This window comes from Balaenoptera ricei, chromosome 2, assembly GCF_028023285.1.
Source record: "Balaenoptera ricei isolate mBalRic1 chromosome 2, mBalRic1.hap2, whole genome shotgun sequence".
In the NCBI taxonomy this organism is placed as follows: Eukaryota; Metazoa; Chordata; class Mammalia; order Artiodactyla; family Balaenopteridae; genus Balaenoptera; species Balaenoptera ricei.
The window spans coordinates 63,543,539-64,120,254 of record NC_082640.1 but is presented as its reverse complement, the minus strand read 5'-3'; the positions used below and the strand labels follow the sequence as shown (position 1 = coordinate 64,120,254).

The 576,716-nt window shown below is 41.2% G+C and overlaps 3 protein-coding genes, 1 non-coding gene and 1 pseudogene across 8 annotated transcripts; 2 read left to right on the top strand and 3 right to left on the bottom strand.

Annotated features, from left to right (window-relative positions):
* Positions 1-67,200: 67,200 nt before the first annotated feature.
* On the top strand, positions 67,201-67,888 carry LOC132360397 (ADP-ribosylation factor 4-like). The gene has a single exon (XM_059915466.1). It carries the CDS (start codon positions 67,201-67,203, stop codon positions 67,741-67,743), a length of 543 nt encoding a protein of 180 aa, XP_059771449.1. The 3' UTR covers positions 67,744-67,888.
* A 134,811-nt stretch (positions 67,889-202,699) lies between these two features.
* Positions 202,700-453,423, top strand: NEO1 (neogenin 1). Of its 5 annotated transcripts, none has more exons than XM_059912799.1 (28): positions 202,700-203,146; positions 277,918-278,235; positions 286,233-286,508; positions 289,385-289,538; positions 302,776-302,912; positions 344,476-344,630; positions 345,999-346,119; positions 389,572-389,731; positions 396,551-396,705; positions 401,015-401,163; positions 401,540-401,678; positions 408,486-408,535; positions 409,507-409,654; positions 412,519-412,629; positions 413,709-413,903; positions 420,266-420,361; positions 422,932-423,107; positions 423,188-423,326; positions 425,203-425,310; positions 427,143-427,337; positions 431,084-431,152; positions 435,839-435,986; positions 440,247-440,485; positions 441,064-441,156; positions 444,624-444,782; positions 449,377-449,640; positions 451,713-451,849; positions 452,644-453,423. In XM_059912799.1, exons 1-28 carry the CDS (start codon positions 203,017-203,019, stop codon positions 452,725-452,727), a joined length of 4,305 nt encoding a protein of 1,434 aa, XP_059768782.1. In that variant the 5' UTR covers positions 202,700-203,016; the 3' UTR covers positions 452,728-453,423. The 5 variants fall into 5 exon arrangements, with proteins under 5 accessions (XP_059768782.1, XP_059768780.1, XP_059768779.1 ...); XM_059912797.1 differs by having other exon boundaries at positions 389,512-389,731; positions 435,878-435,986; XM_059912796.1 differs by having other exon boundaries at positions 389,512-389,731.
* Positions 383,427-383,533, bottom strand: LOC132361842 (U6 spliceosomal RNA). Its single transcript, XR_009502108.1, has one exon. It is a non-coding gene; the product is annotated as a U6 spliceosomal RNA (small nuclear RNA).
* A 5,978-nt stretch (positions 453,424-459,401) lies between the features above and the next one.
* Positions 459,402-460,839, bottom strand: LOC132360396 (sorting nexin-4-like; annotated as a pseudogene).
* Positions 460,840-474,076: 13,237 nt separating this feature from the next.
* HCN4 (hyperpolarization activated cyclic nucleotide gated potassium channel 4) lies at positions 474,077-515,225 on the bottom strand. The gene is made up of 8 exons (XM_059915464.1): positions 514,441-515,225; positions 489,613-490,036; positions 481,031-481,192; positions 478,752-478,970; positions 476,575-476,721; positions 476,230-476,470; positions 475,745-475,909; positions 474,077-475,627 (listed from the first exon to the last, which is right to left on the bottom strand). The coding sequence occupies exons 1-8, from the start codon at positions 515,223-515,225 to the stop codon at positions 474,168-474,170; spliced, it is 3,603 nt and encodes a 1,200-aa protein (XP_059771447.1). The 3' UTR covers positions 474,077-474,167.
* Positions 515,226-576,716: the final 61,491 nt, after the last annotated feature.

The window sequence follows — 576,716 nt, the reverse complement described above, 5'->3', positions numbered from 1 at the left end:
TATTCAGTTTGCAGGAAGAATTTAGAGGCAATATGGAGATTCCAGGACACTCTCACCAGCAAAAGATTCTCAAAGTAAGAAATGGTCTCAGGTAAAGAATGAATCATGATTATGACTGTAAGACTCTTTGTTTAGATCTCAGAAAGATTTAAGGTGGTGCTTAATAGATCCTCTTAGACACGTGAGCTTCTAACACAACCCTGACACCAACCTAAAGTAGAAAGACACATAGTTTGGAAAGTATGAATGTGGCTTTTGAAGCATGCAGTGATTTTCAATCAGATTCACGGGAAACCCACACCATTTTAAAGAGAATTGTACCAGCAAAAACATTACTAGTTTGGATTAAAAGGAACAGAAACAGCAAAATGAAAAGAGGTCTCTGGGCTTTTAAATTTTTGTAGGCAGGAAGCAGGTAGAGAGAGCTACCCAGCTGTAAATATGATCCACTAATTATTGAAAAGGAAAGAAGTCTCAGATGGTGGAGCAAAGAAACAAAGAGAGCAATAACTAGGGAACTACTCCCAGGAAGCAGAAAATAGACCCCCAATAAAGGAACACTCTTTGACCCTAGAGTTGGGGGAACTGCTGACATGTGCCCAGCTAGATTTCAAAAATGCTATGAAACAGTTACTATTATGTGTCTCCCATTTACCCTCTTTTTAAATGGAGGTGTCTCTTGGGGGATAGCCTATTCCTGTCTTGCCACTTTCTGTTAATTGTGTTGAGGTCAAATAACTTGTTTTTTTAATTCATAGGTCTCTGGATCAACATGAGCACTATCCAAGGAGCTGTTCCCAAGAAGCCCCATCGACAGTTGAATCTGATTTAGATGATGAGCTCTTGGACTTGGAAACTGATGCTGTAATTGTTTGAAAATTTGTGGGTCTCATGAGAGGGTGAGTGTATTTTGCATGTGGGAGGGATGTGAATCATTGGGACCAGAGGGCGGTTTGTGGTAGATCATTATAACAATGGACCCCAGTGGACCCTGCCTTCCCATGGTCACACATCTTTATAAGCGATGTTGCCTCTTCCTTCATCATGAGGTAGAGTCAATCCTCTACCCCCTTGACTCTGGGCTGGCTTAATAACTTGCTTTTCTCAATAGAATGCGGCACAAGTGAGCTTGTGTGAGCTCTAGAGCCAGGCTTTCAGAGGCCCTGCAATATCTAATCTCCCTCTCTTGGAATGCTGCCCTGAGCCCATCATGTATAGAAGTCAATGCTGGGAGATGAGAGTCCATATGGAGGAGAACCAAAGTGCCCCAGCTGACATACAGCACTAGGCATGTGAATGAGGCTATCTTGAACCTTCCAGCCCAGCTAAACCTCCATCTGAATGCAGCAAAATGAGTAAGCCCAGGAGAAACCAGGAGAAGAATTTCCTAGCCAATCAATATAATCATGAAAAATAATAAATCATTGTTGTTTTAAGCCACTAAATTGTGGGGAGATTTCTTCCATGGCAATAGATAACAGATACATCTACTGTTCATGCAACTAAGGAAACGGCTCCATTCATAATTGCTTATAAGAGTATTCATTGGTTTAATATTTTTTTATAAGGACAATTTGGAAACATTCGGGTAGACATAAATTTTAGTCTCTTCACTCAGGTGTATAAGAAATACACATGTTCTTCATTTCCTGTAAAGTAACCTAATAATGATGTTGTAGCTTTATCCCACAAGGGGAATGGACAATTCCATTAGAGTAATTGCTGAGCCTCCTTTTCCTCTTCAGGATCTCACCAGCATATCGAGGCTGATGTGGTACCTGGAAAATAGGGATAGGGTGTCTAATTGCCAATCTGTCAGGATTGCTGCTGATACCCAAGCACCTCAGCCTCTTCCTCTACTGTTCTCTGATGTTCCTCTGCTTCTGTACTGTGTGTGGAGAACGAGAATTGCTGCTCAGGGGCCCTGGTGTCTTGGGTGCCACTTTCTCTAGGGAAACAAGTAGCCCTGCTGACCTCCGAGCCCCCTCAAAGTCATTCTTTTCTTCTCTTGAAGGGTAACACATGTTCACAGTTGAGTAGCTCTACTGTCTGGCTTCCTGCCTGTAGAATCCCAGCAGTCAGTAGTGTTCCTTCATTTTGTTCCATCTCTGCTCTCTTCGGCCCAAGCTGGTAGTGTTTCTGGTGGCATAACATCCTCAAAATCCTTGTGGGATCCATGTCATGAGACATGAGAATTCTCTCTAGGTCCTTCCTGGATAACCCCAACTCTCCTCCTGACTTCTGCTGAGATGGTTAGTTGGATCAACGAATTACACACGAACTCTCTTGAGTAGAAGGTCTGGCCACACCCTTGGGGTTATCTCCAGAGTGTGCCTTAGCATCTTTTATGATATAGATAAGCTGAGAATTTCCCAAATCATCAAGTTCTGGTTCTTTTTTGCTTAATAGTTCCTTCTCAATTTATCTCTTTCCTCTCACAGTTTGCTATAAGCAGCAAGAAGAAACCAGGCTGCACCTTCCATATTTTGCTTGGAAGTATCCTTAGCTAACTATCCTTACTAAGGATATCCTTATCTAATACCCTTAGTAAGTAGAAGAACTACTTTCCACCCAACACTAGAACACAATTCAGCCCAGTTCGCTGCCACTTTATAACAGGGGCCACCTTTCTTCCAGTTTCCAATACTGGAAGAAAGGTGACCTCATTTTCATCTGAGATCTCACCAGACACATCGTTAATGTTCATATTTCTATCAGTTTCCTGTACGTGACACTATATGTTTTCTCCAAGATAATAGAAGTGTTCTCTATTATCCTCTTAACTTCCTTCTGAGCTCTCAACAAAATCTCTTTTAATGTCCATATTTCTACTAACGCTCTCTTCAAGGCAGTCTAGGCTTTTTCTATCATTCACCTCAAAATTCTTCCGGCCTCTACCTGTTACCCAATTCCAGAGCACTTCCACATTTTTGGTATTTGTTATAGCGGCACCACTTCCAGCTACCAAAATCTGTCTTGGTTTCCTATGACTGTTGTAACAAATTACCACAAACTGGGTGGTTTAAAACAACAGAAATGTATTCTTTCACAGCTCAGGAGAACAGAAGTCCAAAATCAAGGTATTGGCAGGGTTGGTTCCTTCTAGAGGCTCTCAGGGAAAATTTACCTTTCTCTTAGCTTCTGGAGGTTGCTGGCAACCCTTGGCATTCCTTGGCTTGTAGCTCCATCACTCCAATTTCTGCTTCCATCTTCACATGGCTGTCTTCCCATGTGTGTTCTCTGTGTCTCTGTATGGCTTTCTTATAAGGGCACCAGTCATTGAATTTAGGGCCCACTATAATCCAGTATGACCTCATTTTAACTAATTACATCTATAAAGACCCTATTTCCAATAAGGTTATATTCTGAGGTTATAGGTGGATGTAAATTTGGGGGGGACCTATTCAACTCAGTACAGATATTAATTAATTTCTTAACTCCTATAGAGGATAGATATCAGCCACATTCGCAAATGCATAAGCAGGAGGAATAAATTTACTTCAAAGGAAACTATAGAAAACATCTAGTCTCTGTTCCACACAAGGGTGTGTTACCCTCCACAGCATTCAATGTAGTCTCCCACCTCTTCCGGGTTCTTTCAACGCAGTGTTTTCTGGTCATTCCAACTAAAAATACACCCCCTCATGCACCTTAACATTTTAAATCCCACCTCCCTACTTTATTTTCTTCCTAACATTTATCACCATTTAACAAACTTTATATTTTGCTTATTTATCTTGTTTACTGTTTCTCTTCCCCGCTAGAACAACCTCTGTGAAAGCAAAGATTTTCATTCATTTTATTATTTCTCTATCTGCAGTGCCCAGAATAGTATCTGACATATAATAGCTGCTCAATAAAATTTGGTCAAATAACTGAATGCATACATGATTCAGGATATTCCTGAAAGTGAGCATCTAGCTGCTATGGACAGGGAGCTGATTCCTTCATTGGACAAATTTTGCCCTTTTATGTCACTTTAAGTCACTTAGAGTGAATCATTAGAAGGGGCAGTGTCAGGCCTCCAGAGTTCTCACTTAGAGCCCCATGGTTCTGTTTGACAATATTAGACTTTGGGGAGACAATTGGGATTGTTGGTTAGCTGGGAGTAAGGAATAAAATAGAGTTGGGATGCTCCAGGGCTGCCACTGACCCACTGGGTCATCTTGAAAACTTTGTTCTATGTGCACCTGGCTCCCTGACCTCAGCTTCCTTTACTTGACGATCAGGAAAGCAGTTGCTTTCTCTCTTGGCCCCTATTTCTCCTGTCTGGGATGTGAGAATTGAAGACAAAAAGTCTCAAAATCACTTTGAACTCCATGGAGAAAGATGCCAACTAAGCTGAGGACATTATTAGTAAAAAGAAAAATCCTTCGGAAAGGGAAGTTGCCGTATCACACAATCTCCCAACCATGGGGTGGAATTAATGAGGAATTTGTTCAGGATTCACAGCTTCAGAATGATCTTCCAGGTGACCAAAGGAAATTCACATTTACACTTCAATCAGAAATTCCTTTGTAGAATGTAAGAGGGGAAGGCTTAATTTTCTGAGATCACAAATGGCCATCCTCTTCCAGAGAAGAAGAGAGCCTGAGATAAAGACCACCCTGGTATCTGTGAACTCTTCAGCTAATTAGAAAAGTGAATCTAATTTCACGGATTTCAGCTCCAATTAATTTATTCTGAGCTTGTTGGTAATGAAGCTGTGTGTTTGTTTCTTAAGAAGAAAGCATCAGAGAAGAAAAGAATGGTTGTGAGCCTGTGCTGTTTATTCCCCTGACTCGTTATGTTAATTGAGGAAATAACATATGATTTAATATATATTAAAATGTCATCAACACAGCTCTTGGTTTAGCTACTAAAAGAGCCCTGTGTGGTTAGCCCAAACGGGGAATCTATTTTAACAAGACTAAAACACAGACCTTCTGGGGTCACTGAACATGTGACCCCATGAGAACACCTTTGGTGTAGATCAATATGGATGTAATTGTTTCCAGACACGTAGTCCAATCACGGTTACCTCATCCCATTGTCAGCACCCACATTTCCCTGGAATAACTGGCAGATTTTCCTTGGGAGCTTAAGTTCCATTTCTCAGGGCTGATGTTGAGGAAATCTAATGTTTACATCTCCTGAAACAAGTAGTTAGTGTCGGCCTTGGCACTGGAATTTCACATTTCTGTCTTGAGATAGACCCCACTGCCTACTCTTGTCAGTATTGGGATTATACCTGGAATTGAACTTTTCTCATTTTTGAGGCCAAAGCCTTTATTTTTCTTTGGTTAGTGCCAAGTTTGTCCACATACTGTTGATACTAGCCTGTTACAGAATTTTACATTTATTTAAACACTTACTTACCTTTACTCATCTTTACTGCTTAACTCTGAATAGTTAATACACTAAGTAATATCTGAGCACCTAGATGAGCTTTGTCCTGTAATGACTACAGAGGATTTATGGAAGGCTCAGGGCAGTCTCTAATGTCTGAAGTTTCCTATCAGGCTGGCTGGCAAGATATATATGTGGGAATAGGAAGGACAGAATACACTACTTCTTTGTAAAGCCCTTACAGTAATTGTAAATACATAGTTATTTATAATGGTTCTCTGTCTAAGACTGTCTTTCATAGATTCTAAAATCCTTATCTGTCTTGTTTAGTCTAGCTTGCTTGGAACACGGGAGACGCTCAATAGATACTTGTTGATGTTACAGGAAAGAGTTAAGCAGTAGAGATTAGAAAAGGTACGGATCTGTAGCAGACCCCACGAGCCACTTCCCAATTATTTATTTACTCCCTCTTTCTTCTTTCTTAGCTGTGGCAGACACTGTAAGCTGTTTCATTCATTACCTATTCTGACCTGCTTCAGCTTACCTTCCTGCCCTGTAGAGGCTGGAAAGCTCCAAACAACATTTCCCAGACTCCCTTGCAGTAGGGTTCTGCAGGTGATCTAGATCATGCCAGGTAAGACCTGGATATGGAAGTGATCAGTGAGGGGGTGGTGGGAAAGGGGAGGCTATGTAGAGAGTGACAGGATCTTCTGATGCAACAGATTGTATTTTCCCAAAGCGGCCATAATGTATCAGTTCTCATATGCTCTTCCAGAACTTGTTACTGCCTCATCAAGAGTTAGATTCCATTTCCCTTCTTCTTAAAGCTGGGTGAGACTTTGTGACCATCTCCATGAGTAGAATGTGGTAAAAGTGACACTACAGGACTTCTGAGGCTAGGTCATGACAAGAGATATGGCTTCCATCTGGTTCTGTTTCTCTCTATCCTGATTTTGCCCTTGGAACCCAGCCTCCATAGTGTGAGGAAGCCCAGGCCATGTGGAGAGACCACAGGAGACATGAAGAAAAATTTGCAGGGGGCTTTTGGGAAAGATTTTCTCACTTCTAATAAATATCCCAGGAAGAGATGGTCTCTCTTCTTCATCCAGCTGTGATGCCTGGAAACTTCTGTGACCATCTTGCTACCAGCCAACACATAGAGTGGGGCAGCTCTCAGAAAACCAGAGAGAGAAAAACTGGAGTGCTGAAGTACCCTGTCTGGAGTCCTTTCCTCTCATCTCTGGGTTTCCTGATATGTGAGATGATAAACTCTGTCAGAGATATTGTACTTTGAGTTGAAGTTTTCTGTTACCTGTAGCTGAAAACATCATAACTGACCCAGAATTTGCTCCCTGATGTTTGTGGTCAATTCCTGCCTTCTCTGTGTGTTCTGGGGACTAGGGGGTCTCCCAGAGGAGCCATCAAGACACAGAAAGCCCAGTGGGTCAGATGGGGGCAGAGCTTGTGCTCTGAAAGTCAAGTCTGAAATTTCTGGGGTTTGGATCCATCTTCTAGAACCTTCGTAATTTCAGCATGACCTGCTTTGTCCTTTCTTATGCGGGTACATGTGTGAGCTGAGCCTCCTTTGAAATTTAGAGATCATTTCCTGGGATGAGAAGTGGAGAAGGAGGCAGGGGAAGGGGGTGACAGAGCAAAGAAGCCTTGCTAAACACCAAACAAAATTAAAATTTACATTTCCCAGCCCGGTTCTGGCCACTAAGACATAAGTTAAAGGTTTCCAAGAAAGATTTGCTTTCCTTTCTTCCTGCCTAGATCATGAGGATTAGAGCTACAACAGCCATTTTGTGACCATGAGGAGAAACAGAGACTGCAAACCTGGCATCTTTGAACCACTAACACAGCACCACTACCTACTTTTCATAATAAACTCTTATGTTTTTAAGTTCCATCTCTGTTTTCCTTAACTGAATGTAAGTCCTAACTGATAAACTATCCTGAAACCTGGGACCTGGAGCTGGGGCAGGTAGCTGAAGACATGCCTGTTTGATATCTTCCTCCCTCCCTCTCTCATTTTCTTTTCCCTTTGTCTCTCCTCTCCTCCATTTCTTCTTTTCCCATTGAGCCTGTACTCTGAGCCAAGCTCTGGGCCATGCATTGAGAGAAGGGAGTGAAACTTTGGGTGGTCCTGGGGAGAGCCTGCCACCTTTTCTATGGGATGATCTTATCCCCAGAGATAAGCCTGGGTATCATAGGTGCTTTCTAGGGCTCCCACCTCTGCATGTGGATCTTTCTCTTCTTAGGGAGACAGGAGGTAGAGAGGAAAGAGGATACATCTCTGCGTCAGACAGACCTCGGTTTGAAACCCAGCTCTGCCACCTGTTGGCTGTGAGATCTCAGGTAAATCACTGAGCGTAGGCACAAACTCTTCTGCACAGTGAGTTTATGTGTGCCTTAAATAATACAGCAGTAGTTCACCCATAGTACGTGCTTACTCTGAGGCAGGTGAGGCTCAAATGAGGGTTATATTAATAAGAAAGAACGAGGAGGGGATGGATATTGAGTAGACATTTGGCAGTATCACCCACGAATGGGAAAATAGGACCTAATTCCTGATTCCTTGTTGAACCCGAGCGGTGCTCCCGGATCTGGGGATAACTCCCACACTCTCCTGGCCTCTGCTTTGCTCTGGGAATGAGAAGCCTCCCCTGCCTTTGCCCCTCCCCCTGCCATGACCCCGAGAGGGTTATCTTCCCTCAGTGAGTGTGCTCAGGGCCCCATGATTCCAGCAAGACGGTTGGAGAGAATCCATGTGTCTGGGGACAGCTGGACCACAGCCTCCCTGCCCTGGCTGCACACCTGTTAGAAACTATAGTTAGAACAGTCAATCTTGGGACAAGGAAAAGAGAGAAGCCAAAGGAGAAAAGAAAAAAGTAAAGACACAGCCCAGAAAATAGGATGTTATTCCTGTGCAACAAAGCCACAGTGTCCTCTGGGCACTCCTTGGGAAGAGGGAATGGCCTGTGGACACTTGTGAGCTAGCCTGGAATTAGGAAAACCACAGCTGACATGATTTGGGAAATGTAAACTTGACCTGTGCCGGCACAAATCCTTGTCCTGAGAAGCCCTAAAAAGCCCTCTACAATCAGGGGCTCCTGAATCTTTTGACTGCGGCACCTACAGGGAGAATATAAAGCTTTGTGTTCTCCCATCTCCTTGAGTTTCCACTAGGAAAAAACTCCAGGATTACAAAGAAAGAGAAGAAACACAACAAGTTGGATATATCATGTTGCCAGCAATATAAATGATTCACTTATTAGTTACCTTAGAAGAATATGAACATACTACTAAATTTTGTGCTATAAAACAATTTCCCAAAAACTTAAAAATAACTCAATAATTTGATTTTACTTATTAAAGTAGCCGATAGTCACAATCAGTCCAACACACATGACACCTTCCCCTACAGTCAACAGAGAGGTGAATGATTCACATTTGAACATCAGACTCACAGGGTCTTGAAGTCTATTATAGGAATATTATCGGTTAAAAATTATTGATGCAAATCTGAATCACTATAGACTCTGACATTAACCTAACAACCTACAAAAAGCTAAATGGATACTGATAAAGCTAAACGAAAAGAGACTTCTATAATAAAAATGGCAAGACCGTTAGCAATGAAAAAAAACACAGCCAGTTCAGGGTAACACTGATGAAATACTGACAATGTATCCTTCCCCCAAATTGTGAAATTCTAACCATAAGCAAGTGTGCGTGCAGGGTAAGAGTTTGACAACATTGCTAAAGATTGGGTCACAGACAGATTTCTTAGCAAAGGACACAATCAAAGTATGGGGTCATTTTCGTTGATGAATAGCACATTTAGTAACATTTCATGACTTATTCATTAGCTGACTAGTAAGTAACCCTGAATTGACTCAAAATATGAGAGTCTATAGAAGATTGAGTCACTTGGATCTAAGAACTGAAGAGAGAACTTGTACTTTTGGGTCCTTTGACCCATTTGGGAGCCCCTGTGGCCTGGCAGGGAGCCTTAGGACACTTGAGGAAACTGCCTTTAACAAGTAGTTCTCACCTACTGGAGGCCTTTTCTCCTGCAAGTATCTCTTCTCAGTATTATAAAAAAATTTCTCTCTACTAGATTACTTCACTTAGCACACAAACAGACTGTAATGACTTCCATCTTAAAACTTACTTCCTTGACTTCACACTCGCTCCAGCTCTTCCCACCATTTTCTTCTCACTACAGCAACAAAGCTCCTCAGAAGAGTTGACTATATGCAGTGCCCCCAATTCTTCTTCCCATCATCCCGCTGAGACAACTTTTGACAAAGTTGCCATTGACTTCCTCAATGGATGCCCCTATTACTCTTGTTAGTGTCGTCAGCAGGGTAACCAGCTCATCCATATGTGCCTGGGACTTTCTCAATTTTTAAAATAGAATGTCTTACACTCACCTCAGTCCCTGGCAAATACAGACAGTAAGCCACTCTAGATTGTTAACCTCCATGTTACTGAATCCATTGATGAAGTCCTTTCCTTACCTGACTTTTCAGCAAACTTCTTAAAAAACAGCTTCATAGAGATATAACTTACATGCAGTAAACTACACATATTTAAAGTATATAAATTAGTAAGGTTTGACATATGTATACACCCATGAGACCACAGCAATTAAGATAATGAACGTATCCATCATCCCCAAAACTTTCTTCATGCTCATTTGCAATCCCTCTCTCCCACCTGTCACACCTGCCCCTACCCCCAATCTACAGGTGTATTAGTTAGCTATTGCTGTGTAAGGAATAATCCCAAAATGTATCAGCTTAAAACAACAAACAATTATCATTTTCTGTGGGGCAGGGATCTGGGCACAACTTACCTGAGTGCCTCTGCCTCAAGGTCTCTCTCAAAGTTGTAACCAAGGTGTTGGCCAGGGCTGTGGTCTCCTCTTACAGTTTGACCAAGGGAAGAGCTGCATCCAAGCTTACTTATATGGATGTTGGAAGGATTCAGTTCCTCACAAGCTGTTGAGTGCATGACTTCCGTTTCCCATCAGCCTGTCCTTAGGGCAGCTTACAACATGGCAGCTGTTTTCCTAAGAGAGAGAAAGAGAGAGAAGTCATCATCTCTTTATGACCTAATCTCAGAAGTGAAATATCATCATTTTTGCCACATTCTATTCATTAGAGTAGCTACATCCAGCTCACTCTCAAGGGAAAGGAATTATACAAGGGAGGTGGCAAGTATAAGGAGCCATTTTAGAGATTGCCTATCACACCAGAGAATCATTCATCTGCTTTCTGTCAATATAGATTAGTTTGCATTTTCTAGAATTTTATATAAATGGAATCACTCAGTATGGACCCTTTTTTGTCTATATTCTTTCAATCAGCATAATTATTTTAAGATTCACTTATGTCGTTGCATCTATCAACAGTTCATTCTTTTCCTTGCTGAGTAGTATTCCCTTGTATGGTTACACTGAAATTTGTTTATCTATTCATCTGCTGATGGACATTTGAATCATTTATAGTTTTTGCCTATTACAAATAAATCTGCTGTGAACATTCATCTATAAGTCTTTGTTGGGATATGTGCTTTCATTCTCTTGAGTAAATATTCAGAAGTGGAAAGGCTGAAACACGTGGTAGGTCTATATTTGTCTTTTTAAAAAACTGACAAACTATTTCCCAAAGTCGTTGCACTATTTTATATTCCCACTGGCAGTGTTCCAGTTTCTTTGCATCCTTGCCAATGCTTGCTGGGGTCATTCTTTTTTATTTTAGTCATTTTAATAACTGTGTAGTAATATCTCATTGTGGTTTTAATTTGTATTTCCCTAATGATTAACTACATTGAAAATCTTCATATGCTTATCTACTATCCATATGTATTCTTTGGTCTTTTAAAATCTTTTGCCCATTTTTAATTAGGTTGTTTGTTTTCTTACTTAATTTTGTGAGTCCTCTGTATATTCTGTATACATATCCTTTAACAGGTAAATGATTTACAGGTATTTTCTTCCAGTCTGTGATTTGTCTTTGTTCTCTTAACAGTATTTTTAAAAGAGCAGAAATTTTTAATCTTTAAACATTTTAACCTAATTTATCAATTTTTCTTTTATAGAGTGTACTTTCAGGGTTATATCTAAGAAATCTTTGCTTCACCTAAGGTCACAAAGATTTTGTCCTATGCTTTCTTCTAAAAGTTTTATAGTTTTACAGACTTATAGACATAGAGAACAGACTTGTGGCTGCCTATGGGGAGTGAAGGTGGGGGAGGGAAGGATTGGGAGTTTGGGATTAGCAGGTGCAAACTCTTATATATCGGATGGATAAACAACAAGGTCCTACTGTATAGCATAGGGAAGTATATTCAATACCCTATGATAAACCATAATGGAAAAGAACATGAAAAAGAAAAAAAATATATAACTGCATCATTTTGCTGTACAGCAGAAATTAAACACAACATTGTAAATCAACTACACTTCAATAAGATTAAAAAAAGTTTATAGTTTTAGTTTACATTTGGATCCATGATTCATTTTGAGTTAATATCTGTAAATAGTGCAAGGTATGAATCAAAGTTCATTTTCCTGCCTATGGAGAGCCAATTGTCCCTGTATCATTGAAAAGAATATCTTTTCTCCATTAAATTGCCTTTGCACCATTGCTGAAAATCAATTGTCCATGTGTGGATCTATTTCTAGATTCTATTTTCTGTTTTATTGATTTGTCTGCATTTACAGCAATATTTATCTTGATAACTGTAGCTTTATAGTAAGTTTTAAAATTAGGCAGTTAGTCCTCCCACTTTTTTCTTCTCTGCCAACTTTGTTTTGGCTCCTCTAGGTCTTTTGTATTTCAATATGAACTTTAGAATCAGTTTATCAATTTCTACAAAAAAGCCTGCTGGTATTTTGGTTGGGATGGCTTTGAATCTGTATATCGATTTGGGGAGAAATAACATCTTACTAAGTCTTCTGGCCCATGAACACAATTTATCATCTATCTATCTATCTATCTATTTATTTATTTATTTATGGCTGCATTGGTTCTTCGTTACTGCACGCGGGCTTTTCTTTAGTTGCGGCGAGCGGGAGCTTCTCTTCATTTCGGTGTGAGGCTTCCCATTGTGGTGGCTTTTCTTGTTGTGGAGCACAGGCTCTAGGTGCGTGGGCTTCAGCAGTTGTGGCATGCAGGCTCAGTAGTTGTGGCTCGTGGGCTCTAGAGCGCAGGCTCAGCCATTGTGGCACACGGGCTCATTTGCTCCGTGGCATGTGGGATCTTCCTGGACCAGGGCTCGAACCTGTGTCCCCTGCATTGGCAGGCAGATTCCTAACCACTGCGCCACCAGGGAAGTCCCAACACAATATATTTAGATCTTTAATTTTTCTCGGCAATGTTTTATAGTTTTCAGTGTTTAGATCTTTCACATCTTTTGTTAGATTTGTCCCTAAGTATTTCATATTTGTGTATGCTATTTTAATTGGTATTTAAAAAAATTTCAACTTCTCATTGTTCATTGCTGATATCTAGAAATATAATTGATTTTTGTATATTGATCTTATATCCTGCAATAGTGCAAACTTATTTATTCTAGCAGCTTTTTTGGTAAATTTCATTAGATTTTCTACATAGGTGATAGTCATCTACAAATAATGACTAGATGTCTTTCATTTCTTTTCCTTGCCTAATTGCACTGTTGAATTATGCTCCAATATAATGTTGAATAAAGTAGGTAGAGAGAGCAGGCATCCTTGCCTTGTTCCTGATCTTAGGGGGAGAGCTTTTTGTCTACCACCATTATGTGATATTAGCTGTAGAGATTTCATTGATTTTTCTGAAGCCCTGTTTTTACCATTTTATCTTTGGGATGTACTCCTAGAAGTGGGATTGCTGGGTTGAAGACTGAATGCCTAGATAATTTTGCTAAATTTCTTTCCATAGGCGTTGTAAGATTTTGCATTCCCATCCTCAAATTATGAAAGTGTCTATTTCCCAGAGCTTCACTGACAGAGTAGGTTGTCAAAAATTGAATTTTTGGATTTCCCTGGTGGTGCAGTGGTTAAGAATCTGCCTACCAATGCAGGGGACACGGGTTCGAGCCCTGGTCCAGGAAGATCCCACATGCCACGGAGCAACTAAGCCCGTGTGCCACAACTACTGAGCCTGCGTTCTGGAGCCCACGAGCCACAACTACTGAGCCCATGTGCTGCAACTACTGAAACCCGCGTGGCCTAGAGCCTGTGCTCTGCAACAAGAGAAGCCACCATAACGAGGAGCCCACGCACCACAACGAAGAGTAGTCCCTACTCGCCACAACTAGAGAAAGCCCATGCACAGCAACAAAGACCCAACACAGCCAAAAGTAAAATAAAAACAAATAAATAAATTTAAAATTTGAATTTTTGCCTTCATAATAGAGGAGGATGAAATCCCTGTTTGTATTTCTCTTATTATGAGCAAGGTTGAGCATCTTTTCATATAGTGAAGAGGCATGCATTTGCATTTCTTTTCTGTTAATGGTCTGTTCATGTCTCTTGCTTATTTTTCTAAATAGTTGTTGATTTCTTTATTTTAGAAACTCTATTAAATATTAGGGATGTTCACTCTTTGTAATATAAATTGACAATGTTTTTCCCCAGTGCGTTGGTTCAGACTTTTTTCCTAACACAACAAGAAGTCCAAAGGTAGGTGGTTGTCAGCATTGGCTCAGTGACCCAACAGTGTCAAGGCCAGCCTCTCTGAGATTCTCTAGGCATTTCTCTTAGAGTCACATTATAACTGTGTTAAAGGCAGGTAGGACCAGGAAAGGATGGCTCCAGAGACATCTGTCCCTATTATTAGGAAGGTGAAAGCTTTCTCAGAAGCTCCCAACAGATTTGCATTCATATTTAATTGACCAGAACTAGGTTCAGAGAAAGCTGGGAAAGAATTTCATTTTTCTCTCCTCTAGGGTGGAGGTGGGAAAGGAGAAGGGGATTGGAATGCATCTTGAGCTGTCCAACCAATTACCACGGACAAGAATGGGCAAGTTTAGCTCAGATGGAAGACTCATCCTTTCTCCCATTCTGTGACATGTCTGCAAATCCACAGTGAACCAGTAGTTGGGCTCACAGCTCCAAAAGGGAATTCAGTCTTGGGTGCATCAGCAGAGTTTTAATGTCTGCAGCAAGGAGGTGGGATGATATCTAGAGACCTGCGTTCCACCCTAGGAGCCTGTCTTGAAGGAACACTGCTAAATGGGAGCTTGTCCAGAGGAGAGCAACCAGGTCAGGAGAGTGAGGGCCCCAGAAACCTTGCCTCATCAAGAATAAGTGGAAAGATTTGGATATGTCTCAGTAGAGAAGATATGGAAGGGAGCAAGATATATCTCACTGAAAACCTAAAAGACTGGCATGTGGAAAAAATGAGATGTGATCTATGGTAACAACTGGTGCATGTTAGAGTGAGGCAGATTGCAATTAATGTTAAACAAGTATTTTTCACTAATTTGGGATGGGTTGCTTCATGAGTAGTGAGCTTCCTATCCACTGTGTAGTCAATCTTGCTGCTCTCATGGTTCCATCCTTCAGTGTTCCTAGGTTTTATCCTCCACCACTATGTCAATGACTCTCCCACATGGGTCTCTAATCCAGTCCTCTCCCCTATGCTCCCAAGGCTCCAGACTCCTGTCTTCACCTCACAGTGAAGCTCTTTCTTATTTAGAGTTGGATCAGTCAAGATCTAACCAAGAAATAGAAACCACTTGAATATTTAAAATGAGGGACGTTAATGAAAGGAATTTGTTAAACAACAGGTGATAGAAGGGCCAAGAAGTCAAACAGAAGACAGTGAGACAACTCAGAGATTAACAGTAGCAGGAAGAACTATCACCCCTAGGCTGGAAGGCGCTCAGTAAGCGTTTGAACCAAGTGGGATTGTCTGCCAGGAACTGGAGGGATGGAAAAGACACAGCAACTGCCAGAGATGCAATTAAAGCAGAGGCAGAGGGAGAAATAACCTGGCTCCCCAACCCTGACTCAATTTCCTGCCAGTGCTCCCCAAGGGCCAAACACCATCAGAAGCCAGATGACACGTGAACCTGGGAAACACAGCCCAAGAGAGCAGGAGAAAGGTGAGGGAAAATGGGTGGAGGACAGGGACACAAGTGAAGGAGGGGTAGAAGATCCCTTAGATTTGTGTTCTTTCCTCCCTCTGTGCCCTGGAACTGAGGCTACAGAGGGAGCTGGGAAAGTTAGATAAAGTAAGCATGTGGGCCAGAGTCCAGCAGTTGGTGTCCAGTGTTTCAAAGGAGCAGCAGGTTCTGCTGGGGATGATGGAAGATGCTTCCCAAGAAGGACAGTAGTTGGGTTGGGTTTTGGAGGATGACGTAGGAAGAAGCATTCCAAGGAGAGGTTAAGAATGCATATTAAAGTCCAGAGGTGGGGAAAAGTCATGGTGTATCTCAGGCACTACAAATGATTCAGTGTGGCTGAAGCCCTGGGTGCGAAGATATTAGATTTATTGAATATAAAATAAAATAACCTGTTAACAGATTTTATGTAGGGTGAGGGAGATGGAGGGTCTGAGGATACTTTTAGTTTTCTGCTTAAGAACTGGAGAGGATGGTGGTGTCATTAAGCATAACGATGATAGGGACTCCCTGAGTTGTAGGTCTGTGGTGGTTGTGAAGTTGGGGGTAGGGTGGGGAAAATTAATTACATTTTAGACACATCAAATTTGAGATTCCTATGGAATATCAAGGTCGAGATGTCTAGGAAGTGTACGAGCTGGAATCTTGGGGAACAGGTCTAGTCTGAAGATGTCAACTTGGGAATCTTTGGAGGTTTAAACCTTGGGAATCTATGCGATCATCCAAGGGAACTGTGATGATGAAGGAGGCATTACAGCAGAAGGTAGATCCCTGGGAAACCCTTAAGGGGTGACAGGGGAAATAGAGGCAGGACACATCCTGAGAAGGAACAGTCAGAGAAGCTGGAGGAGACCCAAGAGAAAGCTACGTAAAAGCTGTGACCAACACAAGGATTAAATGAATCTACTGTGTTCGGCAATGAGGAATTAATAGGTTATCCTGATGAGGGCTGTGTCCAGGAGAGTGATGGTGTGGAAACCAGCCTATAATGGACAAAAGAGGTGAGGAAACAGGGTGAGGGAGAATAGTCTGGTTTTCAGAGGAGGTTGGCTGTGAAGGATGGAGAAGGTATCAGGAGAGCTTGAGGAGACCTGGGTCCAAGAATGACCAGAGACTCTGTGTTTTAAAATACAGAGGGTCTTGACGGAGACAGGAAAAGGGGGTAATTAATAAAAGGAGGCCCTCAAGAGGATAGACTGGTATGAGGGCAATTACAGGTGTACAGGTGTATTTGGGGTGGGAGAAAAGGTAACTCTTCCTCTGAGATTGAGAGCAAGAGAGTGCAAGGCATTTGGAGCAACATATTGATATATGAATTATGTGCACAGCCTGTCCTTAAGAAATTCACAGTCTAATAGGGAGAAGAGACATGGTGTCTTTAGGAATACTTGGCATCAGGATACAGAAACCCACTCAGAAGTTTAAGGCTAGTGTGAAACAATAGACAAAATATATATTGGTCTCTGCACCCAGTTCCTGACACAGAGCTCCTAAAACTCTTCGAATTTCCTGGGTGATAGGAGTGTCTTTTGTTCTAATGGGGCAATGCTCCGTTGGCTCCTGGGTGAGGTCTGTTCACCAGAAACAGCAAGCCATGATTAGAAGCTTGGAACTTTCAACCCTACCCTCATCCTCCATGAAGGGGAAGGACAAAAGGGCTGCAGATTTTGTTAGTGATCGATCATGCCTACTTGATGAAGCCTCCATAAAGATCCCCAAATTGTGGGGTTCAGGGAGCTTCACAGGTGTGTGAATACATCCATGTGCTGGGAAGGTGACACATCCCAACTCCATGGGGACAGATGCTCCTGTGCTTGGGACTCTTCTGGACCTCACCCCATGTATCTCTTCATCTGGCTCTTCATCTGCATCCTTTATCATATCATTTATAATAAATTGGTAAGCATAAGTAAGTGTTTCCCTGAGTTCTGGGAGCTGTTCTAGCAAATGATTGAACCCAAGGGCGGGGTTATGGGAAGCTGATTTATAGCTGGTTGCTCAGAAGCACAGGTGACAACCTAGATTTGTGACTGGAGTCTGAGGTGAAGGCGGGGGCAGTCTTGTGGGATGAAGCCCTTAACCTGTGGGGGTCTAACTAACTAACTGTGATTAGTGTCAAACTGCATTGAATTGTAGGACACCCAGCTGGTGTTGCAAAGAATTGCTTGGTGTGGAAAACCTCCACACATGTGGTGTCATAAGTGTTGTGAATGTGGTTGTGAGGAAGTAGTAAAGGAGAAACGCAGGAGGAGGAGGAGCCCGTTTATCAGGAAGATACAAAGAAATATCCAGTGGACCCAACTATGAGGCTTTATTTTTAAATAGCTTTACTGAGATATGTTTCCTATGCCATGAAATTTACCTATTTTAAGTTCAGTGTTTTTTTAAAAAATTTATTTATTTTATTTATTTTTTGCTGCCCTGGGACTTGGTTGCTGCGTGCGGGCTTTCTCTAGTTGCAGCGAGCGGGGGCTACTCTTCGTTGCGGTGTGCAGGCTTCTCATTGCGGTGGCTTCTCTTGTTGCGGAGCACAGGCTCTAGGCACATGGGCTTCAGTAGTTGTGGCTCGTGGGTTCAGTAGTTGTGGCTCGTGGGTTCAGTAGTTGTGGCTCGTGGGCTCTAGAGCACAGGCTCAGTAGTTGTGGCGCACGGGCTTAGTTACTCCGCGGCATGTGGGATCTTCCCAGACTAGGGCTTGAACCGATGTCCCCTATGTTGGCAGGGAGATTCTTAACCACTGCACCACCACCACCACTAGGGAAGCCCCTAGTTCAGTGGTTTTTAAAAATATATATATATATAGGGTTGTGAAACCATCATTGCCATCTAATTTTAGAACAGTCGCAACACCCCCAGAAGAAATCCTGGATGTATTAGCAGTCATGCCCCCTCCCCACCACCTCCCTGCACCACAACACCTCCAGACAGCCACAAATCTATCCTCTGTCTCTCTGCCTATTCTGGACATTTCACATAAATGAAGTCAAACAATATGTAATATTTTAGGTCTGGCTTCTTTCACTTAGTATAACATGTTCAAGGTTCATCCATGTCAGAGCATGTATCAGTACTTCATTCTTTTTTTATTGCTGAATAATATTCCATTGTATAGATATACCACATTTAGTTTATCCACTCATCAGTTGAGAGGCACTTGGGTTGTGTCTACTTTTTGGTTACTGTAAATAATGCTGCTATGAACATTTGTGTACATGTTTTCATGTGGATATGTTTCATTTCTCTTGGGTATATACCTAGGAGTGGAACTGCTGAATCACGGTAGCTCTAGGTTTAACAATTTGAGAAACTGTCAAAATGTTTTCCAAAGTGGCAGTGCCATTTTACATTCCCACCAGCAGTGTATAAAGGTTCTCGTTCCTCTACATCCTTGATGATGTTTGTGACTGTCTGACTTTTGGACACCTACTGGCCATCCTAGTGACTGTGAGGTGGTATCTTGTTGTGGTTTTGATTTGCATTTCTCTAATGATTAATGATGCTGAGCATTTTCTCATGTGCTTATTGACACACAAATCGTGCTCCCCCAAATAAGTATGTTGAAGAACCAACCCCCAATGTGATGGTATTTGGAGATGGGGTATTTAGGAGATAAGGTCATGAGGGTAGGGTTCTCAAGATGGGATTAGTGCCCTTACAAGAAGACACTCCAGACAATTTGCTCTCTCTCTCTCTGCCACATGAGGACACCACGAGAAATCAAGAAATCTGCTGTCTGCAAGCCAGAAAGAAGGCTCTCAGCAGGAACCAAATCAGCCGGTACCTTGCTCTTAGACTTCCTAGCTTCCAGATCTGTGAGAAATAAAAGTCTGTTGTTTATGTCACCCAGTCTATGATATTTTCTTATAGCAGTCCAAGCAAACTGTGTATTTAAGAAACCATTGTCTAACCCAAGGTTGAGAAAATTTACTCCTGTCTTCTTCTAAGAGATTTATAGTTTTAGTTCTCACATGTAGAATGATTATCCATTTTGAGAATTTAACTGGCTCTGCATTGATAAGGAATCCACCTGGTCTAATTAGCTGTGGCCAAGGAGGTGAAGTCCTATGGTATGTAGAACTGCCTTTTTGGGGGCTGTGGGCAGAGTTAGGACACTAGGAAGAAGATTCTCTGAGAAGCAGCCTCTGAGGCAAGGATTTGAGCTCAAGGGACTTGCTAAGAAAGTGTTCCAAGGAGAAATCAATAAGGGAGTGGAGGAAGCACTATCAGAAGGGGAAGGTCAGTGAAAGGAAGGATTTCAGTTGAAGTCAAAACCTCTGCCTGGCCCCTGGGGAGCTCTGGAGTACAAATTGCATCTGAGAGTTTGCATCTACTCAGGCAAGAGAGGTGGGCTTTTTAACCCTGTACCAGCTAGTCATTGCTGGAAAGTGGTGGGGAGGGGATGGGGAGTAAACTCCTAGGCACTCCCAGACCTATAACTCTGGATATGTGGATATGTTTGCAGCAGCCCCAGGAGCCCAACGGCAAACCTCTGAAGGAGGTCACAGCTGCAAACAATTAGTAGCAAAGTACACAGAAGCTGGGGGATGAGCACTGCAAAAGGGGATCTGAGGGGGATCTAGGTGAGGGGCTGAGGGTGTCCTCCAAAGAGCTTGTAGATGAGAATGTACATGATACGACATGAGATAGAAAGTAACACATGACATCAGAGAGATACAGATAAAGTGCTGGGTCGGGGGGGGGGTCTATGGGAAGGAGAGGTTTTCTCTTCTTTGCTCTGTTGTGTAATGAAAAATTAATTGTGGTGCCTATCAGAGATGTAGAAGTGCTCTTAGGATGCTGCAAGAGTCTCATGAAGGTAGATAAAAATCATCCTGTTGAGACAGTACCAGAACTCTTCTTCTGATCACTGAGTGAACTCTCAACCCCTCGGGGACTTCTCACCAGGCACGTTGTGTCCTTGTTATCTTCTGGTTCTCTGGCCGCATTCTCACACCATGCAGACTGAACCTGCTGCTTGCTGGGGATGTCTGGGGATAGACCCTACAGACTCCTGGTGTCTGTCTCTGCCCAGCCCCAGGTATTCTGAGCAGCAACCCTTATTACCTTTTACCTTACCAAATGGTATCCCCTCCTCACCATGCCCCAATAGTAGGGCTCTCTGTTCTATCTCTTTAAGAAGCTCATTTCTAAATATGATCTGGTGTATTATGAGTAGATGTAGTGATATAGTTAATGAGTCTCTAATGTGGACAATTATAACCTAGAATGCAGCTTGGCTTCGTTCTCTCCCACTCATGTGCACAGACTGATTCAGTAACACACACCCACTCACAATTATACTCTTGTCTCTGAGAAAATACCATACCCAGGGCTCACAGGCAGCAGATCAGAGCTGGGCACATGCATGCACACACAGGCAGACAAACGCCCACTGGCCCTTAGGCCCTCTCAGAAAATTCTCCTGTGGTAAATGTGTTTGGGGTGTCTTCCCAGACAACACTCCTTCTTAGAAAGGACCTGCTATTGTACCTGTCAGAGAGGTGGGTCAAGATGGCCATTTGTAGCAAGTGGTCCTGCCCCCTCTCCTACCAGCTATGGCTAATGGGACCAGATGTTCACATACCCTTGGGTTCCATAAGCACAAATGCTTTTAGGAATTCTTTGGTAGCAGGAAACAGAAACCAACTTAGAGAATCTTACGAATCAAAGTTATCCACAAAAAACAAGGACAGGAAAGACAAAAGGGCCTTATGAAGGACTGGAACTGAAAAAGGAAGCCATCGTCAACCAAAGCAGCTACTTTCGCTTCTTTCTTTTTCTCTCTGGGGCAGTGAAATTCTTTCATTGCTCATCTGCTTTCCTTTCTCTTCTTGCTGAAGTACCTGCATTCAAATCATTTGAAGCATTTATTAAAAATTCAGAGCCCTGCATCTCTGGAGATGCAGCCAAGGAAACCACATTTTTAGCAAACATCCTACATGATCCTGTGGCAATGCAAAAGGTTGAGAACCACTGTGCTAAGGCGCTACATAATTCAAACACTGACACATGTCTTTGAGACATGTCCTCCTGGGTACACTACCATGAACTAACTCACATGTCTGTGTCCCAGTCTCAAATTTCTGGGAGTGAGAAGCCAACTAATGCCACGTGGGTCAGATGTCCCAGTCCAATGTGCTGTGGCTGTCAGTGAGGGGGTGGTCTGGTCCAATCAGAAGGTGCAGACTCTGACAGGGTAGGGAAACTGACCAACTTGTCTGTTACAGCGAGATGTTCCCAGTTCCTTATAATAAATGCCTTTTTACTTAAGTTGGCTTAGGTGGGCTTTTTGTAGTAAATGACTCCTTAGCCACAAGTTCGCAGAAACACTTAGGCATACACGCTCACTTGCACATGCACACATATGCACGTATCAGCTCACAAGTACACAGCCATCATCTGGGGCACTGTGGGAGTAGTTTGTTCCGGTAATGATCTCTTTGCAGTCCAGTAAGACTATAAAAAAGCTGGGGTTCCTTTATTAATTATATATCTTACATTCATTGAAACATAATATTTAATTTAAATAATTGCAGGAGGCGGCTTTGATACTTTGATTCACTTTCCAGAACAAATGGCTTCTCTCCCTCCCTGGCCTGCTGCGCTGATCTCTTATGATGAAAGACCAGCCTGGTCTGTCTCTTTCATAGGATTTTTGTCCTAGAAAATGATGAAATGCTTCCCTGACTGAGTATAAAGCAGGGGTTGCGGCCACTTTGCCAGCTTTGAAAGGGAAATGCCAGGGAAATCGATCTATTTTATCTTTTCTAAACAACAGGTTGGGGAGATGATGCTTAGGACAGGATGCTGCTGAGTCACAACCCGAGAGGCTGATTGCAGGAGGCAGGTGTTCTGTGCAGATGGCCCCACAAGTGTGCTAATGCTGGACACTGCCTGTCAATCCACTCCCCCACCCACCATCGGCCGTGTCTCCTGATCTTGGCCACACTTTCCTTTGTGCTGGGGACTGTCGATCTCTGTGGGCTCTCAGCAGTCAAACGAGAAACCATCTTCTCCTGTAAGTTCTCTGGAGGTGAAAGTTTGGTGCCCTGCTGACAATTCTAGCCAACCCCACAGTCCACGATACTACAAAACCCCCTACAAAACTAGAACTCTGACAAAATGGGCTAGGAATTCCTGTTTTGACAAAAGCTTCCAGAGTTCAGGAGGTCAGAGGGCTCATGCCAGGATCTAATTGGAAGAAGGAATCTCAGGATCCTTCCTTCGCTGGGAGCTTCCAAAACAACACATCTGGCCAAGTCTGGGCCAGCTGGCTAAGTGCATCCCTGGAATTGCCTCTCTTCCAAAGGCAACAGACTCGAGACTCAAAGACAAGAGACTTGGCACTGAATGTAGGTCAAGTTTGTGTCCTAGATTCTTTTCTCTTTTTTCCAAGACAAAGTCTGAGAAGTAGCTGGGCTGGGAGTGGTTTGGGACAGGGAGGAGGGAATCTAACGTTTGTTGAGTGTCTCCCATGTGTTAGAGACAGTGGCTGGTGCATGAACGCTATCACACTTGATCCTCACCAGTCTTGTGAACTAGGGAGGCTTAGCCCCACTTTACAGATGAGGAAACTGAGACTCCAAGTAGTCACTTGCCAAGGTCACACAGAGGCAGAGCCAGGATTTTAAGTTACATTGTCTGCATCCAGAGGGCCTCCCTTTTCCACTGCACTTGCCATAGGGGGCGGGGGCTCCCCTTGTCTGAGCTTATTTCTCCAACTTCTAAGGGCTCATGGCGGTAGAGGAGGGGCCCAGGCAGGGCTTCTGCCAGTGAGTTTCCACAGGGCCAGGCCACTTTGTTCTGTCCGTGGCTGTTCTCTCTCCTGTGTCTTCGTTCTCTCCCTTTGCCAATCAAATACCCTCCAATCAATCAGATGTTAAAACAAACAACAATGACCAACAATGAAACCTCCTTGACTTTCCTCCACTTCTAGACACCATTTTATCTCTATGGGCTGATGCAGTCCCCTTCTCAGCTGAACTTCTTGAAAAAGTTATCCTCATATCACATCCCCATTCCTCACCATCCTCTCTTCATCCCATTCCAGTCTGGCCTCCTCTCTCTGTGCTTCACTGAAATTTTCCCACTATGGCTACTAATTACCTTCTTGTTGCTAAATTCATTAGATACTTTCCATTCTCATGATATTTGACTTCTCAGCAGCGTTGATCTTTGACCTCTTGGTCTGCCCACTTTTTCTTTTTTTCCATGACAACATAGTCTCTGGATTTTCCTCCAACCTCTTGGCTACTGCTTCTTCATCTCCTTTCTAGCCTCTTTCTCCTCCATCCAACTTTCAAATATCCAAGTTTTTCAGGGCCTGACCTCATCCTCTTCCCTTCTCAAACTCCGATCTCATCGCCATCCATGGCTTAAATACCTCTGGATGCTAACGACACCCACATCATCAGCCTCCATGATCCTCCTGAGCTCCAGATCCATGCATCCAATCGTCTATGCAAGGGCTGAGCAAATTTCTTTGTGTGACAGGCCAGACAGTAAATATTTTCGGCTTTGTAGGCTAAATGGTGTCTGTTCCAACTACTCAACTCTGCCATTATAGTGCAAACTCAACCATGGAAAATGTGACAATGAATGGGTGTGGCTGTGTTCCAATACATTTTGTTTATAGACCCTGTAATTAGAATTTTGCATAATTTTCATGTGTTAGGAAATATTCTCTTCTCAGTTTTTTCTGACCATTTAAAAATTAGAATTTAACATAATTTTTACATGTCAGGAAATATTATTCTCATTTGGATTTTTTCCAATAATTAAAAAATTTAAAAACCAGATGGCAAGCCAGATGTGGTCCACAGGCTGAGATTGGTCGCCCCCAGGTCTACGTTTTGGTTCACTTAGATGTCTTGTAGATGCCTCATACCAGAATGTCTGAAATGTAATTTTGGACTTTCACCTCCAGATCTCAGTGTCCCCAGCTCAGTGAAGGACACTTGGTAAGAAATCTGAGGGTCATCCCTAAGGGATTCTTATTACTCACCACAACGTTCAATCATCAAGTCCTTCTGGTCCTCCCTTCTACATACAGGTAGCTGGATAATATTGTGAAATATCCACCATGGTTCTTATTCTGGGAATTTGCTTTGGCTCACTCTCTCACCTCCTTCAAGTCTTTTCTCAAATGTCACCTTTTCCATAAGGTCTAGCTTGATTGATGAGCTTTCTCCCTCTCGGATCCTTTCACCCTGTTTTTTTCCCCTCTCCTTTAGCCCTTTTCCCTTGAGAATGTACTATGAAATTTACTACACATTATTGTTATTGTTTCTAGCCTGTCTCTCTCCTGGTTAGAATGTCACCTCTCCAAGGGTAGGGATTTTTGTCTGTTTTGTTCTCTGCTGTGTCCCAAGCACCTAGAACAGTGCACATAGAAGGGGCCCAACTAACACGTGTTGAATCAATGAATGATGCTGAGGCTTAGGTTTCTTCACGGGGAGGACAGGATTAGTGGAGACAAAAGACATCATTGCTGGGGCTTCCTTGGTGGCACAGTGGTTAAGAATCCGCCTGCCAATGCAGGGGACACGGGTTCGAGCCCTGGTCCGGGAAGATCCCACATGCCGCAGAGCAACTAAGCCCGTGCACCACAACTCCTGAGCCTGCGCCTAGAGCCCATGCTCTGCAACAAGAGAAGCCACTGCAATGAGAAGCCCGCACACCGCAGCGAAGAGTAGCCCCCCTCACCGCAACTAGAGAAAGCCCACGCACACAGCAACAAACACTCAGTGCAGACAAAAATAAATAAATTAAATAAAAAAAAAAAAAAAAAAAGAAGACATCATTGCTATTCATAAATGGGACTCTTTAAAGCAGTGGTTCCTGACCCTAGCTGCACACTAGAATCATCTGGGAGCTTTAAGAATCCTGCCGCCCAGGCTAAGCCCCAGACCAATTAAATCAGAAGTTCCTGGAATGGAAACTTTTCAGGTCCCTACAAAGTGCAGCTAAGGTTAAGAACCACTGCTTTAAAATGATGGAAATTATAATGGGCATAAAAGCAAGATTTTCATTTGTTAAAGTCAGACTTTGTGGTGGAGAAAAAAGCATTTGTGGGCTCTGAAGATCCCAAGCTCAGAGGACTGGGTGTTTGAACAAGGAAGAAAGAAGAGTAGGACACAGAAAGAGATAAAAATTCAGGCTGTGGGACAAGTGATGAGGACCAGGGAGAAACATGGTGGGGCTGGTACCTCAGTCCCCACATCATGGTTCATGATGGGTTTGGGGATGTAAAGATGGAGGAGACTTTGTCTCATTTCTTCTAGGATATAAATGGCAGAACTTTTTGTCACAGAGACCCTGAATTAGCCTCTCATTTCACCCCACCCAGAGACTCTTTCACTTCCAGTGGTTTGTGAAGGGGATAAGAAAATGTTCCTGGGCCCTGGAGAGGCGCCAAGCAGATGGCTGGCTATGGGGAGCTCCCATGGCTGCCAGGGGTCCATTTTGTTGTAGGGCAAGGGGACCCTGGAGCAGAGACAGTGGGAAGGGCAGCCCCAGGCCAGCACAGTATAGCAATGGGTCAGAGGATTGACAGGGCCGGCCATTGTAAAAATGGGTGGTGGGTCAGAAGGGAGTAGACCACCGTACTCTTAATCTGCTGGGAAAATGGACCACATGTCACGCCAGCAATGGACACTCTTGCAGGAATGTCGTGGGGACCAAGGCTGACACCTGGACAGGCCAGGTCACCTCTGCAGGGCTCAGCAAGGACCAGAAGACAACATATAGACCAGGAGCCCCTTCCCTGACACCATAATGTCTTCCAAACCGTGCTAGCTCTCACTTGTGTTTTTCCTTCATGTCACTTTCACAACTGTCATTACACGGTGAGTGAAAAATCGTTCAGTGATTACTTGCTATTTGAGCTGGAGAGTCTATGAAGGCAGGAACCACATCTGTGTCTCCAGAGCCTAATGCAGTGCCTGGCACACAGGAGTGGGTATTTACTGAATGAATGAAGACATGAATGAATGGGAGTCACACCCTTACTGCTAGGCTGAGGGATTGGGGCAGGATTCCAGACACAGCGACTGCTTGCATAGCTTACCAAGGTGCTGCTGGGAAGAGGGAAGTCCTCCTCAGGTGCCTAGAGGACAGGGATCCTGTAGGCTTTTGCTCAGTTCTGCTGGTTAGCATAGGTCTGGACTTGTCTCCGAGTGACCAGGCAGTGTGTGGGATTCGTCAGCCTCACACAGTTGTGTGGGGCTGGGCCACATGTCATGCTGCATCCTGCCTCAGCACCAGCCTCCTCCACATCTGACTCCATTGACACCCAGAGGGGCCTTGTCCTGACCAGGGGCTCTCCCAGCTCCCTTCCCAACCCGTGCTCTGTCCTTCCTACTGGCTGCAGAACAGCCCCCCACCTCCTTCCTACAGGGGGCCCTGCCTTCCTGTCTTTGGACCCATAAAAAGTCACTTTGGCCTCAATCAATAGGCCGTCTCTTTAACAAGGGAGATGCCAGTTTGCCGAATGGAGCTTCCCCTCTGGGGCAGGAGCAGGCGCAGGGGCAGAGCTAGTTCCCCCAGACAGCTCTGCTTTTCAGGATAATGCATTAGGCTGCATCAGCAGATTTTTGCTTTTTATGAGGACACAGAAGACTCTCCAAAGAAACCTTCCAGAAAGGGCATGGAGAGGGCGGAAGAGCAGGGAGAAGAGTGAAGAAACATAATTCTGGATGTTTAGAGAGAGTGCTGCTCAGATTCTGTCCCCTGCCACCTCCTGTCCCTTCCTTAGAGTCTTTTAAGTGTACTGGTAGTGCTGTTTCCCCACGATGTCCACACACACGGTGTAGATACCCATATCCACCCAGGAACAGAACACACGCCCACACGGGCTCTTGGCTTACACACACCACAGTTGAACATAGATGATGCTGTTCCTTTGGCCGGCTGGGTGCCCCCTGCCATTCTCACCTCTTCTCATCACCCAGCTAACGCCTGGTCTTCCCTCACCTGTTAGCTCTTTCTTCAATCATCCCTTCCTCAGGGTGCCCCCTGGCCCGGTCCCCTGGTGAAATGCTCTCATAGCACAATGTGCTGCCCTCCACCACTGCCCACTGCCTTTTTGGGGCATTTTCTGTAGTAGATTTTGATATTCATTTGCGTGTTTCTTTAGTTACTATGTGCCTCACCTACCAGATTGTAATCTTCAAGTGACAGTCACCGTTTTGTTCTATCATCCATACTCAGCATGGTGACTGGTACATAGAGGGTCCTCATTAAATAATTGCTGAATGAATTAATGGACATGGTAGGCAGCTTCCAAAACAGCCCCCAATGATCCCACTTCCTGGTAGTCATGTCCTTGTGTAATCCCCTCCCCTGAGTGTGGGCTGGACCTAGTGACTCACCTCCAATGAGTAGAATATGGCAGAAGTGATGGATGTCACTTCTTTATTTTTTTAATTTATATTTATTCATTTATTTGGCTGTGCCAGATCTTTAGTTGCTGCACGCGGGATCTTTTTTTTTTTTAGTTGCGGCATGCGGGATATTTTAGTTGTGGCATGTGGGCTCTAAGTTGTGGCATGTGGGCTCTTAGTTGCGGCATGTGGCATCTAGTTCCCTGACCAGGGATCAGACCCGGGCCCCCTGCATTGGGAGCGCAGGGTCTTAACCGCTGGACCACCAAGGAAGTCCCTGGATGTCACTTCTGAGATTAGGTTATACAAGATCATGACTCCATCTCCCTCTCTCTCTCTCTCTCTTATTGACTTTCTGGCTCTGATGAAGCCAGCTGCCACGTTGTGAGCTGCCCCATGGAGAGGTCTGCATGGCTAGGACTTGAGAGTGGCTTCCAGTTGACAGCCAGTGAGAAACTGACTCCTGCCAACAGCCAGAAGAATTGGGCTTTGAGGTGACTGCAGACCAGGCTGACACCTTGATTGCAGCTTCATGAGGTTCTCATGCCAGAGGACCCAATTCAGCTGTGCCTGGATTCCTGACCCACAGAAACAGTGAGATGAGGAATGTTGTTCATTGAAGCCACTAAGTTTCGGAGTCATTTGTTATGCAGCAGTAGATAACTAATACAACAAATGGATGACTGAGAAACACACAATAATCACCAGCCCATCCTGCACCAAAGCATGCCCTTGTCAGAGCCTCCACTGTACACTCAGATTTTCCCTCCACATAAGCCAGTCCTCTTTTGTCACACAGGAGCAATGTTTTCACACACACACACGCACACACACACATGCATGCATGCACACACACACACACCATATGCACACAAACCTGAGCCCTGAGAGGCACTCTCCCTTTCTCTCTTTTCACTACCTTCCAACCCCACTCAGCTGGACATATTCCACCAGTTCCACTGTGTCAGGCCAGAGGGCCAGGTCCACGAGGAAGCCACCCCTTGCCCTGCTGCCGAGACTCTCATCTCTACAGACCTCTCACCCAGCTCTGCATCACTGCCAAGGCCAGAGTCATCAATCACCCAGCATTCTTGTGAGAGGGGCTCAGTGAAGGCCCAGGCCAGCTCCGGCACGAGGAGCAGTAGCAAGGAGTGGGCAATCGCAGGGGGAGTTGTCCCTCAAGCACCCCCAGCTGCCCGCCTCTGCCCCACATGGGCCTGCCCTGCTCCTGCAGCGGCTCAGCCCCTCTCCTGCTGTCAGCTTCAGGCCCGACCCAGCCAGCATGGAGGGAGTAAAAGGGAGCCATTCTCAGCCTGGAGCCCCGCACCTGGGGAGCTGTGGGCAGTGGGTAGCACACACTCCCTCCCGGGCTGGTGGCTGGCAGGGCGGCAGGCACAGAAAATGCCCTTTCTCCTTGCTTACTCCGTCCCAGCTTCCCGGAGGCCTGGGAGGGAAGCCTCTCCTAGCCCAGGACTCAAAACGTCCTTCTCTGGGAGTTGTTTCTCTAAGTCGCATCACCGTTAGAAACTGTCAAGAGAAGAAGCTCAAGGGACCGACTTTGAGATTCCTCTAACCTAGGCAGATTTGCTGGCAATAGCATGAGTATTCCTGGTTGGTTGGCAAGAAGAGGTCCAGAAAGCCCGCATTTCCTGCTCCTCTTTCCTTATCATCCTACCATCGACTCAGAGGCGCCTGCCTTGCTCTGGGTCTAATGAGGTTACTCGCAGCCCAGTGCTGATTTCTCTGGGAAGGACGGTCGAGGACAATCTGTAGGCATTTGCTTCTTGCTGTCTCAGAACTTATTCTCCCCTCAGCCCTGCTTTCTTTGGGCAAAATATGGGGGCAACTGGAGCTCTTCCATCAGGGAAAACGAGCAGCACAGGCAGGTTGAAGAACGGAATCATCTGGATGCGCTGGCCGTCAGGACCCTCAGGGGCTCCCGGGGCCGCTCTGCTTAGCTTAGTCCTCAGGCCGTGGGCGAGGCCAGCTGGCGCCCTTGGTCATTCTCCCTGTAGGGGGGCCAGGGGCAGCTGGCTCTGTGGACCCTGCTTCATCAGTCCCAGAGTATGGGTGGGAGGCCGGCTTCTGGTCTGATAGGCTGTTACTGGCCCCATCAGTCTTTGGCCTTGACCAGAGAGGGGAGCCCGGTGCGGCTGGAGTGTTGGTTGAAAAACAAGGTGGAGATGGCTTTAGCATTATTCGCGGTGAATCTTTGCATTGGCCTCAGTCCCTGTGCCCCCAGAGGCCTGCACTCTGCACCCTGTGTTTGCCTATGTCTGTGTGTGCTTGTGTGATGGCCATAAAAGTGGGGACCCCTACCTGGCAACTGTTCATGGGTAAAGGAACTGAAAATTTTCCCTGATGCAAAATCTATCTATCTATCTATCTATCTATCTATCTATCTATCTATCTATCTATCTATGTATCTATCTATCTTTCTATGTATCTATGTATCTATCTATCTGTCTATCTATCTATCTATCCTCATCTGTCATCAATGGCCAAGTAGCCCTGCATATCATGGAACTCATAACCTAGTTAAGGAGACCCAAATCGCGAATGGGTGTTGGGGGCAGGCGGTGGCCTTTGGTTGGTGTCAGGTAGGGGCTGCATGAGTGTCTGTGCCCAAACACACCCTCTGCACCTGTTCTCCAGCCTCCCACTTCCAGGTCCTCAACCTTCCACTTCTAGCCTCTCTCTCAGCCTCCTCCTCTCTTCCCTTCCCTTCCCTCCTTATCCTGCTTTCCAAGGACCTCTACTCCGCTGTTCCTCAGTCCTGTAAAATCCCAACCCCGTGTGGGCTCAACCATTTGCCTTCTTCACACCTGTACTGACACTGCTGAGAGCGGCTCCACACGTCGGGTCATCCCTTTAGGTTTCCTCTGGGGTTCTGTTTCCTGTTCTCCACATGTGCCATTCCAATCCTTCTCCTCAAACCTCCACCCTGACCATTCCCTGGCCCATTACCTCTTAGCCCCCTGCTGCCATCAGCAATAACCTTGCTGCTACTTCACAGATAAAATTCCTTCATTTTTCTGCCATCAAACCTCAAACCTTTCTGAACTTGCTCCTATATTCCCCTCTTACCCTCCTGTTACTATGTGAAGGCTTATGCTCTAGATTCCAGCCCCTCTCACCTTCCCCGGGACTGCTCTGTCTCCTCCTTCACTTATAGCTGCAATTTTTTAAATTATTATTTATTTATTTATTTGCCTGCCCCAGCTCTTAGCTGTGGCATACGGGATTTTCGTTGCGGTGTGCAGGATCTTTAGTTGCACCATGCGGGTTCTTAGTTGTGGCATGCTGGATGTAGTTCCCTGAGCAGGGATTGAACCTGGGCCCCCTGCATTGGGAACGTGGAGTCTTAACTGCTGGACCACCAGGGAAGTCCCAATATAGCTGTAATCTTTACCTTCCTATTGCTATCTTCCCATCAACATTTAAATGTGTTCACATCTTTGTTATCTTAAAAAAAACCTTCATTGACACCACCATGTCCTCTCCAGCTGTCATCCTGTCCCTTTCCTCCTTTTACAACCAAATTTCTTGAGTGTTTTCTACACTCGTTGTGTCTACTTTCTTCCTTGCTTACCCCTCAACACTTGACCATCAAAATTCTACCCCCTTTTGTCCATTGAGACCATTTTCATCATGATCACCAGGGGTGTCCCACTGCTAAACCCAATGAAATTTTCCATTTCTGTTTTGTTTGATTTCTCAGTAGCACTTGATGATACTGACCAAGCCTTCTTACAAGTCTCACTCCCTTTGTCTTCCATGACCTCACTCTCCTTGTTTTCTTCCTACCTCTCTGGCTGCTAGTCTTCAGTCTCTTTTACCTAAATGTGAGACCAGATACTATATAACTCTTAGAGGAAAACAGAGGCAGAACACTCTTTGACATAAATCGTAGCAATATCTTTTTTGATCCTTCTCCTAGAATAATGGAAATAAAAACAAAAATAAACAAATGGGACCTAACTAAACTCAAAAGATTTTGCACAGCAAGGGAAACCATAAACAAACCAAAAGACAACCCATGGAATGGGAGAAAATATTTGCAAACAATGTGACCGACAAGGGATTAGTCTCCAAAATTTACAAAGAGCTCATGCGGCTCAATCTCAAAAAAACAAACAACCTAATAAAAAAATGGGCAGAAGACCTAAAGAGACATTTCTCCAAAGAAGACATACAGATGGCCAAGAGGTACATAAAAAGATACTCAACATTGCTAATTATTAGAGAAAAGCAAATCAAAACTACAATGAGATATCATCTCACACCAGTCAGAATGGCCATCATCAAAAAGTCTACAAATAATAAATACTGGAGAGGGTGTGGAGAAAAGGGAACCCTCTTGCACTGCTGGTGGGAATGTAAATTGATACAGCCACTATGGAGAACAGTATGGAGGTTCCTTAAAAAACTAAAAATAGAGCTACCATATGATCCTGGGCATATATCCGGAGGAAAACATGGTTTGAAAGGATACACGCACCCCAATGTTCATTGCAGCGCTGTCTACAATAGCCAAGACATGGAAGCAACTTAATGTCCATCAACAGAGGAATTGATAAAAAAATGTGGTACATATATACAATGGAATATTACTAAGCCATTAAAAAGAATGAAATAATGCCATTTGCAGCAACATGGATGGACCTGGAGATTATCATACTAAGTGAAGTAAGTCAGACAGAGACAAATATCATATGATATCGCTTATATGTGGAATCTTAAAAAATGATACAAATGAACTTATTTACAAAACAGAAGCAGACTCACAGACTTAGAGAATGAACTTATGGTTACTGGGGGAAAGGGTAATAGGGAGGGATAGATTGGGTGTTTGGGATTGACATGTACACACTGCTATATTTAAAATAGATAACCAGCAAGGACCTACTATATAGCACAGGGAACTCTGCTCAACATTCTGTAATAACCTAAATGGGAAAAGAATTTGAAAAAGAATAGAGACATTATATGTATAACTGAATCACTTTGTTGTACACCTGAAACTAACACAACATTGTTAATCAACTATACTCCAATATAAAATAAAAAATTTTTAAAAAGCTATCAAAACACCAAATTAAAAAAAATACACACACACACAAAACTTTCTCTGACTGTTGCTCAAATGTTCCTGCTCTGTGGGTCTCTGCCCTAGTTCTTCTGCTCTTGTCGGGCTACATATTTAGCATCTAACCTATTCTGTTAGTATCTAATCATGATGCCATTCATATAGTGAGGACTTTTGGTTGCAAATGATAGAAACTCAATTCACACTAGCTCAAGCAAAAATAAAGAGAAATTTTTGGCTAGTATGACAGACTAGTTGAGAGACAGCATGGACCTCAGATATTTCTGGTTCTGGGGACTCAAATAATGTTGTCAGGCCTCTCTATCCCTCCATTCTCTTCTCTGGTTCTTTTTCTATCACTGTATTGGCCTCATTCTCTTCTATTGCAGACTGGTTTCCTCATGCAGTGTGGGTGGGGGCAGAGGAATGGTTGTAGATAGCTCAAGGTTTTATCACCCTAGAGAACCACTCTGGAGGAAAGAAAGAATTTCTCTCTCCCGATATCATTATTTCATTCCCTGGCTCTGGTTAATCCAGCTGGAGTCACAGGCCTACTCAATGGAATATGTAATGAGTCTGGGGTGGTGGTGGTGGCTTGTAATTGCCAACCCCTCCAGGACCACAATGAATTGTGTGGAAGGATGGCTTTCTAAAGTAAAGGTGAGGTCCTGTTACCAGAAGAAAAGAGAAGAATACAGAGTGAACAAAACAGATACTATAATTTATTCCTCCAGTCCAGACATTTCCCCTGTGCTTCACTTTTAATCACCTGATAGATATCTCTACTTGGATGTCCCAAACTCAATAAGTCTTGTCATGGATATCCTAGGAAATATATTCTGAATCAAATATTAGGGTGAACCTTAAATCCAGTATGTTTGGGGTCTTTATTAGAAAAGGAAAGGACACACAGAGACACAGACACAGAGGAGAGAAATCCTGTGAAAACAGAGGCAGAGACTGGACTGATGCTGCCACAAACCAAGGAACACTTGGGGCCACTACATGCTGGAAGAGGCAAGGAAGGATTCTCTGCTAGAGCCTTTGGAGATAGCACAGCCCTGTAAACACTTTGATTTCAGACTTCTGGCTTCCAGAACTGTGAGAGAATAAATTTCCTTTGCTTTAAGCCATCTATTTCTGCTACTTTTTTATGGCGGCCCTGGAAACTAATACACCAAAGTAGCCACAGCTTCATTAAAAAATGTTATTTGGACATGGAAACAACCTAAATGTCCATCTACAGATGAATGGATAAAGAAGATGTGGTGTATATATATATATAATGGAATACTACTCAGCCATAAAAAAGAACGAAGTAATGCCATTTGCAGCAACATGGATACAACTAGAGATTATCATACTAAGTGAAGTTATTCAGAAAGAGAAAGACAAATACCATATGATATCACTTATATGTGGAATCTAAAATATGACACAAATGAACCTGTTTATGAAACAGACTCATGGACATAGAGAACAGACTTGTGGTTGCTAAGGGGGAGGGGGTTGAGGGAAGGATGGAGTGGAAGATTGGGGTTAGCTGATGTAAGCTATTACATATAGAATGGATAAACAACAAGGTCCTACTGTACAGCACAGAGAGCTATATTCACTGTCCTATGATAAACAATAATGGAAAAGAATATTTAAAAAGAATGTATATTTATGTATAACTGACTCACTTTGCTGTACAGCAGAAATTAACACAAGGTTGTAAATCAACTATACTTCAATTAAAAAAAAATGTTGCTTAGGCACATGGAATGTCCTCTAGACAGGATTTATAGAAGAACCATGCCTTGGAGAACACTCTTTTAGTGTAGGAGGCATAGAGAGAAAGATTCACCTGGTGGCTTCTTCCTTTCTCCTGTACCTCATGGGTCAGGTCTGTTTCATGATTATTAATTCTCATGCATTTCTGGGTTGTGTTGGAGAAACCAGATCACAAGCTTCCAGTTTGGTGAGCCTAAAATCGATCAGAGAAGCCATAGCTCCAGTGGGTCCAAGCCAAGTCCAAGAAGGGCTGGAGCTTGAAAGAACTATTGATGCAGAGAGAGTGGGCAGAAATGCTGCAGTGCATTATGGTGAACAAAGAAGTGGAGATGGAGCTTCACCTGGGAACCTGCTGGTCAAACTGCAGGACCTGGGATGGAATAGAATTAACCATTTGTGACAGCTGCCTGTGGAACATGTGGAGAAGGTGCTGGTGGCACACTTACCCAAGTCCTGTCTACTACATCTGTCTACTACACGAGGAGCCCTAAGAAGCAGTTCAAATAGCTAAAGAGAATCACTCCAAGTCCAACCTGATGAGGGATGAGGTGAGTGGGCACTAGTGATTGCAGCTGAGGATCCTCATTGAAATGGTAACTAAACGCTGAGGGGCAGGTGAGGATGAGAAGATCATAGGGTGTGGGCATAACATAACAGGGTTTGGTATAACGTCCAAACTGCATTCATCATCACCCTGCTCCAAACCCAAACCTGCTATGTCTATGCTTCCTGATTCAATGAGTGGTAGCACCATAGACTCAGTAACCTAAGTCAGAAATTTTGAATCTATCCCTTGACTTGTCTCCTTTCTCCCATGTTCAGCCCCTTGTCATGTGCAGTCCAAATATCTCTAGGCTCTGACCATGTCTTTCCATCCTGATTACCACAGTACTCTCTGGGCTACCATTTTCTCTAGCTTGGATTTTGCAATAGTCTCCAAATGGACTCTTTACCTTTTGACTACCTCCAAAATGTGCCCCTCCCTGCAGCCAGCATGTTCTTCCTGAAACACAAATCTAACCCAGTGATAACCCTGCAGACAATTCTTCAAAGACTCTTCATTAATCATAGGATAAAGATCCAAACACAAGGCCCTGTGTGTTCTGGTTCCCACTTAATCCTCTTGCCTCTCGTCTGGCTGCTTCCTCTCTCACATGCCATAATACAGCCACTCTGAATTTCTTGTAGCTCTTCTTTTTTAAAAAAATTTATTTATTTTAGTTTTGGCTGTGTTGGGCCTTCGTTGCTGCGAGCGGACTTTCTCTAGTTGCAGAGAGCGGGTTTCTCACTGCGGTGGCTTCTCTTGTTGCAGAGCACGGGCTCTAGGCGTGTGGGCTTCAGTAGTTGTGCCTCGCAGGCTCTAGAGCGCAAGCTCAGTAGTTGTAGCACACAGGCTTAGTTGCTCTGCGGCATGTGGGATCTTCCCGGACCAGGGCTCAAACCCGTGTCCCCTGCATCGGCAGGTGGATTCTTAACCACTGCGCCACCAGAGAAGCCCCTCTTGTAGCTTTTTTTACCATGCTATGCTCTCACCTCATCTCTACATTCATTCATCCAGCAGGTGTCTGGTGAGTGCTTCTATGTCCCAGCACTGTTGTAGCCCTGGGAATGCAGCAGGGATGCTCTTACTCTCAAGTTTTGCACATGCTGTGTCCCCTGCCTGAAGCACTCTCCCCTTGTGGAAGACAATGGGACTTGGCTACTCAAAATCTTCTTCCTTACCTTCCTATAATAGAGCTTGGAAAATGAAAAGACTATTACCCAGGCTTCCTTATGAGTAGAGGATATAGGATATAGGATATACACAGTTCTGGTCAATGAGATCAAGGCAGAAGTCCATATGAAAGGTATCCTTTCCTGAATAAAAATCTCACCAAGAGCCTTTTGCCTTTCTCTCTTTTTTCCACCCGGAACATGGATGTAATGCCTAGGGGTGTAGCAGCTATTCTGTAACCATGAGGAGCCAAGAATGTGGACAAGGGCCTCCATGCTAAGGGGAGATAGTGGAAATAGGGAAAGAGCCTGGTGCTAAGGTCACTCTGCACACTCATGTAGATTGTGTGTTGCACAACTTTAAGGGCACCATGATCATAGACTGCGATATTGTTAATCTGCTGCACTGGTCCTGGGTCTGGTCTAATCTCTGAAGGCGGGAATTAGACGGAACGATAGGAAGCTTCAATTTCTGTGAATTGTGAATTCCCCCCAGTCTTTCCAGCAACCAAACTGTTTCCATAACCCTTTGTGACCAGGCTATTGAAACTCAAAATCTGAGAATTGACTCCATCTTTTGCTCTGTCAACCTCTCCCTAAGGCAGTGAAGGATGACTCAGTTCAGATGGGGAAAGGAATCTGGGCTGAAGGAAAGTATGAGAAGGGGTTAGAACTCATTGGCTAATATTTCAAACCATTACCCTGCAACAAGTGTACATAAGGGAGGTCTGGGCCAAGCAATATAAATATTCTTAAAGGCAAAGCAATGATTCTGCTCAAGTTGCAGTAGGAAATGAGGAAAAGTTGGAGAAGACTCCCCAGAGAGGATGACGAGGGGACTGGACTTTGAATTTATTTTCAGGAGACTGGGAAGAGTGTTCTAGACGAAGGTCTGGCTACAGAAAGTCAGAGAGGCCTAAGTGTGCATGGCACATGGGAGGAAGTGATTCAGTGCGGCAGGGAGTGGCAAGAGAATGGCTGGGAGGGAGTCTGGGGACAGAGTAAGAAGGTCCTTGAATGTGCAACTTTCAGAGAGCTGAGAAAATGGTGAAGCCCTATCTTCTTACAGACGTGCCCACCCTGGTCTCAGGTGTCTGTGCAGTCCCTTCACCTGTTGGATAAGTGGCTGCACAGTGCTGGCCCATCTGGGAGGGATCATGGGAGCTTGAGCTGGCTTGGGGAGTGTGTGCACTCCAGGCAGTGGGGCTGCCCCTTGGCTCAGGGGCTCCTGGCCTCCTGAGAGCTTGGCCAAGACTCCTGGGATCTCCTGGGAAAGCCCTTCCCCCTCAGGCCCTTAGGCACATACCTGAGGAGATAGAGAGGTGCTATTAGCAGATCTGGCTGCAGCAACCCCTGGCCTCCACCAGCGTGTAGTTGGGGAGAAGGAGCTTCCCTGGGTGCTCTGCAGCTGCCCACTGTGGGCCCATCGTGTTTCTCCTGCACTGTCTTGGCACTCAGCATTCTGTGTGCCCAACCCAGAGATGTAAATTGGGCTCCATCCTACGTTTAGCCCCAGTGTAGGGATTCCTTCCCCTGCCCACCCCACCCCCACCCTTGGAAACAAGTGATTGGGAGACTTTCACATCTCTGAGGGTGGATAAAGACACGACACCTCCCCCCCCCCCACAATAGGTAGGAAGAATGCTGTGGCTGGAGAAGTCCTCTGGGGTGCATCCCTCCCCATGCCTCCCTACTTGCATCAGTGCATGGTAGATTCCAGTCCCCTGTCCCAGCCAGGGCTGCTTCCAGAGAGCTGAGGGAGAACCCTGTGGGCATGGGATCATTGCAGGCTTCAGTGAGGAGCTTGAGCTAGTCAGAAATAGAGAAAGACCACCTGGCCACCCATGGAATCAGGGAACACTTTTCTGAACCCCTTTTACCCTGTTTGGGATAGAAAGTAAAGATGGTGATCTTTTTCTGATTCTACTCTCACCTTGCCCAAACCCCCATCTTCTAGGGTCTAGCGAGCCAACCTCTTCATGGGTGTAGACCTTCACACAACCTACTCCAGTCAGCTACAAGCCCATAAGGCCCAGGCTGGCTCCTGCTTAGTTCCCAGCACCCACTGGGATAGGTCTACGGAGGGAGATGTATTAGTTTTCTATTGGTGCTATAACAAATAGCCACAAATTTAGCAGCTAAAATGACACCTGCTTATTATTTCACAGTTCTATAGGGCAGAAGTCCAATACTTGTCTTACTGGGTCAAAATCAAGATATCTGCAGGCTGCATTCCGTTCTGGAGGCTCCAGGGAAGAATCCATTCCTTTGCTCATTCAGGCTGTTGGCAGAATTCTATTCCTTGCAGTTGTAGGACTGAAGTCCCTGTTTTTTGTTGGCTGTCACTGGAAGACCATTCACAGCTTCTTGAGGCTGCCAGCATTCCTTGGCTGTGGCCCTCTTCCTCCATGCTCCATCTTTAACCAGCAGTGGTGGGTCAAGTCCACTCATTTAAGTCCTCTTTAAATTTCTCTTGCCTCTTCTTCCATGGTACCTATTTGAGTTCAGCCTGGAAAGGTTCTCAGTTTTTAAGGGCTCCTGTGATTAACTTGGGGCCACCCAGATAATCCAGAATAATCTTCCTGTCTCGAGATCTGTAACCTTAATCACACATGCAAAGATACTTTTGCCGTGTTACGTAACACATTCACAGGTCCTGGGGATTAGAGTGTAGACATCCTTAGGAGTCACTATTCAGCCTATCACAGTGTGACCTGGGAGCTTTGTCTCTATACCCTCTTTCCCATTCCCCCTCACAAACTTTGGTCCCTTTACCTCAGGGTGGTGGAGAAGCACAGGGCTCAAGAGAAGAGCCCAGGTGTCTTCTTGGCTTACAGGTTAAGGCTGCCCTTCTCTGAGGTTATCTGCATGACTTCTCCAAAGGCAGGCTGGCCTGTGAGCTGGAATCTCACTTATGATGCGACCTTATTTTGAAAGTAGGAACGAGTAAGGAAGAACTGGGGCCTACCTGCCATCCCTGATCCCTTCTTTCTTGCCCTGCCCCAGACCTTAGCCTTTACCCATTTACTGGCAACATGGAAACAAACGTTGATATTACATAGACTTCTCTCACCAGCTTTTAACTTTAAGCACACCCTAGACCCCCTCTCCTTGCCAAGGAGCCCAGGCCAGACAAGCAGGCTCTAAGAAAGCACTTACGTTTATTTATTAAAGTTTTTCATATGTTGACCTCCTGCACTCTGCGAGGGGCTATTAGTCTCACTGGCCAGATGGCAAACCTATAGGATGCAGAGCAATCTGTGGATACTCTTAAGGACCAAATCCTTAGCCACAGACAGCATCTGCCCCTAGGAGAACTGGTGTCTGTCCCTCAGGGCTGACTACTACTTCTACCCCAGCCACTTGGAGGCCTGGGGTGACTCTGGCTACTGGATTGGCTTCCTCCCTGGCTCTTGAGCTCTCAGCCCTTGGGCTGTGCTATCACGTCTCATATTCTCAGTGATGTAAACACACTTTGTGATCAAGAGGCAGGAGAAGTGTCAAGGTGGTACCTTAGTGGGTACAGGGCTAGGAGAATAAGAACCTCATGTTATAACAGTACCCTAAACATCTTCTCCACCACCAAGGAGAACTGGTGATTGAAAAGCACTTATCAGTCCTTTCAGAGTTGTTTACTTCAGGAGCCTAACCTTCATCTTTTGACTTTCCCAGTATCCACTGCCATCCTCATCTCATTTGTCCTGGTTCTCATCCTCTTTACAGCGTCACTGTAAATAATGCCACTAACATTTCATGATAAAAAAATCACTAGATGTATTTTGCCATAGTAAAACTGTCACTATATTAGTGACCCTCAAACTTTGGTGTGCTTGGGAGTTGCTTAATAGCAACCTTGAGGTGGCTTGAGCCACATCCTGAAAATTCTGATCTGGGCCTAGGGTGGGTCTGAACTTCTCTATCTTTAACAAGCTCCATTTTTAACAACTCCCCAAGTTACTGATTCAACTCACTGTCCGTGACCTGGATGACCAATCAATGCTGCAGCCTGACCTCCTTTCCTTGGGGTGGGTATTTTTAAGCTCTGTTAATTTTATTTTAGTTTCTTTCCTTCATAAGTTAGAAGTATCTTTGACTTGGACCAAGTCCAATCCAGTATTTGGTACAGGTATACTGGTAATTTTCAGTCAGTACTTACTACCCAAGATATTTTTGTTTGAAACTAGATTTTCAACTTGTGAATCAAGTCGCTATTGGATACAAATTCAGTTTGAAAAGATAAATATATAAATTTTTTTTTTTGCGTACTTGGCAAAAGCAAAAGTACTCTTGGTGTGATCTCAGTGGATGACGGTCAATTTTCATTCATTAATTCATTGGTTAAGCCGGAACATAAAGATGAATAATGACCAAACAACTTCACAAGTCCTGTGCGCTGTGTACTATGACACTTACCTGTATCTCAGCCTCATTTTGAAAGTACAGGCACTTCCAGCCCTGCACCAGCCACACTTGACTTCTTCCAGGTCCTTGAACTTGCTAAGCTCACTCTCACCACTGGGTCATTGCTTATGTTATCCCCTTTGCCTGGAATACGCTTTCCTCTTCTTTCTGGTTAATTTCTACTATATTTTTCCACCCTCAGCTCAAAGGACACCATATCTTCAGGGAACTTCCTCTTGTTTCCCAGATCTGGGTTAAGCTGTGTTCTCACATTATAAGATATCTTAGTTGTGTGTGCTTCTCCTTAGCTGTTCTTACATGCCTAATGCATATCAGGCTCTCGGTAAATATTTGTTGAATGAATGGAGGCATGTGAGCATGCGGATCTCTGAATCCTTAGGTTGTTCATGGCCTAAGTAGGAGAAATGGATGTGTGAAGTGATAATTGTAATAGGTGCTATAATAGAAGAACATACAAGATTTTGTTGGAGAAAGAGAAACACAAAGATGGTTTGATCAGTATCCCTTGTGGAGTTGGGCCAGGGAAGATCTTATAAAGAAGGAGATTCTTGAGATGGATTTTGAAGAATAACTAGGAATTTTCCAGGCATATGAGAGGAGGGCATTCTTGGCTAGAAAAGACTGTATACATTGGCAAAGGGTCGAAGGGTAGTGATGCTGTGGTGTGCCCTGCACTGGGGGAATGGAATTTGGGCTCAGGGTCAGGACTTCACCCAATGCCATTTGGGGGCCAGATTCTACTCTGTAGGGGTTGAATTGTGGCCACCCAAAGATGTCCAAGTCCTAACTCATCACACCTATGAATGTGAACTTATTTGGAAAATGGGTCTTTGCGGATGTACCTGAGTTAAGGATGTAGAGATGAGATCATCCTGGGTTAACTGGGTGGGCCCTAAATCCACTGACAAGTGTCCTTATGAGAAGTGGAGAATACACATACAGAGGAAGAGAAACAGGGGAGAAGGCCATGTGAAGATGGAAGCAGAGGCTGGAGTTATGCAGCCACCGGCCAAGGAATGCCAAGGATTACTGACAGCCATCAGAAGCTAGAAGAAAGGCATGGAACAATTTCTCCCCAGAGCCTCCAGAAAGAACCAGCCCTGCTCACACCTTGATTTTAAACTTCTGACCTCCTGAACTGTGAGAAAATACATTCTGTCGTTTTAGGTTGGTGATAAATTGTTATGACAGCTACTGGTTACTAATACACATCATCAGGTGCCCAGCCTGGATCAAGCACAGCTCTAAGGCTGGCAGCATGTGTTACTGGAATCCAGAGAGGGGCTCTAATGAGTGTTTGACTCCAGGTCTGGCTTTTAGTTGCTTAACACAGAGGAAACTACGGCCATGATAGACGTTAACTTGTAAACAGACAACAAATTGGCTGCCCAAAGGGGGGCAACCTTTTCAGAATTAAGAAAGGGCAGTCTCTCTGGCTGGGAAGAATTTTCTAAAATCCCTTTGTCAGGACTAGCTCCTTATTCTGACTATTGGGTGATATCCTGGGGGTTTGGCATCATTCCCTTCATGAAGTTGGAGAACTGTAAGTACCTTTATAAAGACAAGCATTTACCTGAGTGGCTTCCAAGATCTTTTCATCAGGGAGAGAGCAGTGGGGTATCATTGGTGATTTTTTTTTTTATGCCATGAATTAAAGCCACATTTCTCCTGTTCACCAATCTTGTCCAAAGCAAATTCGAAGAAGCTGCTAGGATTCACCTTTGTCCCCCACTTCTTGGAAACATAAGATTTGTTTAATCCTTGTAATTAACTAGACATATGAATTTTTTTGTGTATGAGGGGGAGGGGTGGTAGGCAGGATAATAACTCCCCAAAGATGTCTTTGTCCTGATCCCTGGAACCTGTGAATATGCCAGATGATAGGGAGGAAGAGACTTAAGGTTGCAGACGGAATTAAAGTTGCTAATCAGTTGACCTTAACATAGAGAGATTATGCTGCATTATCCAGGTGAGCCCAGTGTAATCACAAGAGTCATTGTAAGAGAAAGAGAGAGGTGGAAGAGTCAGAATCAGAGTGATGTGATGTGAGAAAGATGTTTCATTAGGCAAAATGCTGGCTTTGAAGGTGGAAGGGTCATGAGACAAGGAATGTGGGTGGCCTCTAGAAGCTGGAAAAGGCAAAAAAGTATATTTGCCCCTGGAGCCTTGGAAAGGAAAGCAGCCTTGCCAACGCTTTGAGAGAGCCATTTCAGACTTCTGACCTCAGACTGTAAAATAATAAATTTTTGTTTTTTTAAGCTACTAAGTTTGTGGTAGTTTGTTACAGCAGCCATAGGAAACTGACAGAGTAGGGTAGGCGGAGATTGGAAAGGGGGAGGTTGGTAGGAATTCCCTTCCGTTTTTCCATTGCTGCTACCCTAAGGGGAATTGTTGAGGAAATACAGGCCTGAGCTACTGTCAGCAGCAGAAGGAGACAGTGATACAGTGTCACAATCCCCTGACTCATGTCAAGAACACTGACAGGACCCCTTCGCCAGCTTCCCCTGGAGTGTGACTGTCTCAGACGCTTTGATTGCAGCCGGATCCCATGGGGTTCCAGGCTAGGAATGGCAGCATCCTGACGGTGGCCGCAAAACGTAGGGATATGTGGGATTCTCTCACATATCTCACTCATAGGCCGAGAGCCAGTTTTGGAGGAGGGCGTGGCCTTGCCAGCCCCTCTGACCTAATCAAACCGTCAGCCCTCTGCGGTGTCTGGTTCCTCTGGCAAATCCCCCCGAGGCTTCACTGTGTCTGCTGCTCTCTCTTCTGGTTCTTCCAAGGCCCTCCCAGGCCTAGTGAGACATCCTGGAGCACCTGTCATGACTGGCCCCAGTGCCTGCCCCACCCCCGCCCCACCCCCAACTCCGGGAGGATTCAGAGAAGCGGCTGAACCTGCAGATATTCCAGGCATGCCTTCATGTGTCACATTTCCCGACAGCTTTCATCTTCATCTTCTCAAATGTCTCTTGGAGCACTGGCTCCCAGCATCCTGGCTTGGAATTCGTGAGGCCAGTGCTGCCGGAATTGAAAGTTGTCGAGGATGGCTGTGCCTGCCTGGCCTCAGATCATCCGGAGCAGAAACAGGAGGGGACGGGTTCGTGGGGCTGGGCAGCTCCGAGTCTGCATTGCCCAGCAGAGTCTGGCGGGCTGGAAACTGCTCTGATTGGACTCACGCTAGCACCTCCCTAATGTTGGAGGAAACCCAGGGCTCCCTGTGGTCTCTTCTGCAAACCCTCCAGTGATCTGGTTGAGTGTATGGGCTCTGGATCCAAATCACTATCCCACCGCTCACTGACTCCGTGACCTTGCACAAATGCTTAGCTTTTCTGAGCTTCAGTTTCCCCCCATATATAAATACAAGACAGTAAGCAGACAATAAACATTAGCTATAATAACAATAATAATTATTATTATTTCTAATATTATCAGTTGGATCCTTCTCTTCAAGAATCATGAATCCCAAAGTATTCTCCAGTGACCTTCCCCAAACATCTCAGGCCTTCCTTTCCTACTTCTCCTTGTCTGTCTAACAATTTTATTGAAGTATAATTGACTTCATATTAAAGTGTATAATATGCACACTCAGGAAACCATCACTACAATCAAGAAGATGAAAATATTCGGGACTTCCCTGGTGGTGCAGTGGTTAAGAATCCGCCTGCCAATGCAGGGGACACGGGTTCGAGCCCTGGTCCGCGAAGATCCCACATGTTTCAGAGTAACTATGCCTGTGCGCCACAACTACTGAGCCTGCACTCTAGAGCCTGCGAGCCACAACTACTGAACCTGTGAGCCACAACGACTGAGCCCGCACTCCACAACAAGAGAAGCCGCCACAATGAGAAGCCCGTGCACCGCAACAGAGTAGCCCCTGCTCACTGCAACTAGAGAAAGCCCACATGCAGCAATGAAGACCCAACACAGCCAAAAATAAATTTAAAAAATAATAATAAATAAATTTATTTAAAAAACAAAGAAGATGAAAATATTCACTGTCCCCAAAAGTTCCCCTTGGCAATCCTTCTTTTCCATGCCTCTCTGGCCCACATTCTCTGCCCCCAGTCCTCAAACAACCACTGATTTGTATTCTGTCCATATAGATTAGTTTGTATTTTGTAGCATTTTATGTAAATAGAACCATATAGTATGTACTATTTTTTTGTCTGGCTTATTTCACTTAGTATAATTTTTTTGAGGTTTATCCATGTTGTTGTATGTATCAAGGTTTATTTTTTTTTATTGCTGAGAACTATTCTATATCATAATTTGTTTAGCCATTCACCTGTTGATGGACATTTGGGTTGTTTCCAGTTTTTGGCTAGTTTGAATAAAGTTGCTATGAACAACATTCATGTATAAGTCTTTGCATGAACATATGCTTTCACTTATTTTGGTAAAACGTATAGTAGTGGAATGGATAGGTCACATGGTCGGTATAAGTTTAATGTGTTAGGAAACTGCCAGACTGTTTTCCAAAGTGGTTGTGTGATTTACATTCCTACTAGCAGTGTATGAGACTTCCAATTGCTTTACTTCCTCACTAATGCTTGGTATGATCAGTCTGTTTAATTTTAGACATTCCAATGGGATATAGTGGTTTTACTTTGAATTTCCTAGATAATTAATGATCAGTGATGTCAAGCATGTTTTCTTGTGCCATCTGTTTATCTTCTTTGGTGAAATGTCTCTTCAAATCTTTTGCCTATCTTAGTAATTGCGTTGTATGTTTTCTTCTTACTGAGTTTTGACAGTTCTTTGTATATTGTCGACATAAATCCTTATCTGATATGTTTCTTTAGAATATTGTCTCTGAGTCTGTGACTTTTTTTCTCTCTCTCTTAACAATGTCTATCAAAGAACAGAAGTTCTTAGTTTTGATGATGTCCAGTTTGTCAATTTTATCTTTTTATGGATTGTGTTCTCTTTTGAGTTCGTTCTTGTAGATAGTGTGAGGTAAGGATGAAGTAGGTTTTGTTTTGTTTTGTATTTTACACATGGATATTCAATTGTTTGAGCATCATTCGTTTAAAAGGCTATAATTTCCACACTAAATTGCCTTTGCACCTTTCTTAAAAATCAATTGATCATACGTGGGTCTATTTCTGTACTCTATTTTGCTTCACTGATCTATTTGTCTATCTTTACATCAATACCACAACTTCTTGCTTATTGTAGCCTTAGAAGTCTTGAAATCTGGTAGTGTAAATTAAGAATTCGCCTGCCAATGCAGGGGACACAAGTTCGAGCCCTGGTCCGGGAAGATCCCACATGCCACAGAGCAACCAAGCCCGTGCATCACAACTACTGAAGCCTGTGCACCACAACTACTGAGCTTGCGCACCTCAACTAGAGAGCCCACGTGCTGCAAACTACAGAGCCCATGTGCCCTGGAGCCTGCCTGCCACAACTAGAGAAGAGAAAAAACCTGCATGCCACAACTAGAGAGAAGCCTGTGCGCTGCAAGGAAAGATCCTGCATGCCTCAACGAAGAATCCACGTGCTGCAACTAAGACCCGACGCAGCCAAAATAAAAAAATAAATAAACAAATAAAATATTGGAAAAAAAAAAAAAAGAGAAAACAATCCCATTTACAATTGCATCAAAAAGAATAAAATAACTAGGAGTAAATTTAGCCAAGGAGGTGAAAGACCTGTACACTGAAAACTGTAAGATATTAATGAAAGAAAGTGAAGAAGACACAAATAAATGGAAAGATATTCCCTGCTCTTGGATTGGAAGAACTGATATTGTTAAAATGCCCATACTATCCAAAGCAATCTACAGATTCAATGAAATCCTTATCAATATTCCAGTGGAAAAAATTTCCATTTTTTCACAGAAATAAAACAAATAATCCTAAAATTTGTATGTACCCACAAAAGACCCTGAATAGCCAAAGCAGTCTTGAGAAAGAAAAAAGAAGCTGGAAGCATCATGCTCCCTGATTTCAAACTACATTGCAAAGCTATAGTAATCAAAACAATATGGTATTAGCATAAAAACAGACATATTGATAATGGAACAGAAGAGAGAGCCCCAAAATAAACCCACGCCTATATGGTCAACTAATTTATGACAAAGGAGCCAAGAATATACAATGGGGAAAGGACACCTTTTTCAATAAATGGTGTTGAGAAAACTGGACAGCCACATGCAAAAGAATAAAACTGGACCACTATCTTACACCATAGACAAAAATTAACTCAAAATGGATTAAAGACTTGAATATAACACCTGAAACCATAAAACTCCTAAAAGAAAACATAGGCAGTAAGCTCCTTGACATAGGTCTTGGCAATGATTTTTTTTTAATCTGACACTAAAAGCAAAAGCAACAAAAGAAAAACAAGTGGGACTACATCAAACTAAAAATCTTCTGCACAGCAAAGGAAACCATCAATAGAATGAAACGACAACCTACTGAGAGAAAATACTTACAAATCATATGTCTGATAAGGGCTTAATACCTAAAATATATAAAAAACGCATACAACTCAATAGCAAAAAACAATCCAATTAAAACATGGGCAGAATATCTGACTAGATATTTTTCCAAAGAAGACCCACAGATGGTCAATAGGTACATGAAAAGATGTTCAACATCACTAATCATCAGGGAAATGCAAATCAAAACCACAATGAGCTATCACCTCACACCTGTTAGAATACTATTTTCAAAAAGATAAGTAATAATGAGTATTAGCAAGGAGGTAAAGAATACATAACCCTTGTACACTGTGAATGGGAATGTAAATTGGTGCAGCCACTATGGAAAATAGTATGAAGATTCCTTAAAAAATTAAAAATAAAACTACCATATGATCCAGCAATTCCACACCTGGGTATTTTTCCAAAGAAAACAAAAACACCAACTCAAAAAGATACATGCACCCCCATGTGCATTGCAGTATTATTTACAATAGCCAAGATATGGAAACAACTTGACTGTCCATTGACTGATGAAAATGTGGTATATATATACAATGGAATATTATCCAGCCATAAAAAAAGAATGATACCTTGCCATTTGTGACAACATGGATGGACCTCGAGGGCATTATGCTAAGTGAAATAATTCAGACAAAGAAAGACAAATACTGTATGATCTCACTTATATGTGGAATCCCCCCAAAAAAGAGAAGAGAACAGACTGGTGGTTGCCAGAGGTAGTGGGTGAGGGGTGGGTGAAGGGTGTCAAAAGGTATAAATTTTCAGTTATAAAATAAATGTCATGGGGATGTAATGTACAGCATGGTGGCTATAGTTAATAATACTTTATTACATATTTGAAAGTTGCTAAGAGAGTAGACCTTAAATGTTCTCATCACAAGAAAATTTTTTTTTTTAATATGTATGGTGATGGACATTAACTAGGCTTATTGTGGTGATCATTTCTCAATGTGTATACAAACATCAATCATTATGTTGTACACCTGAAATAATGTTATATGTCAATTATACCTCAATAAAAAAAAGAAATAGATTTTTGTTTATTGATTTTTGTCCTGCAACATTGCTAAATTAATTTGTTTGTTCTAGTAACTTTCATAGATTGCATGGAGTTTTCTATATAGGTGACTTGCAGATGTCTGCAAATAAAGAAAGTTTTACCTTTTTCTTTTCAATCTATCCCTTTTCTTTCTTTTTATTGCCTTATTTCACTGGCTAGACTCTCCAGTACATTGTTAAATATAAATGATGAGAACTGACAACTTAGCTTTTTCTGATTTTAGGAGGAAAGCGTTCAGTCTTTCACAGTTAAGTATGAGGTTGCCTGTAGGTTTTTGCTGATATTCCCTGTTGAGTTGAGAAACTTCTATCCCTAGTTTTCTGAAAAGTTTTATCAGAAATGGATGTTGGGTTTTGCCAAATAATTTTTATGCATTTATGGAAATGACCATATTTCACTTGATGATTTTTAAATGTTCAACCGATATTACATTATTGGAATAAACCCCACTGCATTGTGATATACTTTTTATATATTTTAGATACAATTTCCTGTAATTTTGTTTTTTTATTAATGTTTATTAGGGATGTGGGTTGGTAGTTCTCTTTTCTTCTGTCTTTTTCTGATTTTGGTATCAGTGTAATAATAACTTCCTCATAGAATGAGTTAGAAAGTACTCCCTCTTTTTCAGTATTCTGGAAGAGTTTGTGCAGCATTGGTATTATCACCTTTTGTTAAAGTTTGATAGAATTCACCAGTAAAGTTGTCTAGGCCTAGAATTTGTTTTGTGTGTGTGGGAATGTTTTTAACTACAAATTAAATTTCTTTAACAGTTATTGGGCTACCCAGATTAATGGTCCCTTATTCTTTTAATATCTTTAGAATCTGTAGTGATGTCTCTCTCATTCTTGATAATGGCGGCTTGTGTATTCTGTTTTCTTGATCAGTCTGTCTGGGGGGTTATTAATTTTATTGATCTTTTCAATAAATATTGAGCTTTTGGTTTCACTGATTTTTCTCTTGTTTTTTCTGTTACCGATTTAATTGACTTCTGCATTCTTTGGGTTCATGTTGCTCTTCTTTTTCTAGTTTCTTAAGGTGGAAGATCAGGTCATTGACTTGAGATCCTTCTTTTTTTATATAGGCATTTAGTATTATAAATTTCTAAGTATTGCTTTTAATTATACCCCACAAATTCTGATATGTTGTGGTTTCATTTTCATTCAGTTCAAAATACTTTCTAATTCCCTTTGATTTCTTCTTTGACCTGTGGGCTATTTAGAAGTGTGTTATTTAGTTACCGAATATTTGGAGACTTTTCCAGAGATGTTTCTGTTATTGTCGTATAATTCAATTCCATTGCAATCAGGGAACATCCTTGTATGAACTGACTCCTTCTAAAGTGTTTGAAACTTGGTACATGGCCCAGAATATGGTCTATCTTGGTAAATATTCTGTGTGCACTTGAGAATAATGTACATGCTGCTGTTGTTGTGTGGAATGGTCTATAAATATCAATTAAGTCAATTTTTTGGATAGTGCTTTTAGGTCTTCTATGTTTTACAGGTTATTTTTCTACTCATCCTGTCAATTATTGAGACAGGGGTGTTGAAATCTCCAACTATAATTGTGAATTTTTGTCTATTTATCATAGTAGTTCTATCAGTTTTTGCTTCATGTATTTTGAAGTTCTGTTATTAGCTGCATAAACATTCAGAATTATTATGTCTTGAGTAATTGATCCCTTTATCAATATGAAATGATATTATTATCCCTGGATATATTTGTTGCTCTGAAATCGACTTTGTCTGGTATTATGATAACTACCCCAGGTTTTTAAAATTAGTGTTAGAATGTGTAGTGGCTTGAAAAGTGTCTCCCCGCAAAATTCATGTCTACTTGGAACCTCAGAATGGGATCTTATTTGGAATAGGGTCTTTGCAGATGCAATTAAGGATCAAGATGTGATCATACTGGATTAGGGTGGGCCAATGAGAGTGTCCTTTCGAGACATAAAAAGACACACAGAGGCAAAGGGGAGGCCAGGTAAAGATGGAGACGATATTGGAATGATGCTGCCATAAGCCAAGGAACACCAGGAGCCACCAGAAAGCTGGAAGAGGCAAAGAAGAACTCTTCATTAGAGCCTCCAGAGGGATCATGACCCTGCCAACACCTTGATTTCAGACTTCTAGCCTCCAGAACTGTGAGAGAATAAATTTCTGTTGTTTTCAGTCAACAAGTTAGTGATAATTTGTTATGGCAGCCCTGGGGATCTAATGCACTGTGGTATATCTTTTACCATCCCTTTCCTTCAAATCTATTTGTGTCTTTATATTTAAAGTGGGTTTCCTATAGTTTGAGTTTGCTTTATTTATCCAATCTTATAAATTTTTTTTCTGGGGTAGTTTAGAACATATACCTTAATTTGATTTTTTTTAAAAATTTGGTTGGGTTTAAATCTAACATTTTGCTGTTTGTTTTCTGTATTCTTTTCCTGCCTTCTTTAGAATTAATTGTGTATTTTTATTATTTCATTTTATGTCCTTTGTAGGGTTCCTAACTATACTGTTTTCAGCAATTGGTTGTGATATTTTTTGTACTTGGATCTTGTTGAGCATTTTGGATATGTGAATATATAGTTTTCATCAAGTTTGGAAAATTTACAGCCATTATCTCTTCAACATTATTTCTTTTGGTCCTGTCCTCCTTTGGGGATTTCAATTACCCATGTATTTGGCTTACTAAAATTGTTCCACAGCTCACTGTTGCTTTGTTTATTTTTTTCAGTCTTTTTTTCTCTATTTTATTTTGGATAGTTCCTATTGCTGTGTCATCAAGTTCGCTATTCCTTTCTCTGTGCTGTCTAATCCCATCCAGCTTATTTTTCATCTCAGATATTGCAGTTTTTTTTATCTCTAGACATATGATTTGGATCTTTTTTATACCTTTTATGTCTCTACTAAACATGCTCAATCTTCCCTTTAGCTTCTTGAACATATGGAATGCAGTTATAATAACTTTTAATATCCTTGTCTATTAATTCCATCATCGGTGTCATTTCTGGGTCAGTTTCAATTGGTTGGTTTTCTCCTCATTACGTGCCTTATTCTCCCACTATTTTTCAATCCTAATTTTTTATTAAATGTCAGGCATTGTGAATTTTACCTTGTTGGGTGCTGGATATTTTTTTTCTTCCTATATGATTCTTTAGTTTTATTCTGGGATGCAGCTAAATTACTTGGAAACAGTTTGATTTTTTTTTTTTTTCAGATCTTACTTTTAAGCCTTGTTAGACAGAACCAGAACAGAATTTTTTCTAGGGTTAATTCTGCCTCACAAATGAGGCAAAACCCTTCCTGGTACTTTTCCCAATGTCCCATGATTTCTGAGGCTTTCCAGTCTGGCTGTTGAAAACAAGAATCATTTCTAGCCTTGCATGAGCCCCAGGAATTTTTCCTTCTAATCTTTTCTCTTTCCATGGTCTTGGATTGTTTCTTCACATGTAGGTACTGATGAGAACTTAGCTGAAGACTCAAAGAAGACCCTCTGCAGATCTCCAGAGCTCTCTCTCCGTGTATAGCCCTCTCTTTCCCAGTTGCTGGCCTGTGAATTGTAGCCTCCTTGCCATCCCACCTCCATCTCCTCAACTCAGGAGACTGCTGGGTTCTGCCTGGGCTCCCGCTTCCTGAAACGTGGCCTGGAATCTCTCTGGGCAGTTAGGTGGGACAATCATAGGACTTACATTTATTCCCATCTCCCAAGGATCACCATCCTTCTCTTTCTGATATCTAGTATCTTGAAAACTGTTGTTTCATATATTTTGTCTGGGTTTTCCTTAGTTGTTCTAGGCCAGATGGTAGCTGGCAGCAGAATCCATACCCTTGCCTCACTCTATCCATTCTCCATTCCCTTGTCTGTCCCCTCAAGCCCCGCTCTTGCCAGAAATGTCATCTATGTTGAACCTTCCTTCAGATCAGCAGGAGGCAATGTGGCAGCGATTAGGGACATGCCCTTGGAGTCAAACATACTGTGCGCAGATCTCGGCCTTGCCAGTTCCCTGTGTAATGTTGGCCAAATTATTTCACCCACTTGAGTCTTAGTTTCCGTATTTGAAAAAGAGGAAAAAATGAGACCTAGCTGCAGGGTTGTTGTGAGGATTAAATAAGGTAATGCATAGAAAATAACTAGTACCAGGTAATGGGCTCAATAATATAATTCAATGACTGTATGACCCAATGAATACAAGCAGGATTGGTTTTTTAAATTGCTTCAATTTCTTCATGGTCTGCTCTAGCTCTGTTCCTAGGGACAGTCCTACCATTACTGTAGAGCTCCCAGAAAGGGTGGTATGACCAGCTCTAAATTTCTTGCACCAACAGAGGGGAGCAGTCATGTGGAGAACTTCCAATAGCACATTCTAGAAATATCACAGACATTTGGCTGTATGAAGCATCATAATGATCTTTTCTTTGCGGCAGATTGACTTTACTAATTAGGTTGGGTTTGAGCCAATGTTAAATACAGTTTGCATGTACAGAACACAAATCAATTGGCAGAACCAGTGGAACTCAGAAACATTTTAGGTATCAGGACAAGCCAGCTATGATTAAAGCTTTGCTTCAGATAATCCTTTCTCTCTCCCCCGGCCTCCATTTTTATGAGCTCTTTATATGTTAGGGCTATTAACCCTTTCGCAAAGCTGCTGCAAACATATCCTTCCCATTTGTTATTCAATTCTGTTTTTAAATTCAAATCTGTTGTAAACAGAATTTTAAATTTTCTTTGCAGTTAAACTATGGATCTTTTCTTTTGTAGTGTCTTCTACCACTTTTAGGCCTTAGAAAAACCTTATCCAGAGGTCAAATAAATATTCATCTTTATTTTCTTCCATTTCTTAACATTTAATTTCTTATTCTATCTAGAATTTATTTTGATTTTGATGTGTGGCATAAGGTGCGAAGGCGTTGTATTTGAGATAATTAAAGCTAGCTGCTACAACTGTTAAACCCTGAAATCTCAAAGACTTAACACAACAAAGCCTCAATTCTCATTGATGTCAAGCCCAGTAATGGTCAGGTGGCACTCCTGAGTGTGTTCTTCCAAGTGGTGACTCAGGGACCCAGGCTGCTTCTGCCTCCAATTCTACCATCTCAGTCTTTTGCTTCTAGTTGGGGGACCGTGTAGAATTTTGGGTAAGAGCTAACTGCTGCTGCCTGAAGACCTAATTCGATTTTTCAAACAGCCAACCAATTACATGGCAGCATTTACTGATCACATATGAATTTTTATGTGTGCACTGTGGTCTGGACTACTTATTTTGTTCTATTGGGTAGCATACTAGATTTTTTTCAAACTACCTTTATAATATGTTTTAGCATCCTCTAAGGTGAGCTCCTCCCTCATTATTTTCCTTTTTCGAAGTTTTCTTGGCTATTACATAATAGATGATATTACCTATTACATATCATCTCTTGGCTCTGTGAGCACATGAGCTGTATTAGCACCTCAGAGACTGCACTCACCCCCTGGGGTTCAATGAATAGCTCAGGTAGAGGATGTCTGCTATATTCTGCACGTTTGTGTCTCCCCCCAAATTCTTATGTTGAAGTCCTAGTGTGATGGTATTTGGAGGTGGGGCTTTGGGAGGTAATTAGGTCATGAACGTGGAGCCTGTGATGGGGATTGGTGTCCTTATAAGAGGAGGAAGGGAGCTAGTCTTCTCTCTCTTTGCCATGTGAGGATACAGAGAGAAAGTGGTTGTGTCTACAAGCTAGGAAGTGGGCCCTCACCAGACACAGGATCTACCAGTTCCTTGAGCTTGGACTTACCAGCCTCCAGAATTGTGAGAATTAAATGTTTGTTGTTTTAGCCACCAATCTCTGGTAATTTTGTTATAGCAGCCTAAACTGACTAAGACAATGTCTAAATCCATGTCTCCATCTTTTAACCCTTTTCCAAACTCCAGACCCACATTTCCAGGTGCCTGATATATATTTGGAAATACCTGGAAATTTGGCTAACTCCTCCGGGGAGAGCTAGATCATGCAGCAGCAAACGGCTGATTTTTTTTTTTTTTTTAAGTCAGAGGTAGAGGCAAGTTGGGAGAAGGAGAAGAGCTGATGCTTCAAAATATTCCCCCATCACCAAACAAAACCTGGAGGAATAACAAGCAAGGAATGATAATTCAAGCGTCTCTTTACTTGGGAGGTCCTGCTTCACCTTGGGAAACCTTGAGAAAGCAATTTCATGAGTCTACACTCTCCTCTCCCTGTCTGGGGTTGAGGGGCAGGAGGAGAGAAAGTGCAACAAGGGCTCCAGGAACGGTTTGGACCTTGGTCCCAGCTGTCAGCAAGAGGACCTTCAGTAAGATTGGGGTGATTTTTCACAATCTGCAATGAAGAACGGATGTCACTAAAACAGTAATAATAGCAATTGCTCCCAGTTTTTGAGCACCTGTTATGGGCTGGGTATTTTTGAACATCAACTCATTCGACCTTCACAACTCCCTGACAAGCTAACCAGTGTGACTCTGGTATATGGATGAGGAAACTCAGGTTCAGAAATGTCGAGTAGCTTACCCAAGGCCACAAAGATAATAAGGAGCAGAGCCAGGAGTTACGCTTGGTCAGTTGGCTCCAAAGGCTGTGCTCCATCTACTCAGCTATGCTGTATCTGCCATGTTTCAAAAGAGTAGGGAGACCTGGAATGTTTAAAAGCTGGTAAACAGAATTGAAAATTGTTTTGAAAATTTGTTGTAGTTGTGTGGAAGGGGTGATGCTCCATCCTACTGGTGTGGTGGAGGGAGAATTTAATTTAATTCATCATGCTGAAGAAGAGTGATGTGTGGGGTGAAGTGGGAGCCAATTGGCTAGAATAACCAAACGGAGTTTCTAGACATTAGACGATTGCTTATATTTGCCCTTTGCTTTGACAGATAGACCAGCTATTAAGGAGGAGGACCATCATATCTAATATACAACAGAGAGGAACTGTTGTATAAGAGGAAATCTTATTGAGCCTTAAACTGAACTAGGGCTAGGAGAGAGCTGGAGTGTGGACCAGGGTAGAGACCAGCCAGCCTTCTAGGTGACTGAAGGTCAAAGAAGGAACAAAGATGTCTTATTTGTGTCAATGGAAATCATGTGTGTTCTGAGGCGACCGCTCTTCCGCGGCATTCAACCTTCAGAGCTTTAAATACAGAAAAACAATTGTCCTAATTGGCCCATGATGGTCAGGAAACTGGATGACCACATTCTTTTAGCCTAAAGGCTCTGATTCCGTGATAGGTTATTCTGACCAGTTTGGATTGCGAAGCAGAAAGAACCCTTATTCATACAGCATATTTCAAGAGAAATGCTTGGGAGAGAGAGTAGAATGGGTTTAGCCCTGACCATGCTCCCTCTAATATCCTTTGACAAAGAGAGTCTCAGACAAAGGGAAAACTCTAGCGTGTTTGGGATTTGCTGGGCATAATACTCTTTCTGCACAAGAAACCATTATGCATTTTGCCTAGTGTGCCTGTTCCCTTAATGATTACATACATGTGTATTTTAGGAGAACTTCAGTCTTCTGTTTCTTATTCATTTACACTTTACACCTCAAAAGATTGTTTTGTAAGAGCTACTCAATGCACAAGAAATCTCATGATTTTTCTTCTAAATGAGCCAGCAACTTTCCAAGAATCAGGAAGCAGGAAGTTGCCAAGAATGAATAAACGAACTCCAGAAGGTTCAAGTTTCGTTTAAAACTCTGTAAGGTTTTAAGTAGGTTCTATATCTGGCTTAACTCCATGTCCTCATCTAAGACATAAACCACAGGAAGGAAGACTATTCCTGGCATGCAACTTTTTCCCAAGTAATGAACTTAATGATCATTTCCAATAATGATTAATTAGAAAATCTTAGCAAAACAGTCATAAAGCAATGATGTAAGGAGGAATGGGGGTATGGTGGAATAGCTCTTTCCTGAAAGTTAGGCAGCCTCAGGCTTGGTTCTGCTACAAAATTTGCTGCACAAAGTAAATCTTGTCTATCTGTGCCTTAGTTTCCTCATTTATGAAATGAAGAAACAACAGTAGATGGTCTCTAAGATTCTGTGATGAAACTTCAAAATGACCCCTTGTCCAATCTGTGGAAGCAAGTAGTCTGGGGTTTCAGTAATGTTGATCAAGACTGGAATTAGGTGATTGTGTTCCTGTCCAACTATGAAGGTTTAAAAAAAAAAAAGTGAAAGTGACAGACCTGCCCCCAAAAAATATGCGCAGGAAGAGAAAAAGTAAGGGGGCATGTCTTAGTCAGTTAGGGCTGCTGTAACAAGATACTGTGGAGTGGATGGCTTTAGAAACAAACATTTATTTCTCACAGTTCTAGAGGCTGGAAGCCCCAGATCCAGGTGCCAGCATGGTTGGGTGATGGTGAGGGCCTGCTTGCTGGCTCATAGACAGCTGTGTTCTCACTGTATCCTCACACGGCTGAGAGAGAGCTCAGGTCTCTTCGTTGCCTTTGAAGGGCACCAATGCCATAATGGGAACTCTACCCACACGACCTCATCCAAACCCAATTACCTCCCAAAGGTTCCATCTCCAAACACTACCACATTGGGGATTAGGGCCTTAACATATGAATTTGGTGGGGAAGGGGAACACAAATATTCATTCCATAGCCGGAGGTGTAACAGATGTTAGTGTCTCACCCAGATCCCCAGTACCAGGCTGGTGCACCCAACCTCTGGCTGCTGTGGGTGTTGGCTGCTAACAGCTCACACCTGCACTCTTGCCTGGAGGCATGCCCTTGGCTGATAGAAGCTGGAAGTGGAGGAGGTTACAAATCTCACCCGCTCAGGAGGCATCTTGGCCAAGGGCTGACCAGTGGGCGAGTCTAGTAGCCCAGCCCCCTTGCCTCTGGACCCTTGGTGACCCAGGGCTCTCCACTGATCAGGCTGTGGCTAGATTTCCCCTGACATCTTTGCAAAGCTTCCTCCCCTGCCTTCTCCTGCTTCTTTCGCTCATCTACGGGTTTCTCCTGAGAGTACTCCCTCAATACATCACTTGTCCAAGAATCCGTCTCGGTCTCTGCTTTGAGGGACCTGACCGACAATGAAGGGAAGAAGGAAAATGAGTTGTGTAACTCATTAGTGTTATAAGAACCATGCTGGGCTCAAGTGTCCTGGGCCTGGCATGGACCAGGTCGTGATGGAGAGAGTAGGGGTGCAGGGCACAAGAGAGCTCTGGAAAACAGAGCTCTGTGGTCTGGGTAAGAGGTTTATGCAGCCAGCCAGCCAGCCAGCAGCCATTTGCAGAGAATTATTACTGTCATGATTCAGGGCTGCCAGCAGCTCCGCTCAGGTCAACTCAGTTCATGCTGTAACTTGACCAAGCTGGGCCTTGCATGTGCTGAGGACTCAGCAGTAGGCTGAGAAAGGCAGGGCATGGGCATTGTGGCAGGGGATGGGAAGCACCTGTTCTGCCCAGGAGACATACGAATACAGGACTAAAGGATTTGAGAAGGAGGAAAGATCATACTCATCTGAAGATCAGAGAAGACTTTCTAATGGAGATGGCATTTATTCCAGACCCTGAAGGATGTGTCTGATTTAAAAATGTGGAGACATGTGGGGGAGAGCTTTCTAGGTGGAAAAAGAGTCTTATCTAAATGAATGAGCTCTTTTTATATTTTTTCTTTTTCTCCGTGAAACTATACCGAAGTAAAATTTCAACCTTGGGCATGATTCACAGGTCTGAGACTCCATATGGGGAACTGAAACTAAGGTCCCCTGGGATTGAGAGCCCCGGGATCTGTTTTCCTCCTGGCGGAAGCTATATGTCCCTTGTGAGCTCTCTCAAATACTTTCCAGGATGCACTCCCTTTTCTATGGTCCCATGTGGTGGCATATATAACACTAGGGGACTCATTCGGGGAGGGCTACAGACCTCAGTCCCCAAGGGGAAACCAGGGCGATGCTAAGTGAAGGGGAGAGATTGTGAAAGCTCCCTAAAGATAAGGACCCAGGCTGAGCAAGGGCAGGAGAGAATACCATGTGCCTGAATCAGGGAATTCTCAGGGGAGACGAGAAAGCTAAGACGAGACGGCAGCTGGTGTAGGCATCAGCAGATGGTCTGCCTCGCTGCTGGAGATGGAACAGCAATCATAGACAAAGACGCCATCCTGGAGAGAGGACGGCCACACTGGCCCTTCTGCAGGAGTCCTTGGCCAAGCCTGGGAGAGAAGCCTCTCGCCTTCTGCCAGGAAATGGGATAAAGGAGGGAAAAAGGCGTTCTCTAGCTTTCATCTCTAGGAGGGTCAGGAAGCAAAGAGACGGATGGAGAGTGTTGAGAATTGTTACTGCTTTATGTCAAGGTCAAGCAAGAAAGGAGCTTGTTGCACTAGAGCCCTTCAGGTTGTCTTCCCCGAGAGGTGGGAGTGGAAATGAATAAACGGGCCAATCTGAGCCACCAAGGAGAAGGGCCTGGAGAGAGATTACGTCAAAAGGGCTGAAGGGTTAAGGAGGCTTATGTTAGCATTTCTATCAGTGTGAAGTCACAACCTTGGGACTTGAGATACTATTCTGACTGTACAATATTACAGAATTTTTATACAGCAAATCCTTTTCTTTGTGATTTCTCTTAGTATTCATACATTTAGAAAATTACCCCCTTCAAGCGGTTTGATTTCATATTCTCCAAGTTTTGTACAATTTGAAAAGTTAATTCTTTAAAATCCCTGGAATTAGTTTTGGTGCATATAGTGAGGTGTGAGGACCTCATTTAAAAAATAATCTGTAACTCTCTCATTGATGAAAAAAGAAAATTGGTGTTTTGTTATTATAGCAGTAATTAGGAAAATAAGGAAGGATTGAAAGAAGAAAAAAAATCATGTTCTCATCACCCAGAACTAATCATTTTTGGTACCTTCCTTTTCATTCTTTTGTTGTCTATAGTTTTATTGATTGTGATCATATGATACATGCAAAATTATATAGGCTGATTTTTAAAACTGTAACTATTTTGATAAAATAAATGTTATGTATGGTTATTAGAGAAAGTCTGGAAAATACATAAGTTTATGAAACAGAAAATGAAATTCAGTTTTGTGTATTTCCTCATAGTATAATTTTTATAACCATACTTTTATGTTTTTTAAATCACTGAGACCATACAATACATGCTGAACTTTAAGCATTGGGAACACATGTTAGCAGGCTCTAGATGAAAGATACTAGAAGGAGGGACACGGAAATATATCTACATATATATCTAATCTATGTCTTCTGTGTATCTGTGGAACCTGTGATTTATTAGTCTTTCCCCACAAATATATCAATACTCAGGTTGCTCAAGGTAAATTTTTTCAATTAGTAATATGTTATTTCTTAAGGTGGATACATAGTATTTATTGTACTATTATTTTTTAATTAAAATTCGGGGGACATGAAGATGTGTTTAGGGACTTCCCTGGTGGCAGAATGGTTAAGAATCCGCCTGCTAATGCAGGGGACACGGGTTCGATCCCTGGTCCGGGATGATCCCACATGCCACAGAGCAGCTAAGCCCGTGCGCCACAACTACTGAAGCCTGCGTGCCTAGAGCCTGTGCTCCACAACAAGAGAAGCCACCGCAATGAGAAGCCCAGCCCGCGCACTGCAACAGGGAGTAGCCCCTTGCTCGCCGCAACTGGAGAAAGCAACAAAGACCAAATGCAGCCAAGAAAAAGAAGAAAATCTGTTAACCTTTAAAAAAAAAAAATAAGGATGTGTTTAGTTTCTTTTTAACGTTTTATCTGGCAATAATTTCAAATTTATAAAAATAGAATAAGAAGCATCCATATACCCTGATTTACTTATTGTTAACATTTTAAACCCATTTGCTTTATCATGTACCCTCTCTCTCCAAAATTTTTTCCTGCACCATTTGATGGTAAGCTATATACCTCATATTCCTTTACCCCTAAATCCTTTGGTGTTTCCTAAGAATAGAAATAGTCTCTTACATAACTACAGTACAGTTATCAACTTCATATACTTACAACTTACATTGCTACAGTAATTGTTATCTAATCTACTGTCTGTATTCTAATTTTGTCAGTTGATCTAATAATGTCCTTTATTGCATTTTCCCCTCCAGCACAGAACCCAGTCAAGGGTCAAGTACTGCTTTTAGCTGTCATATCTCTTTAACCTCTTTTAATCTAGAACGTTTCCACAGCCTTTCTTTGATTTTTATGACATTGACATTTGTTAAGAATAGAGTCCCTCTCACCTATCTTTTAAACTAGAATATTCCTCATATATACAAACGCTCATTTTGATTAAATTGTGGTTATGACTTCATGACCAGAATACTGTATTGGAGATGTGGTGTCCTTTCAGGGTATCACATTTGGAAACACACAGTGTTCACCTGTCCCTCCTAGCTGTCGTTAATTTTAATCACTCTGCCAAGGTGTTGCCCTATTTCTGTCATTATAGAATTAGTTCTTCGCCTCTCCCTTGCAACTAATAAGCGGCTTGTAGATAGACACTTTAAGACCATATAAGTATCCTGCTTCTCATCAGAACTTCCCCTAGAATTAGTATCCACTGACGATTCTTGCCTGATTCAATCTTTATAATGATGATTACAAAATGAGGATTTTCCTAACTCTAGAATTCCCTCCACATTCACCAGCTGGCTCTTGACATTCTTCAAGAGACCTCCTTGACATTCAAGAGACCACACCCCCGGACTCCCACCCCTATGTATTTATTTATTATTTGTTATTTATCAGTTTTCAGCATAGGCTCACAAACTCTTATTTTTTCCATGGTTTATAACACATTACTGCACTTAAGTATTTTGGGCAGACTGTCCCAGATGTGGTCCGTGGGGATCCCTTCAAGCTGGTTCTTGTGTCCTTGTGACACACCCCAGCATTCTCTAAGTAATTCCTTACTTTCTGGAATAACAAGCTGTTCTAGGCTCATCTTGTACCCACCCTGCCTTAGCCTTGGGATCAGCCTTTTCTCCAAGGAGCTAGGTGTTGTGTGCTTAGTTTTAAGAGTTCTGCATGGCTTATTACAAAATTGTAAACTCATCACTTCTTCCCTTAATTTCCTGCTTCCCAGAGGCAACTATTATACTTTCAACTCTTTAACTGATTCTATTTACCTCTGAAATACTAAATAACATGCTTCTGCTGCTACTTCTAGATTTTTCACAAGCATGAATATTTCCCATCTCCTTATGCTCTCAGTGCACTTATATCATAAATTTGGTTACCTCAATATTCAATGTTTACATTATTATGGTGATGTAAATACTATTCATGGTTGAACTATGAGTGTCCTATGATTAAGATTACTTTTCCCTTCCTGCATAAGGTTTTACTTTCCCTGGAATTAACTGTCTTAATTTTTCCATTTGCTTAGTTTTCTTGTGTGTATTATTATCGCTAATTCAACCCCAAATCCTCTACCAATTCTCTAAATCTTCTCATGATTGCTCCAGATGCATCAGATGTACATTCAGTTTCACTTTCTGGAAGTACCTGTCCCTGGAGCCTTCTAATCTGCTCTGGTATGGGCTGGTTGTGATACAGATGTGATCTTGGTTTCCTTCACCATTGTCTTGGGGAGTTCCCTCATCCCTTTTTTGGATCCCCTTGTCCCTGATTCCCATCTCTTTCTATATTTAGTCCTTTGTTTTGATGAATCACAACCTCTAGTAGTTTCTTTAAAAAACAAACATGTACTTTTTTGACACATTGTACTTCTGAGAATGTCTTTATTAAACTCTAACCATTAATTGACAATTTGACTTGAATTAGGATTCTACGTCAGGTATACAAGTTTTACTCAGAATTTTGGAGGAATTATTCCCTGTCTTCCAGCTTCTAATGTTGCTATCAAGAAGCCTAAAAAGCAATTTTGATTCTTAATTGTTTGTATGAAGACGTTTTCCCCCTTTCTGGAAACATCTCCTCTTTGTTTTTGGTTTCTGAAATTTTATCATGACATGCCTTGGTGTGCCTCTATTTTTACCCATTAGATACTCAAAGGGTTCTTTTGATCTGGAAACACCTACCCTCCAGTTCTGAAAATTTTTCTTGAGTTATTTCTTTGATGATTCCCTCCTGTTTTTCTTTCTGTAATTCATATCACAGACTTCCCAAACTGAGTCTTGATTTTCTTTTCTGTTTTCCATATTTTTAGGTATTTTCCCCCCTCCCACTTTCTGGAAGATTTTTTAAAAATAATCTTCCATAAGAATCAATATCGGCAAAATGACTGTATGACCCAAGGCAATCTACAGATTCAGTGTAATCTCTATCAAATTACCAATGGCATTTTTCACAGAACTAGAACAAAAAACTTTAAAATTTGTATGGAAATGCAAAAGACCCCAAATAGCCAAAGCAATCCTGAGAAAGAAAAACAGAGCTGGAGGAATCAGGCTCCCTGACTTCAGACTATACTACAAGGTTACAGTCATTAAAAGAGTATGGTACCAGCACAAAAATAGACATATAGATCAATGGAACAGGATAGAAAGCCCAGAAATAAATCAACGCACCTATGGTCAATTAACCTATGACAAAGGAGGCAAGAATACACAATGGAGAAAAGAGAGTCTCTTCAATAAGTGGTGCTGTGAAAACTAGACAGCTACATCTAAAAAATGAAATTAGAACACTCCCTAACACCATACACAAAAATAAACTCAAAATGTATCAAAGGCCTAAATGTAAGACCAGATACTATAAAACTCTTAGAGGAAATCATAGGCAGAACACACTTTGACATAAATTGCTGCAGTATCTTTTTGGATCTACCTCCTAGAGTAATGAAAATAAAAACAAAAATAAATAAATGGGACCTAATTATACTTAAAAGCTTTTGTACAGCAAAGGAAACCATAAACAAAATGAAAAGACAATGCACAGAATGGGAGAAAATATTTGTGAATGATGCGACTGACAAGGGATTAATCTTCAAAATACACAAATAGCTCATGCAGCTCAATATCAAAAAAACAAACAACCCAATCAAAAAATTGGCAGGAGATCTAAATAGACATTTCTCCAAAGAAGACATACAGATGGTCAAAAATCACATGAAAAGATGCTCAACATTGCTAATTATTAAAGAAATGCAAATCAAAATTACAATGAGGTATCACCTCACACCAGTCAGATGGCCATCATAAAAAAGTCTACAAATAATAAATGCTGGAGAGGGTGTGGACAAAAGGGAACCCTCCTACACTGTTGGTGGGAATGTAAATTGGTGCAGCCACTATGAAAAACAGTATGGAGGTTCCTTAAAAAACTAAAAATAGAGCTACCATATGATCCAGCAACCCCACTCCTGGGCATATATCTAGAGAAAACCATGCTTTGAAAAGATACATGCACACCAATGTTCATTGTAGCACAATTTACAATAGCCAAGACATGGAAGCAACCTAAACATCCATCGACAGAGGAATGGATAAGGAAGATGTGGTACATATATACAATGGGATATTACTCAGCCATAAAAAAGAATGAAATAATGCCACTTGCAGCAACATGGTTGGACCTAGAGATTATCATACTAAGTGAAGTAAGTCAGACAGAGAAAGTCAAATATCACATGATATCACTTACATGTGGAATCTAAAAAACAATGATACAAATGAACTTATTTACAAAATAGAAACTGACTCACAGACTTAGAAAACAAACTTATGGTTACCAAAGGGGAAAGACAGGGGGAGGGATAAATTAGGAGATTGGGATTAACATACACACACTACTATATATAAAATAGATAAGCAACAAGGACCTACTGTATAGCACAGGGAACTCTACTCAGTATTCTGTAATAACCTATATGGGAAAAGAATCTGAAAAAGAATAGATATATGTATATGTATAACTAAATCACTTTGCTGTACACCTGAAACTAACACAACATTGTAAATCAAATATACTCCAATATAAAAAATGAATAAAGATAATCTTCCAACATTTCTATTCAGTTAAATTTTTTTGCTATTGTACTTTTAATTTATAAGAGCTCTTTTTTTGTTCTGTGAATATTCTTTCACTATAGCAATCTTTCTTATTTTGTAGGTGTTGTATCATTTTTTTGAAGCAAAGTATCTCTGAGGATATTAATGGTAAGTTTTCATTAAAAATATTTTTTGGCCCATACACAGTCTCTGTTTTCTTCAGCTTACTTTTTCTGGTTATTTCTCTTGGTCTCTTTCTCCCATATTAAATGCTTTTCTCAAATGTTCAATGATCCTTGAATATGTAATGAATTTTTTTTAAAAAGTAAACTTTATGAGATATAATTTGTATTCTCATTCCACTGGTATAATTTACATACAATAAATGTACCAATTTTAACATGTATTTACAGGTATATACCCATGTAACCATCACTACAATCAAGATGTAGAATATTTCCATCACCACTGGTACCCTTTATAGTCATTATTCCCCCAACTCCAACCTTAGGCAAACAGTGATCTGCTTTATGCCACAATAGATTAGTTTTGCTTGCTCTAGAATTCCATACAAAAGACTTCATGTGTAATGTTTCTGAGATTCATTAATGATGCGTGAATCTGTAGTTTACTTCCTTTTTTATTGCTGAATAGTATCCCGTTACATTAATAGAGCACAATTTATTTATCCATTCATTTAGAGATGGACATTTGGTTTGTTTCCAGTTGAAGCTATTAGGCATAAAGCTGTTATGAATATTTGTGTACAACGTATTGTATGGACAAATGTTTTCATTTCTCTTGGGTAAATACCAAGTTGTAGAATTGCTGGGGTTTAGGGTAAGGATATTCTTAACTTTATAAAAATAAACTGTCAAACTGTTTTCCCAAAGTGGTTGCACTGTTTCTACATTCCCATCAGCAATGTATGAGAGTTCTAACTGCTCTGCATCTTTACCAACACTTAGTATTAACAGTCTTTTTAATTTTAGTCATTCTAGTGGTATGTAATGTTACCTCATTATGGTTTTGATTTACATTTCCTTGGTAATTAATGATGTTGTCTTCATATGCTCTGCTCAAGGTGTAGGGCACTAAAAAGATGATTGGATAATCAGGCCAGTGTGAAAGACTTGTCAACTGAGGCTTCACTGAATAGCAATCCTCCTGGGCCATTGCAGAGAGTTCTGTTATCAGTTTCTTAGTTTTTTTTTTCCCTCTTAGACTGGTTAGATTTCCCATAGAAACCTGCCTGAAGCCATGTATGGTTTCTAGGATTCTGAAATCCAAGTGTGAGAAGAGAGCAGGATGCTTCAACTTCCAGTATGTAATCCCTGCCTTCAATCGAGTCTGGTGTTTCTTAGGACTTGTTTTGTGCTCTCCAGAGAATAAACCTACAGTTTTCTGCAGAGTGAGGCAGGGGCTATTCCCTAGCTGAGCTAAGTGGATGAGGGCATGGTCGGTGGTGGGGCAGGGGAGACTCTAACTGTTTCTTTAGCTGACTTTCACTACCTTTCTCTTTTCAGATCTACCTTTACTCCTACTAACAGAGGTATCCGGTCCTGCAAATTTCTGAGCCCTTTGAGCACTGTACAGTGTAATTGATTAGATTCTCGACTACTCGAGTTCCCTAATTGTGAAAATGATTGCTATGTCACTTTATGCACCTCTACTTTTGTAAAGGGAAAGATAAAAAATGTGTTTAGTAATTTTCCCAGCATATGATACCAACAGCATAAGGATGCAACCCCTGTTAGTAAGTGCTGGGCCAGAAGAGAGCTGCGATTGTTCAAGTTGTCAAATGGGGCAAGTTGTAGAGAGATGGCAAAACCAGAGTTCAGACATGGCTGCAGCTTAAAGAAAACAGCAGAAAACTCACCAAGGAAGCACTTTGGGGTCTAGCTTTGTCTTCGGCTTATAGACCGTCCCTGAGTACATGCAGTTCAACTGAATTCAGGATCCAAGATGACTTGCCAATCATTTAATGTCATTACTTCCATGTTGTTGATGTTCTTGTTTTGTTTAGTTAATAGACTTTAAAAACTGTTAAGCCGTTTTAGGTTTACAGAAAAATTGAGCAGAAAGTACAGAGAGTTCCCCTCACTTCCCAACCCCAACTTCTTCAATTATTAGCATTTTGCATTAGTCTGGTACATTTGTTACAATTGATGGACCAATATTGATATGTTATTATTAACTAAAGCCCACAGTTTACGTTAGGGTTCACTGTTTGTGTTGTATATTCTATGGGTTTAGGCAAGTGTAAAATGCCATGTACCCACCATTACAGTATTACGTAGAATACTTTCACTGCCCTAAAAAGCCTCTGTGCTCCACCCTTTCATCCCTCTCCCCAACAAACCCTGGCAAGCACTGATCTTTTTACTGTCTTCATAGTTTTGTCTTTTCCAGAATATCATAGAGTTGGAATTATACTGTATGTAGGCTTTTCAGATTGGCTTCTTTCACTAAGTAACATGCATTGAAGTTTCCTTCATGTCTTTTTGTGGCTTGATAGCTCTTTTCTCTTTAGCGCTGAATAATATTCCATTGTCTGGATGTATCACAGTTTATTTATCCATTCACCTACTGAAGGACATTTCGGTGCTTCCAAGTTTTGACAATTATGAATAAAGCTGTTATAAATTATATACCTGTGTGCAGGTTTTTGTGTGGGCATAAGTTTTCAACTCATTGGGGTAAATACCAAGGAGTGAGATTGATAGATCACATGATGACAGTATTTTAGAGTCGTCGAGCAGGTCATCAGCCTGCTAATTCCCGTCCCAGAGGGGAGCTCCATCGTACACACTGGCTAGCGAGCCGTCCCTGCGGCCCTCAGCTCCTCTTTCCTCCCTGAGTTTGCCAGGATTGTGGAAGAAGGCCCGGGGTTGCCCCAAACCCCTTCTGCTCCTGCCCATAGCAAGTGCCACTACCACCATGGGCTTCACCATCTCCTCCCTCTTCTCCCGTCTCTTCAGCAAGAAGCAGATGTGCATTTTGATGGCTGGATTGGATGCTGCTGGCAAGACGACCATTCTGTATAAACTGAAGTTAGGAGAGATAGTCACCACCATTCCTACCATTGGTTTTAATGCGAAAACAGTAGAATATAAGAACAATTGTTTCACAGTATGTGATGTTGGTGGTCAAGATAAAATTAGACCTCTCTGGAGGCATTACTTCCAAAATACCCAGGGTCTTATTTTTGTGGTAGATAGCAATGATCGTGAAAGAATTCAGGAAGGAGAAGAAGAGCTGCAGAAAATGCTTCAGGAAGATGAGCTGCAAGATGCCGTGTTTCTGCTTTTTGCAAACAAACAGGATTTGCCGAATGCTATGGCCATTAGTGAAATGACAGATAAATTAGGTCCTCAGTCTCTTCGTAACAGAACATGGTATGTTCAAGCCACTTGTGCTACACAAGGAACCGGTCTGTATGAGGGACTTGACTGGCTGTCAAATGAGCTTTCAGAACGTTAAATGAAACTGGATATCTAACCAAGGTCATGTTTGATGGAATTGGTCTAGGCTTGTTACAACAAAATTAGTTTGCATCTTGGTTATTAAACAGTATCTGGGACTGGTTTGGGCAGAATATTACACCATTTAAACTTATTTTGTTGCCAATTATTGTTTACCAAGTAGAATGTTGCCATTTAGCAATAGGCTTGGTTTTAAAGAGATTCTCTTAACTTGGGAAAAAAAAGTGTCCTCTTTTAATTTTACTTTCCTTAAGCCTAAATGCCTGGACGTAGCTAATGTGACACCTTTAAATAAATCCATTTTGAATGCTTTTTTGAGCCCACAACAAATAATGTTTTAAAGTTATCCCCTTGCTACTTTACTGATACCTTTATCATTCCTGGGACAGTCTGCTGATTTAAAAAATGTAGCATTCCATTTGTATTTATTTTCCTCCCTTGCCAAAAAGACTTTTTTTTTCAAAAAGATTTTTTAATACTGCTTGTACCAGCCAGGGAAATGCTCCAAAACACTATTCAGTTCTTTTGCACTGAGGAGCTTATATTTCCCCCCATTATTGATTCCTGGCTTCTATCAGCCAAGCTTACCTTGGTGTGGTTTGGATTTAATAGCTAATTAGTGCTGTGCTAGTTGCAAAGAGTTCATATTGAGATGATTTTTAATACTCAGCAGATTGTCTTCCTTTATATTGTATCTTTTTTATGTTGCATGTTGCTTTTGGTATCAGCCTGACTCTTTGCCCAGTATATGATAGTTCTGCTGATGTTTTATTGTTTATTGGTGAACATGTCTTCATTAAGAGTTTTTGGAAAACTCATCAAACTCAGTGAATAAGTTTTATTCGTAACCCATCTGGAATTATTCCTAATAAAATGATAAAACATGTAAAAAAAAAAAGAATATTTTAGTTTTGTAAGAAACTGCCAAACTGTCTTCCAAAGTAGCTGTACCATTTTGCATTCCCACCAGCAATGAATCAGTTTCTGTTGCTCCACATCCTTGCCAGAATTTGGTACTGTCTTCTTGGAGAATTGATCTCTTTATCATTATGTAATGCCCTTTTTATCCCAAATAACTTTCCTTTCTCTGAAGTCTGATCTGTCTGAAATTAATATGGCTATTCTTGCTTTCTTTTGATTATTGTTAGCATGGTATATTTTCCTCCATCCATTTACTTTAAATCTATATGTGTATTTAGGGACTTCCCTGGTGGCGCAGTGGTTAAGAATCTGCCTGCCAATGCAGGGGACATGGGTTTGAGCCCTGGTCCGGGAAGATCCCACATGTCATGGAGCAACTAAGCCTGTGCACCACAGCTACTGATCCTGCACTCTAGAGCCCATGAGCCACAACTACTGAAGCCCATGTGCCTAGAGCCCACACTCCACAACAAGAGAAGCCACCGCAATGAGAAGCCCGTGCACCACAAAGAAGAGTAGCTCCCGCTCGCTGCAACTAGAGAAAGCCCGCGCGCAGCAACCAAAGACCCAACACAGCCAAAAATAAATAAATAAAATAAATTTATTAAAAAAAAAATCTATACGTGTCTTTATATTTAAACTGGGTTTCTTATAGACAACATCTAGCTGGGTCTTGTTTTTTGATGCACTCTGACAATCTGTCTTTTAATTGATGCATTTAGACCACTGACGTTCAAAGTGATCATTGATACAGTTGGATTACTATCTACCATATTTGTTACTATTTTCTATTTATTATCCTTGTTTATTGTTCCTATTTTTGTCTTCCACTCTTTTTCTGCCTCTTGTAGTTTTAATTGAGCATTTCGTATGATTCCATTTTCTCTCCTTTCTTAGCATATTAGTTATACTTCTTTTTTAAAACTTTTTTTTTTGGTGGTACCTCTAGAGTTTGTAATACACATTTACAAGTCCATTTTCAATAACATTTTACTGCTTCGTAGGTAGTATGAGTACCTTATAATAATGAAAGGATCCTAATTTCTCCCTCCCATCCCTTGTATCATTGCCATCATTCATTTCACTTATGTATAAACATACATAAGCATATATATATAGATATATATTCAAATACATTGTTGCTATTATTTTGAACAAATTATTATTTTTAGATCAATTCAGAACAAGAAAAATAAGTTTTTATTTTATCTTCACTTACTTCTCCTTCAGTGCTCTCCCTTTCTTTACATAAATCCATATTTCTGAACTATATTGTTTACCTATTCTCTAGAAAAATTTCTTTTAACATTTCTTGCAAGGCAGGTCTATTGGCAACAAATTCCCTTAATTTTAGTTTCTCTGAAAAAGTCTTTATTTCTCCTTCATTTCTGAAGGATAATTTTGCAGGACACAGAGTTCTAGACTGGAGATTTTTTTCTCTCAACACTTTAAATATTTTACTCCACTCAAGAATTAATATTGTTAAAGCAACTATACTCCAATAAAAATTAATAAAAAAGTCAACACTAAAAAAAAAAAAAGAAAGAATTAGTATTGTTAAAATGGCCATACTACCCAAAGCAATCTACAGATTCAATGTGATCCCTATCAAATTACCAGTGACATTTTTTACAGAACTAGAACAAAATAATCCTAAAATTTATACAAACCCATAAAAGACCCAGAATTGCCAAAGCAACCCTGAGGAAAAAGAACAAAGCAGGAAACATCACCCTTCCAGACTTCAGACAATACTAGAAAGCTACAGTAATCAAAATAGCATGGTATTGGCACAAAAACAGACATACGGATAAATGGAACAGAAAAGAGAGCCCAGAAATAAACCCACAGACCTATGGACAATTAATCTTTAACAAAGGAGGCAATGGGGAAAAGACAGTCGCTCCAGTAAGTGGTGTAGGGAAAGTTGGACAGCCACGTGTAAACCAACGACGTTAGAACACACTCTCTCACCATACACAAAAATAAACTCAAAATGGCTTAAAGACTTAAATATAAGACAAGACACCATAAAACTCCTAGAAGAGAACATAGGCAAAACATTCTCTGACATAAATTGCACAAATGTTTTCTTAAGTCAGTCTCCCAAGGCAATAGAAATAAAAGCAAAAATAAACAAATGGGACCTAATCAAGCTTACAAACTATGGCACAGCAAAGGAAACCATAAAGAAAATGAAAAGACAACATACGGACTGGGAGAAAATATTTGCAAATGATGCGACTGATAAGGGCTTAATTTCAAAAATATACAAACAGCTCATACAATTCAATAGCAAAAAAAAAAAAAAAAAAAAAAACCCGGTAGAAATATGGGCAGAAGATCTGAATAGACATTTCTCCAAAGAAGACACAGATGACCAATAGGCACGTGAAAATATGCTCATCATCGCTAATTATTAGAGAGATGCAAATGAAAACTACAATGAGGTATCACCTCACACTGGTCAGAATGGCCATCATTAAAAAGTCTACAAATAATAAATGCTGGAGAGGGTGTGGACAGAAGGGAACCTTCTTACACTGTTGGTGGGAATGTAAATTGGTGCAGCCACTATGAAAAACAGTATGGCGGTTCCTCAAAAAACTAAAAATAGAGTTGCCATATGATCCAGCAATTCCATTCTTGGGCATATATCCAGAGAAAACTGTAATTCAAAAAGATACATGCACCCCTATGGTCATTGCAGCACTATTTACAATAGCCAAGACATGGAAAGAACCTAAATGTCCATCGACAGATGAATGGATAAGGTAGATGTGGTATATACATACAATGGTATATTACTTGGCCATAAGAAAGAATGGAATAATGCCATTTGCAGCAACGTGGATGGACCGAGAGATTATCATACTAAGCGAAGTAAGTCAGAAATAGAAAGACAAATACCATATGATATCACTTATATGTGGAATCTAAAATACAACACAAGTGAACATATCTACAAAACAGAAACAGACTCACAGACATAGAGAACAGACTTGTGGTTGCCAAGGGAGAGGAGGGGTGGGGGAGGGAAGGATTGGCAGTTTGGGATTAGCAGATGCAAACTATTATGTATAGGATGGATAAACAGCAAGGTCCTACTGTATAGCACAGGGAACTATATTCAATATCCTGTGATAAACCATAATGGAAAAGAACACGAAAAAGAAAAAAAGTATATAACTGAGTCACTTTGCTGTACAGCAGAAATTAACACAACATTGTAAATCAATTATACTTCAATAAAATAAAAAAATGTTTTACTGCACTCTCTTAGTGCTTGCATAAGAAGTTTCTGAGGAGAAGTCTGATGTAATTCTTATCTTTGCTCCTCTGTATGTAAGATGTTTTCCCCTCTCTGGCTTCTTTCAGGGAATTTCTTTGTCTTTGACTTTCTTTAGTTTGAAAATGATATACCTAGGTTTGGATTTTTATTCCCCAGAATTTATCTTGCTTACTGTCCTCTGAGCTTATTGGATCTGTGGTTTACAGACATTACTTTGGAGAAATTCTTAGTCATTATTGTTTCAAACATTTCTTGTTCCTTTCTCTCTTTCTTCTCCTTCTGGTATCCCCACTACTGTATGTCACACCTTTACAGTTGTCCCATAGTCCTTGGATATTCTGTTCTGGTTTTTCCCCCAGTCTTTGTTCTCTTTGCTTTTCAGTTTTGGAGCATTCTATTGATATATCTTCCAGCTCAGAAATTCTTTCCTCAGCTGTGTCCAGTCTAATAATAAGCCCATCAAAGGCATTCTTCATTTCCGTTACAGTGTTTTTGATCTCTAGCTTGATTCTTTTTTAGGATATCCATCTCTCTGCTTACATTGTCCATGTGTTCTTGCATGCTGTCTACTTTATACATCAGAGCCCTGAGCATATTAATCATAATTGTTTTAAATTCCTGGTCTGATAATTCCAACATCCCTGCCAGGACTGGTTCTGACACTTGCTCTGTCTCTTCAAATTGTGCTTTTTGCCTGTTATTATGCATTGTATTTTTTTTTCTTGATAGTTGGACATGATGTACCAGGTAGAAGGAACTGCTGAATAGAGGCCTTTAGTAATGTGGTGGGGAGGTGTGGGGGAGGGGAAGCATTCTATAGTCTTGTGATTAGGGTTCAGTCTTTCAGTGAGCGTATGCCTCTGAACTGTGAGCTTCACAAGTGTTTCTCAGTTTTTACCCCTCTTTAGGTGGGAGAGGATGGCTAGAGTGGCTGGATTTGTGTATTTCTAGCCTCCCACATGGGAGGCTAGAGCTAACTGGAGGTGGGTATTTCCCTTCCCCTAGATCACTTAGGCTCTGCTAATACTCCAGTTTTATAGACATTGTGTCTTTCTGCATCCTGTTAAAGATGACAAATGATTTTCTAATTCTTTTCTGATTCTTATAGTAAATAATATTCTACTAATCTTATGTTTTCATAAGTTCTACACATGCCCCTACTCTACACTCCATTTGATTTCAGATGACGGCAGGTGGACATGCACGGCTCACCCCATGTCTGTCTGAATCTTATAAGACGTAGCCCCTGGATCTTCTATGATGGAGTGCATGAAAAACTCTAATCTCCAGTAGGCATTGTTCCCAGGATGACTCCTGTTTCCAACTCTGCCTGCAGTGTTCTATGTGAGCAACATCTTGCAAGAGGAAAAGCACCATCACTAGCATCCTTCCTTCCCTACCTCCTGCTCTGCTGTTTTCTGGAAATTGGAATGGCAAGAGGAATGGAGACCACCAATGGCTGGCTATCATGCCTACTGACCACATTTCTCCTATTGATAGGTTTACTAGATTGAAATGTAAGAAGAGATCTTTAAATGTCTTTCATTATACATTGCATTTATTTATTTAAATGGTACTTACTGAGCACTTCCTGTGTATAAGGTCCTGTTCTAGACAATAAAAACAGAGCAGTGAGCAAGGCAGACATGGCCCTGCCCTCAGAGAGCTTACATCTCAGGGTGGGGTGGGGTGGGGTGAATATTAAACAACTGATTACATAATTAATCATTGTAATTAGAGTTGTGATTAGAGTTTCAGAGAAAACATCCAGCCCAAGGGGCAAGAGACAGGATCACTGGTGTTGGTGGTTCCAGGATGGTCTCCCTTGGAGAATTGGTGTTTGAGTTGAGCTCTGAAAGATCAGAATGAATAAACTAGGAGAGAAGGAGAGTATGAATGCTCCAGGCATAGAGAAGAACATATACCAAGGCCCTGGGGCAGGAGGGATCAAGGTGGAGTTGAGGGTATATAGAAAGTTGATGTGGCTGGAGTGAGGAGGGGAGAAACCAGAAGAGGTGAAGCCATGTTCATTGTTGCCTGGGCAGAGCAGGGGCTCTGTAAATGATTTTGTTTAGTGGATGAAAGAAGGCAGTCACGGCTGGTCTGTAATGAGGTTCCTAATGGTGGCTGTGGGGCTGCCCTCAGCTCCTTTTTGTCCTCACACTTTACCAGTGACTAGAGTGAGAATGCAGAAGCCGTGCCCAGTTGGTCAGGAGACAAGGGAATGGGGGAAAGTTAGAGAAGGTCTAAATGAGGGATGAGCATTTAGACCAAATGCTAAGCCACCAATGTGGCTAAGACCAAAAGGAAGAGAGACCACACTGATAGGAGGAAGCCTGGAGGTTTCATGGGGAGATAGCTGTAGAGGCAGTTCTTGAGGAGTGGGGGGGAGAAGGCACCCCAGCAAGTAGCAGGGCAGGAAGCAAGGGCTCAGAGAACAGAACAATGTGAACAAAAGCTTCACAAAAGAGAAGCTTGGGTGTGGAGGTCCTGCTGGGCTGTAGGACCAGGGTGTGCAGAGTGGGAAGGCTGGATCATGAAGTGGACGAGGCAGCATCTCAGCTGCAGTCTGACATGAATATGTCTTCAGACTACACGTGTCCCTTTCTTGGAGCCCATCAGGATGAAGCCCAGATCAGCCTTCTCTGTCCAGAGCCCTGAGGTCTACTGCTTTTCTTATTCAAGCACTGGGTAAAGGTACCTGCTTAGGACTTTGGTCTCTGGGAGGTGAAGAAAAGTGGCCAAAGCTGGGAAAGCTCCAAATCTTCAAATGCAGACTTGACATCCTACTGCTTCCCAGTGAACTTGAGAAAGAATTTGCCCCATCTCATCACTCAGATCTCAACAGATCTGAGACCTAGTGAAAACTCTGCTCTAAAGTCCTACAGAACCTGAACAAGGGAAAAGAGAAACCAGAACAGCCATGACTGCAAGCCATTAGTTTTGATAAACATTAGTTTGTTTTGACTGCAAAACATTAGTTTTGTGTCTGTGGAGCCAGGGTCCTGCATTCAACAAACATTTCCTGTGTGCCGTCTCTGTGCTACACACACCAGCTGGCATCAGCTATCTCTGTTGATGCTGAGAGATGCCCTAAACAGCACCATTTGGGACATGAGGCATCCCAGAGAGCAGTCTCTCAGGAAGTGGCTTGGCTTCTCTGAGCCCCCAGGAGTCTTCGGCATCCACTCTCAGGGGAGAGGACGGCTGGGAGGGACACGTGAGGCTTTCCCCAAGACCAAGAAGCCACGAGGCCGCAACTCCCCAGGAGCAGGCAGAATTGTACAGACTTAAATGAATTAGGAGTGTAAATGGAGCGGTTTGACTTGGCTCGCACACTACAATAAAGATCTGCAAACACTCAGCTCCGTATTGAACTCGAAGCAGGGTGATTAGTTCATTATTCACTTTCCAGCCTGGAAGGGAAAACGTGTATACCCGGGGGCCAGCGTGGATGAGCACAGTCGTAAATCACGCCATTTACAAGCCTCGCAATGAGAAAAGCAGCTGGTTGGAGGGGGACGCTCTGCAGGCAGCGACAGCGGCTGGAGGACCGGCCGGTCGAGGCGGATCAGTCTGCTCCCTGGAGACGCACCAGTTGGCCAGTCATTCAGCCTTCCAGCCAAGGCAGCCAGCCTCTTGGCCACCCAGCTGGGCGATTCCTGGCCAGACCACAAGGAAACAAACTCCAATCCACCCAGGAGGAGTGCTTTTGTGACCTGAGGTAGCCTCTCCTGAAACTGGACAAAATACTAGGAATAGTGTTAGGATCTTTCCAAAAGACCTCTCTGGTTCAATTGGGATAAACCACTACCTGTTTCCCTCCCTGGGCTGTTCTGGGTCCCAGGTCCTTCTGGCCCAGCCAGAGGGCCAGGTTTGTGCCTGCTCAGCATGTTCCAACCGGGGGCCCTGGATATCACCAGCTGCTACCCATGCGTCACAGCCTTTGCCCCCCCCCCCGCCCCCCCCGCCCCCAGTCTCTGCTGCTTTCAGGGCAGAGCCTTTTGGGGATCAGAATTTTATTTAGAGTGGAAAGGTGCCATCCAGCACAGGACATCCTTGTCAGGTGGCTGTTTAGCCACTACTGGCATACTGTGTAGCCCTTCAAGTAGACAACTCTTTCTCTTCCAAGCAAAACACCCTTAGTTTCCTTAACTGTTCCTCATATTTCAAGATTTCCAGACCTCCCATGTCCTGACATTTTGTCATAGACTAGTTCCCACTTTATGTTTCCTCTTAAATCTCCAAACCCCCAAAATGGGATGCAGCACCTCCTGTGTGTTATCGTGAGAACAACAATAATTAAGACTTATTATTTCTTAATGCTTTACATGTATTATCTCATTTAACTCTCATAATGACCTGGTGGTGTAGTTATTAACTCTACACCATGAGATGTAGAGGAGGCCTGTAAACTAGAGGTAAAATGGCTGGTCAGGATTCAACCCTTGGTCAGTTTGACTCCAGAGGTTGCGCTTCTAACCTTTTTGATATGCCTGCTCACTCACCCAACATCCTGGTGGGTTTATTAGCTAAGACACTAGCGACATCTGTTTCAGGGCCTGCTAAACTTGGGGGCTTTCTTCCTCAAAGCCAAGCTGAGTTTTGAGAGACTAGCCAAAACCCTTTAATCTCTACCAAATGTACCATCAAAAAACAAATAATAATAAAATAATGAAAGCATTATCCACACTGTTTTCTACTCTTCCAGAAAAGGGAGAGGGGGTCCTTATTTCTCTCATTCTTCTCTCCCAGGCCAGATATTATGGCTCAGGATACAATCTACTTACACCTTCCTTTTACCTTATTTCAGACACAGAGGAACATGATTCTCCCTAACCTGTTTATGGCACAAAAGAGCAAGCCAACAGGATTCCTTCACAAAAGGGTCTCTAACCAGGGATTAGGGGATAATGTTCATCTCCTCAGGGCTCCCAGACAGACATCTTACAAAAAAGAGCTCTGGGACTCAGTCTACCTTGCTTAAAAACAATAGGTCTAATCTATTAATACCTTCCCTTCCCCTAAGAAGGGGAAAAAATGTTACATGGCCAGAACTGGGGGCCCAGGATGCAGCTGGGGATTTTGCCAAGCACTGCCCATAGCAACACTACTCATGTATTAACAAAACTTCCAGTGGATATTTACAGAGGAATATTCTGGTTTTACTTCCATGTGGGCTGTATTTGACATTATTGTCAAGGAGAGAGGATGGGGGATTGGGCTGCTGCTTCTGTAAGGGTCTCTCATTCTAGGAGAAGTTGAGTGACCTGGAATGGGCATGCAGGTGGGGCCTGCAGAGCTGTTCCCTGAGAGATGGTACAAGGAGTTCAACCCCTACGTTCCTCTGGCAACCTCAAGGCAGTTAGAGTTACTCAAAGCCTGCCCATTGGGCTGGCCTTGCTCCAAACTAACGGGAATATGGAAGCAGGACACCAGCTGGTGCCTGCCAACCATCCGATGGGATCAGCATGGGATGTGGGTGGGTGAGAGCTGTCTATTTTGGGCAAGGGCATGAAGACTGAGGACAATTTGTGGAAAATTGCTTGTGGCTCAATCCCAGATGCAAATATCCACAATTACCTGAACTCGGGATGCTGTGTGTTGACGTGTGTGTTCAGATCCATCACCTGGCATGACTCTTCCAATTAGATGTTATGAAAATTAAACTGTCATGGAGTTGAATATGCTGAGGGATGTAGCACATGTCTACTATTCAAATGAAGCGAGCTCACTAAACAGGTACCAACCTGAAGGTGTGCTAATTTTCCTTCAAAGTTAAAATTTTACCCCCCAAAAGTATGTAAAAACTTCACTAAACTTCAAACCAGAGGTAAAAATATTCAAACTTGGTGTGCTTTTGAGTGGAAACTTACATATGAAATATAAAGAAAGATAAACAATAATTTAGTGAGGTGTTAATTTACACCTAGTAAAATGCACAAATCTTTAGAGTAGAGCTTTATGACTTTTTGTGTATGTATGACTTTTTGCATATGTGGCCACTTTCCAGATCAAGACATAGAACGTTTCCTTACCCCAGGAAATTCCTTTACGCTCCTTCCCAGTCAAATCCTACTCCCTGATAAGAACTGTACCAATTCTTCCACCATATTTTAATTTTTGCCTCTGCTTGAACTTCATACACATGGCATCATACCCATGCATTCCTGGCTTCTTTTGTTCAATATGTTTTTGAGATTAATCCATGTTGTTGCATGAAGTAGTAATTCATTGTATGTATATAATTGAATTTGTTTATTCTTGTGTTGATGGATACTTGTGTTATTTCCAGTGTTTGGTTATTATGAATAAAACAGGAATGAACTTTTTTGCTCATACGTGTTACACAAGTCTTTTTGTGTAAAAATACGCTGGTTTCTCTAGGGTCTATATCTAGGCATAGAACATTATTAGAATCTGCCAAATGATATACTGTAGGTTTAAAAATAACTTACAAAAATGTGACATAAAAGTAGAAGTCCCTTAAATTAGCTTACAAATTCACAAAATATTTACAATAGGAGGAATCATCCAACACTCAAAATGCTGTATAGAGACAGAGTGATTTTATTCTTAAGAGCCACAAATGTGCTCTTAAGATTTACATTTTCAGGACTTCCTTGGTGGTCCAGTGGTTAAGACTTCACCTTCCAATGCAGGGGATGCAGGTTTGATTCCTGGTCGGGGAGTTAAGATCCCACATGCCTTGCAGACAAAAAACCAAGACATAAAACAGAAGCAATATTGTGACAAATTCAGTAAAGACTTTAAAAATGGTCCGCATCCAAAGAAAAAAATCTTAAAAAAAAAAAGATATACATTTTCAACAGCCGGAACTTTAGGCAAATTGACGGTCTTAGGCAAATTGGTCCAAAGGCTCAATGTAGAGTCTTGTCAAGACAAGTCTCCCCCACTCTGTACTGGTATAATTGAATTTTTAAACAATGCAGAATTGACATTCATCCCTGTGAGATTGCATACCGGTGGGAAGTACATATATATTTATGCCCATGGATATATGGGATTAGGATGTTGAAACAAGTAGACACTTGGTGGAAGGAGGGAAAGGAATTCCTGGCCCTGTTCACAGAGCTCTGAGGGACTGATAATGGGCCATGAGCTGGCAGGATGCCCAGAGAGTTAAAACGTGGCTGAGTCAGGACAGGGGCCTAAGCCGGGAAGGTCTTGATGGAGTTCAAGTGCAGCAGTGGGCTTTGCCTGTCAATGTTGGGACCCATTTGTGGGGAGGAGCCGGGGTGTCATTAAGTTAACGAGAAGAATAAGGTAGAGGTTGACCCTGGGGATGGTGGCATAGGCAACTAGGTAACCAAGAGGGCCCCCAGCCTCAGCGGGCTGTGCAAGTTAGCATTTGTTGGAGAGGGTGAAAAGATGGCTTGAATCAGCCCTCAGCAGGCTTTGCCCTGGCTGCCGCTATTTCAACCTTCACTGCCGAACTGTCAGCAGATACGACTGCAAATTTTAAAAAATTTATAGTCTTTCACGTGTGTTCACTATCTCTTCTGCCTTAGTGTCTCCCACACTTTTGATAAAATGGACTTCTATGTCATCTTCCAAGTTATTAATAAAAAATATTAACCTGGACAGAGCCAGAACAAAGCCCACTGGAGTGCCTCCAGAGACCCCCCTCCTGGATGACAGGGATTCATTCATCAACACTCCTGCAGAGCAATTGTTCAACCAACTATAAATCTACTTCTCAGTCCCCACTGACAGGTCTCTCCCTTTGCACAAGAGAATCAGGAGGGATTTAGTAAAAGGCCTCGCAGAAATAAGACACTGAGCCTATGACATCCTCCTGAGCCACTAATCTAATAATTCATACAAAAAAGAAACCAGGTTAGACTTGTGCTTAGTGACTGCATACTCGCTCCTGGCAAAAACACTTTCTTTTTAAAGTACTTAGAAAACCACCTGTTTAATAATCCTGCCAAGATTTGTGTTGGCGTTGGTGGCACCCATCAGCCAGGTTGTAAATTTCATCTATCACCCCATTTAAAAATCAGGGCATTTTCCTTTTTTTGGCTATGCTCTCCATTTTCCAGGACATCGCAAAGATTTTACAAGTGACTCTTGTGGCTGTCTGGAAGGTCGTTTTTCTGGACCAGCTGACTTACACTCATTTAAGCAAGCTAGGTAGTGTATTTGGTCCAAGTGAACTTCTGGGGTATAAGCAGAAAGCAACTTTATTTCATCTCCATCTGTCTCTCAAAATTAATCCAGTGGGGGATATCCTTCTGCTGTTTGTGGATGAAAATTCATCAGTCCCGTGACTTTTCCGATCATTCATGATAAATGAAAGTTCTATAATCACTTTAAGTCACCAAATACAGTCTCCATTTAGATACAGAAGTCTACTCTACATAAGGAGAACTGTGAGCTTTGTTTCAAGTTAAATCTTCCTCATCAGCCTGGGCCTGCTGCAGGCAGGAAGCTTACAGCTGGTCAAACTGTGTGTTAGGCATCTTTTTTTTTTTTTTTTTTACCCTTTCCTCCTACTTCAGCGTGCTAACCTGGAATTCTGACTCCTCTGGGGTGGGGTGGTGCTGAGAAGTCTTGAGGGTAGGGAAGCCCTTCTCTCGTACTTTTGTAAACTAGCTCTTCACTCCCTGAGCCTGGCAAGTGCTTCAAGCCTTCTCATTCTTCAGATTTTTCAGGCAGGAGTCAGATCCCAGTTTCCTGTGTCCTGTCCTCAGCCTCTGCCTTCCAACTGCTCTCCTTTGAAGCCTCTCTCTCTGTCTCTTTCTCGTTGAAGGGGAAGTACCCACAGCAGGCAAACCATTCTCTCCAAAGACCTCTTTCTCCCAAATCCTCTCCCCTCTCTACCCCCCTGACTCTCAGTGCTCTCAGTGTGGTTTTAAGGGGTTCAAGAAAAATTCCACCAGATCAAAGACACTTATGCAATATTTGAACAGCGGCCTCCCACGGAATGCAACTTTTCTTTTCATGTTGCAGCCAAGAGTGAGGCAGAGTCCAATTTGTATATTTGGTTAAAGTCATTTCCCACTATCTGTGCGTCTATCTTGGCCTTCAGTTTCCTCCAATCTGGTTTGATGGCATTTCTCCTTGATAAGGAGACAGATGAAAATAGAAGTTAAGAACGTCTGTGTTCTCTCTGAAACCTGCCCTTGTTACCTGCCATCTTCCTCAAGCACAGAGATTTTCCTCCTTTCTGAAACATGTGCTTTTAAAAACCACAACTATCAGGCCATCCAATTAATTTATAATGAATAATAGAATGGTACATAGATCTAAATACTCACATTCTTTTTATTACTTCCTATTGGTAAAAATGAAAATAGGAGTGGGGAGGGGGGAAGCAGGGGAAAGAATCCAATATTTATTGAACACTTAATATGTGCTCATCACTTTATATTCCCCTTATTAAATAATCAAAACAGCCATGGGAGGTAAATATTATCATTCCCATCATACAGATGAAGAAACTCGGGTATTGAGAAATGAAATGACTTGCCTAAAACCTGCAGTTAGCTGGATATGTGCCTTTTCTACTATACCTCTGAATTCCACATTACTGTCGTAAGATAAATTGGTGAGTTTGGTAGAATAACAAATAGATCCAATTATTATTATTTTTTAACATCTTTATTGGAGTATAATTGCTTTATCCAGTTATTTTTATAAACAACAAAAAGCTGTCTCTTTGGTGAGGGATACAAAGAAGAAAATAAAGATCACCAGCTATGAATACCTAAAGGGTTGATATATTTCTTTTTAATATTTTACTTAGGAATATGCATGTAATCATTTTATAAAATTAAAATAATATTAGATACACAGCTCTGAATCCCAATTCTTAAACTTGCTATACTATGACCATTTCCCATTGCCAATACAATTATCTGAAAATCACTTGTAATGGCTTCATGCTAGTCCAACGTATGGGTATACAATTATTTAACCTTCTTCCCTTATTGTCAAACACTGAGGTTTTCATTTGTTACCGCTCTGGGTAACACCTTAATGTACACCATTGTGCATAAAGCTGTTTGAATTTCTGACAATTATTAGAAGTGGAGTTGCTGGATCGAAGTGTATAGACTTAGTAAAGGCTCTTGATACAACTTGCCATTATTGCTTTCTAGAAAGTTTTGTAACAGATAGGCTTATCTTAATGGACAGTGGCATCATCAAACTCCACTAGTCTAAAGACCCATTTCCACACTAGGGCCAGCCAACGAAACCAGGACATCTGTGCAGGCTGGCCAGATCATCCCCTTCTCCGGACAATGTCAGACACACAGAACAGAAGTGTTTTCTTGGCTACAGTAACCATTTTCTCAAAACTAGGACTCCGTTTGGAGGGAGTGGAAGGAGGGAGTACATTTGTATATCTGCATATTCCTAGTCAGGGTTCTCCTGGAAGGCTGTATGCTCCTTTGATCCAGCCTGCCTTGGGTTCATTGCCCTATAACACAGCCCTGCTTCAGCCGGGTGGGCCAGAAAGCCACAGGCAGGGCAGTTTTGTTTGCTTTCAGTCACATTCCGGTCACACCTTCCTGCATGTAACTCCAGGGCTCCTCCGTGGACCCAGGGCATCACTCAGGAATCCCCAGCAACACATCTTAATAAACACATCTTAAGGAGGGTTTGCTTTGCATCTATCACAGGTTGAACTGTCCTAGTTTTGCTTTCAAGTGATGACCTTTATCTAGAGCTTATTCTAAACCCTACCCATTTCCCACCCCAGAAGCACACTTTTAAGACAGAAAAGCAGGGCTTCCCTGGTGGCGCAGTGGTTGAGAGTCTGCCTGCCAATGCAGGGGACACGGGTTCGAGCCCTGGTCTGGGAGGATCCCACATGCTGCAGAGCGACTGGGCCCGTGAGCCACAACTACTGAGCCTGCGCATCTGGAGCCTGTGCTCCCCAACAAGAGAGGCCACGACAGTGAGAGGCCCGCGCACCGTGATGAAGAGTGGCCCCTGCTCTCTGCAACTGGAGAGAGCCCTCGCACAGAAATGAAGACCCAACACAGCCAAATAAATAAATAAAATAAATTAAAAAAAAAAAAGACAGAAAAGCAACATTCAGCAATACGAAAGATACATTTAAATAACAGTATTTTAGTAACTTTTCCGTCTAATTTCAAAAGCAGCACAATGTTTAGGCAGAAAACTTAGAAATCCAGGAAAGAAGGAAGAGAAGGATGCGGAGTGAGCAGCACGGACTGTGGCCTGCCCGGCAGATGGGGTGTGTACAAGTCTTGGCAGACATCTGTGTGGGGTCAGCAGGGGTGATGTTCAGCTCAGCAGATGTTGGTGGACAAACAACAAAGACTGAGAATGGGTAAGAACTCTCCCACTTGATGCTCTGTAAGCCCAAGAACTTACTTCCAACGCCAGGAAGAAGGGGAGGGGGAAACTCCTGAAATGATTCAGGAGAAAATCGTAAGAGCAGTAGAATGGTGCTTGATACAGAAATTAAGTCCACTTGTAAGAAAACAAAGAACACCAGAGTCTGATTTGTATTCTCTTTCTAGCTCTCTGTGGCTTTTGATCTCCAGCTTCAGGTACACCAACCACCAGCCTCTGCTGGTACCTCGGCTGGGTTCTGCCCTGGTACCTGAGAGGGCTGGAGGGACAGAAGTAGAATCTTTCAGGCTTCCCCATGGGAGCTAGCCCTGCAAATTGCCATGGAAACTGAAGATACTGTGATTGTTCATGCTGGGCTCAGATGGAGGTTGTTCCCAGGTAAAGGCTGGGAAAGCCACTCTTACGAAGGCTGCCAATGGCCCTCTACCTCTGAGGATTTTCTTCCCCTAATTCTCATTGGAACTGGGGGAACCAAATCTCTGAAAGCAGCAGGTGGATATAAAACAAGACAGCAAAATAAAATAAACAGCCCAATAGGGCCATGATCCTTGGCAGGAACATATCAGGAGGAAAGGAATCTGGTTTCCCTGAGCCATGATGCTGGACCTGGCTCTTTGTACCACAAGGGCTCTCAGACCCACCTGACACAGTTGCCTTTCTCTTGGGGGTCCTTATTTTTACACTCCTGCACCCTTGGCAATGTTTCAGAGGAGCCCCTGTGTAGGGCAACATCCTGTCAAGATGATGCAGTATCAGAGAGAACCACTGAGGCAGGCTCTGGAATCCCTGGAGATCACCAAGAAGAGAGCACATGTGCCAGGATTGTCATTGCTATGAGGTCTACAGTTACAAAGAACTTGAAACATCTGAAGTGCTGATCGATAGGAAACCACTTAAACAAGTTAAGGTCCAGTCATACAAAGGAGCACTATGCCATCATTAGAAAATACACAGATTTATGTAAATTAAAAGGGAACATGAATACATGAATATGTTCGTAATGTATTTTCAGTGTAAAAAGTTTTAAACAGTATGTAGAGCGTGATCTTATTTGTATATGTTATAGATAGAAAATCTCTAGTGGGATAACAATAATTTCTTTTTATACTTTTCTACATGTTTAAAATGATTATGATACACGTGCTTTGCTTTAATTAAAAAAAATCATAACCCTTTGTTGATGGAAATGTTGCTAAAACCTGTTGTGGCGGCCATGGAGGTGTGCCACTTGGATCTCCCTTCAAGAAAGAACTTGATATCATTATGAGGAGTGCAGTTAGCTGACAGCCTCTGGCTATAGTGCCTTGGGGATTCACTGGAGCTTTTGCCCCAAGCTCTAGGTGCACTTCCTGGGCAGCCCCTGGCAATGACCCAGCACGGAGGGTGTACTAATTCCCACTCTTGCTGCCCCACGTTGAAGTCCTGTTGGGTGCCCTTGGTGCTAGAGCTCCCTACTGGGCTGACAGCTTTCTCAAAGCTGCCCCAAAGTCTGAGACTCTTCCACCCAGCCATTCCTCTTCCCCTCTCCTTCCACGGGTGTTAGACTGGCATGGCAATATGAAGCTTTCCCTGCCTTCTCTTTCTCCCCCTTTATTCTTTACAGGTATCACTCCAAAAATCTCTATTGATGTCTGCTTCCTGGAGGACATAACACGACGCCTCTGTGTTCCTGAACCTATAAGAAACTTGGACTTGGTTTTACATTTTTTACATAGAAATGCCATCTCCCCACCCCTTGCAAGGAATTATTATCCCAGATGACCCCCAAGTGGTCTCACAAACAAAATGAAATGCCTTTTTTTTTAACCAGGATTTTCTTCTTCTGATTGTCATTATCTGCAATTTTACTAGAATATTGGCTGTTGGTAGGCTGATTTTCCCAGATATGAGATGGACCTTTCACTATGAACTTTCAAGTCTTATTTCAGAAAACCTTTCTTAATTTAAATATCTTTGTATTTGTTTCATTCTGTTGCTTTAGTTTTCATCTTCAGGATTTCTATTCCACATGCATTAGGTCTTCATTGCCTAATGTGTGTGCACACACCATGTTCTCTTGAATCATTTTTCACTTTCTTCATTCCTTTTTTATTTAAAAATCTTTGATCCTTTGCAACTAGTGTTCAGTCATATTTAGATTCTGTGGTGGCTTTAAAACATGGCCACAGAGAGGCATGAGAAAACATTTTAAGGTGAGGGAATTGTTCTATATCTTCACTGTGCTGGTGGTTACAAGACTATATATAATCATCCAAAGTCATCCAACGGCATGATTATAACGGATGAATTTGATTGTATGCAGATTATACTTTAATAAAGCTGAGAAAAACGGACAAAAATTCTTTGACACTCCTCCCAACAAGAGATAGAGTCTACGTCTCCTCCCTTCAATTTGGGTGGGTCTGTGACAGTGTTGACTGATAGAGCACACTGGAAGAGATGCTATGTGACTTCCAAGGCTAGGTCAGAAAAGTCCCAGCTAGTCTGCCTTGGTCTTTGGGACATTCACTCTTGGAAACTTGAGCCGTTATGTATAAAATCTGACTACCCTGAGAAGGCTATGCAGGACAGGCCACCTGTCAGCACTCCAGCCGCCAGGCCTAGCTGAACCCGCCCTCCAGCCAGCCAAGCCCAAGTGCCAGAGATGAAACTGAAGAAGCCGTCTTGGAAGTAGACCTTCAACTCCCAGCTGTCTCAGCCTACAGCCATTCAAGTCATCCCAGCTAAGGCTAGAAGCCATGATCCCCATACAATTATTGTTTTCTTCCACTAAATTTTGGGGTAATTCATTATGTATCAGTAGATAGCTGGAACGTGTCCCTTCCATTTTAATCTTCATTTACAAAATTGTTTTTTATTTCTTATTCTTTTCTGAGTTCTGTCACTTCTCTTTTCAAACCTTTCTTTTCTCAATTACCTCATCTCTAAGTGTTTCCAAGCTTATTAGAATCTAATAGTATTAGGACTATTCTTTCATAACATAATTTTTCTTAATTTATTTTAGTTCATTTCATGTATTAGGTTACAAGGTTTATCTGTTTTGCAGGCATGTCTTTCTAGCATGCCTTCGTCATCTGCAGAGACAGTATTATGCCCCTTATTTTCTTTTCTCTTAGAGTGACTTGGTGGGGGATTGGCTCACGATCATTTTCTGTTGCTCATTTTAATGAGAGAAATTTTTGTACTTTTAGGAGGGAAAGATAGGCTAGGATAACTTTCCTAGATTCACTACCTTGGAAGTTCTCCTTCACTGTTTTCACAACATGATTAAGTCTTGTGAAAATCACTCAATCAACCTCTCTCTCTCTCTCCAAGTATTTTCTGAGCTGTGTCTCCACTGCTCTTCTCTCATGTCTACCTGAATCCCCTCTCTCTCTTTTTTCATCCCTGTGATACTCAATTTAAATTCTACTCCCAGCAGGTACCCTAGAAAAAACTTTGTTTTGTTAGTTAAGAACATTCAGAAAGCCAGGACTCTTCCAGCACCTTCCACCTCCTGGGATCCTCTTGCACTCACATGCAAATTGGAGACTTTGAACTTCCTCCAGCTTTTGGCTGATGTTCTCAGGTTGGGCGACCAAGATTCCCAAGGCAATCTGTGGCTCCCTGGTTCTCAGGGCCACTGGACCATTTCCTTTTCTCACCTTCCTCCCACCAAATTGCCAAAATCACGTGATCTTGCAGCTATAAGTAGCTTGTACCCACCTGCTTGTACTTTGGAGTTTGTTAGGATACCTTGTCACCTGGTTCAGTTGTAGATCAGTGGTTCTCGAACTTGAGAATCAGCATCACCAGATGCCTGGAGGGCTTGTTGAAACACAGATGCAGAGGTCTAGTGTGGCCTCTGGGATCTGCATTTCCAACAAATTCTCAGGTGATACAGATACTTCTGGTTTGGAGACCCCACTTTTAGAACCATTTTTTGTTGATGTTTGTGGGCTTTTTGTTTTGCTATCCTTTCTGTTCTGTCTCTCCTTTTTTTTTTGGCCTTGCCTCGAGGCTTGTGGGATCTTAGCTCCCCGACCAGGGATTGAACCTGGGACCTTGGCAGTGAAAGCGCAGAGTCCTAACCACTGGACTGCCAGGGAATTCCCATGTTCTGTCTCTTCTTATGGAGGAAACTGAGGAGTTCAAAAATTATGCTGCTGCCACTTTGGAAAACAATCGGGCAGTTCTTCAAAATGTTAAACATAGAGGTACCATGTAACCCAGCAATTCTACTCCTGGGTATATACCCAAGAGAAATGAAAACATATGTCCACACAAAAACATGTACACGAATGTTTAAAGCAGCATTATTCATAATATCCAAAAGGTAGGAACAACACAAATGCCCATCAACAGATTAGTGGAAAAACAAAATGTACTATATACATACAATAGAATATTATTTAGCTTTAAAAAGGAAGGAAATTCTGAACCATGTTACAAAATGGATGAACTTTGAAGGCATTATGCTAAGTAAAATAAGCCAGACACAAAAGGACAGATATTGTATAATTCCATTTATATGAAATGTCCAGAATAGGCACATCTATAGAGACAGAGAGTAGATTAGTGGTTGCCTAAGGCTAGGGAAAGTGGGGGGGAAATGAAGTGTGACAGCTAATGGGTACCGGGTTTCATTCTGGGGTGATGAAAATGTTCTAAATCGATTGTGGTGCCGGTTGTACAACTCTGTGAATGCAGTATGTTATGTAGTACAATCATGTAGTATGGTATGTGAATTATATCTCAATAAAGCTGTTACTAAAATAGCAACTATGTTGCCACCTCTGCCACCTTCCCAGTATCCTCTTATTTTTTAAAAATATTAATTATTCACAAATGTTGGTACTTCTATTCACTGTAACAAGTTTCGCGTAAAACTCCTTGCAAACAAGCACGACAGGGCCGTTGATGGAGGGTTCTGTGATTGAAGGTGGTGGCTGAGGGCACCCAGAGGAAGGCTTTGTGGCTCCCAGTGTTGCTCCCAGTGTAAGCTGTGGTGATGTAAAGTGGGGTTTGCCATGATAAAGCCCTGTGTCTGGCCTCAGAACAAAGCCTCTGGGCTCCGGGAATCCTAGCCCCTCCCTGGCCCTCAGTACCGCCCACTGCCGGTTGCCTCTACCATGAAAGGAAGCAGACACCTTCGTCCGTCCGCTGGCTAGTCTTTTCTCCCTGCAGACTCCTTCCCAGCCCTTCCCTTGGTTCCTAGGGCTGTCAGGGTCACCCTCCCTCTCCCCAAATCCCCCCACCCCCTGCCCGGTCAAGACTCATTCTGCTTTCCATCTTGTCAGACAACAAAGACACTGGAGGAATTTATTTATACCTCCAGCCAGCTAATGAGACAATTCAATAGAAAGCAGCCCCAGCTTGCTGGAGACTCCTCAGGCCTTTGATTGCCTCTTCTGTGTTCCAATTCCCAGCATTTATTCTACATATAAATTCTCCATGGTGAATAGACACCATTCTTCCCAGAAACCCATTTGTTCCCCTGGCTATTTCATTTCAATCTCTGGCTTTGCTTTTTATTATTATTGTTAAACTGTAATTAATTCTTCTCCTATCAGCTTCTCTTTAGTGTACAATGCCTAATGCAGCGTGAAGTGTCTTCACTCACCCCAGCTACACACCCATTCTTGAGAAAAAGGAAGCCTCTGACATTTGAAAAACACGCCAGCTGCTAAATCCTTTCCTCTCTGGGATGGGAGTCAGGGAGGGAGGTTTGTGCAGGCAGAGTTGAAATGGTTTCATAGTTGAGAGACTGTGGATTTCAATTTAGCGGAGATACTTCTGACTTTCAGCAGACAGACACTTGAAGGGTGAGGAGTCCTGGCCAAAGACTGAGAGAAAAGCCAAGATGCTCTTTAAAGTGTGGCCCCTGTCTTGCTGCTCACATTTGGAACCACTGTCATCCTACCTCCAGAAGAACTTTGCTGCATTGTGCGCCCTCTGTTTCTTGCAGAATCCCCTTGAAGTCAGCCTCTTTGAAAGATTTACCAGCACCCGTGGACAATTATGTGATGGTGTACGTAGTGGCCTGAAAGGTGACCCCCCAGATAAGTCCACATCCTGATCCCCCAAATCTGAAAATGTGACCTTATTTGGAAAAAGGGTCTTTGCATATGTTATTAAGGATCTTGAGACGGGGAGATCACCCTGGATTATCTGTCATTGGGCCATAAATCCAATGACAAGTGGCCTTATAACATACACCCAGAGGGGAGAGACAGACAGAAGAGGCTCTGATGGGAAGACAGAGTCACAGACCAGAGTGATGCAGCTACAACCCAAGGATGGCCGGGCAGCCACCAGAAGCTAGAAGAGGCAAGGAATGGATTCTTTCCCAGAGCTTCCAGAGGGAGTATGGTCCTGCTGACACCTTGATTTTGGACTTCTCACCTCCAGAACAGTGAGAGAGTAAATTTCTGCTGTTTTAAGCCACCAGGTTTGTGGTCATTTGTCACAGCAGCCCTAGGAAACTAACGTCACATTCACGGTTTGCCAACTCACAACCAGCTGAAAACACAGAAGAGAAAGGGATGGATAATATCAAGTCACAAAACCTTCAAATGTCAGGCTGCTTCTGTCAGATGGTGACAGGCTACGTTGTCAGATCAGACGAGGCTGTCCCCATAACTCAAGCCTAAAGCACTTATTGGATGCGAGAAATGAATTCCTGCAACTCAGATATTGCCAGAACTGTCTGCCCACAGTTTTGCTTTTCAGGAATATTGTTTCTCTTGTGCACGTATGACACGGCATGTCATTGCTCAGCTGTGACTTCTTGTTTATACATAAGATTCCTCCATCCCAAAAGATTTCAAAGCTTAAGATTTCTGTATTTCATCCCCCCTGCCCCCAATCTTCTGCATTTCTTTTAATGGCTGGGAAGAACACATTTATGAGTAGTTAGGGAAATGTCCTGGAATCACAGGGCCGCATGGGACCTTTCTGAGAAGTCACATTGTTTGTGAGCGGATACCCTGCCTTTGTCTCAGAAAGGGGCCTGTCCCGGAAGACGGGTGCCCCACTCTACCCATCTTAAGAACTGGCTCTTCTTTGTTATTCATTCATTCAAAAAAATGCTTGCTTTTTAATATTTTAAATTTTCTCATCAATTGATGACACCTTATAGGCATGTGTTTTTCTTTCTTATTCTATTGGTTCAGGCAACTTCTGGTCATTCTCCCTATAAGCTTCTCCTTGGTTCACTTGCCTCCTACTGCCAACCTCTCATGTAATATCCAAAACATTCCCTTGTCCTGTCCCCAGGACTGAAGGCAAGCTAGTTGGGGTCTGTATTTTTCATCTCTCAGTAGAGACAGAGCCTACATAGGACCTGGTATACAGTAGGTCCTTACAAATGATCTGTTGACTAAAAGGCCAAGTTTCCAGATATCCTAGCCATATATAGTACCACTTTGTTATACTTTGATTTTTATCTTGTGGGAAAATGTTTGAAAATTTACATTGAAATTGCCTCTATTTCTATTATTTTAAATAACCTTCTCTTGCAGCTTACAGAGTGAGTTTTTATCCTAAGTGACTAGCTATGTGTCTCTGTTTGACTTGTTGTAGCTGTGTGTGTGTGTTGCATCTGTGTGTGCATACGTGCGTGTGTGTTTACACACAAAATCCCACTGGTAACAGAAAGTTTATTTTTCCTCTTCCCATAACTCAAAGTCCACTGAATGAATTTAACTTAAATTACCTCTCCTGACCCAAATAAATAAATAAAATAGCAACAGGGTAAATTTTGGCCTAAAACATTATTTCTTATTTTCAAAAAGTGAAAAGGTGAGCCTAATTGAGTTTGCTGCTCGAATCACAGCTCTCGCTCTTGGCAACACCCTAAAATAACACTTTCCACCTCAGTTCTGTAGCCCAAACACAGAGGCAGCCAGGCCCCGCTTCTCCACTGATGAAAGGTTTTCATTTGTGGCAGGGCGCGCTGAAAACCGAGGCCCACAGCAGTGAAACAAGAGGTGGTGTGGAATTTACAAAGCTCAGAGGGGCAATCTGCATCCATTTGTGGTGATTAATATCTCCTTCCTGTGGGTTGAATGCCAGTCTTCCATTAGAAACAGAAACAGAACCATGCTTGTTTCAGAGCAGTCCCCAGGAGCCCTGGAGGTGACTGCCCCTGGAAAGGAAGGCCTGGTAAAATGGGAGGAGAAGAAGAGCTGACATTCCCGCCTATTAGCAGGGGGCACTGCCTTCCTGTGTCTTCCAGGTCATCCCTGCTGGGCACCTTACAACATGCCAGCCTTACCAGTGAGCTCAAGAAGGTGATGACTTAAGGAAGGAAAAAGACTTAGTGAATTTCTTCTTTAGTTTTTTTTGTGACTATTTTTATTAAGGGGAAAAAAAATCCCAGGAGTCAGTGGGAAATTTCCTAGGTCTCCCACCCCAGTCTCCTCCCTTCACTGAGTTCAGGAATGCACCAGTTGGGCCCATTTGGGGTTCTTCTGTTTCCAGTTGGGCTGGGGCTGACATCACCAGTGCCAACGCCAGTTAAGGGGAGAACAGGACCATTGCGAACACCAGTTTTCAACATTTTTGTGTGTTTGTTGTGGGTGTGTGATAAATAGCACAAGTTGTGATTCATTATGACAGCCGTTCCTTGTTTCCCCAGCTTTTCCTCCCCTTTGGAGTTAATATGTGTTTGTGTAGCTCTAGCAGATGAGTTGATATTACTCTTAAAGTAGGCCTGGGTGGGAAGTCCTGGCCCATATCCAACCAGAACTCAGTGGTGAGGGTTGGTTTCTGCACCTGGGTGTCGGGTGGGCATGAACTGGTTGCCCCAACTCCTCCGTATTCATCCCCCACTTTCTCACCCCCACAGCATGCGCCAGGCTCTGGGGTTACAAGAGGGAATAAGACAGGCAAACCTCCTGCTCCCATAGGGTTTGTCTCCTCGTTAGGGAGACACGCACTGAACATGTCCACCAATCATTTCAGGCGGTTCTAAGTAACATGAAAAAATAAAACAGGTTAGTGTAATATCGAGTAACTAGGAGGTGAGCTAAGTGTTTTTTAGGTTGATCAGGAGAGGCCTGAGCAGGTGATACTTGGGCTTGGGACCTCCGTGATGACATGTGTATAACCTCCAGGTAACGCAGAGCCAGTCCGGGAGGTTATATGTTAGGCATAAAGCAAGAGAATGGTCAGGTGTCTGGGTCTGTTGCCAGGAAGCCGAGTAGAAGAGGAAGGCAAAGAGGCACGTTCTCATCCACATTCCCGCCACCCCAGGTCCCTCAGCCACAGACACCGATGTCACTGACACCCTGGCCTGCCCTGGGCATTCAGACCACCAACCCTGGCAGCCAGTGGGTCCATCGGCCATGCTCGCTCCTTTGGACCCCATCACACACAGTCGTTGCAGGAGGAGCAGCTGTGCTGACCACGTAGAGCGTCAGCACCGAGCCATGTTCTCTGCACACCCGTCACTGAGTCCAGTGAGGGAGGAAGTCACAACCTGGCAAACTGTTTACACACAGACAATCATAATCCAGAGGTGCTAAGTGCAGATGAAGTGAGGGCCCGGGAAGGCAGGGACAGCCGGGGGAAGGGTGTGAAGGAGGTCTCCAGGGAAGCTGGATCACGCCTGTTCATCTTCAGCCCATCTTCAGACTTGACTCTCTGTACCAGCAATCATCTTGGCTCCACTTGACCATGACTCTGGGTCAGCACCAGGTTAGCTTGCCCTGGTGAGGAAACCACCAAATTTGACTTGCTCCGGAAGCCTGTCCCCTGCCCACCACCCTCTCACCCTGTGTTCCCCAAGCCCAAGGGAGAACGCTGGAGAGTCCTCCCTGTGTCAGGAGCACGTCCTGGATCCTCCACACCCGACAAGTCCAGACCTCTCAGCCTGGCCCGGTCACACACTGGGCTTCTGCTCCTGTTTCCTCCCCAGTGTCCTGCTGGGATTTACACCCAGCACTAAGCTCAGCCGCCAGGTTGGATCTCAATGGGCCCTGAAAAAACGTCCTCAAGTAATCATTTCAGGCTGGGCGGGGCTGGGTGGAGGGACCCAGGATGGCTCAGTCCTGCGGGCCTCAGGAACACAATCTGCCCACCTGAACCGTTGTGCTGACCACGGGGCCTGAACATGAAAAGAAACTCTGTGGTCAGGGTGGGGACGACCCCTCCCCCCCTCCCCGGGAATCATCATCCCGGAGGAAGTTAGGAACCGCTGACCAGGGACCTGAGCATTTGTCCATGCTGGGAGTTTTGGTCGGGGTCTGTGTCTCCAAGGCAAATAGCAGTAACACTCTTCAATCCAAAGGGCTCCTGGGCTTCTTTTCCGGGTCAGTGAAGAAGGGAGGGGTGGAGGGGTCTGTCCTTCACTCCAGAGTCAAGCAGGAGGGGCCAGGTCTGAGCCTGAGGAAGGACACTGGGCCTGGCATAGAAATCCCACGTGGAGGCAGCGGGTTCTGACACCGCTCTTCTCTGCTTCCCTTCAGTCCTGGCTGCTGGTGTGGGGTGTCTTGCTTCTGCACGGAGGTTCAGGGTGCTCACGGAGCACAATTTACTTTCTTCCTATCGATGGGCACGTGGGTGGTTTCCTAACTGAACGTTACTGTTTCTGAACGATGCTGGCATGAAAACATCTAAAACACGCGTTGTTATCAATGGAAAAGCAACTTGCAAAACAACATGCATGAATTTACAAATAAATTTCTCACACAAATAAAAGTTACGTATATTTCCAAATGTGTGGAAACGCATAGAAAGGAGTCTGGCAGGCAACCCCTGGCACTAACAGTGGTCATCTGGGGGCCGGGGGTGAGTAGGATCGTAGGAGAGAGTGGGAAGTGTTAAGGGAAAGTGTGGTTTGATTTTTGTTTGTTTGTTTGTTTTTGTTTACACCGAGGAGGTGTTCAGGTACTTCTTAGGTAAATTTTCAAAAAATGTAAATTTCAGGGCTTCCCTGGTGGCGCAGTGGTTGAGAATCTGCCTGCCAATGCAGGGGACACGGGTTCGAGCCCTGGTCTGGGAAGATCCCACATGCCGCGGAGCAACTGGGCCCGTGAGCCACAATTACTGAGCCTGAGCGTCTGGAGCCTGTGCTCTGCAACAAGAGAGGCCGCGACAGTGAGAGGCCCATGCGCCGCGATGAAGAGTGGCCCCCACTTGCCCCAACTAGAGAAAGCCCTAGCACAGAAACGAAGACCCAACACAACCAAAAATAAAAATTAATTAATTAATTAAGTAAAAAAAAAAAGATTCCACATCTTCCCCCAACGTTGGCTTTCCTTATTAAAAAAAAAAAAAAAGAAAATTTCAAAACCTCTCCCCTGTTCTCTGTGTTGCTGGGGGTGTCAGCCCAGGACGACTGGCCGGGGTGGACGGTGTTATTGATTAAAATAGTCCATCATGGGCTCATTGGTTATGAATGGGATAGTCTAAATGGATGAAAATGGAAACCAAACAGGACTAGATTACTCTAAAAAGGTCACCAGTTTTGTCCTGGCAATCAGGCAGACAGAGTCTCCAAGGCCCTGGGATGGGAGAAAGTTCTAGAAAGGAGATAGTAAGAAAGAGAGCAGGTCCAAGGAATGGTAGATGCTGGGGCTCAAGGAAAGGCTGGCCACTGACATCCTGGTGGTGGGGATGGTCCAGGCCTGTAAGATCCCATTGGTCTAAAATTCCACTGTAGGTTGTTCCCTGCTCCGTACCATACTATAGACCCCTCAGTTATCCTCAAACCTTTAGAAAAAAGAGTCTGTCACATGTAAAACTTTATGTGAGTGGAGCTTTAGAAAATCAAAGAGAACACAAAATTGTTACTCAAAGGCAGGCAACAAGAAAAGGTCAGGAATTCAGAAGGATTAGGAATTTGAATTTGAGTTTGTAGACCAGGAGAATGTGAAACCTTTTGGGATCCCTCAGAAATCGTGGGAAGGGCGGTAAATGGCCATGGCACATGGGATGGAGGCTCGAGCAGTTTAACTGGCTACTAGAGTAGTGGTGATTCCAAAAGACTGAAGATCTTGAGGCTATGTGAGTTAATATAATTAAAAACATGCTAATTGATTTTTAAAAATCAGAAACCTATAAAGAAGTAAAAATTGCCAGCATAGCATTTCCATCCATTTGGTGTAATACATTCACGCATTAAAAACTAAACTCACGCACTGTGCCCTCCAACTTTCCCCTCTGCAATTGCGTCTGATGGTCCAGCTTTTACAGCAATGCAGTACATGGAGTCAGAAGCCCAGAGATCCATAAACCGTCCAGACACCTAATAGTGCTTTAAAAGGGACCGTGAACACAGGAGGGCAAGTGGCCAGTAATGGCTGAGCTGGGTGGCGAAGGGGAGGAGAGAGGGCTCAGGGCTTCAGGGGAAAGTGAAGTAGCCAGTGAAAGGAGAATTTTACGGTGGCTATAGAAACAAGCCCCATGCACGCACAGCTAGATTCTGAGTTGGCCAAGTAAACTCAGGCCTCTCCCTGTTTGAGTTGCCAGCCTTGGCTGCAGTTCTGGCAGCTACTGTCTTAGAGACCCAGTACAAAACGCTTCAAGAGAGAAAGAGGCACCACCATCTCATTATGGAGCCAGCGCAAGGATGGCTCTCAGAAGGGCTCCCTGTTACCAGGAGTTACAGGCAGCAGGCAGTCCTCCTGGTCAATAGGCTCCTGGCAGGTGATTATTACTATTCAGCACCAGCTTTTGGTTCCTGGGAACCAAACAATTCTTTAGGCTTCTGAGCGAGCGCCACGCTTTGCAGACATGGAAGGGAATGTCTGTATTTGCAAAATGCTATGATCTAGGGTTGCTGACCCAACAGCCCATTCCCATAGGAACTCCAAATGCAAATGCTCACCCATCAGTACTCCCGAAACTCCCTGCCCTCAACCCATCACTGGTGACAAATGGAAATTTCCTGCCTCGACACTGCTCCGGAGAGGTCAGAGCACAACTGCTGGCTTCACTGAAACTCCCAGTTTAGATGTCCTGGGAGAGGAAGGCCAGACCCAGGCTGATAAATGTTCAACCACCAGCTCTCTAGGGGACAAAAGCCCCGATTTGTAGCATTTGCTGATTTCCATGTGGTAAATACTCCCACCCGCTACCAAATCATTTCTCTGGACAGAGTCGGGAAGAGGAGTTCAGTAGCACACCATGCTGTAATAGATGGGAATAACCCCCGGAACAGAGAGAGTCATAAAATGCAGTAAGAGAAGGAGGAAGTGATGTATTCTGAGTATTTATTACCTTCATCTTTGATATAATGTATTTAATTGTAACCAGATATAATTTAATTTTTAATAATCACTGTGTTTAACACCTGGCTTGCCAAATTCCTGAAAATTTAGCAAACGACTCTCATGAGCTGGTGTGTGAGCCGGATCTTAGCACACCATTGGCTGGCCCTGGGGCCTCCTTGCTTTGGGTTCTGGATCTAATTTCCTTCTATAAATTTCCTCTATGCGTCTCTCTTTGTTCTTCTTCTCTTCTCTCCTCCTCCCTTGCTCTGGGCCTTTTCTCCCCACTTTGCCCTATTTATCGAGCGTGTAGCCCCTGTGCTGGGCATGTTACATGTATGATCGGAGAGGCCCTCTATGTGGCAGACTTCCATTTGTGCTCTTCTTTTGGCACCAAGAGGATGATACTGCTCAGCCTCCCAGCAGTTAGAGCCGCATGGCCAGCTCTGGTCACTCATTGGTTGTAAATGGATGTGACATGTGTCACTTCTAGACCAAAGCATGCAATTGATGGTGGGAGACTTCCAAGGCTCTCTGTTTCTGCTGCAGCGGTATTGGAGAAGGACTTGTATAAAGACAGCAGGGCCAAAACATGGAAGGGGCTCAGGTCACTGGGTCACCACATGGAGTATGGGTGCCCTAAAGAATCATCTGGACCTGGGGTGGATTTACATGAGTAAGAAATAAACATGTGTGCATTAGGTTACAGAGATTTGGGTGTTGCTCATTAATCAAGCATAACCTAGTCTATCCTAACTAATAACCCTCCTTATAGTTAATGGCCAGCCATGCTTGTAATATCAGGAAATCCAGTGTACCTCCTTCAAGACTCCCCTCCCCTAGCAAAATCTTTGTCTAGGAATTTCCATGTGCTATAAGTGTTGGGGGTTTGTTTTTCTTAGGGGGTTGGACAGTTCAGTCGGTTTGAGTTTTATTTACTGAGGATGTAGACGAACCAAAAAATATGGTGACTTATCTAAGGTAGAAGTTTCAGATGCCTATTTCTCTTACACATAAAAGTCCATACATCAGCAATACAGGGTTGTTGAGGTGCGTCCTGAATATGTGGCTTCCGGTCTGGGTCCAAGGCATATGACCCATTTGTTACTCTTTCCCACCCAAAACAGAAAAGGGAAACCCAAACCTTTTAAGCTAAGACCGAAAAGTGGCACACACCACTTCTGCTCACGTCTCATTGGCCAAACACCTTGTCACCTGGATATACCTAGCTGCAACAGAGTCTGGGACATATAGTCTCTAGCTGGGCAGCCACATGGCTGGCTAAGATTTGCTGGGGCATTTCTGTTACTAAAAGTAAGAAGGGGGCTTCCCTAGTGGTGCAGTGGTTGAGAATCTGCCTGCCAATGCAGGGGACACGAGTTCAAGCCCTGGTCTGGGAAGATCCCACATGCCGCGGAGCAACTAAGCCCGTGCGCCACAACTACTGAGCCTGCGCGTCTGGAGCCTGTGCTCCGCAACAAGAGAGGCCGCGATAGTGAGGGGCCCGCGCACCGCGATGAAGAGTGGCCCCCGCTCGCCGCAACTAGAGAAAGCCCTCGCACAGAAACGAAGACCCAACACAGCCATAAATAAATCAATAAAATTAAAAAAAAAAAAAAAAAAAGTAAGAAGGGATCCAGGGAGAAAGAACACATTCTCTGCCATGATCTATTGTGCTGTCCAGGCAGGGAAGGAGCTCTATCTAGCTGCTGTGGAGAAGCTGCCTGGGGCAGAAGAGCTGCTTCCAAGTAGAGTAACTGGTCCTCTCTGGCTTCTACCATGGAACAGGCCATTTGGGGTAGAGGTGATTCCACTTCTCCAGTATCATCATGGCTCCACCCCAAAATGGCCAAGGCCCTCGAAGCCATAGTGCTACTCATTTCTTCCCCCAGCCTTGACCAGGGTGAAAGTCTACTCCAGTGAGGCTGCCTATCATGGAGGTCAGAGATAGAGGGCAAGAAGCACTCATCAGACTGTCTATAGGGAGACGGCCAAGGAATGGTGGGATATGTGGGCTCTGGAGTCAGACTCCCTGGGGGAAAGTGCTTCATCTTTACTCTCCTAGCTTTGTCATCTGTAAACTGGGACTATAATGGTACCAAGTTCATAGCATTCTTGGGATTATTAAAGGAGGTAATGATATAAACGAGCTTAGCATAGCACTTTAACACCCATTAGCTATGACTGCTGCTACCATGGTGGGGAGTGACTGCTTCTTGCTGCTTCTGCAAGGTGGAGGTCTCCATTAGAAGAGGGAAACACAGCAGGCTCCAGCATGCCTGATATCCTAAACCTAGAACCATTCTCTCCCATTATTTCTCATTTATGACTCATACAGAACATCCTGCCGGTCCATTTCTGCTCTCATGGCAGCTTTGTTTCAGTGTTCTTCTTGCCCTTCTCTGGCACTGGGCCTTGGTCAGGGGACCAGCCCGGGTCTCAGAGAGGAGCTGGGCTATCAGTTCAATCCTCCCAGAAGGGTTTCTGGGTGCTTTTTGCAAATTGATTCTCCTGCTTCCCGAAGTTCTGCTACTCAGGGTACTGTCTGGCTTTGCCACATCAAATAAAAGTCCTGGTACATCTTTTCTCCAGGGCTGGACTGACAGTTTGCATAACTGAGAGGGGTAGGTGAGGTGATCCCTGCCCCCAACCAGACTGAGTTGTGGCTGGCAGCTTTTCTAAAAAAACAAACCAAAACGTAACAACAAATCATAACACCTTGGTAAGACACCCGGCTGGACCTCTCATTACATAAGTTTTATCTCATGTGGTTCCCCACAACAGATCTGTGAGGTAGGCATCCTAGAGCCAGATCTATTTAAGTCCAAAATATTGCCTTGCTCTGGTCATTAACTTATTTAGGCAGAACTAATACAAGGGAAGAAAGACAACTTTACGTCCATCAGAGCTTATTTTTAAGATTTTGAGAAATATTCTTAGGTAGGATTCTTATAGATACAACTGACAAACTCAAATCCAATTGGGTTAAACAAAATCTGTACTCCATTGACTCAATAAAGGTGAAACCCAGTGGAATCTTCAAACAGAGCTGGATCCAGGTGCTTAGATGTTGTCACTAGTGCTGTGCCTTTTCTTTTTTTAATCTCTGCTCTCCCTGTGTTGGCCTCATTTCCAGGCCCACCCTCTCTTCATGGTGACCCCAGAAACCTGAGGCTCACAGGCTACGAGCTTCAAGCCCAGGAGAGAGAGTTTATCTTTCTTGATAGCTTCAGGGAAAGTCCAAGGTCAGCAGCCTATTGTTTCACTGAGCCTCGCTGAATCCATCTGGACCCTGTACCCACTCCAGAAGCTGGGGAGGATTGGGAGAGAGTGGGCAGAAATGAGAAGAATGGTTCCCCAAAGGAAAGTTGCTATGCAATTACTAGAAGGTAAAGCAAAACCCACAGATGAACCTGTAGCGCCTATAAAAATTGAGATGATGAGAGGCCATATTTTTGACTCCCTGCAATGTAAAATGAACTTCTCTCAATCTCTCTGATTCAGGGGTTCTCACTCCTGGCTGAACATTGGTATTAAATATCCTGATGTTTGGGCCACATCCTGGACCACAGAAATCAGACTCTCTTGGGGTGGGGTCTAGGCATCAGAATTTTAAAAACTTACCAGGTGATTACAGTGTGCAGCCAGGATTGAAAGCCAGTGCTCCAATTTCCTGGTCTCATTATTAAAACCCGTGCTTTGTGAATACATTGATTATGCCAAGTTCCAGCCCAGCAGTTCCGAGTGCTGTTATGAGGTGTACTTGGGGCGGGCGGGGGTGTGTGTGTGTGTGTGTGTATCTGAGCCTCTTCTCTCCCAAATACTGAGCCAAGGGCAGGTTACCTGGGCCCCCAGAGAAGTCTCTGGACATTCACAATTCAACTCAGTGCTAAGAACCAGGCTTGGCTCAAGGGAAGTGGCCAACACCCCAAAGGGCTTGGGACCTGGCCGTCACCCTCTCAGCACAGCTGTAGCCCTGTTAGTGCAACCCCTGCCCTCTGAGGGCCCCGGGAGGCCTGATGCTGGCTGCCCCCAGGGTAAAGTCCTGGCAGGATGCCAAGTGGGAGGAAGAGATGGTGTCCCCTGAGGGAGAAGGGAGTACCCCGCTCAGAGCAATGTGGGATTTATCTGAGGAAGAGAAGCCAGCTGCTTACACCACTGGGACAAATGAGTCTCTTGGCAGAGAGGGGGCTGAAGTGGCAAACACAGGCTCAGCCTTCCAGCGTCCATGCTGGTAGACAAGTGCTGGGAAGACAGCAGGGAGACTCACTGTATTCTGGGTGTTGCCCCTCAGAGTCCCCATGCACTAGGATGGGTGGTAGGACTCATCTGTGATCTTTGGCAAGTGCCCCTGCTCTCTGGGCCTGTCCCCCCGGCTCTATGACAAAGGGGCCATGTGACAAAAGGACATCCCTGAGGTCCTTTCCCGGAGGTTGTTGCAGGGTTTACTTCAATGCTTGATGAATGGTTTCCTTGCGAGAGGCTGCATGTCTGTGCTCTGCCCTGACATTTGTTCAGAAGGTGAGAGTCTCAAGGGGCCCCCTGGACCTGCCCTTTCCACTCAGATTCCAAGGCCGTTGCCCTGGTCTGACGGTCAGCCAGTCCCAGTTCACTACCTCAGCTGAGCCTCCCGGATGCTCTAGGGAGATGTCAGACCAGGTCTACCTCGAGGACCCCGGGTTCTGAGCAGTCCAAGGCTCTCCTCTGCTGCCAGCCTGAGGCTGTCGCCAACAGCCAGGACCTCATGGCAGCTCTCCTGAGCTACGGATTCCTCTGGCCCTACAGGACTGTCCTAGGTTGAGGATGCATTTGGAGTTGCCCTTGGCTTCCCCCCCCCAAAGGCTGATCCTCCCAGGCTCAGGCCTCCTGTATAACCAATCAGCCCTATCAGTCCCTCCCTGAGTTTCCTACTCTTCACCCTAATCGGAAACCTTGTTTTCTTATCTGGAACCCTGGTCTTGCAGTTTCAGGACATGACATAGGCGCCTTTCTCATCACCCCCACCCCAGTACCCGGATCACTGCAACAATCTCTTAACCTATTTCTCTGAGGCTCTCTCCCCTCTCACCCGGCACCATACTAGGAACGGTCCTCTTCCTGAAAGGGTCCTTCCTTTGGCTCAAGAACCTCCAATGCGTCATGAATACTTCCGCGCTCAGTACAAATTCTCTGCCCACCTTTCGGGGCCTTGAGGCCTCGAGCCCGTCTGTGGAGACAGCCTCTTTCTGGGCTGGTCCCCAGGAGCCCCTTCCACTCAGCCCGGATGCCTCCACCCCGTGGTGCCCTGTGCTTCATCTATTAGCCTGTGTGTCCTCCCCCTGCTTGGAATGTTCTCCATTTAAAAAATCCCACCATCCATTTCAGGCTCCTGCTCTGGTCTCACCACTTCCAAAAGTCTGTTCCAACTATTCCAGCACATACTGGTCTCTTCGTCCTTTTATTTCTTTTCTTACTTAGAGTCAGTATCATCATTTTGGTTGCACTTGACTGATACTGAGCTCCTTGAGGGTGGAAGCCACGGCTTGTACTTGTTTTGTGTCTCACTGTGACACCTGGCACCAGGCTTTGTGCATCGCAGGGTGGGACACACGGTTGCCCGGTTGCCCACCCAATGGTGACACCCTTCTCGCTGGCCCCGCCAGCCTCCCTACAGGACGGTGTCAAGAAGGGAACCCAAGGGCCGTGTTTGCCAGCCTCCTGTACAGCAAGGGAACTGATGCAAGAGTCAGTCCTCGCCACTGGAGCCGGAAGGGAATTCCCATGGCTGGGGGCAGGGCGGTTGGGGGGTGTCTGGGGGAGATTCCTTCCTGTGTGAGGCAGGAAATTCTTTTACTTCTCAATCTGTGGAAATCAGAATGGAACCAAGAGATACTGGTCTCAGTATCAGTCCCTCCCAGACTTGAGCCAGCACCACTGAACCGGAGCATCCCCCAAGGCTCTTGGTAAGTCAGTGAGACCTCGGGAACAAGCCCAGAGAGAAGCACATAAATCCATAGGGCTTTGTTTGTTTCATTTCTGATCATTTCATCAAGTCACTGACCAGCAATTAATGCTTCAGAAGAAAGTAAAGGTCTTTTTTTTTTTTTTTTTTTAAAGTCTTTGATAATGGGCCTACCCACTCATGTAATCCTAGAAAGTATGCCTTCCTGACCCCTCCAGGCAATCAGCTCATACCATGAAATATGAAATCCACGCATGCATAACTGTGAATGTTATTAACGATCATAAAACCATCCAACTCCTTCGAAAATCTCAGCCTTATTTCCGACACAATTACCCCCTGCTGCAGGCTGGTTATTCATGATGAAAAGATACATTTCCTTTCCTTTGTTAAAATATGCCAGTCATTAACTCTACTAAATGAGAGACTTCTCATATTATGGACAAGTTGAAGCTTTCGCAGGAAGGGAGAACTGCACACCAAACGCTCCCTGCCTGGGTCTGGAGATGTCCAGAGACGGCCTTTGCTAACCTAGAAGAGTTCTCTCTGTTCGTTCCATTAATACCCGTCTATGAGTGTAAGTTGGTATCTCTGCCGAGCAGGGTCTGGGAGCTGTTTGCTCTTGGGGAGAGGAGCGAGGTAACACATCAACCCTCACCCCCAGCTCAGTATCAGCTGGAGTGAATTGATTAACATGACAGGACAATGCTTTGGTAAACTATGGAATATCAGCATTGGTTGTCTGACAGACTCTGCCTGTCCCAGCATTGGAGAAACTCCCTCTTCTTTACCCTTCATGTTCATATTTCAGTTGGAAGAGCCAGGTTCCCACCAGATGACCCTGGTCCCCTCCCTGCTGTTGACTGGACCAGGGTCAGCACCTGATCAGAACTGGGCCAACCAAGGCTTCCCAAAGATTTGCCACTAGAGCTGAGAGAGATTAATTTCTCACTGGACTTCCTGGACATGTAAACTCAGGAGTCAATGGCCATGTTTCCTGTAAAAGCTGATGTATGAAAGCAGAGGAAACTGAAGAAGCAGAGGGGAAAACAGAGGCCAGTTGGAGGTAGGGGGCTTTCTGGCTTTCCTACACTCTAGTCCAGCCTCGGTGTGTAATCTAGTCCTGAGGTCTGGCTGCATCTCTGCCTTTAGTTTCCAGGAAACATCCCTGATCCTCATAATAAATGTCTCTCATTCAAAAAAAAATTATACTCGCTTGAGTAGATTTCTGAGACTTTCAATCAAAAGACTAATGCACGTAACATTGGATATTATATAGCCATTAAAAGTTTGCTTATAAATAATTTTCAGTGTCAAGGGAGGATGCTTATGATACAATGGTGAGTCATTGAAAAAGCAGCCTGAAAAATTACATATACAGTGTGATCTTAGTAATGAAAAACAATGGGGGAATAAAGACCTTCCAAGCATTATTTGTGATTATTTCTAAGTAGTGGGATTACAGGTGAGTTTTATTTTCTTCACTGTGTCTTTTTTCTCTATGTATTTTACTTCTCATAAAGAGTATTATTAATTTTATCATAAAAGAAGATTTATTTGTTTAAAAGTAAAAAGACTTAAGAACATTTACCTGCTTCCCCCTCCCCTGCTGCCAAAATCTGCAATGGGAAACCCAGCTTGAGTCCAAATGTACTTAGCCATAAAATATAAAAATGTCTAGAGAACTTGTGAGGGGTCTCTTGGCATGTGGAGTCGAAGAGTCTGCTAGGAGAGAACTCACTCAGCACAGAAGTCAAATATACCAAGCTGACCCATTAACGGAACCTTGGTTTTCAGGGAGGAGAGAAAACTCCAAATACAGCTGGGTGCCCATCACTCAGACCTGTCCCAGCCAGTCTCTTGTGGCTCAGGTCACAGCAAGAGAGCGTGAATAAAATGGAAAGGGAGTTTTTGCCGAATACTCAGAGAGACAGAGGGGTATAAGCCGTCCTCCCTTGGGGATCCTCTGAGTGTGACATATCAAGGGGTAGAAGCACTCTCTCCCCATTTTGCTATAGACCACTGTACAGCTTTGACACCTTGGGGCCTGGGGTATTGACAGTGGTGCTTATGACGATGGCAGCAACACATGGCAGAGGTGACAGGAGCAACAGCAGTCATGCACGCAAGCTACAGCAGTGCCCAGCAGATGCAATGTCAGTTTCCAATTAACGCGATGGGGTCAGGGAGTCCTACTGTATCCACAGTGATGTCTGGCAAAACCAGCAATGCCCAGCGGGTGTGGTGGGTCCAGTGACGTAAGGATGGGAGTAAAGAACTCAGAATAGGAGTAAAGGATCAAAATGTTAGTAGCTGCCTGGACAGCTAAATGGAAGGCTGAAAGCTAAAGCAGTCCCAGATGTAAGTTGGTGCAGCCACTGTGGAAAACAGTCTGGAGGTTCCTCAGAAAACTAAAAATTGAATTACCATATGATTCAGCAATCCCACTCCTGGGCATATATCCAGAGAAAACTATAATTCAGAAAGATGCATGTACACCTATGTTCATGGCAGCACTATTCACAATAGCCAAGCCATGGAAACAACCTAAATGCTCATCGACAGAGGACTGGATAAAGAAGATGTGGTACACATATACAATGGAATATTACTCAGCCATAAAAAAGAACGAAATAATGCCATTTGCGACAACACGGATGCAACTAGAGATGATCATACTAAGTGAAGTAAGTCAGAAAGAGAAAGACAAATACCATATGATATCACTTATATGTGGAATCTAAAATATGACACAAATGAACCTATCCATGAAACAGAAACAGAATCATGGACATAGAGAACAGACTGGTGGTTGCCAAGTGGTAGGGGATCGGGGGAGGGATGTAGTGGGAGGTTGGGGTTAGAAGATGTAGGCTTTTTTATATGGAATGGATAAGCAGCAAGGTCCTACTGTATGACACAGAGAACTATGTTCAACATCCTATGATAAACCATAATGGAAAAGAATATTAAAAAAAGAATGTATATATATGTATAACTGAATCACTTTTCTGTACAGCAGAAATTAACACAACATTGTAAATCAACTATACTTCAATTAAAAAAAATAAATGAAGCGGTCCCGGAAAACCTCAGTAGACTGCTAATGCCTTATTGACCAGAATTTTGCCACATGGTCACACCTGCGAAACAGCAGGTTAAAAAAACAAGTTTTCAGCTTTTTTTGTTCTTAATCTAGAAGCAAGCAAGGAAGAGGAGAAATAGGAATGAGTACTGCCTTGATAAAGGGGAGTTAAAAACAGTATCAAATTAAATATAGGCAGATATTATGGGGAAGAAATCTATAAGAATTCTGCATTGAGATTGTAGTTTTATGACACATAGCCTTATATCAAAAAACAGTGAGTGGGTGTTCATTTATGTGTTTTAAATGGAAATAAAATGTTTAACACATGCCTATGTCATTCTTTGTGATTCCCCACAGTAATTGACATTTTTCCAGCTTGTCAACCATGGGTTTCATCACTTCCAGTAGATCGAGTCGACTTCCATCACATTTTTTCTTTTATTTTGAAAATAGCTTTATTCTGTTAAAGATTCATGCTCATTATAAATGTTGAAGTAATAAGAAATACACAAAGAATAAAGTAAAATTCAGCTGTTAAGGTAAACATCCTTCCAGACCTCTCTCTATGTGCACTTATTAAAATATTTTACAAGTGGGACCATGCTGTTCTGTTATCCCCCTTTTTGCATTCAATTACATGTGTCATAGGCAAATTTCCATGTCATCAAATAAAGAGCTACATCATCATTTATACATTATCTATATGGAAGTGCTATAGTTTCTTTAACCAATGATTTAACCCATCCATTTTTTTACTATTACAAACAAAGCCGAGATGGAAACCCTTGTCTGTAGCTCATTGTAGGCTTTGGTAATTATTGTCTTGGGGAAAATTACAGGAAGTGGGATTGCTGGGTCAAAGGTACACTCATTTAAAATGTTCCTTCCTCCCATCCTCATGCATTCCGGAAAGGCTGGGCCAATTTATGTCACCACCAGCAGAGCATGAAAGGACTGAGCTCCTGCCTCTCACCAGTCCAAGGTTTTGTCATTCTTCTGCTTCCTCGAGTAAAATTTCAGAAGAATTCTCTTCATTCATCTTTTGTCTACTGTAGTCTTTTATTGTAGGTGCTTTTTTGCATAGGTGCCATGCTGAGTTTTTTGCTGCTTACTTATCTTTAATTGACAGCAGTTCTATTAGGATTTACCATTTGCTTAAAAAATAGTATGAGTGAAATCTCCTTGACTCCATTCCCTGTTGGTTTGGTTACTGTTAGGATCTCCTTTTTAGGATTTGAGTTGAAAGGCTAAAATCTAATTGGGATTTTCCTCTCCCAATTTATTAATTTGCCAGAAAGACTTGGTGAAAGGATAGAACCCTGGTTTCCCTCCTAAATTGTTACCACCTCTGCCACCTGGACAACTTGGTCAAGTCGGGGCTGTTTGGGTTTCTGCAAAGGCTGTCCACTTAGGTGAGAAGTTGGGTGAGTAATACCTGGTGGTTCATCAGATGAATCTGCTCCTCTTTAATAAAGAGAGCAGGCCAATTGAGACAAATACAGTAAAAACCCAGCTGCACTAACATCCTCTGGCTAATTGGATCCAATCTGAGCAAGGCTACCTTCTAGATCATTTGTGTCCAGGCACTGTCGCCAGGGGGCCTCTCATGAAGGTTTAGGCCTATCCTTGGCTGATCCCACAGCTCAGAGCTGACATAATTCCCTCTGACCTGGTCTCCAGGAGGACTCAAAGACTTCTCAGCTGATATGTCTGTCCTCAGGGTCTAGAACTATACCCTTAAAGACAAGATACTACCTTTGATCATCACAACTCTCTCCTTTTGGGTCACAAAGTATGCCGTCCCTGGCTGCACTAGACATACCTATTCCCTGCCACTCCTTCTGCTTGGAAGGCCTCAGGGCAACTGTGGGGTCTCCACACTCAGAAAGCCATCTGTCAGCAAGTGAATGGGACCAGGACTGCCATAGGAGGGCCCAGATAACATCCATGACAACAGTGTATGAGAAAGACGCAGAGCTCACTGCTCAGAACCAGAGCCCCAACAGGCTGGTAGGGCATCCCAATGAGAATCAGCCTGGGTTTTAGGAATCCTATCTACCAGCTCTTAAAGGAAGTGCAGATGGCCAAGTGCACTCCAAGACCAAGGTCACGGACTGACTCCGTAATACATCTCTTAGCCTTCCAGTTCTATATTGGTTTTCTATTGCTGCCATGACAAATTACCACAAGAGGCTTAAGAGGCTCTGGGGGAGGATCCTTTCTGGCCTGTGCAGGTCGCTGGCAGAATCCAGTTGCAAGTAGTTGTAGGAATGATGGCCATTGGCCAGGGGTCATTCTTAATTTTTAGAAACCACTCACATTCCTTGGCTCATGGCACCCTTCATTTTCAAAGCCAGTAACAGAAGTTCACGTCCTTCTCATGCCTTATCTTTCATGCCTTCTCTTCTGCTGGGAAAGTTTCTACTTTAAGGGCTATGTGATTACATTGAGCCCACCTGGATAATCCAGGATAATCGTCCATTTTAAGATCCATAACCTTAATCACATCTTAATTAATTAAAAACGATAATAATCTTAACTACATAAAAAGTCCCTTTTGCCACATAACTTAACATATTCATAGGTTCCAGGGATGAGGTGTAGACATTTTTGGAAGCCATTATTTGGCCTACTATGACCTTTTTGGCCAGGATTCATTCAGGAGTAAAAGGCCCCTCAGAGATCAGTCCAAGAAAGACTTGCATGATTCCTGCCACCTCCCAACCCCCCTCTCCACACACACCCACCTCCCCGGGACCAACTGGTCCAGGCCTCCCAGCTGAAAACCTTGCCAGACTCATGCCACAGTGCATCACGCTCCAGGAAAGGCTGAGCAACTGGCACAGTCTCCCGCCTCTGGAGAGCTGAAGGCAAGGCTGTTACTTTCACCCCAGGCCCTGAGCTGCCCAATCTGTCTGCTTACTGCTGTTTCCTGAAGCTGAGCCAGTATGCCTGGGAGGATACCAAGGACTTTGGGCTTTGGTCCAATGTGCCCATAAACAGAAAGCTCTGCCTTCCCTTTACCCTTAAAGGCCAGGGGTAAGTTTTCAGTGGAATTATAAATATTATAATGGTATTATAACCAGGGACCCAGGAAGGCTAAAATATTGATACTATCCCGCCAATCAGCCTGCTCCTTTGGAGCCCGTATAAGGAAGAGTGGAAGGATGAGAACTAAAAAGTGTCACTTTAAAAATCAGCCTTGTTCGTGGCAGATACGAAAATGAAGAAGCTGGTGCAACGATGATTGTATGAGATGGCTGAGGTCTACGCAAGATCCTCCACTTCCCCTCTTCCTGAATCTAAATCTAGGGGGAGCAAATGCAGGTACACATGCCAAAGAGTGAGCGGGCCGAATCTGACTCATTTACCTATTCAGGGAGAGAGAGCCGTGGCCAGGTTTGTCCTGGGGCTGCTCACCACATACAGGCAGGAAGCACAAGCACAGTAGGCCCCAAAGACGAAGACCTTCCTAGGACCAAGACAGGAAGAAAGAGAGAGAAAGTGGAACCCAGGGTGGGTGCCTTTAAAGAACAGTAACCTTGCTTGTCAATAAAATGTGGCCCAATGAATATTCTGGACTCTGACCTGTCAGGCTAGCAACTGTTCTTCCTCTGGGCCAGGTGGGGAGCCAGGAAGGAGTTAGAAGCTGTGCTGGCGTGTGAGGAGTACACCATGGGCTATTTCATTTGGGCCTGCCTTCACCTACTTCTGCTCTCAATCCAGTGGCTGCCCCCAGATTTCTGGGGATGGACGGTATAGGTGCTTATCTACCCACATGTTTGTGAGCCCGATTTTCTTGAAAATCAGGTGCCCAGCCACTGTGAGCTCGAGATGACCACACCCACCAGTGGAGGGACACATCACCCAGTGCAAGCCACTCGGCCAGAGACCTGCAATGGTACAGCTACTTTGAGACCTCCTGGCCTGTAATTGCTGGGGTGAGTTGCTCCCTGAAATGTCAAGGACATCCTAAATTCCTAAAATGCAAAGACCAAATCTGGTGCCAAATTTCTGTGCTGAGAAATTTCTAACCTGGGTTAGGGGAACACAGATGGTTTCCTGGGTTCAAGAAATTATCAAGATTCTCTCCAGGAAGTTTTCACTGACACCCAGGTCAGAGTTAAGTGTCCCACCTGAGGCTTCCCTCCCTGCCTCATACTGCACTGAAATCACTTTTTATTGGTCTGACTCCCCTAATACACTGAATTTCTTGAGGCCAGGGACTGTGCTTTTTCTCCATTATTTCCCTAGACTGGTGTAGGATGTAGCTCAGTAAGAAGTCAGCTAAAAGCTGTTGATGAGTACTAAATGATTGAAATACCCGTCCTACCCAGCCCTTGGCAGATGCCCCCCCCCCCCCACCCCATCCGTATAGCCCTTGCTAACCTCAAGCTTCCCAGGCATGGCATTTTTCAGAAGGACAACCTTTGTCATGGTCTGTACAGAGTCTCCTGCAAGCTCTCCCTGCCTCACATAATCTGACCCCTATATTGGGTGCTCCATATTGGAACTTCCTAGGACCTACTCAACCAGAGGAGGAAGGTTTCTTGCCATTTCTTCAAATTGTTGAAGGCACCAGAACTGTGGGCCTGATGGTTTATCTTAGAAGTTGGAATGCTTGGCCAGCCTGCTGGTTAGTTCTCCTCCTGGCACTCTGCTGTCATCCCACTTCTTACTCTTTTTGCCCTGCTCTGCTGATGCCAACCACTCAGTCCTTTCATCCAAGAAAGAATAAGGATGAGATGCGGTGCTTTGCAGCTTCCACTTTAAGACACAGACGGAAGAGCGTGTCAAGATTCGCTGGAGAGAGGCCAGCCTGATGCCCTAGGCAGTGAATCTCACCCACCTCATTGCTTCATGGACCATCACTGACTCCCTACTCAACCCCGCCATCTCCTCTGCTCCACCCCAGGCAACTACCCTGTGCTTATAATCTCACTCTCTGCCCACACTCTCCTTGACCTCAGACCTAGTTGTATTTCCTATGGATCTTGCTCTTGACTCTCTGCTATGCCTCTCTGGCACTGATCTTCTTCCAAGGACTGTGCTAGACCCTTGGATGTACACTGCAGACCATTCCTATTCCCTAGCTTTCAGCCACCATTCAAGGTTGGTTCCATGCTCTTCCCAGAACCCCTTTCCAGTCCCACCCTGAGCTGGCCATGTAGATGGAAGAGGGAATGACTGGTGACTAGGAGGAATATGACCCAGGCAGGTGACAAATCCCCAGGAATGTAGGACACTTACGCAATGCTGGGGTGAGTGGAGACTGACAGAAAATACAGAAGGCCTTCTACTTTTTAATCTGCCTTCCTTACCCTCCAACGGAGTATCATTTCATTATCTGCTCAGATCAGAAGCCTTACATCCTCCTTGTTTGTTTGTTTTTTCTTACTTGTTCCATACATTGGTAAGACCTTTGGGGTGGGGGAGAAGGAGTAAGAGGTTACTGGAGGCTTGTGAGCAAAATATGACATGATCAGAGTTGCTTTGTGGTAAAACCATCGTGGCAGCAGAGAATGGAGGAAACTGGAAACCAGTTTGGAGGTATTGGTCTGGGCCATGCGAGGGATCTAAACTTGAAGTAGGTTAAGGGACTTCCCTGGTGGTCCAGTGTGTGAGACTGTGCACTCACAACGCAGGGGACTGTGGTTTAATCCCTAGTCGGGGAACTAGATCCCACATGCATGCTGCAACTAAGAGCTCACATGCTGCAACTAAGAAGCCCGCATGCCACAACTAAGAAGCCCAATTGCCACAACTAAGAAGCCCAAATGCTGCAACGAAGATCTCATGTGCCACAACTAAGACCCAGCACAGCCAAAGTAAATAATAATAAATAAATAAATAAAATAAACTTGAAGTAGGTACGAAAACATGGTGATGGTGGTATTACTACAGATACAAAATATAGTCAACCCCTGAACAATGCAAGGGTTAGGGGCACCAACACTTCGCTGCAGTTGAAAATCCACATTTATTATAATTTATTGTTGACTCTCCATCTCCACATCTATGGTTTTAACCAACTTAGGATCGTGTAGTGTACTATTTGCTATTGAAATAAATCCACATATAAGTGGACCTGCACAGTTCAAACCCATGTTGTTCAGGGTCAACTGTATTATGGAAGTAGAATTGCAGGATGTAGGAAGGGATTGGATGTCAAATTTGGGTAGCGGGAAAAAAATCAATGAAAACACCAAAGTGAACAGCTTAGCTGACTGGGACTGTAGTGGTGCCATTAATAAAAATACTGAGCATAGGAAAATATGTTCCTAGGAGATCATTTTGAGTTCCTTTTGTTGTATACTGAGTTGGCAGTTCGGGTAGGATACCTAGATAGAGCTGTCCAGTAAGCAGGTGGGACTATTGCACATCAGTTTGGGAGAGGGGAGAATTGAAGTTGCAGCTATAGGAGTTATCTGCATAGAAAGGACAGTTGGAAACAAAACAGAAAGCAAGCTGACAGGGAAAAATACCCAGACTGTCCCTTTGCCTGGAATGCTCTTTCTCCCACATCTGGTGGGGCAGTTAGCTATTGTTGGGTAACAAGTGACCTCAGAATTAGCGGCTTAAAACAACAACAGTCACTTTATTGTTAACTCTAATGGTTCTGTGGATTGATTGGGCTTAATTGGGTGGTTCTTGCTCAGGATGTCTCAACTACTATTGACACTTGAACAACACAGGTATGAACTGCACAGGTACACTTATATGCTGATTTTTTTCAACAGTGAACATTACACAATTCATGGGTGGTTGAATTGCAGATAGAGAGGAACCTTGAATACAGAGGACCGACTATAAGTTATAGGCAGATTTTTGACTCCACTCCTCTAATTCCCTGTGTTGTTCAAGGGTCAACTATAGTTGTAATCAGGTGGTGATTAGGGATGAACTAATCATCCCTAATAATGAAGGTGGTTCCTCTCCCTCACACGTCTAGAGCTCAGGCTGGGAAGAATCCCACAGGTGGGGCCTGGAACAGCAGGGGCTCTTCAGGTGTCTCTCTCTCCACCTCACCCCCTCTCTGTCATCTCTCTAGCATGGTGGCTCAGGTGTCCAGGGTAGCCAGACTTCTCACATGGTGGCTCCAAAAGTGTTCATGTCTCAAGAGAGACAGAGCCAGGAGAAAGCCACATCACCTTTTATGACCTAACCTCAGAAGTCATGCAACATTACTTTTGCTACATTTTGTTCCTCAAAGCAATCACAAAGGACCACTCAGGTTTTCAAGGGGAAGGGACATAGATTCCAACCTTCATAGGTGAGTGCAAACGTTCTACAAGAGCATATGAGACCAGAAATATTTTTTTAGTCACTCTGGGAAAAAAATCTGCCTTGTCTTCCAAAATCCAGCATAAGAAGCCTCCTTGAATCCTCATGGGTGGTGTAACACACCCTCCAGTGGCCTTCCAGCATCTTATACCCCTACAAAAACACTTGCCACTATAGGCATTTTAATTTAGTTCTATATATTGGCATCTATATAGATTGTAAGCCTCTATAAGCCAAGGCCCATGTCTTCTCTTGTTTTGGTGAAGCACAAAATAGCAGGTAGATACGGCTTACTGACTTTAATTTCAAGACAAAAGGAGAGGACTGAGTGCAGAACATTGGGGAAAACCTACATTTGAAACCCCAGAAGCAAGATCACCTACGAAGTGTTTGGGGAAAGTGTTTTCAAAAGCAAACTAATAGTCTTTGCAAAAATATTGTGGGCATTTTTCCTATGTATGAAAATTGTTGCTGAATGAACCTAAGCATGTCTATGATAATTAGCAACATTTGAAAATCCTCCATAATTAACACTTTTTAAGTAATAGTTTTGAACATTTCCTTATTTTTATAACAGGGAACTTCAGAATAAACCCTGTAATAAATTATAATGATAAAATAGAACCAAAGCTTGAAAGGATTTTTTTTTTCTGCTCAGAAACTTATGGTATGAAAAGGCATAGCTTCACCAATAATCAAATAGTCTTAGAACAATACAGAGACATCATTTTATGTCTATTAAATTGGGAGAGCTTTAAAAAATATATTTGTAAAATGGCCTAGTACCATCAAATGGACAACACTTTTCTGACAGAAGGGTGAGCTACCAAGGCTTCTGGAGGATAAAGGACTTTTAAGAGTGCATTCCTTTTGATGCAAAAATTCCACCCAAGAAATTTATTCTAAGGAAATAACCCTGGTAGGGCAAAAATTCATATTGAGGGTGTTCAACAAAGTACATTTTATGATAATAAAATACTAGAAACCACCTACATGGTCAGAGGTTGGTTAAATTTCGATCATGGTTAATTCAATCACTGAATAATTATGCAGCCATTAAAAATAATGTTTTTGAAAATTATTTGACAGAAAGGGCATGCTTACAATATGATGTTCTCTATAAATAAAACAGAATACAGAAGTCTAAGCTCTGCTCCGAGTCTGATGTGGCCAACTACAGGGAGCTCCATGACCCTTCAGTACGGAACCACTCCCCTCAAACATCCGTGTGGCTGACAGGGTCTTGGTGCTCCAGTCAGGTGTCAGGCCCGTGCCTCTGAGGTGGGAGAGCCAACTTCAGGACACTGGTCCACCAGAGACCTCCCGGCTCCACGTAATATCAAACGGCGAAAGCTCTCCCAGAGATCTCCATCTCAATGCTAAGACCCAGCTCCACTCAACGACCAGCAAGCTACAGTGCTGGACACCCTATGCCAAACAAATAGCAAGACAGGAACACAACACCACCCGCTGCCTAAAATCATAATAAGGTCACAGACACCCCAAAACACACCACCAGAAGCAGTCCTGCTCACCAGAAAGACAAGATCCACCCTCATCCATCAGAACAGAGGCACCAGTCCCCTCCACCAGGAAGCCTACACAAGCCACTGAACCAACCTTAGCCACTGGGGTCAGACACCAAAAACAATGGGAACTACAAACATGCAGCCTGCGAAAAGGAGACCCCAAAAACAGTAAGTTAAGCAAAATGAGAAGACAGAGAAACACACAGCAGATGAAGGAGCAAGGCAAAAACCCACCAGGCCAAACAAATGAAGAAGAAAGAGGCAGTCTACCTGAAAAAAAATTCAGAGTAATGATAGTAAAGATGATCCAAAATCTTGAAAATAGAATGGAGAAAATACAAGAAACGTTTAACAAGGACCTAGAAGAACTAAAGAGCAAACAAACAATAATGAACAACACAATAAATGAAATTAAAAATTCTCTAGAAGGAATCAATAGCAGAATAACTGAGGCAGAAGAACGGATAAGTGACCTGGACGATAAAATAGTGGAAATAACTACCACAGAGCAGAATAAAGAAAAAAGAATGAAAAGAATTGAGGACAGTCTCAGAGACCTCTGAGACAACATTAAACGCACCAACATTCGAATTATAGGGATCCCAGAAGAAGAAGAGAAAAAGAAAGGGACTGAGAAAATATTTGAAGACATTATAGTCAAAAACTTTGCTAATATGGGAAACGAAATAGTCAATCAAGTCCAGGAAGCGCAGAGAGTCCCATACAGGATAAATCCAAGGAGAAACATGCCAAGACACATATTAATCAAACTATCAACAATTAAAAACAAAGAAAAAATATTAAAACCAGCAAGGGAAAAACAATAAATAATATACAAGGGAATCCCCATAAGGTTAACAGCTGATCTTTCAACAGAAACTCTGCAAGCCAAAAGGGAGTGGCAGGACATATTTAAAGTGATGAAAGGGAAAAACCTACAACCAAGATTACTTTACCCAGCAAGGATCTCATTCAGATTCAACAGAGAAATTAAAACCTTTACAGACAAGCAAAAGCTAAGAGAATTCAGCACCACCAAACAAGCTTTACAACAAATGCTAAAGGAACTTGTCTAGGCAGGAAACACAGGAGAAAGAAAAGACCTACAATAACAAACCCAAAACAATTAAGAAAATGGTAATAGGAACATACATATCAATAACTACCTTAAATGTAAATGGACTAAATGCTCCAACCAAAAGACATAGACTGGCTGAATGGACACAAAAACAAAAGACCCATATATATGCTGTCTACAAGAGACCCACTTCATACCTAGGGGCACATACAGACTGAAAGTCAAGGGATGGAAAAAGATATTCCATGCAAATGGAAATCAAAAGAAAGCTGGAGTAGCAATTCTCATATCAGACAAAATAGACTTTAAAATAAAGACTATTACAAGAGACAATACATTATTGATGAAAAATCTGAAAGTGAAATTAAGAAAACACTCCCACTTACCATTGCAACAAAAAGATTAAAATACCTAGGAATAAACCTACCTAAGGAGACAAAAGACCTGTATGCAGAAAATTATAAGACACTGATGAAAGCAATCAAAGATGATACAAATAGATGGAGAGATATACCATGTTCTTGGATTGGAAGAATCAACATTGTGAAAATGACTATACTACCCAAAGCAATCTACAGATAGAATGCAATCCCTATCAAACTACCACTGGCATTTTTCACAGAACTAGAACAAAAAATTTCACAATTTGTATGGAAACACAAAACACCCCAAATAGCCAAAGCAATCTTGAGAGAGAAAAACGGAGCTAGAGGAATCAGGCTGCCTGACTTCAGACTATACTACAAAGCTACAGTAATCAAGACAGTATGGTACTGGCACAAAAACAGAAATATAGATCAATGGAACAGGATAGAAAGTCCAGAGATAAGCCCATGCAAATGTGGTCACCTTATCTTTGAAAAAGGAGGCAAGAATATACAATGGAGAAAAGACAGCCTCTTCAATAAGTGATGCTGGGAAAACTGGACAGCTACATGTAAAAGAATGAAATTAGAACACTATCTAACACCATACACAAAAATAAACTCAAAATGGATTAAAGACCTAAATGTAAGGCCAGACGCTATCAAACTCTTAGAGGAAAACGTAGGCAGAATACTCTATGACATAAATCAAAGCAAGATCCTTTTTGACCTACCTCCTAGAGAAATGGAAATAAAAACAAAAATAAACAAATAGGACCTAATGAAACTTAGAAGCTTTTGCACAGCAAAGGAAACCATAAAGAAGACCAAAAGACAACCCTCAGAATGGGAGAAAATATTTGCAAATGAAGTAACTGACAAAGGATTAATGTCCAAAATTTACAAGCAGCTCATGCAGCTCAATATCAAAAAAACAAAAAACCCAATCCAAAAATGGGCCGAAGACCTAAACAGACATTTCTCAAAAGAAGATATACAGATTGCCAACAAACACATGAAAGAATGCTCAATATCATTAATCATTAGAGAAATGCAAATCAAAACTACATTGAGATATCATCTCACACCAGTCAGAATGGCCATCAACAAAAAATCTACAAACAATAAATGCTGGAGAGGGTGTGGAGAAAAGGGAACCCTCTTGCACTGTTGGTGGGAATGTAAATTGATACAGCCTCTATGGAGAACAGTATGGAGGTTCCTTTAAAAATTAAAAATAGAACTACCATACGACTCAGCAATCCCACTACTGGGCATATACCCTGAGAAAACCATAATTCGAAAAGAGTCATGTACCAAAATGTTCATTGCAGCTCTATTTACAATAGTCAGGACATGGAAGCAACATAAGTGTCCATTGACAGATGAATGGATAAAGAAGATGTGGCACATATATACAATGGAATATTACTCAGCCATAAAACGAAATGAAATTGAGTTATTTGTAGTGAGGCGGATGGACCTACAGTCTGTCATACAGAGTGAAGTAAGTCAGAAAGAGAACAACAAATGCCATATGCTAACACATATATATGGAATCTAAAAAAAAAACCAAAAAAAACAAATGGTCATGAAGAACCTAGGGGCCAGACGGGAATAAAGATGCAGACCTACTAGAGAATGGACTTGAGGATATGGGGAGGGGGAAGGGTAAGCTGGGACAAAGAGAGTGGCATGGACATATATACAGTACTAAATGTAAAATAGATAGCTAGTGGGAAGCAGCCACATAGCACAGGGAGATGAACTCGGTGTTTTGTGACCACCTAGACGGGTGGGATGGGGGGGTGGAATAGGGAGGGTGGGAGGGAGGGAGACGCAAGAGGGAAGAGATATGGGGATATATGTACATGTATAACTGATTCACTTTGTTATAAAGCAGAAACTAACACACCATTGTAAAGCAATTATACTCCAATAAAGATGTTAAAAAAAAAAAAAAGACTTACAAGAGACAAAGAAGGACACTACATAGTGATCAAGGGATCAATCCAAGAAGAAGATATAACAATTGTAAATGTTTATGCACCCAACATAGGAACACCTCAATACATAAGGCAAATGCTAACAGCCATAAAAGGGGAAATCGACAGTAACACAATCATAGTAAGGGACTTTAACGCACCACTTTCAACAGCGAACAGATCATCTAAAATGAAAATAAATAAGGAAACACAAGCTTTAAATGATACATTAAACAAGATGGACTTAATTAATATTTATAGGACATTCCATCCAAAAAAAAAAAAAACAGAATACACTTTCTTCTCAAGTGCTCATGGAACATTCTCCAGGATAGATCATATCTTGGGTCACAAATCAAGCCTTGGTAAATTTAAGAAAGTTGAAATCGTATCAAGTATATTTTCCAACCACAATGCTATGAGACTAGATATCAATTACAGAAAAAAATCTGTAAAAAATACAAACACACGGAGGCTAAACAATACACTACTAAATAACTAAGAGATCACTGAGGAAATCAAAAAATACCTAGAAAAAAATGACAGTGAAAACACGACAACTCAAAACCTATGGGATGCAGCAAAAGCAGTTCTAAGAGGGACGTTTATAGCAATACAATCCTACCTCAAGAAACAAGAAACATCTCAAATAAACAACTTAACCTAAAGCTATTAGAGAAAGAAGAACAAAAAACCCCCAAAGTTAGCAGAAGGAAAGAAATCATAAAGATCAGATCAGAAATAAATGAAAAAGAAATGAAGGAAATGGGCTTCCCTGGTGGTGCTGTGGTTAAGAATCTGCCTGCCAATGCAGGAGACATGGGTTCGAGCCCTGGTCCGGGAAGATCCCATATGCCACGGAGCAACTAAGCCTGTGCACCACAACTACTGAGCTTGTGCTCTACAGCCTTCGAGCCACAGCTACTGAAGCCTGCTCACCTAGAGCCCGTGCTCCGCAACAAGAGAAGCCACCGCAACAAGAAGCCTGCACACTGCAACAAAGAGTGGCCCCCACTTGCCGCAACTAGAGAAAGCCCGTGCACAGCAGCAAAGACCCAATGCAGCCAAAAATAAACAAATAAATTAATTAATGAATTTTTAAAAATAAGAAATGAAGGAAACAATAGCAAAGATCAATAAAACTAAAAGCTGGTTCTTTGAGAAGATAAACAAAATTGAAAAACCATTGCCAGACTCATCAAGAAAAAAAAGGAGAAGACTCAAATCAATAGAATTAGAAATGAAGAAGGAGAAGTAACACCTGACACTACAGAAATACAAAGGATCATGAGAGATTACTACAAGCAACTATATGCTAATAAAATGGACAACCTAGAAGAAATGGACAAATTCCTAGAAAAGCACAACCTTCTAAGACTGAACCAGGAAGAAATAGAAAATATAAACACACCAATCACAAGCACTGAAATTGAGACTGTGATCAAAAATCTTCCAACAAACAAAAGCCCAGGAACAGATGGCTTCACAGGCAAATTCTATCAAACATTTAGAGAAGAGCTAACACCTATCCTTCTCAAACCCTTCCAAAATATAGCACAGGGAGGAACACACCCAAACTCATTCTATGAGGCCACAATCACCCTGATACCAAAACCAGACAAAGATGTCAAAAAGAAAGAAAACTACAGGCCAATATCACTGATGAACATAGATGCAAAAATCCTCAATAAAATACTAGCAAACTGAATCCAACAACACATTAAAAGGATCATACACCATGATCAAGTGGGGTTTATCCCAGGAAAGCAAGGATTCTTCAATATACGCAAATCAATAAATGTGATAAACCATATTAAAAAATTGAAGGAGAAAAACCATATGATCATCTCAATAGATGCAGAAAAATCTTTCAACAAAATTCAACATCCTTTTATGATAAAAACCCGCCAGAGAGTAGGCAGAGAGGGAACTTACCTCAACATAATAAAGGCCATATATGACAAACCCACAGCCAACATCACTCTCAATGGTGAAAAACTGAAACCATTTCCTCTAAGATCAGGAACAAGACAAGGTTGTCCACTCTCACTACTATTATTCAACATAGTTCTGGAAGTTTTAGCCACAGCAATTAGTGAAGAAAAAGAAATAAAAGGAATCCAAATTGGAAAAGAAGAAGTAAAGCTGTCACTGTTTGCAGATGACATGATACTATACATAGAGAATCCTAAAGATGCTACCAGAAAACTACTACAGCTAATCAATGAATTTGGTAAAGTAGCAGGATACAAAATTAATGCACAGAAATCTCTTGCATTCCTATACACTAATGATGAAAAATCTGAAAGAGAAATTAAGGAAACACTCCCATTTACCATTGCAACAAAAAGAATAAAATACCTAGGAATAAACCTACCTAGGGAGACAAAAAACCTGTATGCAGAAAACTATAAGTCACTGATGAAAGAAATTAAAGATATACAAACAGATGGAGAGATATACCATGTTCTTGGGTTGGAAGAATCAATATTGTGAAAATGACTATACTATCCAAAGCAATCTACAGATTCAATGCAATCCCTATCAAATTACCAATGGCATATTTTACAGAACTAGAACAAAAAATCTTAAAATTTGTATGGAGACACAAAAGACCCCGAATAGCCCAAGGAGTCTTGAGGGAAAGAAACAGAGCAGGAGGAATCAGACTCCCTGACTTCAGACTATAGTATAAAGCTACAGTAATCAAGACACTATGGTACTGGCACAAAAACAGAAATATAGATCAATGGAACAGGATAGAAAGCCCAGAGATAAACTGACACACCTATGGTCAACTAATCTATGACAAAGGAGTCAAGGATATACAATGGAGAAAAGACAGTCTCTTCAATAAGTGGTGCTGGGAAAACTGGACACCTACATGTAAAAGAATGAAATTAGAACACTATCTAACACCATACACAAAAATAAACTCAAAATGGATTAGAGACCTAAATGTAAAACTGGACACTATAAAACTCTTAGAGGAAAACATAGGCAGAACACTCTATGACATAAATCACAGCAAGATCCTTTTTGACCCACTTCCTAGAGTAATGGAAATAAAAAGAAAAATAAACAAATGGGACCTAATGATACTTAAAAGCTTTTGCACAGCAAAGGAAACCATAAACAAGACGAAAAGACAACCCTCACAATGGGAGAAAATATTTGCAAACGAATCAACGGACAAAGGATTAATCTCCAAAATATATAAACAGCTCATGCAGCTCGATATTAAAAAAACAAACAGGGCTTCCCTGGTGGCGCAGTGGTTGAGAATCTGCCTGCCAATGCAGGGGACACGGGTTCGAGCCCTGGTCTGGGAAGATCCCACATGCCACGGAGCAACTAGTCCCGTGAGCCACAACTACTGAGCCTGCGCGTCTGGAGCCTGTGCTCCGCAACAAGAGAGGCCACGATAGTGAGAGGTCTGTGCACTGCGATGAAGAGTGGCCCCCGCTTGCCGCAACTAGAGAAAGCCCTCGCACAGAAACGAAGACCCAACATAGCCAAAAAAAAAAAAAATTTTAATTAATTAATTAATTTTTTAAAAAAACAAAAAAACAAAACAAAAAAACAACCCAATCCAAAAATGGGCAGAAGACCTAAATAGACATTTCTCCACAGAAGGCATACAGATGGCCAAGAAGCACATGAAAGGCTGTTCAACATCACTAATTATTAGAGAAATGCAAGTCAAAACTACAATGAGGCATCACCTCACACCAGTCAGAATGGACATCATCAGAAAATGTACAAACAACAAATGCTGGAGAGGGTGCGCAGAAAAGGGAACCCTCTTGCACTGCTGGTGGGAATGTAAATTGATACAGCCACTATGGAGAACAGTATGGAGGTTCCTTAAAAAACTAAAAATAGAATTACCATATGACCCAGCAATCCCACCACTGGGCATATACCCAGAGGAAACCATAATTCAAAAAGACACATGCACCCGAATGTTCATTGCAGCACTATTTACAATAGCCAGGTCATGGAAGCAACCTAAGTGTCCATCGACAGATGAATGGATAAAGAAGATGTGGCACATATATACAATGGAATATTACTCAGCCATAAAAAGAAACAAAATTGAGTTATTTGTAGTGAGCTGGACGGACCTAGAGACTGTCATACAGGGTGAAGTAAGTCAGAAAGAGAAAAACAAATACCGTATGCTAACACATATATATGGAATCTAAAAAAACGAAAAAAAAAGGTTCTGAAGAACCTAGGGGCAGGACAAGAATAAAGATGCAGATGTAGAGAATGGACTTGAGGACATGGGGAGGGGGAAGGGTAAGCTGGGACGAAGTGAGAGAGTGGTGTGGACATATATACACTACCAAATGTAAAATCGATAGCTAGTGGGAAGCAGCCACATAGCACAGGGAGATCAGCCCGGTGCTTTGTGACCACCTAGAGGGTTGGGATAGGGAGGGTGGGAGGGAGACGTAAGAGGGAGGAGATATGGGGATATATGTATATGTATAGCTGATTCACTTTGTTATAAAGCAGAAACTAACACACCATTGTAAAGCAATTATACTCCAATAAAGATGTTAAAAAAAAAACAAACTTAAAAGTGGAAAAAAAAAACCCACAAAAAACCACAGCAGTTGCTTCTGTGACTAGCTAGGTGATTAACAAAATGGAGAATGGAGAAATGTTTTTCTGGAAAGAAATTAAATAATTTATGATAAAGGTCTTGGTATAGAATAACTCACACATTTAAAAAACCTAACATGCAAGAAGGCAGCCCGGACACACACAGAAGTGCTATCTCTGAGGTGTGAAATTTCACACATGCCAAAGCCTGTGCAGCCCCACTGAGTATTTCCTTTAATGGCACAAGGGAACTTGGAGTCCTCCGGCTGTAACTAAGACAGAATCTAATGCACGGCCGGAGTGCTGAGCTGTGCCTTTCTGGTTCTGCCTCGGACTTCCTGGCTAACAAGGAATAAATCCTTTAACCTCTGGAGCTCTTCAAGTCCCTCTCGGATATGGAAATCCACTAACATCAATAGAGCTCCTAAGGGCATAAGCGGAAGAGAAAAAAAGCCACAAATAAGGTGGCTTTAGATGCCCAAGGATGGGGACACTACATATCCGTCTCCAATTGAACTGCCAATGATCCCTGGCTGGGGGGTTTCCCGGTGCCCCTTGTCATAGCCCTCTCACTGCAACACTGCTGTCGGTGCCCAGGGAACAGCTGAGCTTTTGGGAGCTGCCTGGGACCCACCACACCTCCTCTGTTAGAAGGAGCCTCTATTGCAGAAACTAGTTACCATAATGTCATAAAGGTGTCTGCCCTTGGCAATGCATCATGCAGTGGTGACAGGCTCATAAAACCCGACTTCCCTGAGGACACTGAGTGCTAACCCTAAGCACATATATGGTCAGTATTCAGGCCATTCCCAATTTGCAAATAAGCCAGGATTTGCAAACCTTGTTTGTAAAGCAGTCCTGAGGAACCTGGAGGGCCAAGGAAACCATGTTATAAATATAGTGTAGTACGCGGCACATAGTAGATACTGAATAAATATTTGATAACCAGTGACGGCCAAGTGGAGGTCAAGGTCCAGTTCTAGCTCTTAGAGGCATAATGTAGAGAAAAGCTGCATATTTTTTCAATATGGTAAACAATTTTGCTTAATGCTAGCAAGTAAAATAACTGAAGACCATCCATAGCATTAAATAACTGAATACTTAGTCTTAAATATATTTATCTTAATGTGTTTGAGGAGAAAGCAGTCTTAACTAGAGGAAGTTGAAAATGTAGGTTCTAGCAGAGACCAAGGAGGAATCTAGGCAGTTTCAAAGAGTTTAGAGATGAGAAGCACTGCATTTTTATTCTTTTACTTTTTGTATCATTTCTATAAGTGAAACAGCACTTATCTGTTGGTTGACAGCCAAGATCGAGGTCATTTTACAACAACTACAAGAGAAAAGAGGCGGAAGTAGAGAAAAGGAGGCAGTGTAAATCCACCCTCAGACATTATAGAGTCGCAGGGACTTCCTGCCACACACCTGGGGAGCAGCCAGGACCAGCACACACAAATCTAAGATTTAGGAGCTGGTTCAGCCACTCACCAGCTCTGTGCCTTGCGATTCGTGACATCCCGCTCTGAGCTCCAATTGCTGAAGCATAAGCGTACCCGTTTCATAGAGCGATTGGGAGGATTATATAAGGTCCTGCAGGTAAGCACTCTTACACTGGCACATAACAAATGTTAAATAATGGTTGTCTTTATTATTATCATTATTGGGTTTTCCTGACCTTTTCCTCTGAACTCTAAGTTTCATGAGAGTGGGACCCATGTGCCCATCTTGTTCACTGCTATATACCCAACATGTAGCCAACAAATATTTGCAGGGGAGAATTTGTTCTCATTGTTTCCTATGGTCAGCGGCAACATTTTTTTATTTTGCTTACCTTTTTTCTCAAGTATTTTGTAATACATTATAAAAGTCATAACACTTCATTCCTAGATATGATATATAGTATGCTTCTCTAAAAAGGACATTTTCCTCCATAGCCATGATATCGTTATCATACCCAACAAAGTTAGCAATAATTCCTAAAAATCATATAATACCTAGTCTGTATTCAGATTTCTTCCTTATTCCTAAAAATACCCTTTACAGCTGATCTGCTCACTCCAGGACCAAATAAAGGATCATTTGGTAATTAGCTCTTCTAAGTCTCTTTTGATCGAGAACTCACACCCCACTCCTTTTTTCTATGACACTGACTTATTGAAGATACTGCAGAATATCCCATCTTTTGGATTTGCCTCATTGCTTCATTGAGGTGACACCTAACATGTTCCTGCCTCCCCTGTTTCTCTCCTGAGATGGAAGTTAAATCTAAAGTCCTGTTGTGATTCAGGTTAAATATTTTTATCCAGAAAACCTCATAGATGGTGCTGTGTACTTAGCACTGCATCCCACCAGGAGGCATATACAGTTGACCCTTGAACAACATGGGTTTGAACCGTGTGGGTCAATTTATTTGTGAGTTTTTTACAATAAGCATATTGGAATTTTTTTTGGAGACTTATGACAACTGGAAAAAACTCACCGGTGAACTGTGTAGCCTAGGGATATCAAAAAAAATTAAGCTATATGTGGATTTCCCACTGCACTGGGCTTGGCACCTCTCAGGGTCAACTGTAATGTTGGCTTGGCCTACTGTTAGTAATGCCAACATTGATCACTGGGTTAAAGTGGTGATGGCTTGATCCCTTCACTGCAAAGTAAGGTTTCCCCCTCCTTGGAACTAGCAAGTAAGCTATGGGGTGATAATTGGTACCTTGTCAATATGTAATTCACTATCAAACTTTCTCTGGATGGTTTGAGCATCCACTGATGATCTTTGTCTGAATCAATTATCCCAATAGGGGGTTGCAAAATGGAAACTTTCCAATTCTATCATTCCTTTTTAATTTATAAGCTTGCATTTTTCTGTAAAAAAGAGCTTTGCCTCTCAACTGGGGCTATTTGGTTATTCTGAAATATAGCTCCTAATGGAAGAACAAGAGATATATAATTCTTTCCCTTTAAGAACCAATTTTTCCAAAAAAAAAAGTTATTGGTAAATAGCAGCAAATTAAAAAATACTGAGAGTCAAAGCAAAGCATATAAATGGGCTTTCCTCTATTCTCTGGTCCCAGTAATTGTCTTAGCATAAGCCTGTGGAGGGATTGGGGGGCTGGGGAGTGTGGCTGTTACCCAGACTGCTTGGGTGGAAATCACACCTCTGATCTCGATGCCTCAGATTCTTTCTCCAGTTGGTTGATCCTATATCTAAGATAACATGTGGCTATTATGTTCCAGCTGGTCCTGGCTATGTAATTTGTGAATTTGGTACTAATTTCCCCTCTATAATTGGAAATATCTCCTAACGTTTTTCCAGCACTTCCCTCGGAAGAGTATTCCACAAGCTGATAGAATGCTGGGGTGTCACTGATTTTGCTGAAAATTTTATTTTATGCATTCCAATGAGAACTCTTCATTCTGAAACCTCGAATCAGAGTAAAGTAACTCTCCTCCTTCCCTGCATACATGTGGCTGGACCCATCACTAGCATAAAACCTTGACTCCCCTCTCAGCCAAGCAACACAAGCCACCCTGAGCTCTTGAACGTGGCCCCATAAATCCAGCCCTACTCAGTGCTTCTCCATCCCGGCCCTATCAGTGCCCTGGGATTCTGCGGCTCCAGATTTGCTCTCCCAGAACCGAGCTCAGCACTGCTGTGGCAGGGTGGCGAGGTGCCCCCTTCCTGAAATCAGATGCAGAATGTCCTACCCTCTCTCTGACCCCTTTGCCGCCACGCTGCAACATAAGCTCCCATCTAATTGCTGCTCTGCCTCTCTCAGCAGAACTTGACCTCTTTCTGGGCTCCTCTCTTAAAGCAACTGTCTGTGTTTTTCATTATGTTTGCCAAGATGTATTAGCTTGAACTTTCCCTGGATGAGGTTCGTTTTGCTACTTTTCCTTCAAACCTCTGAGGCAGCAGGTTCAAGAATGCAGCCTTTGGTGGGGAAGGTTTTTGTCTCAGAGCCTTCAGCCAAGACAGCTGAGTTCATCAGACTGTCCCACTGGTGCTGCGTGAGAACTGGCCCTTTAAGAAGTGGACAAATTCGGGTTCCAACTCCAAACCTCAGTTGGAAGTTCAAACCACAATTGGAACACATACGTCCTGCCCAGAAAGCTGCCCCAGCCTTGAGTTGACGTCCTCCTACAAGGCTGTCCTCCTCAAACCCATCCCACGCAAACACAACATCTCCTTTTAAACATTGAAGTCTCAGAGCCTACACCCTGAGAAGGAAGTTGAAAGCCAAGTTCCGGGCACCCTCAGCTTCTCTAGTCTGACCAGTCAGCTGGCCAGAAGCAGTGGTGGTGGACAGCATGTGTTTGTCCAACACAATGCCAATGAGAATTCCTTTGTGATCCCTGAGAAGATGTCATCTCTGTGTCTCAGCTAATCCTTCCCTTAAAAATAAAAGTGCTCCTGAGACTGAGAGAGAAGAGAGAGGAAATGTAGTGATAAGAATGCTAATCAGAATGAAGGGACTTTTCCAGTATTTGCTTTGCTAGCACAAAAAAAAAAAAAAAAAAAAGGTCGTCTATAAAAAGTGCTGGAAGTCTTTTTCACGCAGCCCGGGGCCTTTGCCAGGGGACAGATTTCTCTCCCTCATCTCAGTTTCTTCCAGGCCCTTTTCTTGTGTGTTCTCCTTTTCTCTTGCTTCCTTTCTTCTTTCCTCTAGCAGTCCTCTCTGTCTGGGAAGCAATTTGTGGGGAATCAGAGGGGCCTGCACTGCGCAGGCCCTGACAGCAGATGAGGCAGACTCTCTGCTGTTGGGGACACTGGACCATTTGGGGTTGCAGTAGCGAGACCCGACTCCTCAGCCTGGTGGGGTCCTGGTGAGGTCCTACCCAGAACTCCCTGCTGCTTTTGCTATCACTTTGCTTGTTTCATTCCCGTTTTCTTTTCCTGGACCTCCCTCTCGTGCAAGCCCTTTCCTTTGGCAGCAAAATGACCAAGGGAGTCAGCAGGCTGGAGGCTGCAACCTCACACTCCCTCCCTACACGTGATTTTTGACAAGACTGATCTGTGCAGCTCAGCACATGCAAAGGTTGGCCTTCTCCCTGACTCCATGGTCCGGATGCACGACCTCAATATCTTTGTAAATAAAATAGTATAATCTCAACCTATAATGGAAAAGAAGCTAAAAAGAATAGATGTATATATATAACTGAATCACTTTGCTGTACACCTGAAACATTGTAAATCAATTATACTTCAATAAAAAAATTTTTTTTAATCTTAAAAAAAATAGTATAATCTCAAGAGGCTTGCTGCTGTAGAGAGAGGAATAAACAAATCAATATGTAAATAAACACACAAGGGAGGCGGGTGGGGATATACTAGGACTTTACAAAACTGTGATAAAGCATTTTAGAAGATGGATGTTGCTGCATTTCTGGTGAGCTGATTAAAGGGCTAGGATCCCAGCCATGGGCTGTGGGAGAGAAAAAGTGAGCCGTGACTAAAACTCCCTCGTGGATTGATCTGACTTAAATATATTCCAGGAGCTGGTCTAATTCCTGGTTCAGTCTCAGGCTTTGATTTTCCTTCTCTCAGTTCCCTGCATTTCAAATACTTTTTATCAAGGGGCCCTGAGCTGCCTTCAGTTCTACTGAGAATTTTTCTGGATTCATGATCGACTCTTCTGAGAGCCCAGGGCTGAAAATTCTGCAAAGGGAGAGCCAGATAGTCCCCACCTGGGAGAAACATGCTGGTAATTTCCGGGGAAAAAGGTGGTTAATTCTCATTTTGAAATGGAAGTACAGATGGCAGGCTTTTCCTGTTCACACAGACTCAGAGCCGCTTTGCTATTGCGGAGAAGGTGGGAGGAGAGCTTCCAGTCTTACAGGCCCTCTTGCACCGCCCAGCCAGCGTGGAAGGCCACAGGCGCCGATCTCTGGAGTCTAACCCCATGAGCCTCTTGCCAATTCACAGTTCCCAACCCCACCCCTGCTGCCAGTCTCCTCTGCTAGACCCCCTGCACTACCACCTGATTCATTCTTCCTCCCCCTTCCTCCTCTTCTCCTTCTCCTTCTAGAAAATCTCAAGGATATACAAAAGTAGAGAGAATAGTGAAATGATCCCCCATATACCATAAACCCACCACCCAGCTCCCACAATTATCAATTCATAGCCAATCTTGTTTCAATTTTATACCCACTTACTTTCACCTCCACTCCTCATCTCTCATTTTACTGGGATGATTCTGAAGCAAATTTCAGATATCATTTAATCTGCAAATAGTTTAGCATATATTGCCAATGAGAAAGACTTTTTTGGATGCAATCCCATTATTACACATAACAACAAACAATTCCTAATGTCTCCAAATGTCCGGTCAGTGTTAAAATTTCCCAATGTGTTATATTTATATTTGCTCAAGTGAGGATCCAAATAAGATCCATTTGTCATAATTGGTTTATGTGGCTTAGAAGTCTTTTTTTTTTTTCCATGTAGCTTCTCTTTTTCTCTCAAAATTTATTTATTGAAGAAACTCAGCCATTTGAATTGTAGTGTTTCCTGCAGCCTGGATTTTGCTGATTGCATCCCTGTGGTATTATTGAGCATGTTCCTCTGTCCCTTATATTTTCTTTCATTTGGTAAAGAGCTTCAATGAGTTCAGGTTTGATTTTTTTTTTTAAACAAGAATACTTTATAAATGGTGTTGTGTTTTTCCATCAGGGAGTACATAATTCTGTTTGTATTTTTTGTGTGCGATATTAACAGCCATTGAGTGTCACTGTCTGATCTACTATTTCGTCTGTTTTATAAAGGGTTGCAAAATGGTGACCTTCTATCATTTGGTTTTCATTTATTTGCTAAAATGCTTCCATAAAGAGAAATTCTTTCCATCAACCAACTGGTTACGCTTAGTTCACGCATTGCTTGGAAACTGTAGTCTACACAGAAAGAATGTGAAAGAGCTTTGTGGCCAGTGTCCCCTAGACCTTGTGGTAGATGCCACAGGAGGAAACTGATTTTTTTCCTGGGCCACTTATGTCCATTTTTTTCAAAGATATTTCAAAATTCATTTGCCAGCCAAGAGATTGGCCATGCTTCAATATCTGTAAATTCTGCATTTACCAATATGAAAATATACATTAGTTTCAGTTATTCAGAAAAAAATCTCCTCCACTAAGTTTTTAGAGACTCAAGTTCACCCCTCCAGAGTTCAGAGCTGGAGCTCACATAGGGTATAGAGCCAAGAACCCACCATTCCAGGGTTGTCCTATTGGCTGCATGGTAAGGAAGATCTATCCTAGGATTTGGAGGTACTCAGTATAGGCTCTGAGGAGGAGGAAAGCATAAATTCCATGTAGAGAGGCCTTCACTAGCTGAGGACAAGGGTGAGGCCAGGGTCCAGCTGCTTACCTTAAACCACCCATAAGCCATGCCCACTGACCATGATGGCTCCAATATCAGAGCCCCTGCTACTCTGTGCTCTGCAGTCCTTCTAGCCAGGTTTCTTTGCAACTGTGGAGATTTGTAGGCTGCACCTGGGTCATTTTCCATCAGATCATACCAATAGAGGCTTGTCTGCCCACACCTAATGGGGGAACCTAGAGGTGGGTCTTCCTGCATAAGCTGTCAACAGCTCACACAAGGGCTCTTGGATTCCCAAGAGATCCACCTAAGCAGATGCCATTCAGCACCCAGGGCCCTCTGTCAGGGCCAGGCCAGCTGGCTGCACCAACAGGATCTCTGAGGAGCGAGCCATAGTGAACCAGCTTGGACTGTAGCCACTGACTCAAAACGCTACTAGGCACTGGGACCAGGGTTGCCTTACTAGGGGTTTGAGGAGAAGTAGTGGCAGGAGTACAGCAGGTTTTCTATTCTTAGCCCCAAGCAGTCAGCCCAGAGAGAATGCAATGATGATGTAGAGCTGGGTACCATCTACCCTGACTACCATAGTGAAGTTTGGTACTTGGGGACCCAGTTGGGTGAGCCCTGTGTCCTTCTAGAAGAAATGTGGGAAGAGGAATTAACCAGCTCTACTTGAGATTTTCACGAACCACCTCAAGTTCCTCTCTGATCCAGAGAGTGTTTTGACTACTCACCAAAATGCAAGGAGATTTTAGTTAAAATCCATCCATTCCAAATTCGGGAGCTGGACTCTGGCTCAAAAGCACCCATAAACCACCCAGTGCAAGCTGGTCCCAGTCCAGGTGAATGTACTGATATCTTTCGAGCATCCATATTTGGGGCAGAGTTTAGTAGGGAGTGGGAGTGGAACCTCTCACCTATAAGATGCTTTGAGTCTTACCTGTGGAGTTTGAGGTGGGTGGCTGGAGTTGGACGGGAGGGACCCAAGAGAGGTTAGTATTGTCACTCACCTTATGTTCATGTTTTTATTTCCTGCTAATAATCAGATGTAGCTGGAATGAATCCCCTGGTTCTGCCAGCTTTACTCCAATGTCCTGGTATCAACAGACCATGCAAATACCCTCATAGCCCACTTGGATAAGAACCAAGCAAACTTGCAACCTCTGAGCTGTACTGGGACAGGCCTTGCCAAGTATAAGGACTGGTTTTCAAAGCCTCATACCCAGGTCTGCAGGAGCTCAAGGGCACATCAGATTTTTGCCACATCCTGGGGCTTTTTTGCAGGGGAAGCTCCAGATAAACCATGCCTGCAAGGAGTGGACATGGTGATGATATGGGGCTACCATTTGCTACTACTTGACACCAACTTTTGGATTATCTCAGATCATTCCTAGGATTCACAAAGGCGACCTTGCAGGGAGCAAAGCCTCATTCAAATCAGGAACCAGTGGAAAACACTAAGCTAGTAGTCATTAATGCTATTCACCAAATACTCTTGATTCTCTGCCTTCTGGACACATGGCATGGTTGCTCTTCTTGATCCCACTGTGTTTTAGTGTGACCAGTTGACTAGCTTTGACCAATGAATTGTGAGCAGAAGTGATATGTGTCACATCTAAGCCCAGGTGTTTAATTGCTGGGCAAGACACTCCTCCCCCACCGTGATCTCTCTCCATCCTTCTGCCATGACAATGCGTGATGTTTGCAATGGTGGTTGCTCTGTCCACCTGGGTCTCTGAGTAAGGAGCACAGAGCAGAGTCCTGCTGATCCATGATGGATATGGATTTACCAGGTTTACCCAGTAAACCTTGGTTGTTATAGGCTATCAAGACTTGGGGATTATTTGTTACCACAACATAACCTAGACTACTCTGACCGATACACAGATAAGACATGCTTAGGGGCAAAGTGGCTCTCTAGGATGGCCTGGAAGACAGCCTTCTACAGGTTTCTTGAAGTTCTAGGTAAGCTCCTACATGATCTCTTGGACCAGGAGTGATTATCCATTTAATGACATATCCATGGACTTCCTGGCCTGCCTCCTTCCAGATACCCAGAATAGTGTCCTGGACTTCTGAGTGCAGGGCATCACGAAAGATGCAAGGCCTATCTGTAGGGCATGAGACAAATGATAGGCCCAGGAAGCCCAAGGTTTAGTAGGCAGAAGAATGGCCCCCCAAATATGTCTATATCCTAATTCCCAGGACCTGTGACTATGTTACCTTAGATGGCAAAAGGGACTTTACAGATGTGATGAAGTTAAGGATCTTGAGATGGGGAGATTACCCTGGATTATCTGGATGGACCCAATGTAAGCACAAATGTCCTTAGAAATGAAAGAGGGAGGCAAGAGTATTGGAGTCAGAGGTTTGAAGATACTCTGCTACTAGCTTTGAAGTTGGAGAAAGGGGATGATGTGCCAAGTAATGCAGGTGGCTTCTAGAAACCAGAAAAGGCAAGGAGACAGATTCTCCCCTAGAGCCTCCAGAAGGTACACAGTCCTGCCAACACTTTGACTTTAGCCCAGGAGACCCATTTCAGACATCTGACCTCCAGAACTGTAAAATAATATATTTGTGTTGTTTTAGGCAACCAAGTTTGTAGGACTTTGTTACAGCAGTAGTAAAAAACTAATACACAAGGGAAAATGCACTCCTGCTCCTGAGCATTCTCAGGAGCCCATCACCCAAACTTGCCAGGACCACAGCACAACCTGTGCTGGATGCAGCTCCTAGAGCCCCCAGCAACTCTACAATGACTATGTGTCTATCAATAGACCCTCATTCCTTTAGTGATTATGGTAGATATTCTTCAAGATCCTCCAGGTTTGAATCTTCTGTCCACTGCCCATCACTCTCAAATTGCTAAGTGCCCTTGAACCAATGCACTGCATCTTCCTTATTCACTGTTGTATGTCGAACATGGAGTAGGTGCCAGTATATATTAAGTAAATGGAAGAATAAATAAGTGAATAAATGCCATGAGGAATTATCTGATTGTATGTGTAGTTCTTGATGATTTATTGAAAATCTCCAGCAAGAAACACATCAAGCTGAGTTACTTACAGTAAAAAATTCAAACAAAACAGTGAATGAATACAAAAAAGAATTTAATGCTTTGCCCACTCACAGTTTTGTCAGGTGCAAACACAATCTGTATGAGTCTCCTTAGCTGGCTGATTCTTTTCATTCCTTCTGCCGTGCATGTTTTATCTGTGTGTGTGCTGGCAGAGGGGTTTTCTGACAGTGCAACAGATCCATTCTCCCCTGGGAACCTGCTTCCTCCAGCTTATTAAAATTTCACTCATTTTTTAGAGAAGTAGCTTGGTTTTGTAAGCAAGGATGTTCAGTGGGACTAAAATGAAGCAAATAAACTCATATTTTAGTGACCTGAGTACAGTTTCATCCATTCTTATTTATTCTGACCCTGCTATTGAATAATAATTACGAAAAGAGAGTTTATGCTTCCATAAAATAACATTTTGCATGAGAGCTAGAGAGGTACAATCCCATCTTAACAAAAACAAGCATATCTAGGGACTTCCCTGGTGGTCCAGTGGTTAAGACTTTGCCTTCCAATGCAGGGGGTGTGGGTTTTATCCTTGGTCAGGTAGCTAAGATCCCACATGCCTTGCGACCAAAAAACCACAACATAAAACAGAAGCAGTATTGTAACAAATTCAATAAAGACTTTAAAAAAATGGTCCACATAAAAAAGAATCTTTAAAACAAAAAACCAAGCATATCTCACTTAACATCAATAGTATGTTCCTGAAAAACCAGAAGTTCTGCTCCCAAACACTGATCATTATTTTCAATGGGGATAATCCATTCTGTAACAACCCAAAACTCTAAAGTAATTTCCTAAAACATAACTGAAATATAGCAAAATGCCTATGTATGTAACAACTGTCATTTTTGCTTGTTAAATGCTTAAGACACCATCATTTGATTGTCAAAATTATAAAGTCTAAATCAAAAAGGATCTAACACTTAAGTGAAAAATCTAAACCTATAAAACTTCTAAAAGAAAATATTTCTGACTTTGAATTAGGTAAAAATTTCTCAAGTATGACACCAAAAACACAGTCTATAAAAGAAAAGAGATTGCTAAATTGGGCATCACCAAAATTGAGAACTTCTCCTCTTCCAAAGACACTGTTAAGAGAATGAAAAGACTAGCCATAGACAGGGGAAAAAATATTTTCAAGGTACACATCTGATAAAGAACTTGACTCAGGAATCTATAAAGAACTTTCAGAACTCAACATTAGAAAATATAAATAATCCAACTTTAAATGGGCAAAAGATTTAAACAGAGATGTCATTGAAGAAGATATACGGATGACAAAAAAGCACATACAAAGATGCTTATCCTCATTAGTCATCAGAGAAATGCACTATGCTCCTATTAGAATAGCTACCTTTTTTTTTTTTAAAGCTGACAATAGCACGTGCTGACGAGGACATGGAGCAACAGGAATTTTCATTCATTGCTGGTGGAAATGTAAAATGGCACAGTCACTTTGGAAGACAGTTCAATGGTATCTTATAAAGAGAAACATATAATAACCACATGACTCAGCAATCCCTCTCTTAGATATTTATCCAAAGGAAATGAAAATATATGTTCACACAAAAACCTGTATGTGAATTTATAGCATTTATTCATAAGAATCAAAGTCTGGAAACAACTCAATGTTCCTCAGTTGCGGAATGGATAAATGGACTGGCCTATCCATGCAATGGAAGGTTATTAGCAATAAGAAGAAACAAACCATGATACACACATCAATACAAATGAATCTCAAATGCATCATGTTAAGTGAAAGAAGCCAGACTCAAAAGGCCACCTACTGTATGATTCCATTTATATGTCATTCTGAAAAGGTAAAACTTATAGTTTTTCTGAACTTATAGGTCAGAAAACAGATCAGAGTTTGCCAGGGTGGCAGGGGTGGGGGAGGAGTTGACTACAAAGGGGCACAGAGGGGAATTTTTGGAATGAAATAAATATTCTTTATCTTGATTGTAGTGAGGTTTGTCGATACTGCAGATCTGTACACTTTTTTTAAAAGAGCATATTTTACCATATATAAATTATACCATAAAAAACAGCAGCAGCAAAAGCAGCAAAGGCCAGTTGCTTCATGTGCAGTAGCACATGTAGTTCCCATGACCCTGTGAACGTACGTGATTCTGATAATCTACCATTTACATTTGGAAAGTAAGTTAAGACTTCTCTGTATGTTGTTTTGTTAAAAATGTTGAATTGAGGTTTTGGTATGTAAATACAATTTTTTCCTATGTAAACATCAGACAAAAATATATTGACAAATATATGTGTTCAATAAAGTTTGGGTATTAAAAACCCAGAGGGATTCTACTGGGAAAACAAACTGAAGAGACATTCTGCAGGGTATGCGAGTCTCAGGATACTGCTGAACTCTATTTTTATATCCTGGCTGACAGCCTATACCATCACTGTTAAACTGACCTATATACAACAAATCCTGTTGAATAAAAAAATCCTCTGTATTTAGCATATCCTTTTCAGTTGCTGTCTGTTAAGCTGGCAAAATAGAGAGAAATCCAAAGGAGTTGAATAATTGAAAGAACAAAGATGATCTAATATTGATTAATATTAATACTAATATTGATTTCCAGATCTGGTAACTAGAGAATACACAGTGTTTTCATGTCCATGGAATATTAACAAAACTTGATCTCTTGGTCTATGAGACATTCTAAAATGTACAAATAAACTATATTCTCTGATTACAATTCAGTGCCACTATAAATAGGTAATGGGAGAATAACCAAAATCTTCTTGGAACAAAAATGTAAATACAGAATGTTTGGTAAATATTAATATTGTGAACAGTACACTTTGAAACTTTTAGGATGTAGCCAAAGCTGTACTTGGAAGGAAATGTGTAGGCTTAAACACCTCGCTTACCAAATTAGAAAAAAATGAAAATGAATTAAGTAATCAATTGAATATGTCTGGCACATATTAAGTAACCAATAAACATTTAGTGAGTGAAGAAACTAGAGAAAAACAACAAAACATAGTTAGGGCAAATAGGATAAAAGAAAACATTTTAAAACCTTAATTACTAGTTTGAAAACCAACAAAAAGAATTAAGTCAGATAGCTGGATGGGGAGGGAGAGGGCAATAAAATAGATTATCCATAAAGCAGTCAATTCAAGGAGAGAGAGAGAGAGAGGAAGCATAACTCTGCAAAATTTAGAATAAGGAAGGAGATGCAGCCACAAATGCAGATGAAATTTAAAAGAACTTAAAGAATACTTTCTATGCTATGCTGTTCATTTAATAATCTAAATGAAATGAGAGATTTCCTAAGAAAATATAGACTGGTAAAAAGCATGCAAGAAGTATAGAACCAGGAGACATTATCAAAGCAAAGGCAGAAAGTACAGAGTTTGGAGCCAGACAATCCTCATTTCAGGTCTGAGCTCTGCCCTATGGGAGTTGTGTAACCTTATCAAATTACTTCACCTCTCTCATCCTCACTTTCCCTATCTGTGAAATGATACAAACAATAGAACTTACCCCATGGAAATATTATGTGGAGATTTAAAAAGATATATGTAAACAGCTTGTCTGATTTACACTGACAAGCTGTGATTATTAAATAAGCACTGCTGTGATTATTAAAATTTAAAAAGACCATGGAAGAAATTAAGAATGTTGGCAAGGAACCAGCCCTCATCAGAACACTGCAAACAGAGTTTCACTGCTTCCACTGCTATTTCAGCTGTTTTAGAACTTAGAAAAAGTGGAAAGGCACCCCATTTCTTTTTAAGAGACTAGTACATCCTGACACCAAAACCTGACAAAGATAATACATGAAAGAAAAGTACAGACCAACCCTCTTAGGAATACCAATATAAACTTTCCAAATAAAATCTTAGAACTCAACCTCAGTGGTATTTATATATAGCATATAGGTCAAATTAATATTGCTACATTATGTCTCTGATCATATAGTGCACTAGTTTCCCATTGCTACTGTAACAAATCACCACAAACTTGGTGACTTAAAAACACACAAATTTATTCTCTTATGGTTTTGGAGGCAAGAAGTTTGAATTCGTTTCACTGGGCCAAAACCAAGGTGTCTGCAGGACTGCGCTTCAACCAGAGACTCTAGGAGAAAATCCATTTTCTTGCCTTTCCCAACTTCTAGAGCTATATTCCTTGCCCTTTTCAGCTTCTCATTTCTGCCTGTATTCCTTGGGTCATGCCCTCTTTCTCCATCTTCAAAACCCAGAGTATCTTCCAATCTCTCTCTCCATGCTGAGGTCATCACATTGCCTTTTCTCTGTGTGTAAACATTCCCTCCTTCTGCGTCCCTTGCATAAGAATTGCATTAGGGCCAACCTGAATAATCCAGGATAATCTTCCCATTTCAAGATCCTTAACTTAATCATATCTGCAAAGACATTTTTTTCACATAAATTAGGATATGGATATCTTTGAAGGGATCATTTTTTTCCCACCCTACCACAGTCTACCCTTTGGCCTCAAAGATTCATACCTGTCACACATGAGAAATACAGTCACCCTAACCCAACATCCCCAGAGTTTCAACCCATTATAGCATCAACTCAAGTCCAAAATCTAATCGGTTCAGAAGTCTAAAATCTCACCATCTATATCACATATGGGTGAGATTAAGTATCATCCATCCTGGGGTAAATTCTTCACTATTTGTGCACTTGTGAAAATAAAAAACAAGTCTCTGTTCCCAAAGTAAAATGGTGGTACAGGCATAGTATAATAGTTGTAGATATTCCCATTCCAACGGGAAAAAAAATGGAAGGAATAAAGGGATCACTGCTTCTAAGCAATTTCCAAAGCCAGCAAGGAAAATTCCATTAGGTTTCAAGGCCTGGGAGCAACCCTCTCTTGTTCAAGAGTCTTCCCTCTGGGGCCAGGGCTCTGACTTCGGCCTCTTGACTTCTGGGCTCAAGGCCCAAGGAGTTATTCTTCCTTTTCCTTGTTTGCAGCTGAGTAGTTTTCCTGCCTATAGAATTTTGGGAGTCTGACAGCCATCCTTTATGTCATCCTCTCCCTGTCCTTTTTAAAACAAGTTAGCAGTACTTCTGCTGGCTTAATGTGCTCAAAAACTTTGTAAGTCCCCCCTGTATTTCAGAGACTCATGCCATTAGATAGAAGGGTCCTCCACAGACCCCTGGCTCATCCCACATCTATTTCTGGCTTCTGTTGAGATTATTAAGTGGCTCCATGAGTCCCACCTTTAATGCTTCAGCATTAGCAAAAGGTTGTCCAGCCATAACCTTGGCTTTCTCTCCAGAGCACAATTTCCTAACAGTTAATCTCTTAATATTAGCATTTTCTGCAATCTGGACAGGCTGTGAATTTCCCAGATCATTACGTACTGGTTCCTTTTTGCTTAACATTTCTTTCCTGAATTTGTGTCTTTCCTCTCACATTTTATAGGAGCAATAAGAAGAAACCAGTCTGCATCTTCAACACTTTGCTTGGAATGCTCTTCAGCTAAATATTCAAGTTTATTGCTTACAAGTTCTGCTTTCCACATCACTGTAGGACACAATTCAGCTAGGCTCCCTGCCACTGTATAAGAAAGATCTCCTTTCCAAGTTCCAATAACATGTTCTTCATTTCCTTCTGAACTCTCACCAGCAGTGCCTTTAATATTCATATATCTGCCAACCTTCTATTTATGATGATACGTGTTGTACTCGAAGATGATACAAGCTTTCTCTACCATGTTCCTTACTTCCTCCTGAGCCCTTACTGGGCAGAGTCTTTAACAACCATATTTCTACCAACAGTCTGTTCAAGACAATCTAGGCTTTTCCTATCATGTGCCCCCAAATTCTACCAGCCTCTACTCATTTTCCAATTCCAAAGTAACTTCCACACTTTTAGGTGCAGTTGACCCTTGAACAACATGGGTTTTAACTGCACAGATCCACTTATATACAGATTTTTTTCACTAACTATATACTACAGTACTACACAATCTGAGGTTGATCGAATCCATGATGCAAAACCATGGATACAGAGGAAGCGCAGATACAGAGGGCCAACTATAAATTATACCCAGATTTTTGACTGTGCAGAGAGTTAGCATATGTAACCCCTTGTTGTTCAAAGGTGAACTGCATTTGTTACAGTAGCACTCTACTTCAAGTTATCAAAATCTATATCAGTCAGGGATCTGCCAGAGAAACAGAACCAGTTAAAAAAATTATATATACAATACATATATACACACACATAGGTATACAATGTGTGTGTGTGTGTGTGTGTGTGTGTGTGTGTGTGTGTGTGTGTGTGTGTAGGTAGAGAGAGAGAGAGAGAGCACAAGAAGAAAGGGGGGAGGTTGATCAATTTCAAGGAACTGGCTTATACTGTATAATTTGGGGCTGGCCGGGCATGTCTGAAATCCATACGGTGGGCCTTCAGGAGGGGCAGTCTGGAGCCCTCAGACACAAGCTGAAGCTTCAGGCCCCTGGTGGAATTTCTTCTTTAGGAAAGCCTCAGTTCTTAAGACCTTTCGACTGATTGAATCAGGCCCACCCATATTGAAGATAATCTCCTTTAATAAAGACAACTGATTATAGAAATTAATCACATCTATAAAACACCTTCACAGCAACACTTATATTAGTGTTTGATTGAATAACTGGGGACAATAGCCAAGCCAAATTGACACATAAAACTAACCATCACACACTGTAAATAGGTAATTAATGCAAAATATTTAGACAAACTCCAAATAGAAAATATGATAATGAAAACTACCAGGAGACCTACCAGCCAGAGATATCACTGCTAACCTCTCAGTGAATATCCTCCCAGACTTTATTCTATGCAAATACAAATACACACACACACACACACTTTAAAATAAGATCATTGTATAAATTCTGTTCATTTTTACAAAAGAAAATACGTATATATTTTTTATTTTAGAAGTAATACATGTTCACTATGCAGCATTCAGAAAGATATAAAGGAGAAAGTAAATATTATTGAAAGTGTCATCACTCAGAGATAAATCACCATGAACATTTTGGTGTATTTAAAAAATTTTTTCAGAGATATATAGATAGAGATAAATATATATTTTTATACACATTTAATTTTAATAGACATATGCATTTTATTCTAAGGATGTACTAGAATTTATTTAACCAATCTTTTCCTGGTGATCCTTGCATTATTCAGAACTGTTTCTCTTGCAAATGACAAATGCCCAACTCAAACTAGCTTGTAAGAAACAAAGGAATGTATTGGTATAGCTGGGAGGTTAAAGTACAGCTGGAACAAGGAGTCAAATGATGTCTGACTTCTGTCTCCCCAGCTCTTGGTAGGCTCTTTCCATATGCTGTATATGATGACTGCCAGCTGCTCTACACTCACTTTTTATAGGCTTAACAATCTGATGCAGAGATTGCTATTAGTTTACCTAGTAACCTTATAGAACTCCAACTTTATTTTGGGACTCAATGTACCCCGGTAGAAACTATATTTCTGAGACTCCCTTGCAGGTAGGATTCAGTTCTGACCAAAAATAACAGTCATAAGATGTGGCTACAGGCAAAGCTTTTTAAAGGGTGTTGACCCAGTTAGCATGCATTATTCACAATAGACAAAAGGTGGAAGAAACCCAAATGTCCCTTGATGGATGGATGAACAAAATGTGGTCTATGCATCCAACAGAATATTATTCAGCCTTATAAAGGAAGGAAATTCTGAAACATGCTATGACATGGATGAACCTTGAACATTATACTAAGCCAGTCACATACATAAGGCAGTCACAAAAGGACAAATACTGTATGATTCCACTTACACAAAGTGCTTAGAGTAATCAAATTCATAAAGATACAAAGTAGAATGGTGGTTTCCAGGGCCTGACGCAAGGGGGGAAATGGAGATTTATTGTTTAATGGGTATAGAGCTTCAGTTTTGTAAGATGGAAAGAGTTCTGGAGATGGATGTTTTCTATAGCAGCTACACCATTTTACATTTCCACCAGCATTGCCATGAACATTTATTTAGGTTGTCCTTAATTCCTCTCAAAAACGTTTTGCAGTTTTCAGGGTACAAGTTTTGTACTTCTATTAAATTCATTTTTATTTTATTATTTTTTGATGCTATTATAATGGAATTGTTTTTTAAATTTGATTTTCATATTTTTCATTGCTAGTGTATAGAAATACAATTGACTATTTTTTATTGACCCTATGTCCTACAACTTTGCTCAACTTGTTTACTAGTTCTAGCAGTTTTTAGTGGATTCCTTAGGATTTTCTATTTATAAGAACATGTCATCTGAAAATAAAGATAGTTTTATTTCTTCCTTTTCAATCCAGATACCTTTTATTTCTTTTTTATTGCCTAAGTGCCCTGGCTAGAGCCACCAGCACAATGTCCACAAGAGCAGACATCCTTGTTTTATTCTTGATCTTAGGGGGAAAACATTGTCTTTCACCATTAAGTATGACTATTAGCTATGTTTTTTTGTTGTTTGTTTTGTTTTTTGCAGATGTACTTTATAAGGTTGAAGAAGTTCCCTTCTGTGGTAGGCAGAATAGAGTATAGTGGATCCCCAAACAGGCCCATATCCCTGGACCTTGTGAATATGTTAGGTTACATGGCAAACAGGAATTAAGTTAGCAGATGTGATTAATGTTGCTAATCAGCTGGCTTTAAAATAGGGCAAGTCACTGGGAATATCCAGGTGAGCCCAATGTGATCACAGTGGTCCTTAAATGTGGAAGCAGGAGAGCAGAAAAGTAAAAGAGATGTGACAGTAGAAGCAGGGTCAGAGAAATGCTATGTTGCTGGCTTTGCCATGGAGGAAGGGGGCCACTAGCCAAGGAATGCAGGCAGCTTCTAGAAGAGGGAAAATGGAAGGAAATGGATTCTTTCCTGGAGACTCCAGATGGAACACAGCCCTGCTGATGCCTTAAATTTTATCCCAGTAGCCCACAAGTGTCAGACTTCTGACCTCAGAACAGTAAGACAATAAACGTGTGTTGTTTAAGCCAGAAGTTTGTGGTAATTTGTTACAGCAACAATACAGAATGAATACACCTTGTATTTCTACTTTGAGTATCCTTATCACAAACAATGGGTTGATTTTTTTTCTTTAAGCCTCACACCTTATGAATTCTAAGGAACAAAGAACATCTTAAAATCATCTAGTCAGAAAATAATACATTTGCTACCATGAAAAGTGAAGTAGATTGGTGCTGGACTTTTCTTCTGTGATACTAAATATCGGGAGATGACAATGTTCACAGACTTCTGAGGGTAGAGGATTAGGCCCGAAGAGTCTATGGCAAACCAATGGCTATTCATGTGTAAGGAGAGAGAAAAACATGCTTAGACATGCAAAGGTTTGGGAAGGGTGTCACTCATGTACCCTTTCAAAACTTTTTCTCGAAAAAGAATTTCATCCAAATGAAAAATAGGAATAAAGGAATGAAAGGATGAAGGAGCATGAAAAACTGAAAAACAGTTAAATCTAAATACTGATACTCTCAGTGTAAATTACAATGCAAACGTTTTTTAAACGTTTCTTTACGGAGAAGGACATATGATGTCAAACAAAATCAGTAGTACTCTGGAATTCTTAAACAAGATTATAAGGTAGCAGAGGAGGTAAGAATTGATAACTGCCAACTGTCATTTCTTGTTGAGCAGGGAACTCAGAGAAACATAGGCTCAAATATTTTTGTTACAAATTGTAGGATAAAGGTAACCATAGGCAAATCAGAAATAGAATATGTAGATTTCAAATCCTAAAAGAAAAAAAGAGAGGAAACAAAGCCATTATGAGAGGTCAGGGTGACAGAAAAAGAAGAAAGGAAGCAAAACAAAAAATAATACATTAAGAAGGCAAATGGCCATAAAATACATAAGAGGACTGGATCTCTCTATTAAAAGATAAAGATTGAGGTCGGGATCATTTTTAAAGGTGAAATGAGCTGTCAACTACATTCTAGAGCTCTGCCTAAAACAAAATGACATAGCCAGTTTGAAAAGAGACGGATGGACAAATGTATTCCAGGTCAAAATAAAAAACAAAAATCTGGGTCTGAAATCTAATTTTAGACAAAGAAGAATTTAGGACTAAAAGAACAAGGCGAGAGCAGATACTATTCTTTAGGTAATCTAACACCAACTGCCAACCCCTTCATCTTTTTCTTCCTTAAATACAGAGGCTAGAAAAGCTAAACATTCACTTCACCTTTCCAACACCCCATACAGCTCTGGGTGGCCATGTGAATAGGGTTGCCAGATTAAGCAAATAAAAACACAGGAAGCCCAGTTCAATTTGTATTTCAGATCAACCACAAATAATTTTTAGTAAAAGTATGTCTTAGTCAATATTTGGGACATTCTTATGATAAAAAATTATTTGTGGTTTATCTGAAATTCAGATTGAACTGGGAATCCTGTATTTTTTTTTTTAACATCTTTATTGGAGTATAATTGCTTTACAATGGTGTGTTAGTTTCTGCTTTATAACAAAGTAAATCAGCTATACATATACATATATCCCCATATCTCCTCCCTCTTGTGTCTCCCTCCCACCCTCCCTATCCCACCCCTCTAGGTGGTCACAAAGCACCGAGCTGATCTCCCTGTGCTATGTGGCTGCTTCCCACTAGCTATCTATTTTATGTTTGGTAGTGTATATATGTCCATGCCACTCTCTCACTTTGTCCCAGCTTACCCTTCCCCCTCCCCATATCCTCAAGTCCATTCTCTAGTAGGTCTGCGTCTTTATTCCCGTCTTGTCCCTAGGTTCTTCATGAACATTTTTTTTTTTTGTAGATTCCATATATATGTGTTAGCATACGGTATTTGTTTTTCTCTTTCTGACTTACTTCACTCTGTATGACAGACTCTAGGTCCATCCACCTCACTACAAATAACTCAATTTCATTTCTTTTTATGGCTGAGTAATATTCCATTGTATTTATGTGCCACATCTTCTTTATCCATTCATCTGTCGATGGACACTTAGGTTGCTTCCATGTCCTGGTTATTGTAAATAGAGCTGCAATGAACATTGTGGTACATGTCTCTTTTTGAATTATGGTTTTCTCAGGGCATATGCCCAGTAGTGGGATAGCTAGGTGGTATGGTAGTTCTATTTTTAGTTTTTTAAGGAACCTCCATACTGTTCTCCATAGTGGCTGTATCAATTTACATCCCCACCAAGAGTACAAGGGGGTTCCCTTTCTCCACACCCTCTCCAGCATTTATTGTTTGTAGATTTTTTGGTGCTGGCCATTCTGACTGGTGTGAGGTGATACCTCATTGTAGTTTTGATTTGCATTTCTCTAATGGGGAATCCTGTATTTTTGGCAAACCTACACGTAACCAGCTCTGGCCAATGAGACATAATTGGAAGTGGTTAAGATGGCAATGCATCTCAGATTGAGCTACAGATTCAATACAAACCCTATCGAAATCCCAGCTGCCTTTTTTTCCCCAGAAATTGACAAACTGATCCTAAAGTGTATATAGAAAACCAAGAGGCCCAGAATTACAAAACAATCTTGAAAAAGAAGAATATAATTGAAGGACTCACTTCCCAATTTCAGAACTTACTACAAAGCTACAGTAGTCAAGACAGTGTGGTACTGGCAGGGGGTAGATATATAGATCAATGAAACAGAATTGAGGTCTAGAAATAAGTTCTTACATTTATAGTTAACTAATTCTCCAAAAGGGTTCCAAGACAATTGAATGGGGGAAAGAATCATCTTTATAACTAATGGTGCTAGGACAACTAGAGAGCCACATGTAAAACAATGAAGTTGGACTCCTACTTCATACCATATACACAAATATTATGTCAAAATGGATAATAGACTTAAAGAGCTGAAACTATAAAACTCTTAGAAGAAAATCAAGGAGTACATTTTTGTGATCTTGGGTTAGACAGCCTTCTTAGGTATGATACCAAAAACACAAATGAAAAAAAAAAAAAAAGATAAATTGGACTTAAGCAAGCTTAAATTTTTGTGCTTCAAAGGACACTACTAAGAAAATTAAAACACAACCCACAGAATGGGAGAAAATATTTGCAAATTATATATCTGAGAAGGGTCTAGGACCTAGAATATACAAACAATTCTACAATAAAAAGACAAACAACCCAATTAAAAAATAGGCAAAGAATTTGAATAAACATTTCTCCAAAGAAGATATACAAGTGGCCAATAAACACATGAAAATCTGCTCAACATCATTAGCCATCAAGGAAATGCAAATGAAAACCACAACAGGATGTCATTTCATACCCGCTAAGATGGTTAAAATCAAAAGACAGGCAATAACAATTATTCTTGAGGATGTGGAGAAATTGAAATGCTCATGTATTGCTGGTGAATTGTAAAATGGTACAGCCACTTTGAAAAACAGTTTGGTAATTCCTCAAAAAGCTAAACATAGAGCTACTCTATGATGCAGAAATTTCACTCCCAGGTATATGCCCAAGAGAAATGAAAACATACATCCACACAAAAACTTGTACACAAATGTTCATAGCAGCATTATTCATAACAGCCAAAATGTGGAAACAATCCAAATTCCCATCAAGTAATGAATAGATTAATAAACTGTGGTATATCTATACCATGGAATATTATTCAGCACAAAAAGAAATGAAATACTGAAACATGCTACAGCATGGATGGACCTTGAAAATATGCTAAGTGAAAGAAGCCAGTCACAAAAGACCAATATTTTATGATTCCATTTATATGAAATGTACAGAATAGGCAAATAATAGAAAGTAGATTAGTGGTTGCCTAAGTCTGGGGGGTGGGACAGTGGGAGGTAGAGAATGAGAAATGACTGCTAATAAGTATGGGGCTTCATTTTGAGGTTATGAAAATGTTCTATAATTAATAATTGCACAACTGTGTATATGCTAAAAACCATTGAATTGTACACTTTAAATGAGTGATTGTAGGCTATGAGAGTTATATCTCAATAAAACCTCTAACAGAATAGAGCCAGCCTCTCATTTGGTGTGCCTTTTGATCTGAAGATGATCTTCTATTATTTGTTTGATAATTTCATCTGGACTTGTTCATTTATCTACTTCTGGAACTTCTGTTACATATAGTATATTTCCAACATCCATCCTCCATTCAAGACCACAACATTACGCAACCTGGAAGCCACCACTCACAGGTGGTGAAAGGGGCACAAGCAACCCACCTCCCATCCCACCCCTCTACCCCACTCCTGCTGCCCCAACAGAGTTTTGCAACATTATGGCCCTTTCTGTGCCCCTTATTGTTTGTTGTTTCTCAAATTTTCCCTTTGTCTCTTTCTTAAGGGTTCTGGGAGAATCCCTTAAGCCTGTCTTCTGACTGAATGGTTCTAAGATCTGGTAGCCCATCAAAATGACCTCCAGAAGCTTGTTAAAGATACGGATTCCCAGCCCCCACCTGATGATTCTGATTCTACAAGTCTAGGGTAGGGTCCAGAGACTTTTTTAATATTAAAGTACACTGGAAGATTGCTGACTTTAATTCAGCTAGTTGGGCATTTAGAAACCACTTTTATAACTAATTCCTCACTCTATAATATCCATTCTGTTATTTACTGCTCTACTGAGCATTTTAACAATGTTTTTCATCTCTAAGAACCTTTCGTTCTCAGATTGCTCCTTTTTCATGGCAGTTTTTTTTTTTTTTTTTTCTATTTTAGCACTGTAATGTCCTCCCAAGTCTCACTGAGAATGCTAACTAGAGGTGTGTGTGTGTTTTTAAGTTCTCTTCTTTTTTTCTGTATTAGTTTCTATGCATGCCCAGAGTACTCACATTTTAAGAGACTTTTCTTCTGCCTTGGCCGCTCGTGTCAGGGCTGTGAATGCTCAGTGTGGCGGGCACCCTGTTTACAAACAGGCAATTCGGCAGGAAGAAGACTCGAGTTAAAGTGCAGTTATCTCCCCGGCATTGCTAGAAATTCCCATCAACAATCATGCAACAAATACTCACCCAGTGTCTTCTTCAGCAGTGGTTCTCCATCTTGACTGCATGTTCAAATCACCTGGAGAGCTTTTACAAATCCTGATGCTGTACCCGGAGCAATGAAACCAGAACTCTCTAGAGCTGGGTTCCAGGAATGAGTCCGTTCTATAAGCTTCCCAGGTGATTCTAATGTGTACTGATGGTTGTAAACTGCTCTTATTATCGAAATCAACACGTTTCAAACTTTCATGGGATGTGAATCACGTAGGGATCTTAGTAAAAAGCAAATCCTGATTCATGAAGTGTGGCATGGTGCTTCAGATTCTGCATTTCTAACAAGCTTCTGTGTGATGCTAATGCTGCTGATTTCTAGGAACCATATTCTGCATATTAAGGGTCTAAAGCAGTGGGTGGCACAGTGGGATGTCTAGACCAGCAGCAGCAGCAGGATCACCTGGGAACTTGTTAGAAATTCAGGCGCTCCACAAATTCCTCCGGAATCAGAAACTCGGGGGGGTGGGGCCCAGCATCTTTGTTTTAACAACCCCTCCTGGTGATTCTGATGCTTGCTCAAGTTTGAAAACCTACAGCATACTTCTCCACGCATGGGCCTCTGACCACCTTAGTCAGAATCACCTGGCTTTATAACACGCAGATTGGTGGACCCCACCCCAGCTCACCTAATCAGACTCTCAGAGGGCGAAGCCTCGATTCGGCATGTTACACAAGCTTCCCAGGTGATGCTAATGCATGTTCACTTTAAGAACTACCGTGCCTCACCCTTGCTAGGCTTCTGAAGATATTTCAATGTCCCAACACCGAAGCAGTTTTGGTTATTTCAATGCCCCAGGTTATTTCTACCCAGTTAATTACCTGTGTAGAAGCTTGACATGATTAATTCAGGTGGATACCATCTTGGAAGTCCCATAGTACCCTATGATTATGTGTGAAATACATATTTAATTTAAACACAGGGGTAAAGACTACGCTGATGGTACTCAGGGGCCTAAGGGTGTGAAGAGCAGGTTTTGTTTTTTTTTAAAAATAAATTTATTTATTTATTTATTTTAGCTGTGTTGGGTCTTCATCTCTGTGCGAGGGCTTTCTCTAGTTGCGGCAAGCGGGGGTCACTCTTCATCGCGGTATGCGGGCCTCTCTTGTTGCGGAGCACAGGCTCCAGACGTGCAGGCTCAGTAGTTGTGGCTCACGGGCCCAGTTGCTCCCCAGCATGTGGGATCTTCCCAGACCAGGGCTCGAACCCGTGTCCCCTGCATTGGCAGGCAGATTCTCAACCACTGCGCCACGAGGGAAGCCCGAAGAGCAGGTTTTGAACAGGGGGTTAGAGCTGTTCCTTCCTAGGCTTATGCCATAGCCATCTGGTGCTGGTAGGATTCTCAAGATTTGGGCTCTCCGATTCCCAAGTCAGTCTTTACAGCATCCAATCAAGTCTTAATGCCTCTAGGGGCTTAAGCTCAGAAAAAAGACAGTGGAGTCCCATAGATAACACGCAGCAGAGATCTAGGTGTAATTATTTGGATAACTTGACCACAAAATGTGCAAAATGAAATGTAATTTTATTTTCTCAAAATGTATTTTTGGGGTCTGAGTGGTCAACATCTCCTTGGTCTCTTGTTTTGTCTCTTCCAGTAACTTGGTCACTGTTTGATTTTTGCAAAGAATACATTTTAGTGTGCTGGCCTATGATGTGTTAAACAAATGGAGAGATTTGGGTTCAGAAATTCTTTTTTTCCTCTGTACTGGCCAAGCATTTCAAATGATTTGGCTTTGGTTTCAGTGTTTCTTTGGAGAGCTGATTTTTTTTTTTTTTTTTTTTTTGGTAATGCCTTAGGACAAAAATTTAAAAAAAAGAAAAATCAACTTCAAAGTGCCAAAGGAACAGCCACCGCAACTCCATAACTGCCACCCCACCCCTGTGCAGAAAAAGTAAAATCCAAACAACACAAAATAGCTCAACAGGCTGTCCCCTAACTAACTGAAAACAGGTCTCAGGGGAGCATTTCCTACCACGGCTTTCTCTCCACTACTGGGTCCTGGCTGAGGCTGGAAATGGGCCAGGCCTCGGCACCTCCTTGCTTTTGATTGCTGTTTATCCCCCAAAACATGATTGTCTATAATTATGTATAATCTCTCCCTTGTTTACTCTTTTCCGCCGAACCTTGAACGCGGTTCAATCTTTCTTTGCTCTGCCCAGGCCCAGCGAAGAAACATTTCCTGTATTTTCAACCTTTTTTTTTTTTTTTTTTAAAGAAATAAAGGCGTTAGGTCTCCCTTTGTCCCTTCATTCTCCAAAACCTGACATTCTGGCCATTCCTGAATTGATTCACTCAATATCATTGCCAAGCACAGTGCTGAGTGCCTTGGAGGAGTTAGAAGTGAAACCAAAACGGACCTGGCTCCTAAGGATTTACCAGAATCGGTATCTTTTGTATAAAATGTGTGATAACATAGGGAGAGCATGTACTTGAGATAATAATGGGAAGAAATAAAGCTACTCATGTTCTCTTAACCAACAACATGTCACTCGTCAATATATTCTCCCTTTCAGTCACTTGCTGGTTTAATTCCAGACCCTGAATTAATCATTAATAGCTGAGCTTATTAGAGGAATGGGCCCAGGAATATCCTATTTGGCTTATTCCATTACGGGCCATCTCTACTGCTCTGCTTAAAGAAAGTGAAGTAGTGTTCTCTACATGCAAAGCAGATCCCTAAGACCAGAACAGGCCCATGGATACACGCTTACAAGAATATGAATCGTACATGCAGCCTGTGCAGTCACATAGGACCCCATGCTCAGACAGACCCTGTACTTGTTTTAATGCCCTGCTGTCAACTCTGTGACATTCTTAATACTTTTTGAACAAAGGGCAGGCATTTTTATTTTGCATTGTGTCCCACAAATTAGGTATCTATTCCTACAGATACCCCAGAACCCATCTTCTTAAGGCCTTCTCATCCAACTTTGAGCAAAAACCAAATGGAAATTCATCCAGAATCTGATGGCAAAGAGGGAGTGGGGAAAGAGAGAAAAGTTTGTGTGTGTTCATGTGCTAATGACTTTTGTGGCACTCCTCCAGCCCGTGTCTAGATTTCTTTAACGTGCCTATTAATCTTGTCAAGTTTAAGCCTAGCTCTTCTGAAATAGAACTGCCTCCAGAAATATCCTGACAGTGGGCTGTTTGGACCCTGCCACCTTTCTCAGGCTTCCTGCTCACTGAGGGTGCTGTTAAGGGGACATCTTTCTCCCTTGGAAGTTGCTAACTCCCGGGATTGAGCTTGGAGGACAGACTGAGTGTAAATAACGTTTCCTGGGGGCAGTGATGGGGGGTGTTTGCTAAACCATGTCCAAAGGGAAGGGGGACAGAGCCTGTTGGCTAAATCACCAGAGAATTACATAAAGGGAAAGCAGGGCCCACTCCCGAAAACCTTAATGTATAGATTCCGAAAGGAGAGAGGGGAAGGTTACTTCCCAAGCTGTGAAGAAGTTCAGTCCCATCTCTTGAAAGGGCTGTGGGAGAGGAAGAGTGCCCCAGGGCTGTCTACATGGCCCAGTGGTGAATGAGAAAAGTACAGTTGTCTTATAAGGTTTACTTTGTATTTGGTGAGGCAAATATTGGCAAGGGAATCAGTTTCTTAGAAAAAAAAAAAAAAAAGAGCAAAATCTTGAAAGCCAAAGCTTTCAAAAGATTGGAAGAAAATACAACAAAATGTTACAGCACTTGGTTTTGGATGGTAGGATGATGATTGGGAGTCCCCCCCTGCCACGTTTTATTTCTGACTTTTTCAAAAATTATACAGAGATAACCTTATCACTTTCATCATATAAAAATAAGTTTATTGACCAACTATTTAGAAATGGGGGCTTCCCTGGTGGCACAGTGGTTGAGAGTCTGCCTGCCAATGCAGGGGACACGGGTTCGAGCCCTGGTCTGGGAAGATCCCACATGCCGCGGAGCGACTAGGTCCGTGAGCCACAATTACTGAGCCTGCGCATCTGGAGCCTGTGCTCCGCAACAAGAGAGGCCGCGATAGTGAGAGGCCCGCGCACCGCGATGAAGAGTGGACCCCGCTCGCCGCAACTAGAGAAAGCCCTCGCACGGAAACGAAGACCCAACACAGCCAAAAATAAATAAATTAATAAAATTAAAAAAAAAAATAAAGACTCAGGAACTAACTCCTACAACTAGTAAACCATTAAAAAAAAAAAAAAAGAAATAAAAGGAAATGGAAGGGTTAAATTTTAAATAGAGAGACGTAGGCACACATTTAAGTATGCTTGGGTCATCTGCTGAAGCGGAGAGCTTTCCTCCTGTCAGTTACCCAACACGAAGCCTTATGAAGAAGGTAGAAAATCACTGACTTACACATCTCACTTCAGTATTTTTAAATCTTCGGGGATATTTGTATGCAAACAGGAACGTGCGCTGATGGCTGGCAGAATTCATTTGTACCTGCTGAACATTCCCACCTGAATCTCCAAGTCATTCCTCTGCGATTTCCAGAGCGGAAGGAAGCAAAGCCATACAAAGCTGGCTGTGAAGGGGGGCTGTCAAGGGGCACAGCTGTCCCACAGAGAAACTGGGTACTCACTTTTCTAAAGGAGAGATGGGCAAGTGGACCATCGTTGTAAATTACCTGGCAAGCGTAAATACCGATGTTTGTGAGAAAGTCTTTCAACCTTTTTTTCCCAAGAAGTTTTGGTGGCTCTTTCAAGTACCAATTATAAATTTCCAAACCCCAGCCATTTGGGTGCCAGTCTGAAACAGGGACTGTTAATGCTAAGACTTGTAGTAAATTGCAACAGTTTGGAAAGTGGGTGATTTGTTTCCCAGAGTTCAAGCATGGACTGTAGCTGCCAGTGGCATCTCTTCTGGACGCTTCTACACAGGACTCTTAGCTATTCCAAGATGCGAAACAGCTTTCATAGGCTCCCTAAAGGGGAGGAGTGACCGGCAGGAGACAGAACTCTCCAGCCTTTGGGCTCTAGGCTCATCAATAAAAAAGTAACGGCTTAATGCAGCTTCCAGCTATGAGAGGAATAAAAATGAACACTGTGTTCTTCCAAAGGCCTCAAATCTGAGGTGCCCGGGGAAGATACATATGTATGTGTTAAATTTATCTATAAAGAGTCAGGTCTTGTGGATGTCCCTTTATGACTTACAAGTCAAAATGTGTGCAGCAGTGGAAGTTAACTTCACAGATTACGGCCTTGTTTCAGAAAAAATGTCACTGGGCTGTCACTGAAAGATTCAGTGAGAAAAAAAAAAAAAGGTGCACAACGCCTCAGAATGGCAGCATATTAACTTGGGTAAACACCAGCATGTGGTGTGCCTTACACATGTATATACATGTATGTTTATACCTCAGTCAGATGAATAGCACCACGAAACTGCTATTTAAGTGATTAAGTGTATTTGAGATTTTATTGGTTCTAGAAGAGGTGGCACATGAAAGGAGGGATGGGCAGGCAGAAAGCAGTATGTAGGTTGCAAACAAGAGAAGGATGTGCTGCCTCGCTGGGCGGCTGGGAAGTCCTGGGCCTGGAGAGAAATGCTTGAGTTAGCCACCACCATCTGGGACCAGATCCCATATGGCTACTGGCTTATCTGAATATAGACTTCAAAGGCAAATAGACTAAAGGCAAATCTGGCCATACAACCCGGCACCTTAAGAGTTGACATCAAGACCCACGATCCCCTAAAGAGGAGGTGAAGTCAGAAAGACGTTCTACTTCAAGATAAAACCTTTAAGTCAAAGAGAAGGCACAGGCTTCTTCCTAACGCATCAGAGTTCCCTGGAACAGTAAGCAAGAGACCAATCAGCGGGAGGGGAATGGGGATGCCTGGACTCCACCTGCAATGCTAGGTACCAAAGGGCAACTTGAATTTTGACCTAAGGTGGTACCACTTGAACTGGGAATCGACAGAACCAGGGAAAGTTCCTCAAGAGAAAAAGCTCTAAAAACAAACAAAAACCTTGAGAGTGGATGGTCATCTTTTCAGTAGGCATTCAGAGTTGTAACACTGACTATGTGAGGCCTTGGCCAGGGCAGGGAGAGATCAAGGACCAACAGGAAAATATCCAAGGGAAGGTGTGACCGGGGGAGCTCTGGCAGCTGAAGGGCAGGTCTTGGAAGGCTTCAAAGCTTTCTCTACTGGTGGAAGCTGGGGCTGGGGATACCAGGAGAAACTAAGGCTATTTAGAAAAGGGTGACAATGACTTGAAAAACTTGTTGCTAAATATGAACTTGAAAGTTACAGAACCAGAAGCATGGACTATGGCATCAAAGAGCTGTGACTTCATCGCTTACTACCTTCCTGAGCTTGGCTTAGTTAAACAATTTGAGCCTCAGTTTCCTCGCCTTTAGAATATGTGTAATAAAACCTACCTCACAGGGCTGTTGGAAGGATTTAATAACAAAATACTTGCAAACAGTAGGCTCTCAAAAAGTGTTAGTTCCCTTCTCCTTCCTTCTCTCCCCTATTTAACCTTCTTGATTCAGGTCATTTATCCTTTTTTTAAAAATTGAAGTATAGTTGATTTACAATATTATATTAGTCTCAGGTATACAATATAGTGATTCACAATTTTTAAAGAATATACTCCATTAGTAGTTATTATAAAATATTGGCTATGTTCCATGTGCTGTACAATATATCCTTGTAGCTTATGTATTTTATACATGGTAGTTTGTACCTCTTAATCCCCTACCCCTATATTGCCCCTTCCCTTTTCCTTCTCCCCACTGGTAACCACTAGTTTGTTCTCTTTGTTTGTGAATCTGCTTCTTTTTTGTTATATTTAGTAGTTTGTTTTATTTTTTAGATTCCATTTTTAAGTAATAACATACAATATTTGTCTTTCTCTGCCTGACTTATTTTACTAAGCATAATACTGTCCAAGTCCATCCATGTTGTTGCAAATGGCAAAATTTCATTCTTTTTATGGCTGAGTAGTATTCCATCGCATATATATACACCACATCTTCTTTATCCATTCATCTGTTGATGGACACTTATGTTGCTTCCATATCTTGGCTATTGTAAATAATTCTGCCATGAACATTGGAGTACATGTATCTTTTCAAATTAGTGTTTTCGTTTTCTTCTGATATGTACCCAAGAGTGGAATTGCTGGATCATATAGTAGCTCTATTTGTAGTTTTTTGAGGAACCTCCATACTGTTTTCCATAGTGGCTGTGCCAAATTACATTCCCACCAACAGTGTACTAGGGTTCTGTTTTCCATACATCCTTGCCAACATTTATTATCTGTGGATTTTTTGATGATAGCCATTCTGACAGGTGTCAGGTGATATCTCATAGTGGTTTTGATTTGCATTTCTCTGATGATTAGTGATGCTGAGCATCTTTTCATGTGCCTGTTGGCCATCTGTATGTTTTCTCTGGAAAAATGTCTATTCAGATTCTTCTGCCCACAGGTCACTTACTCTTCTCCTTCAATTATATCTTTCCTCAATTTCAACCCCCTCTATTGTCATTCAACGAATGGTGGAGGCTAAAGGTATACATCAACTTTCCTTGTCCTTGGCCATGCCTCCTGTTCTGAGACCTACTTCCCCCTTCTTGTCAGATGGGTTAGCCATGCAGAGGACTCCTGGATACCACAGAGCTGACAGTAGAGCCCCATGTTGACTTCGACCTGCGTCTCGATTCTAGAACAGTCTGGAGAACTGCATTTCTCTTGGAGTAGGCTACTTATAACTTTAAATTGGGTTATTGTCATTCTTTGGCCTAATAATACTCAGTTATAAGCCTCTTCCAAAAATCTTTAAGAAATTGTCCTGCTCAGCTGCTACTGCCTGCACTCTTGGACCAAACACAACTGACCTGGTTCTAATTTGCACGGCTGATAACTTTGGGATCAGTTCACTGTTTTGAAGATAGACCAAAACTAGGTCAGCCTCTGTTAACCAAGGCTAAAATCAGCACACAGTGTTGAGGAAAGCAGCCAACAAACATAAATATATAGACAAGTAAGTTTTTTTAGTTCTTTTTTTTTCAATAATGTATTCTCATGGTTAAAAATCAAAACAGTATAAAAAGTTATAGAGTGAATGTAAGGTTTTTCTCCCACACCCCACCACTTTGTTCTTCATTCCTCTGCTCCAAGAGACACTTTTTAACTATTTTACATTTCCCTCCATTTCTTTATGCCAATGCGAATATATTTTTATTGTTTTTTCCTTTCTTACTTAAGAGGTAACAAATTATATACCTTCTTTTGTGCCTTGTTTTTTTTTTTGTTTTTTTTTTTGCAATATGGCCTGTATATTTTGACAAAACAATATTTAGAGAGGTTCCTATGTATTTTTCCTTTCATTTTACAAATGCACAGTATTCCACTGTGTGTCTTTAGCCTAGTTAAATCAGATCCCAAATTATGGACACTTGGGTTATTTCCAGTTTGCCAAGACAAACAATGCTGTCATGACTTAACTTAGGCATCTGTCATTTTGCACATGTGCAGGTGGATCTGTAGGATGAATTCCCAGAAATAGACTTGTTGGGTTAGAAAGTCAGTGCATTTGTATTTTAATAGATATTTTCATATTGCCCACCACAGGGTTATAGCACTGTGAACTCCCACCAATGGTGTATGGAGGAGAATGCTTGTTTTCCCAAATAACTTTGCCTACAGAATATGTTGTCAAATGTTTGGATTTTTGCCAATTAGATATGTGAAAAATGGTATCTCAACATCATTTCAAATGACATCTCATTGTATTTCTCTTATCATGAGTTAGGATGAGAATCTTTTCATATATTTAAGAATCATTTGCATTTTTTCCTGTCAACAGTCCATGTCCTTTACCTAGTTTTCTATTGAATAAACAGTCTTTATCTTCTCAGTTTTTAGACTTCTTTATATAAACAGAGCAGTCCTTTTTCTGATATGTGTTCATTTTTTTCCATTTTTGTCATTTGTCTTCTGACTCTTTTATATGATTGAACTTACCATGGTTTTCATGTATGACTTTTGAATTCCTGTTAGAAAGGCTTTTCCTACCCCAGTGTTATCGAGGCATTTGTCCATGTTTTCATCTAGCATGCGTATGACTTTATGTTTATACTGAAACATATATTTGATCCATATGGAGTTTGTCCTAGTGTACAGTGTGAGGTAGGGATCCAATTTTACCTTTCTCCAGATGGCTGCACACTTGCCCCAATACCATTTATTTATAAATCCTTTTTTACCTGCACTTTTTAAAGATAGGCCCTTTGTCATCTACAAGACACTCACATGTATTTGGGTCTATTTCTGGACTTTCTATTCTGCTCCATACAACCCTGGAGATGTATCAAGGGGTGATTAAGAGCAAGAGGTTTGGGGTCAAACTGCCTAAATTAAAATCAAATACATCACATGCTGTGTGGGTGACCTAGGACAATTTACTATCTTAATCTGTAAAATGGGATTAAATGTGCCCTGCACTATGCCTGGCACAAGGGCACACTATGTTAACAATGAGGATAAGAATGTTGGTGTGGTTCCCATCCATTACGATGGGTGATGGGTATTATCTAAGAAGCTGCTGGGAGGGGTGCCTCATCCTTGCCACCTTTGCTGGGTCCTCTGTGAGAATGCTACTGCTTGTCCTGAAGTCCTCTCTCCTTGGGTTCCCAGTGTTGCCAAAGAAGGCCTATACCAGCAGAGTTCCTTACTGCGTGGGAGCTACCCAGTGATCTCTGGGTGTTCCAAGTCCCTGTGGAAATGGTTCCTTCTTCCAGTCCCTCTCTCCACAGACCTCAGGCCTGAGTCCTTGGGAGAGGAGCGTGGAACAAGTTTCCAGCTGACACTAGCTCTCCCTTCATAAGCTCCAACCAATGCCTTACGTTTCATACTAAACCTTCATATAAATCAACTCCTTCTTGTGGATCTGTCCTTTGGTTCATCAGACATTCCTGGATATGTTTGAATCTCACTGCATGTCAAGGACAGGTCTTTCTCTCTATCTTACACACATACACACAGACACATACACAAATGCATATTAAACAGAGACCTGTAGAGCTAAGAATGTGAAGGAATGAGTCCTAAGGGATTGAAAGAGAGGCCACTTGGGTTCCAAAAAACACTGAGATGGCAGAATGCAAATGGGAGTCAGGAACCCACTCTTCAGGCATCCAACCACTTCCCCTGTTCAAAATCTCTCACTGAACAGACCACAACTAAATTTTGTGGAGGAGAACAAAAGAAAGTGAAAACCCCAGATTTTTATTTTTATTTTTTTCATCTCAAAGGGGTCTCCAGGTTAACATGTACACCAAAACTACAAAGACATACAACAAGCAAGAGAAAAAAGTGTCTGATAGCAGCTAGCCCATGGTACACACAAACACAGATCTGGTCATATTTCCTTCAGTAGTGATTGGAAATCCATACTGAGCAGGGCACATTACTTTTCAGTTGATAATAATGGTAAAGTCTACTCTAAAAGTCCAAAAATACCAATACCATTACAAAACAAACAGCTAAATCAACTTTATATATAGGAGAGCATAGTTAAGGTCTCCTGTGAATCACTGATCAATTTGGGCCAAGTCAATGAAAACAGAGCTATTTAACAGACCAAGCACATAAAATGCAGGTAAACATTTACTTTGTTTCTTAATCCCTCAGGCTCTGTCTCACGGACCCTCCCCAGTTTTAGCTACTCAGCAACTTCAAGGACATAACACAGTTACTGAGAATTCAGAGCTCAAATGGTCCATATTAAGCATTTGGGGTCAGGATGAGAGTTAAGAGATTTTCCTCTTGTCAGGAATCTCTCACGGTACATGTGCTTCACTATATAATTTGGGTGGAAATACCAGCCATTGTAACAGCAGCGTCTGGTACTAGTTGAGTCCTTGCTGTGGGCCAAGCACTGTGCTACTGTGCTAAATGTTTGACCTGGGTTTTCATTTAACCCTAATAGTTGCTCTCTGAAGCAAGTACTATTATTATTTCCATTTCATGAATGAGGAAATTGAGGCCTACATAGTTCAAGTGACTTTCCCAAGGTCTTAGAGCTACTCAGTGGCAGAGCTTGAACTCAGGTCTGTCAAAGTCCATACTCTTAACCTCTTCATTAATGAACTAATTACATGTGACCTTCGAGTACAAGCACAAATTGAATCGTGTGCTAACAGCACCTGGAGGCATCAGTTACACTGCAGGAGCTGGGGCAGGTGGTTTGACCCTATTCTGTTCCAGTTCATGTGGGTGAGCTCATTGCTAAACACTCTCTTTGCCTAAAAATATCAGGCAGTCCACACCCTGGAGCCCCACAGCTGCTCACAGCAGATGCCCTAGAACTAGAAAGTGCTTCATAAAGGCTTTAGAAAGGCTTTTTGACCAGGGTGACGGTGATGGTAGTGAGAGGAAAGGGAGGGAAGTGAAAGCAAGAAAGGCCAAGAGAGACACTGTAGAGGTCCTGCAAACAAGGCAAGAACTAACAACGTCTGCTCCCTTAACTGAGGTGGAGCCAAGAGCCAAGGCCCCTCCTTGAGGGTTCAGTCTAGGCCAGCTCGGCCAACCACCTTTACCTCTTCCTGGCCTTCATGGATCCTTCCTGAGTTCCAAGGGATAACTAAGGGTAACAGGCCAATCATTCAATCCTTCTATTAAATGTCTACCATATGCCAGGCATTGTTATAGATTCTGGGGCTAGAGCAACAAACAAACAACTCATTTCCCACCCCCCCCCCCAAAAAAATCCCTGAGTGGGCCTCATGGCCCATTCTAGAGTGGAAGGAGGAGCTGCAGAAAGCAGACAAACTATAATAATAATAAGTACATATCATAGGTCAGAGAGTGAGAAGGACTATGTAGAGAAACAGAGCAGGTAAGAAGATGGGAAGTGAGAGAGGAGGGAAAGGCAGAGAATGAGGGGAATTGCTATTTCATTGAGAGTGATCAGGGAAGGCCTCCTTCGATAGGTACCTCCTGTGAATCATGCTGCTCTCCAGGCAAGAGTGTTCCAGCCAGAGGGAACAGCTAGGGCAGAGCTCCAGAGGCAGAGACAGGCCTCACTTATTTTATGAGTGGCATGGAGGTCAGTGTGTCTGGAACACAGTGAGACAAGGGGAAAAGTGAAAGGAGATAAAGTGAAGTAAGTGGGGGCCAGATTATGTAGGACCTTGCAGGCTGGAGTAAGGACTTCCGGAGTCGACGGAAGGTGATTGAAGAGCTTTGAGCAGGAGGATGACACAGTCTTGGGTTTAAAAGAGACCACTCTGGCTGTTCTTGTGAGGGCAAGAGAGACCAGCTATAAAGGTATTGCAATAATCCAGATGAAAGGTGAGGATGGCTTGGACCAGAGTTGCAACTGAAGATATGACACAAAGTGATCAGGTTTGGGCTGTATTTTGGAGGTAGAACAGAATTTGCTGAAGGAATGGATGAGAGCTGTGGAAGAATGAAGGGAGTCAAGAAAAACTCCAAGATTTTTGGCTTGAGCAATTGGAAGAATGGAAGGAGATTGCCAGAAGAACAGATTTGGAGATAAATTAATAATTTGTGTTTAAAATCTAAGCTTAAGATGCCTATTAGACATCCAGTGAAGATGTTTAGTAGGTAGCTTGACATCAGTGAAGTCTGGATCTCACAAGAGTTACCTGGGCCTTTCTGTGTGCAGCCTTCACAGAAAGACTTATTTTCATTTGTTCTCACTAGTATAGCCCATTGATTAACTTTGCTGCTATGTCGATTAGTACAAAAATATTCATTACTCTTGTATTTCATTATGGCCATAATGTTTTCCATTTAGCAATTTTTGCTTTGAATTCAACTTTATCTGATAATAATATCGTAATCTGTTTTTTTTGTTTTTTTGGTTTGCTCACATTCCTTGCACATATTTTCCCATGTTTCTTTTTTCCATTTTTCAAAGTCAGTATGTTGTAAAAATATCTCAAATAAATAACCCATATAATGTCATTTAAAAAATAAAAACCCAGTGAGTCTTTTACCTTTAATAGGTAATTTTATCTCATTTATATTTACATTCATTTACATTCATTGCTGTTGAATCAGAACAGAGACTGGGTAAGATTTCCACTGGTTCGTTTGTGCTAAGAACTTAATTTCAAAGCTCATCAAATATATTTAGGCTTAAAAATTAATAGTATTTAGTCTCATTCCAGAATATGGGTTCACTGAGTCTCCCTTCATTTCTTTTATAAAGTCTGTCCTGGTATTACAATACATACATTTCTGGTTAGGAGGCTACTACTCTGTCTATCACAATAAAGGCCCTGGGACCCAGAGTTGGCAAAACCTGGCAAGTAGCTTCTTGTTCACAGTGTTTATCTGAACTCATTTTCATCTGGATATGCAATATATTCCAAGAATCATCAATTAAATCTGACTGGTTGGGAGGGACATGAGAAGGTTTTTCAAAGCAGTGGGCATTTGAACTAAATCACAAAAGATACAGAGGATATACAAGTGAAGGCTATTTCATAGAAAGGGAAAAACACGAATGCAGGCATACTCCTGGAATCTAGAGTCCAGAGTGGCTGGAAAGTGGGGAAATTAGTAAAGGGATGTAAAGCTATAACAGAATAGAAGGTTGGGAAAGTAAAGCCAGACTGTGAAGGCCCTGAACACCATGCTAAGGAGACTAGACTCCCATAAGTAAGAAATAAGGAGCCATGAAAGGTGTAAGAGGGGGAAAGTGAATGTTCCTGACTATTTTAGGAAGATAGTATTATGCAGGCAAGAGACTGAATATGAAGAGATAGTGGGGAAATTGTTAAAACACCTGGGCCAGGGACGGTGCATGCATGGTTGACATACTGGCCCTCCTTCTCCCACATCCACAGTAGACATCACCCAATGATCTTGATATTCTTTCCCTGTGTACCTGGATGAGGGCTCAGAATCCTTTTCAATACAGCACCATTTGAAATGGCACAGGAGTTAACTATATCTTCTATCCTTGGTTTAGACAAGAGGTGTTGAGAGTCTGAACTGGGGTAGATCTGAGATACGAAGTGTTAATAATGTAAAAAAAGAATCGAAAGAGATGGATAAGGAAGAAAAAGGTGTTTAGGATGAGTGGACCGTCTTTAGCCTTGCAGAAATTCTATCATAAAGTGTATTATGAAAGCATCACCCCCAGGGGCTTTGATTCTATCCCATGACTGTATGGAGCTATGCTGATGCAAAGAGGAGATTTGTGTTCAATAGTAAATATGCAGATCAACAAACACAGCAACTCATTTTGAAATTAATTGGTATGAAAATGCAATGTGAAAAAATGTTAAATTATTTTTATGTCTTTTCCAGTCTGTAACTGGTTCTCTTATTGAGTGTTTTATGTTAAGTGCTTTATGACATGGAGTATTAAGGAGATTGCATAAAAATAAAATGGACTATACGAGGTAGATCTCATATACATAACCCAAACTCAACTCCATTTGTCATTGCCTTAAATTATCTTCAGCTATTAAAATTTTTTTTGGTCTTTTGCAGCTCTTTATTGATTTTTTCTTCCATCTCCTCTCAGTGACCTTTATTACACAGTCCTTTCTGAGGCTAGTCCCTCCTACTCCATTTCGTCTTTTCAATTTCTCCCTGATGAGATACCTTATCTTGCTGGTCCTGTTTCAGACAGAGACTGAATTATATAGATTCCCCCAGAGAGCCTGCATTGAACCAAGGAAGTGACTGATATTTCTACAATAATACATCTGAGTTTGTAAAGATGTTCTTTCACCCTATTACTGAAAATTGGCTATTAATTAATTTATTAACTTAACAGATAATTATCTGGCACATTCTACGTTCTAGGTACCACCCTAGGCACCGGAAATACAAATGTCTATCTGCAAGCTCAGTGTCACAATTTTTACGCTATTGACATTTGTAATGGAGTCAAAAATTTATTTGTGCTCCAACTCAGACATGCAAAGAGAATGTTGCTTCTCTAGGTTGTCCACAACAAATCTTTGATGAGGTCTCACCTACTGGGAAGCCAGCAAAAACTTTTAAATTTTAGGCCAATCTTATAACCTGGTATAGTGGTACAATCATTTAAACGATGTCCTTAAGAAAATGCTCAATCCCTTTTAAGTAAAAATGCTCTGCCTCTCAGATATCCAGCTGTTCTCCCTGCTCCTCTGCAAGATGGCACCTAGGTGTGTGAGAAAGGGGCATGGCTCAGTGCCTGTGAGCAGGAAAGAAGGTCTTAGATCTAGATCTGTGCTCCTGTGTGGCTCTCCGCATCCTCACTGGCCTCTCTGGCAATGGTGTCTCTTTCTGACACCTTCATTTGCTCTGCGAGCCTCCTCTGCCATTGTCTGTGGTCTGGTCTCAGCCTGACCAAGCCACAGAGAAGCTCCCTGGCTGACTGTCTCCTTAGCTCCTGTGGGCATCACGGACCCCTCTGAGGTTCTGCCTTGGCTTCCCCCCAATTCCTGGACAGGTCCTACTCTTTGCCCCTCACCATCACAGGCTCTCTTGCAGGCCCCCCAGCCTCCAGCTCAGCTGTGTCTTGAATTTGCACTCGCACAGGGGCATGTGGAAACTTCTAGGTCCTACCCATGTCTCAACAAAGCCAGCAGCTACTCAGAAAAACCAAACTCCTTCTGCAAAACGTGCTGCCCCACCGAACAGTACCCTGATGTAACCCCCAAAGGCTGGGGCAGTGCAGCCTTTGAGACAACTCTTTCCAGAGTGTCAAAAACATCTGCCCCCACCTGGGATCCCCCATAACCCGACTAACACTCCTCCCCACTCTGAGCTGAAGTCTCCCTGAAGAATTCTGGGCACAGTCTCGTTTCTCCTGCTTTTGTTCTCTTTCTTTGTTCCAGACTCCTAGGCCAGAGGAGGGGGTGTTTCTCTTACTTCCTCTTCCTGTTTGCCTGGGACTCCTTCTCAGTAACCTTGGCCAGAAGAGGTGGGCGCCCTCTTCCTTTTCCTCTCTACTTTCCCTCCTCCTTTCAGCTTTATGGCCAAGCCTTAACAGTCAGTGGGGAGGGCAGGAGAGAGAGAGGCTTAAAAATAATTTAACCTTCACTGAGAGGTATTTTGAAAATACCGTCATACATTGAAAAAGAACCAGGATATTTTTTTAACCGTCAAAAGCTTGGGTCATAAAAATTTAGCTCTGAAATTCTGGAACAAAGAATAAGCCTCTTTGTGATTTCCTTGTGATTCAAATCACTCCATGACATGCGTTTTTATTGCTGCATGGTCTGATGGTATATAAAAGTATTAATGAATTTAAATATTATAATGTAATGTTCCAATTATAATCCCAGACTATAACAGGAAAGTGGAATAGAAATCTTACATTAGGGATCATCTAATTATTTGTTGCCTCCAAGTAGGAACACTGACCTATATCTCTGAGTCCCTGACTTAACATATGAACTCTAAGTACTAAGGAAATGCAACAACTCAGCAGGCAGCCCCTCTCAGAGCTAAATAACCCCCATTGTGAGAAAATCCTGCCTCTCGCTGAGTCAAATTTGTCCCCTTGAGACTTCCAGGCATTTTTCCTAGTCCTGCCCCCTGGAGCTACAGAGGCAAATTGTAACATCTTTTCTCCATAGTGCCACTTAAAATATTCTAATTCTAAACTATTCTGCCCCTTTTTCAATATGTTCTCCTACCATCCATGGAGTGTCTGTGTGTGTGTGTGTGGTGTGTTTTCTTTCATTTTAATTTCTGCCACCTGGATACTTTTTCCCAGGCACATTGCATTCTCTCAGTGTAGTGTGTCTCTCTTAAAGTGAAGGGCCTGGATGTGAACACGATGCTTCCGTTGTGGTCCTGAGTCCAGCAGGATCTGGATCACAGATTTCTTGTGCCAGAGTCTATTAACAGAGATTAATAAATGTTTGCTTCCCACTCTCTACCCACAAGACCCGGTGGTTCATTGAAAAACCCCAGCTACACCTGCTGTCATGTAACATATTTCCTTGGCCCGACATATCCCTGCCTCACTCTATAGTTTATGAAAAATCAGGGGCAGGACTTGTCCAGGCTCGTACAGTTAGTAGAGGCAGAACAAATGCTGAAATAACAAAGCTTAGGGCTGCTGCATTTCATAGCAAAGAAACAACAGTTTGGTGGGGGCGAAGGCTAAGAAAAAAAAATTAAAATGTTATTTTCTCCTTTTTTCCTCTTTGTTGTCCTAGTAACACATTTGCCCTCCTCCCTGCCCCTAACTTAAAAAAAATCTCTTTTCACATTTGTAGGCACTATGCAGGACTCCTTAGAAAATAAAGTTACTGGGACTTCCCTGGTGGCACAGTGGTTAAGACTCCATGGTCCCAATGCAGGGGGCCTGGGTTTGATCCCTGGCAGGGGAACTAAATCCCACATGTGTGCTGCAACTAAGACCCGGTGCAACCAAATAAATAAATAAATAAATAAATAAATATTTTAAGAAAAGAAAGTTACTAATATCGCACTAGGAGAAATGTGCCAATACAATACTATACTTTCTTATAATGAGACACCATTATGGTCAGTATGAATCATTTTGAAATGGATAGATTTGTCAACATCCCCCCACCAGTATAATATTAAGATAGTCCCCCTTAATAGGCACATCTGTAAATAGTTAATTCAGTCCTAATGAAATATTAACCTGTGACTATTGCATTAATACATGTAAAGTATGAAATACCTTAGATTATTACTCTGCCTCTTAAGTGAAACACCCTAAGTGAATGCAAAGATGGTGATATAATATTCCCACAAGAACTGCAAATTTTGCATTTCCTGAACTGGGTAGGTTTTAAGTTACATCATTTACTTTGAAAAAAAGATATATAGATGGCTTCTGGTTGGCAGCAGAGTGCTGTTCCTGATACAGTTCCCCCTGCCTTCCCATTAAAATGCCAGGAGGCTAGACCGTGATACAAAACTAGCAACAGCATTGGAAACTATAAATAAGACCATGTCATAGGCCTGCAGTGGGGCAGACAAGAGGAAGGATTAAGAAGCATATTATTTGATTTGCCTCCTGCATGCTCTAACCTCTGAAGGAGAACAGGGCAGATGGCCTAGAGAAAGAAGGAATTACTTAGAGTCTTCCTTCATTATCTAAACATAATTCAGGTGCAGACCAGACAATCCAGAAAAACAAATTGCCATTTCCTAACTGTTCTGGAGTCACATTCTGAATGAGCTGGGCTCAGCCTCCTGTCAGTCTACCAGCATTCACATTGCTCTCCAGGCACTTGGAGACTGAAACTCCCAGCATGCAATAGAGCAGCAAGTGGCAGGAGGCAAGCCGAGAAGCACCACATCCTGGACAGAGAGTCACCTCTACAGTGAGAGCAGGAGTGGAAATAGGAAGATCGCTGGAGGTGTGCGGCCTTCAGTCTGACACTGTTTAGAGAAAAGCCACCAACTGCATCTGACCCTCTTGTTTAGAAAATTTACAGGTTGGAATGGATGGCAGGTAGATTGGAGTATGTCTCTGGGTCCAGCAGAAATATGCCAAAAAATGTCTGCTGGGAGCTCCTTTATCAATCCTATCTATGGGTTTCGAGCAGAAAGGGTCAAGCAAATTCCTGTATCTTGTCTGTTGGCAAACCCTGAGTCTGAATCTACTTACTTCATTCATTGATGACTAAACAGAAAAAAAACAACATGAGTAAAGATGCAGATGTAGAGAATGGACTTGAGGACACGGGGAGGGGGAAGGGTAAGCTGGGACAAAGTGAGAGAGTAGCATTGACATATATACACTACCAGATGTAAAATAGATAGCTAGTGGGAAGCAGCTGCATCACACAGGGAGATCAGCTCAGTGCTTTGTGACCACCTAGAGGGGTGGGATAGGGAAGGTGGGAGGGAGATGCAAGAGGGAGGGGATATGGAGATATATGCATACATATAGCTGATTTACTTTGTTATACATCAGAAACTAACACACCATTGTAAAGCAATTATACTCCAATAAAGATTTTTAAAAAAGAAAAAAAGGAAAAACAATAATTATAAAACAACAACATGAGCTTTATGAAAAGATTTACGCTTTTGCCATTGATAAAGAAATGAAGATTTGAGGATTACTTTTCTAAGCTGAAAGACATTAGTAGAATAGTTTAAATAGAACTTCTGAATTATAAATTACCACAGATAATTCAAGCAAATAAAACATTCCTATTACAGGATGTGGAGAAAAGGGAGCCCTCCTACACTGTTGGTAGGGATGTAAGTTGGTGCAGACACTGTGGAAAACAGTATGGAGGTTTCTCAAAAAACTAAAAATAGAACTACCATATGATCCAGCAATCCCACTCTTGTGTATACATTTGAAAAAAACAAAAAACACTAATTTGAAAAGGTACATGCACCCTGATGTTCATAGCAGCATTATTTACAATAGCCAAGATATGGAAGCAACCTGTGTCCATCAACAGATCAATGGATAAAGAAGATGTGGTGTATATATATATATAATGGAATACTACTCAGCCATAAAAAGAATGAAATTTTGCCATTTGCAACAACATGGATAAACTTGGAGAGTGTTATTCTTAGTAAAATGTCAGAAAGAGAAAGACAAATACTGTATGATATCACTTATATCTAAAAAATACAACAAACTAGTGAATATAACAAAAAAGAAACAGACTCACAGATATAGAGAACAAGCCAGTGGTTACTAGTGGGGAGAGGGAAGGGAGGAGGGGTAATATAGGGGTAGGGGATTAAGAGGTACAAACTATTAGGTATAAAATAATCTACAAGGATATATTGTACAACATGCTGAATATAGCAAATATTTTATAATAACTATAAATGGAGGGTAGCCTTCAAAAATTGTGAATCACTATATTGTACACCTGTAATTTATATAATATTATATATCAGCTATACTTCAATTTAAAAAAACCAAAAAAGCATATATTGCACAATGCAAGGAATATAGTCAATATTTTTTAATAACTATAATTGGAGTATAACATTTAAAAATTGTGAATCACTATATTGTACACCTGTAATTTATATAATATTGTACATCAACTGTATTTCAATTAAAAAACATTCCCATTATTGTTGTTAATACAACATAGAATATGGAATAAAATATAGAAAACAAAGGAAATACCTCTAAAACACAAAAAGCAAAAAACAAGTTGATAAAAAATAATCCCTTTGGCAAAAGATGTAAATAAATTTATACATTTAGTTTCTGTGAAAACAACAAAAACTTTACTTGGAGGTCATGAGAAAACACTTACCTAATGGAGAATCAAGATAATGATATCTTGCAGGTGAGAGAAACTTACTCTAGGAGATTATAAACATTTTATAAAGCTATAGAAATTAAAACAGTCTGGTTCTGGCATAAGGAAAGACAGATCAATGGAATAGAATTCAAATTACTGGAAATCAGATAACATTCAATAAATGATGTTGAGACATCTTGCTGGCCATTGTGTGGGGAAAAAAATGGCTAGATCCACATTGCACTTGTTCATATCAAAGTAAATTCATGGACGATTACAAATTTAGAATGTAAAAACTTGAACCATAAAGATGTCTAGAGAACAAATGGGGAAGTTTTTTTTGAAACTTGCCATCAAAGGCAGGAAATATAAAGAAAAGACCACTAGGGTAACTATCTTAAAATTAAAAATTTCCAGAGAGGGGAAACCACTCCATAATAAAAGTTAAAAGACAAATATGTGTTTGCAACATATATAACAAGGAACTAATTTCTTTAATATTTAGAGTTCTTATGAATTAATAACAAAAGATGAGCACCCAAATGTAAATATAGGCAAAAGACATTAATGGGCAATTCACAAAAGAACACAAATGACCAATAGCCATACAAAAAGATGTTTAGCCTTACTAGTAATCAGATATACAAATTAAGTAATCAGTGAAGGAGATTTTTTTTTTTTTTAAATCATATTGGCAAGGCCTAGAAAGACTAATACTCCTCAGCGATGTCAAGAATGTGGGGAAATCAAACATAGCTCTGCTTTCATCTCTGCTGGACATGGCATCATGCCATCTCTAGCACCAGAGACCACTTCCGATACCAATGTCTCTGAATTAGTGACATTAGAATTAGAACGGCATTAGAATGCCGTTTCTGCTAAAGGAGCTGACAGACAAGGAGAAAGCAGAAAGGTCAAAGGAGTAGCTCCAATGAGGCCCCAATATTGTTGAAGGGCAGAAACGGTGAGTCATTGGATGAGCAAGATAAGGTAAGAAGTGGTGGTTAGATTAGCAGGATGTTGAAATTAGTGGCAAGGACATTAGTACAGTTTTGGGGAAATGACAGGATCCAAACAGAAACAGTGGGAGGAGATGTCTGCTGTGGTGTCAGAGGGAAGGCCTTTGGCAGTGAAAAAGTCAGTGACTGGGAGACCAAGATTTTGGATGGTTGTTCCTGTGGAGACCTTGAAGTTCCCCAGGATGATGGCATGCATTGGGATGGAGAGAGAGTCTGTGAGTCAGGGGCAGTGTCACCAGTAAATGAAGGAGAGATACTAAGAGGGCAGTAAAAGGCAGCATCAAGATGAGGAGAGGGTAGTAGGGCTAAAAATGGGCTTCTTAGTTTCACAACAGAATAAGGAGATAATGTTCTAGAAGCAGCCTTTTGGAACAAGGAGGACAAGATGTCAATTTCTGAGGCTGAAGAACATGAAGCATATAAAAACAAGCAGCCTCCTTTCAAGAGGGCAGCAGAGAAAGTGATGTCTCTGGGAAAAAGTTTGGCACCAGTGAAGACTGGAAATGCAGGAAATATTTGAGGAAAATATTGAAGATATAAAGGAATTTGGTAATAAAAGAATGGGAGCATCAGAGGAAAAGAAATGGGGTTTGGGAGGGAGGGGAAAAATAGAGTTTGAGTAACAAAGAGGAAGTACCGAGCTTATAAAGATGAAAGGTCAGGTAGAGAATTTATCATAGGAGAGTTTAGCCAGTTTAGCCGCAAGCTAAACTGTTTAGCCACAAGCCAGTTTAGCCCAAGACCATAGCTTTGGCTGATGCAGCTAGTGAGTGATGGCTCCACGCAGGGTCTCTCACCTGGGTTTATCTCCCACTGCAACCCACCGTGGACTTAGGTACGAAGAAGGGTAGGTGTGAATACTGAATGAGGAGTGTCACGGTGTGGTGAGTATACTTCGGTGTACAAGTAACAGGACCCAAATTAAACTAGCTTATGCAAATTTGACTCGTGTAACCAAATCACAAAGCAGGGCAAGGGTTCAGCCGGGCCTGAAATCCAGATCTCTGCTTTTCTCTGCATGCTGGTTTTCTTTTTTTTTTTTTAATTTTTATTTATCTATTTTTGGCTGCGTTGGGTCTTTGTTGCTGCACGTGGGCTTTCTCTAGTTGCAGCGGGCGGAGGCTACTCTTCTTGGCGGTGTGTGGGCTTCTCATTGTGGTGTCTTCTCTTGTTGCGGAGCACAGGCTCTAGGCACGTGGGCTTCAGTAGTTGTGGCTCGTGGGCTCAGTAGTTGTGGCTTGTGGACTCTAGAGCGCAGGCTCAGTAGTTGTGGCGCACGGGCTTAGTTGCTCCACAGTATGTGGGATCTCCCCAGACCAGGGATCGAACCTGTGTCCCCTGCGTTGGCAGGTGGATTCTTAACCACTGCGCCACCAGAGAAGTCTGGATCTTAAGATTAAACATGAAAAACTGCACATTCTCTCATTTAACTAACTTTTTAAATTCTAAAAGAAGGAAATTATTTATTTAGAAGAAAGAATATGGAAGATATAGCATACAACTATTTAAGGTGAAATGTGGAAGTTCCATGCTGGCTTTCTTGACTCAAACCAGTTCTAGAAACTTATCTGCCAGCAACTCCCAAGTTTACATTAGATTTACCACTCTAGAGACTTGAGTTCCCCAAGTTCAAAAATTCCAGGGAAGAGCCATTATTGGCTCAGTTTAGGTCACTTGCCCATTCCTAGACAGTAAAGAGGACTGAAAACATGGCAATAGTGTAAGCCAAAAAGGGAGATACAGTAGTTATTTTCCCTAGTTTGCAATAGAACATGGGGACAACCATGCACCAGCAGCAGCCAGAGGAAGCAGCAGCAGTGCCTGGCTAAATGCCAGCACTGAGTGGACTTGAGCACTCCCAAGGGAAGGACAACAGACCAAAGGAGAAGAAAAAAATAACAGAACCTCATGCAGTGGACCTAACATACTTGCTAGGTGCATGAGAGACACCCCAGGTATCTCACTGGAAGGCGAAATCCCAACCACTGGACCGCCAGGGAAGTCCCTGAGTGATTGTTAATACACTCTCGTTACGATGAAAAAGACAATTTATAGGTAAAGAAAGAATACATTCACTTTTACTAACCACCTCTCTCTTGTCCTTTCCCAAACAACGTTTTTCAGATCCCAACCTTTCCTTTCATAGGTGCAGAAGAGTGCCTGAAACTCAACCAATTTATTTAAGAGCAGGGTCCACCAAAGATATGAGCTGTGTATTCTGAATCCCTCAGCAGGTTGTCTTGTTTTTAAAAGAATAAGAAACATACCCCATGTTTCATTGAATCTAAAATACCATTGTTTGTAAGACATGCCATTGTTTTATGTTCTGCTAAGAAATAATAAAGGCTGCCGATTAAACTCTGATATCACGCTGTTTTATTGCTTGGAATTTTTTATACTTGTTGAAAGAACTCTTTAAATTTATTTAGACATAGATTTTTATCCTACATTACTCTTGTGTGTACATAAAAAGGAAAAATCTAGACAAAATAAATTGGTTACAGTGTTGTTAAAACTTTTCACATTCAGAGTTTGGTTCTGGTAAGTTATTTTTTGAATTAGTGTTTTTTTAAGACTGTTCCTTTCCCCTCCTTACACACACACACACACACACACACACACACAGAGTATCACCCTTGCTGATGCAACATTTCTTTTAGAATTTTAGAACTAACATCTCTTAGATTTTCTTCCAAGCCCCTGACCAAGTTTTGCTGTGCACATGCAGGCAATGACAGCCCCCTCACCAACTGCTACCTGGAAGACAGAGATTTTTAAGATGCATCCTGATTTCAGAGTTCTTAAAATATGACAAAAAGAGTGTTTTAGAACCATTGAAACACAGTATTCATAACAAGTTATTGCAGTGTGCCATGAGTTACATCAGGAAGTGCCATGTTAATGTCAAGGGCAAAATTTCTGGTGACATTTAGATTCAAGACAATGCAGTAGTAACATCATTTTAGTAGGTACAAGCTTCTCCAACATACTGTTGCCAAGTCTATGACTTCTTTCCCATTTTCTGATAAGACTAACCTTAGTGGTGATGCTGGGGCAATTACTTTTAAATATAGCTCATGTGACCTAAATCAGAAAGACAAGTCATGTTCTACATACCTTGCTTTTTTTTTCACTTAATAATATGTTCTGCAGACCTCCTCATATAAGTGCTTAAAATGAATTCATTCTTTGTAATATCTACATAGCATCCCATTGTATTAAATAAATTTTAAAAGTTTATTTTACTAGTCACTACCAATGAACACTCGGTAACTTCTAGCCTTTTTGTTATTATAAATAATGCTGCAGTGGGCATCTTTGAAAACATAAGAAACCATGAATAGAGGTTGCCTTTTAAGAATGGGCCCACAGATTTGAAATTAGAAGACTTCCTTTTCATTGTATACACTTTTGATTACTTTAGTTTTGCAATATAATTTTTATTTTAAAATTAAAAAGTAAACATTTAAAAAAAGGTTTTCCTGGTTTTTTTTTTGGCTGGCGGTTGATGTTTTTGCCTTGGTTTTAGAATGAATGTTGGGTTTAGGCCTCCCCACTGATTCTGCTCTGACCTGGGAAGCCTCTGGCTCTCTGTTGCTTGATCCTTGGCCTTGTTGGACTTTTCCAAAGGACAACTCATTTCTGCAAATCCAGCTGATTGATCTCTCCCAACCCCAAGTTAGAAAGAAGCACTTTTTCTTCAAGAGACCCTCCAGGCTGCCTATGGTATCGATACTGCAATTTTTTCTGCATTTCCAAACAGGAGAGGTGCTATCTCAGGTCTATACTACCCTGTCAAGCTTCTGCTCTCCGGTTTGTGAAGGAGCTTGTACCCTTCCTTTTCTTCTCTTTTTAATCCTGAAGATTAACATTCACCTTTCACAAGAGACAATATCATTTTTGCCCTGAAAATTCCCCTCTATGATCTCAATTCAGAAGTAATTCCCAGTCCTTAGCAAGGCCTGTTGAAGTGGAAATCTTGTGGTTTGATATCTTTTCTAATAACTAGTATGTATTACAAAGTGGTTAAAGAGAGGGTATTTTAAAGCATTTTTTAAAATGAAAGACTCCATTAACAATTTCAAAATTCCATGAGTTTGAAATGGGATCTAAGCCTTCTATTTTTTGATTCTTTTTTTTTTTTTGGTATTCTTGCCTGAGAGTACTTGACTTTGTTTCAGACCAGAAGGGTTGAACTTCCAGGGCATGTATTGTGATATTTTAAAAATGCATATTTCATAAATAAGTGGGGAAAAAGAGACAAATCTTCCCAAATAACATATATAGATACTCTCTCCTCTCATCCCCCACCACCCAGGATTAGCTGGATTTAGTGACTCACTTGCAAAGAATAGAGTATGAAAATGTAACTTTATGGTGGAGAAACTTGGCAAACACCACCCTCATTAAATGATCAAGGTTAGCATCATCACTGATGTCATGTAGCTATCAGGTACCCTCTGATATGGTGTGATGAGAAGGGCACATGACCCCAGTGGTATTCTTTCCAAAAAAAAAAAAAAGCCATAACCTCAGTCTGATCATGAAAAATATATCAGAATAAACCCAAATTGAGAAATATCCTACAAAATACCTGACCAGTATTTTTCAAGAATATCAAGGGCATGAAAGACAGGGAAAGACTATGGACCTGCAACAGATTAGAAGAGCCTAAGGAAACATGACAATTCAATGCAATGTGAGACCCAAAATTGGATCCTGGAACAGAAAAGGGACCTTAATGGAAAACCTGGTGAAATCTGGGTAAAGTTAGACTATAGTTAACAGTAATGTCCTGATGTTAGTTTCTTAATTTGACAAATGTCCCTTAGTAACGTAAGATAACATTAGGGGACACTGAAAATAGCTGAGGGGTATATGGGGACTCTCTGCACTGTCTTTGCAACTTTTCTGTAAATCTAAATTTATTCCAAAATTTAAAGTTTATTTTAAAAATTTATATTTGTGTTGTCTCTTTTCAAGATTGTGAACCAGTGAAGTTAGGACTTTGTTTAGCCTGATTGCCTTTATCCAGAGCCTTCTATGATATGATGAAGAACCTTGTGGCTACAGCAAAGAGTTCTCATTTCTCCTTCCAGTCTGACAACCAGAAATACTGGTGAGAAGATGACATCAACAGCCAGGGCAAGAGTGAGGGAGTGTGTGTTTCCCGGAAGACCACCGTCTCTGGTATTCCTGGCACCTGGGGTACCACCATCACTGCAGCTGCTGCTTTCTAACGTGCTGTCACATTAGAAGGGGTCACTCTGAGATCTCCAGCTGCTGCCATCTCTCCCAATGAGCTTAGGCTGCTGGTAGCTGTGCTGTGATAAGTGAGATGGCAGTAGCATCTTCCTCAATGGTATTCTTAGACCCCATCTTTAATAGCAGAGTCTTTTAGAACAATCATGCTAGTTGTTTGAACACTATTAAAATGATAAAGATGCTGTAAACCACAGAGAATCAATGACTTCTTTCAAAGGGTTCCAATCCACACATGAGACAAGGAAACACAAGCAAACATTTTTATCACTGGGCCAAAGTTCCTGACCCACAGGTTAAAGACTGCCTCCACCCCAAATAAGGGAGATTTTGCAGGGTTTCTGAATAGATGAGAAGATTTTGCTTCTCTTCCCTCTATCCTGCAGAAGAATGAAGGAGCTTAAAAAGGACTGTGTTGTGTCCCCCCAAAATTCATATGTTGAGGCTCAAACCCCCCATGTGACTGTATTGGAGATGGGGCCCTTCAGGAGGTGATTTTTGTTAGAGATCATAAAGGTGGAGCCCTGATCTGATAAAACTGGTGCCCTTATAAGAAGAGGAAGAGACACCAGAGCTCTCTCTCCACCATGTGAAGACACAGTGAGAAGGCAGCCATCTGTAACACAGGAAGAGAGGCCTCACCAGACCCCAACCCAGCCAGACCTTGATCTGGGACTTCCCAGCCTCCAGAACTCTGAGAAATAAATTTTGTTGGTTAAGCCACCCCATCTGTGGTATTTTGTTATGGAAGCCTGAGCAGACTAATATAGAGCTTTTTCTCCCTTCTGCTTTTCCTCTTTTCACCGGAAGGGAAGAATGTTATAGGTAAAACTCAGAATAAGGCCATTATAAACAAAGGGACTTCTATCACTTTTAATCCCAATAGTGGCTGCTGGGGAAGTGACAAGAATGATAGAAAATACATCACCTTTCTTGGGCTCTACTCAAACTCCTAGGCACACGGCAAAGTTTAGCTGGCCAGAACACTACCTTGTTACTACTACTAGTACTACTACTACTTCTACTACTACTACTACTACTACTGTAATAATAATAAAGACTGGTCTTTGGAATTTTCCCCACTTTTTTTTATCCTAGTAATCGAATGACCTGGAGTTTCTTCTTGGGTCCTTTAAAAGCATCTAAAAGTGAACTTATACAATTTCCCTATGCTTTCTCCCACTGTAGAGGTCTCTGAAGGCTCTTGTGAGGAATTGCATGAGGTAATGGATGCAAAAGGATTTTGTAAAATACAAAGCATTCCACCCATGCAAGCTATTATTGGAAGGAAGCAGAAGGATGAATTTAAATCCCAAGATCCCCTGAAAATGTGTGAAAGGTGGCCCTGTTTAGATTGCCGTCCTCACCGTGAATTTACAGATCGTTTAGCAATTTCTCCAAGTGCTCACACCCGTTCCCTCCGTGACATCCATGCCCTGTGCTGGGGAGAGCAGGGAGAGGCTGAGTCTCCCAAGTCTGGCCTGGTGGACAGCAGCAGTGCCTGCAGAGAAAGGGTCTTGGTTGCTAGGAGACCGGCAAAAGTGGGCAGCCAGCTCCCAAGCAGGTTAGAATTCGGCGAGGAAGGATTTTAAAAGCCTATTTCCGTCTGCTTCTGATAGAATTGAAATTCTCTTCAGGGTCCAGCCACCAGCGATACAATCTGCTTACATTACTGGTATTGAGAGGCCCTTGAAAGGGATCTATTTGGCCATTTCTTGTGTCTCCCTCCCCACCGTGCCTAGAAAGGCAGGCACTTTAAATAAAAGGGGGATGGGGGTTGGGGGGAGGCAAGAGTTGACAGAGTCCATAGCAGAAGCAGAGAAGTGACTGCAAGAATTAACCCAAGCACGACTGATCATGACCCTTAGACCCCAAAGAGGAAATAATTGTGCTCAAGCTATGTTAAATTACAGTGCACCTTCCATTGCTTCTAAGTACATCAAGGCCAATGGCTACACAGCGCTGAAACTGTTTTTCAAGTCCGCAAGGGGTATTTCAAGCGGGTCCTTTCTTCTGGAGTTTATCTTCACAGAAACAGCCTGACATATGCTTCTGGGCTAATTGGATGAGGTTGACACTGTATTTAAGTTTTCCCTTTGAGGATTATGAAAAGAATATGATTTTCAAATAAGAATTGTTTGTTTGGTTTGATTTTCCCAAAGCATGCAGCACACCCAAGAAATCAAATGCTTTTTCCAACCCTGTGAGCCCTCAGCAAGATACAGGGATGCTTACAACTGCCTAGAACAGAGTATTGAACTCAGGAGGAGTCAGCTGGAAAAACAGTGGAATAATAGGTGCATTTAGAGTCACTTATGGGCTGAAGCTTGACAGTCTTTGTGCCTTGTTACTGCTGGAGCATTGAGAGTAAAGCAACAGTGCTGATTTATCAGGAAGAAAGAAGCTCGCAGGTGGTATGAAAATAAACCATCTCTGAAGAGGTTCCTGTGCCCTCAGCAGACATGATTTATTTGGTTAAAGGGTAATGTCTAATGACAAAACACAAGAACAGTTTCAGTATTTACTGGGACACGCTGGCTTCCAGCCTGCTTTTACAGGCAGTTGGGGTGGGGTGGGGGGACTCCAACAGGGCACAGTAATTGGGTGAGAAAAGAAAGATTCAGGAAAATCAAGCACATGCATAGGACAGTGCCTGTTTAATGGAGGTGAAGATGAGGGCAGATCTGAAATCTGAGAGTAGCGTCCTTCTAAAAGACTGCAAACCCTTCATTGGCTAATGGTAGGAGGTGTGAGAAACACAAGGATGATTGATGTGGGAATTGCAGCAAGGTGGGGAGATGAAATACCATGATACTATGCATATAAACGAGAAATAACTGAATCTCATGTATGCTTCTACATCAAGCTCACTGAATGAAAGTACCAAGCACTATAGCCATTTCCCCCTAATTTCGCCATTGTAAAAAGTGGAAATAAGTACTTTGTATACGGAGACTCTTTCGATGAACAAAACAATCATGGGCTTTGGGGTTGCACAGACCTGGGTTCAGATCCTGGTTCTGCCATTTACTAGTGTGGGACCTCGGACAAGACATTTAATCTTCTGAGTCTCAAGTTTTCTCATCTTTTTTTTTTTTTTTTAATTTTACTCTTTTTTAAAAAAAAATATTTTGGCTGCTCTGGGTCTTAGTTGTGGCACACGGGATCTTCACTGCAGCATGTGAGATCTTTTAGTTGTAGCACGCGGGAACTTTTTTTTTTTTTTTTAGTTGTGGCATGTAGACTCTTAGTTGCGGTGAGCATGTGGGATCTAGTTCCCTAAGTAGGGATCGAACCCGGGCCCCCTGCATTGGGAGCACGGAGTCTTACCCACTGGACCACCAGGGAAGTCCCTCAGTTTTCTCATCTTTAACACAAGAGGGGTGCTGCCTTCCTCCAGTGCAACAGTTTTTGGGGAAAGCCCAGTTCCATCTGTCTTATGACTCTCTGGGTTCCCACTCCAGGTTCAAATACCTGGGAAAGAGGGTCTGACCAGGGATTGTGATGGAAGGGTCAGGTGCCCCTAATTTGTAGCTTCCCCTGAATCACACAGTGTGAGGGAGGGACATTTCTCCAAGATGAAAGATGCCTGGCAGACAAAAACATAATCCAAACAAAACAACATGAAAGGAGTCTTTGAACACCTTAGTTTGAAGACCAGGTGAAACTGTACTTCTTCAGAAGTTTATGGTAAAGTGGTGGTAGCTTTGCAACTTCAAAGAAACATCACTCTAGGACTTGGGTCGCTCTGACAGCACTGGCCACGTCTCCTAAGAGGAGACCCAGGGACTTGTCATCAGGTGGTTCTCCAGGTTTTCTCTAAATACCTGAATACCTTCACTACCCCTGGGTCCCAAAGGGCAAACTTAATGTCTCCTGCTCGGCAGTGGAATCTACAGAGCCAAGTAGCTCTGGGAGATGCCTTCTCCCCCTTCCTCGGTGAATGAACATGATTCTGTAGGCCTGGCTGTTCCCCTCAAAGATTCAGCTTTGGGAACCTTGGGTCCCTTCACCAGATGGATGAGGAAGAGCCAGTATCAGCTCTCAGCAAACGCTGCATTTAGGCCTGGTGAGCGGATGGAAGCTCAGCTCACTCACTGGTTGATGTTTTTTCCTTTCGAATAGCACCAGAACCCTAGCAGAAGCAGCTGAGTTTAGGCCGAAAAGGCACCTTGGGGCTGAGTCTGCGGCAAGGCTCTAATTGAAAACTAAAGACGGGGGCAGTTCCTTGACTTTCTGCTCCCTGGGAGGCAGTCTGTCCTGGGTCATCCTGGTACCAGGAGGGGAGAAAGGTAAGAGGTCCCCCAGGAGGAACGCCTGCCCAGGTGTGGGTTACTATGGCAGCAGTCCAGGTCTTTTCTGGCCCAAGCGTCTCAACCTACACATAACCTAGCCACCTGGTCCATGGCTGGAGGTGCTTCTGGGAAGAGTCTCATTTGTTTCTCCATCTCCCCCTCTCCAGTATGGGCCTGACTAACTTTTGCCATGCCTAAGGGAGCAGACTGCCAAATAAATTATCTATGCTTACATGTCTAGCTGCACATGAAGATGACCCACTTCTTACCCTCCCCCCAGCAGGTGGAAACCCAGAAAGGCCCCTGTGATGGTTAATTTTATGTGTCAACTTGACTGGCCATGGGGTGCTCGGATTAAACATTATTTCTGAGTGTGCCTCAGAAATAATAAGAAATTTCTGACTGTGAGGGTGTTTCTGGATTGGACTCACATTTGAATCAATGGACTCAGTAAAGTAATTGCCCTCCCCAACGTGAGTGGGCATCACCCAATTCACTGGGGCCCTGAACAGAACAAAAAGCAGAGGAAAGAGGAATTTGTCCCTTTTTTTTACTGTCTCACTGCTTGACCTGAGACATCTCATCTCATCTTCTCCTGCCCTTGGACTAGGATTTACATCATTGGCTCACTTGGTTTTCTAGCCTTTTGACTTAGACTGAATTATACTACTAAGTTTCCCGGGTCTCCAGCTTGCAGATGGCAGACTGTGGGACTTCTCAGCCTCCATAATCTCATGTGCCAACTTCCCATTTTAAATGTATGTATATCTGTTTCTCTGGAGAACCCTGACTAATAGAGCCATTCTCTCAATTACCCTAAGAATTACAAAGTATGTAGGGTGATAAGTCTTCTAGCCATGTCAGAAGCTTCAGCACTGCATTCCCCAAAAGCCAAAACCTGAGCCCTGACCCACCAAGTTCATCAAACCTTCATGCCCAAGATACTGTGTGCAGGTTCGTGTCCCCATCCTAGAATAATCAGATAGGAGCTGCCTCAGGGGAGCAGACTGATGGAGAAGTACTGGAGTCCAAGTCAAGTGTGACCTGGAAAACAAGTGTCATGGGACTGATGAGTTAAGGGAAGATCTGAAAGCAATAATGAGGATGTTGTAGTGAGGTTAGAAGCCAAGAGAACTGAGTGATTTATAAGAAGCTTTAGTGGAAGATGAGTCAAGGGGTAGATAACAAAGAAACTAGAGAGAGCTGCCATTTTGCCAGGGGAGGGCTGTGTGTGTGTTTAGAAGAGTCAAACCAGGTGAGCCAGTGATATAGAAACTGGCTCCAGGCTGGAGAGGGCCAAGGTGAGGTTGGGCGGGGAGGACACAGTCCTGGGTTTCAGATCCCAGAGGCTGAGACCTGGTCTGATGGGGAGGGAGGGAGGAAGCACCTGATATGCTGCCAACAGCTGGCAACCACATGGATTCTCAGCCTGTGCTACAGGAGTCTGAGAACACCTGAAGTTACCTTTCAGGAAAGTGGCCCAAACCGGTTCTTTCCTGTGGCAGTTGCTATTGCTTATGCCATGTTTTGAGTGAAACCAAATCATTACCCTCACCATAACTGGCTTCATCAGACACAGATGCCAAGCCAAAGGCAGCCAACCATGAGCTGGACATGGTAACTGCCTCTGACATAGTGTGGCATAAAATCTGCCCAGTGAGGGCACTTCATATCGGAAGGTGGCAAACTCACCTGTTAGAGGCTGACTTGTGTTCCTCCTCCAAAACCATATACTGATGCCTTAACCCCTAGTACCTCAGAATGTGACTGAATTTGGAGACAGATCCTTTAAAGAGGTGATTATGTTAAAATGAGGCCATTAGAGTGGGCCCTAATCCAATCTGACTCTTGTTCTTCTAAGGAGAGGAAATTTGGATGCACACAGACAGGCACCATGAGCGTGCACGCGAAGAGGAAAGACCATGTGAGGACACAGCAAGAGGCAGCTGTCTGCAAGCCAAGGAGAGAGGCTTCAGAAGAAACCAAACCTGCTGACTCTTTGATCTTCGACTTCCAGCCTCCAGAACTGTGAGGAAATAAATTTATGTTGCGTAAGCCATCCAGTGTGTGGTATTTTGTTATGGCAGCCCTCGCAGACTAATATACACCCAATTCAGTTCTCCCTTTTGGGGAAACTAAGTGCAAGGTTTGGATCTCTCACAGTACAGTTGGAAGCACTGGAATCTAGACAGAAAGTCCAGCTGAGAAGACACGTCCCTTATGACCCCACATTCTTAACTCTGCTGACAATCAATCCTCACCAACAAGGATCTCTTGCTTGAAACGTTATGGAGCCAGGTTAATGCACGGGAAGATGTTGAGGTGCAGGACAAAGACTGCAGGTAATGGGCATAGTGTGAGCACCTAGGCTGGGCTGGGCTGGGCTGTGCAGAGTTGGGCTGGGCCAGAAAGAAGCTCACAAAGTCTCAGGCCCTGACCTGGAACAGGAAGTACTCTAGGAAAGAAAAACAAGAGAAGGTAAAAGGCTGATAGTGTGTGTTCATGTTTATAACACTAGAGGTGAATGGGGCTCTAACTAGATTTACAGACTAAGAGCAAGCAATTGCGTCCCAAATTAGCTCTGAGCCAGTGGCAGGGTTCACAGAGAGTGGATGTTAGAGTCTTGGGGGCTGGTGGGACCCTGGAAGAGTCGCTGGGGGTGGAATTTCTATATTGATTGGAAGTGAATAGCTCCTGGTGAGGACTTGCCTTAGTGGGGCTGTAGATTCTAATTCTTAAGGCTGAATAGAACCTATTTGCTTTCCCTGTCTTCTCACAGAAAAAAAAATTAGATTTCTTTTTATAATTGGCTCACAAAATAGTTAAGCCAGCTCTTGTGCATACTTATTTTTCCCTCTTTCCTACAATGTTGCTTATAAGCATATTTTAAAACTGTTTGGGGGAATATTGCTATTTTGTTACTCCACAGATCTTTGGATTTTTCTGGAGAGATGGGAATCCAGGGAAAGGGAGATAAACTCCAGTTGCCCTTTCAAATGAATTCTGGCAACTGTGTGAAGAAGTTTAAGAGCATGCTGAGTGTGGTAGACAGGCAGGGTGCAGAAAAGGCTGCTTGTGTCCTACAGGCTTCCATATGTGGTCTGCAGTTTTGCATTGTCTGCTTTGCTTTGCTTTGCTTTGCTTTGCTTGCTTTGCTCCGCGGGAGGAGGGACCAACACGAGGAAAGGCAGAGGGTGAGGGGAAGGGCACACTGGACCGGACACATGTGACCAAGACCATCTCCATCTCCTGCTGTTCAGTTTGTCCTTCCCCTTCTCTTCTCTCATTCCTTGAGGGATGGGCTGGTGCTCCAGGGCAGTGAACAATAAAGCGTAAGAGTGAAGCTGGTTTGTAATGGACTGTGAGAGTCTTTAGTTCTAATGGGGGCCCAGAAGAGCATAGAACTCTTGCCAACAGCTAAATTTATTTTTGTTTTGACCTCCCAGAAAACTAAGATTTCTAGAAATTACCTGTGGTCCTAGGGACCAGAGGCATCAAGTAGGCAATCAGCCTTGCACAAGTTGGGTCATGGTGGGCCAACACCTGAGGACCCTTCAGGGCAGGGAGAGAGGGAGCCTGGAGGGAATAGAGTCCCCTGTGGACTTAAGGGGTGTGTGACGTTGAATTTCTTGACAGATTTTCTAAGATCATATCCCTAGGGCCTTCCCTAGGAAGGAAAACAAATATGATCCTTCTTTTTTGTGGCAATTCCCAAGGGGTTGTTTGTTTGCTGTAAGAAAACAATTTTAGATATGCACATAGGCTTAATAGCAGAATAGAGATCTACAATAAGGGAACATTAACTCTCAATTCTGATTAGTTTAGACATTTCCTCTGCTTACAGATAGGTAGGTTGACAAGATGATCTCTTGAGAATTCTCTCAGATCTATGATACTATATTTTCTCTGGGTTGGGTAATATTCCAATTGTACTACTTGAATTTATGACAAAGGAAATGAGTGACAAGTATCTTTTTATTATGTGCTCTGCATAAATACCCACGTTATGTATGCACGCTGTATCGTAAATCTGCTTGCCTACACATTTATTTCGCACTCTGGTGCAATACTGTGACCGTGCATTTCGAAAACTACCTAAATAAAGATAGTTTTTAAGACTTGGATGTATTTCTGTTTAACCATGACCTCTTTAAAAACACCAATTCCTTTGGCAGCGATTCACTTGAGGGTCTCCCAGTGGGCTGCACTGGTTCCGTGTGCTACAAGGGTATGTGAAAGGCTGAGTGTAGGGCTGTTTGAATCAGAGTTTGTTGGAGGAGCGTTGGGAAGCTGCAGTGCCATGGGAGCGGTAATCAAAATCCAGAAGGCAGCCGGTAGCACGTCATACTTGGGCACCAGAAGCCAGGTGACTCAGAGCCCATCTGCCCAAATGCCACCACAGCTGCTCTGTCTCCTGTATGAGGACCAGATTTCACATTTGAGGGATATGGCTGAAAGCACCCTGTCCATTTGTCCTAAACTTCCAAAGAGCATATAAATCATACAGGAAACTAGAAAGAGGCAATATGCACAGAAATTGGCAAGCTCTCCAAAACAGTAAAACAGAAGGCCTAGCATAAAGAAAGGGAGTGGAAGAAATCTAGTACTGTACAAAGAAATCAGGAGTTAGGTAAAAAGAGTCAGGTGTGTACAAATCCAAAGGGCAGAGAAGGAAGAGAAAGTTATTCCAGGCAGGAAGGTATAGTACAAAGAGCCCTAGAGTTGCAGAAAAAGGGCTTGGCCTCTGTTCACCAATCTCTGGCTGTTTTATCTTGGGAAAGTTGCTTGACCTCTTCTTACCACCAGCTCTTGGGCTGTAAAAAGAAGAGCGGGAAAGAGAAAAGCAACCAACCCTGAGCACCTGCCATGAGCAAGCACTTTACACACATGGCCTCACTTAAGTTCAACCTCGTGTGGGGGATATGATTGTCCCCATTTTACAGATGAGGACTTGGAGGCTTAAAGGAAAATGCAACTTTCCCAAGGAAGCTTAAAGAGATTAAATGATCTCCCCCAAGTTCCCATGGCTAGTGTGTTGCTAGTGAGAATTTCAACCCTGATTACCCGGACTAGGTCTGGGCTCTTGCCCCTGTAAAACAACCCCCCTCCCTGTATCACAGAAATGAGGGTTTAAAGAGCATCACGTATGTGAAGGCTTTTTGATAATTGTGAAAAGCTAAATAGTTGTAAAGAATGCTTATAATTTAAAGTCAGATCTCTCCAGACCAGCCCACAATGAGATAGTGGAAAATTGTGGTCCAGAGAAATGCTCTCACTTGCCAAGTCAGTGACACTCCTTCCCAGATCACCAACAGTAATAAAGTGATTTAATGACTGAATAAAGCTTTTAATGGTGGGTTGGGCTAGATGACCTCTAAGGTCCTGCCAAGTCAGTATTTCTGAGGATCAGGAATTTTATCAGAGCAGTAAGAATGTAGCTCTGTGCTGAATCTGACCTCCTAGAAAACGGAAAAGTCAGCAAAATGTTTCCTTTTTGTCTCTATTTTCATTTCTTTGTTCTTTCCCCTCACTTTCAACCCTCTTGCCAGGCAGTCATCACTCTCAAGGCTATGGTTAGGTTTGCTGTGCCACAGAGGAGAGGGATTTGATAAATGAATTCAGACGGAGGGAGGGAAAGGTCACATTTGACTCTTGGCTCCTACACTGAGGGCTGTGTGATCTGGCAGTTTGTCATTTAACCTGTCTGGACCCCAGATTCCTCATCAGTAAGATGAGAAAACCTTCTCTTAGAGATTGTTGTAGGAATTAACCAACGTGACATGTGAGGTGCCTAGCACGCAGTGTGAACCCTTTCAGTGTTAGTTCCCTTCAATCTTCTGGATGTAGTGACTGTTAGCAGAGTATGATAACTTCCTCCAAGAGGTGTCTGCATATTTTTAAAAAATGATACCTAGAGAAAGCAATTCAGTACAGTCCCATGGTGGATTTTTTTTCCTGCAGTGAGAAATCTGGGTAGAAGAGATAAATTGGGGTAGGGAGAGGGGAGTGCGGGTGGATGGGACTTACCTGGCTTTTCCCAGTTGGCTACATAATACATGCCATTTTATAGCATTGTACTTGTAAGACAAACCTACATGCAACAATATGAGAATATTTCCTTATTTGATTTGATTAAATTTCAAAGACCAAAACTACTTTTTCTTATATTACTAGAGACGTGTGAAGAATGGTTGTTTCATGCGGCAATCAGGTAAACCTGAAAAATATGTTGGTTATTTACATAAAGAAATTATTCCAGGGATCCAGAAGTTTTTTGTCCAGAAATGGACCATCAATGGTTTCAACAAATTACTGATGGGTTTGACAAACACTGATCTGGGCAGAGGAAGAGTTTGGAGAGGGATACTTCTCAGTCCTTTTTTCCAGGAGGGTACCACCCAGAAAGAAATTTATAATCTGACTGTGGAAGCCTGGATTTCTTTGGATTCTAGTAATCTTTCATGTACTATATATACTTTTAGTAAGCTAGTACTGTTAAAGGAACTGCGACTTTCTTCTCACAGCTGTAGAGTGCAGGGATTTTCCTCTATTTTGTTTGTTGCTGTATTTCTGGTGCCTATAACAGTGCCAGGCGATAAACATTTGTGAAACAAATGAATTGTGAAGGTGATACTTACAAGAAGCAATTCCTCAGATCCACAATAGAGTTGCATTTTAGCAGCCAGTTGGGTAACACATTCTTAGAAATATAGTCAATGTGGCAGGATTTCTTTTTTTTTTTTTTCCCCCTAGGCTTGGGGATACTTTATTGTTATTGCTAAGAACTTATATGTGTGACACAGAGCCTTCTATTACAGCCTGTGCCTTTTTGCTGATATACAATAAATAATTCCTTGGAAACATCTGCCCTTTATGGGTAATTGGAGAAATGTTTACTGTGGTGTTACGATGAGAAAGATGTGACCTTTTAACTTTTATTCAATTGTTAGGTGAGGAAAAAAAGGAAAAAATCATAAACTGGAGAAGATAACATTCTGGCAAGCTTTCAAAAAATGAAAAACCAGTACAGTTTAATATAGTCCCAAAGCTTTGTATGTTCCAGCTCTTTTTGGCAAAAAATGCTTCTTAGCTCAAAACAGAAGAAATTATTAAAAGAATTCATGAGGTTCTCTTAGATATCAAATAGCACTTTAAAAATACATCATTAAATGAAAAAGGAATAAAAATCATGATTAAATATCCTTTGAAATCCATCTGTATTTTAAAGATTAGGAGACAAATTTCGGGGAGACCACATTTTGTATTCTGTTGAAAACCAAACATTTGAAAATAATTCTAAATAGTTGATTGAACACATACTTTTGTTATCTATATATCTTCCTAACATACATAGTTTGTTTTTAAAAATGGCAGAGCAAGTTACTGTACTTTCTTTTTTAAAATAGTTAATTAATTAATTATTTTTGGCTGCGTTGGATCTTCGTTGCCACCCGCGGGCTTTCTCTAGTTGCAGCGAGTCGGGGCTACTCTTCGTTGTGGTGCCCAGGCTTCTCATTGCAGTGGCTTCTCTTGTTGTGGAGCACGGGCTCTAGGCGCGCGGGCTTCAGTAGTCGTGGCACGCATGCTCAGTAGTTGTGGCTCGCGGGCTCTAGAGCGCAGGCTCAGTAGTTGTGGCGCACGGTCTTAGTTGCTCCTAGGCATGTGGTATCTTCTCGGACCAGGGCTCAAACCCGTGCCCCCTGCGTTGGCAGGTGGATTCTTAACCACTGCGCCACCAGGGGAGCCCTGTACTTTCTTTTAACAGTACATTTTTAAATTAAAAAAAGAGGAGGTTCAGCATTCAACAATAATAATTTAGGTTTCTAGGTTTTTTTCTATAAACGTACCAAACATGCATTTGGGGTGGGACTTGGAGGGAAGAAGGGATGATATAAAAGCTGATTTAAATAATTTATCTGCCTATTTCAAATGTTTGTATTTATCATTTGTGTAGCATCTTATATATATAACATTTTAGAAATAGTTCTTTTATCTTGTAAGCATTCAGAAATATGTGCTTTCTTTTAAAAAAAATTTTTTTTGTTTTGTTTTAACTAGACAGGAAGTTAAAGTACCAGACTGTCTGGTTCGGTACCAGACACCTGGCAAACCTATTATAACTTTGTAAGTTCATATAGCTCTTTTCCTGGAAACTTTGAACATGTTTTGTGCCACCTTAGTGACTGGGGGGGAGGGGGACTGGGAGATGCCCACGAAGCAGGTCTCCAGGTAAGAGTCTTCCCACAGTTATGGTAAGGCAAGGCCACCAAAGTTATAGGAGGGGAGCCCCCAGGCAACGTCAAACCTGACATTGAGGTGCAGAGGCTAGGCTCTAATTCCGAGGGTTAGTATTCCAAAGGCAGAGCCGGGCCCAAATGGACAGCTGTCAAACCAGCAAGGCGGTTGCAAGTGTTAAACTCAACAAACAGCCGACAGAGCACAGACCAGGGAGAATTCCAGAACTGGACTGTGATCAGTCATCTCCAGCTTATGGTCAGTCTCTGTGGCTACTAGTATCCTGTCCCTCAGAGTTAAAGATATTAGCGGAGGATGAACACATTTGTAAATTCCTTGTATGCTATGTCAGGATCTCATTTAAGAACTGGGATTTGGTGTCACCCAATTCACCACTCTCAGCGAGTGGTCCAGGCAGGATGGAAGCAGCGTGTGTGTGGGGGGGGGTGCCCTCCCCTAAAGAGGCAACAGTGCATGCATCCTTGTTCTAGGGAGATGGGCGGGCCTGGTTGAAGAAGGGTATCCAAAACAGATCACCAAAGCAAGGAAGGGCTAAGATGAGTCTTGGTTGCCAAGGGGCAGAGAACAAAGGAGGTCAAAGAAACTGGAGACAACAGTAGGGAGTAGCAGGTTAAATAAACAAAGTAGGAGGTAGCCTTAGTGAATTCTGGAGACTGGGCTGGAGCTGGCACAAGGAGGTGAAGAAGATTATATTAACAAGATTACTTACTGGGGAGAATACTGGTGTTGTTCAGTGTCTCTTTGAGTGAGGGTGAAACCCCCAGAGGGTAGGCTTATATAATAATAAATGGTTACTAATTTGCCTTCTGAAGAGGGTGATAGGTCCAATAACTGCAAAGCTTTTACTGACGGGACTCTGCAAATCAGGGGGCAGAGCTGAATTTAGAGCTGTATGGATGAAGGGTAGAGAGAAACACAATGCACATGTAGATGATGATGTCTGGGGGGTGTTTCTGAGTGGTATGAATGTTATTTCTCTTCTCCATTCCTTCTCTCTCCCCCAGTGAAATCGTCAGCAAAGTTTACGTTAATTACTGAGCTTTTGTGCCAGTGGATGAAACAGGGTTGGTGGATAGCATAAAAAGCTGCTAGAGCTACATCAAAGCAGTGTGTAGTAGAAATAGAGCACACACATGGTGACAGCTGACAGAGGGTCAGCTAGCTGAGGGTCATTGGAAATTTATGAACTTTTCCATGAGTGTATTCAGGCTCCTTGTCTTGATTCACTGGGGACATCTTTGGGTGTTGGTGAGCTGAATGTAGGGTTGAAAATGAAGTGAACATACCTGGAGAGGGGTAACTACTATTAAAAAAGAATATGCATTGGTTGACTTCATAACCTCGAAGGACTCACAGTTATCAGCTTGAGCAGTCCAAATATGTTGTTTTTTTGCTGTAATGAGAGTATAACCCCTTCTGGATAAAGTGAAAAACATGGTGAAAATGACTTCCAGACTGAAGTGGAGTAAGTAAAGTGCCAGTCATTATTAAGAAGTAGATGATCCAACGTCAGTGAAGCGGCTGTTTTGTGCCAATAAGTTGTGTTTAGCAATCAGGAATGGAACACATTTATCCCTTCCCCCACAGCCTTCTCCTCACTCCACGCAAAACAAATTGGAGTGAAACAACACCATCTGCTCATTTCACACTCTGAAGAAGCACGTCAACTCCTTCTCAAGGTTAGGAAGTCCAAACTCAAAAAGACACTCTCTAGCTGTGCAGTAAAAAATGCTTCCTGAAAGCAGGAGCTCCATAAACTTAGAAGAGTCTGATATTTCCTGAAAGCTGACACTGCAAGGGCTGCGCTGATGAGGGCTAAAAAGCCAAGGGCTTTCTTACAGGGGCATCACAGAGGCTTTACTTAACGGCAGAACGTCCTGTTTCCCTAGCAAATTGCATTTCCATGATTTGGGGCCTCTGATTTAGATGAGAAGAATAACAGTAGATACTACTAATCTACATAATCACCACAGTTCTTGAATCCCAGCACTGAAAGGAAGAGAAGGAAATAGAAAGGTGAGTCTTGCTCAATTTGAGTCCTGTTTTGTTCTGATATTTTTCTTTGCTGTAGCAACCACCTTTTTTTGGCAATCACTGTAAAAGACCCAAATCCCTAATGAAACTTCATTATTCTATTCAGGGATGATGCTTTGAATTAGAGAGGAAACTCAGCCATTTGATTCTAGCTCTGTTTACTTTACTCAGCTAAGCTCTGGGCTCAGAAGTAAAGATAAGGGAGTGTTCTTACTAATTCATAGGAACACTTCCAGAGATTAGAAGGAGGGCAGGCCTTTGGCTTTGGCAACAAATCTTAAGCTCCACACGGTTCTAACTGGTTGCCCATTAAATAATGCTGCTCCTAGGAGGATCCCTGGGACAATAGTGGCTGGACTTGTCTTGGAGACCAGACACTTGCAATACAAAGTCCGAGAAGAATCAAGTCTCTTGCTACATACAGCATGCCTCACCGGTATGTATGTTGGTAAGTTATGATCTCCTGGGAGAAACAGGAGATTAATATAAAAGGATAAATTGTGACATGTTAAGTGCCAAATGAGTGTACATTATATCAAATTTTACCTCTTTTTATTAATAAAGCTGTTGTACCAGAGTTTTGAGATTTTGTGAACAAGGCCACATTAACTTGAATTCATTCATCCATTCAACCATCTGTTGGTGTGTCCATCTGCCCAACAAACGTTACCCCAGCATCTACAGTGCCAGCCCTCAGAATTAATGAGAAATATAAGGCGTGGTCCCTGCCCTAGTGGGAGAGCCAGACCTGCAAATCATAATATGGCAAAAAGTACAATCACAGAAGTGTGTTCAAGATGGTAACTAAAAAGGAGGGAGCTGTATGATGGTGGGATTGTGGGAGTATGGGGTTTGGGGCAAGGAAAGCTTCCTAGAAGAGTTGATATATGAAAGAGGACTTGGAATTTACCAGGCATACACATTCTAATCAGAGGGCACAGCTTGAGCAAAAGCATGGAGGCGTGAAAAAGCATGGGATAACTAAGGAGCTAGAAGCTATGTGATAGTGCTGCAGGGTTTCGGGTGGCAGTATTGGAGATGAGCCTTGGAAAGTAGACGGAGGCTAGAGTAAGATGGATCTGATAGGCCATGTTTTGACATTTCCCTGTAGACAATTGGCATCACTGATGGGATTGAAGGAGGACATGTGTTTTGAATCATCTTTATGATGGCTATAAGGAAAATGGACAGGAGGAATGTCAGAGCAGAACAGGAAACCCAAGAAGGGTGAGTTGTCACTGTGTTCACACCATATCTTTTTAAAGTTTTGGTCCTATTTTAGCCTTTGTATTTCTAGACTGAGAAATGTCAATATTAGTAAACCCAGTGTTTTTAATATCTTGGATCTTACAGAAACTGATAATATGTTTACAACATGCTGGGGTTGAACATTCTACTGAGTATGCTTGTGACCACTCAGGCACCCCAAGGGCTGAGGAAATCAGCATCTCAGCTTCACCTGTAACCCAGTGGAGATACTCTTTGTGCCTCAGCGGCACTCAGAGTCTAGCTGTATTGGAAACAGATGAAGTAATAATAAGCAAGTTCAACTAGAGTAGAGCAGGAAGCCAAGCTTTGGCCTCCTGACTTGTGTTATACCTTCTTTTCCTCTAATTCATCCATGCTGCCTCTTGGAGCTGTGCTTTAGGAGAATTACTCTCTCAGGACATAGAAAAATGAGCAAATAGTTCATAATGGCCGATCAAGGAAGCTGCGGATATTCAGGGCTGACCCCCTGGAAGAAAATCATGTTTCCTCATAAAGTATCTTTCAGTACCAAAGTCAGAGGAAGAAAAATGAACTATGTAGTTCGTAGATTACTTTCTACATTGATATGGTCCACCTCATTGCATTCATAGTTGTTGAAGTATCTCTGGAATCTGGCACATGTAGCTACAGGGAATTTGGGTAATCTATGAAAGTAAACTAGTGAGTGAGTGGTAAAGCTAGGCACACAAAAAGTTCAATTCTTTTGAGTTGTGGCTGAACTATTCTACTTGCCATGGTTACCCTTTCTTTCTCTTAGAGTTTTTGTGTTGGCGAAAAAGTATTGGGCAGTAATGTTATTTTTAATTTGCTATTTGGCGTATGAATAATAAATTTAAAATAAAATCTAAACATCTTTGAGCCTCATTTTAGGGTCCAAAGCATTGATGAAAATAACAGCACATGGCAATCCTCAGGAAAATGTCTTCCTTCCGTGTGCCATCACACACTTCCAGTGGATTCCTTTTGCATTATATCATATTGAATTATATTACAACATTTCCTTCTTGCCATTAACTTTACAATCCAATTATTAAAGGAATCCTCTGATTTTTCTCCCTTAATGTTTGCTTCACTGTGATTAAAAGAGCTAAACTGAACATTTTGAAGATATCCGTCAAGTTGGCTGAAATAGTAAAAGTTGTATGTCCTCACCTCATTTTTGTCTTCAGAGCACCACATCTAAGACTGAGAAAGGAATGTATGCTGTTGGTAACCTTATACTTCTTATTTGTCTTGCTGAGACTGTCAACACAGTAGCCAAACAACTGTAATAATTTCTAGAAGGCATTTGTGCCATTGACATTTGGTATATTATGAACTACACCAAACCCCTCAGATCATTTCATATGAGTCTGAAAGTGGCTGTCAGGCAATAAATGCTCTCAATTGTTACTGAGTTGGGCTAGGTTTGTATTCTACTTACAAATTTCCATCTGGTGTTTCCATTTGTGTTTGAATCAGGGCAAAGGTACATTTGGACTCTTAAAATTCATTCCGTATTTCTTTTAATCAATACAAGTGAAAGGCAGCCTCAGAAATGCTTAGCTGTCAATATGTCCAGCCAAGTCGCAAGTAAATGTTGTGGCTTCTGAAGGTTGCGTTTTCTCAAGGAAGCACTATTCAGGCATATTTGCTACCTCAATTAGTCTGATTTAGTGGTTCAGTCGGTGAGCTAAAGCCTCTGGCAGTCAGCCGAGTAATTTGATTTCTAAGCTGCTAGTAAAGGACTAAAACTATCCAAAACGATGACTCCATCGTCCTGAAAGCAGACGTACAGATCTTGACATTCTTGGTGGCTTAACTGTCAGGGAAATGTGGTAGTCTTTGATTCCTTTTTCATCTAGGATCAGTACCCCTCAGTGTCACGTGCCTGGAGAGTGTGACTTTGACCATCAATTCCCTAAGAATGTTGGGAGGTGACAGGACGGATGTTCCTTTTGGAAAGTCAGTTCCCTGAAGTGATTCTTTTTCTTCTCTAACTACCTTTATCTGGCAAAAGGTACAAGCTGACAGTCCTGGAGATAGCACTGCAGGGCATGTTTTAGAAGGGGAGTAGGTTATTCTCAAAGGCTATCAATCTAGTCTCTTTTCCTCTCACTTCATCCAGAGGCCATGAAACTAACTGGCTGCTGCCCAGATATGTGCTCTGGAAAAGTGGTCACATTGTGACCAGACCACCTATGACCTCGATCCAGTGGGAGAATTGGTGGAAAAAGAGGTGAGGGGAATGGGACCTAGTTAACCTAAACTAATGTATTGTATTCTTCCCTCTCTTAGTTCTCTGATGAACTGATCTGGCCAATATAACATCAAAAACAATTATTTATCACCTTGAGAAATTGGAAAGCTATCTCACTTGCATTCCTGCTTCAACAGTGAATCTCAGCTGGTTACAAAGGTATATATTATATTAGCTAGGAATCTTTTGATTGCAAGTATTGTTGAACAACTCTAGGTGCAGAGATGCAGCTGTACCTCAGAAACACCAGAAACTGAGGACTTGGATGACATTCACCTATTCATTGTTGCTGAGCTTCTGTATATCAGCTTCATTCTCTCTTGCTGGACACATGCTGAAAAATATGGCCTTGGACAGTTTCTGGTTTTAGAATTTTAGACTCTAAACCACCAGAAAGAAACTAGACTCATTCTTTCAGGATTCAAGTCAAAGAGTCCCTTATGGACTCCATTTAGGTCAGGTACACATACATGAACCAATCAAATATGGCCAGTGCATTAGGGTGCCATGATTGGCCAATCTCAGGTGAGCTGTCTACGTCAAGCCCAGTCAGCTGTGGCCAGGAAATAGGGTCACACTGAACTAACATGGTAGCACCAAGTGCTTGGAAGAGAATGGGTGAATGACAAGCACTCCCACAAGTGTCCACTATACAAAGCTAAAACAAAAAGGATAAAATTTAAAAATAAAAGCAAAACAAAGATATATTAGGCATAAATAAACATAAAGAAAGTAAAATTCAAAGCCAAAGCCATTCAGTAAAGAGTCTAATGTTATTTTGATAAGAGGTGTATTTCAAAATAAAAACATAACAGTAATAAATCCTAAAACATCAAATAACATATTATCAAGAACACAGAGTAAAACCTGTTAGAAAGAGAAGGGAAAATGAATTATATATCTATAAAACCAAAGAGATTCCATTAAAAAGCTATTTGAATTGGTAAAAAGAGTTCAATAAAATGGTAGGATTAGATAAATACACAAAAATCAATAGGTAGCCTGTGTAACAGCAATAATGTATTAAAATGTGATGAAAAAGGAAATATCACTCCTAATGGCATCAAAAATGCAAAAATGGTAGGGAGCAGACTGGGATGAATATTTGATCAAATTAGTATAAAATTTACTTAGAAGAAAAACTATAAAGAAAACAAAAAATATATACTAAAGGTAAGCATAATGAGGGAGAATTAGCCGGGCCAGATATTAAAATGTCTTACACTTGCATAGTTAAAACAGTGTGGTATTAACTCAAAATAGACGGATAAATGAACAAGGTAAATAACCTTGAAACAGATCCTGATGTACTTAAAATGTTAGTACTGTATATGATAAATGTAACTGCACAAATCAATGTATGAGGAAAATATCATTCAGCAAAGAGTGTTGGGACAAATGGTGGTTATGGAAAGAGAAAGCAGCACACCACCAAAATTGAGTCAATCAAGAATCTGGAAATGTTATTTGCAGCAAATATGATAAAAGTTAATTTTGTGCTCTTTAAAATCATTCAAATCAACAAGAAATCCAAATAAGCAAAGATTATAAAATAGTGTAAAAACTCAGTGATGCCACTGCAAAGGTGGGAATACAGATTGCCATAACCCTTTGGAATGTAATTGAGTATGTATCAAGAATATGAAAATATCCACACTTCTTGACGCAGTAAATCTTTCACTGGTAAATTATTGTGACAAAATAATTTGAAGAAGTTGAAAGTACTGTAAATTAATCTACTCACTGCAGCATTATTTGTGCTAACTGTCCTCTATAAAATATCAGCCCTGTCATCTTCTAGCCCCCTTTCCCTGTTTTATTTTTATGGCATTTATTATCATCTGACTTTTGTTTTTTGCCAGTCTTCCCCCACTAGAATGTAAGCCCCGTGAGAATGTGCCTACTTTCTTTCTTTTTTTTTATAATAAATTTATGTATTTATTTATCTTTGGCTGCATTGGGTTTTTGTTGCTGCGCGTCGGGGGCTTTCTCTAGTTGCGGCGAGCGGGGGCTACTCTTTGTTGCGGTGCGCGGGCCTCTCATTGCGGGGGCGTCTCTTGTTGCGGAGCACAGGCTCTCTGCTCTCGGCTCGCGGGCTTCAGCAGTTGTGCTTCACAGACTCTAGAGCACAGCCTCAGTAGTAGTGGCGCATGGGCTTAGTTGCTCCGCGGCATGTGGGATCTTCCTGGACCAGGGCTCGAACCCGTGTCCCCTGCATTGGCAGGCAGATTCTTAACCACTGCACCACCAGGGAAGTCCCTACCTACTTTCTTTACTACTGTATTTCCAGGCTCCAGAACCCTGCCCAGCACATAGCAGGAAGTTGATAAATATTTGTGGAATGAATGAACAACTCCAAATGTCCAACAGTAAGAAATGGTTTAGATAATCATGATTTACCTACCTAATATAATATTGTGAAGCTATTACCTACATTTTTAAGAATAATAATGTATAACATGGGGAAGTATTTATGATGAAATAATAAGTTTAAGAGAACAGGATACATATGTAAGGATAACGAATTTTCCTACGCTAGTTTCCTGCAAAATTAGAAACTAGTTTAAGAAAGTACATATAGAAAAGCTTATAAAGTTTCTTTTTCTATATATGTTATGATTACAAATGTAGAAAAAGAAACTTTGTGTAGAGAAATAAAAATGGAAGGAGATACAGCTAAACCTTCAGAATGGTGTGGGAAAAGGGACTACAGGTGATTTTCCTCTTCTATTTACTTTTGACATTTTCAGGTGTTCCATAAGATGCATTTCTTTAATATTGGAAAATATGATAAATGCAACACCAAAAGGGACAGTTTTTAAAATCACCAATGATAAGAGGGTATGATTTCAAATGAAAACAATGACAAGCAGGATAAAGAGAGGAGAAAAAGCAAAAGTGCTAAAAATAAGGAATTATAAGAGAATGTTTTGATTTATTTTAGTATAATTATATAAGTTTGGGCTTAAGCATATGAAAATCTATAAAGCTGATTATACTTTGAGTCACTGCTTACTTCTGTTACCTAATTACATCACCACCCTTAAGTTCCTCCTATACAGAAAGTCACTGAGTGACTTCTCAAAAATACAGATTCCTAGGTCCCACCCCTGGGAGTTTCTAATTCAAGAGGATTGGGGTGAGGTCTAGGAATCTGTGTTTGTTTAAACACAGTCCCTGGGTGACTCTGTGTTTGAGACTACCTGACCTAAGTGGTAGGGAGGCTTTCCCTCCTAGGAGCAGCACCCTTGGACTTCTGGGGTGGAGGAACCTCTCTTACATTTGCCCTTGGGTCACTACTGCTCCTGCAGTGTTGCCCCAGCTGCTATAGTTCTTGGTTGTCCACCTGAAGGTGTGTGTGAGGGATCTAGAACCCTCATGCGAGGAGCCAACAGACTGGCCCTCCTCTGGCCCTTGGGCCTCCACCTACCGACCCAAACACCAAAGGCTGTGTCAGGCTGGGCTGCGCTCCTCACAATCCACAGACCTCAACATGATACATCGGCTTAGTGTCACCACTGAGTCAGAACCCCTCATCCCAATGGTCATTGTCCTGCAGGCTTATTTTAAAATGTTCTGTGCTTCCTCCTCATTGATGCAAGCTCTCAGTGCCGACCCTCCATCCTAACCATTTCCTCTGTTCCCCTGGAAGTCCCACTGGATGGTAAACAAATGCCTCCATTCCCCCGTTCTCTGCACAGGGTCTCCCTCTATCTCCTGCTTTATTTGAAAGCTGACTGTCTCTCCTGAGGCCACTTCTGTGGACCTCATTTGTTCAGACCTCAAGTGACCAGGAGGTGGTGTTAATATTCACCTGGGCCTCCACTGTCATTTCTCAACATTTTGCTTATGTTTTGGGGCAAAAACAAAAAATCCCAAGCAAAACAGGACTTCTGTTTGATTTTGAGAATCATAGCATCCAGGCAGCTAGTTCACTGTCTTTTTTTTTTTTTTTTTTTTGGTCATCTAATGACTGACATCTGAGTCACTTTTCAAATATCTTATGTGTAGAGTGGCTTGCACGCTTTCTCTCCACTCCACGCCTAGCATCCTGGGTGACTTCATTGGCCTTGTGGATGACCCATCTCTTGGCGACACTGCCTCTGCTCTCCTCCTTCTCCCTCCCCACCACCTTCAACACCTAGGAGGAGATTGCATGGCAGGAAAAGACCAATACAGAATAGCATTCCCATTGATTCCTTCCTCCCATTGAAACCTGGAAAGAGGCAACTCTCTTTTGTTTCCCAATTAGTGGTAAGGTTGAGGGTGTCTTCTGTGTGGGAGTTTCTCAGCTCAGGATGGCCCAGCAGGGCTGAGAAAAAGGGACCAAAACACAGGTGACCCTTATATAGAACATAAGCTAAAGGAATAAATAAGCTTCTTGGGGTTTTTAATGTTGCCTACTTCAGCTTCCTAGTGTTGGAGAGCTGTCTGTGCACGTGCCGGGGGTTATAACTTGGAATAAGGAGCCTGGTAATCTCTGCTTGAGTCACTGCTTAATTCTGTTATCTAATTACGTCACCACCTCTGGTAATCTCTTTTTTTGGCCACTTCAAATCTTTTGTGGAAAGCAGCTTGGTATGTGTGTGTGTGTTTATCATATGCAAGCTCAATGCAGGCAACTGGATGGAGCTGAGTCCAGAGCAGTAAGAAAGAAACTCCCAACACTTCCAACACATATGAGTAATGCACCCCAAGGCAATGCACCGAAGACTACTATCTAAAAGTTTCTCGGTTTCCTTAACTCTTCTGAAACAGTAAACTTCTAGTATTGAATACATAATCTCCTCTTTTATGCTCCTGCTTCCTTTCTCATACATAGTGCATTTACTCTTCGGTTTTCTTGAGTGTTACAATTCCTGGACACTCTCCTTTTATCTTAGTCATTCTGCCCATTTTCGATTTATTTCCTTCCCTATGTAGACTAAACCACATGATTTACCACTTCAATAAATTCACTTTTCAGAATCCTTGAGTGCCTCAGTCCCTTGTCCTTTTGCTTCTTCACCTACTCTTAGAAACTGGGTCATTGCAACCATCTACCATCTCTCTTCTTACCATGCATTGCCTGATGGAGAAAAATCACAAATATATTATTACTACTGATAATTTCAGCTGGGCTCATATATGTATATAGTTCTTTCTCTTAAACCCTTCTGTGACTCTTTCAAACATTTACCACTCTCCTCAAACACCCTACCACAACCCTTCTCTTCTTGCAGCAGATGGCCTTGTTGCCTACTTCATGGAGAATATCAAGACACTCAAGGACAAATTTTGTATCTTCTTACAACCCTATTTGCCTATACCCATCTTTGCCTCCTTCTTTTCTGGCTCTTCCCATCCAAGCAAATCCCTTGACCTATATCTAAATTCCCTTCCATAATTAAAAAAATCTTTATATCAACATCAAGTATCTATTCCTTAGACAAATGTTTATTAAACACCAGGTACCAGGCTGGGCAATTGAGATATAGCGACAAATGGAACCCAGCTGCCATAATGCCTATTGAATTGTTTGGCACCTCTTTTCCATGAATTGCACATTCCTCCTTTATTTATTTGGTTACAATGGGAGCTGTCATATTACTCCCCGAATGATTTGGAGTGGGCATCTAAACCAAGACTGTCAATCAATCCTTTCACTGGGAAATTTGTAATTGGGACTGACAGTCAGCATCACACGGCAACAGAGTAACTTGGAAGTTGATGGTAGTGGCCGTTTTCTGTGATGTGGACCAAGACACGCAGAAAGCCATTCTGCAACAAGAGTGAAGCTGAGGCAGATTCAGAGATATGTACAGAGGCAAGGCACTTTCCAAAAGAAGACTTTCTGGGTTCTTTAAGGTGCTCTAGGCTCTGGTTCTATTCCTGAGGTCCGGCTGCATCCTTGCTCTAAGATTCCAGGGTTCTTCCACTAAAAGTTCTTTCTGCTTAAGACAGCATTTTGTTTTAGGTTTTTGTTACTTGCAATCAAAAAGCAAGATCCTGTCATTCTTACTGGAAAGCTGGACTGCCTTGTTTTGTGACTGCTGTCTGTTGGAACCCAACCATGTATACTTTGAGGATAGAATTTTAGAGGACTGGGTAGCGAATGTCAGAATACTGCCTCTTATTTTCAGTCTTCATTAAGGTGTCATGAGAAGGGAACATGCTCAAATACAGCTGAAAGCTGCCTGGAAACCACAAGGCCAGGGTGTAACTCTGTTCTCTGAAGTCCTTTTTGCCTATTGCCAGTTGCCTGAGACTCCTGAGGTCAGATAATCACGGGCTTTACTGAATTACAGCTGCCAAATTATCTACTATGCTGTTTCTACAGCTATCAATTATTCCCTTTCTCTCTTGAATCTTCAACACTTCCCGCTATATTTGCTCCTTATATTAGCATTGAAGTCCACAGCCCTCTCAACAAAATCCTAGATTTCACAACTCTTTCTTCCTCCTTCTTCCTTGAAGAAGTTGTTCATACTCAGTGACAAGTTGTAGCAATCAGGTGGCCTTACTCCCTGCTGTAACTGCACTTACTAAGGTTGTCCATGACCACCTTATCACCAAATTCAATGGGTGTTTTTCAGGTCTTACCTTATTTGACCTCTCAGGAGCACATGACACTACTGACTGCTCCTGTATTCCTGAAACACTTTCTTTCCTTGGCTTTTGTGATACTATATGCCTCTGGTTTTCTTTTACATGTCTGTTTCTTTGCAAGTTCCTCTTTCTGTTCTATACTTTAAACATATTGGTGTTCCTTGGGTTTGGTCCTAGTCCTCAATCCTCCTTTCTGTCCTCAACTTTCCTGGGACAATCTCAACCACTTTCTTGGCATTACCATACATACCTGAATATAAGACCAACACCTGCCTTCTTCCAGCACACAATAATCTCTTGAGGGAGTCACCTTATTTTCTGACCCTTAAAAAGTCCTTGAATAACAAAATGCTCTTTGGGGGAATACACATTAGCATGCAATGATCTCATTCAATGTTCATATAGAAGTCACCTGACAGAATTGGTAAGAAAGGAAAGAAGGAAATTTAACACAGATTTAGAAATTAGTTCTAGAGAAATTCCTTCACATTTGCAAATATTTGATGTCCTTGTAAACAAGCCTTTGAAAGATGATATGATAGTGAATACAATTACAGGATGAATGATATAATGTGATTAGATACAGCGGCCTGGAATAAAATTCCCAGTGACAACACCACATATAGGGTCAAAAACTTAGGTGGAAGTGAAGATGACTGTCCTTAAGCACTATGTCAGAGATTCAAAATGTGACCCTGGTGATCATAAATCACTGTGAGGAGTTTCAATAAAATTATTTTAAAAATTACATTTTATATAATATGTAACTTAAAGTATTTAAGTATAATTAAATTAATACAGTGAACATTATAAGTGGATCCTTGATTATTTCATCTATATCTCTAAAAATTTATACATGCAAGTTGACCACAAAGTTGTATTAGGTGGATGGATTTTATTTGGGAAAATGGGGTCTCTCCCTGTATTCAAAGGCACCTTATATCTGGGAATATATGGTATAAACTGATGACTCACCTCTCTCTCTGGCCCAGTTCTCCCTGCTAAACTACAGACGCAAATAACAGTTTACTAATATTTCTCCTCAAATATCACATAGACAACTTAAACTTGTCCAAAGTTAAACTCACAGTGCCTCCAATCTACTCCTCTTCCTTGGTCCCTTCTCAGTGAATGTCACCACCTTCATTCAGTGGCCCAAGCTGAAATCTATCACCCATGTCGCCTCTCTCCCACACACCCCTGTGGTTTCTATCTCTTAAATCTCTCTCTTATCTGTTCGCTTCTCTTAATTCCCTCTGTTTTACTCCAGGCCACCCACATTTCCTCCCCAGACTACTGTTAACAAAAATCTAAACTGGTTTTCTTGGTCTTGTCTCCTTTTACCCTACACTCCTTGAAGCAGCCTGAGTAATCCTTCTAAAATGCAAATCTGATGTCAATTCCCACTGCAGGGGTAGTCAACTCCTTCCCTTCTTCTTCCACATTCGTCTCAGTTTAGAGACTCATGCTGCTTCTCTAATTCCCCAGCCCTCCTCCTCTTTCCTCCCTAGCACCGCCCCCCCCCCCCCACAATTTAGTGAGATTAGATGCTCTTACTATGTTTTCCCACACTCCTTATCTTTCCCTACCATAACACTCTTCACACTTCTTTGTTATAATTGTTTATCTTTCCTGCTAGGCTGGGAACCTTGTCTATCTGCCTCACCATTGCATTCCCCTAAGAGAGGGCAGGACCGGAGACATACGAAGTGCATTATAAATATTAAACGAAAGAAGCAATAATTTTGTTATCCCAGGACCCAGCATATCTGGCAAATAAGAGGTCCTCAGTAATATTTGTTGAGTCAATAGATTGTTGTTGAACTAAAGATGTGTGATTAACTAAAGCAACGTGTAACAAGCAAAATTAATACTGTGAAGGCTTTGTCCTTAAGGAGCACATATCCTTCTTAACTGGGCTTAATTAGAGATGGCTCCCTAGAACAGGTGGCTTTTGGAAGAGAAAGGGAGAAATAAACATTCTTACCTAGTGGAATGTAAAGAGCAAATGTAAAAATGTCAACATCTATGCAGAAGAAAATCATGTTCTTAAGACCTGGGTAATTCCTAGTTTAAAACTGCTGTGACTTGGGAGTGTTCTGTACTGGGATCTACTTGTCAGGGAGCTAGCTTTCTTCTCTACCTTGGATACTGGGATTCAGCCAGGGAATCAGCTGCAGAATCTAATTACTGCCAGCAATTAAACACTGAACTATATTGCCTCTCTAAAGTTGGAAAATAAGCCTTTCACTATAGAGAATAAGACTCTTACCAAGTTTTATATTCATAGGCTTTATTAATTTTTAATTTTTATATTATAGTACTTAGAATAAATTTCACAAGAATATTTGCTCTAGTTATTTTTGGCCTGCACTTTGATAACTTACACTAACACAATGGCCAGTCTGTTTTCTTTGCTGTAAAAGTTTCTTTGTGCACTATTCCTTGAACATGGGTCTCACGTTCTAACTTTACTTAGATGAAAAAAAGTGTTAATTTCATGAATGGTTTAATATCACTTTGTAGATTAATAGTTTAGACTACATAAAAATACGTTGGCTAGCCGTATAAATGTGGATTGATGTATTAGTTGGAAATCTTGTTTGGAGAATGAAAATGATAAATAAGGTGCCTAAGAAAATGTTTTCTCAGAGATGCCTTACTAAAGAAAGGAGAGATTAATTACTCCAAATGATGATTTTTAAAGGGAATGTCTACAATGTCAGTTATGTTGAAACAAGGTGAAGGATCTGAATTCAAGTGTGTGTCTGGGTTACTTTACAATCTCACTCTTGAACTGTTATAAAATCTGTAATTTTTAATCTGCGGCTTCATTTATTAGTGGTTTATTAGAGTGGGTTTTGTTAAAACTGTGATTTAAGCACAAGCCAGCAATATACGATTCGGTCACCCTACTTTACAGAAGGTGCTTTAAACTTCTGATTTAACCCTGATACACACAGTGGACTGATAAATTAACTAGAGAGTTCACAAAGGTCATACATGAAAATCAATCTGATTACTTTATTAGCCACAACTCATTTATTTTTCAAACTTGGAGATAAATGCAAGTTTCCTTTTCAAAGTCACATTATGCATTTTATACTTATGATACAATGAAAATTTTCCAGACTTAGAAAAGATGACTGAATATTAACATTTGCCAGGCAATTTACAGTTTCCAAAGAGCTTTCTCATTAATTACCTCAGAAAACTGAATAATGATGTGATTATTAAAGGTTAATTAAGCAAATACTTGTGAAGTAATTGGGAGGTAATCTATTTCTAACGTAACTGGTCAATCAGGGGTATTTAGGAAATATTTTTGCTGGTTAACAAGTCTAACCAAAACAAAAAGATATTTAAATTGTTTCCCTAGTGGAAAACAATAAGGCTGTGTTTGCTCTTTTAAGCGTCAATTGTTTCAAAGGGTTCCTGATTCCACCGTTTTGATGGTCTGAGAGGTTTTATGAGGATTCTGAGCTTATCCCTCCCAATGTTACCGCAAACCTCACACTGCTTTCTGCCACTTGAGAATAAAAGAAAATAACTGAAGAAAGTAATTACGAGAAGGCACAGAGGGCTGTGGAAGTCAGAGAACTAGCCATCTACTTGCGGAAAGCAACACATTTTGGTTATTGGGTATACGGAACAGTGAATAAAAATCCAACTCATATTAACAATCAAACATGACTCTCCAAGTGCATAACCAACACAACAAAATTTTCTCAAAATATTTTCCATGGGTGTAACTTATAAGATTTTCAGTATTCTCATCAGCAGTATAACTCCAAACTGCTTTCTCCTAACTTTGGGTAGCCTGGGTGCTGCCTCACGATTACCAAGTGGTTTAAAATCACATCCCTCCTGCTCCCGCTTTACCAGCGAAGAGACGTTATTTCCAGGTACGAAAATGCGAGGTGGCCCGCAAAAGTAGAGGTAAAAGGTCTCAGTTACAGCCCGAGGATCAGCCCTGGGGAGTCATGGGACTCGGCTTAGATCCCCGCACTGGCTGGTGGAATGGACACCCGGCACCTTTGTCTGCGCCCTGGTTCCCTGGACCCGAGCGGAGAGCCGCGGGTGGGGGGGCGGATCCAGCGGTCCGGGCGGACCCGGCACTGTCCTGGGTAAGCTCGCGGCGAGGGCGGCCCGGCCGGGAAGCGGGAGGTCAGCGGCGGGGCGGCGGGCCCCCTCCCACGGGAGCCGCGCCAGGTCCCAGCAAGAGCCGGGAGGGATCGCTATTGTTTTTGGCTGGCACGTAAGTCCCCACGCCGACCCTCTGCGCACCCAGGTTTCCTCCCGGAGGCCATTCGGCTTCCTCTGAGGCCCTATATAGGGGCCCTGGGCCCAGGCTGAAAGAGGTGCGCGCCTGCTCCGGCCTCCCGGACAAGCCCGGGCTCGGAGCGCCTCTCGCCCTCAGGTCTCCGTAGCCAGAGGCGTCTGGAGAGGTGAGGCGGGGGGAATTTCTCCCCGGTGCGAGGAGGCAGGAGGAGGAGGAGGATCCGCTTCTCCGGGGTTTCCCTGACGCCAGCAGCAGCGCTCGACGCGCGCTCCCCGCGCCTGTCCCCGGCTCCGGGGAGAAGGGGGAGGGGAGCATGCCCGCCGCCGCGGCCCGCGAGGCGGCAGCCGGGATTGGAGCGGGGGCGGGCCGCGCGCGGAGCCGAGGGGGTGTGGGCGAGGGAGGCGCGCGCCTGCGCGTGCGCGGGGGTGCGCGCTCCGGGTCCCCGCCCCCCACCCCTGCCGCCCGTGGTCCCCGCCCCCCTTGCGCTGCTGTGTGGAGCCGGAGTCGGCGGTGGGTGGCGGCGCCTGGAACCTGGAGAAGGACCCACCTCCCCGCCCCGGAATGTAGTGACTCCCCGCTCTCCGCTCTCCTCCTCTCTCCTCCCCGCTGCAGGAGGGAGGCGCCCCCGAGTCTCCCCTCCCGCGAGAGGGGCCGCGCGGGCCGGGCCGGGCCGGGCTGGAGCAGCGGCGGCGGCGGCGGCCGCGGGAGCCTAGCCTGCAGCGAGGGACCGGCTGAGGCGCGCGGGAGGGAAGGAGGCGAGGGCTCCGCCGCGCTGCCGCCGCCGCCGCTCGCGGGGAAGAGATGGCGGCGGAGCGGAGAGCCCGGCGACTCCTCAGCACCTCCTCCTTCTGGCTCTGCTGCCTGCTGCTGCTCGAGCGCCGGGCGTCGGGCGCCGCGGCCGCCAGGAGCGGCTCCCCGCCGCAGTTCCCAGGTAAGCGGCGGCCGCGGGGTGCGGGCCCGGGAGGCGCGGGGTGGGGGCGGGGGCGCGGCACCGGCACCGGCGGCGGCCGCTGCGGTGTTTTTGTTTAGGATCCAGAAGGAAACGTGTACGAACTTCTCTGCCTCGTCTCGGGTTGCCGAGGAGAAAGGGGGTCGCGCAGGGTAGAGAGTGAAGTGGGCAGGCGGGGGCGCTGCCGGGGGAGGGGCGGCCGTGGGGGCGCATCGGGGGCTCCGGGCTACAGTTCTGCGCTTTGTACCCGGAGGCAGGTTCACCCCTCGACTCCCTCCCCTCCCCCAGGCTCATCCCACTTGTAAGAGTGGGACATTCTTGTGCTCACACAAGCACCAGTAGAGGCCACTACACACCTCATTAAATAAACAATCGTACGGCCAATTCATTAATTTTCAGGAAAGGAAGCGGGAGGGGGGCTTGAACTCCGCATTCCCTGGCCAGGGATTTCCCAGCTGAAGTCTCAGGGAAGCGCTGGTTGATCTCGAGGGACTCCTCGTGCAGGATTTGTAGCCCCGAGGCTGTGGAAGAGAGAGGGTGTCCGAGGGACACGATTGTCCCCTCATAACCAGTGGTGTTGACTTAACGATGAGGGCGCCTTGGAGAACAGCTCCAAGTGATTCTATCTGTTAATGTTTCCGTTATGAAAATGCTTGTTCTTTCCTGGGAATTACAACTATACAGCCTGTTAACCGCTCTTAACCTAGGGAATTGTCTAAGCATCGGATTTTAAGTACTTGTACGTTGTTTTCAAGCGGGAATATTTAAGTATATTTAGCTGCAAAAGCCATTTTCAGGTTTTCTATATCATAGATTATTGAAGTCACCTGCATTCCTATTTATTTAAGGGGACCAATTAACAAAACTCCAAACCTGCCTGTAAGGACCTTACAGTGTAATTGAGGAGCGGGACACACTCAGCAAATGAAGGGCAAATTAGCATGTAATCTGTTTAAATTGTTTGACCAAGGTGGTGTATCATAAAACTTGACAACTTTCACCTACTTGCATGAGATCTGAAATTTCTGTATTTGAAAGTCATCTTGTCAGGCACAGTAGCAGCTTCTACTCACTAAACCATTACTTGTTTTTCACTGGTTTATATTTAAAATCACACTGCAATGTAATTTGGCTGATAAAAGCTTTCTTTTGATACTTACAGAGTATATGTAGCACACGGCTTTTGCCAGTGTTAAATGCTTTAACCCTGAAGTACCAATGGGCATTATCAAAACAGCCACATAAACAATAGTGTTTTAGTATCACACTTGCACTTGCACATTCAGCCTAGAGTACACATGTTGGTCCTGAAATGTAGGTAACTGATCCAACCCTTTCTATTCTTGTGGATAGGCAAGAAAAATGTAACTATCTTGGAAGACTCTTATTTAATTTTACATGTAAAATTTTATATGTAGTTCATCCTATTATGTATGTGTTACTGCTTAAAGTTTTGTCAATAATTTTGTAAGTAAGTGCTAGTAATTATAGATTAATAAAAATAATAAGTCTCTTAGGAAGTCATAACATCTGTCTCAACATTAATTCTTATTTAATTAATTTTATTTTGTGCTGATGAGAGGTGTAAAGCATGGCTGAAATGTGCACTTTGCCTTCATGGAGTTTGCCGTCTGGCGTGTGGGTAGGAAAGATAGCCATTTAGCCACTAATTATGTAGTAATTAAGTTGTTGTGATAAGCACTACTGAGGAGAAGAGTAGGTTTTGAGAAAGCGTATGCTGCAGGGACCTAACCTAGACTGGGTGTCAGGGTGTCTCAGAAGTGAGATCTGAGTAGGAGTGGAGGTGAGGAGAGTCACAGCTAATTAGTGGTATGGTTGGGTCTAGAGCACGGATCTTCTGATCCTGTGCAGAGTGCTTTCCACAAACCATTCTGCCTCACTGCAAAAGGGAAAGGAATAACTGCAGCAAGGAAGGGTCGGTCAGTTCTTTCGCAAGCTGCAGAGACATCAAGGGGATTGAGAAGGGAGTAAGCAGCAATGGAACAAGCTGTTTCAATAAATCAGATGTCATTCGTAACTGGTTTAATTTTTTAATTTCTGTAGAGGGGTAGCTGAGATACCTTTCTGTAGGGGATTACAGTGAATAGGTGGTAGGGTATGGAGATATTTGGTAGTAAAAGGAGAACAATAGGATGTGGGACAACAGGATAAATGGGGTGTTTTTCCAACATTGGGTAGACATGAGGAGGTGGAGGAAAGAGAGAAGGACTAGTGATAGAAAATGGTCAGCAGTGGCAGAGTGTTGGAAATGATTAGGCACACAGTCTGGCTTTAGGAAGCAAGGAGGGGCAGATTACTGAAAAGATATGCAGGGACCTAGGGAAAGATGACATGACAAAACCACCCGTGCATTGCAGGTCTTCTCTAATCAGAGTGAACAGGTTAAGGAATGGTGCTCAGGTGGGATTGGGATGCCAGAATGGAGAACGTTAGGCAGGCAATGTGAGAGCTTATTTGAAATCAGTTTGAAGTAGACTAGATCAGCTATTTCTACCATCTCAGAATCAATTTTTTGTATCCCAAGAGCAGAAATAGTGAAAAGTTTTAATCCAGTATTGGTTGCTTCTGCGTTACATGAAATATGTAGAAATTGTTTTTTAAAACTTTTCTTAGAATAATCAAATATCCAATTCTCTGATCAGATTGCAAAAGAACATTTCATGTCCTAATGATGCTGAGGCTAGCCTTGACCTAGACTTCAGAGGTGTACTATAGAGGTCATGTAGCTATACTTCTCATTTAAGGTAAGAATCCTCTTGTCAACATCCGGCATAGGTGACTCTGTCTGCCTGAATCATTAACTTGATGATGTGATTCATTACCTCACAAGGTAGTCTATTCCTGTTTTGAATAACTTCTTTTAGTAAACTTTGCTTTATGTAGTACATTTAACTTTAATTTTCACCCTCCGCACCTTCTTGAATTTTTTTATCTTCTGCCTTTTTTTGGCATCACCCTATCTCCTGATTCATCTCATACTCCTCTGATCAATTCTTCATTTGTTTTCAGGTTTTTCTTTCATCTTCTCATCAAATATTGGTATCTAAGGTTGATCTCATTCTGTATACTTTACTTGTGTTCAGTTGCTACTGTCAGCTAATGACTCTCCTAGTCCACTCTGCTTCACGTGTCACTCTGTAGCTTCACTGAAGAGGTACCTTGCATTACACAGGACCAAAGGTAAACTCATCTTTGTACCTCTTCCCTCATCCCCTCTCTCCAGACAATAACAAACCAATTTCTGGTCCAGGACTCTCACATTGTTTGAATGATTGCATGGACTTGTCTTTCTTTGTTACCCACCTTGGACATCACTGTTCATCACTCAACCAAGTTGAGATCTAGAAGTCATCCTGGACTCTCCTCCTTCCCTCTTTCCCATAGCCAGTAGTTCTCCTTGATTTTTTTTTTAACCTCCTAGATATTTCTCGAATCATCATCACTCCACCTAGAGTAACAGTAGTGGCTCTGTAATTAAACTCTTTATCTCCGCTGTTAGCCTCTAGAAGTCTGTCCTCCTGCTAGAATGAACTTTCTTATATATTTTTCTGAGCATGCCATTCTGCTACTTATAAACTCTTAATTAGTGTTCTATAGCTTGAGTGTTGGAGTCTGAACTTCTTGGCATGAAGATTGTGAGGCCTTTTGTGTTCCTTACTACAGGCCTCCCACACTCCCAGCTTAAAGCCTCATCTCTTGGCACTTCTAATGTGTACCTGGTGCTCCACCACTCCAGGTTAACTGCAGAGCTTCAGGTCTCCAGGCCTTTGCACATGCTGTTCTTTCTTCCTGTTTTTTTGTTTGTTTGTTTGTTTAATAAATTTATTTATTTTTGGCTGCATTGGGTCTTTGTTGCTGCGCTTGGACTTTCTCTAGTTGCGGCCAGCGGGGGCTCATCTTTGTTGCAGTGCACGGGCTTCTCATTGCGGTGGCTTCTCTTGTTGTGGAGCACGGGCTCTAGGCGTGTAGGCTTCAGTAGTTGTGGCACACAGGCTCAGTAGTTGTGGCACACGGGCTTAGTTGCTCTGTGGCATGTGGGATCTTCCCGGACCAGGGTTTGAACCTGTGTCCCCTGCATTGGCAGACGGATTCTTAACCACTGCGCCACCAGAGAAGTCCCTTTCTTCCTGTTAATGCCACTTCCCACCTACTCATCTGTTCAGTGCATTTTTTTCTCCTAGCCCCCTCCCCCAAAGAGAGTTGGAGTCATCATTCTCTGTGTGTCCATAGCGTTCTGAGTCCTTTTCAACTTGTGTTACTTATTTCTTGTCTCCTCTACTAGTCTGACCCTCTTGAGGATTCGGACTTTTCTTACGTGATGTAGAACAAGCATCTAGCACAGAGTAGATCCCCATTAATTGTTTATTGAATGAATATTGAATTTCTTTTAACTCCCGGGCCTTACAGCACAAATCTGATTCCTTTATATGGTGGTCCTTCACATGTCTGAGGACAAAATTTGTGTGTGTGTGTGTGTGTGTGTGTGTGTGTGTGTGTGTGTGTTGCTCTCTCCTTTCTAAATTAATCATCCTAATTCCTTCAGCCACTCTTCATCTTACTTAGTTTTTGACCTTTTGTGAGTTTGGTCATCGTCTTCTGGATATGCTGCAATTTTAATATTTATTAGTTTTGTCATCTTTGGAAGGATCAGTGATCATACTAATTGATCTGTAAACAGAGACCGATGCCCTGCTTTGCCTGCCTAACAGGATGAAGTATAAAGGAGTTCATAGATTTTCAGGATGAATGTTCAAAGGAGATAAGAAATGTGACCGCTTTTAGTAAACCATATGAAAGTTAATATGTAGAATGGTGAAAAAAGACTTAGGATATGGAGGTAGAGGATTTGGATGTGACTCATGGTTCTACACATTTCCATATATCTGTTGGGGGCTATAGGCAGGCAAGAATAATACCTTGCTTACCTAACTGAGTTGTCAGAAGAATGAAATGTAAAATTGCTTATAAACTGTAAAGTACAGTGTCTGTATAGAATGGTTTTAATGTTTTTTTGTGAACTTAAAAATATAGTATAATTCTATTAAATTTTTTGAAAGTGTAGTTTTTTTTCCAGCAATTGATCATTGTTGGTTTCTTCTTTACGAGTTTTCTCTATGCTAATATAAAATATAGGGGTAACATTAATCTCATTATGTGGAAGCTCTGTTTATCTATTTCATAGTCTTTCTTGCCAAGCCCTTCATTTTATTACTGACTTTTGTGTGGTTGGGAGGTATTTACCATGCCATTGGTAGGCATTTTGGCTTCTAGGTAAAATTGCATCAACAATAAGAGAACAGTCAGTGGAAATAACTATAGGTAGGATATTATTGACCCAGAGAGCTAATGAGGTGAGGAAAAGTCTTGTGTTTATGATTTTTAAAAATTGACTTTGTCATGGGACACAAGCCAGTGAAAGATGATATTAAAATATAACCCCAGTTTTGGATTTGTTTAGAATCAAAGGAGTTTTTTGACTAAACATTTTGGAAACAGACAAAAAATTTCATTTAGACCCACTGGTATAATTTTGGTATATTTCTTTCTAGTGACTGTCTATATGGCACATCATTTTTATGTTGTAATCATGGTGTATGTACAACCTTATATGTGCATTATTCCATTTTTCTTTGTTGCCGCACTATCTTTAAATCATCAATTAAAAAAAGTTATTTTTAAATACTTAAATACATGTTTGTTTGAAGTAAAAAGAAAGTACATACAGTAAAACTTCCACCAACAAATTCCTTTTTTAACCCATAAATAACCACTGTTAATACTTTTCCTTCTGTATTTACATATGTGTGTATAGTTTTATTTTTTACACATAAGCAGGATCATACTACTTATTGTTTTTCAACTTGTTTTTCACTTAACAATGCATTGGAGATCTTTCCATGCCACTGAATACAGATTTTCCTATAATCATTATTTAAAATGTCTGTATACTATTCCAGTGAATGAATATAATATTAATAGTGGCCAATAAAAGTAGTATTTATTGAATACTCACTGAGCTGTAGGCACTGTACCACTCTCTATTACATGCATTTAATCCTTTATACATCCTTGTGAGGAAAATGGTAATATCTCCCCATTCTACAGTTGAGGTAACTGAGTGTCAAATATTAAGTGACTTCTCATAGACCTCACAGCTCTCATGTGGAAAAGTCGGCATTCAAATCCAGTCCTTTACAGGTCGAAAGCCTGTACTCTTTATTATACTGCATACTGCTGCTAACAATTATTCTCCTTTTATGGATGTTGATGTTGTTTTCAGTATTTTGCTCTAATAAAGAATGCTGTAATGAACATCTTCCCACATGTAGTCTTTCCTTCCGTATTTTGGATTCCCTTGTATAGGATTGTTGGTGAAAAGATAATTTGTGTGTGTATGTGGGAGTCAGGGTTCCATTTATTTTAGAAGAGTAATGATACCATTGAGTAATACCATTCATTGACCAGTACTTTTACAATTTCTTCAAGATATTTTCATCTTTAATTGTGACCTTAAGGCCATTATTTTAAAATGCAGGTCCCATAGCTTCTCCGTTTCATCTGTTAACTGAAGGAATTAATTAATAATAGGAAATCTCAAAGGTCCCTTCCATCTCCAAGTTTCTGTAACTCTGAAGTCTATAAAATTGAGTGGTAGATTCATCTCAGCTAAATGACTTCTGTTAAGTTTTGTGTTTGAACACTGATCATTTCTGTTCTTTGATTCAAGGATTACCTTTTGTCATTCTCTAAAGCCCAAGTTACTATGCATCTTTTTTTTTTTTTTTCTAGTGTGAAGTCGGATATGATTGGGAAAATCTTTTAAGTTGCCTGTAAATGATCGTGTATGATTTTATTTTATATGTGTAAAAATAGTTTTAGGGCTGATTTCAAGAAATAAGCTTCAGTGTTAAGCAATTGTGAGATATTTTAAGTTGCAGTACTACTTGAAATATTAGATACTTACTCTCAGGCTTATAATGGATATAAAGTAAACTGGCAAGGTTACTGATCTAGCTGATATTTTGATTCTGCCTTCGACTTCCTTATGTAAAGAAAGGAGAGAGAGAGGGAGTGAGTGGTTTTATATGTCCTATTTTACTAAAATCAGTACTTGAGTTCTTCTTGTTAAGGAGTTAGCAGTTGGGCAGTCTGAATTTCAGATTGCGTCTTTGCTTTTCCTATTAAAAAGAACCATGAGAAATAACCTCCTGTTAAAAATTTGTTATTGAAGAATAGTTGATTTACAAGGTTGTGTTAATTTTTGGTGTACAGCAAAGTGGTTTAGTTATACATATATATTCTTTTTCATGTTCTTTTCCGTTATGGTTTATTATAGGATACCCTGTGCTATATAGTAGGACCTTGTTGTTTATCTATTTTATGTATAGTAGTTTGTATCTGCTAATCCCAAACTCCTAATTTATCCCTTCCCATCCCCTTTCCCCTTTAGTAACCATAGTTTGTTTTCTATGTCTGTGAGTCTGTTTCTGTTTTGTAAATAGGTTCATTTGTGTCATATTTTAGATTCCACATATAAGTGATATTATATGTTACTTGTTTTTGTCTTTCTGATTTACTTCACTTAATATGATAATCTCTAGGTCCATCCATGTTGCTGCGGATGGCATTAAGAAATAACCTCCTTTTAATTTGTTTTATGGCAAGAATGTTCACATTTAATTTTGTAGTCAGATAGTTCTTGTATAGCCAAAACTAGAAATTTAGGTAATTTTGACTAGTTGCAAATATGTTATCTTTGAGGTATAATTATGCACAAAGCCATGCACTGTGGAGATACTAAGATGAATTGGACATGTTTTCTATCCTTGGTCTAATGGCAGAGATAATAACTTAATTTGGAGAGAGAAAGTGTAATTACTGCTGTAGGTGGAGAAACAAATTCTGGAATCATTGTGTTACTATTAATCAAGTAATAGTACTACTTTTCTCATAATTTTGGTTCTATGTCTTTAGAGTAGTCCCAACTTAGTTTTAACAGGTCAGTAGACTGGAACTCTCAGAGGGAGTTATTTTTCATTTCCTCTATGTGAAATGATTACTGGAATGGTTGAATATATGAGAATGCTAATAATGGAGCCATCTGGGGGTGCAGCTACTTCCATGTCTTCAGGAAATCCGGAGATTGATCGTACAGGTTTTCAGGATTTATTACTGGTCAGTAATAGCCAGTAAAACTTACTGAGGAGTCCTGAGCAGAGTGAATTTTTAAAGTGATACCACATGGAAACTGAATACAGAACATTTGTTTTTCAGGTGCAAAGTAAATGAGTAAAAAAAAAATTTACCAGGATATATCTTTATATGTAAGGTCTAGTTAAGATGATAGCGTTATCATATACAAATTCAGGGAATAGAATAACAAATTATAAGTTTTATTTATAATTTTTATTCATAGCATGACTTTTAATGTAAAAACTAAAATTTGAGGATCTTTTTGGTTAATAGTTGAAAGCTTTTGGTTTGAAGTTGGGTTATTAGTAGTTTTAAATTTACACAGTGTTGTGTGTCCAGGAGATTGTATGTACACTTCCTATGGCGATAACCCCTTTATTAATAGCACCCCACCTACATAGAACTCAACCATCATGCACCCTCACCTCCAGAACGTAACTGAAGACTAGGGAATAAGAGAAATAATTTTCAAAGTCTGTACATTAAAGTAAATAAGTGTCTCAGAGTCCCAAAAGTCTTTATTTAGAGCCTATTTATCTTTAATTCATATGTAGTTCTAACAAACTGTATTGTCTTATTTCTAAGTCCATAGTTGATCAGAAGTGGTAGAAAGACTGTCTTGAAATGCCCCCTAACAACAGCAATTAGTCACCTTTGTAAGGAAGAAGATTTAAAATAAACATAAGAACACAAAGATCTTCCTTAAACAGAAATGGTTGTCTCAGCCAGGTTGAGGAAAGTTTCTTTTCCTCTCCATCACTGCCAATGGGTATTTCCTGCCCCTGGCCATTTCTTTTGCCCCTCCTCCTATAGATACAGTTGCCCTCTGGGAAGAAATATCTTCCCTCAGAAATCTCTGGAGTCCCATCTCACCTCAAATTAGTATGAGTCCAGGCTGACACTTAAGGTGGGAGAAAAGGAAATATGAATAGGAAAAGAGGTGAGGTGCCAGGGCAGGGTTCCTTCTCTGCTAATCCCTACCCCTCAAAGCCATAGAATTTCTCTATTAGCAGCATTTTTAACCCTGATGGCTAAAATGTGTATGTCAACTTTAAATTTTGGGGTAAAATTAATTGTTGGTTTGATTTTAAGAAAATAAAAAATATTAAAATTTTTCAAGCAGCATGTAAAATAAAAAGTGAGATCATACATTCCAGCCCTCTCCCCAGTGATAATCACTTTTAATAGCTATGGACTTTCTGTTTTATATATACACTTAAATATTTAAAATATATAATATATACATGTATAACAAAACTAAACAGTGACGTAGTGCTATGCATACTGTTTTCCAGTGTGTTTTAGGACATCTTCCCATGTGAGTACATACAAGTTTATCACAGTTGTTTTGATAGCCACATGGTATTTTATAGATGTATCATAATTTATTTAACCAATTCCTTTTGATGCTCCCCAATTTTTTATTGCAAACATATGCAGTGAACCCACTTTTACAAAATGTCTTTGTGCACATGTTCAAGTATAGTATAGAATAAGTTTGTAAATGTGGAATTGTAGGGTAAAAGAGCATGTGTGTTAAATTTTTTGCTAGTTATTTCCAAGTTGTTCTCCAAAAAGCTGATTTTTCTCTATCAACAGCAAATGAGAGAGTGCTGTTTCCCCACACCCTTGCCAACATACTAGTTATTTTCAGACCTCATAGTCTCTGCCAATCTGATAGATGAAAATGTATATCTCTTTAAATTTTATATTTTAAAATTATTAATGGAATTGAGCGTCTTTCAGATTTTTATTAATGGTTTATATTATTTTTGAGAATTGTCTATTTGTCTTTTGTTCATATTCCTTTATCCTGTCTTGAATTAATGATTCATTTATAAATGTAAATTAAACAATATAATTAAGAATAGGAGCAATTTAAAACTTATAACTGTCAAAACTCCCATGGCTACTTGTGGTTTTTCAGGTAATGAGAAGTGCATAGAGTAGTCAAGTCAGTCTGCTTACCTGACTTCTGCTAACCACTGCTCATGTTTGCTTGATATGGATTCATAAACTTTCAAACTGTTCTATTTTGAAGGAAAAAAAGCTCATTGATTTGAGTGAAAAATAGGAATTGAAACCGATGCTACTACCTCTTTTAAGACAGAGCAATTTTAGTTTAGAGTAAGTTCAGTTAATCAAATACTTGCATGCCAGTTTTACTCAAGATATTGAGGTGGTTTGAAGTGGAAAATGGATTAAGGATGTAGCAGGAAAGACAAGTTTAAGGGACAGGATGTGATTTCCATTTTTGGATACCCTGAGCCTGAGATGTCAGCAGATCATCTCTGTAAAGGTATTACAGAATTGGGGCTCAGATGAGAGGTCTCTCTAGACCTCTGGCTAGAAATATAGGTTCAGGAATTATCTGATAGAGGTGATAGTTCAAGCCATGAGACTAGATCATTTCACTGAGGAAGGAAGAAGAAAAACCTAGGGCAAAGACTTGAATATACACCCATCATTGGGTGTCCAAAGGAAGGAAATATTACTCTGTCTGCAGAACAAGATAAGTACCTAGAATTAGAGCTATGTAAAATGATAAAAGTTCATTTTGCCCCTGGATATCTTATTCAGAAACATCTGTGTGAATAAATGGGATAGTGCTAACATAATGTTTGTTCTTTTCCCTTCTACATGCATGGTGTGGCCCTGGGTTAGAGTGCTAGGCAGGGAGACGGGAAGCTTAAAAGGCAATTCTGAACAATTTTTTTTTTTTTAAAGAATTGTAAGATACGTATTTATTTTAAAACATTTATTTATGTATTTGGCCGTGCCGGGTCTTCCTTGCGGCATGCAGGATCCTTTAGTTGCAGCATGTGAACTCTTAGTTGCGGCATGTGGGATATAGTTCCTGCACCAGGGTTCGAACCCGGGCCCCCTGCATAGGGAGCGCGGAGTATTATCCATTGGGCCACCAGGAAGTGCCCCCAATTCTTTACTATAAATAACATATGTAATAATTTATCACTCTGAACTGAGGTACACAATGAGTTAATATGTGTCTGTGCTTAGAACAGAGCCTGGTATATCTTAATCACTCATTAAATGTAAACTGTTGTTGTTTTTATTATTTCTATAAACTGGATGGAGAGGCTAAAAATACATGAAAATTAGATAAAACTTATATAATTTGGTTTATATTATCTGATGGCTGTGTATAATGAGATTGTTAAATGAGTAAGCTTATGTGGGGAAGGATAAGGATTTGTTTAGTTTGGAGTATTTGGTTCATAAGTTTCTTCGAGGATGTGGACTTGAGCTGGTTTTGAAGGCATGAGTAGGCTTTTTAGATGCGCAGGATTTTCTGGCAAGGAGAGTTAAATGAAGAGCAGTATGAGTTGAGGCAGAGTAAAGGCAAAGGCAACAAAAATGTTCTTATCAGTAAACTATTTCTTGAAAAGGCTCACTTTTGTTATTCTGAAGTTTATCTTTTGTTATGAAACAGAGGGATGATTATTAGATGATGAAATCATAGGCCAGGTAATCTTTTAAAGATTGTGATGCTAGAAGGGAAGCTGGAGGTAGTGCTTGTTCCAATTCTTAATGCCTGAAAGTTAACCTTATCATTACATATTTGCTTCCTAAAACGTCATTTATTTCCTGTTAGGTTTTGTGGGTATCTTTTACGAAACATTGATTTCTCTGGATTTTATTCAGAGCGGCAGAAATAAGCTTCAGGATGATGTGTACTGGGAAGTACTGAGGAATTAACTTTTGCTACTTCGTGAAGAAATCCTTATTTTAAAAAAATTTTGTGGAAGTGTGCACTTCCTTCTTCAGAGTAGGTGTATTTAGGTAGAGATTTTGCAGTTTCAGAATCAGCCTTATTTATCAGTCATTAATGTTCGTGGGTAAGAAATATCAGGTAATATTATGGTACTAACTTGGTATGTAGTTCCACTTTGTTCAAAATTGTTTTAAGATTTGCCTCTGCATACGCATAATAATTTGACCTTGATATAAGGTTCCTTTTTCTTTTAGAACTCACTGGACAGCCCCCCCACCCTCCAAATTTAGTGCTGTACATAGTATTAATGTCTACTAGGTACCCTCATACCCTCAACTTTTTAAAAAAATCTGTATATTTGTAGAATTTTGTGTGTGCGTGGACTTTGAGATTTAGAAATTTCATCAGGATATGATTAGATGGAAGTTTATTCATTGTTTTTTTTTTCTTTTTAAAGAATGGTACAGTGGAGTTGCATTTTTGGTTAGGCATTAGGTTTAAATTCAGCCAGTAATGTGAAAACTGCATATTATCATTTTCCCATTTAAACACCTTAGGAAGACTTTACATTGGAGGCTGATATTTCATCTCAGTAAGTTGGGCTTAGATAACTTTTCTTCTTAGTCTTGGAATAAGTTATTTCTTTTGTTGACTACTAAATAAAGACGAAGACTTGCATTTGTATTGTTCAAAATCATTTTTTTTTTTAACTCTAGAACTGAAGTGTGATGAGATGCACATACTAAGAGAGGCACACTGGAGCTGAGCTCAACTAGGAGAACAACAAGTTCATATCTCATATTGCATGCTTATACTGAATGGCAGGTAGAATGGTTCTATTTAAATTATTTCATATTCTCTCATGTATGATTGAATTCATTTAACTTTAAATGTGTGTATGATACGATTTCTCTTATTAGTGAGTTTTGTTGTTGTTCTGAACACACGAGTCTATTTTAGGGTAGGAAAATTTCTTCTATTACTTTACTACCCATACTCTGTTTTCTCTTTCTGGAATTCCACATAAGTGTATTTTCTCTGTCTCTTTTCTCTATGACACTTTATTTCCCCCTTTTTTGGTGTGTCAATTTTTGCTTTTTATATTTTGAGGCTATATTATTAGATGCATACGGATTTAGAATTGCTATCTTTCCGGTGATTAAAGTCTACTTTTTCTGATATTGATATAGCTATATCAGCTGTTTGGCTTAGTGTTTAAGAGTTTTCACCCTTTAATTTTCGGCCGTTTTTATAGTCTTATATTTATGTTGTGTATGTAGCATACTCTTAGGTGTTCTTCTTTATTTAGACTGACAATTTTTGCCTTTTTTCTAGAGCTCTTAGTCTATTTACATATAATGTAATGGCTAATGGCTTTAAATCTTCCATTTTTATTATTTACTTCTCACTGCTCTGCCTGTTCTGTGGTCCCCTTTCTCTTTTTTCTTGATGGCTTGGTTATCTTCAGTTATGCAGTTTTTCCCTCTCTTTTAGTTTACCAGTTATATATCCTTTTACTATTCATTTAGTGGTTCTTAACACATTATTGACTGGGGGATTTTTGCAGACACTAACGCCTGTGGCCATAATACGTCTCTGGTCAAAAATGTGTTAAATGTATCTTTGACTTATTACTTTTACCATTTATTGGATGATACAAGACCTTTTGAACACCTTAATTCTATTTGTCCTTTTCTTCTAATTTTTGTTATTATTGTTATGTGTTTTAGTTCTGTTTATATTTGATAGCCACATGACATTATTATTTTATAAGCCATTATTGATTTAGATTTACCCATGTTGCTTTTATTTATCAGTTGCTCTTCATTTCTTTCTGCATCTCTGAGCTTCTATCTGGGGTCATTTCCTTCTGCCTGGAGAATATCCTTCAGTATTTAGTTAGGTCTGCTGGAGATGAATTCACTCAGCTTTTGTCTGTCTGAAAACATCTTTATTTCATCTTCAATTTTGATATTGTTGGTGGGGGCTGCTGGATGTAGAATTCTAGATGACAGTTTTTTTCTTTCAGCCCTTTAAGAATGTCATTCCATTGTCCACTGAACTCCATTTCTGATGAGAAATCAGCCATAAGTCTTATTTTTACTCTCTTGTGGGGAATGTGCTTCCCTCCCTCTTTCCCCCTTTGGACACTTTTAAGATTTACTCGCTATCTATGATTCTCAGAAATATGCCTGTGATGAGCCTCGTTGTGATTTTCTTTGTATTTATCATTCTTGCTGAGTTTCTTGTATCTGTGGAATGATTACTTTCATCATTTTTGGAAAGTTCTTGACCATTATCTCTTCAAATATTTTTTCTTCCCCATTGGAGTTTAGGCTTAAGGCTTCTTTGAATCCTCTTCATTCTGATGGGTTCAGAAAAACTATGGTTTTTGTAGTTTATCTGTGTTGTTTTGGTTGTTGAGGTAAGAGTGACAGTCTCTTATGACTTTCTGCATTCTAACCAGAGGCAGCACTCCATTTATTGATTTCTTAATTTCATTTATTGTATTTTTCAGATCTAGAATGTCTGTTTTGTTTTCTTTTATAGTTTCTAGGTCTCTGCCGAAATTCTCCATACTGTATCTTTATTCCTTAACCCATCCTGTCATATGTGTTACCATGAAGGTTTGCTTTTATATTTGTTATTTCTCCTGGTTTTGGGGTTGTCTTGTGTTTTTATGTGCTTGTTTATTTGTGATTGAGTGCCAGGGATTGTTTATGAAAAATTATAGACATAATCTGAATGCTACTATCTTCTCTCAGAAAGGATTTACCTTTGCTTCTCTTTTGGAATGTGGTTATATGAAGTCACTAATAATCTCAGGTCACTTTAGTCCATTCAGGGATTGAGATGATTTAAAATCAGGCTTCAGACCTTATGAGCTGAAATATTTTGGGTTTACTTTTATTTCTTGTATGTAGCCCTTTGAAGTCCTAATCCACAGTTTAAGAGGTTTATCCTCCTCCTTGGCAGGCCCTCACTCCAATTTTTGTCCCCTCAGGGCTTACATCTGTCAAGAGCTATGCTCATCTTCTCAGCCTCTTCAGCAGTAGTGGCCTTTCGAATCCACAGATACCTCTAGGTTAAAAAAAACAGCTCCAAATACCAGGTTTATTTATTTTGATTTTCTCATTTTCTAGATCTTGGTCCCTTAATTCCTCATGACCTTGATTGCCCTCACACAGATCTTTTGTATTTTGTCTAGTTTCTTTATTTCTCCTTAGTGGAAGAGTTGGTCCGAACCGCCTACTCCGTCATTCCTGGAAGCTGAACTCTTGCAATGCCCCTTTCGTCTTTTCTCTTATTTATGTTCTGTTAGAAATTTTCACGCCTGTCTGGTTTTTTGTCATGTGCAATCTGCATTTATTGCCCCTGTTGTATTTCTTTGAAAAATTATTCAGTTGTTTTGTGGCTGAAAGCAGTCTGTCCTGATTTCAGATTATTCTCTTTTCATGTGCATGGTATTCTCTTAAGTTTTTTTAGGATTTCTACAGTTGAGATTTCTGTAGTTGGGAATTCTAGTACTTTAAAGTTTTCTCTCGTAAATTTTCCAGGTGAAAAATTTTGCTTCAGTTGATAGAACAATCACTCCTTTAGCTCCTGGGTCTTTTAAAGTGTCTGTTGATGGGTACTTGTGATGATGGGATGGTGTCTGTGTGTGCAGAGTATTGCTGGTTGAGATGGACTCTTTTAAACTTACGTGGGTTTGTGTTCTAATGTTTCAGGTCTAGATGAGAGGAGAAAATTTTAGACTTGCAGTAATTTTGTGTTGCTAGATCATTGGTTTGTAGGGAGTAGGGGTGCAAGGTATAGTCATACTGCTGTGAAATAGGTTTACTGCTACCGTGTTTGTTTTCAGTGCTGGAATTAAAAAATTCACAATTTAAATGCTGGCAATTGGCTGTGGAACTAGCAGTAGCAGCCTCTTCTCTTTCTGCCCCTTGTCTCAAAACTTTACTTCACACATGATCTGCAATGTGAATGCTCTGCCAGGTGCTTTGCCAGGCTTTTTTCTTGGAGGCACCCCAGGCCCACATATGGTTGGCAGTCTTCTGTGATTTTCAGTGGGCTACAGATTTTTCCCCTGGGTTTTTCTTTTAATCTATTCCTTTGATTATTTCAGCGGATATTGGGGGTGGAGTGTTGGGTAGGCATTGATTACATTTATGAGCTCAGTTTTGCCATCTTGAACTGATAATCTACACTGTGTGTGTTTTCTCTTTTTCAGTTGGTTTAGTTTGGTGTCTGACCCAATTAAAAAAGGATAGTTTTATTATTTTCTTTTTACTTTTATGTACATATAGATTATAATAATGCAATTTCTGAAGGACTCTAATAGGCTAATTAACTCTTGCCTGATACGAACTCTTATGGAATGGGGTATTTTTTATTCCACAGACATTTTTGTGAATGTTGAGTATATTTTCAGGACTGTTAGGTTTTGGGATTACAGACTTCAGCAAGTCTCTCAATCTTATATACCTATCCTTGAGGCAGAGATACATTTCTCTGAGGCTGAAAGACTTTTCCTCGGGAGAATGACAGCAGGAGTGTTCTTAAAATTTTGATTTTTTTTACCCATTGTTAAATATAAATGGGTACAAAGTATTGATAATAGTTCTTAATGTATGTAGAAAATATTCCAGTTAAAATCTTATTTATAATTTTGGCTGTGTTACTCATTTTTTTCCATATATAGTAAATTTCAGTGTATTCTCTGACCAGGTGATTATATCAAATAATAAGGGTTTATGTTACATGTATTATTGCATTTATTCATATGTAACACATATATGGAAAGTAGGATGGCATGACTTCTTTTTAATAAGGAATTCAGAGTTCAGTAAGGTAGGTAGGACATGAAACAGAAAAGTAGAAGTGTTATATATTCATTTTGCAACCTTTTACTTACGGGAAGAAGAATTAGGAATCTGCTTCAGTCTTGAATCTAGAATTTGCCAGTCTGAAAATCATTCTTTGGAAGTGGTTTGAATGATTAGGTGTAGTAGAAGGAAATAGGAAAGCAGGTAGCTGAGGCCACAGGGTGGATTGGAAAAGAAAATAGCTAGCTTCATTATGCTGTTTCAGGAAGGACAACGTTATTTCTGTTATAGACATAAAATACACTATAAGGAATGTTGGCTGTCTTCACTTTATATCCAACAAGAATAGTACAATTTAGGAAAAGCTGTTTAAATTGAATCTTCCTGACTAATGTTTTGTTATGATATAAGTTGATTTTCCTCATATGTTCATCTTAGGTTAAATACATTATTTATGTAATGTTATAAACTTGATATGACGAAGTACACTTACTGCCAGGTTTTCAGTTTTTAATGCAGTGTCTTTCACACTTGTTCAATTGTTAGAACATCTGGAAGCAGTGGTGTGCTTTGTGAGGTAATTGTGAAGTATTAATACCTTTAATTACATTAAACAAATGAAGTATAATTCTGCAAGCTGTAAATATGACATATGAATGCGGTTCAACTCAGTTTCAATTGAAGAAATATTTAATCAATATTTGTTGTGTACCATAACACAAGATAATTTCGTGATGAAAATGAATTATGGAAGAGGTAGAAGAAAACAGAAGTAAGGTTCCCCTCCCCCCACCTCCTCCCCCAAATCAATGGTTTATAGTATCTTTTAAGATTAGTTGAGATCTTGATAGGGGCTGGTTGCTTTAGCCAATGGCAGCATGCCTAAGTGATTCCTGAAGTATAGTCAGTATTTTTCAGAGCATCATTATACATATACTGAGATAAATCTGTGCTCCAGAGGCCTTGGAATCTGCATTTTAAGAAGCATCTGTGAGATTTCTTACTCACAAAGCTTGAGAAATATTTTCTAAATGTTGACTGAAAAAAACCCCAGAATATTGCTTCTGAATTTAAAAGAAGTAGTGTTTTAGAATGAACTTCCTCTCCAAGGGAATATAATTCATATAAGGTAGTTGCTATTTCACTTATATTTAGGAAATGTCTTTTTATAGCTACGAACATTTGGAATATTGAAAAGAATTGCCATTTCGCTGAAAGTCTTTTATTTTGTTTTTTCCATGGGAATAATCATATCTAATGGCTTTAAATGATTTTTCAAATGTGAAATTTATTAGAATTTGGACTGTATTAATGTAATATCTGGAAGATTCAAAGTTATAATACATTTTTAAAAGTTTTAGTTTTGCTTTGTTAACTGCTTCAACTTTTGGAAGCAGGAACATAAATGAAAAGTTAAACTGAAAGTCTTATGTATATAAACTTTAAAAAATTCTTTCTCCAAAACTGTGAATTTCAGACTTATTCATTCAGTAAACCCTTATTGAGTACATGCTGTATGCCAGGCTCTGTGCTGGGGTGTTGAGGATGATTCAAACTTAAACCCTGTTTTGATAAAGTTCATTTTAGTGGGAATGAGATAGGGAAAGAATATACATATATATATGTATATGTATGTGTATATATATATATATATGTATGTGTATATATATATATATATATATATATGTATCTATATAAACAAATGATTTGTGCATTGCCTAACTTTAAAGAATTTGAAATTCCAGTAGAGGGTATTTAAATAGTCATTATATTACATGCAAGAAAAAAAAACCACAGTGTGTATATGTGTGTGGTGGTAGTGCTAGTGTTGCCTCATAGGCTGTTCGGTAGTCTGGGCAGTGTGCAATGATTTCTTGGATTAGAATGATGGAGGTGCAGAAAAGTTTATGGAATGGGAAGTCATTTAGGTGATAAAATAGAATTTGGTGATGGATTGGATTTTGCAGTGAGAAACGTGTCCAAGATGATTGCTAAGTTTCTTTAGGATTTGTATAGCAGGATCGTTGATGTTATTTTTTGAGGGGAAAGAAATAAGTTTATGGGGGACAAGAAGAGCATGAGCTTAATTTTGGATATAATGAATTTTGATATGCCTTACCCAGGGGGCAGTTTGTTACAGTCCGGAGTGTAGTGAAAGACGTGGGCTGTAGGTTTGTGAGTCATCTGCTTAGAGTGTATGGTTGAGTAGAGAGGATGGGCTGTTACAGGACAGAGAAGGGAGTGGAGAAATAGGAGGGAAACCAGGAGAGGGTTGTATCGTAGAAGTCAAGAAGGGAGTATCAGACTTGCTGGTAGATTAAGTATGGTGAGAAGTGAAAAATGTGTTTTGCATTTAGCTACGCATGAGTCACCCATGACCTTACTAAGAGCTTTAAGTGGAATTTGGAAGCAGGTTGAGGGACAAGTGGGAAGGGAGAAAATGAAGACTGTGAAAAGTTCCAGAAATTTAGCTGTGATTGAGGATGACTGAATGCAGTGGTTGAGTCTAATAAGAATGGTGTGTGTGTGTGTGTTTAATGGGCAAGACTCGAGCATGTTTAAAAGGCAGTGGAAGACTATGTGAGAGGGGTAGTTTGAATATACAAGGAAAACGAAATAATAATATAAGTTTCCTGAGAAGATTGGGAGAATATGGGGTTGGTTCTGAGCACAAGTAGAAAGATTTACAGTAGATCAGAGAGGAGGAGAGATAAGGCTACTCTTTAACTGGAGGGAAGGAGCGTAGAATAGGTGAATATTCTTAATAAGGAAGTGAGGTCTTCTGCTGTGCCTGTAGAGGTTTGAAAAGCAAGAAACAGTTCTCAGGAGAGCTGGTGAGCAAGTAGACCAGAGTTAGGATTGTCAATACTTTAAAAAGTACTAATATGAGAATATACTGTACTAGATTTACCATGAATTTAAATTCTGTGGGGATAACATTGTTTTCTATGCCTTTTCTCCCCTCATCTGCTAGGGGCTCATGAGCTGAGCACCTTGGAGATGGTAGGTTCTCAGTAAATATTTACCCTAAACTACTATCTTTAAGTGAAAAATGCATAAACAGCAACTACTCTTGACTGACTTAAATTTTGTAGATTAATGATAGAATTAATAAGTGAAGGAAGCCTCTTCCTGTAACGGTGTTTAATACACCATTTCAACAAATCTCTCCCTGCAGCCTACTAAACTTTTCTCTTTAATTAAGTAGCTGATTTACACAGCAGATTTTGCTCATTTGAGGACTCAATCCATGTCTAAACAGATAAAGGTAACAGCTCAGGCATAGTTAAGATACATTGTAAATGCAATCAGAATTTCACCTCAGGGCAATTCACTTTTGAGACATCCATCTCTAAAAACCTGTTGTGTCTAAAAGTGGGGACTTTTATAACCAATTCCCCCTTATTCAGAGGCTAATTATGTAGTTTATTTGTCTCAAGATTAGGCAGTCTCCTTGTTTCTCCCCTTCTAACCTATCCCTTGGTTTGGGCATTTTGTTACTCTAAGCTCATGGGTAAGGTAAGGAGAAGAAAAGCCTAGAAAGTAGATAAATTAATGACCAAAATGAAGCTCTCTTGCTTGTTAGTTTGTTTTTCTTTTGTCTTATTTCTGTGGTCCATTGGAAGCTGTCAGAAGTGACTGCAGTATTCAGTGTAATAAAATGGGTTTTCAGTGTGTGAGGGAAACCCTCATCTTGTTTAGATGATAGAGATAATGAACAGTTCCAGGCAGATAGAATTATTTCCCTATGTTTCCATATAGGCATATGGCTCTTTATGGGTGGGGAGTAACCCTTTTCTCTGTGTCTGTCTTCACACCCCTCCCTAGTAGCTGTCCCCTTTCTGTCAGTCTTATCCATAGCCATAGGCATCCCCAGCCTCCTCCTCCTCCTCACTGCTTACATGGATTGCTTTGCAAACATATGAAATGCTGTCATCTGGTGACCTGGGCAGAGTGTGACCAAGGTCACGCAGGGTGCAGAGGCCAGATGGAGGAATTCAAATTATGATCACTAGACAATGTCCCTCTAGGTAGTGGCCTAAACTTTTATCTCTGTATCCTCAGTGGCCTAAACTTTTATCTCTGTATCCTCAGGGCCTCAGTATCTGGCATATATTATGTCTCCAGAAATATTTTATTTTTGAATGAAAGACTATTTCAAAATCAGAGTATAGGAGGAATTATTTAATTTATCTTTCTGCTTTTGTGGATGAAAAATGTGAGGCTTAGATTCAGTAGTAGCTATTTATGTTCTTCTGACGTAGCTAATTATATTGTAGACCATACAGAGAGGTAAGTGAATATAATATGCAATTACACCCTTCCAGGAATCCCAAGTTAAATAGAAAGTCAGCCATTTATCTAGCAGTGTGTGTGTGTGTGTGTGTCTGTGTCTGTGTCTGTGTCTGTGTCTGTGTTGGGCGGGTTGGTGGTGGTGTTTTTTTATTTTGTTTCATTTTGTTTCTGGTGCCTATATTTTCTGGATACTGTGATATGGCAGGTACAGAGTTGCAGAAGACGTAGACAGCTTTTGCCCTTAAGGAACTTTTCTGATGTAACATGAGACAGCGTAAGAATCAATATGTCTCAAAGTGGTATATGATTAAATGCCAAGTAAGTGGTACACCTTTATATGTGCCAACTTTATAAAATGAAAAAAATGATCATGATCCATCTTTAGGAAGATATGTATTTTCAGTTGCTGTTCTAGAAGTGGGAACAGATTTGAGTTGGGAGAACTCTACATCTGGAAGTACATGTTGGTGATTATTGTCTACTTAATGGAGACGATGGAAGGGTGTTGCTCAGTGTAAACTGTCCATGTGGAGACCAGGCTGGTTGATGGATTCTTTTGTGTCATATGATGCCTTGTCACCAAATAAGGAATTCAGTCCTATTGTAAAATTATTTTGTCCACATATGTGTGCATATATGAGAACTCATGAATTTTTTTCCACTGGAAGGGGACCTTCAGGACCATCTGCGTCACCCTTTCCTTTCTCTCTGGTCCACTTGGTTAGATCCACCATTACTTGAGCTGTGACTGGCACTATGACACTTTCTCTTGTAGCTTATTTTCTCTCTGACTTTCCTTTATTACTAAATTTAGCAAAAAGTTCACCACGTATAAAATGGATTTCTCATATTTTCACTGTTTGGGGAGTAGTTGAGTGTGGAAAGAGAGTGTAGAAATCTGGGAGGGAAATGGTGAAATATTGATTCCAGTGAATTTATCAGAAGTACAGAGAACCAGGAACTTAGGTACAGTTCTGGTCTCCCTTTTGGCTGCTTTTGGTTTGTGATGGCATAACTTCACCTGCAGATAGTCATGATGAATATTTTCCTTTTTATCGGTAGCAACACGGGGGTATGAATAGATCCTGTGGCATATCTAGATATAAGAAGCTATGAAGATAATGACATTTAGTACATAATATTACAAACACTCTCAAGGTGTTTGTAATCTAGTTGAAATATATTGCCTTCAAAAGGTTTGTAGTCTGATTGAGGGTTAAAGGACCTGAAAAAGTTAAATAACAATAGCATATATCTTGTTCTTTGTGCCAGATGAATGCTCATTACTATTTTCCCAATGTCTAGAACAGTGCCACGTACATAGTGGATTTTCAGTAAGTATTGGTCAATGGATAAATAGAAGGTACTGACAATAAACATAAGGGGGCCTCTTGAGGGCTATGGCAGTTGGAGAAGGCCTGAGATCTTGTACTGTGCAAAGGGTAAGTAACTTCATTCTGTCCAATTTTGTGTTTCTGATTCTTCCTGATCTCAACACTTCCCCCCACCCCCCAACCTCTTCAAATACTGAAGCTGTTTCTTCCTTTTGATACCTGATTTTTTCCTTCAGAAGCAAGCCTGACTTCTCTTACTTTTATTTTGCCACTGCTTTGTTCATCTCCTTAACTCTTCCTTTCTTCTTCTCTTCCCAAGTCATTGCTGTTTATCTCCTAGGATTTAGAAGGATCATGTTTTGGTTTATAAGGTGACTATGTTTTCTTAGGTCCTAATTCCCTCTTCCCCTGAGGAGGAGGTGAGGCACTATCTGGGAAAGACCTGAGTTATCAGAAAAAGTTCCAAAACATCTATGGTTAAGAGGAAAATTCTGTAGGATAGGTGGTATCTTATAATAACATAGCAATTTTTGAGCCACATTTTCAGGCTGTCATAACTACATTTTAATTGGCTGTGTTTTTTTAAACACAAATTAAACTAGTTATGTTCTCCACCCTCCTCAATTTTGGCAGTATAAAGGCCTGTTTCACAGAGAAGAACACATAAACAAGTAAGTACAAGGAAGCTTGTGTGAATGAAATTCTGCTCTATAGCTCAGTGACTTTCTCTGATTTAAGATGTAGCTCTTGGCAACTTCAAATAGTTTGTGTTCTCTGAGGGAGAAGTCCAGTCTATTTAACTCTGTTTACTAAAAACTAATTATGATTCTCCAATGGGAAATAGATTCTCAGACTCATTTATTCATTCAACAAGCATTTATTGAGTAGCTAATGTGTGTGAGGCACTGTGCTAGGTATTGAGAGATGGGAGAAATAAGAGTTAAAGGGCATATCATACATAAAAATAATCAAAATGCTGTGTAGCAAGTGATGATGTGTAAAAGGGGTGCAGAGTGCTTTAAGAGTTCTAAAAATGGAGACGTTACTTCCAGACAGAGTAACTCAGGGTAAACTTTATAGGAATGGTAGAATTTGAGCTGGATGGTGAAGGGCCTGAGTACATGGTCCCTGCATCGGAACACAGGCTGTTGGCCCTGGCTGAGTAGAGTATATGGAGATGGGAAGGGGGGCAGGAAATATAATGAGCAAACACCTATGAGTAAGAAAGCGTTTGTGATATGGGCACAGAAAGTAATTTACTTTGAGGTTTGGAGTGTTAATGTGAAGTGGCACAAGATAGGGATGGGTGCTTGATTTGGCAATGGGGTATGCTATGAATTGGAGGAATGGGTTGAGTCTAGGCTGTTTACCAAAAATTGGTGTTTCTTGGAACATTGTTCCTCTAGTCAAGAAGTTATTAGTTTTATTGTGGAAAAAAAAAGTATTCTCTGCTCAAATAAGTTAGAGAATTCCTTAGGAGAGGGAGAATGATATTGATATCTTAGAATGATTTCTGTGGTATACTGTTTTCAGTTGTGTTGCTGTATTAAAAATAGTGGCTGTTCCAGTGTTCTATAGATTTTGTCCGTTGAAATTTGTTGCAGTTTTTCATGATGATGTCCTTCAAGGATGATTGAAGAGCAGCAGTGTAGGTGATTGGGCTGGCCTCACTCCCCTCTTCTCATTCCACGGAGGGTTCTGTGTAATTTAGATAATGGCAGTGCTTCCTACCTTGCTGCTTAGTAAGAAGTCCAGCACACAGTAAAAGATTCTTAAAAGGTTTTAGGGACACTGTGGAGTAGGGTGTGGCATGAGCAGTTGTTGGTTATACAGGTATAGGAGATGCCCTATGTTTCTACTGTGTAGGATACAGTTGGCTATATTTTCCTTGTCTTTCTGTAAATCTCACTAGCAGTGCTGGGTGTTCCCAAGGTTTTGGGAACTTTAGGCAAGTTGGTTAACCTCTCTGTGCCTCAGTTTTCTCATTGTGGAAAGCTCTCTATGCCAGAGACTTTAAAAAAGTGCATTGCGTGTAACAAGTCATTTACTCTGTGGTTATATAACTAGTAAGTGACAAGCAGGAATTTAATTTAGGCAAGGCTGTTAACCAGCTGGCTATACTACAATATACTAAACAGTGTAGTGTTCCCTCCTGGAATGCTGGCTTTCTAACTCTTTTTTTTTTTTTTTTTGAATTTTACTTTATTTTCTTATACAGCAGGTTCTTATTAGTTATCCATTTTATACATATTAGTGTATATATGTCAATCCCAATCTCCCAGTTCATTCCACCACCACCCCCACCACCACTTTCCCCCCTTGGTGTCCATACGTTTGTTCTCTACATCTGTGCCTCTATTTCTGCCCTGCAGACCAGTTCATCTGTACCATTTTTCTAGGTTCCACATATATGCGTTAATATATGATATTTGTTTTTCTCTTTCTGACTTACTTCACTCTGTATGACAGACTCTAGGTCCATCCACCTCACTACAAATAACTCAATTTCGTTTCTTTTTATGGCTGAGTAATATTCCATTGTATATATGTGCCACATCTTCTTTACCCATTCATCTGTTGATGGACACTTAGGTTGATTCCATGACCTGGCTATTGTAAATAGAGCTGCAGTGAACATTGTGGTACATGACTCTTTTTGAATTATGGTTTTCTCAGGGTATATGCCCAGTGGTGGGATTGCTGGGTCGTATGGTAGTTCTATTTTTAGTTTTTTAAGGAACCTCCATACTGTTCTCCATAGTGGCTGTATCAATTTACATTCCCACCAACAATGCAAGAGGGTTCCCGTTTATCCACACCCTCTCCAGCATTTGTTGTTTGTAGATTTTCTGATGATGCCCATTCTAACTGGTGTGAGGTGATACCTCACTGTAGTTTTGATTCGCATATCTCTAATAATTAGTGATGTTGAGCAGCTTTTCATGTGCTTCTTGGCCATCATTGTATGTCTTCTTTGGCGAAATGTCTACTTAGGTCTTCTGCCCATTTTTTTGATTGGTTTTTTTTTTTTAATATTGAGCTGTATGAGCTGTTTATATATTTTGGAGATTAATCCTTTGTCCGTTGATTCATTTGCAAATATTTTCTCCCATTCTGAGGGTTGTCTTTTCGTCTTGTTTGTAGTTTCCTTTGCTTTGCAAAAGGCTTTAAGTTTCATTAGGCCCCATTTGTTTATTTTTGTTTTTATTTCCATTACTCTAGGAGGTGGATCAAAAAAGATCTTGCTGTGATTTGTGTCAAAGAGTGTTCTTCCTATGTTTTCCTCTAAGAGTTTTATAGTGTCCAGTCTTACATTTAGGTCTCTAATCCATTTTGAGTTTATTTTTGGGTATGGTGTTAGGAAGTGTTCTAATTTCATTCTCTTACATGTAGTTGTCCAGTTTTCCCAGCACTACTTATTGTAGAGACCATCTTTTCTCCATTGTATATCCTTGCCTCCTTTGTCATAGATTAGTTGACCATAGGTGCGTGGGTTTATCTCTGGGCTTTCTATCCTGTTCCATTGATGTATATTTCTGTTTTTGTGCCAGTACCATATTGTCTTGATTACTGTAGCTTTGTAGTATAGTCTGAAGTCAGGGAGTCTGATTCCTCCAGCTCCGTTTTTTTCCCTCAAGACTGCTTGGGCTATTCGGGGTCTTTTGTGTCTCCATACAAATTTTAAGATTTTTTTGTTCTAGTTCTGTAAAAAAATGCCATTGGTAATTTGATAGGGATTGCATTGAATCTGTAGATTGCTTTGGGTAGTATAGTCATTTTCACAATATTGATTCTTCCAATCCAAGAACATGGTATATCTCTCCATCTGTTTGTATCATCTTTAATTTCTTTCATCAGTGTTTTATAGTTTTCTGCATACATGTCTTTTGCCTCCTCTAAGATCAGGAACAATAGAAGGGTGCCCACTCTCACCACTGTTATTCAACATAGTTTTGGAAGTTTTAGCCACAGCAATCAGAGAAGAAAAAGAGATAAAAGGAATACAAATTGGAAAAGAAGTAAGACTGTCACTGTTTGCGGATGACATGATACTATAGAGAATCCTAAAGATGCCACCAGAAAACTACTAGAGCTAATCAATGTATTTGGTAAAGTTGCAGGATACAAAATTAATGCACAGAAATCTCTTGCATTCCTATACACTAATGATGAAAAATCTGAAAGAGAAATTAAGGAAACACTCCCATTTACCATTGCTCTTTAACTCTTTAGTGTGCACTCATTCCATCCTCTTTATTTAGTCATACCTACTTCTTCTGTTCCAATGAGAAAGGAAAGAAGTTCTTTTTAAATTGTTCAAGAATGTATATGGTGAAGAGAATGCCCATTATTGGAGTCTTACTGTTACTAGTTATTTACTGCCCCAAATCCTTTGCTCCAAAGAGCAGAGGTTTTGCTGTGAAGTTTGGCGTGTATTATATGCTGTTATGCCATACAGTAGGCCCCAAATTGTGACCCTAGGAATACAAATTGTGTATTAAAAATATTCTGGTGTTAAAACAAGGTAATTTCTAGGAAGCATTTTCCCTGAAACTAGAGTTAGTAAAGAATGCCAATAATTTTTCTTGTTAGTGGATGAAATTACCCAATCTTACTCTTGATCTTTTTTTTTTTAATTTTAATTTTTTACTGAGGTATAATTGAAATGTAGATATAGTTGAAATGTAGATGTATATTTTAAGTGTACTAGTCAGTCAGTATGAATATACAGTTTTAATTTTTTTGCATTTTTTAAATTGGTTTCTGAAAATATATTCTGATTTAAATAATTGTCTCCCTTTGTTTCCTGTGTGTTTGTTATGAAATTCATATGTATTTTCAAGTCATATCGTTTTTACTCAGACATATGTCAAACAATAACCTAGTAGTGGAGGTAATCTTTTGTATGATCTTCTGGTATATTTGAATAGTTTCCCTTCAAAAATGGACTGTTAGTGTTGGAGCTACATAGAGTGAATAAATTTCCTGGGAGGAAACGATAATAAAATATTCAGGAAGTTATTAGGAAATGAGAACTTGTGTTCTTGTTCACTTAGATAAGCTGCTGAGACCTTTGTGTATATCAGAACAGTTTGTATCAGAGGAAGGAATGAGAGGTTTGGCAACTTTCTTCTGATAGTGTTAGGGACTGTGGACTATAGAATGATGGGGTGTATGGTGCAAAGTTGAAAGAAAAATTTCCCAAAGCAAAGTTGTTTGAGAATTGTTTTTTCTCTATTTGAGTGTTTCTGTCAGGGAAGAAAAGTGAGAGCTTTCTGAAGCTGGGTTATGTAAATAAGAGCCCAGTGGGGAAAACTGTTCCCTACATTCCCCTCCTTGGTTCTACTAACAATTTTTCTTCCTCATGCTTTGTTCTCATGTCATCATTAGACTGTTGGGCTCTGTCCTTAATTTTAGCCATTTTGTTCTAAAGTAACTAAGAACACGGTAACTCTCTAGGCAGTATTTTTCCTTTTACTGGCTGGAATTGATGTACCAGTTGTTGTATTTAAAAAGAGGCTTGTTTTTCCTTAGCATGTGTTCATGGCAGGACGATTCACCCGCAAGTTGATGAGTTCTGCATCCCCTCATTTGCAGGGGGACCCCCTTTAGGGTCTGGGAGAGGCTCTAGCAATGTGTTAAGTACTCATATATTTCTGTACAGTCTGCAAAAGTGAGACTTTTTCCCTATTCTTTTTCTTACAAAAGGCCCCCAAATTATATATTCTTCAAACCCCACAAAACTCAGATCAGCCCTGGTTCATGAGGCAGCTTGGGTATTGATTTCTAATTGTGGCTGAAGTAGATTTGAAGGATACCAGGAAGGAAATATTAGTGAGGAAGCTGAGCTATTGCCTGGTATTTGCAGTGGCCAGGAGTCTCTTTCTGAGTGTCAGGAGCCATGGCTGCTGCTTCTGCAAACATGGGCCAGGAAGAGGCAAGAGAAGTTGGATTAGGGCTGGAGGAGGAGAGGTGGAGGGGAGGGTTTGCCACAGCCAGGGTGGTGAGCAGGTGAGGATGTTCTCCTTAGATTGAAAAGATGCATTTGCAAGAAGTGTTTCCAATAGCATCTTAAAATAACTGAAGAGTCATTCCAAGGTAGTATATTTCATCTTGAAATTTAATACATTTTTAGAATTTAAGAATCATTTTAATGAAAATTTTTGAAAAGTCAATTTCTTAATTAACTGATTCACTTGAGATTAGTGTTTATTGATCAGAATATTTTTCTGAAAACACGGAAATGTCACTGTTTTTTTGGGTTGCTATAACTTGGGTTTTGATAGCTTCTTGGTTTGGTAGGTGTTTCTTCTCTTTGTCCTTTCTTCTTTACTCATGTCTTTATTCACAATTTCTTTTCGTCTCTTGCTTTCCTTACTTTTGGATTCAAAGCTCTTTCTTACACTTCTGAGGGTTTTGAATGACTGGACTGTGGATAACCACATTTTAAAATTGTATTTTAGTGTTCTGCTTTCTTTAAAGATAATTGTGTGCTCTGCATGGCCTGGAGACAGATTTACAGTTAAATAGATATGTAATGTTCTAAGGAGCAATCGCATCTAGCCTGTGGTTAACTGGCTCAGGTTCAAATATGCTTAAAATTATTTCACTTTTCCTAAAATTCCTTCTAATTGGACTAACTTCTCAGGACTGATAAGAGCATTTCTAGAAAGTTGTATGGATCTGCCACCTGGTGGTGAAATATTACAGCAAGCACTAAATATTTGATGAGAGTTTAGATTTAGAGTCTACTTAGCCTCTTTAGATATGACATTTTCTTCCTGTAAGTTTTTTTTGAATGAGAAAAAGTTACTTAAACATGACAGAACAGGGAAATTTTGACTAATGTATTTCTGTTGACTGCGTTGTATAGGACTCTTCCTGGCTTATGAAATTTGTTTATTACTGAGTTGAAATAGTTACTCCAATCACTATGAGAATGTACTCCCCTTGAATTCGAAAGAGATGAGCTTTTTGAGAAGAAAAGTTTGTCGTTAATTATTCTAAAACTTTTAATATGAATAATCATTGACTCTGAAAAAAAAGGATAACAGGACAAAGACAATTTTTTGGAGAGAGAAATAAAGCATTCGGTTTATTCACTTTGAAAAACAGCCAGAGGCATTTTAAAGTTTTTTTTTAAGCAGACACATTAACAGTATTTAATGGCCCTAAATTAGTTTATTAATACAAATAAATATTTATTATATACTGGGCGCTGTATTAGGTATAGAAGAGAAAGGCGTGAATAACAACCCAAGTGTCTTCTGTCCTTGTGGAGTTTATAAACTAGCAAGGGAGGCATACATACAGCATACTTATAATTTAATTTCACTAAATATGGCCTGATTGTTTTCCAGAATGTTTGTATTCATTTATACTCCCACCAGCAATACATGTGAATTACCATCTCCTCTATCCTTGCCAATATTTGATAGGACTTAATCTTTCTAACCTGCCATTTTGACACAGGTATAGTGTTATTTCAGTGTTGGTTGAATTTGCATTTTTCTGATTACTAATGGGTCTTGCGATGATTGCAGCCATTAAGCTGTCTGCTTCCTTAACTTTCCTATTTACATCCTGTATGAATTTTTATGTCAGATTTCTGGTCTGTCTTGTTGATTTGCAGTTCTTTTTATATTCCTGATAACTAATGAGTCTTGTAGTGATTGCAACCATTCAGCTCTCTGCTTCTGTAACTTTTTAATTTACATTTTATATTCATTTTTGTATCAGGTTTCTAGTTTTTCTTTAATTTGCAGTTCTTTGTACATTCCTGATATCATTTTTGTTGATTCTAGACGTTGCAAATCATTTTTCTGTGTCATCTGTTTGTTTACTTTGCCCGTGGTGTCCTTTGAACAGAAATAATTAATTTTCATGTGGTTAAATCCATTGTTTTTTTAAAATTTCACTTTACTCTTTGGGCATTTTTGTGTTAGTGACCCTTTGTCTCCTACATTCTTTTCTTCCTTAATAGTTTCAGATTTCACATTTAGATAACAGATATCTATCGAAGTACCTGCTATATTCTAGGCATTGGATACAGAATTGTCAACTAGATATACTGAGTACTTAGCTGAACCATAGAGCTTTTCATAAGCTCTGTGAAAGATGCTCTTACATAGAGCATCAGAGCAACCGGATGGATAGTGGTGTTATTTACTGATGTAGGAAACATAGGTGATGAGAAAGTTTGGGGCAAGAGTGGGGGTTGGGTAAAGATAATTAATTCTGTTAAAAATTTAAATTAATATATTATAAAATTAACTTTGCATGCATGTACAGTTCTATGAGTTTTATCAGTGTATGGTGGATTCCTTTAACCATTCACTTGGTGAAGGATGACTGGATTGTCTTCAGTATGTGGGGATTATGAATAAAACTGTTGTTAACATTTATGTACGGGTTTTGTGTCAACATGTTTTCATTTCTCTAGGGTAAATATCCCGGAGTGAGATTGCTGGGCCATGTAGTAGGTGTTTAACTTTATAAGAAACTGCCAACCTGTTCTCCATAGTGGCTGTACTTCTTTATATTTTCTCCAGCAGTATATGAGAGTTCTAATTGCTCGGTATCCTTACCAGTACTTGCTATTGTCAGTTTTTGTTTGTTTTGTTTTGTTTATTTGCCATTCTAATAGGTATGTAGGGGTATCTTGTATTTTAAATTTGCATTTCTCGGGCTTCCCTGGTGGCGCAGTGGTTAGGAGTCTGCCTGCCAATGCAGGGGACATGGGTTCGAGCCCTGGTCCAAGAGGATCCCGCATGCTGCAGAGCAGCTAGGCCCATGCACCACAACTACTGAGCCTGAGAAGCCCGCGCACCGCAACGAGGAGTAACCCCTACTCGCCTCAACTAGAGAAAGCCGGTGCGCAGCAACGAAGACCCGGCGCAGCCAAATACAAATAAATAAATAAAATTGATTCTTAAAAAAAAAAAAAAAGTGCATTTCTCTAGTGACTAATGTTGTTGAGCGTCTTTTCCTGTGCTTACTTGCCATTGTTGGTGAAATATCCATTTAAATCTTTTGCCTGTTAAAAAAAATTAGGTTGTTTTCTGATGGTTGAGTTTTCAGTTTTCAGTTCTTATATAGCCTGTTTACAATTTTCTTTGTTAATGGTTTGCAAATATTTTCTCCCAGTCTTTTGTTTATCTTTTCATACCCTCAGTCTTTCACAGAGCCAAAGATTTAAACTTTGATGAGGTTTGAATTATCATTTTATTTTCCTTTATGAATTATGTTTTTAGTGTTATGTATAAGAACACTTTGTCTAATTCAATTTTACAAAATTTTTTCTTCTCTGATTTCTTTTAGAATTTTATAGCTTACATTTGATATTTAGGTTTATGATTCATTTTGAGTTATTTTTTACATAAAGTTTCTCTGTCCTCTTTTCTTTTTGTGGCATATGGATGTTCTATTTTTCCAGCCCTATTTGTTGAAAAGACTGTCATTTCTCCACTGAATTGTATTTGCATCTATGTCAGGAATCAGTTACCATAATTGTGTGAGTCCATCTCTGGATTCTGTCTTTGGTTCCAGTGATCTATATGTCTGTCCATCTGCTAATACCTCATTATTATTGTAGCTTTGTAGTGAGTCTTAAAATAGGGTAGTTTGAATTCTCCAACTTTGTTCCTAATTTTTGAAATTCTTTATCTATTCTACTTTGTTTGCCTTTGCACATACATTTTAGTCATCTTGTCTTTAGCTACAAAAATTCTGGTTGGGATTATGATTGGAATTGTATCAAATCCATAGAACAATTTGGGAAGAATTGACATTTTAACGGTGTGAGTCTTTCAGTCCATGAACAAAATGTCTTTTCATTTATTAAGGTCACCTTTGATTTCTTCCATCCGTATTTTATAGTTCTCAGATACTTAAATATTTCATGTTTTTAGAGCTATTGTGAATGGTTTTGTTTTCTAATTTTAATTTCTAATTGTTGATTGCCAGTATATAGAAATATAATTGATTTTTTGTATGTTAACCTTGTGTCCTTTGACCTTGCTTAACTCACTTAATAGTTTTAGAAGCTTTTTTGTAGATCCCTTGTGATTTTCAAATACGGTCTGCAACTAGTGACACCCTTATTTCTTTATTTCTGATCTGTATGCCTTTTATTAATTTTTCTTGCCATATTACACCAGCTAGGATTTCCAGTAAAGCGTGATATAGTAATGGTAAGTATCGACATCTTTGACTTGTTCCTGATCTTAGGAGGAGAGCAATTCAGTCTTTCACCATTAAATATGATGTTAGCTTTAGAGTTTTTGTGGATGCCATTTATCAAGTTAAGAAGTTTCTATTCCTAGTTTGCTGACAGTTTTTATCTTGAATAGGAGCTGAATTTTGTCAAGGACTTTTCTGCATCTTTTGGTAAGATCATGCAGTTTTCCTTTTTAGTCTGTTACTCTGGTAGATTACATTGATTAATTTCTGATTATAAAAGTAATCTTACATTCCTGGGATAAACTCCCACTTGGTCATGACTTAGTATTCTTTTAATATATTGATGGATTTTATTTGCTAATATTTCCTTAAATTATTTCATCTATATTAAAGCGGAATTTTGATTTGTAGTTTTCTTGTTCTGTCTTTGTTTGGTTTTAATATCAGGGTAGTGCTGGCCTCATAAAATTAGTTGTGCCATGTTCCTTCCTTTTCTATTTTTTAGAAGAGATTGTGTAAAATGTTATTTCTTCTTTAAATATTTGGTAAAATTCAATTCTGAAACTAAATGTGAAATATAAAAACTTTCATAATCAGCATAGCAGTGTATTTATTGGAGAAAGCTAAGAAAATATTATTAGAAACTATAGAAATTGATTAAGAGAACCCAAATCACTTACCTCACAATTCAGATGATTATGGTTAACATTTTGGCATTTTTTTTTCTAGTTTTCTTTTTTTGCATATATGCTTGTATATGTTTTAAATGCATATAAGTGCGTGTGTGTATTTAAAACAAAGTTTGGGATAATATTACAAATGTCATTTTATACCTGGACCCAGTATGGCTTCCTAATTTCATTGTATGCCATAATTTTACATAAACAGTATTCTAATGTTGAACATTTAAGTGTGATAAATGCCTTTTTTATAATTTTTTTCCTGACAATTTACTTAAGATTTATTTCTGGAACTAGAGTTTGACATATTGACTCTTCATAGACATTGCCAAATTGCTTTCTAGAAAGAATGTATAAACTTTTCTCTCTAATGGATACTTGAGAAATGTTTGTGTGTATATATATTTATATTTTATATATAAATACATATAAATACAGGTTAATATATGAATATGTATATACATAGTTTAAGAAATTTTAAGGACTGGAGTGTACCATTCTTAAAAGTTTAGTTTTTCAAATGACTGTGAGTATATTTTGTAAGTGTACATACTTACAGAGATAGTTTTGATATAGAAATTAAAACTTTTAAGTGCCGACTGTGAAAAAATATCAGTAAGAAATTAATTCTGATCATGCTAACGGTGTGACCTGTGATTCACAATTTCCATAATATTATTCTCTACTGATTTTATCGAGTAATTTACACGATATACCTTTAATGAAATTGTTCTTGAAAATATGTGCTTTAAATTTTTCGTAGGAAATACTTATGTCATTTGTGTCAGGTAGACATCTTGATCTACAAGGTTAGTGAAACAGTTTCCTTTGGTGTAAAAGTAGAGAAGACTCCCAAAATAGTAGTCAGTAATCTGATTTTAGGTGTATTTTAGCAAGGTTACATATATGTAGTTAACATAAGTCATGGTTTGCTTAGGACAGTTTTTACCTGTTGTTGCTGGTATAATTATTTTTAGTGTTCCCTCTCTCAAGAAATGTCCTGGTTTGGATAATAAATTATATAATCACCTTGTATTTATAGTAAATTGGGCCTTTTCAGAATATAAACTTGTCAAAAGCTTTGAACCAAGTTTAACCGGCTAAGGAACTTTCAGATTGGTGTTTAGGAAATTATGTGTGCTAAAGAAAAATGGCGTTTTTTGACATCTGACACTCCCTTGTGAAACATGGTTTTCCAGTGACAGTTTTGAAAAAATCTGATTTTGTATTTGTGTACCAACATTTTAAAATTCGCTTTCTCAATGTATGTTCAGTTTCATTCAGTTCCCTTTAACAAAGTAACAGGACAACAATTATTGCTTCCTCCCACTATAGACTATGTTTTCAGGTCTTTGAGGTAGTGCAAAAAGCAGAAATTTAATTTCCATATCTTGGTATGTATAGATAAAAGTCTAGACTCAAAAAATAAAGTTAAGCCATGCTTAATTTGTGACAGGTGTTTTGCCAAGATTCACAAAATGAAAAAGGAATCCATATACAAAGAACACTCTATTTCAGGACAGCTAGAAAACAAATACAACCTGCAAAACACAAAACTATGGGATGTTTAACAAATTTATGTTATGTGTACTGTGTTCTAGGTACTATTCTAGGTTCTGGGGATGAGCACTGAATAAGATAAACATAGTTCTTGTCCTTACGGAGCATATAGTCTAGTGGGGAAGACAGAACGTTTAAACATACACTCTATTAAAATTAGGAATTAAGTACCCTAAGCTTAAAGTAAGTACTAAAACTGCAATATCCTGGTGTGATGTGATAGGAATCCACACTTTCCTGTATAATTTACACAAACTACACAGAATAGATGTGTGCAAGTCTTGCTTGGAATTTAATCAACCTAGGCGCATTTTTTCATTTGTTCTTGCTTACACATTTTATGTGAGTTCTTATGTAGGCTTACATTTAATCAAAATCTCAGTATTATAATAACTTTTTTTTTCACATCTTTATTGGAGTATAAATGCTTTGCAATGTTGTGTTAATTACTACTGTACAACAAAGTGAATCAACTATATGTATACATATATCCCCATTTCCCCTCCCACCCTCCCTATCCCGTCCCTCTAGGTCGTCTCAAAGTACCGAGCTGATCTCCATGTGCTATGCAGCAGCTTCCCACTAGCCATCCATTTTACATTTAGTAGTGTATATATGTCAGTGCTACTCTCTCACTTCATCCCAGGTTCCCCTTCCCCTCTGTGCCCTCAAGTCCATTCTCTGTGTCTGTGTCTTTGTCTTTTTTCGTGCCCTGCCACTAGGTTCATCAGTACCGCTTTTTAAAATTCCATATATATGCATTAGCATACGGTATTTGTTTTTCTCTTTCTGACTTACTTCACTCTGTATGACAGATTTGAGGTCCATCTACCTCACTACAGATAACTCAATTTCATTCCTTTTTATAGCTGAGTAATATTCCATTGTATATATGTGCCACATCTTCTTTATCCATTCATCTGTTGATGGACATTTAGGTTGCTTCCATGTCCTGGCTATCGTAAATAGTGCTGCAGTGAGCATTGTGGTACATGTATCTTTTTTTTTTCTTGAATTTTATTTTATTTATTTTTTATACAGCAGGTTCTTATTAGTTATCTATTTTATACATATTAGTGTATATCTGTCATTCCCAATCTCCCAATTCATCCCACCATCACCACCACCCCCCGCCCCGCCACTTTCCCCCTTTGGTGTCCATATGTTTGTTTCTCTACATCTGTGTCTCTATTTCTGCCCTGCAAACAGAAACATGGTTCATCTGTACCATGTTTCTAGGTTCCACATATATGCATTAAGACACGATATTTGTTTTTCTCTTTCTGACATACTTCACTCTGTATGACAGTCTCTAGATCCATCCACATCTCTACAAATGACCCAATTTCGTTCCTTTTTATGGATGAGGAATATTCCATTATATATATGTACCACTTCTTCTTTTTCCATTCGTCCGTCGATGGGCATTTAGGTCGCTTTCATGACCTGGCTATTGTAAATAGTGCTGCAATGAACATTGGGGTGCATGTGTCTTTTTGAATTATGGTTTTCTCTGGGTATATGCCCAGTAGTGGGATTGCTGGGTCATATGGTAATTCTATTTTTAGTTTTTTAAGGAACCTCCATAGTGGCTGTATCAATTTACATTCCCACCAACAGTGTGGGAAGGTTCCCTTTTCTCCACACCCTCTCCAGCATTTATTGTTTGTAGATTTTTTGATGATGGCCATTCTGACCAGTGTGAGGTGATGCCTTATTGTGGTTTTGATTTGCATTTCTTTAATGATTAGTGATGTTGAGCATCTTTTCATGTATTTGTTGGCCATCTGTATGTCTTCTTTGGAGAAATGTCTATTTAGGTCTTCTGACCATTTTTGGATTGGGTTGTTTGTTTTTTTGATATTGAGCTGCATGAGCTGCTTGTATATTTTGTAGATTAATTCTTTGTCAGTTGCTTCATTTACAAATATTTTCTCCCATTCTGAGGGTCGTCTTCTCATCTTGTTTATGGTTTCCTTTGCTGTGCAAAAGCTTTGAAGTTTCATTAGGTCCCATTTGTTTATTTTTGTTTTTATCTCTATTATTCTATGAGGTGGGTCAAAAAGGATCTTGCTGTGATTTATGTCATAGAGTGTCCTGCCTATGTTTTCCTCTAAGAGTTTTATAGGTCTGGCCTTACATGTAGGTCTTTAATCCATCTTGAATTTATTTTTGTGTATGGTGTTAGGGTGTGTTCTAATTTCATTCTTTTACATGTAACTGTCCATTTTTCCCAGTACCACTTATTGAAGAGGCTGTCTTTTCTCCATTGTATATTCTTGCCTCCTTTGTCAAAGGTAAGGTGACGATATGTATGTGGGTTTATCTCCGGGCTTTCTATCCTGTTCCATTGATCTATATTTCTGTTTTTGTGCCAGTACCATACTGTCTTGATTACTGTAGCTTTGTAGTACAGTCTGAAGTCAGGGAGCCTGATTCCTCCTGCTCCATTTTTCTTTCTTAAGATTGCTTTGGCTATTTGTGATCTTCTGTGTTTCCCGACAAATTGTAAAATTTCTTGTTCAAATCTCCAGTCCAGTCTGAAATTTTCATAGTTCTCCTCTCCTAACTGAAACCTAGCTCCCCATGGACAATCCTTGTCATTTCTCTATATCCTGATGTCCAAAGAACAGCAAGTGTCCTAACTTTCTACTGATACTTCCAAAGCATTAATCCAGAGTTGTGTAAAAACCCTTCAACTATCACGAGGGCAGAAAATTTGCATATAATTTCCGAAGGAGAAGAGTATAGAAAAAGAAAAGAGGACCGATCTTTGTGAAATACTTTCATCTAGAGAATCATAGAAGGTGGCAGGGAAGTAGAGATAAAAGAAAGAATTTTGAAAGTGCACTGTGACAGAGGAGAGAGCCCCAAGGGAGGGGGAGTGGTCAGCATGAAACACCTGAAGGCTTTAGAAGTTAGAGGCCTTTGATTTTTGACAAAATGGAGAGTGTTGGTAGCCCTGGAAAAAGTTTCAGTAGAGCTGATGAGTGCATAAGCCAGGTTGTAAAATGTTAAGGAATGAGAAGTGAGGAAGATGAAGGCAGGAGTACAGACTGCTATTTTAACAAGTTTGACAGTGAAAGGAAACAGTGAGAAGAGAGTATCTCAATGCTTTTGCAAGAATGAGGGAAAGATAAAGAAAACATTTCTTTTTTCATTTGACAAATGGGGCATTTTTGTGGATCAGGGCAAAGATCCAGTATAGAAGAAAAGATTGAACAGGAGCAGGGGAGCAAGAGAGTTGCTCCAAATGATGAAATAAGATCTAGATGAAAATATGGGGGGGAAATGACACCAAGGAGACAAATGGAGGGAGCAGAGGACTTGTGCCCCTTTTAGGGTTAAACCATGTGAGATTGCTGATATGTGACCAATTTTTTACCTAAAAAATTTGTAATTTCAAATGGTTTAACGTGATGTTTGTGACAGAATGTAAAGAGAAAAGATGAAAATAAAGAAATTTTGAAGTACTGCTATAAAGGAAAATCCAGTTTATATAAAGAAGATTGTGTTTTCTCAGTCAAATAGGAGGCAGGGTCATCTTAATAGAATGGGCTCAGGCCATAAAACAGCGAAAAGGCTTGGGATATATACTGCATGGAATGTGAGGCTGGAGTGTCAAGAGACAAAGATAAGTCAAGAGGCAGTGGTCTCAACATAAAGGAGAGGCGCTAGGAGTGGAGAAGATGGGCACCTTCGAAAGAGATCATTAATTTGGTAAATTAATTGGATCTGGGATGGAGTTGGGTGAGATAGAAGGTAATAATGTTTTGAGACTACAGGAGTAGATAAATGATGTTTCTTTCTAAAAAGATTTGGAAAGATGAGGAAGGAGAAGTGTTAGGTTTTACCTTGTTGAGCTTGAGTTGACATGAAGAGATTCAAATTTGTGCACCATTGTTACAGCTGATAGTTGAAGTTCGGAAAATGAGTAAAGTGTTTGAGAAAATACAGAGAAAAGGTAGTTTTATTTTTATTGGTGAGTAATTCAACAGTGTCCTATATTTTCAAAACCCTTATCTTGCTACACCTGTTTGTTTCTTTGAGATGTAATTGACATATAACATTGTGTAAGTTTTAGGTGTACAATGTATTTGATGTATGTATGTATTACAAAATGATTACCAGGGCTTCCCTGGTGGTGCAGTGGTTGAGAATCTGCCTGCCGATGCAGGGAACACGGGTTCGAGCCCTGGTCTGGGAAGATCCCACATGCCGCGGAGCAACTAGGCCCGTAAGCCACAACTACTGAGCCTGCGCGTCTGGAGCCTGTGCTCCGCAACGAGAGAGGCCGTGACAGTGAGAGGCCTGTGCATTGCGATGAAGAGTGGCCCCCGCTCGCCGCAACTAGAGAAAGCCCTCGCACAGAAACGAAGACCCAACACAGCCAAAAATAAATAAATAATTAATTAAAAAAAAAAGATTACCAGAATAAGTTTAGTTAACATATAGTTACATTTTTTTCTTGTGATGAGGATTTTTAAGATCTACTCTCTTAGCGGCTTTCAAATATGTAATACTGTGTTGATAACTATAGTCATTAAACTGTCGATTACACCCCCATGACCTCTTTATCTAATAACTGGAAGTTTGTACCTTTTGACCACCTTCAATCCATTTCACTTACTCTCCACCACCAATCTGTTTTCTGTATCTATGAGTTCAGTTTTTTTTAAAAATAGATTCCACATATAGGTGAGATCACAGAGTAGTATTTGTTTTTTTCTTTCTGACTTAATTCGCTTAGCATAAATGCCATGGAGTTTGTCCTTGCAAGTGGCAGGATTTCTTTCTTTTTTATGACCAAATAATGTTACATTGTATGTATATTCCACATTTTCTTTATCCATTCATCCATCAGTGAACACTTAGGTTGTTTCCATGTCTTGGCTTTTGTAAACAATGCTGCAGTGAACATGAGGGTACAGATATCTTTTTTAGATAGTGCTTTCATTTCCTTTGAATGAATACCCAGAAGTGGAATTGCTGGATCGTATGGTAGTTCTATTTTTAATTATTTGAGGAACCTTCGTTCTGTTTTCCATAGTGGTTGTACCAATTTACGTTTCCACCAACAGTGCACAAGGGTTCCTTTTTTTTCACAGCCTCTCTCCAACACTTGTTATTTGTCTTTTTGATAATAACCATTCTAACAAGTATGAGGTGATCTCATTGTGGTTTTGATTTGCATTTCCCTGGTGATTAGTGATGTTGAGCGTCTTTTCATGTACCTGTTGGCCATTTGTATGTCTTTGGAAAACTTTCTCTTCAGATCCTCTGCCAATTTTTTTATTGGATTTTTTTTTTTTTTTTTTTTTGGCTGTTGAGTTCTATTGAGTTCTTTATATATTTTATACGTTAATCCTTTATCAGATACATGATTTGCAAATATTTTCTCCCATTCCATAGGTTGCCTTTTCATTGTTGTTTCCTTTGCCGTATGGAGGCCTTTTAGTTTAACGTAGTTCCACTTAACATAGTTTTGCCTTATTTTGCCTTTGCTTTTGGTGCCATCATTTCATTTCTTCATATGTATTTTTTAAATAGATCTTTATTGGAGTATAATTGCTTCACAATACTGTGTTAGTTTCTGTTGTACAACAAAGTGAATCAGCCATATGCATACATATGTCCACATATCCCCTCCCTCATGAGCCTCCCTCCCACCCTCCCTATCCCACCCCTCTAGGTCATCGCAAAGCACCGAGCTGATCTCCCTGTGCTATGCTGCTGCTTCCCACTAGCTAACTATTTTACATTCAGTAGTGTATATATGTTGATGCTACTCTCACTTCACCCCAGCTTCCCCCTCCCACCCCGTGTCCTCAAATCCATTCTCTATGTCTACATCTTTATTCCTGCCCTGTGACTAGGTTCATCAGTACCTTTTTTTTTTAGATTCCATATATACGCGTTAGCACATGGTATTTGTTTTTCTCTTTCTGACTTACTTCACTCTGTATGACAGACTCCAGGTCCATCCACCTCACTACAAATAACTCAGTTTCATTTCTTTTTATGGCTGAGTAATATTCCATTGTATATATGTGCCACATCTTCTTTATCCATTCATCTGTCGATGGACATTTAGGTTGGTTCCGTGTCCTGGCTGTTGTAAATAGTGCTGCAGTGAACATTGTGGTACATGTCTCTTTTTGAATTATGGTTTTCTCAGGGTATATGCCCAGTAGTGGGATTGCTGGGTCATATGGTAGTTCTGTTTTTAGTTTTTAAGGAACTGCCATACTGTTTTCCAAGGTGGTTATATCAATTTACATTGCCACCAGCAGTGCAGGAGGGTTCCCTTTTCACCACACCCTTTCCAGCATTTATTTTTTCTAGATTTTTTGATAATGGCCATTCTGACTGGTGTGAGGTGATACCTCATTGTTGTTTTCATTTGCATTTCTCTAATAATTAGTGATGTTGAGCAGCTTTTCATGTGCGTCTTGGCCATCTCTGTGTCTTCTTTGGTGAAATGTCTATTTAGGTCTTCTGCCCATGTTTTAACTGGATTGTTTGTTTTTTTGATATTGAGCTCTATGAGCTGTTTGTATATTTTGGAGATTTATCCTTTGTTGTTTCATTTGCAATATTTTCTCCCATTCTGAGGGTTGTCTTTTTGTCTTGTTTATGGTTTTCTCTGCTGTGCAAAAGCTTTTAAATTTAATTAAATCCCTTTTGTTTATTTTTGTTTTTATTTCCATTACTCTAGGAGGTGGGTTAAAAAAGATCTTGCTGTGGTTTATGTCAAAGAATGTTCTTCCTGTGTTTTCCTCTAAGAGCTTTATAGTGTCTGGTCTTACATTTAAGTCTTTAATCCATTTTGAGTTTATTTTTGTGTATGGTGTTAGGGAGTGTTCTAATTTCATTCTTTTACATGTAGCTGTCCAGTTTTACCAGCACCACTTATTGAAGAGGCTGTCTTTTCTCCATTGTATGTTCTTGCCTCCTTTGTTATAAATTAGGTACCCATATGTGTGTGGGTTTATCTCTGGGCATTCTATCCTATACCATTGATCTGTATTTCTGTTTTTGTGCCAGTACCATACTGTCTTGATTACTGTAGCTTTGTGGTATAGTTTGAAGTCAGGGAGCCTGATTTCGCCAACTCCGTTTTTCCTTCTCAAGATTTCTTTGGCTATTCGGGGTCTTTTGTGTTTCCATACGAACTGTAAAATACTTTCTTCTAGTTCTGTGAAGAATGCCATTGGTAGTTTGATAGGGATTGCACTGAATCTGTAGATTGCTTTGGGTAGTAGAGTCATTTTCACAATATTGATTCTTCCAATCCAAGAACATGGTATATTTCTCCATCTGTTTATGTCATCTTTGATTTCTTTCATTACTGTTTTATAGTTTTCTGAGTACAGGTCTTTCGCCTGCTTAGGCAGGTTTATTCCTAGGTATTTTATTCTTTTTGTTGTGATGGTAAATGGGATTGTTTCCTTAATTTCTCTTTCTGACCTTTTGTTTTTAGTGTATAGGAATGCAAGAGATTTCTGTGCATTAATTTTGTATCCTGCAACCTTACCAAATTCATTGATTAGTTCTAGTAGTTTTCTGGTGGCATCTTTAGGATAGTCTATGTATAGTATCATGCCATCTGAAAACAGTGACAGCTTTACTTCTTCTTTTCCAATTTGGATTCCTTTTATTTATTTTTCTTCTCTGATTGCTGTGGGTAGGACTTGCCAAACTATGTTGAATAAGAGTGGTGAGAGTGGACATCATTGTCTTTTTCCTGATCTTAGTGGAAATGGTTTCAGTTTTTCACCATTGAGAGTGATGTTTGCTGTGGATTTGTCATATATGGCTTTTACTCTGTTGAGGTAGGTTCCCTCTATGCCTACTTTCTGGAGAGTTTTTATCATAAACGGGTGTTGAATTTTGTCAAAAACTTTTTCTGCATCTATTGAGATGATCATATGGTTTTTATTCTTTAATTTGTTAATATGGTGTATCACATTGATTGTTTTGCGTATATTGAAGAATCCTTGCATCCCTGGGATAAATCCCACCGGATCATGGTGTATGATCCTTTTAATGTGTTGTTGGATTCTGTTGGCTAGTATTTTGTTCAGGATGTTTGCATCTATGTTCATTAGTGATATTGGTCTATAATTTTCTTTTTTTGTGATATCTTCGTCTGGTTTTTGTATCAGGGTGTTGGGGGCCTCATAGAATGAGCTTGGGAGTGTTCCTCCCTCTGCAGTTTTTTGGAAGAGTTTGAGAAGAATAGGTGTTAGCTCTTCTCTAAATGTTTGATAGAATTCACCTGTGAAGCCATCCGGTCCTGGACTTTTGTTTGTTGGAAGATTTTTAATTATGGTTTCAATTTCATTACCTGTGATTGGTCTGTTTATATTTTCTCATTCTTCCTGGTTCAATCTTGGAAGGTTGTACTTTTCCAAGAACTTGTCCATTTCTTTGTGGTTGTCCATTTTATTGGCATATAGTTGTTTGTAGTAGTCTCTTATAATCCTTTGTATTTCTGCAGTGTCAGTTGTAATCTCTCCTTTTTCATTTGTAATTTTATTGATTTGCGTCCTCTCCCTTTTTTTCTTGATGAGTCTGGCTAAAGGTTTATCAATTTTGTTTATCTTCTCAAAGAACCAGCTTTTAGTTTTATTGATCTTTGCTATTGTTCTCTTTGTTTCTATTTCATTTATGTCTGCTCTGATCTTTATGATTTCTTTCTACTGACTTTGGATTTTATTTGTTCTTCTTTCTCTAGTTGTTTTAAGTGTCAGGTTAGATTGTTTATTTGAGATTTTTCTTGTTTCTTGAGGTGAGATTGAATTGCTATAAACTTCCTTCTTAGAACTGCTTTTACTGCATCCCATAGGTTTTGGGTCATCGTGTTTTCGTTGTCATTTGTTTCTATGTATTTTTTAATTTCTTCTTTGATTTCTTTAGTGATATCTTGGTTATTTAGTAGTGTACTGTTTAGCCTCCATGTATTTGTGTTTTCTTTTTTTTTTTTTTTTTTTTTTTAATGTCTGAAACATTTATACTAACATATTTCCATACATATTTCCATACAAATACAAATATGATTTTTAGAAATTTCATGTAATGTCTGAAACATTTATATTAACATATTTCCATACATATTTCCATACAAATACAAATATAAGATTTTTAGAAATTTCATGTAATGTCTGAAACATTTATATTAACATGTTTCCATACAAATAACCCAATGAAAGTTTAGTATTAGTTGTTTGTTTTTTTATACTGCAGGTTCTTATTAGGCATCAGTTTTATACACATCAGTGTATACATGTCAATCCCAATCGCCCAATTCAGCACACCACCATCCCCACCTCACCGCAGTTTTCCCCCCTTGGTGTCCATATGTCCATTCTCTACATCTGTGTCTCAACTTCTGCCCTGCAAACTGGCTCATCTGTACCATTTTTCTAGGTTCCGCATACATGCATTAATAGACGATATTTGTTTTTCTCTTTCTGACTTACTTCACTCTGTATGACAGTCTCTAGATCCATCCACGTCTCAACAAATGACTCAATTTCGTTCCTTTTTATGGCTGAGTAATATTCCATTGTATATATGTACCACATCTTCTTTATCCATTCGTCTGTTGATGGGCATTTAGGTTGCTTCCATAACCTGGCTATTGTAAATAGTGCTGCAATGAACATTCGGGTGCATGTGTCTTTTTGAATTACGGTTTTCTCTGGGTATATGCCCAGTAGTGGGATTGCTGGGTCATATGGTAATTCTATTTTTAGTTTTTTAAGGAACCTCCATATTGTTCTCCATAGTGGCTGTATCAATTTACATTCCCACCAACAGTGCAAGAGGGTTCCCTTTTCACCACACCCTCTCCAGCATTTGTTGTTTGTAGATTTTCTGATGATGCCCATTCTAACAGGAGTGAGGTGATACCTCATTGTAGTTTTGATTTGCATTTCTCTAATAATTAGTGATGTTGAGCATCTTTTCATGTGCTTCGTGGCCATCTGTATGTCTTCTTTGGAGAAATGTCTATTTAGGTCTTCTGCCCATTTTTGGATTGGGGTGTTTGTTTCTTTGATATTGAGCTGAATGAGCTGTTTATATATTTTGGAGATTAATCCTTTGTCCGTTGATTCATTTGCAAATATTTTCTCCCATTCTGAGGGTTGTCTTTTCGTCTTGTTTATGGTTTCCTTTGCTGTGCAAAAGCTTTGAAGTTTCATTAGGTCCCATTTGTTTATTTTTGTTTTTATTTCCATTACTCTAGGAGGTGGATCAAAAAAGATCTTGCTGTGATTTATGTCAAAGAGTGTTCTTCCTATGTTTTCCTCTAAGAGTTTTATAGTGTCCAGTCTTATATTTAGGTCTCTAATCCATTTTGAGTTTATTTTTGTGTATGGTGTTAGGGAGTATTCTAATTTCATTCTTTTACATGTAGCTGTCCAGTTTTCCCAGCACCACTTATTGAAGAGACTGTCTTTTCTCCATTGTATATCTTTGCCTCCTTTGTCATAGATTAGTTGACCATAGGTGCGTGGGTTAATCTCTGGGCTTTCTATCTTGTTCCATTGATCTATGTTTCTGTTTTTGTGCCAGTACCATATTGTCTTGATTACTGTAGCTTTGTAGTATAGTCTGAAGTCAGGGAGTCTGATTCCTCCAGCTCCATTTTTTTGCCTCAAGACTGCTTTGGCTATTCGGGGTCTTTTGTGTCTCCATACAAATTTTAAGATGATTTGTTCTAGCTCCGTAAAAAATGCCATTGGTAATTTGATAGGGATTGCATTGAATCTGTAGATTGCTTTGGGTAGTATACTCATTTTCACAATGTTGATTCTTCCAATCCAAGAACATGGTATATCTCTCCATCTGTTGGTATCATCTTTAATTTCTTTCATCAGTGTCTTATAGTTTTCTGCATACAGGTCTTTTGTCTCCCTAGGTAGGTTTATTCCTAGGTATTTTATTCTTTTTGTTGCAATGGTAAATGGGAGTGTTTCCATAATTTCTCTTTCAGATTTTTCATCATTAGTGTATAGGAATGCAAGAGATTTCTGTGCATTAATTTTGTATCCTGCAACTTTACCATATTCATTAATTAGCTCTAGCAGTTTTCTGGTGGCAGTTTTAGGATTCTCTATGTATAGTATCATGTCATCCGCAAACAGTGACAGTTTTACTTCTTCTTTTCCAATTTGTAATCCTTTTATTTCTTTTTCTTCTCTGATTGCCGTGGCTAGGACTTCCAAAACTATGTTGAATAATAGTGGTGAGAGTGGACATCCTTGTCTCGTTCCTGATCTTAGAGGAAATGCTTTCAGTTTTTCACCATTGAGAATGATGTTTGCTGTGGGTTTGTCATATATGGCCTTTATTATGTTGAGGTAGGTTCCCTCTATGCCCACTTTCTGGAGAGTTTTTATCAGAAATGGGTGTTGAATTTTGTCAAAAGCTTTTTCTGCATCTATTGAGATGATCATATGGTTTTTATTCCTCAATTTGTTAATATGGTGTATCACATTGATTGATTTGCGTATATTGAAGAATCCTTGCATCCCTGGGATAAATCCCACTTGATCGTGGTGTATGATCCTTTTAATGTGTTGTTGGATTCTGTTTGCTAGTATTTTGTTGAGGATTTTTGCATCTATATTCATCAGTGATATTGGTCTGTAATTTTCTTTTTTTGTAGTGTCTTTGTCTGGTTTTGGTATCAGGGTGATGGTGGCCTCATAGAATGAGTTTGGGAGTGTTCCTTCCTCTGCAATTTTTTGGAAGAGTTTGAGAAGGATGGGTGTTAGCTCTTCTCTAAATGTTTGATAGAATTCACCTGTGAAGCCATCTGGTCCTGGACTTTTGTTTGTTGGAAGATTTTTAATCACAGTTTCAATTTCATTACTTGTGATTGGTCTGTTCGTATTTTCTATTTCTTCCTGGTTCAGTCTTGGAAGGTTATACCTTTCTAAGAATTTGTCCATTTCTTCCAGGTTGTCCATTTTATTGGCATAAAGTTGCTTGTAGTAGTCTCTTAGGATGCTTTGTATTTCTGCAGTGTCTGTTGTAACTTCTCCTTTTTCATTTCTGATTTTATTGATTTGAGTCCTCTCCCTCTTTTTCTTGATGAGTCTGGTTAATGGCTTATCAATTTTGTTTATCTTCTCAAAGAACCAACTTTTAGTTTTATTGATCTTTGCTATTGTTTTCTTTGTTTCTATTTCATTTATTTCTGCTCTGATCTTTATGATTTCTTTCCTTCTGCTAACTTTGGGTTTTGTTTGTTCTTCTTTCTCTAGTTTCTTTAAGTGTAAGGTTAGATTGTTTACTTGAGCTTTTTCTTGTTTCTTTAGGTAGGCTTGTATAGCTATAAACTTCCCTCTTAGAACTGCTTTTGCTGCATCCCATAGGTTTTGGGTCGTCGTGTTTTCATTGTCATTTGTCTCTAGGTATTTTTTGATTTCCTCTTTGATTTCTTCAGTGATCTCTTGGTTATTTAGTAACGTATTGTTTAGCCTCCATGTGTTTGTCCTTTTTACGTTTTTTTCCCTGTAATTCATTTCTAATCTCATAGCGTTGTGGTCAGAAAAGATGCTTGATATGATTTCAATTTTCTTAAATTTACTGAGGCTTGATTTGTGACCCAAGATGTGATCTATCTTGGAGAATGTTCCGTGCGCACTTGAGAAGAACGTGTAATCTGCTGTTTTTGGATGGAATGTCCGATATATATCAATTAAATCTATCTGGTCTATTGTGTCATTTAAAGCTTCTGTTTCCTTATTTATTTTCATTTTGGATGATCTGTCCATTGGTGTAAGTGAGGTGTTAAAGTCCCCCACTATTATTGTGTTACTGTCGATTTCCTCTTTTATAGCTGTTAGCAGTTGCCTTATGTATTGAGGTGCTCCTATGTTGGGTGCATATATATTTATAATTGTTATATCTTCTTCTTGGATTGATCCCTGGATCATTATGTAGTGTCCTTCCTTGTCTCTTGTAACATTCTTTAATTTAAAGTCTATTTTATCTGATATGAGTATAGCTACTCCAGCTTTCTTTTGATTTCCATTTGCATGGAATATCTTTTTCCATCCCATCACTTTCAGTCTGTATGTGTCCCTAGGTCTAAAGTGGGTCTCTTGTAGACAGCATATATATGGGTCTTGTTTTTGTATCCATTCAGCCAGTCTATGTCTTTTGGTTGGGGCATTTAATCCATTCACGTTTAAGGTAATTATCGATATGTATGTTCCTATGACCATTTTCTTAATTGTTTTGGGTTTGTTTTTGTAGGTCCTTTTCTTCTCTTGTGTTTCCCACTTAGAGAAGTTCCTTTAGCATTTGTTGTAGAGCTGGTTTGGTGGTGCTGAATTCTCTTAGCTTTTGCTTGTCTGTAAAGCTTTTGATTTCTCCATCAAATCTAAATGAGATCCTTGCCGGGTAGAGTAATCTTGGTTGTAGGTTCTTCCCTTTCATCACTTTAAGTATATCATGCCACTCCCTTCTGGCTTGCAGAGTTTCTGCTGAGAAATCAGCTGTTAACCTTATGGGAGTTCCCTTGTATGTTATTTGTCGTTTTTCCCTTGCTGCTTTCAATAATTTTTCTTTGTCTTTAATTTTTGCCACTTTGATTACTATGTGTCTCGGCGTGTTTCTCCTTGGGTTTATCCTGTATGGGACTCTCTGCGCTTCCTGGACTTGGGTGGCTATTTCCTTTCCCATGTTAGGGAAGTTTTCGACTATAATCTCTTCAAATATTTTCTCTGGTCCTTTCTCTCTCTCTTCTCCTTCTGGGACCCCTATAATGCGAATGTTGTTGCGTTTAATGTTGTCCCAGAGGTCTCTTAGGCTGTCTTCATTTCTTTTCATTCTTTTTTCTTTAGTCTGTTCCGCAGCAGTGAATTCCATCATTCTGTCTTCCAGGTCACTTATCCGTTCTTCTGCCTCAGTTATTCTGCTATTGATTCCTTCTAGTGTAGTTTTCATTTCAGTTATTGTATTGGTCATCTCTGTTTGTTTGTTCTTTAATTCTTCTAGGTCTTTGTTAATCATTTCTTGCATCTTCTCAATCTTTGCCTCCATTCTTATTCCAAGGTCCTGGATCATCTTCACTATCATTATTCTGAATTCTTTTTCTGGAAGGTTGCCTATCTCCACTTCATTTAGTTGTTTTTCTGGGGTTTTTTCTTGTTCCTTCATCTGGTACATAGCCCTCTGCCTTTTCATCTTCTCTATCTTTCTGTAACTGTCTATTTGTGTTTTCTATAGTTTTTTTTTCCTGTAATTGATTTCCTGTCTGCTAGCGTGTGGTCAGAAAAGATGCTTGATACGATTTCAGTTTTCTTAAATTTTCTGAGGCTTGATTTGTGACTCAAGATGTGAACTATCCTGGAGAATGTTCCATGTGCACTTGAGAAGAAAGTGTATTCTGCCACTTTTGGGTGGAATGTTCTATAAATATCAGTTAAATCTATCTGGCCTGTTATGTCATTTAAAACTTGTGTTTCCTTATTTATTTTCTGTTTGGATGATCTCTCCATTGGTATAAGTGAGGTGTTAAAGTCCCCTACTATTATTATGTTACTGTCGATTTCTTCTTTCATGGTTGTTAGCATTTGCCTTATGTGTTGAGGTGCTCCTATGTTGGGTGCATAAACATTTATAATTGTTATATCTTGTTCTTGGATTGATCCTTTGATCATTATGTAGTGTCCCTCCTTATTTCTTGTGACAGTCTTTATTTTAAAGTCTGTATTATCTGATACAAGTATTGCTACTTCAGCTTTCTTTTGATTTCCATTTGCATGGAATATCTTTTTCCACCCCTTCACTTTCAGTCTGTATGTGTCCCTAGGTCTGAAATGGATCTCTTGTAGACAGCATATATATAGGTCTTGTTTGTGTATCCATTCAGCCAGTCTGTGTCTTTTGGTTGGGGCATTTAATCCATTTACGTTCAAGGTTATTATTGATATGTATGTTCCTATTACCATTTTTTAAATTGTTTTGGGTTTGTTTTTTGTGGGTCTTTTTCTTCTCTTGTGTTTCCCACCTAGAGAAGTTTCTTTAACATTTGTTGTAAAGCTGGTTTGGTGGTGCTGAATTTTCTTAGCTTTTGCTTGTCTGAAAAGCTTTTGATTTTTCCATCGAATCTGAATGAGATCCTTGCTGGGTAGAGTAATCTTGGTTACAACCTACAGAAAAACCTACAGGTTTTTCTCTTTCATCACTTTAAGTATATCCTGCCACTTCATTCTGGCCTGCAGAGTTTCTGCTGAAAAATCAGCTGATAATCTTATGGGGATTCCTTTGTATGTTATTTTTTGTTTTTCTCTTGCTGCTTTTAATATTTTTTCTTTGAATTTATTTTTTGTTAGTTTGATTAATATGTGTCTTGGTGAGTTTTTCCTAGGGTTTATCCTGTGTGGGACTCTCTGTGCTTCCTGGACTTGGGTGACTATTAACTTTCCCATGTTAGGGTAGTTTTCGACTACAGTCTCTTCAGATATTTTCTCAGACCCTTTCTTTTTCTCTTCTTCTTCTGGGACCCCTGTAATTCGAATGTTGGTGCATTTAGTGTTGTCCTGGAGGTCTCTGAGATTGTCTTCAATTCTTTTCATTCTTTTTTCTTTATTCTGCTCCTCGGCAGTTATTTCCACCATTTTGTCTTCCAGCTCATTTAATTGTTCTTCTGCCTCAGTTATTCTGTTACTGATTCCTTCTAGTGTATTTTTCATTTCAGTTATTGTGTTGTTCATCTCTGTGTGTTTGTTCTTTAGTTCTTCTAGATCTTTGTCAAACATTTCTTGTATTTTCTCAATCCATGCCTCCATTCTATTTCTGAGATTCTGGATCATCTTTACAATCATTACTCTGAATTCGTTTTCAGGTAGATTGCCTTTTTCCTCTTCATTTATTTGGTCTTGTAGGTTTGTACCTTGCTCCTTCATCTGTGACATAATTTTTTGCCCTCTCATTTAAAAAATTTTTTTTGTTAGTGAGATTGTGTTTCTTTCTTACTGGTTGTTTGGGCTGAGGCTTCCAACACTGGAGTTTGTAGGCTGTTGGGTAGAGCTGGGTCTTGGTGCTGAGATGAAGACCTCTGTGAGACCTCACTGTGATGAATATTCCCTGTGATCTGAGGTTCTCTGTTAGTCCAGTGGTTCGGACTCAGAGTGCCCACTGCAGGAGCTTCGCCCAACCCCCAGCTCTTGAACCAAGATCCCCCAAGCTGCATGGGGTGAGAAGAAAAAAAAAGAGAGAGAACAGTAACAAAGTAAAACATAAAATTAGACTGGAAAATTAACAGATATGTTAGAAAGAATATAAAAATAAAAATATAGATGAATCAAAAACTGGGAGGTACATCAGTACCACAATAGTAAAAAAGAGGAGGAGGGAAAAGAAAAAAAAAAGGGAAAAAAAGGGGGTGGGAAGGCCTCAGCTGTGGAGGGCAGGGCCTAAGTAAGGGTGAGGTTTGGGTGATGGGTGGGACCTATGCTTAGGACCCACAGGGCTGGGAAAGGCCCTGGATGCTGTGGGGGGTGCGGCTTAGGCTCAAGCAACAGAAGGGGCCCAGGCCTGCCCCCCACCCCTGGTCTCAGTGGGTGGGGGACCTCACCTGGGAGCCCAGCTGGCTTCCTGGGCTGGAGTGGGCAGGGCAAATGCCCTCCTCTTCTCTCCTCCTCCTCCTCTGGTCCTGGAGGGCCCTTCCCACCTGCTTCTACTGATCTCCCTGGCCTCTCTTCTATGTCCCTAAGGACCTACTCGGCCTGGAGGGGGCCTTGGAGGGCAGGGGACGGGCCTGGGAGCTCAGCAGCTCCCCATGCCTGAGTGGGCGGGGCAAATGCCCTCTGCTCCTCTCCCACCCCTCCTGCCTGCCTTTCCTGTTCTCCCCTCGCCTCCTTCCTATGCCCCAAGGATCAGTGCAGCCGGAGGGAGGGTGGGCCTTGGAGGGTGGTGGACCAGTCTGGGAGCTGAACAGTCTCCCCTGCCTGAGTGGGCGGGGCAAATGCCCTCTGCTCCTTTCCCTCTTCTCCTGGATGGCTCCTCCCGCCTGCCTCTCCTGATCTCCCCGGCCTCCCTCCTATGACCCCAAGGACCCATGCGGCCTAGAGGGGCTCTGATCCTGTCTGGCCTCCACTTCTCCTCCCCCCTCAGTCCCCCCACATCCAACTGGTTCACTTGGCAGTTCCTCCTGTCTCCTTGGGCATCACGGTCCCCTACCAGCGGCCGGCAGGCACCCTAGTTGTAGGGAGACACTAACTCCGCATCTTCCCACACCATCATCTTGACTCTGCCACCCTCTTCATATGTATTAAAATATTTTTTTATTGAAGTATAGTTGATTTATGATATTATATCAGTTTCAGGTGTGCAAGAGCGATTCAGAATTTTTATAAATTATACTTCATTTAAAGTTATTATAAGATATTGGTCATATTCCCTGTGCTATACTATATATCCTTGTAGCTTATTTTATATATAGTAGTGTGTACTTCTTAATCCCCTATCTTGCTCCTCCTCCCTTCCTTCTCCTCACTGGTAACCACTAGTTTGTTCTCTATATCCGTTAGTCTGTTTCTGTTTTGTTATACATTCTTTTGTTTTATTTTTTAGATTCCACATATAAGTGGTAACAGACAGTATTTGTCTATCTCTAACTTACTTTACTGAGTATAATACCCTCCAGATCCATCCATGTTGTTGTAGTGTTGTTGCTTCTTGATTATAATTATGAAACTAAATTTTGTTTCATTAAAAGCAAATTTCTTTTGTCCCCTCGTCCCCTTTTCAGAAGTAGGAAATTTTGCTTTTTCAAGACAGAGCATATTAATATGTAGTAAAAGGAGTGGGAGTACAGATTAGGATTAATTTTCTCAGTGATTTGTAAATAACCTGATAAAGTATCATTATTGTTCTTGATATCTTAGAGAAAAAATGTCTGATAAGGAAGACAGTTTTTTCTGGTTATAAATGTTTTGAAATATGATATAGGACCAACTAGTGGACAGTCACTTGACTTCTTAGACATCTATGTCACCTTGCATAGAATGAGGGTGTAGTTAAGGTTCTTTCCTGTCTTAAATTAAAACAATTTTTAGTTCTGTAATTTTGACTTTTAAAGTACTTTTAGAAAAAAAGAATAAAGACTTTGGTAAGCAGTCAAATAAAACTATATAATGCATGGAAGATGTGTTAAGAAGATGCTTGGCTTTACCCATATTGAGGGAAGTGCAAGTTCAAACAAGTTTTTAAAAAGCTACCCAATTTTGATAAAAGAAAAAGGAAAAAGTTATCTTACATACTGTTGACAGGAATTATAAACTGATACATCCTTCTTGTAGGTGATGGTATTTATCAAAATTTAAGATAGATATTATTTTTGACTCAGTAATTCTGTTTCTAGAAACCTACCCTACAGATATCTCTTACATCTGCAAAGAGTTATAGGTACAGGGATGCTCATTGAGGCATTGTTCATAGTAGCAAAAAATTTGAGATGACTTAAATGCTAACCAGTAGGTATAGCTCTCCTGTGTAGGGTGGTCATAAGTCCCAGTGAGCTTGGGATGGATCTGATTTATACCTGTGCTACCAGCATAATTTTAAGAGCACTCTCTTTCACTCTCAATAGTGTCCTGGTTTGGATGGTAATTTAGATGTTATAAGTACACATTAATAGCATGGATTACTATGTGTCTGTTAAAAAGAATGAACTATATGCATTGACATGGAACTATTTTCAAGACATATTGTTAAGTGAGTTGCAGAATTATATATACTGTCCCTTTCATTTTTTAAGGTAAAACCCCTAAACTGTGTGTGTGTGTGAATGAAAGACACAGACAGGATTGTTAAAAAGGTGTGGAAGGATTCACATTAATTTGGTAATAAGGTAACCTCTGGAGAGAGGTGGTAACCCCATGAATGGGCATATGTTGATTGATTTTTTTTTTTTTTTAATAAAAACAACAAAGTGGAGGGAACTGTTGATTGCCAGCAGATTCTATAATTTTAAACTAGAAATCATTAATAAAATAACTATTAACATAAAAATTATAACTGTTTTATTCTGTCTTGTATAAATAATAACTTTATTACCTTTTTTAAAATGTACTGATGGAAATTTTAAAAGTTATCACTATAATTCCAACATTACAAATAAATAAGGTTTTCATATTACCTCTTTCTTATTCCTTCTATCTGTATATACATAGTTTTACATAGTTATAATCAGAGCACAGATATAATTTCATATTTTTTTTAAAGTCACACTCTGTAGCATAGTTTTTTGCTACAATCTAGTACTTGGCATTTATGAATGCCTACTATGTGCTAGGCACTGTTCTAAATGTTCTCCATGTATTATATGATTTAACCCTCCCATCTGCATTATGAGGCAGTGACTCTTATTTCCATTTTATAGGTGAGTAAACTGAGACTAGATAATTTGCCTAAGCCCACATAATTAGCAAATGATAGAAATGGGATTTGAATTCATGCAGCTTGACTCTTGAACGCATGCTGTTATGCACTACTCTTGTTGCCTCCCTTTACAATATTTCAGTGACTTTATAATATCAATGTGCCGTAATTTACTTAGCCATTCTAGTTACATAGCTAGTTTATAGGCTTTAAAATTTGAACCTCAGAAGTTTTTAATTAAACAAACTGGTGCCTCCTCTGCAGGAACCTGTATGGGCATTGGTTTACATACATGCAGTTATGGTTTAGTATTATTTGACCTTGCATTATGCATTACATTCCTGAAAAGTGGAGTATACGAGGCAAAAATTTGTTTATATAACCGTGTTTTTTCCAATTAGTTTCACTGTTTTAAAGAATTAGTCCTATGGAAAACAATATTTTTCTCTTAAATAACAAAAGTATTGATATTTAATAAAAATCAGCAGTGAACTCAGCACTGTGTTTGGTGCCTTCACAGATTCTTCTTTTGTGCTCTATTATATTCTTTCATATGACACCTGCAAGAAAAGGTATTTAAATAAACACTTAAAATGATTTGTGATTACTCAGTGGAGGTGCATGAAGTTGAATTATCTGTTCAAATGGAGAGATTATGTGGATAATTCCCAAATCTTTTGTTTGCCTTTAGAATATGCCTTTATGCTTATGTTGAAATAGGGTAAAATTACAGGGTTCTTACAGAGAAGTCACATTTGTAATGTAGGAGGGGTTAGATGGCTTTCTGACTTCTGTTCCCTGGATCTAGGTTAGTTACTGCTCTTTTATCTTTGGGTGATATAGAGTATCAATGTAATAGAGAAATCTGGGTACTAGACAAGTGTCAGCTGCTGTCTTGGTCTGAGGGAGATAATTAAGAGCTTTATTTTAAAGCTCACCTTCTGGATTTCTAGGTACTTGTTAACAATATGTTTTGTTCTTATTTTATCTAACAAATATCTTAGAATCCTCTTTGCTAAATTATATCATTTATTTTTGATGGCACTTCTAATCGTTCAACAAAAATTTTGCGTTTATTATAGCATTTAGTTGATGACACTTTCATTGGAAATGTTCATTAGTCCATTGATCTTGAATGTATAATAGTTGGTACTTGGTTATACCATATAACTTCTGTACCTGTTCTTTTTCATTTATCTTATTATCCTGGGTTTATATTTTATGTCAGTCATAAAGATTTTCACATATAAAACAAGAAAAGTGAAAATAATTACTGTCATATAATACCCACTTAGTGTTTACATTTCTAATTGTTTTCTAAATGTCATAATTATTACTTTTTAATAAATTTATTTTTAATATTAGTTTTAGATTTACAGAATTATTGCCAAGGTAGTACAGACAGCTCTCATACTCCACACGGTTTCCCCAATTATTAACATCTTATATTAGAATGGTACATTTGTTACAATTAGTGAACCTATATTGATGCATTATTGTTAACTAAAGTCCATACTTTGTTCAGATTTTCTTAGTTTTCACCCAGTTTTTTTTTTTTTCTGTTCCAGAATCTCATCCAGCACACTATACTACATTTACTTGTCATGTCTCCTTAGTCCCTCTTGGCTGTGAGAATTTCTCAGACTTTTCTTGTTTTTGATGACATTGGCAGTTTTGAGATGTACTGGTCAGGTATTTTATAGTGTCCCTCTGTTAGGATTTTTCTGATGTTTTTCTCATGAGTTGACTGGGTTTATGGTTTTAATAGGAGGACCATAGAAGTAAAGTGCTAACTGTTGTCATCATATCATTTCCAGGGTATATAATATCAACCGACTTATCACTATTGAAGTCTACCTTAATCACCTGGCTAAGATAGTTAATGTTAAGTTTCTCCACTGTAAAATTAGCACCACCTCCTCCCCCCAACCCCAATACCATACTCTTTTGGGAAGGAGGTCTATGCACAGCCTATACTTAAAGAGTGGTGATTCTGCTCCTCCTCCTTGAGGGTAGAGGATCTGTATAAATTATTTGGAGTTCTTGTATATGGGAGATTTGTCTTTTCTTCTTTACTGTTATATTTATTCAACCATTTATTTATATCAGTATGACTAATGGGTATTTGTTTTATACTTTGGGTTATACTATAATACCACTTCATTTTGTTGCTCAGATTGTTCCATCTTTGGGCATTGGAAACATTTATTTGTTCATTTGTCCCTTTCATAAAGCTCCATCTTGGTTTTTTTTGTTTTGCTTTGTTTTTGTATTTTTAAGTACTTCTTACTTTCTGTCACTACAAGATGCTCCAGACTTTCCTGCCCCAATCCTAGAATTAGCCATTTCTCCACAGAGGCCTGGTTACTTTCAAAATACTTATTTTTTAATAACAGCTTTATTGAGGTATAATTTACGTATCATATATTCACCTGTTTAAAATGTAAGTTCACTGGTTTTTAGTATATTCACAGAACTGTGTAGTTACACCACAGTCCATTTTAGAACATTTTTATCCCCACAGAAAGAAACCCTGTACCCCGTTAGCAGTCACTTCCCATACCCTATCCGCACCCCCCACCCCCCAAGGTAACGCTTTCTGTTTCTGGATTTACCTGTTTTGGTCATTTCATATAAATGAAATTATACAGTGTGTAGCTTTCTGCACATTGCTTCTTTTACTTAGCATAATGTTTTCAAGGTTCATCTGTGTGGTAGCTTGTATCAGTACTTCATTCCCTTTTATGGCTGAATAATAATCCATTGTACGGATATATCACATTGTGTTTATCCAGTCGTCATCTGATGGATATTGGGTTGTTTTTTTGTTTCTGCTTTTGGGCTATTATGAATAATGCTATGTATGTTTGTATACAATAATTTCTTTTTAAGGTTGTTTTTTGTTTGTTTGAATCTGAATCAAGATCTACACAATTGTTTGGTATGTGTTTCAAGTTTCTTTTAAGTTAACAATTATCCCCCCTACCTCCCTTTATTCCTTGTAATTTATTTGTTGAAGTAACTGGGTCATTTGTCTTAAAGAATTTTCTCTCAGTTGGTATGATGTTGATTGCATCCCCATGGTGTCTATCACCATATTACTCTGTCCTTTTTATTTATTTTTTCTTAATTTGTAGTTGGATCTAGAGACTTGATTCAGGATTTTGTTTTTGTTTTGTTGAGACTACCACATAGGTAGTGATGGTGTATGCTTTCATCAAGAGGCATATAATGTGTGATTGGGTCTGTTTCCCTGTTGCTATTAGCCACCAGAGTTCAGCATACAGTGGCCATGGGTCACATCTGGTTTGTGGCCTGTTTTTGTACATTCTATGAGCTAAAGTTGGGTTTTATATTTTTAAAGAGTCTTTAAAATTTTTTTGAAACAAGAATATGTGACAGAAACTGTATGTAGCCTGCAAATCCTTAACATACTTACTATCTGGTCCTTTTCAGAAAAAGTTGCCGACTCCTGGGCCATTGATGTTTATTTCCCAGAGCTGCTAATTCATTAGGAGTTGCAAAATTGTGATACTGTGTCATTCCTTCATTATTAGGTGGACTACTTCTATAAACAGAAACTTACTTGATCAACAATTTTATTGCCATAAGGAACAGTTTGATTAGGAAAAACAATTACATGACACTTTTCAAAGTAATGATTTAATTCTGTAACATTCTCCAAAGCTGACCGATTAGTGTTTGTTTGTTTGTTTGTTTGTTTGTTTTTTAGGTCATTATAAAGTAATGGTATTCAGCATACTTGAGTATTTCAGTTTATTATGTTATTATGGTGATTGATGCTTAAATGTCCCATATTTGGCCGGTAAGAGCCTCTTGGGTTTTTTAGGATGACCCTAGTAGTCATCGATAACTTTGTGTTTTCTGGTGTGACAAGATGTTGCAGATTCATCTCATGTTCCAGTTGCAAACCTAGAATTAGCTAGTTTATTTGAACGTTATTGTGTGTGGAAAAATGGAATTTAGAGGCCAAATCTGGGTATGGAAAGTATTTAGTGATACTGGGTTGCTCATTGTCACTAGTCCTTTTCAGTGAAGTGCACTAAGAAATACATGTTTTTAAAATAAATAAAATACAAATTCGTGTTGCTACCTACATACAGGCAAAACTGAGGGATGATACATGGCTTTTACCTAATCTTACTGATTTTACATCTGTATTGCTTTTCTTGCACACTGAGAATCTTGTTCTCTGTGACCTCAGTGAATTTACTCATTTCCTTTATTCCAACACACACACACACACACACACACACACACACACACACACACACACACACAGTCTCAATATCAATAGCAACTGCAACAAAATGGTTATTAAAACAGTTTAAAACTTTTGTAGTTCTTTTGGTCCTTAGGGTATATTCCACTGTGTACAGTTTGGCTATTGTGTTCCTAAATTCTCTTAGACTAGTTTCTTTCTGTGTGGTTAAAAGGACAGCTGGAGATTTGGGTTTGTTTCATTTCTGCTTTTAATTTTTAGGGGCTTTGAAATTTTAATTTTTTGTTTTTTAACTATGTAAAGTATTTACATGGTCCTAAAGTCAAATCTATGAACAAGATCTATTCAGAGACATCCAGCTTAAATTCCAGTCTCCTGTAATCATATTTTTTCTCTTTAAATGGATTAAAAATTGTGTGTATGTATTAATATTTTACCTTTCTTAGATAAATATACCCACTTTCTCCAACCTTGCTTTTTCACTTATTTATTCTAGAGATCACTCTGTAGTAGACTATATATAAAGTTACTCTGTTATCCTATTTACCACTGCATAGTACCTCATTGTGTCAGTGTACCATAGTTTGTTCAGTGTGGCCCTTATTCATAGGTATCAGGATTGTTTCCAGGCTGTTACTGCAAGTAGTGCTGCAATGAATAGTTGTGCTTGTACCTTAGTCTTGCTTTTCATATTTTGACCAGTCTATTGTTGGGGTAGATTCAGAGACGTGGGATTGCTAATTCAAAGCGTAAATGCATATATAATTGTGCTAGGTGTTGCAAACTCCTCTCTGTAGTGGGTATGCCATTTTGCATTCCTATCAGCCTGTTTCCCTATCCATTGCCTGGAGAGTATGTTGAAAACATTTGGATTTTTGCCATTATGATAGGTGAGAAATTATATCTCAGCATAGTTTTAATTTGCATTTTTCTTATTATGAATGAGGTTGAGCATCTTTTAAAATGATTGAGGACCATTTGCATTTCATTTTAGTCTAATTCTACATCTGTGTGAAAGTGGTATGCAATCATAGTAGCATAGAAAAGTCTTATTTTACTCCCACAAATGTATTTACAACTGTTTGGTTATTATACATACGCACATATGTGGCTTCATTGTGAGGATTTTGGGGCTCGTGTCTTATCCTTCTGATACTGTTAACATCTCTCTTAGATTTTAGAGGTCTTCACCTCTTTTTCCTCCCCCCAAGATTATTTCACATCACAAGTGTGTTACCAGGAGATTAAGAGATCAGTGAATGAAATATGAATTTATCTGTGACAACATGACAGCTTACTAATGCAGGCTTGAGTTAACAAGCCTTTGAATTCAGTTTATTTTCATCAGTAAATATACAGTTGAATAAAAGAATTCTAGAACCTAGTCTACAGACCTTGTGAGACTATGACATGGTTTTTCTGAAACATCTGTTTATTTTGCAATGAGAGCTTGTACATGCACAACATTCTTTGCAGAAAATAGCTTTGATACTATAAGGTTCATTATTAAGGATTTGTAGTCTTGTGTTATTCTCTTTTGTATATATTTTAAGTTGTTAGATTGTCCTGTGGGATTTCATAAATATTGCTTTTGTTAGTAAAGCTGCTGACAGCAAAAGCTTTCAATAAATTATTCATATGCTGTTTGTTTTCTATGTTCAAGAATTAATGCATCTTTATGCAGGATTTTTTTAAGCTGAACTTGGTAACAATTTGTAGACATATGGTGTACAGTGCACTTGAATAAAATCTGTAATGCTTGTTTTCCATATGAGAAAAGTACTCTGTGATATTTAGAGCAACATCAGCTCTCTAAAACATAGCTGATTTCTGAAGTATAATGGAAAATAGCTTTCAGAAATGGGAAATAATTACTCAGAGAAATTTCTCCTCTTTAAAGATGTGGGCCACTGAATTTTATCTCTTTTTCTTGTTCACTATCATTTGTGTCCTTACTATTTATTCTCTTTGGTTCACTGAAAATTTTACGTCTTGTTTTACCATCTTCCCCTTCATTCCAAGTCTTGTCATTGTTCTGGATGATTTGTGTGTCTGCTTGGCTTATCTTTCTAATAGCAGCTTCATTACTTTCAGTACTTTAACTTCCTCATCTCCAGTGACTTCTCTTTTATGCTACTTCAAGCATCAACTTCCACAATGGCACCCTACCCCTTGTCATCACTCAGCAGTGCTGAAATACTGAAATAGTATCACAGTCTCAGCACAGTCTCCTGCCCTTCCAGGTTTCTCACATTATACTGGCACCATTTTTACCCATCACAGTTCACTCCTGTTTATTTCCTTTCCTATCTGTCTTAGATTCCATTGACAACCACCTTCTGATATCTTCAGCTCTATTTCATTGTCACTTTCTACTCATCTGCCTAGAAAAATTCAGTTTTAAATGTCTAAACTTTCTCTTCCCTTTATACTCTACAAAATCATGTTCTCTTATTTGAACCTCTTTAAATACAGTTACCAACCGTAACTGAGCTTTCAGTGTAGCTGAGTAATCCTATTTTCCCTTTTTTTGTGCTCTCTTCCTTTCTCACTGAAGCTGCTTCAGGTGTTTATCACTACCAGCAGACACCTTCCTCACACCCCGCCAGCCTACCCACACCATCAACAGTTGTACTCACCTTATGCTTAAGAGACTATACAAGCAATTAACAATGACTCCCTTAACTAACTACCGCCAAGCCTACTCATAATCTTATCCTAACTTCTTGTTATAACAAAAGAAGTGTCCTTCGTCTGATCCAAAATTAACCCTCCTACATGTCTTTTTACACTATATACTTTTTATACTATAGATTTAATGCTATTGATACAATTTCCCTTTAATCATTGCTTTAGTTACATTGTGCAAATCTGACATGCTGTATTTTTATCTTCATTAACTTCAAAATATTTTGTAATTTCTCATGTGATTTCTTCTTTGATCTATGGGTTATTTAGAAGTATGGTGCTTAATTTCCAAATACTTTAGGATTTTCCAGATATTTGTTATTGATTTATAGTTTAATTCCATTATGGTTGGAAAACATACTTTGTACAATTTCAGTTCCCTCATATGCACATTAGTAGTCACCCAAAGATTTAAGGGGACTCTTATGCCAAACTCAGGAGTTCCTCTCTCCCTCCTTCCCTCCCTCCCTCCCTCTCTCTGCAGCTTCCTCCTCTTTCATACTCTGCCCCGCAAATTGTAGTTACTTTGGCCTCCCCAACTCTGACCTCTGTCTGTTCAGTTCTGTGTGATTTTGGAACTCCCTCTGCTTTCCTCTTCCTCAAGCTGAGGCTTGGAAAGATGGGATATCTATAGGGTGTAAGGTGGGATAATTTTAGGAATCATCTTGTTTGTTTACTTTCTCTCAGGGGTCATAGTCCTGTGCTGCCTATTGTCCATTGTCTGAAAAGCATTATTTCATTGATTTTTGTCTAGTGTGCTAGTTGTCTAAGGCAGGAGGGTAAGTCTAGTCCCTGTTACTTTGGATCCTAATCTTACCCTCGTCTTGTCTGAATATTCTACTTTACCCTCTACTGGTTCTTTCTATCTTTCAACATGCTCAAGTCTCTCCTCTGTAACAAAGAATATAAAAGAAGACCAAGCTCAGATTTTCTTTATTTACCACCCTGTCTCTCCTCTACCTTTTATAGCCAAACATTTTGAAAGTGGTCTTGATATCCTTGTTTGTCAAAAGTGTTGTTTGGTGAAATGGCAGAATCTGCACCACCTGGACACTTGTTATATAGAAATCCCCACCCTAGAACTACTGAATGATAATTTGAATATTAACAGAATATAACAAGGTGATTGGTCTGTACACTAACATTTGACAAGTGCTGTTCTACATTTTACAGGCTCTGTTTCTTCATTTTTCCGTCTTGTTCCTGAGTGCATTGTAGTCTGGCATCTGTCTTTGCTAACTATACTAAATCTGTTCTTGCTTAGGTCATCGATGACCTTCTCAAAATGTATCCAGTGAATGAGTGTCCATCTGTATTTTACTCTCAGCAGTTCATCCTCCTCCTTGAAATATTCCTTTGGCTCATGGGATGACATGTTCTCTTACCCTCTGAACTCTGTGACTTTTGCAGGCTTTTTCTCTGCCTTAAGTGTTGGTATTCTGCAGAAACTGGCCCTCTGCTTTCTTCAGATTTTACATTTCTTAGTCTATCTCATATTCTCTTGTAACTTCAGTTTCAACATGTATTTCCATCCTGAATCTCTACTGAGTTCCAAGCTTGTACGTCCTTAAACTGTCCATCTCTATGACAGACACCATGATCCCCCTACTGTGTCCTTTTCCTCAGTGACTGGCACTTCAATTTAGCCATTGTTCCGGCCAGAAACTTGTCAGTCATCTTGGACTCCTCCATCGCCCTTACTCCATACTTAACCTCACTTCCACATTTAATCAGTCTCCAAAGCTTATTGCTTTGACTCTAAAAATTCATTAAATCTGCCCATTTCTCTTAGTCACTCTAGCTACTTGTCTAAATAGGACTTCATCAGGTTTTAACTGAGATCACTGCAGTGGTTTCCTAACTGTTTTCCTTATCTCCAGTCTTGTTCTCTTTAAATTAATCTTCATTTTGCAGCAAGAATGACCCTTTTAATAAGTAAATGTGATCTTCACTTCTTATCTTAAAGCCCTTGCCAAACTTCTTAACCTCTTAACTTAGCATATAAAAATCCTCATGACCTGGTCCCTGCCCACCCAGTTCTGAATTTCTTTGAGTGCTTTGCCTCTTCCACTACCACCTTGTTTCTAGGCTTTTGTACCTGCTGTTGCGTTGGCTGGGCACATTCTGCTCTTCACTGGCTGGCTCCTCCTCTCAGATATCACATTTTGCATGTATGTCTTCCCTGACTTTCTAGGTGAGTTTGCCTCTCTGTGTGCAGCTTATATATATCCTGTCGTGGCTCCCACCATGTTGTTCTGTGGTTGTATTTGTGTGAGCTGTGATTATATCATTGTGTGTCTTCACTGTAAGCAGTCTGAGGGTGGGTACTAGTGTCTAATGTTGTAACTTAGGTGCTTATCATCTTTCATTCATTCAACAAACATTTATTGAGCACCTACTGTAAATGCCTGGCAAGGTGTCTGCTCTCATCAAGCTTACATTGGATTGTGGGGTTGGGAATAGCTTAAGGGTGGAGTGAGAAACAATAAACAACAAGAGAAGAATTTTTTATTCTTATTCATAGTAGATCCTTAGTAATACGTTTGAAAGAATTATTGTATAAATTATTATTTTAAAGAGCCCTTGAAGTCCAGAAATCTATGATGTCATTGTTATTAATTTAAGCTCTTGAAACTCTGCTCTCTAAAAACGTAATAACCCTTTTGGACCTAGTGATCTGTGGTAATTAGCTTATTATTCAGGAACTTTTACTCTACCTAATCTTAGTTTTATTTTATCTAATTTCCCTGAACAAAGCTGCGGTATCAAAGGTTATTAGAGGTCACTTTAGAAATAGCACTGAGTAGTAAACTTCAAAAATACAAAAATAATAAATTATGTTATTATTAAGAGAGGATATTTTATGTGCATTGTTTTTTATAAAGGTCAAGACCTAGATCCTAAAATTAGAAAAATTTCTCCTTAAATAGCCAAAATATAGATTTGATAGTCAGTAGGTTAAGTTAAACTGAAATTGACATAATATTTGGAACACTTTTCTTAAAATGCTGTCACTTTATTAATTTCTAACTCTTTAATTATATGAAAAAGTGATATTAAATTTATTTTAAAATCTTATATACCCAGAGTATCAATTAAGATTTTTTATTCCAAGCATTACAAATTTTAACTAACTTCAGCAAAAAAGAAATTTATTAGAATGATGTGGGGTAGCTTAAAGGATCAGTGGAAAAACTAAAGAACCAAACAAGTGTCTACCATATCATTTAGGTCAAAGAGATTATTTTTCTATAAATTATAACTCTTCTGGGTTGTATAATTAATTCTACCTGTTTGAATTTTCTTGAGACCTTATGCCTAAGAGTATATGCTTCATGTTGCATAGTTTCTGATATATTGTAATTGCCTAGACAATCAACAATCCAGTGGAGTGTTTTGCTTTTAATGTTTTTATATTGCAAAAGCATCTAGGAGTAAGGACATTTTCCTACATAACAGTACCATTAATCACATCTAAGAAAATTAAAGTATTATCTAATATACTAAAAATTTTAATTCACCCAAATATTCCCTACATGCTTTTTGAAGCCCAGGACTCAATAAAAGTTCACTCATTGCATTTGTTTTTGTCTCTTCAGTCACTTTTCATCTAGAATAATTCTCTTGCCTTTGTCTTTCATGACATTGACTCCTTTTTGAAGAGTCCAGGGAATTTGTCCTGTGGAATGTTTCACATTCTGAATTTGTGTATTATTCCTTCATGCTTAGATTTAGATTCAGCTTCTAGCATGAATATTACAATGCTTCTTACTGTATGCCGTCAGGGAGTATATGATGTCAGGCTGTCTCACTACTGGTAATACTGAATTTGATCCCTTAGTTAAGGTGATGACCACCAGATCTGTTCATTATGAAGGTACATTTCCTCTTTATAGATAATCAGTAATTTGTGGATGACACTCTGAAATTGTGTGACTATCCTTTTTTCAGAAACCTTCATCCAATAGTTTGAGCATTCATCAATAATGAATTATTACTACAATTTTTAATTAAAAGTTTCTAAAACGTTTCATTTCTAAATAGGCATTTCTGAGTAAGTGTCGAAGAGAGAGTGCTGATAGTTGCTTAAGATTCTTTAATTTTTACTATTTAGATATGGTAGACCAGATATTTATATTTGACAGCCAGAAAGAGCTTTGCTTTGATCCCTCATATCTACTGTCATGATTCATAGTCTTTTACCCTTTGCAGAAACAATGCAGCTTTTTTTTTTTAGAAAGAACTTGCTTGTTTGCTTTAAAGCATATTAATGAAGAGTAGCATAGTCCATTGCAGTGCTGACCAATAGAAATATAGTGTAAGCCACATAATTAAAATTTTTCTATGTACCACATTAGAAAATTAAAAAGAAACAAGTGGAATTAATTTTTAAATATTCTATTTAAATATATCCAAAATATTTAAACATGTAATCAGTATAAAAATTATTAATGAGATATTTTGCATTCTTTGTGTGTGGTACACTAAGTCTTCTAAGTTTGGTTTGTATTTTATGAAATCTTAATTTAGATAGTCACATTTCAAATTCTCAATAGCCACATCACGAAGTGGCTACGCTATAGGATAGTTGCAATATCCAGTTGGATATTGGTTTAGTGGTTATGATCTTGGGCACAGGGAAGCCAGACTAACTTGGTTCGAATCTCGCCTTCTTCATAGGTAGCGTCATGACTTTGAACATTATTTATTCTCTTTGTGGCTTAGTTTTCTCATTGTAAATGGGGTTAATAATAATTACTACCACTAGTTTTGGAGGATTGAAATAATTAATATAGGTAAAGCACTAGAATAATGCCTGGCACATGGTAACTGTGCAGTAAATATTAAGTATTATTATAGTACCTTTAGACTTGGTCCCATAATTACTTTAGACTTGGTCCCATAATTACTATTTTGTCTTAGAAATATCCTTGTATTTTGTTAGAGTTAGGACTAGATCTTGGATCCCTTGACTTCTGTTTTGTATCAGGCTGTTTCTTGCCCTCAGTCTCCTGCTTTACCTCTTCTGTGGTGACTTTATAAACCAGTAAGATGAACTAGATTTTCCAGGACAGTTTTGGTTTCAAGTGTTCACTCCTCTGGTTACTATAATTTGGTGAAATTAATGGGAAAACCCAAAAACTCTGCAAATGGCAATGAGTTAATAAAAGATTTATTGTTATGACTTTTTTTAAAACCCACAAAATATTGACAGCTACAGTAAACTGGGTTGTTGTTGCCTTTCTCTTTGTAAAACCCACAAATGCCTCTCTATTACAAAAGCCTATATAATTGTAGCAGTGAGATAAATCATTAGCATATGGAGTAGAGGTGATATTGAATATTCATGAGTATAGTTGTACCCAGTTCAGAGTTATTTAGAATGTGTTTCAAATTAGATTACTCTCCATTTTTGTATTAGGTCAGAATAACTGTAGATGATTGGAAAGAAAGTATTTAATGAAGTTTTACGAAGGAGATATCCTGTTTAAAAAAAACTTGACAATTTATTGTGATAAAACATTTTGTAGTCAGAACACTAGTAACATACTGCTCATGATAGAAAAGTGTGAACCATAACAATTAAAGAAGTATTGAATTACAGTGTAAAACTGTCGCCATTCAGATCTTTGGATTCACCTCCAAGTTAATATTCGCATTATATTATCATTGAGCTTACATTTTCTTCAGTATAATATGCAAAAATGGAACTGAAAAAAACTCTTGTTTGAGAAATTCAGAAGACCCATCAAGTACTGGGTGAGATGTATTACTCTTAGGACAATCTTCTGGCCACAAATAACAAAAAATTGCTTATAAAATATTTAGATAACTATCTAAACATGAAGGTTTATATAATTAATAGAAGTTCTATATAGTTAATATAAAAATTATTAAATTTTTCTCATCTAGCAGAATGAAAACTGACCAATTCAGATTTTCCCTCTATTTTGATGTGTAATATAAGTATTGCTAATATTGTTGGCATGTTAACTATTATTAACATACTTTTTCTAAGAATTAGAGAATTTTCAGGTAACTGTTCATAACATTAGTGGTATTGTTTGTAGGTTATCAGATTGTACCTAGTCTTCTTGCTGATCACGTGGAAGTTATAAGGTATTAATATTATTTATTTATGACACTTTAAAAAGTGATACTAAAACATTTTTACAAAGGACAATTTGAAATCATCTAAATATAAAATTTTTGAGAATGAGGCTGATCTTAAAAAACAGTGGAGATTTGATGTTATGCAGAGTCACTCAGAATCACTAATACTGAATTCCATCTTGGCCCACCCACCCTTCAAACCTGTAGGATTCTGAAAAGGGTACAAACAAACAAAACACAAAAACAAACCAAGGTACAAATAGAAAGAAGCAGTGACAAACCAGGGGTCACTTTAATACTCTCTTGTAGTCTCGCCTTCTAGTTGGGAAGATAGGCCTTAAAAACAAAGTTAATTGCTGAGAAGAGCACATGTAGGGCAGGATAAAAGACATTTTCAGAGAGAGTTGTCAGGGAAGGCCTCTGTAGAAGTGACAGTTGGGTTGAAACGTGAAGGATGAGAAAAAGCTAGCCCTGTGACAGTAGAGTGGTGTGAAGCTGGTATTCAGGCAGAGGGAGAGCAAATGCAAAGACTTCAGCACTGGAAAGAAAACTGCTTGTTCAAGAAATTGAATTATGTGGCCAGAGTTTATTGAGTTAGAAGGAGTGTGATGTAAGATTAGGCTGTAGAGAGGCAGGAACCAGATCCTGTAGCCCTTCTGAATGCCGTGGTAATGAATTTGGATTTTATCTTAGCTGTAATAGGGAGCTGTTGAAAGATTAGGCAGAGAAGAAAGATGACCAAACTTGAGTTTTAAGATCACTTCACATAATTTTATACATAATTGTCAAAATGTGACTAAAAGTAGAAAAATAAGGTCCATATTTTATGCATAACAATTTCTAAAATGTGACTGGTGAACACCGAGGTCCTAGATCTTAGCAATTTGGGGGGAAATATTGTAAGCTTTTGAACTATGAATAGTTACTATTTATTGAGGGTCAAGTAATGAGGTGGGTGCTTTTACACGTCTTCACAGAAATTTCCTTAAAAGGAAGCCATTATTTTTCCTGTTTTATAGGGGAAAAAATTTTGGATACAGAGAGAAATTAACTAGCATAGCAGAGCTAGGATTTGAAACCATGTCTGCCTGACTGCATTTTACCAAAGTTTTTTTCCACTATGGCTGTTTTCGCAGGGGGAGGGCAAGAGGAGGAAGGCTGAAAATTGAAGAAAAGGAAAGCACTCTTACTATAATAAATGTTTATTGAATAAATTCACATATATTTCATTTTGAGGAGTGGTTGGGAAGGTAGATGCTGTAAATTAGAACAATCAGATGTTAGCTATTAGGATATTATGATCTTGAAAAAGAATTTCTGATCCTGCTTTGATTAGAAGTTTACATTTGCTGTTTTTATGGTATATCTGTACCATAAAAGTTTTTCAAAACATATGTGTTTATCACACAGTTAAAATCATCCATATAATATTAACTACTAACCACTTATCTTACTTGAAATCCCCAGGAAAGGAGTTTTGCATGCTCAGTAGATTCAGTTTAGCGGAATTAGCTGTGTGAGGAGGAATTAGCTGTGTGAGGCAGAGGGGAGCACTGATTGCTGTATAGCAAAACGGGGTAGAAAACATTTAACTCTTAAGTGTTGTTTGTTCTTCTTAATAGATAACATGAATGTATTTGGTTGAGCCCTTAGAATGTTGAATTATTTGAACTTTCTAATTTTTAAATGTTTTAATTATAAATTGAGAACTAGAAGCAAGAGAACCTGAGCTATTGTGGAGATAGTGGACACCAAGAGCTCAGGAAGGATGAAATAGAGGATTTAGAGACTGACTGGATGGGTTGGGATGATCAAAAGTAATGTTAAGGAGTAAAAGAAATATGAAGTCCTTCAACATTAGTCTCTTAGCTTATAGTGAACAGATAAATTTCTTAGGATGAATAACATTCTACAGAATGCTTATATTTGTAGGTGTATAAAAATGTTTGCCTACCCTTCTGTTCTGTATTTCTGCTACTGTCAATAACTTTGAACCTCTTTGGGCAATAAGACAGCTAGATATCATTTTATTTCTGCTAGTATTTATATACTATGTGGTGTTTTGTTGTTTTTTTCTTTACGCTGGGTACAGTAAAATTTAGAATAATTATTGGCCACATAATTAAAGTGTGCAGTGAGTGTTATGATTTGTTGATATTTGGGGGTGGGGGGATTCCAACTGAAATGAGTTCCCTGTGGATATTTTCCTTTCATAAGATGGAATTCTGTCAAGAAGTGTGAAATATTCTATCAAAGAGTGAGGAATAGTCTATCAAGAAGTGAGAGCTATTCCATTAAGAAGTGAGAAATTTGCAGAGACCTGGGAACGTAGAAGAGATCAGATAGAATCATTAAGCCTATTTCAGAATAATTTGTACAGTGACTCTGGTTGTAGTAAACTAAAATTAAGCAAACTTAAGTGTATAGGGAATCAGGACCCTGGTGAGAAGTACAGGACAGTTTTTATACAAAGTCAGCCAGGGAGTGAGTGTCTGATAACTCTTCTACTGTGACAAAGGAAAAGTGGTTAAAGACAATGGTGATGGATCTTTTGAAAAATAAACCTCTGTCCTCAACAAAGGATTAATCACCACCACCAACAAAAAATTTTTTATCAGAAAATAAAAAGATGACAAGAAGAATGCATAAGCAATTGTTCATATTTTTAAAAGTGAATAATACAGAAATCCATGGAGTAAAAAGCCTTCTCCCTATACGCTCTCCATCAGCAGCTCAATCCTGCTACTCTCCCCAGGAGAAAAGTCTGTTGACTTTTCTTCCAGACTTTTCCATCTATATTTACATTTAATTATATACATACACACACACACATATATATATACCTGTGTACATATATTTTAATGTAAGTGGGGTCATCTTATACACATTTTAAAACTTGAGTGTTTTTTATTTAACAAATATATGTATTTTGACAATCATTCAGTCTAAGTATATGAATATACCCCAGACTTTTCATATTGTCCCCTCCTATGTACACTAAATATAAAGATGAAAATAGCTTTATTTCTGCTTAAAGAAACAATACTATTTTTAATGTAAAATATTCAGACAGTACCAAAGATGAAAGAAATAGTTAAAAAGCAACAGAAATCTCACCACACTGAGATGATCCCCATTTTGGTGACTAGTTAAGTCTATCCCTTTAAGTATTCACACAAGTGTAAACATACACCCATATCTACCACATACATGTTTATAATATTTATCAGTGGATTACATACAAGCTGATTTTTATCACAAAATTGTTTTACTTGTGCTTGGGGATTTTTATCCTCCCTCCCTATCCCCCCATCCCCCACCAGTCCCCTCCTATCTTTCCCCTCCCAGTAACAGGTCGTAACAACCTGGTGTATACTTTCCTATGTTTCTCAGTGCTCCTACAATCATATGCATATGTCTGCATTGTTCATTTTTCACAGAACTCATTTCAGATCAATTGAAACATAGCTTACTCGTTTTTTGCTTGCTAAATATTCTAAGGCAGGAATCAGTAAACTACAGCCAATGGATCAAATCCATCCTGCTGACTGTTTTTGTAAATAAAGTTTTATTGGAACACAGTTTCACCCATTTTTCTGTTGAGTGGTGTGACCTTTTAAATTTTTTATCTGTTATATGTGATACATTTTCCTCCAGTCTGGTCTCTTTTGCTTTGTTATGATATTTTGCCATACAAGAGTTTTTTTGTTTTGTTTTTTAATTTAAACACAGTGAAGTAAAGCAGATCTATCTTTTCTAGCTTTGAGGTTTCCTATTTTGATTTAAAAGGTTGCCTAACTCCAGGGTACTCTCTCCCTGTATTTTCCTAAAATTTTTATGCCTTAATTTTTTCATAAGTCTGGAATGTATTTTTCTATATGTATATGAGTGGTGGTGTAGTGTGGTTAAGATCACAGAGTCTGGTTCTGTCATTTACTATATCTGTGTGACCTTGGACAAGTTAATAAACATTTCTGTGCTTCAGTTTCCTCCTTTAAAATGGGAATAATAATAGTACCTATCTCATAAGGTAGTAGTGAAGATTGTGTGGTTAGTATGTAAATAATGTTTAGAACAGTGCCTGATACACAGAAACACATGTCTATTATTATATGTTGTGAGTAGATGTCCCAGTTTTCTCCTCTGTGGATAACTAGTTGCCCTAGTAACATTTGTTGAGTAATTCATCCTTTTCCCAAAATGCCATCTCTACTGCATATTAAGTTTCCAAATATATATAGCTCTATTTTGGGGCTCTGTAGCTTGTTATGTGGCTCTGTTTTTCCCTGTTTCAGAACATAGTGGCTTAATTACTGTAGCTTTATAAATACTGGTAACTGATGAGTGCAGTTATTTTACTTTGTTCTTCTAAATTATTTTGGCTCTTCCTGGTTTTCTTTGCTCTTCTATGTAACTTTTTAAAAAAAATCATCAAAATTAATGAAAACCCTGCTTCTTAGTAAGTTTTATTATGCAAGAGAGTGATACTAATTGCCTAGTATTGGAATGGAACCTGTGGTCTCATTAATACTTTAAGCAGTGGAAGTTTTTAGAAGTTATCTGGTTGTATAATCTAAAGATTGATACCATCCACTGTGCTAGGTGGGCACTGGGAATATGGTGAATAAAAACACTGGAGAAAGATAGATTGTAAGCCTGCAGTTCCCAAACTGTACCCTGAGATACCCCACAGCACCTCAGTGAACTTACAGGAATATTTCAGACTTTTTAGGGAAACATATCTGTTAGACACCATGTAAACTTCTAGGTCAAGGTAGTTCACAGTTCAACATTTGATTGTGCTGCTTTCATCTTGATGCTGCGGTATCTTCATGAAGTTGGGTTTTTGGTGGTCACTGTGATAAAAAGCAAGTATCATGCAGAAATGTGTGGAACAGGAAATGAGGATGGCAATATCCAATGGGATTTCAAGGTTTGAGAAGTTGTGCAAAGCCCAGTAGGTGCACACATCCCATAATAAGTAATTGTGATACTGAAAGATGAAATTAAAATATTTTTCAATTTATGTGTATTATTTTTTCAAAAGGGTACTAACTTGTTAAGACACAAGTATTTATTCATTCATTTGAACCTAACAACCAGAACTCTTAGGTATTTCTTTTAGCCTAAGGAATTCATGAAAAAAATTGCTGAACAAATAAGGGTACCAGGAACCAAGAAAATTTGCGACTCTCTCTGCCTTAACAAATTATTACAAACATTTAAAGATGAATACATTTGAAGTGCTATGTGGGTAGATTACTGTATACCATGCCTGCTTGTAACAGGACAAACTAATCTTGCCTGGGCTTTAGGGACAGATAACTTTTCTGAGAAAGTGATATTTAAGCTGAGCTTGAGGGAAGACTAGTTAATTGGAGAGGGGTGCTGGTGGGAATAGCTTGTGTGAAGAGGGCAGATGTTGTATGAGACTGACAGGAGCGCAGCATGCTTTACCGGATGAAGGAAGAGCGATTCAAGGGGAGGGGCCTAGAGAGTAGGCAGAGGCCAATCACAGAGTGATGTGGCAAGCCAGTTAAGGAGTTTATTTAGATTTTTTTTAAATAAAAAGTAGTGGCAAGCCTTTGAGAGATTTTAAGTGAAGGAAGAATATCTTAGGTCACCCCCTGCTGAGGGAATAAAATAAAAGATGATAAATGTAAATATTTAAGCAATGCTATATTCTAAGTATACTGAATGGATGGATATTTTTGGTAAAATTTTGAAGTGCCTTGGTTTTTTCAAAGGCATTTGTAAACTTTCATGAGTATAATTTTTTCTTAATTTTTTGAACACATATACTCTTTTGTTCAACTTGGTTGATATGGCATAGGCTTTTTAAATGAAATAAAATCAAAAATCAAGATAGAACATTAAACTGTAAAATATTTATATTGGTGTAATTTTTTTTTGTATTTTTTGTCAAATGGCAAAGACTTTGTCCAAGTTTTTAATTTTATTTATTAATATAGGTAATGACTATTTGAAATTGTTAATTTGTATATTTTAACTGCCAATCTAATACATCTCTGAGTTGTTTAAATTTGGGTGGTGTAATGAAGACTTAATAGTTATACAGAAAAGGTATAAAGGTAATTTTTCTTATTTAACCATTTTTTACTGCCCTGAAGTTTATATTTTGATTTATTTTACTACAGTTCCAGTAAATTAATGCAATATAAAACTTTTTATAGTAATAAGAAGCAAATTACTGTAGGTTACTTCTGAAAAATTCCTAAAGCTCACTTTCAAGAGTTTTAGGACTTGAAGAATCAGTTTCATGTTCATCAAATGGGGATTGAAACCCCTCGTGGTGTTTGGGAAAGGGTGCTTAGTCTATTTGGAATTTGTTTATCATTGTAAGTGTTGGAAAATGTTAAACCAAGTGAATATTATTTCCTTTCCTCTGCCAGTGTGTTTCATATTTATTTATAACTATCCTTTTATTATGTAATAAAGAGTTAGTGTCATACTTAAATTCATAATGTAAGTAACCTATAAATAAAAGGCTGTGTAGATATATTTGAAAAAGTCTTGGTTTCATTTGTTCATATGAAGAAATCTGATTCCAACTTGAGTTGTTCACAAAGGAGTTGATCAGTAGTTCTCGTGAAAAAAAGAGGTAAAACTAAGTTGGAAAGCTTTCTCTGGCTGAGAATATAGGGTTTATAGCAAATGTTTTCTTTAAATTATGTTTTTTCCATGTTCAAAGAACTGGCTGAAGACTTAGAAAAATTAACCTGATCCTTCCAGTGGTCTTTACATCAAAATGAATTCTAGATGAAGATTAAATATAGAACATGAAACCACAAAAGTACTAGCACAAAACAAAGCTGAATTTTAAAAAATATTCTTGCGATAAAGAAAACCTTTTTAAATGTAACACATTTACTTTTATGTAGTTAAAATGTATTTTCTTATAACAGAAAATCATAATATCAAAGTAGAAAAAAGAACATTTACAAAACTTGATAGCTATGTCCAAAAATTGTAGGATGAATAATCCACTAGAAAAATGGACAAAGGGTGTGTATAGTGAATTTATGAAAGAAATACATCTGGTAAACATAGAAGAGATACCGTCTTAACAAAGAATCATTTCAATTTTCTACCTCCTTTACATTCTGTAGAAAATTTCACTTTGAATACTGTAATTTTAAGTATTTCTAAATCCCATTGTAGGGTTTGAAATAAAACTTTTACTAGATACTCATATCATCTAACAAGGTTGGATTATCTCCGCTAGCAGGGTCTTTTTTCCTAATGTTCTTCTAAATGGGTCAAATTTTGATTTCCTAATAAAAAATAGATTTTATTTATTAGATATTCATAGTGAAATGACTGTATTTGTGTATCATACCTAAGGGGGAAACCACTTAAGAATAATTTTTGGACATGTTATATTTTCTTACAGCAGTAGTAGAGGAAAGTTTTGCTTAACTTTGTTCTTTTTCTTTATTATTTTTGCAGGATTCAGCATTCGGACATTCACTCCATTTTATTTTTTGGTGGAACCAGTGGATACCCTCTCAGTTAGAGGCTCTTCTGTTATACTAAACTGTTCAGCATATTCTGAGCCTTCTCCAAAAATTGAATGGAAAAAAGATGGAACTTTTTTAAACTTAGTGTCAGACGATCGACGCCAGCTTCTCCCAGATGGGTCTTTATTTATCAGCAATGTGGTGCATTCCAAACACAATAAACCTGATGAAGGTTATTATCAGTGTGTGGCCACTGTTGAGAGTCTTGGAACTATTGTCAGCAGAACAGCCAAGCTCACAGTAGCAGGTAAGTTTTGTTGAGTAATTTATTTGTATTTTCAAATTTTTTATAAAGGGTAAATCTTGATAAAAGCAGTATTATCTTAGAGTTTTCATTAAACTGGTTACAGCAAATACACTCATTTAACAAGTATCTGTTGAGCATATACCAGGTGTATAGGATTATGCTAGGACTTGATCAGTGCTGTAGGGAGTAAACTACAGCACTTTTCCACTTTCTAATGGTTTAGATGGCTTAAAGTTGCTATCAGAAGTAGTGAGCCAGGTCTTTTTATCTTTTTAACTTGGAAGTGGCAAAAGAAGTTGTGCAGGAAAATTGTCACTTTGATTGTGAACTTTTATCCTACCTGCATAACCATTTAGCATGATTTTGTAAAACTTGTAGTATAGTCAGTCTTGGTTCTTTATGCCTTAACCAAGGAAATGACATTTAATTGGATTATTTAAAAATCTGTAGGATACTGTGCTCTGAAACGGGAGAGGCCACCGTAGTGGGGAGCCCGCTCACCGCAATGAAGAGTGGCCCACACTCACTGCAACTAGAGAAGGCCCACCAAAAATTAAAAAAAAAACAACAAAATCTATAGGTTATATATGTATATATATAAAGAGCAGAAAGTTGTAAAGAGAAAAATTCACTCTCTTTTAGAGCATTCCTGTTTGAAAAATGTTGGAAAGTGTAAGAACAATTAAAGATCTAGAAAGATAAGCTATGGTTCCTAAAGAGGTCATACTGTTTGTAGTAGATATTATAGTCCTCAGATCAGTGTTTCTACACTTGAGAACCAGATGAAGTAAGTTTCTGTTAAGGGTCAGATTGTACAAAAATTGTTTTATCTTTAAGTCTTAAATTTATTCTCAGTGAAATGCTAACATGTGAACAAAGAATATGACTGAGACAGTAGTTTCCCATCTTGTTCCCACTCTAGGATCATGGCTCCCCACTTCCTGCTCACTACAGGTTGTATTTGCTTGTTCATTCAGAGTGTGATGGCTCTTTTTCTCTTTGCAGCCAAATACTCAAAGTTGAATTTGAGTGTGATGTACAGCCACTGTAATTATTTCATAATCACAGATTGAGGATGGAAAAATAAAAGGAGAAAAGAATCAGGCCTTTTGACAGTTTGCCTTTTCTCTTTTTTCTTTCTTCTCTTTCTTTCAAAAATCTTTTTGCCATACTTTCTCCAACATGTTGATAAATAAGTTAGCATTATGACTGACTGCCCCTATAACGTCACTTAGGTCAGCTTTTGTTTATCATTCACGTTCTTAAGCTGGGCTTTTCATCTTGACTCCTTCCTCTCAGCTGTCCCCCACGTCCAATCACCAAATCCAGTGAATTCTGCTTCCTAATTCCTCTGTACTTGATCCACATGCTCCTTCCTGAGGCTACTCCTGGTCATCCCTCATCACAACCTTGTAACTGTCTGCCACCTCATTTTTTCCCTCCTCCAACCCAGTCTCCACTCTGTGGTCAGAGCAGTCTTTCTCACCCTTCAGTGGCTCTCCAGTAAACGACATCAAGTTAATGTCTAAACTCTTTAACAGGCCTGTTGAGTCCTTTCGTGAGCTGACCTCCACTTCTCCAGCTTCATTCCTAACACTCCGTTCTGCTTCTGTCCCTGCCCCCCTACCACCATCGCCACGCTCACCTCATTTTAGGCTCTGGCAGTACTGAATGTTTTCACTTCCCTTTCATCCTCTGCCTCTGGCCTTTGTTCATGGCTTCCTCACTGCCTATTAATCCTGTCCTCCACCTTTTCTTCTTTTCCTTCTCCTCTGCTAGGTTTGTTCATCATTCCTTTTAGCTTTCATATCCTTTAGGCAACATTTTTGACCTAATATCTAAGTAAATAGGCAATTTTAATACAAAACCCAAGTTCTTTTGCTGCAAACAACATTCTGTAGGAGATTTGTTTAACCTGCTCTTGGCCTGGGTATCAGGAGGAAATAATATCTAAGCTAAGACATGAATAGAAGTTCTTTTTAATAGTTGCATAGTATCCATTGTATTTGTATATATTGTGATTTATCTAAAAATTCCCTTTTTGATGAATAGTTAATGGATAAAAATTGTTTGATGTTATAGACAGTAGTATAGTGAACAAACTTTTGCAAATCTTTATTTCTATAGAATAGAATAGGACTGGAGATGGGGTGAATGAGGGCAAGAAGGGGGTGGGAAAGGGGTGGGTAAAAGGAACGGGAATGACTGCAAGTGAATACAAAGTTTCTTTGGGGGATGGTGAAAATGTTCTAAAATTAGATGATAGTGATAGTTGCACAACTCTGTATACTAAAGACCGTTGAATTGTGGACTTTAAATGGTAGCCTTTATCATATATAAATTGTACCTCAGTAAAACTATTTTTAAAAAAAAGCTGCCAAAAAAAAAAATATGCTCCTGCTAAATTGCCATTCTGAAAAACTATTGGTTAGAGTTCTTTGTTTGCAAGGAATAGAAACTGACTCCGGCTAAGTCAAACAAGAAGGGGAATTTTTGAAAGCACACTAAGTAGATAGCTCATAGAATTAAATATGAGAGGTCTTTTTCTCTGGGCTGTCTCATATCTCCACAGCAGAAATTTTTCTTTTACTGCCTGGACAGTCCCCTGTCTGTGGGTGTTTTGTGCCCAAAGGTGGGGTAACTGGGTAGTCTAAATACAAACACTGTTAATCCCTTCTTGTCAATCCCATGCCTCACTCCCACTCTCTCTTTTTTCTCCTGCAATTCTCCAAAGACAGCAGGACAAACTGGCCTCCTGCTTGTGAGCAAAAGAAGCTGCAGCATTTTCTGCCTCGATATGTCAGTTACTAGTTCCTCCATCTGCTTTCTCTATCCAGAAACTTTTTGAAATCTCTTGTCTGCCAACTTCCCATATGTTGTTGTGGGTTTATATTTTAAAAAATTACTCATTTTCATGAGAGCACAGGAGGGAGAATATTTTGACTTTTTAAAAATAGAACTAGTTCTTGGTTTTATTTGATTCCTTTTTTCCTCTACTTTATTAGTTTCTGTTTATCTTTGTTAATTCTTGCTTCTAATTTTCCGATTTCTGAAAAGTAGATATTTGGTTAATTTTATCTTTATTTCTTTCCTTCAAAAATCCTCTTGAAATAAAAAATAAGAAAAAATTTGTAGCAGAGCTAGACAACCTGTGTGTCATTTCCATATAGACTAGTTGACTATCATAGAACTAGAAAACCTGGAATTATGTTTCTCATTATTTAATGTTTGCTAGTCTTTGAAGAAACATTTTGTTGTGTTCTGAGCATATCAGAGTCACTTAAAATTTTTTTAAAATTTTTATACAATTTTTAAAGGTTACTTGCCATTTACAATTATTATAAAATTATTGGCTATATTCTTCATGTTGTGCAATACATCATTGAGCCTATCTTATACCCAATAGTTTGTACCTTCCACTCCCCCTCCCCTGTATCCCCACCCCACTTCTCCCCCCGTAACCACTGTTTTTTTCTGTATATCTGCTCTTTTTTTTTTTTTTAAAGAAAAAAAGATAATTTAGATTTTATTATAAGAAGAAGTTCTGCTCATCAAAGGCACCTTTAGAAATGAATAGTCAGCCCACAGATTGGGGAAAATATTCACAGTATATGCTTAAAAAAGAACTCATGGCTGCAATATATTTTTAATAACTACTACAAACCAACAATAAAAAGAAAAACAACCCTATTTTTTAATGTGCAAAAGACTTGACCAGACATTTAATAAGAGAAAATGTAGGTATAGCTGATATTACATGTAAAGATGCTCAAAATCATTAATCATTAGGAAAATGCAAATTAAAATCACAATGGGGTACCATTTCACACCTGTTAGAGTGGCTAAAAGTCAAAAAGTATGCCAGTACCAAATGAGGATGTGGAGCAGTTGATCCTTGTATATCTGCTCTTAACCATTACATTCTGTGGCATCTACAAAGTATTTATGACTACATTTTTTTGGTTAATATTCTATTTTGAAATAATTATAAATTTGTGGAATTGTCATAAGAATGAAACCAAGAAATCTCATATATTCTTCAATCAGATTACCCGATTGTTAACATTTTACCACATCTGCTTATCATCTAATATGCACGTACCCACATAAAAGTTTTTCTTAACCATTAAGAGTAAGTTGCAGGATCATACACCATGATCAAGTGGGGTTTATCCCAGGAATGCAAGGATTCTTCAATATACGTAAATCAATCAATGTGATACACCATATTAACAAATTGAAGGAGAAAAACCATATGATCATCTCAATAGATGCAGAGAAAGCTTTCGACAAAATTCAACACCCATTTATGATAAAAGCCCTGCAGAAAGTAGGCATAGAGGGAACTTTCCTCAACATAATAAAGGCCATATATGACAAACCCACAGCCAACATCATCCTCAATGGTGAAAAACTGAAACCATTTCCACTAAGATCAGGAACAAGACAAGGTTGCCCACTCTCACCACTATTATTCAACATAGTTTTGGAAGTGTTAGCCACAGCAATCAGAGAAGAAAAAGAAATAAAAGGAATCCAAATTGGAAAAGAAGAAGTAAAGCTGTCACTGTTTGCAGATGACATGATACTATACATAGAGAATCCTAAAGATGCTACCAGAAAACTCCTAGAGCTAATCAATGAATTTGGTAAAGTAGCAGGATACAAAATTAATGCACAGAAATCTCTTGCATTTCTATACACTAATGACGAAAAATCTGAAAGTGAAATTAAGAAAACACTCCCGTTTACCACTGCAACAAAAAGAATAAAATATCTAGGAATAAACCTACCTAAGGAGACAAAAGACCTGTATGCAGAAAATTATAAGACACTGATGAAAGAAATTAAAGATAATACAAATAGATGGAAAGATATACCATGTTCCTGGATTGGAAGAATCAACATTGTGAAAATGACTCTACTATCCAAAGCAATCTACAGATTCAATGCAATCCCTGTCAAACTACCACTGGCATTTTTCACAGAACTAGAACAAAAAATTTCACAATTTGTATGGAAACACAAAAGACCCCGAATAGCCAAAGCAATCTTGAGAACGAAAAATGGAGCTGGGGGAATCAGGCTCCCAGACTTCAGACTATATTACAAAGCTACAGTAATCAAGACAGTTTGGTACTGGCACAAAAACAGAAATATTGATCAATGGAACAGGATAGAAAGCCCAGAGATAAACCCATGCACATATGGTCACCTTATCTTTGATAAAGGAGGCAAGCATATACAGTGGAGAAAAGACAGCCTCTTCAATAAGTGGTGCTGGGAAAATTGGACAGATACATGTAAAAGTATGAAATTAGAACACTCCCTGACACCATGCACAAAAATAAACTCAAAATGGATTAAAGACCTAAGTGTAAGACCAGACACTATCAAACTCTTAGAGGAAAACATAGGCAGAACACTCTATGACATACATCACAGCAAGATTCTTTTTGACCCAGCTCCCAGAGAAATGGAAATAAGAACACAAATAAACAAATGGGACCTAATGAAACTTAAAAGCTTTTGCACAGCAAAGGAAACCATAAACAAGACCAAAAGACAACCATCAGAATGGGAGAAAATATTTGCAAATGAAGCAACTGACAAAGGATTAATCTCCAAGATTTACAAGCAGCTCATGCAGCTCAATAACAAAAAAACGAACAACCCAATCCAAAAATGGGCAGAAGACCTAAATAGACATTTCTCCAAAGAAGATATACAGATGGCCTACAGACACATGAAAGAATGCTCAACATCATTAATCATTAGAGAAATGCAAATCAAAACTACAATGAGATATCATCTCACACTGGTCAGAATGGCCATCATCAAAAAATCTAGAAACAATAAATGCTGGAGAGGCTGTGGAGGAAAGGGAACTCTCTTGCACTGTTGGTGGGAATGTAAATTGATACAGCCACTATGGAGAACAGTATGGAGGTTCCTTAAAAAACTACAAATAGAACTACCATACGATCCAGCAATCCCACTACTGGGCATATACCCTGAGAAAACCATAGTTCAAAAAGAGTCATGTACCAAAATGTTCATTGCAGCTCTATTTACAATAGCCAGGACATGGAAGCAACCTAAATGTCCATCGACAGATGAATGGATAAAGAAGATGTGGCACATGTATACAATGGAATATTACTCAGCCATAAAAAGAAATGAAATGGAGGTATTTGTAATGAGGTGGATGGAGTTAGAGTCTGTCATACAGAGTGAAGTAAGCCAGAAAGAGAAAAACAAATACAGTATGCTAACACATATATACGGAATCTAAGGGGAAAAAAAGCCATGAAGAACCTAGTGGCAAGACGGGAATAAAGACACAGACCTACTAGAGAATGGACTTGAGGATATGGGGAGGGGGTGGGGTGCGATGTGACAGGGTGAGAGAGTGTCATGGACATATATACACTACCAAATGTAAAATAGATAGCTAGTGGGAAGCAGCCGCATAGCACAGGGAGATCAGCTCGGTGCTTTGTGACCACCTAGAGGGGTGGGATGGGGAGGGTGGGAGGGAGGGAGATGCAAGAGGGAAGAGATATGGGAACATATTGTATATGTATAATTGATTAACTTTGTTATAAAGCAGAAGCTAACAGACCATTGTAAGGCAATTATACTTCAATAAAGATGTTTAAAAAAAAAAAAAAAAAAGAATAAGTTGCAGATGTTACCCCAACCTAAATACTTCTGTGTGTATTTCCTAAAAACAAGGACCTCTTCCTAAGTAAACATCCATCAATATTAGGAAATTAACCTTAATAAAATACTATCATTTAATCCATAGATACAATTCATATTTCACTGGTTGTCTCAATAATGTTCTTAGTAGCAGAAAAAACAAAAGCAGAAACTTTGCCCCATCATCCCCCTTCCTTTCTGGTCCAGGGTTACAAGTTTTACTTAGTAGTTCTCTCCTTAGATTCTTACGATCTCAAACCATTCTTCAGTTTATCCTTGTCTCATTTTGGATTTTCTAATTTTCCTCCATGAATAGATTCAGATTTTGCATTTTGGGGAGAAATATCACAGAAGTGATGCTGTATTATTAGTGCATCATATCAGGAAGCATGTGGTGTTTTGTTCCATTACTGGTGATGTTAACTTTTATTACTTGGTTAAGATTGTCTGTACTATGTTTCTCTACTCTAAAGTTAATAAATATTTTGTACTTTTATTAATTAGTAAAAAGTATTTTGGGAAGAAGTAATTTGATACTCTGTAAATATTCTCCATCCAACTTTCACTTACTAGTTTTAGCATCTATTCTTGATTCTTCCTGCATTAATGATCATTATCCCAGATTTAGCCAGAGGAAACTCCTTTTGATCTGACTTCTGTGTCCTTTTGATATGTCCCTGTTATTCTTTAGATACTTCCTTACTTTATGTCACAAGATTTTCCAGACTCATATTGTTCTTTCCCTACTCCAGTCCTAAAATCAGCCATTTCTCCAAGCTGCATTAGTGGAGAATAGTATTTAGAAATCATGATTAGATCACCATATGTACACATTGCTACTGAAGTGACATTGATTCTGGGCTCTCTGGACAGAGTTAGTATGTGTGTGTGTATCTGTAATAACTGTATATGAAATGTATATATATTTTACGCATATACATTTATATCCAGATATACATCTATCTATATACATCTATAGTTTTATAAAGCTGTTAAGTTTACACTGATACCTCTGTTCTAGTCCAATACCATGGGATTTATTCTACCCTTCTGCTATTAATATTTGTACCTTGTTTCTTCAACTGTGAGGAATCTGACTCCAGTTATTCCTAGTACATTTATTTACTTGATCTGTATCCCTGTATGTAGCCAATTTCCTGACCCATGGACCTTCTTGACCCTGGTTCCACTACACATGTGGCCACACAGGCTGACTTGCTCCTGGTTCCTATGACTACATTTTAAAGTAATATTTAACTACTTTTTATTTTCTCGTTTTCTTTATTGTCTAGGTCTTCCAAGATTTTCCAGCCAACCAGAACCTTCTTCGGTTTATGTTGGGAACAGTGCGATTCTGAATTGTGAAGTTAATGCAGATTTGGTCCCATTTGTGAGGTGGGAACAGAACAGACAGCCTCTTCTTCTGGATGATAGACTTACCAAACTTCCAAGTGGAACACTGGTTATCAGCAATGCAACTGAAGGAGATGGGGGACTCTATCGCTGCATAGTTGAAAGTGGTGGGCCACCAAAGTATAGTGATGAAGTTGAATTAAAAGTTCTTCCAGGTATTAGTTTATTATCAGCACTGATGGTTTTATGTTTATTAATGGATAAAAATTGTTCTGTTAGAATTTTTTTTAATAAACACTGTTACAGGTATGGGGTGAGATATTAATGTCAGCATAAAGAGTTTCAGTTTCTTACAGGGAGAGAAAAGAAGAAAACATACCAGACAGATTTTTAGCAAATGTGTTGGTCAGTAAAAATTTACCAAGCAATAATGTTCAGTATCTGTGGCGTTCTTCGTGGCCAAAGAAACATTAGCTCTGTGTCTTTTGTCAAACCTCTATCTTCTGCTCTCTCCCCCAATAGCATACTTTTTATAGTTCTCTTACCTCCCTGTAATAGGGTTGTTTTTATAGTTAAGTCTTTTTACTTATAAGAATCAGAGACTCAGGCTGGTTCATATAAGGGATGGGCAGAGTAGTAGCTGTTAGTACTGCATCTCTAGAGACACTGGTGAGCAAGAGTTCTTGGATCTTTGTGATGCTCCCGCATTTTAATGAACGCTTCTCTTTCTGTCTTTCTGTCTCTTTGTGGGTTCTCATTCTTTCTGCCCTTACTGGCTTTCCTCATAATCTGTTTTGTGCATCTTTTCTCAGCTCTGTAACTTCTGCTTTCTCATGACGTCCTCTCACTTGTGGCTCATCATAGTCCCTCTACCCTCTTGGTGCTTCATGACCTTTCAGCTTCTATTCCCACTGCTACATGCCTGATTCTTTCCATATTTCTCATTTCAAATCTGAGTTGGACCATCCCTACATTGTTTGGACAGTTTTTATATATAACCATTTTGTAGGCATGTTTTTAGCCTATGGATTGGCTTGCAGAGGGAGGCCAATGTTATCCAATGTTATGAGCAGCCACTCTTGAGAGTATTCCTAATGGGCCTTGAACTGATTTTTTAAAATGCGGTTTCTTTCTTTGTCATCATCGTTCTTGCCCTTATCATTCCTATCCCAGTGTATTCTCAGCTCAGCAGCCACAGTTATCTTTTAAGATGTTTATTAGATCATGTCACATCTTTGCGCAAAACCTCCTAATGGTTTCCCATCTCAGAGCAAATGTTAAAAGTCCTTGGCCTGTAAGGTTTTGTATAACCTTAATGCCACCTCCCTCCCCCATCTCTCTTCTTATATCTCATACCCTTCTCTCCCTCACTCTGTGATTGTTGCCACCTTATGTTTTTAGAACACTCCAAACATGCTCTTGCTTTAGGGTCTTTCTACTTGCCATTTTCTCTGCCTGGAATCCTCTTCCCTCAGATATCTCTGTCTGACTCACTGTCTTACCTCTCTGCTCAAATACCACTTTATCAGTGAAGCTTTCTTTGACCACTGTTTAAAACAACAGTCTTCCATTTGTGCCCCAGCGCTTTCTCCTTCCCCCTTCATTTTACTTGAGAACATATCACCATCTGACATACTGTATCTTTTATTTGTTGTCTCTCTCCCCTTATTAGTATGTAAGCTCAACTAGGGCAGGGAATTTTGTCTGCTGCCGAGAATGGTAACTGGCACATAGAAGCCAATAAATATTTGTACAGATTTGTTTGTTTTGATCAAAATTTGATTAATTCTAGGTAAATAGTTCAAGGTGAAAAAGAACTATTGCTATATAGAGATGTCTTCCTGCCTACTTCCTGACTTGCTTTTATGTGACAGAGGGCATATTTTTTTCTCTAAATCTGTGGTAGCAGTCAAGCAAATCCTAAAACCAGATTCAAGTAAATAAGATTCTTGGTGTCAAAAGGATGAGCCACCATGAAATATCTGAAACAAAAAGTACAGAATGTTTTGTTTACTTAAGGGAGAGCTATGCTTGTGAAGCATAGTTGTCTTGAATAATGCAAACTGCTAATCTCCTGTAAAATTTTTGGGAAGACATTGTTCTTGGTGTGTTGGTTAGGAGGCTGGGATGGGTTGATGTCAGTAATAGAAGCATGTTTTGTGGTTGGTTACAGAGATGAGAGCAGTGTCAGCCTTAGAAGCAAGGGATTCCACCACTTAATGGCTGACTTTTAAAGGCATTGGTTAAACTCATTGGTTGGCTTTCAAAGGCATGTTCACTGAAGCGAGTTGTACTGAACTATTAGACAGTGTTTACTTGTTACCATAGCTACAGAACTGTCATCTGTTGGTTACACAAGTTTAAAGCCAGCTCTGGTGGTTGTTACCATGGCTATAGAACATCTTTTTCTAAGAGTATGGGGATAAGAGTCACATCTTTTTGCCTGAGAACAGTCTTTTTTCTCAAAACTTAACATTAGAAATATCACCCCCATCTAGTAGAGAACCCTATCTTCTACCCTACGCGTATGGCCTTTTCATATGCTCATAAGAGGGCAGCTGTATGAAGTGAATACATGTATAGTGGTAGCCTGTTAGTTGCACCATTATAAAATCAAAGGTTTGACAGTCTAAGTGAGAAAGTCAAAGCGATGAAGATCAAAGAGTTTCAGAAGTAACACACAGGTGTAGGGAAGGAAAAACCCTGTGAGTGGGGAGGATACTGCTAAGGGTCCTGAGCTTGCTCAGTCTTTTTTCTATTTGTACCACTCATGAAGCATTTACTTTATGTTATCTTTTAAAATGAAGGGGATTCATGTCAGATCTCACTCAGGTGACCAGTAAGCACATTGAAAGCAGGAGTTATAACCTATACATCTTTAAGGTCCCCAGAGAGCCTAGCACAAAGTTTTGCACATGGAAATTATTAAGAAATGTTTGCTAATTTAAATGGAATTTTCTTGTCACTTTTGCTTAAACTATTTTGTTGTATAAAGCCACACAGACTGAATAGGAATTTGCCATTCTTTATCATTAAAGTGATAAAGTGTTCTTAATTATTGTCTTTTGTTTAATTTTTTTTTTTTTTTTAGATCCTGAGGTTACATCAAACTTGGTATTTTTGAAACAACCTTCTTCCTTAGTCAGAGTCATTGGTCAGAGTGCAGTGTTACCATGTGTTGCTTCGGGACTTCCTACTCCAACCATTAGATGGATGAAAAATGAGGAAGCACTTGACACAGAAAGGTAAAAATGTCTGCCTAAAAGCCTTTTCAGCCTTAGTGTGAGACTTGGTCTGATCTTATTTGGGACTATTGATTAACTTTAAAATGATTATATCTTTCATTTTTATTTAACTACATCATGATGCTCATTTATCATTCTTGAAATATGTTTATATTGCTGTATATGATTAGGATGTTTAAAGAAAAAAATGCTTTTAAGATATTAAGGGATAATTATTCCATTGGTTTTTTTCTGAGCTGCAGTACACTTAAATTCAGGCCTTAGGACCTCCTTCCCTAAATTGTTGCAAGAGTTTCTGATCCTGACTACCTGAGACGTCTCACTTATTCTCATATGCATTTTGTCGATAGTAGTGTTTTCCTTTACTTAAACAGTAAAAGAAAAGGTATTCCTCATTCTTTTGTTTTTGACTTTTAAAATCATACCAGCTTCCTTCTATGATCACAAATTTTTCATCTTACACACCAGCCTTTTCTGTTGACATCAACCACCCTGTCATCTCTCCCAACCCCCCTCATTACTTCCTTAGGTAATGGACACTTTTCTCAGTTGTATTCTGGTAAGAGAACTGAGGTGGTGGTGGTGGTGGTAGTTAGGTATATTTTGTTTACAAAACAAAGTCATTTTGTGCATTGTAGGATGTTTAGTAACATCCCTGGCCTTTGCCCATGAGATGCAATAGCACTCCCAAGCTGTGACAACCAAAAATGTTTCTAGATATTGCCAGATGTCTCTTGGGGAACAAAATTGTCCCCAGTTGAGAACCATTGTCCTAGAGCAGTGCTTTCCAATAGAAATGTGATGTAAGCCACATATATAATTTTAAAATTTCTAGTATACATGCACTACTAAATATACTAATTTATACAGTGTACAGGTGAAAGGGAAATTTAGTTCTACCAAAACAGTGAAGTTTGTGTTTAATGCTGCTTCAACTTTTACATTTAAATAAAAATTAAATAAAATTAATATTCTGTTCCTGAGTCAGTCTGGCCACATTTCAAGTGTCAGTAGCCACATGTGGCTAGTGGCTATTGATTTGGACAGAGCAAGTATAGAGCTTCCCAGTTGAGTAATTTAAACTAAGCGATAATCTTAATTTGTGTCGTTCAGTAAATAAGACATGGAAAGGGATATCTGACTAGTCAGCTTGGTGATCAACCTTTACTGATCAGTGGGGATGCTAGAATACAATCAGATTGTTCCTCACATGTTCCATTAGCAAAACTGATAGTATCATCTTCAGTATCATCTGATTTCTTGCTGAACACCTATGCAGTCACCAACTTCTGCCTGTATTTTACCTCCTTTTTTCCCCACTCTTTTTCCCAGCTAAATATTATGCAAAGAATTTCTAAGACTTCAAGGGAATTATTTTAAACTTACGCTACCTGAAACATAAGGAACCTTAAAATAGGGGATACAAATTTCAAGCTCTTAGAGAAGAAATTTTAATTGGCTGCATGTTAGAACAAAGTATCAGGAATGGGAAAGCTGAGATAGGTTATTTTTAAAACTTTTATATTTTATAATCATAGAAGTACATTCTGAAGATAAATAATGATATAAGAGTTTGATTTCTTAGGTAAGAAATAGAAGTGAGAATTTCTGTGTTTCTCATTTGTTTATTCAGTAATTATTCAACAAATATTTATTGAATGCTGATTATGTTAGGCCCTATTCTAGCAGGGAATAGAGTAGTGAACCAGATAGAGGTTTTTGCTCTTACAGAGCTCATATTCCAGTGCTCAAGAGTCAGGCAATAATCATATGAACATATGAAATTTTAGTTTATGATAAGTGCTATGAAGAAAATTAAGACAAATTTAGTAATTTCCTAGTAATATTACTCTGAATTTTAAGGATAAATAGGAGACATAAGATTGAGTAGACTGTTTCCAACCTTGAGTTTTGTAGGCTTCTGAATACTTGGGTTATATGGTAGAAAAGTCTGAGAAGCATTGCTTTGATATATCACTGTCTCAGGAAGCTTCAGAAGAATATAAGAGCAGGACAGTGTTGATGTTGTTCACATTGATGTTTCCAGACCCTGGCACAGTGCTTGGCATATAATTGGGTAGGGATAGTGGTGACCAATATATTTTGGTTGAATATCTGAATGTAGTATAGGAAAATGTAAGTAGGTGAATGGAACACAAGAGTGCTTCAGGTTAGATGCAGGTAATTACTCAAAATATCTCTGTTTCTCCCAGAGCCTTATGAGATATGTAGATAGACCTTAGTTAATAAATTGTTTAGATCTCAAATTAGAAAGAAATTTAGAAATTGAAAGAAAAAAGTGGCTAGAAATCCAGGTAGTAACTGGGCTGGCTCTAGTAAAAAAAAATCTTAAATTATTAGACATCCTTCTCTATCATTAATTTTATTTTATTTTAAATTTTATTTATTTATTTATTTATTTATTTTTGGCTGTGTTGGGTCTTCGTTTCTGTGCGCAGGCCTTCTCTAGTTGCGGCAAGCGGGGGCCACTCTTCATCGCGGTGCGTGGACCTCTCACTGTCGCGGCCTCTCTTGTTGCGGAGCACAGGCTCCAGACACGCAGGCTCAGTAGTTGTGGCTCACGGGCCTAGTTGCTCCGTGGCATGTGGGATCTTCCCAGATCAGGGCTCGAACCCGTGTCCCCTGCATTAGCAGGCAGATTCTCAACCACTGCGCCACCAGGGAAGCCCTATCGTTAATTTTAAGACCTCTTTGAAAATGAATATTTTAAAACATTTCCATGGCTTTTATAAATGTCTTAAGAATTGATATATTTACTTAATCTTTTGATCAGATTTGTTCAGATCCAAACCAAACATAGGTATTGAAGTGGGGGTGGTGGTGGAAATGTATCCCATTAATTAAGTAGTTTTATTTGAAAGGGGGAGAATTTAGAAAACACAGATGCCAAAGTGCAAGGTGACTGACAGGAAAATGTAATTTAGTAATTAAATAATGTTATGTTTTAGTGGAATGATAGATTAGAACCCAGCTGCAAAAGAACAGGTTATAGTTATAAAGATGCTTAATGTTATTACAATTGACAATAGTAGAAAAATTAGAGTATTTAAAAAACAAGTAGAGGACTTCCATTTCTGGGAAGATTGAGTAGTATTTTTCTGTATTCTTCCTGCTAAATACAACTAAAAACTCTGGCCCTTATATGTAAAACAGACATAAGAAGACTCTGAAAGGTGGAGAGAGGAAGATTGACTGGCTAGGGGTCTTTAGACCTAAGGAACACCATGATGGTGTGTTCCCTGGTTTTTGTTTTTTCCTCGTATGTCCCAGCTTGAGCTGAAGAAGCTGATAACTTGGAAACACCACTAGGCATAAACAGAAAACCTCTACCAAAGGTGTGCTCTCTCTAGCCAAAAGACCAGGAAAGAGGCAGCCTGGCAAGATAAAAACTGTTAGACTATAATCACTCCTACTCCAGCCAAACACCACATAAGAAACTGTGGCTCCATCCTCTCCTATGCCAGCAAAGGCCAAGTGGGAGGCCTAGACTTCCACCCTCACCAGGTTGTAATGAGGTCTCCCATCCTCCCTGCTATATGGTGTCAGAGGCTAAGTAGAGAGCCAAGATTTTCATCCCAACTGGGAAGTATTGAGGCCCCCACCCCTGCTGTATCAGTGGAGACACACGGGGAGCCTGGACTTTTATCCCACCTGGCAATAAGAGACACTCCTTCCCAACTTCCCTTTTCCACTGGAGTGGTATCAGAGGAGGCCTGTGGAGAGTCAGGACTTTCAGCACCGTGTAGCATCGACACCCTCTCTTCATGGTGTCATTGGATGCCGTGTGGGGAACAGTAATGAGTTACTCTTACTGCACCCAGCCAGGGGGGCAGTATCAGTGGAGGCCTGGTGAGGAGCCAGAACTCCCAACCCTGCTCAGGGGTAAAGAGGAGTCCCCCCTTCCCCGTCAGGTATCAGTGGAGACTGAGTGTAGAACCTGGACTTCTACCTCCACCTGACATAATGAGGTGGCACCTCCCCTTTCCTCTGGGTGTCAGAAGAAGCCAGCTGAAAACAAAAGGTTTAGTAAAATCCAGAGTCTCATAATATGATGCCCCAAATATCCAGATTTCAGTTGAAAATCACTCATTCATACCAAGAACGAGGAAAATCTCAAAAGAGAAAAGACAGTCAATTGATGCCAACACTGAGATGACAGGTTTTTGAATTACCTGACAGAGATTTTTAGAGCACCCTTAGGTAGGTTTATTCCTAGGTATATTATTCTTTTTGGTGCAGTGATAAATGGGAGTGTTTCCTTAATTTCTCTTTCTGATTTTTCATTGTTAGTGTATAGGAATGCAAGAGATTTCTGTGCATTAATTTTGTATCCTGCTACATTCATTGATTAGCTCTAGTAGTTTTCTGGTGGCATCTTTAGGATTTTCTATGTATAGTATCATGTCATCTGCAAACAGTGACAGTCTTATTTATTTTCCAATTTGGATTCCTTTTATCTCTTTTTCTTCTCTGATTGCTGTGGCTGAAACTTCCAAAACTATGTTGAATAATAGTGGTGAGAGTGGGCACCCTTATATTGTTTCTGATCTTAGAGGAGGCAAAAGACGTGTATGCAGAAAACTGTAAGACACTGATGAAAGAAATCAAAGACGATACAAACAGATGGAAAGATATACCATGTTCTTGGATTGGAAGAATCAACATTGTGAAAATGACTATACTACCCAAAGCAATCTACAGATTCAATGCAATCCCTATCAAATTACTGATGGCATTTTTCACAGAACTAGGACAAAAAATTTTACAATTCGTATGGAAACACAGAAGACCACGGATAGCCAAAGCAATCTTGAGAAAGAAAAATGGAGCTGGAGGAATCGGGCTCCTTGACTTCAGACTGTACTACAGAGCTACAGTAATCGAGACAGTATGGTACTGGCACAAAAAACAGAAATATAAATCAATGGAACAAGATAGAAAACCCAGAGACAAACCCACACACATATGGTCACCTTATCTTTGACAAAGGAGGCAAGAATATACAAAAGAGAAAAGGCAGCCTCTTCAATAAGTGGTGCTGGGAAAACTGGACAGCTACATGTAAGAGAATAAAATTAGAACACTTCCTAACACCATACACAAAAATAAACTCAAAATGGATTAAAGGCCTAAATGTAAGGTCAGACACTGTCACACTCTTAGAGGAAAACGTAGGCAGAACACTCTTTGACATAAACCACAGGAAGATCTTTTTTGACCCACTTTCTAGAGTAATGGAAATAAAAACAAAAATAAACAAATGGGACTTAATAAAATTTAAAAGCTTTTGCACAGCAAAGGAAACCATAAACAAGACAAAAGGACAACCCTCAGAATGGGAGAAGATATTGCAAATGAAACAACAAAGGATTAATCTCCAGAACATACAGGCAGCTCATGCAGCTCAGTATCGCAAAAAAAACCCAATCCAAAAATGGGCGGAAGACCTAAATAAACATTTCTCCAAAGTAGACATACAGGTTGCCAACAAACACATGAAAAGATGCTAAACATCAATAATCATTAGAGAAATGCAAATCAAAACTACAATGAGGTATCACTTCACACCGGTCAGAATGGCCATCATCAAAAAATCTGCAAACAATAAATGCTGGAGAGGGTGCAGAGAAAAGGGAACCCTCTTGCACTGTTGGTGGGAATTTAAATTGATACAGCTACTATGGAGAACAGTATGGAGGTTCCTTAAGAAACTAAAAATAGAACTACCATATGACCCAGCAATCCCACTACTGGGCATATACCATAATTCAAAGAGTTACATGTACCACAGTGTTCACTGCAGCACTGTTTACAACAGCCAGGACACAGAAGCAACCTAAATGTCCATCGACAGATTAATGGATAAAGAAGATGTGGAACATATATACAATGGAATATTACTCAGCCATAAAAAGGAACGAAATTGAATTATTTGTAATGAGGTGGATGGACCTAGAGTCTGTCATACAGAGTGAAGTAAGTCAGAAAGATAAAACCAAATACTGTATGCTAACGCACATATAGGGAATCTAAAAAAACGGTACTGATGAACCTAGTCACAGGGCAGGAATAAAGATGCAGACGTAGAAATGGACTTGAGGACCTGGGGTGGGGGGGGCAGAGGGGAAGCTGGGATGAAGTGAAAGAGTAGCATTTACATATATACACTACCAAATGTGAAATGGATGGCTAGTGGGAAGCTGCTGCATAGCACAGGGAGATCAGCTTGATGCTTTGTGATGATCTACAGGGGTGGGATAGGGAGGCTCAAAGGAGGGGGATATGGGGATATATGTATACATATAGCTGATTCACTTTGTTGTACAGCAGAAACTAACACAACATTGTAAAGCAATTATACTCCAATATAAATGGAACTAAATGGAAAATTTTGAACAAAGACAGTAACCAAAATAAAGAAAAACTCAATAGATGAGCTCAGCAAGAGACTGATGGGACAGAGGAAAGAATCAGTGGACTGGAAAAAAAAAGGGAGAAGACACAAATGATCAGTATTAGGACTGAACCAGGAATGCCACTACGGACCCTGCAAACATCAAAAGGATAATAAGGGAATACTATACACAACTATACATCATGTAAGTTTGATGACTTAGACAAACCATTTCCTCTAAAACACAAACTACCACATCTAACCCAATATGAAATAGATAAATTGAGTAACCCTCTTACTCTTAAGTAGATTAAATTTGTAATTTTAAAACCCTCCCAAAAGTCTGCAAGTCCGGATAGTTTTATTGGAGAATTCTACCAGTGTTTAAAGAATTAAAACCAATTCTACACAATCTTTCCGGAAAATAGAAGAGAAGGAATTGAAGCTATTATTACCCTGATAACAAAACCAGAGAAAGATAGTACAAAAAGGAAACACAGCAGAGTAGTATCCCCCATGAATATGAACATAAAAATGCTTAACAAAATATTAGCAAATAGAATTCAGCAATAAATAAAAAGTTATATGTACTGTAAGTGTGGTTTGTTCCAGGGATGCAAGGCTGACTTAGTATCCCCGAATTAATCAGTACAATCCACCAGAATTAAAGAAAAAAAAGAAAAACCTAAACCTGATCAGATTAATCAGTGGAGAAAAAGCTACTGACAAAATTCAACACCCATTCATTATGTTAAAAAGAAAAAACAACCCTTAGAAAAATAACTTCAGAGCATCTACAAAAACCTACAACTAACATTATAGTTAATGGCAAACGACAGTACTTCCCCATTAAGATGAGGAACCAGTTAAGGAAGTTCACCATCACAGTGCTGGAAGTTCTAGCCGGTTCAATAAGACAAAAAAAAAGGCATATAGGTCAGAAAGGAAGACATATAATAGTCCCTATTTGCAGCTATGTTTATGTAGAAAATCCTAAGGAATCCACAAAACTTATAACTAAGAAGTGAGTTCAATAATGTCACAAGATACAAGATAAACATAAAAATCAATTGTATTTCTGTATTCTAGCAATGAACATGTGAACACAAATTGCAAATACAGTAGCATTTGCAGTCACTCACATCTTAAGTGTCAATTAACAAAACTTGCTAAATTTGTATACTAAAAACTATAAAATGCTAAAGAAAGAAATCAAAGAAGAGCTAAATAAATGGAGAGACATACCATGTCCATGGATTAGAAGACTCAGCATAGTAAAAATGTCAGTTCTCTTCAAATTTATATACAGGTTAACTCAATTCTTGTCAAAATCTCAATAAGATTTTTTGTAAATATAGATTAAATTATTCTAAAATTTATATGGAAAAGCAAAGGAACTAGAGTAGTTAAAACAGTTTTGTTTTGTTTTGTTTTTTATTAATTTATTTATTTATTTTTGGCTGTTTTGGGTCTTCATTTCTGTGCGAGGGCTTTCTCTAGTTGTGGCAAGTGGGGCCACTCTTCGTCACGGTGCGTGGGCCTCTCACTATCGTGGCCTCTCGTTGTGGAGCACAGGCTCCAGACGCGCAGGCTCAGTAGTTGTGGCTCACGGGCCTAGTTGCTCTGCAGCATGTGGGATCTTCCCAGACCAGGGCTCGAACCCGTGTCCCCTGCATTAGCAGGCAGATTCTCAACCACTGCTCCACCAGGGAAGCTGAAAACAGTTTTTTTTTTAAAGTGGGAAGAATCAGTCTATTTGATTTTAAGAATTACTATGTATCTACAGTAATCAAGACTATATGGTGTTTATGGAAAGATAGACCAATATTTCAGTGGGATAAAATAGAGAATCCAGATATAGATCCATACAAAAATTTCCAACTAATTTTTGACAAAGATGCAAAAGCAATTCAGTGGAGGAAAAGTAGCCTGTTCAACAAATGCTACTGGAATAACTGGACACCCATCCATAGACAAAAACTTGAACCTCAAGCTGAGTCTCATACGTTATGTAAAAAATTAACTCAGAATAGATCATGGACCTAAATGTAAAATATGCAACATGAAATTTTAGAAAAGAAACATAAGAGAAAATCAGGATCAAGGCCTAGGCAAACAGTTCTTAGATTTTACGCCAAAAGCACAATCTATAAAAGGAAAAATTGAAACTGGATTTCATCAAAATTAAAACCTTTTGCTCTGTGAAAGACCCTGTTAAGAGGATGAAAAGATAAGCTACAGAGTGGAGAAGATATTTGCAAACCACATCTCTAACAAAGGAGTATTATCTAAAATGTGTAAAGATGTCTCAAAACTCAGTATTAAAAAAAGCATATAATTGAATTAGAACATGGACAGAAGGTATGGATAGGTGGTTCACCAAAAAAGATGTACAGAGGGCAAATAAGCACAAGAAAAGTTGTTTAACGTCATTAGCCATTAAGGAACTGCAAATTAAGACTACAAGATATCACTACATACCTATCAGAATACTAAAATTTTTTTAAAAGTGACAATACCAAATGCTGTCAAATATGTGGAGAAACAGGATCACTCTGACATTGGTGGTAGGAATGTGAAATGGTACAGCCACTCTGAAAAACTGTTTGGCAGTTTCTGAAAAAATATGTTGCAACTGCCGTATGACCTAACATTTTACATTCTTGGGCATTTATCCCATAGAAATGAACTTATGTTCACACAGAAACCTGTACATGTATATTTATAGCAGCTTTATTCATAATAGCCCCAAACTAGAAACAACCCAGATGTCCTTCACTGAGTGAATGGTTAAACAAACGATGTCTATCCATACTATGGAATTACTCTTAAGCAATAAAAGGAATGATAATTGCAACAGTCTGGATGAATCTCCAGAGAATTATACTGAGTGGAAAAAGCCAATCCCCCGAGGTTACATATTGTATGACTATTTATGTAACATTCTTCTTGAAATGACAAAATTATTGAAATGGAGAACGGATTAGTGATTGCCAGGGGTTAATGAGGAGGTGGTAGAGGGAGGGAAGTGGGTGTGGCTGTATGTAAAAGGACAATATGAGGGATCCTTGTGGTGGTGGAAATGTCAGTCTCCTGGTAGTAGTTTTTGTTTGTTTGTTTATGTTTTTTGTTTGTTTTTTTAATCAGTCATCAATTCTATACACATCGCTGTATACATGTCAATCCCAATCGCCCAATTCAGCACACCACCATCCCCACCCCACCGCAGTTTTCCCCCCTTGGTGTCCATACGTTTGTTCTCTACATCTGTGTCTCAACTTCTGCCCTGCAAACCGGTTCATCTGTACCATTTTTCTAGGTTCCACATACATATGTTAATATACGATATTTGTTTTTCTCTTTCTGACTTACTTCACTCTGTATGACGGTCTCTAGATCCATCCATGTCTCAACAAATGACTCAATTTCGTTCCTTTTTATGGCTGAGTAATATTCCATTGTATATATGTACCACAACTTCTTTATCCATTCGTCTGTTGATGGGCATGTAGGTTGCTTCCATGACCTGGCTATTGTAAATAGTGCTGCAATGAACATTCGGTGCATGTGTCTTTTTGAATTACGGTTTTCTCTGGGTATATGCCCAGTAGTGGGATTGCTGGGTCATATGGTAATTCTATTTTTAGTTTTTTAAGGAACCTCCATAGTGGCTGTATCAATTTACATTCCCACCAACAGTGCAAGAGGGTTCCCTTTCCTCCACACCCTCTCCAGCATTTGTTGTTTGTAGATTTTCTGGTGATGCCCATTCTATCTGGTGTGAGGTGATACCTCATTGTAGTTTTGATTTGCATTGCGCCACCAGGGAAGCCCCCTGGTTGTAGTTTTACTAGATGTTACTGTTGAGGGAAACTAGGTAAAGGGTACATGAGATCTCTTTGTATTATTTCTTAGTACTGCATGTGAGTCTACAGTTACCTCAAAATAAAAAGTTTAAAGAAAAAAAAAAAATGAGAGCATGTAAGATTAGCTTTCACCTACCCTTCCTTTCCTGCTGTTTTAGAGGAAGAGGGTGTGTAAGAAGTCCTTTTGTGCTCTCGATATTATTATTTTCCATTCTCTCCAGGGAAATGTCTATTTCTAATTTCCTGGCAAGTTCTTTTGGTATACCATTTTGTAGAATTACCATTTTTTATGTCTGTCTTTCCCACTCAGTTGCGTGACAGTACTGATTTTGTTTTTGTTCACTGCAGTATCCCAGCTGCTACCTGACATATATATAGGCACACCAATAAATAATTGTTAAATGAATGATAATCCCTCTCCTTAACTTCATCATCCAGCTTTTTAAGAGTGGTCATTACTTTATGCCTTCTCTTTACCCCTGTTGTTACTGCCATAATTCATCCTCTTTAATTCTGAACCATTACACTAACTTTGCAACTTCTAATCTTTTCCCTACTCCTCTTTTTTCCTCACTAAATCTGATCTTGTTATTGATCTGCTCAAAAGCCTTTCCCTTTTGCTAAAGAAATGTCTCCTGAGCACAGCGGTCCCCAACCTTTTTGGCACCAGGGGACTGGTTTCGTGGAAGACAGTTTTTCCACGGACCAGGGAGGGTGGGGCGGGGGGATGGTTCAGGGGTAATGCAAGCAACGGGGGGGATGGTTCAGGGGGTAGTGCAAGCGATGGGGAGCAGCAGATGAAGCTTCGCTTGCTCACCCGCCCCTCACCTCCTGCTGTGCGGCCTGGTTCCTAACAGGCCACGGACCGGTACTGGTCCCGGTCCTGGTCTGCGGCCCGGGGGTTGGGGACCCCTGCCTTAGCACACCAAGCTCTCCTCAACTGACCCCCGGCTACTCAGAGACACATATATACATACACTCCTGTGTCCAGCAACACTCAGTTTGGGTCCATTGACCATGATTGCTTTTTCACTTATTGTTTCTGTTGCCTGCATTTTTGAATTTTGGAGCTTTAAAAGCTTGATTGCCATTTTAGTATAAGCCACCATATGTTAGGTGAACAAGTTAAGTGCATTCTGATAAGCTAGTGTACGTTCTTCCTCCCAGCCTTCTTTTAAGGGAAGTAAAATAAGCTCCATTAAGAAAGATTGACTTCTCTTGTACTTGTACTCAGTTATGGCAAATATGAGGCATAGCAAGTGTCAGGAATATTTTTTAGTGTAACTATTAGATATAAATTGCTATACCTCAATTTCAAAAGTACCATACCAACTAGTGTTTCAAATTATGTTCCTCTCAGCTGGGTATCATATGTGTATAGTGCTGGTTTCCCTTTTGTGAACATTGTTTTCCATTTATGAAACTTAGTTGTGATTTTGTCCAAGAGTAATATGTAGGATATTAATTTTTGTAAATTTATTTTATGAGGCACCCAAACCCTGTCTTATCTCTGTTTCTTTTATCCCAGTCATTCTTGCTTTCTTCCATTATATGTTGTCTGGCTTCTCTATCACATAAAGTTGTAATTTGAGGGTATAATTAAGATAGTTCACATTGGAAGGCCACTTGATAAAGTTTAGTCATGATCTTGCAGGGTATTTCTTAGAGAAGTCACCAAATCTGATTCTGGTTTTCCTTTCTTTGTCCAGAAACTTAATCTTGCCTATCAGATTCAGGAAGACTAATTACCCAAACCCACAGTGTACTGAAACTTAGGCCAAGATAGCACTTTACTTACAATGAGAATTATTAAGTGTGGCACAGACTGAATAGTCGTTTCCTCTGACTTTTTTCCCTGTCAAGAATTCCATATGATAAACCAAATTGTAATCAGAACTTTTTTGTTGAGCATAGATACAGACAGGAAATATAACAATATTAAGATTTGAGAGAGAAACCTACCTATGAAAATCAGTTAGATGTAGAACCTCAAAGTAAAAATAAAATTGTAACTCTCTAAAATCTCCAAATTTAACTAAACTTATTCACTTTATAAAAATTTCATCAGAATGTTGGTTTATGATTTCTTCCTTGATGTTATAGGATCATTTGGCTTTCTTTTTAAATATTCTCTTTGAGGGAGAGAAAAAGGGAAGGAGGGAGTGGGGAGAGGAAATGAGATTTTCTTCTGGTAGTTATTTTCCTTTCCAAGGATAACTTCAAATAATATATAATACATCTCAGTGTTACATATAGCAAAATTCCTTTATAAAAATACTTTACCTGTACAAAAATAAAAAATATATATTTTCTTTAAATAGACTTAAGTCACTCTGTAGAGCTGGGTTAGTAATGATCAGCATCCTTGTTGATAATGGCGTGATGGTGGCTGGTTCATGCCCAGCTACCACACCCAGGAAGCTGCTCTCTGGCAACTGTTCTCTCTCCCTTCCCTTCCTCTTTTCCTCCCTTTCCTAGCCAAGCCACCGTCGGAAACTTTCAGTAGGCACTGTGACCCCATGACTTACTGTTTCTGATCTGACATTTGCCCTCTCTGTTAGTCATTTGAGTATGGCATAGGTGTGGTGGTGTGACTCTCAGATTGATACCAGACTTGAAAATTACGTAATTTGCAAAAAAAAAACACTGGGCAGAGTAAAGAAGCAGAGATGGATTGTGGGGAGTGGAATTGGTCACAAAAATGGTATCCCTTTGAGAATAATTAAAGTGTCGGAGATAATTCATTGTAACATTTTGATTTGTATTTGTGATATTTATGCATGTAAAATACGAGCAAAGCAAATTGGACTAAATTAAATTCTGATATTTTATGTTGGTCTCAGTCCATCTATAGCTGTATAAATAATACTGTCGAAGTGTTTTATCTGTTTTATGTGGAGTGTTTTTCAGATATTATTTTCCTGGTTCTGAAATGTATCAATATTTTTTAATGCAGCTCTGAAAGATTGGTATTGCTGGCAGGTGGTAGTCTGGAGATCAGTGATGTCACCGAGGATGATGCTGGCACTTATTTTTGTATAGCTGATAATGGAAATGAGACAATTGAAGCTCAAGCAGAGCTTACAGTACAAGGTATGCAAATATTTCCTTTATAAATTTTAAAAATCCTATGTACTTTATGGGTTTGTAATTGTTAAACGTTAATGTGGAAGAGGCAATACACCATAATAGTTAAAAGTAAATGGGCTACTTGAGTTCAAATGCTGGGTCTTATACTTCCTAGCTATATAACTATAGGAAATTTACTTCTCTGAGCTTCATTTTTCTCATCTGTAAAGTGGAGATAATAAGAGTACTTACCTCATTGGAGTTGTTTTCAGGACTAGAAGAGTAATGCTTGTAAAACTCCGAGAATAGTGACTAGAATATGGTAAAAACTCAAAGTTAGTTATTGTTGTTATTATCTGTAGTGTAGGGTAGGGAAGGGTGTGATCTATGGCATCTGGAAGGTTCAGTTCATTTTTCTTGTCTCAAAAATGCTTTCTCTTTCTCTGACCCAGAACCACATATCCTAAGCATTGGTGTTCCCTCCTTTAGGGTGAATAGATCTCCTAGGAAGGAGTGCACTGTGGCTCTCAACATAACACCTGTTTGATTTGATGATTTCTTTCTTTTCAACTAATGCTGACCATCGCAGCATCTCCCTTATAGGTTCTCTGATTTGGAAGTCAAAGAAAATGACCATGGCATGTACACATAATCTCCCCATCTCCCTTGTTCTTCCTCCATATGGAAATGTACCCTCAGAGGAACATTTGCTCTCTCTCCTATGAATTGTCTGCAAATCTGTCTTTGTTTCAAATAAAAATCTTTAAGATCTTCTCTGTTACTTTTAGGGAAAGCCAACACTGCTTGGATATGTAGAGGTATATATTAACTCATGATATTCATTATCAAGTTGTCTCAAAGTGTATTGTATTTGATAGAATACTTCCTGATACATGGTTTGCGGTGATCTCGTGTTTTATATGAAGGTTTCTTTCTCTTGGTACATTTTGTGGGTTTCAGAGTGGAAAGTAGTCACATTCCTACTCTGTTTGATAGGAATTGGGGAGCACATTGGGGTTCTGTGCTGGCAGAGGCATAGAATGTTTATATTCTGTATTGCTGTTTGTGGGTGGATTCATAATCTCTGAAAAATCAAAAGAGCAGGCCTTAGAGTTCATATAACTGTTACCTCACTTGAGCTCAACCATTGCTCTGGCTAGATAGAAAGTAGGATTAGACCAGTGGTAGAATGACCAATTTCTTTACCTCTATGTAAATGGAACTGGACAAGTAAAATATTAGTGAACTCCCTCTTACTTGGCTTCTGTGCCTCCCTTGGTGGATGTTTTCTCTTTTTGTTTTTTTTTGTTAGTCAGGTTCTTGGCCTGATACTCTCTCCATTTTTCTACCTGTGCCTCAGTTTCCTCCAAAGTAAGGTACCTTGTTATTAGCCTCAAATGGGAGGCATAGTGTCTGCCATATGTATTAGTTACATTTGTCCATGCAGTTAATTTCTACTCTTTGTTTTTATTCATTGTATGGAATCTAATTAAGACTCTGTCTATTAGCTTAATTAACTGCAGTTTTTAGTTACAGGATAACACATACATCTGGTACTTTGTATCCTGTTCCATCTTATCATCTGTGCCTAAAGAAAATGCCCTTTAAGTGAATACATTCTAGAAAACTGAGAAAAGAGTAAGAGTGAAGAACCCCAGATATTAAAATTAAATAACCTTCTCTAATCGAAACAGCATGGCATTGGCCCAAGAATAGACTAGACAATAGAAAGGAATAAGATCCAGCTGTTACAAGTAATTATGGAACTTTAAAATATTATCAAAGTGGTACTTCAATTCAGAGGGAAAAAGTGTTTTATTTATTAAAGGGTATTGGTACAAAAGACTTTTAAGTGGAAGGAAATAAAGTTGGATCTCTACTTCAATTCAAAGGTCTAAATGTGAAAAGGTGAAGAATATATGGGATAGCGTTTGTATTATCTCTGATGGGAGAGACTATCTTAGGAAAAAGAGAAAATGGCATGTCAAGCAAAAACCAACAAATTCTGACAACATACACATTTTTTAAAAAGTTATAGGAAAACCCTGTGCAGATGATAGACCGGGAGAAAATATTTGTAACACATAACTGAGAAAGGGTCAGAATCATTAAAATAAAGAGACCTTTCAGAAAGAGATTTTTTAAAAAGAAATAACCTAAAGAAAGCTGATAAAGACTGCCAACAGGCAGTTCACAGGAGTTTATTAGCTATTTGCATTTCTTCATCAGTAGATAGTCAATTTTACTAGCAGTCAGAAAAATACAAATTTAAAAGATACCATTTTCCCCACCATCATATTGGCAAAAATTAAAAAGATTTTGACCTTCAGAGAATGTGGTGTGGTGCTCAGAACTGAAAAGTATTACTGATACCATGTCACCAGTACAGAACAGAGCGAAAACATCACCTCCTTGCTACTAGATATTGTATTCCACAATACAATTTAAGGTTGAACTAGCTTTTTTGATACCCTTATTTTAGGGAGCAACCAAATTCATTTACTTACCAAGTCTTATCAGTAGTCCACCAACTCTTTCTTTTCCTCCCCAGCCTCAATTGGGGAGAATGTCTAAGGTTCTATGTTAGGTCCTTCCATTTTTGCCTACTATTGAAATAGCAGCCTATCTGCTAACTTCTCTGTATCTAACATAGTTTCAGATTGGCTTGAGGCTAATAGTTGTACATATGTGTTTGAGAGTGTCTGCCATGATTTTGATTTTCAGTAGATGACTGGGGAACTCTGGTGCTTAAAAATATCTCAAGGTCAAAAATCTTAGTGAGACCAATAGAAGAGTTTTGGTTGTTTTTTATTTCACCCAGAAGTTTACACCGAATGCTTTATAAGTCTATGGTTGATGAATATTTAGAAAACATAGGTAAAAGGTGTTTTCAAAGGTATGAAGCTAGAGATGGCATAAGATCTCTATCCATGAAAGAATTACTCTCTAAACTAGATGCCCCAGGTAGCTTTTTTGGCGGTAAGATGTTCTATTAAATATTAACTTTTCATTCATCTGCTTGCCGGAAATCTTTGAACTGGGTTGGGAGTGGTTGAAATTGAGCAAGACTTCTACACCTTTGATGAAGAAAGTAGTTTCTAGGCTGGTTTCCATTTTCTGTCAAACTAATTCTAGCTGTTGACTCCCTCACCCAAAATCAACTCTGAAGAACCTAGAGGAGTGAGAGGGAATTATGGGGAGACTGAGGCACTATGAACCTGTATGTGTTTATGGATGAGTGAAAGATGGTTTGTGGGAGTGGTGACTGCAGCCTGGGATGAAGGACTGCCAGCGGTAACAGTGCGAAAGTAGATTGGAAGGAGGCTGTTAAATTTTATCTTACTCGCTGGTGTTGCCTTGAGACTATCTTTGCCTGTCTTTTCACAGCAGAAATGAACAGGAATGGCCCAGGCTTCCATGTCCATTCAAAAGGTCTACTGGGGCTCTGATGGCATTAATGAAACTGGTATGGCCTGACTGCCCTTAAGGGATCACTTTTCAACTTTTCCCCCCACACTGCCTCCAAACTCCCAGATTTGTAGGTTTTAACCTAGGAAGACTCTGAGGCCAGTGCTATTTCTACCTAAGAATTTAAATATGAAACCTTGACCAGAGGAGTTACCTGTGGAATGCCCAGCAAATTGGAATGAAAAACAGTAGTTCTGAGGTCCTTAGGGCTCTTTGCTCCAGGGCTTATCCTCCTACAGTTAGGGCCTGGTGACCATGCATGTTCTCAGATAGAGTGGCTGGTACACCAGAAGAACATTAGTTTATAGCCAAACTACTCCCCTGAATTGTACAGCTGCTCTCAGAGAAAGACAACCAAGTGAGTAACATATACCATCTGATGGAGAATTAGTGGAAAAATTGACCAAGAATTTAAAATAAGCATGATAAATACATTTAAGGAGATAAGAAAGATATTAGCAATATAATGCAAGAACTGGAAAATGTGAAAACAGAACCAAGTAGAAATATTAGGTATGAAAAATGTAGTGAAGATAAAGAACACGGTAGACTGAGTAATAGTCTAAGGTATACAGCTGATGAACAAACTCCTGAGTTGGAAGATTACATTGAGAAACTCTCTAAGAACATAGCATTAAATGAGAGAATGCATAGAATAAAAGCCAAGAGATGTGAAAGTTAGATGTAGAAGGGCTTGCATCCAGATAAATAGGAATCCTAGAGGAGATATGAAATAAAAAGAGAGAAAGAAATATTTGAAGAAATAATTAAGATAAATTTCTCAGAATTAAAGATTAATGGAAGACCTTAGATTGAGAGGGCTTTTAATGACTGCTAAATATTGGAGAGGAGAAAACACTCACCATTAGACTCATTTACAGTGGCTGATAACATCAAAGTCAAAAAGAGCTTCTAAAAGCTCCCAGTGACAAAGAGCAGATCACCTATAAAGGGACAAGAATTAGATTGCACCTAGTGTTGATTTTGAGAGATGTGATTTCAAGAGGATGGTGGAGTAATTTTTTAAAGGTTTAAAGGAAAAGAACATTGAATTCACATAGCATTTATATGTACCCAAAATGTGAGGCGTAGTAAAAATTCTCATCATGCAAGACCTAAGAAGGTTTGCTACACAAAAATACACACTGAAAGCACTTTTGGAATGAATACTCAAATAAGAAGAGACACATTCAGGAAAGGCTGTAAGAGATATGGGAGTTTTAAAATGTAGCCCCCAAATTCTTTGAAGTCCCCCTAGTGAGTGCTGGAGTTTATTATACCCCTTGTCCTTGAATCTGAGTGGGCTTAGAGCTATTTGAATCAACAGAGATATCACATGACTTCTGAGGCTTATAAAAAGCCATGTAGAGTCCTCTTGGTTCTCTTGAAGTTAGTGCTTTCCAGACACTTCCTCTTGGGATCTCCATCTCAGAACCTAGCTACCATGCTGTGTGAAGCCCAAACCACGAGGAAAGCCTACATTGTAGGTGCTCTAATAGACAGCTCCAGCTGAGACCAACTTTCAGGTCATCTAACCAAGGAACCAGACTTGTGAATGAAGAAGTCTTCAGTTGATTTCAGCCCCCAACTTTCTGTGTCACCCCCAGACATTCAAGTCTTCTTAGACATTGTGGAGCAGAGATAAGCCATCCCTGCTGTGCCCTGTCGTAATTCCTGACCTACAGGATATGTGAGCATAAGAAAATAATGGTAGTTTTATGCCAATAATGGTTGTTTTATGTTTTGGCGTTTGCTGTGCAGCATTAGTAACTTGGGAACATTCGCTATTGTTCTTTTTTAAAAAGGAGAGAATCAAAGTAAAGAAAAAGTATGTTAATGATAGCCCACTACTAAAATTTTTGACAATACCAAGTAGTGGGTGTAGACAGGTGTATGTGTGTTGTTAGGGGAAAGCTAGAAATACTAATATCTGTATATGTATAGATATAAATATTAAGAAATAAAATATGAGTTTGGAACTTAAGGGCAGTTACCACAGAACGAAATAGAATATACATATAACTTTTAAACAGCAGAAGAAAGGTTTATCCAACTGAAAGCACAAAAGGGGGAAAAATAAACATTGTATCCTATAAAGACAAAGTATGAATAAAACGTAGAAATAACTCCCAATATAATGGTAATTAAAATAATGTAAATGGGTCAAACTCATCAATTAAAAGCAGATTGGATTACAAAAACACCCCAATATGTTGTTTGCAAAGATACGCATAAAACTAATAAGACAGTGAGATTTAAAATAAAAGGATGGAAAAGACATAATAGGCAAAACGAAAGAAAGTTGAGGTAGCCATCTAAAAGACAAAAATAGCAGAAGGAACATTTATTCGTAAGAGGAATCATAGATCAAGAAGATATAACACAAAACATATAGTCAACAAATCACAGCAAGATCTTTTTTGATCAACCGCCTAGAGTAATGGAAATGAAAATACAAATAAACAAATGGGACGTAATTAAACTTAGAAGCTTTTGCATAACAAAGGAAACCATAAACCAAACTAAAAGACAACCCTCAGAATGGGAGAAAATATTTGCAAATGAAGCAGCTGACAAGGGAGTAATCTCCAAAATATACAGACAGCTCATGCACCTCAATATCAAAAGAACAAACAACCCAATCCAAAAATGGGCAGAAGACCTAAATAGACATTTCTCCAAAGAAGATATACAGATTGCCAAAAAACACATGAAAGGATGCTCAACATCACTAATCATTAGAGAAATGCAAATCAAAACTACAATGACATATCACCTCACACCAGTCAGAATGGCCATCATCAAAAAGTCTGCAAACAGTAAATGCTGGAGAGAGTGTGGAGAAAAGGGAACCCTCCTACACTGTTGGTGGGAATGTAAATTGGTACACCCACTATGGAGAACAGTATGGAGGTTCCTTAAAAAACTAAAAATAGAGCTACCATATGACCCAGCAATCCCACTCCTAGGCATATATCCAGAGAAAACCATAATTCAAATGGATGCATGCACCCTTATGTTCATTGCCGCACTATTTACAGTAGTCAGGGGATGGAAGCAACCTAAATGTCCATCAACAGAGGAATGGATAAAGAAGATGTGTTACATATATACAGGATATATGTAACACACTAGGATATTACTCAGCCATAAAAAGGAATGAAATAGTGCCATTTGCAGAGACGTGGATGGATCTAGAGATTGTCATACAGAGTGAAGTAAGTCAAAGAGAAAAATATCGTATGATATCGCTTATATGTGGAATCTAGAAAAATGGTAGAGATGAACTTATTTGCAAAGCAGAAATAGAGTCAAGATGTATGGTAATTTGCGATTACCAAGGGGGAAGGGGGGTGGGATGAATTGGGAGATTGGTAATGACATGTATACACTACTGTGTATAAAATAGATAACTAATGAGGATCTACTGTATAGCACAGGGAACTCTACTCAGTGGTCTGTGGTGACCTAAATGGAAAGGAAATCTAAAAAACATGGGATATATGTATGACTGATTCACTTTGCTGTACAGCAAGAAACTAACACAACATTGTAAAGCAACTATATTCCAATAAAAAGTAATTAAAAAATAAATAAAAGAAAGCTAAACAAAACTATATAGTCAACATAAATATATATGCAGCCTCAAAATATATGAAACAAAAACTAAATAACAGCTGAGGGAAATAGATAAATCAACAATTGTTAAGAGAGTTTACCATACTCCTCTCAGGAAATGACGGAAGAGACAGAAATGTTTAGGTTGGCCAGAGTTACCTCTACTATTTAATAACATAGTTCTACCAGTACCATAAGAGAAGAAAAAGAAATAATAGTGTTGAAATTGGAAGAAGAGATAAGATTGTTCTGTTGACAGATGATTTGATTGTCCACCTGAAATCACCTACAGAATCAGCAAACTAGTATATAATAGAAAACAACATTGGGCAGGTTTGCCATACAGGATAAATTTATCAAAATCAGAATTATTTCTCTGTACCAGCAATAATCAATAGAAAATATTTAAAAAGAAAAAATATTTTAAAATAGGTAAATTTTCAATAGGAAAAAACTATAAAATATCTAGAAATATAACTCACCAAGAATATACAAGACCTTTGTCAAGAAAAATTTAAAACTCCAGTAGAGAACATAGATGATAAATAAATGGCAAAATAGATATTTCATGCTCTTGGATGGGTTGATATAATATTTAAAATGTCATTCATCCTTCCAAATTAATATACATTTGGCATATATTAATCAAGATTCTTTTTTAAATTTATTTTTGGCTGTGTTGGGTCTTCGTTTCTGTGCGAGGGCTTTCTCTAGTTGCGGCGAGCGGGGGCCACTCTTCATCGCGGTGCGCGGGGCTCTCACTATCGCAGCCTCTCTTGTTGCGGAGCACAGGCTCCAGACGCGCAGGCTCAGTAGTTGTGGCTCACAGGCCCAGTTGCTCCGCGGCATGTGGGATCTTCCCAGACCAGGGCTTGAACCCGTGTCCCCTGCATTGGCAGGCAGATTCTCAACCACTGCGCCACCAGGGAAGCCCGAATCAAGATTCTTAGTTGATTTTTTGATGAACCTGGAAGTTTTCTTCTAAAATGTACATAGAAGAATAAAGGTTTGTGAACTACTGGGTTTACTACAGAAAGTAAAAGGAGTGGAGAGCTTGCTCTACAAGATATTTAAACGTATTAAAAAGGCACAGTGATTTTTTTTTTTAAAGAAAGTATTGTCACAAGAACTGAGAAATAGACCAGTGGAAGGAATGAGGAATGGGCTAATTGTTCAGTAAATGGTTTGGGGGGAAATGGCTTCCTAAAATGGAGAGAAAAAAAATTGAATTTCTGTGTTGCAATGACCATGCAAATGACTTCCATTTCGTTCAATAGTGACTGAAATTTGAAGGGTAAAACTGTAAAGTTAATAGAAGAAAATGTAGGAGAATAACTTTGTCACCTAGGAGCAGGAAAAGATTAATTTGGGTAAAACTTTAGATGCAGAAATCATGACGTAAAACATTGATGACTTTGATCACGTCGCAAATTGATGGTATTTTTCATGAAAGTTCAGGTGATGAAAGAAAAATGAGGAGCAAAGGAAAAGTTAAATATTTGGGTAAATCTAAGTGAATATTGAATATGTAAAATAATAACGTTATATGAGATTTAAAATACAGTACACAAACGTATAAGTCAGGAGTAAGGATACGGAGTTAGTCTTCTAAGGTTCTTAAAATTTCCAGGAAGTGGCGAAAGTACTACTTTATATTAGAGATTAATAAGGCAAGGATGTGTACTGTAATCTCTGTGGGAAGCCTTGAAAGAATAATAGAAGAATCTATAACTAACAAGATAATAGAAGAAGAAAATAAAAATAAAATTAAAAATTCTCCAAAAGAAGGTATGAAAGGAAAGGGAAAGGAACATAGAATAAGATGGACTAATAGAAAGCAAATAGTGGGATGGCAGGTTTAAATACAAATATATCAGTAATTGTAAATGGACTAACTACTCTAATTAAAAGTCAGATTGGAAAGAAATTAAAACCTAACTATGTATTACTTGTGTGAGAGACACACTAAATATAAGGATACAGAAAATTGAAAATTACAAGGATGGAAAAAGGTAAACCATGCCTAAACTAACTGGAAAAAAGCTGTTGTAGATACCAAGCAAAAAAGCAAGATGCATTATTACAGATAAAGTGGGGCATTTCATATTATTAAGAGTTAATATACCAGGAAAATAAAACCATTCTAAGTATGTATTACCTCATAACATAATCTCAAAATGTGAAAGGCAGAAACTGATAGAACTACAAGGAGAAGTAGACGAGACAAACCCACAGTCCTAATGATAAATTTTAACACACTTCAGTAGCTGATAGGATATGTAGCACAAGGCAAATAAGTACAAACAAAATAAAAACCACAAACAGTTATAATACAGAACTGAACAATACAATTAATGAACTTGACCTTATTGACATTTATAAAATATTGCACCAAACAAATAAACTGTGTTTTGTAAGTGCCTGTGAACCGTTACTACTGGGTGGGCCGAAAGGTTCCTTCAGTTTTTTCCATAAGATGACTCTAGTAGCACTTAGATGTCTTCAACTTCATTTGAAACAATTTTGTTAGATTGTATGTGACAGCTGTCACATCAGCGTGCATTTAAAGCAAGACTTATCAAAATTGGTGAATTGTTGTAGAGCCATTTTAATATTAAAGCAAAATTTTTGGCATATTATGCTTTATTATTTCAAGAAAGGTAAAAACACAACTGAAACACAAAAGAAGATTGTGCAGTGCATGGAGAAGGTTTTGTGATGGATCAAACGTGTCAAAAGTGGTTTGCCAAGTTTCATGCTGGAGATTTCTCGCTGGACAATGCTCCACGGTCGGGTAGACCAGTTGAAGTTGATAACGATCAAATCGAAACAATAACTGAGAACAATCAACGTTATACCACACGGGAGATAGCCAACATACTCAAAACATCCAAATCAAGTGTTGAAAATCATTTGCGCCAGTTTGGTTATGTGAATCGCTTTGATGATAGGGTTCCACATAAGTTAAGTGAAAAAATCCTTCTTGACCGTATTTCCCCATGGGATTCTCTACTTAAATATAATGAAAATGTTCCGTTTTTAAAACAAATTGTGACGGGTGATGAAAGTGGATACTGTACAACAGTGTGGAATGGAAGATAGCGTGAGGCAAGCGAAATGAACCACCACCAACCACACCGAAGGCCGGTCTTCATCCAAAGAAGGTGATGTTGTGTATATGGTGGGATTGGAAGGGAGTCCTCTTATTATGAGCTCCTTCTGGAAAACCAAATGATAATTCCAACAAGTATTGCTCCCAGTTAGACCAACGGAAAGCGGCACTCGCTGAAAAGCATCCGGAATTAGTCAACAGAAAACACATAATCTTCCATCAGGATAATGCAGCAAGACTGCATGTTTCTTTGATGACCAGGCAGAAACTGTTACGGCTTGGCTGGGAAGTTCTGATTCATCTGTCGTATTCACCAGACATGGCACCTTTGGATTTCCATTTATTTTGGTCTTTACAATATTCTCTGTTTTTTTTTAAACATCTTCATTGGAGTATAATTGCTTTACAATGGTGTGTTAGTTTCTACTTTATTACAAAGTGAATCGATGGAAAAAATTTCAGTTCCCTGGAAGACTGTAAAAGGTACCTGGAACAGTTCTTTGCTCAAAAAGATAAAAAGTTTTGGGAAGATGGAATTATGAAGTTGCCTGAAAAATGGCAGAAAGTAGTGGAACAAAAGGGTGAATACATTGTTCAATAAAGTTCTTGGTGAAAATGAAAAATGTATCTTTTAGTTTTACTTAAAAAACCGAAGGCACTTTTTGGTCCACCCAATAAAATATACCATATACTGACTACAGGACAAATCTTAAATTTGAGAGAATAGAAATTCTATAGATTTGACCACTGTGGAATTAAGGTTGGAACTAATTACAGAAAAGTGACTTAAAAAAAAAAGATAAGTTGAAGATCTCCTAGTGTTTGAAACTTAAGTGAATCACTTTGAAATAATCTATGGGTCAGAAATGAAATGATGAAAATTTAAAAATAGGTCATATCTCTGTTAGCTTAACCTTTCAAAACTTAGGGAATGCTTAGAGGAAATTTATAGCCTTAAGTACATACATTAGAAGGGAAGAAATGCTGAAAATTTAGCGATTTAAATATATATCTCAATGAATGGATAAAGAAATTGTGGTATACACACACACAGTGGAATACTACTCAGCCATAAAAAGGAATGAAATAATGCCATTTATAGCAACATGGATGGAGCTAGAGATTATCATACTAGTTGGAGTGTGATACAAATGAAATTATTTACGAAATAGAAACTCACAAACGTAAGAAAACAAACTTATGGTTACCAAAAGGGAAGGGTGGGGGGAGGGAAAAATTGGAGTTTGGGATTAGCAGATACAGACTTCTCTATATAAAATAGATAATTGGTACTGTACTGTATAGCACAGGGAACTATATTCAATATCTCGTAATAACCTATAATGGAAAAGAATCTGAAAAAGAATATATATATATTATATATATATATGACTGAATCACTTTGTTGTACACCAGAAACTAACACAATATTGTAAATCAACTATACTTCAATAAAATAAATAAATATCCATCTCAAAAAAGCTTAAAAAAGAATAGCAAATTTAACCCAAAGAAAACAAGTAATCATAAGAGCAAAAATTAATGAAATAGAAAACAAACATTCAAAATAAAGAGTTTCAGCAAAGCCAGAAGTTGATTCTTGTAAAGAATAACAAGACAAGACTTACATATAACTTGACAAAGGTCTTTATTTAGACCAGGAGTCAGCAAAATACAGCTCGTGGACCAAGTCTGCCAACCCCTTCATTTTATTCAGCCTGTGAACTAAAAACAGTTTATATAGTTTTAAATGGTTGAACAATATCAGAAGAATAATATTTAGTGATATATAAAATTTTATGAAATTCAGATTTTATTGTCCATAAATAAAGCTTTATTGGCACACAGTCACACTCATTTATGTATTGACTGTGGCTGCTTTCATGCTACAGCAAAGGAGTTGAGTAGTTGTGGTGGAGACCACATGGCCCACAAAGCCTAAAATATGTAGTATCTGGCCCTTTTCAGAAAAAGTTTCAACCTCTGATATAGACTCTATAAAGAACTATAGATCAGTAAGTAAACAAAGACAGATAATCCAGTAGAAAATGGGCAAGTCTTGAACAGCTACCTCACAGGTCTCCAGGTGACTATTAAAAATTTGTAAAAGAGGTTCTTATCATTAGTTCTTAGAGAAATATAAAGCCACAATGAGGTACCACTGTACTCCACCAGAGTGGTTAAAACTCAAGAGACTAACAATACCAGGTGTTGGCTAAGATGAGGAACAATAATGGGGACTCTAATATACTGCTGTTAGGACTATACATTGATTTAATCACTGTTTGGCAGACTCTACTAAAACTGCATACAAACGTTATCTTTTACAATGGTTGTATTCCTAGGAGTATACACATCAGAAGTATATAACTATATGCATCAAAAAACATGCATGATAATGTTCTCACCAGCTTTATTCACAGTAATTCAAAACCAGAAACAATCAGCCATAGAATAGATAGTGTTCTAATCATACAGTGGCATATTATCAACAATGAAAATTGACAGACCACCGCTCAACAACATGGATAATACCACTGAATCAAAAAAGCCAGGCACGAAATAATACATACTGTATGATTCCATTTTTATAAAGTTTAAAAATAGGCAAAACTAACGTATGGTTTTATTTTTTTTAATCTTATTTATTTTTTATACATCAGATTCTTATTAGTTATCAATTTTATACATATTAGTGTATATATGTCAATCCCAGTCTCCCAATTCATCACGATAGTGATCACTTTTGGACACGGGCAGGGTAGTGACTATTGCACAATGGGGTTTCTGGTGTGTTAATGTTCTATTTCATAATCTAGGTGGTATTTACAGTAATTCAAGCTGTAATGTTAATGTGTGTCACATGAGGCCTTCTCTTTTAGTTTATAGATAGGAAGTCACTATGTACAAAAAATTTTTGGAAAATTTTATTTTGAATCTTGTCCCATAACTGGAAGTATTTATTTCTTTTTCTGATGGGGAAAGCGGTTTATGAGAAATGGTTGGAGGTTATATATGTGTATTTATTTATATAGTTATATTTATAGTCATAGCTGTCTGATTTCTGTTATTTTTTAAAAAGTTACAGCTACAGGAAATGCCTTAGTGAGTGTTAATGCAGAAAGGGTTATAAGTTCAGTCTTCATCTGTTAAATATTTCAAATTTATTGTTTTATCGTTAACTCCTGGGATTTCTACACATGCTGTGACGTGAATTAGCTCATCGTGTATTTCCTGTCTTCTCAGATTGTCGATAACACTTAAAATGGGTCATGAGTTTTTTTTTTTAAACAGGGATTTTTCCTTTTCTCTTAAAACATTCATAATTGCCTATGATACACATCCTCCCTCCCCCCCAAAAGAATAAATTTTTCCATTTGTATTTTTGTGAGACAAATTGATAAATTCTAAATTGACTTTGTCAATACTCATAACAATTCTATCACTGAAATTTTAAATTACACCATCTTTCTCTGAAGTCATACCCTAACGTCACCCTATTGGGTTGGCCAAAAGTTCCTTCGGTTTTTAATTAAAAATAAAAGATACAGTTTTCATTTTCACCAAGAACTTTATTGAACAGCATATTCATGCTTTTGTTCCACTGCCTTCTGCCATTTTTCAGGCAACTTCATAATTCCATCTTCCCAAAACTTTTTATCTTTTTGAGCAAAGAACTGTTCCGGGTGCCTTTTACAGTCTTGCAGGGAATTGAAATTCTTTCCATTAAGAGAATATTGTAAAGACCAAAATAAATGGAAATCCAAAGGTGCAATATCTGGTGAATATGACGGATGAATCAGAACTTCCCAGCCAAGCTGTAACAGTTTCTGCCTGGTCATCAAAGAAACATGCAGTCTTGCTGCGTTATCTTGATGGAAGATTATGCATTTTCTGTTGACTAATTCCGGATGCTTTTCAGCGAGTGCCGCTTTCAGTTGGTCTAATTGGGAGCAGTACTTGTTGGAATTAATCATTTGGTTTTCCAGAAGGAGCTCATAATAGAGGAATCCTTTCCAATCCCACCATATACACAACATCACCTTCTTTGGATGAAGACCGGCCTTCGGTGTGGTTGGTGGTGGTTCATTTCGCTTGCCTCACGCTATCTTCCATTCCACACTGTTGTACAGTGTCCACTTTTCATCGCCCGTCACAATTTGTTTTTAAAACGGAACATTTTCATTATATTTAAGTAGAGAATCGCATGCGGAAATACAGTCAAGAAGGTTTTTTTCGCTTAACTTATGTGGAACCCAATCATCAAAGCGATTCACATAACCAAGCTGGCGCAAATGGTTTTCAAAGCTTGATTTGGATATTTTGAGTATGTTAGCTATCTCCCATGTGGTATAACGTTGATTGTTCTCAGTTATTGTTTCGATTTGATCGCTATCAACTTCAACTGGTCTACCCGACCATGGAGCATCGTCCAGCGAGAAATCTCCAGCATGAAACTTAGCAAACTACTTTTGACACATTTGATCAGTCACAGCACCTTCTCCATCCACTGCACAAATCTTTTTTTGTGTTTCAGTTGCGTTTTTACCTTTCTTGAAATAATAAAGTGTAATATGCCAAAAAATGTTGCTTTTTTTCCTTCTGTCTTCAATATTAAGATGGCTCTACAAAAATTCACCAATTTTGATAAGTTTTTTTTTAAATGCATGCTGATATGACAGCTGTCACAATACAATCTAGCAAAATTGTTTTGAATGAAGTTAAAGATCACTAAGTGCTACTAGAGACATTTTACGGAAAAAAACCGAATGAACCTTTTGGCCAACCCAGTACTGCTCCTACCCTTCTATTCTGCTCACTCTCATCTCTGTCCACATTAAGACATTGGTCTCCCCTTTTCTCCCAGTCTTCTTCGTGATCTAACTTTCCTTTACTTCATGATTAATTACAGTGTTCTGCTCTCATTTATTAGAACTCTCAGTTCTCTTGGCTTAGGATAACCGCAAACTCGTTATGGCATTATACAGAACACACCCAGACCCTTCATGTGTTAACTACTTCTCTGTGGTACCTCTCAGTTAACAGCAGTCTCTGGACCCAGCATGCCTGGGTTCCAGTCTTACATCTGTCACTTAGCTATGTGAACTTGGCCAAGTTATTTAACTTACGTGTTTCTTCATTTCTTTTATCATTTAAATGAGTTATTATAAGGGTTAATTAAATAAACTTCTGGCACTCTTCCACCTGAACCTTGCATGGAAATGGATTCATCTTTATCAGACAGCATTTAGGATCTGAACATACTATGCAATTTGATGGCTCTGTTCCCTGTATCCTTTCACCCACAGCTAAAATTTCTAGATAGTTCTTAAAGAATAGTTCACCTCACTGCTCTTTGAAGCTTTTCATAACCATTCTCTTACCCTCAGGTAATTATTATGTCTCTTAAAATAGCTGTCTTTTTACCAGTAGTTTTTCTCACTGATTTGTTTATGTGCCTTTCCCCACTACTGCTAGACTGAGGTCCTTATCAACAGGGACTGGTCTTAATAATTTTTTATCATTGTAGATTATCAGCAAATAATTATTGAATATATGAATGAAACTTTGTGTTGAAACCGTGAAATATGACAACTAGAACGATTTTATGTTTGTGGTTACTTTATTATTCATGTTTTCCTTTGTACCTTGCTTTTCATAGACTTTTAGTATTTTAAAAGCAACTGAGATTTTATTTATTTACTTATTTACTTACTTTTTTAAATTGAAGTACAGTTGATTTACAAGTTGTCTTAGTTTCTGGTGTACAGCAAAGTGATTCAGTTATACATATATATACTTTTCATATTCTTATCCATTGTAGTTTATTACAGGATATTGAATATAGTTCCCTATGGTATACAGTAGGACCTTGTTGTTTATCTATTTTATATATAGTAGTTTGTATCTGCTAATCCCAAACTTCTAATTTATCCCTACCCCCACCTTTCCCCTTTGGTAACCATAAGTTTGTTTTCTATGTCTGTGAGTCTGTTTCTGTTTTGTAAATAAGTTCATTTGTATCATATTTTAGGTTCCACATATAAGCGATATCATATGATATTTGTCTTTCTCTTTCTGACTCACTTCACTTAGTATGGTAATCTCTAGGTCCAGCCATGTTGCTGCAAATGGCATTATTTCATTCTTTTTTTATGGCTGAGTAGTATTCCATTGTGTGTGTGTGTGTGTGTGTGTGTGTGTGTGTGTGTGTACACCACATCATCTTTTTTAAAAATTTATTTTATTGAAGTATAGTTGATTTACAATGTTGTGTTAATTTCTGGTGTACAGCAAAGTGATTCAGTTATACATAGATATATTCTTTTTCATATTCTTTTCCATTATGGTTTATTACAGGATATTAAATATAGTTCCCTGTGGTAAAAAGTAGGACCTTGGTGTTTATCCATTCTATGTATAATAGTTTGCATGCTAATCCCAGACTCCTAATTTATCCCTCTCCCCCCTTTCCCCTTTGGTTAACCATAAGTTTGTTTTCTATGTCTTTGAGTCTGTTTCTGTTTTGTAAATAAGTTTATTTGCATCATTTTTTAAGATTCCACATATAAGTGATATCATATGATATTTGTCTTTCTCTGTCTGACTTACTTGAGTAGTATTCCATTGTATGTATATACCACATCTTCTTTATCCATTCATCTCTAGATGGACATTTAGGTTGCTTCTATGTCTTGGCTATTGTAAATAGTGCCTCTATGAACATTGGAATGCATGTATCTCTTTGAATTATAGTTTTCTCCAGATATATGCCCAGGAGTGAGATGGCTGGATCATGTGGTAGGTCTATTTTTAATTTTTTGAGGAACCTCCATACTGTTTTCCGTAGTAGCTGCACTAATTTACATTCCCACCAACAGTGTAAGAGGGTTCCCTTTTCTCTACTCCCTCTCCAGCATTCATTATTGGTAGATTTTTTGACGATGGCCATACGGACTGGTAGTTTTGATTTGCATTTCTCTAATGATTAGTGAAATTGAGCATCTTTTCATGTGCCTGTTGGCCATCTGTATGTCTTCTTTGGAGAAATGTTTATTTAGGTCTTCTGCCCATTTTTTGATTGGGCTGTTTGTTTTTTTGATATTGAACTGTTTGTATATTTTGGAAATTAATTCTTTTCGGTCACATCATTTGCAAATACTTTCTCCCATTCCGTGGGTTGTCTTTCTGTTTTGTTTATGGTTTCATTTGCTGTACAAAAGCTTTAACGTTTGATTAGGTCCCATTAGTTTATTTTTGCTTTTATTTCTGTTGCCTTGGGAGACTGACTTAAGAAAACATTGCTATGATTTATGTCAGAGAATGTTTTGCCTGTGTTCTCTTCTAGGAGTTTTATTGTGTCATGTCTTATATTTAAGTCTTTAAACCATTTTGAGTTTATTTTTGTGTATGGTGTGAGGGAGTGAAAAGCAACTGCGGTTTTTTTTTAAAACCACTAAAAGATTATTCTGGAGGAAGATGAACCATTACCCTCATTTATATTATTGAGGTCATAATTGTCACCTTCATATACACATATGTTCACAAACAGTACTTTATCATCTTTATTAATTCCCATTCTTGACCTTTTGAGGTCTTCCACAGTCACCATAAAACTTAAAAAAAAAATACTGAAATCATTAAAGATAAGCTTTCTTCCAAATGGCTGCTTTAAAACCCTTAAAATCCATATTTGCCTTCTTGGTGTGCATTGAATCCCTTCATCTTTACTTATAACCCATGAAATGCTCCACTACTTTGGCTTGATAACACTGTATTTATCTTGTTTCTCCTCTTATTTCCCTGTCCATTTCTTTTGTTTTCATGAGCATCTTTTCTTCAACTTTCTCATTAAAATATTAGTGTTCCACAAAGTTCTGTCTTCAACTTATTATTCTTCACGCTCACGGTTTCAGATATAACTTACATAACAGTAACTGCCAGATTCCTAGACCAGACCCTCTGCTGAGCTTCAGACATTTCTAATTGGATGCCCCTAGGTACCTCAAACTTCACCTGTCCAAAACTGAACGTAACATTTTCCCCTAAATATCTTTCTCCTCTGATTTTTCTGTATCTCAGTGGTATCACTACCCACCTATTCACTTTTGCTAGAAATCTGGGAATAATTCTTGATCATTCCAATCTTCTAAATTTCTTCCCACATCCAATTCTTTAGTCTTTCTTTCTCCTTGCTTTTACTCCCCTAGTTCAAGTGTAGTTAGTCTTTTTCTGAGACAGTGGCAGTAGTATCCTAACTGGTCTCTCTTGTTCTAACCTGGTCCCTTATGAAATCCATTCTTCAGAGTGGCTAAAGTGATCAAACTCCTTTAATTAAAAACTTGGAAAAATAATTGCAGCAGATATAAGTGGCACTTATAAATTAATAAGAATGAAAGAAAGCCTCAGTTGAAGAAAAGGGAAAGATAAAATAGTCTGTTTATGAAACTGAACAGTTGACCTGAAAAGAGTTCAGCCTTGCTAATAGTGGAATAAATGCAGGTTAATGTAGCCCCCTTTTTTGGCCTATATGGAGAGTTTTAAAATAATAACCTACCCAGCAAAATTACAGTAAAATGGGGATTCTCCTACATTGCTGGTAGTAGTAGTGCAAATTTAATCTTTTTGGAGAGCAATTTAATGATATAATTAAAAAGGCTTAAAATTTGCACCTACTTTGACCAGCAGTTCTGCTTCTAATAATTCGCTTTAATGAAATAATCCTGGATGTGTGTAAAGATATATGCATAGAAATTGCAGTGATATGTATTTATTGGAATGATAGATATTTAATGGAGAAAAATTGTAAACCTTTTAAATGGCCAACAATAGCTGATTGGTTAAATAAATAATGGTCTCTTCATATATCAGAATACTATGCATCCAGCAAAAATCGTATTTTAGAAGACTATTAAATGACAAGATAAAATACTTTGAATATATTAAATGAGGAAAAGTAAGGTGCCAAAGTACCATGTGAGAGATATGATTTGTGTCATAAAGTTATGGTGTAAATTGGGTCATATTCTTTGACTTTCTTCTTAAAATTACCTCAAACCAAATAGCACAAAGCCTTAAATATCTTTCTCGTGAGGTCTCCTCCCTGTAATTTTCAGAATACTGGATACTTACTTGTCTTGAAGGGGTCATTTTTCTTCCAAATGCCAAGCAGAGCGAGAACGAGAGTCTGAGTCTGAGCAATATTGCCTCTGCTTCTCAAAGTATTTTAATTTCAAGGGCAACAGCTAGCTGCTGAGAAACCCCATACAGTTGTTTTGTTGTACCGTCCCTTCTGCCTAGAATCTTTCTCTTCCCACCCTCTTGCCTGGCTTTCTTCAGAAATTTCTGAAACTCTGGCCCTGCTCACTCCCATCTCTTGTGCCCATCCTCTTCCCACCTCCTTCCATTAGGTACTTTTTAGTTTTGTACATATACCTTATACATACCTTACTTGCTTTACCTGTCACATTTAAATTTCTTTTCACTTTGTGTATCTTTCTCTCCTACCATTCTGAGTTCCTTGAAGACAGGACTAGGTCTTGTCAACTTTTAGATCCTTAGTACCTAATGTAGTGCATGACACTGCGTATTTGACAACTAGTGGATGAGATGTTGGGACATTTTTATAGTTTGCTGTCTTTATCCAGACTATTTCACAATTTCACTTTATAAACTTTATATTTTTGAAGTCCTTGCTGTAAATTAAGAATGATTTACAATTGTTTTATAATCCTGTGTTGGGACCTGAATCATTTTGGATTGGTTTTGCAATTCTTAGATTTTTATCGCATCAGTGGTCATGTTAGCTTTCAGATAAATCCCATATTTTACAAGCTTGAAGTAATTTTCTAATAGTTATGTAAATTTATTCTGAACTACAGTAGCCTCATTTCCATGGTAACTAACCACCTTCAGGAGAGAACCTGCAGGTATTCTAGAAAAGACAAGGAATATCCACATGAAATAAAATGAAATGTGATATAAGGTTAGAACCTAGATTTATGTGGAATACAGGTGCACGGTTTTTGACCATGAAAATGTTACAGAATAGAAGAGCCATTGAGATGCCTGAAGATTCTACCTGCTTGTTGTTTGTGCATTAGTCAAAATACAGCATGAGAAGAACTCAACTCTCTATTGTGATTTTATGTTAACAAGTGACCCTAATCAGGGGGAAGCTTTGTGGGGCAAATAAGCAGGAATTGTGGTATAGAAATGGATCCCTGGTTTCTATAAAACCACTGAGAGATCAGCACTGAACCTCATAGAAGGAATAGGGTATGATGAAAAGAGAGATCTTTTTGGTGGCATGTCGCTGTTTTCCAGTCTCTGGCCATGTAATCTTGTATCAGTTTACTTCAGCTTCATTTTTCTTATTTGTAAAATGAAGATGAGAACACCTTCTTTGTAGTGATGGTGTAAAGAAGATGCCTAATATAGCACCTGATGCATTGTAGGCATTTAGTAAATGTGCCTCAGCTAATGTCCCCAGGGTTCAAAGAATCTTTCCTTTCTATCTAAGCCCTCTTCACTTGATCCTACTTTCTTTGGTTCTTTTTTGCCTGTTTACCTAGATTCTGCTTCTTCCTTGGATCATTCAGATTGACATCTCAGAAGACTTTCTGTTTTGGTTTTGTCGCATGCCACTAACCATCACTTGACCTTTGCACCATATTTTGCAGTCCGTGAGCCAGGCCGGTCACACTTCACTCTTCTGCCCAGTCTAGTGCATGCTGGACTTTTGCTTGTCTAGATGAGCAGATTGGACAAAATATTAATAAGCATTCTTCAGTCTTTATTTAAGGAACATAAGAATTGTAATATTAGGGCAAAGTCATCCCCTTCTAGCCCAGAAATAAGTGAGGAAGTTTGACTGTCATCTTTGGCATTACTACTCTACTTCCTAAATTACGTGTCTTGACCTCAGAATTTTAAGCTTAGCCCACTCCGGGTCTCCTATTCATTGATTTTAGATATATTCAGTATTTCTGAGGGAATATGTTCTATATGGTATTTACTATCTTACTTTTATTGAACAATATTTCTTTTACTTTAAGGGGTGCTATCAAATTTACCAAATTTGTTGCAGAGATCCATGCTAGGAAGAATGTCAGTAATTTTAGTCATATTGTCAGTAAGTTTCTCATATTAAATATATTACGTCTCTTAAACTCCCATTCTCTTAATTTTAGTTATATTTCTCTTTCTTCATTAAAGAGACGATAGCCAGAATTGGGAGCAGCAGAAGTTTTATGAACCTCTTACTAAAAATTGAACTCAGAAGCTCCAAAATGGGAAGTAGAAAGATAATCTCCTAGTGAGAAGAATATCTAGAACATATTTCTTCTTCATTGCAGATTTCTTCCACCTTTACACAGTCCCACCCCCTACCATTGTTTATTGATGACACTTTCAGATAAACCCAGTTTATACACAGGGATGGGATCTTGCCCCAACAGGAGTATCTTATCTCAGTAAAACACAGTTACCCTTAATTTATCTGAAATGTAACTGCTTTGAATCGTAATCTACATTCCGGAATAACTGCCAAAAAGCTATATGAATCTAAATCTATTCTGCTTTTTCCCAATCCCCATTGTAATGATAACCAACATTTTACTGGTCTTTTTGTCCAGAAAGATTTCTTAGATTGAGATCATGTCAGAGATTTTCAAACTTTTTTATTGGGGGGGGGCGGGCGGTGTGCAGGAGGCAAGGAACTAAAAAGTAAAATCTCATTTTGAAAGCCAGAAATTTAAAATATTGATAGATAAACATGGCATTACTCTACTGGAGGCTGGGCAGGGTGGGCGTAGAGTTTCCTCACACCATCCCCTTCATTGCTTATTTAGATTTTGTTCTGGTCTGTGATTACAAAAACAGAATTTCAATGACTATCTTAAAAGTAATATCAAAGATATTTTTCAAGCAGTATTTATTCAGTATCTACTGTAAATTAGGCAGAGGCAGAATCTAGTTTCACTGGAGATAGAATCAGATAGGATGCAGTTCTCATCCTCAAGGATACAGTAGGCAACACAGAAAAGTAATTAAGCATTTCTAGCCCAGAATGACAAAAGCTGCATTATTATGTGTCAGCCATGTCTTTGAGACTCATTCTTGTCCAGTTGATTTCAGTGATTCTTGTTCAGAAAGTAGAAAAAAATGACACTCGATGTTTTTAACAGATAAATTTATTCCTTGAATTTTTGACATCACATTGTGAATCAGAAAAGGAAAATGAGTCCAAACTTTTTTTTTAATTGTTCTTTGCCATTTGAGACAACATGGATGGACCTTGAGAGCATTATACTAAATGAAATAAGTTAGAGAAAGACAAATACCATATGATTTCGCTGATAGATGGAATCTTTTTTTTTTTTTAAATAAATTTATTTATTTATTTATTTTTGGCTGCGTTGGGTCTTCGTTGCTACATGTGGGCTTTTCTCTAGTTGCAGAGAGCAGGGGCTACTCTTCATTGCCGTGTGCAGGCTTCTCATTGCAGTGGCTTCTCTTGTTGCAGAGCACGGGCTCTAGGCGTGAGGGCTTCAGTAGTTGTGGCGCATGGGCTTAGTTGCTCTGCAGCATGTGGGATCTTCCTGGACCAGGGCTCGAACCCATGTCCCCTGCATTGGCAGGCGGATTCTTAACCACTGCGCCACCAGGGAAGCCCTGATAGATGGAATCTTAAAAACAAAAACAAACATATAGATACAGAAAACAGATTGGTGGTCGTCGGGGGTGGAGGGTGGGTGAAATGGATGAAGGAGATCAAAAGGTACAAACTTCCAGTTATAAGATAAATAAGTCCTGGGGATATAATGTATAGCATGGTGACTATAGTTAACAATACTGGATTGTATATTTGAAAATTGCTAAGACAGTGAATCTTAAAGGTTCTCATCACAAGAAAAATATTTGTAAAGACTTTTTTTTTGATGTTAACTAGACTTGTTTTGGTGATCATTTTGCAATATTACATGTATTGAATCATTACATCGTACACCTGAAAGTAGTATAATGTTATATGTGAATTATTTCTCAGTAAAAGTTTAAGAAAGGAATATTTATGTGAAAGATAAAATTCAATAATGATCACAGGCCTAAATTATTTTCTTCTATAGTTTTGAAGAAACAGAATGGACAAAATTTGGTTTGTGAACTTTGGAATACTAAGAAATGACTGGGGTCAGTTGGGTGTTCTGTGTCATTGTCAAAACCAAATCATTTGGCAAGATGCTGATCTTTGCCATCCATTTCTACTTCCGTCTTATATGGTATTATTCTTTTTTCTCAACTATTTTTCAACTGGTAGCACTTCTTTTCTTTTTAAACCCTTAATCATAGTAATTTTCTAGTAGTAAGAATGACGGGGTGGTGAAGAATATTTTTTTCCTAAAGAAAAAATCTTTTCCATTTTTTTCAACATTTCTCTGTATTGGGGAAATTTCATAATAAAATGCTGAAAGAATTTTACAGCAAACACCCACTACCTAGAGTCTACAATTGACATTTATTGTAATTGCTGTATCACATGTCTATCACTCGATCTATCCATCTGAATTTTTTGATACATTTCAGAGTAAATGGTAGACACCCCCAAATACTTCAGTTCATATTAACTAGGCATAATATTTAGTTTGTGGGTTTTTTTTCTTTTGAGGTGAGATTTATATACAGTGAAATGCACAGATCTTAAATGTACTGTTAATGTGTTTGTTGGGCTGCGCTTGCCCCCCTTCAAGACTGAAGAAAGAGCCCAGAGTCAGCAGCAAAGACCTCAGTGGTTTAATGGATGGGAGCTCTCACATGTCTGAAGCAAGGTCCTGGAGCAACACCCCATCATGTGCATCAGATGGCAGGGCGGGACATGGTGGCAGTCTTCGCTTCCAGGGCAGAGGGTGTGGGGTGGGGGATAGGGAGACTACCAGTTTTAGGGGGAATTGACGTCAGATTGGCTCATCAGTTACCAGGGAAACCAGCAGAGGGGCACGCCCCTCACTGGCCCCAGAGTAGAGAGTTCTGTTCTAAAGCTAGAACAGCAGTAGCTGGGGCCTAGGGCAAGTATGTAGGAAGGTCAGTCATGTGAGTAGGCTGTAGGTGAAGCAGGCACTGGTCGTGCAGGGGATGTATAGAGAGCAAGAGAGCAGCCATCTTAGGTGGCCTGACCATAGTGTTTCAACAATATGCATTACTATACACCAAAACCCCTATCAAGATACAGACTAGTGCCATCACTGCAGAAAGTTCCCTCCCCAGCAAATCCTGTCCTTACTACCCCAGAGCCATCTACTCTTCTGGTGTTTTCCCACTGTGTATTAGTTTTTGCCTCTTCTAAAGCTTCATATAAATGTGGTCATGTCATCTATACTTGTTTATGTAAGGATCCTTTCACAAAGCATAATGTATTTTAAATTCATCCATGGTGTTGCATAATTAGCAGTCTATTCCTTTTTATTGCTGAGTAGTATTTCTGAGTATTATACCAGACCTTTTCCCAAAGTGGTTGTTTATTCCTACAGACAATGTATGTGAGTTCTCTTTGCTCCACATCCTGGCCAGCATTTGGTGTTGTCAGTCTCTTTAATTGCAGTCATCCTGGTGACTGTGTAGTGGTATCTCTCTATAGTTTTAATTTGCATTTCCCTAGTGATTAATGATGTTGAATACTTTACCATCTGCTTATTGGTCATTCCTGTATCTTCCTTTGTGAGGTTATATTTTCTAGATTTTCTAAACATAGATTTTCTCTGTAGATGGTACATGGGTTTGTCAGTCATCTTAAAGAGAATTCTTAAAGTGTTGTGTTAGAGAATTGTCCATTTATTGGTACCTGAAAGAAATGGCCAATAGGAAAATTAAAACACTGATATAATTTCAGGCCTTTGGTTTACATGTCTTTAGAAATAGTTGAATCTTAGCTCTGCATCACTTCTACTTTTATTATTTTTGGATTTGAAATTTTTCTCAGGATAGCTATTTGAATTTCTCTTGAAGTAACAAAGGAATAATGTCAAATGTGCTGTGACATGTCAGTAATTTACAAATTGATCCCAGATATGTTTGCTTTCATATATTGCTCTTTGATAGTATCTGTACCTAGAGTAAATACTTAAATTTGCTTAGTATATTAGTCTTCATCTAATTACAAGGTTTTTTAAAAAATGTAATTACAAAATCTAGTTATTGCATTGGCAGTGGTAAAACACCTTTTTGCCAAAACCCTGGGGAATTTTGGCTTTTCACGCTTGTAGGTAAATTATTTGTGATTCATTGGCCCTGAGGTCCAGTCAAAGAAAACTATAGAATCTAGACCATATCACACTAGTGTGTTAAAGTGAGAAAATAATATGTAAGCAAACTGTCACATTGGCCAGAGTTGTTATCTTCAGCCCTTTTTAGTAGCAACATAATGGTTGATTTTCAGTGATTGTGTAACAGAATTATACTTTACATATATATGCTTTACATTTTGAGACTTTAAAGAGATTTAATAAAGTACATGTTACAATACCTGACTCATAGCTGATACTCAACAGATTTTAGTTCTCTTTTCTCTTCTAAAACCCTTTAGAGGTATTGTTACTAATCTACTGATTGATAAAGCTTCTGAAAGTCCCCAAATTATATTTTCCTCTTAAATTTTTTCCTTGGCATGCTGAAAATAGTTGGCTCATGCATTTAAAAAAAAAAATGGAACAGTGACAGCAGTGGAATTATGAGCCATTTTGATTTGCCAAGAAATTTTATTATAGTAGAAATATCATCAAGCAACTTTTATTCACAAAGTATAGTCTGTATACTTTATCACATTTATGTTATATTGATCTACCTGGAATATTCTTTAAATATCTTCTGTACTAACAAACAAGGTGTTTTTACATACATACGTATGTATTCTTATATCCTTTTAAGGAAAAGTAATTTCCCTAAAATCACAAAACACATTTGAAGGCGAAGCCCAGAACTTCTGATTCCCGGTCTAGTAGTCTTTAATCTAAACACTTTCATCAGTGTTTACCAATTCATTAGGTCTCTATTCTCTTCCAGTGGTTTTAAAACATTTTTAACTACTATAAATAGAAAGAAATAATTTTATGCTACAATCTAATATACATATATATGTCTGTCTCTGAAATAAGTTTTACAGAGCAATATTTACCCATACTATATGAGGTGCACTGTTTCTTAATCCACTTCATCCTGCCTTTTCCTGTTCCATATTTTAAAAAATTGATTTCATGAAACATTGATAGGTCAGCTGACAAAGGGGTGGGAGTAGTCCGCTCTGATTGGGAGGAGTATCTAATCACTGACATTGTTGAGAATTGCTGGCACATTACTGATGGAAAAACATCAGTATGTGCTAGTGTATAACTTCCTTAGTTACCTTTTTATGTTAATTTCTAGGACTACTGTTGCTAAAGTCGAAAGTATTAATGTTTTAAATATTGAAGTTATTGTTTTTACCTTGTATGGACAATGTACTTCTTCAATGCCTGCACCCAAATTGACTATGACTATTGGACTGCCCTTGGCTTACCAGTGGGTGAACAGTTTGAAAAATATTCTGCTTTGTATTGAACTGCTGGAGCTTGTATTGAGCAGCAAATTCAGAGATTTATTGAATTTCTCCTAAGAGTTAAAATGCTCATTTTCAGCTGCTCTGTGGAATTTTCAAGCATATATACTTTAATTTGCATTTGGAAAAAGTATACAGAGATTTTTCTCTGCTAGGCCAATTTGGAGAATTTTCATGAGTGGTAAGGAGTGAAAAATAAATATGTCAGTAACAGTTTGATAAATAAAGAACATGTTTAAGAACAAGCTTTTCATCTTTGGAAATGAGGAATTAGTTCAGAAGAAGCTTAATGATCATTTACTGGTTTTGATTGAATTATTATTCAGGGAACTACATTCGTTCAAGGTTTTCATAATAAGATTACAAAATTATTTCTCCAGACTGTAAATTGATACTACAAAAATAATTTTATTGCTTTTTTAGATTATAAGAATAATTGATATTTTATATTCCCTCTACAAAAGCAAAAGAAATCTGGAAAGAAGAAAAATTAAAGTCACCTATAATCTCATCACCCACAAATAGCATTGCTGTTAACCTTTTAGTTTATATATTTCAAACTATTTCATGAACAAATTCATGGTTTTTTTTAAAATGAAGTAATACCATTCATTCTGGTTTTTTTCTGTGTCTTTTCTATTGGGTATTGTGGTCACATCTCGGTGTCAGGACATACAAATCTATATTATATATAGTGGAATTATAGCAGAGTCAGCAAACTTTTTTTAAGGACCAGATTTTTAGTCTTGTGGGCCTTAGCCTCTGTCACAACTATTCAATTCTGCCATTGCAGCAGAAAAGCAGCTGTAGACTATACCGAAACAAATGAGCATGACTGTATTCCAAAAAAACTTTATTTGTGGAAATGGCCCTTAATTTGCTGACAGCTGCTATATAGTATTCCAGTGTTTTCATTTCTTTATCCAGGCCCCTAATAAATAATGCAGGTGTTTTCTAGTGTTTTACTACTATAAATAACACTTTTATGAACATCCTTATACATATACATTTGTACACTTGTTTATCTTTTTATGGTAATTTCTAGGACTACTGTTGCTAAGTCAAAGGTATTAATGTTTTAAATATTGATATATCTTGCTAGGTTGCCCTTCCAATAAGTGGTATCACTTTATTTACTTACCAGTAGTGTGGAAATACTGGTTTCCCCACAATTTCCCCTGTGTTGGTGTCATCAAGTTTTTTAGTCTGTGCAAATGGGATGGGAAAAAAGAGATCTTATTTTGCTTTTTAATTCACAGGGGGGTTGGACATCTTTTCAGATTTTTGTTGACTTTTATTTTCTTTGTTCTTGCTGGACAATTTTTGAGTTGTCTTCTGTTGACTTGTAGAATTGTTTATGTATTCTAAATATTCTTTGACAGATGAATTGCAAATAATTTATTCAGATATTTCACGTATGTTTTTTAACAGCTTTATTGAGGTAATTGGTTGATACAGTACAATGCACTTAATATATTTAAAGTGTACAGTTTGATAAATTCTATATGTTTACGCACTTGAAAATATCACCACAGTCAAGATAATTAACATATTCATCATTCCCAAAGGTTGTCTAATGCTTCTTAGTAATCCCTCCCACCTGCCCTTCACACTCCTTATCTCCAAGTAGCCACAAATCTGCATTCAGTCACTGTAGATGAGTTTGCATTTTCTGAAGTTTTATATACATGGAATTACACAAGTATGTGCTCTTTTTTTGTCTTGTTTCATTCAACATACTTGAGACTCAGCCACACTATTGCATGTATCGCTAGTTCCTTTTTTTGCTGAGTAGTATTCTGTTGTATAAATATATCACAGTTGTTCATTCACCTTTGATGGACATTTGGGTTGTTTCCAGATTTTGACTACTTAAAATAAAGCTGCTATGAACATTCTTATAATTTACATTTAATTTTAAGGTGTATTTTATCATACAGAAAATTTTCGTTTCTATGTAGTCAGTTATGTTGGGATTTTTCCTTTTGGAATTGGATCTTGTTTAGGCTGCACAATTCCCCCTCCCCCTAATTAAAAATATTCTTTCCCATTTTCTTCTAATACTTTTGTAGTTTATTTTTACTTTTTGATCTGTGGTCCATCTGGAGTTTTTAAAATATATGGTAATAAGTGGAGATCAAACTCTGTATTTTCCCAAATGGATTGTTACCCCAACACTATTCTTGCCCTGCAGTTATTTGAAATATCACCTCTATATAATCCCATTTTCCAAAATTATATGGGTCTTATTGTTAGACTCTATTTTGTCGATCAGTTTGTCTATTCCTACATCAATACTGTACCGTTTGAGTTAGTTTTGATATTTTGTTAAGAGTCCCTCATTGTTCTTTATGAAAATGTTTTTGCAAAATTTTTGACTGAAATATAGTTGATTTATGATGTTGTGTTAGTTTCAGGTATACAGCAAAGTGATTTGGTTATATATATATTTTTTTCAGATTATTTTCCATTATAGGTTATTAGAAGATATTGAATATAGTTCCCTGTGTTATCCAGTAAATCCTTGTTGTTTATTTTACATATAGTAGTTCATATCTGTTCATCTCAAACTGCTAATTTATCCCTCCCCCCCCCTTTCCCCTTTGTTAAGTTTGTTTTCTATGTCTGTGAGTCTGTTTCTCTTTTATACATATAGAGTCTCACATTTTTTAAATAGACTGTGAAATCAGCTTGTCAAATTTTCTTAAAATTTTTCTTGGGATATTAAATGGCATTTCATTGAATTTGTAGATTAACTTCAAAAGAATTATAATTGACCTTTTTACAAAATCAAATCTGCCCAGCCAGGTGTATGTATGTCTCTCCACTTTTATTATTTTTAGCTAAACATTTTTAATAGGTAATATATACAGAGGATAAAAAATATATATATGATGAAATATAACCCTGTGTCCTAGCCCCCCCTCCACAGAAGCAATCACTACCATTAATTTCTTTTATATCCCTCTAGAGAGATTCTGTTCTGAGTCAAGCAAAAATATGTGCAGAAATGACATTAGGTATAACAAGCGGTCAGAGATTATTGTCATCAGGAGCAGATGCAGCTTTTCTGGGGCCTGGAGTGAAAATTATTTTGGAAACCTTGTGTAAGAAAATGAATAGAGTAGTTATTTACAATGAGAAAATTAACTACAACAAATTAGTTTTTTAAAAAACTAATAATCACTACAAACAACACAAAATTCCAGAAAAATAACATTTCTTTTTGACTTTTGACACTTATGTAATGTTTGTTTTGGCTGCATTTTATTTGATTGTCTCCTCATATGACAATGATTTTTAAGGTCATTTTCTATGAGAATAGAAAGTTAATTTGGTCTTTTTGCTCCAGTGTTTAGGCTATGGTGACATGAATATGACTCTGCACCTTTATGTCTCTGTGTTGGGTCATGTTGGTACAGTGGGCAGAAGGAATATTTCGGAATCCATTCTATACTGAGACAGCTTAAGTATACATGGATGCTTTGGCAAATCACATAAATACATCATCCCACTAAACCAACTAAAGGTATATGTAGTTCAGTTTCCTCATGGCTTGCCTTGAGTTCAAAGACGCCTTCAGCCACTCCACTGTTACCCAACATGAAGGGAAGTAAAAATGGAAAAAACAGTGATGTCTTAATGGATTGTGGTTAAAATAGCTTATTCTTTAGTGGTTCCAGTCTTTTGCTACTTCAAACAGCAAGCAGGGAATACCCTCATATCTGTGTAAATGTGTGAGTCTATCTGTTAGATGAATCTCTCAAAGTGAAATGCTGGATTATAAAGAGTATATGCAACTTAGATTTTGCTTTACTATACTTCATATATCTATACTGTATAGATACTGATTACCCAAGAAAGATTGTATCAGTTTGTATTAATATCAAGATATATGAGAATGTCCATTTCTCCTACTCTTGTCAACCTAAGAGGTAAAAAATAGTATCTTGACATTTTTATTTGCATATTTTTACACGAGTGATGTTTAGTATCCTTTCATATATTTTGAAGTGTATTTATTATGCACTGTATATTCATATCTTTTTCTCATTTTTTAACTGGATGTTGAGTTTTTTTACTTTATTAGAACTTTTATATTTTAAAGAAGTTAGACCTCTGTGTACCCTTTCCCCCCCGTCTTTTTACTTAATGATAGTTTTTAATCATGCACAATTTGAATTTTTTTATGTAGCACAGTATGTTTATCTTTTATGGCTTCTTGGTTTGTGTCATATTTAGGCCTCCTTCCAAGATTATTTTAAAAATCTCATGTTTTCTTCTAGTGCTTTTATGGGTCTGTTTGTTTTAACTATTAAATCTTTGATAGATATGGGCTTTATTTTGGTATAAGGAGTAAGGCATGAATCCAGCATTATTCTTTTCCAAATAGCTACATCGTTTCCAGGATTATTTACTGAGTTAGGCATCTTTTCCCCCTGATTTAATGTGTCACTTCTGTCATGAGAATTTCTTACATGCCTGGGTCTATATTTGTGGCTCCATTCTTTTATACTTTCTTTTATGTCCTTTAGTAAAGTTTTATAGTTTTCTTCTTAAAGGTTTTATACTTTCCTTGTTAGGTGCATATCTATTTAATTGTTTTTGTTGTTATTGTGAATTATATTTTAAAAATTGTACATATGTATTGTATGAGAATATGAGTGACAGAGAAAAGTATGTTAATCATTTATACTGCTAGTTTAAAAAATTTAGATTTAGTTCTAATAGCTTCTCAGTTTATTGTTTTGGCTTTTATTTTTCCTTTTTAAATTTTATAAGTAATACAATACCATTATTAAATAATCAAACCATGTTAACCAAGTTAAATCTCCTTCATTGCCCCTTCCTCATCCCTACCCCTTTCCTCAGAAGTAACCACTGTCATCATTTTAGTGTATATAATTCTAGATGTCTTTAAAAAGCATTTACGTGTGTGTACATCTAGAAATATATTTTTTGTTAACAAATAGGATCATCCCATCTGTGTTGCAAATTGCTTTTTGACTTTTTAATCTTTAGATTGTTCCATGTTTGTACATGTAGACTACATCAGTATTTAAATGCTCAAAGCAGTGCTTATTTATTAAACTTTTAACATGCAGTGAGTCAACTAGATATCTTGTAAAAATGCTGATACTGAATCAGAGGGTTTAGGGTGGGAGATAGAGATTCTGTGTTTCTAACAAGCTCCCAGATGATGCCAGTGCTGTTGTTCCTACACTCTGAATGGGAAGACTATAACATATCCTTCAGCTAGGTGTACCATAGTTTAATTATTATCCAATTGATTAAATCATTGAAGTTTCCCCTTGGCTACAAATAGTATGACAATGCACACTGGAATTTTTCCATGAAAGATTTCTTGAGTATTCTAGTAGACAGTCATTGCCATGGTGTGCTTGTGTGAGGGAACAGGAGATTTCTCCAACTCCACCCCTATATTTGTATTTTTCTTTTTCTTAATTGCACTAGCTAGGACCTCCAGTAGAATGGTAAATAGTCTTATTGATACTGATTCTTTGATGGGAACATAAAACTTGTACAGCCTTTGGTAATATTTACAAAATTTTTAAATATGAAATCACCTTGACTAGCTATTCCCTCTAAAATTCTATTCTTCTGAAACTCTTACACATGTGTACAAAGATCTATATGCAAAGATGCATATTACAGCATTACCTGTAATAGAAAAATTAAAAGCAACCTTAAATGTCCATTAGCAGGAGAGTGATTCAATAAACTGTGATATAGTCAGACTCTGGATCACTATGCTGCTATCAAAAGAGAGGTGGCCATATATACTGATATGTAAGATTACTAAGAGAGAAGCACAAGTTGCAGAAGAGTATTTATCAGCTGATCCAGTCTATATCTTTAAAATGTGTGTATGTGTGTAGTGTGTTTGAAATACATAGAAAAAATTTGCAAGACTCACACACCAAAAATATTAGTAGTGTTTATCTCTGAGGAGGGTAGTGGTATTGGGCTTGATAAAGGGGAGGATTTTATGTTTCCTGTATTCTTTATACCTTTTGTACTGAATACTTATTCAAAATGATAAAAAAGAAGATGGAGAAAAGAAAGCAAAAGCTAACAGAAAGAACCAAGTGAAAGAATACTAAGGAGTAGCCGGGAGCAGACAAATCTAAATCATCCAGTAGTCAGTAAAAATTTCTAAATAGACAATCCATGAACATGCAAAAGGTCAGATGGTACAAAAGCATAATGGTACGATGAAATACCACCTCACACCCATTAGGATGGCTACTAACAAAGAACCAGAAAATAACAAGTGTTGGTGAGGATATGGAGAAATTGAAATGCCTGTGCACTGTTGGTGGGAATGTATAGCCACTTTGGAAAACAGTATGGTATTTCCTCAATAAATTAAAAATAGAATTACCATATGATCCAGCAGTTCTACCTCTGGTATACTCAAAAGAATTGAAAGCAGGATCTCTAGGAGGTAATCGTACACTCATGTTCACAGCAGCATTATCCACAATAGCTAAAACATTAGAAAAAATCCAAGTGTTAATTGACAGAGGAATGAACAAGCAAAACATGGTATGTACATACAATGGAATATAATTAGCCTTATAAAGGAAGGAAATTCTGACACATGCTATGACATAGATGAACCTTGAAGACATTATGCTAAGTGAAATAAGCCTGTCACAAAAAGACAAATACCATATGAGTCCACTTATATGAGATACTTAGAGTAGTCAAATCATAGAGACAGGAGGTAGAATGGCGGTTGCCAGGGATTAGAGGGAGGCCGGTGAGTGGGGTGTTACTGTTTAATAGGTATAGAGTTTCAGTTTTACAAGATGAAAAGAGTTCTGAAGATGGATTGTGGTGATGGTTGCCCCAAAATATGAATGTACTTAATACTACTGAGTTGTGTACTTAAAAATGATTAGGATACTAAATTTTATCTTATGTTTATTTTACCACAGTTTTTAAAGTTGAGGGAAAAAGTATATGGTAACAAGTCACTCTCCTTAATTGCCAGTTTCCCAGTTACCCTCCTGTGAGATAACCGCTGAACCAGTTTTCTGTAGATCCCTCTATGCATCAATAGCTAATTATATCTCTTCCTTTTGAATTCACATCTATGTAACACTGTCATCTTCTCTTAAAATATCATACCTTTCTATCTTACTTTACAGTTTATTAAATACATGTGTTTATTATCTCTCTCCCTCACAGCATCCAGTAAAACGTCTTTGTAGCTTAGTAGTTGCTTATTAAATATTCGTTTAATAATTGAGCAAACAAATGAATTCTGTGGTCCTGGAAGGCACAAGAATTGGGGAGTTCTCTGTGTATATAAAAAGGTGATGAGGTATACAGTAATCTCCTTTAGTGACCCCCTAATGCACGGTTCTCACACTTAGCATGATAGAACAATCTGGGAGAAATTGTTAAGATGATAATTATATGGCCTTATCTTTTGGAATTCTCAAGCATGTGTGGTGAAACCCAACAACCAACATTTTTCTAAGTATCTTTGCAAATCTCTGCAAATAGTCTATGAATCTCTTTAAGTCATTTGTATGCTCCTACAATGCTGAAAAGCAGAGGGCTTACAAATTGAGTTTAGCTATTTAGGGAGCATATCTAATGTATGTATAATACTAAGTGAAAATAATCAACCATGAGGCCTTCATACCTTCTCTGTGTAAATGTGGCACACAATTAATGTTCATCATGATAATAGTGGGATATCATACAAAGAATAAGTATGTTCAGTCTTGTCAGGGAAGGGGAACCTATATTTAATAAAGATTTTTGTGAATTCTTCACCAAAAAAACCATGTGTAGAGCTGTTTGTCAAATTTAAGAGCTTTAAGGACCCTAAGACCTCAAGTTTGAGAAACATTGCACTAGGATTAAATTCTACAGTCACAAAAGCCAACTTATAAACATAAATATGAGTGCTGAAGTTATATGATTATTAAGATTTTATATTATAAACATTTAAAAGCACATTTTAAAACTTATGCAGAAAATTCACAGCAAAGATTAGATTTATGAATTCCTATTGGTGAAGTAGTGGTATAAAACATTAAATCCTTGAGAAGCTTGAGAGTCCTTGAAAAAATTCTTATTCTCAACATCTAATTTTCTGATAGTGCCGATTAATGGAATTTGTAGAATTCAGGTAACCATTGATTTCAACAAATATGCATTGAACACCTATTATGGTTTAGGCCACTGGGGTTTCAATGGTAAATAGGGCAGTGATGACCTAGGAATGGGGAGGAAAAGTGGGGGTGGGCTATGGATCAGGAAAAGCTTCTTTAAGGGATTGTTTTTAGAGATCTGAAGGATGAGTACCTGTTAGCTAAGTTGAGAGGTAGGGGTAAGGAAATGCAGTGCAACTGGACGTGGAGGTACAGGGATAGGATAGAAATGTAATTTCAAGGTCATGTGGCAACTCTGTCATAATGTTGCTTCATAATTGATTTCACCTGTTTCACCTGGAGATTAAGGAAAACATTCACCTTCATTGGAACAAGAAGCTTTCTCAAGAAGTATTGGAGGGTTCTAATGTATTTTTGTTAGTTGAGCCAGTACTTACAGCAGACTTGTGATTAGACTGTCAGACAACATCCCTGAGGGGATTTCAGACTGTTAAAAATGCTTGGGTTTTATTTGTTGGGATTTTTTTTAAGGACTTGCATGTAATTTTGTGAATTATTGAAAAGAAGCTTAAGAACAGCAAGTGTGCAGTTTAACATAAAATGGACAAAGTTGCTTTATTTCTCTGCTTAAAGTGCTTTTTTAAGAATTTCAATGCCTAAACCTTTAAAATCAAACAATAGAAACTCCAACATTTCAGAGCTAATGTAAATGAAACCGGTTATAATCTTCTAAATAACAGCATAATGAAGTAACCTTGAAACTTTGGTGTTGGCCCTATATTGTTTTCTGTTTGAATTGAGTGGCAATTTCATCATTATATAACAGTTATGGAATTAAGTGATGTTTCCAGTAAGGAAATTTGGCAAGTGTAATATGTTTTAGTATTAAGTTCTACTTGTGCATTTAGCAATTAAAATTATTCTTGTAATGATGATGGCATTAGAAGGGATAGGGAGCTGTCAAAGAGAATTTGAAGCTTAATTATCTCTTTGGTAACAAAATGCATAATCTTCCATTACGATGCTTATTTTCTTATGGTAATAGACTCATTTGCTCTCTGGTTATCAATTTAACCTCCCAACCACAAACATCTGCTCTTACATTGTGTTTAATTGGTGTGAATACTATCTACAGAGAAGTTAAAATCCGGAGAACATTTTAAAGGCATTATTTTATAATTCATGAAAGGGAAAAGTAAATGATGAATTGAACATTGTTTGTGATGATTTTTTTCTAATAGTCTTTGAAAGTCTGTTTACTGAAAATGCATACTAAAATTATATTAATTGGATTTTCTTTTGAAGAGAATTTTGCTGTTTTCCAGAATTACATACTCTGCTTTAGGGGGCGCCTCAGTCCCTTAGACTTAAGGCATATGTCAGTTCCTTAGAAACATGGTACCATAGTGGTTAAGATTGAAGGCTTTGAAGGTAGAAAAAATTGTTTAGTACATAACTAATCTGAAGAAGAGGGGTGGGTACAAATTGTGTTTGCTTATAATTTTTGAAATGAAAGATAAATCATTCAAAAAAAATTAATGGTTACCTATAGGAGAAGGGAGGGAAAAGGGTAGAGAAAACAGGGTTAGAAGCAGGACTTGTTGGAATATACCCTTTTTTGCAGATTTTAAATTGCTGAAAAGGGGAAGTAAAATGAAACAAATGACTCTATATGTGTAACTAGTTGGTAGTATAGCCACACAGAAAGTTAAAATTCCAAGTGAAAGTTACTGTTCCAAATAAATTTAAAATAGTAATTAAACTATATATACCTAGTAGAATATTCTCAAGGACAAAAAGAACTCCAGAAATCTTCAACTTTTTTCTCTTGGTGGAAATGTTGGTATTGTTATTCTGAGACTGAGTGTAAGATAAAGCATATAAATAATTAAGGTGGCGTCATTGAGAACAGAGATTTTTGGCATGAGAAAAAGGAAATAGAGATGTAAAATGAATAGGATCCCATTAAAACCTATAGTCTCAAACTTAACTGGAGAGACCAGAATGAAATCATAATTTTATATTTAAAAAGTACAGATTTCTTGGCTTTGTCCACGAATAGGACCTAAAAACAGTGACCAGAATATACTAAAGACCACTTGGATCATGTCAAAAACGACTCAGGAACTTCCAGTGCACTCAGGCTTCCATTGGTCAAAGATGGGATAGTTTGAAAATGAAAAGAAAGGTAACTTCAGTGGATTGAAACAAACCAAATATATTTTAATCTGTGAACTCATAATGATACTTTTAAAAAGCCTTCATTGATCACATTTGGGAGATGATATTAGAGAACCAGATCATTGTTTTGGGAATTGGTAAGCAAAGGGAAAGAATCGAGCATTATCCTGTTCTTTCTGTAAGAATTATACTTAAGGGTAACCAAATAATTGTTGAGGGGATTTTTCTCTTTATAGAAGGAATGATAGAATAAGAATATTACTATTTTGCAACTCCTTTTGTGTAGGCAATGATTATCAAAGACTGTTAACATCACAAGAGACACAGTCACACATTATGAACCCTCCTGATGGAAGGACAAGGCACTGCCTATGAAGTAGTCTTGGGGGAAAAAAAAGAGCCTGACTCCAATCAAGCTTCTACATTTAACTGCCTGTATATAGGATGAATATGTTAATAACCCCATGGCAATGCAGTCAGCAAAAGACAGACTGCAGGAAATTCTGCAGGACGAATGACTTCTTGGACAAACACATTGCAAACAAAGATAAGAGATAAAGGAGGAACCTGTAGATTAAAAGAAACATAAGAAACAATGCCAATGAATGTACCTTGTTTGCCCAATTAAAATAAAATAAATCAGCTTTAAAAAAAATAGGCCATTTAGTGAAATGTGAATACTAACTGGATAATTGATTATAGTAAGAAATTATTATAGATACCAACCTGATGATGATTTTGCTTAGAAATAGGAGTTCTTGTTTTGTAGAGGTACTTAATTAAGTATTCATATGTGAAATAATGTAAAACCTGGAGTTTGCTTTCACAGTAATCTGGGAAGGCCATGGGATGGTTTGGGGTATAGATGAAACAGTATTGGCCATGAATTGATAATGATAATAAGTGGATAGCCCTCGTGAATGTTAGCTACTAATTACTATACAACAAAGGTATAAACTAAAATCATAAAATCACAGTTGGTTTGAGATCTTAGTTACTTAGGAATAGTCTGCTTGAGTTCCTTATTTAGTATAGGAACAAACTGAAACCCATGGATTTTTGAAGCCCATGGTCAGCAGAATGTCTAGTGGTAGAACTAGCACTCAACTGTAGGTCTCTTGACTTCAGTCATTACAATGTCTTTACAATACATCATTACTGAATAATATCCAAATAAACTTAAATACCTAGTCTTAAATAGGACCACTCAGGATTGCAAATATGTTTATTTTTCCAGCATCTAAAATTTATTGCAGTTCAAATGAAAACTCCAGGTTGCTTTTGTTTGTTTGTTTTCTTTGAGAAGGAACAGAGAAACATAACCAAAGATGAGTCTAAATTCATCTGGGAAAAAACATCTTAATGAACATGTTAGGAAATTTTTGAGGAAATAAAGGAATAAATTAGGAGAGTACTTGTTCTGCCAAATTTTTTAAAATACTATATAGTAACAGTCATTAAGTTTGTGGTTCTGGCCCAGGAATAAACAGGTCAATGGAACCACTTAATATGCAAAATAAACCCCTAAGAGTATATAGGATTTAGATATTAAAACTTTCAAATCAGTTACTTTGATTGGGACTACTGGAGTTGCTGTTTAGAAAAATATAAAGCTGGATGCTTAATGAAGTCAAGATTGTTTCATAGACATACTAGAAGAAAAAGTAAGTGAATATTTTTATAGTATGGAAGCAAGGAAAACCCTTTGGAGTAAGAATAATAAAATACAGATGCCAAAAAAAGAGAGGACTAATAAATTTTACCACATACAGATTTAAAACTTTGGTACAATAGGCATCCTAAATTTAAAAAGACAGAAGAAACAGCTGAGAAGAAATATTGGCATGTAAGAGAAAGGATTAATATCTGACTATATTAGTCAGGGTCCAGTCAGGAGCCAGAAATTGCACCAGGAATTTGAACAAGGAGAATTTAACATAAAGAATTATTAACTAATAAAAGGTGTTTTAACTACTAAATAGGATAAAGTAGGATTCTAAAGAAGAAAGAGTAAATATAAGAATTAGCTACTACCTCAAGAGCCGAGGGAGAGAATCCAAAAAAAGGAACGAACTTGGAAGAGGGCACCCTTACTCAAGGTTGCAATTCAGACCTTGGAGAGAGTGTAGTCACTGCCAGAGAACACAGCCATGGGCGAAACTGGTCCACAGGAGATCACCTGTTGGATGCCACAGGCCTGAGCTGGTGTGTGGAAAGCCGCCTGCTGGGATGCCATGGGCCTGACTGATGATGAGCAGGAAGTTCCCCAGCGGGGTGCCTTGAGTCAGAGCTGATATATTGGACGCTGTTTGATGGCATGCTAGCGGTCAGAGCTTGTGCACAGAAAGCTACCTGCTAGAGTAAACTGGAGAAACTTACCAGAGACTGAGCAGAGAAACTTGCAGGAGGGTGATCACCAATGGGTCTCCCACATACCTTCTAGCTGCCACACCGTAGGGACAAGAAGAACAGCACACCCCAACCCGAAAGATAAACCTTTTCTTCTGCCATGCCTTACAATGTCCCTCTGGTGCCCTCTGTTCACAAAGTCTAACATTGCATCAGCTGGCAAAGGTCCACATCCATCATTACAAAGAAGAGTGGATTTGGAGCTGAGAGGCCATAAATTAATAACTGGCATGATGTGAAAAGCTATTATATATAGATAAGAAAATTGTGAACACTAATTGAAAAAATAGCAGAGTATGTGTATAGATAATTCACAAAAGAATAAATACAGATGACTAACCAATGTTTGAAAAGAGAGTTAAATTCACTGCTAATAGAGTTCCCTTACTTCATCTAGTTGTACACTTATGTTTTCTTGATCTTGCATCACTGTGTTCCATTCTTACCATCTTTGGCTTCTACTGCTTACCTGGGGTTCTACCTGCTCTCTATACTCTTACTCTTCATTTACCCAAATTATAGAGCTAGTTTGGACTTCTTCCCAGGACCTGCCCCCTCTAGCCAGTGCAATAGATTAAAAAAATGAAAAAAGAAAGAAGATTGGAAAGGAAGAAATAAAACTCTCTCTGTTCGCAGGCAACATGGTTGTCTATGTAGGTAATCCCAGAATTGTCTATAAAAAGCTGCTAGAACTAATGAATGAGTTTAGCATGACCACAGGATAAAAGGTCAATATGCATAAATCAATTTCATCTCTAGATACTAGCAGTGAACAATTAGAAACTAAAAAAAAAAAAAAAAATTAAGTACCACTTACAGTAGCACCAAGAAATTTAAAATACTTAGGGATACAGCTAATAAAGTGTGAACAAAATTTGTATATTGAAATATATAAAACAGTGATGAGAGAAACCAAAGATCTAAATAAATGGAGAGATAAACCATGTGCATGGAAAGGAAGACTCGGTATTGTTAAGGTGTCAAATTGCCGCAGATTCAGCCCAGTCCCAATCAAAATTCCAGCAGGCTGAGCACATTTTAACTCAACTGTTTAAAAAAAAAACAAACTGGTGTTGTCATCATCATTATGATATAGGGAGTTCCTTGTCATTTGGAACTTCAAACAGGGATTTGTAAGACCACTTGTCATGGATGTAGCAGGAATAGGAAATTATGGCATTAGGTAGGAAGTTGGACTAGATGATCTACTTTTACCCTTTAAATTCAAAATCTTACTGAATCTATTTGAGTCAGTAATTTACAACTTTGGGTTAAGGGGAAAGGGAGGCAATGGGATAATCAAGCTTTTGCAAATACATTTAACTTTCTCCCAAAGATTCTGTCACTCTACCTCCCACCCTTAAAAACCATTGCATGGGGGCTTCCCTGGTGGCACAGTGGTTGAGAATCTGCCTGCTAATGCAGGGGACACGGGTTCGAGCCCTGGTCTGGGAAGATCCCACATGCCGCGGAGCAACTAGGCCCATGAGCCACAACTACTGAGCCTGCGCGTCTGGAGCCTGTGCCCTACAACAAGAGAGGCCGCAATAGTGAGAGGCCCGCGCACCGTGATGAAGAGTGGCCCCCACTTGCCACAACTAGAGAAAGCCCTCGCACAGAAACGAAGACCCAACACAGCCAAAAATAAAAAAATAAAAAATAAAAAAATAAAAAAAAAACCATTGCGTGTAATGAAGGATGTTACTAATGGAAGTTAGGGAAATAGACTTTAATATTCAATTTTTGGACAGCTTAGAACTTTCCTATTTTCATTTTCTTCAAAACAGTCAACTTAGTAAATATTTCTCAACAGAGAAACTCAGAAATTATTGTTATAATTATTCTGCCAGTTAATTATGCCAGAATATCAATTTTTAAAGATATTACATTCCTAACATATATTTTAAATATGTATTTGTTATGTTTTTCTAAAAACATATGAAAGCCTCAAATAATTAAAAATCCTATGAATTCTATGATTTTTAAAAATTGCTTGAAATATAAATAGCTACCTATTTTTATTTTTATTAATATCTTAATTTTCTTTCTGTTTTAAAGCTCAACCTGAATTCCTGAAGCAGCCTACTAATATATATGCTCATGAATCTATGGATATTGTATTTGAATGTGAAGTGACTGGGAAGCCAACTCCAACTGTGAAGTGGGTCAAGAATGGGGATATGGTTATCCCAAGTGATTACTTTAAGATTGTAGTAAGTATTTTTCAAAGAAACTTATCTCTGAAACCTTTAAATATCTTTAAATGTAATCACCAAGAGATCTGTTATCTGTAGTACATGAACTGGTGTATATAAGATGAAGATAGAAAAATTTGCTTAGAATATAATCTCTTCATTGACTGATGAGAAAGCTGAGCCCAGAAATATTTTGGTAGCTCATGTAAGATCACAGAGCAAGTCACAGTGTTTGAACTCAGCCTGAAGTCCACACCTCCTGACCAACAGTCTAGTCCTACTCGGACGTACTAGCACTCTAACACAGCCGCCACCACTTTCTAGGTAATGATTATCCTGTGTGTGTATTCACTTGTACCAATTGTCTTCATAGCTGTCTATTCAAGGAGCAGAAGTCTGTCTTTCTTATACTGATACCCAGACCCTTCAAAATAAGGGTGACCCAGTGTTGGACAGTTGTTGTGAAAATAAACATAAAGGTTCTTTTAAAAAGTAAAGCAAAAGTAAATAAGTAGCCTTAAATCTACTTAAGAAGACTCAGTCATTATTTCTTTTTACTTCATATGTATATAGGAAATGCTTAGTAAATATTATCCACTGTTATTATTATCATTATCTAACATCCTGTTAACAGAATTATCTAGGTTTTAGTAATAAAGATTAATGACATATCTTAGGATGCATACCTGACATTCATAGACATAATCAGAAGTAATTATGGTTGTTCAAGACTTAATGTCTCATTACAAATTTCTCATAACTAATTCATTCTTCATAGGAATACATTTTCTATTTTTAAAGTACGTAATCTCATATGTTACAAAAAGTAATTCAGAAGTATTTAACCCTAATTAAAAAGCAGCGTGTTATGGTTAAATTAGCATTTTCACTCTTTTATCATTATTTTCATACTATTTTAAAAATATCAATAACAATAACTATAGTTGACATTCATTTAGTACTTTATAGTTTAAGAAAAGCTTTTATATATGTGGCCTCATTTAACTTATCTGTTAGAACTATTGATATTAGAGATAATCTTAAGAAAATGCCTTGAATTCACAAATTCAGACTCTCACTATGGTCACATGGTATTGCATGCCAGATATTTTTCCAAGCAAAGGTGTAAGTTTGCATACATTGCAGATAAGACTTTCTATAAGGATTGAGTTCGTAATTGTTAATGACAGTGTTTCCTTTTCTAGTCAGTTGAGTCAGTATCTTGTCAATAAAATTAAGTTAACAGGTTCATAGGTAGATAATATTCAGTAACTGAATCATATAATTTTACTTGTTTTTCCTCTCCAGAAAGAGCATATCCTTGAGATTTTGAACTAATGTTTATCAGTTAAATCATAAAATTTTATTTATGTTTTTCTTCCTCAGAAGGAACATAATCTTCAAGTTTTGGGTCTGGTGAAATCAGATGAAGGGTTCTATCAGTGCATTGCTGAAAATGATGTTGGAAATGCACAAGCTGGAGCCCAACTGATAATCCTTGAACATGGTAAGAGGGGCTGAAATAGTAAGATGAAAGAGGCTGACTGTGTTTGAGGAACTAGGACCTATCACAGGAGCTATCATTCCAGGATACCTAGTGATTAATAACCTGTTTGTAAAGGCTAATATATGGCATAACTAAGAGAGAAAAAAATAGCAGTCTAAATCATTTCTGTTTTTTTAAATGACCTAGAAACACAATTTTGGATAATGTTGAAAAGAAATTGGTATTAAGAAAAGAAAAACTGAACATTTATAGTCTTACACAAATGAATGTTCTTCAGATTTCAGTCATTTTAATCTTACAAATATATTTCTGATCTATTAAAGTAGAAAAACTTTACTTAATGTTTATTTAGTAGTGAATTTTTGTTTAATTTTTCCAAAGTAAACTTTTCTGATTTTCACACAAAAAAAATGCTTATTATAAATTCAGACAACATTGAAAAGTAAAAAGGGAAAAAAAAACTCACATCAGTCAGGGTCAGTTCTGGGGAAACCACACAGTAATTTGAGCAAAAACTAAAGAATTAAGTATTCTTTATTAAAAATTATTAACTGTAACCGGGGATTGGCGTGGCAAGGGGTTGGCTAGTGAAGAGTAAAGAGAATTCTAATGAATATAAAAGAATGGCAGACATAAGGAGCAGCCCCAACCCGTAGGTCTGAGAATGTTCAGGAAAAGACCCCTCTCAGGGCTGATCCAAACCATGTTAGAGAGGGTGTGGCCATGGTTTAATGGATGATGGAGAGTTGCTGTGCTGCCATCCCATAGAAGCTTGTTCAAAACCTCCTGTCTAGTGTGCTGGGCAAAAGCTGTTCACAAGGAGGTGTCTCAGTGAAGGTATTCTGCTAAAAAACCACCAGTGGGGTTGGGGTATTGAGGGAAGCTACTCACCAGCACCCTGTACTGATAAAGTTTTAACACATGTCAGCAAAGGAAAAATATGTAAAGGGCCCAGCTTCGTTTCTGCAGAGCAGGCAGTAAAGTATGAATTTGGAGCTGAAAGAGAATAAATTGATTACAAGCACATGCTTCAAACCCTGCCATCTAGGAGTACTGCGTATGAGCACACACAGTTGTGTATATGGTTTTATAACCTATTTTCTTAAAACAGCATGCTGTGGACATCTTTCCATGTCAGTGAGTATAGATCTGCGTCAACATTTTTCATTGTTGAATAGTAAATATACACTTTGTTTTATATAAATGATTCCCCATTGGTTAGCATTTACACTGTTTCCTGTTTTTTTACTATGATGAATGAGGCTATGCTGAACTTCTTTATATGATTATTTTCTCATACTAAATTACTAGAAGTTGAATTGTTGGATGACAGTTTTGTATGAAATTGATAAGGATAAATGTTGGGTGTACTATTTGTTTTAGCAGGAAAAGCATTTTTCATTTTGTGTGTTTCTCAAGAATGCATGAAAAAGAGGCTGCTTTAGACATCTCATTGGGTGTCTGAGTCAAATTTAAGTTCCGGTTGCATTGTGGTCAGGGAAGCTAATGGGCAAAGCTACTCTGGCTTTTCACTAAAATAGCATGTAGGATTTTTATATGCTATTTCTTGAGAATGTATTTCAGAGTACTGTTATAAAAAGGCATAAAATAGTAGAACTGCTCTTTTTCTTCCTATGTTTGTCTGTCATTTTACCTTTCCCTTTACATTGAAAATGATATAGTAGAAGCATGCCACTTTTCCATTTTGGCAAGATGGCTGAGTATGATTCCCAAATAAGGCATTAACAGAATAAGTGAGGTAGATAGGCTTATTTCTTTTTATTAGTGACAGTGTTTTTCCTTAGTAAATGTCATGGCTCTCCTAGGGTTATTTCCATGGAACTAAATAAAGAGACTTCAGTATATTTGTGTTTGTGATTACCATTATAGATTTAATGCTAACAGTATAAATGGTGGCTTTGCTAGGAGGATGCTAAACTAATCCTGACTGGACTTTCCTCTGAAAATGCTTGGATGGCATAATAATTAGAGTCATAGTGTGTGTTTTATTCTTTTTGAAACAACCTTTCAGAAACAGACGATGTTTTGTGAGCTGGTGAAAATTTTTAGTGACCTTGTCAGGGATGCATTAAGGATGCACAGATTCTAGGAAGGAGAGTAAATGTCATATTATTAATTTTGCTATTTTAATTTGTAAGATAAATATTTATGTGGGAAAACTAAAAGAGAGACTGTAACGGTTTATAGGATCTGATCTCTGCCTTTCTGAGGTTTATGATGTTGTAAGGGATGTAAGAGATGTGTATGACATTAATACTAGTCCATAATAAGTGTTATTTTTATAGTATAAATAAGGCAGCATACAATTCAGAAGAGATGAATTCTGTGTCAACAGGGAAGTTTTTTCATGGAAAGTGTTTCCTTTGTAATAGACCTCAAATGATAAGATTTCCAGATGTTAATAAGAGGACATGGCTCAGTATGGAAACAATAGAATATCTGTTCCTGTAGGAAGGTGGCCTGTAAAGTCAGAACAGGACCAGATTGATCATGGCCTTGGTTATAAACAGTCAAAGCAATACTATAGTAAGGCAGTCTGATGACAAAGTCAGGTTTAATTAGAAGACAGAGTGGTTGAAGGAATATTGTTATAAGAGACCATGATGAAATAAGTAGTACTGTACTAGAGAAATAGAAAGAAAGGATCCTAATTAAGAGATGGTAGTGATTTATCTAATTCAGACTTTATCAACTGATTGGATATTAAACAATATTGTAGAGAAATGAAATATACTTCTAAGGTTTTATCCGGGTGACTGAAAGAATGGTGATGCCTTTACAAAAATAGAAAAGGAAGCTGAATTGAAGTGGAAGGGAAGTTCTACTCAAGCTGTAAAGAGTGTTCACAGAACATCCCACACTCAACCTACAATAAAAAGCTGGATGATCTACCAAACTATAATTTCTATGAGCTCATCAGAGAGCTGAGCTTGCAGAACAACCAAGTAACCTAAATTCGAAAGGATTGGACAACCCTCCTCTCCCAAAGAATGGATCATGAATTGTTTCACCTTTAGTAGAACACAGGAGAAAGAGATGGCTGTCATAAAAATGGATAAGAAATCAGCTAAAATTTTAACTGAATATTAAAGACCAAGTATGGACTACTTTGGAATCTCTGGGGGCCTCAGATAAAAGGAGAGTTCATACTTGCTTGCAAATATATTTCCCTGGGACTCCAGAGGATACTCACTATTAAGGCTGGGGGCAAGGTAGGGAATCAAGAAAAGTTACCTCGGTGGAGTAGAGGTGAAGGAGGTGATCTGCGGCTGCTGCGACATAGGTGCAAAGCCCCTCCTGTTTACTCAGAGTCCCTTAAGCCTCAAACCAATGGGAGAGGGGCAGAAAACCTTATTTCATAAATTCCTGGAGGAAATTAGAAGCAAAACTACTACTTGGGGGAGGAACCCTCTGTTCCCCAGGACACAAGCAAAGACCCACTGCTGCTGGGGGACGAGTAGAAGAGAAAACACTTTACCTCTGAAAGAAGTGCATAAAACCGTTTTGGGCCCTAGAATCCTATACCAATACCTAGGAGAGGTCTTTTACCAGAGGAGGAAGAATAGGGAACTACCACTAGAGACCAACACAAGTGCAAAGCAGATTTTGGCTGCCATAGGAAGGAGAGCCACTGGGCCTATCTAATACTGAGGCTGGACCAAGACAACTGAAAATCCCACCCGCCGCAGCCATGAGCTTACCACCACACGAAAGCGTTCTGCTGAGCAGGGAAGGTCAAGAACATAGAGAGAGATCCCTCTGTGGCAGAAGTATACAGGAATGGTTGAAAGCTGTGAGGAAAATAGGAAAATTGAGAAAAACTGCCTGGCTCCTCATCTCTCACCTTAAGCACAAGACAATGGTAGTCTACCAGTAGAAGAATTTGAAACCTGTGATGTGCTGAAGGTAGCTACAATAACAGTAAAATCCGTGCCAAGTTCAATTCCTGTCTAAATTGACTAAACTCTTCCGCGCTAATGGCTTGACAGAAGAATAGACATGCCAGTTTCCAAGTGTAAGTAATAACTATCAGCCTCTGCTTTTCTGTACATCATGCTCAGCATTCAGTCAAAAATTATTGGACAGAAACATAAGAAGCAAGGGAACTCCAGTTCATTGTAGAAAGATAAAGCAATCAAATATAATCAAATTCAGGGAACCCAGATATTGGAACTATGAGACAGGAACTTTAATTATTAAAGTATGTTAAATGGAATACATTTAACCAGACTGATCGAGAAAAACACAAATTACCAAATCAGGGATGAAAGGGAGGACATCATTACAAATTCTGTAGATTTTAAGAGGATTTAAGGGAATATTAGAAACAACTTTATGCCAAAAATTTTGAAAAGGAAGGTAGTAGAGCTGGTTTGTTTAGGGAGGTAAAGCATCAATTTAAGATGTGTTGAGTTTGAGTTATAATAGAAAACCAGAAAAAAAATGTCTAGAATCAGAGGGAAGTCAGAAGCTCAGAAAAGAGATTGAGGAAGAAAATAACAAGTTTTGGTTTTGGTAGATTTCAAGATTTTTAACCGAACTCTTCTCTTGCTATAAATTAAGGCAGCTAACTATATTTTATTTTCTTGTATGTAGAGATTACTGTGTCCCCAGTTGTCATGTTGTAGTCATTCACACTATTGAAAATTAAAACTCCTTAACTTTCTCTTCAGTAAATGGAGTTGTAAGTCTTATTTCTCTGCCTTCAGAGGAGTGTCTCAGTCATCTGAAGTTCATCCCTGAACATTCTCTTGAAGATCCCCGTAGATACCATCACTATTATCTTTTGATAATTTTTTTGCCATGTTATATATAATTTTTAATGGTTAGGAGTTCATTCTTGTTTCTGCCTTAAACAACCACTATTTTATGTGAACTTACACCTCAATGTCTTATTTTATCTACTTAAAGATAGAATTTATTCCCTTACTGGTTTTTCCTTATCAATTCCAGTTATTTAAATTATTTCTAATAGAACCTGTATCTATCCTGCTGATTTTTTAAAATCTTCTCTTTACTCTCAGTCTTATGTATATCATTTAAAAAATATGATGGCCTAAAAGAATGTGGGAGAGGAAGCTTATGTAGAAGAAATAACACTTCACAGTTTTTGAATGTATGAAAAAGTGAAATCACAAATCAGTGCAGATTGAAAGGATCATACATTATATGGAACATGGACAATTTGTTGGTGATTTGGAAAGAATTAAATTATACATTTACCTTATATCAAAATAAAATAGAGTTAAAATTTAAATTAAATCCATAAAAAGGTTGAAAAGATGATAGAAGAGTGTCGCCATTTACAATAGACCACAATTTGTTAATTCATTCACCAGTTAATAGGCATTTGGATTATTTCCAGTCTATCACCATTTACTTTTACTTATAAAAGAAATAAAAGAGAATACAGATGAAAATTTTGGTATCTTAGGATATAAAAATTTTAATGTTTTGTATGTAAAGTATGAGAAATACCTTAACTAAAGGAAGACAAGCTAGGGAAGACTATCATAAGAATTACAGAAATTTAGTGTTCTGAATGTAACAAGAATGCACACAAATGGGTGTGATAAAGTGACTAACATAAGCATATAATTCACAATAGAGCAAAGATAAAGATAGTTTCTATACAGGACAAATGTTCCACCTCACTTAAAAATATAAAATTAAATCTTTTTAGTGAGGTGTCATTTTTACCTAATAAAGATTTTATATATTTTAATGAAATATAATGTTCGTTTTTAATGACTGATTAGGGTGTAATTATGTTTGTGTCTTTCTTTCACTCTTAGTGAAAATGTAAATTGTTATATCATTTACTAAAACCATTTTGACAATTATATCTTAAAAATTACTGACTTAACCCATTAATTGTTCTTTTAGGATTTTTCCCTAAGGAAGGAATCAGAGATTTTTGGACAAAGACTATTAATATCAGCATTAGTAATTAAAAAAGAAAAAGGTAGGGATAAAGAGAGAAAGAGTAGGAGATGACTTACATGTACCAAATAGAGGAAGTAGTTAAAATAAGTATAGTACAGCCTTATGATGGAAAAGCTGTTTGGCCATTAAAAGCCATGTCTTTGAACACTCTTTAATGATATCAGGAAAATCTCAGGATATAATGTCAAGTAGTAAAGTAAAATACAAAATTATATATAACAGATAATCCGAATTTAGTTGAAAAAATTGTATGTACACATTTAGACATTCCCACACCAAAATGGTGGGAAAGATAACAATGGTTATCTTTGGGTAGTGATGTTCCCTCAGTTTTCTAAAATAGCCCTATATTACTTTTATAATCAGTAAAGGTTTTTCTTTTTTAACTTAATAGTAAAGCCATCTTTCAGTCAGTGCTGCAATTTAGAAAAGACACCAAACACATAATTTTGAGAACTTTCTGCCAAAAACATCATGGATAGAAGTTAAGAGTTACAAATAACTCCCTTCACAAGAGAGGTGGGTTGTGTGGCAGGAAGTAAACAGAGAAAATTTTGGTAGACCTCACTGATACCTTTGATTTAGTGAGACAAGGACTAGAGGGAAAGCAGCCTGCAGGAGAAGGATGGAGACTGGCCCACTTGTAGCCTTTTTTCCTTTGTGTTCATAGCATCGTGAATCTCCAAGAGTATATATAGCATTTCTCAAATCTATTTGACCACGGAGTTTTTTGTTTTTTTTTTTTAGGTAGACTCATTAACATCTTAAAGGGTGCAATTTGGGAATTGTTGATGTAGGGCTATTCAAAGGAGGATGGACAAGAGTAAGGTTGGCAAACGGTGGCCCACAGGCCATATCCAGCCAACCTCCTGGTTTTGTGCATAAGTTTTACTGGACACAGCCACACACATTTGTTCACAGATTGTCTATGTTCGGTCTGTAGTCATTTTCACTCTATAATGGCAGAAGTGAGTAGTTTAGACAGAGACCATATGCCCCACAAAGCCTAAAACATTAACTCTCTGGCCCTTTATAGAAAAAAGTTTGCCAAACACTGGACTGTATGATATGTATCTTTCAGCCCTGATAGTTTGTGATTCTGAGTTATTTCTGGTCAGTGAAAGTCTGTTTTACTTAAAACTTTCTAAATTTAAATAAGTGTGGGTAGTGACTTCCCTGGTGGCGCAGTGGTTAAGAACCCACCTGCCAATGCAGGGGACATGGGTTCAAGCCCTGGTCTGGGAAGATCCCACATGCCGTGGAGCAACTAAGCCCGTGCGCCACAACTACTGAGCCTGCGCTCTAGAGCCTGCGAGCCACAACTACTGAGCCTGTGTGCCACAACTACTGAAACCCACATGCCTAGAGCCCGTGCTTCGCAACAAGAGAAGCTGCTGCAGTGAGAAGCCCGCGCACAGCAACGAAGAGTAGCCCCTGCTCACCGCAACTAGATAAAGCCCGTGCACAGCAACGAAGACCCAACACGGTCCCAAAAATAAATAAATTAATTAATTTTTTAAAAAAATGTTATAAATAAGTGTGGGTAGGTGGAAAAAGGCAGAAGAAGGGGCAGGAGGGTGAAGATAAAAGGACAAGAGAAGAAAGTTAAACACGGTATGTGGATAACTAGGAGATGCGCAAAGGCGACTGACACCAAGGAGGAGCTATGAGTGAAGAACTACGAACTAGAGAGAGTTTGCTACCACATCTTCATGGCTGCCTCTGCGACACTTAGGCACTAGAAGTACCATGGAGTAAATTATGGAAAGTGGAAGAAAACCTGTTGTGATGGTGCTTATCTTCCCGTACCTTGTTTAATAATAATCCGAAAGTATTTAAGCATCTTTTACACAGTCTTATTTTTGTAGAGGGAATTTTCTGATTCTTCTTGGAAGTGTCTAGTTATAAATCCTGGTCATCAGCCTTTTGGCTAGTGCTTGGCTGCAAGAATGTACTTTGAAGCAGCCATAATTGGCCTGTGATATAATTGGACAGCATGGCTTTTAAGTTAATTATCACCTATGAACGTTAAATGAAATTTCATAATTATAGTTAAAATATATAAAATATCTGTGCAGCAACACTAGAAAACAGTATTTCTAATCAAATTGGGAAATAGAATTTGAGAATGAGTATGTCTCAAACATACTTCCTCCCCCCCCAGCTTTATTGAGGTATAATTGACATATAAAACATTGTATAAGTTTAAGATGAACAATGGGTGTACAATGTGATGATTTGATGAATGTATATATTGCAAAATGTTTACCACAATAAAGTTAGTTAACACATCCTTTACCTCACATAATTACCATTTTGTTGTTGTTACGGTGAGAACATTAAAGTTCTATTCTCATAGCAACTTCCAAGTATACACTACAGAATTGTTAACTATAGCCACCATGCTGTACATTACATCCCTAGAACGTATAACTCTTAAACTAGAAGTTTGTACCCTTTGACCAGCATCTCCCCTTTTCCCCCATCCGTCAACCCTGTGGCACCCACCATTCTATCCTCTGTTTCTCTGAGTTGGATGTCAAACATACTTCCTTAATTAAAACATTTTAAATGCATTTTTTAGTATTTAACTTTACTCTTATGCATTTTTAGGAACAGCAACTCTTGATTTTAGAAGATTGTGGCTTTTAAAATATTTTAACTCAACATAACAGTATTATTTTTATTTGCTGCTAGTTCAAATTATGTCATTTTATGCTAATATACTTTATGTCTTATAATCATCTGTTGAATTATTTTTTTAAGTATTGGCATATAAAGTACTACAAGTATGAGTAATAAGAATTAAGGTAAAATGTGTTTTTGTCTGTTAACTTTTTATTATCCTTTCTTCGTGTCAGTTGGAATTTAAAAATAGATTCCAAAACTATCATGTAAGACTGAAATATAAAAACACAAGTACGATTTTTCTTTGTACATTCATTCATGTCAAGTCTGATAATTGGCAGTTTTTTAGTTCCAGTAAGGGAAAATGGGTTGGTGAAAAGGGAGTAATATGAACTTGTTTGTAGTAAAGGAAATTCATATTTTACCAACTAATTAAATGACTTCTAGGATATTATGGCTGTGGTAGATAAGGTTACTGAGCTTTACTTTTTTTTTGACAGAAACATTTGTAAAAAATTCCATATAGTATCTGAGGTAAATATGGAATAGTAGAAGTTCTGGAATAAGTGACTAATGACCTGGCATGATTAAAAGTTGGCTAGATAGCAGGAAATTGTTAGTCATTAGTGGAATATTTTAAATCTGAAGCACTAGAATGTGTGATAGTTGGTGTTGATTTTAATCAAAGGATAAATTCTAATCAGTTATTTTGCTTTTTTGTAGCAGTAATTATAACTTTAATAAAACTTTTAACTCAAGACAACTGTGATGAAATTTGACCTCTTAGCATGAATTCCATGTCTAGGAACTTTCTAATATTGAAAATGCATCTAATGTCAATGCCTGGGTTCTGGTTCTTATCTGCCATTAACTTGCTGAGTGATTGGATCAGGCACTGAAATTCTGTGATTTTTAAATTTTATTTAAAATTAAGGAATTAAATGATCTCTGAGGCCCCACATCACTCAAATAATCTATTAAATGCAGTTGTTTTAGAAATAGGTGCATTAAATATAAGGTGCTTTTCAGAACACTCTTTCTGTGTAGGTATTGAAATAAATAGATACATTGTTTGCAAAAAGATTGAGGCATTGCCAGCTAATAATTTTACGTTACCTGCCACAGTGTGTAACAAAACAAACTTGGTGCTCAAAATCTGAAGTATTGGCTTTATGTCCCAACCCTACTAAGATGAGGTAATCTCTATGAGCATTGGTTTTCTTATCTATAAGTATAAACAATAATCTCTGCATAGTACACACCTGAGGGACAAATAGAATAATATATGTGAAGTATTTTGTAAATTGTAAGTACTCTAACTTTAAGGTAATAGTATTTTTTTTAATTTTTAAATTTATTTTTGGCTGCGTTGGGTCTTTGTTGCTGTGCACGGGCTTTCTGTAGTTGCGGCTCGTGGGGGCTACTCTTCGTTGCGGTGTGCGGGCTTCTCATTGCAGTGGCTTCTCTTGCTGCAGAGCACGGGCTCTAGGTGCATGGGCTTCAGTAGTTGCGGTGGGTGGGTTCAGTAGTTGCAGCTTGCGGGCTCTAGAGCGCAGACTCAGTAGTTGTGGTGCTCGGGCTTAGTTGCTCCACGGCATGTGGGATCTTCCCGGACCAGGGATTGCACCCATGTCCCCTGCATTGGCAGGCAGATTCTTAACCACTGCGCCACCAGGGAAGTCCCTAGTTTAATGTTTTTAAGATAGAGATCATTTACGTTCTTTGAATTTCAAGTTTAGTCTTTTAAATCTACAGTCTACTGTGGTTACACTTATTGATAAGGTTGGTCAGGTATATCATTTTGCAAGGATGACCATGCATCTAGTGTGCCAGGGACAGTCCTAGTTTATGTCTGTTGTCCCAACATAATTACCAAAAGTGCCTTTTTTTCACTCTCAGAGTTATCTGGGTGTGGACAATATGTTCTAAAGTCACTCCAATTATTGCTAATTTATTGAATCTAAAAGGTTCTAAATAGTTAATAGGGTAGAGGTTTTGGATTATGAATCTAAAGAACTGCAGTACAAGCTGTGCTAAATGCCAAAGTGGTACTGTAATTCTGAATGGGAAGAAATGCTTTCTGCTAGATTTGACAAACAAGGAAGGCTTCTTGAAGAATATGGCATTTAAACTGAGCATAGAAGGATGAATGGGATTTTAGATTGGTCATGTTACACAAAGGGGAAAAAAGAATGACATTTCAGGTGTATAAGTAAGAAGACTCAAACTGCATTTGAACAACAGAAAGCAGTACAGTTCAGCATTCTCAGAAAAGTATAAATACAAGATTGTACATCCTGGAAGATGTGTCTAAACCAGATTATTTAATACCAAGTCAAAAGGTTGGAATTTTTTGAGTAGCTGGCAGACCCTAGCAATTTTCAGGTACATGAAGAAACAGTAGCACTTTAGGAGGATTAGTGTATTCGAAATGTGTTGAATGCGTTTAGAGAGAAAAATAATGGTATCTGTGATACTGATTAGGAGAATTTTCTACCAAATCAGATGTGATGTTTGAGACCCTCAACTAGGTGGTGACAGTGGAAAGAGAAATTCTTTTTATCTCTCAATGGCTCATACATGGTAAATATTTATTAAATGTCAGCTGGATGTTTCTACAAAGAAGATAGGACAAGATTTGTGATTTTTTTGGATACCTAAGATAAGGGAGAGGAAAAAATTGAAGCTTTACACTAAATACAAGTAGAGAGATTCTCTGTATAGATCAAGGTTATGATCTTAGTCTACTTACGTTAGGAAAGTTTGTCCCCATTACTGTTGAGTTGTGCTGTAATTGCTGCTCTGTTCTTAGATAGTTCTGGGGAGGTAGAAATAGAAATTAAAGTATGATTAGTTTGTTTAATGTTTAACATTTCATCTATGTCAAAAGTCATGAATTTAAGACCAGGACTTGTGAGGTCCAGGTAATAACTTAGTGCCTTAATTATAATTTTTGGTGTTTAGCAGTTAAGTAGAAGTTTTGCAGATGACCTTTCTGGACACAAAATGGATTTAGAGATTATCAAAGAGCAGGCTTGAATTTGAATTGTCGCTATTATTTTGTTATAAAGAAAGAATCCATTATGCAGTGCTAAAACACCAGAAGGAAGATAGTATGTCTGAATATCTTTTAATTGGTAGCTATGTTTAAAAGATGCTAAATTACACAGTAATGTCATAGTTGGCAGAATATCATTTGGGTCTAAAAGACATCACTGACAATCTGGCTGCTTATAGCCTTGATTTCATATAGTTTCAGTACTGGATGAGAGTGTTTTTCATTTTAGATTTTAGTGTTGTTGATGTTGAGAATATCTCCTGATTGATGCATGCTTAAGAGATCACCAGACATAAAAAGTATAGTATAATTTGATATGCATTTTGAGAAATTTTGTCCATAGTATTAGCATTTTAAATGCTACTACTGCCTCATAACTACTATAATGTCCTAATATTTTAGCTGTATGCATATTTTAAAAAACAGCCTTTGTTCACCAGCAGAATTACTCTCTGAGTTTCCTCTTACATGGTTTCTTCCTGACCGTTTTCTGACTTTTTAGCTGGATTCTAGTCTGATGACAATTGTCTCCTAATTTTTAGAGCTCCTCTTCAGTTTACACCCCTTTACAAATTTGAGTAGATGTAGTTTCTTGTCAAGTAGTTTTGTTAAAGATTTGGATTAGGTACTACTTGTATTCTGTTACTTTTTACACAATCAGAGGAAATAAAAACTGTTAGACTTTGGACTTCTGAATCTGAATTTTAAAAATTGCTAATACTCAAATGTCTTGGAAAACTGGTTATGATTAGAGTTAATGTTAATCATTAAGCACACTGGAACGCAGTTTTCCCTTTTTGTTAGTCTAAATGGGTAATGAGCAGAAATACCTTTACACATTTTGTCTTTCCTTTCCTCTTGGGTTTTGGAATCTTGTTAAGATTCATCCTTGTTGATTTAGGATGAAAGGAGAGAAGGCTGTCTTTTTTCTGGGCTCACTGCTGTGATAGGTGCGTCATCAGCAACTGGCACACCTTTTTTAATGAGTGCTTTTGATGTCAGGAAAATGTCAGATGACTTCCTTAAAATTGAAACATCTCTCCTGCACACAAGAATGGGAGGAATGTTTTGTGTTCATTTTGTTTTATAACTTCCTTCAATTGTTTATATAAGTCATTTGTTTAAAGCAGCAGTTCACTGCCAGGGCTGCTTATCAGAACATATGCCTACGAAAACTGTCCAATAGAGTGCCTTCCTCTGGTATCAGATTAGTTCTGCTCTACCTTTGGGACTTAGTTCCTCAGAGGGGGAGCTTTAAAGTCTGTGGGAACATTCACATGTAACTCTATTCCCTTTCTTTGAAACTGAATACTCAAAATAAGTAGCCTTGACCAGCTGTTTTTGTGAGTATGTGTTCACACTGCATTGTGCCCCTAACCAGTCTCTTAGCTATTCAGCAACGGTGCTAATGGACATTTCAGGTATTTGGATAGTTTTGCATTATTTTATTTTGGAGTATGTTGTTCTCTCACAACCAGGAAGACCAGTACTGAATTCATACGTACCAGCTTCATTTGGGCCTCAGACTGCTGGGAAATCCTTTTAAGTTTTTCTAGTCTACTCCCTCCTCCTTCCCTGTATAGCAGTTATTTTAAATCTACTGTTCCCTTACTGTTAGCAGATGACTGCATTCCTCAATTCATTGGAATTTGAGATTCTTTTTGTGATAAAATGCATGGTCAGTTTTTTGGTGACAGTTCTATGGGTGTTATGTTTGCTGGATATTATGGTTCGTAAATATTAGATCATTGTTAAGTATGGTTGTAAAATCCTTTAGAGCTTCACCTAATTTTTGTCTACTGAATCTGCCAATTTCTAAGAAAATATATTTCTAAGAAAGGTATGATTATAGATTTATGCAGCTCTTGTGTTTCTAACTATCATTGCTTTATATATTCAGAAACTATATTGTCAATGCATTAGGAATCATAACTTATCTTCCTGGTGGATTACTGTGTTTCATCAAATCTAAGACACCATGGATTATAAGATGCATCCTGATTTCAGACATGTTAAAAAGTGGGAAAAGTGCATCTTAGAATCAAAACAACATGGTATTTATTTTATCAACAGGAAACACTCATTGAAGGCCCTAATTCTTGTTGCCTTCAACTGTGTTTTGTCTGATACTGACATTACTATACCTGCTTTCTTCTTAATAGCATTGCCTGATGTATATTTTCTAGTCTTTCATTTTCAAACGTTTGTTCTCCTTTTATTTTATGGTTATTGACTATAGACAGGTTTACACTTATCATCTGTATGAGTCCTGCCAACCCACCTTAATTTGTTTCTATTTTTCAAATAGTTATCCTTGAAATTTGACATACATATTGATATTTACCCATATTTTTCTCTAGCAGCACTTAGGGTTAATCATGATATCTTTACCCTCACCAGATAATTAAAAAACGTCATCACGCTGCTTTCACTGCCTTCTTGCTCATTTATTGTACCTTCCCCCCAGTTATATTCTTTGGATTACAATTTATGCTTTCTTGGAATTGTTGTTTTTAATTTATTTTTCTAAAGTATATGTTACAGTAAATTTTTCAGAAAGGATGTGTGAGAAGTAAATTTTCAAGACTGCATATTTGAAAATGTATTATTTGCTCTCTTTTAAGGTTTCATTGTATTTTGGCAATGAATGGGAATCTGTTGGGAATCTTTCTTGTTCATCTTTAGATAGTAGTCTAAAGCTTTAGTCTCTGTAAGCTTTTGGAATTTTTACCCTTTGAATTCTGCAGTTTCATGATGCTGATTTCTTTCTTCCTCCACTCCCAATTCATATTGTCCAGTGTTGAGTGGTCCCTTTAAAACAGACATCTGTTTAGGTCCAGAAAATTTTTATGATGGTATGTATTTGACATTTGTTGCTCTTGCTGCTTATTCTGTTAACTCCTCTTAAACTTTCCCTTTACATGCCACTTCCTGTCCTTAAGTGTTTTTTTTCTGGCAAAATCCCTAGAATTACTTTCTAGTCCACTAATTTTATCTTTGAGTCCAGTTTGCTTATCTGCCTATATTTTTAATAAGCTTTTTATTTTAGATTTTAGTTTTAGATTTATAGCAAAGTTAGGAAAATAGTATAAGGAGTTCCCCTACATCCCATGCCATTTCCCCTGTTATTAATGTCTTACATTAGTAAGATATAGTTGTCACAATTAAACAACACTGATACTTTTTCTTATTAACTAAAGATCATACTTTATTCAGAGCTCCTTAGTTTTTATCTAATGTCCTTTTTCTGTTTCAGGATCCTATCCAGAATACCACATTACCTTTAGTCATCACATCTCATTAGACTCTTCTTGGCTGTGGTAGTTTCTCAGACTTTCCTTATTTTTGATAAGTTTCAAGGAGCACTGGTCAAGTATTCTGTAGAATGTCCTTCAGTTAAGATTTGCCTGATACTTTTCTCATGATTATACTGGGAATATGGACTTAGGGGAGGAGGACCAAAGAGGTAAATTTCCATTCTCATCACATCATGTCAAGGTATATACTAACAATATGACTGATCACTGTGTGTGTTGACTCTGATCACCTGGCTGGGGTAGTGTTTGTCAGGTATGTCCACTGTGAAGTGACTCCTTTTTCCCTTTTCCATACTATACATTTTGGAAGGAAGTCACGGTACACAGCCCACACTTAAGGAGTAGGGAGCTATGCTCCACCTTCTTGTAGCAGAGTACATAAACTATTTGCAGTTTTTCTGCACAGGAGATTTGTCTGTTCTCCCCCCATTTATTTATTTGTTTGTTTGCTTGCTAATATTTTCTCAAGGATTTTTGCATCTGTGTTCATGAGATATATTGGCCTGTAGTTTTCTGGCAATATCTATGTGGTGTTCATATTAGGATAATGCTTTCTCTATAGAATGACTTAGGAAGTATTCTGTTTCTGTTTTCTCAAAGAGATTATGGAGAATTCATGTTGTTTATCCTTTGAGTGTTTGGTAGAATTCACCAGTGAAACCATCTGGGGCTGGTTCTTTCTTTACGGAAGGCTTTTAATTATTGACTCAGTTTCTTTAATAGATATAGGGCTATTGAGGTTATCTATTTCTAATTGTGTGAGTCTTCATAATTTATATTTTTCAAGGAATTGGTCTGTTTCCTTAATTCTATGGGCATGGAGTTTGAAGTACAGACAGTCCCCAACTTAAGATTTTTCGACTTTACAGTGGTGCAAAAGTAATACACATTCAGTAGAAACTGTACTTCGAATTTTGAATTTTGATCTTTTCCCAGGCTAGCAATATGCCACATGATACTCTCTTATGGTGCTGGGCAGCAACAGCAAGCCACAGCTCCCAGTCAGCCATGCAGTCACAAGGGTAAACAACCAGTACGTTTACAATCATTCTGTTACCCATATAGCCATTCAGGTTTTCACTTTTATTACAGTATCTAGTAAATGACATGAGATATTCTACACTTTATTATAAACTAGTCTTTGTGGTAGATGAATTTGTCCAACTTAGGCTGAGGTAAAAGTTCTGAGCACGTTTAAGGTAGGCTAGGCTTAGCTATGATGTCTGGTAGGTTAGGCATATTAAATGTATTTTTGACCTACAGTAGTTTCAACTTAGAATGGGTTTATCAGGACATAACCCCATTGTAAGTCGAGGAAGATCTGTATTCCCTTATTATCCTTTTAATGCCTATGAGATCAGTAGTGATGGCCCCTCTTTCATATCCATTATCAGTGATTTGCAGCTTTGTTTTCTTGGCACCTGGCTAGAGGTTCCTTGATTTACTGATATTTTCAAATATGCAGCTTTTAGTCTTACTTTTTCTGTTGTTTTGCTGTTTTCATTTTCATTACTTGCTGCTCTAATTTGTATTATTTCCTTTCTTCCGCTTGTTTTAGGTTTAATTTACTCTTCTTTCTCTAGTTTCCTGAGGTGGAAACTTAGGTTATAGATTGTAGATGTTTTTTCTTTTTCTAATATGTGCATTAATGCTATAAATTTCCCTCAGTACTTTTGTTGCCTCCCAGAAATTTGTATAAGTTGTATTTTCATTCAACTCAAAGTATTTTTTTCATTTTCCCTATGACTCTTTGACCCATGGATTATTTAGAGGTGTGTTTATTTCCAAATATTTGGGGGTTTTCCATTTATTTCTGTTACTTATTTCTAGTTGAACCCCATTGTGGTCAGAGAACATACTTTGTGTGATTTCTATTCTCTTAAATTTGTTAAAATGTGTTTCATGGCCCAGATGTTGTCTCTCTTGGTAAATTTTCATCTAAGTTTAAGAACAATGTGCATTCTGCTACTGTTGGTTGGAATGTTTTATAAATGTCAATTAGATCAAGTTGATTGATGATGCTCTTCAGATCATTTATATCCTTACTTATTTTCTTCCTGCTTGATCTATAATTTACTGACAGAAGAGTGTTTAAACTCTCTAACTTTAATAGTGAATTTATCTATTTCTCCTTGCAGTTCTATCAATTTTTGCCTCATATATTTTGGCACTCTTTTGTTGGAAGCATATGCATTTAGGATTGTTATGTCATCTTGAAGAATTGATAACCTTATTATTGTGTAATATCCCTTTTTATCCCTGGCAATCTTCCTTTTTCTGAAGTCCACTTTGTCTAAAATTAATACAGCTAGCTGTTCCAGCTTTCTTTTGATTAGTGTTAGCATTGTATATCATTTTCCATCTCTTTACTTTTTTTTCCACTGAATTCATTGTAACCTTTAATTATGTGGTTTTATAAAGAAAAGATATTTAAACAATAACCACTAACACATGAAGTTCTTCAAAAATATGTTTATGTAAGAAGGGATCCTCCTACTCAAAATTTTGAAGTCATTGTTCTAATCCGTAACAAAAAGATGTTTGTAACTCAGCCTCCTTTGACAGTGCTTAAGAAGAGAATTTGTAATCTGCTTCCTGTTCATGGCTGCTTCATCCCTTGAATATTATCCTAAACTAGAATTTGGTTTTTTGTTCTAGCTATTCTTGTCCTCTTCTTCCTTGTCTCTATCTTATCTTCTGCAAGTGTTTTTTCCCAATTTTTTATTGTGGTAAAATACATATAACGTTTACTGTCTTAACCATTTTTAAGTGCGCAGCTCGTTGGCATTCATATTGTCATGCAACCATCACCACCGTCCATCTCCAGAACTCTTTTCACCTTGGCAAACAGAAATTTTTACGTAATATTTGTCTTTTTTGTGGCTGCCTTATTTCACTTAGCATAATGTCCTCAAGCTTCATCCATGTTGTAGCATATGTCAGAATTTCCTACCTTTTAAAGACTGAGCAATATTCGATGGTACATGTTTACCACATTTTTGCTTATCTATTCATCCACCAATGGACACTTGGGCTGCTTCCACATTTTCATTATTGTGGATAATGCTGCTGTGAACATGGGTGTACAAATATCTCTTTGAGACCCTACTTTCAGTTCTTTTGGGTATATACCCAGAAGTGGAATTGCTGGATCATTTGAATTCTATTTTTAATTTTTTTGAGGAACCTCTGTACTGTTTTCCACAGTAGCTATACCATTCTACTATTTTACATTCTCATCAGCAGTGCACAAGGGTTCCATTTTCTCTACATCCTTACCAATACTTTGTTACTTTCTGTTTTGTTGTTGTTGTCATTTTATAGTAGCCATTCTGATGGGTGTGAGGTAGTTGTCTCTTTACTTTTAATCTATCTGAATTTGTTTGTTTAAAGTGAGTTTCTTGTAGACAACATGTAGTTGTGTGTCTTGTTTTTTTTAAAATCCATTCTGACAGCCTGTCATTTAACAGATGTATTTAGATTATTTACATTTAATATGATTATTACTGTGGTCAGAGTAATATCTACTGTGTTTCTGTTTTCTTACTATTCATTGCATTTTTGTTTCTTTCCCCTCTCTTTTCTCTGCCTTTTATGGTTTTGAGTATTTTATATGATTCTATTTCATCTCCTTTCTTTGTGTGTCAGTTTTACTTCTTTTAATATTTTTTTAGTGGTTGCCCTAGATTTTACAATAAACATTTTAAACTAATTTAAGTCCATCTTCAAATAACACTATTAACACTTCACTTGTACTACAAGTATTTTGTAACAGTATTCCCAATTCCTCCTTCCCATCCCTTGTGTATTGTAGTCATTCATTTCACTTACCCATATTATTGCTCTAAGCAAATAGTTAGCTTTTAAATCAATCAAGAAAAATAAAAGATTTTTATCTTACCTCCATTTATTCCTTCTCTCACACTGTTCCTTTCTTTATGTAGACCCAAGTTTCTGGCCTATTTCATTTTTCTTCCTCCTGAAGACTTTCTTTTAACATCTCTTTCAGGGCAGGTCAGATGGCAATGAGTTCTCTATTTTTGTTTGCTGACAAAGTGTTTCTTTCTCCTTTACTTTTGAAGGATAGTTTTGCTGGATATAGAATTCAAGGTTGGTGGTTATTTTTTTTCTTTCAACACTAAATATTTCATTTTACTCTCTCATGTGGTTTCTGACAAGAAGTTCATTGTAATTTTTATTGTTTCTCTGCAGGTAAGGTGATTTTTTTTTTCCTCCTCTGACTTCTTTCAAGAATTTCTCTTTCTCCATGGTTTTCAGCAGTTTGAATATGTGTTTTAGGTATGAATTTTAAAAATATTTATCTTATTTGGTTTCTCTGAGCCTCCTGGATCTGTGGTTTCGTGTTTGTCATTAGTTTTTGGAAAGTTCTTGGGCATTATTTAAATATTTCTTCTGCTCCATTCTCTCTTTCTTCTCCTCTGGCATTTCAATTAGCCATATGTTATACTTTTTGATACTACCTTACAGTTTCTGGATTTTTTGTTTGTTTGTTTTGGTTTTTTCTCTTTTCATTTCAGTTTGGGAAGTTTTCTTCGACCTATCTTCAAGTTGACTGGTTCTTTCCTCAACCATATCAAGTCTACTGATGGGCCTGTTGAAGGCATTCTTTTCTGTTACTGTTTTTTATTTGTAGCATTTCCTTTTGATTCTTAGAGTTCTATCTATCTGCCTAGAGTTCTCTGTCTATCTGCGTATGTATCTGTTCTTTTATGTTATCTGCTTTATGCATTAGAGCCCTTAGTGTATTAGTCAACATTATTTCAAATTCCCTACCCAGTAATTCCAATATCTGTGTCTGTTGTTCTGAGGGTTGTTTTGTTTCTTCAGACTGTGGGTTTTTTCCTTGTCTTTTGGCATGTCTTGTAATTTCTTGCTGAAAGTTGGGCATTTTGTATCAGGTAATGGGAACTAAGGTGAATAGGCCTTTAGTGTGAGAATTTATGTTAATCTAGTTAGGAGTTGAGTTGTGTTTAATGTTTGTTGTAGCTACAGATAACACACTTCAAATTCCGAGGTGTACTTGGTTTTTTTTTTGGGCTTCTACTCTTGACTTTGAAACTTTCCTATTTTCTGTTCCTCAGAGAGAGCGTTTCTTGCAGTTCTTTCACCTATAATCCACTGTTAATACCTGAGCCTCATTTGTGTGATGTTATGCTGTGGAGAAGGAGGACCATTATTTTATAATCTTTTGGTTAAGTCTCAGGTTTTAAGTGGGCCTGTGTCTCATGGCTGTGACTTTCACAGGTGTTTCTCTAGTGGTATAGCTTTTTCCTCCTTGCTTCCTTCCCTGCCTATAGTGTTCCCAGTCTACATGGAAGCTCTGTCCCGTGTTGACTGTCGGTTGTTGTATTTCCCCCCTCTCCCCTTAGGTGAAATAGGAAAGCTAGAAGAAGTTGGAGGGGGTAGGACTTCCTTTCCTCCAACTGGAATAAAGCTTTCAGAATTGTTCTCCAGCAAAATCTTTTCCTCTGGAAAGTAGGCTTTTGTTATGGAAAAGGCTCTCAGCATGTTTCACAATGGTTGGTTACTCCTTCACAGCCCCTGCCTGAGACAGGAGGGGATCTTTTTTTCATCCTCCTGGTGAGAACCTGGTAGAGTTCCTATAGGGAAAGCCCATAAAAATACTAAGACTGTGGCCCTTAGGAATTTCTTATTCTGACACTAGTCTCCTCTCAACCTCCAGCAGTTCATCAGAATTACCGTTTAAGTGTTCCTACCAGTTTATGGCTCCAGTGGCTTCTGATTCTTGTAAGCAGATCTTGGTTGCTGTATGTCATTGGATGCACCTGTCTCACCAGATTTGGGGGCAGCAGTTTGCCTTGTAATCTCGGAAAATCCAAGAAAAGTCATTCATTGTAAGTTTCCCCAGCTTTTTCGTGTTGTAAGGACAGGAATGATGACTTTCAAGCTCTTTACATGCCAGAACCAAAACCAGACATCTCTCCTGCATTTATTTTTATTTTCTAAGATATCTAAAAGTTCTTAAAATAATGACTTATTCTTGTTTTATGGTATTCAAATCTTTAACATCTTTTGAAGTTTTCTCCTGTTTCCTGATTTATTCTGTTCCCTTGATTATTACTTCTTGAGTTTTGTAAACTTCTTTTATTGTGTTATTTCCAGATGCTTTAGCTTTCTATACGTATTTATCTTTATCCTTGTCTGCCTGTTGTTGACCTATGTAGAGTCTATTCATAAAAGTTTCTCCCAAGTACTCTTTTTGGGGAAGGGGTTTTAACATTTTAGATCAAGGGTAAAACCAAGGCAATATGTGGCTTGGTATGAGCAGAAGAGAAAACATATCTGGCCAAGGTATTTCAAAGATAGTTTTTTACTTAATTACCCACGTGCTTTCTCATGTCTTTAATCTATGGAACATGTCTGGTCTTACTCTTTCATGCTCGTTTGAAAATTATTTTCTCCTCTGTGAGGTTTGGCTGTAGATTTTCTCTATTCTTTTGTTTTCACCAAACCACTTTATATCTTTTAAGAATTCCTCAACATTTTAATTTTAAGGATGGCATATTTTCTTATTCAAGTAGTTTTTTCTGTAATTTCAAGGGATTTTGGTTGGAAGGGAAGGTAGATATGTGTGTTCAGCTCAACTTGTTCCAATATCATTCACTTTCAATTAACAAAATAGGTCAATTATTACTACTGATAATAGTAAGTTAATATGAATTGAACACTTACTCTGTGCCAGGGAACATGCTAAATGCTTTTAATATATTATCTCTTTTAATCCTTACATCAACACAGTAAAGTGGACGTTGTTATTATTTGTATGTATACTTAAGAAAAATGAAGTTTAAAAACCACAGAATAACCTGCCTAGGATAACACATTTAATATATGTGTGAGAACCAGGATATGAGCCTAGCCTTTCTGACTGACAGATCCATTTAAACACTGGTAATTCTGTGGACGTATAGCTTCTACCCCACCAAGCTCAATTAAGTTCAGTTCCTTACTTACCTTATACTTTATCACTTAAGTTGCTTTGTTCATAAGATAAAATTCCCTCTAGCAGGACCAAATCCTGTATATTTTTTAAGATCCAGTTTTAAATGCCACCTCAGCTGCAGTGCTATTGACAATATTCCAGCAAAAATAGATCTTACTTTTTACCTCATTTTACATTTGTTTGATCTCCTTCCTAGCACTGTCTACTTCCTACTTTATATATAATATAGTCATTTGATGCATACAATTTCTTCTCTACTAAACTGTAAGATCGCTGGGAAAAGGATTTGTGTCTTCTATCATTTGTGTCATTTATCTTTATGATTCCCAGCATTGCCTGATATGTACCATTTTGGTAAATATTATTAATAAATAATGTGTATTTATTCAGTTCAATTTGTGTCTTTAATTTATAAATGGATCCTTTCAAATCAATTTCTACATCAGGGTTGTTGACTTATAAGTATTTGTGTGGATTTTATTTAATATGAGTAGGGATCATGAGCATATCCACTTTAATCCTGCTGTTGGGATTAATATTTATGAATATTCGGGAAATGACAAATAGTTTTAGAATTAATTAGAGGCTCCTCATTATACCGGTATGGATAAAGGTATCTGAATTTGCGTAAATATATAAAGGAGATTCAAGATATTTGGAAGTTGTTTGCATGTGAAATAAACCTTTTGATTTCTGCTTCTAGAAGTTAAATAATATGAATCATAATATGGAACATGATTCATAGATCAAAAGTAGGCATCAAATAAATCAGTCTCTGTCACAATAAACCCAGAAGGAGAATAGTATATATTTGTCAATTCTTAAATTCATGTCACAATTTCACAAAGCAATTTGATTATAAAGTATCTTTTTAATAGTACATAACAATCAGATTTGTGCCATTTCAAACAAGTGATGTGTTAAGCATAGAATCCTTGAGATTTATTGGGAAGACCATTTTTTACTGTTTCAGAAATTCATAGAATTTTAGAGTTACAAATTTTACCTATACAGTGATTGTTTTTACAGTCACCCTTAACTATTTTCCAGTGATAGGGAATTCTTTCTCACAAGACATCCGTCCCATTCTACTGTTGAATAGAATTTTATGTTTAAAAAATTATTCCTTACTTTCAACTAAAATCTGCCTCTATTTTCTAAAGCTGTACTTTGAACCTTTAGAATCTATAAAAATCTTAAGATTCTTAACACTAACTCCCACGTGGGGGCATCCAGCAGAATGGGATAGGGCAATAGGTAGCGGAGCTACAGCTATTTCTTTATGAGTCTCTTGAAAGCAGGTGTTTATAAATCAGATTGTGACAGTACAAGAGGATGCTGAGCCTAAATCACCACCGTGGTGTAGCATTACTCCTTTGCTTTAGCTTTCTTTAATTCAATATTATTATATTTTAAATTTGAAAATAACAATGAATTGTATTAGTTTGAGAAGGGGGGAGAAATCTTTTTCTTATGCTTCTCACTAATGAGCTTTCATGAAATATGCCTAATCTGTTGAGAGATACCATTGGGAACAACCAGTATACAGCCTTGAACTCATTATAACTGCCACATATTTTTCAATGACTCCTTTATGTGACAGATTACTCTCAGGAGCAAATAATTTGCAGCTCTTTTCACATTGTGTTAGTGTTTTTATTTTTAATAAAGTGTTGTGATTAATAGTCTCATATAATTGTCATTTCCCCATTGCGTGTAAATGCTTCATTTGGATGTTTTTAATCTGAAGGAACAGATTGTTTTTTTATTGGACTCTCGTTGTTTTTCTATGCTTTCAAGATTTTTTGATTGCTTTGTTTGAGGTATCTACAGTGGGGGAAAATGAACTTCTCTGTTAGAATTGTGAAGTAGGACCCAGTAGAGAAATTTTAAGGATGAACACTGTGATACTTGAACATTCATACATATATTTTTATGATAATTTCAGAATGGGACAAGCACTTATGGCAATTTTGATTGACTTTCCAACGGCAATTATAAAAATAGCTTATCTCTTTGGCCCAATGGTACTATGGTGACATTACCTTATAGTTACTATCTGAAATGCCAGGATGCTTTCACTGTCATTTTTTTTTTTAATTTTTTTTGGAGACCAGACTTAATGTATAAGGTAAGACAAGAGGCGGAAGAAAAAGAATTATTGAAAAATTCAGAAATTATGAACTGCATTTTTACAAGAATCCAGTGCCTCATGCATCATTAGGACAGCTGTTTGTTGGTTTTGCTCTTGAGGTGGTGATACTTTTCATCCTGGTCACTCCTTCATCCACTCCCAGGAACCTGACTGGGATGAGAAGTATTTCCTGTAGCCATAGAACAATTTTCCTTTTGTTCAGGAATCCAGAGTGCAGGTTGGGCTTCATTAGCACAACCTTTGAGTACTTCATTAACCCTATCCTGGGCCAACTACTGTGCTTATGGTGTAATGGAGTTGGAATTCTAGAACGTTATATGAATTCAAAACTACTTACTAATAAGAAAGCTTGAAGACCTATCTTGTGAAATTGAGTGTTGAATACATGTAACTTTTATTTGATAAAGCAAAGAAGTTGGGTGAAACTTTTACCAATTAGAGAAAAATAATTTGAGATTAATTTGCAAGTTGAATAGCATATGTTTACTTATATACACACAAAACATCATTTTGGCTTTTTTTGGCTAATAAGAGAATTACTTAGATTAGAATGTTAGGGGAAACTGCCTAGCTTTCTGTAGTTAAAAGTTTTTATTTTCACGTAAATTAAATAAGTCCTCTTTAGAAATTCAGCTTCAGAAGTTTTCTTTATGATGTAAACGTATATTTTAAAGTCCTTCATATCCCCACAATTACATATTTTTGTTCTTAAGTGTTTCCTTAGTTTTTATTTATTCAGTCACTGAGCAAATATTTATTGAATGTGTAGTAGATATTAGTTCCTGCAAAGGAAACAAATGAATACAACAATTAATGTAAAAATACATAAATGTTTCCTATAATGATCAGAGCTTAGAAATGCTTTTAATACAATGGGTTTTTTTAATTACAATTCTTTGTAAGGGTATTATTTTAATATTTTAAAAGTACTTGGAAGTTATACTTTTCTGAGTATGCATTCCAGAGTAACCAGTATTGGACTGGCCCTCCTCATGTAAACTACTAGAAAATTGGACAAAATAAATGAAATAAATGTTTCTAGACATTTGAAAATATGCAGGACCATAATCCTTAAGAGATGACCCCCAGCTTTCTTCCTGGAAGCACTTTCCAGACTGGAGTACAGGGTTGGGAGAGGGGAGCAGGCAGCTTAGCAGTCTCAGTGAGCTAAGGAGACAGAGAACAGAGTTTAGGGCTAGAAAGGTAGTGGAATTTGTGGGGCAGGCTGCTGGAGAGAAGAAAGATGTGCAAAGAAGCTCAAGAAAACTGTATAGGGTTCCCCTTGGGTCTTTTACTAAATACTAAGCTGCACATAAACAGAGCAAAACTCTCCACAGTCCAGACAAAGAACACCTACTAAGGAAAGAACAGCTGCTGGAAAGCTGAAAAATTACTGGAGCATACACAGAGGTGAGAAATATTCACATTCTGTTCAACTAGAGTAGAGAGAGGTCTCATAAAACACACCAGGTATTCAGCAGATACTATAGAAAGGCTGTATTTTAAGAATAGGGCTAATACAGCTCTAGGTTCAAGGCTACTGTAGAACCATCCTAACAGTTTAAAACGCACCTTGAAAGGAACAAGTTGGGTTAACTGCCTGCCAGAACAAAGTTCAACACTCTACTTAAGAAAATGACAGAAGTCAAACAACCAACAGGTAGCATACACAATGTCTAGCATATAATCAAAATTAGTGGCCAAAAAGAAAAGGAAAATGAAATGTGAACCACAATCTGGAGAAAAGTCAGTCAGTAGAAAACAAACCCAGAAATGGAAGGCATGATGAACTTAGCAGACAAGGAATTTTAAAGCAGCTATTATAAATGTGTTCAAAGATATAAAGGAAAATATGAACATAGTGAGGAAACAAATGGTAGTTCAGTAAAGAAATGGAAATGTAAAAAAGAACTAAATGGAAATTCTAGTATGGAAAAATATGATATCTGAAATAACCCTTGGAGGAGCAGAAGTTTGCCAGAATTAAGGAAAAGCAATGATGCTAACAAATATAAATTTCTCTTTTCAACTATCTTGTTGAACTGTGCCTAAAGGTTCATGTAAGTTAATGCTAATATAATCACTATTAACACAGCTCTACACAGAACATTCTTTTCATATAGCTCTGTACAAGCAGTATATAATTAATTTTAAATAATTACATAATTGCAGTATAGGATAGTGAAATTCTTCTTAGTACCACATATGAGAAATCATATGGCTTTTAGGTTACTGCTGGCTCTGTAGATTTCATCAGTGTGATATGGATGCCAGGAAGCTTTCTTAATTTTTATTACAAGAACAAAAATGATAGTATCTTTGTATATGTTTTGGCAACTTTGTTTTGAGAGTTTATAAAAAGGTTCTGGAACCATATTATAAAGGGAACAGAAGAAAAAACTGGGGAAATTTGATCAAATAAGAGAACTACCCCCAAATACTTGTCAAAGTAGTCTTTGGAAATTCATTCATATTTGAAAGTATTATATTTTAAAAAGTGTTGAAAGCTTTGTTTATATAAATGGGCCTTTTTTAAAACTTTATTTTGAAGTAACTTTAGAATTACAAAAATGTTACAAAGATTGTGCAGAGTTCTTATAATATAGTCTTCACCAACTTCATCTAATGTTAACATCTTATATAACTGTGATACTGTAACATCTTGTATAACTTTGATACTGTAAACAAAACTAAGAAATTGACATCGGTTAACTATTAACCAAACTACAAAGTTTGTTCTGATTTCACCAGTTCTTCCACTAATGCCCTTTTTCTGTTCCAAATCCACTTTTGGATTGCATATTACATTTAGTTGTCACATCTCCTTGGTCTCCTTCAGTCTGCAAATGGTCTTCAGTCTTTCCTCGTCTGTCCTACCCTTGACACTTTCAAAAAGTATTGGTCAGGTATTTTGTATAATGTTCTCAGTTTGCATTTGTCTGGTGTTTTCTCATGATTACATTAAGGTATGGACTTTTTTGGGGACAAATACTACAGAATTGATGTGCCCTTTTCAATACATCCAAATCAGGGGTACATGATATCAATATGTCTTATTATTTGGTAATGTCAACTTGATCATGTGGTTATGGTGGTTTCTGCCAGATTTCTCCATTGGGAAGTTATAATTTTTCTCTTTGTAATTAATAAATATTTTAGATGTTACACCTTGAGATTGTGTAAATACCCTGTTTTCCATTTTGGGGGTAAAGCTTTTTAACTGCTGAGCTTTATTATAGAATAATTGGGTAGCCAATTTTTTTCTATAACTGTTGCTGGGACCTCACTGGATAGCAGTATTTCTGAGTCTTCTCTGCTTCTGCTCAGTTTATTCAGAGAGGGACGCTTCAGTCTTCTACCTAGTGATAGTAAGCCTACCTGGTTGCCAACCTACTGGAACCTGTTGAGGAGGGAGATAGGCAGTTCCATGTTTTTAGTATGTGGTCTTAATCCCTCTGATGGTCTCCTCTGAGCCCACAGCCTCTCTGATTTAGTTTCTCCTGAGTGTAAACCTCCCATCTTCAGGGGTGAATTGGAAATTTAAAAGCTCTTAAGTCCTCTACCCCCACATCATCCCTGTCTCCTGAAGTGCTGCCAGTTCCTCAAGGTCGGTTGGTTTGAGTCTCGTCAGTGTGTCCCTCTGGAGGCACTTAGATTGACTTTGCTCCGTTAATTAATTTACTTCTCTTCTCTCTCCCTTCTTTTTTCATATATTTTGGGTTGGGATTACAGATATCACTCAGTTTCGTCCAAAATGGAGTTTGTGTTCCTCTTTCTTGTCCTATTTGTTGTCTGGGGTATTTTAATAAAGTGGTGGACCCAGAAATGTATTTGGCCCTTTGTCCTAAAACTGAAGCCAAAATAACCTTCATCTCTCAGCTTTCACATTTACAAACCTTTGGCTTGACATTTTCGCTTTTAGGAATTTGTCTTACAGAAATGTGTATACCTGTACACAAAGATACATGTATAGGAAAGTTTAAGAAACATTGCCCATAGGAGCCTTAATTAATTAATTAAACAGCATAAATGTAAGCAACATAAAGAAATGATGAATAAAATTGTGATGTATTTGTATTTTAGAATAATATGCAGCAATTGAGAATATTCAGGTCTGTTTATATATACTAATGGGAAGCTCTTAGAGATACATTATATCATACAGCAGTTTGGAAAGCAACATGTTTGGTATAATTTCATTCTCATACTTATGTGTATGTATAAGTGTATCATGAAAAGGAAAATATTTGGAAGAACATGCACCAGACTTTTAACAGTGGTATTTTGGAGATGATGAAAAGTGAAACTTTGATTCTTATACTTTGTATATTTATGTAATGTATAAATAACTTTTATAACAAGCTTATTATCGCATTTTGATTTTTAAATTAAAAAATATGAAATAGATTATCTACCGAAGCAGTTGAACAATGACTGGAGGTTTTCAGGCAGGGGCTCTTGTAAAGGATCTCTCTGCTAGGTACCAGCTCACGTATCATTTAGTGTAGTATTATTCAGTATTGCTCAAACTGGATTACTGTTTGGGGGAAAAGGGATTTCATGATCAAATAAGAATGAGAAATGCTAGGTTAACAAACTGAACCGGTTTTTCTCCTACAAAATTGCTGTGAGTCTTCAACATGCTGATAAGCATGGCCAATCTCCACAATCTTCCAAATATGATTGTTTCTGCAAAGAAATACTCTGTGGAACCGTACTTGTGTTCACATCGCTGTTATGTTTAGAGCAATAAGCACCATGTAAATCTGACTCAGTTCTGAACACTGAATTCTGAATAATGCTGCTGTGGATGTTCTTGGGGAATACAAAGTAATTCCTTTACACAAGGAAATGTGGAGGCAGCAAAAGAGACATTTTCCCCAAGATACTTTCTTAACTTCTGAAGGAGTTGAGAAGATTTTGAAAGAAGTTCTAAAACTAATCTGTCTTCAAAGAAAGATTATGAAAAAGAAACAAATTTTTAAAACAAATCTTGAAAATTTCAAAGCAGAGTTTCAAAAGAAAACTTAAATGTGCCTGCTCACAGCTCACTTGGCTGGTATGAGTGGGTGTCAAATTAGGATAACTGGATCCACTTAACCGAGAGCAACGTGCCCAGCACAGAATTTAATGATCTCTACCTAGAAACTGTTTTAAGTGCATAGATCTATTGGTTAAGCTCATAATTATAATGTACTAGAAGTGACACTTTGTCACAAATCTAATGTATCATTAAACTGGAGCCATCAACCACAATATAGCTGGATTTTGAAAGTGATTTCTCAGAAAAATGAAGAGTAGCTCTGATGATTAATTCAAGTAACAAAAAGCTAGATCAGGAGAAACAAAATCCTTCAGGATCTCACATAGATCACTTCAGTTAGTTCCACTTAAGAGCTGATTGAGATCATTAGGTATCAGTGAAAGTGCCAGCGTGAAGCTACTGCCAAGCGTTTGAGCAGCAGGTCAAAGCTAACAGCATTTTTGATGTTCAAATTTTCAAGGTATAATACCTTTTCTCAAACAAATTTCCCAGTTGTCTTTGACTCGAGTCAGATTTACATGTTGTTCATCGCTCTAAACCTAATGGTGGTGTGAACATAGGTACAGACCTGGAAAGTCCATTCTTGTTCAGTAACCAGGCAAACGTAGAGCACAGCATGTCCTGGAAATGAGACTGGAAAGCTGGATGGGACCAATCTGTAGAGGACCTTGAACACTGTGCTGAGGTGTTTGGACTTTATTCTGTAGGTAGTTTGGGGGAGTGATGTGATCATCAGATCTTTTTTTTTTTTTTTTTAGCATGTTTTATGTTTATTAAGCAAATATTATACAAGTGAAACATGAGCATATTGTCATAGAAAGAAATCAAACAATTAAGTACAGCAAAACCAAGAAATCCCCCTTTCCATATCTCTTGAACTCTTCTTCTTAAAGATAACCACCGCCAAGGGTTGAGTGTTCATTGTTTTCCCCCACTGAGGCATTTACATATGTGTGTATTTATGTCTTCGGTGTCATGTGGGAAAATCTACCTGTGAGATAATATTATCCATGCTGCTCTGGAACTTCCTTTTTCACTTAAGCAAATGAGTTGATGGTAAATCTAGTGTTGACATGTGGATCTAACTCAGCCAATTTTACAGCTTCACCGTGTTCCTTGGGAAGGTAGCCTTTTAAATTACTTAACCACGTCTCTGTTGATGGACATTTAGGATGTTAGCAACTTTGCTGTTATCAACAACATGGAAATTGATCATCTCTGCATCTTTGGGCACAAGTGCAAGTATTTCTTTAGCATAAATTCCTGGAAGGATATATCATTTCTAGTTTGATAGAGGGTGGCAACTCACCTTCCTAAAAGTCAACACCAATATACTTTTCACATTACTCTTTTAGATTTTTTTTTTTTTTTGCTTATTCTTGAAAATCTTTTCTATCATCAGTGTTTTTACTCTGGCAATTGGATGAGGCCACCCAGCAATATATCTCATGCTTTCACTGCTCCCCAGTAATTTCTATTACTTACTGATCAGAAAAGTCAAAAGATAAAGCTGCCTCCTCAGTTTTCATCTCTCCAGACTTGGGAGTATTAGTAAAATTTCTCAGGTTTATGTCTCTTCACCAGAATGGTTTCTAGGGATTGAAACAGACATAGGAGCAGTCAAGTTTATCCCCAGCTCTGCTCAAATTGAATTAGGTCTCCTCTCTTTTTCTTTCCTTCCTCCCTCCCTCCCTCCCTTCCTTCCTTCCTTCCTTCCTTCCTTCCTTCCTTCCTTCCTTCCTTCCTTCCTGATACGTTTTGTAATGGGAGAGAGGTAGCTTGTTTCTTAATTTTTACTCATTTCTTTAGGTATTGGCAAAGAGATTTTCTGTGAAGAAATTTCAATCTTAAGGCAGAAGTCGAGTTGATTCTTTTCTGTGAATGCAATGGTCTTCTTGATCATCACTGACAATATTTATTTTACTTATTGAAAAGTGTTTTTTGCTGTTTTTGTTTCTTCTTTTTGCAATTTTACCTGTGGATATTGTTCCTTCTTTTAATGCAATTAAGTATCGATCTTTCCTGGTGGTTCAAAGCAGGTTAACCAAATGTTATTACTGATGTCTGACTATTTTCTAACCTACAAAAACAGCGAATTCATATTTTGCAAGGCTTGTAAGACCCTCTGTTTCTCTGCCTATGCTTTTCTGTGTAGTTTGGTCAACGATAGGGTTACCGGGTGGGGTGGGCTGGCGCCTTGTGAACCAGAACCTCTGAGGGCTTCCCACTGCTGGGCCACACTGCAAGCAGTGTGGGGGGGAGGGGCAGAGGGAGGAGGTTGAGCACTGCTTCCCACTTCATCACCCTGAGGAGTTACTCCTCCACTTTTTATACCCACCTGTTGACTATGGCATTGGGACTACACGGGACCACGCTCATCTCTGCGACAGCGTCTCCTACAGCAGGGGTCCCCAACCCCTGGGCCGTGCAAGTGAAGCTTCATCTGCCGCTCCCCATCGCTCACATTACCGCCTGAACCATCTCCTCCCAACCACCCCCCCCCCCGCCCCGATCTGTGGAAAAATTGTCTTCCACAAAACCGGTCCCTGGTGCCAAAAAGGTTGGGGACCGCTGCCCTACAGCATGTTGGGTAGCACTTGGCTCCCTATATCTGCTCTATTCTTCTGTCTTGCTTTCATGCATTCTGCAACATTTCTGATCTACTTGTTATACCTGTTACACTTTTTCCTTTATTTTCCTCCCCATAAGGTAATGAGCATGCTCACTTTACTATATTGATCTAAATTCTCATGAATGATTTTAAGGAATAATTACTGACTCAAGAAATAGTAGAAAATCTAAATATAACAACCAGGATTTTTTAGAATTGTTGATGAATATCCTTCCGCATTAGGACTCCAGATCTGAATTGCTTTATGGATAATTTTTATATTACTCTCATATTAATTATTTATACTCTTGCACAGCACAGAAAAAATATAGAATTTCTCGTGTCCTTTTAGAAAGCCAGCTTAATCATAATAGAAACACCTGACCTGGCCTTTTGAATGAATATAGATACAAGCGTCCCAAATAAAATCTTAGCAAAACACATACAATGGCAAAATAAAATAATGATAACAATACATTACCAAGGAGGTGAATATGAGTACACTTCAACATTAACACAAATTGATGTAACATAAAATATTACATCACAGAAAACAAACCAAAAAAATAGGTATCTCAGTATCTGTAAAAGGCCTTAAACAAAATCTCATTTATAACTAAAGTGTATTTTTTTTCTTTTTTTTTTTTTAACATCTCTATTGGATTATAATTGCTTTACAATGGTGTGTTAGTTTCTGCTTTATAACAAAGTGAATCAGTTATACATATACATATGTTCCCATATCTCTTCCCTCTTGCGTCTCCCTCCCTCCCACCCTCCCTATCCCACCCCTCTAGGTGATCACAAAGCACCGAGCTAACCTCCCTGTGCTATGTGGCTGCTTCCCACTAGTTATCTATTTTACGTTTGGTAGTGTATATATGTCCATGCCACTCTCTCACTTTCTGACAGCTTACCCTTGCCCCTCCCCATATCCTCAAGTCCATTTTCTAGTAGGTCTGTGTCTTTATTCCCGTCTTGCCCCTAGGTTCTTCATGAACTTTGTTTTTTTTTCTCTTAGATTCCATATATATCTGTTACCATACAGTATTTGTTTTTCTCTTTCTGACTTACTTCACTCTGTATGACAGACTCTAGGTCCATCCACCTCACTACAAATAACTCAATTTCATTTATTTTTATGGCTGAGTAATATTCCATTGTATGTATGTGCCACATCTTCTTTATCCATTCATCTGTTGATGGACACTTAGGTTGCTTCCATGTCCTGACTATTGTAATAGAGCTGCAATGAACATTGTGGTACCTGACTCTTTTTGAATTATGGTTTTCTCAGGGTATATGCCCAGTAGTGGGATTGCTGGGTCATATGGTAGTTCTATTTTTAGTTTTTTAAGAAACCTCCATACTGTTCTCCATAGTGGCTGTATCAATTTACATTCCCACCAACAGTGCAAGAGGGTTCCCTTTTCTCCACACCCTCTCCAGCATATATTGTTTGTACATTTTTTGATGATGGCCATTCTGACTGGTGTGAGATGATATCTCATTGTAGTTTTGATTTGCATTTCTCTAATGATTAGTGATGTTAAGCATCCTTTCATGTGTTTGTTGGCAATCTGTATATCTTCTTTGGAGAAATGTCTATTTAGGTCTTCTGCCCATTTTTGGATTGGGTTGTTTGCTTTTTTGCTATTGAGCTGCATGAGCTGCTTGTAAATTTTGGAGATTAATCCTTTGTCATTTGCTTCATTTGCAAATATTTTCTCCCATTTTTAGGGTTGTCTTTTCCTCTTGTTTATGGTTTCCTTTGCTGTGCAAAAGCTTTTAAGTTTCATTAGGTCCCATTTGTTTATTTTTGTTTTTATTTCCATTTCTTTAGGAGACGGGTCAAAAAGGATCTTGCTGTGATTTATGTCATAGAGGGTCCTGCCTATGTTTTCCTCTAAGAGTTTTATAGTGTCTGGCCTTACATTTAGGTCTTTAATCCATTTTGAGTTTATTTTTATGTATGGTGTTAGGGAGTGTTCTAATTTCACTCTTTTACATGTAGCTGTCCAGTTTTCCCAGCACCACTTATTGAAGAGGCTCTCTTTTCTCCATTGTATATTCTTGCCTCCTTTGTCAAAGATAAGGTGACCATATATGAGTGCATTTATCTCTGGGCTTTCTATCCTGTTCCCTTGATCTATATTTCTGTTTTTGTGCCAGTACCATACTGTCTTGATTACTGTAGCTTTGTAGTATACTCTGAAGTCAGGGAGGCTGATTCCTCCAGCTCCGTTTTTCTTTCTCAAGATTGCTTTGGCTATTCGGGGTCTTTTGTGTTCCATACAGATTGTGAAATGTTTTGTTGTAGTTCTGTGAAAAATGCCAGTGGTATTTTGATAGGGATTGCATTGAATCTGTAGATTGCTTTGGGTAGTATAGTCATTTTCCTAATGTTGATTCTTCCAATCCAAGAACATGGTATATCTCTCCATCTATTTGTACCGTCTTTAATTTCTTTCATCAGTGTCTTATAATTTTCTGCATACAGGTCTTTTGTCTCCTTAGGTAAGTTTATTCCTAGATATTTTATTCTTTTTGTTGCAATGGTAAATGGGAGTGTTACCTTAGTTTCCCTTTCAGATTTTTCATCATTAGTGTATAGGAATGCAAGAGATTTCTGTGCATTAATTTTGTATCCTGCTACTTTACCAAATTCATTGATGAGCTCTAGTAGTTTTCTGGTAGCATATTTAGATTCTCTGTGTATAGTATCATGTCATCTGCAAACAGTGACAGCTTTACTTCTTCTTTTCCAATTGGATTCCTTTTATTTCTTTTTCTTCTCTGATTGCTGGGGCTAAAACTTCCAAAACTATGTTGAATAATAGTGGTGAGAGTGGGCAACCTTGTCTTGTTTCTGATCTTAGTGGAAATGGTTTCAGTTTTTCACCATTGAGAACGACGTTGGCTGTGGGTTTGTCATATATGGCCTTTACTATAATGAGGTAAGTTCCCTCTATGCCTACTTTCTGGAGGGTTTTTATCATAAATAGGTGTTGAATTTTGTCGAAAGCTTTCTCTGCATCTGTTGAGATGATCATATGGTTTTTCTCCTTCAATTTGTTAATATGGTGTATCACATTGATTGATTTGCATACATTGAAGAATCCTTGCATTCCCGGGATAAACCCCACTTGATCATGGTGTATGATCCTTTTAATGTGCTGTTGGATTCTGTTTGCTAGTATTCTGTTGAGGATTTTTGCATCTATGTTCATCAGTGATATTGGCCTATAGTTTTCTTTCTTTGTGACATCTTTGTTTGGCTTTGGTATCCGGGTGATGTTGGCCTCGTAGAATGAGTTTGGGAGTGTCCCTCACTCTTGCTATATTTTGGAAGAGTTTGAGAAGGATAGGTGTTAGCTCTTCTCTAAATGTTTAATAGAATTCGCCTGTGAAGCCATCTGGTCCTGGGCTTTTGTTTGATGGAAGATTTTTAGTCACAGTTTGAATTTCAGTGCTTGTGATTGGTCTGTTCATATATTCTATTTCTTCCTGGTTCAGTCTCGGAAGGTTGTGCATTTCTAAGAATTTCTCCATTTCTTCCAGGTTGTCCATTTTATTGGCATATAGTTGCTTGTAGTAATCTCTCATGATCCTTTGTATTTCTGCAGTGTCAGTTGTTACTTCCCCTTTTTCATTTCTAATTCTATTGATTTGAGTCTTCTCCCTTTTTTTCTTGATGAGTCTGGCTAATGGTTTATCAATTTTATCTTCTCAAAGAACCAACTTTTAGTTTTATTGATTTTTGCTATCATTTCCTTCATTTCTTTTTCATATATTTCTGATCTGATCTTTATGATTTCTTTCCTTCTGCTAACTTTGGAGTCCTTTTCTTCTTTCTCTAATTGCTTTAGGTGTAAGGTTAGGTTGTTTATTTGAGATGTTTCTTGTTTCTTAAGGTAGGATTGTATTGCTATAAACTTCCCTCTTAGAACTGCTTTAGCTGCATCCCATAGGTTTTGGGTCGTTGTGTTTTCATTGTCATTTGTTTCTAGGTATTTTTTTATTTCCTCTTTGATTTCTTCAGTGATCTCTTGGTTATTAAGTAGTGTGTTGTTTAGCCTCCATGTGTTTATATTTTTTACAGATTTTTTCCTGTAATTGATATCTAGTCTCATAGTGTTGTGGTCGGAAAAGATACTTGATATGATTTCAATTTTCTTAAATTTACCAAGGCTTGATTTGTGACCCAAGATATGATCTATCCTGGAGAATGTTCCATGAGCACTTGAGAAGAAAGTGTATTCTGTTGTTTTTGGGTGGAATGTCCTATAAATATCAAGTCCATCTTGTTTAATGTATCATTTAAAGCTTGTGTTTCCTTATTTATTTTCATTTTGGATGATCTGTCCATTGGTGAAAGTAGGGTGTTAAAGTCCCCTGCTATGATTGTGTTACTGTTGATTTCCCCTTTATGGCTGTTAGTATTCACCTTATGTATTGAGGTGCTCCTATGTTGGGTGCATAAATATTTACAATTGTTATATCTTCTTCTTGGATCAATCCCTTGATCATTATGTAGTGTCCTTCTTTGTCTCTTGTAATAGTCTTTGTTTTAAAGTCTATTTTGTCTGATATGAGAATTGCTACTCCAGCTTTCTTTTGATTTCCATTTGCATGGAATATCTTTTTCCATCCCCTCACTTTCAGTCTGTATGTGTCCCTAGGTCTGAAGTGGGTCTCTTGTAGACAGCATATATACGGGTCTTGTTTTTGTATCCATTCAGCCAGTCTGTGTCTTTTGGTTGGAGCATTTAATCCATTTACATTTAAGGTAATTATCAATATGTATGTTCCTATTACCGTTTTCTTAATTGTTTTGGGTTTGTTATTGTAGGTGTTTTCCTTCTCTTGTGTTTCCTGCCTAGAGAAGTTCCTTTAGCATATGTTGTGAAGCTGGTTTGGTGGTGCTGAATTCTCTTAGCTTTTGCTTGTCTGTAAAGGTTTTAATTTCTCCGTCAAATCTGAATGAGATCCTTGCTGGGTAGAGTAATCTTGGTTGTAGGTTTTTCTCCTTCATCACTTTAAATATGTTCTCCCAATCCCTTCTGGCTTGCAGAGTTTCTGCTGAAAGATCAGCTGTTAACCTTACGGGGATTCCCTTGTATGTTTTTTGTTGTTTTTCCCTTGCTGCTTTTAATATTTTTTCTTTGTATTTAATTTTTGATAGTTTGATTAATATGTGTCTTGGCGTGTTTCTCCTTGGATTTATCCTGTATGGGAATCTCTGTGCTTCCTGGACTTGATTAACTATTTCCTTTCCCATATTTGGGAAGTTTTCAACTATAATCTCTTCAAATATTTTCTCAGTCCCTTTCCTTTTGTCTTCTTCTTCTGGGACCCCTATAATTCGAATGTTGGTGCATTTAATGTTGTCCCAGAGGTCTCTGAGACCGTCCTCAATTCTTTTCATTCTTTTTTCTTTATTCTGCTCTGCAGTAGTTATTTCCACTATTTTATCTTTCAGGTCACTTATCCATTCTTCTGCCTCAGTTATTCTGCTATTGATCCCTTCTAGAGAATTTTTAAAAATATGGAACCCTTCACGAAATTGTGTGTCATCCTTGTGCAGGGAGCATGCTAATCTTCTCTGTATCGTTCCAATTTTAGTATATGTGCTGCCAAAGTGAGCACATCATCAGATCTTTTATTTTCACAAATGAACTCTGGTGGCAGAAGGAAAAGCAACCAGCCTAATTCTTAATATAATCAGACCTTTTTTTTTTTTTTTTAAGTAACAGATTTTTACTACATTTGGCCTAGATATCTGTATAGTTCACTTATGCTTTAGGATCCTTGATAATCAGTTGGCATACCTGTGAAACCTTTGAGTAGTTTCTGGACATTTTAATTTTGTGATGACTTCAGATAGGTTGATTTTAAGCTCAGGTGCTTTGAGCAACAGAAAGGTCCTAGGACTCAGTAACTATTGCTATTTTACACTAGAAAAAAAATATTGTTTAGTTGTTGCAACTAGTCAGTCTAAGCCATTTCATTCTTTTCAACAGTATTATTGAAGTATGATATGTAAAACTCTCTACAGATAACATCATTTTGTATACAGAAAATCATGAAGAATCCATGAGTAAACTATTAGAACTAATAAATAAGCTTAGCAAGTCAGTATCAGTATACATAAATTATTTGTATTTATATATACTTGCAGGAATAATCTGAGATTGAAATTAAGAAAACAATTTAATGTATAATAGCATCAAAAAGAATAAAATACTTAATAAATTTAACAAAAGAAGTTCACAACTTACGCTCAGAAAACTATAAAACATTTTTTAAAGAAATTAAAGATGTAAGTAATAAATGGAGACAATTCGTGTTCATCAATTGAAAGAATTAATACATTTCCAACAATGTATGAGGATTCCAGTTTTTCCAACACTAAGTACTGTGTACCTTTTTTGTTTGTAACCATTGTAGTGGGTGTGTAGTAGTATCTTTTTTTTTTAAATTAATTTATTAATTTTTGGCTGTGTTTGGTCTTCGTTGCAGTGCGTGGGCTTCTTATCACGGTTGCTTCTCTTGTTGCGGAGCACGGGCTCTAGGCGCACAGGCTTCAGTAGTTGTGGCTTGTGGGCTCAGTAGTTGTGGCTCATGGGCTCTAGAGCACAGGCTCAGTAGTTGTGGCACAAGGACTTCGTTGCTCCACGGCATGTGGTATCTTCCTGGACCAGGGATCTAACCCGTGTCCCCTGCATTAGCAGGTGGATTCTTAACCATTGCACCATCAGGGAAGTCCCTGTAGTAGTGTCTTATTGTGATTTTAATTCACGTTTTCCTAATGACATTGATGTTGAGCACATTTTCACATGTTTATTAGCCATTTGTATGTTCTTTTTGGTGAAATGACTTTTCAAGTCTTTTGCCCATTTTTAAATTGGCTTGTTTTCTTACTAATTTATAAAAGCTCATTATATATTCTGATCCTGAATATATATTCTGAATTATATGTTCAAGTCCTGCATCAGATACACGCTTTGGAAACATTTTCTGCCAGTCTCTGGCTTATCATTTACTTAGTTGTGTTTTCCTTAATGTGCTGAAGTTTTTATTTTTAATAAAATATAACTTATCTGTTTTTTTTCTTCTGTATCTTGTGCTTTTGTTATCATGTCTTAGAATACTTTTCTAACCCAAGACACAAAGACTTTCCCCTGTATATTTTTTCAGAAGTTTTAGTTCTTCTATTAAGTCTAGGAGCTGTTTTGAGTTAATCTTTGTATGTGGTGTTAAGTAAGGATCTAAGTTCATTGCTTTGCATGGGGTTATGTAGTTGTACCAGCACCAGTTGTTGAAAAGACTGTTCTTACCACATTGAAACTTCTAGACACCTTAGCTGAGAATCAGTTGACCACAAATATAGGGGCATACTTCTGGACTCTCGATTCTCTTTCACTGATCTATATGCCTATTCATATGCTGGACTGTCTCAATTACTAGAGCTTTATAGTAAGTTTTGAAATTGGGTAATCCAAGTCCTCCAACCATTTGCTTCTTTTTCAGAATAATTTTGGCTATTCTAGATCTTTTGCAGATCTTAATATTAAATTTTAGGGGCAGCTTATCATCTTAACAACATTAAGTCTTCTAATCCATGAACATTTATTTATTTAGATCTTTTCATTTAGATCTTTATTTATTTAGAGTTTAAAAAATTTCTCTCAGCAATGAGTTGTAGTTTTCAGGGTACAAATCTTACGCTTCTTCCATTAAATTTATTCTTAAATATTTTATTCTTTTTTGATGCTGTTGTAGTTGGAGTTGTTTTCTTAATTTTACTTTTGGATTGTTCATTCCTAGTATAGAGAAATAGAGTTGGTTTTTATATATTGACCTTGTATCCTGTGACGTTGCTAAACATATTTATTTGTTTTGGTAGCTTTTTTTTTTTTTTGCTAGATTCATTAGGGTTTTCTACTCAGTTAATTATTAATTACAAATAAAAACAGTATTACTTTTTCCTTTTTAATCTTTATTCAGTTTTTCTCTTTTTCTTGCCTTCTTGCACTGGCTTGGACCAGTACAATGCTTAATATAAGAAGCAGGAGCTAACGTCCTTATTTCCAACGTTGGGGAAAAAGCATTTATTCCTTCACCATTTAAGTATAATGTTCACCATAGGTTTTTTAGGTCGAGGAAGTTTACTTCTTTTCCTAATTTGTTGAGAGTTTTTATTATGAATAGGTGTTTGATTTTGTCAAATGCTTTTTCTGCATCTATTGAGATTATCAGGTTTTTGTCTGTTAATATATTACATTGGTTTTTGGATGTTAAACTAGTCTTGAATTCCTGATAAATTCTACTTGATCATGGTTTGTAATCCTCTTAATATGTTACCAAATATGGTTTGCTAATATTTTGTTAAAGATTTTTGTATCTATGATCACGAGGGTTGTTCTGTAGTTTTCTTTTCATGTGGTATCTTTGGCTTTTATATCAGAGTAATACTAGCCTCACAAAATGAGTTGGAAGTGTTTCTACTCTTTTTCTGAAAGAGTTGTGAAGGATTAGTATTAATTCTTCTTTTAAATATTTGATAGCATTCACCAGTGAAACCGTCTGGGCTTGGACTTTTCACTGTGGGAAGATTTTTATTTAAATTTTTCTATCTATTATAGTTCTGTCTAGATTTTGTATTTCTTCTTGAGTAGGTTTGGTAATTTTTGTCTTCCTGGGAACGTGTTTGTTTCCTTTAAGTTGTCTGATTTATTGGCATAAATTTGTTCATAATATTCCCTTATAATTTTTAATATCTGTGGGATTCATAACATTGTCCCCTCTTTTATTTTTTATTTTGGTAGCTTACATCTTCTCTTAATTTCTTACCCTTGTATTTTTTTAAGAATGTGGTTAAAATTTAATTTAATTTTTTCCAGCTTTATTGAGGTATAATTGACAAATAAATGGTAATATATTTAAAGTGTAGAACATAATGATTTGATACATATACATTGTGAAAGGATTCCAACAATTAAGTTAGTTAACACATCCATCACCTCACATGGTTACCTTTATTTGTGTGTGTGAAAAAGCTTAACCTGCTATATTAAGAAAAGAAAAAAAGCTTAAGGTCTACACTCTTCAGTAAGGTAGAACCTTAGGTAATTCATGTGAGACTTATCTTCTAGTAAAGGTATTTTAATTTCCCTCTAAGCACTGCTTTAACTGCATCCCTTCATTTTTAATATGTTGTATTTTCATTTCATTCAGTTAAAAATATTTTTTAAAAATTTTTCTTGCTATTTCTTCATTGACTCGGGTTATTTAGGACTGCGTTTTTTGATTTCCAAATATTTGAGGTTTTCACAGATTTCTTTGGATTCATATATTTTGGGGCTCTTTTGTTAGATGTATATGCATTTATAATTGGTATATTCAAAGAAATACATAAATCAATGATAACAGTTGGAGATTTCAATATCCTACTCTCAAAAACTGGTAAAACAATTAGAAAGAGTATAGAGGACTTAAGCAATCCTGTCAGTCAACTTGACCTAGCTGACATCGTAGACTCTCCACCCAACAACTACAAATACAGGTTTTTTCCAAGCACATATGGAACAATTGCCAGGATAGACTATATGCTGGGACAGAAAACAAGTTTCAGTACCTTTTAAAAGGCTGAAACCATACAAAGTATGTCTCCAAACACAACAGAATTAAATTATATATAGAGTGGCATGGACATATATACACGGCCAAATGTAAAATAGATAGCTAGTGGGAAGCAGCCACACAGCACAGGAAGATCAGCTTAGTGCTTTGTGACCACCTAGAGGGGTGGGATAGGGAAGGTGGGAGGGAGACGCAAGAGGGAGGAGATATGGGGATATATGTATATGTATAGCTGATTCACTTTGTTATAAAGCAGAAACTAACACACCATTGTAAATTATACTCCAATAAAGATGTTAAAAAAAAAAAAAAAGATATCCACAGCAGGTCCATTCTTTGTCTGGAGCTTGCTTTCCCTTGCTATGAAAGTGGTAAATCCCACAAGCTCAGGGTTTTTCTCCTGTAACACCTACTGCATGTGCAGGCATTCATCCTGGGCCCTTTGCATTGCCTTCACGGGACTTGGGGGCAAGGGGAATTGACAGAAACAAACAAGAGTCCTTGACTGCTCCCATAACCCTGAGTGGCACAACAAGGACTAAAAACTTCTATTGGCTAAATCCAGAGGCCTCTTAAGCTAGAAACCATGGCTGATTTTAACACTCCACCACTTCCTATTCCTAGGAAGGGTGATTTAGCCTTTTTAAATGTCAGTCTCCATATATAATATAGAGATACAATGATAGTACCTATTTCACAGAGTTGTAAGGATTGAATGAGTCCATGTAAAGAGCTAGAGTGCCATGTAGAAAGTGCTCAATAAATGGTAGCTGTCTAGAGACTTTACGTTGGTCTTCCTCTGCGTTTCCCTTGGAGAATTTATTCTCTGTGGCATATTTATTTAGACTGCCTCACTTTAAAAGATTCTCCTGTAATCATAGACATTTTCAGGAGGTTGTTGTCCTACCACTTCATTGAAAACGAGATCCAGAATTGTCATGCTTTCCTCTCTGCCCCTCTTCTAATATCCCCATTAAGGTTATGACAGAATTCTAATAAATTCCGTCAGTTGAAAATTGTGAGATTAAACGTATACTCCAAGGTGAAGGAGATTTTAGGTTAATATTAGGAATGGACTTCTAAAGTCAGAAGTGTCCAACAACAGAATGGGCTGACTCCGGGCATACAGACAGAGGCTTTCGACTTGCAGAGCTCTGATTTGCCACTGCTTCATCTGTCCCATCAAGTCCCTGAGGTCTGCAAGCCGTCGTAATCTATTACTGCAGTGAGGACTGTACCAAACAGATATGCTACCTAATAAGTATTATATTTGTGTGACTTTGGAATTTGTGATGCACAATTTTATACTGTTGTAGTCAAATGAATTGATAAGAGGAAATGAGCTATAACTTAGTGAATTGAGAAAGGTTATCAGACTTCCCTGGGTATTGCCAAATACAGTGAGCAAACTTTAATATTAGACTCCAGTTGAAGATCTGGGTCTTGAATCTCCTGCAGAGCTAAAGGCACACACAGCTCTGCAGTGAGGTCATGATAGTCTGGGGCCTATGTTGAGTGTAATTAGGCCCATCCATACTACACACATTATTCCATATTTTGATAAAGTGGGAAAAAAATATTGAGGTTTTATTATATATAAGACTTTTATGTGCAAAGTTCGACAGATGTTGCATGCTGCTTTCAGAATTAAAGAAAATTACTTGGGCACTGATGTGTCCTTCTGTGAAATGTTTTATTCTTAGCTGTCACACTCCCTGTCCCTTGCCCACAACCATTATAGTGACCAGAAAGTCTGCTTGCTCTGCAGTGATGTGCCTTGACTAGTGCCCATTAGTTTTCAGTAGTTACCCCTGGCCTGCATGTTAGCCTTCAGTTTAATGGCCTTTTTTATGTTCATTCATTTTATTTTATTTCCCATCGTGGTTTTGTTTATTTCTTTTTTGTTTTTTGTTTTTTCTGTTCTCTTTTTTAAAACCGTCGTGGTTTGCCCTTCATATTCCCCAATATTTGCACATGACAAGATGTTGCCATCCCAACATTACCTCCCACTTCACTGACCAGTGCCACTACTGACCATCTAGCACCAGCCACAACTGGACCACTGCCTTCAGCTCCTCGGGATGTCGTGGCCTCCCTGGTCTCTACCCGCTTCATCAAATTGACATGGCGGACACCTGCATCAGATCCTCACGGGGACAACCTTACCTACTCTGTCTTCTACACCAAGGAGGGGATTGCTAGGTAAGTGCCTGTACGTCTGGAGCCGGTTGGTTGCATCTTGTCCACCCAAAACCAGACGTCCCCACCCTGACTCTTTACTGTGTAGAATCTGTACCAACTTTCAGTCCAGGATATATGATCACCGAGATGACCTAGTTTTAGGTCATTAAAAGTAAATTCCTAAACAGAGTGAAGTCCTGGTATTCTTTCCTGCCTCTCTGGGATGACTTGGGGAGAGAGTTATTTAAGTTAGAAGTATTAAAATGTAACCAGGGCTACCAGTTTTTCATAAGATTCAGTCAAGCACAACCCATAGGCTATGTCTTTCTTAGAACTTTCAAATTCTAGAAATTAAGGTAGTTATTAAAGTAATCTTAATGAATATCTGTCTGCACCCTTACCTGGATGTGGGCTGCTGAGCTCTGGGGTGGGGTGGGGGTGGGGGTCTCCTTGATGACACAAGAGTACTTAGTGATTCATTTTCCTAAAACAGCATTTCATTAAATTTCTCTCCATCTCCACCTCTTTCAGGAACTCACGTTGCCTCTCCATTGCTTTTGGAGATTCTCCAGAATCACCAGGCTGCTTTACTCCACAGTCTACCTTTGTTTTATCTATCCAACCTTATTTTCCTTTAACCCCAGTTTAGCTCACTTTCTAATGAAACCAGTCTAATTCCTGTCACTATGCAGCCTTTTTTCCCAGTCTGTTCTCTTCAGTCACTTCCACCTTGAAAAAAGGGTTTTTCAACTAAAACTAAAATTCAGTTAATCTTTCTTGGCCCAGACTAAGCCCCATGAAGCCCTCATAAATCTTTCTCTACCTTTTTCAGCACATACAGCTTTTCTCTTGTATGTATGTGCCACTGATATTGGCACTTAATTAGGATAACACATGATCTAATACTACCATAGTTGTTACTCTTCTGTTATTTTATGTGTATTTGTATTGTTTTCCCAACCAGGGTATAAACTCTTTGGGAGGTACCATGCCACATGCTGACTGTGTACTCTGAGTATTGCTGAGTAGATTCCTTCATTGTGCTGTTACTTCACACCAAAATAAGAAAACTAAAATAATCTGTTTTGGTTACAGCCCTAACCCATGAAATAAAGCTTGTATTTCTACAAGGGTGCTTACATTTGATATATATTGTATTTAATACCAGACTGGCAAGTTTAGCAAGTATAGGCACCTTCGTCAAGTCAGTACCCCTTGGTTTAACACTCTTGAGACATCTGAGTGACATAATTTGAGTCAGATAGGTGGAGCTGCTCCCAGGGTAATAGAATGTTCATCCGAACACCGCACTGGATGTTTGGGGAGTTACAAAGATAAGGAAACAGAGAGCTAGTCCCAGAAAGGCAAGATATTACTACCAAACAGCACCTGTCTTAAAATGTTTCCAGTAGGCTTTTAGATCGCATTGCAAACATCATGGGATTTCACAGAAGGAAAAAAGCTTTTAGTAATTCCTCAGAAGCAAGCTTATGTGCATCACAAGGCCTTTGCCCTTGTTGTTCCTTCTACCAGAACTGCATTTCCCTCACAAATAACTGTCTGGCTTCTTGTCCGTCATCCTCAGATGATCCCTTCTCAGGTCTTCCATGACTACCCACCCAGCTTAGCCCCTTGGTCACTGCACACAGCAGAGCACTTGGTGGCTTGTTCCCAAGCCAGTTGTTAAATTTTCAGGAAATTTTGCAAACCTGATGACATGGCTCAGTAGCTCAAAATTGGGCATAGAGGGAGTATTTACAGTGAGAAGTGCTACAAACCAGAGCCAGTTGTTAAACATTTACCAGAACATCACTGTAACATACCACTGTATTCTGTTTTTTAGCTTTTGTGTTGTGTTTTTTCAGAACACTTAATACTCGGAAATTTTCTCTTCTTATTAACGCATTCATGGTGTTTGTCTTGTTCAGTGGAGTATCACCATCACCTGGAACAGAGCCTGGCTTATAAGTAGCACTAAATAGATACTTGTTAAGTGAGTAATTCTAATGAATGGAGAAATAATAATTATTCAAGAAATAATGTTGAGATAATTAACCTCCATTTAATAGAAGGAATAAAAGTTGTATCTCTGTCTTATGTATAACAAGTTATAGATGTATCAAGACGTATTTTTAAAACTTCTAAGTCTATTAGAAGAAAATATAGAAACTATTTTCATCACTTAACGTATCTTTTAAAGGAAGACAGAAAATTCAGGAACCATATAGGAGAGATTGACAGAGTTTATTATATAACTGTAAAATTCCATGTGATAAAACATAATAAACAAAATCAAATTATCAACTGGTAAGCTGGGAAAAAATGTAACATTTGTAGAAGATTGTATTGATACCCAGTCTATATAAAGAACTTTTACAAGTCACAAGTAAAAGATATCTCATGAGGCAGATGGTATAAGTAGGTGCCTCAAAGAAGTTAGTGGAAAGCCCATTAAAGTTAAAAAAAAAAGTTTTCACCATTACTAACAATCTTGGAAATACAAAATGATGAGTTACCATTTTTCACCTGTAAGGCTGGCAGAAATTTTAAGTTGATAATATCCAGTGTTAAGTGAGATGAATGTTGGGATTAAATCCAATCTAGGCTCTTGGTGGCAGTATAAATTAGAGGAGCCTTTGGAGAAGGTGATTTGGCAGAATTTAAAAAAAATTTTTTAATGCACATTCCTTTCAACCCAACAATTACACTTCTAGGTGTCTGTCCTATAGATATGCCAATATACATACACATAGGGCACTCATAAAAAATGTTTATTGTAGCATTATTTGTAAGGATTAAAAAAAGGAAAGAAAGTAAATGTCCATTGGTAGAGGAATGGGCATATAGTTTAATATATGTATATCCATATGAAGTATGATGCAGGAATTTTTTTAATGACTTATATCTATGTATTTTGATGTGTATATAAATGCCTAGATTAGTGATTCTCAACCAGGGACAGTTTTGCCCTCCATCTCCCAATGGGCATTTGGCAATGTCTGCTGACATTTTTGGTTATTGCAACTGAGATGGGAGGGGATGCTTACTGCCATCTAGTGAGTAGAAGCCAGAGATGCTGATAAACATCCTACAATGTACAGGACAGCTCCCCTCCACCCACCAAAACAAAGAATTATCCTGCCCAAAATGTCAAGATACAGGTCTACATGCCACCTTTAGGTCTCAGGGTGGAACAGGTTTTAAGGAGGGAGAAAAACTAGGACTTCTAATTTTTTTAATTATATATACTTTGGTTTTTAATGAAAATCTATCACTTATTAGTGAATCATGTGTTGAAATAAGCAGAGATGATTAATAAGTGAAGTTGGAATTGAAAAAATGTAGAAGATAAATTGGCAGGGGCAGGAGCACAGGGCAAGTATATGTGAAGAAAGAGGAGATGCAAGGAAGATCCAATTTAATTTGTGTTGTCTGTTGTTGGAAGGATGGGAAAGTAAGAAAGCTCTGGCCTAGAGTTTTTGGTCAGAATTAGTAAGAGATTACAATAAAGTGGAAGTTTGGAGCCAAGTGTTGGAATTTTGACATAATCAGTTAAGAAGGGACCATTTTAGACTCCTGAGCAAGTGTACACTGTGGTTTTATTAAACAGCTTTTATTAGCAGTACTTGGAGAGCACTGCATAAGATTAGAGAGGAAAAGCAGTGGAGTCAGGGAGACAGACCAGTAGTAGTTAGGTTGATCTAGGCATGCAGTAGACCCTGATGAAGATGACAGCAGTGACTTGGAACAGACAGAATAAATCTGGGGAATATTTCAAAGGAATATTCTTGGAGATTGTAATAATAATTTTTGTCGCTTTATTACTTTAAGATTATGATTTCTGAATAGAAGCAATGAAGGAATAGAAATAACACTAAGTCAAAGACTAGATCCCTGTTACTTGTTTTATAAACAAAATTTATTTAACCTTTATAAGTTTAAATTTTCTAATCTAAAAAATGAAGGTAATACATTATCTTCATAGACTTAAAACGTTTCGATGTGAGGATATATGCCGCTGCCTGCATTTACAAATTCCCCTACTTCCTGCATTTGATAATTCAACCACCAGGTGGCCTTATGTGCCTTGGTCATGAGCTATATAATTCTGTTGGGTACCTGAGTTTCCCGAAATTCCAAAGGGTCCTTCCTCTGCCATTTCACCTATGAAATGCTCACCTTTTTTTTTCAATGCCTTTAATGTAAACAGCAGTATTTTCTGTTAGCCACCAAATGGAAAGTACAGAGTAAGTTATTCCAGAAATTAATAGCATTTTAGAGTTGGACAAAGCCTTACGTATCTGTTAGTCTACTCCGGGAGCTGGCACACTATAGACCCTGGGCCAAATCAAACTTTTTATTTTTATGGCCCAAGAGCTAAGAATAGTTTTTACATTTTCAAACGGTTACATTTTAATAGGTTATACAAGTAACTACAGTTGACCCTTGAACAACACGGGTTTGAACTGCACACATCCACTTATATGTGGGTTTTTCTCAGTAAATCCGTAGTACAGTACTACACGATCCACAGTTGGTTGAATTCCCAGATGCAGAGCCGTGGATAGGGAGGACCAACTAAAGTTATACTTGGATTTTTAACTGTGGAGATGGTTGGTAATATTTTTCATTTGGCATCTTGGCCTGTAGATATTTACTATCAAGCCCTTTAAGAAAAAGTTCACCACCCTGGGCTCATTCTTTCATTTAATACATGAAGAAACTGAAGCCCAGAAAGAATTGGTGACTTTCCCGCGATCCCCTAGCAAGCTAGTAGTGTTGCCAGAACTAGAATTGGAGCTCCTAACTTCTGGCCCAGCACTGTCTTAGTATAAAGTGTATCTTTTCCTTTCTCTTTTGACTCTTAACTAAGACATTCTAACCTAAGACCCATGATAACCTCACACATTTATGAGAATTGTCCTTCATAACTCACCCTGGATCTTTCCTGAAGTCAAAAGTTTTTTTCTAGACAGACTTGGTTCTGGGACCTCAGACCAATCTACTGTTAGAAGCCTTTTCAGGTGCTAGATGTTTCATCCTAGGGAATCATACCTACTACTGATTTTTTCTTATTGTAATGCTTCTGTAGAAATTTGTTCTAGGTATTTTCCCCTTTTACATAGGAACAAACAAAAAGATAAACGTGATATCATTACTATATCAGATTTACACATCAAAAGGCAAATTTCCATTCATTCATTCAGCACACATTTGCGATGCTACTTCTGTGTGTGAGCCTTCTGCTAGTGCTTCTGTGGTATGTGAACATGGATGAGACACTCTTTCACTTTGATTTAAAATAAGATAGTGCCCCCCTCCCCCCGGCTGTCCTTCTGAGAGAGAACTTGTTTAAACTTTCATGTACAGTGAGCGCAACAGACTATTCTTTGCTCTGGCGTGGAGCTGTTAGTTTAATGAAGTGTCAAATACCATACTTCCTTTTAGACAGCATTTGTGATTGGATCAAGTGTCAGAAACCTCACAGCATAAGAAATCAGTTGATACTCTCCTTCTAAATCTTGTGATTTAGAGGTTTAGCTGAAGAGAAAATAATATCTATAGATATGTCAAGTGTCTCTGAGCAATAACTTTTGTTACCATGATATTCTTTTCCAATGGACCTAACTGACTGTAGACAGACAACCTTTATAAATACGTTGTGTGTGGGTACTGTTTGTTTGTTTTAATTAAAATAACGTAGTTTAAAGAACTATAGAAAACTACTGAAAAACGCTTACATCTCCGAAATGCAAATGTTCACACACAAGCAGACAAATTGGCATATGGTCATGTAGAACTAAACAAATTTTAATCAGTAGCTTCAGGGAAAATTATCAGTATTTTAAAGTAAGAATTTAATTCAACAGATTATTAGGTAATTTAAAATAATTTCTTCCACAGAGTAGTTTTGGGCCCTTTTATTGCTCTCTCAAGATAGACACAGATCTTTCCTCACATGATCAGTAATTTTTAAAGACCAGCTATTTGTCTAAAACAAGTATTTTCCTTTACAATATTTGTTGAAAGCAAATATAATCTGGTTTTTGTTATAGTGAGTACAGTATACTGAGCATAATTATGGGCCCAAGTGTGGACACACAGACCCCCAAAATAGAGCCTGGAGGCCACCTTTTTAAAGAACCTAACTGATAACTGTTTTTATGTTTTCATCTCATAACACTAGACCACTGGCCATTTGTACTGTTTGTGATAAGATTTGTTAAACATTTCAAATCAGTTTGAAAATCATTCAAGAAGAGTTTTTGTTTTAAGAAATAAATTATAAAAATCAGAGTCATGATTAGCTTACTTTATAGCCTGGATTCATTTGAATTTTTAATGTTCTCAGTTTTGAAAGTAATAATCTCTAATTTTCTTTTTATTGAGAGTCTGTTATCCAGAAGGTACACAGCATTCTTTGATACTGTCTGTGAAAATTGGGTCATACCTATAATCACCTTCTATATGTCTCCCTGAGGATAACCCCTTAAAATTCAGTGATTCCTAAAGCGTACAGAATTGGTGACCAGCTGCCCCATATGAGATGGCACCAAGAAGACTCTCTGTGTCTTTTCTGAAAGGAAGTTGTGATTATGGCCAGCAATATCAGTAATGTTTAAGCAAGAACATCAGCGATTTATCAGACATGTATGACATTGCTCTTTGCCAGTGTCCATATTCTGTGCACTGTTCCACCCCCAAAAGTTTCCTTTTTTGAGAGTTAATTTGACTTAGATTTATTAAGATTTTGATGTCATACAGTATCTATAGGCATTACAATGAAAATGAAACTGCACATTCTGGAAATTTTCCTAATTGATCCCTCTTTCTCCAAAGGGAACGTGTTGAAAATACCAGTCGCCCCGGAGAAATGCAGGTAACCATCCAAAACCTAATGCCAGCGACTGTGTACATCTTTAGAGTTATGGCTCAAAATAAACATGGCTCCGGAGAGAGTTCAGCTCCACTACGAGTAGAAACACAGCCTGAGGGTAAGTCTCCCACCTCTCTGTCAGCCCCACCTGTAGGGAGGCCTGTATGAAGGGCTACCTTATGTATAGCCTGGCATACCATAGGAGTGCAGAAGATAACAGTTCCTCACGTTCAAGGTCCTTACAAAATAGTTACGGGAGATCAAATTAATTCATATCAAGCAGTAGCAAATAGTGTAAGACAATATAATTCTGCTGATAGACACCCAAATTTTACTGATCCTTTAAGACCTAGCTCAGATGCCTTCTTAGAATCTTCCCTCTGATCTTATCTAATATTGTATCTCGACAGTCCTAAGATACATTATCATTTTCTTCCTTGAATTATGGTTATGAATATATCTCATTAATTTTATGGCAAAGACAGAGTCTTTGTTATCCTTTTATTTCCCACCATATCTAATGCAGTGCCTCACACAGGAAGTAGCTATTTGATAATTGTTATCAACAGGATTGCCCTGATCTTTATACATACCACACTCTTTGGAATCTCTTCAGGGCTTTACTTTGGACCTGCTGTCTTTTGTGCTAAATAATGTTACTTCCACTTACATTTCTTAAGATTTTCTCCAACTGAAATGAGTGTCAAGTTGATTTATCTTATAAGTGTCTTCTGTGTCTTAAATTTTGGTTTTAAACTATAGGCCAGAAATGACAAGAAGCAGTCAAATCAGAATTAATGCTTATCTCATGAGGCTTTCTTCTACACTTTTACATTTTAACATGAGCCACTGTTTTTCCTTGGAACCTTCTCCAGATTTCTTTTACTGTTAACTGCACTAGTGTTTCTGTATTAACAAACTTGCAGTAACAAAAATTTTACTTCAGCTAGGGAGCATGGGAGATAAATTCGTGAAAGCTACTGACCAGGGAACTAAACATATTAAATGAATTTACCGCTGAAACTATGGAAATAATTCAAGGACTCTGCCTGATGGGTAGAATAAGTAAAGTCAAGAAGCTGTGGAACTTCACTTTCTAATGCTGTAGCAAATCATTCACCCATCAAACAGTTACTGAGGACCTCCCCTACCAGGCACTGCACAAACTATTAGAGATGCAGGGGATGGACAAGATAGGAATTCTCCCCTTAAAGAATGAGCAGTCAAGATAGGAGGCCATTGATCATTTCAGTAATAGAGCTTAAAGATCAGGAATCAAACCCAAGCAACAACAAGAGGGCCAATAGCGAGCCGGGGCGTTGATTTAAGGAAAGAATGTGTTCTCGCTGCAGGGAAAGGATGTTGAATTTCATGGTTACTGTGTTCAGATGAGAGCAGGAACAATCTATTAGATTTCAAACTCAAGCCACGAAGCAAAACTCAATTTTCCTTCATTAACTCTCACATACAGGTGTCATTCATGAGAGATAATGGGATACAGAACAAGGAAGAGTTACTGTAAAAGTTAGGTATATTAAGTCAGGTTCCTAGGAAAAGATGAGACCTGAGGTTGGCCTTAAAGCATTTGGCTTAGAGCAAGCATTCTTGGGGAAGGACACTGCTTGACCCAACCCCAAAATAGGACAACAGTGCACATGCAAGGTGAGTCATGATGAAAATGAAGGAAAAGACCACTGAATTTGATTCAGTGCAAGGGTTCAATCCTGGAGCCATGAACCTTCTGAAGATACATGAAAGTATTTGTGTGTCTGTACATGTTCACATTTTCTTTGGGAAAGAGCCTGTGGTTTTCATTATCATTTCAGAACCTACAAGTCAAACTATTGAGAACCACTGGACTACAAGGGGCATTGTCAAGTTAGAGATGAAAGAAGAGATTTATTGAGTGCCTGTCATGTGCCAGGCACCGTGCTAGGCAGCAAGATGTAAAGATGAGTAAGACTTGACTTCTGTTCACAAGGATCTTACAGTTTGGTACCAGCGCCAGACAAGTAAACGGGCAATAATGTGATGTACAGTCATCACAGGGAAAGTAGGCAGCACAATCATTTATTCAAGGAATTCGATTAAAAGAAAGTAGCTAAATAAGAATATAGATGGAAGGGGCAACAGATTCTGGTGAGAGTATTTTAGGGGTAGAGAGTGACTATAACATGTTTTGGCAAAAGAGGAGTTAGTGGAGAGAGATTTGCATTTTATCTGGAGGTATTCAGCCTGGGGGCAGGTGGGAGGGGCCGTAAGTGTTGGAGTCAGCCCTGGGAAAATAGTTTACATTTTTAGCTTTTCAAACCAACTTAAATTTTTTTCCATTTTTTAATGCCACTGTACAGATGAAATGAAAGAATTTACTAGCGCCTTTTTTAGGATCATCTTTGCCTACATTTAGCCAATGAATATACTGAAAGTGATTTCAAGGGAATTTGTTCTGTTCTCCTTCCCTTTTAAAAAGTTAGGGGAAAGTTTTCCATAGCAGCAGAAGTGTGACAAATCCCACCTGTTAGGCTGCACAAAATATGCTCTTAAGTGAATAACATGATTCATGCCTAAATAAAGCAAACAACTGCCAGAAAACCGTATTCAGCTTTCTCTGCTTTGGTAGGAAAACTAATCTTAAGCTGTCATGCTGTTATTTAAGCAAGCCAGTTTGTTTTACATTTTGTTAGTTTTTTCCCCTTTCCTTAAATCTAATGGATGTCTGTTACAGAAGCACTGGCACCAGAGAAATGGTTTTCAGATATAGAGTATCCACCAAGGTGTAGATATAGGTACCTGCCAGGATTTGTGTATAAGTTGGGACTGGAACCTGTCAGTCAGACAAAAAGAATATAGTAAAAAAGGATGTGAGCTGTTGTAGGATTTAGAGCTGGGCAGACAATCAGTCAACCAATCATGGGATCTTCCAGTCACATCATCCCACAGAGGGTGTTGTCATAATCCCCTGACTGGTTTTCCTGAGTCCACGTTTTAGAACGAGGAAGTGCTCAGCTCCTAGCTCCACCACTCTCCAACTTTTCCATCATTTGGGAATGGTTCTTAACCTCTCAGCCTCATCCATAAGTAGGGATGATAACAGTATCCGTCTCATTTGGGTTAGTGCACAGATTAAATAAGATGTAATTTAAATAAATGTAAAGCACTTAATGCTGGACTGATTGCAAGCATTCAATAAATGGTGGCTATTTTTTAAATTATTATTTATCTAGTCTTGTGCCATTATTGTTTTTCTTCCGTGCATGTGTTCACATGTTCTTTTTAAATGCAGATCTGGTCATGTCATGTTCCTGCTCATAATTTTTCAGTAATTACCTAACACCTACAAGAAATAATCCAAACTCATAGCAGGACCTTAGAGGTTCTCCTTTATCTGGCTCTTGTCATCCTTTGCAGCATTCTCTCTCCCATATCCATTCTTTGTTTCAACCTGAACCACATGACACTGTCTCCTCACCTGTTATGTCCAAATTGACTGGATCAATTTCCCCCTTGGTGTCTGAGAAAACTACTCATTCTTCCTGCTCCCCAGAAGTCCTCACCAATCCTTCCCTTTCCTAACCATCCCCACCCAAAGCAGAATTGTGTACTCTCTTCTTTCAGTTTTCATTACAGACGTTACCTAATCTATCAGCACTTACGACCTTCTTTGTAACTATTTATATGTCTGACTTCCCTCTAGACTGGGAGTTCTTTGTGGGCAGGGACTCTGTCCATCATTCATTGTATCCCCAGAGCCTGGCAAAAGAAGGCTCTCTTTTTGTGATGTTTGCTTTTATGTGCTGCAGTCCCACTGCAAAACTAGGATTTTATAAACCACAAGAAGAATTCTGCACTGTTCACTTTTTTCTTTGAATAAATTTGAGATACTTCACAGATAATTTTTGGTTTTTCAGTCATAAAGAGGGAAATCATTTAATTATATATTATCCTGAAACCACTTCAGTCAGATCACTTGTTTTCGTCGTTTTTATTGTTTTAAAAACATAGCCAGGGCTTCCCTGGTGGCACAGTGGTTAAGAATCCGCCTGCCAATGCAGGGGACACAGGTTCGAGCCCTGGTCCAGGAAGATCCCACATGCCGCGGAGCAACTAAGCCCGTGTGCCAGAACTACTGAGCCTGCACCCTAGAGCCTGCGAGCCACAACTACTGAGCCCGCGTGCCTAGAGCCCACGCTCTTCAACAAGAGAAACCACCTCAGTGAGAAGCCCGCGCACTGCAATGAAGAGTAGTCCCTGCTCTCTGCAACTAGAGAAGACCCGCGTGCAGCAACGAAGACCCAATGCAGCCAAAAATAAATAAATAAATAAAATAAAATAAAAAAACAACATAGTGTGCCATTATTGCTGAGAATGGTCTTGAAGGATGCAGTAAATTTTATTTATGTCTTACTGTCTTGAAATTTTCTTTCTAGTTCAGCTCCCTGGCCCAGCACCTAACATCCGAGCGTATGCAACTTCACCTACTTCCATTACTGTCACCTGGGAAACACCATTGTCTGGAAATGGGGAAATTCAGAATTACAAACTGTACTACATGGAAAAAGGAACTGACAAAGAACAGGTATAATATGAAGCCATTTTTTAATGCATTGATTGGAATAGTAGAGTTGAAATATATTTCCAAAACTCAATACCTGTTTGTCTAGAAATCTGAGGAAAAAAATATGTATAAGAAATGAAAAGTTGATAGATTCTGTTTCTTGGTACAAAGGTTTATTCTGTAGTTTTTGCCAGCAAGGGTTCCTAAACATCAAGGAGTATTTCTCAGCAAACTGCAGTGCTTATGATTAATTTGCTGTAACTGTTAAATAATATTCTGTAAAAGGGATAAAAATCTGCATTATGTCAAATATAGAATTTGTATAGTTAATTATTTATTTTGCAGCATTTCTTTTGGCTTGAGTTGTGTATATATAAATTGTTTTATTTTATTCAAGGATGTTGATGTTTCAAGTCACTCCCACACCATTAACGGGTTGAAAAAATATACAGAGTATAGTTTCCGAGTGGTGGCCTACAATAAACATGGTCCTGGAGTCTCCACACAAGATGTTGCTGTTCAGACATTTTCAGATGGTGAGTCTTTCTTCCTCTGGAACAAAATACCATGCTTGGGGGCGCTGGTGGCATAGTAGCAACATCATGGGCTTTGATGTCAAGGAGCTTTGGTTCAGATACCAGTTCTAGTAGTGTGACTTCGGTCAAGTCACTTCACATGTCTGAGCATGTTTCCTTGTATGTGAAATTTATAATACCAACTTCATTGGGTTGCTATAAAGATCCAGTGAGAGAGCATAGAACATGTAGTGCCTGGTACTAAATAGTTTCTCCGTATTTTTATTTTTACTAGATGCTTTTGTATAAGTAAATATTATTGCTTGTTTATAGCACAGACCATCCCAGGGCTGTTGGAAGGCTGGGCTTGCTCTACTTAGTAATCATATTTGCCTGCCAAATAGGTCTTTTTTTTTTTTAACATCTTTATTGGAGTATAATTGCTTTATAATGGTGTGTTAGTTTCTGCTGTATAACAAAGTGAATCAGCTATACATATACATATATCCCCATATCTCCTCCCTCTTGTGTCTCCCTCCCACCCTCCCTATCCCACCCCTCTAGGTGGACACAAAGCACCGAGCTGATCTCCCTGTGCTATGCGGCTGCTTCCCACTAGCTATCTGTTTTACATTTGGTAGTGTGTATATGTCCCTGCCACTCTCTCACTTCATCCCAGCTTACCCTTCCCCCTCCCCATGTCCTCAAGTGCATTCTCTATGTCTGCGTCTTTATTCCTGTCCTAAACCTAGGTTCTTCAGAACCACTTCTTTTTTTTTTTTTTAAGATTCCATGTATATGTGTTAGCATACGGTATTTGTTTTCCTCTTTCTGACTTACTTCACTCTGTATGACAGGCTCTAGGTCCATCCACCTCACTACAAATAACTCAATTTCGTTTCTTTTTATGGCTGAGTAATATTCCATTGTATATATGTGCCACATCTTCTTTATGCATTCATCGGTCGATGGACACTTAGGTTGGTTCCATGTCCTGGCTGTTGTAAATAGATCTGCAGTGAACATTGTGGTACATGACTCTTTTTGAATTATGGTTTTCTCAGGGTATATGCCCAGTAATGGGATTGCTGGGTCATATGATAGTTCTATTTTTAGTTTTTTAAGGAACCTCCATACTGTTCTCCATAGTGGCTGTATCAATTTACATTCCCACCAACAGTGCAAGAGGATTCCCTTTTCACTACACTCTCTCCAGCATTTATTGTTTGTAGATTTTTTGATGATGGCCATTCTGACTGGTGTGAGGTGATACCGCATTGTAGTTTTGATTTGCATTTCTCTAATGATTAGTGATGTTGAGCATCCTTTCATGTGTTTGTTGGCAATCTGTATATCTTCTTTGGAGAAATGTCTATTTAGGTCTTCTGCCCATTTTTGGATTGGGTTGTTTGTTTTTTTGCTATTGAGCTGCATGAGCTGCTTGTAAATTTTGGAGATTAATCCTTTGTCAGTTGCTTCATTTGCAAATATTTCCTCCCATTCTGAGTGTTGTCTTTTTGTCTTGTTTATGGTTTCCTTTGCTGTGCAAAAGCTTTTAAGTTTCATTAGGTCCCATTTGTTTATTTTTGCTTTTATTTCCATTTCTCTAGAAGATGAGTCAAAAAGGATCTTGCTGTGATTTATGTCATAGAGTGTTCTGCCTATGTTTTCCTCTAAGAGTTTGATAGTGTCTGGCCTTACATTTAGGTCTTTAATCCATTTTGAGTTTATTTTTATGTATGGTGTTAGGGAGTGTTCTAATTTCATTCTTTTACATGTAGCTGTCCAGTTTTCCCAGCACCACTTATTGAAGAGGCTGTCTTTTCTCCATTGTATATTCTTGCCTCCTTTGTCAAAGATAAGGTTACCATATGTGAGTGGGTTTATCTCTGGGCTTTCTATCCTGTTCCATTGATCTATATTTCTGTTTTTGTGCCAGTACCATACTGTCTTGATTACTGTAGCTTTGTAGTATAGTCTGAAGTCAGGGAGGCTGATTCCTGCAGCTCCGTTTTTCTTTCTCAAGATTGCTTTGGCTATTTGGGGTCTTTTGTGTTTCCATGCAAATTGTGAAATTGTTTGGTTGTAGTTGTGTGAAAAATGCCATTGGTAGTTTGATAGGGATTGCATTGAATCTGTAGATTGCTTTGGGTAGTATAGTCATTTTCACAATGTTGATTCTTCCAATCCAAGAACATGGTATATCTCTCCATCTATTTGTATCATCTTTAATTTCTTTCATCAGTGTCTTAAGTTTTCTGCATACAGGTCTTTTGTCTCCTTAGGTAGGTTTATTCCTAGGTATTTTATTCTTTTTGTTGCAGTGGTAAATGGGAGTGTTACCTTAGTTTCTCTTTCAGATTTTTCATCATTAGTGTATAGGAATGCAAGAGATTTCTGTGCATTAATTTTGTATCCTGCTACTTTACCAAATTCGTTGATTAGCTGTAGTAGTTTTCTGGTAGCATCTTTAGGATTCTCTATGTATAGTATCATGTCATCTGCAAACAGTGACAGCTTTACTTCTTCTTTTCCAATTTGGATTCCTTCTATTTCTTTTTCTTCTCTGATTGCTGTGGCTAAAGAGAAGCCTTGTCTTTTTAGCAAGCCTTGTCTTTTTCCTGATCTTAGTGGACATGGTTTCAGTTTTTCGCCATTGAGAACAACGTTGGCTCTGGGTTTGTCATATATGGCCTTTATTATGTTGAGGTAAGTTCCCTCTATGCCTACTTTCTGGAGGGTTTTTATCATAAATGGGTGTTGAATTTTGTCGAAAGGTTTTTCTGCATCTGTTGAGATGATCATATGGCTTTTCTCCTTCAATTTGTTAATATGGTTTATCACATTGATTGATTTGCATACAGTGAAGAATCCTTGCATTCCTGGGATAAACCCCACTTGATCATGGTGTATGATCCTTTTAATGTGCTGTTGGATTCTGTTTGCTAGTATTTTGTTGAGGATTTTTGCATCTATGTTCATCAGTGATATTGGCCTGTAGTTTTCTTTCTTTTTGACGTCTTTGTCTGGTTTTGGTATCAGGATGATGGTGGCCTCATAGAATGAGTTTGAGAGTGTTCCTCCCTCTGCTATATTTTGGAAGAGTTTGAGAAGGATAGGTGTTAGCTCTTCTCTAAATGTTTGATAGAATTTGCCTGTGAAGCCATCTGGTCCTGGGCTTTTGTTTGTTGGAAGATTTTTAATCACAGTCTTAATTTCAGTGCTTGTGACTGGTATGTTTATATTTTCTATTTCTTCCTGGTTCAGTCTCGGAAGCTTGTGCTTTTCTGAGAATTTGTCCATCTCTTCCAGGTTGTCCATTTTATTGGCATATAGTTGCTTGTAGTAATCTCTCATGATCCTTTGTATTTCTGCAGTGTCAGAAATACAAAGTCAGTTATTCTCCTTTTTCATTTCTAATTCTATTGGTTTGAGTCTTCTCCCTTTTTTTCTTGATGAGTCTGGCTAATGGTTTATCAATTTTGTTTATCTTCTCGAAGAACCAGCTTTTAGTTTTATTGATCTTTGCTATTGTTTCCTTCATTTCTTTTCCAGTTAATTCTGATCTGATCTTATGTTCTCTTTCCTTCTGCTAACTTTGGGGGTTTTTTGTTCTTTCTCTAATTGCTTTAGATGTAAGGTTAGGTTGTTTATTTGAGATGTTTCTTGTTTCTTAAGGTAGGATTGTATTGCTATAAACTTCCCTCTTAGATCTGCTTTTGCTGCATCCCATAGGTTTTGGGTCGTTTTGTTTTCATTGTCATTTGTTTCTAGGTATTTTTTGATTTCCTGTCTGACTTTTTCAGTGATCTCTTGGATATTTAGTAGTGTATTGTTCAGCCTCATGTGTTTGTATTTTTTACAGATTTTTTTCCTGTAATTGATATCTAGTCTCATAGCTTTGTGGTCGGAAAAGATACTTGATACGATTTCAATTTTCTTAAATTTACCAAGGCTTGATTTATGACCCAAGATATGATCTATCCTGGAGAATGTTCCATGAGCACTTGAGAAGAAAGTGTATTCTGTTGTTTTTGGATGGAATGTCCTATAAGTATCAAGTCAGTCTTGTTTAATGGATCATTTAAAGGTTGTGTTTCCTTATTCTTTTTCATTTTGGATGATCTGTCCATTGGTGAAAGTGGGGTGTTAAAGTCCCCTACTATTACTGTGTTACTGTCGATTTCCCCTTTTATGGTTGTTAACATTTGCCTTATGTTTTGAGGTGCTCCTATGTTGGGTGCATACAAATAGGTCTTTTAAATTCCTCAGGATTTTGGGACAGTTTATTTCTCACCTGTGACTGAATATTTGCTTATACCCATGACCCTAAAGCAGTCGTTTTCAAAGTACAGCCTGCCAACAAGATTGAGTTGGTCAAGACCAGCATTTTTAAAAAATGTTTTTAGAGTAGAACAGAAAATAGCAGTTTATTGCACTTAGTGTATGTATTACGTCCTGAAACTCAGCTAAATCCAAGTGTTAACAAAAATGTCTTTTTCTTAAAAATGTGTGTATATATCTATAGCCCTTATATATAAACAAGCATGCCTTAGAAGCTATAGTTTGACTCCTTTAAGCAGGTGGTCAGACATCACATCACCAACAAAGGAGCAGACTGACATCATGTGATATGTTGCATCGAGAAAGATATAACTTCACCTCTGTGTTGTATCTCTGCCAAAAATGTTTAATTTAAATATGATCATGATGAAATAACTAGACATATTGAAATTGATGGACATTCTGCAAATAATTAAATAAACTGTCCTGAATTCTTAGAAAATACTAGTCTCATGAAAGAAACAAAAAAGGTAGGGGAGTCATTCTAGAATCTAGATTAAAGGAAAGTAAAGACACATGAAATAAAATAAAACATGTGTGATCTTTGATTCTGGGAGTTAAAACAGCTAAAAAGGACACTCTTGGTACAATTACTTAATGTTAGGTTGGTATAGTATCAGTCAGGGTTAAATATTAGATATGTTGTTAGGTATATTAGGTAATATTTTTGTGTTGATTAGATTTTTAATGTGATCATTGTATTATCATTTTGTTGGAGAATGTTTTTGTTCTTAGGAGATACATACTATAGTATTTAGGAGTGAAATATCATGACGACTGTAACTGTCTCTCAGCCATCCAGAAACAATATGTAGATAGATAAACATGTTTGTATAAATATAATGAGAGAAATAAAGCAGATTTGGCAGAATATTAACAAGTGGTGAATCCAGGAAAAGAATGCATGGTGTTCATTGTATTCTTCTTGTCACTCTTTGTGCTTACAATTTTTCAGGATAAAAAGTTGGGAAAAATAAATGCAAACTGTAGTTTGGTTAGCCAACTACATTACCCTGTTTTTTGAGGTAGGCTCTTAAATCTACCCATGAGCCACTTTTAACTGCATTAAGTGGCTTGGCATGCTGACTACAGTGCCTGTCACGGGAACTGAATGTGTCTCAGCATGGTGGTTAAGGGCAGCACTTCGGAGTAAGATAAATCTTAGTTCCTACACCAGCTGAAACAAATACCTTGAGCAAGTTAACTCTCCTGAGCTGCATCTATAGTTTTCTCATCTATAAAATGGGAATAATAATAGAAACTCCTTTGTAGGATTGTTTTAAGGATTAAGTACCTGTCGTGTAGGAGCACGCAGCAGATCTTAGCTATGATGGTGGCAGTGGTGATGATGATGAAGAAGAAGACAGCAACAACAATTATGTTGGTGCCTTTGCAGCTAAGTCAGAGGTTCTTAACAGGGAGATGATCAAAACCATCCATGGACTTTTTTCAAAACACAGGTTCCTAAGTCCTTCTCCAGACCCTCTGTGCCTGAATCTCTTGGTTGAGGCCTGATGTACTTTGTGGTTAGCACAGGATTCAACAGCGAATAAGAAATAGTCTCTGTCCTCCAGAAACCTGTAGCGCAGTGGGCACTTAGTTATACGCCTGGTCACCAAATGTCAGAGAATGGGAGGGAGAAATTTCCATGGATGGATTAGGAGAGAAAAGCCAAGGTTAGCATTTTGTGATGGAGAAGAAACTAATCAGGTTTACTTAAATTTTCTTTGCTTCCTATAATTACTACAAAAGGAGACACTGGAGGGTGTGTGGACCATAAACTTCGAGATACCCTTGTCTTATGTTCTAATATGTGAGAAGCTAAAGTTATACAGCTGTTTTTTAACCAACGGTCCCAAACTTCTCACATCTGAATGAGTGTTCCCTGCTGCATAGTTGCCTTGGGAAGCCAGATGGTTTCTTAACTGGACTGTCATTGCTTAAACATCTCTTTGCTCTACTTGGAAATTGTCTTTAAAACCAGTTTAGGACCCCACAAGAAAGCCAAGCTCATTGATTTGTGTACATCACATTTTGGACTCATAGTGATATTACCCAGTTGATTCACTTGCCATAGTCATTAGACTTGTTTCCAGAAAATGTATCCCAAGATAAAGACATGCTACTCCCAAGAATATTCAAAAGAATACGTTAAAGATTCAGAATGTATTTGGGGTCTAGAAAAGTTTACAGTCTCTATCATATCCTTGAAATAAGTACCTGACTTCCCAAAGGTACAGCCTGACTTGGGTATGGGTGCATATGTGAAGGGGTCTCATTATTTTAAATGAATCAAATATGGCCCCACACCTTGTCCAGATACTATCAACATGAGGGCACTGGCTGCTGGGTTAGACCTTCAGGTTGTATATCAGTGTTTCAGATGTGCATTTGTATAAAGTCCAGCCAAGAACAGTCACATGATGGGTGATGCCTGAGTGATTGAAATTTTTTTTTCTTTTCTTTTTTTTTTCGCCTGTGCAGTTCCCAGTGCTGCTCCTCAGAATCTGTCTTTAGAAGTAAGAAATTCAAAGGTAAAACTTTATATTGCTGTTGTTCATTTTCTATTTTCCTCAGAAGGGCAAATAGAGAGGGAGATTCCGTATCAAAACAATCATAATCAAGCAAAGAAATAAAGTAACATAGATATTACACTTGCCAGTTTAAAGCTGGGCTTAGAAGCCAACTCTAGTTTATTCTGTTCAACTTTACTGCCTTTCTGTTGTGCAAAAATTACTTTAGCCTTTCTTCAAGTACATTGCTATTATTATGAAAATCATGACATCCTAGATGTTAACCATCCGGAACCTTGGTGACAGGTAGAAAGAAGTAAGTTGTTGTTTATGATACCATAGCCTGTTTAGTACTGTGAGGTGAGCCCAGTGTGAATCAAAGGCAGACGTCTGTCAGATGGTTGCATTGCTGAAGCTGTCCCTCCTGGTCAAGTTCACTGTGCACTGAAGGCCATGTGTGCCTCTCAGACGCCCAGAACCCCTCCTGGGCTGCATAGACAACTGAGACAGTCAGTTCTTTCAACAAGGACTATGGGACTCCTTTTCCTTTAAGAAACAGCCAGCTGTTGATTAACAGTCCCCTCTTTGAAAAGTTTTAGACAGAAATTGTCTAATTTCGCTGTTGCTGCAGTGGAGGTAGAAGAGAACCTTACACCTAACAGTAGTTTACTTCCTAATCCACATGCCTCTGACCTTATGTTTTCCTTCAAAAACTTTCCTGAGACTTTTGCCCAATGTCTTCACTCTGGCAAAATAAATCAAGTGCCCAGCGTATACTGCCCACAAATACAGTCTTCCCATTTGATCTTTGATGGTTTTAAAATTAAACACTATCTTTGAGTGATTATTAAATAACTTAGTAAAACTCTGTCTGAACACTCTGTTGCTTTTATGGTTCCATCTCTTACACACTGGATTCAGAGTAATAGTACATAAAACAGGACCAAGATTTGATATATTCAGTCTTTTCCCTATAACCTTGTCTTTCCCAGAGTATTGTGATTCACTGGCAGCCACCTCCTCCGGCCACACAAAACGGGCAGATCACTGGCTACAAGGTTCGCTACCGAAAGGCCTCCCGAAAGAGTGATGTCACTGAGACCTTGGTGACTGGGACACAGCTGTCACAGCTGATTGAAGGTAAGCTGCTTTGCACATAGGCGAAAGCTAGGAGCTGGTGTCTCTCTCAAACATTGAATTGTGCTAGTCTAATGACTGCTCTGGGCCATTGACTTACACAAAGCAAAAATGGTTTAAAACAATTTGTAAGAGTTCAGTCTACTTCTGACGATAAAAATTAGTGGAAAACACTCTTACGGGTTCTGCCATCTCTGGTGAAATTGCGTTTGAGTTTCATTGCCTTACTTGTGTTTTTCTGTGTTCTCCATGTTTTCTTTTTTGAATATATATATGTATATATATATATACATACACACACACACATACCCATATATATAACTCTTTTGTAATCTGAAAGAAAGGTAAAACAAAGCTATATAAGCAAAGAATCCACTCAGTCTAGTTGGTAGCAGAGGCCTACAAAATGACTTCTGTAACACTGACACCACTCAGGTATATGTGGCCTGAAACAACATTTGTGAATAGCCACAGCCATGCAATAATCATTCTTGCTTCTACAGACATGATAAAATTGTAGAAAATTCTGTCAAGGATAGCTCTTTTGTATAGTTCTCCCTTTGTGTGCACAGAGCAAGTGGCACACCTGATAAAAATGAACCCTCATCCATATAATCTGTATAGGTATAGGTTTCTGAAAATTGGAGAGCCAGTGACAGTGAAAAACTGTACTCCAGTAAACCAGCAAGTTTTCTCTGTATTCCTCACCTCATGGATTAGATTGACTTCTTTCAAAATAGGAAAAGGTGAATGTTTGTCTTCAAGAGTATCTTTCAGTCTTCTAGTTTCCTCTTATGAACCACACAGCTCTAAGCTGCAGCAGGTAAATATGGCTGTAGGGGTGTTGCTGAGAAGTCTCACCAAAGGAGCATTACAGCAAAATTGGTCACAGATGTTCTTAAAAGTCAGTCAGATTTTACTCCAGACACAGATAAATAACATTTCCCAAAGATAAGGCTTTTATTTTGAATGTTTAATAGTAGATATTTATTGTATACCAGGCACTCTTCTTGTTTCTAATCAATAAAAGTAGATACAGTCCTTGCCCATGAGGAGACTATTCGTTTTCTCAATGGAACATTTGATGTATAAGCAGAGTACCACTTTCATCATAAAAATAGCCTTTTCTTTTTCAAGAAAATTCTTGCATTTTAAAATCATATTTAGATTCATTCGTTTAATAGACTTTATTGAACTTTTATTAGCAGGTACTGGCACTGAGTATACAATGATGAGCAAAAGTGGAGATCATTATTCTCTTGAAGCATTAACTTGAAGCTGATAAGTATTAGAGAACAGTATGCGTTCCCAAGATCCTGTACTGAACAACAAATTATAGGATTTTAAGTTTTAGCCAGAAGTAATTGTTGTGTCTTCTTTTTGTACCACTTACAGCACTAAACACATTCTGCCATATCTTTATAATATGAATTGAGTGCCTTGGTTTTAGTCGATGAGCTCTCTAGTTTATCTTGAGGGAGAGGAGCTCAGCCTCTATACTCACGTGTCTCTCTCACTTGCATCTGCTTATGTGCACTCTCTCTCTCACTTGCTCTCTCCCTCTCTTTACATTCCAACTCCCCAGAGGAGAGGGAATGATAATCTGATTGGTTGAATCCTTCCAGGTCCTCAATTGAACCATGTTTGTTGTCTGTTAAAGTTACAAATGCTTGTGTAGCCCACTCTGGCACTTCTGTTCAGTGTGTGCAGGGAGGAGACAGAGAGGTAAACTGACTTTGCCCCAGCCGTTCTGCTTCTCCTCCTGTCTTGCTTCTTGCTTTCTTGTGGACAAACAGAATCAGGATGGGCCTGCAGAGAACAGAACCTCCCATCTCTCCTCTCACACCACGTGACAGGATTGATTAACTGAGCAAGGGCTCATCCTGCATCAGCCAACTTCTCTCTCAGTAGCTCTCTCTTTGGAGTTTCTATACTATGTTGCTGCCAGAGATGCTGTTATTTGAATATGGGGAGGTAGGATAATTTTTCATAACCCTTACAAGACCTATCACAATATCTAGAATCTAAGTGCTCTAAAAATGTATGCATGTGAACTGTATACTTAAAAATGACTAAGATGATAAATTTTATGTTATATGTATTTTAACACAATAAAAAGAGAAAAAAATGGAAGCATGAATATATGACTAGCTGACCATATTATTGACTGTTACCCCACTTTGTAAGGTAGACTTTTACATGTAGAACTTTGTTGCCTTTGGTACATTGGCTTATCAGGTACTTTGTTAGCTGATAGTAAATATGAAAGATCGCATAGTAGAAAGGCTTTATTTCTCTTTTACTTATAGTATATACTTATGGGCAATAGGCTGTTGAGAAATAGATTTCTAGGCCATATTTGATGTTTAAAATTTTTTCTACTGTGGTTATGGGGTGGCCCAGAGAACAGAGGTAAACTGGTAGGTGTTATACCTCTGCATTATTTTCTGATCTTTGGTGTCTTTTGACACCAACTGACTTTGTTCCTTTGTTGTAACTCTTTCATTCCTTTGGCCTCTTTTTGGCCTTGGCCTCCTTAGTAACAAAATGAAGGGATTGCATTAAGTGATCTCTAAGATGCCTTTAGGCTCTTTTAAAAGATGTGAAGTCTCCTGGGAGCTTTACTCATTTTGTTTTCCTCTTGGATTGTGTGGGCTTTAGCCTCTACTTCAGAGGTAGGAGCTCTTCTGTGCAGTATTTATGTATTGCTTGTTCTGTATTAACTTTAACTGAAATGTTATCAAGATAGTAGCTTTGTATTAAGTTGGTGGATGAGGTATTTGCTTTAATGAGAGATTGCTGATCTTTTGTTTTTCCAAAGCTCTTGTTTCAGCCCTTTTTTTTTTTTTCTGTCCTTTGGGTTGCAGGTCTTGATCGAGGGACTGAATATAATTTCCGAGTGGCTGCTCTAACAATCAATGGTACAGGCCCTGCTACTGACTGGCTGTCTGCTGAAACTTTTGAAAGTGACTTAGATGGTAAGAACAACAATCGGCAGGATTGGCACAGGCTAGGTACTAATCAAAGTCAAATGAGTCAAACTGGAAAGGCACAGATTTTGGGTGTATGTGGCTTAAATCTGTGAACTTTAGTGGATTTATCTTGCTGTCATTCCTGTAATACAGGAAGTCTCCTGGAATGTTTTTTTTTTTAGAGAGAACCGTCCCTTTAAGCAGAACCAGCACAAGTAAAAATGTACAAGTGCTTTAAGTCTGGTTTTTTACCAAGCCCATCAAGTAGATAAATGATCTAAAATTTAAGGCTGAACCGCATAAATTGTGCCTTTATTTCAGTTACAGTTTCCCTTTTCCCTTAGTCCTGGAAACCTTCCCCTTTTTCTCACCTGTTTATTCAGTAACTCCATGTGGGTGTGTGTATGTACCTTTATCAGAGACAGGTGCTGCACTTAAAAGACAAAAGACCTGGGTATTTACTCTAATTCTTTGTTTACTAATTTTTAAATAGTGGTAGAAATTTATGCCTTGAAATAATGTATGTGAACGATACTGTAAATTGCCACCTTTTAAAGCCTCTTAGTCTCCCACCTTTTAAATCAATTTGTGGTTCTAAAGTTTCATATTTTCTGACTTACCATATTACTTTGGGTAGTAAATAATTGATATCATTGCTGTAATATGATACTTGATCACCTGTTGACAGCAGGCTTCTAATTAGTTGATGTTGTGCCTTTCTCGTTCCACCTGGTAGAGTTTGGGAATCAGATGTAGGACCAAGAGGAATGGGTAACAATTGAAAGACAATTTATTTGTTTTTCTCCATTGGGAAGACGTTCTTGGATCTCTTTCTCTTCCCTTCCAAATTAATACTGCAGTGTTTTGTATTTCAGGCTGTTTGAGTTTGTTTTCTTAGACTGCAGTAAAACCATGGGCCATACTTTACTGTACATACAGATTCTCTTTGAATTCTTGGGCAAAATGGAAAAAACTAAGCCCCAAATAATTTGGCAGAAGGCTGAACACCATTTCCCAAGCATGATGAAATATTCTAAAGGAAAGTGGCCCTGGATATCATCCTGCTTTTCTATTTTCCTTCCCAGAAACTCGTGTCCCCGAAGTGCCTAGTTCTCTTCACGTCCGCCCACTTGTCACTAGCATCGTAGTAAGCTGGACGCCTCCGGAGAATCAGAACATTGTGGTCAGAGGTTATGCCATTGGTTATGGCATTGGCAGCCCTCATGCCCAGACCATAAAAGTGGACTATAAACAACGCTATTACACCATCGAAAATCTGGGTATGTGTGCTAAGTAGAGGAAGTAATCGCACATGTGATTTCTTTCTTTCTAACTTTTTATTGTGTAATAATTTTATTTTTACAGAAAACTTTCAAAAATAGTACAAAGAATTTTTATATATCCTTCACCCAGATTCCCCAAAGGTTAACATTTTACCACATATGCTTTATCTGCTATATGTACCTGTTTTTTTTTTTTCTCAGAACCATTTGAGAGTAAGTTGCAGACATGATGCCCCTCTATCCACTCATATTTACTTTTAATTTGCATTTCCTTAAAATAAGGGCATTTTCTAATATAACCACAGTGCAGTTATCAAAATGAGCAAATTAACTGTGAAACTATCTATAGACTTTATATTTTACTAGTTGTCTCATTAATGTCCTTTATAACAAAAGAAAAACATTGTTTTCTGTTGCAGGATCACATGTTGTATTTATTGTTTCTCATTAGTTTTCTTTTATATGAAATAGTTCCTTGTTTTTTTTTTGACTTTCATGACTATAACATTTTTGAAAAATACATATAGACCATTTATATTTTATAGAATGTTCCTCAGTTTAGACTTGTGTAATATTTCCTCATTACATTTAGCTTATGCATTTTTGGAAGGAGTGACATAGATGCATGTGTTCTTGTCAGTACATCATATCAGGAGGGACATGAGAGTCTAATGCTAGTGATGTTAACTTTAACCGCTTGGTTAAAATGGTATCTTCCACATTTCTCCACTATAAAGTTATTATTTTTTTCCTTCATAATTAAAAAGTACCTTGTAGGGGAGGTACCTTGAATCTTTGTAAATATCTTGTTTCTTGTCGAACTTTTACTCACTAGTTTTAGAATCTTTAGTTAACAGTTATTACTGTGGTGTTTCCCAAGTGGTGATTTCCTAATTCCATTATTTCTTCTACATTTATTAGCATTCTTTGATAAGAAAGAGCTTTCCTTCTCTTCCATAGTGAAAGAATGGCCAATGGGAGTCTCTTTATGACTAGTTTCTCTGTCCGTTTGACATCTCCCATCTTTCTTTGAGCACTTTCTTTTTGACACAGTAAGATGTTACAGGCTTATCTGGTATTTTCCTAGCCTTTGCCCTTGAATCAGCTATTGCTCCTGATTTTTATAAATGATATTTAGAAACCAGTATCTGAGCACTATACATGCTCATTGTTACTGGGGTAGAAATCCTGAGAAATCTATTAAAAAGGCTACTAAAACTATAACTGGGTTTAAAAGGTCACAAGATACAAAGTCAATATATAGAAACAGTTGTATTTCCACATACTAACAATAAGCAATTGGAAATTGGAATTAAATTAACAATACCACCATCAACAGAGGAATGGATAAAAAAGATGTGGTACATATATACAATGGAATATTAGCCATAAAAAAGAATGAAGTAATGCCATTTGCAGCAACATGGATGGACTTAGAGATTGTCATAGTGAGTAAAGTCAGACAGAGAAAGACAGATATCATATGATATTGCTTATATGTGGAATCTAAAAAAAGGGGTACAAATGAACTTACCTACAAAACAGAAATAGAGTTACAGATGTAGAAAATAAACTTATGGTTACCAGGGGGTAAGGGGGAGGAGGGATAAATTGGAAGAGTGGGATTGACATATACACACTACTATATATAAAATAGATAACTAATAAGGACCTACTGTGCAGTACAAGGGACTCTCCTCAATACTCTGTAATGGCCTATATGGGAAAAGAATCAAAAAAAGAGTGGATATATATGTATAACAGATTCACTTTGCTGTACACCTGAAACTAACACAACATTGTAAATCAACTATACTCCAGTAAAAATTTTAAAAAATAACAATACCACTTAATAGCATCAAAAATATGAAGTACTTAGGAATAAACTTTAAATATATATATATATATATAGAAGATCTGTGCACTGAAGAGTAGAAAATGATGGCTGAGAGAAATTAAAGAAGACTTAAATAAATGGAGATACCATGTTCATGGATTGGAAAACAGTATATTACAATGACAGTCCTCTCCAATGCAATCCCAAGTAAAATCCCAGTAGGCTTTTTTCTAGACGTTGATAAACTTATTCTAAAATTTACATGAAAAATTGAAAGAGCTAGAATAGCCAAACACTTTTGAAAAAGAAGAATAAAGTTTAGAAGACCCACACTACGTGATTTCAGGACTTATTATAAAGCTACAGTAACCAAGACATTGTGATAGTGTTTATGTAAAAGGTAGGTGAAACAGGATAGAGTCCACAAATAGATCCATATGTATATGGTCAATTGATTTTTGACAAAAATACTGAGATAATTCAGTGGGAAGAGCATAGTCTTTTCAACAGAAGGTGTGGGAATAATTGGATATCTGTATGAGAAAGAAAAAAGAACCTGCATTGACCCTTATCTCATACCATACACAAAAACAGATCTAAATACAACAGTTAAAACTATAGAACTTCTAGTAGAAAACAGAAAAAAAATCTTCATGAATTTGGGGTAGCAAGGATCTCTTAGGATGCAAAAAAGCACAAATTAAAAATAAAAACTTAATAAATCAGGCTTCCTCAAGATTTAAAACTTCTCCTTGGAAAGACACCAATAAGATGAAAAGGTGAGCCAGGGACTAGAAGAAAATACTCATCATTCAAGTACCTGACAAAGAATTTCAGTCTAGAAGATGTAAAAACAAACAAGCAAAAAAAAAAAGCACCTCTAACAACTCAATAAGAAGATAACAATCCAGTAAAAAAGTAGACAAAAGGTTTGGATGGACAGTACACCAAAGAAGATGATATATGAGTGGACAATAAGCACATGAAAAGATTCTCAGCTTCATTAATCATCAGAGAAATGCAAATAAAGCCACAATGCAATATCACTACACAACCTCTAGAATTGCTAAAATTTAATAGACTGATAATACCAGATATCAGCAAGGATGCAGAACTGGAACTCACGGTTGCTGGTGGGAATATCAGATGGTACAACCACTTTAGAAAACAGTTTGGAGGTTTCTTAAAATGTTGACCATACAACCCAACATTCCCACTCATAGATAGTTAACCAAGAGAAGTAAAGACACATATCTACACATAGACTTCTACACAGATGTTCATAATATATTTATTTATAATAATCTAAAGGGGGTAAACAAGTAAATGGTAAATTATACTATATCCATACAGTAGAATACTACTCAGCAATTCGAAGAAATAGGCTATGGATACACGCAACAAAACAAATCTCACAAACATTATGCTGAGCAAAAGAAGCCAAACACAAGAGAATACATACTGTGTTATTATATTTTTATGAAATTACAGAATAGACAGCACTTATTTATAGTGACACAGCAAGATGAGTGGTTGCCTGGAAATTGGGGTGGTGGAAATTTACTGCAAGGGGCATAAGGGAATTATTTGGAATGTTGGAAATATTATCTATCTTGACTGTGGTCATGATTACACAGGTGTATATATTTGTCAAAATTAAAAGTGTACATTTAAATGGGTACATTTTAGTTTATATTAATTATGCCTCGAAGTTGAATTACAAAGCCAAAATTTTGAGATATAGGTAATATTTTATAATATAAAATGAATTGATTTGGGTAGGTATAATTACTTTTCCAAACTGGATTATATCATTATTGAGATCTTTCTTTGAAAGACTTGCCTTTTAATTCAGAATCTTCCCTGAACAACTTTTTTGTTCACATCATTTCTTTGTAAATATCTTTCCTAAGGACAATTTTAGGTGTCTAACAAATTACTTACCTTCATCTTTTCTGGTAGAAAATAAGCAGCAATCTAATGCTTTATTCAAAAACAGAGTAGCCTTTCTCTTTTTCCTTTCAAGAAGAAACAGCACAGTTAACCTAGGAAGTGTTCCCCACACGAACAGTCTTATAAGGCAATTGTAGGAGAGCAAAAGAATAGGATAGGATAAAAATATCTCTGTGGTGACCCACTCCTACTGTTTCCTTTATGAAACTACTGAAATGAAAATCCTCTGCAGTGCAGGCAGTACGTGGTCTTTGACTTTCAGGTGCTTTCAGTCTAATAGGAGAAGAAATGTAAAACACAGGAAACAATGAGATGAGTTGAAGTGAAGTGTGTTCAGAGAAGGAAAAGGTGGTACGGCACAGTAGAGCAGTCAGGGAAGAAGCTTGACCTGTACTTGAAAGACTGAGTCAGAAGAGTGGTTGAAAAGAAGAGATGAGAAGGAGCACTGCATGTGCTGAAAACAGTAAACAGATTTTATTAGTAAAGAGAGTGTACATTGAGAAGTAGCAAAAAATTAATTTTGCGTAAAGTAAAATAAGCTTGCTGTATTTATCATCACAGATAGAGCTTAGATGCATATAATATTGAACAAAAGTCAGCAGTTGAGAAATACTTTTAGGAATTCATTTATTCACACAAGAGCTCTCTCCTGAGCTTCAGATCCATAGAAACATCTGCTTGATGGGTATTTGCACTGGGATATGTCCCATATTCTATCATAATTTAATCAAAATTAAAATTAGTATCTTCTGCAAACTTTCAATCAATCAGCAAATACCCCAGACCCTGTGCTAGAGACAGAGCAAAGAATCAAACAGACATGATCCCTATTATTAGAAATAATACAATTTCTAAATAATTGAAATTGTTTAGAGTGCTGAGGAAGAGAAATGAGGTGCCACAGGCTACGTAACTAGAGAGGCTAATCCAGTCTGGGAAGAGTCCTTTCAGATGAATAGGCATTGTCTAAGTAAAGAACGGTGGCATGTGTCCCCAGCAAAAGGGACAGCTGCACATGTTGCAGCCCAGTAGTAAGAGAGCACATAGTGCTCAGTGAACTGAGATGGCCAGTAAAGATGGAGCTCAGGGAGCAAGGCAGAGTGGTGAGAGGCAAGTAGGTATAATCACCAAGGCTTGATCATTTGCGTAGGGGAGGAGGGAGAGGTCTTAATGACTCCCAGGTTTCTGACTTGAGCAGCAGGATGCATAGTCATGCCATTTATGAACTCTAGGGAAAACTGGAGCAGCTGAAGGAGCAGAGAAAGGGGAGAGAGAGAGAGATTTGAGACATCCATGTGGAAATCCAGACGGACAGTTGAACATAGAGGTCCGGTGCTCAGAAGAAAAGTCAGGACTAGTTTGCACTTGATGGCACATACATGCTAATCCAACCAAGGAAATAAATGAAAGCACATCGGGAGAGAGTGAAGAGTAGGAATAGAAGGGAGCCTAGAATCAAGTCTGGAAAATGTGTATCGTAGTTGCTCTGCCTCTGTCCCCAATCTCAGTGAATGACATCACCTTCCACCATGTTGCCCATATCAGCACCCTTTCCTGCCAGTCAAGTACTAAGTCTTGTTGATTCCATTTGTTGTCAATTCTTTCTCACATTGGAAGACCAGATGCCTTTACATATTGCTCACTGGTATCTAGAGGACGGGCCACCAAGCAGCTTTTAAAGTAATGCAGGCCACTTGAGGTGTGGCCACTTTGGAAATCTACCCAGCTTTGCCAGAAGTGAGTGTTATGGGTCAGCTTCTCCCCCTGCAACACTTCAGTGGAGCCCAAGTCTTCATTTCTGAGGCTAGACTTTTGAAGTACCCATACTAAACCTTGCCTGGATCAGGAATGTGATAGAGTCTTCCTGATTTGCCTTAGCCAGTAGGAGAATGAATACTATTCCAACTATTTAATACCTCTCTTTTTCACCAAGTCTAACTAGCAGCATTTTATATGATCACCTGGAGGAGTGTTTCTTTCAGTCTTACGTTTCCTGCAGCATCACCTCCTAGCTGGTTGAAATTCTGGGCCATGTCTTTTCCAACCAAGAAGTCTGCATGAAGGCTAGATTAAGTTGGCATTCCTGGATTTGGAGGCACCCCAGAGAGTTAAGGATCTTCAGCAGTTACTGAGTTAACAGTTTATCTCCTACTTGTCTAGCTTGACTTCCAATTGCTGTCCTCCTGAGAAGAAAAGGGATTTGTTTGATTCCAAGCTCCACCTATGGTCTTCCAGCACATGAAAATCGTATTTATTCATTTTAATCCAAGCTCTTCACTATACAATAACATCACTAAACCATTGATTAGTTGAAGCCAAGAGAGGATTCAGGAACAGTCAACCTGACTCCTGGGACTAATTCCAGGAAGTTTATCCCAGCCAGTTTTTCTATATACTCTGTATGCTGCCATCTCCATACCTCCCCACCCCCAGAATAATCCCACATAAAAAATTTAAAAATCTTTCCTGGCTTTTTTTGCAATTAAGATTATGCATCGTCACCCGTGAATTTTTTTTAATTCTGTAGTGAGAATTTTTTTAAGTGCTTCCACTTGTTTCTTTCCTTCAGATCCCAGCTCTCACTATGTGATTACCCTGAAAGCGTTTAACAATGTGGGTGAAGGTATCCCCCTCTATGAGAGTGCTGTGACCAGACCTCACACAGGTAAGGTACCCCGTCCATCTCTGGTCTTCAGCATTTTTTCCAGCAGCTTAAGTAGAATGTTGGCATGAGGCCTACCCCATAGGTATCAGTGAAAGGAAAAGTATATGGCAATTTAGGGTACAGGCTTCAAATAGGAAAATAAATGGGCTTCAAAAATGGAAAGTTCTAAGAATCCCTGTTTTGCTTTTTAGAAAATGTTAACAGTCCTGTCATGTAAACAAATCTATGTAAATGTGTAACACATGTTTTTAATATGTTGGGATCTAGAAAGCATAGTCGTGAGAGAAATAAAAATGATTTTTCATCTTTTGGTCATGTGAGTTATAACTAAAATGAGAAAAAAAATGAAAGGATCTCCATATCTCTGAGGAAATATATAGGTTACTGATGGAATAAATGTATATGACTGATGAATCCAACATTTTTTTTATTAGTCACCTGAGTTAGTTGGGACGGTATTTTTCTATGTGCTTTTTATATTTATAGAAAGTATGAAGTCATATGTACTATACATTTGATCAACTGTACATTTATTACAAAAGAGACCAAATATTTATTATTTTTCTTAGTAATTTAATCTATTTAAAATATCTTTAAAAGAATGATGTAAAATTTCTGTAGATTATGTAAAACGTGATTTAGATTTGAATGAGAAAGTTCATTGAAGTGAATATATTAGAATTGCAAAGTTTTCTAAAGGGTACTGAAAACCGAAGAATTTATCATTTTCAGAAATGCTCTTTTCTATTTGTTTCTCAAAATTGTGAATCTGTATTGCCTGCTATGTATTCTGGATACTTTGCATAGTAGTATGGATTTGGCATTATTCGTTTTAAAAAGATAATCTCTGTCCCCTTTTTTTATGCTTTTACTTAAAAACACCAGCACCATTGCTACATATTTGATAGTTCTGTCCTGTCTTCTGCTCCTGTGTGCTTACAATTTATAAGTTCTCTTAAAGATAGCTTTGGTATTTCAGAAAGGAAAAAAAGTTAAGGTGAAAAAGAATATTTAAGCGGTTTGCTACTTTCTTAAATCAGTCTATAATAGAAAAAAAACAAATTCGGAATTATTTTCTTTTATGTGACTTAAAAATATAGCATGGCTAGAAATATACAAGGGGAAATGTTCATAAGTCATGTAACCTAGTTATCTTTTCCAAGAGTTGTTACAAATAAGAAAAAAGTTCTCAAAGAAGTCTTGGTGATGTTTGCACCTGAAGGTGCCTTTTCTGTAACTAATTGGCATGTGTCCTGATCTTTGAACAAAGCCCTTGATTATAACGTATGCTGTTCCTGTGTTATTTTTAGTCTTCATTGTGTAGGAAATACACAAATGGAGACTATTTCTTTAGCTTGGCAATTATTCATAAACGAGGCCCATGCCATTTCAGATTTTAGGTTATAGAAAGGACTAGTCACTGTAACTATGTGGGAAACCCACTTTAAAACCTTCACTTAAAATAAATCAGTGTGTATATACTTAGAAAACTGGCCAAGAGTTGGGAAAGCCCAAATGGATGCTGCTCTATTGCCGTGGGCTCGTGGTGCCTTTGTGCTCATTCTGGCCTTTGTTTTGACAATGAAGCTTAGACAATGTGTCTGTTGCATATGGTGCAGGACAGCACATGAGTATAGACTTTCCTTTCTATCAAATAAGTGCTCTGATTTCTAAAGTTCAAAGGCTGTGTCACTTAGACCCTTAATAACTGGCATTTCCCATAACTGATTGGGATTCATCAGTGGGTTGTTCTAAGTCTACTGGAGAAAGTGTGGAAATATTCCTGCGTGGCGTCAGCTTACCTTTCCTCTACGAAGAGTAATGCCCTTGAGTTCCCTTTGCTTTATTTGCATGTGAGCCATGTTGCTGCACTTCTTCTAGACCCAGGACATCAGCAGATCTGAACTGGACCCTGCATGGGTATCAGATACGCCCAATACCAAGGCCAGGCTAAGTTGCTGTTGGCTGATATTCAGGACTCATGTTTTAGAGTAGGGACCCCTACATGTCCAGTGATACCCATTGATAAGCCATGTCCGCAAAATTCAACCATAGTCACTGAAATATCAAAACAGATCATGAGCTTTGTGTTATTTGTTTAGAAAGAATACCCTTGATGTTAAAAGCAGTTTTCATCTTTTACTGATCCTTTTTGGACAGGAGGTAGAATTTTCAAGTAATTTAAAGAAAACTTCTTAGGAAAAAGAAAATTCAAGTTTGAATACATTAATATAATCACTGGATTACCAAATTTTATATACTTATTCAATATACATACAGAATACAGGAGAAGAAAATAGTTAATTACTGTTTCTCTAGATGCTTTCCTGCAATTTTTTCCTGAAAGAACACAAGTGGAAATATTCTTTTAAATGAATGGTGGTTATCTGTTAACTCTGGATTCTCTTTCTCTTTCTCCATTTCTCACCTTTCATTCCATTATATTACCCTGCATTTCCCTTTTCTTTTATTTTTGTTTATGTTAAAATGCCACTTCCATTTTTTAATTACTTTTTACCCAGACACTTCTGAAGTTGATTTATTTGTTATTAATGCTCCATACACTCCAGTGCCAGATCCTACTCCCATGATGCCACCAGTGGGAGTTCAGGCTTCCATTCTGAGTCATGACACCATAAGGATTACATGGGCAGACAACTCACTGCCCAAACACCAGAAGATTACAGACTCCCGATACTACACAGTCCGATGGAAAACCAACATCCCAGCAAACACCAAGTATAAGGTACTGGCACATTTGTTCTGGTTGAAAACCTAATTCTTGATATTTTCTGACTCTGAAGCTCTTGATTCATATATTTCCAGAATGCTAATGCAACGACTTTGAGTTATTTGGTGACTGGTTTAAAACCAAATACGCTCTATGAATTCTCTGTGATGGTGACCAAAGGTCGAAGATCAAGCACATGGAGTATGACAGCACATGGCACCACTTTTGAATTAGGTATGTGTTGTCAGAACTTTGTCACATGGCATTTCTTCTCTTTGCAAGATGTGAAAGCCAGTGAAAGTCCGTGCTAATGTTGGGCCATATCTCAAGTCATAAGACATCTCATCACCTGTTTTTACTACCCAAGGAAAGAATTGAGTGCATGAATTGACATATTTACAGAACACAGTGAGCAGCTACAGCTGGAGTTCAGTGTTTGCTTTTTCAGCTGATGAATTATGTTTTTTCATCGTGTACAAGAACATCAGCAAATAGCAGGACAATATAATGCAAAGTGTACTAGATTTTAGGAGTCATGAGACTTGAGTTCAATTCCAAGGTCAACCATCTATTGACTGTGATCATAAGCAGGTCATCCAGCCTCTCTGAATCTATTTCTTCCATCTATAAAAGAGGGGTGATCTCTGCCTTTCCTACTTTATAGGGTAAAATAAAGTACCCTGTAAATAAAGTACATGGTAAATTGTAAAGCACTGTGTAGATGTAAGGAATTAACGGTTATTAACCTGGCCTTACTGGGAAATTGAGATAGAAAAGATGAAGTGGCCTGCCTTTCACCAATGCTATGCTTGCTAGAGCCTCAGCACTTTACCAGAGCCCCACAAGCCTGCCCTAGGAGCTTTCTTGCGAACTGGTTAGTGTCTTATAAAATCTCCCACTGGAGTATTCTTAGGGTTTTTGTCTGTAAGTAAACATGAAAGAAAAAAGACAGCTAAGTAAATCAAGGGGGAAGCAAGCCATCCAATTTTAAGATTTTGCTTGCTTTTTGCTCACTTATAGACCTACCCTTCTGCCCCTTGTACTTCCCTAGCATGGGGAGGTGTGTTACCGTTGGGAGGCTCTGTCTATTCCACCCTTCTATTTCTTTCTCTCTTTTAAATGAATAATGGAAAAAATGGAGCTATAAAGTCTCTGTAGACTGGGTTTGGCCCTAATGTCTTTTTATCTTCACAGTTGGTTGAATTTCCTGCAGAGAAAAGGGGATAGATTTGGAGAGAAAGAAATATAATGCACAAAAGCTTAAATAGACCTTGAGTTTGCTTTCTTTGCCAGTTTTAAGAATATCTTTGTGCTTTCATTCCAGCCCATTAGGTAATAAATGATACTCCATCAGGAGTTTGCATTTCACTGGGCTGCCTTCCGTTTTATACTAGGAGAATTCCAGTATTTTAGGAAGAGAAGAGTAAATTTAAGGATATACTTACTTTGCTCATTTTCCAACTAGTACATTAAAAGTTTTCAGCCATAACATGGAAATACAGATGCACTGTCATTTTTATTTTATTGGTTTTTCTGTTCCATAAACAGCTTTACATTGCAGAGCAGTAACCTTCAATAGTTGACAGTATCTTTTCAGCGTAAACTTAACATAAAAAAAAAAGCATCAATTTGTAAATCATTTATTCTTTGGGGGAATGGTGGTTTTCAAACATTGTATTTGGTTTAGAGAGCCAACTATAGGTAGAGAGAAAGTTACTTTATACTTAAAAGTATTCTAACAAAACAGTCCAAATTGGGGGGAAAATGTCATCTTGGGCACATTATATAACATTTCTCATTTTCAGTCTCCTGATCTATCAAGCAGGGACTACAAATGTCTTTTGATTTCCCTAACTAGCCTGTATATCCCTGACCTCCCCATCTGGATGCCTATTCTGTATCCTCATGGTGTGGTATTTCCTCTTTGGTACTTTGCATATTCTTCTTTTCATTGGAGCTATTTATAGATAGACAATGAATTCTTTGAAGCCAGGAGGCTTTATCTTTTTTGCCTCTGCCCCTCATTGTGCCTTCTAAATGGAAAGGGTTGAGGAAAGGGTGAATTAAATTGAAATGGATGGGAATTACTGAAAGTATTATTATTTTGTAGTTCCTACTTCTCCACCCAAGGATGTGACAGTTGTGAGTAAAGAGGGAAAACCTAGGACCATAATTGTAAATTGGCAGCCTCCCTCTGAAGCCAATGGCAAAATTACAGGTAAGAGGCCTAAGATGACTTTGAGTGTGTGACTATTCCCTGTCCCTGCCTGGCAGAAGCATTCCAGGAGAGTGCCTCCTTGTTAGGAGAAGTGGGGGTCTTAAGGCTGTCTTGGCCATTTTATGAGGTGCTGTGAGTCATGATGGTCCTGGAAGGTGGAGCAAGGACGTGCTGTTTAGTGACATAAAAATGATTCACTAGCTGGTTGTTCTGACCCATGTTGCATGAAAGTCTGAAGGTCATGGGTTGCACTAGACAGCCTTTGGTTATAGTGGAACTTATGGACATATTTATTTTCCTCAGGAAAGCTGTTCTTCTCTATCTCTGACTAGATGACCAGCTTTGAGATTAAAGACCCTGCCTAATTCTACAGGATAATACCCAATAAATATAAACTCAGTTCTTTTACCCAGAAGCCAAAAAAACCCATTAGGCTTTTAGTTTCTTTTTTCACCCAGAGCTGCTACTTCAGCTTCCTGTGCTCTTACAACTAGAGTTAAAAGTCCCAGTTGGCTTAGGCCTTTGAAGGGACCTTGAATTTTTTCAGGGTAGAGGGCACTATGCCTTCCTTGGCCTTATCAGGGAGGGAAAACCTGCCTCTGCTCCAGGTAGGTGTATGTTGTGGAGTAGGAGTTTGCCTCCTGAAGTTTCTTTGTATGAATAAGGCAGCCTAAGGAAACTGAAGGCCTTTCTTAGCATTGCCCTGCCTTGGCTTTCAATAGGAATCCCTTTCCATAAATCCCAAGTCTTTATGAAATTTTTAATTTAGGTTTTAGAATGTGCCTCTTCCATAAAGGAATTAAGCATGACTTGACATGGATTACATTTTGTTTTGTCTTTAAAACCAGTAATGATGCAGTGCATTTTTGCACTGTGTAGGTCAGGTAGGCTTGTGGTTGTGGTTCTTCCTGCCTCAACCATGGAGATTGAGTGCCCTCTGGTGGATATATCAGGTGACGTTTCACTGTGACTTTACCCACCCCAGGTTTGGGAGAATTTAGCAGAGGTGGCTGCGCGTCTCCTAGGAGTTTTTCTCCTGGGAAATCACATTGGTGAGAGTTAAAATAGCATCGTGGGGCTTCCCTGGTGGCGCAGTGGTTAAGAATCCACCTGCCAATGCAGAGGACACAGGTTCAAGCCCTGCTCCGGGAAGATCCCACATGCCACAGAGCAACTAAGCCCGTGCGCCACAACTACTGAGCCTGTGCTCTAGAGCCCGTGAGCCACAACTACTGAGCCTGCGTGCCACAACTACTGAAGCCCATGCGCCTAGAGCCCATGCTCCACAACAAGAGAAGCCACCGCAATGAGAAGCCCGCACACCACAGCAAAGAGTAGCCTCTGCTTGCCACAAGTAGAGAAAGCCCACACGCAGCAACGAAGACCCAATGCAGGCAAAAATAAATAAATTAAATAAATAAATTTTAAAATATATATATATAGTATTGTCAGGACGTTACTAGTTACTAGTTTTCAAAACTGCATTGAGTTAATTGTAGACCCTTGAAGTATAGGATGTTGGAATGATGATTAGGTTATTTTCCTTATATAATTTCCTAGCTTATGAGAATATTTAACCCTATATTTTTATCTTTACTTTTATTATTTCAGCTGCAGATATAGATGGTAATTTACAGTCTGGCACTGTTGAAATTGTGGTTTTCTCTATATTATGTTTAGTGTAGCATTTAAAATGCATTTTACCATTGCTAATTTAATCTGTAACTAGTTCTCTATTTGTATATGCTGTAACATATATCTTTATTGACTTAACTGATTGCAAAAGAAAAAGCAGGAATAAGATTTCTTTTCCCATTAATTCCTTTGGATAGGTTACATCATATATTACAGTACGGATGTGAATGCAGAGATACACGACTGGGTTATTGAGCCTGTTGTGGGAAACAGGCTGACTCACCAGATACAAGAATTAACACTTGACACACCATACTACTTCAAAATCCAAGCTCGGAACTCAAAGGGCATGGGGCCCATGTCTGAAGCTGTCCAGTTCAGAACACCCAAAGGTAAAGCCTCCCAAACAGAGTGTTTCATTGTGTGTCTCTTGAGTGGAGCTATGCATGCACATGTCACTTTAGCATGTAGAGACTGTGGATGATACAGGAAGTCCTGATGGTGTGCTTATGAGCCACAGTGTGAGCATTTATCTCAAAATGATCCCACCCACTGACTACCAAATCAGTGTTCCCTAGGTTACTGACCTAACCATATAATTTACAGGGGAACTCTTGACTTCGGGCTGTTTGAGGCAGATGAATCGCAGTGATCTAAAAGTTCTTACCAGTCAGATCAGATGGGATTCTCTTGGTTCCCATACAGCAGAGTAGCATGTTTATTGTGATGGATGATTCTCTTTCAACACATGCAGGCTTGTAACCTGAAAGGCTTATTCATGGACCTTTGTAGAGAGAAAGAGACTAAAAGGGGCCCTTTAGAGAAAACTCTAGATAAGAAAGTGAAGGTAAAATATTGAACCAAGTAAGCTTAGGAATAAAAGTAAGTCGGGGACTGAGTCTGGAAGTATGGAAACCATACATGGATTTCTTTTCTGTTAGTATGAAAAACAAGACTCAACGTGTTTGGAAGTTTGTGGGTTTTTATTTTTTCCTTTAAAAATTCTGCCTGTCCCATCTTCAAAGCTTGTGATCCTTGCTCTTGTTTTTTTCTTCCCCTGTGCTTGGCCTGTTAGCGGACTCCTCTGATAAAATGGCTAATGATCAAGGTAAATGAGTAGATGGCCTCTCTTTCCTTTCCTCTCTTTTGTGACCTATTATTAGCTTTTTGGTTTTTTTGGTTTTTTCTTTTCGTGAAAATCAGTACCAGTACCATGTGTTAAAAATCAAATATTTATTGGCCACAGTAGAGTTGAGTCCATGTTTGTGGCACTTGGAGTATCTGAAAAGTTGGGGAATCTATTGATCCTTAGGAGCTAAATAGACTGGCAGGAAAAAAACTGAGTCAGACTTCTGCAGCTGTAGGAGATTGGCCTTAAATGTGGGCCAGATTATCATTTGCACTAAGATACTGAAATTCTGTGACACAGATAGGGATTTGGGCCATGATGAGAACAAGCATACCAATTTGTCATGTTTGTAGCATCTAGAATTTTATTAACATCTCTAAGTGAAAAATTTAATCAAATTCAGTGAATACCCTCTTTTCCTCCTCTCAACAGAAAATCTACAGATGTACCCTACTGAATTGTATGATTATCTGTGACAAAATTAGTGGTCTCTATTCTCTTGTTGTAAGCTTAATTCAGAGCTGTTTTTCCATTTCTTCTCTTAAATATATCTGCTTATTTTAAAAGAGGATAGAGACAGTTTACAGTGGAAGTTTAGGCAGCTTGGGCCTCAGTGTCACCATTCTTGAAATTGTCAGTGTAGTCTCTTCACTGCAATTGCTATGGTGGAGAGGTAACTATACTTTGTGATTTTCATCTCTGGGAAGTCAGCTAAAGTTGGTACCTGTTTTCTATACTAAGAGCAGTAAAAGTAAATTTGATGGTTGCTTTTATTCTTTAGGAGTAGTTAATAGAAATACAGTCTTTGGATCTTGGTTAATGGCAAGGAAGATTCAGAATTTGAAGTTTCAAGTTTTAGGGCTTTGGAAATGTGTTTGCATTCAATGAGCCTTTTGTTGTATGTTAGAGAAACTGCAAACATACCTCTGTGTCTGTGTGTGTGTGTCTGTGTGTAAGGCACCCTAATCATGGTAGAACCTTTGACTTAAGCATGAGAATAAAAAAGTAACTATACTGAATATGCACAGAATATAAATGTGCTCACTGTTCTTCCCTCACTTCACCCCATAAGCCAGGGTGCAATTCTCAGCTACACCGCACCTTTGGTATTTAAAATTCTTTGCCCATATTTATTTTTGGTGTTTGGCTAATCCCTGGAATTTCTTGTTCATAGGTTAAATATAAAGGAAAAATGTTAAGAAATATAGGAATTAAGCCAATCGGTTTCTTGGCAAAGTGTGTTCATTGGCAATTATTTACATAATATGTTACTCTGGATAGTTTGGCTTAAATGTGGGCTACCTGACAAATAAGTACACTTAAATATGAAGAGCCTTACAAGGGCTGTTTCATCTCTGCCAGCTTATCACAGTGAAAAGAAAAACTGGAATCTTGACATATGGTGTGTGCCATTTGGGAGGAATGACGGCATCAGAAGTAAAGGGATAAAGTAATGAGTATGGACAATGGGAAAGGGTCAAGGACTGTGAGTTAAATTCTAGAATATGCCCTTGTGGATACCCAAGAACTTCTGTTACCTTCGGGGGTTTTGAGCTTCTGGAAACATAGAAAATACTGATTTCATTTTTAGAAATGAAATGAATGTAGTTCGTTAAATGAACTACATACAGAAACCTTCAGATTTTAATTTCTTCCATTTCCTCCAAGTCTGATAATTTATAGCAGTACTTGATATTAGCTGTAATGTTTTACAGCAACACGTCTGGTTTACGCATTTCCAGTCAAGCTTTATTTTGTAGAAATAACTCTCATTTATAAGTGTTTTCTGAAGCTTCATGCTCTTTACCTCTGCAAAGGATAAGATAGTATTCTTCCCTAAAGATTTATTTAGTAGTTAATATTTATTGAACATTTACTGTGTGTCAGGCAGTATTCAAAATACTTTATAGGATTAAATTTGCATTTAATCCTCACAACCATTTCATGAAGTAGGTACCACTATTATCACTGTTTTACAATGAGGGAACTAAGACCCAAAAATAATAGCTAAATAACTTGCCAAAAGTCAAACAGTTAGTGCATGATGGAGCCAGTGTTCCGGTGCAGGCAGTCTGTTACGCACTGTGCTGTATTAACTATGTGGAACAGCTCTACTTTGCAGTTCTTGCAAACTTCTTCAAAAGAAGTATGAGACTGCCTTCTGGCCCCAGACTTTGGATTGAGGAATACCTTTGCTTTACTGGGGACGGACTCCTTATATTTGCTTTACAAGGCAGCTTTTTCTATAAATGTGAAGAATAAAATTCAAGACCAAGAATATAAATTTCTAAAAAACTGATATTTGTGTTTTCTGAGGCCTGCTTATGAGGTGGTCCCAAGCCCAAGGTCAGCAGCCTCACTTGTTATGTTCCATGATGATGGATTAGGAGACAGTGTCTTTTGTGAGCAACTAGAGGGAAGACTGTTTTTTTATCTTTGGATATTTAGGTTGACTGAGCGAGAACTGAGAACCCAGTTTGAACGTCCAGTTGCCTTCCTGCTCCCGCTTAGAGTAACTTTATATTTGGAAAGGCAGCTTTATATTTTGAGAAAAGAATCCAAACACTACTGACACCCACTAGGCCAGATCAACATAGCCGGTCCCTTGGAAGAGTCCATTTCTTTAATGCAGAAGTTAGCCTAACTGGTCCCCTTAGTCCCTTTTCCACGAGAAGCTACTTTTGCCATAAGTGCTCTGGGTAGTATTTCAGCAAATGTTTCCTGGGCTAGAGAAACCTTAACAGCAAGGGGCAGCTTTGTTACACCCTAGATACAGCCATGGAACAAGGGTGTCAGCCTTTCAGATGCCTCATTGCATAGAAAGCTATACCTTAGTTTGTTTTGCACAAATAGGCTATATTTTCCCCTGTTGTGTGCGTGCTACTTCCTTTTCTCATGGACAGAGTAGACTGAAAATACTTTTTTTTGTAGAAAACACTCACTAGCTGTGAAGTAGACTTGTCACACCAATGGATTGGGTTGTTATTGACATGAGTTCTTCTTCTTCAGCCTCAGGGTCTGCAGGGAAAGGAAGCCGTCTGCCAGACCTAGGATCCGACTACAAACCTCCGATGAGCGGTAAAGCCCTTCCTGTGGCTTTTTTGGCCTCCTATGGGCATGATGCAGTTGTGCTTGAAATCTTAAAATGTTTTTTGTAGCTCCTGTGTGGTGGATTGTAGCATGTTACTCATTTCTTTTTATTTAATAGAGCTGGCTTTAGGCATTTTCTGGCAAATGTTTGCTGAATTACTGTAAGCTCATTCATTATAGGATCCAGAAATAAAATTGTTTCCCCACATATCCAGCTTAAAATAATTCTAAACAAACAAGTCTTCCTTTTGCCCACTGCCTCTAGAAAATAATTAGAATCTTGCTTTCAAAAATAAACCCTTTAGTGGGATTAGCTATCATCTAGAACAAGGCAGAGAAATGCTTTGGAATCAATAATTTCTCCCCACACTACTTACTGCAGTGTTTTTAGTTTGGGAATTCTAAAAAATTATTACCAGTCTCCAAGCCATCCTAAGAGCTGATGCTTTCTAATTACTTAAATGATGACACCTACTTCTCTACTGAACGTCACCATTTGTAAGTTACTTTCACACATGAAATCACATTTGATCCTCATAACACCATGGTGAGGCAGGGAGAACAAGTATCATTATTCCCATTTTATACATTAAGAGACTCAGCGGAGAGGTAATGTGCCTGGATCCACCCACATATTCTGGAAGTCCTAGAACCAAAACCCAGGTCTTCTGACTTCAGATTGTGCCCTTTCCACTGTCACACGCAGCCTGAAAGGCATGGGGTTCTATACCAGATGTGGGAATCCAGGATGGCAAAATGTCCACAAAAGTAGTTACTAGAAATGACCCTTACTGTCTCCTCACTTGTAGAGTAATTTTACTCCAATAAGAAAAAAAAAAAAAGAACATATGGAAGAGAAAGGAAAAGAGTTTCTAGTCCTCTGGAAACTCCTGATCTAATTGTGGAAATAAAATTATCTCAGTCTCCAGTATCTATTTAAATAAAAAGTGGTATTGCCCAGACTTCTGTGAAATCAGCCAGTTCTTAGGAGAGCCAGACAAATTTGCTTGCTTCAAGAAATTTTTTTTTAAATGAGAACCTCATTCTTTTTTTCTTAGTTAATTAATTAATTTATTTTTTAAATTGTTTAGCTGTGTTGGGTCTTCGTTTCTATGCGAGGGCTTTCTCTAGTTGCGGCAAGCGGGGGCCACTCTTCATCGCGGTGCACGGGTCTCTCACTGTCGCGGCCTCTCTTGTTGCGGAGCACAGGCTCCAGACGCGCAGGCTCAGTAGTTGTGGCTCACGGGCCTAGTTGCGCCGCGGCATGTGGGATCTTCCCAGACCAGGGCTCGAACCCGTGTCCCCTGCATTGGCAGGCAGATTCTCAACCACTGCGCCACCAGGGAAGCCCTCAAGAAATTTTTAGGCTCTGAGTTCTAGGACTTTATGAGTTTCTCCTCCTGGGATGCATATGTTACATTTTTGTGCTGTCCACAGTATAATATTCAAGGCTGTGAGAAAAGCAATTATTTCTTTGTCTTATCTTTCATTTATGCATTCATTCATTTATTCACACATATTTCTAAAGGTTCAGGTTCTATGTAACAGGCTGTAGGAGCAGGAGGATTGAGTAACAAACTACCTGATAGAGAAAAGAGAAAGCTTTGTAGAACAGATGATCTCTGACCCAGATTTTAAAAGGCACAGAGAAGATTGCTAAATGTTGAGGAGGGGGTTGAACATCCTAGGACACAATAAAAGCACGTGTGGAGGCATGACAGTTTAAAACAGCCTGCTTGGACATGGAGGCAACCTAGGTGTCTGTTGACAGGTGAATGGATAGAGAGGGTGTGGCGCATATGTGCAATGGAATATTACTCAGCCATAAAAAGGAGCTAAACTGAGTTATTTGTAGTGAGGTGGATGGACATAGAGTCTGTCATACAGAGTGAAGTAAGTCAGAAGGAGAAAAGCAAATACCATGTGCTAACACATATGTATATGGAATCTTAAAAAAAAAAAAAATGGTTCTAACAAACCTAAGGGCAGGACAGGAATAAAGACACAGACGTAGAGAATGGACTTGAGGACACGGGGAGGGGGATGGATAAGCTGGGACGAAGTGAGAGAGTAGCATTGACATATATACACTACCAAATGTAAAATAGCTAGTTAATGGGAAGCAGCTGCATAGCACAGGGAGATCAGCTCGGTGCTTTGTGACCACCTAGAGGGGTGGGATAGGGAGGGCGGGAGGGAGACGCAAGAGGGAAGGGATATGGGGATATATGTATACGTATAGCTGATTCACTTTGTTACACAGCAGAAACTGACACAACACTGTAAGCAAGTACACTCCAATAAAGATGTTAAAAGAAAATTTTAAAAACCTGCTTTCTCCAGGGATCACACTGCCTAGAGACAGGATAGAGAGTCTCGTGTTAGAGAAGGTAGGTTAGAACCAGCCTGTCAGAAGCTCAAGCGCTGATGCTAAGAAATGTGAGCTTCCTCATGTAAGTAACATACGTAAGATGTCTGATACTACTGGTAAACTGTGACTTCCACTTATTGAGTATCTACTACTGTTACCCTGACGACAGCGGAGAGTGAGTTGGGTGTCACGAGTATGAAGTCAGAAAAGAGTGGTTTGGAAGCTGTTGCGATAGTCCAGGTGAGCCTTAATGTCCCTGGTAGGAGGGTTGATGCTCCCATTGGCAGCTCATTCTTACTCTATTTTAAAAGGGAGCTTTTGGCCAGCTCAGAAGTTAGAGGTCAACTGCAATTAAATGAGAATTTGTCTGTGTTGAATGCAGGAAAGAACTGCCACCACCACCTCTGCTTGCCTCCCACACCCCAGCTCCCCAGCCTCTGATTTGCAGTGCCTGCCCCACCACTTCCCCACCCAGTAACTCAGCACTGCTGTTAATAAAAGTTTTATGTAAAGCCCTAGTATGGTCTAATTGTATTGGCTCCCAGTTCCATAGTCTTTCCCAAATATAAAAATGTTATTTTGTTGAAGGTCAGTGTGTACAATTTAAGTTGTCTATCTGCTGACTTTTTTCTCAGAAATGAAGGACAAAAGTGATTAAAGCAAATGTAGAAGAATAAGCTCTTAAGCTGTCAAAATTATCTCACATTTAGGACTGTGCTTAGTAGCCTATAAAATCATAGAATCAAAAGTGAAAGGTCCGCTAATCCAGTGTTATGGAAGGGATTCCCACAATAAGTATAGTTTGGATTAGATCGTAAGTTTATAAGCCAGGTTGTATGTGAGAATCACTTTAGGAGCTTTTCTAAGAACACAGGTTCCTAGGCCATACCTTCATGGTAGGAATTTCTTCCACAACATCCCAGACGGGTAGGATGACTCTTCTTAAGTACTTCTTCTAGTGACTAAATACTTAGTCACTAGCAATAGTTAAGCAAAACAGCTCATTCTGTTATTGTACAGCTTGATTATTAGGGCAATAAGAGAGAGTAACTAGAAGAAAAGATGTCATATATCCATGGTGGTTAGATCTGTGTAGAGGGATTTCCCATATTTTATAATATGAACATGCATAACTTTTATAACGAGGTGGGAAGCAAAGAACTATGTTTCAGAAAATGGAAGAACAAGACTACAAAAGGCCTTGATAAAAAGCTGAGCCTCATCCTGTGAGCAGTGAGGGAACAATAATAGGGAGAAGAAGAAGAAAATCTGTTTCTTCAAGGTCCTGAATGATGTGGCCTCTGCACACCTCTCCAGCCTCACCTTCATGTTTTTTCTGCTCACTTCCTTCTCTCTAACTTTGCATATCTCTCTTTGCTTCAGCAATACTGGCTGCCTTTCTCTTCCTTGAACATGCCAAGCTCATTCCTGTCATAGGATCCTTCCACTAGCTATTCCCTCTGTATGGAATGTTCTTCCTCCAGGTCTTTGTATGGTGGGATCATTCATGTCATTCAAACCTCAGCCCAAATGCCATCTCCTCAGAGAAGCTTTTCCCATCCATTCAATCTAAAATAGCCACCCAGTCACTCTATATCATATACCTTCATTTTATTTTTTCGTAGCACTTATTACAAACTAATAATTTCTTATTTGTTTATTGTCTGCCCCCACCCCTACCTATCTTTGTTGTTCACTGTTGCATCCTTAGTACCTAGAACAATGCCTGGCTCGTAGTAACCACTCAATAAATATTTGTCAAATTAATGCATATATACAGACTTACTTTTTCCTAAAACTGAATAAGAAAATTAACTCTGCATAGACTGTGTATTTATAAAAAGAGAGACATTATTTTTCAAGTAATTTTTTTGTGATGGCAGACATCTATATGTTGGAAAAAACCTTTTGTTTTCTATGAATGTACATTTTTAAAATAGTTTTGCAAGTCAGAAAACTAAAATGATTCACAAATGGTGCTCTATAAAATGAATTTACATACAACATAAGACACCAGGAGACAGACGCCCTTACTTGTCCAAGCACAGTGTTCAGTATAACTTGAGAAACTTTTATTGAACACCAGCTTTGTGCAAGGTACTGTGCATAGGGCAGAAACTCCGCTCTCTAGATTTCATAATCTAGTGGAGATGACCACGTTCACGAGGCACTTTTATACAAGGCACGGCGATGACTGTTGTCAAGAAGCTCACAGAAGTATCTATACTCACATGACGGTTCTGTAGCCTGACCTTATGCTAGAATTCTCTAACGCTAGCAAGCGTACGGTTCTCCCTTTCCAGGCAGTAACAGCCCTCATGGAAGCCCCACCTCTCCTCTAGACAGTAACATGCTGCTGGTCATCATCGTTTCCGTTGGCGTCATCACCATCGTGGTGGTCGTGATCGTCGCTGTCTTTTGCACCAGGCGTACCACTTCTCACCAGAAAAAGTAAGGAGCCCCAGTCGTAGCCCATACATTTTCTTGTATGTATTCTTTTGCTTCTATGTGACTTCTGTATCTGGAGCTGTACACAGAGTTAAAACATAAAATATGTGAAAAGCGACGTTTTAAATCTTTTTAAAGGAAATGCAGAATGGTTCCTCTTATTAAGTGTGTGTCATTCAGGGTCCTGGCAGGAAAGAGGTGGCACACTGAAAGGGGGTGAGGGAGGCTTTAATGAAGGGACCATTTACAACGTCCTAGGTGGGGTTAGCGTCAGGCAGCAGCGTTCAAGGGCCAGCAGCAGTGATAGGCCACCGTCACCCTTAAAAGGGCGAGGGGTTTTTCTGATAAAGAGAGAGCTGTTTTCAGGGATCTGAAGCAGCGGGAGAGGGCTTGCGACGGGAACCGTGTGGGGTGGCAGGAGTGTAACTACTGCCAACCTGTAGCCCAGCAGTGAGGGGGCAGGAGAGAAAATACCTCCTACCTTCCGGTGTCTGGCCTGTGCATTCTACCTGCCAAAGCAACTGGAAGCCAGGGACAGAGTTACCATGTAGATATAGTTCATTTAACTCAGCCTCTCAAGTCACAGAGCCAAGTAGACAATCGATCTGGAGAGGAAAGTGGACACTGTCCAGCCTTGTTGGGGGCCCCTTTGGAAGACTGTCTGTCTCTGTGCACACAGTGAACCAGATGCACAGGAGTTTGTGGAATTTCATGGCACAAATGTCAGCTGAGATGGACGGAGACCATAGACCATAGACTCTAAATCTAAGCTTAAGAGTATTTTTAAAGAAGTGCTACCAAGTGTAGAAGTTGAGGTTGGGACTGCAGGAGGTGGGGTGGGGGGAATGCGGTGGAGAGATGTATTGATTAAATGAACGAGAAAGGATTACTTAGAATCAGCATATCACATTAGCAGAGAGGTCAGGTGGCTTGAGCTCTGAACTCCTCTGGGATTTTGAGGCTTGCGGCTAATTGTCTAGAGGAGATAGCAAGGTGATTCCATAATGTGGTGCTTGATAACAGCCTACACTCCTGAACCTGAGAGAATCCTTGACCCTAGGTCATATTCTACTCCTATCTCTGGCCAGCAAGACAGATGCCATAAAAAAGGAGATTCTTGAGTTACCCCTAATAGCAAAAACACAGTATGGGTAATAGAACAACTTTAGTTGCAGTATCCTAAAGGATCGTAAGATGGAGGTATTGCTCCATAAAGAGAAAAGAGAAATTCATGTCTGTGTGATTATCATCAGACCTGGTCTGCCCAAGGCAAGGATGCGTGTATTTAATAACGATAAATCTGTTTGTTTTCAAAATAGAGGGCAAGTACAAGCTACCATCTAACTGCTACTAGTAATGGCTTTATGTCATTTTCTGTAGGTTATGTGATGTTTTTAATCTTTCTTTTGCCCAAATAAAATAGCTTTCTATAGCTTACATTCATCATTTTTCCAAGAGAATGGGGGCTCCCTTTATAAGCCTCTTGATTGCTGCCTCTTACAGCTTTCCCTACCTACCTTTGATTGTAGAAAACTGTTTCTCTTTAAAACCTCAGAGATTACATTTTTCTATGCTACAACTTTTCTATAAGCTTCTTTTCCAGCATTTCCCATTTATCTTTATGGACTTGATTTTACATCTAGTTTTAGACATCTTGAGATCCTTATTTAAAAGAATCTGAAAAAACAAAATGACAGAATTCCTTAATGTTTGGGGGGATTTAAAATTCAAAGTAAATAAAAAATAAAGTACTTAGTCTTCAGATTGAGAGGTAGGAAAATGAGTTTGTAATAGGCTCTGTACTCTGTATTTGCATCTGCAGGTCCTATAATTTGTGTCCCTTTGGTTAAAAGAATTGTATCAAGTCTTCATAGAGCTTTCCCCTCCTCCTCCCCCAGTGACCTGCTTTCCAAGTGTTCCATTGACCATCGAAAATATGTGAGCTTTTCTTAGTACTTTTCTTCCTCTTTAATACCTGAGGCACCTCCCATTTCAGTTGTAGTTGTTTATAGACTCTTACAACCTCAAAGCTGACAGAGTATTTAGAGTCTAGCCCCTTGTAGTTTCTCAGCACATCCCTCTATAGCCCCCTCACTCTCAACAGACAAGAACTACCTCAGTGTACCACCATCAAATCTAAAAACCTTTCCATGTTGGGAATAATCATTTTCTCCCCCTTCCTCCTGTCAGAGACCAGTTCTCCACTTACCGTCTGGATCCCAGTGTCTCCTGCTTTCTGAGACCTTGTACTTGTGGTTGTCCCTCTCTCCAGCACAGCTAACCTCTCACTCTCTATTGGCTCTGCCCCTTCAGCATGTAAGTGTGCTCAAACTTCTTCTATCTTAAGAAATAATTATAACCCTTCCTCTGTTGCGTGGTCCTTACCACCAACCACTTACAAATCTCTATCTTTCCCTTCACCACAAATTTCTCGAATACTTGTCTACACTCACTTGTCCATTTTTTCACTGCCCATTCATACTTCAGTCCTTTCTAATCCAAATTTTGCCCCTACTGCTTCAGCAGAATTGCTTTTGCTGAGGTCACCAGTGACTTCCATATTGCTAAAGGCAAAGGAAATTTTTCAGTCCTTATCTTAATCTCTCAACACTGAACACAGTCAACTACTCCTTCCTTCTTGAAACATTCTCTTGAATTCCGTGATTGTGTGTTCTTTTTCGCAGCCTCTCCAATCTACTCAGCCATCAAATACAGACATTCCTCAGGGCCTGGTCCTAGAATTACTCTCTTCTCTTTCTACGCTCTCTCCTAGTGATACCTGCTCCTTTGGCTTCATTTACTTCTGAATTTCAGCTACTCCCATATTTCTCTCTTTAGCCAAGGCCTCTCTCTTCTGAGTCTCAGGCTTGCCTCAGTCTCAGAACCAATTACCTGTTTTATGTTTCATCTTTAGTGTCTCAGAGCCACTTAGCATGTCCAAAACAATTTATAATCTTTTCTGTCAAACCTGCTTCTCCCCAGTGTTAGTAAATGGGTTAAGCCAGAGACCTCGGCATAATCCTTTATTTCTCTTGTTTCTTTATTCCTATCCTTTCCCACATCCATTTTTTCACCAAGTCTTGTCATTTTGGGCTCCTAAATGACCGCCAAATCTCCCTCTTTCCTCCATTCTCACTGTCCCAGGCCACCATCAGTCATGGCTGAGATCATTGCAGTTGCATCCTAATGGCCCTCCTGTTTTGTCCCCTACCCCTCAGATCCATTCTTCACATCCCAGATGGTTTAAATTTTTAACTCAGAGTTCATCTCCTTACTCTGCTGCTTAAAACCATTTAGGGGTTTCTCTTTACTCATAGAGGGAACTTCAGACTCTTGGCGTGGCTCTAAAAGCCCTTTATGATCTAATCCCTGCCCATCTTGCCAGCATCATTTCATATCCTTCTCCCCATGGTTCATACACTCCCACCACTCAGGACATTTTACAGTCCCTCTAACACACCAGGCTGTTGCTGTGTGCTTCAGGGCTCTGACATAATCTGATTTTACCACCTGGAATGCACCTTCTGCCCTGTCCCATTTAGGTCTTAGCTTAAATGTCACTTTTTCCTTCACATTTTTCCTGTCCACTGTATCTCCAGCTATTAAGAGGTTACTATAACACTTGGCATTTCATTAAGCTCAGAACATTTAAAAATAATAGTTCAGTGTCTGTCTTCCTCACTTGGCCAGAAGTGCTGAGGGTACAGCAATCCAGCATAGGACCTGACATACAGTAGGTACCTAATAAATGCTTATTGAGTTGGGTGAGTGACTTAACGGAGAAACTAAGGCACAGAAAAGTCGACACTGTCATCCCCATTCTTGACTTTACCCAGTTGGTGGTCCTAGTTTGAGTTACCTAAAATGTAGTTCCCTTCCTCCTTTATAAGCAGACTCTATGTCTACTCCATTGTTATATTTCTAGTTAATGGGGTCCTTTCTCTATTGATTGGAAACTTGGGGAGAAACCTTTTGCTTTAGAGATTATTTGATTCAAAAATGCTGTCTAATCTGTTTATACTCAAAAAAAAAGTCACAAGGCAATATTCAAATATGCCCATGTACATACCTCTAAATATATGTGGACAAAGCAGAGATACACTTACTATTCCCAGAAGGAAACTTCTTGACTCTGTTTTTCTTGTTTGTTTGTTTCTGATTTTGCTTGAAGCATCTCTCAGAAGGGAAGTTTTAATCATTCAAACCTTTTGACTAATAATATTCAAGAGTTACTTTTAAAAATCCTCTTAATTTTGTACCTAGGAAACGAGCTGCTTGCAAATCAGTGAATGGCTCCCACAAGTACAAAGGGAACTCCAAAGATGTCAAACCCCCAGACCTCTGGATCCATCATGAGAGACTGGAGCTGAAACCCATTGATAAGTCTCCAGACCCAAACCCCATCATGACTGATACTCCAATTCCTCGTAACTCTCAAGATATCACACCGGTTGACAATTCCATGGACAGCAACATCCATCAAAGGCGGAATTCATATAGAGGTGCAGGTTTTTCCCAAATGTTTGGAGACTATTTTCATTTAAACCATTTTCCATTTTGTAAGGTTGCCCTAATTTGGTGATTCCTATACGAGGTTAGGGTTAAAGAAATGTGTGTTACAGAATCAACCTCTGATGAAGAATAGCTAGCTTGTTAGGGGGGAGAGGTTCTATACCCAGATGAGACAGTCTTCTAGCTCTGTTACGTCTCTCATCATGCTTCACCAACCTGACATTCAAGCATTTGAGACAACCTAGCCTATGTCTGTGCATTTCATTCAGTCCCTTCAGGTGGACCCCAGCTCTCATTGTGGTGTTCAGCATGTTCTTGGTCTGGCTGCTCTTCCTCACAGACCTGCAATGAAGCATGGTAGTCAGCGTTGTGTAAACTGAGTTGACTCAACAGGGACTCCTGTAATGCGCTAATGGTCATTTTCCTCTTTATTTCACTTTCTGCAGAAACACCTTGTCCCATTGTTGTTTGTGAGTCCTGAATCCCCCACTTGAACATGTTTTACTGCTGAGGCTGCTCGTTGGCCTAGGGCACGTGTTTGTAACCAGCCTCCATATTTAATGTCTAGGGCATGAATCAGAGGACAGCATGTCTACACTGGCTGGAAGGCGGGGAATGAGACCAAAAATGATGATGCCCTTTGACTCCCAGCCACCCCAGCGTAAGTTAAAAGCTTGTCTTTTCCCGAGGGCTGCCAATCTATCCAGTCATGTTGGGGAACAACTATCAATGATCTCTTTGACCTCACTTGATCCTAACACAAAAAATAATCTACCAAAGCTTTGGCACCTTGAGGGAATAAGTATCAAACATTTGCCATATTTTGCAATTAATGTTTATTCTTGCAAGTAGCTTCTTTAATTTCAGTGCAAATAAGCTAAGAAGCCAATTTCCACAAGTCTCCCAGGCATTAGGGAAGTGACCAGTCTCTTTAAAAGTACATCGAGTCTCTGCAGGAGAGATGGGGCTGAAGATGGCTAGATGTCACAGTATTCCTTAGGCTTCCCGATACATAATCAGTGTTGATAGGCACCTGCGGAATTTTTTTTTAGTTAATAGACGTTATATTTTAGAGGAGTTTTAGGTGGACAGCATGGAGTTTTTAAAGCAATATTTTTCAACCTTATCTGACCCATGCTTCACTTTCATAAGCATGAAAATTGCCCAGCCTCCTTTAATAATATTTTAAACTCAAAATAAGTTAACTGTCATGATTAAAAAACCAAAAAGCAATGGGACAGACCAATTATATTTTTAAACTAGTGTTTCTTCTCCCTGTTACTGTTTTCAAGGTGGGGAAGCCTTTCAGATTAGCTGGCACAATGGGACTTCCGGTTGAGGGTCCTCTGTGCCATTCTAGAGAGATAAGAAGCCACCTGCCTACCAATATCAAGTTTAAAAAACTATTTGATCTTGAAGTTATTTGCTCTGGACTGAACAGTAGGTTAGTAAACATTAACACTGTCAGATGCCTAGATTCAGATCCTGAAAGATCACTTTTTAGTTTAACCTAAATGAGCTTTTGGATTTTTATTCATTTCTTAAAAGATGTCCCATTTCAGAACTGTTAGCCGTCCCTGTTAACAAGTGACAGAGATTTTAAATAATCACAGATATCCTACACACAGAAGATGGCACCATACACTTGGAAACTGGTGGAATCCCTGAGAGTGTAAATGTCTGCACACACGCTGTCACTTGCATGAGATTCTAAAAATCAGCTTTGAAAGGGAAAGGGCCGATTTGCTAATAGGTCATTTCTGCACAAAGTAGTTTTTGCTTAGGGTCCATGATAAAAAAAAGAGGGGCCTGTACTTGGAAGTGTGCAAGGAAAACCGGTTTCCCTCTCATCAGAGGTGCCCTGGACGGGCTCCCCAGGTTTAGAAGTGTCCAAAAAGAGTAAATTATTCCATTCCAGTTGCTTTTGATTTATAAGAAGATGGTAGCTTGTCTACTTACTTGTTTGTTTTATATAAGACTTTAGTTCTTGCCTGAACTGGCTTATTTTTAAAACTTGTAAAATTTGACTACCCCTATTCCTAGATTTGTTACTTTTAAATATGTTACACAGAAAAGATGTGCTGTATTAGTTGATGGCATTCCTGTTTTTTTTCTTTTTTTGGTGTGGGAAGGAGTATGCATAAATGTACAGTATTACTTAATTTGTGCCTCAACAGTTGGATGAGTGAGTGGATTCTTTAATTCAAGAATCTGAAACCAGGTTCCCAGATATACTTGTGATCTTCAGGTTTAGAGATATGCTTTTCCCCACGTGGCTTCAGTCCTTTTTCACAAGCTGGGATTCCCTGGAGTCTGCATCCCCCATCCACCTACCATGGCTTTAAATGTCTGAGCACTGTTGAGAAAGGCTTGGTGGTGTCAGGATGAGGTTCCATCAAAGGCCTTGCACCAGAAGCATTGGATTCTGATTCAGCTAATAGCTAATGATTGCCAACTGTATTCTAGACAGGCACTTTCACATTTTTAATTTACTTAATTTGGAAAAACTGGCAATGCCTTAAAGTCAACTTTGTTTTTCTTTTGTGAGAGTTCTCTGTACCTAAAACACTTTCAAGTTGCACTTCTTAGATAAAAATCAGGAGGCTTTTCCCCTCACCCTAGCCTTAATTCTGGAAAACATTGATTCTGAAACGCCCTATTTCTGAAAACTACCTGTCTTCCCCTGGAGGAGATGCTGACTGCCAAGGTGCCCTAAGACCTCTCCTCAGCCAGGTTTTCCAAGTTGTGTTTTATTCCAAGGGACCACCTGCAGCTTCTGATCCCTGAAGGCAGGGAAAGCCCCGGATTAGTTTCCCAGGCCTTGAGCGGGGGAGGGGTAGCAGTGCTCCAGGGTCCCTGGCTGGTTGTGCCACCTGCTTGTTTGCACGTGGCAAAGAGAAAGCTGCAGAATAAAGGCCTCTATTTTATTGACTGGGATTTTCTTCACCAAAGTCATGTTGAGTGGCTCCCCAAAGATCTAGGGAGATTCTTGGTGACAAGACATTTTAATAGACTCCAGAGGCAAATTAAGTTTTATCACAAAGTTTGTGAAGTCCTTGCTTAAAGGGAAGAATAAAAAGATCCCATGTGTTTCTAGCCAACCCTGCCTGCTTACCTGTTTGGGGGATTTAGAGCTGGTTATCTTGATGTTAAACATTCTGCTTCTCCAGCTACTCTAAGGGAGTACCTAAGAAAAGTTTATATCCCAACTGGGCTTCTGATTTTGTTTGTTTGCATCTGTGGGATCGATAATGAAGCCTCATTAAAGAAGCACTTTGTCTTCATAGAAAGTTGTATGTGGAACATCTGTGTGAAAATTTGGATTTGTTTGCTAAATGCAGCAAATTGAATTCCTTAGCCAGTGTGGGAAGGAAAGAGGCAATTTAGGAAAAATCCATTTATCTTTTAATATGTGAATGGATGTGGCTGAGCTCCCAGACTGGAAGCAGGAAGAGATGGTGCCCTAGGCCTGTGTTTCATGCTTTTAGTTCTAGATTGGACCGTAAGAGTTCAGTTCCACTTGCATGCCTTTTAAGATGAAAACTGATTAAACAGCTACTATTCATTCAGCCTAAATACCTATTTCATGCTTCATTCAGCAAGTAAGAAAAGACAGAATGAATTAGGAATATACTCAAAGGAAAACGGACTTCTGTCTTTTTAAGCAAGAGAAAAAAATAATAGATACCCGAACCACCATTTGTTTGCTTATGGATTTATATTTTATGACATATTCAAGTAGATATTTTTAATAACTCATATAATAACTCATATAATCCATATTTATTGTAGAAGAATTGGAAAATAAAGATAAACCAAAAGAAATTTTTTAAAAAATTCTTCACCACTCTTCCCCACAAGATAATCACTGTTAACATTTTAGTAAAAATCTTCAGGGTTTTTTCTTTCTGTGTATATCTAGAGACGTATGCATAGGAGTGTGTTGATTTTTTAAAGCAAGTGTAAAACCCATGGCTAATTGTCCAAATTCAGCCAGCTGCCACCAAAAAGCCAAGGAAGTGGTCGTACAGTATGGGAGGGGGGCGCGGGGTAACTGCTCTTGAACTGTGATATGTGTGTGTCTGTGCAAGCATGTTAAGCATTTCTCTGTCTTGTGTTCATTCACAGCTGTGATTAGTGCCCATCCCATCCATTCCCTCGATAACCCTCACCATCATTTCCACTCCAGCAGCCTCGCTTCTCCAGCTCGCAGTCATCTCTACCACCCGGGCAGCTCATGGCCCATTGGCACATCCATGTCCCTTTCAGACAGGGCCAATTCCACAGGTGAGAGATGAGGATGGAGCCCCAGGCGGAAAGCATTCCGAAAAGCATCGGCAGGCTGCAATGGGGAGGACTTGCCCTGCTTAGAACGATTTGGAATTTTTTTTCAGTGTTATTTGTTTATCATAACGTTTCTGTTACTGACTCAAATTTGTTTCTATAAAATTCACTCCATTTTTTTCCTCTAAGTTTTAAGTGCTTAGGGCAAGGTGTTGTTTTGGTAAAAACGTAACTCTAATCACATAACCATGTCTTGTTTCCTCACCTTGCATCTTAATTCTGTCATATTTTCAGTTTGTTTATTTTTTTAATCCTCCAGTTTGAAAGGAAAATGTATTCTGGGTGATTTTCAGACACTAGATGTTGCCTTTGCCTAATGTTGGGAAGGTTCTTAGGGCAGCTATAAGGTAGTTCTAATGTTGGGTCTTAATTACTTACTTCTGCCGTGTTCCAAAGTAAGAGCAACACCTGGGACAGCAGGGCCAGTGGCCATGTTGAGCTTATGCATATTGTAAACCTCAGGTTGCCTAGTGGATGACTGAAATTAGAAAGGGCTCACAGGCATAGATCATCTCTAAAAATAGATAGGAAATTAGCCTGACGATCTGCAGTGTATTTAAAGATATACATTGCCAGACTAACATGCCCCAGTTTGGAAATCTTAAGAAACAGCTTTATCAAAACAGTTTTAAGGAAGAAAAAGTGAAGGTGAGAGGACAGCAAATGGAATAAATACTGTTCCTCATTAATTGAAAATTAATTTCCATCTTCTCAGTTTTAAGGTGCAAAAAAAACCCATTTCTCATCTATACAATGTACTCTTTTTCCATCATCTGAAACTTGTCTTTTAATATTTACATATGTTACTAGTAGAACTAAGTTTTGGTAGTTCTGGAAAATAGGGAATTTCAAGTGAATTCCATTTTAAAAGAACCTCAAAACTTCATGCTGGAAGCTTGGGTTGCCAGTAACATCCCTTCCTCCTTTACGTTTTGATCCATTATAAACATACCCAAAGCATCAAATGGAGGTCAAAGCTTATTAAGAGATGCCTGATAACTCTGAAAGTTATCTACTCCCAAACCTTTACTTGGTTTGGAGAATGCTGCTTGAACTCATGTCTAAAATTGGCCTCTCCCTCCCTCCAAATCCAGGTGTGGGGTCCTGCCTTTAGGGAAAGACAGTCTACAGGAGGCTATGGAGAACCAAAGGCTGCCTCACAGACATAATCTCAGATAGAACAGACAAGAAAGCAGCCCTCCAAACCTGCTCTTAGAAAGTGGTTTTTGTGTCCTGACTCTGTTTCTCCATTTTTAATGCAGAAAGACCTCACCCGCTGGGATATGGGCCTACCTAAGTGCATGGCAGGGTCTTCCCAGTCAGATCAGCCCCCTCCTCCTCCCTCTTGGACAAGGAGGGGGTTGAAGGTTGGCAAGAAGCATAGGGCTCCCGCCCACCCCTCGTCCAAGTGGTCCAGTGTTGATAAAAGCTTGGTTCTGTATGGATTCAGGCAGAAAGCAAAAAGAGGAAAAGTAACTATTTGTACCACTAAAGGGCTCCTTGTTTTAATGACCAGAGGAGATAAAAGAAGGTAAAACTTGTAATGGAGCCACTGAAGATGGATTTGAAATGTAGAGCAGGTATCTAGAAGTGATCAAAGTTCTCCTCCTGTTGTGTTTTCCTATGTTTCTAGAGCCCAGTGTTACCACAGACCTGTAGATATGGGCTTGGCATGACTAGACCTTGTCCAGGGCCGTCTTTGCTCTAGAGGGCATTGGCTGTGTCTTTTCCTTGGACGTTTACTATGTCACTACCACCTGATGCAGAAAGCGTGCTTTCCACTTGCCCAAGCGCTCGGCCACTGTGCACTTTGTGTGTCTTAGACAACTCTGAGAGGTCAGTCAGGAAGTAGGTCCCTCACCAAAGCAGAAGTTTTAGTTACAGCATAGTTTCCCTCGTGGGCCAGAGGTGTTGCACAATTTCAGGGCACACCCTTCACAGAGAATACAGTGTGCTGGTGCCCTCTGGAGTTGCTCCACACTCTGATTCATGTAGGCAACCCTCTTTTCCTTTTTCACGTTTCCCACCATCTCTGGCCCTCAGAAGCGTATGCATCAAATTAAGGCAGTTGAGGCATCCAGGGTAGGCCTGTGTGCCCAGAGCTGACTTAACATATCTGCCAGTACAATCTGACATGGTCCAGGCTAGAGCCTGCTCTCTCTCTCCTCATCCTTGTTACCCTCGCTAACCAGCTTCCACCCGGCCCAGGATCACACAGGGTGGGACCAGCAGCTCCCCAGGTGTGGCGATAGCTGACCTGAGCAAGCATAAGAAGTGGGATCCTCAGTGCACCCTGGAAAGGACGAGAAGTGACCTAGGCCTGGGAGGGTTATCACAGCCAGGCTCTCAACACCTGGGGAGGGTGTATGAGTCCCTCATTGCTGGGACCCAAGGCCTTTAAGTTAAGGGAGTAGCACTCATGACTGCCATGGCCCATCTCCTGAGAGCCCAAGGGAACAGATTCATTGCTATCTCAGCAACAAAGGCAGGGAAAGGTTGGATTTCTGCAGGTTGCTCATGCATTACTGCTTAAAAGCATTTATTTTCCTTGATAAGGTTGAGGACTCTAGGAATCAAGGGAGGCCCTCCTTCAGGCTACCTGGTGCAGCCTATGGCCCTGAGCTGGTATCCTCCAGACCCCTCCTCAGGGTGGGGATGGTGATCTGCACCAGCTCACACTGTTTGAAAGGTCTTCCTCATATGGTGTCCCTGGGACTTGGTGCTGCTTCTGCCCCTGCAGAGTCGGGGGACGGGTGGTATTGGGCATGGAAGAGCAGTGTGATGTGTAGTGGCTGGAGCATGGACTTGGGACTCGGGCAGGGATTCGGAATCCTGCCCCATCGGTTCTGTGTCCTTGGGCCGTGCTTAACCTCCCAGTGTCTAATGAGTTACGAGGAGGATTGAATGAGCCAATGAGTATAAAGCACTTAGCATGGTGCCTGGCTCAGAGTAAGCACTCGGGTAATTTACGAAGAAAAGAACCTTATCAATTACTCAAACCCTGTGTCTACCACTTCACATACATTTTCTTAATTAATCCTCGGTGAATTATGTGTTATTCTCCCTATTTTTATAGGTGAAGAAACAGATTCAGAGATTTGGTGACTGCCAAGTTCGCTCAGCTCGTATGTAGAGGTTAGGGTTCAGGTCTATCTGACTCCAAAGCCAGTGCTTTTTCTACCCCCCATGCTGCCTTCCAGAACAACTCTGACCCCTCTTCACATTTTTTTTTTAATTAATTAATTTATTTATTTTTGGCTGTGTTGGGTTTTCGTTTCTGTGCGAGGCCCCTCTCCAGTTGCGGCAAGCGGGGGCCACTCTTCATCGCGGTGCGCGGGCCTCTCACCGTCGCGGCCTCTCCCGTTGCGGAGCACAGGCTCCAGACGCGCAGGCTCAGTAGTTGTGGCTCACGGGCCTAGTTGCTCCGCGGCATGTGGGATCCTCCCAGACCAGGGCTCGAACCCATGTCCCCTGCATTGGCAGGCAGATTCTCAACCACTGCGCCGCCAGGGAAGCCCCCTCTTCACATATTTTGAGATGTTTGTCATGTTCTTCTTGAGTTTTCCCCTTCTCCAGGCTTTTTCTTTCTCTGGACCCCCAAATACCTCATGGCATGATCTTAAAGCCATTTACAGACCTCTGGACTGTCTGGTTGTCCAGGTCTCACTTGAGCTGTGGGGCTGTTGCTCTGGGGAGGGTGTGCACAGTAGCCAGAGAGCGTGCAGTGACCACCAGGCCTCGCAGGCGGAGCTGGTCCTGGTCAGGTACCCAGCCAGTCTTGGTGGTAAGACATGTTGTCTGTGAAAGGCTAGTCTCTGAGACTGTCAATCAGTGAGTGAAATTTTCCATTTTCTTTTCTTCTTCCTTTTATTTATTTATTTATTTATTTATTTACGGTTGCGTTGGGTCTTGGTTGCTACATGCGGGTTTTCTCTAGTTGCGGCGCGCGGGAGCTACTCTTCACTGCAGTGCGCGGGCTTCTCGTTGCGGTGGCTTCTCTTGTTGCAGAGCACGGGCTCTAGGCACATGGGCTCAGTAGTTGTGGCTCGCGGACTCTAGAGCACAGGCTCAGTGGTTGTGGTGCACGGGCTTAGTTGCTCCGTGGCATGTGAGATCTTCCCAGACCAGGGCTCAAACCTGTGTCCCCTGCATTGGCAGGCGGATTCTTAACCACTGTGCCACCAGGGAAGTCCCTTCTTTTCTTCTTATTTACATCTTAGTAGACAACGTCTCAGGAACCTTGATATGTGCTCCATAGTGAGTACTGAGAAGAACTTTAAATCTATAAAATTGTGACCACTTGGTTGTGTAGGTGAAACAAATCCAGCATCTGGTTGACAGAATTGTTGGGGACTCTTAGATTAGACTGTTCTTACTTAGCCTTGACAGTGGTGCTAATTCATGTTCCCTTGGACTAGCATTGATCCTAAGTGCTTATTGAGCTGGTTTCAGGAGCCCTTAGAGGTAGCCAGAACCCTGGAATGTGCATATGTTCAATGGTAAAATAAATGCTAACATTTGGACTTTCCTGCTGTAGAATCTGTTCGAAACACCCCCAGCACTGACACCATGCCAGCCTCCTCGTCTCAAACATGCTGTACTGATCACCAGGATCCTGAAGGTGCTACCAGCTCCTCTTACTTGGCCAGCTCCCAAGAGGAAGATTCAGGCCAGAGTCTTCCTACAGCCCACGTTCGCCCTTCCCACCCACTGAAGAGCTTTGCTGTGCCAGCAATCCCTCCCCCAGGTCCTCCCACCTATGATCCAGCATTGCCAAGCACACCATTACTATCCCAGCAAGGTGAGTGGGGACAGCAGCACCACTGGAGGGGCCCTTTGGCTCTGGCTTATGGCACAAGTCACCTCTTCTTTGCAGAGTAACAAAGCAAATGTCCTCCAAGCTTATCCCTGCAATTTAGTGTCGCAGGGTGCATTGCCCCTCGCAGGGAGTATAAGGGCTCCTCCTTTGGGAACATATATAAACCAGAGAATAATTTGGCGGGGAGCAAGGGCTGACTTTCTGAATTGTGTTTTGGGTGCAGAGTCCTTGGTGGTAAAAGCCAGTGGCATGGGTATGAACAACAGATCTGGTCCGCCCAGCCTCCTCCCAGAGTTGCCTCACTCCATAGGGTTCCTGCCAGCTGGAGAAGGGTCAGGGAGGCCAAGACTTGGAAACAAGGAAGAACCTTAAGGTGGAGGAATAACCCTGCAGAAGGAAAGTTAACTCCTCGAGTTCACCCAGCTCAACAAAAGCCCTCTCACCTCAAAGGCGTGCTTTCTGTCTCCTACTCTTTAACATTTTTCTCTATTATGATGGTTTGTTTCAGAACAAATCACTGGTTTTCAAGCTTTCTGGTCTCAGGACGCTTTTTAACTCGTACAAGCTGTTGAAGCTGCACAAGAGCTTTTCTTCACATGGGTTGTACCTATCATTATTTACTATATTAGAAATCAAAACAGATTTTAAAACTATTCATTTAAAAATAGCAGTAAATCTATCATGTTAAGATAAATAGCATACTTTTCATGAAAAATATTTCAAAATAAAAAGATAGTGAGAAGAGTAGCATTGTCTTATATTTTTGCAGATCTCTTTAATGTCTGGCTTAATAGAAGACAGCTGGATTCTCACACCTGCTTCCGCATTTAATCTGTTGCAATATGTTGTTTTGGTTGAAGAAAATCTGGCCTCACAGATATGTAGTTGGAAAAGGGAAGATTATTTTTATCACCTTTTCAGACAACTGTGGAATATTCTTTTTTGATACTACAGCAAAACTCAACAAGTTGTAGTTTCTTATAGGTTTGTTTGTAATGTGGAATCAGAAACCATATAATTACTTGTACTCTGTTCCAGTAAATCCATATATCTTGTACTTTGAATGCGTGGTACTGAACATCACATATTGGTCTTTGGAAAGTAACGGTTCACTAAGTTATACGGATCCTCCGAATTTTGATACATTTTGATACATTTTGTTAAACAGTATCTAAAAATACATTCATTAATATCACCAACGTCTGTAAGTATTGGGAAACTCTCAAGCGCATGGTGGCAGATACAAGTTTTTCAAAATTCTAATTTTTCACTTTAAACTTAAATTTTATCATTGAAAGTAAATACTGTCCATTGTTTTCCCTGAAGTGACTGACTTCATTCACTTTCTAGAAAATATCTGCCAAATGCTCAAGTCTGAATAACCGGTTTGTGTGTCAGTCTTTCTCTGAACTAACATTGATGTTTCGTGAAGAAAGCAGCAGTTCAGCTCACAACTCAATTACAAGTGCCTTTATTGAGGACAGCTATTATGCTTTGGTGTACAGCAGAAGTATTTTACCCATATTTTCATTTTAGAATATTTAAAAGATGTGTAATCAAGGTTGAGATTTCATAACATAATTTTTGCTACTTCATTAACGATGATCTTAAACTGGCTCTTTTTAAACTTACAAGTATGCATGTCCATGAATAACTTTACAGTTCGGTGCCACTGCCTTAATTTGTGCTAAGGCTCCAGCAGTTTTACCCACTGTTGCTTTTGTACCATTGGTGGAAGGGCAAAAACTGTCTTGGCGTTATTATGAAAAGAGGTTTGACCTCCCAGATATCCTGCCAGGGGCCCTTGGGCCACCACACTTTGAGAGCAACTGGACTAGGAGATGAGCTTTCTAAAGCCAAATGGAACATTTGGCCTCTTGGATGCCCTTCTTTCTCCCTCCTGCCATCTTGTTCCAGTGCCTTTTCAGAGCAGGATCCCTGCCCTGGGACTGGGTGCGTCCCTCACCCTTAGCAGCATTTGGACCTTGGGTACCTTTGTGAGGTCTAGGGGAGCAGGCTCAGCCACACACCTGATGGTGCCCTTTCCCCCTCAGCTCTAAATCATCACATTCACTCGGTGAAGACGGCCTCCATCGGGACTTTAGGAAGGAGCCGGCCTCCTATGCCAGTGGTGGTTCCCAGTGCCCCTGAAGTGCAGGAGACCACAAGGATGCTGGAAGACTCCGAGAGTGTGAGTTCCCAGGGCCACCAGCCCCGCCAGGATGACTAGGTGCATGTCCCAAGGCCTGAGAGTGCACTGGGCACGCTGATACTCTGTGCTGGCCCAGAAGTGTGAGGCAGAGTCACTCAGTCACTCATCAGGCGAGCACTGAGCAGCTCCTGTGAGCTGGGGCTGTGCTGAGGGTTTGATCTGCTTGGATTAGCTTGTCACACCAGCCCACCCATCTGCCTTCCTTTTAACTGTGTCCTGTCTCTCTGGTCCTCTTGTCTTGGTTTGAACCATCCACGTGTTCTTTTTCCCCTTAGTCCCCCTTCATGACCTTTCCTGAGCAGGATGCTGGAGAGGAAAGTGCCTGAATGGTTGCTCTCAAAACAAAAACCAACAGGGTCTCTCCTTGATCTTTCACTCCCACACTCCAATAAGTATGTTCTGCCTCTGCATTTCCAGGTACAGGACTCTCTTAGGAGGAGAGCTTGGGGCCCAGAGGTACAGGGGACATACCAACTGTGTTGGGTCCAACAGAGATTAGAAGGGACGAGTGGCGGGGCCTCTGGCCTGTGAGGTCCTTGTGACCCTGGCAGTGTGGGTTGGAGGAAAGGTATTCTGCAGTGGAAAGAAATGGTGGTTGCTGGCTTGGGCACATCCTGCAACCTCTGATGCTGCCGGGCCAGCAGGGGCTTGGGTGGTCCAGTCTCTCAGGCAGTTTTGTCACTGACCACTTGACGCTTTGACGTCTCTCTGTGGGCCCTCCTTCTGGACGGCTGCTTGGACTGTGCCTGGTAACAGTGTTCTCTTTTCTGTAGAGCTATGAACCAGATGAGCTGACCAAAGAGATGGCCCACCTGGAAGGACTGATGAAGGACCTGAACGCCATCACGACAGCATGACGACCTGGACCGGGACGTGACTCCGGACCTGAGTCTAGAAGTCTTGGGACTTAGCCTTGAAAACAAGGAGTTGTACAGAGCACGAGAGGACAGCACTTGAAAACACAGAGTGAGCAGGCCGCCCAGCCAGCACCCCCGCGTGGGGCCAGCTCCAGGCCTGGCCGCCTGCCTTCTCCTGGTCGGCCTGGAAGACGCCATGTCAAGGCAGCTTCCCTTTGCCTGCCGATACCCTGCAGGACTGGGCACCATGGGCCAAAATTTTGTGTCCAGGGAAGAGGCAAGAAGTGCAACCTCTGTTTCACTTTGTGGTCAGGCTGTGTCTTCATGCTGCGACGGCATCGCCTTTATGGAGTGTAGATGTTGGCATTTATGTACAATTTTATTTGTGTCCTATTTTATTTTACCTTCAAAAGAAAAACACTATCAACAACCAAGGAAGTCTGTGGTGTTCTCCACAAGTGGTTGACATTTGACTACTTGTTTGAATTATGTATGGAAAGTCATTGACAGTGTGGGTTGTTCCAGGGGTTGGCTTGTTTTGTGTTTTTGTTTTTATTTTTGATTCTGAGTCATTGCATCCTCTACCAGCTGTTAATCCATCACTTTGAGGGGGGGGGGAGGAAATGTTGCATTGCTGTTTGTAAGCTTTTTTATTTTTTTTATTATAATTATTAAAGGCCTGACTTTCTCCTCTCATCACTGTGAGATTACAGATCTATCTGAATGAAATGTAACATTGAAAAGACTTGTTTGTTGCTTTCTGTGCAGTTGCAGTATTGGGGTGGGGGGGCTGGGGGGGTTGGGAACTGGAAATTGAGGGGCTGCTGAGGTCCTGTGAATGTTTCAGTCATTGTACTTTCTTCCAGAAGCCTGCAGAGAATGGAAGCATCTTCTTCATTGTCCTGGCATGTCCATCTCTATTGTCACTAAGTTGCAACTGGAGTTTCATTTGGATCTAATTAAAAATTTCTTCTGTGCAATAGGTGGGTTCGAGGATGTAGCCGCCCTGGTGTCTTGGTCATATCCTGATAAGAATGTCCACGCTGAGGAGTCAGGCGCTGTATTGCAGGAGTGATGTAGGACAGGGCACGAGCCTGGCCGAGTTCCTGGGAAATCAGAGAAGAGGATAGAGACCCTTTCCTGCTGTTACCGTGTGTTCCCTTCGGGGAAGTCGGAGGTTAAGGAGGGAGCTTTGTTCCCATGTAGGACTCCTTGCTTCTCCCTAGTTCCTGTCCTCAGCCAGTCCAGCTCTCACTTCCACGCCTCAGAGCCCCGTGGGGAAGGCGTTAGCAAGAATGAAGCAGGCAGGGGGTGCAGCACCAGTGGGGCTCCCCACTTCTTTCTGAACATTGTTCTGTACGTAGCAGGGGACGGGGACAGCGGCCTCCCCGACTCCCGCACACCATCCCAGCAGCTCAGCTAAGCCCCTGATTTGAACAGGGCAGCAGGAGGTCTCTGAGGTGTGCTGAGAGGCTGGCCACACAAGAAGCCTTTGCCTTTGCAGGAGGTTCTTGTGTACTCTTTCTTAAAAATGTAAGGAGCTGAGTTTTTTTTTTTTGGTTTAATATTAAGAATCTATTAAGAAAAAATACAGGACTGACCCTCAGGCATCTTCCCCTACTCCCCAACAAATCCCCAGAAGAGAGTGTGGAAGGCAGTGCAGAAGGCAGATCGAGCTTTGGTTCTGTAGCCAAGAAGAGGTCAGCTGCTGAGAACACCAGTGGGCGCTCGGACCCGCCTGCCCCGGGGCCTGTGCTCTGCCCTGGCCACACAGGCACCCCACTTGCCTTTGTACCTTGGTTATTTCCCCTATTTAGGTCTTATCACACATTTGCTTTTCTAGAAGATGAACTCTATTTCTTAACTGGGGGCAATGAAAAGTGCAATGCTGGAACTCCTGTTGCCCTGCTAGCTGGTCACGGAGGATAGTGCCAGGCCGGATTCTGGAAACCCAGTGCACTTAAACTGATCCTGAAAAGAGCACTCAGAGCACTCTGGACACCAGGAGGGCTAGATTCCCCAGAAACTGTCTTACCTTTTGCCCAAAGAAACATGCTCGGTATTCGGGGCGTCCCCTCCCATGAACCCTGATACTTCGGTTACCTCAGGGCCTTGGCACCTGGATACTGCCACAGAACTGGGGTGGGGGGAGGGGCCTATTTTTAAATAACTGTTCAAAGTTGGGGGATTTTTTTAAATTAAGAAAAAGGAAAGTTATTCTGTATTGCACCTTTTCACAGTTTAATACATTTTCTTACATTTTCCTGTGATTTTTGAAATTAAACCATTGTGTGTCTTGTAATGTCCTAGTAGAGCTGCAGACCAGCAGATTCCTTCAGGAGGATTTGGAGCAAATGTGTCTGTTGCCTTGTCACCTGCTGGAAAGGGACCTGGAGGGCTGCTGGGGACTAGTTTCTGTACACACTTGTTTGGCCTTTTCTGTAGTTGATGCTGTAAACTCTATGGCTTTTTGAAAAACAATTCCATGTTTTTATTTAGTATTGGAAATCCAATACACTTTTTTTAATCCAATCAAACTCTGGTCTGGACAAAGTGTTATTTTCCTTTTTCCCTAGGAAAACAGAACTTCGGGGTCCCGTTTCCCATCCTCAAGTGGACTTCACCATTGCCCTCGTCACTGTAAAGGCAGGAGTTCGGAGGGGCGCCCAGGGCGCTGTAGCGGGTGAGCCAGGCGGTGATCTGGGTGTCCTCCAGCCCCAAAGACGAGCCCTGTCCCTGTCCCCACCCCCATGACCATTGCTCCCCTGCAGGGACTGAGAGCCCAAAGGATCAAAGACGACACCTGTCAGAAAGAGCCAGGTGCCCCCGCCCCCCCCACCCAGGCAGAAAAGCGCAGCCGTTCCTGAATGGTGTGCAGGCTGCGTCCCTGCTGTGGCAGCGTCCTGCGCAGCAGCTCGTCCTGTTGGCGCACAGCCTGGGACCCACGCTAGGCCCGGGCCTCCCCGCCCCCACCTCGCACAGGTGTGTGATGCCTAGAGCGGGTGTCTGCAAGGAGCCCCACCTTTCCCAGGCTGTTTCAACTTGTGACTGTGTTCACTGTGTCTCAGCTTGGGCTGCTGTGACAAAAATACCATATAGACTAGGGGGCTTAAATAGCAAACTCTTATTTTCTTACAGTTCTGGAGGCTTGGAAGTCCAAAATCAAGGAAAGGGCAGATGTGGTGTCAGGTGAGGACCCACCTCCTGGTTCATAGATGCTGTCTTCTCACTGTGTCTCATGTGGCAGATGGGTGAGAGAGTTCTCTGGGGTCTCTTTTACCAGGGCACTAATCCCATTATTCGGCTCCTCATAGCCTAATAATCACCTTCAAGTACCATCGTACTGGGGATTAGGATTTCGACATGTGAATTTGGAGAGACACAAACATTCGGTCCATAACACTCTGTAAGATTTCTCACAGTGTGTGAGAGTCTGGGCTCAGAATAGTGAGTGGGGAGCACAGCAGCCATAGGCCTGCCCTCCATGAGTGTGGAGTAGTGTGAGGGCTGGATACAGAGCCCAGCCTCCTTACTAACTGCTCCCTCAGCCCCAGGACTTCATCTGCTCTGCAGCCGAGTGTACTTTATGAAACCCAAATCCCATCATTCCCATTAGCCACGCCCCATTGGCCTCAGGGTGGAGTCAGCTCCCAGTGCCAGAGCCTGTGCCAGTCTGCCGCAGCCCCAGGCCAGACGCTGTCTCCTTGTGCACCCGGTGTCTAGCAGAGGAAGGCAACCTGGGACACGCCTTTCAGTCTTTGCATCCGGAACACCACTACCCCCGTGTTCTAACCGCCAGAGAACCGGTGGGGACCCTCCGCTGCATCCCTAGACGGAGCTCTTGGCACATTTTACAGTGATTTATCTGTTTTGAGTCTTTTTCCACTGGGCTGTGGACTCAGTGGGGACACAATTTCTCACTCTATGAAGGCCTAATGCCAAGGGCAGATTCTGACAATAGCAGATGCTTGTCTCCCAGAAGGATGGATAGACAGGCTGGAGGACTCATGGCCTGGAGTGTGTGGGAAGGCTTCCCGCATACACACGCCCGCTCCCGCTCCCTTAGAGGGATCCTTGTAGGTCCCTAGTGTTACTGGTGCCAGGACCCTCCCATTCCAGCAGCCATGGCCCTTTGGTGTCCTGGGGTGAACTTGAAAGATAACAAAGACCTGTCTGCCTGGCACAGTTATAAGAAATGAGGCTGATACCACAATGATGAACTGGGTGCAAGGATGTCCTCCAGTTGGTTCTAAGACAAACACTATGAACAAAGCTCTATATGAAGAAGAAATGCCCTCTTTCCCCAGTCTATCAGCCCCTCCCGAATTTAGACACCTTCCTGCCAGGAGTGGGGTGTCATCAGGAGAGACTGGAGAACAGCACTGAACCAGCCGTCAAACTGATGGCGAGGGGGCATGGGGCAGGGGACAGAAAAGCAGGGCCAGCCCTACCCATAGACGAGGGGCGTCAGACAGGAGGTGCCTGACTCTTCACCTTGGGTCTCCAACTACCAAAGGAGAGAGTTCACCAGGGAGGGGGAGAGGGGACGAGGTGGGAGAGAGTAATTCAAGGAAATAGTACTTTACATTTTCCATAATCTTTTAAAAGTATGTAATGTTGAAAAAATGTTATCTGTGACTATAATTACCCTCTGAGCACAGTGGATGATGTTCATCTCAAGATGCTCTTTTACTCAACTATGGATTTGACTGGTTTGTGAAATGAAAACATGGGCCTAGAACTAAGCTCAGAAGGGGTGAGAGGGAGCTCTTGCTGTGCTATAGTGAGAAGAATTTGGAATTTCCTGAAATAATTGGGGGTGGAGAGGCAGCGGGTATATCAACAAGAAGATGAGAGAATGAGGGGCAGGTGGGAGGATGCCCGCAGTGGGAAGTGGCTGCCCTTAAAGTGCCCCAAAGAATGTTTTGAAATGAGAAGATGTGAGAGGTAATTTAGTGCGGTTTGCTCTTTGCATCTCCATGACGTAAACCCATCCAACTCCCCAAGTCTTGTATAACGTCTGCCATGTGCACAAGGCCTTGCACAAATTACTGGCTTTCTCCCTTCAAAGAAAGGGGCATCTGGGTCGACATGGTGATGGATAGACCACAAGTCTGGCATGGTGATTGAGGGTGACCAAAAATGGGATTGGCTCAGAGCCAGAAGTGACCAAAAGAGTTTAAACCTGAGAGTTCGCAGAAATCGGGGCACAGGAGGGCACAAGACCTTTCCCACATCAAGGTATGGGAATCCCAATCCGCCTTATCCAGGTTTAAGTAGGCAGACTGACCTCAGCTGGTGTCTGGGTTGCAGTCATCTTACATTTCCACACCCTCCACCTCAGTGTCCTGCAGCAAAGCCCCATCACTCCATCACAGGTGTGCATACAGGTGCCTGCCCCTCATTAGTGGCTCTACCTTTGTGGAGCTGGTCTCGCCAAGGAGAATTCCGGGAGCCATTCTAAACTCTTCCCTCAACAGCACAGTACATGGCTCAGCAAACCCTGCAGCTCTGTCTCTCAAGTGTCTCCAAACTGGCTCCTGTTGGTCATCTATTGGACAGACTCCTCATCGACCCATCCCCCCACCTCAGCCTCACTGGCAATCCAGCCTCCACACGATTTGATTTTTCTTTCTTTTTTTTTTAAATAACACAATACTTCATTTATTTATTGCATGAGTTTGGCAAACAGCACAAAACTTCAGCAACATTTTAAACATGTAAAAATGTCAAACGCTGAACGGTACTGGAAATCTGTTTTTACATAATTAGTAATAATGAGTACACAGGTAGGGTTCTGCAAAGCTAGCAAAATACCAACGATGGCTTAGCTTCTGAACATATACCACAAACACACAAAAGCAATATAATTTATCTTTGCAAAAATTAAAGCCAAGCAATAAAAAAGGATGTTAATAACGAAGATACTAACACGTATGTTCGCTACGTATATCTTATACATTGAAATGCTACACCTTGTACCCTGAAATGCCATGTGTAGAGAGCCAGGCAGAGTAAATTTAGGCTCATCACGGAGGTTAAGAATTATCTGAGAATTTAATGCTTGTATGTAACATACTCAATTAAAACTTACTATACACCAATTCCTAGATCACAACAATGCATTTCACTATATATCTGAGAAGTTGAGTCTTCTTTGTTGGCAGTGTAAAATTTTTGACCAGTATCAAAATTCTGGTAAAACACACATTGAAGGCGTTTTCTAGTGTATGCAATGTTTGGGGGCATTAAAGAATGTGGGAGAAATTCTTAGATGTCACACTAAGTTTCTGCTGAGCTTTGTCAAACCAAACAGCTCAACTATAAGGCAAGAAAAATTAACCCCCCTATAACAGACTAGTGGATCTTACCAAATAAAGATAAGAATTCAACCTTAGGAAAAAACTCCCTACATAAGCAGATCTGAAACAGTGGGCACTAAAATGAACATCTAAAAATTACCTAACATCTTGATATTCAGTCATTGGTTCAGAAGCCTGACAATTTTTTGGTATATTCTATCTAATTAATGTTTCAGAATCAGCACCAGTCCCCAAAACCTCAAATTGTAATATTTAATCTTCATTCAAATCCATCCTTTCATGCTGTATTAACACAACAATCAAATTAAAGCTGAATTTACTCAATTATTATATATTTTTTGCGTATACTGGTAGGAACTTAAATTTTTTTATTTACTTGTGTTTCTGTTTTGGGGCACTTTGACTGAAGAGAAACTCATTTCACAGGATTACATCTTGCTAAAGCATTCCTTAGCATTGGTCCAAACTTGAATTCCCTTTTTGCACATACTGATCTGCAGGACTGCATAGCTTACGAGGGCCTCCTTTAAATCACGGTTCTTTTGTTCTTTGAAGCGTTCAATATCAGCCCAAGCATTTCTGACAAATTCTCTGCCTTCCAGATTTTTAGAGTTAAGTTGTTGTTCTCCTTCATTTATTTGTTCTTCTAGCACCTTTATTCTGGCATCTCTCTGCTCTGGAGTTTCATGACCAAAGAGCTGGGTAGTCATTCCCTTCAAAGAAAATGTTCTCAGGGTCCCAGTTGCCAGTTCCTCACACTGCTGCTTCTTGGATGCTAAGTCCTGAGCAGCCATCTCCGAGTCATACTGCATAAGTTCATGTTTCCTGCACACAGCCCGCATTTTATGCATGGCTTCTGCATAAAAAAAGATACTCCTTTAACTGATCTGCATAATGTTCTTCATCTTCCAAAATATCGTCAGTAGAAGATGCATACACATCCCTATGATGATCAGTACTCTGCAGTCCATCACCCATTTCTTTTTTCTATGGCTCTCCACTCACTGAAAACTCGCCCGTAATTCCCATGTACTTTATATACACCGTACAGTCGATCTGCTACTCTCGCTCTGACTCGAAGAAGATATGCGATGACAGAGTGTAGTTCATCACTGTAGTGTTTTAGTTCGGTAAATCTCTTGCCTGGGTTTTTCACTCCGAATGTTGCATTAAGCGCTTTTAACCTGCAGTCTGCCTTCAGCTGAAATCCTGTTTCATTCACAGTCTCCTCCCAGTTACCTGCCTGTGTTAAAAACAAATAGAAGATTTTGTCTCTACAGAGGACGGGATATGAAGCAACTCTCAAGAAGAAGTTTTCTAAACCACTTCGTCGTCTTTCCATGAAATCCTAGTCCGTGTTGTCAGCAGAGAGTTTATGCCAAACAAATTCTGCTCTTTCTTCTGGTAGAGGTGGCACAACAATATGTGGATAGTAAACTAAAAGGTAGTTTCTCAACAACTCAAATTCACTCTGCCGCCTCCATAGTGAGTCTGTTAGGACACCCTGACCATCAATATGTTCAACTGACCTTGTTTCAATGAGGTAAGCAGTATATGTTTCTTGCAAGTTCATGGCATTTCTTCCAGTTTGCTTTTCTGCTTCTGAAACATTAATTTCTAGCTTCTTCAACCAAAAATTATTTTCTGTCATTGTGCCGTCCCCGGGGCCCTCGTCCCGGGCCCCCTCCGCTTCCTCACTGACCACAGACTCCAGCCCAGTGTCGGGGTGGCCCAGCTCTAGGGGCTCAGGCTGCAGAAGCCGCTCGGGATCGGGAGGTGTGTGCTCCATGGCTGCGGTTCAGCGTGGCCTGATTTGATTTTTCTAACTCAAATCTGGCCTCTCTCCCCTGCTCAACATCGTGCCATGGCTCCCCTCTCACGTGCCCCGCAAAATAGAATCCAGTGTGGCCCTGTCTACCTCTTGGCTTTTATTTGCCACTTTCTGCCCTTTGATCCAAATTTGGCCCTAGCAATACAGACCAATTTGCACTTACAGAGTAAGCCATGCAGTCTGACCTCTGTACTATTCCCTTTGCCTCAAATTATCTCCCTACCCCCTACCCTCAGTACTGGCTTTCTCTGCCTTGTAAATTTCTATTTATCTTTAAACACCCAGCCTAACCGTTCAGTCCGCTGAACCTGATGGTTCCTGTTCCTGTCCTCTGTCTCTTCTAATACACTGTGAACTCCTTAAGGAAAGCAATCATGCTTGTTTTTGTATTCTCCATCCCAGTACCTAGCACATTAGAGGTGTTGACTCAACGAACTTGACAGATGAGGAAGATGGACTTGCAGTCACTGTGGCCCAGTGCTGGGGGAATTTGACAAAATCCTAATCCTTCCTGAGAGCATGTACTCGGAAAGGTTTTGCAGCAGAGGTAAGGCTGAGCTGAGTCTAGGAATTAATGAGGCTTTCTATCTGGAGGGAGGAGGAGGCCAGTGCAGAGGTAGGAAGCTAACCCGCTTCACATGGGCATCAGATACCTTGAGAACAGATCCCAGCCATCCTGCATGGCGCTGGGGTTTCCAGGACTGTGCTAGGCCTCCTGTCACTGGATTAAGTGCCGGGGCCCCAGGATATGGAGGATGCACAGAGCTGCTGCTGTGCTCCCCCAAATCCCTGGGACACCGCAAGGGTAATGCTGGGCCCAGTCGAGCTGCATTTGGTTGGCCAGGTGCCACAGGTGGGGGTCAGTCCTAGTGAGTTCAGAATAAGATGAGTTTTTTCCATAAACTCAAACCCCAGCTGAGAATTCTGGGCAGCTTTCTGTAAGCGGACAGGAAGAGCTGGATCTATTCTCGAAGGCAGAATGATGGATCAGCCTCCCATAGACAAAGTTGCCTAGGAAATGGCAAGAGAACCAGCTGATGAACATTCTAGACCAACACACAGGAGGGAACCTGGCTGGAACTAAAGCCAAATGGATCTCCATGTGGGTGGGTGGGTGGTGTGAGAGAAGGAATATTACGGGCCAGTCAGCTTCTAGGGCCAGTTCCTCACCCTAGAAGCTGGATATCATTCATGGTTTCACAAAGGTTCCCGAAGGCTGACTGCATGCCAGGCACTGAGGATGCGGAATGAGTACGACTGTCTCTATTGATGTGTTCACAGTCTAGAGGAGGACACAGACGTTTAACAGACAGAAACTACCATCCAGCATGAAAAGTGCTAGGAGACCTGACCAAGTGATCTGGCAAAGTGAGGAAGGAACTTCCAACCATGACTGCAGCCTCTGCCAGTCACAGAGTAAGTACCTGTGAGAATGGTGGGGAATTCACTAGAGAAAGGAAACAGAGTTTCTTCCAGCACTGCTTGCACTAGATCTGAAAAGCAGGAAAGATTCAGATACTGGTGAAATTACAACAGAAAGACTTGTAAGTTATTTGCTCAAAAGAAAGTAAGGAATTTCCCCAACAGAGGACAAGAAACAACCCAAGTGGCAAACAAAAAGGGAAGCTAGTGCTTCCCTGGGGAAAAGCCTAATACCAGGAACCTGGAAGCAGGGAGAGGAGCCCTGGGACCTGGAAGGGAAACTTGTGAGAGGGTGGCCCAGGAGAAATCCACCTGTCAGGAAACGAAACCAAGGAAGCCTGACTGGCACTGCTGTATTTTAAAAATATGTAGAACTCCTCACCTCCCTTGAGAATTTGTTGAAGATTTTTGTGTCTATATTCATAAGGGATATCAGTCTGTAGTCTTCTTCTTTTGTACTTTTTTAGCTGGTTTTGGTATCCGTGTAATACTGGCTTCATCGAGTAAAGAAAGTTTTCCCTCCTTTTCTACGTTTTGGGAGAGTTTGTGAAGGATTGGTGTTTGTGGTTCTAAACATTTGATGGAATTCACCAATGAGGCCATCTGGTCCTGGGCTTTTCTTTATGGGAAGTTTATTCTGAATTGAATCTCTCCACCTGTTATAGGTCTGTTCAGATTCTCTGTTTCTCCTTGATTCAGTTTTGGCAGTTCGTGTGTTTCTAAGAATTTGTCCATTTTATCTAGGTTATCTGATTTGTTGGTGTACTGTTGTTCATAGAGTTCCCTTATGTCCCTTTTCACTTCTTAAAGGTTAATAGTAATATTCCATCTTTCATTCCTGCTGGTACTTTGAGTCTTCTCTATCTCTGTCCTTTGGTTTTTGGCAGTCAAGCTCTCTCTTTATGTGTGTGTGTGTGTGTGTGTGTGTGTGTGTGTGTGTGTGTGTGCAAGTAGCAAGTTTATTTTCTTCGATAAAGAATTAACAGAGTTGGACTTCCCTGGTGGCACAGCGGTTAAGAATCCACCTGCCAATGCAGGGGCACGGGTTCGAGCCCTGGTCCAGGAAGATCCCACATGTCGCAGAGCAACTAAGCTCATGCGCCACAACTACTGAGCCTGCGCTCTAGAGCCTGCAAGCCACAACTACTGAAGCCCACGCGCCTAGAGCCCATGCTCTGCAACGAGAAGCCACCGCAATGAGAAGCCCACGTACCACAACGAAGAGTAGCCCCTGCTTGCCGCAACTAGAGAAAGCCTGCACCCAGCAACGAAGACCCAATGCAGACAATAAATAAATAAATTTATTAAAAAAAAAAAGAATTAACAGAGTTAATTTGATGTCCCCCAAATGAGGTAACATTGAAATATTTGCATAAATATTCAAGGAAAACTTTCCTTGAAACACTTATTCAGATCTTTTTTATGGACTGTCAGATCAGAGAAACTGCAATTTCAAGTTCACAGAAATCAAAAAATTTGTTACTTGGGAAGTTTCAAAATGGCAAGGTAACCGAGCGGGACCCTATGGGGCCTTCCCTGTGGGGCAGACCCTTACCCCATATCCTCTGCTTTAACTCCTCTCTGAAGTACCTAGATGACAGTATCTGATGCACATTTCCTGAGTTGTTTCACAGATGCTAAAACTCCCACCAAATGGAAGAAATTAACTACTTGATGACCAGGAGCACGGTAGACCCCAGACCTACTAGCACCTAAGGACTGATGTTAACCCCTGTGACACCACCCTGTTACCTCACGATCAACCAGTTAGAGGATTGTACATGAGCTGATCACATACGCTGGGATGCTAAATGCTTTGCTGAAAGTCATCAGGGAGTTCGGGCTTTTTGAGCACTAACTGTCCCGGACTCCTTGTACAGCACCTTACCGTAAATGCTACACTTTCCTTCACCACAACCTAGTGCCTGTAGATTGGCTTTACTGCATGCTGTGGGTGAGCGGACCCAAATTTTGGTTCGGTAACAGCAATTCTATCCCAGAGTCATAATTACCAGGGGGAAGAATGTTCTTCTAGCTAAGAGTTTTGACAGCACTTTAATACTGTGTCCATCCACCTTATACAAAAGCATGTGTGTTTTGCAAAGAGAGTACATATTTCTGTTACATCATTTTTGGAAATGTACTCAGTTGCCTTACTGTCTCCAAGAGGGTCAATGGTCAAATTGTCAAAATTTGTCAATTTTGTTCATCTTTTCAAAGAACCAACTTTTGATTTTGCTGATTTTCTGTGTTGTCTTTCTATTACCTATTTCATTTATTTCTGCTTTAATCTTTATGAAGTCCTTCCTTCTGCTTGCTTTGCTTAGTTTGCTCTTCTTTTCCTAGTTTCTTAAGGTGAATGTTTAGGTTATTGATTTAAGGTCTTTTTTTAAATATAGGAGCTTCCCGCTATAAAATTCTCTCTGAGCACTGCTTTTGCTGCACCCCCTAAGTTTTGGTATGTTGTGTTTTTGTTTCTATTCATCTGAATTTACTTTCTAATATTTTTTGTGCTTTCTTCTTTGACCCACTTGTTCTGTAGAAGTGTGTTAATTTCCATATATTTGTGAATTTTCCAAATTTCCCTCTGTTGTTGGTTTCTAACACCATTGTATGATGGTCAGAGAACACATGTTGTATGATTTCAATCCTTTTAAATTTACTGAGGCTTGTTTTGTAGCTTAACACATAGTCTACCCTGGAAAATATTTCATGTGCACTTGAGAAGAGTATGAGTTTTGCTGTCATTAGGTGGAGAGTTCTAGATGCCTGTTAGTTTATATTGTTCAGATTTTCTATTTCCTTGCTGGTCTTCTATCCAGTTCTTCTATCCATTATTGAAAATGGGGTATTGAAGTCTACAGCTATTACTGCTGAACTATTTATTTCTCCCTTCCATTTTGTCAGGTTTGCTTCATGAATTTTGGGGCTCTGCTGTTAGGTGTATATATGTTTATAATTGTTAATTCTTCTTGACAGATTGATCCTTTTATCATCTTAAAATAGCCTTTGTCTTCAGCAACAATTTTGTTTTAAAGTCTACTTTGTCTGATATTAGTATAGCCACTCCAGCTGTCTTCTGGCTGATGTTTATATGATACATCTTATCACATTCTTTCAACCTATTGTGTCTTTGAATATCAAGTGTGTCTGTTATAAACAGTACATAACTGGATTATATATATAATACATATAAAATATATAATATATATTAATATATCAACAAATAGCATTCTCATTAATATATTAATGACTAATGTTAATATATTTATAATTATGTATTTATATATTAAAACTATGTAATATAATTTTGAGAGAGATATATATCTCAAACTTATATCGTTTTTTAAATCCATCCTGCCAATTTCTGCCTTTTGAGTGCTTAATCTGTTTACATTTTATGTTAATTTGTTATTTGTTTTCTATAGGTATTTATTTTTTGTCCCTCTGTTAATTTGTTACTGCGTTCTTTTGTGTTAAGTAAATATTTTTTAGTGTACCCTTTTAATTCACTTGTCAAAAGACACTAATTATAAAAGAAAAGTTTGATAAGATGAACATCATCAAAATTAAAAATATTTACTCTTTGAAACACATGGTTAAGAAAATGAAAAGGCAAGCCATAAACTGGGAGAAAATATCTGCAAAACATATATCTTATAAAGGACTTGTATCCTGAATATATTATTTATAATTTGATAATAAGAAACAAATGCCCCAGTGAAAACAAATGGGTAAAGATTTGAACAGTCACTTTACCAAAGAACACATATAGATAGCAAACAAACGCTCAAAAAAGCTGCTCAGCATCTTTAGTCATTATGGAAATGGAAATTAAAACCAGGAGTTAACATAACACACCATCTTGAATGGTAAAAATAAAAGACAAGATCAAGTATTGCAAAGATCTGCAGTAACTGGAACTCTCATGCAGTTGCTGGTGGGAATGCAAAGCAGTATTCCAGCGCTGGAAGGTAATCTGGTGGTGTCTTACAAAGTTTAAACGTATACTTACCAAATGACCCAACAGTGCCACTAGGGAAAAATGAAAATCCATGTACACGTGAAGACTTGAACGTGCATGTTCATAGGAGCTTTATTCTTAATAGCCCAACTGGAAACAACCCAACTGTTCACCAGTGGGTAAAGGAATAAACAAATCCTGGCATATTTGTGCCAGGGAAGGTTGCTCCACAATACACACAACCACATGGACAGGCCTTAAAGGCTTTAGACTGAATGAAAGAAACCAGACACAAGAGATGACATACTTTATGATTCCATTTATATGAAATTCTAAAAAAGGCAAAACTTTAGTGACAGAAAGCAGATTGCCAGGAGTCAGGAGTAGGAGACTGACTGCAAAGGGACGGGAGAGAATTTGGAGGAGTGACGGAAATGTTCATTATCTTAACTGTTGAAGTGGTTCTAAGGACTGAGTAAACTTGTCAAAACCCAATGACCTGTACACTGAAAAGTGGTGACTTTTGTTAAATATAAATAGATACATTAGCAATGGCAACAAAAATAAAAGGTACTAGGAATAAATCTAACAAAATGCACAAACCTTCATGAAGAAAACTATAAAGCCATGTGAAAGATTTGGCAGAGACAGTTAATGCCCAGCAAATATTCCATGTGCTCCCCCCATATAGAGCAGCCTCCTTTGCAGTTACGTTGTGGCCGGGCGATGACCGAGCATGAGAGGAAGTGAGGTGTGTCACGGCCGGAGAGAAGTAGTTCAGAATCCGTCATCTCTTCCAGTTCTCTCTTCTTCTTCCACGTGATCTTGGAGACCACAGGATCAAGTTGGTATCAATAAGGATAGTGGTTGCCTGGCCTGCAGGGGAATTTACCTGAGCTGGAATAAATCTTCATTGTGTTAAACCGTTGAAATTTTGGGCTTTTTCTGTTGGGGTCACTAGTGCTAATTGCCCTAATACAAAAGAAACATTAAAGAAGACCCAAATGTGGGGAGAGTTGTACCCCATTCATCCATAGGAATACAAATTTTAATAATAACGTTCATGTAATTTCAAAGCAGAAGTCCACTGAGTTCTTCATGCATCTTAACAAACTGATTGTACAAAGTATATGGTAGCACAAAGGGACTAGAGTAGCCAAGATACGCCTTAAGAAGAAGAAGGTGGCTCTACTAAGATCTACACACTTTATAAAGCCACAGTAGCTAAGACAGTTTGAACAAGGATAGACAAGCTAATGGTACTGAATAGAGAGCTTTGACATAGACCCAGATGTGATATATAAGTAACATTGTAAATTGGTAGGAACAATTGGTTGTCCATATGGGGCAAAAATGAAATTGAACCATGTCCTGACATCATACCCAAAGTCTAGGTCAAGTAGGTTAAGTAAACGTGAAAAGCAACGCTTCACAGGTTTAAAAATTAATATAGAAGAATATCTTTAAAACAACAGAGGAAGATAGGTTTCTTAAACCAGCAAAAAAGACACTAAGGAAGTATAGACTTTTTTTTAAAAAATCACTAATCTTGATCTCATTAAAATGTAAAACTTCTATTCATCAAAGAACACCAAAAAAAAGAAAGAAAATATAAGCCATACACTGGAAGAAGATATTTACAACACATACAATGAACAAATAGATGTATGTGTGTAAAACTCTTACGAATCAACAAAAAGACAAAAACAGGAAATCAGGCGAAATACATGAAAAAATATTGCTCAGAAGAGGAAACATAAATGGCAAATGAATATGCAAAAAAAATTCAGCCTTACTAGTAATTAGGGATTTGCACATTAAAACACAATTAGATATCACTAGACTGGGAAAAATAAGAAAGTCTGATGATTGTAATCATTGGCAAGAATGTGGATTAAGAGTAACTCTCATGCCCTGCAGGTGGGAGTGTAAATTGTTAGAACTAGTTAAAACGGCTTCGCATTATCTTGTTAAGTGAAGATTAAGTCACCCTATGACTTAGTTCTTCCACTCCTAGATGCGGAGCTTACATGCTCTGACACATCTGTACCAGGAGCCACAAACAAGAACGTCTGTAGCAACAGTGTCTGGAATAGTGAGAACTGGAAATGACTGAAATATCTGTCTCCCGAAGAACACATATGTCAGTGGTGGCGTATTCAGATACCAGAATGCTATACAGCAGTAAAGATGAGTACACTATGCTCCATGCATCAACAAGCTCTCAAAATTACAGGACTGAATGAAAAAAAAGCAGATTACTAAAGAATACATACAGCAGGATGCCACTTACATAAAGTTTGAAAATTTACAATACATTCAGTGGTATATGAAAGTGGAAGAGGTATGGCCCACCCCGGTGCAGTCAATGAAAAGGTACGTTATTTGTAAAGAAATTTAAAACAATAATAAAACGGACTAACTCAATCTGCTGCTGCTCATCCCCGTGCATCAGCAATTCTGAGCAATACTGTGGACAAAACTCTCCTCCCCACAAAGACAACTACTTCCAATCCCCACCCTTCCACCTTGGTACACAACTGAACACGTTGTTTGGAGACATTTTATTTCTGTAGTAAAAAGTATCATGAGAAGTAACGGTGCTAAAATTAAAGTTCAGCTGAGTGGTTTCTCTTGGAGAGCGAGAGAGGGATACAGATGGGGACCAGCAGATGCCTTCAAAGGTATGCCTTATGTTCTATTTTTTAAACCAAGTGATTGGTGCATGGCTGTTTATCACATTTTTAATATTAAGTATTTATCGTGTTTATCTGTATCTTCTTCTGTGTGTATGAAATATTCCACCCTCAAGAGAAGACTGAAAATGCAAAATCAGCAGGGGGAGGGCCGGGTTGGAGAGGACTCACTCTGTAATGCACTGGGAGCTGCAAACTCAAGAAAGAGTAAAAGGACCATGGTTGACCAGAAAAGGGTGAGGAACCGCTTGGGGGCAGCAGCAGCAGACACCCAGGCTGAAGCTCAGGGGATGTGGGGGCCTGAACTGAGGGGGAAATCTGGGGAAGCCATGGGCACAGGTGAGGCTTCCAGGAAGCACATGTGGAGTGAGAAGATGGGGGTCACAGCCAGGGGCCCAGAAGCACTGAGCCTCAGGAGAAAGAACCCTTACTTCTGAGGCTGAGGCTGAACAGAAAGGCAGAGCAGCGAGAGGAGAGCAGGTCCTGAAAGCTGGGGAGGGCTGGTCAGCAGGCCGCACGCTGCTGGGAGGGCAGCAGGACAAAGCCGAGGAATCCGCCCTGGATTTCACAGTGAGGGCCATGGAGGACCCAGCTGTTCTGTGTAGAAGAGGTGGGAGCCAGATTGCAGTGGAAGAAGATGTGAGTCAGAGGAAGGGAAATGAGGGTGGGGAGTCCAGACAAATCTCAAGAAGTTTGGCTGAGAAGATGGGAGCGGCAGCTGGGAAGAGACATGGAGTCAAGGGAGGGATTTTATGAAACTTCTAAATGTTCTTTTAAAAATCCCAATCTGGTTTAGCCCTACTAGGGCAGAGGGGATGCCTTCAGACCTTCCCCCGGTGCTGGCAACTGTTAAGCATGGCAGGTTTTCGCTGGAGTCAAAGCAGGGGGTTCGGTGGCATTTCTAGGGGGGGCTGGCTGTCTGCCATGGTGGGGAGGAGTATTTTATCACTGACTGTTCAGAATCGCTGGTAGCTGGTGATGGTGAAAGATAAGAGGAAGCAAACCACTTTTAGTCATTTTTATTCTTGTTTTTAAATTCTCTACAGACTATGCACCTTTTCTTGCCTGCACAGACAGACTGCTCCTACCACCCAGCCCTTGGTACGTACCACCAATGGGAGGGACAAGGTTTGAGTCGGTGCCCTTTGGCTCACTGTAATTGAGGCTAATTCTTACCCCCTTAGGGTTGTTGTGAGGATGGAATAAGAGAACAGGAAAGCACCAAGTGCCTAGCACACAGTAGGTGCTTACTAAGCAGACTGCTGACCTTTTGAAGTCAGGGAACAGAGAAGATAGTGACTGGTGTTGCTCCAGGCCCCAGTGGAGGAACAAGGTCCTGTGTGGGCCTGGGGTGGATCCAGCGTAGGGTCGGTGGGGGTGAGTCTCCTGGATCTACCCCTTGCCGTTTGGCTGGGCCCGCAGCTAATCCCTCCCACCCCCCAGTTGCTGTCTGTCCACAAAGTCCTCCCCATAGACCCAGAGGCCAGGCCTGCATCCTGCCGTGCCCTCCCCCTGCACGTCCCCGAGGACCCACCGCTGCCTGGGCCGCAGGGGGCAGTTGTCATGGGGACGCAGGGCCTGCTGAGCTGCCTCCTTAGCAACGGGACTCCCAGGCCGGTTACCGTGGCAACAGCATCGACTAAGCAATCAGTGATGGGGATGGGGATGGGGACGGGTTCCCTGCCCTTTTCTGAGGACTTTCCCCTCCGGAGGGCGGGCTACACAGCAATCTTTGCGCCACGCTGGGAGCCCCTGGGACGTCGCTTTTCCAGCGGAGGATCACTGCCTCTCTCCTACATGGCGAGGTCCAGCTCCAAGGGCCCTCGGGGACCCTCTGTGGCCAGGGGTGGGGGAGGCGGCCATCTGAAGGCTTTGCAGAGGGTCTGGGGGGTCAGGCTTACCCCTCCTACCGCAGTGGGGAGTAGGTGCCACACCTCCTAACAGTGAGGCCTCTCAGATTCCCCAACCCCAGCAGGAGCCCATGGGCTGTGGCCCCTCTATGGCCGCTCTGAAAAGCAACCTTTTGTCCTGGCCATGACATCCGCCCCCCAGCCTGGTCACCTTTTGTCCCCCAGCCACCCTTCATCTTCTGAGGGCCCATCTAATCAAGCTAAGAGGGCATCTCCCTCTTCAGTATCCAACTGCAGTTCACACGCACACTGACTACGCTCCTCCTTCAGGGAGCACCAAGGAGTCCCAGGGACTCTGCAGCCCCACAGCTGCGGTAGGAAGGACCTGAGTCAGGGTCTTGCACCTACACTAGCAGACAAAGGACACATACTCTCTTTCTCACCCTCCTCCTTAATGACTCTCGTCAGCCCCGCCCACAGTGCGAGCTTCTGTCCACAGCCAGACCTCGCACTCCCTTGCAGCTTTGCCTCCCTGCTCCTGGGGGCACAGGCTTGTGCACACAAGCGCCCCGCGCTCTAGGGACCACGTCCCACTGCCCTCCACGGCCTGGCTCCTGAGGCTTCCGAATTCCCCCCATCCCAATCCCTGGGCCCTAGAAGAAGGCAGCATCTACTGGAATTTTTTTATTTAAATAAAATATACAACTTGGCGCATTTACCGTTTTCTGTTTTAAAAATGGAAGATTTGAAAATTGCTTGTGGGGGATTGGGGATGGCAGGGCCCACTGACCGGACCTGGCTTTCCCAGTCTCTGGAGTGGCTGGGCTGAGTCAGAGCTTTTTATAAACTCGTGTGTGTGTGTGTGTGTGTGTGTGTGTGTGTGTGTGTGTGTGTGTGTGCATGCGTGTGTGCGTGTGTGTGTAGAGGGTGGTGAGGACAAGCCCTGATGGCAAGGGAAGGTCCCCACTACTCATGGGCCTGGACCCTCCACCCAACTCCTATTCCCTCCCCGCCCCTGCCCCCTGCAGGACTAGACTGAGTTTGGATCAAGTCCTGCTGCCTTCCTTGGGGGGCAGAGGTGGGTGCAGAACTCAAGTTGAGTGTACTGCTACTTCCAGCTCTGAGAACTCCCTGGGCCCAAGGGGGCTTCTCCTGCCCAGTAGAGACCAAGGCCAGGTGGCTCCTCGTCTCTCCCTAAGATCCCAGGATCCTTCACTCTCTTCTTCCCTGGATTATTGCCTCACACTCCCTGTGACCCATCTATGGAGAAATTTTGTCCACATCCCAGGACAACACCTGATCTTGTCAACATTCCGGCTTAAGAGTATGGAGGAGGGTTCTAGATGGACAAGGCAGTACCAGCCCTCCTCATTAATCAGGTCTTGGCAGCCTAACCTCCTCCTGCCCTTTAGGCAGTGGGCAGACCACTGGCCTTGGCTCTGGCAGGTGTCTGAGCTGCTTTCACAATGGCCCCCACTCTGGACCTGCTTCTGGCTCCTAGTTGCCTTCAGAATCAAGGTCAGTCCCCTTAGCCTGTCATCTAAGGCCTTCCCTCTGACCATCCAGCCTCTGGATCTCTTCCCAAAGCCCCTGACTCCACAACTCCACATCCACCTCAGTCATGTCCCCACTGTGCACTCCATCCGACCCCCTGCCTCCCTCCCTCCTTCCTTCCCTCCAACTCTTCCCACACCTGGAGGCCTGGCTCAAGCCCACCACTGGCCACACACCTTCCTTAGGCCCTTAGAAAGTTCCAGCCACCTCCTGTGTCCTGAGATCATAAGCCCTGGAGCCCGCAGCCAAAGCTCCCCAGGCTCTCACCATAGCTCGCTGGGGCAATGCGCTGGGCACATCAGAAGGGGGCAGAAGAAACATGATTTACTGAGCACCTACTATGGTATGTGCAAGGCGCTGGGCTGGGCATTTCACACGTACTACTTTTCTTATCTGGTCCTCATAGGTCCTGTGAGGTGGTACCATAAGTATTCCCATTTTACAAATGGGGAAACAGACTCAGAAAGCTCAGCTAACTTGCCCAAGGTCACACAGCTAAGAAGTGGCAGGTCTGGGATTCGAAGTCAGGTCTGATTACCTCTAAAATCTGGTCTGTCGAATTCAGCCCCTCTCAACACAATTTTCTAATGAGAGGAACATCGGCTTTGGCCTCAGGTAGGCCTGGATTACAATTTCAGATCAGTCCCAGCTCTGCCACTTGTAGTTATGTGATTCTGGAATAATTACCAAAACTTGGTTTCCTTATCTGTGAAATGGGAAGAATCAAAGTAACTACACCTCCTGGCCTTTGTAAAATTGAAGAAGTTAACGTGTGTAAAGTGCTAAACCAGTGCTTGGCACAGAGCAGACTCGATAAATAGAAGCTTCCCTCACCTCCCCCTGTACAGATGGGAAAACTGAGGGCCACAGAGGTGATGGGATGTGCTTGAGGCCCTACAGGAAAGGAGAGGCACGGCCTGGAGTCTTCTGCTTCCACGTGGGAGGTCGGGCTGGGACTGGATTTGAGACCAGAGATGGGGAGAGAGGGGACCTGCTGAGAGGCCCGGGGGGGGGGGGTCCTCTTCCCTGAGGACTGGAGAGAATACTTCTCCCCAGGCCCTGTGGTGCCCAGCCTGCGGGCCAAGGCAGGTTGCTGGATGTAGGGTGACCTGGCATGGGGGTGTTTAACATGGGGTTAAACTAGATTGCACACACATGTGCACACGTGTGAGTGGCTATCTACATGGCTCTACAGAGCACTACATAACTATACATATACACATCTTACATATATATACATATACATATTCATATACATATCTTGCTAAGTTTGCAGTAGAAAAAATGCAAGACTCTCAGGGCCCTGGCCCGTTTGTCCCAAGGACTCAGGCGACTGTGGCTCCCCAGGAACAAACCCAAGGGCAGCCCTTCCTGGAGGAATGAAATGACCCCCAGCAGAGTGGGGCTCCAGGTTCACAGCTAAGGGCCCCGTGGTGGCTATTGCCCTAAAATGAATACAATGACAAGTCTGCTCTAGGAACCCCAAACATGGGTCACCCCCACCCTTGCCAAGCCCCAGAGAACCCACCTGCCTTCCTCTCACTTTTGCATTTGGGCCCTGCCTGCTCCCCTCCCCTCCCCCCTCCCTCTAGTGCTGAGTATTAAAATAGTCTATAAAAGCAAGTGACCAAAATTCTATAGCTCTAAGAATACCTGGTTATTTTCTGCTGTCTTTTGTTTTTCTGGTGTGGGTTTTTTAATGGTAATTATTATTGTTATTGGTATATCTCCTAATCACAGTTAAACCTGAAGGAAGAAAGGAGAAAAAGAGGAGAGAAGGAGGGAGGGAGGGAGCGCAGCTCATAGATTGGAGGGCAGTTTGGAGCGCACTGGCTCAGACCTGGCCCCAGGTTCCCTCTGGGGAGCAGCAGTCAGAGGGGGCCCCCCAGAAGAGGTGGCTCTTGCCCCAAATAAAGAAAGAGGGGGTGGCAAAGAACCTGAGGATGTCTTCCGAGGCAGAGTGACGTGCTGGCCAGGGACGGCACCATAGGGCCTCCCGGGGAGACCGAGGCCCCCGCTGCCCCCGCTGCCGGCCCCGCCTCTGGGAAAGAGCGGGAAGGCAGCCACGGACTCCCCAGAGGAGTGCGGGGAGGCTCTGCGGAGAGTCTGTGCCCCGTCCTGGGGTAGGGCCGGCTGGGAGGCTGAGATGAGCTTGAGGTCCTGGGTGAGGCGGCCCGGGGTGAGGGGCGGGGTGCCCCGGCGCTGGGGGACTTGGGGTGGCGGGGGGCTGGATGCCGGAGGCAGGAGCAAGGAACCGTGGGAGCCGGAGGCCCGGGGAGGGGCACTTGGGAAAGTTCTTGGAGGACCTGGGCTGTGGCCAGGGGGGCTGAGACCTCCTCGGGGGGTAAAGGCTACAGGAGAGGCCCCCCCTGAGGCCCCTGCCGCAAAGGACAGCCGCTCAGGCTGCCGCGGGGGTGTGTCTGGCGTACTTGGTGGGCCGGCGGCCAGACCCGGGGACAGCTCCCCGGGAGGCTGGCCCAGCTGCCCGGGGCTGGACGACGGGGACCTGGCCGAGGCTGGGGGCGGCAGGAAGTGCTCCGCCAGTCCCAGGCCGCCCCGGGCCCCGGGCAGCGGGGGCGCCAGCTGGTTGGCCTGCGGGGAGCGGGCGCCCGGCTGCAGCGGGGTGAGCAGGGGAGAGTCCGAGGAGGACAGGGAGCCTCCCAGCGCCTTGTGGAAGTGGCCAAACCCAGCTGGGGCGGCGGCCGCAGCCGCGGCGGATGGCGTGGGTGCCGAGGAGGAGCTGCCGACCCCAGGCGGCGGGGAAGAGCTGGACGAGGGCAGGAGCGGGCTCAGTCCGGCGGGTGCAGAGAATCCAGCCAGCTGTTGGATGTGGAAGGAGGAGGAAGACGGCGTGTCCACCTGCGACGGGCTGCTGGCGGGCGAGGCGGAGCCCAGCGCCGACGGGATCAGGGACTGCAGCCGCTTCAGGTGCCGGGGCGTCTGCCCGGCCCCGAGGCCGCCCAGCCCGGGCCCCGGGGGAGGCCGGAAGATGGCGGCGGGCAGTCGCGGGTGGTGGGTGAGCGCGATGGCCACGGAGGTGGTGGCGGCGGCGGCCTGCAGCGGCGCCTGGATCAGCGGGGTCCAGATGACGGGCGTGGGGGTCGGCGTGGCAGAGGCGGCGGCCTGGACGCGGTGGGCGCAGTGCGCCATCTCCCGGTCGTGCTGCACGATCTGCTGGATGATCTCGTTCTCCTGGTAGTTGAAGACGCCTGAGTTGAGGTCGTGCTGCACTTTGTGGAGGAGGATGGAGTTCTTCTTGCCTGGGCCACAGAACAAGAGCAGGAGCTCAGGGTAGGGTCGGAGGAGAGGGGAGCCCGCCCGGCCTGTGCGGCGGGGGAAATCCGCCCTCCCACCCTCCTCCCGCCGGGCCGCCTCACCGATGCGGTCCAGGCGGTCCAGCGCCACCGTCTCGAAGGCCCGCCGCATCATGGGGTACTCCTCCAGGACCTCGTTGAAGTTGTCCACGCTCAGCGAGTAGAGGCGGCAGTAGGTGTCAGCCCTCACGCTGGCTGTGCGCCGGCCCCGCGTCAGCAGGCAGATCTCTGCCAGGACGGCAGGAGTCATGGGGGGGGAGGGGGTGTGGTGGTGGGGTCCCCGGCAGACTCCAAAGGATCCCCCACCCCACCCTGACCTGGGGCCCCGCTGTCTGGGACAGAAGCTGGACAGGCTCACAAGGCCCCACCCATAGGCCGTGACCGCATCGGGGATGCCAGCCCCCAACCAAATGGGTGACAGACTGTCTTTCCTGTCTCTGGGACCACGGACATCCACCTCCAGGCAGTGGCGTGAGGGTCTGCGATGTCATCCTCGGTGTCTCTCCAGCCCATTGCCCTGTCCCCCCAGGGCCCCTTGGCTGCCTCACCTCCAAAATAGGAGCCATCTGCCAGCTTGGTCTCCTTGTTGCCCTTGGTGAGCACGCTGACCACCCCGTGCTGGATGAAGTACATCTTCTTGCCGATGGTGCCTTCGCGGATGATGTAGTCCCCCGGCTGGAAGACCTCGAAGCGCAGCTTGGTCAGCATGGAGGTCACAAAGTTGGGGTCCGCGTTGGCAAACAGCGGCATGGAGGCCACCAGCTTTCGGCAGTTAAAGTTGATGATCTCCTGCTCCCCAGACAGGGTGGATTGAGAAAGGGAGGTGGAGGTGAGGGGAGCCGCCCAGCAGGAAGGCCTGGACCCCCTCCCAGGCCGGCAGCCACAAAGCTCACCTCCCGCAGCGGCTCGCTCAGCTCGCCCAGGATGCTCTCCTCGTCGAACATCTTGCCCTGGTAGCGGTGCTCGTAGTAGTCGTGGATGCGCTGCCGGGTGTCGGGCGGGAGCTTGTGGAAGGACATGTACTGCTCCACCTGCTTGTACTGAGTCCCAGGAGAGAGGGAGAGGGCGTTACCTCCTAGCCAGCTGGCCCCACTGCCCCAGCTCGCACCACCCTGTCTCGGCTGCTGGTGACCAGAGCTGGCACAGACCCTGTGGGCCTTTATGGCCGACCTGTGAGATTGAGGTCCTCGGTGTGGGTGTGGCCCTGACTCCCAGCCGCTTGGAGTGGAGGAGGGGCGCCATCAGAGCGTCCAGTCCTCACCACGTTCAATACTGTGAAGACAGCCGGGGGACAATAGGGACTGTCCACCTCCCAGTTACAGGAGGCCCACTGACCAGGAGGTCGATCGAGTTTCCTCTAAATGTCGGTCTCTTCTGTGTTACACTGTGGACCAGAGAGGGCTCACCCACAGACTCTAGAAGGAGCTGTTTCCCAGCAGTTGGAACAAACTGGCAGAGGCAGCAGAATGGGCTGCAGTGGGTTAGAGGGATTGGAGGCTGAAGCCAGGATGCCTGACCCATCAGGTGGGGCATGTATCCAAACATGGCCTCGGCTGAGGCTGTCTTTTGTTGAAGAGCAACTCCAGCCCAGGAGGGGGGCTGGGTAGAGCAGGGGCCTTAAAAAGAGGTTTGGGGACAAGAGATTTGTGAACCTAAGTGCCCAGGGCTTAACCAAATAAGAAACGCTCCTGTTCACCCCGGGGGTGATGGTGGGTGCTGCTCCAGCCATCCCTGGATTGTGGGTGGAGAGCGGGGATCTTCAGGAGCATGGCTGGCACAGGAGGCACAATCAGGCAAGAACAGATTTTCCCCGCACTGAGATGTAAGGGAAGTCCCTGTACCCCAGGAACAATCAGAAACGGGAGTCTATTTTCACATACTAGCGCTCCAAAGAGGTGGGGACACGGCTGCAGAGAGATGACAAAAAGGAACTGAGAGCTGGGAGCTGAAGTTCCCTAACGTTCTTCCAGCTGCCGTGACCCAGGCAGGGGCTGGCCAGGATAAAGGGGAGGGAGATGACAACGGGGGCAGCCATTAACAAGCATCAAAGATGGCTCCTGGTTTCTGGCCTGGGCGTCTGCGCCACTGTATCCACTAACAAGACAGACAAGAGTGGAGGTTTGCAGTGGAGAAGGCGGGAGACTGTTCTCATTTTGGACATGGTGAGGCTGAGGTCCAGGGAGGCATCAGGTAGTCTGGGGCTGAGGAAAGAGGTGGGGGCTGATTATACTATTTGGGTCCCACTGCACTGAGATGGACACAGAGCGTGGGGTGAGGGTGAGGTGGGAAAAGAGCAGCCCCTAGGAAGATGGGGGAGAGAGAAGCAGAGAGCTGGGCCCACGCCACCAGGGGCCCAATGTGGGATGACTGAGAAGACGAGCCAGCCAAGGAGAGCAGGGAAGAGAATGGAGAGTGCGTGGTCATGGAAACAAGTGCGAAGCCAAGCAGGGAGTCAAAACTGTCAGAGGCCAAGCAAGACAAGGACCCCAAAGGACCCACTGGCTTCAGCAACACGGAGGGTAGAGGTAACCTCAGACTCAGTGGGCTGAGAGAAGCAAGTGGATTCAGCAGCCATAAACAATGCGAGTTTTTTGGTTGGTCGGTTGGATTTAGGAATTTGTCCATGAAAAAGAGGCAGACAGCAGAAAAGATAGCAGGCAAAGCCCGATGATGGTGGAGGGACAGACGTCTACAAGAAGGGAGAGACAGAGCAAGTTTCAATGCTGATGGGAAGGCCCTCAGAGAGGAGGAGGCTGGAGGGGATAGTGGGCACGGGGTGGGGAGGTCAGGAGGGAAAGGGGCCCTCCGTCAGGAGAGACAAGCCCCCAGTTTCAGCAGGAGTAAAGCAGGGTACAAATAAAAAGACACTTAGAGGTTTAAGGCTGGGGAGCTGAAGTAGTTCTCACCTAGGAGGGGTTCCCCCCCCCTCTGTCACCCACTCGGGAGCCCCCATCACAGGGGGCTGGACCCTCGGGGGCCCCGTGGCTGGCAGCCTGTGCTCCCTGTGGGAAGGAGCGACGGGCAGGTTCTCCTGAGAGAGCCCAGGGTGGACCCCAGCGTTCCAGCCTACCTTCTCCTGGTACTGGCGCCGGGAGGAGTCCAGAGACTGGATGAGGGCGGTGGCGTGGCCGATGAACATGGCGTAGCAGGTGGCACCCACGATCATGCTGAGCATGGTGAGCCAGACGTCCGACATGCCCACCGGGGCCTGCCGGCCATACCCGATGCACAGCATGTGGCTCATGGCCTTGAAGAGGGCGTAGGAGTACTGCTTTCCCCACGAGTTGTTCTGTGGACAGACGCAAAGGTGGACAGATTGGGGGAGGGGTGGGATGGACCCGGGCCAAGGAGAGGGCGGGCCCTTCTCACGAGGAGCTAGAAAAGTCCCTGCTGCCTCCCACCCCTCAGCCTAACTTTCCCAGTGGCTGAGGCCTGGGCTTACAACCTTGCTGTTGGCTGAAAGCCTTGGGTGAGGGGCAGGGAGGCCCACACTGGCTGCCCATGGTGACCAAGTGAATCCCTCACTTAGACCTTTCTCTGGCAGTGGAGGGGCAGGGCTCAGACCAGAAGCCCCAGCGAAGGGATGGGCGCCAGCCTAACACCCCACCACCTCCACACCCCGGGACCTCTCAGCCCGGGGGCAGCCTGGAGCCTCCCCGGCAGCCAGGGCTCCAGGCTGGGCCACCCTGCTGTCCTGAGCTCGCCGAAGCAGCTCCATTCTCCGCACCAAACTACTGCCAAGTGAAGCCCATTTCCCCACTGACCTCAATTATAAAACCAGATATGCTTCCCCTGGGGGGACGAGCTCGGGCAGACTGAGCCGAAAACGCTGTCCTCGTTTTGGGTGAGCAAAGTTAAAGAGCCGCCGAGCTAAGTCGCCTCCTGTGTGAACCCGGCCTGCATCCATCCAGGGCTGCGGCCACTAGTTACCCTCCCCCACCCCAAAGGTGGATGGCCTGAAACACACACAGTGCTGGGGGCGGCGGAGGGAGAAAGGGAGCGAGGCTCCTGGCTATTTTTGTCTCCAAAGCCAGTCGGTGTCTCAAGGAAGGCTCAGTGTGGGAACGCTGCGCTCAGAAGGGCCACCTCCTGAACTTAAGGCATGTGTGGGCCTGTCACCCTCCCACAGAGGAAACTGCCCCAAATGAAGGGGCCACCGGATAAACCCACCTCCCCAGTGCTCTCTGCTCACGAGGCAGATGCGTTAGCATGAATGTGGAAAGCCACCCATGCGCATGACGCCCAGAACCCCTGCCTAGAGCCCTAAGCACTTCTGCAATCACCAGGTTGTTCCCAGCACCTGGAGGAAGGCACAGGCGCTGCGTGCCAAGTTCAAGGTCACTCAGACCATCCTGGACACAGCTGAGCTAGTCTAGGGGCTCTCATTCCAGAGGGTGGGAGGTCTGTGGGACTGATCTCCAGGGATAGAGGGGGCCTGGGCTCCCCGTCCCCCAGGCAGCCCCCAGCTGCCTCCAGCCAGGGCTCTGGCTTTACTGCTGAGCCTCTGGGGACCGGGAAATTCAATCCATGTGGCCGATTCATTTACACTTAGCTCATCAAAAGGCTGTTTTGCAAAGGCCTGTTTGATGCTGAAAGATGCCTCAGGGTCTCTTTCACCTCTTTCAAAGCCAGTTTTCCTCCCCTGGGGCCCTGAGGGTTTGCCTAGAGACCGAACCAAACTGACTGGGAGTGAGAGGAGGACGCAGGGGTTCGCAGAGCCAGAGAAAGGCCCATAGGCCCAGGGGACCCGCCACCCTGCCTGGAGCGTGCCCTGTTCACAGGAGGCTGGGGAACCCTGCCCCACAGCTCCTCTCACCCACCCACAGGGTGGAGGGGCAGGGAGGGGATGAGGCGCCATCGAACCTGCCTTCCCTGCTCAGGACCCCACCTAGGACGGGGCTGCGTGTCTGTGGGGTGGGGCAGGAGGAGGGGGCAGAGGCACAGCCCAGCTCTGCTACTGGAGCAGGAAGTGGCAGCCACGTGTGATCTGGGAGTCCATGTGGGCTGCCCACAGTGCCCCTCACTGGTTTCTCCTTCCTAGGACTCGGCTGGCTTTTAATGGTTGGTCAGCCTCGGGGAGCAGAGGTAGGAGGGCGGGAGCCACCAGCCCGGTATCCCCACACCTGATACAATCTGAGGAAGCCCTGGTCTTAGTCTCCCTGGGTGCAATCAGGGCCAAACAGCGAGGCTCCCGACTGCAGTGGAGGCTGTAAGGTGGCAGAGGTAGCAGCACAGAGCCAAGGGCTCCCGGACTCAGTAGAGGGCCCTACGTGACCTGCTCTGCCCATCTGCGCCTCGTCGGTCCCCTCTCCCTGCACCCGGAGGGAGGGCCGAGGGCTGGGCACTCACCACCATGTTGTTGATGGACACCCAGCAGTCGTCGGGGAAGTCCTGCAGCATGGGCACCAGGAACTGCAGGCAGCCGTCCCAGTGGCAGAGCAGGAGCATCATGCCAATGAGGTTCACGATGCGCACCACGGCGCTGGCCAGGTCATAGGTCATGTGGAAGATCTGCGGGCAGAGGGAAGAGACTGGCCCAATTAGCTGGGGGCCGGCCCGCTCCCGGGCGGACCCCGCAGCTGCTGGCAGGCCCTGATGCTCTGCACACACTGGGCAGCGCGCCCAGCTCGGTGCAGGTCCCGGCCGTGGCGAGGGCGGGAAGGCGTCAGGCTGGCCCTGGGAGAAGCAGCCTGCAGGCTGTGGGGCTCCAGAGGGACTCCACCTGGGATCCGTGCAGATACGGGGGTGGGCTCCCGTGGGGAGTCCGGCCACCCAGGCCGGACACGTGAAGGGAGGGCACGTAGAGCCCCATACAGCCTGGAAACGGGCAGCTCACCTGGGCTGTGAGGACGACACGAAGAAGAGCCAGCCCACCAGAGGCTCCTCGGGGTACTAGGGTCTGTGGTCACACCAGGGACATGGTGTTTCCCTAAATCTGTCACTAGACTCTCAGGACCCCCCAGGGGCAGCGGGCTCTGCCAAAGGCAGCCATGGAACTGCAGGGGGAGCAGTACAGACACCTAGGCTCCAAGTTCACACAGACCTTGATCCCAGGCCCAACTCCTACCCAATTCCTAGTGGTGTGACCTTGAGAAAGTTCCTGAACCTCTCTGATCATGTCTCCTCATCTGGAAAATGGTGATAAAATTTCTTACCTTGAGTGGGTTGTCAAAAGGATTAAATTATACATATAATGTGCTTAGTACTGGGTATGGAAGTATTCAATAAATTGCAAACCATTATTAATTGATAAGTTATTAATAATTAATCCTTATGATTAGTTAACATGTATGAGTAGTAATGCTCTCCTGTACAGTTTAATAAGGTACAGCAACCATGGCCACCCATGTATCTCCACTCCTGTGGCTCCAAGCGAGAGGCTGAGGTGTGGCTGGGCAGGGCCAAGGGTGCGTACATCCCAGCATCCGTGCCCCACCTCCCTCCTCCCCAAGCTGCCTCTTGGTCCGGTTTCAGCAGGGGTCACCATGGTGACAGGATGGGGAGGGGATAGAAATGGAAAGAAGTCTAGAGGGAGGTCTCTGGAAGTTCTGGCCTTGCCTCTGGTCTGGGAGACTCTGGAGGTGCCCGCACCCCCAGTTCTGCCCTCCATATTATTCCCAGGTACAGATCCTTCCTGGAGAGGGGATGTGGGCCAAACATGAAGACTTGTCAAATGCCACAGAGACCTAGTTTAAGCCCATTTCAGATGGGGGAACCTGAGACCCAAAGAAACAGACCCTAGATATTTCAACCCCTGTCTAGTGGTCTTTTAGCAACAGCCCCGTAAGCTGGTGGCAGGATATTCTGATACTTGAGACCTCAGTTTCCCCTTCTGAAATATAGGCTTAGCCTGGGTCTTGGTCTGGAGAAACCAAAGATGAATACTACTTGTCTATCACCCCCTGGGTTGCGCCCACCTGTGGCCCCCTTAGTAGCATGACTCTGGATGTACCAGCTGAAAGGATGAAACAGACCTTGGAAAGTTTCCTGGAGGATGGCAGCTCTAGCTTGTCCCATCACCCCTGTGTCCCCGGCAACAGAGAGACAGTAACACCGAACCTGAGGGGGCGGGCACACAGTCCCACAGTCATCATCTCATTCAAACTCACAACAAACCTTTGCTGAAAATGTTGTTAACCCTTTTACGCCCAGGCTCAGAGAAGTAAACGGACCTGCCCTTGGTCATGGTGGCAGCAGAAGGGGCAGATTTGAACCCAGGGCTGCCTGCAAATTATTAGATTGGCCCAGGGCGGGAAGGGTGGTTTTCAGTAGCTCCGTTTTGTAAATAAAACAACTCAAACCCAAAGTGGTCAGGTGATGTGGCCAGATCCACACAGCAAGCTGGACCCAGGGCCAGGCGGAACTCTCCGGCATCTCACCTCTGTAAGCCTGGTGCACAGCGTAATACTGTAGACAGAGCTGTGCGCCTGGCAGCCCAGCCCCACTGGGGCCCAGAAACCAGCCCCAGGGCTGTCAGCATGCCATTGCCCAGCTTAGCGGACACATCTCTGTATAAGGAGGGGTGGGCACTAGAGACCAGGCAGGGCAGGTAGCTCCTGAGTACCAGCGCCCCAGCTGTGGCTCCAAGGGAAGATCCCACTTCTGCCTCTAAAGCAGCTGCTTAGGTGAACACAGTAGCTCTATGACCTCGGGCCCACTAACCTTGCAAAGTCTTGGTTGACCAGAATGCCACCAGCTCCCCAACTCTGGGGGGATGCGGGGGGCAAGTGACATGGGACCGCCTAGTCTCAGAGGTGGCTAACACCTGTCCTCACCTCCTTCCACACCTCAGCGTCCCCTCAACTAAAACAAAGCTAGACATCTGCCCCCACTTCTCAGGGCTGTTCAAGAAATTAAACTGGATAAGAAAGTGCTCTGGGCCCTGAACACATACACGTGGGGTGGAGGGGGGGAATCATTATTATTAAGTTCCTTCATTTCCCAACTCCTATGAACTGAAATCTCCCCAAAATCCTATGTTGAAGCCCTAACTCTCAGTGTGATGGTATTAGGAGGTGGAGCCTTTGGAAGATGATTAGGTCATGAGGGTGGGGCCCCCATGGATGGAATTAGTGCCCTCATAAGAAGAGACACAGGAGAGTTGATATGTGGCCACGTGAGGACACAGAAAGAGGACGGCCATCTACAAACCAGGAAGCGGGCCCTCACCAGAACCTGACCATGACAGCGTCCTGATCTCATCCCTCCAGCCTCCAGAACTGTGAGAAATAAATATTTGTCATCTAAGCCCCCCAGCCTGTGGTATCTTGTTCTAACAGCCAAAACCAGATACCACACTGAAGGAAGACTTGGACCACTTTTAGAAAGCATCCCACACTCCACAGCCTGCAATAACTGCTCCTTTCTATGTATTACTCTGGGTCTTAAAGACCAGATCAAGGTTGGCACATTTGAATGCAATGTGTTCTTTCCTTTTTCTATCATCCTTGTTTTTCTTTTCTTTGTAACTAATTTTCTTCCAAGATCAGGTCCTTGTATAATTTTGCCTTTATACTGATCTCAGCAACGAGTATGCAGAGCACATGGTAGGGTCTCAGGAACTGAGAAGTGCTTAAGTGACGAAGGTGAAGGTGATGAAGACAGTGGTGGGGATGATGGTGATCAGGGCTGCCACGAGTATACACAGTGGCATTCGAAAAAGGCCCCAGTCTGGGCAGGCACAGCCCACAGGGAACCTGCTTTCGCAGGAAGAAAAAAAGGTGCTTTTTCCTGCAGGTGGCACAGACTCATGTATCCTCAGAGAGCGTGGTGGTGGTGGTGGCGTGCCTGATATTGGTTGAATGATGCAGATGCTGGGAGTGTCCTGTAGGGGTGGGGTGGTGGTAGTTCTGGTGGTGGTGAGGGGTACTGTGGATGGCTCTCAGACACACAAAGCCAGGGGCACCAGCATGGCAAAGTCTGAGCTTTCTGCAAAGAGTTGGTGGGGGATATATCCATTCAGGCTAGGAGGGTACCCCAGACGGTGGACACTCACCCCACCCCCAACACTCTACAGCACCCAGGCGTGGTTGCTGAGAGCAAGGCTGGATGTTGCTGGGAGAGGCTGCTAAACACCCGTGTGTCCCCACTGTGGGCTGGGGCCATAGGCCACCCGCAAGTCAGCTGCACTGCGCAAATATTTGTCTTGCTCTTTATACCTCATTAAAACCCCCTTTTATGATGTTGGTTCTGACTTTCGGGGTTGACTGTCTTCATTTCAAGGGCCCCACAAGGCTTGCCAGGCAGGTGGCCTGGACAGCTCGCTCTCTGTGCCCAGCATGGCACTTGGGGGAAGCTCTTACTCCTATTCCCTTCTGTAGTTTCTGGACCACAGGGTAACGGCAGGGAGACATGTCTCTCACCGTCTCCCACCTTGGGCAAGTGCCTTCTCTGCTCTGAGCCTCAGTTTCCTCATCTGTGTAATGGGTCAATAACTGCCAGCTCCCAGGGCTGTCTTGGGGATCAGGAGAGGACGTCCACAGCTGGCACACAGGAGGTACTCAGCACATGTTGGTCCCTTTCCTTCTGTCTCTTTCCCAGCCCTCAAAATAAAGAGCTGATTTCTCAGTCCTGGGGAGAGACCAGAAACTGGAGTTTCTGCCAAGTCCTCTTCTTGGGGCCTTGTTGAGTTCCCTCCTGGGATTTGTTTTCTCCTCGGGGAAGAAGAACAAACTCCTCCCTTTGTCTCAGGAACAAGTGGCCACATTGAGAACAGCAATCTGGGTCCTGAGAGAGTGGCTGGTGCATGCGTATCCTGGGTACAAACTGGAGGGTCACGCTAGGTCCCTTCCTAGGGCCCGTAGAGAGGACCAGCTCCTGCCCCCCAGGACCATGCCTCTGTGTCGTCCCAAACTCCCAATACTGAGAGAGGTGGAAAAATTGAGGCCCACAGGGAGAGGAGACTCATTGGGGGCTGCACAGCCCCCCTGGCCTGACTTCCTGCCTCCAACCCCTCCCATTACGCCAAGATGCTGCCGAGGGAAAGAAGAGGCTTCTGGGATGGGTCACTGGGGTGCTGGGCCCTGCAGGGGAATATCTGAAGGGGGGCAACCACGGTTTCTAACAATAGCCTCCATGCCTGTAACAAGCTCGCACCTCAGAGGGAGGGAAGAGGCTTGGCTGGAAGAGGCTTGGGAGGGAAGATGCTGACCTAGATCGCCCAGGATGCAGGCAGAGGCTGGCGTCCTCTGAGACAGTCGTCTACGCCTGCCGAGACCCTCCACCTACGCTGACTCCCAAGAGCTGCTACTAACGTTCGGGAACTCTCGCCTGGGAGGCTGGGCTGGGCTGGGCTGGGCTCGGGGAGGCTGGGCTGGGCTGAGCTGGGCTCGGGGAGGCAGCTGAAGGCTGAGGGTCAGGAATCCAGCATCTCTGCAGCTTCACCAGGGGATCTTGGGCAAGCTTTTCCCTCCCCATGGGAGGCCGACTCCCCAGCCCTCACCCAGCACCACCACCGTGTCCTCAGAATGACCAGCTAACATGATCCTCGCCGAGGGAGGTTGGAGTGGGGACTGAGGCCCAGCCTCTGAGGACATCAGAGTACATCTGACAGTCGGGGAAACTGAGGCCTAAAGAAGGGAAGAGATTCACATGAACTGGAGTTGGAGGAGGAGATAGAGCAGGGTCTTCTCTACGAAACACCTCCCTCCCCAGGTCTCGTATAGACCTGAGGCCTCCGAGGGTCTCCCTGCTGCTGCCTCCAGGCCAAGGTGAGGCTGCGAGAAGCCCCGAGGGTGGGGCAGGCTACTGAGGGTTTGGAGACAGGGTTCCTGGGGCCAGCTGGGAAACCCCAATCCAACCCCAGGGGTCCGGGGGGAGCCCCTAGCTGGGCAGTGTGCCCGGCAGACAGCAGCTCAAAGCAACTTCCTTCCCAGCTGCTAGGCAAGATAAGGGTGTATGTGTGGAGGGGGCGGGGAGTCATCCATCTGGCCTCCTGGGATCTCCCTTCCTGCCCACAAGACAGGGTAGCGATGTCCAGTTCAGGGTCCTGACCTGGGGCCTCTGTCCAGGGTCAGAGCCTGCCTGGCCATTTTTGGATAGCCCAGAGGGTGGCCAGGCCAGAGGGGCAGTGGGGACAGTAAAAGAAGAGCTTAGCTCCTGTCCCAGGGCCCACCCTTCCCACCCACCAGCAACTCTGCCAAATCTCCCCAAAATACCATGGCCTCCAGGGCCCGGGTGTAAGTGGGGAGCAAGGCTGGCCCCCAGTGGGCTGGGGCCTGGAGACACGAACCGACGCTATAGAAGGGAAAGAGCGACTACTCTGCTTTTAACAGCAGTCTGTCTAGCTGTTAAGTCCAAGACACACAGAAGGTTGGGGGTTTCTCGGGGACTGAGGGAGCCAACGAGGTTCTGAATTTCCACTTGGGACAGAAACCAAGAGACAAGCCCCTCAGGGCGTTCCAGGAAATATGCCTCCATCTTCCCTCTGCAGCCACTCAGAGGGGCCCTGGCTACCACCACCCTCACCCCCACAGGCACTGTCCCCTCTCAGCCCTGAGCTCAGACCCACATCCAACCTCTCTGCACCTACATGTCCCCCAGGTTCCTCAAACCCAGTCAACCCCACCCCTCGACCCTACACTGCCTGCCTCCCCAGTCTCAGCGGGGAGTCGTCCCCAACAGAGGGAGCGGTAACAGGACCAGGCAGCCTCCTTTCAGGCCACCTGAGAAAGTGGGAAGGGCAGGGAACTAGGAGTCAGGAGGCCTGGGTCAAGATCCTACCACTGGGGCAGCTGACCCTTCCACCCTCGGTTTCCTCACCTGACAAATACAGGTAATAAATCCTGCCCTGTTGACCTTGTCAGCGAGGTTTGAGCAACCAATGAAATCATGGGTAGAAAGTATTTGAGAAAAGTAAACACCCTATAGAAGCACAGGGGGTTGCTAAGGCAACTGAATGGGGAGGGGCATTTATTAAACAGTTCTCTGCACCCAGTTTCACACTAAGGGTTTTACAAACATCATCTCTTTTAATCCTCACAAAAATCCACTGAGGAATGTACGACTTCTACCCACTTTGCCGATAAGAGACTGAGGCTCAGGGGGTAAGGTGGCCCCAAGGTCAGTCAGCTGGCAGTGTGGAGCTGGATTTTAATTCAGGTCTCACGTGTCATCCTAGCCCTAAAGCCCACACGCATTCCACCACACCTGGTCCCTGCCGGGAGTCAAGAGTGCTAACTGGGGTCTGATCTGGCTCTGCCAGAGGTCTGCTGCGTGACTTTGGACAAGTCATTGCTCCTCCTACCAGCAGAAATAATTCAAATTCCAAACCAAAGAGAATTTCTGCCATGAAGTGATTCTGCCAGGCTGGTGTAGGGACTTCTGCAGCACAGGTGTTCGTGACACCTCTGACCTCGATCTGCCAGTGCCCCGACTCTCAGCCATGGGTGCTGTTGCCCAGGGCCCAGGCTGCTGCTGGGAGTGGGGTGGGGGATTCGTGTCCTGAGTGTGGGAATTTCCATCCAATCGTGCAGAGACCAGGAGACTAGCAGTGAGCCATGGCAAGAAATGCACCTCTGCGGAAGCTTCCCTAGGCCACACAGCCCGCTCCAGACCCCAAGGCGGACAGTCTCACAGAACACATCTCCCCCCACCCTGGTACATCCAGGCTGGCCTGCCTGCAGCTGCCTCCAAAAGGTGGTACTTGGTGGTAGCGGAAAGCCTCACAAGGTCACCTGCTTTTTTCAAACCCCAGCCTGCAGTCCTCTCTTTCTCCCATAGATGGTTGCATTCAGCCCACAGATGAGTTAGGTTTGTTCAGAATGGTGTTGGCCACCTAGTTCTTTTACAATTTTTTATTCAGTTTCTATAGTCAGTGCTCTGCCCAGAGCCCCTAGGATCCCTTTACAGTTTGTGCTCACACAACTCCAGGAAAGCGCCAGGCTTGCACTCCCTACACCTAGCACCTGTGGCTCTTTATCAGAGGCCTGGCTGCAGGAAACCACTTTGCCTGCTAGCACCAAGGGCTGGAAGGGTCCTGAGCCAGTGACTGACAGGTGAGGGGATATAAAAAGTCCAACTCCTTTGCCCTGATTAGGGCAACTCCCAGGTGTGGTGTACACCATCCTGGAGTTCCCCACAGGATTTGCTTGGTGTCATCCTTGTTTGGCTTCCTTCCTTCCTTTCCTTCCTATTCTTTTCCTTCCTAATTCCTTTTCTTCCTATTCCTTTCCTTCCTTTCCCTGCCCCTCTTCCCCAGTCCCTTACCAGATTTTCCTGGAAACACTTTGCTCCCCATCAAAAAAAAAAAAAAATCACTTTCATACAAATCCTCATCTCAGGGTCTGCACCAGAAGAACCCAACCTAAGACAGTTGCCAACAAAATTTGCACAAAAATCCAGATTTCTGCTTCTCATGATAAATCTGTAGATCTAGCAACCTTGAGCCCATTCTCACTTGGCCACAGTGGCTAGAGCTGAGTAGAGGCTGCCTGATACAGATGGAAGATATGTTCTCCAGTTTTCCCCCGTCCACCACACTCCCTATTGTCCTCCAAATGGCCCTTTCCACCCATTCATATTCCCTGCCTGGCCCCCACAAGCTTCTGAGTTTGCAGCCTCCACAGTACAGTGCAGTGATTAACAATGCAGGCTCTGGAGTCCAGGTCCACCAATTAATAATTCTGTGACACTATATAAATCTCTTCATATTTCTCTATTTCCTCATGTAAAATATGAGTACTTATACCTACCTATATGGTACCCTCTATGGTTGTTAGAGACTTAAATGGGATATTGCCTGTGAAGTGATTCGTGTAGTATCTAGCGCATAATAAGAAGTCAAGAAGTTACTAATATTTGTCCTCTTGGAAGAGATGTGCCTGCTACAATCCAACAGCCCACATCCAACTATCTGAGGTTACCTGCTGGTCCCTCACTCCCCTAGAGGGAAGATACCTCTTCCCTGAAGAGGTTTGGATCTGAACACTCACCTCTTCCCACTGGTGAATATATCGAATGAGGCGGGAGAGACGCAAGAGGCGCAGGAGGCTGAGGATCTTGGTGAAACGGACGATGCGCAGGGCCCGGGCAGTCTTGTAGACCTCCGAATCGATGCGTGTCTCCACAATGAGGAAGATGTAGTCCACGGGGATGGAGGAGATAAAATCCACCACGAACCAGCTTTTGAGGTACTTCATCTTAATCCGCTGCGGGTCCAAGATGATCTCTGTGTTGTCCTCCACCACAATCCCTGTGCGGAAGTTGAGGACCAAGTCGATGAGGAAGAACGTGTCCGACACCACATTGAAGACAATCCATGGTGTGGTGTTCTCATCCTTGAAGAAGGTGATGCCCACAGGAATGATGATCAGGTTTCCCACCATCAGCAGCAACATGGTCAGGTCCCAGTAAAATCTGCCCAGAGACACATAGGTCAGTCATAGGAGGAGAGAGAGAATGAATTACAGACTAAAAGAAAGCTCAGAGACAGCAAAGGTGGGAGAGAGAGGTCTTCAGAGGTTCTGAGACCCTGCGGGAGATAGGTGCATGGGTACCAGGGCAAGATGTCGTGACTGTCATAGAAACAGGTTCTTCCTTAGTCATCCTTGGGGATGCCTTCTGCCTGCCCCTCCGTGAGATCTCCGATGACAAGCCTCCTACTCCAATCCCCATGCCCCAGTGAGAGGCTGAAAAGCAAACTAAATGATGACATCCAGAGAGAGGCAAGAGGCTGTTTTAGGAGCAGAAGTAGTTCACCCCGCACCGTCCCAGGCTCAGGCCAGGATGCTCCATCCTCCCTGAGGGTCAACTGTGGCCTGAGACAGGCTGGCAGGCAGACATGCCACAGACCGTGACCAGAGAACAGGGGAGGTCCAGACGCACAGCAGGAGCCTGGGAGGCTGGAGGCGTGGGATCCAGTCCTAGCTCTGTCACTGACAGCCAGGTGCCCTCCCCACTCTGGGCCTCAGTTTCCCCACTGTGCAATGAGGGACGGGGCCTCCACACTCGGTCCTGTAATTCTGATCTGGCCTTCTCCCACACTGGCTCTCGGGGGGCCTCCCTTTAGTCTATCCCCTATAGTCAGAAAATGTCTGACCATCTCTCTCCCCCAGAGGTTTACTTCTAACACAGCGGTAGGGAAGGTCAGTGATATCTTCAAATGCAGGCAGTGTTTTTCTTTTTTTTACAAATATATTTCAACAATTTTATTTTATTTTTCCAGCAAATAATTTATATTTAGCAAAGTAGATATTTTTGATGTTCAAGTACACATTTAAATAAATACTGATTGAATAATCAATATATTAACCACAATAAAATATTGCAAATGTTTTCTCATTTTTTCTTAAAAAGTTTCCTTTAAACATTATTTGGTAGAATAATTATTTCAGTTAACAAAGTTTCTGTGATAAAATTTTTTAAAAAAATTTTATCGGAGTATAGTTGATTTACAATGTTGTGTTAGTTTCAGGTGTACAGCAAAGTGACAGGCAGTGTTAACGGGGGGATTTCAGGCACCAGTGAGGTACCACTCAATTCAACAGAATGAGACCAGTGGGGGCTTCCAGCATCACTTCTTCTAAGGCCTCAAAGCAACTGCTAATATTTCCTGGGGAGGTGGGGAGGGACCCTCAGAGTGAAGCCTCTGAGAGGTTAAGCAATATGAGGAGGTAAAAACCAACTCACAGGTCTCCTATCTGGCCCAGCAGGGCCCCTCTGGAGTATGCAGATAGCACAGGTAGGCGAGACCCTATGTCTAGAAGGCATGACCAGGGACCCTGCCCAAGAACCAGCCACCCCAGGGCTGGCCCTAAAACTGAAAACTTGCACTGCAGAGCTGTTTCTCTCTGCTAGTAATTTAGACAGTTACACAATGACAGATAAAGGTATTATGTTGGGCAGAAATAAGCCTGTCTTCTCCCAAGAGAAATAACCTCTCAGCCATCTTTAGTTCTCTACTGCAGGGAAGCCAGGGGGAAGGGAGTGGGAGACAAAAACATAAGCTTTCCTCGAGTCTTCAGTGGGTCCCACTGCAAAACCAAAGTGCCCCGGCCTGAAGAGTTCCAAGTTTGAAAAAAATTACTTCACAGCAAATTGCTTTCTTTGTCAGCCTCAGAATGGTGCTCTGAGTCAAGGAGAAGGCAGGGCCTGCTTCAGTGAAGGTGGGCGAGAGAGCTGTCCCACATCACACAGCTCAGGGAAGTGTGGCTTCCGGAAAGGCAGCTTCTGGCAGCTCCTCTGAAAGCCAAGTTCTTCAGGGCATCAAGACGGGACTTCAAGTCAGAGCCTCACTGGGCTAAGGCTTTTCATTCTAAGTCTGGTGCCAAGAGGTCAACTATAGCTCCTTCCCTGCCCCACAGCCCGCCACCCCTTCATCAGCCGTACTCCCCCTGTGCCATCTGGGAGAACCCACCCCAACCTTCACACCCACTACACAGAACACAGCACATCCTGATAATGACTTGTGGGCCCTGGGAGAATGGTTTCAGCTTCTATGCTGCTCTCAAGCTGTGTACACTCTCCACTCAGCCTCATGCACACCCTTCAAAGACAGCTGCAGACACTCATTAGATGCCATACACAGGTATCCTCATTCACACACACACAGTGTGCAAACACCCCTATGTACACATGGCCATCGTTCCTTTTATTTAATCTCTTGGGAAAAACAAAACAAAAAATTGTGACATAGAAAGGCCACTGAGAGCCTTGTGGCCTCTGTACATAAAGCTAATAATACACCCAGACTGGGAGAGTTTCTAAAATTAACAGAGCGGGTGCAAGGCAGCTTGGAATGCTGACTCGGGCAGGCCTGCTACTCCAGCGGGTTTCTACACTCTCCCAAGCTCTAGTTCCCTCAATTACAGACCAAATTTGAGACAGTAATTAACAGGAGAATGTTTCCATTTAGTGGTCTTCACAAAACCAAATTACATGAGACAAAAACACCCATTTCCTTGCATTCTGACTAATTGTTTCAATCATGAGTTTCCAGATGCTAAGGAATATTTCTGGTGCCTGATCTGGGCTGGGGCCGGAACACTGGAGCAGTTCTTCCCACACACCACTGTCCTGGAGCATCAAAGAGATATTCAAAACGCAGCATAATATGGTGGGAAGAAAGCAGCACAGGCTCTCAGGCCAACCCACCTGAATTTGATTCCTGGTTCCATCATTTGCTAGCAAGTTGCTTAATCTCTCCAAGCCTCAGTTTCCTCATCTGCTCAATGAGGATAACATTACCTAACTAGTGGAACTGTTATAAGAAGGACATGAATTGATATTTGTAAAATGCTCTGACCTATGCCTAGCCCATATTTTTAAATGAGTAAATAAGAAATTCAAGTCAAAAAATTCACAGGAAAGAGGTGAGGGAGGTAGATGAAATCTTCCAGGGAAGAGCCAAAGCAAAGCATCTGCAGGGGGTGGGTGGACGGGAACTTAATAATGGTTCCAGAACAGCCAGTGGTGGAAGTCAGGGCCCACAATATTCCCTGGATAATTGGACGGCAGAACCTATTTACCTCAGCATAGAGATGCCCTGATCTCAGGGAGCTCATGGTCCAAGGCTTAGACAGAAGACAAGTTGGGCAATGATGTAAGAAACCATCCCAGGCAGCAGCCCAGGCATCTGAAAAGGTGGGCTCCTGGTGGCCTAGAAGGATGAGGTCATAAAGTGCTCCTGGAGGAGGTAACAGAAGTTAGGCTTTGGGAGCTGACCTTGGCCTTGTACACTATGCTTCCTTACTCTTTGCCAGACGGTTGCAGATTTCTGAAAGCTGGGCCGGCAGAGAGCAAAAATTGATATTCAGCACCACGGACAGCTCCCGGTGTGCCTGCCAGCCCTAGGGTCCCGGCCCAGCCAGGGGAAGTAGCAACAGCCTCCCCACTGCATTCGCAGCTCTCTGACCCCTCTTCTCCCTCAGTCCTAGTGATCAGAAGCATCTCCAGTGATTCCTTTATGTCCCTGCACATTTTCAGTGGGGGACTCCCTGGTGACTGAAAAGGCTCTATTCAAAAAGACCCCAAAACACTCACATGTATCAAGCACTTACTTGGTGCTTTTAATGCATTACTTCATTTATTCCTCACACCAGCACTAAGGTGGCTGCTATTATCTGTATTTTACAGATGATGACACTGAGAGAGAAGTATCTGCCCAAGATCACACAGCTAGTAAGGAGCAGACCCCTAATTCAGAAAGGTCTGTGGAACTCCAGAGTCTGACCTCTTGGGATTTTAGGCACCTCAGTGGGATGTGGGGAGGTGGACGAGCCTTTCTGGCACGTTTGCATCACACTGTGGAGGTAGCCTACCACAGCAGGTACGGCCCCTGCCCCAGAGACAAGAGAGAAGAGAAGGTTGCAAAGAGGTTTCAAGGGGACTTATCTTCCTGATGCCAGGCCTTCTAAGGTACTTTCTGGGTGGGGAAACTAACACACCTTTCAAGCATTAAAAGCACCCCAGTCATCAGCAGTCAATCGGGCACAGTTGTACCCATCCTGTAGAAAGGAAAAGTAAGGTCCACCAAGAGGGACTAGTTAACATTTCCAAAGCCTCAACCTGGAGGCCCAGTGCTCCCCTGGCCCCCACTACCCCTAGAATCATTCATGAATAAATCCCACGATCCAGGCTACGCATCCATAGTGGCAGGTGGCAGGCCCTGGGGGGAAGCAATGGATGGCCAGACTCGGGCATGCTGGAGTTGGCACAGCCCTGAATTAGAGGCCTTGGTCTCCCGAAAGCCAGATGACCCTCCCCATCCCGGTGTTCTCTAAGCTGAGAGGAAGTCCTAGCCAGCAAGACACCAACTGGGCTCTGGAAGCCCTGTCCCTGGACCCCAGGTCTGTTCTCCCTCAATTCTAGACCTTACTTTCTAACTGGACCAACAGGTCCATCTAGGCAGGTGATGGCCTCTCAGCAGGAGGCAGTGGCCTGTGGGCCAGCTTTGGAGGAGCGGGGGGGCCCACAGGCAGAAGGAAGGGGGTGGCAAAAAGCCCAACAGCCCATTACACGGATACCTGGAACATTTCATGGTCTGAGTGGAAGGTTATGGCCTCAAGGGAGCTGAGGGAAGAGAAGATAGAAGGCTCCTGATCCTGAACTCGGAGACTCAAGGACCAGACCAAGGGGCCTCTCCTTCCCTGGAGGCTGAAGAGGATGTGAAGGGTGATAAAACGGAGGCAGAAGTGGGAGTCCCGGAATAGGGATGACCTCCTTTAGTTTCCTCTTGCCCACACCTGCCCATGCTTGCCTCTGAGCACATATACTCTCTCTCTCTCTCACACACATGAACACATTTTTGTACACACACTCTCATCTACACACTCCTGTTAAATTTTGTCCTCGTACATGCATCCATTTTCACACAGGCATACTTTCTTGCACACCCACTTGCATACATTTTGACACAAATGATATCCACTGGGAATCCTGTCAGCTGTAAGAAAGAGAACGTCTGGTTTTTGCCCATTAAGATCTTTTCCATCCTTCAACATTCACCTGAAGTGCTACCTCTTCTGGGCCTCCCCAACCTCTCACTGATGGAGCCACAGCCCAGCCTGAGCTCTGGCTCTGGATCTCCTAGAAAACTGTGGATTCCTTGAGGGCAGGAGCCTTGTCCCAGACACGCCTGTGTCCCTGCAGTGCTGGCAGCAGGATGGGGGGGGGGGTCCCCCGTGCTTTCTCCTGGGTGAGCAGCACACCCACGGCCTCATCCTGTAACCTCCCCTCTGCGCAGACGGCTCCCACTCAGACCGCTCCTAGCACCGGACTGCATTCCCACCTGCCACCTGGAGGGCCTGCTGGCCCCTCCACCCAACAAGTCCAAGGCTGAGCTCAGCATCTTTCTCCTCAAAGCTGAATGGCACAGTCAGCATTTCAATCACCTGGGCTGGAAACCTCACAGCCATCCTCAGCTGCTTTCTCTTTCCTCCCACCCACCCCTGCAGGCCCCCCAAGCAGTGGCCAAGTCTTGTCTGGCCTCTTCAATGACAGCTTCTGAATCGGTCCCCAACTGCTCTGTCCTAGATCAGTTCCTCACTACTCCTCATCTGGACCCTTGCCCCCTGCCACCCACCTGGCCTCAGCCTCCTCCCTCTTTCCCTCCAAGCCACATGCTCTCTGGGTTATCTGGCCGAATAGCATTATGATTATGTCACTCCACGCTTGAACCCCCCTTTGGTAGACTCCCACTGACTACAGAAGAAGGTTCGAGTTCCTTGGTCTGGCATCCCCTGACCCCTCTTCCCTCTTCTCCCTTCCACTTCCTTCACAGGAGTCAACTGGACACCCAACTTTTGGCCCCATCTCCATCCACATCCTGGTTCCTCCTCCTGAGAACCACCCCTACCTCTTGAACCCCCATCTTTTGAAATCCCTTCTCTCATCCAAAGCCCAGCTCAATTGCCTCCTTCTCCATGAGCTTCGCCTAACTGTGCAGTGTGTCTATGTTAGCAGTCGTCACATCCTGCCCCTTTCATCAGGCACCACCGAACTCTCCTTCTAGCCCATCAACAAGGAAGCCAGGAGTCTTTTGTGTCTGAGAAATGGATGGGAGCTGGGAGCTTCACCCTCCATTCCAGGCCCAGCATAGATAACTGCCCAAGCTGCTCATGAAGACGATGAGAACGGAGGAGGACAGCCATCAACATCTGCTGGGCACTTACTATTTGCCAGGCACTCACCTGAGTCCCTTATATAGACTATCTCATTTAATTCTCATAAAAACCCTATGAAGTAAATACTATAATTATGCCCATTTTGCAGTTGAGGAGACTGAGGCACAAGAAGTTGAGAAATTTACTGTATATGGTGGATCAGGAATTCAAACCCAAACAGCCTGACTCCAGAGTCCCACTTCTAACCACTCTATACAAATATAAACCTGGTTGGTAGTATTTTCTCTCTCCCAAACCCTGTGCCTACTCCTACTCCACCTCTCCCTCCCAAACCTGTCTCCTGTGCTCTCTTCCACGGCATCTTCATCCCCAGCTTCTTCACTCCCTAACCCGTCTGCTTTTTCCCTTAAGCGAACCTTAGTTGTGTCACTCTCCCAAACCCCAGAGGGTGGAGTGAGCACCCTCCCCCCCCCCACACCGATGCCCCTTCCTGTCTGTGGTAGGAATGTCTACGAGATCCTTTGAGCATCCTGTCATTTGCTGCCCATCTTTCCAGCATCCATCTGCCACCCTTGGGGACCCTGGTGATGCTGGCACCTGGTTCACAACCTTCTGTTCCACTCCGAACCCTGCCATCATCATGGGTGACTTCTACTCCTTCCCGTCAGCCCAACAATAAACACCCAGCCTCCCAGTGGCTTGAAGTCCTGCCTCTAGTGTCTTCACTCCAGTCCATTCCAAGAGCACACCCTGGATCGGGTCACTATCTCCAGTTGGTCCATCTCTAATCTCAATGCTCTCTCACCCTAACCTCCTTTCCTTCCAGCTCTTTTATCCAATCATGCTAAGTCTATTCTTTAGTGTCCCAGGAGCCTGAAGTTGGCTGACCCTCTAATTCTCCCATGAGAACCCTCCTGCCTCCTCCCATCACCCCCAGGCATAATGGTCCTGCTCATCAACCTCTCTCGCCCCGTCCTTCTGGCACCCACTTCACCAGATCACAATACTAGCTCAGGACCATCATCAGCTCTTTTCCTGTTTACATGGGGGGCTGTGCAGAAAACCTCAGACCTCAGACCAGTCCTACTAAATACCAAGTGCCTTAGTTCCTTGTGCCTCTATTTCCTCATCAGGGTTTCCATGCTCAGCTGGGCCCTCACCTCTACCAGCCCATCCTCCAGGGGACCCTAACGACCTTTCCCACCCATTTCCCACAGCAGCTTTTCCAAATTATCTCCTCTCTCCTCAAAGCTCTGAAACTACCACTTCCCCTCTCCCTCCCAGCAGATAACACCACTTCTACTTCACAGAGAATACAGAAGCCCCCAGAATGTCCCCGTCCTCTTCCCGCCACAAGACTACTCCCTTGCTTGTCTCTTCCTCACCACTTTTCCCTTCCCCAGTCACAAGGGAATCAGTGACTCTTCCACCTGCCCTCTTGACACTGTTCCCTTTTTCCTCCCCAGGAAGCTTAATCTACAGGTTATCCTCTCTCTCGCCCATATCTTCAATCTCCCTCTCTACTCATCCTTTCCCATCAGCTTTTAAGCTCTCTACACTTAAAAAAATAAAATCTCTCCTGAATCCCTACTGTCTTATCTCTTCTCCCCTCAGAACCAAGCTTCCTGAAAGATGTGTCACCATCCCCACTCTCTCCCCACTTCCACGTCCGTCCCCAACACGCCTCTCAACCCTCCAGCAACACTGCCGATGCACACGTCCTGCTGCAAAATCCCGCGGATACTTTCTGGTCTGTTTCCGTCTTGACCCTCTGCATCATCTGACGCTGTGCGCCATATCTGCTGAGACACCCCGCTCCGCTGGCTCTTCTCTGTTCTGCCTCTCTTTTCCCTCCCGTTGCAGGAGCTCCTCTTCCCCTGCATGACCTTTAAACGTTTTTGTTCCTTTGGGCCCCCACCTCCTCTCCCTCCTTACTCTCTCCCTGGGTGACCTCACCAACTCCCAAGGCTTCATTATTCCACTGGCTTCCAGACCAGACCTCTCCCTTGAGCCCCATAGCCATGTGTTCACTTGCTGACTACACATCTACACCTCGATGTCCCATGGGAACTTCACTCTTGACATAGCCAGATATAACTTAGCAGCTTCCCCCATAGACTTGTGCTTCCAGCATGTGATACCACCAGGCATCCAAATGCTTAGCCTAGAAACCTGGGGATTATCCTCGACTCTCCCATCTCGTTTACCTTCCAACACTCAGTCATGTGGGATCTGGCACGGCTCATCAACTCACCACCTGGCTTACTTCAGCAGCTTCCTAACTGGGCTTCTGCCTCTCCCAGGACCCCACAGACCTCAGGGTCCAGGGTAGGGTCCACAACCTCTCCACGCTTTGCCAAGTCCAAAGTCCTTCCACACTCCCAGCTAAAATCCAAGTTCCTCACTGTCATTCCTGGGCCCTTGCTGATCTGGACTCAGCCTCCTCTCTTGCCTTGATTCTCGCCATGCCTCCCCTGTGTGAGATGCTCTGCTCCAGACACACTCAGCAGCTTTCAGTGCCCCAAACACACCGCACTTCCCTTCTCCTCTGGGCTTTCCTACATACTGTCATCTGCCTGGAGCTCTCCTCCCCACCCCTGCTCACCCCAGGCCACTTGGTTCAGAGGAGCCATCACTTCTCCTGGGAGGCCATCTTTGTCTCCTAGGAAATCTGGCTAGGTGTCCCTTGTTTGTGCTGCCCTAGCATAGTGTTTGTCACACTATGATGGAATTGCATGTTTGTCTATCTTGTGGCCACTTGACTCTCTGAACTTGGCACAGTGCTTTTTATGAGGTAGATCCAAAAAACATGGGAATGGGTGGAAATATGGGAATGGGCGGAAGAGTGATAAATGAATGATTGAATCCCTTGGGAGCCAAAGGCTGAGTGGCAGGAGGCCCAGGAGAAGCTACCCAAAATGGACAGCCCTCTGACACCCCAGCTCCTTCCCACAAGGCTGTCACAGGCCTCCGATGATCAGGGAGGAATTTATCCCATCCGAACACCCAAGGCACGAAGACTCCCAGCAACATCCACTAGCAAATGGCCCCCACCTGGTGAAGATGATGGTGGGAAAGCCACAGAGAAGGAGGGAGGAGTTGGAAGGGGGCGGGGGGGGGAGGTAGATGAACAAGAGACAGGCCAGGAGAAACATGGGGTTGGGGTTCTGACACAGTGGGATGACAGGGGGCTGGTGGGGGGACACCGAGGCTACAGAAGTCAACAGAGGCCATGACTGTATTTCCAGCCTGACCAGCACAGGCCCAAGGTGACACAACACACTAAGCCCCCTCTGTTACAGGCACGCCCCCTCACTGGGGACTTTGAGGATTCTCCCTTCTTTCCAATAGGCTTGGCCCAGAGATCCAGGAGGTGGGGGGTAGGGGAGGGCAAGAGGAGGCAGCTCCACTTCTCCCCTAGAATCTCCCGACATCGTCCCCACCTTGTGGACCCAGGATGAGTCTCATCTCCCCAAACCTGCTGTGTGCTCCCCAAGAGCAGAAATGACTTCTCTTCCTTTTCCAAGATGTAAACGCAGAGCTGGGCCCGGAGGGGGAGGAGTGGGGGTCCTCAGCAAAACTGTCTTATTGTTAAATAAATGGGTGGATTAAAGGCTATTGGGGGGGAGCGGTGGTGGAGACTAGCAAAAATAAAAATAAAAAAGAATACACTAAAATGTTAACATTGATATTTCTAAGTAGTGGGATTACGGGTGATTTTTGTTTTCTCCATTACACCTTTATATTCTAAATTCCCCATAATGGGCAAATATTACCTTTTAATCAGAAAAATAAATCCACCAGTAACCACCGACCAGTGTCCCATGCTGTAAAGAGTCTTCTAACGTGTGTCAGGGGAGAGACACACGGGTCCCCGGGGAACTCCCAGGCGGCCCGTGTAGACAAAGGTGCTGTCCGACGCGAGGGCAGGAAGAGCATTTTTCCCGGAGGCGCTTAAGGAGGAGGAGACAGAGGGAGGCCATTTGAAGGGCAGGTGTAATAGGCAAAGGAGACCACGTGCCTGCCCACAAAACCCACGTGGGAACGCACACACGTGGGCCACCTTCCTTGCCTTCGCTCCCTCACAATCAGTAAAGCTGCTGGGAAGCGTCGACCTACCCCTCCCCACCCCTGCGCGTCCAGGCTCTCCTTTTATCTTCCTCAGAGGCAGAGCTGCGGCCCCGCCCCCTCCCCACGCTCCACCCACCCGAGGGGGGCGGGGCGCAGGAGTCTGGCATTTTAGCCTCCCCGCCCCCTCACGCTGGAAAGCGCTGCCTTCCACCGCCCTCCGCTCGCGCCTCTGAGGGGAAACGCCCACCCTCCCCTCCCTGCTCCTCCCCGACCCTGGGGTCTCCCCCCTACAGCAGATGAATGGCTGTCTGCATCCCACCCCCGCCTGGCCACTAGGGCTCTATTTTTAACCCACCTCAAAAATCTCTGACTCAGAATCACAGGGCTCCCAGGTAGCTGCTCCCTCGGCCGCCTGAAGCGGCCTCCCAAACAGATTCAGAGCCAAGGGCATCTAGCTAGCGCTGGGTTTATGGGGGGGGGTGGTTGGGATTTTGGCGTATCTTTAGGTTCTCACTTTTCTATAAGGATGACCTATTACCGGAACAACAAAATTTGGTTTTGCTTCTGTTTTTGAAGACCCGAACAAAATGACCCTTTACCCCTGCCTCTTCCCTGGTCAGTCACCGTCCTGGGCTGAGGCCCTAGTCCCTCAACGTGAGGGCTAGTCTCGGCCATTCCCCAAGGAAAAGGTGAGCTGTGTGAGAGCTGGAACTGCCAGAATCTTCCCTTTGCCTTCTGTGATCTTTCAGTCATGTAGCACAGTGCTTCTTCAAACTGTAATCTGCACACAAATCACCGGGGGATCTTAACCAAGATGCAGACTCGGATTCTCTGGGTGTGGGGTGAGGGCTGACACCTGTATTGCTAACAGGCTCCCAGGTGATGTCGAGGCTGCTGGTCCAGGGACCACACTTGGAGTAGCTAAGCTGTAGCAGACAGTACAGTAGTTAAGCACTCTAGTGTTTGAACACCTGGCTGTGTGGCCTTGGACAAATCACTTAACCTCTCTGAAATCTGTTTTCTTTTTTTCACTTCCCATTTTCTTTTATTTATACAAAACAATTGTTTTAAATATAATTTAAAAACCCCTTCAAGCACCGGTGTCTGTCTCTGGTTTCCACCACTACTTCCGCCCACACACCCCCTCATGGACACAGCTTGGGGGTACTTGGAGGGGCAGGGAAATGTCTGGGGGTTGTGACGTGACCAAGGCACTGTTCTGGGAACAGACACAATGATGGGTCCCTGTTTCAACTTGGGCAAAGGAGGCGATAATGAAACCCTCTAACACAAAAAGTTACGACAGGGATGGCAGGAAAAACAAAAACAAAAAAAGGGAAGGAAAAATAAGACCGAAAACAAAAAATAAAACTCAAAAACCGTCAATATGAAGGCAGCAGATGGGGGAGGGGCACTTACAAGGGAAAACCGAGTTCGGTGGAGACAGCAGCATCCAAGTCCAATGATTTTGTCACTGGGCCATGATGCCCCTTCCCGCCTCCCGAGCTCGCAGGCTAGTCCCCCCTTCTCTTTGGTCTGCAGGGCCGCCACCCTTCAAGGTGAGGAGGGGCACCTGGGGGCTCTAATTGGGGATCAGAGGGAGGCCGTGGGGATTGTGCCCAACCACCCGGGGATGTTGGCAGAATCCGCGCACTTCTTTTCCACTAGTCACACCCAATCCCGAGGGAAGGGCTCCCACACCCTCAGTTTGGGGTTCCCTGCCTGGGGAGCGTGTGATTTCTACAGTCCCATATGGCAGAATCTCCAAATCCCTTCTCTCCAAAATTGCCAGCTCTCCACTCCCATGGTTCAAAGTGCAATCCAGTGGGGCGCGGGGATGGGAGCCTTCAATCTGTTTTCTCATGTACAAAATGAGTACATTGATCCCACCCCACAGGATTCTGAGAGAATTCAGTGAGATAATATTAATAATATGCTACACAATGCAAATACTCAGTACATACTGGCTGTTATCATCATTATTATTATTCTTGTAACCACTAAGATGCAGGTCCCGATCTGAGGACTATGGGGATCCAGAAGTGTGTGGACTGGTCCCACGTCAAAGAGCGCTCAGTCTTGGGGGGTGGGGGGCAGCATGGCTTGTTGGGCACAAAAGCCCCAAAGAGGAGGGGGCCTGAGAGTGCCCACTGGTCAGGAAGGTTGGCGTTGTGGTTGCAGGAAGGAGGTCCCTGCTACACAGCAGAAGGAAGCTAGGCCAGGGGCCCGAGTGTCTTGGGTTCTACCCATCTCAGTCTCTTAACTTGCTGTGTGCCCTTGAACAATGCCCTGCCTCTCACAATCCCTGCCTCAGTGTCCCCATTGGTACAATGAGAGGATGGAGCCAGACAATCTCTAAAGACACGCCGATTCCATGGATCTCCGCAGTGCAGAGGCTAAAGAGGCCAGCCAAGGGCAGCTGGCCAGATGCAAAGCTTGCTGAGAGAAGAATGCACATCTCAGAAAACCAAGACACCCCCTCCCCCAACCCAATACTGATCTGAAGAAAAGATGGGACCATCTTGAATGCCAGACTGAGTAGTCAGGACTCTTCTGGGGACATGGGGATCCATGAAGGCTGCGGAGGAAGAGCTCCTCAGGAAAAGGATTGTTAACTGCACCTTCTCAGTGGCACAGCTGAGCACAGGCCTGGCCATAAGGAACACCAAGACGTCAACCCATTGCTTCTCTCATGGTCTTAGACCTCCTCTGGAGACCCTAAATCTGTGCACTCACAGAGACACACGAGCATAAGAGTGTGCACACAAACACACACGCACACACATCAAACTATACAGCAGAGGTCACCTGCTCTACAGCCGCCCGGAACTGCCAGGATGCTGTGTTCCCTCAGGCTAGTGGCCTAACCTCTCTGAGCTTCACTCAGCTGACAAGACTATTGGGGAAAACTGTGGAGGGGACCAGCAATTGGAGAACTTCTTCACCTGGGCTTACAAGAAACAAAAAAGGCTCAAACACTGCTCTCCCCACTTAGGAGAATGAAGCAAAAATGGAATATTGCTGTGGAGTAGCACGTGAGCACAAGCTCAGGGGAAATTAGGTAGGAGAGCTCACCTGCTCCTGCGGGAAGGGCGCGCTCCTGTGAAGGAGGAAACGGGATGCATTTGGGGCAGAACTCCCTAAGGCCAAGCAGCACTGGTGCCGGACAGGGCTAATGAGGACACCAGGGGAGGGCTGTCCCATAGAAGGTGGCTAAATATTGACTCTGGGAGGGTCTCTACGTGGCCCTCTTGTTAGGCTGTGGGTCTCCTGGGAGTGCCTGGGCTCTGGGGACCTGAGCCGGACAGGACTCCACCTTCCCTCCAGGAAAACACAGTCTGACAAGGACATTAAGCAAGGGGCATGTTCCCTGGGGTCCTGCCAGCCCCGGAGTTTTATGGTTCTCTTTGCTAACAACCTGCGAGGAAGAAAAGGGAACGACTCCCTGGGGAGGGGCCCATCATGGATGGCTTGGATGTACTTCACTCCCAGGCTCTGGGGAGCGCTGAAGGGCTACGGTGAATGCCGTGCAGTCAGAGAACCGCAGACTGTTAGCGCAGAAGGGGCCCTACGGGTGCCAGCTCATTGGCTCCTGAAGTGACAGAAGCAGAATCACCTGGGTGCTCCCCAAACTTATACCCGCCCGGGGCCTCACCCACGGAGACCCAGGCATCCATAATTGCATAAAGCTCCCACGTGACTCTATACAGCCACCAATTTCAGATTTGGGGTCATGCTAAAACCCAATCTCTGGTCCCATTTTCAGATGAGGAAAGCAGGGCCAGGGTGGTGAGGGCTCAGCTCAGCCCACAGAGCTGGATGGGGCAGAGCCAAGTCTTCAACTGGCCTCTTACTCACAGCCAGCCCCCTCGGCTCTGTCAGCAGAAGCTTCAGTGCAACATGGCAGGAGGGTGATTCCCCAGAGCCTCTGGGACAGATTGCCACATTTCCTTCCCCTGCCAGTTCCAAAGGTGATGGTCCTGCTGGTCTTCCCCTTGGACTCTTCCAACCATAGTTGTCCAGTGTGACCTGTGGTCTCCATGGATCCTCACATCTGAACTCTTCCAAGGCCAGGTTGGAGCTTCCAGGAGGGGACAGTGGCCCCCTACAAGAGGTGGCTGGGAGGAGGGAGTGGGTGGGGGCCTTTGCCCAGGGAACAAAGAAAAGAAAGCCTGATCTCCACTCCCACAGGGGTTGACGGGTTACAGCATAAGCACACAACATGCTAAGGAGCCCCCCGCCCTGAGCCCCAGGATAGGGGCTGGCAGAAACTCTGCAGAAAGAGGCCAGGAGGTAAGGAATCCCCCACACACTCTGGGAGCACAGGGGCCCCGTAAATCCAAGATCACGGCTGGATGGGCCTCGGCAGAGTCTCAGGAATGAGGGAGGGAGATTCTCATCAGCTCTACTTGTCAGCGGTGCTGTCCCTGCCCTGCTGGCTCAATGTGTACTAATGGGGTCAGGATTACGGGTTCAATACCTATTTGGCCAATTAGCTTTGCTCCCTTCTCAGCCTCAGACTGAGCCCTGACGCTGGACACTGAGAGAGGAAAGGACTTTGCTGAGGTCACACTGCAGAACAGGATGAGGGTCAGGAGGGTGAACTCAGCGTGGGAGGGGTGGACAGTTACAAGCTGGGAACGCTGGGATGAGAGGCCCAGGGCTCCAGGCTGGGCCAGCCCCGATGTTGCATGAGGACAGGCCACAGCTGCAGAGTCTCCCCTGCTGGACCAAGTTTCTCCTAAAAGTTGCCAGTGACATTGATGAGACCTGAGGGTGAGGGTCTTTCCTGTCCCTGGGGAAGGGGATAAGTGCCCCGTATCATATCTGACAAATTGTAGGTGGGAGAAGCCCACGGCTGGGTTTGGCGTCAAGTGGTCGGGGACTCGGGTTAATCATTGACAGGGGCTGCTCCAGCCTGCGATGGGGAACCACAGTGTAATTACTTCTGGGCTCCAGGCCACACACTCAGTGACATTATTGCAGTGGCAACACCTGCCTTCTGGGCCTAGGATGGCAGAAGAAGGAAGTCTTTTCAGAGGTTGTACAGCTGGGGCCAGGGCTTGGGAGAGCTCCCCTGGGTTTCAAGGACCCAGGGTGAGAGGCCAGAGAGAGACACATATAAACACATGCAAACACACACACACACACGCGTACTCAGGCAGCATCAGGGGCAAGACGGGGGGCCGTGGGGTCAGAGTCCCCAAGGGCAAAGCTTAAGGAGTGCAGGTCCAAAACGGCAGGTTCTGAGTAATCTGAGTAATCCTCACTGTCTGCCAACACCCCCCCAAGCCAGGCGGCTCAAGCTCCCAGACACTCGCCTCCAAGAAAGTGTGCAGAATGGTTCTCTCTCTCCTTCAGATCCAGCTCAGCTCTGCTTCCTCCAGAAGCCTTCCCTGACCATCAGTCCAAACTGGTCTACCTCTTGTCTGCCCTCCCCCTAATCAGACTGGGGGACCCTAAGAGGAGCTGAAGTCCTACTCTCCTCTTCGCCAGGTGGGGAGTGACCCCCATCATAATGGGTGAAAACAGTCATGGAATGCAGTGTCTGGTCTCCCAGAGGGTACGACCTCCCTTAGCTTGCCCCTCCCCAAGCCCAGAAGATAATGTATTAGCCAGCCCCGTATTATGTATTAATTTCTGAAAGCCTCGTTCGTGCAGACATAACACATCCACCCACACGGGTAAATGCTTAGACAGACACAAAATCATCAGCAGCCAATTATCAGGCCCCCACAGCTGCGGTGAGCAGACTGGAGGCCCCACTGCTTGCTCCGCAATTTGTGGGAACCCAGAGCTGGGGGAGCAATGGGGAGTAGAGAGTCCCTCTACCAAGCCAGCACACCTCTCTGTCCAGCCCCGAGCGCCGCTCTGCAGGAGCCACGAGCTGGCTGCCTGGCTGGAAAGACAGACACAACCCCAAAACAATAAGAGACCAGAGCAGGGCAGGAGTGGTCACGTGTGAGATTTGGTGGCTCTGGCGTTGGTAGCGGTGGCACCGCTGTGTATTTACAATTTGTACTTTACCTCCCCGAGAAGACCAAGGGCAGCTGGCCGGGATGCTAAGAGGCGTAGGAGCTCAGGGAGCTTGAAGGAAGGGAGGGCTTCCTGGGTGGGGGGCATAGGATGGAGTGGGCAACATGCCCACTCTGCCCCCAGCCCCGGTGCCTCAGGGAGGCACTGGGCTTGGCTCAAAGCTTTTGTTCAAGGGCTCCAGTTCCTGACCTCAGACCAAAGCCTTATCTTGGTCCCAGGCTGAACCCTGATCCTGAGCATAGACTGAGTCTCGGCCCTGGACACACACTGAGCCCTAAACCAGAGACTGACTCCCCTTCCTTACTTCTCCGATAGATGTAATGAACAGACCACATGACCACCTACTTCTCTGGTGGAGAGAACACAGATACCGCTGACTATTTGTTCCCTTCCCCTTTAAACCCCAAACACTCCTACCGAGGAACAGGTGTGTCAATGGCATCTGGATGTGGCTCCAAAATCCCAGAGGTCGCCAAGCCAGCCAGGACATGCCGCGGCGTCGGGGGAGCACGTGGGCAAGCATCCTGATCTGGATCCCCAAGAGCAGCAGCCCCAGAGTTGGGGGTTAGGACAGGCATGTCTCAGCCTCCGGAGGCTGCATTTTCAGGTATGGAAAGACTCCCTTCTCACGGATGAGCTTAAATTAAGACGGGACCCTGAAAATACCTAACACTTCAAAATTCAGGCATGGGGCTGGGGAGACAAGACAAAGCTCCAGGGATGAGACCATTCAGGAGAAGCCTTCTCTGGACCCCTCTGGCTGGGGGTGGAGTAGACTGTGGAGCCTTAAGACCTTTGAGCCATATGTTATATAACCCTCTTGGGTTCTGGTTTCATCTCTGACTTGGACTTACTCTCTGACCTTAGGCCAGTCACCTTCCCTCTCTGGTGCTCTGCTCCCCATGTATAAAATAAAGGCTTTAGGCCAGGAGCTTTGCCAAGCCCTGTCCAGATCTGGTATTCTGAGACCTGTTAAATTTCCTGTGCCCGCTGAGCCCCTCCACACAGATAATATGTGTCCAGCATTATCTGCAATGTTTTCATTCTCAGGAGAATGTTTTCTTGAACTACTTTGGTAATTTAGCTTTTAAAAGCTAACACACACACACACACACACACACACACACACACACACACAAAGAAAGAAAGAAAGAAAGAAAAGAAAGAAGGAACAGAGAGAAAGGACAAGTGTGAGTTTTGAGTCCTAGAGAACAGGTTCAAATTCCAGTTCTGGTGCTTCATAGCTGTGTGATTTCGGGCAAATCTTTTTTTTGTTTTTTCCCATCAGAGCTTCAGTTTCCTTATCTGTAAACTGGGGATAATGGAACCTATTTTTCGAGCCACTATGAAAAATAAATAAAACATGAGAAAAGAAGCTCCTAGAACAGTCTGGCACATGGTAATTGTTCATAAATGGTGGTTATTGATCTGTGAGTCCACCTGGCTTGAGTCTCTATTGGTCTGAGCCGCTGTTTAGTTTCATCACTTAGAAGCCTAAGGGGTCAGGCGGCTAAATGTGCAGGGGTGGCATGGCCAGACACCACAGGGACAGGTGAGGACTGTGGGCAAGTAGAGAGCAAAAGCCAGTTTAAAGCCTCTAGTGTGATCCAGCTCCCTGCTGTGGGTGGCACTGTGGGGCCAGAGCTGCCAGAGTTTCTAATTTTTCAAGAGACGCTAGAAAGCCAAATTTTTGCCTTACATCTTTCCGTTTTAAACATTGCCTCAGACTTGTTATGACACACTATGCTGGCCAAACAGAACACATCTGGGTACTGTATTTGGTCCACAGGACGCTGCTTAGCAACCTCTGGTGTAAGTACTGCTGTCCCATCTTGAGTGCCCTCGGTGACGGGGAGCTCACCACCTCTCTGTGCCGCCTCCCACCCCTGTTCTGGGCAGGTGCTGATGATAGAGAGTGTCTCTGAGTGGCCTCCTAGGCTCTGGGATCACAGATTTCCAGGGCCCTGGCAATGCTTTCTCAGTAAAGCCTGGCTGGCAGAGAACATCCTCTCTGAAGCCAAGGCAGTGCCCCTGCCCTCCCCACAGCCCGCTCTGGCTGGGAAATGTGGATTCTTCAACATCCCCTGGGCCCAAGCAGGACCGCCTGGCTGGCCTCCGTAGCCCTTCTATTAATTAGCAACTGGCAACAGCAGCTTTGTGAGAGCCCTTGAGCCAAGAGGTGTGTGTGTGCTGGAGCTGGCTGCCTCCTCAGTTACATGACAAGTCCCCCCGGGGACTGGGGCTGGACCTTCTGCTCTGGGTGAATTCCCCCGCGGTGGCCAGTGTTGTGGCAGGCGCAAGGGCCACTCAGGCTGCTAGGACACTTGTCAGCCCTGTCATCTGCAGGTAGACTGGTGCCTTCCAGGCTGGGCAGGGGCAGAGAGGAGTGACAGGCAAGCCCAGCCCACAGCGGGGCTGCTAGGCATAGTCTGGGCCGGGGGAGGGGGCATGCAGATTCAGGCACCTCCCCCTCCCCACCGCAACCTCCGGGTGCTAAGGTGGCTGCTCCCGCTGGATGCCTCTGTCCTCCTCCCAGCCAGCCGCTGTCAGAGCCGCCTCACACCAGCTCTCCTGCCCGGCCCCTCCGGACTCTCTCACTGACAACATCTGTCCCTTCCCAGAAATCCCAGTGCAGCACAGCAGTCACTGCACTCCCTGCCACTTCTCCAGCCGGCCGCCCCTCTGGCCCTTTGAATGGGAGAGAAGCTGCGAGAGCAGTGGGACAGGATGGACTGAGGGCCCTCTGGCCCCCTGGCCTCCTCCTGCTCACCCCACCGCAACAGCCAGCATCCAGGACCGGCAGGGTCCAAGCAGCATTGCGGGAAGGGAGGAAGGCCGACTCCCCCAGGTTAGCACCGACCTCTGTGGCTGAGAGCCGCTCATCCCAGTTCACAGGACTCACCCTGCCGTGCTTCTGCTAGAGGCCGAGAGGAGAAGGCAGAGTCTCTGGCCTCCAGGAACTCAGTCAGGGAGCCCAGGCTAAGCGTGGAACAACACATGGTCTGAACCCTCAGTACTCCAAGCATGGTTCTGGGCTGGGCACCAGCGGCATTACCTGGGCGCTTATAGGAATGCAGAATCTCAGACCCCACCCCCGACCTAATGAGTCAGAATCTGTATTTTAACAGATCCCCAGGTGAGCTGGATGACATGACACTGTGAGAAACACTACATTGTAACAAACACAGAGCTCCTTCCTAACGCCATGCGATGGGCAGGGATGGAGAGATGGACGATGGTGGCTGCAGTGGCCTGAGAGGGCATCCCAGAAGACCCGGGGGCCCTAAAGCATGGGAGAGGAGGACACGTGGAAGGCAGACAGCCCAGCACTGTGTAAGACAGGCCACTTGACAGCCCAAAGCCTCATGGCTCACAGCAGCTAGGGGAACAAATGGAGCAGGGCTGGGCAGGGGAGAGGCCCCCCAGCCTCATCATGCAGTGTCCAGACCAGGAACTGAAGCCTTGCAACGGGGAGGACCTGGAGCCCAGGCCTTTCCACCCAGGCAATATAAGGGTCCTGGCCCTCTGGCCCCATCGGGTTTCTGTGCACCTGGCATCCCAGGAGCACCTCGGCCCCGAGCCGGATGCCGGCCTTCGCAGCACATCCTTCACCTGCTCCAGTCTTAGCAGGTGATGAGATTCTCTCATCACTGGAGAATCCCGCTGCCCACTGTGCCAGCTGACAGCACCGCCCAGGCAGCTCACCTTGGAATTCCCCTCTGCACCAAGGCACCCTTTCCCCTCCCCTAGCACCACAGGGGCCTGCAGCACCTTTTTTGCCTGGCTTTTCACACTGATAGCAGAAGCACATTCCTGGGCAATGCCCCCAGGAAGGCCCCAGAACCCCCCAGACCCAGAAGCAGCTGCTGCCTTCTTCCTCCTCACCACCTACCCGAACAGCCCTTCCCATGGTTGGAAGGGAAAGAGATGGGCATGGCACTGAGGAAACAGAAAAGTAACTAGTCCCCCAGCAGAGCACCTTTCCTTCTCCGGGCATCTAACTCTGCCCCTTTTTTCATTTCCATCCTGCAGGCAATGGGAAGCCCAAGCCTCAGACTACAGGGCCCCAGGGAAGGCTCTGGGAGGCTAGCACCTGCCCCTCCCAGGCCAGGACTCTCTTCTGGGATAGCTCAGAGTGGGGTTCACAACCTAGATGGCTTTCAACTTAGGGGTTCCACAGACGCCAGAAATTGAGTGTAATATTGAGTGTCTGGATACGTGTATCTTTCTGGATAGAGACTCTATAGTTTCCAGCAGGTTCTCAGTTAGTTTTCTGACACAGATTCAGAACCACTGGCCTGAGCCAAGGTCAGAAGCCCGTCTGGTCTGCTCAGAACTAAGGGAAGGCAGCAGTGAGGGCAGGGCGGTGTGGTTCACGACTGCATCACTGGTCTCTGACAGTGCACCTCACCTCCACCAGGTGACCACAGTTGGACAATCTGTGTCTGACATGGCCATAGGCAACAGGATTCCCATTTTTCTACATGGGAAAACTGAGGCTCAGAGAAGGCTCATAACCCAAGCAGGGTCCCATAGCAGACAGAGCTGGGAAGTGATGTGAGGTGGGCAATGGCAGTGCCTGGGGCCATGGACCAGCACAGGAAGTTAGTTTTAGGCCAACCCTGGGACCTACCGAGCCACTGGCCCAGTTTCCATGATTTCGGAGCCCAGCTTTTTCTGTCCGCAAGTAAAGGACCCTCTAGGGAGGGCCCTCTGTTTCCTTCCCTTTCTCACAGCTTCAGAAGGCTCAGGCTAGGAAAGGGAAGGGGGAGAGGGATAAGCAGGGTCAAGCTTCTGCCTGCTTCCACTCTCAAGGCCAAGCTAGAGTTTGGGGCACAGGAGTAGCCCTAGAGCTGACATCCCACAGAGAGACTTCCCTGCCAGCCCCCATGTCCACCCCACAGCCCCAAGATACCTGCTCAGACACCTAGATGTCACATACCCAGGACAAACCCCTGAGCCTGATGCTTGAAAGCCTGACCAGCTTCTGGGAACAAAACCTGATACATCTTCACTGGGGGTCCCCACTCCTTTCCTCTCCTCTTGGAAAATCAAGATCACACAGATACTATTTTCTATTTGTTCCAGGTTCCCACCACCAAGCTTGGCTTCTAGGACATGCCTCATGTGGAAGAAAGGACCCACCCAGGACCAAAGAGCCCAACCAGCCTTGGGCAGGAGCCTGGGGACCAATATCCTGAGGGGCTGCACGTTCTGGCCTCTTCCCTTACCAAACCCTAAATACAGGTTCAAAAGGCAAATGTGGAGTGCAAGGGGAGGGGAGGCCAGACAAGCTCGTGGAGACTGGAGGAGCCATGGGGGTAGCCAGGGCATGGCGTGTGTGCGTCAAGGGGGTGGTGAGGAGAGGCAGAGGCAGCCAAGAAAAGCCTATTATATACGTGGCCCAAGTTACGTGGGTCCCTCAGAGTGTAGCCCAGTCCAGCACTTGGAAAAGGCACCCAACCTTCCCCTCCCCAAGAACAGGAGATGCCAGAAGCAACCCATGACAGCAAGCCCTGAACTCCAAACCGCAAACTCAATCTATCATGGGCGATTCTTTATTAAACCAGTTCTGTTGGATCAATGCTTCCTGCCCATGAAAATGATGAATAAACCCTCAACTGGCCTGAGCAATGCTTGCAGAAGCTTTTGTGAAGCCTGTGCTGGACGGTGGGGATTGGCTCCACATAGAAGCCAAAGGCTAGTGGCTGAAACTTGAGGGACTGAGCCTTAGGGTGCTGGGTTGGCGGGGGGGAGGGGGAGGCAGGGAGGTGAGGCTGGGTTGAGTTGGTGGGTTTTCTAAGCTTAGAAGACTTGGCCAAGTCCTTGCCTCTTTGACCTTGTGAAGATGAGACCAGCTGTTTTGTCCTAGAGGCATGACCACAACCCCTCCACACACACACACACAGATAGTCTTTCTTGGATTTCTTCTTTTACACCTCACCCAGCATCAGGCTGCACACAGAAGGTGTATGCTTCCAGCTACCAGTTCCCGTTGTTTGTTGCACAAACCCAGATTCAAAGCCCAGTCTGACCCTTTTTCTGTTGCCTGTTTATCAATCCTGCTGCAGCCACACCTCCCTATCCCTACCACCCTCCCCTCTGCCATGTCCCGGGTGGCCTGCAGTTAGTAGGAGATTCTGCAGCAAGGGGACTGCAGATAGACATGCCAAGATAGGCAGAGTAAGATCAGGAAGGCGGGAGAGGTTCCCATAGATGCAATCAGCCGGGCCCCAGCCCTTCACCATCCAAGGTAAGGGGCAACTGGGAGGGCAAGGGTCAGTTCCCAGAAGGTGCTTTTGATCAATGCCTGTTGTCGACGGAAGCTAGGCATGCCTCGGATTGGCCTCTTGCAGCCTCCCACCCCAGACAATGAGGCTGGTGGTGAGAACCCTGAACAGAGGCTTTCAGACAACAAAGCCAGAGGGGAGCTGAGTGAAGGAAGGGAGGTTGATATTGACATGGCCTACCTGCCATCACAACCAGGGAGTTCAGAGAGAGGAGGAGCCCAGGGCACCCCCAGGGGGTGCAGGAGACAACAGCGCCTGCCCACTCCTCCCTAGCTCAGGCTGGGATCCTCAGGTCCTAGTACTGACCAGAGGGGAGGTCACACTTTAGGAACCTGGCACCGGGAACCAGCCACAGTTCCTCATGAGAGGGTCTCACATCGGCTCACACAACTTGAGGTCGGTGGCTGTCTGTTTAGTCTGTCCTCTGGCCCCCCTATGCCCTCTGGGAATGGGAACCCTGGATATTAGGGTTAGGCAGAGCAATCTGTCAAAAAAGGAAAAGGTAGGGGCCCTCCGTTCACCACCTATTTTAAGCCCTTGAGTGTTGCCTGACTGGTCATTCCCAGCACCAGAAATCTCTCTCATTGGATGGAAAACGGCTTTGCTCTCATTACAAACCTAGCTTCCCTGAAGTTTGCAAAGAGGGCTCTGGGTTGGCAAAATGCTCATTTATATTGGCAGGCAAACAGGGTAGGCAGGGAAGAGAGCTAAATAGGGGGCAGGGCCCAGAGAGAGAGAGGATGAATCAAACCCAGCTCAAAAGCGTGAACATTTTTCAGACCCTCACTTCAATCCTGTGTATCAGGAAAGCCCAGAGAGGCACTGAGGGACCCCAAGATCTTGATTAGGGTAGAGGCATCCTTGATCCCAACTTTAGAGGCAATCACCAATATCTCTTTTTGCACAGATACCCCCACAGGCCCCGAGTGGTATCTGCTCTTCAGTGGCATCTGACTCAGGTGATGAGGAGGGGGTGGGGTCCCTCTCCCTGACTGGTAGTCACACCATTTGTTTGGGGACCCACCACTGACCCATGAAAGACCTAGCAGCTGCTGGAGCTTGGGCTTCCGGGGTGAGAATGGGGCACAGGACGGGCTTAGGGGCACAGGACAACTGCTCATCAGTCAGGACACCAGGCATCTTCACTGACCACTACAAGCAAGGTCATGCTCTCCTGCTAGTCTGGATGTCAGCTGACCAGGGTGCCTGCTCCAGGCCCACCACTTGGCATGAGGGGCTGGGCCAGGGTTAAGGTGGGTGCAGAAGGTTTTTATCCTGGACTTCAATCCTCCAGGAGCTCAGCTCTCCCTCCCCAGCTGCAGCTTCCCAGGACACCAGAAGGCAGATATTAATGCCTGGGGTTAGCGCCCAAAGAGCTGGCCCAGCTGCCAAAAGGTCTGTCTCTCTTCTGCGCCCTGCTTTGCAGGCTTAAAGACCTGGAGCAGCCTTTAGAATGTCCACCCTGACTCTGCAGCCCAGAAGAGGGAGGTGGAATGTGGGGCTTAAGGTGGTAAAGCCTCATCTTGGCTGCGGGCAGGGCTAGGCCAGGCTCAGAACACCTTTTCAGCTTGCCTCTAATGCGGCCCAGACCCGGAGAGGACGAGGTTGGGAGGCCTGAGCACAGAGGAAAGTTCTCAGAGCGTGCAAGAGGAAGTCTGGGGGTGTCTCAGAGCCTAGAGACGCCTCAAGCTCCCAGCGCGAGGAAGGAAAGTTAACTCCGGCTGAGAGGCAGGGCCGAGAGAGAGGAAGCATGCCTGCGACGGCTCAGGCAACCCACAGGATGATCGCCGGGCCCCCTTACCTGAAGTCGCTGTAGGGGTGGATAATCCAAAACCCGGCCGACTTAACTCTCTCCTGCTCGCGCTCCACCGCCTTCTGGCTGCCGAACATCCTCAGGGAGAATTTGTTGACCCCGGGCTGGAGCATGGCCCCGAACTGGCGCTGCATGAAGCCGGCCTGGCCCAGGCGCACCTCGGCCTCAGGGAGGATCTGGTCGCCGGCGGCCGCACCTCCCTCCACTTTGATCGCGGTGTCCACCGAGGGCTGCTCGCAGGAGGCGGGGACCGGCTGCGGCGGCTGCTGGGCCGGCGGCGGCGAGGCTGCGGGCTGTGCCGAGGCGCCAGAGCGCTCGGTCTCGGCCGCCAGGCCCGGGGGCGTCCTGTCCTCACCGGGGGACGCGTCGCCCTCGGCGATGAGCCGCCGCTCCTCCGCGGAGTCATGCAGGTGCCCGTGACTGCTGCCGCCCCCCGCTCCGGCGCCGCCGCCGCCCCGGCTGCCCAGCGATGCCAGGCTCCCGCGGAAGCGCCTGCAGTCGCCGTTAGTGCTAGACTTGCCCGCGCCGCGGGTCGACCCCTCGCTGTCTGCCGCCCCGAGGGCCGCGCCCCGGGGCTCTGTGCCGCCCGCGGCCGCCGAGGGCGAGGGCGAAGGCAGCGGCCGCAGCCGGATGCTCCTGCGGCTGGGGTCCTGGCGGCCCCCAGCTCCCTCCTCCTCGGCGTCCTCTTCTTCGTCCATGATCCACGCCTTGGCCCCCACCTGCTGCGGAAGGCTGTAGAGTCTCTTGCGCATGGACGGCGGCAGCTTGTCCATGGCTCCAGGGGCCGGGGGCAGGGGCACGGGTGCGGCGCCGCGGACCGGCTGCAGGTCCGCCCGCCGGTCAGTCCGCCCGCGGGGACTTGTCCTTCGCCGCCGGCGCCGAGCCGCCTCAGGCGCCCATGCTGGGCAGGCTGCGTGCGGCGGGGAGGCTCCCAGTCCGGCTCCGGGTCCCGGGGCTCGCCGCGCTGCGCCTCCTCCTGGGCCGGGCTGGGCGCGGGGACCCCGCTCTCTCTCGCTCCCTCCCTCCCTCCCGCGGTCAGGGGCGCGGCGCGCGGCCCGGCTCCAGGCGCCCCGCCCCCGCGGGGAACAATGGGCGCGGGTTGAAGCGGCGCTGCGGCCGCGGCGCTCGGAAAACCGCGCCGGAGCGCAGAGCGCACGACCAGCACTCCTCTGGGGCGTGTGTCCCACGGGCAGGCGGGCTGTCCGTCTGTCCCGCCGCCCGTGCTTTGTGGCCAGCCACTCGCGAGCTCGCCTCGCTTCCTCTGGCCGAGCCCGGCCGGCCCGTCCCGGGGCTCCCGCTGCAGCCGAGCGGAGCCCAGCGGCCCGCCGGGCTTACATCAGCGGCCGCCTCCCCCGGAGCGCCCTCCGGCAGCGCCCGGCTCCCGCGCCCCGGAATATTCATGAAGCCGCCGCAGCTCGCGGGTTGCCATAGGAGCGGCTCCCGCAGCCGGGCCGGCCTACCTGGGCTTCTTAAAGGGGCAGTGGCGCGCGGGCCGGGGACCGGGGGCCGGGAGGGGGGTGGAGGCGGGCCCGGCGGGGGGCGCAGGGTGGACCCTCGCCGGAACTTAGGGGTTGAGGTGAGAGGCGTCCTTAATCCTCAACCCTCGAGTGTCTTTCCTTGGCCAAAGGCTGGGAGCCCATCCCAAGCCTAGGGTTCCGACAGGGGTGTGGGGCGGGGTTTCCCAATCTCTCTTTCTCCGAGCTCGGGGCTCGCCTCTCCCCGGCGGTTATGCTTTTCAGCTGGGTCTCCGACCCTCCTCCGGGGAGGCGGGTCGTCTGCATGCGGAGCTGCGGGCCTTCCCGCAACGCGCCTGGAGAGGGGGGTTTCCGGGAAAGGCACTGCGTCGGGGCTGCTCCTGGGGTTTTCCTGTGACACAGGAGGGGGCAAATCCCCCGCTGGTCTTTCCCCTGCGGAGCCTCGCAGCGACCCGGCCAGGAGGGCGTGGGGGAACTCCGGGAGGCACAGGGCGCGCGGGTGAGACCCAAGCCGTTCGAGGTAAGACTTCGAGGAAATGAGCCTGCAGCAGTCACGGATGCGGGGTCCGATCCCGCACGCACCTCTCCCGGGGTGGTTCCGATGCGGGTTTCGGAGACTAGCCGGCTGCAGCAGGAGCCAGCAGGCGGGCTCTTCCGGGCGACCTGGCACTCTGGGGCTAGCTGTGGACCTCCTTCTCCCTGGGTTCTCTTCCAAATTGTGACACCCAACGCTAGGGGAGTTCCTGCTCCACCCAGGCCCCCTACCCCCAAGCAGCTGCACAGCTCCCACTCCCTTTGAGTCCGCTCCTCACCCCCACCCCCCAGGGCAGCCGGCCATCCCAGCTGTGGTCCTCTCTCTGTGTGCAGCCTCGGGTTTATGGACAAATCCCACCAGCACTGCTCCTCTCCAGCGCTCTAGGACAGCCTGACAGCCCAACCCCCATCCACACAGGCTGGGCTGCCAGACCCCCTCTCCCTGGCCTGGGGGCTGCCAAGATGGCGCAGGGGTTACTCAGATCCTGTCAGGGCCAACATGCCAGATTAGCTCAGAAGTGGGGATGGGTCATTAGAGGAAAGTGGTTGGCTGGGGAAGGTTGGAGTCTGGGTTAATGTTGAGGTGGATTTTCAGCGAAGTCTGACAGGAGGGAGGCAAAAAGGTCCCCTAGCCCTGCCATCTCTCTGAGGAATAACATGAAGTTTTTCTTCAAAGAATTTTTTATTCTCATTCTTAGCCCACTAGTGACCATCTCTCCCACCCCATTCAGAGCAGAAATTTTGGAAGCAAGATTGGGGGTTGGGGGCAGCCTGGCAGGAGCTTTTCTGCTGTCTACCCACTGGACCACAGGACCTCCCATGCGGAGAGGGAATGACTAGGGTGATGACATCACTGCTTGCTGACATTTCTACTTTTGAGCAGCTCTGAGCTGACAGTTCTCTGCACAGATGCTGGGAGGCCTAATCCCTGAACGTCCTTGGGTCTCCTTGAGAAAGAGTGTTCTTAACCAGCGGTGAGCCCTGCCTGCCCTGGTGTGCCAGCCACAGGAGGAAGACCTCCATTTAACTCACTTCTTTGGGCTTCTGTGTCAGCCAGGAGCTAGGCTGCCCTACCCAGACAGGCTTCCCAGTGACCCATGGTAGCGACATCTCCTCCTCTAGAAACCTCTTCCTGGCCACGCAAATCTTGGCCATGTCCCCCCCTTTGGGGTCCCATGGCCCAGGATCTCCCATCAACCTGAGCACTGATTACACAGTGCAGTCTGTGTCCCCTTCAGGACTGAGCTCCCTGAGGGGAGGATAGGTCTGATTCATCTCAGGGACCTCCACACCAACTCAGGGGGGACAGAGAGAAAATCCATAAATGTCAACTCAACACATGAATGAGGGACCCCGGGAGTTAGTTAATGCCACTGAATGGGGCTCCTTGAAGTAGATGTTGGATACAACCAGGGTTCCGCTTCCTGGGACACTGGTGCCACAGGCTGGCCAGGGATCAGGGTCCCTTAATTCCTCTCCCTCTAGCACCTCACTTCCTCTCAATTTAATTAACACCAGCCATTCAGGACCATCTAGGACCACCCTTGGGTGAAGAAATGACCGTTTGATAAAGCAGGCACATGGGAACCCCTTGTGAGGCCTGGTCTCTCCTGTCTCCTCTCTGTGAAAACCATAATGGAGGATAGCTGTGGCATGCCAGCAATCTGGGGGAAAGAAGAGAGGGAGACCCAGATCTTGCCCTTGATGGGATCCAAGTTGTGGGGAATCTACACTCATGTTCAGGAAAGAGGATAAAACTCAAGACAGAAAAGAAGTGTGCACTAAATCATGCCTCAACCAATGAGATTTGAGGAGGGGGACCTCACTGAGGCTTGTGGATAGCTAGGGAGGACTTCCTGGAGGAGGGGTCAGATTTGATGAGAGACATGTATCCAGCACTTTACAGTTCACACTTCATTTGTTAAACCACGTGAAATTTTTGTGGGCCAAATATGGTCAAATTTTTCCAGTTTCACATAGCTCAACCTAACATTCTTTTTTTTTAAATAAATTTATTTATTTATTTATTTTTGGCTGTGTTGGGTCTCGGTTGCTGCGCATGGGCTTTCTCTAGTTTTGGCAAGTGGGGAATGCTCTTTGTTGCAGTGTGCGGGCTTCTCGTTGCGGTGGCTTCTCTTGCTGCGGAGCACGGGCTGTAGGTGCGTGGGCTTCAGTAGTTGTGGCTCATGGGCTCTAGAGCGCAGGCTCAGTAGTTGTGGCACACAGGCTTAGTTGCTCCGTGGCATGTGGGATCTTCCCAGACGAGGGGTAGAACCTGTGTCCCCTGCATTGGCAGGAGGATTCTTAACCACTGCACCACCAGGGAAATCCCTAAACCTAACATTCTTACTCCTGTTTGCAAGCAGGAGAACTAAAGCACAGAGAGGTTAAGTGACTTGCTAAATGTCCCACAGCAAGAAAATGGTGGAGCTGGAACTCCAGCCAAGGGCTCCACAGGTCAGGCTCTTCTCTGCTGCCCAGGTGACTCACACAGATGGGGTGGGAACAGGCCCATGTACCGGAGGGAGAGGCAATTCTGAGTCTAGCATGGCTAAAGCAGAGAGGAGGTAAAGAACGGAGCCCCCCCCCCCCCCAGTTCTGTGCTCTCCCCATTGTTCCACTCAGGTCTCACACCCTCTCCTTTCCAGCACTGCCTAGAAAGCCTGAGGTCTGCTCTGGTTGGTCTTGTAACACAATACACAGGACCTGGGGACCCTAGCAAGGGAAAGGCCCTGCCTTTAGACTGAGATAGGGAGAAGATCTGTGGCTATCATCTGCAATGGGGAACTGAGTACCTCTGGGAGACAGATGTGCTTCCTGCCAGGCTGCAGGGGGCCTAGGTATTCCTGGAATGCAAACCCAGAAAAGAGCTGGGTCTAAGAGAGAAGGGGCTGGGAAAGATGGGCTTCCTTCCCTGGAAGGGACGCTGAATGTCAGTGAGATTCAGATGACCTGCTGGGGGTGGGGTGGGGATGTAGCTGATTATTATATATCATCCTCAGGTCTTACTTGGTGGCAACCTGGATGGGCAGATGGGGATGGGAAATTCTGGAAGTTTATTTGCTCGTGGTCTGAGGGCATTTTTCTTGCTTAAAGAGGCAGCTCTTGGCTCCCACACTGTGTAATGCCAAGGTTTTGGCCAGTTCTGCTTGAAATTTAACCAAAAAAAGAGAGAACAATGTAGGATATTTTAGGGTAAGATTGCCAACTGTCCTTTCTTAGAAGGCTGTCTTTATTCTACCATTATATCCTTGTCGCATTTTCTGTGTTAAAATGCCCTTTTATGAAATCATAGTGCTGGGAGAGGGTATTTTTTGTGTCCTTGGCTAAATAAAATGTTGGCACAGGGTCCTGTGTTTGTTCCCAAAAGTCATTTTTGAAATGTTATTGGTCTGTGTATTCCAAAAGTCTGGGATCCCCTGCTATAAATGATAGAGCATGAAACTGGAAAACAAAAGCTCTAGAATGAAATATGTCTGTCATTTACTGCCTGTGTATGCCTCAATCTTCCTCGCGTGTAAGATGGGTTTAATGATATGTATCTCCTAAGTTATTATAAAGACTACATGAGAAAACGAATGTGGCGAGCATGGCTTCTCATATGTGGTCGGTTCTCAATAAACCCTGAACAATGGAATATTGAATGAAACCACTGTTAGCCAACAGAGGGGGAGACACTTGGCCTTTGGAATCTGATTTTAGGTCATATTCATCTTAATTGCTGTTGGGATGAAAGGGTTGTCTTGCTATACAGGATTGCTTTTTCTGAATTCTCCATCCTCGATATGCCCTGGCCAGGTGTCCAGAAGGCAGACTTTCTTCTCTCTGGGATGGGCATTTGCCTAAGTGGGATCAGAGGGAACTGACTCAGAGGTCACACCCTTGACCCTGTGCTCGAGACTCCCACCAGACACAGGTGCAACTTCATCTTTCTGTTTAGCGTAGATATCATCCTCCCAGTGCACCTTCTGCTCTGCTCTGAGGCAGGTCTGCTCTGTGGGCTGCAGCAGGGACATATCAACTTGCTGCTGGGAGTCCTGACCTGGGGACTAGGCCCCTGAGAGTTCACTACATTCCCTCGGGTTTCCTGTCTTGAGGGTTCCTGATGAAGAAACGGGAAGGGGGACGGGGCACACAGGGAGCTGGCCCAGTTGGATGTAGATGTATGAAAAGAACAAGTCAACCACCCAGTCTCAGCCTCCGTCCCTGAGCACAGCCACACATGGATGGAGGCCAAGAAGGCAGAGCATGGGCAGTTCCCAGTCTGGTTGAGGCAGCGAAAGGCTATCTCAGAGGTTTGTAATCAAGGGTCAGAGTAAGTGGTTCAGAAGCTCAGAGCAATTGTCCTCCTGAGTATGTATGGTCAAGGTGGGCTTCCTGGAGGAGGTGGAAAGTGGACTGGGTTTTCTAGTAGGGTTTTCTACTGGTGTGTGTGTGTGTATGTTATGGGGGAAACCGTGAGTGGAACAGCCTGGTAGGGGTGAGGCCTGCTGCATTCTCTCAGTGGGGTAAGCGAGGCATCGCCAGAGGGCAGGGCTAGAGTAAAGGTCCACCTTAAGGGACCACTAAGCTGTTGCCCTAAGCCTGCCCTAGGAGGAAGTCTGCTGTCCCCATAGAAGGAGGGTATTGGGTCCTTCTGATCCCCTCCTTCCCAACATTGTCCCCTCCAGACTCTGGCTGCAAAAATGCCCCGGGAGCCCACATGCCCACCCTTCCCCAGTGACATTAAGGCACTAGTGAAAGAAAGCCCCCACAGGTTCAACTTCCTATTGGGCTTGCTGCCTGCTTTCTTCTCAGCTCTACCTGGTTTCTTTAGGACCTGCGAGTGTGAACTATTATATTGTTCTGTTCTCCACACCCTGCCTCTGTGCAGGACCCCATCTGGGAGTGCCCGGAGCCCAACAGAGCCCAAAGGGCTTTCATCTCCAGGCCAACCCTGGCTCCACTGCCCTTGATCTCTCCAGTCTCCCCATCCTGCACTCCCAGCTGTTCCCCCAGCGCTCTGCCAGGGCCCTGGCCGGGACACCATACCCCTCTCCTCCCAGGGAGGCAGAAGAAAGATGTGCTGACGGCTCAGCCAGTCCTGGACTGTGTCTTTGTGTCCTGCTGGGGCTCCAGGATGTCTGGGCCACCTGGACTCGGAGCCAGGTTGGAGAGTGAGGCACTTGGGGGAGGAGGAGGCCCCCGAGGTGCCGGCTGAGCCGAGCTGCCAAGGAATAAGGACCAGACTCTCCTCTGCCCCATGTCTGGAATTCACCATCTATCAGGGCTGAAGTGAGTTTAGACAGGGGCCCCGGGGGTGGTTTCAACAGCCCGGGCTGGAGGTGTTAGGGAGGGAAGGAAGAGACAGGATGGCCTGGGAGAGGGGTAAGAGGGAGGAGGCTTGGCAAATGGGGCAAGATGGAGGGTGGAAGGAAGGGGAGTGAGGAGACCTGGGGAGATGGGGCTCACTCGGGAACCCTGAGGTGGCCCAAGGAGTGGGCTCACAGCCCCCCATGAGCACTGGGCTCCCCCCCCACCGCCAAGCCCTGCCCATGCTGTCCTCCCTGACATGCCCTCCGTCCTCTTCCCCACCCCTCTACATTTTCTCCTTCCGCCAATTTCACATCACTCCTTTTATTTATTCAATCATTCACCCGTTTATTTATCTAGCCCACTTGTGGAGTACCTTCTATATGATGCTATAAGGTCCAGCCCCTAAGTTCCAGGCACCTCAGGCTGTGGCTGGAATAAGACAGATACAGAAACTCCCATCTGGAAGGCAGGGATGAGGGTCCTGTGATGTGGACAAGTGGCTGGAGAGCAGAGGATGGAGGGGGAAGGGCGTAGAGGAGGGGAGCAGGGGAGAGGGTCATGTTTGAATTGGTCTCTGAAGAAGGCACATGTGGTTCGGAAGAGTGGAGGCAGAGAGGTGGGAGCGCCAGGCACCGGGGACCCCGTGCTCTGGATGGGTCTGGGAGACCGCAGCCCTGGTGGTCCAGAGCAGTGAGCACAAGGACCCTTGGTGGCTTCGTTCTGGAGGCAAAGGGAAGTGACTGGAACCAACTCAAGACAAGCCAGGACTTTGGGCATGACCATCGGGTGGTGCCCTGGGAGCCCAGCCCTATGCTCAGCTCGGCAGTGAGGGAGTGAGAAAAGAATAAGAGGCAGTCCTTGCTCTTGGAGGCTCACAGTGGGGTCACACGAGATCATTTAGTCATCCTCCCAGGGACAGAGACCTGGACCCCCGACCCCTGGGGGCAGGGAGTGAGCCACAGCCAGGGCCAGGCGGCTGCTGGGGAGATCTGCTCTCCAGCTCCCTGCAAAGCACATCTTTTGTATGAACCCCATGGCCCAGCCTCACTCCCGCAAGCCCTGCACATCAGGATAACCTGCTATTACATGAGGCTTTTGCTGGACGCCTTCCAGGGAGAGACAGTTCCGCTGTGTAATGAAAGCTGAGCCCCACAGGCCACCCTGCAGGGTCCAGAGCAGAGTCAGAGTCAGGGAGAGGGCGATAGAGGCTGTGACAGAGACTGACAGGGGCTGTGATAGGGGCTGGGACAGGGGCTGGGACAGAGACTGTGGCAGAGACTGTGGCAGAGACTGTGACAGAGAATGTGAAGGGGCTGTGACAAGGGCTGTGACAGAGACTGTGGCAGAGAATGTGACAGGGCTGTGATGGGGGCTGTGACAGGGGCTGTGACAGAGACTGTGGCAGAGAATGTGATGGGGCTGTGATGGGGGCTGTGACAGGGGCTGTGACAGAGACTGTGGCAGAGAATGTGACGGGGCTGTGATGGGGCTGGGACAGAGGCTGTGAAAGAGACTGTGACAGAGACTGTGACAGAGACTGTGGCAGAGAATGTGACTGGGCTGTGATGGGGCTGTGACAGGGGCTGTGACAGAGACTGTGGCAGAGAATGTGACGGGGCTGTGATGGGGGCTGTGACAGGGGCTGTGACAGAGACTGTGACAGAGACTGTGGCAGAGAATGTGGCAGAGACTGTGGCAGAGAATGTGACGGGGCTGTGATGGGGGCTGTGACAGGGTCTGTGACAGAGACTGTGACAGAGAATGTGACGGGGCTGTGATAGAGGCTGTGAAGGAGACTGTTACAGAGACTGTGACAGAGAATGTGACGGGGCTGTGATGGGGGCTGTGACAGGGGCTGTGACAGAGACTGTGGCAGAGAATGTGATGGGGCTGTGATGGGGGCTGTGACAGGGGCTGTGGCAGAGAATGTGACGGGGCTGTGATGGCGCTGTGACAGAGGCTGTGAAAGAGACTGTGACAGAGACTGTGACAGAGACTGTGGCAGAGAATGTGACAGGGCTGTGATGGGGCTGTGACAGGGGCTGTGACAGAGACTGTAGCAGAGAATGTGACGGGGCTGTGATGGGGGCTGTGACGGGGGCTGTGACAGAGACTGTGACAGAGACTGTGGCAGAGAATGTGACGGGGCTGTGATAGAGGCTGTGAAGGAGACTGTTACAGAGACTGTGGCAGAGACTGTGACAGAGACTGTGACAGAGAATGTGACGGGGCTGTGATGGGGGCTGTGACAGGGGCTGTGACGGGGATTATGGCAGACGCTGTGATAGAGACTGTGACAAAGGCTGTGACACTCACTGTGACAGATGTTGTGGCAGGGACTGGGCAGGGACTGGGTAGGGGCTGAGGAGGAAACGTGACTAAGTCTGGAACCACAGGCAGAGTTGGGACAACAGTTCCTGGAGCCCAGGCCCACACTCCCACGGCCGACAGCGCGGTTGGCGGTGACAGCAGCAACACTGCAAACACACAGGCCCAGCGTCTGTGGAAACGCCAACAGGCTGGAGCTGCCACAGGAAGAAAGCAAGAGGGAGGTGAGTGAGGCCGGTTCCCGCCCAGCTCTGCTGGGCACTGCTGTCCGTCCGTCCAGGGGCAAGTTTCTAGGCCTCGGTTTCCCCGATAATGCCTGCCTTGGGGAGAGATCAGATCGCAGAGTGAGATAAGGGCTAACATGGACTGACCTGTGAGGCTCCAAGTTATTGCAGGGGGGTCTCTGAACCTCCGCAGTCTCCCCAAGCACAGCCCGCTGACTAAGAAATGCGCCTTCCATGTATATGAACAACCATTTACCCCATGTGTGGGTGTTAGTGTGATGAGTAAAAACACACATTTGTTTTAAAGCATAATTGAATTCATAGTCATGATAACTAACGTTTAAGGAGAGCTAGCTCTGTGCCAGGCACCACGCCAAGTACTTAGTATGGATTAGCTCATGTAATCCTTGCTAGAGGCCTGTCAGGTAAGTGGTATTATCCCCATTTTACAGATGATTAAACTGAGGCTCAAGGAGTTGACTAACTTGTCCAGACTCCCACGGTTAGAGGAAGAGCCAGGGTTTGCTGGCAGTTGTGTCTGACCCAGTCTCTTACCCTCATCCACCACTGGCAATGTTCTCAATCACAACTGCTCCCATGTCAGATGTATTTTGAAGTTTCAAAGTCAAGTGGTTTTTTTTAGTGAAAAAGAGGTCCCTGTACTCCAATTGGCTGGGACTTACTGGGAAGAATTCCTTCAGTCCATGGGCATTTGGGGAACTCATCTCCTCTCTGCACCCCACCCCCCAAGGCACTGGGAATTGGGGATGAGCAGGACATGATTTTCTGCCTAAGGAGAGCACAGAAGAGCTATAACGATTCCAAGGGCTATGGTTGTCATTGCAGCTTTCGGTCAGGCTCTCACTGACCAACGTGGGTCATAAACAGTTCTGACCAAGGAGTCTTTGTCCTCTCTTGCTGTGCTAACTCTGCAGGCTATTCTGATGGCCCCTTGTCTCACACGCTTCTTGAGTCATGTTCAGAAAGGAAATTCTCTGCCAGGCCCCTTGAGAGGAAGGGCCCCTCAGCCTCTTCACAGAGACCCCCTCCTCTGCTGTCCTTGAGGGATGGCTCCTCATTCTCCCAGACCACCCCTGCCCCGTGGTCAGGAAGTGACATGGTTACTCCCTACGGCTTCTCCCAGACCACTGGGACCTCTACCACCCATAAAACTCCTCCACCCACCTGCTCCTCTGAGGCTCCCACACCCGGCCCCCTCAGGGCTGTCACCCAGGGATCATTGCCACCTGGCTTCCTCCCCACCTAAGTCCTGGAGAGGGCTGCGCTTGAACCTTGGCCCTGACTCTGGGTTTTCAGAGCCCTTCTTCTCAATTTCAGCTACCCACTCCATGGCCAACACCTAGCGCCGCTCCACCTTCTACAATCTGAAATTCAGGCTCCCCAGTCCGACCTCAGCCTCGTCTCCTTCCACCCTCTCTGGGTCTCCCCATTACACCTGCTCTTTGAGGGTAGAGCAAGCTCTGTCCACCAACCTCCTGCCTCAGTCCCTTCCTTCCCCAGCTTAGACTCCAAGATCCATCACCTCAACCTTCACCTCCAGTGTCCTCTGCTCCCTTGTTCCAGCCCCACAATCCTTTTTGTTTATCCACCTGGAAACTCCAGCCCTGGATCAATGCAACCACCAGCCCTCTCTGAGGTTCATGGGCTACAGCAGCCCTGCTGAGGCAATCAGGGAAAAATCACAGAGCCGCCCAGATTTGCTCTTCCTCAAGTTCATCATCTAGTGTGCCTCGGTGCTGCCTGCCCGGCAACCCCATTGTATTTTCCTATCTGCCTTGTCTTCATCCTGTCCATCAGTTACCACTTCTCCCCAGTGTCCAACCTCTTCCTGCAGGATCCTTCCCATCCACATTTCAACCTGATCAAATCTTTTCTCTCCAAAAAAGGTCCTCCTTGAACCCCACTGTCCCTTTCTGTCCTTCCCATCACATCTAATCTTCTTAAAAGGGTGGACTTCACATGCCTTCCTTTCTCAACTGCCACTCATTCTTTAGCCCACGGAAACCAGGCTTTGCTACCCATTGTGTCTTCAGCAAGACCAAATCCACCTTGCATTCCTGTCTCTACATGACCCCTGAGCATCATGTGATGCTACTGACCACCTCCCCTCCCCCCATTCTCCTCCCTTGACTTCAGGAATACATACTCTTCTGATTTTCTTTCTATATCCCTGGCCAGTCCTCAGTTTCCCTTATGTGAGGAGGAAGCTTTCCTCTGCTGGCTCTTCACCTGTTGGCATTATTCCTGACTCTGTTGCGAGCCCTTTCTTTTCTCATGTGATCTCTCTCCCTGGACACTCTCACCAAGGCCCTTGGCTTCACTTCCCATCCTTGCCTTCAGCCCAGACCGCTCCCCTGGACTCCAGACCTGTTTGATCAATGGCCTCTTGGATGTCTTACAAGCACCTCCCCCTCCACGTGCTCTTCTCCAAAGACCCCCTGTTCTTCCCACTCAGTGAATGATACCAGCATCCCTCTGGTGGCTAAAGCCAGAAACCTGGGCATCATTCCTGACATCTTCTTCCACCCCCTCACCTCCCACATCCAATCAATTCAAAAGTCTTGCTATTTCTCCTTCATAAATATCTCTCAAATATGTCTACTTCTTACCATGCCCACTGACACAACTGACACAACTCTAAATTATTTCTTGCCTAGGCTATGACAGCAGCCTCCTAACTGACCTACCTGCCTCGAGCCTTGTGTAGCTAGAATCCATTATCCATGATGCTACCAGAGTGGTTTTCCAAAATGTAAAACTGGCCATGTCTGCTGAAGACTCTTCAATGACTTCCACTGGACTTAGAATAAAACCCAAACTCTCTAATCTGGCAAGTAAGCTGCTTTTCAGCCTGGCTGACAGTAATTCCCCAGCCTTCCCTCCCATCAGTACCCTCCTTACCCTGGCACTCTACAGCCCTGTACTTTCATAGGCTTTCTGCTTATGGTGATGGGGACACCCTTGCACTGGTGATTATGGAGATGTCAGTTGTTGACAATTACGGTGATGACTTTAAAACACTGCCCACCACATTTCAAAGGCAGTCCTTGGAGGCAGACCCCATCCCACAGTGCTCTCTTAGTCCTGTCTCCTGTTTGTTTATGTGTGCCCGTCTCAGAACCATCTCCCTTAGGGTTGTTTTAGGACTCTCTGGTCAGGCCCAGGCTATCATCCTATGTTGACTCTTGGATATCAGCCTGAACCTACATCCAAAGTCCATCTTTTTCTAGCCTTGAGTTGGGCCCAGCATGTTGGTGAAGGAGCAGCAATGGCAACAAAGGTAGAGGAACAAGGTGATAAACGTAAAGATGCTGCTACCATCAGCACTTGGTGGGGAGACAGACAAGGTCAGCCACGGGACTGTAGAAAAGGGGCTCCAGTCAGTTGGTGCCCCAAGCCCTCTCTTTGCTGTGACTCTGTCTGTGATCAGCCGATGGGGTGCTTTGTCCTTTTCAGAGGCTTCACTCTGTAGCACTGACCTGCCACCCACTGTCCATGTACGTCCAGGACTGACCCCCATCATGGGGCACTTACTTGGTTTGCCAGGTTGGGGATCTGATACTCCTTGTATGGACAACACCCCCAATATTAGCATATATTTGCATCTATAAATATGCATGAAGGCTATTTTCCTAAAATGGGGAAGGTGGTTGGGGGCTAGGAAGAAAAGAGATGAGCAGTCTGGAGGATGATGTAAAAGCATCTACCCCTGTGGGGGTCCGAGTAATAGTCCCCAAAGATAATCACGTCCTAATCCCTGGAACCCGTGAGTGTTAACTTATGTGACAAAAGACACTTGGCAGATGTGATTGTTTTGGATTGTCTGGGTAGGCCCTCAAGGCAATCATTAGTGTCCTTATAAGAGGGAGGCAGAGGGGGATCTGACACAGAACAAAAAGACAGCGTGACCCCTGAAGCATGATGCTATGCTGCTGGCTTTGAAGATGGAGAAAGGGGCCAAGAACCAAGAAACACAGTGCAACACTAGAAGGTGGAAAAGGCAAGGATTCTCCCCTAGAGCCTCTGGAGGGAGTGCAGCCTGCCAGCATTTTGATTTCAGCCCAGTGAAACTGATTTCAGACTTCTGGCCACCAGAGCTGTGAGAGAATAAAAGTGTATTGTTTTATTACATGAAATTTCTAAAAATCTTATATGTTCTGGTATAATGTTATAAGTAATAATCCTATTTATTACTTTAAAATGTATATCTCAGAAATAACTAATTTTCTTGTCAACTGCATTATTATGAACTGTCATCAAATCTTTAACCGTGGTCATTTTTAAGTCTTTTGTCATTTACAGACAGTTCTGGGTGTACTCTGATGATTTTGCAAATATGTTCCTATAAAAGGGTTTCATCTTCAAGAAATACATGGAAAAGACTCTGACAAGTACAGGTTTCTGGTAACGGACTGTACTGCTGAACTGAATGAATAAGCATTTTCAGAACTCTAATGAAAAACTGATGAACTCATAAAAGTGCTAACAAAAGATCAAGATGAAAAAAAAAAAATTAATTACATGGGACTGAGTGAACTGATGAGGATGAGTATAATTTTTGTGACTTTCTGTCTGAATTAAAAAAAAAAAAAAAAAATTCCACAAGGACTCAGAGGCAAAGAATATACAAATCAATTTTCACTGCAAAGTAAAGGAGCTGTTACAGTGGAAAAAAAAAAAAAAAAAAAAAAAAGTGTATTGTTTTAAGCCAGCAGGTTTGTGGTCATCTGTTACAGCAGCAATAGGAAACTCATGCTGTCCTTTTTCCTCTTCCCTCTCTGTGCCCGCCCCCCCTTCCCCACCCCCGTTCCTCCTGAGTTGGATTAATCCCCTTGGTGTTAGCAGGGAGGCGGGATAGAGGAGGTATCCTCCTCACCTCTACCTGGGGCTCAGTGCCCTCTGGTTCCAGGGAATGGTGGCTTTGGGAACATTAGGAGGGAGGTGCCTCCTCAGAGCAGTAGTCACACGCAGGTCACTGTCGGAATGGCTTTGCTGGCAGCCGGCACTGAACTAGGACAGGAGAGGAAGAATCCCGGAGAAGCCATATGGGGATTGTGGCTGACGGGGTGATGCCTCAGCATATGTGGCCTCCCTTTTTGGAACTCCCAGAAATACTTGTGGCAGAGGAGGAAGAGGGCAGAGGTCCTGTAGGTGCTGGAAGAGAAACAGCAGGAACTTTGGGTGATGGATGTTAATGGAACTTTATTTATAGTCCCAGACTGGGAGGGTTTGATAACATTTGTGCTCTGTCGCTCTTCCAGCTGACTACACCCTCCCTGCCTTTATACAAGGTGGCTGATTAAGCAAATAATGACTTACAAACCCTTTTCATCCCCTTTCCCCCTTTCCATTTAGTTTTCATCTTTTCTTTTTTTTTCTTTTTTTTTTTAAATTTATTTATTTTATTTATTTATTATTTTTGGCTGCATTGGGTCTTCGTTGCTGCGTGCGGGCTTTCTCTAGTTGTGGTGAGCGGGCTTCTCATTGTGGTGGCCTCTCCCGCTGCGGAGCACGGGCTCCAGGCGCACGGGCTTCAGTAATTGTGGCTCGCGGGCTTCAGCAGTTGTGGCGCACAGGCTTAGCCGCCCCACGGCATGTGGGATCTTCCCGGACCAGGGCTTGAACCTGTGTCCCCTGCATTGGCAGGCGGACTCCCAACCACTGCACCACCAGGGAAGCCCAGTTTTCATCTTTTCTTTATAGAGTTGAAGGAGCACTTTCTATATTGGGGAGAATATTCCCTTTTCTATCATTTATTGCTACAAATATTTCTTCCCTCTCACCTCATTTGTTATTTAACTTCTGTTATGAAGTGTTTGCCATGCAGAAATTTTCAGTTTTATATATTGAAGCATATCAGACTTTGCTTTTATGATCTCTGACCTAGACAACATACTTAAAGAGCTCTTCCCCACCTCAAGAAATATTCACTTACATTTTCTCGTCCATAAATACATTTTCATATACATATATAATCCATCTTCCCTCATTAATTAGCAATGTCTCTTTTCTCATTTACTACATTTCTATATACATTTCTGAATTCTATATCTGTTCCATGATTTCCTTTCCTTTTGCCATTCCAGTATCACTCCTTGCCCCACGCCTCCAAATTACTGCAATGTACTATCTTTTTTTTTTTTTTTCTGTTATCTTTTTAAAAAACAGATAAGGGAGTCTCTCTCCTCTACTGCTCATCTCTTTTAGAATTCTCTTAGCTATTTCTTTTACCAGATTAACTGTAAAATTATTTGATCATGTTAAAAATCATGCTGGTACTTTGATTAGGAAAGTGCTGAATTTATAAATTAATTTAGGGGGAATATATATCTTTATATCAGGGCAAGAGGAAGGTCTGTCTCTATTTAAATCTTCTTTTGTGTCTGAGGAGAATCTTGCCACGGTTTCAGGCCTCATTTTTGTTTCTTTTTGTTCATTTCTGTCAAGTTCGGAGAGGGTAGTTTTGTAAACCTGCATTTAAGCCACCATGATTCCCAGAAGTCTTTAGATTTGCACTGAATTGAGGGCTAAGGCAGGGATGATGAGCTAAAGCTGTGGGTGCGGGTGAAATTCGGAAGGAGAGTAAATGCTAAATGAGAGGAACAGAAGCTTGCAAAGCTCCAGCATTTATGGGGGAAGTGAATGCAGTGGATGTGGATGAGGGCAAGTACAACAGAAAGGAGGGGTGAGAAACCAGTGGAGAGGTGTCAAGTAAGCCAGAGGAGGAGGAAAGTTCAAGAATGGCATAGTCAATAGAGGCCAGTGTTGCTGGAAGTTTGTGGAGAATGGCTGTGATGGAGCCGTGGGCTGTGTTGGTTGTAGCTGGTTACTGGTAAGGTGACCATATCACTTAGTGTTTAAACTGGAACACTTGGAGAAGACTCTGGGACAACAAGGATAAACCAGGATTATTCCTGGTAAACTGGGATACATGGTGACCCTGATTAGCGTTGACCCCTGAGAAAGTGATCTCAGTGGATGATGGCTGAGGTGCCCAGGTTGTGTGGGTTTGAAGAGTCAAGACAGTAACAGTAGATTCTCACTTCTTCTCTTTAGAAGTTTGGGTAATAACCTATATGGGAAAAGAAGCTGAAAAAGAATGAATAAATATATACATATAACTGAATCACTTTGCTGTACACCTGAGACTAACACAACATTGTGAATCAATGATACTCCAATAAAATAAAATAAAATAATTTGGCCAGAAAAGTAAGGAGAGAGTTGGGTCATAGCTGCAGGGAAATTAAGATTGGAGAAGGGTTTATTTGCTTGTTGGTTTTGCAGTCTTGAGGAATTTGTCTGTTTGGGGAGGAAAAGAACTTAGTAAAGAGGGAGAGATTGAAGATGTATGATACAGACAGGATAAATAATAAGGAGAGGACATATAGGAGGGGAAGGAAGCAGTATCAAGAGCCTATGCAAGACATGAGTTTAGCTTGGAAGAGAAGGAAGGATAGATCTGTTATGAGAGGCAAGTAAACGAATGCATGACAAACCGGCAAAAAGTTGAGGTGCAGAGAGGAAACTTGAGGAAACTCGTTTAACTTCTCAAGAATGGTTGCTGAGAAGGAGGTGGGCAAATCCATATAGGGCAAAAAGCCTCCAAAAGGAAAGGATTGGAAACACTTCACCCCTTCCCTTGGGGATCAACATGGTCAGACCCTCTCTGATAGATAAGGATGGTTCTGAATAAGGTCCACTGGTGGCGGGAACTGACAGATTGTCCAAGCTCAGTGCCAGGCACTAAGTTGGCAGGTTTCTGGCTGGTGTGTATATGGGGCTGGAAGCTTCTCCCATCCTAGGCACTTTGGAACACTGGGGGTCTTCCTCCATTGGAGAATTACCTTAGAAAACTCTTAGAAATCTGAACCAGTGAGAACATCACTGTGTTGGTGGACAAAGTCACTGAGACTATACAGGACCAGATTCTACAGGGACATGTTGTGGGTAGCAAGAGAAGCCACAGCTAATTAGAGGCTCCAGTGCTCTTGTCACCTGGCCTTGGATGAACCGCCCTTTTGAGGAAGTCTTTGATGTGCTTGAGCAATTCAGTGTGGAGGACGAACCCAAGTGAGAGATACTGCATTTCTTGTTACTTCAGATGGTCTTAAGTGGTTAATTAAAAATACTTATGATGGGGAAAGGGCTCTGCACTTCCACTGCAGGGGGCACAGGCTCGATCCCTGGTCGGGGAACTAAGATCCTGCAAGCCCCATGGTGCAGCTAAAAGAAAAAAAATACTTATGAAATATTTATCTAATTTATACCCCAACTTGATAAAGCAGGTTCATGTAATAGAATGGTATACAGCCATTCAAAATGATATTGAAAAGTAAAATTAATTTGATGAAATGAAAAAGTATTCGGGATGCATTAATTGAAAAACTAGTATAAACCCAACAATCTGATTTTTGAAAAGAGTATGTAATATGTCTATATAAGGACAGATATAAGATTGTAGGAATATATGCCAGTTAGCAGTGGCTGTTTCTGGGTGGTGCAATGTGGAATCAAGGGTGATTTTTCTTTTTACTTACCTTGACTTTCTAAATTTTCTATGATGTGTTTGTATTGCCTTTTTTTTTTTGGTAAGTTGAATAACACTTGTTTTGTAAAAGGATTGCCAAGCAGCCATAGGACCCCAACCTGAGCCTGAGGGAGGAAGCTGTTGAGGGGCTAGTGGATGCGGTTGGGTGTACTCTCTCCAGCTGCCCTCAGCAGCTTCTCTTTCCAAAGGGAAAACAACCTGGCCAAATTTAGCAATGCACCTAGCCCAGTGCTGCTAGGTGTCGCCCATGGGACACGTCGGGAGGAGCTGCCCTACATTCCCCATCTGGGGCTCCACAGACAGCCCGCCACCCTTGAGCTGGCATCTTCAACCCGGATGACATAAATGAAAGTTTCCCCTCCTCTTCACCCTGCGGACAAACTATTCTGAGCCCATTTGTACCTAAGACCAAAGGGAGAGAGGAGGTTTTAGGAAGGCTGAAATATCCAAGGGATTCTTGGAAGGAATAGACTGCTGTTTGCTGTGGCTGTGACTCTGGTTATGTGAATGCTGTGTTTGCCACATTGTACGAAGCTATGGTTGTACCAACAGACTGTGGACAGAAGAGCGAGGACACTGTCAGATAGTTTCCATGGCTATGTGGGAGAAAGACACGCTGCCAGACCAGAACCCAGCACTCAGAGGGAAGGCCCTTTCACTTCTAGCCAGAGTCCTTGGTGGGTCCTATTTAGCATTCAACCCTGAGTAGGAAGGTGAACACGTTCATCCTGCCTTAGGTTGTCGGTCCATCCTCCACGCATCAGTGAGTCTGACTCAGGAAAATCCTTTGGGCAGTTCCTGGGCTCAGAGGCTTTGCTCCAGGTCAGCCCCATTGGAGAGGAACCTAATGATGCTTCCTACCTACATCTGGCTGGTATGTGTAGTTGATGGAGATGAGTGGTTCTCCATTGGGCCATGTGGAAAGGTCTGGAGGTTACCTGGCCTTCTGCTCTTTCCAGACTTCTGAGCTTTTAATCCCTGAATCAGATGTCACCACCTGCCCCATGGGAAGCCTGTGAAGCAGCCAGACCTCTGCTCAGTGCAACAGGGCCATCTCTCCCAAGAAGAGCACCTTTGTTCAACAACAGAAGGAGTGAAATGGGCAGGTGATGAGGGAGGGCCCTCCCCTGACCCACCTCCATGCCCATATGAAATTCTATGCCATCTTTGGTACCTACTAGCTCTCTCTGAGCTTCCCACAGAGACAGTGAAGGAAATACACAATTCATCCCTGGCTCATGACAGACATTCCATAAATATTTGTTGAATGAAATGAGAGTGGGAGTGAATTAATCAATTACCTAATTTTGTGGGCACAGAGGCCTTACGTGGATGGTTGAGGAGATGGACTCTTTTTAGAATGGGGAGGGTAGATAAAAATACCTATGGTTCTTGGCCATGAGTAAAAAAGAAAGGCTAACAACATGCCAAGGTTTATGACTGTGATTCAAAACTTTCATGTATTAATCATCTTTATGTATTAATCATGATACTTTACAAAATCTTTCCTTGGCACAAGAATGGTAGATTTTCAAGTCCAATCAAGTCCAAGTCTCAAATAAGAAAACTGAGGTCCAGAAAGAGAAGGGAGTGTCCAAAGCCACCAGGCTGATGGAGTGAAAGCATGATTCAGGTCTCTTGGCTCCCACCCTGCAGGGCTCTTTCCACCCTCCATGCCTGTGTGATTGGGGTCTTCTGCTCTGGGCAGGGAGGGGAAAGGCAGCTTCTCTTATAGATATTGGTTGGGCACCTACTATATGCTGCATACTTACTATGTGTCAAGCAAGTTGCTAGATGCTGGTGATATAATGGTAATTAGATAGTGCCATGACAAGAGAAGAGATGGGCAGTTATGATGAGGGAGGTGCACCTGGCTAGGGAAGCACAGATTTGGGGTGATGGGTTGGGTGGGGGGAGCTTAGGGTGGGGAGCAGACACCCTGTTAGATAGTGTCTCTTTAGGGGCATACCCCCAGCATTCCTGTGCTGCTCTGTCTCCTGCTTTTCTGAGAATGCCCGGCTCCAGGGGCCCAGACATCCAGATAAGAGTCACAGCTCAGAGTCTAAGGGGACAGATAAGCAGGGCAGTCTGCTCAGATACAGGGGGCTCAGGCAGGGGTGTCAGGCTCCAGAGGGAGGCCCTGGGAAGGAAAGGACCCACTGTCCTGTTTGAGGGGATGTGATGGGGGAGGTGTGGACCCCACAGCAGAGGCCTGAGCTCCAGGACCCTCTCAGCAGGCCCTCCCACCCCCAGGAAGTCAAACTGGGTTCTGCTCTTCAACCTCGAATTTGTCTTGTTTTGAAGCCAAAGCTTCTCTAGGAGGTCCTAGATGTCTCCTCATCTCCCTTCTCTCCTTTTTCACCTCCATCCTCCCATTGCTGCCTCTCCATCTCACTAGCAACTCGCCCCTCCTGCCTCATCAGCTCACCCTGAGCCGTTCCTTCCACACTTCCTTTGGATAGCTCCGGAAACTCAGTCTCTTCTGGGAAACGAAAGTTTGGAGGCAGAGGCAGAGATGGAGAAAAAGGGACATCCATGATCCTCCTCCTCCTCCCCTTCCTAGCCCTAGCAGGAGGGCTAACCAAGACAGGAGCCTCTGTGTCAGTCAGGGGCCCCGCAGGACAGAGAAGACGTATTCACACTAGGTCATGGAGGACAGGTTAATAAAGAGTATTTATAGGGGATTTCCCTGGTGGTCCAGTGGTAAAGAATCCACCTTCCAATGCAGGGGAAGTGGGTTCTATCCCTGGTCAGGAAACTAGACTCCCACATGCCATGGGGCAGCTAAGCCCGCAGGCCACAACTACTGAGCTTGTGCACCTCAACTAGAGAGCCCGCGTGCCACAAACTACAGATCCCACATTCCCTGGAGCCTGCGCGCCACAACTACAGAGCCCATGTGCCCTGGAGCCTGTGTGCCACAACTAGAGAAGAGAAAAAACCCACACTCCACAACCAGAGAGAAGCCCGTGTGCTGCAAGGAAAGATCCTACATGCCTCGACGAAGATCCCACATGCCACAACTAAGACCCGACGCAGCTAAAAAATAATAAATAAAAAAATAAAATAAAATAAAAATTTAAAAAGAGTATTTATAAAGGGAAACCAACAAGGGACAGTGCAGCAGCCCACTGAGAAACAGCGAGAAGTGGCTTCCACCCTGGGCCTGAAGGGACAAATGGAAGGAGCAGTTACTGGAACCTGGAGTGAGGACCTCTCCAAAGAGGGCCACCTGACAGAAGCTGTGGGCTCTCACAGAGGGACAGAGCCCACCCACAGTGGCCTGGCAGGGAGGGTGCCATGGAACAAATACCCCAACCTGCCCTCTGGTCTTCTATGGTGTCTTCCAATCACCAAATCCAACCAGAGGCCAGAGGGCAAGGAAATCCACTGATGCAGTCCAAAAGGTCAGCTTCTCAGGCATTCCACAGTAGGGTGGAAAAGTACAGAGAGTGGGTCTGCAGGGGCACACTGAAGCTATCCAGTTCATCTGACTATGTGCGGGGCACCGTGCTAAACTGTCATGTGGGTCATCTCATTTAATGACCATGACAACCCTATGAGGCATGCATTATTATTATCCCCATTTTAGAGAGAAGGAATCTGAAGATCAAAGAAGTTAAGGAACTTACCCTGATCCTCAGCTACTAAATGATAGAGTACAGATTTGAACCAAGGCAGCCTGACTCCTGGATTGTGGTTCTGTCTATGTCTTTGTTCAGAATCTGTTTGTCTAAACCAGTGCTGTCTGATAGAATTTTCTGCAGTGATGGGAATATTCTATATCCATACTACCCAGTACAGTAGCCACTAGCCATACATGGCTATTGAGCATGTGAGATGTGGCCTGTGTGACTGAGTGAGAACCTGAGTTTTAAATTTCATTTAACTTTAATTCATTTTCATTTAAATGGCCACATGTGGCTACCCTGTTGGACCACACAGGTCTAGACCTTACTCTGTGGATCTTTGGCTGTTGGATTCTGGAGGGAAGAAATGCTGCCCATGTCACTCTGCCGCCTGCAAAACTTTGGGGAGAAAGGATCGATGGTCAAAGTCATGGCACTGCAGGTTGGGATAGACATGGACTGAGAAAACATGCGGGGGCGTTCAGCTGCCCTCCCCCATCTCAGACTGAAGAAGCTCATCAGATACATCCCTCCACCTTCCCCTGGGCAGGAACAGTCTTGGAGGTAGGAGAACTTTGGGTCAGTAAGATAGTGGGGGGCAGGGTCCTAAGGGAAATGGGACAAAGACATTTGGTCGCCTTCCCTAGTTAGACTTGCTGGCTAAAATAATCGTCTGTGGTAGATCCGTTACTCTGAGATGTTATTGCTACTGCCACTTGGCCTGGGGCAGGCTCCTGAGCACTTTTCATGCTTCTTGATCAAGAGTTCTTAACTGGGCTACTAGGGTTCCACGCATTGCTCCAGGGAAGTCTCCGAAGCCCCTGAAATTGTGTGCAAAACATCACATACTTGCACATGTATCTTTGTTCCCTGCATCTGTGATACACAAAAAGCTGCAGAGCCCCTCATCCAGGTCTTTGGAGGAAGAATTGCCTCCAGCTGGCCTGCCCCCTCTCTTGAGGCCCTCCCCCCCTCCTCTGGGTTTCTTCCACTCCCGTGGTTCTGCCAGCAGCCTGTCCCCAGAGCCAGCTGGGGCCATGTGCCTCTCTGCTCACCTGGACACAGCACTGTGCCTCTATCGACTGTCCTATTTAGGAGCTGCTGAACTGACTGCAGAAACCGGGTCTGCATCTGCCCCCTCCAGAGGTGACCAGGCTTTGAGGTGGGGTGTGGGCAATAGTCCTCTGAATCTCTGGGCTTGCAGGAAGAAGCATGAGTCCTAAAGTCAAGAAAGACTTGCTCTTCACCCTGGATCTGTGCCGCCTTGACAAGTTGATGAACCTCCCTGAATCTCTGTTTCCTCATCTATAAAATGGGGGGAATAATGCCTCCCTATAGGGGTGTTGTGAGGATTAACTGAGGTAACGGTTATAAAGCGCCAGGCACTCGATAAATGTTAGCTGTTATCTGGCACAACTGGATCCAGAAATTTTCTCTACAGTGTCCCTGGCAGGAGGTTGTCCTGCTCTGCCTGGAGAGCTGCCATGTCCTGAGGCAGCCCAGCCCCCATCTGCACAGTTCTGACTGTGAGAAAATCCTTACATCAGTCAGGAACTCTTTGAGTTGAAGTGACAGAAATTCAACTCAAATGGCTCACCAAAAAAGGGACTTATTGGCCCAAGAAATTGGTAAGGGCAGGAATGGAGGTGACCTCAAGGGCTCTAGAGATCCAAACAATGTTATCAGGACTTTCCTTCTCTCCCTCTGTAGCTCTTGGCTCTGTTTTTCCATGTGACTGGGGAGAAGGCAATCAACAACTCTCAGCATATATCATCACATATTAGTGAACCAGAAGAGAGCTTCTTTCTCCCAGTGACCGCATATAAATTCCCAGGGGAGGATTAAGACAGGCCAGCCTTGGGTCACATGCCCATCCTGAGCCAATCACTGGGGGCAGGGCCATGGACAATCATGATTGGCCAGGCTTTGTCACATGACCAGAGGATGGGAGACAGAGTACTTTGAAGGTAGCCATGTTGGAACCACGCGGAGTGTGGGAGGGTAGGATCTGCAAAGGGAGGAATGCTGTTTCTAGAAGCCTGTGGAAAACCAGTGGATGCTCACTACTCTTCTTCCTTACATTGGGCCTGATTCTTTGTCCCTCTGACAGCCGTGAGTCCAGTGCCAGCCTTAGCTCTGTCCTCCTGGCCTGCACAAGACAAGGCTGTTCACTCTGCTGAGCCAGCCCCTCACAGATATGTAGGGTCACTATGGCCTCCCCAATCTTCTTTTCTCCAAGCAAAGTTGTTCTAGCTCCTCCATCTCTCTGAGTACAATGGATTTCCAACCCCCCTCCTCCTCCTGGGCAGAAGGCAGCAATCTGGTAGAGGTCGGAATGGGGGCCAGACTTGAGAAGTAGCTTTTGGAATGCTGATGAAAATAACGGGGGCTTTAGTATCCCTTTGTGCTGGTCACTAACTTGATGTTTCCCTTAGCCACAGAAGGGGAGTTGACTGGGGAGGAAGGACAATGAAGGGGGAGAATGTGGGTGAGCAGAGGGAAGAAGGTGAAGAGGAGGAAGGAGAGGAGAGGAAAGAGTGGGAGGAGGAAGGGAAGCAGAGGAAGTAGAAGGAAAGGAGATGAGGAGGAGAATGGGGAGGAAGCTTCGGCTCTCTGGAAGCTCTCCGGCTGGGAAACACAATCAACTGCTTTAAAAGGTACCCAGCTTATATGGCACAGACTGTAAGTGCAGAAGGAGCTCAAGTCTGGGGAGCTATCCCCCTGGCTAGTCAGGGGAGGCTTCCTGGAAGAGGGGGCCTTGAAGGAAGAAAGATTGCAAAGCCTAGCCTGGCCCTGGGAGCTTGCTGCAGGAAGTGCAGAACCATCTCTTATTGCCCAACTGGGGAGAAGGGGGCAGGGGAAGGGGCTTCTGCTCTCATTCCCTCCTTCCCCACCACCTGTTGTTCTCCCATTCCCAAATGGGCTGCTCTGCAGAGGTCACCCCTAGGCTAATGAGAAATCTTCCTGAAGTTTAAAACCAATTAAGCCACAAACGGCTTCTGATTAGTTATTTCTCTTGATATGAATTTTAATGAACAGTCTCCTCTCCCCTCCCTACCTCCCAAGCACCCTGGGGCTTAACCAGCTTTTGGTGTGCCCTGAAGAGACCTCAGGGGTGTCTGGAAAGGCTAGAGAGGAAGGGGAGAGGGGCTAGGATGGGGTCCAAACAGCTTTTCACAGCACAGCATGCTCCGCCAGTCAGCCTGCATTTCCCCTAATATTTCAGAGTTCCACTGTGTCCTCAGGCAGGGGCTGCTCTTGGAGGGGAAGGGGCGAGGGGTGGGAGCACAGAGAGACAGTGGAACAGAGAGACGGTGAAACACAGCCTTGAACCTCTGCAAGTGCACTCTAGTCAAAGAGACTGAGCATAATGCGTAGAAAGTTAGCCCATGACAAAAGCTAGAAATGCTCGGTGAAAGATGTGTGACTAGGTCGGGAATGCCAAGTTGCGGGGCCGCAGAGAGGTGGGCACAGGGCTGCAGGAGAGGGCAGAATGGTGCAATGGGCAGAACTCTGTTCTCTGGGGATGTGCTGAGCAGCTCTGAACAAGGGAGCCTCCCATTTTGGCTACTTATCCTTCCAGAAATGTAGAGATGTAGAGATGCTGGCGATTGCTTGGCCTTCCTCTGGGGACTCTTGTGACCCTCCCATGAGAAAACACAACAGGAAGTTTAGTGTAAGCCAAAAGGAGACTGGGGTAGGGTAGTGAGTATGCGGGAGATGGCAAGGCACTTCTTTACTGCCCTGAACCCTCAACAGGAGAACCACTAGGACAACAGCGGTTGGACCCTATTCACACCACCCCATTTCACAGGCAGCAAACTGAGGCCAAAATATTCAGCTCTGTCTCCAGTATGGACAGGAGGGCCAGCTGCAGAGTCTCAGGGTCCAGCTCTCTCCATCTTAAAATGGGCGTCCTCTAGGACCTTCCCCTAGGACCTAAAGCCCCTGGGGGTAGCTGAGACCCAGAGGGGTACTCAGGAGCCTTGCTGAGCCTTGCTGTTCAGCCCTACACTCCTGACCACTCCTTCTAGCTGAGCAGAAAAGCTCTTTCTTAAAAGGCAAATAAAGTCCACGGTGTCTGCTGGAGGAAGGAAAGGGGGAAGCACCTCTTGGGAACTGCTGATAAAAGAAATAAAGATAGATTTTTCTGCAGATTCCTCTTCCTTGTCTCTCTTCTCTTCTCCCTACTCAGAGTACCTATTTCCCCCTCTTCCTCTCCTCCCTGCCTCTCTCCCTCCCATCCTTTCTTTGCTTCCCAACCATGTTGGCTCTGAGGGACGTCTGGCTGAGGAGTTCCTGAGGGATCTGTCCAGGCCCTGGACTCCCAGGGAAAGCCCAGTGCATTTCACAGTGATTCCCTGAAATTCAGCCCTGCTGCCCAGGTCAGAAGAAAAGCATCATTTCTGGCTCAGGCATCTGAGTGATGACAAATTTAAAGAGGCCACCTCTAAGCCCAGCCCCTTTGGCTTCCATTTTGGGTACCAGGAGCCAGCCTGGCCCAGAAGATTGGCTTCTGACCAGGGCTCTGCAGCCCAGAACTGGGGCCAGCTGTTCCAGGCCTGAGATTCTCCTGCACTTGGCCCCATCTCACCATCAAGCACCTGGGCCCCTCTGGTTGGCTTCATTGCCCCAGCTTTCTGGAGCATGCTGGCTGTGTCTTCCTCAAGCAGTGGTGATGGATGAGGGGATAGATTGATCAGGTCTCTTGGTGGCAAGGGACAGAACCCAGTTCATACTAACTTGTGCACAAAAAGGGACTTTGTTGGTATATGTGGTGGTGCCAGGTTGTCCCTTATGAGAAGCTGGCTGGGGTCAGGTATGGGAATATTGGCAAACACATCCCAACTAAAAGAAGTGTTGAACAGTCAATCTAGGGGGAGCAGGAATACCACTGGGCCTCAGGAACGTTTGAACTCAAGTCTCGAATGCGGCTAGGAATCTGCCTTCCACATTACGCCTCTATCCCTGTCTCTGCTTCCATCTGACTACAGATCAGCTTCCTACACCTCCTGAGCTTCTCCCCTAACACCTGTAGCTCCTGGAGAGAGATGGGCTCTTTATCTCAGTACCAGTTCAAAAAATCCCAGCAAAGATGTCTGATTGGCTCAGCTTGGGTGCTCCTGCCCCTGGCGCTCTCAACTATGGCCAGGGGACCAAATAACGAAATGGCAGCTCCCATGGGAACCCTACAGTGGACAGGGGGAAGGAGCAATTTACTAGGAGAAGGGGGGCCCTCCCCAGAAGCTGAGAGGGGGGATGGAGAGTAGGTATCTACTTCACCTGCTCTCTCACCAGGAGGACTATGGGATATATTTGCAGGTCCTATTACAGAAGTTTTGTGAATATTACTCTCACCAGCTCTGGTTTGCTAGGGCCACAGACAAGCTGGATGTATTTCCTTCCCTCCTTCACACCTCCTAACTTGTCATCCTGACTCATGGACTGCTCTTACCTGTCACCCCAGATGTTGGCCCTGGTAACCCACACCTACCATCTTGCCCTGGCATCCTCTCATCTTGGTCAGCTTTACTTAGCAGCTGGAATAAAGTCCAAAGACAGAAGCCTGGGATTTGAAGTTTGAATTAAGTGTCACCATTTACGACCTGTTGGATCTTTTTTTTTTGGCTGCGCCGCGCGGCTTGTGGAATCCTTGTCCCCCAACCAGGGATCAAATCCAGGCCCCCTGCAGTGGAAGCACAGAGTCCTAACCACTGGACTGCCAGGGAATTCCCTACCTATTGGATCTTAAACAGTTTCTATGAGGTCCTGATTCCTCACCTGTAAAATGAAGATGATAATAGTACCTAATCAACGGGGTTATGGTACAGGTTATAAGAGGTAGGAAATGTAAGCTCTGGGCACCTAGTAAGCACTCAATAAGTGGTAGCCTGAAAACAAGCCATGACAAGGTGTAGAGTCTTCGCAGCTCCTTTTTCAAACAGCAAGACCACTGTATCTGAGCAGGAGCTATTTGTGGCAGGTGGGAAAGGTGGTGGGGATTGTCTTCCAGTCCCAGGCTCCCAAATGCAGGCTGAGGGAGGGAACCTCAATCCCCCTCCCCAGCTAAGTCCACACACGTCCCTTCAGGCCAACTCTGGGGAGCTCCCTGTTTGCTGGGAGAATGCCCAAGACAAGGTGAAAGTCCTCAGGCCTGCCACTGGCCTCAGCGAAAGGACTGATTCCCCAGAGTCTGTCCTGAGAGCAGAGTGGATCAGGGGAGAAGGACCCTGCATGGGACCCTGGCCACATCTGTCCAGAGTAAGCTCCAGCTTCCAAATGTTTCAGGCCAGGGGGAAAACCCTGAACGCAGGGTCCCATGGGGCCACGGTCTGCATCTGTGTTCAAATCAGCCTTGTGTATAAGCACAGAATGCCCCTTCTGAGGAGCTGGCCATGACCAGGTATGGGATATTGGCAAAACACATCCCAGTGCCTTGTTTGGGCCAGCATCCCTGAGCTCCCAGCTGGTAGGCATAGTAGTGATGGGTCGGGGGTGAGGTGCAACAAGGAGGATCAAAGACATGGGCACACACATGCACCCACACACTGCCAGCCCTGTGTGCAGAGGGAAACAGATGGCCAGGACCAGAAGCTCTACCTGAAGCCTCCCAGATGCCTTAATAGTAGTAACTGAGCTGCATTTACAGAGCACTTAGTATGTGCCAGGCTCTGGGCTAACCTCTTTGCCTTCACGATTTCAGTGAATACTTTCCATGACCCCCAGATCTGGGCGTTAGTATCCCTGTTTTACAGATGAGGGAATCGAAGCTCAAGGGTTAAGTAACTTGCCCAAGGTCATACAGAATGTGACAGAGCCAGCATTCAATCCCAGATATGTCTGATTTCAAAGCCCTGTTATCCTGCTGCCCACCTGGTACTTCAACAGACATAGTTTTCTGAAGGAGAGATCCAAAGGGGACGAAGGATTCTCCAGTCAAATGCACTGGTTCTTAGAGGGAGGCCTGGAGGGGACCAGCCTCAAAATCCCCCGGGGAAGTTGCTGAAAATGCAAGTTCTTGGGTCCCATCACCTCCCTCCATGCATCCCTTCCTCCAGGTATTGATTCAATGGGGTTGGGGGCCTGGGAATATGCATATTAGGAAGCTGCCTAACTCCCATGAAAATAACTTCCTTTCCCATTATAAAATAATAATACTGCTCCTTGTAAGATCTCTGAATCCATGTGGGGCTCAGGACTCTGCATTTTTAATACATTCTCCAGAAGAGACCTATGTTCGCTGAAGTCTGAAAACACTTGCTCAGGGGTTTGAACACATGGCCTTCCTTAGGTCAGTCCCAGGGATCTGCACAAAGGACCCTGGGGACTCCACAGTCTGACGTTTGGGAGAAGGGTGCTCCTTAGGCTCCGGTAGGCTCTGTGGACCCAGCATTAGAGGGAGGGCGGAGAGGGCAGTGTGCTCTACTCAGAGAGGGAAGCTCTACTGGGCTTTTCTGTCCACGGGGGGATGCAGCAACAGCTTCTGCAAGAGCCCATCCTCCTTCTGCTTCCCTGTCCAGGACCCTCTCCCTGGGAAGCCTGGGGCCACTCCTTGGGTCCCTGCTCGCTGAGCTCCTCCCACACCATTCTGCTAGACTCACAAAGCTTCTCTTCCAAGCATGTCCTCCCCTGGGTAATTGGACCCTCAGGCCATTGGCATTTAAAGAAATGTCCTTGACCTTTTCAGCAGTTCCATAAAATCACAAAATAGAACTCTAAATATTACTGCAGACTCCTACTTGCCCAGACCCTGGCAAAGACTCATTTTCCAGGCCAACTCTAAAATGAGAGAAAATAGCAAAATTGCTAGGAAAAAAGGGACTCTTCTCAAAATCTCCCTTTTGGTAATCGTCCCATTATGGACTGCTATTATCTGCATCAGAACTCTGTCCTCCACTACCACCGGCACCACCAACACATCCTCCCCACTATCACCACCCCTGACCACCCTTACTCTGTTCCCATCATCCCCTTAATTACATCATTCCATAAAATACGGAGGATTTATGCTCTTGAATCTCCACAGTGTGATAGGTCTGCTTGTGTTTTAGATATTTGATCCAGGACCTCTCCCCACGTCTCTTCTTCCTCCATTGGTATGGAATCAGATGAAACAATGGATAGGGAAGGACCAACTACCGGCTCTGGAGGGAGACACAAGACAGGACAGAACCTTGGGAGGAGAGAATGAATGTGTTAAAGACATTTTGAAAAAAAATCAAGAAAATTTGAAAATAGATTAGATATTGGATCAGGAACATCCCTTACATTTACACAGCTTGGGTTAAGAGCAGAAATTTAAATTATTTTTCTCATGTTTCTAAAAAACGTTTTTGTCATCTAAAAAGGAGTCAGCAGACTCCAGTCTGCAGGTCAAATTCAGCTCTTGGCCTGTTTTTGTATGGCTGTTGAGCTAAAAATGGTTTTTACATTTTTAAATAACAGCTCTGTTGAGATATTCACATACCATAAAGTTCACCTTCTTAGAGTGTACAATTCAGTGGTTTTCATTATATTAACAGAATTATACAACCATTACCACTATTTAATTCCAGAACATTTCATCATCCCCAGAAGAAATCTGTACCCTTTAGCAGTCACTTCCCATCGCCCATCCCCACAATCCCTGACAACCAGTAATCTACTTTCTGTCTCTATGAATTTACTTATTCTTGACATTTCATATAAATGGAATTGCACAATATGTGAGCTGTTCTACCTGAATTCTCTTACTCAGCATAATGTTTTTAAGGTTCATCCATGCTGTAGCATGTGCCATATATGTAGTGTGTATGAATAATATTCTATTGTATGGATATAGATGTGGTGTTTTCTGATACCACTTCTGATACCAAATGTGTGGAGTTTTTCTCTGACACCAAGTACATGTCATTTTCCCACACCAAAAACAAACAATTCTCAGATACTAACTGCATGTCAACAGTTCAGTTCAATTCTGACACTAACTATCTGAGTTAGCACAGACCTCAGAATTTAAGGACTCAGTCCCAGAAGACTGCCCCCATTTCAGATGCCAGCCACAAACAGAGTGCCCAGGGTACTAACACTTCTGCCTGTCTGACTACAAATTCAGGAGCTGTTACCCCTCAGTTTCAGTAATTCACCAGAACAACTCATGGACGTCAGGAAAATGCTTTACTTATAATGACTGGCTTATTATAAAGGATACAAATGAACAGCCAATTGGAAAAGATGCATAGGGCAAGGTATAGAGGGTCCGGAGTGAGGCATGGCGCTTTCATGCCCTCTCTAGGGGGCGCCATCTTCTCAGTATGTCAATGTATTCACCAACCCAGAAGCTCTCTGAATCTCCTTGTTCAAGAGTTTTCACACCTCCCTGGAGGTCAGGGGATGAGGCTGAAAGTTTTCACCCTCTAATCATGTGTTTGGTCTTTTGGGTGACCAGCTCCCATGCTGAAGCCATCTAGAGACCCCCACCTTGAGTCACGTCATTAGCATAAAATCAGGTGTGGTCTAAAAGGGCTCTAAGGAACAACAGAAGACATTCCTATCACTCAGGACATTCCAAGAGTTTTAGGAGCTCTGTGCCAGGAACGGGGGACAAAGACCAAATGTATTTTTTATCATACCATGGCATACCACATTTTGTTTATCCATTCATCAGTAGATGAACATTTGGATTGTTTCCACTTTCTGGTTATCATGAATGATGCTGTTGTGAATATTCATGCACAAGTTTTTGTGTGAACATACGTTTTCAATTTTCTTAGGTCTACATCAAGGAGTAGAATTGCTGGGTCATGTTTCACTTTTTGAGGAACTACCAAATTGTTTTCCAAAGAGGTTGTACATTTTATATTCCCACCAGCAATGTGTGATGATTCCAATTTCTCCACATCCTTGTCAACACTTGTTATTGTCTGTATGTCTTATTTTAGCTATCCTAGTGGCTATGAAGTGATATCTCATTGTGGTTGGCTTTTACATTTTTAAAGGGTTGTAAAAGCAAATAAACAAACAAACAAAAACAAAGAATATGGGACAGAGACTGTATGCTATATGTAACCTATTTAGTATTTGGATCTTTACAGAAAATGTTTGCAACCCTTGGTCTGAAATATTCTAAATTATCTACTGAACTAAAAGGAAAAAATACAAATCATATATCAGGAGTTTAAATCCAAATTATTTAGCTAAAGCTGAAATTTTATTTTAAATTTTTTATTATATCTTAAGTATTTTTATTAAAAATATTCAGAATTTTATACAGCAGAAATTAAACACAACATTGTAAATCAACTATACTTCAATAAAATTTAAAAAAATATATTCATGAGAATTCCCTGGTGGTCCCGTGGTTAGGACTTGGCGCTCTCAATGCCGGGGCCCAGCTTCGATCCCTGGTCGGGGAATTAAGATCCCGCAAGCCTTGTGGCACAGCCAAAAAAAAAAACAATTAAAAATTTTAGCATTCATTGTCTTTCTAGTTGCCAGAGTTAAGAATCAGCATCATACTTCAGGGGTATCACATCTAGATCTAACATACAAATTTAAGAGTAACATGAATTCTTTAATTTTGCAAAATATTCCTCAGTCACCATATACAACTATTGCAAATACTGTAATTCATGAGTGACTCCAGAACCATGAACTAGAATATGAAGAGAAGCAAGAAAATGGTCTCTTGGCACTACTAGGAAGGATACTTCATTACACAAAATCTACTGCATTCATGCTCTCTAAGAGGAAGGATTTGACAAGTTAATTTGTCTTTTCTCTACTTAAGTGCTTCTGCTGCTAAAATCCTGCAGGCAGTGGACACATCTCCAACCTTAAGAGCAGCATAGTTCAGAAGCCTACTGAGTGTTTGAATGCAGACCTTTAACCTAGAGGCCCTGGGGCAAGAAGGGTGGATAAGCCATTCTCTGGGACCTGAATTGGTTAGTTACAAGAGTGGATGTTAGGGCTCTGGGCCACTTGTGCCAGACCTCAGTGCTGTATCCAGAGTGGTAGAGGTGCCCTTGTGATCCTTAATAAATTTATGTTCTGTGTGTTTGAAATATGTGGGAACCTCTAAAGAACAGGGACTTGTTCAGATCTGAAAGTAATACTATATTATTATATTAGAAGATTGAGGTATTATTATTAATTTGGTTAGGTGTGGTAAGGGTATTATGGTAATTTTTTAAAATCATCTGCTAACACAAGTATTTATGGATGAAATGATGTCTAGGATTTGCTTTATAACACTGCAGCAAAAAAAAAAAAATCATGGAGATAGATGAAATAAGATTGGCAAAGTATTAATATTAATAGTTGTTGAAGCTGGGTGATGATATGAGGGTTCATTTCACCAGTCACTCTACTTTTTATATGTTTGAAATCTTTCCTAATACAAAGTTAAAAATAATAAAATGAAATGGAAAAGGACAAGAAGATGGGGGGGAGGCAGAGATATGCCTGCCTCCTGGGAGGGTGGCCACATGCTTCTCCGGGAGAGTGCAGGAGGAAGGCAGCAAGAACACCCATGAAGGGCCCCAGACGCAAGTAACTTTCCTAACCAGCTCCATAAAAGCTGGATAATAGCACTTGAACCTGAAGTAAAGGACTAATTAGTCCTTTCCAGGATTCCAGCTGTGCATGCAACACATGGTATGGCTACTTTGATGTGGACTGTTCCAACCCTCCCTTCCACAAAGAGGGTTCTATTTAAGGTCAGGTTACACCAGGAAGACTGGGGATTAGACGATCAAGCATGACTGGGATGACAGATGACAGAAGAGTTACTGAGAATTTATGGCTTGACCTGCATGGTAGCTCTTTTTTTTTTTTTTTTTTTTAATTTTATTTATTTATTTATTTATGGCTGTGCTGGGTCTTCGTTTCTGTGCGAGGGCTTTCTCTAGTTGCAGCAAGCGGGGGCCACTCTTCATCGCGGTGCGCGGGCCTCTCACTGTCGCGGCCTCTCTTGTTGCGGAGCACAGGCTCCAGACGCGCAGGCTCAGTAATTGTGGCTCACGGGCCCAGTTGCTCCGTGGCATGTGGGATCTTCCCAGACCAGGGCTCGAACCCGTGTCCCCTGCATTAGCAGGCAGACTCTCAACCACTGCGCCACCAGGGAAGCCCTGCATGGTAGCTCTTTTCCATATAATTTTAAAAATTAGGAGATAAGTTCAGGAACCAAAAAGAGTATATAAAATAGTTGAACAAACATCCATGTACCTACCACTCAGATTGGCAAATATTAACATTTTGCCATCTTTGCTTCAGACCTTTTTAATAAATTGAAATAAAATATTATGGATACAGCTGAAGCCTTCATGAATGGTCTGCAATTCCCTTTCTCCTCAGAGGTAACCACTAGCTTCAATTTGGTGTTCATCATTCCTATGAACGTTTTAATATCTAAATTACATAGGTACATATCTGTAAATGATAATTAGTACTGCATTGCATATTTTTATTTTAGTTTATTTTATTTATTTATTTTTTAACATCTTTGTTGGAGCATAATTGCTTTACAATGTTGTGTTAGTTTCTGCTGTATAACAAAGTGAATCAGCTATATCTGTATATCCCCATATCCCATCCCTCTTGCGCCTTCTTCCCACCCTCCCTATCCCACCTCTCTAGGTGGTCACAAAGCACTGAGCTGATCTCCCTGTGGATTGCATATTTTTTAACTTTATGTAAATGGTATCACACCTAAGTATCCTTTGGCAATTTGCTTTCTTTCACTCACAGTTTTGTAGGATTTATCTATGTTGATCCTGATTATATCACATTTATTCATTTATTCTTCTGGTGATGGACATTTATGTCGATTCCAACATTTCTCTAACACAAACTATGCTAAAATGAAAATTTTTTATGTCTTCTCATGCACATGTATATAGCTGGATTTCTATATAGCTGGTAATAAAATAATTGTTGATTTCTAGGATGTACGCATCTTATATTTAGCAGCTCCTCTCCAAAGCAGTTGTGTAAGAGTCTGTGTTGCATCAGACTTCTTTTTTTTTTACACATCTTTATTAGAGTATAACTGCTTTACAATGCTGTGTTAGTTTCTGCTGTATACATCAGACTTCTTAATTTTTACCCATTTGTTGAGTATGAAATGATATGCCATATTGTTTTAATTTTGCATTTCACTGATTATTTGTGAGGCTGTGCATCTTTTCCCTTGTATTGGCCACTGAAGCTTCCTTTTCGCCTTTGCATGGTTGGTCCTTTTCTCATTGATTTGTAGAAGTTCTTTGTATATTCTATATACTGACCCTTTGTTGGTTTTATGTATTGCATAGCTCTTCCCCCAGTCAAAAACTTGATTTCTCAGTAGTTATCTTTTTTGTGCAAAAGTTTTTATTCTTAATGTAGTTGAATTTATCTTATTTTTATTATTGTTGATGCCTTTCTTCCCTAACTTAAGACATCCTTTTCTACTCCAAGGTCACATAGATACCCTTTTATATTTTCCTCTGAAAGTTCTAAGGTTTTGCGTTTCACAATTAGATCTTTTAATCCATCTGGAATTTATTTTTGTGTATGGTATGAGCTACAGTTCTAATTTTTTACATGAGTATAACCAATGTACTTACCAACCACTTACTTCTGATTCAAAATTCTACTCTATCGTATAATACATGAAACATCCATATAGGCACAGACATGTTGGTGGGCTCTCTATTATGTAGGATTTTCAATTTGTCAATGTTTATTCCAATAACACACTCTCTTAGCTACCATAGCTTAGACTAAATCTTGATATCTGGTCAGGGGAGTCTCTCCTTCAAATCTTTCTTAGCTGTTTTTTATCCTTCACTATTCCAGGTAAATGTTAGGATCAAATTGTCTTGTTTCACTAAAAACCTTATTGAGATTTTGCCTGAAAATATATTGATTGTAGATATTTATTTGGAGATAACTGCCATCTTTACAATTTTGGGTTTACTCAAATATAAATATTATATATATATAAACATATATATATAAAACATATAACATAACATACACACACACACACACACACACACACACACACACACACACTTAGGTCTGTTTTAAAATCTTTCAATAGGGTTTTGTGATTTTCTCCACTAAATGCCCTGAATGTTTTGGTTAGGTTTATTCTTAATTATTAGTTTTGTTTTTGTTTTGCTGTTTTACTTGTATTTTTAAATTATATTTTATAAGTATTAGTGCTACTCTATATGACTGAAATTGATATTTGAGCATTTTCATCTTCTATTCTTAGTTCTAATAATTTTACTGTGGATTGTCTTGGATTTTTCTATGCAAATAATTTTCTAACGCAAATTTCTCTGTAAATAATGATGGTTTTGCTTCTTCATTTTAAATACATTTTGACAGCTCTGTACTAATTGCCTTATGCTTTATTAGAGGTATGTTTTTTTCCTTTCCAAGATCTTTTTTTTTCTTCTGCACTGGCTAGGAACTCACAGTACCTTACTGAAAAGAAGTCATATTGGTGGCCATCCTTGTCTTATTCCTAACTTTCAAAGGAATGCTTCTAACACATTTGCTGTAACTTTTTGATTAGTATCCTTTATCAGGTTGAGGATGCTCCCTCCTAGTCTTATTACACTACGAGGATTTTTGTTTTTAATCGTGAATGGGTATTGAATCAACTGCTTTCTCTGCATCTCTTAAGAAAGTCGTATGAATTTTCTCCTTTAATGTGTTGATGGTTCTGAGTTTCAGAGTTTCAGCATGGGCTTGTACGCAGGCTAGTTTCATCTAGAGAGGATGCAGGAGGATGGTGACCACCACTATTAGAACAGGGTGCATTTCCTCTTTATCCAGCTGCAGTTGGAATTCACGATGATATAGATCAGGCCCCACTGAGGCAGTGTCCTCAGGCTTTACAGCTGCCTCTCTGACCAGCCATTTTTCCTCTCACTCAGAAAATGGGAGAATTTCTCTGAGGAATGCTCACACAAGCAGAAGACCCACATCCGGGGGTCCTTCTGCAAGTGAAGGCCCCACTGTGTCATGGGTGGCATGTACCTTCGAGGCAGTAGGTCAAACTGATTTGGAGGAAGGCTGGAATGGCACAAGAGTGGTGGTCAGTAGGTAGATGGCTATAATGGGTGAGTCAATACTCCACCAAGAATAGCAGTGCAGGGACTTCCCTGGTGGCACAGTGGTTAAGAATCCACCTGCCAACGCAGGGGACACGGGTTCGAGCCCTGGCCCGGGAAGATCCCACATGCCACGGAACAGCTAAGCCTGTGCGCCACGACTACTGAGCCTGAGCTCTAGAGCCCGAGAGCCACAACTACTGAAGCCCATGCGCCTAGAGCCCATGCTCCGCAACAAGAGAGGCCACCACAACGAGAAGCCCGCGCACTGCAACGAAGGGTAGCCCCCGCTCGCCACAACTAGAGGAAGCCCGCGCAGCAATGAAGACCTAACGCAGCCAAAAATAAATAAGTTTAAAATAAATAATAATAATAAAAAAAGAATAGATCCAAGTATGGCCCAATAGTGAGGGAAAAGGAACCAAAGCATTGGGGTAGACGTGGTGAGCAGTTCTTTATATGTTAAAGGGTTGAGGTGCTTCAGAGACTGATTTATTCTGGCCTGTGAAAATAAAGAAATGGGAAAATTCCCGCATCTGAGGACTCTCATTTATATCATGACTGACTCTCATTTACATCTATCATAAGGGCAGATATTCTTGTTTCCTTTGTTCATCTAGACCAGAGCCTACTACAGGAAAGGCATTCCACCTTTCCAATATTTGTTAAGTGAATGTTTGTTGACAATTGAATGAAACCCATACACAAAGCAGTCAGCACAGGGCCTGGCACACAGTGTTGCAGAAGCCATGATGGCAACTCTGGGCGCTGGTTGGAGAGATGCTAGGTGAGCAGAGGTCCTCACAGAATTTCCAGAGAAGTCTCAGACAGGCAGTGTCTCCCTGACCAAGCCCAGGATGAGAGAGCATGCTAAAAGGGCAGCTCCAGCCTCTCTCCCCTCCCCTGGCTTCCCTTCGCAAACCCTCTAAAGCGCAGTGGAGGCAGACAAAAGAAAAGTGACAGGAGCATGTCAATTCACAGAGGCTGCTCTCCTTGGTATGGCTTCCCCCAGCTCATGCTTATTTGTTTCTGTTTCACTAAGAGAATGAGACACATATGAGCATGTGGTCTGCTTTATTCCTTTCCCAGGAGCTGTCAGCTGGCCTGTCAGAAGTTATTCTTGCAAAACCATCAGTGATTAGAAAATACCATGGTTGGTCCCCTTTCCTTGGTGCCTCCAACAGAACTGCAGGAAAAGCACAGATCACATCTTTCCCTCCCTCCCCTCCTATTACCCCTCTCCTCTCCTCTCCTCGCCATTTCCCTGCTGGGGAAGATTGGCCTCTCAACTTCCATTCTACCTTCTAGTTATATTGATGAAAAAGATAAAAGCTATGTTTCTTAGACTCCTTTGCAGCTAAGCTCCTGGATTCAAAGTAGCTGTCGCCAATAAATGCTCTCAAATTATACTTGGAAATAAGAAGTGAGGGGGAGGCCATCTTACTGCTGCCGGTGGTAAGCAAGGTTGATAGGGTTTAAAGGCTATGGCAGCAGCTAGACTCAGACTTCCATTGTCCAGTGTCCAGCTTTGTGGGATTAAAGTCCAGTGGTGTCTGTAGAATTGGCAGCAGTAGTGCATTCCTGATAGCTTCAGTGGTGTGTTCATTTATTCAGCAGCCTGGTGGCAGAACCCTGACTTCCACACCACAAATCTCTTCCCAAAACATACCTAATTCCTTGTGTTAAATCTCCTTCTGCACAAAATACTTAGAATGATTTATGTTCGTTGCACTGAACTGCTTGATGCATCCACCCTCTGCTAGATCCCCTAAGTACAGGCAGACCTCAGAGATTCTGTGGGTTTGGTTCCAGACCACTGCAATAAAGCAAATATCGCAATAAAGTGAGTCACATGAATTTTTGGTTCCCCAGTGCACATGAAAGTTATGTTGACACTATACTGTAGTCTACTAAGTGTGCAATAGCATTGTGTCTAAAAAAACAATGTACATACCTTAATGAAACATACTTTATTGCTAAAAATGCTAACCATCACTTGAGCCTTCAGCAAGTAGCAATCTTTTTGCATAATAACATCAAAGATCACTGATCACATCACAAATATAATAATAATGAAAAAGTTTGAAATATTGCGAGAATTACAAAAACATGACACAGAAGACATGAAATTAGCAAATGCTCTTGGAAAAATGGTCCCAATAGACTTGCTTGACGCAGGGTTGCCACAAACCTTCAATCTGTAAAAAACGCAATAAAGCGAAGCCCAAAACAGGTATATCTGTATGTAACATTTTGCCCAAGAGAGAGTTCATTTCAGTTCAGTTCAGTTCAGTCTGTATTTATGTCCACTGTGTGCCCAGTCCCTTTTCTTGGGCCTTGTCTTTGGGAAGTTTCTAGTCTGTTAAAACAGCAATAGGCTCACACACAGGGGTCTGTATTAACAGTTGCAGAAGGTACTGTTGAGGCTTTCCATACACTGTCTTTGTTTCTCATCACAAACCTGTGATGTAAGTGTATTAACAATGCTTTTGGCCATGAGCATTAGAAAACCCTTCCACTTAGACAAGTAAGGAGTTTATTTTTTTCCTGTATGAATATGTTCAGGTTAGAAAATTCAGGACTGTATGGCTGGTCAAGGTCATTATGAAGAACTAGTTTTCTTCTCTCTACAATGTTTTACCACCATTAGTGTGTTTTTCTTCCTTGAGTAAAATAGAATGGATGCTGCACCTCTAGACCTCCCATCCATGTTCCAGGCAGAAAAAAGGGGATTGAGGGAGGTAAAAAGTCTCCCCCTTATCAGGCATTGCCTTTTATTCTAGAAGGGAAGGCCTCCCTGGGGCCTTCTGCCTGCATCTCATCAGCTAGAGCTGTGTCATGTCATGGCCACCTCTATCTGAAAAAGAAACTACAATTCAAGTATTTCACTTACCAGCCTCTGTGGTAGAGTGAGGCAGGAGATAACATGGTTGAAATGAATGCTGAACCAGCTGATCTACGGTCTTTGCCAGGGCAGGTGTTATCCCAATTTTACAGATGAGGAAACTAAAGCTAAAAGAAGTCACATGATGAGCCTGAGTTAACTAAGGGAATGTGGACCACATACAATATGTCAATCTGTCCTGTAGAGAATTTGTGCATTGCACAGAGAGAGGTGAAGGAGTACCTTTCATCCATGTCTATGCCAGCCTCCTTGGCTTCAGTGCCTCTTGTAGGCATCCCCAGACCTTGGACAGGAAATGTAGACTTGTAGAATTCTTGAGGCCACTGAGTAGCTCTTGAAAATTGACCTTTCTGATGCTGGAGCATTACCGTGGGGATGTATACGGCCAACATATCAAGGCCACTCGCCAGCAACTTTGTGTGGCACCAGCAAGGAGCATCGGGGCTAACAGAGAAGTTTGCTCATTGTTGAGTTGGTGTAGAGGTTGGTTACAGCATGTGGGATAGCTTAAAAGAGAAATGGTGAAGAGGTAAATGGCTTGGGAAGGTAGAGGTGGAGGAAGAGCCTTTGTCCCTGTTGAATTGGCTTGGGCTTGAGTGGACAGAGAGACCTGGGGTGAATGATGGTGCCAGAGAGGAGCACTGAGATAGTTCTGAGGTCAGCAGCTGTTGTGGATGCTCCACCACAAGACCTCAATGAAGGTAACTGTAAATTTTTGAGAAATTTAAGGAAGGCCTAAATAAATAGATGTATATGCCATGTTCTTGGACTGGAAGCCAATATTGTAAACATATAAATTCTCCCTAAATTGATCACTAGATTCAGTGCAATCCCAGTTAAAATCACAAGATGCTTTTATGGAACATGACAAGATGATTCTAAAATTTATGTGGAAATGTAGAAAGTGAAGATTATCCAAGACATTCTTATGAAAGAACAAGATAAGGGAACTTGTTCTAGCAGATATCAAGATTTATTATGAAGTTATGGCAATTAAGACAGTGTGGTCTTGGTGCAGAGATAGAAAATTGAGCCAATGGAGTAGAATAGAGAACTCAAGAATAGCTTGTGCATAGATAAACACTTAACATATGAGAAAAATAATATTGCAGATTATTAGGGAAAAGATATGAGAAATGGGAGGTGATCATATAAATGGGTATCTATGTGGAAAAAAATCTGACCCTATCACCACATCATCTACAAAAATAAATTTTTTTGGATGGATTGGAACATTCTGGATAGATTGGAGTCCTAAAAATTAAAGGTAGAATAATAAAGTCTTTAAAAGATAATATGGGAGAATACCTTCATGACCTTAGGGCAGGAAAAATTTTCATAATACACACAAAAGGTACCAACAATAAAAGAGAAAATTATTCAACATTAAAAACTTTTGTTTATCAAAAACACTATTAAGAAAGTGAGTAAACAAGACACAGAGTGGAGGGAGATATTTTCCACACTGACATTATATAAAGAACACCTACAAATCAGTAAGAAAAAGACAACATAATTTTAAAAATGGTAAAAAGTACTCGAACAGGCGCATTGTAAAAAAAAGGAGGTCGAAATGGTGAATATACTTAAGGAAAGGGATTCAATCTTATTAGTCATCAAGGAAATGCAAATTAAAACCACAATGAGATTCTATTACACATCCATCAGATGGGTTAAATAAAATTGTAAAGTCTGGCAGCACTAGGCATTGGCTAGGGTGTAGGGCGAGGGGAACTTTCTTACACTGTTAATGAGAGTGTAATGTGGCACAACCACTTTGGAAAACTGGCATTTTCAAATAAAGTCGAAGATTTGCTAACTCTGTGACTCAGAAGTTCCCGAATAAGAACGTACATGGGCAAGAAAGTTCATAGCAGCATTGCCAGCAAAAGCATCAAACTGGAAACCGCCATGTTCATCAACAGTAGAATGGATAAACTGTGGTATATACATACAATGGAATATTATACAGCAACAAAAATGAAGCCAGCTATATTCAACAACATAGATGAATCTCACAAACACAATTTTGACCAAAAGAACCCAGAAACAAAGGAATAAGCACTACATGATTCCATCCATATGACGTGTAAAAACCAGCAAAACTAAACTACCTCATCTAGGCTTGCATACTTAGGTAGGATATGATTACTGTACATATCAGGATAGCATACACCTCTTGGGGAGAAAGGGGGTTGTGATTAGAAAGGGACACATAGAGGTGCATCAATGGTGCTAGAAATATTCTTTCTTGACCTGTTGATTATCTGGTGTTCACTACATGAGAATGATTAAAATCTACATTCATGTTTTATGTACTTCCCTGGGTATTATATTTCAGAGTTATACTCGGAAAGGACTTTAAGAGACGTTCTGATTTAGGCCCATCCCCATTTTCAGATGAGGCAACTGAGTCTGAGAGCTTTAAATGACTCATCCAAGGCTCAATCATCAGCACCAGGAATAGAATCCAGACCTCCTGCTTCCAGTGTAAAGACTCTTCTCAATCTACTTTACATTTGTCTCAGCCCACGCATCAATAGTTCGAATCAGAAAGGATTAGCAGCACAGCTGAGAGAAGACCATTTCTGGGTGACCTCAGTTATCACTAGGGCAGGTAAAAAAAGCCTTCTCCTTCTCCTAGGGTTCCAACCCCATGCTGATGGTCCAGGGAGTATTAGGAACTGAGACTGGAGACTTGACCCTGATTTCTTTTGGATTGATCTCCTCTTATTTCCCTGCTCTGCTCCACATTACCTGAATAGCCCTTTTGGACCTAAAAGTCCTGGCTGGTGTGACCAGCTCTTGTGACTGTACCTTTTATTTCCTCTCAGTCAAGAAAAGAATGACCTAAGAGACATAGAGTATAAGCTCTGAGAGGGCAAGAACCATGTAAGTCTTGTCCGCTAGGCACTATATTTTCAGTGTCCAGCACAGGGGCTGGCACAAAGAGCTCAAGCAATACTGACTGGTCATTTGTTAAATGAGGGTTGGGTGGTCATTAATTGAATGGCCAGCCTAGGAGGGCTGTTGGGTGAGAAGGAGCTGGGAGTGAGAGGGGGATGGGTGGAGCTGAATAAAGGTCCCATTCCTTACCCAAGGCAGTCCACGATGAGTATATGGACTTTGTAAGCCACCAATGCTTGGGGAAGGGAGAGAGCAATTGTGGGCTATCTGGTCCAAGAAATCACACTGGAACTGAGTCTTGAAGGATAAACAGAAATTGATAAATGGAAAAAGAATGGAAGATATTACAGCATGGGCAATGGCAGTGACGTGGGTAAATTCCAGCCAATTTGGGGGATAATGATGGGTTTGCCCTCAGAGAATCATTCAGGTTGGAGTGTATCAATTCAGTCAGTGTGTCTCTCTGCCCTTTCTGATTTGGCATTCAGGAGAGCTTTACCCCATGGCTCATCACGGCCAGGGCTTCTGCATGGTGAGGTCATGCTTCCTCTATGGGGCCCAGCCCAGAGATCTGCACTCGGTGGCTTTGCCGAATCCCCCTTTAATCATTGGGCTCTCTGTCAGCAGTGTTCTTCCCTGTGACCATCTGGGTTCCAGATGACGGTTCTCCCAGATGTCCTGGTTTGCATTTTTTACAAGTTGAAGTACACTATTCCATCCTGGCTATCCCAAAGGCCCCAATCCTTCTTCATTTGGTCCCCCTGGCCACCCCCCCCCCCATATATTCAGCAACCAGCGTAATTAATGTGCTGTCTAATTTGTTTTCCTGGAACTGTGATTATGCTCAAGCTATCTCAAAGCTTTTTATAGTAATTACTGGGAAAAGTCTTGGAGACTATGAACTGTGCATGTGGAGTGAGCTGTTATCTGGCCCTTGGACACTTAGATATTAAAAATCTATCCAACTGTGTCTGCCTACATTTGCATTTCCAAATTTTTAGGTTAGAAGGCCTTTCAGTTGATTGAATAATGGGTTAATGGCATCTTCGCTCTAATTAAATCGAGATTGTCTCTTTGTGAAAGTGCACACTTGATAGTCTCTATCTGGATCATTCTAATTGCATTCTTAGAGCATGCCATGGGAGCTTTAAAGAAGTGACTGTCCTGTGTGAGGGTAGAAACTCTGTGCAAAAGGGAGAGGGGCAGGTCCAGGAATGCTCAGAGGCCATCTAGTGCTGTGTATTCGGTGTTGCTATAACATAAGACTCAGGAGAGCAGGGACCTGTTCTGTTTTGTTGAGTCCCATATATCCTGTGTCTGCCACTGTTCTCAATGCTGGTCCTTGGTGCTCGAAAACAAGTTCTTGAATGAATGAGTGAATGAATGAATGAATGATTTACAGCTGTGTTGTCATACTGACAACCCAGTGGCTAATCTGGATGGTTGCTTGGATACAGTTTAAATCCCAAATTTCAAAATATGGTTTTAGGATCTAGAGCTTGAGAAGGTTCCGGACATAGGAGAAGCTAGGTTTGAGCAGTTTCCATGTCTCTCCAAATATATGCTCCCATAATGAGCATTCTGTTGTAATTGGAGAGGCCATCTCCTCAACAAACTCTTGCCTTGCTAATAGCCATCTCTTTTCTATGCCAGTTATTCCATATGTCAAAAACTTTTATGTGAAATCCTCTCCTGATACAAATTCTGGCTAATCTAAAACATACTACTCCCTCTAGCCTTGCATCTCTATGCTTAACTCTAATCTTTTTTTTTTTTTCCTTAACCCTAATAATCCTTGACTGCAGAGAAAGACTCTGTGTTGTGGTGGGAAAAGTGTTCTGAGCATGTCCATTACAAAGACTTAGACATAAAATATAACAACCATTATTTTTTTTTAATGTGTGGTCAAGCTTAAAAGAAAGAAAAGTGAGTCTTTCATTAGCCATCAGGGAAATTCAAATTAAAACCACAATGAGATACCATTTCACACCCACTAGGGTGACTATTAAAAAAACAAACACAAAATAACAAGTGTTGATGTTCATTATGGTAATTACACCCACATTGTCTCTGAAGTTATGTGCTGCCTCCTGACCTCTCTATTCCAGAATTCTATCATCTCGTTGACGCTAGGGCTGCCAGATCTGCAGCAGCATCTCGTACCATCAACCCTGGCCTACAGAAGGCAGACAACACTGAGCCCCCTCACTAGCATATTCCTCATTGCCTTAATGAAGGAAGTGTCTGCTGGGCCTTCCCAGGGAACACAGTCAACTGGAGTGCTCTCTGGTATTACATAATAAGCCCATTCTAATACTTACCTCTTTGAGGGTTTTGACCTCCTCCTTAACCCTGCTAAGGCACCTCCACCTTATTTCCTATAGACCATCATTGGTTCCAAGCTTCAAGGAGCCATTCCAACAGCTTATTAGAGCCAGCTCCAGGCACCCTTGCCATGATATTAAAGACAAAATAATGGAAGTGTCTCCATATCATTAAATCTTCCATACCAGCTTTATATCCAAAGCTTTTTGTCCAGTAATCTTGAGGTCCATCCCCATATATGTTTTTTCACATATTTGCCATGTTCTGCAGCTCTTTTGGGGAATAATCTCTTTTATTCCATAGGAAGGACAATATTTTCCCCCTAAGCCATGCTGAAACCTGACCCTAGTTATCAATCTAGGGGTGGCAATGGAAGGCTGCTCTCCTAGAAGTTGGTGGGGGACACCCCTGCTGGCCCAGAGGATTCCAGGTTCTCAAAGGCTTCTACCCAAATATCCCTATCCCATGTGTCAGGGTCCTGATCTCACCTTACCAGGGCCCTGATTTTAGCATAGATTTGTTAGGGCTATGAATTCATCTTCCTTCATAATCAAATCTTGGCCTGATTTTTAGCACAATCTGTTCTCTAGCTGAAGGAAATGAGGGTCACTTTAAACATTGCCATGCAGGCCCGATGGCCTTCACAATGTGTCTTTGATTTGATGGTAGGCTGCTTTGAGCTTGCTTTTTTTTTTTTCCTTTTAGATTTTTATGGCAGTTAACCAACAACTATGCTTTGAGTTGCAAGAAATAGAAAACCCAAATCGAACTGGATTGAAAAATACAGGGGATTTATGAGCTCACATAACTGAAAAGGACAGAGGTGAGGAGAGCTTCAGGGCCAATTTGGTTCAAAGGTTCAGCGGTGCTGTTCCCCTTCAGAGACTGGTTTCTTCCCTCTTTTTGCTCTGCCTTCCAAGGCTCCAGCTTTACCCCAAGGCTGGCTCCCTTCATGGTGCCAAAGTGGCTACAGAAGTTCTAAGCTTTGCTGATACTTACCATGATGTCCCAGGGAGAGGACCTCTCTCCTGGTAGCTCTTTCAAAAGAAGAGGAAATTTTTTTCTCATATGGCCCAGACAACTGACACTTGAGTCTCCTTGGTCATACTGTGTCACATCTCCATTAGTGAATCATTATCCTGCTTATCTCGGGACAAGCAAGGCCCACCCAAAGCAGATGGGCTACCATGGGGAGGGGTAGATATCTGAAAAAAGTCTTGGGTATTGCTAGAGTGCTGGCTAGGCAGCTAACAGATAAATGTATTTAAGTGTATTCCAAATTTTTACTTACAATGAACTTGTATTTCTTTGGGAATTTAGAAACCATAAAAGTAAAAATGCTCTTTGATATTTATAATAATAGTGTTCTAAATGCAACAAAAAGTAGCAAACTCCTTTCACTAGACTTTTTCATAGTGATGTATAGAATGAGGCCAGCATTCTGAAATCAGCCTTAATTTAATAATACAATTAGGGGTGATATTCAAAATATTTAATGAGGGCTTCCCTTGTGGCACAGTGGTTAAGAATCCGTCTGCCAATGCAGGGGACACGGGTTTGAGCCCTGGTCCGGGAAAATCCAACATGCCGCGGAGCAACGAAGCCCGTGCGCCACAACTACGAAGCCCGTGCGCCACAACTTCTAAGCCCGTGCGCCACAACTACTGAGCCTGCATGCCACAACTACTGAAGCCCGTGCACCTAGAACCCATGCTCCACAACAAGAGAAGCCACTGCAATGAGAAGCCCACCTACCGCAACGAAAAGTAGCCCCCGCTCACCACAACTAGAGATAGCCTGCAAGCAGCAACGAAGACCCAGTGCAGCCAAAAGTAAAATAAATAAATTTTTAAAATATTTAATGAGCAGTATGGCACAATTATTAATCAATCAGGGTGGTCACCCAATCAATCAGGTGGTCAGTGGCTCTTACGCTGCAGCAGTGACCTCAGCCACAATTATAGTTATTGTCATTTAGCAAACACCATCACATACAACTGTCTGGTCCACCTTCAGTCACCAGTGCTGGGCACCCCATAGCCCAGGAATCCTCACCGACACCCAGCCCATCACTGTACGTGGACAGGGGGATTCCCACCACCAGACACACAGCTTCAAGGGAGGTCAGGACTGTCACTGTCAAACACCAAGGGAACCATGGACTAAAGAGAACAAAAATAAAACTCAGCAAAAGCCTTCCTGGTCATCTGTTGTGATTAGTGAAGAGAGACAGCATCGGAGTCAAGACAAGCCGGTGTCAAAATGAGCTTGATCATTTGTAGCTGTGTCATGTTGGGCAAGCTACTCCACTTTGCCAAGCTTCAATGTTCACATCTATAAAATAAGTAATACAGGAATTGCCCTGAAAATTGGTTATGAACATTTAGAGGTAATGTAAATAAAGTGTTTAGCTCAGTGCCAGATACTTTAGTTAATCACTGAGTTAATCGAACGTAAGTATCTGTTATTACCATCTTGAAGACACTGGTTGAAAAACTTCAGACAACCCAGGGGCTTACAAACACCCTTGTAGAAAGATTAGCTCTCTGATTTCGGAAGTAAGGAAACTCAGCCACAGACCTCTCCATCATTTCACCCCCATTTTGGGCTTGAACCATTCATTCATCCACGCTGCCCCTGACTCTATAAATATAATGGGCTGACAGCCACTAGTGCTGGAAACAGCTCTTCCTGAACTGGAATTTCTGACAGCTAACTTCCACAAGCTGTTCATGAGTTATTTCAAGGGACATTTTGCTGTCAATCACTTACCCCTGAAGTGGCCTGCACAGCCTGCTTTGCACCCAGGATCAGGAGAGAGGCGGGCACAACATTTGCTTCTTGGAAATTAGAACACTAGTTAGTGACCCATAAAAGGAAGTTGAGAAAAGGACTGCAATGCTAAACAAGGAAAGGAAACTAGTCTTACCAAGAACTCCATACATGTGAAGCATTATGTCACCTTGCAGAATCCTTGTAAGAATCCTGGGAGGCGGGTAATAGATTCCTATCTTACAGGTAGAGAAACTGAGGCTCAAAAATGATAATTTGCCCCATCCAGTAAAGGGAGGCGATGAGTTTCAAACCTAGGGCTCTTGGACTACAAAGTTCTTCCAGTATTTCTCAGAGGTGGTGCTATGGGTATTTGGGGTGAAACAGTTTTTTATTGCACAACGTTTAGCAACTCTGGTCCCTGGGCATTAAAGGTCAATAGGATGTCCAGGTCATTGCAACAACTAAAATTGCCTCCACACATTTTCAAACCTCCCCTCACGGAGGGGTGGGATGCCCCAGACTGAGAACCACGCAGATAGATAGATCTATGACGAATCTATCTGTAATAGATAGAACAGCATCCAATTTCAGAACAGGATCCTGACAGAGAGTAAGAGGAGGAAGGGAGCTTTGCAGATTTCCACACCTAGTGTGGAAATGCATTTGTGAATCTGAGTGTGTGTCTTCCTACCTGGAGTTAATAATGCTCCTCTACGCATAGTGTGTGCATACAAACCAATGTGCACATGTATGAGGTGCGCCCTTGAGTATGGAGTATCAAGTCCCAGCCTCCCAGACCCCCTACTTCCTTCCTCCACCTTCCATCAGTCTCTTCTGTCCTGTTGAGTCCCCCTCCTAAATACATCTCACACCCATTTCTGCTACCCTGCTCTACATCAGACCTGTTCACCTCCAATCTGGACCATTGCAATGGCCCTGCCTATGGTTGCAGATACCAACAATTCATTCTCCACACCGATGCCAGCTTGATCTTTCCAAAAGGCAAATCAAAAGACCACATCACTCTCTAGCTCAAAATTCCTCTGTCACTGACATTGCCTTCACAGTTTTAGAAGCAGACCCTATATCTAAATGAAATCTTCAAACAGAAGTGCAATATGTAAAGCAGCTAAATGCAGGACTGCTCTGTTGAATTACGTAGACTCCTTAGCAAGGCATACAAGGTCTTTCATGATCTGTCCCCTGCCTACCTCTCCAGCAACATCTCTTAATGCTACAGAAGGGGTGTGGCTTGGTGGCTAAGCCACCAAGGACTCTAGAACCAAACTGCCTGCATTCAAATTCTTTGCTATCTGTGCACTTACTATCTGCACAAACTTGGGGATATTGTTTTACATCTCTATCGCTGGGTTTCCTTACTGGTGAAATGGGCTAATAGCACTTCATGGAGTTCTTTTAAGAATTAGGTTAGTTTATATTGTGAAGCACTTAAAACCGTCCTGGCATATAGTAAACACTCAGTAATGTTAACTCTTATGACCTTTCTTATGTCTTACCTGGAGTTGCCCTAAACTACAGGTTCCCTGAAATGTTTTGCTACCCACTCCATTACTTTGCACACTGTATATGTGTGTGGGTAGTTGCGCAGGGCTTGGCTGCAAGACCTGGAGTTATGAGGCTACTTGAGAAAGGAAGGGACTTTATTGTAAGGACACATGTGGACAGGATCTAGCATCAAGAAGCTATCCAGTACTCAAGGGGACTCCAGGCACCAGGGGCTCTAACCAGGTCCCCTCTTCTCTCCGAGCACAGGCTTCATCATCCTTCTACTCTGACTGGACAGCCCACGCTGCATTCTCTAAATTCTTAAGGGGTTCAGTCTGATTGGCTAAATTCAGTTTCCAGTGCCTCTTAATTGGTTAAAGCACTTTGTGCCCAGTTACTTCATAAGACACTGTCTTCCTGTCAGGAGGCCACCTCTCGTCCAATCAGTGGCCTCTGTACTTCAGAGGATGCTTTGCTTTTCTTTGAGTTATGTGTTGTGCATGAGACAGTACAGCTGGAAGGGAGGTTATGATCAGTATTCTCACATAACATCTTGCGACCTCCACTGGAATGACCTCCTTCCTACCTCTCTGCCTGGCAAACTTTCTATTTACCTATCAAGTTTGAACTCATGGACCACATGCTTCCCTGGTTTCTCTTCCCTGATTCTCCCAAACAGAATTGGGTGCTGTCTTTACACGTGCTGGACCTGGGTACAACTCTTCACTGGAGGATCTATCTTATCAATGTCTGTATTCCTGCCTGCCTATCTATTTTTAAAAATACAATTCATATATAACATTGTATTAGTTTTAGGTGTACAACATGACCATCTTATCACAAGAATTTCTCTTGTGTCTCTAGCACCTGGCACACAATAGGTGCTTAACTGTAAATTTTATTAGTGAATGAAATAAATCTAGATATTTATTCAAAAGAAGGTAAATTTCAGCCCATGTTTGTTCTCTTTGCTGACACTGTATCTTTTCTTCAGCACTAAGACAAGTTCAAATCAGAGAGGAAAAAATAGAAAATTGGGAGAAATAGATGTTGTTTCTGTGACATTTTCAAACCCTCCCCCACTACCTGGAGGCACAATTGCCTCTCATATCTGCTTTCTCTGCTCCCTCAAATTGGAACGTCTTCCAAAGGCTCCTCATGTCCATCCCTTGTCGACCTAGTGCACAACTGTTCACCTCTGAATAATCTCTCATGTGTTAGCTTCTCTAGGAACATGTCTTTGACCTCCTCCCCTTCTGGACCTAGATACATCATTCCTCTGTGCTCTGTGCTAAGTTTGTGTGGTGTCCTGTAGTTGCTTTTGTTACATTTATCGCATAGGATGGAGATTTATTTCCTTACGTATTTGTCTTTTTGCCTAGAAAGGAACTCACTGAGGGCAAGGAGAGGGATTTATTCATCTCTATAGCTCACATGCACCCAGGATAGTCCCTGGAATGATGTAGGTGCTCAATACATGTGTTCTAAAAAACAAACAAACATGTGGGTTGAATGAATGAATGAATATAGGGTGTGTAGCTATTCCAAAATAGCAGAACATTCCCAAACCCTTTAGCTTAGTCTTTGAAAAGTGATCTTCTTGCTGCAGACCTCCTTTTTTCATTGTGTTTGGTTCAGAGTGAAACTACTTATTTTCTCTTCTCATAGTTTTCATAATCTCCCTGAACATATTTCAGCTGACTAGAGGGTGTAAGGGGATGGAAAAATATTCACTAATGTTCCACTGAGACCCACTATAAACGTTTTCAAAGTAGTTTTTGTATGATTGCTTTGCCTAAACAAGGTTTCAGCACTCACATTTGGACGATATATGAAATTCCTCTACTATCCCTAGTTTCTTCATGCTTCCTCCCTCCTTTGCTACCTTTCTGCCATTTCTAGGTCTGACAAACGTGCATTGTGCAAAATGCCAAGATGTTTCTGCAAGAAGCATTATTTAAGGCAGAAAAAAAAAACTTCTTCTCGATACTTATTAGCTCAAAAGCACTGATTCCTCACACCATGCATGAAAATAAATTTCAGATGTATTAAAGACCTAAATGTGAAACCAAACTGTAAAACTGTGAGAAGGGAAAATACGTAAATATCATTATGAGCTTCCAAGAAAAGAAGGATTTCTTAAATAAAACATAAAAATTCCAAACAATAAAGGAAAAAATAGATTTGAGTCCATTAAGAATAAAAAACTAATTATCATAGGGAAAGTTAGAACACAAGTAAAACACTGGGAGAAAATATTCCCAACATATCTAGCAGACAAAGGATGGGTATCTAGAATATACGAAGAACTGCTATAAATCAATAACAAAAAGACAAACTCAATAGAAAATTGAGTTTCAAAAGGATACGAACAGGGACTTCCCTGGTGGCGCAGTGGTTGAGAATCTACCTGCCAATGCAGGGGACACGGGTTTGAGCCCTGGTCTGGGAAGATCCCACATGCCGCGGAGCAACTAGGCCTGTGAGCCACAATTACTGAGCCTGCGCGTCTGGAGCCTGTGCTCCGCAACAAGAGAGGCCGCGATAATGAGAGGCCCGCGCACCGCGATGAAGAGTGGCCCCCACTTGCCACAACTAAAGAAAGCCCTCACACAGAAACGAAGACCCAACACAGCCATAAATAAATAAATAAATAAATAAATCCAAAGTTAAAAAAAAAAAAAAGGATATGAACAAGGAATTCATATAAGAAGAAAACAAAATGGACAGTGAGCATATGAAGAGATGCTTAATTTCACTAGTGATCAAGGAAATGGATATCAAAACAATAATGACTGTTATTTGCAAGAAGTAAAATCAGACAACACCAGTATTGAAGAAGATGTGGGAAAATGTGATTTTTCAACAGCATGGACAACAATGTAAATTAGTACAACCACATGAGAAAGAAACTTGGCAAATGCTAATAAAATTGGGAAAATGCATACATGTGACTGAGCAATTCTATTTTTAGGTTTACACCCTAGAGAATAAATTATACATGGTTACTTGGAAACACATAAAAGAATAATGCTGGATTTTTTTTGTAATCATGATAAATTTGGGAACATTTTATGTCATAGTGTAGATTCACCCCCAAAACAGAGACCAAGACAAAGTCTTGCACGTTTATTTTGTGAAGTGATTTCTGGAAATAGAGGTGGGGGAACTGGGAAGAATGAAAGAGGGAAGGAAGGAAAGCCAGTCCAAGAATAGGTATCTAACTGATCACCATTGTAAGCAACTCTAGTGGGGCTCCATTCCACTATAGATTTCTTTGGGAACCACAGAGAAAGCACCATGAAAATGTATTCCCCAGGGATAGAAGATGAGCACATTTATCCATGGTCTTCCAGCTTCCATTGGTCCAGGATTGTCCTATGGGGTGTTAACTCTCTTACTTTTCCAGGTTGTATGCTTGTCAGAATGGCTGAGTAGGATCTACTGGAACTCCCAGATTGTTCTTATCTTTTCTTTCACATGCTCTACCTCTTTGTCTTTTTGTCCTCCTTTCTGAGAGAGTTCCTCAACTTTATTTTCCAACTCCTCTATTTTCTTTTATATTTGTTCAACATATCTTTTATTTTCTGAAAGCACACTTTTCTCTAATTGCTTCTTTTTTCATAGCACCTGTTCTTGTTTTACAGATGCAATAGATTTTCATGTCTCTCTGAAGATTTGAATTATTATTTTTCTTTTCTTCTCTATGTTATCTCTTTTCTCTGTGGTCATTTATCCTTTCTTGTAGTCTCTTTTTTATGGTGGAGATTTTTCTCAAATATCTGATAATATTGTGGGTTTTTATTTAACAGTGAGGCACTAAAAAACTGATTGCAGCTATAAAACGGGTTGGGCTGTAGAATTGGTGAACTTTGCTTTATGTTATCAGATAGGAAGTTCACTTTTACTCTGAGTAGCCCCCAAATGCCAGATAAATAGGAGTCATTTAATCTCTCCGTGAAAGAACCTTCTGCTTGAGGAGAAACCCTGTGGCTAGGTATTTTACATTCAAGTAGTGAGAAGGTGTTCCATTCATAGACATTCCGTTAATCCATCTGTTTTCTGCCCCACATTTTACTCTGCCTTCTGGGGATACATGCCATCTCTGCCAGGCATGTTGGCTTTCTTCTAGGCTATATCATCCTTCTAAGATTCTCCAGGCTGCAGTTTCCTTTGATCTACTCTATCAGTTACCCTTCCTCATGTAATTTTTTTCTCTTCAGAAACTTGTTGAAATGTGAACAAAGTTCACAAAGTTCTCCTCTACTTTACTCTGAGATCGTAGTCTTTTTCTCCCAGGTGAGTTGATATCTACATTTATTAATATGAAAATACGTTTGGTCTTTTATATTTCTTTGTTTTCAATACTTCTTTTTTGATATTTTGCTATACTGATATTTCACTTTATAATCTGTGATTACTTTTCTATGTGTGTACCTGTGTGTGTGGTGTTTTCATCTGATAATTTGAACATTTTATAGTCTAATGTTCTTCTAGTTGATAATCTTATAATTCTAACTTTATGTAATGTAATTAATTTTATCATATAGCTAAACTTGAAAACTATGATTTGAAAATTTATGTTTTTAATAAGAGTATAATCTATTTACATTTTTGTGAGTATCTATATGTTTGAATTTTCAGTACCAGCTTACGCATGATTTCTCTTTACCATTTTTCTTTATTCTTCCTTTTTGTTGATAGGTTTTTCTTTATCCCAACCCTCTTGTTTTAGTCTACTCCTTTGGAACAGAGATTATACTTCTATTTTTTTAGTAGTTTCTCTAATTTGTTGAACATATACACACTAAACTAACTTTTCTAACAAAATTGATGTTATTAAATATTTTAATCCTACTTTCAGACATTGCCATAATTGCCATAATTTAACTAGTTTTTGAACATCTCTTGTCCTCCATCTTGTTGCACTTCTTTAGAATTTCCATTTTACATTTTTACACAAAAAGTATTTTTTACCAGTCAATTTCTCCGCATTTTAAACAAATTTCTGTGCTATCATGAAATAAATCCTTTAATAACTATTTTAGTGAGTGTCTGGAAGTATAAACTTTCTTAGTTGTTATTACATTGAAAGTGTATTTATTGCTTAAATTGAACACTGAATTCGTGCATATTGAACCATTGCTCCTAGGGGAAATGCAGGATTAGGTTCCTGAGAGCCTCTGGTCACCACATTTCATCAACTGATCAATACATAACCTTGTTTTATGTGTGTTTCTGTTTAATGATACCTTCTTTAATATATATTGTTGATTCATTAACATAGAACTCAAAGCCAACAGCACTATAACTCATGTCTGAAGGATGCTTATCTAACACACATATTTTCTCCATAAGGCATGTCACAGCTTGAACTTAGGAACACCAGCCAGCACTTCAGCATTATGCTTGGGAGCCATTTTAAACAGTGAAATCACCAACAAAAAAGATAAAAATGTGAAAAACATGGCAGTAGGTAGACTACAAAAAGGACCCTAGTTTATGATATGAGAGCTGAAACAAGAAGTCTGAGTGTTGCCTTGTTCCACCTTAGGTGGGACCACAAGTGTCTGATGACTCAGAATTTTCCCCTCAATGCGTATGTCTATGAAGGACCTCAAAGGTGTAGCATGTATTGATTGGGGTGTGGGGGGCGGGGGCGGTTACAAATAAATTTTAGTGAGTAGGCAAATTTGTAAACATGGAATCTGCAAATAAAGAGGATTGACTATATATGTAGCACAATGACTCTTCACAAAGTGAAGGCATCCATGTAACAAGCACCCAAGTTAAGAAATAAAATATTTCTAGCATTCCTTTGGGCCCTCTTCCAAGGGTAACTACTGTCCTGACTTCTAACATTGTAGGTTAGTTTGTTTGGTTTTTTTTTCACATTATGTCAATGTAAGCATTTATTGTGTATTCTTGTGTCCAGCTTCTTTTTTCAATATTATATTATCTGTATTGTTATATATGATATATAATATAATCCATGAATTATATTCACCCATGTTGTTGTAGGTCATAACAGTACTGATCATTTTAAAACATTTTTGTTAGTCTATTTTATACAATTAATTTTTTCAGAAGTGAGTTTGTATTGCTATTGTTGCTTTTGTTGTCTTTCCTAGAATTATATTTCCTCATGCGTTTTAGACTTTCGATTTTTTAAAGTCATTTTAAGTGGGAAGTTCTCTTCTTCATCTTTCCTTTACTTTCTTTCCTTATTTTTAAATTAAAACAATTTTTTTTGGAGTATAGTTATTTCCAATGTTGTGTTACTTTCTGCTGTACAGCAAAGTGAATCAGTTATACATATACATATATCCGCTCTTTCCTTTACTTTCTAGTAGTGGAAGGGATGTGTTGCTGCCTTCCTCTAACCCCCCAGGCCCCAGTCCAGAACCAAGTCTTATAGGGGTGTTTCAGCACCCCTCTTCTGCTGCAACGTTGGGGTTATTCCGTCACAGAAGCTACAGGAGACTTGGCTCAGTTCCTGCTTGTGAGGTTGTGTCTGTTCAGCTGCCTCCTTAGGTTCCTATCAACCTGGAAACAATTACATCAAGCAGCAGGGTGGCAGCCTTGTTAGTCCCCCTTCAAAGGAGGGGCACTGACTCCCACTCCTGGCTTCGTACAGGGAACCTGACTCTATTCTGTGCCTTGTGTGGAGCTGTTTGGCTCCTGTTTCTCTGTTGGAATGAGTCTCCTGGACTGTCTGGGTCCAGACTTGGAGCCCAGCATGACTCTGGCTTCATCCTTGCTCACTGTTGCGAATTTCTGGCCCCAGAGATGCTTGCCTTGTCTTTGATCCCAGTTATCTCTTTTTGGTTATCTCTTCTTATACCTGACCCGTCATTGCTATGTGTCTGGAGATGGAAGAAGCTGTGGAGTAGTAAACTTTTTTTTTTTTGGTCGAATTTTTTATTTATTTATTTATTTATTTTTGGCTGTGTTGGGTCTTCGTTTCTGTGCGAGGGCTTTCTCTAGTTGCGGCAAGTGGGGGCCACTCTTCATCGTGGTGCGCGGGCCTCTTACTATCGTGGCCTCTCTTGTTGCGGAGCACAGGCTCCAGATGCACAGGCTCAGCAGTTGTGGCTCACGGGCCTAGTTGCTCCGCAACATGTGGGAATCTTCCCAGACCAGGGCTCGAACCCGTGTCCCCTGCATTGGCAGGTAGATTCTCAACCACTGCACCACCAGGGAAGCCCCTGGAGTAGTAAACTTAACTATATACTATGGTGCCTGGAAGTCTGTATTGCTTTGTTTTACAAGGATAGCAAAGCCATTTTTAAAAAATTAATTAATTTATTTATCTTTGGCTGCATTGGGTCTTCCTTGCTGTGAGTGGGCTTTCTTTAGTTGCGGTGAGCAGGGGCTACTCTTTGTTGCGCTGCACGGGCTTCTCATTGTGGTGGCTTCTCTTGTTGCGGAGTACAGGCTCTAGGCGCACAGGCTCAGTAGTTGTGGCTCGTGGGCTCTAGAATAGAGGTTCAGTAGTTGTGGTGCACAGGCTTAGCTGCTCTGTGGCATGTGGGATCTTCCCGGATCAGGGCTTGAACCCGTGTCCCCTGCATTGGCAGGCAGATTCTTAGCCATTGCACCACCAGGGAAGTCCCATGCAAAGCCATTTTTATTCAGATAAATAAAGCACTGTTCAAGAGTCCCCACCCAGGTGGAAACAAACCAAATGTCCATCAAATGATGAATGGTAAACAAAATGTGGTATATCTATATAATGGAGTATTAGTCAACCATTAAAAAGAATGAAGTACCAACGATACATGCTATTTACATGGATGAATCTTGAAAACATTATGCTAAGCAAAAGAAGCCAAACATGAAAGGCTGTCTATTGTATGATTCCATTTATATGAAATATCCAGAACAGGCAAATCCATAGAGATGGAAAGCAGACTAATGGCTTCCAGGAACTGGGGGAGGAGAAAATGGGGAATGACTGCTCCTGGGTATGGTGTTTCCATTTGGAGTGATGAAAATGTTCCAGAACTAGATAGTGGTGATGGTTTCACAACATTGTAACTGTCCTAAATACCACTGATTGTACACTAAAATGGTTAAAATCATGAATTTTATGTTATGTGAATTTTACCACAAGACAAAAAAGAGTCTCCACCCTTCTGCACACCTTCCCTACTGCTTCTTTTTGAATGTATCACTCCTACTTTGCACCAACAAAATACCTGGTCTGTACCTTTAGTGAGCATCTTCCACATTACACTGCAAATTAGTTGTTTTTGTGTCTGTCTCTCTACCAGACTATAAGCATTTTCAAGAGAAGAGCTGTGTCCTATTCAGATTTCTCTGTTACCTTGCTTAGTGTCTGGCACAGAGTAAGCCCAACAAATGCTTGCTGAATAAAGGAATGAACAAATTAGCTGAACTCACATGACCACTAAAAAAAAAAAAATCACTCTTTCTCTGGGTCTCTCAATTTATTGTTAGAATGATCCCCTGGGGAAAGGATTTTCATTTGGAAACATATTGTGATGCACTCAGGGCTGAAGTCTTTGGCATGCGAAAACAGTGCAAGCAGCCCTGACCATTCCCTGGGGTCCCCCTAAAATTTTGACCTCCCAGCTTCTGCCAGTCCTAACCTACCATCTGCTGGAGGTGCAGTTGCAATGGCTGCAGGCTCAAATATTCAAAATATTCTCAACAACTAAGCTCAAAAATGCTTCTGCTGAGTCACCCTTGGGCACAAAGCGTTTTCTTTACAATGCTCTCATCTGTCCTCTGAGGCGTAAATTGTAAATATCGCAGCCTCACTCTACAGAGGTGGGTTAAATGACTTCTCCTGGGTCAGGCAACAAATGATGGAATAAGTGATGCATCAGATTGGAAGAGGCTTCAAGGGGGTCTTCCTGTCTATGCTCTGATATTTGACTATATATTTGTAGGCTTCAGGGTTGTAAATTTCCTGAATATACAGCTCTGAGATTAAGATTTTGAGATACAAAAATTTCTTCCTCAGCTTTAGCTTCAGTTCTTTATGATATGGCTGAAGATGTTTCTTCTTGTTCCAATTTGTGTGGAGATAAAGATAGGAAAGTGTTCTTAACCACCTCTCCCGTGTCAGCCCTTTATACCCTCAAAATGATTTTTAAGTTATCCATTTCACTCTTCCATATTAAAATTTGCAATCTTTTTGTTAAAAATAATTGAGGACCTACCATGTGCCAGGAACTCTGGATTCCAACATAAGTAAAATATAAGCCCTCCCTTGAAGGTATGAGTTCATGGTCTTTCTTTAGCGTTTGCTTCAAGTTCCTATTTCTGACTCTAATCCAGACTGGTAAAATGTGCCCCCAAATCTACCAGAAGGCAAACATTTTACTAGCTTATTAGTATTCTCTGTGTGTTTAACAAGTGGAAAAAGTCTGTATTAATCTCTCTTCATGTTGTGCCAGTGATCAGCAGCCTGTGGACAGGTTGGAATTGTCTGTGCTCAGTCACATGGAAATCCCTTCAATTACCTGAAATGGAGCAGTTCGTTTTTGCCTGCGAAAGAAACAGAGCAGAAACTTGAAAATAATTGCTTTCTAGAAGTGAGTGTAGAGTTCCATGGAAACATCCCTTTCTTACACAGCATCCCCAGGTCTGACATCATGGAGACACCTCACCTGGCTTGACTTATGCAAACAGGGCTTTTCTGGGAAACCCCACAGCCGCCAGCAGTGCCCTGCAGTTTGCAATCACTGTGTGGTCCCCAGAGCTGTTGCTGAGGGACATGGCAGGCAAAGTAAGGGTGCATATTTCTCTATCATCTAGGAGACCCAAGGAGACTGAAGCGATCATTTCCTTTGCTGACTCAACATCCTAGGGAGAGGGGTTGGATGGGGTCCCTGGCCTGCTTTGAAAGAGACGTGTGAGGATTCCAAAACCAGCCCTGCAGCCTGCCTCCAACGATTATGCTGACTACTCATGAAACCAGCATCTCTCTGTCATTTGTGCCACCTGCAAAATAGAGTTACACAGTAAAAGGATTTGGGATCAAAAAATGTTCAGTGAAATAAATGACCGTTTTTTTATACTTTGGGGCTAGGTTTTAAAAAGCTGGTAACAGTCTCCTAAGAGGGGGATGGAGTAGCTCATAGTCACCTGTTATTCATTAGTCCTGATCACAAATGCTGTTGTTCTACTGCTGCTGGTCAGCAAGGCATTGGAGGGTCTGCTTTGGATGCGAGAGTGGCTTTTCCCTTCTCTTACTGCCTTTTGTACCATCTTCTTGCATGTGACTATATTATAGCTAAATATATGAAGGCAGGGAACCATGTGCCTTGTTTGTCCCTGTCTTAGTTTGGGTTCCCCCAGAAGCAGACCCTGAGACAAAAATTCAAGTGCACGTAATTTATTTGAGAAGTGATCTCAGGCAACACTGGTAGGGGAGGGAGACAGGGAAGAGAAGTTAGCCAAAAAAGAATCATCACCAAGCAAGTTACACCATGGGTAACTGGAGCCTGATCCCACGGGTGAACTCTGGGGAATGGGGTATTACACAAATCTCAGAGTTGTCCCACTTGAGGAGTGAGGAAATTGGGGTATGTATATGCCAGTTTCCATTAGTCATTGGTTGAGGGCTGTTCCTGTGTAATATTAATTTTATATCCATATAAGAAAATGAACCTTAATTCTTACTTCACTTTATACAAACAATTTAATGCAAGGAGGACCATATGTAAAAGATAGAACTATAAAGTTTCTAGAAGAAAGCATAGGAGACTATGTGTACAACCTTAGAGTATGCAGGGATTTCTTAGGTAGGATAAAAAAAGCACTAAAAAAAACCCTGAAAAATTAATAAATTGGACTTCATTCAGAATTAAATACTTCCGCTCTTTGGAAAACATTGTTAATGAAATGAAAAGGCAAGTAATAGAATGGGAAGAATATTTTCAATACATATGTCTGACAAAAAACCTGTATTTAGAATATGTAAAGGACTCCTACAAATCAGTAATGGCAAAAGTTTTGAACAGATGCTTCATGAAATAAACTACACAAATGGCCAGTAAGCCATTTGAAATGGGGCTCAACATTATTCATTATCAGGGAAATGCAAATTAAAACCACAATGAGATATCACTATATATCCACTAGAGTTGCTAAAACTGAAAGGACTGGACAATACAAATGTCAGCAAGGACAACTGGAACTCTCATATTTTGCTGGTAGGAGTACAAAATGGTACAACCACTATGGAGAACTCTCTGGCAGTTTTTATAGGGTTAAACATATCTTGCTCTAGAAACTAGCAATTTCACTCAATATTTATTGAAGATAAATGACAGCACATCTCTACAAAAAAGACTGGTACAAAAAAATGTTCATAACAGCTTAAAAAGCCAAACAAACAGAAAACAACTCAAATGCCCATCAACAGGTGAGGAACAAATCGTGATATAATCACACAATAGAATGCTATTCATCACTAAAAAGGAATGAACTACTGGTACATACAACAACATGGATGAAGCCAAAAGACAAAATAACACTGAACAAAAGAAGCAGATATAAAAGAGTATATTCTGTATGGTTTTATATATATATTAAGTCCAGAAACAGGAAAGCTCATCTACCGTGATTAAAATCAGACAAATGGTTGCCCTTGGGAGTTGGAGACTGACCGCAAGGAGGCAATCCTAAGGGAACTTGGGGCTTTTGGAAATGTTCTGTATCTTGTTTGGATGGTGGTTACATGAATGTATATAGGTGTCAAAACTTGCCTAATCGAACATATAAGATCTGTGCTTTTTATTTTATAAAATTACACCTTAATATTACAGATTTCTCTTTAACAAAGAAAACGCAATGGCCATTAAAAACACAGAGTAATTTGCTCAGTGTTCTGTCTACCTCCCCGTCTCGCACCCAGACACTAGAGCATATGCTTCAGGAGGGCAGTGGCCACATTGGTTTTGTCATCTACTATATCCCCAGCACCTAGTACAGTGTCTGGGACCTCTTGAACACTCAAGTCACATTTGTTAATATCACAGGTTTTTAAGAGCCTCTGTGCATTGAGCTGTGGCTTTCATCTCCCTTTGCAGACATGATCTGTTCTTGGCAGACGTTGGTGGCCCCAGAAGCTTGAGCACAGGTGCATTGTCTAGGAAGGGAGCTTGCAGGTGGGAGCCCAGCAGGACCCTGGGTGTCCTTGGGCACTGACAGGGTCCCAACTGTGAGCACCATCTGCTCCTGTGAAGGGTTCTGACAGCATCCGCAGCCCTGGGCCTGGAAGGTGAGCGCCTCTGAGACCGAATGTCAGGCTCCCATTCCCATCCTCCTGCCTTTAGGGAGCCCACGGAAAGTCACTTTAACCCTGCAAATAGAAAGTACCCACAGTGTACCGCTTTGTAATTTACCAAGAATTTTCCCATGTATGATCTTATTTTATCCTCCCTAGGACCCTGTAAGGTGGGTATTTGCTAACCCTGTTTCACAGAGAAGTTAAGTGACCTCCCAAGGTCACACAGCTGGCAAGTGCTGGAATTGGGATTCAAACTAAGTTTCTAACCACTTACTACTATATTAAATACAGTACTACTGTGTCATTTAAGGACCTTCAAAAGCCATTTCTAAAATCTGACCCCTTCAAGCTCTACTGGACTAATGGAAAGATAACTAAAATATATCCCTTGTCTTGAATGCAATTTATTCTACATGTCCCTCAAAGATTAGTCTG

Bases quoted from the DNA above. Each gene is read 5' to 3' on its own strand.
- LOC132360397 (XM_059915466.1), top strand. From the start codon at position 67,201: ATGGGCTTCACCATCTCCTCCCTCTTCTCCCGTCTCTTCAGCAAGAAG.
- HCN4 (XM_059915464.1), bottom strand. From the start codon at position 515,225: ATGGACAAGCTGCCGCCGTCCATGCGCAAGAGACTCTACAGCCTTCCG. The intron at 478,971-481,030 runs GTGAGTGCCCAG...GTCTGTCCACAG, and splicing joins TGTCCATCAACAACATGGTG to AACAACTCGTGGGGAAAGCA. The intron at 476,471-476,574 runs GTGAGCTTTGTG...TCTGGGGAGCAG, and splicing joins TGAGCGAGCCGCTGCGGGAG to GAGATCATCAACTTTAACTG.
- NEO1 (XM_059912796.1), top strand. From the start codon at position 203,017: ATGGCGGCGGAGCGGAGAGCCCGGCGACTCCTCAGCACCTCCTCCTTC. The intron at 302,913-344,475 runs GTATGCAAATAT...TCTGTTTTAAAG, and splicing joins AGCAGAGCTTACAGTACAAG to CTCAACCTGAATTCCTGAAG. The intron at 412,630-413,708 runs GTAAGAACAACA...TTTCCTTCCCAG, and splicing joins TTTTGAAAGTGACTTAGATG to AAACTCGTGTCCCCGAAGTG.